We start from the raw sequence: 576,716 nt of genomic DNA on the forward strand, positions 1-576,716 counted from the left end.
CTGACATATTTGAAGAATGCCTTCCTGTTGTCTCTAACATTTGTTACCAGTTGCAACTCATTCTTTGCCTTGGCTTTCCTGATTTTGTCGGTACATGCTTGTGCTATTCCCATGTATACTTCCTTGGTGACATGCTCCTCCTTCCATTTCCTGTATATATCCCTTTTGGTTTTTAGATAGCTAAAAAGCTCCTTGTGCAGCCACATTGGCCTCCTGTAGCTTATTTTTCTTCTGCTACAGAAGAGCTTGATGTTGAGCCTCTAGTATTACATCTTTTAAGAACTGACAGTCCCCTTTGATTCCTTTTCTTCCTAATTGGTCTTTCCATGGGACATTGCCTACCATTTCTCTGAGTCGGTTGAAATCTGTCTTTCTGAAGTCCAATGTCCTTGTTTTGCTGTTCTTATGCCCTTCTTTCTATAGGATATTGAATTCTATCAGATCATGATCACTTCCTCCCATGTTCCCGACCAACTTCACATTTGCAACTAATTCATCCCTTTTGGTTAAAACCAGATCCAAAATGGATGACCTCCTACTTGTTTCCTCAACTTTCTGAATCAGAAAGCTGTCCCCTACACACGCTAAGAATTTGCAGGATGTATTATGTTTTGCTGCAATAGTATTTCAACAGATATCAGGGAAATATACTCCCAGGGGAATTCTGTGCCACTGTGCTTGTGCAGAATTCATGTCCCCCACAGATTTCTTTGTTTCCCTGAAGAAAAATGACTTTCTGATTGGAAAGCAAAAGGAAGCCAAAAGAGCAGTCAGACACCCCTCCCCATTAACAGCTGCCAGAGAAGTAAATCAGTGAGGGGAGGCAGGACTGGGATGCTCCGGCCAGTTGCTCCTACCCTTCATCAGACTCAGCTGCAGTCTTGACTGGACTGGGGGTGGGGAAGGACCAGGCTTCCTTTTTCCTTGCAAGGAGCAGCAGGAGCTGAGTCAGACCCACCCCAGAAACCTCCCCTGGCTGTAGGAAGCTCTGCACTCCCCCCCCACTTCCTGCCCTCATTGCTCCTCAGCTATGGAGGGGAGGGGTCGCTGTATGGAGAGCTGCTCCCCCATCTGCCCAAGCTCCGGGCATCTGGACACCTCAAACCCAGACTCCCCACACTGAGTCTCATCCCCTTGTATCCAGAAATCCCACACTGAGTCCCACACACCCAACCCCCCACTGTACCAAGCCCCACCCCCTGCACCCAGAACCCTCCTGCTGAGCCCCAATGCTCTACACCCAGACCACCTCCCGCTGAGTGCCCCTCACTCAAACTGCAACCCCAACAAGCCTCAACCAGCTGCACCAAGCCTGACTTCCCCAGCACCCTCCTGCTAAAACCCAAAGTGAGATCCCTCCTGGCAAGCCCCAACCACCTTCATCTGGCCACCCTGGCAGAATCCCATTGCCCCTGCACCTGGAACTCTGCAATGAGCCCCTGTGCATCCAGATCCCTCCCATACCCAAGCCCCCACATCAAGTTGCTCACAACCAGATTGCCCCACACTGAACCCTCTCACCTCCACTAAGCCCCTCCACTCTTGGATCCTACCAGGCTGAACTTGCCTACCTACACCTGGTGCACCTGTCACAGAGAGGCAGGGCCACAGGGTATTTCTGGGGCAGGCTTGGCCTTTGCACTGTGTCGGTGTCGGGTGCAGCCTCACCTCTGAGTCTGTGTCCTGGTGGGAGGGCTGCAGGGTGATTTCTCACCTTCGTGCAACCAGTGGCCTGTGCTCCCCACTGTCATGCTGGAGCCTCCACATTTATTTATTGACAAATAAAATGTGCAGAATTTTGCAGAATTTTTAAATATTGTGTGCAGAACTTTTATTTTTTTGCTGCAGAATTCCCTCAGGAATAATTCATGCTACTAGCTCATGTGTGTTAGCTAATCTTGTTACCTACTTGTAGAATGGCTATAACAGACCCCTCCACCATAACGTTGCTACTATTCCTTTCCCTTGTTATCCTCACCTAGAGACTATCAGTAGGTCTGTTGCACACTTCCCCTTGGACCGCAGAGCAAGTGTATACATTTTTGACGCCAGCACAACACCTCCTTCTTTTTTCCCACACCAGTCCTTTCGGAACAAGCTAGATCCCTCAGTGCTGATACTCTCATTATGGGAGTTGTGCCACCAAGTCTCTATGATGCCAATTAAGTCATAATTTTCTTCATATACCATGACTTTCAGTTCATCCTGCTTGTTCCCCATACTCCTTCCATTTGTGTACAGGCATCGAAGGTATTTTGCAGACTGCCCTGGAATATCTGTATTCTAGTCATGACTACTATTCCACCATATTTCCATTATCCCTATAATATCTGATTTCATTTCCTGCACTACAAGTTCTAGTTCCTCCATTTTGTGGCCCAGGCTCCTTGTAGTGGTATACAAACATCTTTCTTGGTTCCGCTTGGCCTCACCCTGATTCCTGGCTAGATTAGGACAGTTATTTTACTGCCAGTATTGCCTACCTGATTGTTTCTGTCATTGGTACTGTCTTTCCTTCTATAGTCTTCTGCTACCTTCTGTAGTTCCTTTCTCCACTTCTGTATACTCTGACTTGCTTTTCCTTCTGCTCAATATTAGAGCCAGGCATGGAGATTACAAGAGCATCTCCCAGTCATCCCCCAACCCAGCCACCTAGTTCAAAGCTCTTGTAATCATTATGCCAACCAGCATCCCAGACTCTATTTTCCTTCCTACTCAATTCAGGTAGAGTCAATCCCATAAGAACAGTTCTCTATTATGAATGCCTCCCTGTGATCGAACATCCCAAAGCTCTCCTTGTAGCACTATTGTCTGAGCCATCTGTTGATCATTATAATCTTGTCTTGCCTTTGCTCTCCTTCTCTAGTGACAGGTAGAATCCCACTGATGTTCACCTGGGCCTCTGATTTTTTAATTTTGAAATAGACCAGACATTGGGCTTTTTATTGGGACACTCCAGTGTGAGATGGAAGGACAGTCCTGACATAGGAGGAAGAGGGCTTATGAATAAGGCTACGACTTAGTCAGGTATTTTTAGTAAAAGCCATGGACAAGTCATGGGCAATAAACAAAAATTCATGGCCTGTGACCTGTCCATGACTTATATTAAAAATACCCATGATTAAATCTGCAGAGGAGGGGGGGCCACTGGGTCCACTGCTGGGGGATGTCTGTGAGGGGAGCTGCTGGGAGGGGGGCAGCTGGGGCCCATGGCACCAGCTGCCCGGGCCAGTAGACCGTGGTTACTCCAGTCAGCGGGCCAGCTGGCTGGGGACCGCTGCCCAGGCCAGCGGACAGCAGCTGCTCTGGCTGGCTGGGGACCACTGTTTGGGCCAGCGGATTGCAGCTGCTCTGGCTGGCCAGCAAGAAACCACTGAGGGGGGCTGCCAGAGCAGCAGTTGGTGTGGCTGTCCACTGGGCCACTTCAGCAGTGGCTGGTGTGACTGTGCCAGGGGCCACCTGAGCAGCTGGCCCCAGAGTCAGCCAGACTGGCCCTGCAGAAGTCACGGAGGTCGTGGAAGTGACGGATTCCGTGATTTCCACGACCTCCATGACAGACACACAGGGGCAGCTCCAGGCACCAGTGCAGCAAGTGCGTGCCTTGGGTGGCAAGCCGCGGGGGGCGGGCTGCCAGTTGCTGTGAGGGTGGCAGTCAGGCAGCCTTCAGCAGTGTTTCTGCCGGAGGTCCGCTGGTCCTGCGGTTTCAGCAGCAATTCAGCGATGGGTACAATGAAGGCACGGGATCGGCAGATCACCCACAGAACTGCCACCGAATCCGTGTGACTGGAGGACCTCTCGCAGAAATGCTGCCAAAGGCCGCCTGACTGCCGTGCTTGGGGGGGCCCAAAAAACACAGAGCCGCCCCTGCAGACACAGAGCCCTACTTGTGAGGAACACTCTGACGTTGAACATAAGAACGGCAATACGGGTCAGACCAATGGTCTAGCTAGCTCAGGATTCTGCCTTCCAGCAGTGGCTGGTGCTAGATGCTTCAGAGGGAATGAACAGAACAGGGAAATTTATTGAGTGATCCAATCCCTACGGTCCTGCCCCAGCTGCTGGCAGTCCAAGATTTAGGGACACCCAGAGCATGGGGCACTAGCTGTGTGATGGAGGAGTACTGCCATTGGGGGGAAGAGGGGTATGATGGGTCAGAGCCCTGCCACTGGGGACATGAGTCCTATTGCTGATGGTGTAGTGATCTATAAGATAGGACAGACCTGATGCTCTATGTGTGTGCATGTGTTGGAGGAGAAAGCCCAGATGTGTTCTGTGTATAAGTGTGTGTGTGAGAAGAGAGTTCTCATACTGGTGTGTGTGTGTGTGTGTGTGTGTGTGTGTCTGATGGAAGAGAGCGCTCTCACTGTGTGTGTGTGTATGTGAAAGAGAGATGGAGGAGAGAGCTTTGACACTGGATATGGGGGCGGGGGTGACATGGAGGAGAGCCGTGAAATAGGGGTGTGTGATGGTGGAGAGCTCTGCCATTATTTGCGTGTGGTTGTGAGGTGTGTGATGGAGGTGAGAGCCCTGACACTGTGTGTGTGCATGTGAGAGAGAGAGAGAGAGAGGTGGTGGTGGGAGGAGGAAAGAGCCCTGACATTTTTCTTGGGGGCGGGAGTGAGATCTTAGACAATATGTGGGGGGAAGGAGGATGGGACCGAAGGAGGAAAGAGCCCCGACACGGGGTGTGCGTGTGTGTGAATGTGAGATGGCGGAGAGAGCTCTGACACTGGGGTGGTGAGGGAGAAGAGCCCAGACACAGGTGTGTGTGGGTGTGCGATAGAGGAGAGCCCCGTCATCGGGTGTGGGTGGCATGGAGGCGAGCCCTGACACCGGGCTGGGGGTGGGTGAGTGTGAGAGAGCCGAGCGCTCTGCCATCGGGGGTGAGGAGAGCCGTGACACGGGGCTGTGTGAGACAAGCGTGAGCCCCGCTCCCGGCCGGCGGGAGTCGCCTGGCTCCTAGAGATCGAGCCCTCGCATTCCGGGGTGACCTGCGGCGGGGGAGTGGCGCCGGCGCCCCTCACCGTATCCCCCAGCGCGTTCGGATATTGCCGTGCTCGGGCAACTCTTTTGCCCCGCGAAGGCTGCTGTAGCGGCGCGTTGCCCCGGCGACCAGCTCCGCGGTGCTGGAGGCGGCTCCTGCCCTGCTCTCGGTCGTTGAGCTGCGGCTCTGCGCTTCGCGGAGGCCTCGCCGGAGAAGGGCGCGCAGCCCGGCGCTTGGAAAGCCACTGTCCTGCCCGAGGGCCGTCCCGGGGCGATGGCGCCGCATCCCCCTCACTGGTGACCTACCCTGGCGGATACGACCCGGGGATGCGCAAGGGGAGCGGGGCCTAACCGCGCCCGCCAACACCTCCTCTTGCAGGAACTGCTCCCCAGCCACCGCTCTTGGGGGGCCTGCGGCAGAAGGGCCAACTGCCCCCAACCTCCCCTTTTAGGGGACTTGCCCCCATCTGCCCCCTTTACACAAAAGCTCCACAAACAACTGCGCCCTTCAACCCGATCCCTTGAGGGGGCGACACCCAGGGGCTGCTGCCTACCAGAGGAGAGGGGCCGCCGCCCCCGACACAGCTTGCCTCCTGCACCGCCCCCCCGCCTAAAGAGAAGAGCATCGCTTCTGCGTGGAGGAGAAAGTCGAAGCAACCGCCCCCCTTCCACCTACAGCAGGGCACGCGGAGCGAAGGGTGGGAATGCTGGTGCCTGCCGCTGCCTGCAGACGCTGGAGGGACTAAGGGAAGTCAAACAGCTGGAGAAAGTTTCCTTCCAGGAGGTTGTGTTCAGAGTCGAGTAATGCTCACAGAGAAGGAGCAGTAGGTTGTGCTGGTGCCGCATTGTGTTTGCTGAGGCCCCTCCTGAGTGGTGTGGGCTCAACAGCTTTCTATGTGGAAGAGGCAGTCACTGCTCGACACTCAAGTCCATCGGTGGAAAGGGGTGTTGCGTGGACTCTCTCCTCTCCTACTGAATGCAATGTGAGGCTTGGATGGATCATGGTTTGCCAAGGGCTGTAGTTTATTACGTGCATCCTTTAATCATCTCCTCCAAAATGGATTTTAGTCAGAACAGTTTATTTGGGTACATAGAAGACCTGCAGGAACTTACTATTATCGAAAGGCCGGTGCGCAGGAGTTTAAAGGTATAGACTTTAAAACCAGAATGATGCTTTAAAATCCAGTTAGAATTATTTCAGGCTTGTATTTGTGCATAGCTGGCTGCTCTGGGAGCACCTTATTTTAAAAATTGTTTTCAGTTGTGGTGAAATTAACATTCTTGAATTCTGTTTAGTTAATGTTTCTAGATATAAACAAAAACAAGTAAGAAAAAATAGAGAAAAGGTAGTTGATGTTTACAGTAACTTTCATATGTCTATGTTAATTTAAATATGGATGAAATATATAGGATAAGAATTAATGTTAGAACAGACTCTTATTAGAGTCACTAACATATTTCTGGCTAAAGATTTATCTGACTGAATTTGAAGCCTTATTTGAAATTTTAATGGTGAAATTCCTGTTAACCATGTAATTATCTCAGGAGGTTGGGGAAAAAGGGTTGTTATAAGACAACTAAAACAGGGAAACAGTAATGTATTTTAAAATCATATTTTGTATTTCACACTTGATAGACACCAGAAGAAATAGAGAGATTGACAGTTGATGAAGAACTCAATGATATTGAAAGAGCTGTGTATCTACTCAGGTATCATCTAAAATATTGTTGTGAGATGTTGCTGTCCATATTGACAATGTCCAGTTTTTATTTTAGTCCCCTATTTCTGTTACCTTGTGTTTTCTGTCTCTAACATTTCTTGGTTTTATTCTTCTTACTGTTTGGATGATTACAAATAGAAGCAAGATGAAATAGGTGTGTTACCCTATCATTTTGTTAAACTTACACAAACTGGCATTGGACAGTATACCGCTATAGACCTACAAGTGTTTGTTTGCTGAGTACGTTCCTGAGATGGCCCGCTACGTTAATGAGTTGTACTTCATTTTTTTTTTTTGCCTTGTAATTGGTTTTGCAAGGTTCACTGAGCTGAGTGTTGGTATTAAAGAGAGCCATCTGTGACTAACTTCATATTTGCTCTATAGCAAGAGCAATGATTATGCAGACATGGAACAGAGCAGTTTGAGTTTATTGCATGCTTCTCTGCAGTATAAAGAGGGGGACTGTTTGAGAGATCAATCTCACAGTCCTAAGAAAATAGTATGTAACAAATTATTTTAATATTTAACTATGCTCTTGTTTCTCATTTTACCCTCTTTCAGTTTCCGAAAGTATCTAGTTACTGTTGCTTAATTGTTTTAAATTATAATTGTTTCAAACCCAGATCTCTTTTGACTCTATTACAGATGTCAGCTTTGAGGGGATAAGTTTTCTGAAGGATTTTGATTTAAATATATACTTTTATACAATACTCAGTAATTGGAGAGCCAGCTGCTAGCTTCCTCACAATTTATCTGTCAGCTATCTTTAGTGCTCTCTGAGTCCATGCTTGTTTTCAAAATTTTCAGTATGTTTTTTAGTTCCCTATTTTTTTTTGGGGGGGGGGGTCTGGTCTGCTTGGCAGTATTTGTAGGCCTGCATTTTAGGCCATCTGCTGTACTTTTGGTAATAAATTTTAGCTGTGGCTTATTTTTATTATTTTGAATGTTCTAATTATTAAAGGTCTGATCTTGCAGTGTTTACTAATGCAATTATATGAGTAGTCCTATTGATTCCAATGGAAGTACAGGAGACTAGGGATCAGAGCTCTACTTTGTAGTTATAAGTGTTTTAGGTCATTATAACATAACAATCACTAGTTTCTTTTCTGTGTGATGGCAATTTTTTTTCTTCCTTTCCTGATTAAAGATCATGTTTCCAACAATATGTCATTATTGGAACACTGTCTGGCTACAGGGTAAGAAAGAGCCTCATTGTCATATCTTTCATTTTGCTAGTTGCTTTTCAACCTGCCCTTGGACTCTTCTTGACTTTCTTTTCTCTTTTCTCTGTGACCTGCCCAGCTGTTCCAAGGGACATACTTTTTTGCCTTGCAAAGATGTTTGTATGTCTATCTAATTGTAGTCCTTGTATTGTTTAAGTAGCTTTCATCTATACTTGATAAGCTTTTTTATGAAATGGTTTCTCAGGCCACGTCCACACTACAGAGTAAAATCGAAATTAATAAAATCAATTTTATAAAACAGGTTTTATAAAATCGATTTTACGTGTCCACACTAGGCCACATTACTTTGGTGGTGTGCGTCCATGGTCCCAGGCTACCATCGATTTCCGGAGTGGTGCACTCTGGGTAGCTCAGTAAAAGAATGGGACCAATAACTTCGATTTCCGTCCACACTAACCCTAAATCGATATAGTAATATCGATTTTAGGGTTACTCCTCTCGTTGAGCAGGAGTACAGAAATCGATTTTAAGACCCCTTAAAATCGATTTTAAGTGCCTTGTAGTGTGGACGGGTACAGCGTTAAATTGATTTAACGCTGTTTAAATCGATTTAAAGCTGTAGTGTGGACCAGGCCTCATTGTAATAAAACTGTCTAGGGTATATATGTTTATCTAGTGGAAGCTTTTGTCATTTGATCCCATGGAAGAAATTTCCCCTCTTATGCTGGGTGGGCTAAAGTGGGGAAAAAAGGAGCTGGAATGGCACCCAGCCTGTAGCAGAAGTGGTATCCTATCTGTATCTCACAATGATGTATTTTTGTCTCCAATATTCTTATCTATTATATCATATTGTCTCCCCTCCCATCCCCACCTATTCCTCTTTGCCAGTGATGTCAGCTTTTCACTCCGAGGTCTATGTACCTTCTTCCATGCTGGTCCTTGTGCATAGGCACTGATATCTATGAAAAATTAATCAATTTAGTGAGGACTGGGTTGAGTTCCAGATGGAGAAAGTTGATGCTTTGTCTGTTCATAATAATTTAAGAAATTCCATTTTAATGTGTATATATATGTAAAAGTATATTTTATATTATGATTGTATCCCACTTACTCTATCTTTCCTATTGTCAACTTATCATCTTAGGGCCCAGCAAACACATATATGGATGCTTAACTTTATTGTGAGTAGTTCTTGGTCCTTTAAATAGTAATGTGTTTGTACAACACCTAGCACAATAGGGCTCCAATCCTGCCTGAGGCATTTAGATGCTGCAATAATATAAATATTTGATAATAATAAAAAGCACCTGAAAGCGAGAGTATTGTCTGAATCCTCACATTACAACATACTTTAGTCTCTTAAAACAAAACAAACAATATTTTAATATTATTTCCTACATGGTAATGTAATTTTTGTTGTGCTCAGAGTTATTTTTCTCAAGTCCTTTGCTACTGGATCGCTAGTCTGCAGTTAGATGTTGTCACCTTTCTTGTGGAGAACAGTAGTAACATTTTAGTTGTCTGAGATTTTTGATGCTTGAATTACTGTGTTTTCTTCTACTGAATTTCCCCGCATACTCTATGATGATGTCTTAATTCCTCAGCTTTCTTATCTGTCTCATCAATCAGTGCCTGTTTTTCAGGTCTAGTTGTACTTGCTCTCTTCATATTTTAGGCAGAACTGATAGGGGTAACATTAATATGGGTTTCAAGTGCAGAACTGATGGTGGACTGTAAAGGGCAGGATTGATTTTTGGGGCGCAATTAATTGCTAGGCAGGGAGCATGCGTAGATATGTGGGTAATGAGACACTCCACACACTTTGTTTCAGGCCCCTTTAAGCGCTGATTGTGTGTATATAGTGCATAATATACTGGAGCCCCAATCCTTGATTGGAGCCTCTAGGTGCTACTGCAATTCAAATAACACTGATCTGCTTTTGGTGATGTATTACTTTCATGAGGATCTTGTTTTATTTTAATTCTAGTTTGATCACTGCCTGTGAACAGATTTTTGTTTTGTTGACTCAACAGTACTGTTTTTTTTTGTAACTTTGATTGTCTTGTCTACATTGTTTCTACAAAGGGAAAACTGGTGCTCTAAATTTATATATATATATATTTTTGCAGGTAAATCCTCCCTTACCCAGGTGACTTTTGAGAACAGTCAAATTTTGAAAAATGAAATTCTGGTGTTAAGCAGATGTTTTATAATTTCAGATAATCAGTGTTTTGGAGAACTGGGTTTAAATAACTGGTGCAATAATTGAAAGGCAGCATGGTCTAGTGCAGATATGGGCAGACTATGGCCCGCTGGCCACATCCGGCCCATGGGACCATCTTGCCCGGCTCTTGAGCTGTCAGCTGGGGAGGCTAGCCCCCGGCTCCTTCCCTGCAGCCTCAGCTCTCTGTTTCTCCGGTGCTCTGGGCGGCGGGGCTGGAAGTTTCTGCTGGGCAATGTGGCTGTGAGAACCGCCATATGTAGTGTATTAAATTGCTCCCCATAGGAATGTGCTACTTACAGTGTACTACTTACAACTGCCAGTCCTGGTGCTCTGTAAGTAGCACATTCCTATGGGGAGCAATTTAATACACTACACCCTGAGCAAGGAAGGCTGAGCCTCCCCAAACAGCCAGGCCTCCACCCCTATCCACCCGCTCCCACTTCCTGCCCCCTACTGCCCCCCTCAGAACCCTGACCCGTCCACCCCACCTGCTCATTGTTCCCTGACCGCCCCCTCCCGGGACACCCCACCCTCATCCAACCCCCCACGTCCTCCGACTGCCCCAACCCCTATCAACCCCCCCAACCCCTGACAATACGGTTTCGGAACCCGATGTGGCCCTCAGGCAAAAAAGTTTGCCCACTCCTGGTCTAGTGGAATGATCATGTGGCTCCTTCAAATCAGGAAGTCATTAAATGCAATAACATCTGACACTGATTCCCTTTGGGCAAGTCATTTAACTCCCCAGTTTAAGTTTGCACACCTGTAAAATGGGGGAAATAAAACTTGTCTGTCTCACAGAGGTATTGGCAGCTAAGTAACATCCTTAATTACTTTGGGGCATAATGTCAATAGCAAAATGATGATAATTATTATTTATTATTTGTATTATTGTAGCAGTTAGAAGCCCTAAATATGGACCAAGACCCCCTTGTGCTAGGTGCTGTACAAACACAGAACAAAAAGACTGTCCCTATCTTAAGGAGCTTACAATCTAAGTTTGATACAGGAGACAACAGATGGATATAGACAGACAAGAGAGCCCAGCTAAACAATGAGACAGTATTGGTCAGCATGATATGCAGTGATGGATTATGACTGTTAAAAGGTGCATATTATTTGTTGCAAAGATATTTGATTTGGTATTGGGATAGTATCTATCACTGGCATGCATGCTAGTCTGTGATTATTTTCTGAAGCCTTCTGTGATAAATTTCCCTAGTGGTCTTACTTTACTGCATGTATAGCAGGGATAGGCAACCTATGGCACGCGTGCCGAAGGCGGCACATGAGCTGATTTTCAGTGGCACTCACACTGCCCATGTCCTGGCCACCAGTCGGGGGGACACTGCATTTTAAATTAATTTTAAATGAAACTTCTTAAATATTTTGAAACCTTATTTACTTTACATACAACAATAGTTTAGTTATATATTATGGACTTATAGAAAGAGGCCTTCTCAAAAGGTTAAAATGTATTACTGGCACGCGAAACCTTAAATTAGAGTGAATAAATGAAGACTCGACACACGATTTCTGAAAGATTGCCAACCCCTGATGTAGAGTATTGTATTCCGCTATTCTGCTTTGTTTCTTTATGCTTGCTTATTTTTTAAAGCTTCTGGGACTTGCCATTTCTGTTGTATTGAAAATGACAGAGGAATAATATGTTATCAAGTTAGAAGGTTCAATTATTCACCCTTTTGGGAACATGCTTTGTAGTAGGAAGCATCTTGTCTCACAGTTTTAAAAAAATCACTATATTTTAGCAAAGCATTTAACGCCGAAGATTATTGTAGACTACGGAAAACCTGTTATAGATATGCATTAATGCAACTCTTAGAACCTTAGCATGTTTATATAAGCACAATAACTGCAGAAACACTACCTTATCACAGACATCTTAGATCAACTGGTGTATTTGCAAATTTTAGTGAACTTTTATAAATTTACATTGTTGCTAACATCAAGCAATTCAAAAATCATGAGATTTTACTAATAATAAATCTTGTTTTTTTTGTTTGCCTTCTTTTTGTTGTAGGTAAGAGCTGAGATTTTCATTTAAGTGTACAACTCCAGGAGCTGAAGTTTTTAAGATAATTTCATTGCAAGTCTTGCAGTATTTAAGGTTATGAGAACTGGTAAAACTGCTTCAAAACATAGGACTTCACATTTTCTGGCCATGGTGCCTACGCAGGATTTTGAAATATCCAATTGTTGTATTCAGCAATGTGGCAAAATATTCTTTTATCTGCATCATTAAGTTGCAAATATTAACATAACAAACAAGACTTTCTTTCTCTTCACTTTTCTTTTATGTTCTTAGGCATGCTTGTGATTATAGCCTAACAACTTTTTGTTCTTATTTTGTAAGCTGCAATACTGAAGTTGCATTACTGATCTATTTATTTGCATAAATTAGTTGTCTGACATTGTTTCTGTTATGCAAATAAATTCACTGATAAGAAGTTAGTGAAGCAAAAAATCCAAAGAGAACTTTTCCTTGAGTGAGTGCTAAATAGCTTTTTATTAAATTCAGTTCTGTGAAAATATTACCTTTGTTTATATTGATGACTTTAAAATATTTTAAATGCAACAGACGAGTCTGTAAAAAGTCAAAGGTAATTAAATATTTGTCATAGCTGAACTTTGAAAGGTAGTTGAGAGTGACTCAGCTATACAGAGTGGAGGGTAGCACCATGCTCCTGAGAAGCCTCTTAACCCTGAAGACAGGGAAGAGGTAAAACTGTTGCAGATTCCCCCTGTTCTCACAGACATTGGATGGCCTTCTGTACAATCAGGAACTGGTGAGATGGAGTGGGGAACATGGGGCAGCAGCTGCTCTGTACGCCACTATCCCCCTTGAGAGAGAGACGCTTTCCAGGCTTGAGAGATAAATGAACTTCTAATAAAAAAACTTAATGCTGCAGTGACATCTTTAGCCAAAGATATGGTTATTCCCTCTGAGGAAGACTTGTACAAATACCATATTGAATGGAAGGTAGAAAAAGAACTTGGCATCTAGATACCACTGTGATGGGAGCACTAGAAATGTGTAAAACTCTGCAGTGTTATTTCCCAGAGTTAAAATTTTAGTGGATTCTAAATTTAGATTTCAGAGCTCTTTCAAAACATACTCATTTTTCCATATCAGTCTTTGGATAGAACTTGCCTGTCTGAGACTTAGCCTATGTTCTTCAGTATTTAGCCTTGCCAGTCTTTGGAAATATGGGACTCCTGAGTCAAATGTCTCAATTAATTAAAACTTGCTTTCTTATAACTGTCATGTGCAACAGAGTTTATAAAATCACTGCTCTCCCTATAACTAACTGTGCTGTATCTTCCATAAGAAGATCATTTTAAGAACACACCTTTGCCATTTATTTACCATTGAATGCTAGCTGTGGGGATACAAAGAGTAATTTAAATTGTGTTGAATGTCAAGTAATTCCCCCCCCCTCAAAAAAATGCTCAAAATATTTAGTCTAGAGAAACAATAGACTGAAATAGACTCTTAACATCTGGTTAAGTTACTGAAGTCCTCAAAATAGAGACTTCAAGTTGCAGAGAATTCACCATTTACGCTAGTTTAAACCTTCAAGTAACCTGTGTCCCATGCTGCAAAGGAAGGCGAAACCCCCCTAGGGTCTCTGCCAATCTGATGGGGGGAAATTCCTTCCCAACCCCAAATATGGGAATCAGTTAGACCCTGAGCATGTGGGCATGACCCACCAGGCAGATACCACAGAAAATTCTTTCCCAGTTAACTCAGAGCCTCCCCATCTAGTATCCCGTCTCCAGCCACTGGGGATTTTTGCTACTGGCAGATGCCGATGGGCCACATGCCATCTTAGGCAGTCCCTTCATACCATTCCCTCCATAAACTAATCAAGTTCAGTCTTGAAGCTAGTTAGGTTTTTTGCCCCACTGCTTCCCTTGGAAGGCTGTTCGAGAATTTCACTCCTCTGATAGTTAGAAACTTTCCCTTAATTTCAAGCCTGAAGTTGTTGATGGCCAGTTTATAGCCATTTGTTCTTATTTATACATTAGTGCTTAACTTAAATAACTCCTCTCTGTGATGGGTTTCTCCCCCACTCCTCCCCAGGGTGCCACTTGGAACTGAGGTACCACTGAGCCCGCCTGACCCACCAGCCTGGGTTCCCTTTACACTGCACTGCTATGCAGCTTGTCAAGGCCTTTCCCAGGCTTCAGATTGCACTTTACCAGCACACATACAGGTAGGGACACATTCAGGTGCAGCTATACACACAGATGCTGAGATCAGCTCTGTATGGGACAACTCAGCTAAGGAATTGCCCAGTACTCAAGTGCACACACCCTTCTAGAGGATAAACCCAAAATTGTACTGTCTTGCGTTACACAGAGAACTGTACAGCATAAACTCATGAAATTCACCCCCCTTCCCTCAATGTAGAGAGGGATATACAAAGCATTCTGCCCCAGTGTATGATTTCCACACACATTGGTTTTAGAAAAAACAAAACAAGTTTATTAACTACAGGAGATAGGTTTTTAAGTGATTGTAAGGAATAGCAAACAGATCAAAGCAGATTACCTAGAAAATAAAACAAATATGCAATTTAAGCTTAGTATACTAAAGAAACAAGTTATAAGTAGCAAATTCTTACCCTAAATGTTGTTTTAGGTAGATTGCAGAGATTCTTGAAGCCAAGCTGCACTGGCTTGCAGCTTAAAACTCCAGATATTCCTTTAACAGTCGAGACAATCCTCTTGCCTGGGCTCAGTCCTTCTCCTCTAGTCCAGACTTTTTCTTCTCAGGTGTTTCCCACAAGTGTTTCTTGGGCAGTGAGTCAATGAAGAATGAACCACGATGATGTCAATCCCCTGCCTTAAATAGTTTTTACATATGGCGGGAATCCTTTGTTTCCCAGTGTGATTTCCACCCCCAGTCAGTGGAAAAATACTAATATTATCATGGAGTCCAGTACCAGGTTACTTGGTCACATGTCCCTGCAGCCATAATAGAGGCTGTTTGTAGCGTCCCCAGGAAGACTTCTTGGTGGGAAATTAGCATCTTCAATGACCTATTGTTTTCCCTAATGGCCCTTCCCAACCGGCTATCCAGACTGATTTCATTCTGTCTAGTGGGTGTTCCCCAGGGATAAACACATTTGTAATAGATGCATAGACAATATTCCTAACTTGAGATGCAAAAATGATCCATGCATACAAATAGGTTAATCATATTCAGTAAATCATATCCTTTCCAATGATACCTCATATGACCCACCTTGCATAAAATACATTTTAGTTATGCCATAATCATATCATATCCATATCTCTATGAAGAATATGGAGTGTAGTGTCACACTCTCCTTCCCTGGTATTTATCCCTCTTATGTATTTATAGAGAGGAATCATATTTTACCTCGTCCTTCTTTTGGTTAGGCTAAACAAGCCATGTTCTTTGAGTCTCCTCTCATAAGTTAGTTTTTCCATTCCTAGTAGCCCTTCTCCGCTTTGAATTAATCTTTCTTAGACATGGGAGACCAGAACTGTACACAGTATTCCAGATGAGATCTCACCAGTGCCTGTATAAGGTTACTAGCACTTCCCCATCTCTATTGAAATACCTTGCCTGATGCATCCTAGGACAGCATTAGGCTTTTTCCCGAATCACATTGACAGACCATAGTCATCCTGTGATCAACCAATACACCCAGGTCTCCCTCCTCTCCTGTTGCTTCCAACTGATAAGTTCCTAGTTTATAGACAAAAATCTTGTTGTTCGTCCCTAAGTGCATGACCTTGCACTTTGTACTATTAAATTTCATCCCATTTCTATTACTCCTGTCATGGTATCTTTCCCCAATCTGAACCTTAGAGTCCAAAAGTTGGGGTACCAGCAAGAATTCCTCTAAGCTTAATTACCTGCTTAGATCTGATACACTGCCACCAACCAGGAATTCCAGTGCCTGGTACACTCAGGTCCCCCCAAAACCTTGCCCGGGGACCCCCAAGACCCAGACCCCCTGGATCTTAACACAAGGAAAGTAAACTCTTTCCCTCACCAGTGCCTCTCCTAGGCTTTCCCTCCCTGGGTTACCCTGGAAGATCGCTGTGATTCAAACTCCTTGAATCACAAGAACTCCAGTTTGCAAGATCATCCAGTTCTTGTATGATATTCTGGTTCTCCTCCTTATTGGCTATACCTCTAAACTTTGTGTCATCCGCAGATTTTATTAGCACACTCACACTTTTTGTGCCAAGGTTATTAATGACAGTGTTAAATAAGATTGGCCCCAAGACTGGTTCTTGAGGAATTCCACTAGGAACCTCTCTCCAGCCTGACAATTCACCTTTCAGTATGACCCATTGTAGTCTCCCCTTTAATTAATTCCTTATCTACCTTTCAATTCTTATATTAATCCTCATCTTTTCCAATTTAACTAATAATTTCGCGTGTGAAACTGTATCAGATATGTTACTGAAATCCAGGTAGATGAGGTCTACTGCATTTCCTTTGTCTAAAAAATCAGTTATCTTCTCAAAGAAGGAAATCAGGTGGTCTGGCGTGATCCTACTTTTTGTAAAACCATGTTGTATTTATTTCGATTACTGTTCACTACTTTCTCTTTCAAACTTTGTTCCAAGATCTTTCATACAACTGAGGTCAGACTAACAGGCCTGTAGTTTCCTGGATCACTTTTTTCCCCTTTCTAGGCATAGGAACTATATTGGCAATTCTTCAGTCATAGGGTACAACCCCTGAGTTTATAGATTCCTTAAAAATCCTTGCTATTAGGCTTCCAATTTCATGTGCCAGTTCCTTTAATATTCTTGGATGGAGATTATCCAGGCTCCCTGATTTAGTCCCATTAAATGGTTTGAGTTTGACTTTCATCTCGGATGTGGTAATTTTTATTTCCATATCCTTGTTACCATTAGCCACCCTGCCACTACCCCACGCTCTTCATTAGCCTCATTAAAAACAGAGGGAAAGTATTTGCTTAGGTGTTGGGCCATGCCTAGATAATATTTAATCTCCACCCCATCCTTAGTGTTTAGGGGATACTGTGATTGAAAGCAAATAAAATAATCACCATTTTGACTATTTTATTAATATTATATTAAAGAAAGAAAAATAAACATTAAACAACATAAATAACAGAACACAAATGACTAGTTTCTTCGGTTACAATCTCTTTTCTGTGCTTCTCTGCGGAGAGCTTTTCACGTGGATTACACCTCTGAGAGTGGGCCTGCTTTTGGTGGGGCACTTCTTTCTTGGGAAATCCAAACCAAGGTCTTATTTCCCAAAATTATTGAGAATCCAGTCTTAGTATTTCATAGATAATAAGGCTATTTATGGGTAAACAAAAAAATTGTTTAAAACATGTGGATCATGTTGGTTAATTATTAATAACCAGAGAGTTCATAGATGGACAAGGTAAGCAATCTTAACTAAATTGTATGAAATTGAAAAAATATTTCAATCATTTACTTTAGAAGAAGCAATTTAAAGAGCTGTCTTAAGAAAGGCCAATTAATAAAGGAATCATAAATCAAAATAAATCTCACTATTCTCTGTTTACTAAAGTTTAGTCCTTGTCTCCTTTCATGTTTAGCTCCTCTGTGCTGTCCTCGCATACAGGTCTAAATATTTGGTGATTAACAACAGTTAATATTGTTACACTGACTGGAGTGGCTCACAGCTGTGAGTTCCTACCTCAGGGCAGATTTTCAGAAACAGAGCACATACCCCAAACTGGTGATGTGTTCTATAATTAGATTTCACCAAGCCAGTACCAAATGTGAACTCTTGGATCACTATACCATTCTTACCATTGAGCCACAGACAGTCCCCTTAGACTGTCCATCCTATCTTGCCATTCAGAGAAACTGGACTTTGTGACAAAAAAAACTTAAGCCAAAAATTACACCACATCATGTTTCTCCCAGTCTCAAGAGACCAGTCACTTACCCAAATCAATTGGTACTCCAGATCTTACACCAGATAATACTAGTAAACTAACTAAAGATTTATTAGCTAAGGCCTGGTCTACATTACACGTTTATACCGATTTTAGCAGCATTAAACCGATTTAACGCTGCACCCGTCCACACAACGAGGCTCTTTATATCGATATAAAGGGCTCTTTAAACCAGTTTCTGTACTCCTCCCCGACGAGAGGAGTGGCGCTGAAACCGGTATTACCATATCAGATTAGGGTAAGTGTGGCCGCAAATCGATGGTATTGGCCTCCGGGCGGTATCCCACGGTGCACCACTGTGACCGCTCTGGAAAGCAATCTGAACTCGGATGCACTGGCCAGGTAGACAGGAAAAGCCTTGCAAACTTTTGAATTGCATTTCCTGTTTGCCCAGCGTGGAGCTCTGATCAGCACGGGTGGCGATGCAGTCCCAAATGCAAAAAGAGCTCCAGCATGGATCATACGGGAGATACTGGATCTGATCGCTGTATGGGGAGACAAATCTGTTCTATCAGAGCTCTGTTACAGAAGACGAAATGCCAAAGCATTTGAAAAAAATCTCCAGGCTATGATACAGAGTCCACAGCACAGTGCTGTGCGACAAGCGTAGCGGAAAGCCAAAGAATCAAATGGACTCTCATGGAGGAAGGGAGGGGATACTGAGGACTCCAGCTATCCCACAGTCCCCGCAGTCTCCGAAAAGCATTTGCATTCTTGGCTGAGCTCCCAATGCTTGTAGGGTCAAACACATTGTCTGGGGTGGTTCAGAGTATATCTCGTCAATTTACTCCCCCTCCTCCCCTCGTGAAAGAAAAGGGAAAAAAAATCATTTCTTGACTTTTTTCAGTGTCACCATATGTCTACTGCATGCTGTTGGTAGACACGGTGCTGGGGCAGTGAACAGCAGCATCCTCTCCCCTCCCTTCCCCGGTGGCAGAGGGTACAGTGCAGTAGGACTGGTAGCTGTCCTCGTCATCAGCCCGTGAGTGGTCCTGGCTGGCCTCAGGTGAAGTCGGCCGGGGGCTCCTGGGTAAAAATAGGAATGACTGCCGGTTATTCCCGGCAGATGGTACAGAACGGCTGGTAACTGTCCTCATCATAGCAACTGGGGGCTGAACTCTTTCAGCCCCCACCCTTTCATGTCTAAAGAAAAGATTCTTTACTGCATGGACTATCATAGCAGCGGGATGCTGTGCTCCTCTGCCCTCCACCGTTTAATGTTGTGCCTGGACTATCATAGCAGCTGGAGGCTGGCCCCCCCCATTTTATCTCACTAAAAAGTCAGTGTTTCATATTCCTGCATTCTTTATTACTTCATCACACAAATGAGGGGACCCTGCAATGGTAGCCCAGAAGGATTGGGGGAGGAGGGAAGCAATGAGTGCGGTTGTTGCAGGGAAACCCCCTAGAATGGCATGCAGGTCATCATTTCTGTGGGTTCTGACATGGAGCGGCTGTGCTCTCTGGTTCTCTGATACACTCGTTCTCTAGTACACTTGCCCCATATTCTAGGCAGGACTGACTCTATTTTTAGATGCAACATAGAGGAGGGAATGACCTGGGGGGTCATTCCCATTTTTGTCTTTGCGCTCCCGGCCGACCTCAGCGAAGGTCAGCCAGGAGCACCCATGACAGCAGCAGACGGTACAGAACGACTGATAACCGTCATCTCGTCGCCAATTTACAATGGCACAGCAGACGGTACAGAACGACTGGTAACCGTCTCTGCTACCTTGCAAAGGCAAATGAATGCTGCTGTGTAGCGCTGCAGTACCGCCTCTGTCAGCGGCATCCAGTACACACACGGTGACAGTGACAAAAGGCAAAACGGGCTCCATGGTCGCCATGCTATGGCGTCTGCCAGTGCAATCCAGGGAAAAAGGGCGCGAAATGATTGTCTGCCGTTGCTTTCACGGAGGAAGGAATGAGTGACAACATTTACCCAGTATCACCCGTGACACTGTTTTTGCACCATCATGCATTGGGATCTCAACCCAGAATTCCAATGGGTGGGGGCGACTGCGGGAACTATGGGATAGCTACGGGATAGCTACCCACAGTGCAACACTCCAGAAATCGACGCTAGCCTCGGTACATGGACGCACACCACCGAATTATTGTGCTTTGTGTGGCCATGTGCACTTGACTTTATACAATCTGTTTTACAAAACCGGTTTATGTAAAATCGGAATAATCCTGTAGTGTAGACATACCCTAAGAGAAAAAAAATGAGAGTGATTGAGAGGTTAAAGCAGGTAAAATATATGTACAGGTGAATCACAGTTTGTAATTCCAAATGATGGCAGAGATGTAATAAACTAATTTGGGCTTGGGAGTGGCTGGCTCACTACAAAAGCAATTTTCCCTCTCTTGGTATTGACACTTCCTCATCAGTTATTGGGAGTGGACCACATCCACTCTGATTGAATTGGTCTTGTCATCACTGGTTCTCCACTTGTAAGGTAACTCTCTTCTCTTCATGCGCCAGTATATTTATGCTTGTATCTGTAATTTTCATTCCATGCATCTGAAGAAGTGGTTTTTTACCCCAAAACTTACACCCAAATAAATCTGTTAGTCTTTAAGGTACCACCAGACTCCTGGTTGTTTTTGTGGATACAGGCTATCACGGCTACTCCTCTGATACTTGACAATGAATACTGTTTCTTAGTCATTGCATCACTGCAAAAGGATTGGAAAACATGCCTTATGGTGATAGACTCAAGGAGCTCAATTTGTTTATCTTAACAAAGACAAGATTAAGGGGTAACTTGATCACAATCTATAAGTACCTATGTGAGGAATATATATTTGATAGTGAGCTCTTCAGTCTAGCAGATAGAGGTATAACAATGCAATGGCTGGAAGTTGTAGCTGGATAAATTCAGACTGGAAATAAGGTGTATGTTTTTAACAGTGAGAGTAATCAACCATTGGAACAATTTAACACAGATCATGGTGGATTCTCCATTATTGACAATTTTTCAATCAAGATGGGACGTTTTTCTAAAAGATATACTCTAGGAATTATTTTTGGGAAGTTATATGATCTGTCTTCTACAGGAGGTTGGACTAGATGATCATAGTGGTCCCTTCTCACCTTAGAATCTGTGAAAGCCACACTGTGAATGTTCATAGGAACATGGTACAGTGTGGATTTAATAGTAAAATTTAAAAGTAATATTGTATAATGTTCTTTGTTCATCTCTAACCTTTACTCTTCTTTCTAGCTAGAAGGCATGGAACATCAGATTCAAGCCTGATGCAAACATGAATAGAGTTGTACCTACTTAGAGGAGGTCTGGGTCCAGAGTATAAAGACTGTTACTAGATATCTTGTAACTAAATGTCCAGTTTTGTTCTTAGTTTAGCTAGGAAAGTGTTTGCACTTGTGCTGACCTTTTCTTTCACTTTCTTTTATTTGAGTTATGTATTCTTAGGTGCCCATCAGTATGGAATCTAAATAACTTGCAAAAACTAGGGAGCATTTACTGCACCCTCAGAGGGCTGTATTCTCATTCTCTCTTTTCCCATCTGATTATTTTTTGGGAGGGATGTGGATGGGAAAGGAGAAGAGTTATTTATCCATCCTTTTGTTTTCTTCTCCGCCCCACTCTCATGGATCTGCTAGTCCAGGTAGACCATTTGTTCTCATTTTGCAAATTGGTCTCTGTAGCCAGTTTTCTTTCAGTGAAGCCTGTTTCTCATTGACTTTTGGAGGCAAACCACCCATCTCGGAATGGATATGCTTCTCAGACTATTTCCCAGTTCCTCTTTACTCAGAAGCATGTCATAAAGGTTTTTGGGTATTTTTGTTGTCTTTTTGACTAGAGATGCACTAAAAAATTTTTTTTTGGGGGGAAACTATAGCAGCTGCAAATGTAGTGAGTACTCACTTCTAGTGCAAGTTCAAATTACTGTTTTGTTCCTTTCATGTTGGAAAAAGAGACAGTAGTGTTAGTTGACTACAGTTGTTTGGCCTGGGTGTGCTTGGACCAATGGTAATACAATACTTGTTGTGTCTTCTTGGAACACTGTAGGACAAGTTCAGAAAACAGGTGACTTATAACCACTCTGGCTAGTGGTTTTAGATCTAAACATTCTATACATCGCCTGAATATTTACTAAGAAACAGCCATGTTTTTCTTCCAAAGGAGAATCTTCAAGTAAGCATAGATGATACACCTTTACCAAAAATAGCTCTGGGATATTGGAAAGTTTTCTTTTGTGGATTTAACTTGGTGAGAAATAACTCCAGCTCAGATTCTTTTTCAGGGAAAAAAAAAGAGAACTCTGTGGGTGCATCTTGAAAACCCACCTTGTTAATACAGTAAAAAAATATTAAAAATACTTCAAATATTTAAATCTTGAGGATTTACATAGAAAGAGTTCTAGAAATCTGGTTTATGAAAAAAGAACATATCTCCTGGTGTGTCTTCAGCTAACTTAAGCAAACATCCCTCCAAGAGAGGCAGAAATGCCATGATATGGGAAATATGTGAATGTTTCTATTAATAATCATAAACAGTAATACCCTTTCTGTAACTTTATTAAATAGCTCATTTTGGATTAGGGAACACAGCTCCCTACCATATCAGGAGTTGGAAGTGTTATTTAGATTATAAAATCTGCAAGGCAGGGATGTCTGGGTTTTTTTTGTGGTTTTGGTTGGGATTTTTTTTTTTTGTGTGGACTAGATCAAGCACAGTCTGATCTAGTCACAGGGAAAAGGAAGATGACAATTTAAATAGGGGTTTTAATCTATTCTGTGTCTTTAGTATGCATTTTAATGAATAACTATATGGTATGCATCTCATATTATCTTTATCTCCAGATTAAAAACCTAACTGTAACTGCTTTTCAAAGGTGCACTGCAAGTTTTTAGACCTCACATGTTTATAGTATTCTACAAGAAAACAGCACTTATAACATGAGTTCATAATAGATTATCCGGTGAATTTAAGCATGGGCCACTTTGCTATGGGCAGACATAATATGGTCCTTGCACTTTTATCTCTTAATATTTCAGCCATTTGAAATGAAGTTTTCCAAGAGTAGTTAGTTGTTAGGGCAAGAGAGTGATAATTAGGATTCCTGGATTTTATTCCTTGCTTTTTCACTGTATCTCTTTGATCTTGTGTAAATTACAAAAGTTCTCTTTGCCTTGATTTACCTGTCTGTAAAATGGGGATGATGATCTTCCTTATAATGGTATTGGGAGGTTTTCTTCATATTCTTAAAAATTCTTTCAGATCTTTGATGAATGATGTTTTCTAAGTGTAAAGAATCCACTGTTATCCTATTACTCACGCTCTACAGAGAATATTAATGTTCTTTTCCTGAACTCTGTTCCTTCATTGACTACTGCTTAATTGTTGTTTTTCCTTTCTCTCTGTCACCTGAGCACTTCCCTCTGCTAGTGAGTTTGGTTACGCTGATGCTGTTCAAAGCAGTACCTACAAAATGCTAGTTATAGGACAGTGTGGGGAACCCTTTCTGTCAAGTCTCATGGCTATAACAGCACAAATAAATATTCTATAAATAAATGAAGGTCTCTTCAGTGCACACATGGAACTCTGGAGCTCTCTATGCATTGAAGTAAGACTAGACCACTAAGTACAGTATGTCACTTCTGAGTTAAATCCTGCCTCAGAAAGTCCAACGGCAAGCATGCCAAGTCAGATCCCAAATACAAGTATTCTGCATTACAGCATTTCTCATTCCTGAATATGTATCATTGTGCTGTCTCAGTGGCTGTTTTACTGGATTCTTTCTTTTTTTCAGTGCTGTTTTTCCTCCTATAGACAGATGTTGATATTAGCACACTGAATATGTGGGACAGATCTTCAGGTAGTTTAAACTGGCATAACTCCATTGAAATCAATGGAGTTGCACCCAGCAGAGGATTTGGTCCACTGAACTTAATCATGATGCATCCAAAGGAAAGATGCAATCCTTTTAAATGAGATGTCCATCTAATTTTAGTATATGTGGGTGAGATTATGGTCTATGCTTTATTTATTCTTTCCACTGTAAAATGTCACGCTCCTTTTAGGATAATTATACTATTAGGAATAATTTAAAATAATGGTAGGTGAAAGGAAAATAGTTTCACAAAAGACCATTTAAGATCAGTGTAGTTGACTTGTGGATCACACTCAAGACGAGGGCCTGAGATCAGGACTGTTTAAACTTGGTTGGTGCTAGACAGATTCTGGCATTGTGTTCATCACCATTGTGGATGGGCTTAATGGCAGAAAAGTTATATACATTTCTATTTCATATTCTTTTAGGTGAAGCTCCTCAAGGGAGAGATGGGAAGTTAAAGTATATTTGCTTGTTCCACTGAATTTCTGTCTGTTCATTATGTTACCTGCTTTGCGGGCTGATCCCAAGTCCAGTGAAGTCAATGGGAAGACTCTTGTTAACTTCAATGGGCTTTGGGTCAGGCTGTTGCACCATCTGACTTCCAGAGTGAATATGTATCAGGCACCCTAGTCTTTCTTTTTGAGCTGACATGAATCAGCTGCAGCAGGAAATGGAAGTAATTGTTAATAATCCACACTTTTCTGTGGAAAAGCTGTCCTTGACCTATGTGCTTCTGACAGATGATGGAACATAATTGCAATCAGCTGTTTGATACAGTGTATCTTCTGTTTCTCACTGCTTCAACCTGACCTGGGTAGCTAAGACTATTGAAATGATTTGAATAACAATTAGAGGATGAGAAAATATTATTACTTACATTCTGCTTAGCAGGTAGTTTATGCAAGGTCCAAGTTCACAATTTTTCAAAACTCCGAGCCCCTTTTTCGTTTTGGGATCACTATAAAGACAACACATTGCACCTGTAATCCTCAGGAGCTGTTTCTGGGTTCAAAACCCTTGGAAGTCCTATCCAGTTCTCTGAATAAAGGTTTTTTCACTCCACCATCTCTAGGGCCAGAGTTTCAAAAACAGACTTTAAAGTGACAAGGCTCTGTTTTCAATATCCAAGTTTTTGCACCCACAAATTTGGAATTTAGATTGAGATCAGTGTTCCCTCTAATACTTATTTTCTCCTGTGTGGAGTGGGAAAATGGCTGTCTGAGCTCAAGTTTTTAAACTTCTGAGTGCAGTTTCTACCTCTTCATTCTCTTTCCCTCCTTACTTTAGCACCCCCTTCATTTAATCTACTTCTTCATTCACTCATTGACCTGCTGTCTCTCTTCAGTCATTCCATACACAATAACCATTATTGCTGCCTCTTTACCATTCACTCTCACTTTTTCTTCCCCTTTCTCCCTCTCTTCTGTAGCAGTGAAAACAGGATGTTCAAGTGTGTGCAGGCGACATTTGGATACAATACTCATGTTGTTGTGCACTGTGTCAGTCACCACAACCTATTCTGGATTTTAAAAATATGTTCTCTATCTTAAACTGTAAATTTTCAAAGCATCTTTCAAAACTCATTCATACTTTTTAAGTCCCAAAAAATAGTGTCAGTATCAAACTCTGGTTGTTGCCCTTGAGGTTACTGTCATATGTTTTGGAGATATCTTCTATATGCACTGGGTTGTTCATAAGGCCAGTGAAATCTTTGGAAAGACAAGTAACAGTGAAAGCCAGTTGGTCCAGTATGTATAATGGCTCACATTTGTGCAGTGCCTTGAATTGAAAAGGACCATAAAATGTATTTAGTGAGCTATAGTGATTTTGTTTCATTCATGACCGAAATGGAGCCACCTCTGTGGATAAACTTATTGGTATAACCATTTGGACAACAAGTGAAAACAGATGCTTTATGTAACTCATTCTGCAAAATGAAATGTATGTGCAGAACATATTCACTGCTGCTAGAATTTGTGTACGAGCAGGGATGCAACCAGAATTTTCCTAAGGAGCGGTCCCAGAGCTCTTCCTCTCTGGGCCTGAACCAAGCCTCAAGCTCTGTCCCCCGGGTCCCAGGCCTGCATTCCCTCCATTGTTGCCTCTGTGCCCAACCCTACACTCTCCCCTCTGCACCCAGCTCTACACGTGTTCCTTTTCTGGTGCCCCACACCCAGCTTCACAGTCTTCTTCCCCCCCCCACATAGTCTTGCACCCAGTTCTGAGCTCTCTTCCCCCTGCAACCAGCTCCATGGTCTCCCTGCCCCACACCCAACCCCAAGCTCTTACCCAGAGAGGTGTTCAGTCTGAAGGGCACTATCCTCAACAAGGGACAGATGGCTATTGGAGTCCCAGACCTCATCCTCTGGCATCTCCTCTTCCCCAGGAAGCACCCAAAGCCCAGATCCAATCCTCTCACCGTCCTAGGGACTGAGGTTCCTGGTGCCCCCACTCTGCTTCTCTCCAGTGGCTGGGGGTGCTTGGTTCCCAGGGGTGCTGGAAGGACTGTACAGGTGGGGGGAGCAAGCAGGCTCACAGAGTTGCAGAGCCAATCAGATTTGCTGACAGAGGGTCAGCCAGGCTAAATTTGAGTGAGTGGCATTGCGACTTGTCATGTGTGTCCTTTCAAACACATTCACATTTATGATCCTGAAGGTTTTTCTAAAATACAAGTTTTTGAAATGTTATCCCATAGTAATTAATGTTTAAAGTTAGTTAAAGAAACTGATGACTCTTAGAAGAATGAGGTTACGGTAGTACCTTTTCTTTGGCAGGGTCACAAAATGGTCACTTGTCTGCATTATAATTCCTTTTGGCAATTCTTCAATAAGAAAACAAAATAAGAACGTTCAATTGAGCAAAACTGATCTTGGTAAACATGGTTACTATGAATACATAGCTACAATATTATCCAGTTAAGTATTGTTTTCTAATCATATTTAAACGCCATTGGATTGTTCATATTTAGTAACACAGGTTAAATTAACCAAGGCACTGAAAGTTAGTTAACTCATTTATTTTTTCATAGTTTAAAGTCTATGTAGATTTTATCAAGATTCACTGTAAAACAACCCAGAGGCACATTCAGTGGAAGAAGTAGAAGAACAGGAAGGGAAAGTGTTTTTGAAAAAACAGATATTTTATGGAAAAAGGATTGCAAATTCAAATGTAAAAAGGCAAACATGGCTATCATAATTGGGACATCTGTCCCATGCATCCGACGAAGTGAGTATTCACCCACGAAAGCTCATGCTCCAAAACGTCTGTTAGTCTATAAGGTGCCACAGGACTCTTTGCTGCTTCTACAGATCCAGACTTTTATAGTTTCAGATTTTTTGTTGTTTCTTATTTACACCACCATTTTAGAAGCTTAAAAATACAAGTCCAGATTCTTTTGTCCAGTTGAGCTTGTCGTGGGAGGACAAGGTGGCTTTACACTATTTTAGTAACATAACAGTCCTAGGGCTAGCTGGAGACATGTTTGGGCCTCAACCCTGGAAATACTTGTGTGTTCTTAACATTGTGCATTTGGGTAGTTCCAAGTTAATGGGACTACTTGCATACATAAAGATAAGTGTGTGTAAGTATATGCAGAAATGGGCCCTTGGCTCCTGGAGTAATTTAAAGCGGCTTTAAGGGTGCTTTAAATTATATTTGGTTGTTTATGGCCCCAAAGGACTGTTCTGGAAGCTAGGAATCGCTGCAGTGCGAAGGTGATCTGACTCTGCCCTCTGTCTTATGAGCACACTCCTAATGCCAGGGAAGTTGGATCTCAGGGGCCCATATATATAATACAGAAGTATATCTCTTAAATTTGATACCAATTTTATATGAAGACAGAGTGTTTTCTATTTCTTTACTATCATTTACCATCAGAAAATTCTGCAATTTGATAGATGTATTGACATCTGTCTTTTTAATAATTTGCTCCCAAATCTCATGTATAGCCTCAGTTTCAAAAATCTATCAAAAAATTTTTAGTCAATTCCCTTTGTGTTGGTTTTTTTTTCTTCTATCCCCAGTTGTCTATTTAGTGTCAGGGTACAGGTTGTGATGTGGTAGGGCATAACCCACTTACTAGTTTCCTTCAAGAGCTGTATTGTCTGTAGAGTCTCCCTGGTAATGAGTGTGTTTAATTTAGCAACTCAATTTATAGTTCTGCTTCTTCTCATTCTTTGCCCAACTTGTGGTCTTAAGGTGAAGTGATTGTATCAGAATGAAGTTCCTTGTATGAGGTTGGTTCCAGTTTTCATGTAGTTATTAAAATGTCAGCTAAGTAAATTATTAGATACTTTTATTACTGTTGTTTCATAATAACTTCTATTTATAGCACTATAATTAAAATGTGAGCATAGTTAATGTTTCCTGACATGAAAGCAAGAACTACTGCATATCAGATATGCATTGCGGTGGTGGAAGGAACAGATGTCTCTTCTACAGAAAAGATCATTTTCTTATGTTAAAGGAACACTAGAAATGTAGTCTTTTGTTAAAAATAGTCTAAAGCACCACATCTGTCAATAACTGCAGGCTGATGACAAGCATATTTTCCTACTTTTTAAAAAGATTTTCTTCTATTAAAAATAAACAATGTCAAAAAAACCCCTTCTACTAGTTAAGTAATGTTAGATGTTACTTGTAATAATAGTAGGTTTAAAAATTAGAAGTGCAATGATTTTTAAATAATTGTAAATGTTCTATCAAAATCTTAAAATGAAAAGTAAATGAAAACTACATAGTAACTAATCCTTGTACTGCATGAGGAAGCTGCTTTGACCATGCGGTTGCTATTATTGACAGTGATATTTATCTGCTTTTGTTGTTTGCCTTGGCAACCAGCGTTCTTTACAGGAGGAGAATTGAAAACTTGGAAAGGGAGTTGATGTTCAGTAATCTCTATGAGGGCTGAATCCTGCAAGGTACTGAGCCCTCTCAGTTTCCCATTTCATATAAAAACAGAAGTCAAAGTGGTTCAGCACCTTACAGGGTTAGGCTCTTAAATACTAACACCTTGAACAAAGTAGAAATTATGTTGAAAGGATCATGTAGCAGGATACACAGTCATAACGAAAGCTGTACATACAGCACCTCTTGAATGCATTGAGGCACTAACCCTGGGGCACACTAGCTTTCAGTATCCAACAAGATATAAATTTCATAAAGAGAGGGATTTTCAGCAGCACACCATGTTGGCCTAATTTTGTTCCCATGGAAGTCAATGGTGTTTTATCACTGATTTCCATGGGAGCAGATTTAGGCCAACATGAAGCACTTTGGAAAATCTCATTCTACCATTTTAGTGTTATTTGTTACTCTTACAATTCTTTAAAATAATTTTACATGTAAATGTTAGTGCTTGAATGGTGACAGATCAACAGCTGTGGAGACTTAATGTCCTACACCTATACTCAAAACCGACACAGTGTTCCACCCATTTCCTCACCCTTGAACTGTGTTGGCCACCTTACTATTTCAGTGTACAAGAATAGCTGAAGTTCATTCTTCATGCCCATTCTGTTAAGGATTGCCAGTTGTGATGGTGTATGGGTTTTTTTTTTTTTTTTTTGGTTTACTTTCTCTTCTTTGTCTACCAGCAATTTGACTGAGACCACTAAACTCCGTTTCCCATATGCCACTGAGCAGCCATCAGAAAAAAATACAACTTTTGGTTACTACGTGCCGCTTAGCAAAGTCTTCCTTTACAGGCGAGGAGTCAAAGCGGAGCTCGTGCCCTCCTTATGTTGAGAACTATAGTCTTGGGCCCTAAACAAGGTCTCTGGATCTTGCCCCATACTCTTTCTACCACCTTCCTCAAGCCTACTTCTGTCATCTTTCTTTCCCGTATAGCCAACCCTGTCCCTAAATTTCTTCAGCACAGGAGTAAAGACACAGTTCCTTAGGGTTTCTTCCCTCTTGGTACAGTGTAAATAAAATACACAATAAAGCTCCCTTTCCTCAAAGTTCAGAGCTAGGCCAGGTCATAGTCATTCCAAAAGACATCCCTCCAAGGATGGCTTTCCTCCCTCCTCGTACTGGTCTGGCTGTCTAGCCACATCTATATCCAGGATCTTCCAAGTCTCTGGGCTTGATTTACACAAATAGCCCCCAGCTGTCTTTCTATTTCTCTTTTAATATTGTCCAGGCTTGTTCCCTGGAGAGCTCATGAGCTGTAGGCGTGTCTGATCTTTACATCGTCACCCCCTTCTTTCCACAAAAAGACTGGACAAGGATCTCTGGTCTCCCTGCAGGCTCTAGGTGACACTGTGTACCCCTGCTTGGATTTGAATTGGTGTTTTTGAGACAAAAGGTGTGTGTGTTTACAGTTTGACACAGTTTTCACAAATTGAGTAGAACTGTCAGTCAGTAGGCATGCTTGCAAATTGCACTATGATGTCATAATTGGTTGATTTGCCAATATCAGATTTCTTCACATTCAATGCTTCTTTTGCAGACGTGCAAATTAAATAACCAGGACACAAAATACACAACACGTGGCTTCAGAGTCTTCCAAACATGATATTCTCTCATCCAAGGCACTGAATCACTATTACAGGCTTCACGTGCATTCATTAAAGCCTGTGGATTTATAAGGGTTACTAAATTTAAGAAATAACAATAGACGTACAGCACAAAGTAATTCATCCATAACCAGCTGACGAATCTTTTGAGCTAGGTTGCAGCTTTTAGCAACAGTTCTAAGTAAGGGGCAGTATGTGGTTGCACTGGCTAAGTATGAGCTTGGAGACATTGTGCTTCATCATTCTCTGGTATGCAGCATAAAGCAGAATGCCCCACACTCTTCAGGCCAGTGCAGAGGGAGGTAGGGTCTTGGACCTGCCCTCACTTTATCTATCTTTCTGCTTTAGGGTAATATGCATCTCTTGGGGAGCATATGAGGAGCAGTTCTTGCCCAAGAGAGAGAAAATTTTGCATCCTCTCCTCCTTCCAGAGGCACATGTACCTGAATGAGAGCTAGAGACTATCAGACTATTCATTTATTTTTTTAAATTTCTGAATGCACTTTAAGAATATTTTAAAAGATTAACAATACAGTTAATATAGAACTGATTGCTGCAAACCTTCTCTCATGGGAGAGAGGACTACTCCTCATTGGAAAGATTTGTTGGATCTGGCCCAAATTTCCAAAGATTAATACAATATGCACACTAAATGTCTACAGGGGTTGATATTTAGTAGTACTATATTAGTAGATACAAATATTTAATAGTTCTGATGTTCATTTTCTAGATAACAGCTGTGTTTAGTTTCTCTAAAGACTTTATTTCCTTTAAGTTACGCCCAGGTTTGCTATTCATTTTTGGTTAAACACCAACAGTGTATTCAACACTATTCAAGACACCGAAGAAAACATGTTTTGTGCCCTGAGGAGCTTCCATAGTAAAGGTCCAAACCTGGAAACACTTAGTATAAGTGTAGATTATGATTTCAATGGGACTACTCAGGTTAAAAGCGGTTATTTTTTATGTCCAGTAGAAAGTGTTTGTAGCATCTGGCCTCAAACAGATAACACAGAAGATACATGGAGACCCAGCAGAGATTGTTTTACTTTTTAAAAATTAATGTATTTGGTGATGAGTGATTACCCTTTTTTATTATTATTAACATTCACATTTGGGGGAATCACAGGAGAAGTGTGAGTTAAATCTTGATTTTGTTTTGATTTTTGTGAACTATAAATATATGAACATATTAGATATTCTGGATTCAATTTCTTAGCATTTAGTACAGGACATGTGAAGGATGCAGCGGTCATCTGCGGTATACAGTGGTAATCCACAATTATTAATGAGCTTCCTATGTAATTTTGCTTTTCTTATTTTCTTTCTTATTTAGGGCCAGATTCTGAAACCCTTACTCACATCAGTAGGATTTTCTTGTGTGGTTAAATACTGTTCAGCATTAGTAAGGGTTTTAGATCTGGCCTTCGATAATGTGACTCTTCTAGATGTTTATTTTCCTTAAGCTGCTTCTTTAAAAATTTCATATCACTTGCTGTCACGTCAGGAACTTTCTCAACCTTTTCAGTAAAAAAGATCCCTATCGCTTAACTTCTCCCTGTTGACTTCAACGGGAGTTCCATGTGAAGTGGGCTTGCAGGATTGGATTCAAAGTTCTTCTGCACGTGTCCCAAGTAGTAACAATACAATAGTTTCACATTCTAAACATTTTCTATAATTTTGTTTCTCTAAAATACATAGTGAAACAAAACAGATGATGTGATATAAAGACTTTTATCAGTACTTGTGATGTCATTCCAAACTCAGACTAATAATAGTAATAATATTCACAGTCACATTGTTATAGACACATAAGGCTGTACAGTTGTGCCAACTTTAAATTTGGCCATATTTTCTGTCTGCGCAATCTGCGTGCAGGATTTTTTTTAATTAATGTTCCCACCGTTATATTTTGAAGTGCAAATTTAGAGAGTTTTATTTTGAAAATTTGACATGTTGTGAATATGTCCATGGTTACAAACTGAAGAAAGATGGGAAAAATACCCAAAGATTTAGTTCTGAATTTTTGTACATAAATGATATTGTCTGCATGAAATTTGCTCACAAAAAAGGGTGATCTAAATTGCCTTAAAGTATAGGGCTCTGGCAGAGCTTTTCTGAAGTTAGTGCTATTAATAAAGGAACAGTTTCTCTATAACATTGCATTTACTGTGACCTCTGAAGGAAATAACTATGTAGCATTTATTTTGGTCCATCATACAGTGTTAAAACTGTCTTAATCTGAACGTTTAGAGATAATTCACTTTAATTCTGGAGACCTGAGTAGCTAAAGAAAACCATCCACAATGCTACTGCTTCAGTAGTAATATAAGAAAAATCTTCCACAGTTGGAAAATTACAGGCTGTGTGGAGGTGGTGTAATGCCTCCAGCTCCAAATTCTGAATTGGCAGTGAGCCAGTCACCAGGAGTAGTTCTCATTTAAAGGGGAAGGCACTCCTTTTCTTTAAATTTCTTTTTCACAAAGATTGTATTTTGTCATAGTATCTGTTGTTTAAGATGTACTGTTAAATTCCATTTTGCTGAATTTCAGAAAGCAAATCACTGTCCTTCAGCCAGGTAATGCTTTTGTTTCTCTAAGATTTTGTTGGAATTGTGCAAGTAATGTGATTAGCATGTGAGCCTTCGAAGAAGTATTAAACAAATCACTAACATGCACATAATGAATGTTAGATGCATTAGTGTTGTTGTTTGAAGTAAAATAATGAGATACTGATGTTTGATTTTAAAAAACCCCAAAGCAACAAACTACATCCATCACAAAATAACTAATCATTTAATGTAAACTCATTCATGGTAACTGAGTTAGTAACATCCTTTCATTCAGTTTTAAATATAAGTTTAAAAACATGTTCTGGAAACTTTGTAAAATTGTACTTAAATTTTCTGTTCTCTAATCTAGTTCACCCTCATTTTGAATGGTTTTTAAAAAAAAGATTTGGATATAGCTGTGAGCTGTTGAAACTGGCTAACATAACTGTGTTTGTGGACAACGTTTTTAAACCAGGGAACACTAGTGCAGATGAGACACTTAATGAGACCTCCTGCTTTCTACTGGAGCATTATGTATTTAAAAGTGATATGATAATTAGACATACAAGTGGGTTGTAATATTTTAAAGAATGTCATCCTAATTTCAGTTAGGGAAGTAGCCTAGTTATCTTAATAGATGTATTTTTTAAAAAAGCCCAAAATGTTGATGCACTTCTCAAGTTGGATGTTATTGTAAACTATAGTTGCATTCTTGGTAAAATTACAGTCTATATTCTTGAGATAAGGTAGAAAGAAAGAGAGAATGAGAGAGGAAGAGAAAAGGAGAAGAGTTGGATAGCCAACATGCAAAATCTTTATCATGTATGTTATTTTTCTGTATCTTATTTCTTAAATTATTTCTATTAGCGTTTAGACTAATTTAGCTCCAAAACAGTTTGCAGATGTCGCTAAAACTGTCTGTTATTCTGAAGACTGTCAACCTTTAATTTGATAATATTTTAGTTAATATTCTTGCCTATACTCATGTTGTGGAATTTCAGTGTCCTTTGTATGTATTTCAATGTGGTATTCTGAAAGATCAGAAGATGAACAAAAATATACAACTGAATATTGTAAAATAAAATTTTAAATTACAATCAACATTCTTAAACCTGCTGCTATGAGAGGAAAGTGACATGATGGACTCATAGAATATCAGGGCTGGAAGGGACCTCAGGAGGTCATCTAGTCCAAACCTCTGCTCAAAGCAGGACCAATCCCCATCTAAATCATCCCAGCCAGGGCTTTGTCAAGCCTGACCTTAAAAACCTCTAAAGAGGAGGTTCCACCACCTCCTTAGGTAAGCCATTGCAGTGCTTCACCACCCTCCTAGTGAAAAAGTTTTTCCTAATATCAACTTAAATCTCCCCCACTGCAACTTGAGACCATTACTCCTTGTTCTGTCATCTGCTCCCACTATGAACAGTCTAGATCCATCCTCTTTGAAACCCCTTTTCAGGTAGTTGAAAGCAGCCATCAAATCCCCCCTCATTCTTCTCTTCTGCAGATTAAACAATCCCAGTTCCCTCAGCCTCTCCTCATAAGTCATGTGCTACAGCCCCCTAATCATTTTTGTTGCCCTCCGCTGGACTCTTTCCAATTTTTCCACATCCTTCTTGTAGTGTGGGGCCCAGAACTGGACACAGTACTCCAGATGAGGCCTCGCCAATGTCAAATAGAGGGGAATGATCACATCCCTCAATCTGCTGACAATGCCCCTACTTATACAGCCCAAAATGCCGTTAGCCTTCTTGGCAACAAGGGCACACTGTCGATTCATATCCAGATTCTCGTCCACGGTAACCCCTAGTCCTTTTCTGCAGAACTGCTGCCTAGCCATTCGGTCCCTAGTCTGTAGCAGTGCATGGGATTCTTCTGTCCTAAGTTCAGGACTCTGCACTTGTCCTTGTTGAACCTCATCAGGTTTCTTTTGGCCCAATCCTCTAATTTGTCTAGGTCCCTCTGTATTCTATCCCTACCCTCCAGCACATCTACCAGTCCTCCCAGTTTAGTGTCATCTGCAGACTTGCTGAGGGTGCAGTCCACACCATCCTCCAGATCATTAATGAAGATATTGAAGAAAACTGGCTCCAGGACTGACCCTTGGGGCACTCTGCTTGATACTGGCTGCCAGCTAGACATTGAGCCATTCATCACTACCCGTTGAGCCTGAAGATCTAACCAGCTTTCTATCTACCTTATAGTCCATTCATCCAGGTCATACTTCTTTAACTTGCCAGCAAGAATACTGTGGGAGACCATATCAAAAGCTTTGATAATGTCAAGGAATAACACATCCACTGCTTTCCCCTCATCCACAGAGCCAGTTATCGCCTTATAGAAGGCAGTTAGGTTAGTCAGGCATGATTTGACCTTGGTGAATCCATGCTGACTGTTCCTGATCACCTTCCTCTCCTCTAAGTGCTTCAGAATTGATTCCTTGAGGACCTGTTCCATGATTTTTCCAAGGACTGAGGTGAGGCTGACTGGCCTGTAGTTCCCCAGATCCTCCTCCTTCCCTTTTTTTAAAGATGGGCACTATATTAGCCTTTTTCCAGTAATCCAGGACCTCCCCTAGTCGCCATGAATTTTCAGAGATAATAATCAATGGCTCTCTAATCACATCCAGCAACTCCTTTAGCACCCTCCGATGCATCACATATGGCCCCTTGGACTTGTGCTCGTCCAGCTTTTCTAAATAGTCCCGAACCACTTCTTTCTCCAAAGAGGGCTGGTCACCTCCTCCTCATGCTGTGCTGCCCAGTGCAGTAGTCTGGGAGCTGACTTTGTGTCGAGAGAGGCAAAAAAAAGCATTGAATACATTAGCTTTTTCCATATCCTCTGTCACTAGCTTGCTTCCCTCATTCAGTAAGGGGCTCACACTTTCCTTGATCTCCTTCTTGTTGCTAACATACCTGAAGAAACCCTTCTTGTTACTCTTAACATCCCTTGCTAGCTGCAACTCCAAGAGTGATTTGGCCTTCCTGATTTCACTCCTGCATGCCTGAGCAATATTTTTATACTTCTCCCTGGTCATTTGTCCAGTCTTCCACTTCTTGTAAGCTTCTTTTTTGTGTTTAAGAGCAGCAAAGTTTTCACTGTTAAGCCAAGCTGGGTGCCTGCCATATTTACTATTCTTTCTACACATTGGGATGGTTTGTTCCTGCAACCTCAATAAGGACTCTTTAAAACACAGCCAGCTCTCCTGAACTCCTTTCCCCATCATGTTATTCTCCTAGAGGATCCTGCCCGTCAGTTCCATGAGGGAGTCAAAGTCATAGACTTGAAGGTCAGAAGTGGCCATTATGATCTTCTAGTCTGACCTCCTGCACAATGCAGGCCATAGAATCTCACCCACCCACTCCTGTAACAAACCCCTGACCTGTGTCTGAGCTATTGAAGTCGTCAACTTGTGATTTAAAGACTTCAGGGTGCAGAGAATCCTCCAGCAAGTGACCTGTGCCTCATGCTACAGAGAAAGGCGAAAACCCCCCAGGGCCTCTGCCAATCTGTTTATAAGCATTGAAGACCTTCCAGGTTCCTATCCACTTTTGCTTCCCCTACTAATTCTTCCCTGTTTGTGAGCGGCAGGTCAAGAAGAGCTCTGCCCCTAGTTGGTTCCTCCAGCTCTTGCACCACGAAATTGTCCCCTACATTTTCCAAAAATGTCCTGGATTGTCTGTGCACCGCTGTATTGCTCTCCCAGCAGATTTTAGGGTGATTTTAGGGTGATTCTCCCATGAGAACCAGGGTCTGTGAGCTAGTAACTTCTGTTAGTTACCAGAAGAAAGCCTCGCCCACCTCATCCCCCTGGTCTGGTGGTCTATAGCAGACTCCCACTGCGACATCACCCTTATTGCTCACACTTCTAAACTTAATCCAGAAACTCTCAGGTTTTTCTGCAGTCAAGTGAAGCTGTATGCTGCTCTGCAATAATAAAAGCAATTGTATAATGTTTTACATATTCAAAGTGCAGTACATATTAGTTCACGCCACAGTTTTGTGAGGTAAATAGATAAGTATTATTGTTCTCATTTTACTGATGGGGAAAGTGAAATGGAGAGGTTAAAGCAATGACCGTTCAGTTTATTGATGTGGATTTAAGACCATACAGCAAGTATTTGTTAGGGATGGGACTAGAACTCAGGATTTGCTGGACCTCAATCCTGTGATCATTGCTTCAGGTCTTGCTGTCTCTGCCAATCAGAAGAAGAAATTTAAGCTATTTGTTAAAGTATGAAATAATCATCTTTAACAGAAAAGGTCACCTATAGATTGTTACTATTGCAGCCATAACTCAACTTTATTTAATAATTTTGGATCTAAATGTATCTCCATCCCCAACAAATCATAAAATCATAGAAAATGCAGGGCTGTAACCTACCATTGACTTTTTTGTTTCCTTAGTATTACCCTCCCAAAAGTCACAGATCAAATCTAAGAGTCTCATGACCTGTCTTCCATACAAGAGATCAAAGGGAGCAAACCCTGTGAATTCTTGGGGTACACTATATGTGAACAGTAAATATGGGAGTAATACATCCCAGTCGCCCTCATGCTTGGAAACATACATTCCAAACAAGGCTTTTAGAATTCCATTGAACCTTTCTACAAGTCCACTAGTTTCAGGGTGGTATAGTGCAGCTTTCAAATGCTTTACCCCCACAACTCCCATAACGTCTCAAAAACTACAGATATAAAATTAGTACCATAGCCTGTTAAAATTCCGTTGAGAAAACCTACTTTGCTAAAGATAGTGAACAAAGCTGTGGCCATGGTCTCAGCTTCAAAATTGGACAATGCTATGCCTTAGGGTACCTAGTAGCAAAATCTACTATCACAAGAATATATTCTTTGCATTCCTGGAAGGTTTAGTGAGAGGTCTAACAATATCTGCAGACACTCTAGCAAATGCCTCCCCTTTAATGGGTAAAAGCTGCGAGGATACTTTTCTAGGTCCCTTAAATCCTTTGCGCTTCTGACACAAGTCACAGCTCCTACAGTAGGCCCTCACTGAGTCATACATAAGTGGCCAATAGTTTTGCTTCAACCTGTCACATGTTCTTTGTGTTCCCAAATGACCTCCAAAATGGCCTGTCATGAGCTAACTGGAGCAGATCTCTCCTATATCCTTAGGGTATAACTATTTGCTGACACACTACATTAGGAAGCCTCTTTTTCCTTGAATAATAGGGCTGTTGATTCATCGCAGTTAACTCATGCGATTAACCCCAAAAAATTAATTGCGAATAAAAAAAGTTAATCGTGATTAATCACAGTTTTAATTGCACTGTTAAATGTAATATCAACTGAAATGAATTCAATATTTTGACTGTTTTTCTACATTTTCATATATATTGTATTCTGTGTTGTAATTGAAATAAAAATATATATTTTTGATTATAAATATTTGCACTGTAAAAATGATAAAAGAAATAGTATTTTTCAGTTCACCTCAGACAAGTTCTTTGGTGCATTGTCTTTGTCATGAAAGTGCAACTTAAAAATGTAGATTTTTTTTTGTTACATAACTGCACTCAAAAACAAAACAGTCTAAAGTGTACAAGTCCACTCAGTCCTACTTTTTGTTCAGCCAACCACTAAGACTGTTTACATTTACAGGAGTTAATGCTGCCCTCTTCTTATTTACAATGTTACCAGAAAGTGAGAACAGGCATTTGCATGGCACATCTGTAGCCAGCACTGCAAGGTATTTATATGCGAGATATGCTAAACATTTGTGTGCCCCTTCATGCTGCGGCCACCATTCCAGAAGACATGCTTCTATGCTGATGATGCTCGTTTTAAAAAAAATAATGCATTAATTAAATTTGTGACTGGACAACTTGAGGGAGAATTGTATGTTCTCTGTTCTGTTTTACCATTATTCTTCCAGGTATTTCATATTATAACAGTTTTGGATGGTGACCCAGCACATGCTGTTCATTTTAAGAACACTTTCACTACAATTTGACAAAACGCAAAGAAGGTACCAGTGTGAGATTTCTAAAGATAGCAACAGCACTTGACCCAAGGTTTAAGAATCTGAAGTGCCTTCCAAAAATCTGAGAGGGACGAGGTGTGAAGCATGCTTTCAGAAGTCTTAAAAGAGTGACATTCTGATCTGGAAACTCAACTCAAACCACCAAAAAAGAAAAACAACCTTCTGCTGGTGGCATCTGACTCAGATAATGTAAATGAACATGCATCAATCTGCACTGCTTTGGAATGTTATTGAGCAGAACCCATCATCAGCATGGACACGTCCTCTGGAATGGTTGTTAAAGCATGAAGGGACATATGCATTTTTAGCGCATCTGGCCTATAAATATCTTGGGAAGCCAGCTACAACAGTGTCATGAGAACACCTGTTCTCACTTTCAGCTGACATTGTAAGCAAGAAGCAGGCAGCATTATCTCCTGCAAATGTAAACAAACTTGTTTGTCTGAGCAATTGGCTGAACAAGAAGTAGGACTGAGTGGACTTGTAGGCTCTAAAATTTTACATTGTTTTATTTTTGAAAGCAGTTATTTTTGTACATAATTCTACATTTGTACATTCAACTTTCATGATAAGGGAATGCACTACAGTACTTATTTTAGGTGAATTGAAAAATACTATTTCTTTTTATCATTTTTACAGTGCAAATATTTAATCAAAAATACAGACATTCCCCGACATACGCAAGGCGTTCTGTTCCAGAACGCCTTGTGTAACTCGAATTTTGCGTAAGTCAGAAACATATAACCGACCGTTACGCAAAAAAAAAACCCCTCCTATTACTAGATTACGGAACTTTTTCTGTAAATGCAGATTTGTGTAAGTCAGGTTTGCATAACCCAGGGGGCATCTGTAAGAATATAAAGTGAGCACTGTACACTTTGTATTCTGTGTTGTAATAGAAATCAATATATTTGAAAATGTAGAAAACATCAAAAATATTTAAATCACACTATTGTTTAACAGTGTGATTAATTGCATGATTAATCACAATTAATTTTTTTTATTGCTTGACAGCCCTACTAAATAATAATCCTTCTTTCACAAAAGATCTTCCCCGTCCTTCCCCAGTTGGGGACATTATTCTGCACATTAACCCTGGCTGGCTTTAATGAAATATCACTCTGTTGAGTGACAATAAATTTCTTCTGTTTTACTTGAATCCAGAATTACCTCTGGTGCATCCATTTGCCTGCAGTGAGCCTTTTCCTCAGCAATGCATCCCGCTGTTACGTGCATCTCCTATGCTCCTCCTTTTCCATCTCAGCAATCTTCTGCTTCTCCCTTAATTGAAGTTCTATCATTTCTTTTTCATGCTCAAGATGCTGCTTGTCTTTCACTGTTTGCATTCTGACTGCTTCTGCTGTAGCTGCATCTGGGGCAGGTGAAGATGGAGGCCCTGCTTTCTGGTCACTGTCCCTGAGCAAATTTTTCATTTCTTGATCTGGGGCTTTCTTCTTAAAGGATAACTCCCTTTGTGAGCACAAATCTTCAAGGGCTTTTGTTTCAAGATCCTCATATGTTCATGTATCAAAGGAGTAGCCATGTTAGTCTGGATCTGTAAAAGCAGCGAAGAGTCCTGCGGCACCTTATAGACTAACAGACGTATTGAAGCCTGAGCTTTCGTGGGTGAATACCCACTTTGTCGGATGCATGTAGTGGCAATTTCCATGGGCAAGTTGTCATAAACAGATAGCTAAGGGTTAATGTCTCTTACACCTGGAAAGAGGTAACCTGAAGCACCTGACCAGAGGACCAATCAGGAAACCAGACTTTTTCAGGTCTGGGTGGAGGGAAGTTTGTGTCTGAGTTCTTTGTCTTCTGCCTGTACTCCCTCTCGGCTATGGGAAGGATTTTTCTATCTCCTGCCTTTCTAATCTTCTGTTTCCCAGTTGTAAGTACAAAAGATCAGATAGTAATTTATATGTTTTTTTGTATTTTACATGTGTGTAGTTGCTGAAGTGCTTTGAATTGTATTCTTTTTGAATAAGGCTGTTTATTCATATTTCTTTTAAGCAATTGACCCTATATTTGTCACCTTAATACAGAGAGACCATTTTTATGTATTTTTCTTTCTTTTTATATAAAGCTTTCTTTTTAAGACCTGTTGGAGTTTTTCTTTAGTGGGGAACTCCAGGGAATTGAGTCTGTGCTCACCAGGGAATTGGTGGGAGGAAGAAGTCAGGGGGAAATCTGTGTGTGTTAGATTTACTAGCCTGACTTTGCATTCCCTCTGGGTGAGGGAGGAAGAGACATTAGCTCTTAGTACTTCTGTTTTCCAAGGCTGGAAACAGGGAGGGTGGAATCCCTCTGTTTAGATTCACGGAGCTTGCTTCTGTGTGTCTCTCCAGGAACACCTGGAGGGGGGAAGGGAAAAGGTTTATTTCCCTTTGTTGTGAGACTCAAGGGATTTGGGTCTTGGGGTCCCCAGGGAAGGTTTGGGGGGACCAGAGTGCCCCAAAACACTCTAATTTTTTGGGTGGTAGCAGCTTTACCAGGTCCAAGCTGGTAACTAAGCTTGGAGGTTTTCATGCTAACCCCCATATTTTTGGATGCTAAGGTCCAAATCTGGGACTAGGTTATGACACAAGTGTATGTATATATGCAAGCAAGAAGCAAGCTAGAGATAACGAGGTTAGTTCAATCAGGGAGGATGAGGCCCTCTTCTAGCAGTTGAGGTGTGAAAACCAAGGGAGGAGAAACTGCTTTTGTAGTTGGCTAGCCATTCACAGTCTTTGTTTAATCCTGAGCTGATGATGTCAAATTTGCAGATGAATTGGAGCTCAGCAGTTTCTCTTTGAAGTCTGGTCCTGAAGTTTTTTTGCTGCAGGATGGCTACCTTTAAATCTGCTATTGTGTATCCAGGGAGATTGAAGTGTTCTCCTACAGGTTTTTGTATATTGCCGTTCCTAATATCTGATTTGTGTCCATTTATCCTTTTCCATAGGGACTGTGATATGTTCATAGCTCACTCATTGTAACTAATCTTTAACCCTTAAAACTCTCAATATCAAAATTAAATGCTGATTAGTATGAGGGTTCTGATCCAAACCCAATTAATCCGTGGTAATATGTGTCCTAACCAGACTACACCAAATGTGTCTGGGTGACTGCACGAGCCACACTGAGAATGCCACACTCAGGGAAGACTACAAGGAATCGGGCAGTCAATCCCCCAAACTGGTTGTTTATTCTATAATTAAATACACCAAGCCAATAACAAATCTGTAATACCATACTGGTTAACAAGAAGCCAAACACAGCCCCCTTCAGGCATTCCAGCCCTTGTCTCCCATCTAGACAACCAAGTCTAACATAGTGAGGGGTTTCTGAAAACTCTGTTCATCATACTTAAATTTATACCTATCCCAAAGTATTGGACACTTACCCTCAGATCAGTCTGAATTTCAGATCTTACCCAAATATCACACTGTCAGCCAATCCTTAATAAAATAGCTAAAATTATGAATAAAGGAAAAGAAGAGAGTTATTAATGTCTAAGAAATCATATACATACAAGTGATTTTCAGTGTTCATGTATCAGTGATGTTATATGCTGGCTTGCAAAAGTTTCTTTGAAATTATTCCAACAGGTCAAAATCCAAAAGCAGCTATATGTAAAGTGTATTAAAGTCTTTCCATACTATTTTCCAGGGTTTTCAAAATAAATATTTGGAAGATCTCAGACCAAAGCTTGAACTTTCCTTGTTCAAAGTTCAGCAGCCTAGAGATGCAGGATGAGGCCCGAGGTTCCTTTTTTTTTATAGCTGAAGCTGAAGCATGCTGGCAAGCTGACAGGCAACTTCACCATGTGGACTGGGAAGAAAAGCGTGTGCTGATAATCTGTGATCTTTATTCAATGGCCATTCAAAGATAATGCCCTTTGCAAGAGCCATTTAAACTACTAAAATAGTTTACAGATGTTTCACAATCATAAGTTTCAAAGAGACATGAGGACAATAACAGTATTACTTCCAAAGCTTCACTTAAATGTTAATATCCCTCTTGATCTAGAGACACTTGAGTATAGTAATAATAGTATTACAAAACATGAAAAAGAATTAGCATCTGCACGCTAATTTGGTTTCTTCTAGCAGGACATAGGTAAACCACAGACAAATACACTTAGCAAGTACTTTTTTATCCTTATCAATACAAAGTGAACAAGTTGGGGATTGCTAGCCTAATTAAGATTTCTTTCATAATGATACATAAGTGGATTGTCTTGATTACAATTGCAATGCCTCCTGTTAAGCTGTTATAGATCAGACACTGGTTGATTAGTCTGCCAGTATCACAAATATATTTGAGTGCTGGGCACTAACAAATTAATTCTGATGATCAACTAATACCTTCTTGAATGTTTCTACTGATGCACCATACCGTTTTCTATGCACAGAAAAAAGAAAATGTTTCCTGTAACATGTTCCAGTGTTTCAATGTAGACATTCTAGACTCCATTGAATGTAACCACAATAATTACATTTGTTTCCAGCTTATTGTAAAAACTTTTGTCAGGTAGATATTTGTTTTTAAAGGCATTGTGGTATTCATTTAACAGAATAGAGTTAAATTGGATTAGTTGTCTGTAGCTGAATATAGCAACTAATTTATGTTTATTCCCCAGAAAGGTTAAATGTTGATAGGTGAAATTAGAAGTTACAGTGGAACTCTTGAAGATCTTTTCAAACTCTAACTGCTGCAGTAATAGTTTGACTCTTAACTTCAGTACTCTATGGAACTTTTGGAACCACTTAGAAACAAAACTGTAAATTCAAGCCAGAACAAAAAGTTTGTTGAGATCATTATATTTGCTAAATGGTTTCTTATTTAATCCAGCTCATGTTTTTAAATAAAGAAACTTTTACCCTTACCATAATGATCATCTGGACCGGGTAAGGTATACAGAAGTATTTTAGGTAATTAAGACTTTGCATGAATTACTTTTTAAAAATATTTATTCATATTATGAATTAAATGATAATGCATTGCAAATGAATTGTTGTAGTGCCCCAAGGAAGCTGCTTGTGTGCTTTGTGTGCCTATGTACGATGGGCTTTTTAGCCATTTAAAACAAGTTTTGATTTGTTCATCATAATAGGTTATAAAACTTTGAAGTGGCAATGGTTAGTTTGAGTTACAGCTTTTAATTTGGTGGTTGTCATTAGATGCCCAGGTGTCCCTTGTTCTTTCTCATATGGGGATTCCAGCATTTTAGAAGTCTCTTTCAACAACTCATGCTCCTGCTGGATAGTTCTTGTATTTCCATCCCATGCCCTTCCTTCACTGTTTCTTTATCCCAATCTCCACTCTTGGATCTTCTGTAATTTCTTTTTCTCCTTTCCTACCCGTGTGTGTCTCATAAGGGTAACTTTTCCAACTGCAGAAGATACAAGTATACTCTAACCTAGTTTTCCCTGTGGTGGTGACATCTGTTTAATCCTGGCTGGTAGTATGAAATGAATCTGATATTTTTAAACACAAAATGATAAGTTTATGTCAGAATATAAAGATTTTAATTTAGTTTCCATACCTAATATTTTTCACCATCCTAACTTTCCCCTCCTCCCAATCTCTGCTGCTGTCTTTCCTGCTTATCTATGACATCTTAAGAAAGGAACGTGTTATTTTAGCTGTTTTGCTAAGGTGCTTTGTCTTCCTTTTTATGAAAGCTGTGAGCTTGAGGTCAGCTCATGTTACACAATTTCAAATGTATGTATTTTTTGTAAGGTCTTATCAAGATATCAAAGGAAAAAGTGTGACTGTGCAGACAGTGGTCAAATGTATTGACTGTCTTGCTAGTGTACTGATGGTGTGTAATGGTGAAAAGAGAAAGCAGCAGTTTGATTAAGAGAGAGATCTTAATATCTAGTATTTATAATGATACTGCATTATATCTAGAGTAAAGTTATCATCTGTCTGCTTTATCATCTGCGTTCTGTTATGCTAACAAGCCACTTAAAGAAATCTCCATTAGGGTGGCTCCTTGACTTTCCAGAGTGAAATAATTTTTCTTTTAAATGATTGATATTTTTTCTAGATATATATGCTTAGAACATTTCACTTTAGAAACAGCATATTTGTGATTTTATGTTTATCATGAAAGTTATTCTTTACATTATTTTAATGTAGTTTTTTTGTGTGTGTCTTATCTTCAACCATCTTCTTAAAACTAAAAACAACCTTCTTCAGGATATATATATATATATATATATAGTTGTTATATGAGTAGTCATTGTCCTCACTATGAAATCTGTGACCTGAGGACAGCTTGTAGTATAATACTTAAAATGTGTGTGTGTTTTTTGTAAGTTCTGGTCAAGACATCCAAGGAACAAGTGTGGTTGCAAATCTTCCAGTCCTGATGCAACAGAATCCTGCAGAGACACTTCGGAGAGTTTTGCCAAAAATCAGAGTAAGTTACTAAATGTGAAGTTATGAATATACTCTTTTTCCTAATAAAATATTGCAATAAAGTCAACAAGAGAAACAACTGCTTTTGTAAGTATGATTTAAAGATCATATTGTATCAATATTAATTTGAAGAGGATGTTCCTTATTGATCTTCCACACCAATTCATTGTGTACATGGAACATGTATTTTAATCGTTAATTATCACTATATAGTTTACCATTCTCTGCCAACCTATGGAGAAATCTTTAGCCAGTCTGTCTTAATGGTACAAATTGGCAGGCATCATTTCCTCAGCCTCATTCCATCTTCTGTGAGACAAACATTGAGGTTTTTATGCTACCATCCAGAATTATATATTTTGTGTTTAGTTTTCCATGGTGTATGTGATGTCCACAAAAGTTTAATCAGCTATTACTAGTTGTTTGGTGAATTCCCTGCGTGCATGGTAGTCAACCAATATGGGTATATCTTAATGGGCAAAAAAGATGTTTATTAGTTCAACTGAGTTAGCTTAACATGATTGAGACACCCCATTAAGATGTGGGTTAACACATTTGTAGCCATGTACGGCTACAACACAGCCAGATTCCATAGCTTCAAATGCTTTAGCCTGCATTTTGCTGCTCTTTTCAGTTGAATTAAACTAACTCAGTTGAACTAAGACTATTAAACAACACATCATTTTTGCCCATCAAGAGAAGGCCTAAGAATTTATTTTGAATGATGGGATGTTTCTGGTGTTTCATTGGTTCAGTGTATGGTCGTTCAGTTGAAGTTGTAGAGTAAGCCAGAACTTTAATTCAATTTCACAAAAAGCAAAGAACAAATCTGTTTTAATAGTCAGAACTTTCAGATTAGCCTCTGATCTTTTAAATGTTCCTTCAAACATATTTCCATCTGTTTTGTTGCTGCATTTTTCTGCATTGTTTTATTTATTTATTTATTTTTAAAGTCCAACAATAACTAATGGCTGCTCATTGCTATTTAGACCTTGTGATAAGTAATACTTAAATTGGATTACTGCTGCCTCAGACTCAAAGGAAATACTCAGATCAAAGGCAACTGACTGCTAGCAATAAAGAAGTTCTTGCAACAACCTAAGACCAGCAGTGCTGATAGTTTGTTAGTCCTGTAAAGAATGCAATAGATAACAATATTACTAACTCAGCTATTTCAAAGATCTCAGGCTCTATCAAGCTCTTGCTGATGTAACCCTTCTGCCCATCTGAGTTGGCAGCAGCAAGGGCCAGGTTCAGTATCTAGGAGTTCTGTTTCAATAACACAATGCAAAACCAGCTCGAGCTCCCACCCAGTGACCTGAGACAATTACATACCACCCCCCCAGACACCTCTAAGAGGCAATACTTCCCTTCTCGCAAGCATGGAGTCTGAGTGTAGCAAAATCCTTTTAATAAAGGAGGGAAACAATGTGGCATGTTGGGGAAACAACGCAAACAGGATTCATAACACAAACCATGGGTAAAAGACGCACCCCCAAGTAAATTTGGCAGTGTTCTTTTCCCCTCAGGGTCTTAAGTCCAGCAACACAAAAAATCACCCAAAGTCCCAAAAGTCCAAGACCCCAAAAGTCTCTTGAGTCCAGCAACCCCAAAATCACCCAGAAGTCCAACAGCCCAAAAGCCTCTCTCCCTGGTCAGGGCAGCCCCAGTGTTCAAAAGTTTATCTGCAGAGTTTTACCTCCCAGCCTGGGGGAGCATGAGGGTGCTAAGGGGCACCTCACGTGGTCCGAAGCCAACTGCCCTGCCTCTCTGTGGGGTTCTGCTGCAGTCTTCACCGCAAGCCACTCTGCCAGCCACTCCGCTCCACCAGCTGTCCTGTGAGCCACTCCAGCCGTTCCGTGAACTGCTCTACTCTGCCAGCTGTTCCACTCCACCAGCCGCCCCATGAGCCGCTCTAGCCATCCTGCAAACTGCTCCGCTCTGCCAGCCGCTCAGCAGCATATCTTCAGCCCCGTCTCCCCAGCACTCAGTGATTTCAGCTTGTAGTAAGGGAACCTCAGTGCTAGTGCACCATTGGCCCAAAGTGAATTCAGCTCAGCAGCCTGTAACTAGACTCCTAATGGAATCAAAATTAGCTCTGATATTCCACAGTGGAGAGAGAAGGAGGAGGTGGTGCAGTTAGTGTTTCAGGCCCTCAAAAGGAGTCCATGCCATCAGATATAAATGCCTGTCCCCAGCCTTTCTCAATTCACTGGGTTTTGGAACCCATGTCCCTTGTCTAGTGGGTGCTACTTAGTTAATGGTGAGTCCCTCTGTCATGAAACAGTTCCACTGTCCTTGATTCACATAATCAGGACAACAACACTTTATTCTTCCTTCCCCAATAACGGGGAAACTGGGGATCCCACAGCAGCCCAAGTGACCATTTGGGATGCTGTAGACTCATGCTGGGCTGGGTGAGTGTGCCTATGCAAACAAGATCAGCCCCTGAAGTTTGTTTCCACAGCTCACCACAGTTCACCACCAGATATCAGGATAGAGCTCATCCTGACTCTACTTACATTGAAATAAAGGTAGGAGGAGTGTCAACTTGCTCAGTCTAAAACATGTTTTGAACCTGTTTTAACATGGCCTAAACAGTCTCTCCTCAGGTAGATTTTTTTTAACTTAAATAAATTGTTAGTATGCACAGTATTTAGTATCTGTTCTTTAACAGGAGGATTTCAGAGCTCCTTCTAAGAGTCTGTTATAATTAAATCCAAGTATAGGTTGTACTCCTATGTCTGTTAAGATAAGGATCCCACTCTACGAAAAGTGAATGTATCAGAAGAGAAAAAGCTGATGATTCACCCAGAATTTTCACATCACAAAATGTGTTGTTTCAGTTCATGATGGTTTGAAAATGTTTAAGATCAGTTACGAACCTAGAGGTTGATCTATCCTTCACTTACCTGTTTCCGGTGTTTACCTGATGGTTAAGACAATGAAGAACATTGACAGAATGTGAGAGAAATTAGACCACAGGTCACCTTTGTCTAGGTTCATTGTACAGCCTCTCACTGAAAAGCAATCTGAATTGATCTATAATTAGTAGAGTGAGTATGTCTGTACTGGACATAAAGAAATGCGACGCTAACTTAAAGACTGCTGCTGGAAAATTTAGTTCTGAAGAGCTGATTTGTGGCATATCTAGTGATTTTGAGGACAGCTTCATTTTCATCATCATTGCAACAACTCTTTTTCAGTGTGTATAATTTAATGCTTGAGTAAGGTGCCAGACTGAAAGTCGTGGAGACTGAAGTGCTATATCCATGGAGTGCCTTAGTGCCTGGGGATTAGAAATTAAGTTTCTGCCAGTTTCTTTGACAATATGACTTATCCATCCGTGGTTTGAAGGGGACCATGCGTCAAGTTTCTTCATATCCTTGAAATCTTTGTTTTTAGCCGAATCTGCCAACATATACATTTTGATGGTGATCTTCATGATATGGACAACTGTCTTCTAAGGAATGGATTGATATTGCTTATTTCAGACTGTTGGAAACAAATTTGGCTCGTTACTGACCTGAGCTGTATTTGAATCACTGATCTCCAGTAGATATGAAAAGTTTCATGTTCCATTAAGAACATTCTGAGCAATCCAATCCCAGAAACCTTTAGAAAGGAGGTGAAAAAAATGATTGTAACAGTTGCAAACTATTTTCTTTCTTGAATTTTTCCTTATATTCTCAGTGACAGGAGTAAGGTAGTGACTAATATAGAAAAATTGGCATGCCTGAGGCTCACAGGTTTTCTTATGTTTTCATGATAGTTTTTTCTGTACAACAAAGATGTATTAAAAAGGGTTGATGTCACAAGTTGACACTGACCCTTTAAGAGGGACCAGGGGCAGTGCACCTGTGCTTCAACAGCTCACTCCAACTGTGTTTAAAGAGGGCACCTGGACCCAGTAGGGGGAGACCCAGTGAACGAGAGACTTGGTGAGTCAGGACTGCCTGAGAGCAGAAACTGGAGAAGCTAGGAAAGGGGTAAGTGAGATCTTCTTGGGAAAGTATGTAGAGAGAGGAAATCTCTGTAGGCCTTTCTTGGAAAGATGGAGGAATTGGCTAGAGTGAGAGCAGGGAGGATAGTTTGGTGACTGTTCTGGGCTAGAAGGGCTAATGCTAGGAGGCTGAGAGCTAGGAGCCACCAAAAGGGGCTAGCCTGCTGACCTTCCTTAGTCAGAGAGACAGTGGTGGGAGGCTGAAAAGAGCTGAGGGCTAGTAGACCAGCAGAGGGGCTAGTTTTAGTACCTTCCTAAGCTGAATAGTCAGTACAGGGAGGTGGAACTGACTTGATAGACTGTGATTTAGACAGAAGAATCATGGAGTTGGTCACTCTCAGGATGATGGCCTGGAGGTGTGGGACACTGGAACAAGGGCAGAAGGAAACTGGAAACAGTACTGTGAACTCACTAACAAGGAGCTTGGAAAATCACTGTACATTTCTATGTTTTATTATGGGAATTGGGAGAATGGTTTTTACTGTGAGGGTTCTATGTATTATTGTATGTGTATCTGAGTAAATGATGCCAAAGATGGGATTTTGAGTGGAGACTGGGAAAGACTGTTCTTTTTATGTCTGGACCTAGGAGAAGCTGAGGCATGTGCATGTGTCATGCCATGGGCTACTATAGAGGGGTGCTCCAAACAGGGCTGCCTTCTTATAATTGGTTTCTATTCTAGAACATCTGACCAGTTCAAAATAGGATATTTTCCCTCTAGAGATGACTGGATATTAGCAAAATGGTCCTTCATTTCTTTTTTTCAACTATATATATATATATGTATATATATATATTTTGTATTTCACTCCTCTCATTATTTTATATTTGCAGAGACTAGCTATTTATACTAACATACTATGTTTATAGCCTTCCCTTCAGCTTTATCTGGTTTTCAGTCCACCTATTTTATACTTAGGCCTGGTCTACATTGAGGGGGGCGGGGAACTCGATCTAAGATAAGCAACTTCAGCTGTGAGAATAGCATAGCTGAAGTCGACATATCTTAGATCGACTTAGATTGTCTTACTTCGTGTCCTCACAGCACGGGATTGATGGCCGCTGCTCCCCCATTGACTCCGCTTCCGCCTCTTGCCCTAGTGGAGTTCCGGAGTCAATGGGGAGTGCGTTCGGGGATCGATGTATTGCATCTAGACCAGACGTGATACATTGATCCCCGATAGATCAATCACTATGCGCTGATCCAGTGGGTAGTGTAGACATACCCTTACTGTGTTAACAAAAGTGTTCCAGGAAAACATAGACCAGGGAGCAAGACAGTACTCTTAAGAAATTACTTCTCTCATATTCTATCAAATTGCTCTAGGAAATAGTCTCATAGTATGTCCTCTTTTTTTCCAGTCTACTAAAATAAGAGGCTGTTTGAGAGACAATACAATATTTGTTAGAAATTAAAGCAATTTAATTTTGAATCTGTGACGCACCTATTCCATCTAGTTCATTACGAGCTGTTAGAATAAAAGTGCAAGAACAAATATATCAGCAAGCCTCCTGCTCTGTAGTATATGCAATCCAGCAGCGTGATTACTTGGAAGGTATTGTGCTCTAGGATACTTAAATGCATGCTCCAGTACACCCTTGTCATCAGAAGTGCCTTTGGTTCCATATTGCAGAGATGCATTTATTATATTGAGCATCATGGGTCAACTTGGTCTTGTCTTTGTGGGCTTTTATAAAAGAACTGTTTTTCTCTTCTTTGATCTGAACAAATGGCCACATAACAAGAGGTGTTCAGAACTGAGAAATAAAATGAACTGGCACATTGTTTAAAAAACAGCTGAGTCAATTCCATTATCAGATTCGGTGATGTTAAGGCCAGTTCAATAGACCTTTTTTATAAAAATATGCAAATAGCTTTGGGAAAACACAAAGTGGCTTGAGGATGCAAAATTATTAAAAATTCATTAACTTTAACTCTAGTTTTTCCACTTAACTGCCACATAAACTTCCAGTCTCTCCTTCCAGGCCCCTTTCAAAACTAACTTGCTGACTGGAAGAATTTCTGGAATTTGCTGTTTAAAATACTGAATCCAATTACATCTGAGATGTTCTTGATGCTATGATATGCTTTGGTAGAGAGACTTCTTGAAATGAAGGTGCACTAAAAATCAGCAACTTAGATTTATTTTTTTTCTTAAATTGTGTGACACTTGAAAGTTGAGATTCTCACTTCCATAAAGGCCATTTTCTACCAAAGTTCATTAAATGTTGCTGGCCTGTTGGTTGCTGGTACTTCTTCTATTGCTTTTATATACTTACCTTCTGGCAATATATAGCAAAAAGGAGATTTTGTTCTTATAAATGTAGGGGTCATAGTGGATAAACAATTATTGTGAGCTCCCAATGCGGTGCTGTGGCGAAAATGGCTAATGTGATCTTTGGATGTATAAAGGGGAGTAGTGATTGTACCTCTGTATGTGGCATTTGGTAAGATTGATAACAGAACACTGCATACAGTTCTGGTGTCTGCATTTTTAAGAGTATGTTTAAAAATTTGGACAGGGTTCAGAGAAGAGCCACAAAAATGATTCAAGGGCTGGAGAAAATGCCTTTACAGTGAGAGACTTAAAGCACTCAGTCTGTTCAATTTATCAAAAAGAGGTTTGAGAAGTGACTTGGTGACAGTGTATAAATACCTTCACAGGGAGAAAATACTGGGCTCTAGCAGAGAAAGGCATAACAAGAACCAATGGCTGGAGCCAAAACCAGACATATTCAAATTTGAAATTAGGCTCAGATTATTAATAGTGAGGGTGATTAACCATTAGAACAAACTATTAAAGAAAGTGGTGAATCCCTTGGCATCTTCAGATCAAGACTGGATGCCCTTCTGTATGATATGCTTTAGTCAAACACAAGTTATTGGGCTCAATGCAGAGGTAACTGGGTGAAATGTTATGGCCTTTGGTATACAGAAGGTAACACTAGATGATCTCGTGGTCCCTTCTGGCCTTAAACCCTATTAAACTCTGTGAAATGCATGTGAGTTTTGTTAATGTCTATAGACATTAGTATAACCCGTTCCTCCAACAGTTGCTTTACTATCTGTTTACTTTCATTAAGAGCTTGTCTATTGGAGAAAAAACAACGAGGCGTCCTTGTGGCACCTTAGAGACTAACAAATTTATTTGGGCATAAGCTTTCATGGGCTAGAACCCTCTTCATCAGATGCATGGAGTGGAAAATACAGTAGCAGGTATAAATACACATTACTTGAAAAGATGCGAGTAGCCTTACCAAGTGGGAGGTCAGAGTTGGTGCATGGCAAGCTGGGGTGTAAATCTACAGTGTATTAGCATGTCACACATTAAGTGGCTGTGTGGACCATGGACTGCATGCTTGAAGTTCCCTAGTGCGCTTTGACCTACTGCTGTTTAAAACGAGATAGTCAAAGCACACTAGGAAATTTTTATCGCACAGTAGCAAGGTCCACACAGTCAGTTAGTGGGCCGCACACTATTGCTCTGTAGATTTACACTCCAGCTTGCTATGCACTAACTCTCCCTCTAGACAAGCCCTAACCGAGGAATAGTTGTATTTTCCTATTTTTGCTGGATGGGTTGATAAATGCTCTTATTGGTTTTGATTGCAAATATTTTTTAGCATTGACAGGCTTTTGTTATGTTTGATGTTTGTTTATGTCTGTTGAAGAAATTTTACTGCTGATGAACTGACCAGTAACTGGAAATTTTGTATAGCTGTCACTTGATCTAATTCCCATTGAAAATAGTGGGAGTTGTCTCACTTCAAAGAGAATTGAACTGTCTGTTAATCTCTCTGCACCTCTGTTTCCCATGTGTGAGATGGAATAATGATGTTCACCCACTTTTGTAAATTTGTATCTACAACTGTAAAGTGAAAGACATAGTAATTGCTATGTGTTTCTGCAGCTTTTTATCACCATGAGCTAATTGGGTAGTAAACTTATCTTCCTCATTTGGTGTTTGAATGTATTCGCAGAACTCACAGGTAAGAACAAATGCTCCTTTTGTCAATACTGTGCATAAAATAGACTGAGGAAAAGGTAATTGAAAGACATTATGACTGTCTGGATTAAGAATATTGTCTCTACTTGTTGGCAGAAATTGGTAAATGAAACCTGGTAATCTTGCCTGTGCAATTGCAGAAATTACACAGGAAGGAAAAATTTTCCATTGAAATTTTATATTTGTCATTTTAAATATTCAGAACAAAACAACAACTAAATAAACCATCAAACAAAAAGCTTTCACCTTTTACCATACAGATTTTAAGACTGGGATAAACAAGATTAAATTTCAGACCCTTTTAATGTAACTCAGAGAAAGTACGGTCAGGTTTGAGTATCAATACTGTGTTATATTGATTAAATCAGCTATGATATACATAGTTCAGAAATTAAAATAAAATCATGTATATAAAATTTTTGTACATTCTCTACAGTTGAAAAACACTGATGTCTTGTAATGGGTTATCCTATGTAGATCCCCTACCATCTGGATATCTGCATGCACCTCCTCATGAACCTTGGTAATCACTGAAATGCAGATTCATAGGCAGCTTAGATATATTCCTCAGTGTTTGTTCTGTGCACCTAATGACTCCTTTGTATTTGGCATTGACAGCTCCTTTCCTTTTTGATCTCCATGGTTTGGTGGATCTCAGTGCCACCCGAATGAGGTTTTTTGAAGGCCTTTATTTAGCTGAATTTTCTTTATTAAGAGCTATTTTTCCAAATATTGTGGCATCAGAATAAAATTCAATTAATTTTGATCTTGAGCTGCAGTGTCACCTAACGTAAGTGTCTACATCCTTCTAAGGAAAGGGAGCCCACAATCTTACAATACTCTGGCTTCTCAAAATTGTGAATGTCTTTGTTTCTTACTTCAGTTATATATTATTTGGCTCCTACACATCAGGCCCTTTCCCTGTGCTATCCGATCCATTCTAAAGCCATTTTCAAAACAAATTATTTTGTAATCTATGAAACTATTTTTTAAATTTGCTATCCACCAACTTGTCAACTTTGTAAGTTGCAGTTGCTATTGACAAATTCTCTTACTGTTTCCATAAGGTTAGGAAGTGATAGTGATGGTGCTCTTAACCCTTGCTCACACTCTAAAGTGACTTTGGGTTGAAATCTAATCAGTTTTCTTTCTTTCTTTCTTTCTTTCTTTCTTTCTTTCTTTCTTTCTTTCTTTCTTTCTTTCTTTCTTTCTTTCTTTCTTTCTTTCTTTCTTTCTTTTTCTTTTCCTCATCAAAAGGTTATGCCATATTAACACAAATACAGAGTTGATAAACTGCAGCATTCTTTCAAGGAAAATCTATTCCAAAGGGACATAATTCACATTTCACTAGAGATGAAATTTCATCTGTTCCAATTGAAGAAATCTGCAGTGCTTTCTACATTTTGGAGCTGTAGCTGCCTGAACTTAACTGCTAGACCTTAGCCTTTTTTAATAGGGCAGTTCACCAAAACCAGCTAGTTTTTTTGACATCACACTGAATCCCTCTGAGTTTGCTGGTTAGTGCTTTTTTGCCACTGGAGAGTGGGAATTTGTGAAGGAGATCCCATGACTAGAAAAGAAGTTACTTACCCATAATCATAATTCTCCAAATGGGTATCCTCCTCGACAGATCTGCACTCACAAACCTGATGTCTTTTGTCATACATTTTTATGTCCAACTTAAGGTCTATGGAACTGAAGTGGGGATGGGAGCCAGACACATTTTAATAGGTGGAACTCTGCAGTTCTCAGTGCAGACATCAATGCAGGCACATGTTTAAGCAATCTAGAAATTTACATTTCAATGTCTCCCGAGGTCCATGAGGAGGCACATCCAAAGAATGTGGCTCTCACACATGATTATCCAGAGAGTGTGGATCTCTGGAGGAGCTACCCATTTGGAATCTTGAGTTGTTGGTAAGTAACCCTATTTATGTTGTGTACCCAGTGAACATATTTAAAATTGAAATCAGATGCTTTCTATTCCTACAAAATCTATGTTGATTTTTTTAACTTCAGCTTAACCTTGCAGAAATGTACATCTCCAAAGTGCCAATTCAACCCACAATTTAAAAACCTATTAAGTTTGGAAAGTGGGTCAGATAGATAAAATCAACAATACCACGTTCTGTATTGCACTGTTTGCAGTTAACCCTTTTGTAGTTAGAATGTACTAACAATCTTGTCTTTCACATAAATCTTAACACAAGGGGCAGGAGGTGAGATGGGAGCTTCTTCATAAATAACTCTAAAAAGGGGCCAGAATTATCTGTGCTGTCTTTAGAGCCTGTCTGTATCCTGGAACTCATGTTTTGATTCATGCTCTTTAGGTCTAGTTTCTTCTGCCCTCTTTCTTAATTGTTTGGTAAAGTCCTCCTTTTTTTTTTTTTTTTTTTTTGAATGACTGTAAAAGGTGTAGTTCGAGAACCAGATGTTTATGTGCTTTCTTATTCTGATCCCCAGTACCATTCTGTTATAAGACCATACGCTGACCTTATTCCTTGGCAATACTCCCAATAGTGGTGATGGAAGTTGTACAAGGGCAGTATATAACCCTAATGACAAAAAAAATGCAACCTATCCTTATTAAGGAATATGAACATTTTATTATACTGGTAGTTGGTAAGCTGCCCAGCACAGCTTAATTTTACTTGGATAATGGGCATCCTGGTAGAAACATCCACAGCTATAAACGCCCACAACCAGCTCTTGAGATGAATAACAGTTTTCCTTTAGCTCAGCTACTTTGAAAAAGGGTACTTGAACATACAATCTGACTGGTTGACATTTCTGTACTGAGACTTCTTTATTGTTCACCTCTTATTACGTAAATGATAAATGCACTAATCATTGCATGACAGTTGTAAGCAAGTCATAAGCCTGGATCATCTTTTATCTGTCACATTTATACCTATAATTTGTGTTTTTGTTTTTTTTGTTAAGAAAGTCTGTTGGAGGCTTGTTTTTGGTTTTTACTAAAGAGTTAGATAATATTCTTTGCTCTTTCATTAAATATAATTTGTCTCCCAATATGTATGCTAAAAGAGACCCAAATAAGCATCTGTGAAAAATATCAACTGACAGGTTGAGCTTGATCAGTCTAGAGAGAAAGCTAAGTGTTACCAAGGTTGAATTCATAAGTAAAATATGCATCGTATTTTAATAGCGAATTAGGCAGTAAAACCACTTAAAAATGTCATTCTAGTAATAGCCAGCAAAATGTACATATTGCTAGTGAGTAGTGTGACTCATACAGTCACATATAGCAGATGTTAGGATATGTCTAAATGACTTTGAAAGATCTAGTTAGATATGGCCTTTAATTTTCATTCTGACAACGGGAGTTGGACTAGATGATCTCCTGAGGTCCCTTCCAAACCGAATAATCTATGAACTGTCTACAAATGAACACCTGTTGACATTTTCGCTACCATATCATCATCATTAGGGCCCCACCAAATTCACGGCCATGAAAAACACATCATGGACTGTGAAATCTGGTCTTTTGTGTGCTTTTACCCTCTACTATATAGATTTCACAGGGGAGACCAGCGTTTCTCAAATTGGGGGTCCTGACCCAAAAGGGAGTTGCAGGGGGGATCACAATGTTATTTTAGGGGGTGTAATGGTATTGCCACCCTCACTTCTGCCTTCAGAGCTGGGCAGCCGGAGACTGGTGGCAGTTGGCGGGGCACCCAGCTCTGAAAGCAGCGCCCCTTCTCCTCCTCCCCCCCCAGCAGTAGCGCAGAAGTAAAAATGGCAATACCATACCCTGCCATTCTTACTTCTGCACTGCTGCTGGCGGTGGCACTGCCTTCAGAGCTGGCCTCACAGTCAGCAGCCGCTGCTCTCCAGCTGCCCAGCTCTGAAGGTAGTGTCGCCTCCAGTAGCAGTGCAGAAGTAGGGGTAGCAGTACTGCAACCCCCCTTACAATAACCTTGCAACTCCCCCCACAATTCCTTTTTGAGTCAGGACTCCTACAATTACAACAGCATGAAATTTTAGATTTAAATAGCTGAAATCATGAAATGTGTGATTTAAAAAATCTGTATTATTGACCAAAATGGACCGTGAATTTGGTAGGGCCCTAATCATCCAATATTTGACTTTGGAATAGGCACGCTGAATGAGTTTCTAATAAATGAGGTTGGTTCATGATAAAGTTGAGTATCTATAAATAGAGAAGTGTTTAAATAAATAACATAATGTATCTTTGGCCGTTTTTATTAAGAGGCTGTACTATAAAATTTTATTTATGTTCGATATCAATTGGTGATGGAAATTTAAATAACTTTGTGCAATTTGGTATCCCTTCCCAGGTGTACAAAATATTTATCTCTCTAAGCCATGAATAACTGAAATGAATGCTGGTTGGTTTGTTCTGACATTTTCTTACTATACATAAAGAAAGCATCTACCCCAAACACAGAAATAATTGAACAAGACCCACAACTAAAAAGCTTAGTAAAATTGTAATGTGTGCTACATTTTTTCCTTGCTAATCAACGTCAAACATTATGGTTCACTTTAATTTATTTGTCTTGAAAGCTTCATATTATTATGATTTGTAAGACACCTGAATTTGTGAAGATTAGAGTATCTCTAAATGATTGCTGTTGAGAGGAAGTTGTTGTTTAAGGATAGTTTTGTATCTAACTTCTTATATACTGGTTCCTAGGATCTGAATAAACATGGGAATTTTCTTTTAATGTATATCTGGCTCATCCTTTTAAATAAATACCCTTTTTGATTATACAGGAGGTCCTGCATGTTGCAGGGGTGGAAATGCAGTTAACAGCTGCTGTTGCATTTTTGACTATTCAACAAGAGGAGTCAGTGTCCATTCATACTTATTCCCACTCCTTCCTACACATCATTCTACAGAATCTGGAACATAGGGATGCAGGTCAGGATCATGATGCTATGCTGATAACTGATTGGTTCTTTGTGATTTATGTTTCCTTAGTGGTTGTACAGTACTATTTAAAACAATACGTGCAATCTATACCAATTTGTGAGTTTATTAATTGATGATTTTTTTTGGACTGGCTTGCTGTATGTAAGGTTTTCTATATATTGACCTTCCTGCAGACTGTTATTTAGCTGAAAGTTTCCTTCAATTTGAATAAAACAAATACATACATTTCTGTTTGGTGCATGAAATTCTGCGGTCCTTAGTCCAAACTTCCAGTGGATTAATTGGAATCTGTGCCTAAGCAAGCACAAGTAAGGACTACAGTATATTCTTCATAATGTTGAGATGTTCTTTTAACTTCTTGAAAATTGCTTTCTTAATACAGGAAAAATAAAAAATGACTTGCAGCAAAAATAGAAAGTTTTTTACATAAGTAAATTAAAGAAAATAGCATGTTATTTCTAAGTGGAGGAAACTGTCATCTTCAAACAGTTGTCCAAAAACAAGTAATAGAATAATTCTCCCCTCCACAAAATGCAGGCAAAACCTGCTTTTCTCATGAAATATATTCAAACAGATAGAAGTATGTAACTATTTTTGAATGTAACTGTATGTCATTTAGAAATATAGTTCATTGAAGAGCTGACTGCACCAAATCAGAAGTTGTTTCATATAACTGACCTATAATACATATAGTCTGTTTGTGTCTAACAGGTGTCAGTAATGCGTGGCTAGAAACTCTTCTTGCTGTAATAGAAGTCTTGCCAAAAGAAACTATCAGACATGAGGTAATGTTACTTTTTCCTGGAAACATTAAGGGAGAATAGATTAAAGATTTTTATGAATAATGATCTGATTTTCAAAAGCTTGGAGTACCTGCAATTCCTATTTGCTTCAACAGGAGTAACGAGCGGTCAACAACTGTGAAAATCAGACTACTGTGTAGAACATAGTGTAGTAAAGGAATGTGTTGTGGGTAGATGGGAAGTCATCTTAAAAGGCTTTTGTATACATCAACAAACAATGACTACAGTATTTTTAAATAACATATCAATAAAGTGCTTTCGAGGGTCTATGTTTTCAATTTTGAAGATGATAGTAAAAGTGGAAGAATGTTCTAACAAAAGAGTTTTTGTTTTAGTAATTTAAACTTCTATATTGGCACTGAACTTAATTTTATGCTATAGGTGTAGTGGACTTAAACCCTCAAGTTCCTCTCATTGGGTCAAAGCCTGAGGTCTTTATTTGGAGGTCAGCCTGCAAACACTGTGTATTTTGTGTCTACATTATGGCTCTGGGGGTAGGGAAGAATTCTATCACCTGCCCCTTAATGATCATTTGTGCTTTATAAAAATATTTATAAATGAAATCCATTGTTGCTTTTAAAATAGCTTTTAAAGGGTAAAAGGCTAACAATAACAAAATAAATTTATTTTGCTAGAACCAATGTGTTTCTGTAATGTAATTTAAATAATGATCATTTAGGGAAAATGTCAACTTGCTTTCTACTTTTTCCTTAAGACACAATAAAATAATAGGATGGCCTCATAACAATGTACCTTGTTTATAATACAATTGCCGAGGCACTTTTAGGACAGCAGTTGGATAAGACCACATGATATGAGGCTTTTCTTAATTATTTCATTTTTGTATTGTGACACTTAGATTCTTCTCATTTTATTTATTGTAATGGAAATTAGAGGGCTGTCTTAAATTCAGAGCACTTTAGGGAAAAGACTGTGTCTTGCTAAATATTTGGAAAGTTTCTGACATGTTCAATGCTTCCATTGTTCAAATATTAAATAATAATAATATATGGTACCTACAAAACTCATATGACTTATTTCCTCACTAAGTGTTATGATGGGTAACACATTCTTTGTGCTAATTCTAGCTTGTTCATTTGTTCACATTTTCACAGTAAGATGGTGGGAAGGGCTGCATCTGCAGCACTGCTACTCTTTCTGGCCTGTGTTCAATTCTGCTGGGATTGTGCATGAAAGGTTGGATGAAGAGCTGAGGCAGAGCAGGGGAGGTACTCTTCTTTGCAGCACCCTGCCCTACTCTGCACATGAGTTTCCTTGGCAATTTCTCGTCAGAAGATAATACAACTAGGCATATTATCTTCCTCTGGCTCCCTTTGACAGCTGATCCTCTGGGATCGTGGAGGAGATCCAGTAAACAGTTGCACAGCTCCAGCAGAAGCAGCAGTGGGTCATGGCTGCACATGGAAATGGAATCCCTTCCCTATGGATCCCAGAGATATTCAGGGTTGGAAGGGTATACGTCCACCAGAGTTCACATCAAAGGGGGTGTCCCTGGAGAAAAATTGGCAAGAAGAGATTCATACTATTTCTTTTCCCTCCTCCTCCTCTGGGTTTTTCCAAGCAAAGGACCCTTTGTGTGAAAATTCCTCAAATAATATCTATAAATATACTTATAGAATTTATTCTCTAAATAAAAACACAAGAAGATAGATGTAATGTTGCAAAGGTGTAGTGGCTATAACTGTGATGTGAATCATAAACTAGAATTTCGGCCGAGATACATTTGGTAAATACTATAGTTGGCACTGAATATTAAAATGCAAGGTTCTTAGTAGTCTTAATGTGTGCATTATTATGATCACAACCTAATTTTGTAGAAAAAGTAATTGACATTTGTATTATGTACTTCTAGACTTTTTAACAACAGGAATACGTTTTTTACTGTTAAATATTTCCTCCCATTTTTTCCATATAGATCCTGAATCCACTTGTTTCCAAGGCACAGCTTTCCCAAACACTTCAGTCTCGCTTAGTTAGCTGTAAAATATTGGGAAAATTAGCTAACAAGTTTGAAACTCATATGTGAGTAGTTTGTGTGTACGTGTTTCAGATTTAATGTTTATCACAATGTCTTTGCCAGTGGATAATATTACAAGAAGTAGATTTACATAATTGTCTCTATTGTACAAAAATTGAATGCTTTTGTTCTTACAGATCCATCCATCATAATACTAATTAACTATAAGTGATGTTCATTAGATAGGTCACAGTACTCAGCGTGTTCAAACATTGCTGTTGTCATCAGATTTCAACTTCCCTGTGTACATTCTTTGACCAGTCAAGAGGTTACCTTGGGAGCACCATTTTTCATGTCATTTCTCCAGATTATCGTTCTGTGTAGGAAGGTCCACAGATCTAAACAATGGTTTTTAAGCCTGCTTGCAGCTTTTGGAGGCATAACCATGCCTGCCTATCAAAAATAACAGGAGAGGATCCCCATTCCTGATGAGCCTGACAGTTTAATTCTGTCTCCTCACGTGCAATCAGACTCTTCCAAGCCTTCCTGATGTATTTTATTAAAATCTATTTTGAAATCTCCAGTAAAGGAATTAGTAAACTTAAAACTCTCTTGTCTTAAAGGCAAAATCTTGTTTCTAAATTTTGAGTTGTGTGGCTAGATTTCAGAATTCTTTGCTTGGGATTTTCTTCTTGTCATAACTGCATGGGGGACACAGCAGTAGCCAACTGCTGTTGACCTAATCTCCTCCACTTCCAAGACTGAAAGTCAGTGCAGAACCTAGAAATACCTAAAAGGAGTAGAAGCCCTAGAAGCTATCTGCACCACAACACCCATACTACCTTATTTACCTTCTACCATCAGTTTAATCAGCCCTGTATTAAATAGGCCCTTTTCGGCTAGCTGTTCCTGTGTAGACAACATTAATAACCATGCCTCAGGATTGTGTAGATGATACGTTAGTGTCCTCAGAGCCTTCTCAGGGTCTTATCAGACTCCCAGAGTCTCAAGGTTCAAGAAAAGCGTTCCCTTGAGATTACCTTTCTGGGCCAAGTTTCAGACCCCAGGTCCCTCTACAGCAGGGGTCTCAAACTCAGATCACCACGAGGGCCACATGAGGACTAGTACATTGGCCCGAGGGCTGCACTGACACTGACACCTTTTCATATACAGGTACAAAAGCCCACCCCCGCTGCCCCAGGCCCCGCCCGCACTCTACCCCTTTCATGAGGCCCCGTCCCTTCTCCACCTCTTCCCACATAAAACTTGCTTAAGTGGGCAGCTGAGTGTTCCCTGTTGTAGGGAAATCTTTAGATGGCATAAGATTGGTATAGCTGACTCTATGCGACCCCTCATTGCTGTACCTGTCATTGGGATGTGGGTGGAATCTTTTCTTGGGGATAAGTATCAGAGGGTAGCCGTGTTAGTCTGGATCTGTAAAAGCAGCAAAGAATCCTGTGGCACCTTATAGACTAACAGAGGTTTTGGAGCATGAGCTTTCGTGGGTGAATACCCACTTCCTCAGATGCATGTAATGGAAATATCCAGGGGCAGGTATATATATGTGTGCTAGCAAGCAAGCTAGAGATAACGAGGTCAGTTCAATCAGGGAGGATGAGGCCCTGTTCTAGCAGTTGAGGTGTGAAAACCAAGAGAGGAGAAACTGGTTCTGTAATTGGCAAGCCATTCACAGTCTTTGTTCAATTCTGAGCTGATGGTGTCAAATTTGCAGATGAACTGAAGCTCAGCAGTTTCTCTTTGAAGTCTGGTCCTGAAGTTTTTTTGCTGCAGGATGGCCACCTTAAGGTCTGCTATAGTGTGGCCAGGGAGGTTGAAGTGCTCTCCTACAGGTTTTTGTATATTGCCATTCCTAATGTCTGATTTGTGTCCATTTATCCTTTTCCGTAGAGACTGTCCAGTTTGGACGATGTACATAGCAGAGGGGCATTGCTGGCATATGATGGCGTATATTACATTGGTGGATGTGCAGGTGAATGAACCAGTGATTCATTCACCTGCACATCCACCAATGTAATATACGCCATCATATGCCAGCAATGCCCCTCTGCTATGTACATCGTCCAAACTGGACAGTCTCTACGGAAAAGGATAAATGGACACAAATCAGACATTAGGAATGGCAATATACAAAAACCTGTAGGAGAGCACTTCAACCTCCCTGGCCACACTATAGCAGACCTTAAGGTGGCCATCCTGCAGCAAAAAAACTTCAGGACCAGACTTCAAAGAGAAACTGCTGAGCTTCAGTTCATCTGCAAATTTGACACCATCAGCTCAGGATTGAACAAAGACTGTGAATGGCTTGCCAATTACAGAACCAGTTTCTCCTCTCTTGGTTTTCACACCTCAACTGCTAGAACAGGGCCTCATCCTCCCTGATTGAACTGACCTCGTTATCTCTAGCTTGCTTGCTAGCACACATATATATACCTGCCCCTGGATATTTCCATTACATGCATCTGAGGAAGTGGGTATTCACCCACGAAAGCTCATGCTCCAAAACCTCTGTTAGTCTATAAGGTGCCACAGGATTCTTTGCTGCTTCTTGGGGATAGTTGCAGAGCATAGCAGTTGCACTTCCTCCAAGAGTGGAGTGTGTAAAGGTGGCCTTTGACCCCTGCTTAGGTTCTACACTAAGTATAGTTTGTGATGACCTGATAATTGTGCAGTTGGGAGGGCTACTTATACTTTGATAATTGGCTGATATCTGCTCAAAACTTTATTTTACCAGAGCCAGTTAGGATTGGGTAAAAGAAATGGGAGTGATTACCTTTACCAAGCTGTTGTTTCCATGAAAAAGAAAGTCTAAATAGTGTGTGGATTGGCCTTGGCCTTTTTTTGTGAGGCTGCTTTTAATCTAGCCAAGATGTTGCAACTTAGCATACCATGAAAGGTAAACAAGTGGGCCATGTGGCGGTGTACTTGAAGTGAACTGCTGTACATTATGCCTAATTTCGTTCTGTTAAATGAAGTTATTTGGAAGACTAGATGCAACCATAGAGAAAATTTCCAACCTGTCGTACTGTAAGCATGCACAGACCGTGGCTTACAGAGGATCTAAATCTGATTCCTGGAAATCTGAAATCTTAGAAAGACCAAGTAAAGCAGCTCATAACTCCAGCTGCAAGTAAAGAATTGGACATCAGAATCCTTACGTGAAGGGGAGGGAAGCTCCTATGGTTCCAGAATGACCAAAATTTTTTATTACCATTAATAACAGTTTACTTGATATGAATGCTGGGTCAATCTGCAAATAATCAATTTGCAAGATTGAAGCCTTTGTAATGTGTGTTTTGTATAGTGCTATGAATATGTATGTTGCTGTTTTAAATAATAATTACAATATTCATGAATAGAGTCTATCTAGAGTTAGACTTCTTATAGTTTCCTGAAATCTGACTTTGATTGTAACTTTTCTGAAGACTAAACGGAATTGTTCTATTTCAACTTATTCCATTTCAAACATCCCTTCTTGGAAATACTTTCTTGGCTAGAAGAGCTTGGATACTAGAAACCCTTGAGCAGGTCTCCTTTTTTCATTTTATTTTATTGTCTGTATTGTGATAGTGTCCAAGGTCCCACTCAGGATTGATGCCCTGTTAGTGTTAGATGCTGTGCAACCACAGGATGACTTGGACCTCACCTTGCATAAAGACAAGTTAATCTTCAAGATTTTCTTCCCAAAGTGGGCACAAGGTTTCCATATCAGCCTGGAGATTTCCTTTCCTTCTGTATTCTAAGAAGTTTTTAAAGATTCCTTAAATTCTATCTGGACTGAAATAAGGATTTTTTAAATTATAAATTCTGTTGTTTGAAACCTCCTCCAAAGAAGAGCCAAAGAGCTCCAGGACTATGTAAGTCAGGTCTTGCAACAGAGGTCCAGTGTGCATTTATTCCTACTTCATTGGGGCCTCTTCCACCGTAAAGAGTGAAAGAGGTGGAAGACATAGCTGCACAAACCAGTTGTTCTGATGTTTTGGAAATCCATTCCTTTGACTCTGCACTTAGTAGAGTCTTAGAATATCTTAAAGGCCATGTTTATTATGGACAAGTGGTTGGCAAATGGTTTCCCACTCTGCAGTGGGGTGAACTGCTCAATAGTCCCTTCAGATTAGATTGATGGATCTGCAAAAACACATTAAAAAACCTGTTTATTTTACAAACTAAGCTTCTGTGTTTCGCGCCCACAGTTGGGATAATGCTATCCTGTTGAGTCCATTCACAGGACTGTATTTTTTTAGGACAGAACTGTCTGTATGCTGTAGCAGAATCTGTTAGAATATAATAGGGGACTGGTCAACAACAAAATGTATAAATGGTGATTTAGAGGGTCTTGTTTGATTTACTGGATGCTGGAACAGATCAGTCTAATGTCTGCATTAGTAGACTTAAGTTATTGCACCCTAGTTTTTAATTTTATAAAACAGCCATTTACATTAAAATTCCTATTTAGTTATGTTTGAAAGCAGCTGATTATGACAAACATAACTAGGACTTTCATTTCAATTTATACAATGTTTATGTATTCATACAGCAGCTGTCCAAATATTGTACTGAAGTTGGTTATTAAGTATCTTTATTAAAAGTAACACTATACTTAAACAATGTTTTCAAAGGTTTGCAAATCCTTCAAATGAAATATTAACAAACTGCTGTGAATGTGGATAATACTCTTCTGTGAAAATTCCATTTTGTATTTTAGTTTAGTTATAAAAATATGCTGTAAAGTTCTCTACTATTTATAATTATAAGCTTCAGAATTGTCAGTTGTACTTTATCACCCTGCCCTACAACACCTGCTCATAAAGGTTATAAATATTAAATGTTGCTGTATGAAGGGTCAAGTTAAGATTACTGTGAACCATTTAGAATCAGATGTGTTCATTAAATAGAGTTTACACATACTTAGTTCTTCATATTAATTTAAAATGTTCAATTTTTTAGCATTAAAAGGGAAATTCTTCCACTGGTAAAATCGCTCTGCCAAGATGTAGAATATGAAGTTCGATCCTGCATGTGTCGGCAGCTGGAACATATAGCTCAAGGAATAGGGTGAGTATAACTTGAAAAATGTACTACAAAATGTAAAATGTAGCTCTGAAGTATTTAGTAGTAATCTAAAAACTCTTTAAAATTTAAAACGTGTATCCCTGCATGTTAAATTATTTGATATTCAAGGCGTATTGCAGTCTCTCAATTAATTGTCCACAGCTTTCACCCACTTATGCTTTATGTAATTCAGGAATATATTTTTGTAACTGCGATGTGAACAAAAAACATTTTTCTGAAAAGGATCTGATTCAAAGCCCCTTGAAAACAATGGGAAGATTCAGCTGATATCAGTTGTTTAATGTGTAGGTACACAAAGATGGAAGACTATCTGGAAGGAGTCCATAGTTCTTAAAACTTACTGCCACTCTTTGCAAAAGGACGATAAACATGTTTTGATTACTTATAGTAAATGTAAATTCTGTGGCAGCTGTTTATATAAGCTTGAAAGCTGGTTCATTTTTTTTAAAGTTATAAATATAGCACTAGAGAAGGCTCTGTTGAACTTATAGACAAGTTAAAACTTATAGTGTCTTGTCTTGATCATACAACATATAAGGTACCACAGAATCAGGGCCACAAAGATTAATTTTTTTACCCTCTGAAATTCCTATCATAAACACAGATGTAGCTGTCTACCTCTCTGTTCTTGTCTAGGAGTTATGAACAGTACATAACATTATGGGCTTGATGCACAAGTTACTGGATGAGTTTCACTGGCTTCTGTTATGCAGAGAGGGGTCATATGAGATCGGGGGAGGGCAAACTACAGCCCACAGGCTGGATCTGGCCCATCAGTGCTTTCAATCTGGCCCACAGGATTGCCAGCCCCAAAGTGCAGCAGGGCTAAGGCAGGCCCCCTGCCTGTCCTGGCCCTGTGCTGCTCCTAGCTGCAGCCGGCACCAAATCCTTGTGGCCCCTGGGCGAGGGCAGAGGGCTTTGTGCACTGCCCTTGCCTGCAGGCACTGTCCCCTGCAGCTCCCATTGACCAGGAAAGGAGAACCGTGGCCAGTGGGAGCTGCGGGGATGGTACCCACAGGCCAGGGGTGGCTCCAGGCCCCAGCACGCCAAGCTCGTGCTTGAGGCAGCATGCCGCGGGGAGCACTCTGCCGGTCGCTGGGAGGGAGCCGGGGAGGGAGCTTCAGTGGAGCCGGGGGACCAGCGGACCCTCCACAGGCACGCCTGTGGGAGAGTCACTGGAGTCGCGGGACCGGCGACTGGCAGAGCGCCCCCCACGGCATGTCACCATGCTTGGGGCGGCGAAATGTCTAGAGCCGCCCCTTCCACAGGCAAGGGCAGTGTGCGGTGGAGTTGTCTGCCCCCCCTCCCACCGCCCAGGAGCCACTGCTGGACATGCTGGCCACTTCCAGAAGTGATGCGGGGCCAGGGTAGGTAGAGAGTCTGCCTTAGCCCCGCTGTGCGCTGCTGCCACCTCGGAGCTGCTTGAGGTAAGTGGTGCCGGGCTGGAGCCCACACCCTGAACCCTTCCTGCACCCTGAACCCCAACTCCCTGCCCTGAGCCCCCTATCCTCCTGCCTTGAGCCCCCTCCTGCACTCTGCATCCCCTTCTGCACCCCAGCCCCTTGCCCTGAGCCCCTTCCAGCACACTGCACCCCCTCCCACACTTCTAACTTTCTCCCACACCATAACCCCTTGTCCCAGCAATATATTGATGGACCTGCATGCAATTTCCCCACCCAGGTGTGGCCCTTGAACCAAAAAGTTTGCTCACCCCAGGACTAGATGATCATAAATGGTCCCTTTTGGTATTAAAATATATGAACAGCACTAAGGGAGGAGATGAAATTAAAGCCTATCTTTGAAAGGTACTGTACAAATGCAGTTTGTTTTTTGGCTTTTTTGGTTTTGTTTTTTTGTTTTTTGGAGTACCAACGTGTGTGGGAATGATTCTTCTTTGTGTCTTTAACCCTTTTGAAGTTGGGTGTGATGAACTGGGCTGTGTAACTACTAAGCGGTTAAAGTAAAAGATAAGTATTAGTAGCATGGTTAAATTAACACTATTTCAGTAAAACCATGCAGTGAAGGGACTGCCAGATTGATTTGCCAGTTACCTTTTATTTGAGATAGGAAATAAAATTAACTAGAAGTGCTTTGAATAGTTGCTGTGTAAGGGCTTTGTCCTGTAAACATTTAAGCACATGAATAACTTTAGAAGACATTGGGCTTATTCAAATTACTCACTTGCTTAAGTGATCAGGTCCTGTATTATCCCCTTACCTCCCTCCACTCTAAAAGACAGTTTAGCATAAGTAAGTAGTTACAATGTTTTATATTAAAATAAATTTTGTTTTAATATATTTTATTGGACCAGCTTCTGCTGATGGAAAAGATAAGCTTTCAAGCATTAATTGGTCACTTAATTTTTAAGTGGTTTCTTGCAACAAGCATTAATGGTTTATGCTTAACAATCTATCCCAACTTGTATTTTGCTATGACACTGTACTTATCTTTTCCAGACCAGAAGAAGAGCTCTATGAAGCTTGAACTTTGTCTCTTCTGCCAATAGAAGTTGGTCCAGTAAAAAATATTACCTTCCCCACTTTGTCTAGCTCAATACAGAATGTAAATTTTAAGATCATTTTATTATTGTCCACTCTGATTATGTTATATATCAATAGATGTATATCTATTAAGAGTAAAAATTGCATGGGAAAATGTACGGATTGGTACAACACATTGGTAGCTGCATCATCTTTTGGAAATGACATGGTTTTATCACAAATTTATAAACAATTGATTATTTTTTCTAGTTGTTATATTTATTTTAAATCTTTGTCGAAAATTAAATATATCTTTAATGATTCCAAAATGGAAATCCACAGAAACACATTTTAGAAATGTCTGTTTCAGCTTTCTTCCTGTTCCCAATCAGCTTGTGATTTCATTTTCTCTCTTCCTCCCTGCCTTCCTGGGTCTCATCTGGAATGCTTTTTTACCCCCCACTCCTGACCATATGTTCACTTATTTCCTTCTTAATGCACCCTTCCATCTGTTTGTTGATAGTTCTTTCCTTTGGGATTCAATCTATTGTTTCCAGTAATTTTCTCATTGAATTTCTTTGGCTCCATAAGCAGGTAGGATGCCATTATGATGTATTTGATGTTGACAATAATGTAAAAGTAACACACACTATTGTAAAATATTATTTCCTTTGTGGGAGGGTGGATTATAAAATCATCTAGTCTAACATGAGTAAAACGAATTCTGATTTATGATATGTGTGGAAAGGAGGTTACATGGCAACATGTAATAAAGTCCATCAAATAATCTGTTTTATTTATTAAAATGTATGACACTACAGTGGCTATATCACACTCTCAGAATCTCTCACTTGCTGTGACAACCTGTAGAGAGGAGGCAAAAAATAAAGTTGCCTTTTTTGTGGAAGCTAAAAGTGGCTCATATAAAGTGGCATAAAAGATATAGGAGGATATATGGAAGAGTGTAGAAGATTTATTTCCATCCATTTTTTTAAAATCCAAGTTAGCTATAATAGGTCCTGATGGAAAGGAGAGAAGGAAAATATGGACTTTTACCTTCTCTTCCCTCACAAAAAGAGTTCAAGGCCAGTACAAAGCTGAAGAAGGAAAAATACTGTTCTCTTTTGTATAAAAAATGGCTTGCTCTTGTATTACAAAATCATACTGTGAGAAAGGAAATGAAGAAAAGTTCATCATCTTGTGGTCTCATTTTTAGCCCAAGCAGGAAAAAATACACTATAAATGGAAAAACTGAAGTTTGCATAAAGTGATAGATTCTACACCAAAGCCAATTGGTAAGAGATAACAGCGTCACTAGTGGCTAATAATCTGCACAAAGGCAGTTTAATAAAGAGGGAAAAACATTTCATAAATAATTATCAGCTGTTGAACAGCTGTTTCTTTCTCTCTTCCCCCACCTCCTTTGTTGCTTGTGTGTCTGTATCCGTAAGCTGTGCTCTATATTTGAGAATATCTCTGCCTGGTCCCCTCTCCTGCTTTCTCCGTGACTTAGGCCAGGTCCAGACTAGAGCTTTAAATCGATTTTAAGAGCTCTAAATCGATTTAAAGCTGTAACCGTCCACACTACAGAGTGCATAAAATCGATTTTAAGGGTCCCTAAAATCGATTTTGGAACTCCATCAAAACGAGAGGAGTAACCCCAAAATCGATTTTTTAAAATCGATTTTATGATAGTGTGGACGGCCATCGAAGTTAATGGCCTCCGGGACGTATCCCACAGTGCTCTAGTGGCCGCTCTACACAGGTAAAGGTACTCTTCTGCTGGCCAGGTAAACAGGAAAAGCCCCGGGAAGTTTGAAATTCCATTTCCTGCTTGCACAGCGTGGAGCTCTCAGCAGCAGAGAGAAGAATGCAGTCTCCTGAAAATAGGAAAAGAGCTCCAGCATGGAGCACACAGGAGTTACTCGATCTGATAGCTGTATGGGGAGAAGAGTCAGTGCTTTCAGAACTGCGCTCGAGCAGACGAAATGAGAAAACCTTTGAAAAAATTTCTAATGCCATGCGGGAGAGAGGACATACCAGGGACTCCTTACAGTGCCGAGTGAAAGTGAAAGAGCTCAGACAGGCGTATCAGAAGACCAAAGCAGCAAAGGGCAGGTCAGGCTCTGCCCCCAAAACATGCCGGTTCTACGACGAGCTTAACGCAATATTGGGGAACAGCGCAACGACGAACCCCCCCTTGTCTGTTGATTCAGAGGTGGGCGTTGTGATTCCTGCAACTACGGAAGATTTATGTGATGGCGATGATCAGTATGATGAGGACCAAGAGGAGGAGGCTCCAGCAGAGAGCACAGAGCATTTTATCCCCCCAAACAGCCAGGATCTTTTCCTCACCCTTACTGAGGTTCCCTGCCAGCCATCTCAAGGCAGTACTCCAGAAAATGAAGCTGAGGGACCATCCTCTGGTGAGTGTAATTTTTTTTACTAAAAGCTTCAGTTTAATGTAAGCCTTTTTTACTGGGTGCTTCAAATCACTACCTGTACTTAGAGTCACTGACCAAGTAGATTAAAAACCTTTCCTAAAACAGTGACCCATGAGGTGGTTTTTAGAAAAGTCTCCATTGTTACAGGGCGGATTCATCCTGCTTGTTCGGGGACCGTGAGAGCAAACCGCGGGAAGCTACTCTTCTTCCCTGCTTTGCTCTCGCGTTCCCCGAACAAGCAGGGCTCCTTGCCTGCGGTTTGCTGGGTGGTTCGGGGAACGCGAGAGCAAACCGCGGGAAGCTACTCTTCTTCCCTGCTTTGCTCTCGCGTTCCCCGAACAAGCAGGGCTCCTTGCCTGCGGTTTGCTGGGTGGTTTGGGGAACGCGAGAGCAAACCGCGGGAAGCTACTCTTCTTCCCTGCTTTGCTCTCGCGTTCCCCGAACAAGCAGGGCTCCTTGCCTGCGGTTTGCTGGGTGGTTCGGGGAACGCGAGAGCAAACCGCGGGAAGCTACTCTTCTTCCCTGCTTTGCTCTCGCGTTCCCCGAACAAGCAGGGCTCCTTGCCTGCGGTTTGCTGGGTGGTTCGGGGAACGCGAGAGCAAACCGCGGGAAGCTACTCTTCTTCCCTGCTTTGCTCTCGCGTTCCCCGAACAAGCAGGGCTCCTTGCCTGCGGTTTGCTGGGTGGTTCGGGGAACGCGAGAGCAAACCGCGGGAAGCTACTCTTCTTCCCTGCTTTGCTCTCGCGTTCCCCGAACAAGCAGGGCTCCTTGCCTGCGGTTTGCTGGGTGGTTTGGGGAACGCGAGAGCAAACCAGGGAAGGAGAGTAGCTTGATTACCAGTACAATCTACTACAGGGATTACTAGCCATTATTAACTTACCATTTTCTCCGGACATGGTCTGTGTGCTCCCCTGACCTGCGTCTGAGCAGAACTCTCTGTCCTCAGCCACAAGCAATAAGTATTAAAGGAATCATAAGGTGACCTTTTGGTAAAGTAAAATGTTCAAGGTTCGGTAACAGGCACAGGTCAGTGAGGGGAGAGACTGTATGCATGGTTGTGTGAAATGTGTCTCTTATGATTCTTTTATCACTCTTTCCAAACCCCACCCCCCCACACACAGCTGCACATTTCTCCAGCCTCCCTCTCGCTTCTCATCTACGTGGGGGGGGTATCATAAGAAGACTGAGGAAAAGGAGGACGCGTGAGGACATGTTCACCGAAATTATGGCAGTAACCCGTACAGAGAGAGCTCAGCAGGGAGAATGGAAGCAATTTGTCGCAAAGTACAGGGAGGCTGCCAGTGAACGCGAAGACAGGAGGGACCAACGCGAAGACAGGAGGGACCAACGCGAAGACAGGAGGGACGCCAAAAATGATGTCAGGTGGCAGGAAGATCAGCGCTGGCGAGCAGCAACTCTGGATCTTCTTCGTGATCAGACTGACATCCTCCGCGATATGCTGCAAGAGCTCCGTGGTTTCAGAATGCCCCTACAGCCCGTGTATAACCTCCCTCAGTACTCACCCTGTCCCACACCTTCCAGAACCAGGCGTGTAAGAACGCGTGGGGGAAGGCTCTCTGCACCAGCCCCCTCCACTGCTGCGGACACTCCAACCAGAAGGCTTTCATTAGATTGAAAAGCCCTTTGTGTCCTGTTTTTTCCCTCCTCTAATGATCCAAACTTCTCCCATGGCACCTTTGCCTATTCTTACTCTCAGGTCATGCTATTAAGGCAGTGTGACTGTAGTTTGGTAATGAACTAAAGCAAGCAGCTTTGGAAAGCTGCACGGAAGCTAGTTATCAGCATCAGGATTTGACAATTGGGGATATGGGTAATAAAGGGAAAACAAAGAAAGCAGCCATACCGTAACCTGGTCCATGAGAATTCTTTTTCTGTCTTCTCTGATGCACTTTCTTCTTTCAAACCTCCCTCCCCCTTCCTCCAAACCTCCCTCGCTCCGTCCCCCATAGAACGCTGAGTTATGAAATTTCATGCACAGTATTGTAACAACAAGCATGATGCTTGATTGATGAAAGGGTCTGATTTTAAATAAAGAACACAATTCTTGTAACAAATAGTAGTAACTTTATTTTCAATAAAAAAGCAGTTAAGGAAGGTTGCAGGTACTGTGCCTAGCAGCAGACGGAAGCAGCTAATGGTGGAGGTAGGTAATAATTGGGAAATACAGAATTATATGTTTTCCAATGGACAGCTCTCGCAAGTAACCTAAGCAAGCAATTGAGGAATGCTGCAGGCAAAGTATCTTGCAGCAGCAACACTGCATAGACGGGGAGGGCAGCAATCAATTGAAAGGAAAATCAGCATTCAAACTGTACCCTGGCCCATGAGGAAGCTACTTTTCAGTGCTTCTCTGATGCGCACAGCATCCTGGTGAGATCTTCTAATTGCCCTGGTGTCCGGCTGCGCATAATCAGCGGCCAGGTGGTTTACCTCAGTCTCCCACCCCGCTATAAAGGCCTCCCCCTTACTCTCACAGAGATTGTGGAGCACACAGCAAGCAGCAATGACAAAGGGGATATTGGTTTGGCTAAGATCTGAGCGAGTAAGAAGCGTTCGCCATCTCGCCTTAAGCCTGCCAAATGCACATTCTACCACCATTCTGCACTTGCTCAGCCTGTAATTAAACAACTCCTGAGCACTGTCAAGGCTGCCTGTGTATGGCTTCATTAGCCAGGGCATCAAGGGGTAGGCTGGGTCCCCAAGGATAACTATAGGCATTTGGACATCTCCAACTGTTATTCTCTGATCAGGGAAGTAGGTCCCTTGCTGCAGCCGTTTAAACAGTGTAGTGCTCCTGAAGACACGTGCGTCGTGAACCCTTCCTGGCCATCCCACGTGGATGTTGGTGAAACGTCCCTTGTGATCCACCAGGGCTTGCAGAACCATCGAAAAGTACCCCTTGCGGTTAATGTACTGGGCACCCTGGTGTTCCGGTGCCAAAATAGGGATGTGGGTTCCATCTATGGCCCCCCCACAGTTAGGGAATCCCATTGCAGCAAAGCCATCCACAATGGCCTGCACGTTTCCCAGAGTCACAACCTTTCGAAGCAGCAGCTTAATGATTGCTTTGGATACTTCCAGCACAGCAGCCCCCACAGTAGATTTGCCCACTCCAAATTGATTCCCGACTGACCGGTAGCTGTCTGGCGTTGCAAGCTTCCATATGGCTATTGCCACTCGCTTTTCCACTGTGAGGGCTGGTCTCATCCTGGTATTATGCCGCTTCAGGACAGGAGAAAGCGAGTCACAAAGTTCAAAGAAAGTGCTCTTACGCATGCGAAAGTTCCGCAGCCACTGCGAATCGTCCCACACCTGCAGGACTATGCGGTCCCACCAGTCAGTGCTTGTTTCCCGTGCCCAAAAGCGGCGCGGAACGGGTAGAACCTCACCCATAACCGTCAGGAGCTCCAACGTGCAGGGGCCCGGGGAGTCAGAAAACTCGTTCTCCAGTTCGTCATCGCTGTCGTCCCCACATTCAAGCATTCTCTCTTGCATTTCTGCATCATGGGTCAGCAGTGATAGAACGAGAATGCGTGAATTATTTACAGCATTCGCGATCAAGGACAAGAGCAGACCTGGATCCATGCTTGCTGCAAAATGGCGTTTCCCTCACTGCAGCCAGTAAAAACAGCGCGAACTGACTGTGTGCCGTTTACAGGAAGGGGGGGGGGGCTGTACCCAGAACCACCCAGGACGGGGACTTTGATCCCATCATGCACTGGGCTAGTAACCCATAATTCCAAAGGGCAGGGACCCGTGCAGGAACTGTGGGATAGGTACCCAGAGTGCAACGCTCAGGGAAAAGATGGACGCCAGGGAACATGGACGCTCAACATCGATGTAAGTAGCCCTAGTGTGGACGCGCAAAATCGATTTTATAAAGCCTGCTTTATAAAATCGATTTTAATAAAATCGATTTTACCCTGTAGTGTGGACGTGGGCTTAGACTACACTGTAAGCTCTCTGATGTAGCGCCTGTAAGCTGATGGGAGAGAGCTCTCTTGTTCACTTAATTGCTCCAGCCCCTGTGAATGAGGATAGCACAGTTGCCAACTTTCACACAGTAAATAAGCACCCCAACTTTCACAATAAACCAGAAATCAAGCTAATCTCATTTCAAAACAAGGCCAAACCAAGCCAATCCCTAAGAATCCCAACACTTTATGTGACAAGATCCCCCCGGCTTGCAGTCTGGGACTGTGGTGAGCCCACTGTGCACCTCGACACGCTTTCCCTTTCTTGCCACTGCTTGCTTACCCTTGCCCCTGCTTGCCAGGAGCTGATCAAAAAAAAGAAGCAACAAGCTACTAGCCAACAAGCAACTCTCAAGCCAATTAAGCCAAAAAGAAGCCCAATTTCTGTTTTTTCTTTTTGCAGGTTTGGCATGTCTGGAGGATAGCTGTGTTGGCAGGAGAAGCTCTTCCACTGACACAGTGCTGACCACACTGATTATGTCAATGTAACTTATGTCGCTCTGGGTGGTTGTTTATTCACACCTCTGAGCAACGTAAATGATGCTGACATAAGATGTAGTGTAGACCTGACTTCAGTTGTCGTCATCTTTAATCTCACAGGATCTAGTTAAGAATGTGTGTATTTACGGAGAGTAAACTGTAGCAGTGATCTGTGTTTATGGCTTAAGAAGTAGTGGAATCAAGGCACTGCTGACAAGATATATCATTGCATTTATGTAAATATTGCAGCCATGCATGACATCATTCTTTTTCTTTACTATTTACTGATGCTCACTATTTCATAATCATAAACAATTTCCCAGGCATACCAAACGATGTTGACTACCCCCACTTTAGTGTAATTGCACAAGGAAATGGATCTCTCCCATTTTGCTCACACCACCTCATCTTTCTGTACAGATGATCTCATTCCATGAAATTCCATGCCATGAAAATGTCTCTACCCCTTCAGTGTTCAAATTGATGAGAGATCGAAATCTCATTCCAGCCCTTCACATACCAGTTAGTAGCAGATGTTGAGACTACCTTCAACAGATATTGTTAACAACTGGGAAAGAAGGATCCCCTTCCCTCACTTCCCTGGAACTGGCTTTGAAGAACCCAATACTGATGTTGGGTCAGCCAGTCAGGCAGCCTCACAACTTCTCCAGATAATGGCAGCAGACCTTCCATGTAGAAGGGCTTACCTTTGGCCCGTGCCATCTTGTGTAGTGAGGACAAGTTATTCCCATGCATCTTCAGTAGTCATGGCTCATGTTTTGTCATTTACATTTAAGACCTTGCTCTTTTGTAGCAGTGAGAGCTTCTGAATACTCTTGCAGAGAACTCTTCTGTGTGACCCATATTAAATCATCATAACTCTTTGCTGTTTGTACATACAGTGCAATCTGGAAAAATCTGTTATTTGAGATGAGCTATGTAATTTTCTTTAATCATGAGAGGGTATGATTTCTATTTTAAATTATTTATTTTAAATAGTTTTTAACTGGCTACAAAATCTCTGGAGGTTGTTTTTGTTTTGTTTTTTTTACTTCAATTTTTGTTTTCCTGCAGCTTTTTTTTTTCAGTTTTTCCTAATTAGGAAATTGAAGAGTAACTATACAGCCTTCAGGACAATGTTATGTTGGGTGAGATTGGGTTTGATGCTATGTAAACATTGTTTTATTATTTGTCTTCCCTAACAATTTTGCTTGCTTTGCAGGACAGAACTAACAAAAAATGTAGTGCTTCCTGAATTAGTAGAACTAGCGAGAGATGAAGGCAGCAGTGTGCGTCTTGCAGCATTTGAGACTTTAGTTAATCTGCTTGAAATGTTTGATGCAGGTAAGGTCAGTTTAGAACTACTGAGCCCAATTCTGCAGCAGTTTTTCTGGATTATAGAATCTCTCTGATTGTATTTCATTGTTTTCATTGTGTAGATCAGGGGTAGGCAACCTATGGCACGGGTGCCGAAGGCGGCACTCAAGCTGATTTTCAGTGGCACTCACACTGCCCGGGTCCTGGCCGCCAGTTCAGGGGCTCTGCATTTAATTTAATTTTAAATGAAGCTTCTTAAACATTTTAAAAGCCTTGTTTACTTTACATATAACAATAGTTTAGTTATGTATTATAGACATAGAAAGAGATCTTCTAAAAATGTTAAAATATATTACTGGCACTTGAAACCTTAAATTAGAGTGAATAAATGAAGACTCGGCATACCACTGCTAAAAGGTTGCCGACCCCTGGTGTAGATGATGATAAAATTATGCTTAAATTTCCATGTTCTGTCCATGTCATTAGGATTTAGTCTCTGACTTTATTTTATTTAAAACTTTGTTCCTTTCTTTTTGCATGGTCCTTGCCCTGGTTGATTTTGGGCACCTTAACTTTTAAGTAGGAGTGAGCCTGCTGTTGCACCTTATTATCTAATGCTGTGTTGCGGCGGGGGGGAGGGGGAGAAGAGAGAAATAAAATGGCTCAATAAAATCTTCAGAGCATCTGATAAGAATGTTAGATAATTATCATTATTAATTTAATTCCATAAATGCGCTCAACACTGTGCAAAACCTGGAGAAATATATAGTCCTTGCCCCAGGAGCTTACGTTGTCACGGTCAGATTCTGATATCCTTACTCATGTTGGCTAATGCCTTACTTTTGAGTGCTCCCACTAATTCCATTGGAAGCATTTGAGGAGTGAGATACTACTCGCCATGAGTATCTGGCCCTAAATTAGATAATACAGGTTGGGTATGTAATACAGATAATGGGTTCAAAGTTGTGTAGGCATTTTATTTATTTTTTTCCTTAAACTCACTTCTGTTGTTGATGACCTCTCATTCACCAGAAATAGTATGTTTTAGGCGGAACTTCAATGAGGTTGAGGAAGTCATTTGGTACACAATGTCAAGGAGTGAATTCAAGGAATAAAGGCTAGTAAGGAAAGGCAAAAGATGAAAATAGGGAGATTTAAAACGGATATTAACTAGAGAGAAGATCAGGTAGAGGAGTAAAAAAGGGAGGAGCTGAGATATGTAGACAGTGGCAAAGTTGTGCAGAACTGGAATGTAAAGACAAGACATTTGATTTTGCTGCATGGGGAAAGTAGCACATCAAATGTTGATACAGATGGATTTTTGTACCAAATCACAGTCAAGTGTTCCTCTTCAAATGTGTGTCAGTGTGGATCTTATTGTAGATGTGAACGCACTTCATGTGCAGTGCAATCAGTCTTTTGACTAGCAGTGTCTGTTGGGGCTGTGCCTGTGCCATCTTGTGCTACTGTAGGAGGGCATAAAGAATGGAGCAGGTGCAGCCTTTCCTTAGTTCCCTTTCATTCCCTGTGGCAGTGAGATGGAACCCAACAGTGACAATCTGCTACTCTTTTAGTGTTTGCTAACCTTTGTCTTGAAAAGAAGACAGCTGATTGAAGAATTCATTTTTCTGTCTTCAAAAATATTATAATCAAATTATACTTTTCAAAAGAAAAAGAAAGGTTCAAGAACTATATGACTGGAGAATTGCCTAACATAGTTCCTATTTTTAAGAAAGGAAAAAAAAGTGATCTGGGTAACTGCAGGTATGTTAGTTTGACATCTGTAGTATGCAAGGTCTTAGAAAAAATGTTGAAGGAGAAAGTAGTTAAGGACATTGAGGTCAGTGGTAATTGGGACAAAATACAACATGGTTTTACAAAAGGTAGATCATGCCAAACCAGCCTGATTTCCTTCTTTGAGAAGGTAACAGATTTCTTAGGCAAAGGAAATTAAGTGGATCTAATTACCTCGATTTCAGTAAGGCATTTGATACGGTTCCACATGGGGAATTATTATCTAAATTGGAAAAGATGGGAATCAATATGAAAATTGAAAAATGGATAAGGAACTGGTTGTAGGGGAGACTACAACGGGTCATACTGAAAGGTGAACTGTCAGGTTGGAGGGAGGTTACTAGAGGAATCCCTAAGGGATCAGTTTTGGGACCAATCTTATTTAATCATTTTATTACTGACCTTGCCAGAAAAAATGGGAATGTACTAATAAAGTTTGTGGATGACAGAAAGGTGAGAGGTATTGCCAATACAGAGAAGGACCAGGATATCATACAGGAAGATCTGGATGACCTTGTAAACTGGAATAATAGTAGGAGGATGAAATTTAATAGTGAAAAGTGCAAGGTCATGCATTTAGGGATTAATAACAAGCATTTTTGTTACAAGCTGGGGACTCATCAGTTGGAAGTAACAGAAGAGGAGAAGGACCTCAGAGTATTGATTGATCACAGGACTATGAGCCGCCAATGTGATATGGCTGTGAAAAAAGCTAATGCGGTCTTGGGATGCATCAGGCGAGGTATTTCCAGTAGAGATAAGGAGGTGTTAGTACCATTATACAAGGCACTGGTGAGAGACCTCATCTGGAATACTGTGTGCAGTTCTGGTCTCCTATGTTTAAGAAGGATGAATTCAAACTGAAACAGGTACAGAGAAGGGCTACTAGGATCATCTGAAGAATGGAAAACCTGTCTTATGAGAGGAGACTTGTTTAGCCTAGCCAAAAGAAGGCTGAGGGGAGATATGACTGCTCTCTGTAAATGTATCAGAGGGATAAATACCAGGGAGAAAGAGGAATTATTTAAGCTCAGAACCAATGTGGGCACAAGAACAAGTGGATATAAACTGGCCATCAGGAAGTTTAGATTTGAAATTAGATGAAGGTTTCTAACAATCAGAGGAGTGAAGTTCTGAAACAGCCTTCCAAGGGGAGCAGTGGGGGCAAAAGACATATCTGGCTTCAAGACTATGCTTGATAAGTTTATGGAGGGGATGGTATAATGGGATATCCTAATTTTGGCAATTAATTGATCTTTGACTGTTAGTGGTAAATATGCCCAGTGACCTGTGATGGGATGTTAGATGGGGTGGGATCAGAGTTACTACAGTGAATTCTTTCCTGGGTGTCTGCCTGGTGAGGCTTGCCTACATGCTCAGGGTTTAGCTGATCGCCATATTTGGGGTCCTCCAGGGCAGATTGCCAGAGATCGTGTGGAATTTTCACCTTCCTCTGCAGTGTGGGACATGGGTCACTTGTTGGAGGATTCACTGCACCTTGAAGTCTTTAAACCACGATTTGAGGACTTCAATAGCTCATGCATAGGTTAGGGCCTCTCACACACAAACCCACAACTTTTATTATGCCAAACCACAGATCCTAGTCTCTATTTGGAAACAACATGAACTATTGCACTCTCTAACATAAAATGTAAGGAACAATAATGCCCACTGAGTTACAGTAATTAAAGCAGCTAGACGAATAATACTTATGGGAACTTACTTTCTAGGATGCTTCTTATTTAATTAAAAATACTGCTATGCTGACTAAGTGGCTTTGCTGGCTCTCCCCCACCCTGGCTCTATTCTGGCATTGACCAGGGTCCTTTCCAGATCTTACAAATTTCAGCCAAAGGCTAACTGGAGGTATAACATTTAAGATTATCAAGCCCAATTTGTGCAAGATGATTCATGGCCAGGCCCAGATAAACCAATGTGCACCCTCCATTTGAGGAGGGACCCCGACAAACAGAGCAAAAAAAATTAACAGTGCTGTAGTGCAATGCCACTCACTTAAATATGGCATAGGTGCCCCTCTGTCCTGACAGAGGAGTAGCCAGCCAAATTTGAGCAGCTCTGTGACCCTTTCCAGTCCGTGTCACAATGCCCTTCACTGAAGTTTGGCCCAGCTGCACCAAACCTGAGCAGCATGTGTGGGTTACATGTGGCTGTGTGAGTGTGGAGCAAGTGGAGCTGAGCAGTCAGGATCAGGAGGAGCCAGCCTAGTTCAGGACAGGAATGGAGTGCTGGGATGGTGGGGTGTCAGTGAGTGGCCAAAAAGGTCTCTGGGGTGGTGGGTGAAGGATTGGGGATGAGAATTGGTGGGCTATGGGATGAGAGTTTGGGAGAAAGTTAGAAATGTTGAGGAATGGTGGGGTAAGAGTTGGGATGAGTGAGAGATGTTGGGGAACTGATGGAGTTGGGGGTGAGTGGGAATGTTGGGGACTGTGGCCGATAAGGATGAGGTATTTGGGGCTGGAGTGATGTATGTCAAGTCTGATGGGATGTGTGTGTGTGCTGTCAGGATAAGTGGGGGCCAGTGGAGAGTTATTACATTTGGGAGCCTGTGTGTGAGTGGGGTAGAATGGAGGACTGAATGAGGTGAGGTATGTGTTGGGGAGAGAGGGGCAGTAGGAATATCTTGCCTTTCATCTCCCTCAGGAGTACCAGACACTTTTTTCAAATACTTACAGCCTGTACTTACCTGTAGAAAAGTGATTCCCATAAACTAAAACCACAATGATAATTAACTACCACACTTCCATTGCAATAAGAGGATCAAAGTCTCTATTTTGTTTCTAGAATTTTATTTTGTTCTCTCTCCTCTGTTTCCTCTCCATTACTCAAAGTACATTCTAAAGCTTGCACTGATGTAACAGTGAGAAAAAATGAGACCATTGACTAGGTTCAGTCCAGGGTCTGTGCTGACAGAAAGTCTGATTAAGACTGGGGGAATTGCAGTGGCACAAATACTTACAATCTTCTGTCTGTCAGGGGACCATGCAACAAATCAGTACACTCTAAAAGTAGGTGGTGCTTGCCTGGCAGGCAGGATGTGTCCAGAATGGCTGATGGACATACTGAATCAGCACCATTGTCTCGGCAGCCTCTGCTGATGGCACTCCTACAGAGTGTCTGATGAAAATGAAATCTGACCTTGACTGGTGGACAGAGATGCTGGAACAATTTGTATAGTGGGAGTCCTGAGAGCCATTGAATCAAACTGTAAACCCTGTATTTAATGAAAATCATTTCAAGCCAGGGGGTGCTGCAGCACCCCCCGCACCGTTAGTTCCTGCACCTATGTTGGTGGAATTCTCTCTGGGATGAAGGAGCCAGGTTGGTCCAGGGATGCACCATTTATAGCTGTAAATGAGCATAACAATTTTTGACATATGATCTTATTCTCATATATGGCAGATATACTAGGTAAATTATTGAAGCAATACCCAGTTTTGTTCTGTGCTTTATAAAGCACAATATAGATACACAACACTGTATACATTGGCATTGATTTTAAGTGTTGAGGATAAGCAGTGCCTGTTGACATCACTTAGATCTGTAGATGCTTGGCACCGTGAAAATCTTTTTCTTCTGGTTACAGAATTAATGCAAGTGTTTTGTATGGCTCTTTAGCATGTGTTTGTGATGGGTTTCCCCCTGTGGAACAACCTGGAACTGGAGTACTGAGCCGTCTGTCTCACCAACCTGGCTTCCTCTTACTCCCTGATGCTGTGGCAAGCTACATTCCCCTCCAGGACTTTTACTCACACAGACACTCATACAGGCAGGGAAACACCCAGCTGCAGTTACATGAAGTTTTTGGCCATTGACTGCATGAATCAACAATAGAGAGGCTGCAGCCAATTCCTCACAGCTCCCCAGCCTAGGACCCCAGAGCTGTACTGTCTTGCCCTAGTCAAAAGCCTGACCAGTATAAGTTTATTACCCAGTCCGTCCCTTCCTTGATGTGAAGAGGACAATGCCCCAGCCCGTGTTTCTGAGTAGATTCCCCAAGCACTTCAAGCAAACCACACTGTTTTAGGTAAAATAGAAAATAGATTTATTAACTACAGAAAGATAGATTTTAAGTGATTTATTAGTAATAGCAAACAGATCAAAGTAGATTACCACAAGTAAATCAAAAACACAATCTGAGTTCTTTAAACTGGACAGGATTTGAATCAAGCAGTGTCTTACCCTGTTAGTACAAACAGTCCACCAAGCTTCCATACACAGGCAGGCTTCCTTCTTTCCTGCCTGGAACCCTGCTCCCCCAGTTCAGTCTCTGTTCCTTGATGTTTCCAGGTGTTGTGTTGTATGGGCAGTGATGCCCAGTGGTCATGTCAATTCCCCTTTTTATAGATTCTTCCATCTTGCTGGAAAGATCTTTTGCAGTGATCTGAGTCAAACAGTTCCCATTGTGTAGTGCTGTCTCTGAGAGATTTCCATTGTTCACAGTTCCTGGGGTAATCCTTCTGAGTGTTTGTATTCTTCTCTATGGGCCATCAATGTTGTTTGACTTTTTATGGTTGTACCTGAAAGGCTTCTTGTGGGCATTCCCAAACTCACATGTCTCAGTGGCACTACATAGTGAAACTTCATAAACAATGATAGCACATACAACTTAACAGGATATTAATGTTCAACAAATTAAGACTTTTAAAATGATACCTCACAAGGCATACTTTGTACAGAACATATGATTATATTGGGGGGAGATAGCTCAGTGGTTTGAGCATTGGCCTGCTAAACTCAGGGTTGTGAGCTCAATCCTTGAGGGGGCCATTTAAGGATCTGGGGCAAAAATCTGTCTGGGGATTGGTCCTGCTTTGAGCAGGGGGTTGTACTAGATGGTCTCCTGAGGTCCCTTCCAACCCATACATTCTACAATTCTATCACCAATGGTGAATATGAGGTGCAGAGTGTCTCTTTGGGGCACATAGTGTCAGTGTTCATATTTCAGCTTTTCAGGAAAGACGTTGTTGAAAAGAATATGGAAATGATATTTTAAATGCAGTATTCTTTCCAAGCTGTAACACGCTTTTGTTTAGTCAGCACTGCAAAACTTCAGGCTTCTCACAATGTATGGGGGTGTGATCCTGTATCTTTAGGAAAGTTGAGCCAGATTCTCTGTTAAGTTCATTTGGCTCAATGTGGGGGCCCAGTTATGCTTCCATGATTCTCTTCCCAGCTTTGCCTCAGCAGAAGCTGGTGAGGCTTGAATTGGACGTATTCTAGCCAGCAACAATTGGCGTTGTCTCCCTGGGAGCATCCTGGATAAGTGCACTGTTTTCAGCCATGTTCCCTATACTGAAGATTTCTGGGGTTAAGGAAAGCAATAAGAGCCAGCTACACTGGCTCTACAGTTGCAGATAATCTCCACTGCTTTTTCACCATCAGAGAGGTACAAAAGATCAAGGGGGCCAGAAACCTGGCCCATAGAGAGTATGCAAAAGTATCCTAACATGTCTGTGTGATGCAGCAGTTGTTATAGTTACTAGTTCATTATTTACCAGTTAGTACTGTATATAGTAGTAATCTTTTTTTTCTTCAGAGCCGTTCAATTGTTTATCTTCATCAGCAGCCCTGTATTTTGCACAACAGCTCCCACTCCCACTTCTGTTTTTCTGACTTTACTGCACCTTCCTGGTACATAAGAGAGAAGCAAATATTTACTTAACAAGGAATTGATGATGAATTACCAAAATAATCAACATGTAAACCATATGGAAAGCTGCATAATGAAAAGCAGATAGTTTGGGGGAGAATACCAATGAATGCAATTGGATTCTTTAACAGACGGCATTTGTTGAAATGGGTTACCTCGGGGTGGAGGGGTGGAATCTCCATCCTTAGAGGTTTTCAAGGCCCAGCTTGACAAAACCCTGGCTGTGATGATTTGGTTGGCGTTGGTCCTGCTTTGAGCAGGGGATTGGACCAGATGACCTCCTGAGGTCTCTTGCAACCCTAATCTTCTATGATTCTATGATTCGTACCATTGGATACAGTAGTAGATTTATTTTCAAACTGTTGAGACTATCAATTTCTCCCTTCTGTTTGAAGTTTTTTACTTACTATTGCTGCAACAGCTGTTTTGGCTGTTGGAAAGAGTTAAAGAGTGGTCAGAGATTATGCACAGCCCTGCAGATAAATAGGAGGAAGTTCAGTAGGTTGAAAAGCTTCATTTCTAGCTGACCTTGAGATCCAAGGTAGCAGAACTCACCCTGTCCCACCTTGACAAGCTCTCCCTTTATCCTCTTGCTCACCATATATCTTCTTCCTCTTATCTCTTGGCTACTAGGTGTGTTGGTGGAGAAGATGGGTGTGCTTCTTCACTTACCCACACACTGCAGGTCAGAGCCTGTGCACGGAGAGCTTTTGTTGTCCCATCCTGTACAGATGAGGGGTCTTCCCTAGAAAAGGGGAGTGACCCATAGAGGCCTCAAAAGCTTGTACATTAAAATAAATAGATTTCACTCATACTCTTACTTAATTAAAATATGGGTGTCAGCTAAACAAGAATCCCAGCTGCACTTTAAAGGACCTTGACATTTTTATCATGAAAGGAACATACGCTCCTCTTCAAGTGAATGAACACGAACATCTAACTTTACACAATTGTTTTGTTTTTCAGATGACAGAAGTCAAACTGTTCTCCCTCTAGTGAAATCATTCTGTGAAAAATCCTTCAAAGTGGATGAATCGATTCTTGTTTCTTTGTCTTTCCATTTAGGGAAACTATGTAATGGACTATATGGTATGATTTAATGATTATTATAAATTCAGAGTGACTCAATGTATTGTGAAGTATACAGATTAGAAAATGTCCAGATAGCCAAAATTTATCAAGTGGAATGATACTTAGGAGTACAAAAACCCTCTGAAACCATCTGTAACACAAAGTTTAGATTGTTTTTTCTTTTTCATATTTTCTCTACTTTCATTGTTTTGTTTCGATGCCTGGTTTTGTTGCAAGTTTCATCTTGAAGTGAGTGTGTTAGTCGTGGTTAAACTATAAACCTTTGAAAATAGGGCATGATATTATCAATAAGGTGCTAGATGCTGTGCTCTGTCTCCTCAAATACAGTACAAAGTGTTAGCCCAGGAAGAAATGGGAGCAAAGGAGGCTTTATGCCACCTTTGCACCACTTGGATTCCTGGCTGCTCTCGCATCTGAATATGCAGCTCAGAATCCTCAAAGCAGTGAGCTGTACAAACACTCCCTTTGCACCACTAGCATGTGTCCTGCACTGAGGCCTATGAGGCTAGGGCAGTGTAGGGCCACTTAGGTTAGCTCTAAACTGCTCCCATATCATGGGATTTTTTATGGTCCCTATACACCTATAAACTGGGTAGGGGCTGGATAGAGATCAAAATCCAGCCCACTGATTCTTTAAATGTAAGGTGAAATTCACTGTACTATAGGTGGCCCAGATAAACTCTTCCATGCTACTTAAACCCTTAAGGTCCCAAAGGCTTAATTTGTGCCAAGGGCTTTGCCTGAGCTCAGTGAGAATGGTGGTGGTGTTCAAGGATTTGGAGGCAAGAAGGGGAATAAATGTGACTGTACCACTTTTAAAATATATTCACAATCCTCCCAAATGAACCCTTAATATTCTAAAAATTATATATTTCTAAAATACAAATGTGAAGATTTCTTCTTCTGTGGGTAGGTTTAATTTTTCTGTAATCACTATTTCACCCTACCACTTGCAATAAGGAAATGATTCCTATTGGAGTCATTATATGAGAATGAATTGGGGAAATGGTTTATTTGATTGCTCTGGAAATAAACTCAAGTTTTTGGATATTGTTAGCTTTTTCCCTGATATTCTGTAACAAGAAACTTAAGCATTAGTGTTGTATTTTTAAAGGAATTTTTACTCCGGAGCAACACTTGAGATTTTTGGAATTTTACAAGAAACTTTGCACACTGGGTTTACAGCAGGAAAATGGACACAATGATAATCAGATACAACTTCAAACCCTAGAGCAAGAAAAGAAGTATATATCAGTAAGGAAGAACTGTGCTTACAACTTTCCAGTAAGTTAACTGCTATTTTATAAAACTTACATTATATGCATTAGCCACAAAACAGGAATAGATGTAAGATGTAAAATCTGTTACCATATAGTATATTGTGAGCCAAATCCAAACTCCTGTGCAAAACAAAAGTAAATTGACTTAGTGCAGGGATTCTCCAAGAAGGCTTTGAGTAAAGCTAAGTTCTTATCACAGATATTTTAATAGAAGTCATGGACAGGTCATGGGCAATAAACAAAAATTCATGGAAGCCCATGACCTGTGCCAGACTAAAAAATTTTCACTAAAAATATCCCTGACAAAAGAGAGAGAAAGAGTTCAGTACCCATCTCTTCTAGGCATTGGGGTGCCCTGCCACTTCAGCGAATGGGAGCTCTGGGGTCCCCCTGCATGGCAGCTGAGCAGCTTTGGGGGCACCCTGCTGCCTGCAGTGGCAGGAAGCTCTGGGGGGATCCTTGCCACCTGCGGTGAGTGGGAGCTCTGGGGTCCCCCATCACCCATGGGAGCTGAGCTCTATGGGGTCTCCTCACCCCCTGCTGTGACTGGGAGTTCCGAGGGGTCCCCACTGCCCACTGTGGGTAGGAGCTGCAGGGTCCACCCATTGCAGCCAGGAGCTGCAGGGTCCTGTCACCGGTGGGGGGGACTGGGAGCTGCAGGGAGAGCGGGAAGCAGGAGGCTGGCTGGGAGCCCCAGCCCTGGGACTGAAAATATCACGGGGGGCAATGGAAGTCACAGATTCTGTGACTTCTCTTCATCCACAAATCACAGAAAACCAGTGGTGAGTTTTGACCAAGATGTTCCTATCATCAAAGATATCTCACATACACTGTTCCCTCAAAGCCTCTTGCACAATGGCATTGAAAGAACAACTGTTTGTAAGCTCTCCATAGCTGGAACCTCCCCACCCATTCTGCACAACTGGCTTTCCAAGTGGCACAGGATTTAGCTCTGAATGAGCTAGATATGTGTCTAACTTATGTACTTGCTAAATAAAAGATCCTTTCACATATATAGAAATGAGGCTTTTATGCCTAAAACTATTGTTTCTATTAATCTGCCTTCCGTTTTGAATGTTTACAGGTATCCTTTATATTTAAAGGAACATTTCTTTGTAGTCAACCTTATCAGCCATGTTCTTTAAGTTGGCTTAAAATCTACACAAAGTACATAATTAGATATCTACTGATTTACTTGAGCTATTACATGTTTTGTGCATACATAACGTTAGCCAAATTTCAAAGATTGGCTTTGTTGCTGTCTAAACATGTATTTTATGTATTTGTTTTTAAAAGCTCCAATTGAATGTTTTAGTTGTTTAGAGAATAAGTTAAAATATGTAAAACTAAAGGATCCATATCCACAATACCAAGACTTTTTCCTGTCCTCCTGGATCGGACCCAATCGCTCAGAATATAGATTGCCCGTTAGTTAACTCATCATGAAATAATAGGTTCCTCTGCAAACTACCCTGTATTTCTCAATCTATCTCTTCAGAAAAAGCCTTGCAGCATGTCAAAAAGTTAGCTGATCCAAATTTTATCAGACCATGGGTTAGAAGAGAGTTCCAGAGTTAAGGACCAGTCACAGAAAATGTCCTATCAGCAGCTCCCCCGTTTTTAAATCAGTATGTATTAGCTCAAGTGTTCTGCTGATTACAGCAGCAGTGGTTTCACACAGGGGCAGAGGTGGTCCATCCAGTAGCTGGAATCGCAAACATTTTGGCCCTCTATGTGTGCATTTGGATTAAAGACTCCATCTTATTTGCCCACAGGCCATGATTGTATTTGTGGATCCGAAAAACTTCCATTTGGAACTATACTCTACATTTTTCTGTCTTTGTCATGACCCTGAAGTGCCAGTCAGATACACTATGGCTATTGGCTTGTATGAAGTAAGTCCAGAAAGTTTCTTTGTTAGTACTTCAGATTTTTTTTTTGGCTTTTTAATATTTTATGTGGTTTTTATACTTGTCTGCTTAAATTGACATTTGTTATATTTTAACTATGGAGTGCCTCAGTGAGAAAGCTTTGGAAAATTTGCTAAAATTCTTCAGTTTATTGAAAGTCTTCTGGTTTATAATTATAATCCACTGCACACCTTTTAAATATGTTTTAAGGGACTGGAAATTTAACTAGAAGGAGATTGTCATTGATTTTGGTGAAGAAAGTTTTGGTATGGTGGATTAGGAGAACAGCAGATAGGAAAGACTCCAGAACAGGAAATTTAAGTAGTGTAAATAAACAGTATGGTCCAAGATTTTGGAGCCAAAGAGCCTGAGGACAGGAATTGGGAGAAATAACTGGGACTAAAGGAAATAATTCTTCTCCTCCTCCACCACCCCCCCACCCCATCCCAAACCAGTGGGGAGAGAGTAGATTCAAAAAAAGTGAGAAGGATGGTATGTGAGGGAGACATGAGTGAGAGAAAGCGAGAAAGGAATATGCTGCATTTGATCTGATTCTGCAGTCCTTCTCTAGAACTGTAGGATTTGGGGCTTAGTTGACAGTGTGTGGAAGCAAAACACTGATTGAATTTTAATATTAACAGAGTTAGAAAGTTACAGAAATGTAACAAGTATGTATATTATAATTAATTGCTTCGTTTTGTATAAGCTGCACTGTACTGTTTTATTAAATATATTAAATGAAGTGGTTTTATAGGTATTAATGATTTTTAAATGGAACTTATTGCACAAATGAATGTAAAATCGCCTTCCTCAATTTAATAATAATCCATACTCTTCAGATGGTCACTTTCATCCAAGGATTGCAGAGCTTTACTGTAAGCCTCAGAACAACTCAGGGCTCACTCTTATTATCCCTAGTTTATTAACGGGGGAGAATGAGGCGGAGAGGTTAAACAGTTTGTTGAAGGTGTTATGGTGAATTTCTAGTATAGTTAGAAATAAAACCAATGTGTCTTGACTCCCTGCTTTAACCTCTACACAACATTGCTGTAGAAGGAGATAATTGAAGCTAGTAGTGGGTATTGTATAACTAGCATATAATTCTGCAAAATCCTGTACTTCATGTCTCTACCCCTAGACACCTTTAAAATGATATTTGAATAAATAAAAGAAAATTATTTTAGCCCTGTAAAAAGGACTTGTGAGATTACACTTGAAATGTGTGCACAGTAGGGTATGTTAATGTGTTATTATCATGTCATCAGTGTAATTAGTCAGCCAAATGTCACACAGATATCAGTAATTTATGATGCTCACCTCTAGTTGGATATATTTTTGATTTAATATGTTCTGTAGCCATTTCCTAAAAGAAATTATATCCTTCCTCTTAGCTGGAGGTAAACAGATTATTAGCATGAGCTAAGAGAAACAAAGAAAATGATTAAAGAGTATCCAGTATTACCAGATTTATCCCACATGGCTGAGAAGTCAGATTTCTTGGCACTTTGCTCTTATTTGCTGCCATATGTTGTTATTGATTGTTTTAACATTGACATCAGGCTTACTGCAGAACTTTAAATGTGACTTGTGAATTCTAATCAAATGTGCCAGCAGCCTTGGAGTTTATGGAGTGAGAACCTCAAACAGCAAAGGTTAGAGAGGCTTAAGGCCCATAGCTGATGCCAAAACAATCTTTATTTCTTCAATTCAGCTCTCTGACCCAGTTACCTCTGTTACTGGAGCATGCAGCAGACTGTTATAAAAGCCCTGAATGTTTCTCTAAGTATTTGCAGGTCACCTTAAAAAACAACAACCCACCTTTGGAATATAAACATTAGAAAAGGAAGCGCTTGTTAGCCCAGTCTCAATGGCATGTTTAATAGTTATACAACAGCCCAGGTGTTCATTTTGCATGCTGTTATAAAAGCAATGTTATATGCTAATGGCAGGAAAATACATAACCTCAACAATTTTAAAGTGCATTTTGTGGATGTCAAAGATGTGTTCGGCATCCCTACGTCCATATTTCTAGTCAAACCGTACTGAAAAGTAAATGCAGCTATTTTAACTGGGGTATTTCCATGAAACTAAAGTGTGTTATAGTTTGTTTGTCTTACTGTCATTTTTTAGGTTGCTAAGCTTTTAGATTCGGGTGTGTATGTAATACATAAAGAACTGGTAACACTACTACAGGATGATTCATTGGAGGTAATATATTATTTGCTCTTTTTTATAGTTGGTTACATTAATAATGCTTACCAACAATAAAATAAACCAGTATAATGAATGATTGAAGTGAAAAGCTTTACTTTTGGTTCACATATTCTATAAAGATTCAAGGAGTCATCTTGGTGCCTTTGAAGGTGATGACTGTTGGAAAATAAAAGGGGAAAAAATAAGGGGGTATTTCAAGTCAATAACCCTCCCATTTTCATCATATTCAAAATTTGGTTGAACATGGTATAATTTATCAGAGGTGGCAGAAGCTCTCTTTGAGTGGATACATACATACAGGTCATACAGCAATCTAAGCATACTAAGCATGGAGAATGGGGAGAATCAAGGAGCAGGAGGAAGTCGGAGTGTCAGAGGAAGTCCAGGTAGGTACTCTGTATGGGGGGGAGGCGAAGTGGAGGTATCAGGATGGATGCTGTGCATGGAGAGTGGGGGATAGTTAGAGTGTCAAAGATAGGAGTGGGAGTAGGGTGAGGGCGCTCCTGGGGAATGAGAAGAGCTATAGGGATTTCGCTGGCATGGAGCAGCTGGCTCCGGGCTGGGAAGAGGGGGCCCAGTGGTTTGCACCAGAGGTGGCTGATCCCAGCCTAATCACCTGGTTTTCTACCTGCGCCCCAGACCAGTCCTTGGCCCTGCAGCAGCCACTTGAGCCCCTCCAGGTCTCACTCTTGCCTCTGCAGCCCTGGAGCCCTGCCTGGCTTGAGCTCACAAAACAACTTGCTTAAGGATATGCAGAGTCAGAAACATAGATCACAATAATATTTCCATTGCAGGGGACTAGCCCTCCCAACCCAGATTCCACTGCCCCTTAAACTTATCTAGATTGGTTAATTTATAAAATTGCATGTAAATCCATTCATTTTCAGGATACATAGATTATGGAGAGATTTCAAGTTTTTGGGTTATTTTTTCTTTCTCTGTCTGAACAGGATAGTGTTGTGATTAAGGGACAGGACTTGTAGAAAGGAGACCTAGATTTTTGTCCATGGTCTGGCACAGACTTTCTGCATGACTTTGGGCTACTTACGTAAATTTCATGTGCCTCAATTTCACCATGTGTAAAATACTTAACCATCTTGCAAAGATGTTGCGAGATTTTTGGTTCTCCATTGAAATGGCCAAATGATTAAATAAGAAAAAAGCAATTCAGTCCCAATGCAGTAAAATACTGAAGGAATTTCAACTCTCATCTTTAGCATGTGATTACTCCTTTTGACTTCAGTGGAATTATTTCAATATCTGGACCACTTTGTTTTGTATAGGGTCATTGGCCAAGATATTGAAAAATGAATATGGATTTTGGGTGCCGAGCTTGAGACACTTTAAAAGAGCCTGATTTTCATAGAGCAGGTTCTCAGCACTTCTGAAAATTAGGCCCCTTTAAGATGTCTTAAGTTGAGCACTCAAAAATTGAAGATCTAAAATCATCAGTCATCAATATAGGATTTGTCTCTACAGTATGTTTAATAGTGTTATTTCTAATCTAGTTTTAAATACCCCAAGCTTTCAATGATATGTTGTTCTGCATTTCCAGTGTATTATATTTTACTCTATCAAGCGCAGTTTGGCTAAAGCTGGATTAAAAAAGAGTTTTAAGTTTTGTCTGGCAAAAATTGTCCAAAATACATTTATTTGCTTTTATATCTGATAAAGTTCTTACTAAACTGTCTTGCGAAACTACAGAGGAACATGGAAAGATATTTACATTTTAATATTTTATATTGTGAATACTTTGGTTTAAAAGATCTGACTGTATTATGGGTATGATCTTAGTAACTTTATCAGAACAAATAATGGGACCTGATTCTCCTTTCATTTATGTTGGTGTAAAAGAGTAGTAACACCACTGAAATCAGTAGGGACTTACCAGTGTCACACTTGTGCAAGAGAAGAATCAGGCCAAGTCAGTTTACAAACATGATTAATCCAACATTTCTTTAAATAGGTATTAGATGCACTGATAAGTCACCTTCCTGAAATTCTTGAACTTATGACTACTGGAGGAGAAAACAGTGGATCAGAAAGCAAGGTAAGCAACCTGTGTTTTGTAGTTTAGTTCTAAACATGAAGGAGGTTAGTACTAAAGTTGTTTCACATATGTAACGCTCATTGAAATCACTGAGCCCTGGTCTACACTACGAGTTTAGGTCGAATTTAGCAGTGTTAGATTTAACCCTGCACCCATCCACATGACAAAGCCATTTTTGTCGATTTAAAGGGCTCTTAAAATGGATTTCTGTACTCCTCCCTTATGAGGGGATAGCGCTTAAATCGACCCTACTGGGTCGAATTTGGGGTAGTGTGGACGCAATTCAACGGTATTGGCCTCCAGGAGCTATCCCTGAGTGCTCCATTGTGACCACTCTGGACAGCACTCTCAACTAAGATGCACTGGCCAGGTAGACAGGAAAAGCCCCGCGAACTTTTGAATTTCATTTCCTGTTTGGCCAGCGTGGTGAGCTGATCAGCACAGGTGACCATGCAGAGCTCATCAGCACACGTGACCATGGAGTCCCAGAATCGCAAAAGAGCTCCATCATGGACCGAACGGGAGGTATAGGATCTGATCGCTGTATGAGGAGATGAATCCATGCTATCTGAACTCCGTTCCAAAAGATGAAATGCCGGAATATTTGAAAAAATCTCCAAGGGCATGAAGGACAGAGGTTATAACAGGGACCCACAGCAGTGTCGCATGAAACTTAAGGAGCTCAGGCAAGCCTACCAGAGAAGCAAACAGCCGCTCCCGGTCACAGCCCCAGACATGCCGCTTCTATGATGACCTGCATGCTGTTCTAGGGGGTTCCCCTACAACTACCCCACCCCTGTGCTTCCCTCCTCCCCCACCCCTCCTGGGCTACCTTGGCAGTTATCCTCCCATTTGTGTGATGAATTAATAAAGAATGCATGAATTTGAAACAACAATGACTTTATTACCTCTGCAAGTGGAGATCAAAGTGGGGAGGGGAGGGCGGTTGATTTACAGGGAAGTAGAGTGAACCAGGGGGGCAGGATTCCATCAAGGAGAAATAAACAGAACTTTCACACCATAACCTGGGCAGTCATGAAACTGGTTTTCAAAGCTTCTCTGATGCACAGAACGCCCTGCTGTGCTCTTCTAACTGCCCTGGTGTGTGGCTGCATGTAATCAGTAGCCTGGTGATTTGCCTCAACCTCCCGCCTCGCCATAAACATCTCCCCCTTACTCTCACAGATATTGTGGAGCACACAGCAAGCAGTAATAACGATGGGAATATTGGTTTCTAACCGAGTCAGTAAACTATGCCAGCGAGCTTTTAAATGTCCAAATGCACATTCTACCACCATTATGCACTTGCTCAGTCTATAGTTGAACTGCTCCTTACTACTGTCCAGGCTTCATGAGCCACAGGAGCAAGAGGATAGACTGGGGTACGTGCGACTGCACGGTGCTGCCGACTAGGAGAGCAGCCTGAGGCAGAAGCCTCCAGCTGGCATGATATTCCAGGCAGGATTGAATCTCCGTTAGACGAATCTTAAAGAAGAGATTGACCTGGAGTCATTCCCATTTTTGTCCGAGGCCGGCCAGGAGCACCCGTGTCTGCCCAGGTGCCCCCGACCAACCTAACCGATGTCGGCCAGAAGCACTCACGGGACAACGATGGTTAGCAGTCCTATTGCACGGTCTGCCATCTGCAAGGCAAGGCAAGGGGATGCTGCTGTGTAGCACTGCAGTGTTGCGTCTGCCAGCAGAACCCAGGGGACATATGGTGACAGTGAGCTGAGCAGGCTCCATGCTTGCCGTGGTATGTCGTCTGCACGGGTAACCCAGAAAAAAAAGGCGAGAAACGATTTTTTGCTGTTGCTTTCACAGGGGGGTGGAGGGGGTGCTGAAGACATGTACCCAGAACCACCCGCAGCAATGTTTGTGCCTCATCAAGCATTGGGAGCTCAACCCAGAATTCCAATGGGCAGCGGAGACTACAGGAACTGTGGGATAGCTACCACAGTGCAACGCTCCGAAAGTCGACGCTAGCCTCAGTACTGTGGACGCACACTGCTGACTTAATGCGCTTAGTGGGGACACACACAGTCGACTGTATCAAATCGATTTCTAAAAAATTGACTTCTATTAAATCGACCTAATTTCGTAGTGTAGACATACCCTGAGAGTCTGTTTTCAGAAGGACTATGGGACCAGATCCTGACTCTGATAAAACTGCAAACAGACATTTGTATTTGTTTGTTTGTTTATATACATATCAAGAGAGAGAGATAATTATATAGATATGTAACATCTATACAATGCAAACATTTTCAGTTTACATATGCCTTCTGTCTGAATAAATAACCACAAAGTTTCCAAAAGGGATCAGATTTTCAAACATAGTTGCTAAGTTGCATCTAAGTTGTGCAATTGCATCTTTATGGTTTCATAGTCAAAGTAGTTGCATATGTCTAATAGTGATTTGTATGCACATCTGGGTAACTTCGTGTAGAACTGCCCTTTCAGACAGTTAATCCTTTTAGGAGGAATGATGGCCTTGTGATTAGGGTACTGAACAAGTACGTGGGAAACCCGGGTTCTACTCCCAGCTCTGCCATGTACTCCCTCTGTGATCATGGGCAAATGCCTCCATTTTCCCATCTGTAAAATGGGGATGATACTACCCTACCTCATGGGCATGCTGTGAGTACAAATTTATTAATGTAGGGAGGTGATCAGCTTGTCCATTGCTGTGGGGCTATACAACAACATGATTGGATGAATGGGTTTTGCATGTGCAAAAACACAGGCTATCATCTTAAAATAGAAACAAATCAGTCTTGCAGATTTCTAAATTAACATAATTTTAGGCTTCAATTAATACTTTGTCATAACGACTTGAGCTGTTAAATTTTTAATGTTTTTATTTTATATTTTTAGTTATTGACTGTCCCTGACTTGATTCCGGCACTAACGACTGCGGAACAGAGAGCAGCAACTTCTTTAAAATGGAGAACTCATGAGAAGTTACTACAAAAATATGCGTGCCTGCCCCATATCATATCAAGTGATCAGATTTATTATCGTTTTTTGCACAGAATGTTGACAATCATTATGACAAATGTGAGCCCCAAGCTCTCTCTATCTCTCTTCTATTGTTTTCGTATTTGTTTCTGATGCTTTAGAATGACTAATGCAATATAAATAATACTTTTATGTACTATTTATCTTATTTAAAATTAGTATTTATTATATTATCTTCTATAGAACAAAGTTAGGTTATTCACCAGTTTTATCACATAAGACTAAGAAAATGCTCAAAGAATCTCCCCTCCCCCCAACACACCTTTCATAGGAAAAGTTGGATTTAATTAACATTTCATGAAATTGTCATGCATTCTTTTCTGGATTTCCCTTCCAATGCCATTGCTGATTCTCAATGTTTTTTTGTGAATCAAAATTTTCTCCTCTGAAAAATGACTCTTTTGCTTGATCCTTTAGCTTCCTTTCTATTACACTCTTTCTTATGTGACATTTAATTCCATGGAGGAAGAGTACTGTAAAAGAGCAGCAGTTGTTGTTGTTTATTTTTGGTAGCACCACTAGTGTGCTAAGTGATTTCCCAAAACAGTAGAAAGTTCAGTTCCTATACTTAGGAGCTTAAACACAAAAAAAGGGATGAAGAGAGAGAGAAAGTGGGTAAACTATATAAATAAAAGGTCAAAATTGATGAGCCCAATTCACCATTGCGTTACTCCAGTTTTACACCAGTGATATGCTAGTGATTTCTGTGGAGTAATGCAATGGTAAATCAGGCCTCATATTGCTTACTAGCAATAATAGGAGACAAAATGTGCATGACAGTTAAATTATTTTAGTTAAAACTAATATATTTTTAAAATAAAAGGATGTGGGAGATCTTTATTATTTTCACACACTGGGACATATGAATAAAATATGAATGGTAAACTTTTTGCAGTGGCATGACCTACTTCAATGTGAATATTTGGTAACTGTATAAAAAACTGACCCGTAAACATTGGTTGTCGGAAAATGGAAAATGAATGCAAGAAAAGCAAAATATTTTTAGTTTTCACCCAATAACCAAAATATTTCAGTTTGGTATGCTACTGTGCTGCTTCATGAGAGCTGTAGTTCAGTTGCTTCATGCTCCCAGTCTCCTCTCCTGTCCAGGCTCCTTGGTCGGACTACATATCTTATTATGCACCATTGTCTTCCGTCTTGGTGAGAGAAGGCAGTACATTATGGGAATACCACAGCCATGATGTATCATGGATTATGAAGTCCAGCTGGGGAGCTCAGCCACAAGAGGAGAATGAGGACGTGAGGCAACTGAACTACAGCTCCCATGAGGTATTGCAGTATCATATCCGAATCCAGATATTTTGGATTTGGGCTGAAAATGTTTTGGTTTTAAGAATTTTTTTTTAACAAAAAAAAATCATTTTTTTTCTGCAGAAAGCTATCACTTTTCATGATTCTTTTTTGTGCATCTTAAAGTTAAGCATGTGCCTGAGTGCTTTACTTGAATAAGGATAGAATTAAACATGCTTAAGTGCTTTTTTGGATCATGGATAAGACTACATTTATGTCACAGAGGTCATGGAAGTCACGAAATCCCTGACTTCCAGAGATCTCCATGACATTCTCTGCTTCAGCCTCAGGGGCTGTGGCACTCTGGAGCTGGCAACCAGTGGGTTCTTGACAGGGTTCCAGTGACAGGCCGACAGCGGCAACAGGTAACTGGGCGGGAGGGGCGCTGCAAGGTTCCAGCACAGGTGACAGACTCCTGAGGGGGCCCTCATCAGAGTTCCAGCAACAGGAGACAGCCTCGTGTGGGGAGTGGGGGATGCCTCAGGTGAGTGGCTGAAGGTGTCCCATTTTTTCTTTGGGAAATATGGTCATCCTGCAGCTCCTAGCTGCCCTGGGCAGATGGCCCCCCATCCTGAAACTTCCATCTGCCACAAGTGGAGGGGATCCCCACAGCTCCCAGCTACCACAGTGGCAGGGGAAACCATGGAGCTGCAGCAGCAAAAGTCATAGACAGGTCACGGCTTCTATGAATTTTTGTTTATTGCCTGTGACCTGTCCATGACTTTTACTAAAAATAACCATGACAAAATCTTTGCCTTAATCATGGGCCAAAATTGTAGGTCTGTAAATACTACACACATCAGGAGCCATGCAGACCCACAAAAACTGAAATCAAAATGCAATATACAGTAAGTTATTGTCTACATGCACCTAGAGCACAATACAGGTTCAGTGTTAAACATTCAGACTTTTTTAACCATCTGAGTTTGTTCCTAAATTTTATAGAGCCAAATTTTTTCAACCAGCTATGCCTATAAGTTATTGTTTGGCTGTTATCAGTCTGAAAAGTGACAATTATTTGAATTAAAGAAGAGGTTTAATTAAATATTAATGGAGTCTATTTGTAAAAATACTTGATCTGAGTAGATATTAAAAAGCATTTCAACTTGAAATGTAATATCTGGTAACTTTAATGTAGAATATATTGCAAGGGGAAAAAAGGAAAATAAAACCACATTCCAAAATATCACACTTTCAGAAGGAACCTGATGAAGAGTTGTCCTTTTTTCTGTTGTGGTTGATAGTGTGTCCAGAAGTACCTATACATGCCTTTAGATGTTTAACTCTATTTCCTGTTTCTTTTAAGAATGTTCTCCCTGTCCAAAAAGCAGCTGCTCGAACTCTCTGTGTTTATTTACGCTATAATCGCAAACAAGAACAGAGGCATGAAGTCATTCAGAAATTGATTGAACGTAAGCAGTAATTTTTTCTTAATTACTTTATGAGAAGCAAATTAATTCTGGTAAATGAAAAGGAGATGGTGTTTAGGGTTGTACTCTGTAACCATATTCAGAAGACATATGAGACTACCAGTTTGGCCCACAGTGTCATCAGATAACACGTGTGAATATGTACCACAGCTATGCAAAGTACTCAGCAGGAAGAGTCTATGCAGGAAATTTACGATATGCTGAAAAATCCAGTAAAGCACACTGCTGGAATTCAATATTTTTAGTTAAAGGTGCTGTGTTATACAAAGCACAGTTTTTCTAGAGGCTGCATTTTAAAAAGTGCTGAATGATACGTTTTCTGAAAAATGAATAATTTATAGAGGATTTAAATAATTTAAAAGCAGCTGACAAGTTTGACCTACTGATATGTACCATAGTTCCTCAAAAATTGCATAGAAGGATGAAAAACCCTCATTAATGATCCTTAGTATTTACACAACTCTAGCTTCATGCTCCTGATATGTAGCGTGAAATGCATGAGTTTCTGTTCCATGTACCAGCTGTGTCACTTGGTAGTTCTTACGTTTCAGTGGACTAATCAAACACAGAGGATGAAATCCTGGCCCCTGTTGAAATCAGTGGCAAAACTGCACTGTCTTCAGTGGGGTCAGGATTTCAACCAGAGAGTGAGTGCTGGGGTTTGTGAGTTTATTGACCCCAACACAGCCCTTAAAATCACTTTCTATCTCAGGCTAATCTTTGAGACTTGATCTGTTTCAATCTGAAAACTTTACAGATAACCTTTTTGGGGTTTATTTTCCAGAGCTGGGCCAAGGAAAAAGTTACTGGAACAGACTTCGTTTTTTAGACACCTGTGAATTCATTATGGAACTGTTTTCCAAATCATTCTTCTGTAAATATTTCTTTCTACCTGTGCTTGAGCTTACCCACGATCCAGTAGCAAATGTGAGGTATTGTACCAATTGTATGAAATCTTATATGAAAAAAAACAACCCTATTCATTTCATGGTGTATATTAATATAATATTAAATGGCTTCTTTAAATAAGTTGAGTAACAGGGCTAAGATTTTCTATGATCGTTTAAAAGAAAAAGAGGATTATAAAACATCCAGAAGAACATGGTATGATAGGACGCAAAAGCATGGTTTTTATAAAGTTAAATTTTGCCTATTAATCTACTACAGCATGTTAACATAATAGTGGTTAGAGGAGGACCATATGATATCATTTATTTGTACTTTTACAAAGAACTTTATAGGTCTATTAAAGAAATTAGATGCCTGATTCAAGACCCATTAAAATGAATGGGAGTCTCTCCCATTGAATTAATTGAACTTCGGATCAGACCTCAGTTGTCATAATATGAAGGCTAAAGTACTGATTCAAATTAGAAAATATCTAGGACAGAAAAAAATAGGAATAAATTATCAATTTTCAACATAAAAGATTCACTGTGGGGTGGCTGCAGGTTCTGTGGATGGATCTTTATTGTTTAATACTTTTGTTAATGATCTGAAAGAGAACTGAACAGTGCAGTAGTGAAATTTGTGTCAATCACAAAGTTATTTAAGTTAATCAAGACGAGAAGACTGTGAGGAACCTCAGAAGGAGTTAACAAAGTTAAGTGTCAGCAGAACGGCAGATAAAATTTATTGATGACAAATACAGCTTTTGTTTTAAAAAAGACACATTCTATAATCCATTGGAATATAAAAATAAAACCTAAATATTAAACGTGAAATAATTTCTCTTTGAATGTTGGGCATATTATTTTTTTACATTATGTATAAAGTTTTACACGTGTACCTAGGGTTGTGTAAAAATTATATTATTCTGATATATTGTATATTTGAGAAACAGTGATCATATAAAAACACTCTCATTTGAAAAAATACTAACTCCGAATGTATGTGCAAAAGAGGGCACAGTTAAGGTTGCACAAACAGTCTTATCTTTGTCATGTCCAAACTTTAGAGTATTTCACTTTGCAACCTTAATATTCTTTTAATATAGTTTTTGTATGAGAATGGTGTAGTGAAGATAGTGGAACTTCTGGTTACTCTTACCACTAATACAGGAACAAATGGATATTCAGTGGAATTAAAATGCAACAGATTTACCACTGATAAAAAGGAAATACATTTTACAGAATGCATCAGTAGCCATTGTCACAAGTTATCAGCATGGCCAAAAGCTTAACAGGATTCACAGAAATGAATATGGATATTGAGAGCATCAACAGTTGTATCAGTATGCTAAAAATAAATAGTGATTTAAAACCTCATATATCCTGGCATAAATCAGCTACTAGTGGGATTAAGTAAAAACTTCCTCTGTGGACATCTTAATCCATAATTTTCTTCTTGGGGTTTATTTTAACTTTCTCTCAAACATCTGGCACTGGCCATTCCCAGAGCCAGAATACTAGACTAGATTGCCCATTGACCAGATGTGATACGGCATTTTTTATATTTCTACTCTCATATTTCAGTACATACACAGTGTTTCAGATTCCACATTTTTGTACTGATGGCATTATAGAAAATGTTTTGAGGGTTGTAAATATGTTAGTTTTCTATATCTGAAGAGCTGTTTGAACATAAGGACATTTTGCTTCCTGTATTTATATTTATTTCTTTAATCAAACTGAATTTATATTATGAAATCAGAGAATCATTGAAGAAAACTGAAAAATATTAAATTTGCTGTTTTGAGAAAATGGCCTTGAAAATTTAGTTTCATAGCTGACAAGGTACAGCTTTGTGTATATGGTTCCATTACAATAAAACTCTTTCTTTAAAGAGTCTCTGCAGGCATTTTCTACTGTGTAAAATTGAGCTTAATTATTTTAGAAATATATTAACAGTTTCATGCAGCATAGTAAGCCATTATGGAGAACAGTACTGGAAAGCCTATTAAATACTTTATAGAATTTTGAATGTTCAGTGATATTGTATCAGACAGTCACAACTTTACCATTTCTGTGTGAGCACCTGCAAAACTGCTAGGAGTCAGAAGTGCAGCCACATTTCATTTTCCCATCCAGAATTACCCTGAACTCTTTAGAGGTTCTCCTCCCCCTTAGCCTTACCTCCACTCTGTAGGCCCTTTCATGTGATCATCAATCTTCAAGTTAGGGAGAGTTTGTTCAGACTAAATCATCTAGCAGTGTCACAATACAGAGCACTTCCTCTCCTGCAGTAGCCTGGAAGACCAGAGACCAAGAGTAACCTTTCGAAAAGTGTCTAAAGTCCCATTTTCAAAAGGGACTTAGGCACTTAGAAGCCTAAATCTCATGGACTTTCAATGAGACTCAGGCTTCTACATGCCAAAGAACCAGACACTTAAGGGAGTTCAGCGCCTGCATGCTTTTGAGAATCCCACCAGGCACCTATCTAGACCTTTAAGTGCCTAAATACTTTTTAAAATCTGTCCCTAAGTCACTTTTTTTAAAATAGGGCTCCGGCTCTGAAGTCACTTAGGACTGGGACTGGAAATAACTTACATTTTAAGTGTTGCTTTTCACATTCTTTAGCTTTTCTTTTCATTCTTACCTAGTCAAAGGACTTCATAAAAATCAAGTTTAGAGTTAGGCTGGAAAATAAAAGCAGATATGAAGTGGAGTCAAATTGGCTACTGCTTTTATTAAACAATGGAACCAAGTATTTGCTCACTATCTGCATTAGAAGTTAAATATGAATTCCTTTTCTTACAGAATGAAGCTTTGCTATTTGTTGCCAAAAGTGAAATCTACCCTGAAGGTCCCCGCGGACAAACATTTACTTCAGCAGTTAGAGTTGTGTATAAGAAAACTTCTGTGTCAAGAAAAAGATAAAGATGTCTTGACTATTGTAAAACGAGTAAGTATTTTTCTAATCAAGGAACATTTTATGTTGCAGCTGTCACTGCAAATTAAGACAATTGTTTTCCTGGCTTCAGTCTTTGCTCTTGAGGTTGGGATAGGAGGTCAAGGACTCTGTTATCCTTTTTGTCAGTTTGAACAATTGGAATCAAAGAAAATGTCAGATTGAAAGATATATTCTGCTGAATTTAAGACAAAGAGATATTTTCTTGGTTTCTTAAAATACAGTTAACTGCTTGACACTGTGAGTCAGGCTTTCTTGTTTAGTGATTGTCTCAGCCTGCTCCAAGGGTAGCAGTATGAATACAGGTATGGGAAGAAACGTTCACATGGGTAAAAATGAGCAAGAATCCTTAAGGTATAAATGTTTTGCTATTGTTTCTATTCTTTAGTGACAAGATGCATTTTCTTAGTGCTAGATTGTACTTATTCCCAACACAGCCACTCAGGAAAGAGGTAGGAAGTAAAAATGCCCTCTTCTCCCAGTGCAGCCAGTTTAGGACTATCTGGATTGCAGTCATTATGGGTGCGTGCTGGCTGTTTCCCTCTAAGAGTGTGTGAGTGGGGTATAGATAAATATAGCTTTGCTTCCTCATATAGGTCATCCAGCAGAATGAGTATGCTACATCCCATAAAAAGCTGGGGTCATCACAAATTACTTTACCTCTCCCCCACTCCTAGTTTAACAGGGAAGCCCCAAGAGGTATTGACAGTGTCTGCATTACTCTTGTGCTCTTTAGCACAGTGCAGCTAACTTTAGATCATACGTAAATGGCACAATTTAGCCCTTCCTTTGTGAATCAGAGTGGGATTTGGTGAAAAAACAGACCTCTATGAGTATTTTCTGATTGCAACATTAACTTCTCAGCATATGGGTTGTTATATAAACTCATGGAGGATGAGTACATCAACTATGGGTCCATCAACTTGGCTATTAGCCAAGATGGTTAGGCACACAAATCCATGTTCTGGGTTTCCCTAAACATGTATCTTCCAGAAGCTGAGACTGAACAACATGGATCACTCAATAGTTACCTCATTCTGTTTATTCCCTCTGAAGTGTCTGGCACTGGCCGCTGTCAGAAAACATGATACAGGATATAGACCATTGTTCTGACCCAGTATGGTCATTATTATGTTCTCAACAATACAATAATGTTTCTTCAGTTTTAAAAAAATTCTTACCCCTATTAAGGTATGTTAGCAACAAGAAGAAGGTCAGGAAAATGTGGGACCCTTACTGAATGGGAGAGGCAACCTAGTGACAGATGATGTGGAAAAAGCTAAAGTACTCAATGCTTTTTTGGCCTTGGTCTTCACAGACAAGGTCAGCTCCCAGACTGCTGCACTGGGCAGCTCAGTATGAGGAGGAGGTGAGCAGCCCTCAGTGGTGAAAGAACAGGTTAAGGACTATTTGAAAAAGCTGGACATGCACAAGTCCGTGAGTCTGGATCTAATGCATCTGAGGGTGCTGAGGGAGTTGGCTGATGTGATTGCAGAGCCATTGGCAATTATCCTTGAAAACTCATGACAATTGGGGGAGGTCCTGGATGTTTGGAAAAAGGAAAATATAGTGCCCATCTTTAAAAAAGGGAAAAAGGAGAATCCAGGGAACTACAGTCTCACCTCAGTCCCTGGAAAAATCATGGAGCAGGTTCTCAAGGAATCCATTTTGAAGCACTTGGAGTAGAGGATGGTGATCAGGAACAGTCAGCATGGATTCGCCAAGGGCAAGTCATGCCTGACCAACCTGATTGCCTTCTCTGATGAGATAACTGGCTCTGTGAATATGGGGAAAGCAGTGGACTTGATATACTTTGACTTTAGCAAAGCATTTATTACGGTCTCCCATAGTATTCTTGCCAGCAAGTTAAAAAAGTATTTATTGGATGAATTGACTTTAAGGTGGATAGACAGCTGGCTAAATCATTGGGTGGTGATCAACAGCTCAGTATCTAGCTGGCAACAAGTTTCAAGTGGAGTGCCCCAGGGGTCAGTCCTGGGGCTGGTTTTCAACATCTTTATTAATGATCTGGATGATGGGATGGATTGCACCCTCAGCAAGTTTGCAGATGACACTAAACTGTGGGTAGATATGCTGGACAGTAGGGATAGGTCCAGAGTGACCTAGACCAATTGGAGGATTGGGCCAAAAGAAATCTGATGAGGTTCAACAAGGACAAGTGCAGGGTCCTGCACTTAGGATGGAAGAATCTCATGCACTGCCACAGGCTGTGGACCAACTGGCTAAATGGCAGTTCTGCAGAAAAGGACCTGGGGATTACAGTGGACAAGAAACAGGATATGAGTCAATAGTGTGCCCTTGTTGCCAAGAAGGCCAACGACATACTGGGCTGCATTAGTAGGAGCATTGCCAGCAGATCAAGGGAAGTGATTATTCCCCTCTGTTCGGCACTGGTGAGGCCACATCTGGAGTATTGCATTCAGTTTTGCTCCCCCACTACACAAAGGAGTTTACCAATTGGAGAGAGTCTGGCAGAGGGCAATGAAAATGATTAGGGGGCTGGGGCACATGACTTGTGAGGAGAGACTGTGGGAAGTGGACTTATTTAATCTGCAGAAGAGAAGAGTGAGGGGGGATTTGATAGCAGCCTTCAACTACCTGAAGGGGAGTTCCAGAGAGGATGGAACTAGGCTGTTCTCAGTGGTGCAGATGACAGAACAAAGAGTAATGGTTTCAAGTTGCAATGGTGGAGGTCTAGGTTGGATATTAGGAAAAATTATTTCACTAGGAGGGTAGTGAAGCACTGGAATGGATTACCTAGGGAGGTGGTGGAATATCCATCCTTAGAGGTTTTTAAGGCCAGGCATGACAAAGCCCTGGCTGGGATGATTGAGTTGGGGTTGGTCCTGCTTTGATCAGGGGGTTGGACTAGATGACTTCCTGAGGTCTCTTCCAACCCTAATCTTCTATGATTCTATGAAGGTATTGAATGTCAGTATTTTAAGCTTTCCTACCATGACGCATTTCCTTTTTAGCTAAAACTTAGCATGTTCTTGGAGTTATTGGACAGCGTAGGGTAAAAATATTATTTTAACTTCTTTTTTTTATAGACGGTGTTAGAATTGGACAGAATGGAAATCTCTATGGATGCTGTAAGTTCCTTCCAACTTTTACACTTGCGAGTGAGAGTTAAAAATGTATGGCATGATATATGATTATTTCTATGACTGTTTTGTTTTTTTTAAACTTTAATCAGTTTCAGAAAAGGTTTTATGAAAATGATTTGTTGGATCAAGAGAAAGAAAGAGAAGAACAGCTCCTGTTGGAAATGGTATGTTTTTTAATATAATATGCCAGCCATAGTTTCATAACTTAAAGCTAAATATTAATGTATGCTGTTGGGAAGGTGATTCCAGGGTATGGGTGTGGTGAAGTGTGTATTATGGAGGTAATCTGGGGTCTACGTAATTTCCTTTTCCATTGTAAAGTAGGGTTAAATCCCTAAAAACAACATAAACCTCCCTCTAATTATTACCTATATTACACAATGTCAGTTAGGACACTGAATTTTTGAGAAATTCCACACTTGCATGCCCTGTAGATTAAAAAATTTTAAGCGCTTTAACAACACTTCTTGATGAAAGTTTTCAAGAGATCCTCGTGTTTTGGCAGACTTTTGTAATGTAATGATCTAAATACTTCAAAATTCGCACTCAGCTTCAGTATGCAAAAAAGCTAATGTCATAACTTTTCTTGTGTGCCAAGAAAGCCAAAGGAGGCTGTGTATCTGCTGTAGGCTGTCTTAATAAGAAAGAAGGGGTTGGAGCCAGTGACAGCTGCAGCCTAGCAAGGGGAGGCTCAGTGTGGGTTGCATGGAGCACAAGGGGCTGGTAGGCACTCAGGAGTCGCTCAGTGTTGAAAAAGAAGGCAGATAAATGCTATTGCTTCCCTGCCGCTCTGGTTTCTGAATCTACTGTGGTTCACTGGAGCTGTAAGCCTGGCAGAACTCTGCAGCTGGCACTCCCCGGGTAGTCTACCATATCCCTAGATGCTCACACTCCAGCCAGTGAGCTCTCTGTATGCCTATACTGCAATGAGGGTATGTCTATACAGCAAATAAAAACCCACAGCTGGCCCGTGGGGCTCAGGCTGCAGGGCTGTGTCACTTCAGTGTAGATGTTTGGACTCAAGCTGCAGCCCAGGCTCTTGGATCCTCCCACCTCACCGAGTCGTAGTCCCCTGGCTCCAGCCCAAGCACGGAAGCCTACACTGCAATTTCAACAGCCCTTTAACCTGAGCCTCGCAAGCCTGAGTTAGCTGGCTTGGGTAAGCTGTGGGTTTTTAATTGCAATGTAGGCAGGTGCCAGTTGCTTCCTGACCTGTCTGGTGTGTGAGAGCTGAGGGCCTGATAGGTTTTGGAGGAGGATTGCGTGCTTTAGCACACCACCTCTTGTTCACAGTGGCAGGACTCCTCTCAAACGAGCCATCACAGGTTCAACACTGACCTGGAAATACTACCTTGTCCTTCCAACACTGCTGCAGAGCCCTCATACCTGACTCTCTTTGTTCTCTGCAGACACCACTGAGCCTCTTGTGCTGGGCACTGGCATCCCCAGCTCAAGCTCCACTCACCAACACCTTAGGCCGCCTCTCTGGCTTGCTCAACTTCCTCTGCTGATCTCAAGCTCCAGCCAGATCTAGGTAGCAAGGCTATCTTGTGAGCTCAGTCAAGGGGTGAGATTGGATCAGTACGTGGGCAGGAATGTCTAAGGGGCTTATCCAACTAATTTCTGAGCTGCTTTCCCACCCCTGCTTTGCAGTTCTATACTCAGTTCAGTCCTGCTGCCCACCTCTACCCAGATTTCTCACATTTGTAACAGGGAAGTAGGAGCTGGCTTGGGCTTGGGTGCTTGTGGACTGGGATTAATTCAGACTCCCCGAGCTCCCCTGTCATGTTTCCCCTTTATATCATGCTCATGTTAGCTTGGCCTTGGCCTGGTGGGGCTATGCTGCATGCTCCTGACTGCATCTACCTCTGTCAGAGCCCCAGACTCTCAACTGCCAAAACTCCACACTTGTATGTCCTCACCCTGATGCACCTCTCCCCACTGAGACTCCCACGCCTCCTGGTTGTCCCCTGCCAGAGTCCAGCAGTGTCTTACCTGAAACATACCTTGGCAGTCCCATATTACTACCCCAGGCATATCCTGGCACTTCCAACTGGCCCCAAGCCAGAGCCTCACACTCCCCTCAAAGGTATCCAATTGCTGAAGCTTAACTCCAGCCTCAGAACACTTTAGTTAGAAGTAACACATTCTACAATAGTATAGTAAAAATATGAGATGGTGGTGAAATGTCTCAGTCTCACTGAGGCTGGAGTTAAGTTGTGTGTTTGAGCATGGTTTTGAGGAACTTGATGTGTTCGATGTGTGGTTGCATGCAGAGTCTGAGTACATCTGATCAGTATGAATTAATCTGGTTGTTAATGGTGCATAAATTGGTGAGTTCCTTGATTTCAATTATTTAGTTAATTGGAACTACATTTGAACAATCTTGACCATGATTTAATGAAGTTTTTTTGTGTGAATAGTAACTAGAACTCTAAATCAAAGAAAAAACAGACCTTTCTAGGTTCAGTTGATGTGTGTATTATGAGATGTAGTGCAGGAAAGCAAAGCTAATGTTACATAGCTTGGAGGGGGAAGGATCATGCTTACTCTGTTTGGAAAGCACCAGGCACGCTGAAGAAGTTAATAGAAATAATTTGACTGAAATGATATTTCATGCATATATCTATAATTTTGTGTACTATCTGTTATAAAACTAGCTAATAGTACAGACATGAAAATGAGTTTACTAAAATATGAGAAATTATTATATTTGGTTCAAATACCTTGCTTTCAATAGAGGTTTATTAACTCCAGTTATATCAGTTTGGATTTAAATATTGTCCATCTATGTTGATATTGAATCTTCATGCTGTTCATTAGCCAGACCTTTTAAAATTCCGTATGTAGTCTAGAATCATAATAGCCACATTGCACAATAGATATAGCATTTCCATTTTAAACGCCCAATTTCTGTGTTACAGCTTCTCCTCTTTCTGGCTAACATTTCTCTTGTTTGATCTCAGCCTATAAGCATCTTTTTGAAATAGTTTAATAAAAATCAAGATGCTTTTGAGTTGTAAGAATCTGAATAAATAGTAATTTTCATCTGTTAAGAAATTTTTCAGAGCCCTTCCTCCTTGGTTAATTCAAAAGCAGGTATGCTTTAAAGCTTCGCACTTAGCTTGTGCAAAGTCATGTATGGGGAATTATTTTGTTTTGTTTGGTTTGGTTTCAAGAAATGTGTTTTTAAAAGAAAACAATACCTTGTAAAAAACAACATAATAAGCATCAATTAACTACCATTTTTCATGGAGGGGAACATTAAGATCAAATTTCCTGAGTCAACTTTACATTGTGTTACCCTACTCTTTTGTTATGATCTCTACTACAGTAAAAGCACAATAGATCATTCAGAGTTTTTGCTGGGTTCCAGCCAATATTCATTAGTGAACACACAACAGTGTTATTGATAGAGGGGGACTATGTTCAAATAATCGAGAGAAGAAATTAATTTGTAGGTTAGTGGGTTGGGAGCATGCTCATTTACAGGAGGCCTTCAACCTGTGTCGAGTGTGAATTCTCATTCTTATGAAATTGTTTCCATAATAGGAACAATTAGAAAAAGAGAAGCAGCAGAATGAGGGAAGGTCTACCAGTATCAGTGATAAAATATTTGAAAAGAAGCGTAAGTTTTTTGTTTTTGTGGGTTCTTGTTTTTATTTTAGGGGGATGATTCTTGGTAAATGAAGTTAATATAGTATTGTTCTAGGAAACATGATGGTGGGTGTTTAACTTAGTAAAGAACTCTTGTTGTTCTGTGATTTTTTTTTTCTTTAAAAAGGGTAATTTATAAAAAATGGTTTTGGTGTGTTACATAGCATAGTATTGCTTTCATTAATAAAATACATGTCCAATACAATGTTTTCTGCTAAGAAGGTAGTAGTATAATTGTCTGTCTGTCTCTAATTTCTAGGGTACCACTATCATACTATTATAGTATTATTACTGTTTTCCCCAGTATCATACCAGAGATGTATATAATATTTTATATCTTTATGTAAAGTAAGGCTGTTTATCAGAGTGCAGTATTTACAATAAACTTTGTTTTAGGTAGAGACAGTAAAACATCATCAACTTTGTCAAAAAGTATATCTCTTTCTGTTTCTGGAAGCTCTTCAAGTGCATCAACAAGTAAGAAACAACTCTTTAAACATTTTATAGGATACTTGTATCTCTGCTGTGTAAGTTTGAAAACAGACAAAGATACCATTGACTCCCCTGGGGGCCAGGCTTTCGCCTGTTGTGCACATAAGAAAGCATTGCAGTTAGAGAACACGTGGTCTTTTTACACTTAAATATTTTCTTGGTTGTTGTTTGGTAGTTTATGAGTTGTGATGTAAATGAGATTTATTGCTGTATTATCTTCCAGCTCCTTTAATTAGCTTAGACTAAGAAAAAGTAATGTAAATAGACATTCTTACTACTGATAAAAGACAAACTGCAATAATTTCTGCACTTTAAATGTATTTGCTGCTTATTTGTTTCAGGCAAAGAAGGGAAGAAATCTAAGTTGGTTCGAAGCCATTCTTTCAGTACGCAAGCACTGCATCCAAAATATGGCAACATAGACAAGTGTTCTAAGTATGTTTTCTTCGAATAGATTCCACTCCTAAGGTCAAATTCTGGCTACCCCTTATAGAAATATATAGGTATTCTCCAAAACATGGAGAATATACACCCCAAAATGTACTCCTGAATTCTACGATGTAACACCCCAAGCCATCTTATAGTTGTGCAAAGCAGGACATAACTTGTCCCATCTCAGAACTCTGAATAACCTATGGGGTATATTATCCATTATCACCTAATACTGGTTTGTACCTATTGCATATCTGCTTTTGGCCAAATCACACCACTTTTCCTATGTTGTGCTCTCATTTGCAAAACACTTCAGGATATATTTTCCATCTGGCTATTTCCATCCAGGACAATGGCTCAATGAATATCTTTTTGCAGCAATTGCTATCCACTTTATGCAGACACCCTCACTCCTTTTATTGTGCCATGGCCCTGCATGGATAACATGCCAGACTTCTGTGCAGGTGTAGTAAATGCTTAAGGCATTAGGTCAGCAGTATTCTTTAGTGCATGCCTAACTTTAAGCACGAGTCAGTAGGGCTGCTCATGTGCTTAATGTTAGGTGCATGCCTAACAGTGGTACAAGTACAGTAGTACAGTCCAGTACACCGTACCAGTAAGATATTTATAGCTGGTGTGGCATACTGGAAACACACAGGAGTAGCCCGCCTCAGCCCTTCTATGTAGCTGCGTCTCCTGAGTCTTCCTGCCTGGGATCTGTATAGCAGCCCCACCGGAGGACTGGGCTAGCCATGCCAGAGAAGCTGGTGGTGTGGAGTCGCTGTTGCGGTTCCCGGGAGAGCACTGAACTGCAGGGCTATCCCGGGAACTGCAGCGGTGAAAGGAGTAGAACATGGGGCCACTGCATGGCCCCACACTGGCAGCTCCTCTGGCACATCTGTACCATCCCCAGCCCCACCCGTGCCCCCCAGCCCTGTCCTCTGGCAGGGCTGCTGCACAGACCCCAGGCAGGAGGACTCCTGAGATGTAGCTGCGTAGAAGGGCTGGTGGCAGGGTCCGGGATGGTACAGCAGCCTCGCTGGAGGAGCTGTCAGCATGGGGCCACCATGTTCTTCTGCTTCTTTCACCGCTGCAGTTCCGGAGAGCCCTGATCTCCTGGGAACCACAACAGTGAAAGGAACAGAATGTGGGGCTGCTGAGCAGCCCCATGCTGGCAGCTCCTTCAGCGCAGCTGTACCACCCCCAGCCTGGCCCCCAGCCCTTTCATGCAGCTGCATCTCCTGAGTCCTCCTGCCTGGGATCTGTACAGAAGAAGTATCCAGTGCAGCGACAGGAGCACAGAGCCCCCACCCCCAGGTAACGTGGGATGAATGTGGGTCATGGGAAGGGGACTGGGAGAGCACAGGGGCTCTGGGCTGGGGGTGGGGAGGAATTATGTAGGGGGGCACGTGAGGAGGTCACCTTTGTGCCCTCCCAAAAGTGCAGCATACTGGCAAGAAATGATTTCTACTTGCACCACTTGTTAAATAATGGTCTAAATTAGTTGGGAAGGGTGTGAACTTTTTGTATTTGGGTGAAAAAATATAATTTTAATAGAAATCTGGTTTTATACATGGCAAACATTTAAAGACCCAGAAACACTGCTTGTGACTTACTTAGTTTAATGTGCAATAGGTAATTTATCACCTAATTATTTTTCTAGTAAAAGTTCTGCAACAGGATATACTTCTTCTATACCAGGAGTGGGAAAAGGTTCTATGCTACCATTTAGTGGTAAGTGTTGTTGTTGTTGTTATATGTATCAAAGTAGCTCCTAGAGGCCCTGGAGAAGATCAGGGCTCCATTGTACTAGATATTGTATCAACATTTACTAAAAGACAGACTCTCTGCTTTAAAACAATAGGATTATAACTGACAAAAGGAAGAGAGCAGGAGAGGAACACTAATAGCAACACCTGGCTACGTAAACTAGCCATCTGATAACTATCAGGTTGCAAATAAAAAAAAAAAAATTCGATAATCTCTACTGTCCACTATCATCAGTTTGGTGTTCTGTTGTAGTCCCAAATGAAACTTGGGAAGAATTTGAAGTAATATCGCATAGGGTCTTTACAAATTAATTCTGGAAGGGTGTTCCAGGCATAAAGGGCAGCACAAGATAAAGCGCAAAGTGACTGGTTAGAAAAGTAGACAAGCCAGTGATGGAGAGCTGCATAGTTGGGAGACTAGGGAAAGCAAGAAATGATGGTTAACAAGGTTAATCCCAGGAAAGATTAGTTTTCTGTTATTTGAAATCTCTCTCTTTTATTTTAGATTGCGTAGTTTAATTTGGTTAGTTTCCAGATATGGAATGCTCTTTAAAGATCATTACTACATTAAGCCTAAATTTCTCTCTGGCTATGGACAAATGGACAAGCGTTAATTTGAGTCATATTGTGATCAAAACAAAGATCTTTTAAAATAGTAGCTACAGATATTTCCAATGGCAAATGTTTATACAGTACAAACTCTATGCAAATAAAAAATGGTTCACCTAAACATAGTTAACATTAGACTGTTTAAAAATGTCGATGGCACATAACATTTGAGACATCTATATACTAAACCTGCTTCATTTTACTCTCTGAATATAGATTTGCAGAACTCTTGTAGAAGGAATTCCAGAATTGCCAACCCTAAGCATTCAAAAATCATGAGTCAGGCCATTTAAAAAAAATGTAGAGTTCTTTTTATTTGTCTTCTGGTGTTGGAAACTTTAGGTTAATGTTGTCAAACTTTTCTCTGCAGCCACACTGGCTCTAAACTTCATTTTTTTAATTCAAATATGAGATTCTCAAGTAATGACACGATTCCAGCTGTTGGGTGCTTTTTAAAAAATCCAAATGATGACACTTGAGATAAAATCCTCAGAGTTAGCAGCACTGGAATTCTGTCTAGGTAGAATTGCCTGTTGCAAATGTTATGTCAGATATAGCTAGGTCTGCTCTAATACCCCTTCCTAGTCAAACAGGCAGAAAGCTGACTGATTTCCCTTTGATAGTCATTTTTATTGGACAATTTAAAAATACCAAATAAAGCTAGTTCCTATTGACCCACCTGCTCTTCCTTTATTTGATCACCTTGTTCCTCAGAAGGCACCTGTGTTGCCCAGGTTTCAGAGTAGCAGTTGCCCATTTTCACTGAGGACCTTTGAAATTTAATTAGAAGTAATAAGTTCTGACTTTTCCTCCATGCCTCTAGAGTTGCTTGACTCCATCCTGTCCAAAATGCTAATAAAATCATTTTAAAATAAAATAAATTCATTTATTAACCATTTTCAAATATGCTTTCTGCGGTGTTCCCAGGTTCTGATTCCACTTGAGGATTTTTTGCATGCAAAGGGAATGAGAGAATGTGTTGCTTTTTCGAGGTTGGACTAAACAAAGACAGTGATCTTGCACTGCTACTCTATATCCTGAACATGGTCTAAACGAGGATTTCATTCTCCAAAACCATTAATGCTGTACTTCTTGAATTTTTAATTTTTTTATATGTTTGTTGATTAGCAATTTGCAAGCATTTAGAGGTGGAATCCTATGGATTAACCAGCAGAAAAGACAGCCTAGCACTCAGTAGATAGAGAAATATGTTCATATTTATGCACTGACCAATTCTTAATATACTTTTTTTTTTCATTTTTAGTTGCTTTTCTGTGTTACACATTTTTCCAAAAAAAATTTTTTTTCAAGTAGTAGACACTTAGACATGAATTTGGACATCCCTGACTGGGTGTTTTTAAAAGTAGAAATTAGACCTCTAGATGGCATAAATTGTGCTTGCAATTACTTGCATTCACAAATTTTGTATGTAGAAAGGGAGATCCAGTTTTAAAAAGCTGCCTATAAGACGTATATAATATCTGAGACATTTCATATATTAAAATTGATTCATTTTCTGTAGACCTTCTCAAGAAGTCTATAAATTATCAGCTATTTTTCAGTACTTCACCATACAATTATTTTTTTAGTAAAAATCTTTAAATTAGCCAAGTTTTTTTGTAGACAGGACAATTTTATGTTGCTCACCTGTTCAACCTACTGACAGATGTGTTGTCACTGTGCTTCATTCAGATTTAATTCCCTGTATAATTGTCTACTGCTTTCTTTCAGATGATTCATTCCGGACTCGTTCCACCAATATTAGTGGGAATGCTGTCTTTTCTTCCACTGCCTCCGTAGCAACTTCCTCCCGTAATACAGCTAACTCAATTGACCAAAAGAACAATGGGACTAAAGAGAGTCATTCACGAAAGATGAGCTTGTAAGTGATTGATTATAGTTATAAGCACCTTAAGGGAGCTATTTACAAATGGAACTCAGAACAGCCTGTAAAATTGCAGGGTTTATTTTTGTGTGTGTCCATATCTGTTCCATGCAATTTTCCATTCCCAGATTTTGGGTTCTCAAAAACATTTTTAGGACTATATTTTTCCTGTTTGAACAGGTCTTTTCATACTGTTCCTTAAATGTGTCTTTCCAATGTGTCTATCTGTTTTTGGGAGTAATGTGTTGATCAGTATTCCCTTGCATATGATTGGTTTTCAACCAACCACATACTCTGATACTTCGGCTATGTGTAAATATGTGTTGCTAGTTCAGAGGTCTTCATTCTAGTTTACAAATACAAAATTACTTACAGTCATTTTGTTACCTGAAATTATAATGATCTTCTTAATTGGAAGTGATATTACATGATTCATACCTTTTGTGTGTGCATACAAAAAAACCCCTTCATTGTGAAGCAGTTTTTGAATACCTATATTTGACATATTTCTACAAATCCACAGAAATGAAAGAAAATAAAGGCCAGTTAATAGTATATACCCTCTATTCTTCCATCCACAAGAACACACACTATCATTACCACAATTAGCATGCACCAAAAACTGTCATTTATTCTGCCTTCTCTTCCAGTACAACCAACTGCTACACCAAACGTCTACAATTACTAGCTGTTAAGTTAAGCTCCTTAAATATGCTCTGTGTGTGTAGCAACCCACCCTATCAGCTTCACAGTGAAATGTTTTGTTTATTATAGGTCGAGCTAGCAGAAACACCTATTATTAAGGTTTTCTGACACTTTGCATTATAAAACTCTGATTTCAGTTTCTTACAACTTTGCTAGACTAACTCTTTGGCTTGAAATTTTCCATGCTAGCTGTGTGCCTCAGGCTGATTTTAATTTCAGTCAAAATAGTTCAGATGTTTCAGAGAAAGAGATTAGAGGAAGATATATTGTTTTGTCCATGTTAAAAAATTCTGGCCACCTTTTACTTTGACACTCTAATGCTCCTATGCATTGGAGCAGGGGCTTGACGTTGGACAAGGGGCATGGTCTTTGTGTCAGAGATTTGCCTTTTTCCTTGCCTGTGAAAATCTGCTCAAATTTGGCCAAGTTACAAGTCTTTCAAAAATTAGAGTTTGCACAAGCAACTACATGTCCCAGTCATTCCATCCACATTTGGCATTCTCTAGCCCAAGACTGAGCAGAAGTTTTCCTTGCAGTTTCAGTTCTGGGGTGCTATAGGCCATGATAGGTCTGGGTATGGTCACCTGAACTAAGAGCAAGTCTGCTGATGGGTATCAGCATGATGCCACATGATGAAATTTCTGTTTTTTCAGGGTTTTTTTTTAAACCTAGAAAATTACAGAAACAAAACTATGTTCAAAACATTATTCAGGTTGCAGGTGAAGGACTGAAACGATTAGGAAGTGACAGAATCACTGTTGCCTGTCCCTGGGAGTAAATCAGATTTGTGCAGTGAAGGAGGCTGTTTATAGGACCCTAATCTGATTTGTTGTACAAGCTGGAAGGTTTTATAAATAAGGCAGGGGACTGCAGGAAGAGAAGGGAGTGGGTCTCACAGTTAAGGCAGTTGAATGCTGCCCTGGAAAACTGTATTCTGTCCCTGCCTCTGCCACAGAGTTCCTGTGTGATGCTAGGCATGTCTCTTCAACCACACTTTTCACAGATAGACACTGATTACGTGTTCCTCATTTTCTGGGTGCCTGACTTGAGACTATTGGTATGTCTACACTGTAATTAATAACCCATGGCTTGCCTGTGCCAGCTGACTTAGGCTCGCAGGGTTCTAGCTGCAGGGCTGTTTAATTGCAATATAGACATCTGGGCTCAGGCTGATGCCTCGGCTCTAGGTCCTGCAAGATGGGAAGGTCCTAGAGCTCAGGCCTGAGCTATAATGTTTGTGCTGGAATTAAACAGCCCCTCCCACAAGCCCGAGTCAGCTAGCACAGGCTAGCTGTGGGTGTCTTATTGCAGTGTAGACATATCCTTTTGGGTCTGATTTGAAGAAGTGCTGTGTGCTCACTGCTGCAACTGAAATCAATGCTTTGAACATAGAAAATGCTATGTAATGGTAAGTGCTCTGAAAAAATCAGGTCCTAGATGTCTCAACTTGGGCATCCAAAATTAGTGGATACTTTTTACCTTAATCTCTCTGCGCCCCGTCTGTAAAATGAGGAAAACAATGCTCTCTCCTCTCAAAGAGGGGTTGTGAAGATAAATTAATGTTTGAGAAACATTCAGATATTATAATAAAGAGTGCCATAGAAAATCTAATGAGGAAATTAATAGTTCAATCTTCAGAGCAGGGTTTGAATAGTGTGCAGTAATGAAGGCATGAGGTCACACATTGAACAAGTATAAAATAAACTATTGAATAGCTTCTCCTTAAGTGAGCACCATCCATCCTGTGCACTGAATGAGGCAGGGGAACTATGGAAATAATAGTATGTGATCAAGTAATCAGACTTTCTCTCAATACATATACACAAGGGTGTCCAACTTTTGAGGCAACTCTTTGAGGCAGATGAATAGAAGTTTACTGGTAGCATGACCAAAAATGTGAGTGAATCATTTTTATGATTTGTAAATGGAGCCACAATTGTCAAGGGGCTTTCTAATATCCACATGAGGTACTTGGGTGCAGAAATTTGCATTGGTATTTTTACATTAGCAAATGTATGTTTACAAACTTATGTTGGAGCTCAGATCCCTCTTGGGCCCACATCAGAAATGAACGTAGAGAAAAATGATCCATCTCATTCTTGGAATAATTTACACATCTTAAATTAATCTAATTTAAATCCTTATCCAGTTCTCACAGTAGTTAGTAGAAAGACACTCATTAACTTTAGCATGATTTGATTGGGCCCTTAGGTAGTTTTCAGGCAGTAGAAATTACATGAGTTGATTATTGTGCTGAAGATGCCTCCTCTTGTATCTATGATGTCTTAATCACAGAAGTTATGAGGCTCTGAATTTAAGTATCTTTTGGAGTGTGGAAGAATCCCAAAGAACATCAATTAAATGCTTCAGCCCACAAGAGACCTCTCTTAAGTCAATTTTCAGAGAAAAGCATGTGTAGATCTGATTGTTACTAGCGAATAGACAATATTAGATTATGAGTCATCCTAGAATAGATATTGACATGAATCATAAATGTTAGGAATGGTATAAGAATCCAATCGTATACTATTATGATTAGTTTTATTGTTTTCATATGTGTATTCTCTCATTTTTGATGATTTTATAAATTTTCTTTTAGCATAAGCATTTTCCTTACTTTAATATAACATGGTAATGGCTTCAAATACAGGAAAGAAAGTAAATATCTGTCTGTGCTCTATAGATGATTCAATAAAAATGTTGGCCTGACAGAAAGACAATTTAAGAAATCTGTTTTACTGTAGTACATGTGCATACAGATAATGAGAATTTTGCACTCACTTCAGTGGTTTAGAATCAGGCTCCTAAAGAGCAGGGGTGAAATCCTTGCCCATTGAAGTCAATAACAAAGCTCTTATTAATGTCAAAGGGGCCTAGACTTCACCAAAATCTCAGTAACCAGTTTTCAGGCCATAGGTATTGGTGTATGAACCCATAATAATATTGGTTTGCATACATAACTTGATATAGTATCTACCATCCTTTCAGAGGAATAACACTGTTTAATGGGTTGAGCACAAGGCTGGGAGTCAGGAGCTCCTGACTTCTGCCCCCTTTCTGCCACTGACTTAACTTCTTCGAGTGCTTGCTCATATCAATTCCAATTAGGTGTGCGCGTGCCGCGTGCACGTTCGTTGGAAGATTTTTACCCTGGCAACACTCAGTGGGTCGGCTGGGTCGCCCCCTAGAGTGGCGCCGCCATGGCGCCGGATATATATCCCTGCCGACCCAACGACCCTTCAGTTCCTTCTTACCTACCGTGTCAGTCGTTGGAACAGTGGAGCGCGGCTTAACTGATCTCCACTTCCCTAGCTACTCGTAGTTCTCTCGTTATTCTTGTGTATATAGTTGAAATTTCTATAGTTGCAGTTAATTCTTACTCGTTTTTATAACGTCGTTAGTGTATATAGTTAAGAGGGGTTCAGGGATTAGCCCCTTCCCCACACCCAGTGCCGGGGCCCATGGCCTTCAAGCCGAGGATGAAAAAGGAGCGGGACTTTCATCTCAAACAGCTCCTGATGGAGGCAGCTCTTACTCCTCCGCCCTCGGCACCGAGCACTGGTCAATCCACGGGCAGAAGCACTTCTTCAGCACCGGTACTGCTAAGGCCTCTCGGCACCAACCATCGCTGGCACCGACGTCGGCTCGGCACCGTTCTCTCTCCCCGTAGGTGAAGAGACATAAGACTCACGTTGCTTCCGTGCCACCTACACTGCAGCCAGAGCACCCGGCTAGATCGGACCGCACGGCACCTACACCTGCCGCGGCACTGACAACGTTGGCACTGTCAATTCCAGTCCCGCAAGGGCCGTCGAGTCTGGTACCTGAAAGCTCCCTGGTGAGAGCCGTGGTCGAGCTCACTGTTCCCTCCATGCCGGAGACATTTTCCACGGTGAGGGAGCTGATCGCGATGACAGAGTCTGCCCTGCCTCAACCCCCGGCACCACCGGTGCGGGTCATACAATCGGTAGGCAAGCCGGCCTTGATGAGATCACCCTCTGTTGGCACCGCAGAGCGGCACCACTCACGATCACGATCCCACCGGCATTCTCGGTCCCATCATCGATCCCGGTCCCGACGCCTATTGCAGTCCCAGCACCGATCCTCGTCTCGGCACCGATCGCACTCACGGCACCAATCAGCGTCCTGTTCGCCGGCCCGGTACTTTTGGCACTGCTCCAGATCCTGGCACCGCTCCAGGCACTGTGACTCTCGTAGCCACTCCAGACGCCAAGCTTCGAGATCCCGGTCGACCTCCCGGCACTGCTCCGGTCATAGGTTCTGATCTCGTTCCCGGTACCGGTATGGCTCCCGGTACCGATCCCCCAGTGCCGCACAGAGCGAGATCAATCATAGAGGGAGACTCTTCCCAGGGGTTTTCAGCCCCTCCTTGGCCATCCTGACATGCATCGGTGTCCTCTCATGCGGACAGTTCCTATGCACAGGACCGTGACTCCAATGTGGTCAAAGAAAACTGCTTCCGGCCATCGGGTAGCAAAGTCCACGAAAGTCAGTATGTACTGCTTTCCTCTGGGCGTCTTTTTTGGGAAAGGACCCAGAATATCCACAGCTACTTGCTGAAATGGGACCTCAATTATGGGGAGTGGCTGGAGAGGGGCCTTGACCTGGTCTTGGGGCTTTCCCACTCTTTGGCATACCTCACAAGACCGGACATACTTGGCAACGTCCTTGCCCATCCCCTCCCAGTGGAAGGACTTCCCCAATCTGTCTTTGGTTCTGTTCACCCCAGCATGGCCACTGGGATGATCATGGGCCAAGCTTAAGAGCTTCCCCCGGTACTTAGTTGGAACCACCAACGGTTTTTGCGGCTGCCATTCTTCCCGGTGTCCACCAGAACGAATCTCCTTGTATAAAAGTCCTTGGTCTATAACAAACCGGGATCGGTGAGAAGAGCTGAGAGGCTGTCGGGTGCTCCGTGCCGCCGCCCAAGCTTTCTGAAGGCTGTCATCCGCTTCCTGCTCAGTCTGGAACTGTTCCCTTGAGGCTGGAGACACCAGTTTTTCCTCAGACTGGGGACTTGGACTTGGTCCCTCTGGAAGCGATGTAGGTGATGGGGTTGTTTCCGTTGCTGGTGAACCGCTCTCCGCTGGTGCACCTGAGGGTATTTCAGGCTCTGGCTGAGCCTTTTGGGTATGGCTGTCTGTTGCTTCTGCCAGTTCTGGCTCGCTGGCGCCCTCTGGCGTTGAGTTTGAAGCTGTGGTTGCAACTGCTGGTGCTGGTTGCTGTTCCAGTTCCGGGCCTGGGACTGGAGGTGCTGTGGCTGTTTCAGTGGTTCGCATGGAATCCGGGTCCACTATCTCTGTCTGGGTCTCTGGTAACACAGACGGGGCGTCTGTGGACGGCTCAGGAACAGGAATGGGTCTGGAAGCTTGCCTGGTTTGGCTATGTGTAACCATTCCCACTCGCTTGGCCCGCTTCACCTGGTTGGCCAAGTCTTCCCCCAGTAGCATGGGGATGGAATAATTGTCATATACTGCAAAAGTCCACATTCCTGACCAGCCTTTGTACTGGACAGGCAGTTGAGCTGTAGGCAAGTCTACAGCTTGTGACATGAAGGGGTAAATTGTGACTTGGGCCTTTGGGTTGATGAATTTGGGGTTGACGAAGGATTGGTGGATAGCAGACACTTGTGCCCCCGTGTCTCTCCACGCAGTAATCTCCTTTCCGCCCACTCTCAAAATTTCCCTTCGCTCTAAGGGTATTTGAGAGGCATCTGGGCCTGGGGATCTTTGGTGTGATGGTGGTGTAATGAACTGCACTTGGTTGGCGTTCTTTGGGCAGTTGGCCTTGGTATGTCCCAGTTCATTACACTTAAAGCATCTTCCAGCTGTACTGCTTCTGGTTTTCGTGACATTCTGGTTCCTGTTTTCTTGTGTTGGGGTGCCCTCCTGTGTTTATTGTCTGAACTGCAGGTTCTCTGTTACCTCCTGGGGTCTGCCTAGCAACAGTGCCTTTTTCCCTTTCTTCCTCTAGCTAATCTTTTAAATGTAAAGTAAACCAGAAAAACCACTTTATTTGCATGTGTATTGTGCTGGGTACTTGACTCTCAATCGGAGTGCTATTGTCTGACAAAAGACCCTTAATAGTTCCTTAATGGTTCCTTGCTTAATATGCAAGCTACTGCCAGGAGAGAACAGAAAAAAAAATTTCTCTCTGGTTCCTTTTAAAACCAAACCCTCTCTGCTTAAAAGCCCCTAGCAGAGAAGAGGAAAATATAATATTCCTACTGGCTTCTGGATTCGATCTTATCCCACGGCTGCCACCACGTCATAACATTTTTTCCCAGATCTGGACCTTAGCGTCCAAAATATGAGTGTTAGCATGAAAACCTCCAAGCTTAGTTACCAGCTTGGACCTGGTACTGCTGCCACCAGCTAGGAATTATACAGTGCCTAGCTCACTGTGGTCTCCCCAAAACCTTTCCTGGGGGACCCCCAGACTCAGATACCTTGAGTCTTACAACAAAGGGAAATAACCCCCTCCCCTTGTTTCCTTGTTACTTCCTCCCAGGCTCCCCTCCCTGGACGACCCTAGGAGATTCCCTGCTTCCAGTCCTGGAAACACAAGTACCGAGAGATCTAATCTCTCCCCCTCACCCAGAGGGTATGCAAAGTCAGGCTTAGTAAATCTAACACAAAGAGATTTTCCCCCTGACTTCTTCCTCCCACCAAGTCCCTGGTGAGCTGCAGACTCAATTCCCTGGAGTCCCCACTAAAGAAAACTCCAACAGGTCTTAAAAAGAAAGCTTTATATAAAAAGAATGAAAAAGACATTAAAAATAGGCTCTGTATAACGGTGACAATATACAGGGTCAATTGCTTAAGAAAAAAAAATGAATAAACACTCTTATCCAAAAAGAATGCAGTTCAAAACACTCCAGCAACTACACACATGTAAATACAAAAGAAAACAATATAAACCTATTGTCTTACTATCCTTGTACTTACAACTTGGAAACAGAAGATTAGAAAGCCAGGAGATAGAAAAATCACTCTCAGAGCCGAGAGAGTCAGACCCAAGACAAAGAACAAAGAACTCACACCCAAAACTTCCCTCCACCCAGATTTGAATAAGTCTTGTTTCCTGATTGGTCCTCTGGTCAGGTGTTTGGTTTCCTTTGTTACCCCTTTACAGGTAAAAGAACATTAACCCTTAGCTGTCTGTTTATGACAGATGTGCCCACCAGAATCTTCCAGGAGACCCAGGCCCAAGATCAAGGCCTCCATCAGTGGTCATTTTGGACACCTTGGGCGTACCACCAGGCCCAAGGTGTACCTCCAGTCCCATCTTGCTCTGCTCCATCGGACCACCGGGTGCTGGAGGTGACTGCCAACCGCCCCCCTCCTACCAGTACGGAGGAAGCGCCTGTTCAGCCACCAGACTCCCAGATTCCACAGGAACCGGAGGTCATCCAAGAGCAAGAATCCACACAGGACCCGCTTGTCGCTGGCCTCTCCTCTTCCTCCTCTCCTGATGAGGCGGTGACGGGGACATCCTCCATGGGCCCTCCTCCAATTGACCTGAGACATCAGGACCTCCTAAGACGAGTGGCACTCAATATGAATCTCCAGGTAGAGGAGGTGCCGTAGATAGAGGACCCGGTGGTGGATATTCTGTCGGCTGATACCCCCACAAGAGTGGCCTTACCATTCATCCGGACGATCCAGGCCAATGCTGATACCATCTGGCTGTCTCCAGTCTCTATTCCACCCGCTGCCAGGGGAGTTGAGGGCAAGTACATGGTGCCCTCTAAGGGGTACGAGTACCTGTACATCTATCCTCCTCCCTGCTCCCTTGTTGTAGTCTGTCAATGAGAGGGAACGCCATGGCCAGCAAGCTCCGGCTCCAAAATCGAAGGAGGCTAGGTGCATGGACTTACTGAGCCATAAGGTATACTCTGCAGGGGCCCTCCAACTCCGGGTGGCAAACCAGCAAGCCCTACTTAGCTGCTACAACTGCAACACCTGAGTGGCGGTGGGCAAGTTCATGGAGTTAGTTCCTCAAGACTCCCGTCAAGAGTTTTCTGCCCTCTTGGAGGAGGGAAAGAAAGTGGCGAGGATTTCCCTCCAGGCCTCGCTGGATGCAGCAGTCTCTTCAGCCAGGACTCTGGCTTTGGGAGTTGCCATGAGACGCATTTCATGGCTTCAAGTGTCAGGCCTCCCGCCGGAACTACAGCATACCATACAGGACTTGCCCTTTGACGGTCGAGGCCTCTTTTCTGAAAAGACTGACCCTAGGCTGCAAAGCCTGAAGGACAACAGGGTTATTATGTGCTCTCTCGGCATGCACACGCTGGTGACTCAATGCCGGCCTTTCCGCCCCCAGCCTCACCGCCCTTAACCTCCGCCTCGACAGAGGCAGGACTTTGGCAGAAGGCGTGGTCGAGCCGGTCGTAGACAGCAGTCAGGACCCCAAGGGGGCCAAAATCAGGGCACCTCCAAGCCATCTACGGGGCCAAAGCCAAACTTTTGAAGGTGCGCCCGAGGGCAGCGTACCAGTGACTTTCCAGGATCCTTTCCCTCCCTTTTACAACTGCCTCTACTTTTTCCTCCCTGCGTGATCCCAGCTAACTTCAGATCGTTGGGTCCTACGCACAGTGGAACTTGAGTGCCACCTCCAGTTTATTTCACTCCCCCCCTTCCACCCCCCATTCTTGTCCCTCTTCAGGGACCCCTCTCACGAGCAGCCTCTCTTACAAGAGGTGCAGACGCTCCTTGCCATGGGAGCCATAGAGGAGGTACCAAAGGACGAAAGGGGCAAGGGGTTCTGCTCCTACTATTTCCTAATCCCCAAGGCGAAGGGAGGTCTCAGACCTATCCTAGACCTGCGAGAACTCAACAAGTTCATGATAAAGTTGAAGTTCCGCATGGTATCCCTGGGAAGCATCATCCCATCCTTGGATCCCGGAGACTGGTATGCTGCCCTTGATATGAAGGATGCTTATTTTCACATCGCCATCTATCCTCCACACAGACGATACCTCCGGTTTGTAGCCAACCGTCAACATTTCCAGTTTACAGTCCTTCTGTTCAGCCTCTCTGCAGCCCCAAGAGTATTCACAAAGTGCATGGCTGAGGTCGCCGCCTCCCTTCACCGCCGTCAGATACACGTTTTTCCGTATCTTGACGGTTGGCTCATTCGAGGGACCTCCGAGGCACAAGTCACTCATTATATGGACATCGTCAAGGACCTATTCATGAATCTAGGCCTGATGATTAGTACAAAGAAATCCACTCTGGTTCCCACATGGAGAATAGACTTCATTGGGGCCATCCTGGACTCCAATCTCGCCAGAGCCTGCTTACCATAGCCTAGGTTTCAGGCGATGGTAACAATTATCCGAGGCCTATAGAACTTCCCGACAACTTCGGCTCGCAGTTGTCTCGGTCTCCTGGGTCACATGGCTGCCTGCATGTTCATGACCAAACACGCCAGGCTACGCCTCCATCCCCTCCAATCTTGGCTCACCTCGGTATACCACCCGGGCAGAGACACAATAGACATGATAGTCACGATTCCCCCGAGCAGCCTAGGCTCCCTCGACTGGTGGTTGACGCCCTCCCTGGTGTGTGCAGGGATGCCTTTCCATCCACCTCAGCCTTCTATGTCCCTGATGACGGATGCGTCATCTCTCGGTTGGGGTGCTCCCCTCGGCCATCTTCGCACTCAAGGCCTTTGGTCATCTCAGGAGCTGGCCTTGCACATCAGTGTCCGAGAGCTGAGAGCTGTCCGCCTTGCGTGCCAGGTGTTTCAACAGCATTTGCAAGGCCGTTGTGTCTCAGTGTTCACAGACAACACAACGGCCTTGTATTACATAAACAAGCAGGGAGGGACACGGTCCTTCCCCCTTTGTCAGGAAGCCATCCAGCTTTGGGACTTCTGTATAGCCCACTCGATAGACCTGGTAGCGTCTTTTCTCCCAGGAGCTCGGAGCACTCTGGCGGATCAACTCAGCAGATCCTTCCTATCTCACGAGTGGTCTATTCATATGGACATTATTCATTCTGTTTTCCAGAAGTGGGGCTTTCCCCGTATAGACCTCTTCGCTTCCCGCGAGAACAGGAAATGCCAGATGTTCTGCTCCTTCCAAGGCCTCTCCCCGGGCTCGATCTCGGATGCTTTCCTGATGCCGTGGACAAGCCAACTGCTTTACGCCTTTCCACTGTTCCCGCTGGTTCACAGGATCCTGATAAAGCTCCGCAGGACAGAGCTCGCTTGATCATGATCGCTCCAGCATGGCCCAGGCAGCACTGGTACACCATGCTGCTCGACCTGTCGATAGCCAACCCAATTACCCTACCTCTTCGCCCAGACCTCATAACTCAGGACCACGGCAGACTTCACCACCCAGATCGGCAATCCCTTCACCTCACAGCATGGCTGCTGCGTGGTTAAGCCAGTCCGAGTTACGTTGCTCTGCCTCAGTACAACAAATACTCCTGGGTAGCAGGAAACCTTCCACTTGGTCAATGTATCTGGCCAAGTGGAAGCGTTTCTCCTGCTGGTGCGAAACGCATAATGTTACTTCCACCGAGGTCTCGATCCCCACCATCTTGGACTATCTCTGGTCTCTCAAACAACAGGGCCTAGCGGTATCATCATTGAGGGTGCACTTGGCGGCCATCTCTACCTTCCACCCAAGGGAAAGTGGCCGCTCCGTGTTCTCACATCCTATAATATCTAGGTTCCTCAGGGGCTTGGATCGCCTATACCCCCAAGTACGCTATCCCGCCCCAACCTGGGACCTCAACCTGGTTCTAACCAGACTTACGTCTGCCCCTTTGGAGCCGTTAGCAACCTGCTCACTACTATACCTGTCCTGGATGACAGCTTTCCTCATAGCCATTACATCGGCCAGATGAGTCTCTGAGCTTAGGACTCTCGCGGTGGACCCACCATATACTGTGTTTCACAGGGACAAGGTGCAGTTGCGACCACACCCAGCTTTTCTCCCTAAAGTGGTATTGGGCCTCTCCTATCAACCAGGATATCTTCCTTCCAGTCTTCTTCCCGAAGCCACACTCGTCATAACGGGAACAACAGTTGTACTCCCTAGACATCTGTAGAGCACTCACATTTTATATCGAATGGACAAAACCCTTTCGTAAAACACCCCAACTCTTCATCGCGGTGGCAGACAGAATGAAGGGCCTACCTGTCTCCTCCCAGAGGATCTCATCTTGGGTGATGGCGTGCATCTGTACTTGTTATGACTTGGCTCATGTCCCCTTGAGCCACCTCACCGCACATTCTACCAGGGCTCAGGCTTCATCTGCTGCCTTCGTGGCTCATGTGCCCATCCAGGAGATATGTCGCGCAGCTACCTGGTCCTCCGTCCACACCTTTGCCTCACATTACGCTCTAGTTCAACAATCCAGAGATGATGCAGCCTTTGGCTCAGCAGTTCTGCATTCTGCAACATCTCACTCCAACTCCACCGCCTAGGTAAGGCTTGGGAATCACCTAATTGGAATTGGTATGAGCAAACACTTGAAGAAGAAAAGATGGTTACTCACCTTTGTAACTGTTGTTCTTTGAGATGTGTTGCTCATATCCATTCCAAACCCACCCTCCTTCCCCTCTGTCGGAATAGCCGGCAAGAAGGAACTGAAAGGCCGTTGGGTCGGCAGGGGTATATATCCTGCGCCATGGCGGCGCCACTCTAGGGGGCGACCCAGCCGACCCACCGAGTGTTGCTAGGGTAAAAATCTTCCAACGAACGTGCACGCAGCGCGCGCACACCTAATTGGAATGGATATGAGCAACACATCTCGAAGAACAACAGTTACAAAGGTGAGTAACTGTCTTTTTCTAATTAATGTTATCCTACTCCCATTTATAGTTAATGGCAGTATTAAAATCAATGGCAATCAGAGTTGGTTTGGGTCCTGTTTCCAGTCTAATAAAATGGGGTAAGTGAATATGTTAGTGTCTATATATTAGAAAGTCCTAAATATATCTTTGATAGAGAGAAATGCATTTTGATATGATGGGGTACAAGAATCAGTGTTTGCACAGAGCTCTGAAATTAAGTGTTGCTCTTCCAAAGATCTCTGTGCTTTATATGTATTGATGAATTGAGCCTCACAACACTTTTATGAAATTGGCAAGTAGTATTTTACAGATGAGTAAACAAAGGAACTAAGTTGTGACTTGCCCGATTCACATGTTGAAATCAGTGGCAGAACCAGAAATAAAACCCAGGAGATCTTTAACCACTAGCTATATCATTCCCTAGGTGTGTTACAAATTTTACTAACCTAACTTAAGCCTTCTGGAGCAGACTTACTTAAAAAGTACTCCCTCACTATGAAATATATCCTAAATTATGAGTAAATTGACTTTTTTTTGTAAGGTGTGTTTCCAAGTAGCTCCTGCTTATCAGATATGCTTCATATAATGGCACTTTAGTATGAAGATGTTACCGAATGCTTGAATGTATCAACAATAATTTTTACATATGTTTCTTCTTTTGTATAAAGAAAAAACAGAAAATCAAACTCTTAGATCATCTGACAGAAAAGGAAGCACACCAAAGACTGCTGGAGGCAAAGTGATTTTGTGATAACAAAGTTGGAGCTACAGCTGGGGAATCTGATGACTGGACAGGAGAGACTTAGTGCATCTTGCAGTGTTAAAACCTATCTTTTAAGCAAATTCCTAAGTTGTAAAATAACTCCATATAAATAATGTAATGGTTGCAGAATTCCAATGTTGTAGTGAAGTGTTAATGAAATGTAACTTTAGCTATGTGCTTTAACTGCTGCAGCTAAAGAGATAGGGTTTTTGTTCTTCAATTATGCCTTTGTAGTTCAGATTCTTGGATTTAGGATGCAAGTGTCCTACTTAAATGTACTTATTTAGGATTTTAGCCGTTCCTGACATCCATTTGTTATGGAAGAAAAAAATAGCTGAAATTGTTCTGTATATAGGATTAACCAAGAAATTAATTTCACCTTTTAAGGACTCTTCAAACTCATTTTAAACTAAAATCCAGAAGTACCACTAAGAAGCTGTCTTGAAGCATAAACTGAAATAAGATTGTGCTATGAATTGGGATGTGGTATCACTACAAGCACTAACTCAAGTTTATACAAATCCTTTACAAGTTTTCCAAAAATGTTAAGAGCAAATACCTCCAAACAATATCAGAATTATTTCTTTTGTTTCATAGGACAATTTTGTTGTATAAATACATTGTTTCATTTTTAGTATTTCAGATTGTATTTTCTCTTTACCTAATAATTTTAAAATGATGAATCTAGTTTTTAATTAACTGTTATTCCAAGCTATCATGCTTTAGCTTTGTCAACATTTGTTTGTATTAATGTTTCTATCAAAATTTGCCTGTGAAAAACATGCAGTTCTATTTAAAAAGTTCTATTTATGCCAATACTTGAGAGATATTGTATGAAGCTATTGTCAGCTTCTCTATTTCAAAATGCAATCAGCATAACTATATTGATATCAGAAAATATCTGTTTTTTAAATCTATTGGTGTATGATAAAGATGATCTAATTTGTGAATGCATGTGTGTGTGGTTAGTTTTTACCATGTGAAATAATGAATGATTAATTTACTCAAAATAAAACTTAGGATAATGCAGTACTTGCATGTTTCTGGAAAAAAGAGTTATTTTTTGCAATGTTTATTTTATAATTGAAGAGAAATAAAAGCATTTAACGATAGAAGTTATTTATTTTAAATGACACTGAAGTCAGTTTTATTGCTCTACAGTGAAGATGTGCATTAGGAGCTTGCAATATGTTGTCATGTAATGTCTAGATTCATTAGCTCCTCGTAGTATATTTGAATTTTGGTGAGCCTAGTCACTTTTTTTTTTTAAATTAACTGGCATTGTTTGGACTCTGTGGACATAAAGTATGGTGGGGCGTCAGCTGGAGTCCTGTGTCCAGTTGTGGGCACCAAACCTTAGGAAAGATGTGGACAAACGAGAGAGAATCCAGAGGAGAGCAACAAAAACAATAAAAGGTTTAGAAAACCTGACCTGTGAGGAAAGGTTAAAAAAAGTGGACATATTTAGTCTTGAGAAAAGAAGACTGAGGGGGCACTGGATGTGAACTTAAATATATTAAGGGCTGTTATAAAGAGGACTGTGATAATTGTTCTCCATGTCCATTGAAGTAGGACAGGAAGTAATGGCTTTAATCTGCAGCAAAGGGACATTTGGTTAGAGATTAGGAAAACTTTCTAACTATAAGGATAGTTAGGCACCGGAATCAGTTTCCAAGTGAGGTTGTGGAATCCCCATCACTGGAGGTTTTAAGAACATGTTGGACAAACACACATTAGGGATGGTCCAGTTTTACTTGATTCTGCCCCAGTGCAGAGGGCTGGACTTGATGACTTGTCGAGGTCCGATCCAGCCCTACATTTCTTTGCTCTATGATTGGTTCAAGTCTGCAGTATTTGTTCTGATGTCTGAATTAGGCTCTTGTAAATTACATATCCTTTTTGAAAAGTCTGTTCTGAGTTTTCCACTCTGATCAACATTGTAGTAGTGGTAACAACAACACAAACATCACGAAGCGATATCAGAAGATGGTTGACCATGATTATTATGTGGCTTTCCCTGACTGGTGGCTATGTTCTTCCGTCTCTCCTTTCATCGACATTGCTGCTCTTTGGCAGGAAGATAGTGTTTTCCCACTATGTCTCTCCCCTTCACCATCCCCTCTTCCTGGCCTTGTGTATCCACCTGTCTGTGTCTGCCTGCCTGTCTGTGGATGAATCTGTCTGTTTACATCTGTGTAGGTACTTTTATGGCTCCCTTCATCATAGTAGCTGAGTAATCTTGGAAATGCCTCAGTTGTACTTCGGGCAGCTTTCCGGAAGACCACGTGAAGAAAAAGAGTTCCACTTGGATCTGTTAACTTCATGAGAGCTCTATGAAGCAATCCTAAGAGCCATATGTAGCTCTACACACACACAGGTAGGGTGTAATTATATAACTAAAATGTACTAGTTGAAGGTGAGATACTGCTGTCCTTTCTTCCTTGACTAATCCCATTGAAATCACTGGGCTTCTTGTTTTGCATTGAGCCCTCAGAAATACACATTTTAAAATGTCTTTTCCTTTCACTATTTCAGTGTCTCTAGTCTGTGAATGGAGTTATTGTCCCTTACTGAAGCTTGCTGTCTCTTACTACAGGCAGCAATCTAACTTGTTTACTAGTTTTGTAGAAGACTTTTAGATTAATCAATTTATAATGTGCACATTACCGTAGTATCTAGGTGATACAATATGGCAATGTACTTCAGCAGGGACTCAGTTTTAGTGGTGCAGCATAGAGCTGAAAGAGTCAGCTTTCCCAGCTGTTGTTGAACTTATCTTTTGGAAATATTTTATTGCTTGTAAAAAGGCCAGTTTAATGTGCTTTTATTAGACTACGTATGTGTGCCCTGAGAAGCTAAGATGCATTTGATAAAACTGAATAAGCTCACTGAACTGAAAACCCTGATGTAACCTTAATTATAGGCCTGCTATTTCTCCACCGTAAGAAGTAAATACAGTTCTCAAGAACAGTGCCTATAGAGCCAATGCTTAAAATTTGACCCTGCTCCCAGTGAAGTAAATGGCAAAATTTCCACTGATGACAGTGGGATCAGGCCCTTAATTCTTCTCATTGCAGTAGAGAATATTGTTAGAAAGTAGGCCAAACTGCAGTGTTTGGATGTGAACTTTCTAAATGTTTTGGGATGTTTGGATCCAAGGTTTCCGTTCAGGTTTATCTCTAAATAAAATATATCTGAATTCTGTCATGAAAATGTTGAATTTGGGACTTTCAAGTTCATGCTTTTGCGACTTTTAATGATGGTAGCTCTAGAAGATGTTATTTTGGAGGTGATAGTATAGCCTATTGGAGCATAAGTAAATATTGTCCGCATTTTTAAAATACACTTTAAATTTTTTGTTTACATTTTGATGATTTTTCTGTAAAAACTATTTTTTCTGTGAATATGAAATGTGCAAAATGGTGGCTCTGTTGTACAATGGGGAATTAAACACAAAATTAAACAGAAATTAGCATCTTTTAACTCAAACATTTTATTGAATTTGCACATATACAGAAATATCTAGTTTAACTCGAGTAAAATATTTGAACTGATTCTTATAGTATATAATAGGTAATCTTAAGCCTGCCGTTAGATGGCTGTCAGAAAGTGTAGTTTAGGAAATATATAAAATAACATGCAGCTTTTGAACAAATCTCTATTTTGTCACAATTATTGCCTCAACTAGATAATCTTGCCACTTGGGCATTAACAAAAATAATTTAGTAGGACATGCTGATGATTTGAGATATGAAATGAATCTGTTTTCATATCTAGCAAGTTTTCAGTTCTAACTAATGCAGTGTAATAGTTTCAAGAAAATAAAAAAAAACTTAGACTAGAAACTATGGTCTTCCTTTACAGTTCTGTAGGATTAACCACTCTTCCCATGAACAGCAATGCTTTGAAAGTTTCTTCATAAATCATAAAGAGGAATGGCCGGTTCACTTTAATGGTAGGAGGCATTGAGTATGCAGTAATTTCTGACCCACTAACAGCTGCTGCTTCAGTTCCTTTCTCATCCACTTCAATTACTGCTCTTTGGATAATCTAATAACACAAAGAGAACAATAGTATAAACACCAAAAATGAGACTTCTTATGTGGAGAACAGTGGTCAAAGTTCCAAACACCTAATGTGTGGCAGGCCTCTGTCATACAGGCCTAGGGATTGAGGGTCATAGTGAGGTTCTGATCTTACAGTTGATGGCTGCACTCACGCAGAGCCTCATTGGCTCCAGTGTGAGTGCACAGCTGCCGTAGTCCATCTGAACACTATCAGTTGCAGGATCAGAGCCTAAGAAGCTTCCTCGATACATTTCTAGAAACAGTTATACAATTTCTGTATGCATAATTTGGCAGGGTAACTTTCTTATAAAAAAAAAGAAGGTTGAACATTTGATCTTCAAGCTTCTTTTCCTAGCCACTCTTTTCCATAACCCAAATCCATGCATAGCCCAGGTTGGCCAGACCACAAAATCTGTTTTACAGTCTTCAGATTTAGCTAACAATGTATAGAATGAGCCTTCAGTTCCTATTTCTGCTGACCCTACATTCTACGTTTCATGATTAAATACACAGGCAAATGTCTATTAGTGGTTCTGGGTGTTTGTTTCTTTAATTAGCTTGTTTCTGATTAAGTTTAGTCAGTCACAAACATTAAAAGGCTTTACTTACTTAAATATTGTGCATTCTGAAAGTGTTTATAAAATCATAGAAACATAGGACCCGAAGGGAGGTCAAAAGTCACCAAGAAGTCATTTAGTGCATTCCTCCATGCTGAAGTACAGTTAAGTATACCTAGACCATCCCTGACAGGTATTTGTCTAACCTGTTCTCAAAAACCGCCAATGACAGATATTCCACAACTTCCCTTTTTAACCTGTTTCAGTCCTTAACTGTCCTTATAGTTAACAAGTTTTTCCTCAACTCCCACCAAAATCACTGGGAATTAAGGACACTCAATACGCTGCAGGGTCTGATCCTTTCCCCTTTATTTCTGTAGTGTATGCATCTAGCTATGTCCTCAGTTCTTAAGCCCGTGTCTGCACGCTTCATGGTTAGTTTACAGTCTAGGACATAAAGACAATTGAAGGTGTTAACGTCACCAATATCAAACTCTGATGACTGTGTTCAAGTCCTAAATCTGTTTCTGAACTAATGTAACTCGCATAGTAACATTTAGTAATACTGCAATGGCCCTATGCCAGCTGGCACATTAATTGCTTTTAAAATCAGTTAACAGATGCTATTAAAATTAGATTGTTTTATAATAAAATTATTAGCCAACTAATTCTGGATTATACAATTTTTCCTGGTATCTGCACAATGGGAAGAGTATGCTGCAGATTCTCAACTTGATTTACACACATTAAATGGTGTAATAGCCCATAAACTAAATATCTGATATTTTATCTTCTGTATTTTTATCTTCTGTATTATATGAAATAACCTTTCTGATTAAGGCCAGTATACAAAGCTATCATAGTTTAAATACTTTTACATTTATATATTTGACAAGGCAACTACTATGCTGTTTAAAAGGGTGCAACATATGAGAACCACAGTGGTTCATTTGGTATGGAATGGGGTAGGGCCAGGGCTGGCTCTAGCCATTTCACCGCCCCAAGCATGGCGGCACGCTCCAGGGGGCACTCTGCCGCTCACCGGTCCCGCAGCTCTGGTGAACCTCCCGCAGGCGTCCCTGCAGAGGGTCCGTGGGTCCCACGGCTCTGGTGGAGCATCCGCAGGCACGCCTGCGGGAGGTCCACGGGAGCTGCGGGACCAGCGGACCCTCCGCAGGGACACCTGCGGGAGGTCCACCGGACCCGCCTGCCGCCCTCTCGGCAATCGGCAGAGCGCCCCCTGCAGCATGCCGCCCCAAGCACGCGGCTTGGCACGCTGTGGCCTGGAGCCGACCCTGGGTAGGGCTATGTTCATGTTTTGTCCTCTTTGGCATGTCTCTTACAGCTGGATGGTGCTGGATTGTGGTGGTTCTCTGCACAGGTGTACAGAAGAAGGGGGGAAGTCTCAACCAGAGCTGGGCAAATAATGGACTTGTCAGTTTGCTAGCAATTCCAAAAAATAAAAAGGAAAAAAACCTGTTTTGGATCAACTTGAGAATGAAAATTTGGTGAGGCACAAAGCCAAAAAAAAATTTTGTTTTGGGTCTAAACAACCCTTTTTTCAATTTTTACCATTTTTAAAAGCTTCTGATTCTTTAGTACCATTACAGGAAATTTTGAAACTAAAAATTGTTTTGAACTGAAAAACATAAACGCTTTCTTTTGAAAATGATGAAGCAAACTGTTTTGATATTTTTCTGATTATTTTTAACTAGAACAATTTGGTGGAGTTGACACAAATTTGTGAAAGTTTTAGTGTCACCAAATCTGTACATTTTGCTGAAAAAATGTTTCATGTAAAAGATGATGCCCAGCTGTACTCCAAACTTCCATTTCCCACTGCTTTCCCCTGCAGATTTGTGCAAGAGAAGTCAAAATGTGGCTCTTAATCAGGGCCAGTTCCAGAGTTTTTCCCGCCCCAAGCAGCAAAAAGTAAAAAAAGAAAAAAATCCGCAATTGCAATCTGCGGCACTACCGCTGCCACTTCAGTCTTCGGCAGCTGGTCCTTCGCTCCGAGAGGGAGTGAGGGACCCACCGCTGAATTGTCGCCGAAGAGCCGGCCATGCTGCCCCTCTCCGTTGGCCGCCCCAAGCACCTGCTTGCTGTGCTGGTGCCTGGAGCCAGCCCTGCTCTTAATGGAGTGAGAGTAAGGCATCCTGGGTTCTATTCCTGGCTCTGCTCTGAGACCTTCAGCAAGTCACCTGATCTTTTCTAAGCACTTTGAAGCAGGAACTGTTTCTCACAATGTATTTGTACAATATGTAGCACAACCAGGTCCTGATTTTGGCTAGGCCCTCTAGGCACTAATACAAAAAATAAATAACAAGGAGCAGCTTGTAGGTCTTACCTTTGATACTTTTACAAATCTTTGATCTGTAAGTTGACTCAGGTCTGCCTTCCTTGTGAACAGGTTTTGAATTCTCAGAGCATGAAGCAGTTCATGCATCTGGTATTTCTGGTCTAATTTGAACTTTGGGAAGAAAATGTCCATTTTTCTGTAACAAACATAAATACTGGTAATATAGTGAAAAAACTGACAAAGTCCTAATTTTGGAACAAGAAAAATGTCCTTATCACAGGCTTGATTTTTCTCCATGAATTTTGCTTGTCTCATTATCCTAGAATATACTTAGTAATTATTATAGAAGGGTCATTCAGTAATATTTTGCACTTCATTAACCTTTCATCAGAGGATCTAAAAATCTCCTATAAAAAGTAGTGCAACTTCCTCACTTGTGTGATGCAGAGCTGGGGTAGCCATATTGCTCCCAGGATAGGAGAGACACAGGGTGGTTAAGGTAATATCTTATTGGGCCGACTTCTGTTGGTGGGAGAGACAAGCTTTTGAGATACATGGAGCTCTTCTTTCGGTCTCAAGCACTTGGAGGTAAACATGGGACTCAAACTGACCTTTTCAGGGGGAGGGAAGTTCTGTTTGAGTCCCATGTTTGCCTCCAAGTGCTTGATACCTGAAGAAGAGCTCTGTGAAGCTCTTAAAAGCTTGTCTCTCTCACCAACAGGACTTGGTCCAGTAAAAGATATTACCTCACCCACCTTGTCTCTCACTTGTATGAGGCAGACAAGAGATATATAATGGTCACTTCAACTAATATTGAAATGCAACCAGCTCTGGGATCGAATTCAGCAGTGCACAACATGCTACACAACAGTTTAGGGCAGGAAGTGAAGAATAGTTGAAATATAGGGGAATCTAGCTAGGCAGAATGTAAATCCCTGCATAACAACTTGGGAAAGACAGCAGGGCTAATTCTTTTTCTCTTATGAAAAATGTCAGGGCCACAAGGGGTCAGAACCTCTAGTTTCCTGCAGCACAGTATCCCCACTTCTATAATGAGACATTGATTAATTCAATCTTGAACCAGGAGAAAGTGTGTCACCTACTGAATCACATTTCATATGAAGAGATTAATTTATTTTTACATTTTTATAGCTCAACCTATTTAATATATTTGTATTTATGCATCATTGCCCAAGTAGGAAATCCCCTCATGAGTAAGCTGCACACACTGGTTATCCAGGCTATTTTGGCTGGAAGTGACAAACTGAAGACCACAGTTAGGGCCTAGTGTTTGGGCTTGGAAAGGCTGGACTGTGCTTTGTGAGACGTACATTTCTTAGTGGGATAGAGGAGATGAGTTAGTTTTAAATGAAGGCTTCAGGTGAGAGCCCTACAACACTCTTATGCACAAAGGTTCTGTTTTGGGGGATGTGGAAAGACCTCGCCTCTGTGAGGATGCCACTCCACAGAGAAACCAGCACATAAGTGGGTTTCTTTTACCTCAGTAAATACGAAATATGTTAGTATCATCAGGATGTCAGTGTGAAGCTATACCTGGTCTTCATGTTTCTAAGCCACGATTCCACAAGCTCTGCTGTTATGTGGTCTTCAAGTGAAGCGTAATCTCCCTCCTTTTCCGGCATGGCAATAAGCATATGTGCACTCCCTCTGTAGGGAAGTTTTAGCACAATGCATCCTAAGTTCTTATCTGAAGTTGAGGCAACCTTGTCTGATTTAAACATCATGGGAACCTGTATGTTCCTGTACTTGTCTATATGGAAAGTATCCAGTTCTGTGAACCTTGTATTAAATGGGTGCAGCCATTTGCCTTAGAAAAGAAAGAAAGAAAATAATTATTCACACTCACACTTTCTCATGGTAACAGTTCTGATGTTCTTAAAAATATTGTCCAGTTGTATCCATTGCTATACAGTCATGTAGGATTTGGGGCCCTTTGTGCATAGGATGGCTAGATGACATCTATGATATCTTTAGCCTACATACTTCAAAACTTTTTACAGCAAAGGAGGACAAAACCACACAAAATAGACCTAGGTTCAGGAGGTATTTTCCTCATTGTCCCTTTGTCCAGGTGGTCAATTACCCCCAGGCTCCAAACTACTAAATAGTCCTTTATTTTATTGAGTACCATATAATCATCCATTTTTTGCAGAAATGCTACTTGACTCTGCCACCTCCACTAGAAGTCTGTTCCACCTATTCAGTACTCTCTTTTAAAAGTGATTCCTCCATACATGGAGTATCAGCAGTAGGCTGCCTCCCTTGTGAGTGCTATGACCGGACACCATATATGTTGATGATACTAAGGCTTGCATTTCCTTTCTACCATTTCCTTTCCATTTCTTTCCTATCTCAATTTCTGGTAGAGAAAGGGATCTGGATGAAATCCAGCTGGGATGGGTTCAGTCAAAATAAGACACAAGTGATGCCTGTTGATAAAAGATGGCTGATTATTGATGGGGAATTGGAAGAAGTCATGAAGGCATCTGCAGGCTTATATTTTAGAGGTTGTCAATCTGAGTCTTATTTGGAGTCATCTCTACTCACACGTTCTTTCACCTTTATACTTGACAAAATATTTTCTTTTCAAAAGGCAGAGCTTGTCATGATTATGGGCGACAGGGGATGGATCACTTGATGATTACCTGTTCTGTTCATTCCTTCTGGGGCACCTGGCATTGGCTACTTTGGAAGACAGGATACTGGGCTACTTGGACCTTTAGTCTGACCCAGTATGGCCGTTCTTTTATTCTTATGTTCATGATTTTGTTACCTCAAGGCTAGACTACTACACGATTCTCTACCTGGGATTAGCTTTGTTGTCCATGTGGAAGCGTTGGCTGCCGTAAACAGTACTTGTCTCATAGATATATTATACCTATGTGCCATGCTCTGCACTGGTTAATTCACTTAAATTTAATTCATGGTGCTGAATTTGCTACTGCTAGAAAGCAATCAAAGCCTGACCTTGCTGTTTTTGGAGTCTGGTGTAAATCATAGCACTTTTTCAGGCTTTCTCGCCACTGCATTTCTTTTAGTAACAGGTTGCTTCTAACCGTCTTTTCCCAAAACTCAATGTCCCAGTGTTGTTACTCTGTCTAGGTTTTTTAACATCTCACTCATTAGTAAATTATCAGGGTATCTCTACTCACATGTAGGTCTAGCCAATCCACTTATTATCTCTGTGTCTTGGGTGGGCTTCATTACATCTTAACTAGCATTCTTCTTCAAATAAAGGAAACAGAATTACACACCAGACTCAGACTACGTCCCAATGAGTGCTACTAAGCTGTCAGTACAATAACATTGAACTCTTGGGAAATCTCCTTTTACCCTATTTTACTGCTGCTGCTCAGCTGTTCCCTCATCTCAAGGAAAATATGCCTTGCTCTGAGCTATTGGAAGATGAGCTCCCATACCAGGCAGCAGAAATCTCTGAACTTCCACCATGGAACATTCTGCTTGGTCTTCTTTGTTTTGTTTTACTTTTAAGTTTGCATCTGTTTTCTTTCTTCAGAAGGAGAGAACTCCCTGTATGCTGCTGTCCTAGAGAGAGAATGTACACTGAGCCAGAGGCTTTTCATTCACTCTCATGATCCTGGGACCACTAAGTACAGCACTTGTCCCCCGGCACAAGTGAGAGTTAAATAGTTTCTCATGACCCAAAGTGGCTGAAACTACTCCTGCGGATTGGGACAGCATAGAGACCTTATACTGGCCACACCTCCTTTTCTCTGTCCATGTCACTGAAAACAGCACCAGATCCAAGGCCCAACTAAATCTAGAAACCTCCCTTTGGCATTGTCCCAACTGGCTATTTATATGTCAAGGAGGAAAGAAACCACACTGTGGGGCGGTTTTCCTTCCCTCACTTGAGCATGCACCTAGGTAGTGTTTCCCTTCATCTCTTCTTGGAGCAGTGGGCATGGGCTGAGATTCTCTGGTCCCCCTTTGCCCTACTCCTATCCCTACACTCTTGTCTTTTGTCCTGATCAATTGACCCAACTTTTTGTGTGATTGAGGGGAGTGGACTATCACTATTTTTGTTGTGTGGGATGTCCTGTGAAAAGTCTGGTCCTTCTCAACTAGAATTCAGAGACTACTGACTGCAGGGGAAGGGACACAAGAGCTTCTACAGCAGCTGTCCATCAGCAGAGAATTCCCCTGTGTGTTGGAGATGCATTAGATAATTGCTGTGTTCTCCTTGACCTAGCCAAGGATCTAACCTCTTGTTTCTTCTAGTTCTGCTGTTTAACTGGAAACTCATCCTTCCTCTTCTCTCATGCATATTCTGGGCACCATGGACAATCCTGAATTATTTTAGTTTTTGCTAGCAGTACAATGTCTTGATTGGAAACTTTTAATGTATACGCTGCCCTTCTCTGCTCATTCAAAGGACCTAGGGGAGCATTACTGGGGAAAACATCACAATAAAATGCATCCTTGTAAATGGGATTACTGGGCCGCGTTGCAGCATTTTAATGTGAGAGGTGATATATCAGTGTGCCTTGGAATTCTGGAAAGCTTGAGGTTACTGCTCTAGATCTGACCTAGGTTTACAGTGACCAAAGTTTATCATGTGATAGCTCTGCATACCCATGACCTGCAGAGTCCTCACTATCATAATGCTTCCCACAGGAGTTTCGTCCCTAAGAGGACTGGATGGCTTCAGAGACCTGAAGGTGGACTGAAAAATCAATGGTTTCTCCAGGGGAAACTCCAGCCAGGGCCTCTGGGCCCAGGCTGGCCTCCTTTGGCTAAGTGAAACTGAAAGAAGAGAGATGAACTCCTGTCCTGGGACAGCTAATTTGCTGTGTAATTAGGGAGCCTTGTTGTGTGACAGGCAGTTTGCTCCCTTCTCATTAGGGGGGTAGGAAGTCTCTGCAGAGTCTGCTTCTCTGCAGCCTAGTTGGGTCTGCTTATTTTTCCCAGTTTGATTGCACCTCTCCTGCCAAGCTAAGGGTCTTCCAGATTCTAATAGCTTCTTTCTGTTGCACCAGATCAACATGTGGAAGGTCCTCTCGTGGGTTAGGTGTGGTTCTTTTCCCTGATTGAAGATATTCTTGTATGAAATGGGGAAACTCTGTGTTGCTGTGACCAATGCATTCTATGAGAAATGAATTGGTGCCCTCAGCCCAGTGTCTAGAGTACATATGCCCATATTACAATGGGCACCACAATGCTGGTTTTCTGATTGGCAGGGAACCCAGGGATTAAAACGAGGTTGAACAACCTTCTTGGCCCTCAAGATGGACCCTTCAGAGAAGGGTTATGACAAGTTAACGTGGTACTGAGAGGAAGTTTTCGCTGCTTCTGTCTGTGTTCTAGCTGTTCTGAGAATGGAGCTCTGCAGCATTCAAGGCCCTTCTCAGTACCATTCAAATCATTTACAGTTTAAAAAAATTAATTAAAAAATGAAATCTAATGGGAGACAATGGGGAAATACTGTATCTTTGAAAATGCTTTCCCCCAAAGGAGAAGCCCCCAGCCACAATCACTGTATCTGAATTACTAAATCAAGTATAATGGGTATATAACATATGTACAGATCCAGTTTGTAGTGAACTCAGTAGCATCGACAGGTTTACCTGACTTGCCTGATGCACAAATGTTCTGCATCATATCTTGAGCTCAGTTGCAAATCTAGAGTAGCAACATTTATCCTAACCAAGTTTTTCTGGAGCTTCACTAAAGTAATTGAGAACAGAGTCTTGCCTGTTGTCTTTTTATAAATGATGGTCTTACAGTATAAAATCAATAGTTACCTTTAAAGAGAACGTAATCCACGAAAACCAGTTTAGCATGCTGGTCAAGTTCTTCAAAAAGCTTTGGGATTTTTCCTTTGGTCTTCTTGTTAATATTCTGATTTATGACATTTTTTGCGTGGGTGGAATTGTGAAAATCCACACTTAAGAATTCCATATCAAAGTACTGCTTGGATAGATTAAGGAAAGGCTCCTTGAGTCTGAAATTTTTTTGAATAAAAGAAAAACTACCTCTCTGCAGAACAAGCTCTTCATTCGCTGTGATGTTCTCATTCAATTGTTTAAACAAAGCTGGCAATGGATGAAAATTCTCTTTGTCCTGAAAAAGATGGAGGTTTGTACCACGAGCGATTTGCTTGTAGGTTTCCCCTTCAGCCGCGAGCATGAAGACAGCCATCACAAATGACACAGAGAGCGGGGAGAAGAACACGTTATTGTCATGCTTTAGTGATATTTTCCTGTAGAGATTGAATCCAAAATCCATGTTCTTTTCAGTGAGGTTGTAAAGAGTGAACTCTAGAGGGACTTGCTTGGCAAATGACTCTGCCGTGCTTCTATGCAGAAGTTGATCTGTAGTGCTATATGCAATCTCCTGATTAGGCAAGCAACTCTTCTCTTCATCTTTCTTTCGATTTCCAGGCTTGCCAAGAGATGTGCTTAATTCAATGCACACTTCACATAAGAGAAGAAGGCAAATCCCTGCTTTCATTTTGGAGTCCAGTAGTGAGCTTCTTTCTAGTCAAGAAAGTGAAAAGAAACAATAAAGTCAATGACAATTTTTCTTTTTTTAATTGAAAATACTTTGCTTCTGGGTTCCAGATAAAGAGGTCATGGATATAGCCAAATGGTTTCAAGTTTCTTCCACCATGTAATTCTCACCAATCCCTCCTACCCCCAAGTTACACACCAACAATGTAAAGTTTGAATGGCCAATGACCAAATTAAAAGTCAAAGTGAAAGTAATGGAAAGAAAAGTCTCCATTCTTTCAAAATGGGTGCAAAAGAGATGTCATGACCTTTAGCAAGGGGCTCACTTCATATGCTAAACAGTTCATGAAAGTCCTTCACTAATCTTCCTATGTTAAATTGAAGCCTGTCTTAAAAGAGTAGGTCCAAATTTTCAGATGAGGCACATTCATCTCCACCTGAAGTCAATGAGAGCTACCTATTTTTAATCTGATGAATACAAATGTAGAGAGAGAAATACCTTGTTGACAATGAAAAGGCCAGTATGTGTAATATGCAGTGTGTATAAAAATACCAGCGTTGAATTTCTGCACAATGTATACTAAAAAAGTCAAACTGTAACTAGTTCTGAGTCCCATACGTGAGAAACTCTGAGAGTTGACCATACTTTAAAAAAATGTGATTGGGAGAATTCAAAAGTTCTATATTTCAAATTGCTTTAGAATCCTTTGAAAAATTACTAGAGGTTTTGCTGAATAACTTGGACCTTCTTTTCTAGGGAAAATTAGCCTGAATGACATGTCAGTGTTTTTTCCGATTACATAGAAACTTTCAGTTAGGAGAAAAGCAAAACATGAATAATAAATTTTGAAAGGACCAGTGGTCCTGGGCCTGATTTTCCTCTGATTGTTTAAACCCATGTAAACCAGGAGTAACTCTACTGAAGCCAAAGGAATGATGATTTTGCAAGACTGGTATAAGGCAGAGGAGGATCACACCCCATGCCTCTTTTACTTTTTAATTCAGCCTTGCAAGCTTGCAAAAATAAATGTTTTTGTTTTAGAGACAGGATGGCAATAGCAGAAGAAGGAATTAAATATTAATGACCCTTACAGACTCACATCCCTACATCCATCTGGAAGATAACAGATGACTTATTGTTACCATGGAACCAGCGCCTGCTATTTTGTTCAGTAAGGGTACTCTTTCCAGCTGTGAGTACTGACGGTGTTGTGGAACGGCTCTGTCCTAAGAAAACCCCACAGTGAGGACGGGAAATGACAGGTACTCCAGATTTTCATGTTCTCTGTAATAATGCCCCCTCCCTCGTTGAATAGTCACTCTGAATATTGAGCACCTGGCTGGTGGACGGCAGGGATTCAAATGCTTTCTTGGCAAGAGCGAGGTAGCTTGATGTCTTTGTTTTCTAATATTTGAATAGGCTGCTTGTGAACTTCAGATGTGGTTCACCTTTAACAGCAGCTCCCTCATTGCAGAATGAGATTGCTCTTATGTTCATGGATTTGTGTGGAAGCAATAAATGAACTAGTCCTACAAACATAAAGGAGTGTGCAGTTATGAACCGTGGAGTAACAGGACTGCTTGGAAGAATGACTTAGTCATAGTAACTTTTGCTGAAGGTCCTATTGAATAGGGAACTGGGGACATAGTACTTCCTTCTAGCCTTGTAAACAAGACTGCACCCTCTTAACTTCCATGTTACTGTTTGTGTCTGCTGAGCCATGATGAGGTTGTGAGGCCCTGGACTGATAATCCAATACCACTGCAAACAGGTAAGGAAATTCATCATTCCCTTTCACTTTTCATTCATCTGATATGGATTATTTATTCTTGCGAACAGAGTGGTGCCCAGGCGGTGTATATTTTTACCTCTGATTCTTTTACACTTCAGCATTCACCAGATCTTACAAAACAATATTTGATAAGTGAAGCGGGCTTGTGAATGGACTAGGGGGGAGACACTTACTCTATGGTTGGAATATTATTATTCTCTGTCACAAGCAGTGATTTCTAAGCAACATTCATGCAGAGGCATGTTCTGTAAAACCTTGCAATAAGAAAGTTAAATTTTCAAAAAGGTCCCAATTTAACATCCAGATTTGCTCATGCAAAATCCAAAATTTGCATGTGAAAATGGAGGTTGCATTTATAAATCACATAGATGCATAACTTTTCCATCTACATGTGTAATTGCCATTTGTGTATTGAAATCAAAGACACTGAACATACAAAATAACCAGAGCAAATTTAAAAGCAAAGTGTGAATTGTTTCCCATACAGTATAGGATAGAATATCACTTTTATACAATATTTTGAATCTGCTTATTTTCAGACAGAAAATCCCGCCCCCTCCCACCCAAATTAGAAGGGTGTTCCAAACTCTGTTAGGGTGGCTAGAAAGAAAAATGATCTGGTGCCATTTGAAATTTCATTCTGCACCAGTTCCGTTTGTATGAGAGCGATCATAAGAATGAAGAAGAGGTATGAAAAGATTGATTCTGTTAAATGGGCCATCATTAAAATAGTAGGCTTTTAGTTAACTAGATGGAAAGAACAGCCTCAATAGATATTTTGTGGTTAAGGGATATCTGATCTCTAACACCAGAGTATGGTAATTGTATAGCTTGATATTTGTCATATGACCAGAGAAATATGTGATAGACTAGGTGACCTCTTGAGGTTCCTTCTAGCTCTACATTTTTATGATTTTATATAAAAATCTGGCATTATCTGAATGCCATAAATTCAGAGTTCAGCAAACCCTCATGATTGCCTACATCAAGATGTGTAATTGTCTGTGGCCGTAAGCCCTGAAAAGGCACTTTCATGTGAGCAGTAAGATATCTGGGCACAAAGTAACAGCACACATTTGGCAGTCAGGCAGTCAATTCTCTATTGAAATAGTGAGTTACATTCTATACAAGATGGCAGCCCAGATGGGCTATAATGAATGAATGAGGAGACCATTGGAGGTTAGATTGGACTGTCTTGGAGACTGCTTCTTTCCCTCTGCACCATCCCAAGAGTTGAGATCAGCTCTTGCTAATAGTCCTAAAACTGAACTCTGTGAAAGTGGAACAGGGAGGGGTATGACTCCTCCCTTTCTACTCACACAGGCACTGCACTGCACCATCTTCCTTATTCCCCAGGGAGAGCTCACTATGGGGCCCTCACAAACCCACCAATGCAATTCCTGGATTTCCCAACAGGGGGCTGCATTGTCACTCTCACATCCCATCTGGGTTGAATATGCTACCTCCACAGCACTTACCCTCCCTACTCATCCACGGAGCAGTGTCATAACCTTAGTCCCAGATTTGGACCTTAGCGTCCAAAATATGGGGGTTAGCATGAAATCCTCCAAGCTTAGTTACCTGCTTGGACCTGGTACCTGCTGCCACCACCCAAAAAATTAGAGTGTTTTGGGGCACTCTGGTCCCCCTGAAAAACCTTTCCTGGGGACCCCAAGACCCAAATCCCTTGAGTCTCACAACAAAGGGAAATAATCCTTTTTCCCTTCCCCCCTCCAGGTGCTCCTGGAGAGATACACAGACACAAGCTCTGTGAATCCAAACAGAGTGAATCTCCCTCTCTGTTCCCAATCCTGGAAACAAAAAGTACTTTCCTATTCCCCCAGAGGGAATGCAAAATTAGGCTAGCAATCCAACACACAGATCTCCCCGATTCCTTCCTCCCACCAATTCCCTGGTGAGTACAGACTCAATTTCCCTGAAGTAAAGAAAAACTCCAACAGGTCTTAAAAGAAAGCTTTATATAAAAAGAAAGAAAAATACATACAAATGTTCTCTCTGTATTAGATGATACAACACAGGGTCAATTGCTTAAAAGAATATTGAATAAACAGCCTTATTCAAAAAGAATACAAATCAAAGCACTCCAGCACTTATATTCATGCAAATACCAAAGAAAAGAAACCATATAACTTACTATCTGATCTCTTTGTCCTTACACTTAGAAACAGAAGATTAGAAAGTAGAACTACTTCTCCAAAGCTCAGAGAAAGCAGGCAGCCAGAAAAACAAAGACTCAGACACACAATTCCCTCCACCCAAAGTTGAAAAAATCCGGTTTCCTGATTGGTCCTCTGGTCAGGTGCTTCAGGTGAAAGAGACATTAACCCTTAGCTATCTGTTTATGACACGCCCCCCAAATTGCAGACAGTGGGGAAGCTCACTGGCGGCGATTTCCTTCTAGAACTTTAAAATAAACAGATTACTACAACACATGCACCTTTACATATACTACTAAGTATATAACTAACAGACTTCTACATTTTAAGAACACTTTTTAACTACTGAAGTCTGGGAAACTCTCACGGGAGAGTGCATCAGCTACTTTGTTAGAAGCTCCTGTGATGTGTTGAATTTCAAAATCAAAATCTTGGAGAGCTAAACTCCAACGAAGAAGTTTCTTGTTGTTCCCCTTGGCAGTATGAAGCCACTTTAGTGCAGCATGGTCAGTTTGTAGTTGGAACCGCCGTCCCCAAACATATGGGCGTAGCTTTTCCAGGGCGTACACAATGGCATAGCATTCCTTTTCACTGACTGACCAGTGACTTTCCCTCTCAGACAGTTTCTTGCTGAGAAACACGACAGGATGGAAGTTGTGATCTGTTGCTTCCTGCATGAGCACTGCTCCTATACCACGCTCAGATGCATCTGTGGTTACTAGGAATGGTCACTCTCACATCCCATCTGGGTTGAATATGCTACCTCCACAGCACTTACCCTCCCTACTCATCCATGGAGCAGGAACCCTACTCCTAAAATAGAGTCTATTTCCATAAAGGGCTGTGCACAGTGCTATCACTGGACCAGGCTATAGAGCACACCTTTTAACTTCACCTTTAAACTAAACATTTATTATGTCTGTGACCCATACATAGTACTTGGGCTCAGATTTTGCTTTTCATGTGTTATCTGGAGCTCTAATGTACCTTAATTGTTCTCAGATTGTCATTTATGGTTAATATAATTAGCTGATGTGATCACATTGCTTCTATCATTTGAGTTAAGTGGTTAGAGTGAAATTCACTCTGGTCTAACAAGTGTTCTCAAGACCCTCTGCACAATTTAAATCTCATGTAATCCTAGTGCAGGCCATCTGCACTGGGGAAAATTTCATGAGGAGGTTAAATGCATTATCCAGACAGGATGAATGTGTTCTGATCAGTCATCTTCAGACCAAAAGTAAGTCTCCATCTAGGGTACAAATAGTTGGGTGGAAGTTTAAAGTTGAAACTGAAAATTGGGCAAAACTTGGTTTTGAAACAAGCCTAAAACTGAGCTAAATTTCCTGAGTCTCCAGCTCTGTGGTGGGATTTGTAGTTTGGAGACTATGAAGCCCAAGGTCAAGTAAAAAGTGTGGGGGGGGGGAGCGGGGAGAGGGAATCCATCAGACTAAAAGGTTACTTGAATTCCTGGTAAACCAAACCTCCTGAGTATGGCATGACCTTAGTTTCTCTTGAAAAACTTTCTCATCACTCTCCCTGCAGTTGTTCGATCCTACTTTATTCTTTACATTAGCAAGGGGCAAACCATGCATCCATGCAAAGCCCAAGAAGCCAAAATGTGCACTGACAAATTTTGTAAGGCTTGGGGAAAGCAATTCTCTTCCAGCTCCCTGTACAGCACTGGTGCTCCTTGACCATTACTATATTACAGGGCTGCCGCAGCCTCTGCCCCTGCAATGCACCCCTTACATGGGAAGGAACAGAGTGACTGATCTTCCTAAACTCCTCCCACCTCTGCCCCGTCCTTGGCAACAAAGATAGGGGCCCCTATGGAATTAGACTTTATGTTAGGTTTGCGGTATGCTCTCCCTCTATCCACTCCTAGTATCCTGTTCCTCCTATACCAGATGAATCCTGGCATCTTACATAATTTTTATGGTAGGCAGAGCCCTCTGCCACTGAGGGGTTGGCAAGATCTGCCTTTCATAAAATATGCAATTAGAAGGACTGATCCTGTTTTCACACAAGTCAATGGCAACAATCCCACTGATGTCAATAGCAACAGGATCAGGCCCAAATGTTTAATAAGCATAGTGGAGAACCAGCTTCTCCTTTGCTGCTGAGGCTAGTGTCTAGACTTTTTAATTGCCCTGAGATAAAGTAGCTGATAACAATGCTCTCTGCATTATTCGAAGAGTCTGTAATGTTATTCCAGATTCAGCGCTTGGCAGGGAACTGAAGAGTGAAGTTTTTGCTTAGGGCCTGATCCAAAACCTGCTGAAATGAAGGGAAAGACTCTCTAGCCCTCAAAAAAGCAAAACTCCCGCTGACTTGGGAACACTGTTGAAGAGCACACAGTTGGACAATAGTCTATTGCTACTTTGGGATTTTAGACATATCATTACAAAAGTTTTGCTGTTCAACATCAATAACCGTCTGATAAATAAAGCTTTTGAATGGCATAGAAAATATATGAAAGTAGCGGAAGAAGCTTTGGAAACAATCATGTGTTTGTTGTCTACATTGTAAAAGCAAAAGCTTGCATTTGTACAGAATGTGAAGTTCAAACATTGTTTTGGATTCCCAAAGATCTCAGTTTTTAACACTGCAGAACGGAAGACACACTTCATTAAAATTATTAACCGAGAAAGCAGGAAAAAGTTGGTATAAACTTTGAATTAGGATGATTTGTAGTAGCAACAGCAGGAGGTTTCTTGCTTCTTGCTCATACTAAAAGGTTTCCCCTTGAAAATATTATAGCATTTTAAATTAAAATAAAATTTCAATATACAGATAAAATCTACTCCTGCTTGAAACACTGCATAATGTAAAGAACATGCACATATAATTGCCCTCCTCTCTCCCCCCACCATAGGTATTTAAAATTCTCAGTTTAAACAGTTCCATCTTACCAACAAGGCAGCTCGTCTGTTACTTTTCTCAAAAAACAATACTTAAAAAAACCAAAACAAAGTTAAATGATGACTGTCCAGTGATGAAGGTCATCAGCAAATATTTGGTATTCCAAAGTGTAATGCTCTGATTTTGTAGGTTATATATTAACTGCTGGTACACAGTGAAAGATAAGTGTCCTATAAGTGGAGGGCCATGTTCCAGTAAATGTCTTATTGATAGATAAAATAATGACAATACTATTGCACTCTCAAATTAACAGATTTGATTGTCTGTCCTGGGATCTGATCTTTGTCCTATTCAGGCAATGGGAGTTTGGCCTGATTTAAGATGAGAGTGCTGTAGATGTGCTGTAGTGCAGTTAAGTACCCAGCTCCCAGTGGGAGTCAATAGATGCTGGGAGCTTTACTCCTATCTGTGCCTTTAGGAAATCTGCCCCTAAAGAAGCAGGCCTCAGATACAGACAGTAGATTTGGAATTCCAGTTCCCTGGCACTGCATGGAAGAAATCTTCCTCCAGTATAGGAGAGATGGAGGGAGAGGAAAGCAAAGTCACTGTGATATCCTTTTGTACACGTGTGTGTGTGCGTAATGATGGATGGTGGTGGAGGAGATGGGATGATGAGAGAGTTGGGTGTGTACGATAGCATGCCAGCTTTCATGCAGCACTCTTTCCCCCAACAAAGCTAACACTGGTTTTAGTATTAGGCCAGATCCTGCCGTCTGTTCTCCAGGATTCCTACTTCCACTGAAGCCCGTGGGACTTTCGCTTAAGTAAGGGCTGTAGGGCTCAGATTGAGAACAGTTCCTTGCAGGAATTTAATACTCTAAATCTAATCTGTGGGGTATGATGTGGTTGAAAGAAAAGCTTGAAGAGTCCACAGAGCTTTGGCTCTATCAGGGAAAGGGAAAGCAGGATTAAGTAACTTTTTAATCATTTAAAATCTTTCTTTTCCTTTCTGGGCCACATGTAACTTGCCAAAGACCATTTTCTTAGAAAAACTGACTGCTGTAAAATGTATTGGCTGTGTGCTGAGTTCAGCTGGATTTGTCTTTCTCCATATTCACACGCAAAACCCCTCCTTAGACTGAGTAGTCTCTGATACCTCCAACAGCCCCATTGATTTTGTAGATTTCGGCGAAGCTACTTAAGGAATACAATACCACTCGGCACATGAGCAAGGCCTATCACAGACTAGCCCGGATGACTGAGTTAGTGCATGGTCCTAGTTGCAAAGGGTGAGGTCAAATCCTTGTGGCTCATTGAATTGCCTCTGTGGCAGGGCCCTGGTGAAAAGTTTTGAGATCCCTGGCCCTTGGCGGGTCAAGCAGTGTCCCAGCCCATACAGAATCAACTAACTGCATTTCACTCACAGGCTCATGATTTTCTGTCACACGACCATCATTTCATGTGTTATCTAACCAGGACCTTTTCCTAGTGTGGAGGCAAATTCAATCTTTTACCTTGACATAGCTGCTCAAGGCAAACCATAAGCTCCCCTGCTCCCCCAGGATGGTCCTTGACCAACTAAACTGAAGTAAAGATGTTAATTAAAGGGAAAGGTGTAGGTTAGGTAATGTGTGAGCTAATCCCAGTCCAACAGCCATATTTGCTGATGAAACAAACTGTTTGAGTAGGAGGCAGTTATACAACAGATATCCAGGATGATTGTAAAGAGCTAAGCTTTTCTCCTTGAAATGTTAATATGAAAAGTATCTGTAAAATAGACCCATGGCATATAAACCAAAACACACAAACATCCATAAAACTGTTTCTAATACAATCTCTTGAATGTATCCAACCAGTTAATCAGCTGTAAGGGGGATGCTGTTTCTTCCACTCAAAAGGTATTCTTAGTCTTTTCAACAGCTGGATACAGACTTCTTAGTGGCTCTGTTGGTCTCTTGCTTATAGACCCCTTCAGGTTTTCAGAGAACTTGAGGTATACAATTGTCCAAATTGCCTTAAAACCAATCAGATCCTTTTGGCTCTTTTTGAAAGGTGTGTATTCACATACACAATCCAGGGCTTACTATAAGCTGCAAGTTTTAGGCCATGGAGTTTTGCCCATGTAGCAGAAGTTAGCTCTTTGAGCAACATTAAACTATAAGATTTTAAGATTACAGAATAGAGGGGAGAAATATCTCATGCACTGTTGTAACCCGATAGTTTAATGTAGTATAATTGGCCTTATACACATCAATAACATTGTAATTTTATGCTGGCAACTGATAGAAGTGTCTCATTAAAATCTGACAGTGCTTTTCCTGGGAGTAGAAAGCCCCAGGAAAATAAATAATAAATAAATACTTTATTCATAGTAATTTATTTGATTAAGCTACGTACAATTCCATACAAAATTCAGGTGTTGGAGCCGAAGGCTTCTTCCTATTCTTAAGACCATATGGAGCTGGCAGTTGTCATTGGAATCCTTATTTCCTAGCTGGGAAGCCCATACAGTTTGGTGTTCTTTGGACTTTTGCCTTTCTCTGCTGTCTTACACAGTATATATTATGAGGCAGAGCTCACACAGGCAGCTCTCTACATGCAGATCTCTCACTAAAGTCAGAGAGTTCCACTCATACAGTAGCTGCCAATTCAGGCCCCTGGTTTCAAAGACAGATCTTGGTCAAGATTATTATTATTATTAATTATCTGTAGCTCAAAGAGAAGTTATGACCTTGATGCAGGAATCACTTGATGAAATTCTCTGGCCAAAATTATGTGAGAGGTCAGACTACATGATCATATGGGTCCCTTCTGGCCTTTAAATCTATTAAGCATGACCCTCCTGGCTTTTCCTGTTCCATGGATAACTGGAGCAATTTGGCTTCCAAGGCTATTAATCTGGTAATTTTTTTGCACATTAAACAGTAGTTATAGTTAATAGGCTTGATTCATCCTGGCTTGAAGCCAACTTCTGCAAGCTTAGCTCAGAATGGAAGGTGGGTGGTAGTAGAAAGTCTAACCAGAAGGGCCAGGATGGTGCAAGGCAGTCACAATCACTGCTCCACCAGTGCTTTGCAGGTAGCCAATGAAAACCAAAACGTGGGTGAGGGGACAGCCTGAAAGTGTCCCCTGGGAACATGGGGATTATGCCCTAATTTAGCACATTGCCTGAGCAGCCTCAACCAGCAAGGCTCCTATGAAGACCCAGCTCTAAATTAAACCTGCCTTCCCATGGTGGAACCCACCAAGAGAGGGCAGTGTTGAATACTGCCTGCCCTTCTTTGGGGGAAGCTATGTGCTGTAATAGCCCCAGCCGGTGTGAAACTTCTGCTTCCTCCTGCAGCTAGGTGGGTGAATCAGGTCTGTTATGCCAATGGAAGCAGAAGCTTTAAAAGTACCTGAGTTTACTGGGTTTCACTAAAACAGAGAGTATGGAACTAATCTTACCTTAGACCCCTGCAGTTTGGCTGATCCCAGGCAGATCAGCATCACCACTAAATATCCATTCCCAGCAGCATCTCTTAATTTCAAGAAGGATATGGAGATTTTGGGGAGATACACATCGAAATGGCTGTGAGAAATGGAAAGCACAAATCTCTTTTCAATGCATCTGTCATAGTATAATTCCCAAATCTGAACCTTAGCGTCCAAAATATGGGTACCAGCATGAATTTTCCTAAGCTTAATTACCAGCTTAGATCTGATAGGCTGCCACCAATCAGGACTTAGGTAGAGCGCCTGATAGACTCTGGTCTCCCCAAACCCTTCCCTGGGGACCCCCAAGACCCAGATTCCCTGAGTCTCACAACAAAGGGGAATAAACCATTTCCCTCTCCCCCTCCTTTCTTCCTCCCAGCTCTTTCCGGCCCTGGGTACACTAGGAGACCACCGTGATTCAACTCCTTGAATCACCCCTTCCCCCTCCCTTCTTCCCTGGAGAGAGGTACAGAGATAAATGCAGAGACCAGGTTTTTCTTCCCTCCTCCCTTTCCTTTCTCCCACCAATTCCCTGGTGAGTGCAGACTCCCTTCCCTGGAGTTTTACAAAAGATAACCAAAAAATCAATTAGATTCTAAAAAAGAGGAAAACTTTAATAAAAGAAGAAAAAACATAAAACTTGTCTCTGTAATCAAGATGGTAAATATACAGGGTTTTTTAGCTTATAGACAATAGAAAGAAGCTTTCTCCAGCGGAAACACAATTTAAGCTACTTCCAGCAAGTACACATCTGCAAATAAGAAAAACAAATTAAAAGACTATAACTGCCTTTTTTTCTTACTCACTATTCTGAATAGATAAGAGACTGTAGCAGGGAGATTGGCAGAAACCTGGTTGTACCTCTAGTCCCGTCCAGGACCCAGAGAGAACAACGCACAAACCCAAAACCCACAAACAAAGGCTTCCCTCCACCTAGATTTGAAAGTATCTTGTTTCCTGATTGGTTCTCTGGTCAGGTGTTTGGGTCCCTGTTTGTTAACCCTTTACAAGTAAAAGAGACATTAACCCTTAACTATCTGTTTATGACAGCATCTGACTCACTATCTGACCTGGAAGTTACCCAACCAGTACTGAAAATACATGCATTTAATGAATGCTACAGAACAACAGCCCCATTTCTTGTAGAAAACCTATTTACCAAGCTTTACAGACCTATTCCCTTCCCACAATCCTATTTTTGGGCAAATCATGGACTCGGCAACACACGTGCATTTCCCATTGACTCTGCAGTTATTGTTACTGAGAGTTTTGCCCATGTACCAAAAGTTGGCCCTTTGAGCAACATTTATACTGAGTATCATACAAAAACAAGATTAACTTCTGTTTGAACTGCTGTTTTTACAGCATTTCTAATCCTATAAGAGATAAAACAACCTTAGGATTTATTAGGTTAAGTGAAGCAGTGCACGCACAAGACACTAGCTTGCAAGGAATCGAGTTCCTTCTATCGTCTATTCAGCAAGGAACTGCAATGTCTTTTGGGTATGGTGTACTTTTTAAATTTCTAAAATCTTGATCTCTCAGCAGAGCAGCTGTTTTGTTCTCAGAGATGAACATAAGAACGGCCATACTGGATCAGACCAAAGGTTGATCTTCTGACAGCGGCCAATGCCAGGTGTTCCAGAGGGAATGAACAGAACGGTTAATCATCAAGTGATTCATCCTGTTATCCATTCTCAGCTTCTGGCAAACAGAGGCTAGGGACACCGTCCCGGCTAATAGCCATTGATGGGCCTATCCTCCATGAATTTATCTAGTTCTTTTTTGAACTCTGTTTTAGTCTTGGCCCTCACAACATCCCTCTGGCAAAGAGTTCCACAGGGACGCATCCACCTCTTCTCTCTCTCATATGTGTGTGGCATCTGCAGTGCAACATTCTACAGACACAGTTGTGTTCCATAATTCAGTTCAAGGCTGCCTTTGTGACACTGTGAATATCATCCAATTCACCTTGGAATCCATATTTGGGGCACTGAATTATGATGTGTTCGATGCTTTGGATGTTCTCACTGCAGTTGCGGGAAGGGGAGTCTTTGATTTTCCACTTGTGCATCAAGTAGCTGCATTTTTCATGGTTTGTTTGGATGCAGTTCAATGTGCTCTGAACACTCAAGGAGCTGAGTGAGGAGATATCTGAGCCATTAGCAATTATCTTTGAAAAGTCATGGAAGACAGAAGAGATTCCAGGAGACTGGAAAAGGGCAAATATAGTGCCAATCTATAAAAAGGGAAATAAGGACAACCTGGGGAATTACAGACCAGTCAGCTTAACTTCTGTACCCAGAAAGATAGTGGAGCAAATAATTAAGCAATCAATTTGGAAACATCTAGAAGATAATAAAGTGATAAGTAACAGTGAGTATGGATTTGTCAAGAAGAAATCGTGTCAAACCAACCTGGTAGCTTTCTTTGACAGGGTAACAAGCCTTTTGTATGGGGGGGGAAACAGTAGACATAGTATATCTTGACTTTAAAGCTTTTGGTACTCTCCCGTATGATCTTCTTGCAAACTAAGTAGGGAAATGCAACCTAGATGGAGCTACTATAAGGTGAGTGCATAACTGTTTGGAAAACCATTCCCAGAGAGTAGTTATCAGAGATTCACAGTCATGCTGGAAGGACATAGAGAGTGGGGTCCCAGAGGTATCAGTTCTGGGACCAGTTCTGTTCAATATCTTCATCAATGATTTAGATAATGGCATAGAGAGTACACTTATAAAGTTTGTGGATGTTACGAAGCTGGGAGGCATTGCAAGTGCTTTGGAGGATAGGATTAAATTCCAAATGATCTGGACAAACTGGAGAAATTCTCTGAAGTAAACAGGATGAGATTCAATAAGAACAAATGGAAAGTACTCCATTTAGGAAGGAACAATCAATTGCATGCATACAAAATGGGAAATGACTGCCTAGGAAGGAGTACCGAGGAAAGGGATCTGGGGCTCATAGTGGACCACAAGCTAAATATGAGTCAACAATGTAATGCTGTGGCAAAAAAAGCAAACATCATTCTGGGATGTATTAGCAAGAGCGTTGTAAGCAAGATACAAGAAGTAATTCTGTCACTCTACTCTGCGCTGATTAGGCCTCAACTGGAGTATTGTGTCCAGGTCTGGGCACTACATTTCAAGAAGGATGTGGACAAATTGGAGAGAGTCCAGAGAAGAGCAACAAAAATGATTAAAGGTCTAGAAAACATGACCTATGAGGGATGACTGAAAAAACTGGGTTTGTTTCATCTGGAGAAGAGAAGACTGAGAGGGGACATGATAACAAGGAGGGGGGAGAAAAATTGTTTTTCTTAACCTCTGAGGATAGGGCAAGAAGCAATGGGCTTAAGTTGCAGCAAGGGAGGTTTAGGTTGGACATTAGGAAAAACTTCCTAACTGTCAGGGTGGTTAAGCACTGGAATAAGTTGCCTAGGGAGGTTGTGGAATCTCCATCATTGGAGATTTTTAAGAACAGGTTAGACAAACACCTTTCAGGGATGGTAAAGATCATATTTAGTCCTGCCATGAGTGCAGGGGACTGGACTAGATGGCCTCACAGCAGGGCCAGCTCTAGACACCAGCATCCCAAGTATATGCTTGGGGCAGCAGTTTTCAAGGAGCAGCATTCCGGCCCTTCGGGGAGGCACTTTTCACCTTTTTTTTCACCTTTTTTTTTGCTTCAGTAGTGGTAGTTGGTTTTTGTTGTTGTTGTTGTTTTTGTTTTGCTTGGGGCAGCAAAAAACTTGGAGCTGGCCCTGCTTCTCAGGGTCCCTTCCAGGCCTACGATTCTAAGTCTGCATGGCGGGTTGAAACCAGGAGGGCAGCTTGTTTGATCAGTAATAATGTGCTTGTTTAGAATGGTAGATCAGGTCCAGATGATTTGCCATTCCCTGGTTTTCCAGGCTTTAAGATTGCAGTGACCTTGACTTCTCTCCACATGCAGGGGTGGAAGATGATGACCTTCATGTGGTCAACCCTGTTAAGTGGGAAACCATGACTAACCTAATCAAACTGGTGACAAAATGTCTACTGCTGACCTTCCAATCAGAAGAGCAACAAAATCAGCCTGCTATAAAGGAGTTACACACTGTGCTGTCACTGAAAGAATTTATTTTTGTTCTCTGTCATTTTTGAATAATAATTCATGATTTCCTCTTTGTTTAAAAATACAATGCCTTTCCTGTTTCTTGCAGGATCAGTTTGATAGTAAGTAGCTAAATGATTACTGATGGAAGATGGAATTTCTGTATCTCATTATTCTTTCTTGGGTTAAAGCATCTTCCACTTCCTTCATTTTAACTAGTTCTGGCATAATAAGGCCCATGGAAGCATTTTCCCTTACATGAGACTTGTATCACGATGCACCATAACTCCCAGTCAAACAACGTATGGTATCTTCCAACTCAAAACATCATAGGAACTTTTACAATAGTCTTTCACTTCACAAATAAGTAATACTCTTTGGTCTGACCTTTAGCAAAGTAATTTTCCCATTCTCCTAAAGACAGGGGGAGGGTTAAGTTGTATGTCATATGACAACAGCTAACTCTTATTGCCTAAAGCATGGTGGTTGTATTTTATAAGACCTTGCTCTCACATTAGATGAACTTAAAGCACTAAACCAGGGGTTGGCAACCTTTCAGACGTGCTGTGCTGAATTGTCATTTATTCACTCTAAGTTAAGGTTTCACATGCCAGTAATACATTTTAACGTTTTTAGAAGGTTTCTTTCTTTAAGCCTTTAATATATAACTAATCTATTGTTGTATGTAAAGTAAATAAAGTTTTTAAAATGTTTAAGAAGCTTCATTTAAAATAAAATTAAAATGCAGAGCCCCCCAGGCTGGTGGCCAGGACCCGGGCAGTGTGAGTGCCACTGAAAATCAACTCACATGCCGCCTTTGGCACACGTGTCATAGGTTGCCTACCCCTGCACTAAACAATTAATCAATCCTCCCAAGATATATCAAGAAAGTCTCTGTTAGGCCTATCTCAGCAGTTTTGCTCTTCTGTACAATTCTATCTCCAGACAAATTAAACAAAAACACAGGCTAGAGTTGCAACGTTATCTCCTCTTTTACTGGTTCACATTCTTTTACTCAGTAGGAAAACAACTGCTCGTGTGGATTCCAGGTTAGTCCCCATGCATAAAGTTCAGATCTCACTAACCTTTTAGTTGCTTACTCACATTATTCTATCCTGCAAAGCATACATCTAATGTGGTAGTATGGGAAAATAGAGGGTCTTCTTCTAGGGTAATGGTTCTCAACCAGGGGTCCCGGGCCCACCAAGGGGCTGTGAGCAGGTTTCAGGAGGTCCTCTAAGCATGATCAGCATAGACTTGCCGGGGTCCAGGGTAGAAAGCTGAAGCCCCACCCCATGGGGCTGAAACCCAGGGCCCTAAGTCCCCTCACCGGAGGCTGAAGGTGAAGCCTAAGCAATGTAGCTTCACAGGGGCCTCTGTGGCATGGGGCCCCAGGCAATTGCCCTGCTTGCTACCTCTAATGCTGGCCCTGACTTTTAAATGCAGAAAACCAGTTGTTGTGGCACAGGTGGGCCAGGACGTTTTTATAGCATATTGGGGGAGGCCTCAGAAAGAAAAAGGTTGAGAACCCCTGTTCTTGGGTATGCACCAGATGGACTAATAAAAAACAGATAAAATAGAGAGCCAAATTTTCCTCTGGAGAAAGAAACCTATAAAATACAGACCATTACAATTAAAATGGGTTAAAAATAAGAAAGCCAGTTAAGGACTTGTCTACATGTGAAAGTTTCCCCAGTTATTCCAGTATAATTACACCAGTATAATTATATAACATCCCAAGTTGTAGCACCAGTAAAACTCTCAGTGTAAACACCCTTAAATATAATTATACTGTTGTAGTTATGTCAGTAAGTTTTCCTCAGGTAGACAAGCCATAATTACACTAGTACACTTTTATTCTGGAATGAGTGGGGTTTTTTTCAGGTTAGATTGAACTATACCCAAATTATACCTGTCCAACTATATCAATTAAAATTCACACTTTAGCTTACACTTGTACAATTTCCTCATATAGCAAAGCCCCTGCTGTGGATGTGGCTTCATTGCTTTGGCAAAAATAGCATTTTCTGTAAGTTAGCATTCACGATTGTGCATTTTTGGCCAAATGGTCACATGCTGGTGCAGCAGATGAGACCTGCAAAATACACATGCTGCACTGCATAAACTGCATTGCACAGTGCAGCTGTATGGACAGTTACCTGATTTACAGAATCAGCTGTTGGGTTTTACTGGTGCAGATGCATTTTACACAGCACCCCGTTTGCTCACCACAGCTGTTGCATGACCCTTTGCTAATGTAGCTCATAGGATTGTAAAGCATTTGTGACAATACAACTGATCCAAACTGAGGGAAAAGAGCAAGAGCTGAAAATTAAGGGGCTCCAAGTTAGGGGTGATATTCACCCTATGCAAAAGGTTAGGCGTATGCGCTGTTTGAAGCACACATCTATCTAGGATTCAAGATTTCTACACACCCTTTTTACAGGAGTTTAAATCTGGATTAGGGCTTGGACTACAATTAAGTTTGTTTTTTTTACCAGCATAGCTATATTGATTATGGGCTTGATTTAATAATTTATTTTTTACTGGCATAGCTATACTAGTAAAACCATTAGTGTACACATGGTTGGGGAAACCAGCATAAACTATACCAGTATAAGCACCTTTATACTGATCTAATTGCATCCATAAGAGCGTTTTTTGCTGGTTAGGCTATAGCAGGGGTTGTCAACCTTTCAGAAGTGGTGTACCAAGTCTTCATTTATTCACTCTAGTTTAAGGTTTCGCATGCCGGTCATATATTTTAACGTTTTTAGAAGGTCCCTTTCTGTAAGTCTATAATATATAACTAAACTATTGTTGTATATAAAGTAAATAAGGTTTTTAAAATGTTTAAGAAGCTTCATGTAAAATTAAATTAAAGTGCAGAGCCCCCTGGACAGGTGGCCAGGACCTGGGCAGTATGAGCGCCACTGGAAATCAGCTCACCTGCTGCCTTTGGCACGCGTGCCATAGGTTGCCTACCTCTGGGCTATAGCTACACCAATATAACTGCACTGGCAACCCCCCCAAGTAGAGACAATGTCTGAGTCAGAAATTGGAAATTTAATAATGTATTTCCTTAAGGTTTTGTCTTCATTGGGATGCTTAATAAATTTTGGAAGTGGATTAAAGCTGAAAAGCACAAATACACTCTTAGTGCAGAATAAGAATGTCCACACAGGGTCCTAATGCAGAAAAGCTATTGCACAACAGCTGTATTGGGGTATTTCCCCATTTAAGAATGAAGAATATTTTTCATCCAGTCTCTATTAAATGGCCGCACTAACAGCGGCTTGCATTTGCAACATTATGCAGGTAAATGCTGGTTTGCATTGTGATGCTGATTTGCTCGGGCAACCTTATGAGCTTGCAATATGTTGGGGGCTGGCTGAAAATTTGGCCCTACATGCACATTGAGGAGCAGATTGCTCTTCTTAAATTCAACAGCTCTGTTGAAATGAAAAACAATCTGTACTGTGGAGTCTTTGCTCAGAGAAGTTTTATCTCCTGGATTCACATCAAACAAATGGAAAAAAAGAGGAAAGCAAGGTCAATGTGAGGACTGCAAATTAAACAACAAAGTTATCTTAAACTCACTCCGAGAGAATGGAAAACAAAGATACTCGCAAGTGAAGCATTTTCTTATACAGCTAATATCTGAAGAGGGTATCATGGGGCCAATTATTAATAGACTTGTTTTCTATTCTGTGTATTTATTTACAATAATATTATTTAATATTTTTTCATCCTAAACCATGCAACAAAAGGCTGATTTTTTGTGTGGGCAGGGAAAAGTGCTGCAGAACTGAAAGTAAATGCAGTGGGTAGGCCCGCTTTGAACTCAGCATTCATAAGAGAGATTAGAATCTGATCCAGGAAGCAAGAGGATTTTTATGAAAGAGGAAAAAGGTCCCAGAAATTATTGACCTAATTAGTATGAAAAGGAATTTTGGCAAAAAGGAAAAAAGGAGGAGTGACCTTGGGTCTAGAGCAGAAGACTGGGAGTTAAGTGATCTGGGTTATATTCCCATCTGTGCCTCAGCTTTTACAGCTGTAAAATGGGGATAATGGTGTTTATCTGCCGTTTGAGGCTATGAATAAACCAATATGAGTTAAAAATATTAGCAATATCATTGACCCTGATCTAAATGATGTTCCTCTTCTATAAACAGAGATTGCCAAAGCAGATCCTTCCTGGCCTACATGGTGCATAAGGGTAAGAAGATTCCCCTCTCTCCCTCCTCCACAATATAGCCTCTCCAAGCCTTGGCCAGGCCACAAATTCCTTTCCCTGAGCAAACAAAGGAGGATGTAGGGGTGTGTGTGGAGGACAGCAGAGCCATGGGTCTGTCCGCAGATGTGTCCTCTAGTGCTGGGCAGGACCAGCAGCAAATTGCAGCCACCTGGGAACAAGGGTGGGAAGTAGCTAAGGGAAGGAATCATGCCTCAGTGAGGAATGATTGAATTCAATGAAACATTATTGGCATAAGTTACACAAGCATTGCCAAAGCATAAGAAAAAGGCAGACTACTGCAAACCCCTCCACAGGAGCGAGTCTCAGACCTGAGTCAAATGACTTGGGCTCTGGGGGGCCTGACACCTGGCAAGTGGGATGGATCTTAGAGTCTGGGCTCCAGCCCAAGCATAGGATGACCGTACATCCCTTTTGGCTGGGACAGTCCCTTTTTTAAGCCCTGTCCTGACTGTCCCAAATTTTTCCAAAAGGAGGCATTTTTCCCGTTTGCTCTTGCTGACTTGATCAGCTGGCAAGAGCAAACAGGACAAATGCCCACTTTTGTCAAATAGTCCAGTGCAGTGTGGGCGGTGGAAATGCCAGCCCCAGGATTGCCAACTTTCTAATTGCACAAAACCAAACAGCTTTGCCCTGCCCCTACCCTGAAGCTTCACCCTGCCCCACTCTTGTCCAAGGGCTCCTCTCCCACTCACCATCCCCTCTCCCTCCTTCACTCACTCTTCCCCATTCACACTCACTTTCACTGGGTTGGGGCAGGAGGTTGGGGTGCTGGAGGGAGTGAGGGCTCCAGCTGGGGAGGCAGGATCTGGAGCAAGGCTGGGGATGAGGGGGTTGGGGTGCAGGAGTGGGCAACAACCTCACGCAGGAGTGAGAGAGGGTACCAGCGACCGACAACAGCACTAGGGGGCGACGGTACCGAGGGTGAGTGGCTGAGGGTGTCCCATTTTCTCTTTGGGAAATATGGTCACCCTACCCACCCAAGAACATCTGTGCTGCTATTTTTAGCCCTATAGTATGAGCCTTGCAAGCCTGAGTCAGTTGACCCAAGCTCTGAGGCTTGCTGTTACCGGTTGGGGTGGTTTTTTTTTTTCAGTGTAGACGTACTCTTAGGCATCAAGGATTCCTTCAATGCAGCCTGTTATATAGGTACAGTTTAACTGGTAGTACTTTGATGCTGAGGATAAATGTCCATTAGAAACTACTATTAGAATGTGATCACCAAACTCCTTCCTACTGGTGACTTTAGTAAGATTTCAGCCCTGGACCCAATCAGTTAAAAATCCATTCACAATCCCTGGTGCCACCTAGCTTCCTGATCTTATTGTTCACTAAGGCCCAACCACCATTAGGAAGTTTTTCTTTTTGACCAGAGAGGATTATATTTAATGGAAAAAAATATGTACATGTTATGCACAATGGATCTGGAGACACTTCTGAGTCAGCCAGGTTTTTCTGGATGTGGCCCCTATGAAGATAACATGTACTAGGGTCACATTTGCTGTTTACTATAATTCTGGCTGAGTTGGTTTCCAATGTAAACATATTCTTCTAGAGGGATATTATTTTCCCAGTACTATTTTATGACCACTACATTTTTTGACCAAGAAAATACAAAAAATAATCCTACCATTTCTATGGGCACTTCTATTTGCCTAGCTTTGGGAAGCGCTTTGAGAACTAACTATTTAAATTATGAGTGATAAGTATTCTTAGTCTTTTATTTGTGACAGTGCAATTATCAAGCATGGCACTTTAATTCAGTGGGCACCTGTCAAGGTTCCTTCCCCACTCTGAACTTTAGGGTACAGATGTGGGGACCTGCATGGACACTTCTAAGCTTAATTACTAGCTTAGATTTGGTACCACAGCCACCATCCAGAATTTCAGTGTCTGGATCACTCCCTGTCCCACCAAAACCTTCCCCTCTCTGGGTAGCCTTGAGAGACTCCTTCACCAATTCCCTGGTGAGTCCAGATCCAATCCCTTGGATCTTAAAACAAGGAGAAATTAACGCCCCCTCCTTTCTCCCACCAATCTCTGGTGAGTCCAGATCCAATCCCTTGAATCTTAAAACAAGGAGAAATTAACCATCCCCCCTCCTTTCTCCCACCAATCTCTGGTAAATCCAGATCCAATCCCCTTGGATCTGAAAACAAGGAAAAATCAATCAGGTATTAAGAAAAAAGGCTTTTAATTAAAGAAAAGAAAGGTAAAAGAAAACCCTCTGGGAGAGATTAGCATGCCAACTACTCTCACAGACAACAGATTTAAAACACAGAGGATGGTCCCCTGAGCACAAATTTAGTTACACACACAAAAAAAATACCCAAATACCTAATTTTGATAATTCCCTAATTGCATAAGACAGGCTACAAAGAAAAAAACATAAACCTATTTATTCCTTTCTAAAACTTACTACTCTGATAAGAGGCTGGTTCCTTGATCTTTTTCGCTCCGGCTGAAACTGAAACTCTAAAACAAAGGGAAAACTTCCCTCCTTCCCTTTTGAAACATCTTGTTCCCCCATTGGTTCCTCTGGTCAGGTGTTAGCTAGGCTAGGTGAACTTTTTAACCCTTTACAGGTAAAAGAGGCATTAACCCTTAACTATCTGTTTATGACAGCACCTCACTCATGTTGAAAGCTCAGTGCTTCAATCCTTTTTCCAACTATTTGAATACTCTGGCACTCTGATTACACTGATCTACAATTTTTGAGAAGTTGTCTGCTTCAGAGATAAAATGTGATATTTATTATGTATTTTGATGTGCTGAATTCAAATATGACAACTAAAACAACTGATTGGCTACTGTTTCTAAGATATTTAAGTTTTTACATTTTACGTCTTTGTATATTGTGTAGATAGTAGAGTTTTAATCATAAATTGTAAACCTAGGTCTTTTCATGTGTTTATGGTTGCTTTACATGATAATATTTCACCTGTCCTGTTTATGTAACACTTTAAAAATCAGCAAAAGGGTTATATAAATAAAATTTATTATGAAACAAAAGGCAAAAAATTATTATGTACATAGTTTAGTCCTATTCAGTGTCTACTCGGCACTTCTTGGCTTGTCTCTTGTATTTATTAAATGGAGCATCTCTTGTCACTGTCCAGCAATAGTCTGCAAGCATTGATGAGCTCCATTTGCCCTGATAGCCTGCCAGGAGATTCCACTGCTGTAGTCTGGAGCCCAACAGCTCTGCCTTAGTCTTGGGTAGTTCCAAATCCCTGACAAGGTCACTCAGTTCACCTTGTGTTATGAGGTGTGGTTCAGAGGAGGAGGATGGGAGAAAATGTGGGTCCTGTGACATTGATGGTTCAGGACCAGAAGTTTCATCCTCTTCCTCTTCCTCATCTGACTCAGGTGAGAATGATTCTGGTGCATCAGGAACCGGCAGTCCTTCTCTGTGGGGTACTGGGCGTATAGCTGATGGAATGTTTGGATAATGCACAGTCCACGTTTTTGTCTTTGACACACCTTTCCCAACTGGAGGCACCATGCAGAAATAACAATTGCTGGTATGATCTGTTGGCTCTCTCCAAATCATTGGCACTGCAAAAGGCATAGATTTTCTTTTCCTGTTCAACCACTGGCCAAGATTTGTTGCACAAGTGTTGCAGCATATGTGTGGGGCCCACCTCTTGTCCTGATCTCCAATTTTACAGCCAAAAGAAAGGTGATAGTCTTTCTTAACCATAGTGGTTATACTGCGCTTTTGTGATGCAAAAGTCACTTCACCACAAACATAGCAGAAGTTATCTGCACTGTTCACACAAGTACGAGGCATCTCTGCTCACTTTGGCTAAACAGAAATGTGTCCCTTTCCAAAATCAAACACTGACAAATAAGAGAGCACGACACTGTATGATTTCTAGAGCTGATATAGGGCAATTTGTTCAGCAGAGTGATGTAAGCTTTGTTATGATTGCATCATCCATGACTTCTAGGAATAACATGATGCAATTCATATCATACATGACACAATACCAGCTTCAGATTGCATCATTCATTGTTTTGCCTAAAAAGCAAGTACTGTCCAATCCCAGTCATAGATTTATTCATAGATCCAGTCAAAGATGTATTTTAGTCATTTCTGGTTTAAATTGAGATCCCTTCCCTTTATAACTCACTTATCCTCCGCCATTCCCAAGTCAAGGGTCGTATATACTGACCCAATAGCATATCTTGAAAACTAGATCCAATCAACAATTTTAAGCATCATTTTCGTTCTCAGTGACCCAGAATTAGTAAAGTTGGACTACATTTATTTCAGAAGCATTTTGGCTGTAGAGCAGTGAATTATCTCACAGTTTCGTCATGTAACAGATGATGGCTTCTTTATTCATAGCCTGCTTAGAAGAATAAATAGCCAAATGAGTAAGGGACCATCAAATATAAAATAATGACTAGAACTAGATCAGAGTCCAGGTATTATGTAAAAATAGCTTTTGGGTTGCTTCATTAACAGCCTTCACCCACAACCTTGCTGACACGGTATTACCAGTAACGCACACTTACTTGTTTACGGTCCAGCAAAAAGCATTTTGAAAAATATGACCTATTTTCAGTACTTGAGAAGGACGCAATTAAATTCAAAATGTTGGGGAGATTGTATTTCTAGACTGACAAAAAAATTTAACAATTCTAGATTTTAACAAAAGTTATCATGGACAAATCTGAAGAAGCAAAGCTATAAATGACCAGAAAAAAGGGTTTTGTCTGATCTGATTCCAAGTAGTTACAGTAATTTAAGCTTTTTAAAAGTTTTTTTTAAAATATACTTTAAATAGTCATTGCACACTGTGAAGAGGACAATCTACTTGACGTATTAGTTTTTTCTTAATATATTCTCAGTGAAATATTCCCATGTCATATTATATAATGGTATGCTGAGATCTGCTGAGTTCAAGCAAAGGGCTCATTTACCAAAGATAAAGCAGAATAAATAATGATGAAATCCTGTTTCTAATGGATGTGGGGTTTTTTAATGTTCTTTTTGGTCAAGTTGCAAAACATCTAGTGACTGAGTTTGAGAGTATTGGCATGTCAGAGGTGACCTGACAAGGTAAAGACACAACTCCCTGTCACTTCATAGTTCTGTATGTTCTGAAATCTCCCAGAAGCCCCACTCAGCAGAAATGGAGGCCTCGTTTAGGCAAATTACTAGCAAATGGTAGAGTGCAGAAAGCAATCCTGTACTGGACTCCAGGAGACTAAGTAATTATTCAGTCCCTCTTATACCTCCAATTCTAGGAGAACACTCCTTCCCAGACTGTGCAGAGGAGGTGAGAGGTGCTACAAAGCCACATGTCTCCAAGAAGGCCTCTACTGTAAATGCATAATACCCACTTAGAAGGAACTCTATTGTCACTAAGGCCAGAAAGATTTGTTTTTGGAGGCCTTGTCTGGATCTTGTGTTCAGCACATTGTCACCTTAATAGTTGCTTTCTGTCCACCTCAACAAGATGGAGAGAGAACCCTCAGAATTCTCACGCAGAAGGTTCTCTGCTTTTCCCCCTGCTTTCCTCTTCTCCCTTAGTCCCAGCAGGAACTTTACCTCTAATCTTGGTTCTGCTTTCTTGTGCTTTGCTATTGCTCTTAATTTTTTGTATTACCGTAGTGCCTAGGAGCTCCAGTCATGGACCAGGACTGCATTGTGCTAGGTGCTGTACAAACACGGAACAGCAAGGCCTGACCCAGACAGCTTACAGCCTAAGCATAGGACAACAGACAGACACATGGGGGAGTATAAGGAAGCAATGAGACAATATCAGCAGTGGTCTCAGTGCACCTGCAGCCCAATCATTGTTAAGTATTTCTGTAGCTGTCATAAACAGATGGTTAAGGGTTAATATCTCTTTTACCGGTAAAGGGTTAAGAAGCTCAGTGAACCTGGCTGACACCTGACCAGAGGACCAATGGGGGGACAAGATACTTTCAAATCTTGGTGGAGGGAAGTCTTTGTGTTGTTTGTTTTGTTCGTTGTTCGCTCTTGGGGCTAAGAGGGACCAGACTTACACCCAAGTGTTCTCCAATCTTTCTAAATCAGTCTCTCATGTTTCAGAATAGTAAGTAATAGCCAGGAAAGGAGGATTAGTCTTATGTTTGTTTTCTTAACTTGTAAATGTGTCTTTTTTTGCTGGAAGGATTTTTACCTCTGTTTTCTGTAACTTTGAAACTCAGGCTAAGGGGAGGGGAGGTCCCTCTAGGCTATATGAATCTGAATACCCTGTAAAACATTTTCCATCCTTATTTTGCAGAGATAATTTTTACTTTTTCTTTCTTTAATTAAAAGCTTTCCTTTTTTAAGAACCTGATTGATTTTTTCCCTTGTTTTAAGACCCGAGGGGATTGGGTCTGAACTCACCAGGGATTGGTGGGGGGAAAGAAGGGTGGGGGAGATTAATTCCTCTTTGTTTTAAGATCCAAGGAGTTTGGATCAGTGTAGCTTCTCAGGGTAACCCAGGGAGGGAAAGTCTGGGGGGGAAAAAGAGGGGGAGGCTAATTTCTCCTTGTGTTCAGATCCAAGGGGTTTGGGTCTTGGATTCCCCAGGGAAGGTTTTGGGGGAACAGGAACCGTGCCAAACACTATATTTTGGCTGGTGGCAGCGTACCAAATTTAAGCTAGTAATTAAGCTTAAAAGTGATCATGCAGGTCCCCACTTTTTGGACACTAAAGTTCAAAGTGGAGAAAAAACCTTGACAGTAGCTATCATGGTAAAGGAGAATTTTGAGGAGAGATTTGATGTTGGACAATGAGGCAGCTTTGTGGATGTTTACAGGGAGCTCCTTTCAAGCATGTGAGGCAGCATAGAAAGAGCAAAATGGTATTTGATTGAAAATTTAACCAATAGGCAGTTCAGGTTGCCACATCTGAGGTCCAAAAAACCAGGACATCTGAGATGATCTTAAACTCATAAAATTGAACAGGTGGCAGTGTGTCCTGAGCTCCCTTGCAGATTTTCCAGGGCAGCCACTTCAAAAAGGGGTGATCCCAGGTAAAGCAGAACAGGTGGCCACCCCATGCGTAGTGGAGGCTAGCACCATTTCCTGATTGGAGGCAAGTGTTGGTAGCTTGCTAGCGAATGAGGGAGAATAGCTAGGATGGGGATTGACTGTGAAGTCCGGGGTGGCTCTAGCTTTTTTGCCGCCCCAAGCATGGCAATCAGGCAGCCTTCGGCAGAGCGTCTGTGGGAGATCCCTGGTCCCGTGGATTCGGTGGCTTGCTTGCGGGAGGTCTGTCGGTCCCGTGGCTTCAGCACACCTGCCAGCGGACCTCCAGCAGGAAAGCCACCGAAGGCTACCTGACTGCCGCCCTCGCAGAGACCAGCAGGCCACCCACCATGGCTTGTCGCCCCAGGCATGTGCTTGGAGCGCTGGTGCCTGGAGCCACTGCTGTGTGAAGGGCCTTGAAAATGAATGCCAGCAACCCTTCTGTCGAGTGAAATCTCTCTAAATTCCCCATCCTTCTGCCACATAGAGAGACTCATGTTTGCCAGCCACCTTCTCTCCTGCTGCTGGATCTGCTGGGCCAGGTCTCTCTACTCTATGAACTAGTGCTGGTTCCTTCCTGCCCCCAGTCTCTGAGGCCTCTCCTGTCCTGACTCCTGGCTGGAAGGACAAGCTGGGATTCAGCAGCAGGCAGCAAGGAAAGGGGGCTCATCAAGAGGGCAAGCTTGGGAAGGGTTCTGAATGTGGGAAGAGGAGCTTGTCAGGACCCTCACTCCACCAGTATCAGCCTAGTTCTGCCTTCCCCGAGCTTCCCTACATCAGCCTGAAACCTTCTTGCCTTGCAGTGTCCTGCACTCTGCCCCTTCACCGTTAAGGGAATGACCAGTTCCCAAGGCTCTAAACACCCAGGGATCAGCCACTGTCTTACAGGTCAACAAAAGTGACACATGGGGAATTTGGGGGGGGGAATGGAGGGATGCAATGAACCATGTGACCCCTTAGCTCTAAAAGGGGGGTATATATTCTCTGTGAAAAGCTGCCCAGAATACCAGCACAACCTTTATTTTTCCCTCTGCAATTCATGGCAGAGGCTCTGTATACCTCCCATTCTCCCCTCATCCACAGGCCAGGATCTTTGTGTGTCCTCAGTGTCCTCCTTCCCCATACCCCATTGTCCCCTATGCGCACTTGCTTAGCAGGAGGTCTGTGTACCTCTCATTCCCCATGTTCCTCCCATACCAGGGTCCCGCATTTCCCCCTGCTAGGCGATCTGTGTGTCCCTATTCTCTGCACTTTTCCTCCATGCCAGGATCTCTGCGTGTTCCCTATGCCCTGTCCCCCATGTCAAGTTCTTCCATTCTCCTCCCCACATGACAGGGGCTCTGTGTGCACCCCTATACCCTCTTTCCCCTGCACCATTCGTATGTCATTTCTTTTTGTCTGACAGATAAATCATACGGCATGCGGATGTTGTGACACTGGCAGTCCAGGTGCCTGCTCTTGCCAAGTCTATAGCCATCAGCTGAGCAATGACAAATTCATAGCTGGAAACTAGATCAGCTCACTTGTTCAAGATAGGTGTTAGATTTGTAAGAATGTGTTTAGATGCTATGAAATGCTTGTAAGTCGAGGCATGCATTAATCTCACTTGTCATGTCTGTATCCCATGCTAGAATGTGACGTGCATTTTGCTTTAGGCTATTTCTACACTGCACTTTCGTCAGTAAAACTTTTGTTGGCTGGGATGTGAAAAAAAACAAGAAGAACCCAGCCCAACAAAAGTTTTACCAGCCAATAATGCTGGCGTAGTGAGTGATTTGCCAGTGAGAGACACTCTTCCGCAGACAAAGTTGCCGCCCCTCATTTGGGGTGGTTTTATTTTGTCGGCAGGTGAGCTCGCTCCTACCAACAAAGAGCACCTGCTCTGCTTACCTCACAACAGCGCGGATATAGCAGCAGAGCTGTGCCACTGTAAGGTGCACAGTGTAGACATAGCCTCATAACTGTAAAATTGCCTGCTCTGAACCTGCGAACCCAGGCAGGAGGAGCGGTGTCCTTTCCCATCAAGGACTGTCAAAACTAAATGGGCCATTGTGGACGATCTTGATAGAAAGACTTGGTTAATGGCCCTCTCACACCCATGAATGTTCTGTGTGCAAGAAAGCTCATCTCATCATCTTGCTTTCTGGAAAGAGGAAATAAAAATAGCTGACATGACAATTTTTCTCTCTCTTTGCTGTTTGGATGCTCACAGGGCTGGAGCTCAGAAACAGAAGAAGAGATGTCCCAGGGTCAACCTATCTTAGCCCTAAAAGCCATTCAAAGCAGACAGATTGCTACAACTCTGTCACCTTTTGGAACCACAAACTGTAACTCATTTGTATATATATATGTGTGTGTGTGTATATATATGTATATGTATGTGTGTGGGTGTATGCGTATATATGTATGTGTGTGTGTATATATAGATAGATAGGTATAGTGCTTGTTTTAACTTGTAAATAACTCTCTAATTTCTTTTTCCTAGTTAAGAAATCCTTGGTTAGTTTACCATACGATTGGCTACAAGCATTGTCAGTGGTGTGAGATCCGAGCTACAAACTGATCTAAGGTAAGTGATTGGTCTCTTGGGGCTGTCAGTAACCTGAATCTTTTGTGATCTTTAGTGTATGGCCACCAACTAGCACTAAGACCAGCTTGCCTGGGTAGCAGGATATGGTGGAGTGCCCCAGGGGACTGTTTGTGACTCCAGGGTAAGACTGTTTCAGTGCTTCAGGAGTTCACATTTGTTACTAGGTGGAAGAAATCTAATCATAGAACATTCACCAGTTTGGGGTCTTCCCTACTTTTTGACAATCTGGCCTGAGGTTGACACTCACTGTCAGGAACAACACCAGACAGCTTGACAGACATTTTAAACTACATTGGGACCATGGGCAGAGATGAGGGATGTTGTTATAATGGAAGGCATTAATAGCTGCCATCCACTGATTCTTTGATCTATGGACTATTAGATAGATGGTTGATAGACAAACAGAGAAATGTCCTGAAGTTGAATGTGGAACCTCAATTCACTCAGGCTAATCTACACTAAAAAGTTAGGTTGACCCAGCTATGAAAAATCCACCCCCCGGAGCAACATAGCCAACGCAACCCTGGTGTAGACAATGCTAGTTAATGGAAGATTTCTTCTGCTGACCCAGCTACTGCCTCTTAGAGAGGTGGACTGCCAGCCCTGGCAGGAGAACCACTCCCATCAGCATAAATAGTGTCTACACTGACACACTACAGCAGTGTAGCTGCAGCGCTGCTGCCATAGCATTTCAAGCGTAGACAAGCCCTCAGGCTATGTCTACAGTGTAGCTGCCGCTGTGCCGCTGTAGTGTACAGTTGCTACAACAACAGAAGCAGTTTTTCATCACTGTGGTTCATCCATTCTCTTGAGAAGCAGCAGGTTGGTCAACAGAGGAATTCTTCTGTCCACCTAGCAGTGTCTATACTGGGGATTAGGTTGGCTTAATCATTACTACTACTTTGGTCTCTCAGGGGTATGGATTTTTACACTCCTGAGCAACGTAGTTAGATCAACCTAAGTTTTATATGTAGAGCAGGCCTCAGTCAGTTGATGGATCCAATGCAGCCTTCTTAATACTCTCCCTCTAGAGAATCAAGCCAATAAAGAGTTTGTTGCTTACTTGCTGCTTAACGTCTCTCTCGTTGCTATGCTGCTTATTTGGCATTGCAGCACTTCTGCTGTTGGCTGCAGCCAGGAACAGCAGAGAGACAAGGAACTGAAAGTTGAAAGCATTAACTAAATTGTCTTGAACCTCATAAACAATTCACTTTGGGCTCTGCTGAGGTTTGAGATGAAAGATCCGGGTAGGTTTTTAATTTCTCCAAACCGGCTCGCATAAGGAACCCAGGTTAAACATCCCTGAACATTTATGGCTGCGACAATGATTGGAGACATTTGACAGCAAGAAAGAGTGTTCCTAACCGTATCTGTGCATCAGTTAAATAGTACCAGGCACCGCCTTTAATCACCATAAGGGGCACATTCTGTTTGCTGTAACAATAATAAACAGCTCATCTCAAAGAGCTTTACAAAGCAGATCAGTATCATCCCTATTTTACATTAAACTGAGGCACAGAGAGGGGCTGTTACTTGCACAAGGTAACCTAGTCCCACATTTGGACCTTAGCGTCCAAAATAGGGGGGTTAGCATGAAAACCTCCAAGCTTAGTTACCAGCTTGGACCTGGTAAAGCTGCCACCACCCAAAAAATTAGAGTGTTTTGGGGCACTCTGGTCCCCACAAAAACCTTCCCTGGGGACCCCAAGACCCAAATCCTTTGAGTCTCACAACAAAGGGAAATAAACCTTTTCCCTTCCCCCCTCCAGGTGTTCCTGGAGAGATACACAGAAGCAACTCCGTGAATCTAAGCAGAGGGATTCCACCCTCCCCCGTTTCCAGCCGGCAAACACAAGCACTTCCCTCTTCACCCAGAGGGAATGCAAAGTCAGGCTAGTAAATCTAACACACACAGATTTCCCCCTGACTTCTTCCTCCCACCAATTCCCTGGTGAGCTGCAGACTCAATTCCCTAGAGTTCCCCACTAAAGAAAAACTCCAACAGGTCTTAAAAGAAAGCTTTATATAAAAAGAAAGAAAAATACATAAAAATGGTCTCTCTGTATTAAGGTGACAAATACAGGGTCAATTGCTTAAAAGAATATTGAATAAACAGCCTTATTCAAAAAGAATACAATTCAAAGCACTCCAGCAACTATAGACATGTAAATACAAAAAAAACCATATAAATCACTAGCTGATCCTTTGTACTTACAACTGGGAAACAGAAGATTAGAAAGCAAGAAATAGAAATCCCCTCATAGCTGAGAGAGCATACAGGCAGAAGACCCAAGAACAAAGGACTCACACACAAACTTCCCTCCACCCAGAGTTGAAAAAATCCTGTTTCCTGATTGGTCCTCTGGTCAGGTGCTTCAGGTTACTTTTTTTTTTCAGGTGAAAGAGACATTAACCCTTAGCTATCTGTTTATGACACCATAAGGGGCACATTCTGTTTGCTGTAACGATAATAAATAGCTCATCTCAAAGAGCTTTACAAAGCAGATCAGTATCATCCCTATTTTACATTAAACTGAGGCACAGAGAGGGGCTGTTACTTGCACAAGGTTACCCAGCAAGCCAGTGGCAGAACCAGGAACAGAACTCATATCTCCTGAGTCCCAGTCCGGTGCTCTAGCCACAAGGCCTCACTGCTATGGGGAAACTGCCCTCCTTCCCACTACAAACACATTATCATTGTAGAACACCAACTAGTGTAATGTGCAAAAAGTTTTGACCTCATAAATGCAGAGCAGGAAAGCACAAAATCCCTGGGTCTTCCCTGGACATGGAGGAAAGTAAGTTGCTGCCAGTCCCCAGCTCCCTACTGGGCTGAGCAAGTGCTTCTCAGATTGTGTCTGGCTCTGGAGGTGAGAGCTGGGATTGGTCACTTGAAACTCTTCCCTTTAAATAATGGGGAGTGGAAGGAGGCGTGCTCTGCCCCAACTCACTGCCTAGCTTAGCTGGCTGGGTTCCTGTGAAGACTAAACTGCACCTCAGAAAGCAGCAAGTAACGTACTCCTGTCCCTGAAACAAAGGATGAGCAGGACAGGAATTGTGCTTGTCTGAGACAAAATTCCACCCTGGATCCACTCCTTGGCTGGCGCAGCTATTCACTGACCCCTTCTCTCAGCTACCCCTATAATACTACAGGTGTAGGACATGTGCCTTGTGTTGTTGCAAATCAGTTGACCATTGCTACTGAATTGAAACAATTAGAAGGAGATGCAGAACTTCAGGTCTAGATGGCATTTCCATTTCCCAGCTGTGGGTAATCATGCTGTGATTTAAAGGAAGGCAGGGAAGAAAAGAACGTGTGTCTGATTCCTTGTAGCCTGAGACCAACAACATTCTCTGTGTGTGTGTACGTGTATGAATACAAGTGTGATGACTAATGTAGGCTGTGTGGCAGCACAGGCGAGAGCGTCTACCTTCTGAACAAATGGCTTCTTCTGGGTGGGAGGAAAGAAGTGTTATAATGCGGGAGTGAGAGTGGGAGGCTGTGAAAAGAACTGGTGCAGAGAGGAAATGCAAAGAACAGATGTAATGAAGAAGTCTGATCTGTGATGTCACAGAGAGAGATTATGGGAGAGAAGGAGTAAAGGGTGGGGAACAAAGAAAAGAGAGAGATTGTACAGCTCAGTATGGACATAGGCAGCGAGAGAGAGATCTGTTGCTCTTTTCTGCTAAGCGTGGTGCCTGTGTGCACTTCAAGCCCGGCTCTCATGAAGAATGCAGTGGAAAATAACGGTGAGCTGTCAATAAAGAAGGAGCTGTAGTTGCCAACTCTGTGGCTTCTCTAGGGCTGGAGCACCCACAGAAAAATATAGTGGGTCCTCAGTACTCACCTGCCGCCCTGTAGATCAACTCCTGCCCCGCAGCCCTCCCATCTGCCAGCAGGCCCTGCCAATCAGCTCCTCTCCCCACCTCCCAGTGCCTTCCCCCCAGCTGCGATCAGCTGTTCAGCTGCATTCAGGAAGCACTGGGGGTAAGGTGAAGGAATGGGGGCAGGAAGAGGTGGGGGAGGGGGAAGAACAGGGTGGAAAAGATGCGGCGGGGATGGAGCAAGGGTGGGAAGAGGCAGGACAGGGTTGGAATTTGGGGGAAAGGATGGACTGGGGGCAGGCCCTGGGGCAGAGCAGGGGTCGAACAAGTCTGGCAAGCTCATTCTCAGGACTCCACAATCTCGCCATTGGCAGGAAATTGGCTGATGTGGTGGCATTCCCCCTTTATCATTTTGTTCTCTGGTGTCACAGTTTGGAAGCTACAAATCAGCCTCTCCTTCCAATGCCTCTGAAAACTTTGTCAGGCACAAAGGGGTTAATTTAGAAAGAGGCCCAAGTGAAGGTCTTCTGAGCAGATCAGGGCATCATGTCTCTTGGATCCCAACAACATGGTCCAGGCCTGGTTGAGGTCGGACAAGCTTTACCCTAGGTCAGTTTGGAAAGTCCTCCTTGAACTGAAGGTTTTTACGATAGCCATCACTGCAAGCGATGTGTGCTCCAAAAATATAAAAAGAGTGGGATAAACAGGAGATAACCCCATGGATGTGGTCTCAGCCCTTTCTCTGAAATAACAGTTGGAAGGTGCAGATAGCACCAAGTCTGTTAGGCATTGACACATTCCTGACTATACTTAATAGCCCAACGAACGGTCATTATCCCTCATCCACACCTGCACATCTCTCACATTTCCATTCCCATACATCCTCTCAGCATTTCTAAAATAAGAAATCACATCTTCCCTGCAACCATCACTTCATCCCTCTCCCGACCAGGAGCTGGGAACTGACTCCTTATGGTTTAACAAGGTGAAGGGTACCATTTTACATGAAGTAGCTTTTAACCTAGAGGCAGAAAGCTGCTTTGGGCCTTGTTCATGGAAATCCCATATAAGATTAAGAAAATTGAAAGTTTATACATCCCAAACCCTACTCACAAGCGCCTATTCCCTTCACGGACTGTTCCTCACACACCTCAGCCCCCTGCCCCCACTTACATGCATACAGATAGGTTTTGCTAGGATGTTTATATATATATTTTCCTTGCTGTATTTTTTACAACAAGCATCTGTTCCCATCCATATAGAAATCTAGATTCAGTCTCATGGAGTATGCAAGAAAGCCCGTTAAATGCTCCAGAAGTTCTGGATCCCACCCTTGAATTGAGCTTAAAATTATTAGAGAGCTGGGATATTGTGGATGAAAGAGAAAAGGCTACCCCAAAACATATGGATTAAAAAATTCTGCAGCAAGTAATATGTAAAGTCAAGATCCTCTCATTCTTCAAAGCCCTCCTGGAAATTGTGTGGGGAAATCCTTTCTCCTATTATATTTTACTATATACATTGCTTCCTCTGTTCCAGCAAAATGGCTTACAAGGGAGATAACAGTACATAGTTTTATGCACAGCCACAAGTGGCTGGAATTTTGGGGCCTGATTTTCTTCTCACATGCCCTGGAGTAAACAAAAAGTCGCTCCACTGAAATCCACTGAACTAGATTCTCAGCTGGTGCAAATTGCTGTAGCTCCATTGAAGGCAATGGGACTCTGCTGAACTACCTGGCTGAAGATCTGGCCCAACTGAGGTGCACCTGTGTAAGTGAACAAATAAGTCCTGTGTCTCTGTTGTCTTTTCTGGTGGCCAGGTTTTTAGCAATGAAATGTCAATAGGTGTGATGAAACAGGAAGAGACTTGTGATGTCAGTGCTACACAGTAGAGGTTTCTTTCAAAAAGATCCAGTGCTTGCAGCATCGTGTGGGCTGCTTTACAAATGGTTGCTACGTATGCCCTAATGCAAATGATCCTAGCCGGGGTGCCATTCAAACAGATGGGCGTGAGTGAGAAAAGGAACCAGCAAGACTGCATAGCATATGTGCATTCATTGTAGGTGTTGCTGGCAGGAATCCTAGTTAGGGATGTTCATATTTTTTGTCTTTTTGTAGGTTACACACCTATAGTTAGAGAAACTGTGTCAACCTGGAAAAATGATATTTAACAGCTGTTTCTCAGTTAGCTTTCCTGTTGGGAACTTAAAGCTGAAATGTTTCTTGAAGTTCAATTTGCCTAGGTTTACAAACATATTTTCCTGTTCCTTGGAACTGGGAAAGTGGAGGCAGTGCTTTTACTCTCTATTTCACGTCCATAAACAGAGGCATCCCAGCTAGGAGTAGAAAGGTTAGTTTACCTCTAAATTTGGCACTGGTTCAACTGCTGCTGGAATACTGTGTTTGGATCTGGTGCCCACAATTCAAGAAGGATGTTGATAAATTGGAGAGGGTTCAGAGAAGAGCCACGAGAATGTTTAGAAGATTAGAAAACAGGCCTCATACTGATAGATTCAATGTGCTCAATTTATTTAGCTTAATAAAGAGAACTTAGGCAGTGAGTCGATTACATTCTGTAAGTATCTACATGGGGAACACTCTTTGGTTTAGCAGAGAAAGATATAACATGATCTAATAGCTTGAAAAGTTGATACTAGACAAATTCAGACTGGAAATAAGTCAAATTTTTAACAATGAGATTAATTAACCATCAGAAAAATTTACCAAGGGTGGTGGTGGATTCTCCGTCACTGGCTATATTTAAATCAAGTTTGGATGTTTTTCTAAAAGATGTGCTCTAGGAATCATTCTGGGGAAGTTCTGTGGCCTGAGTTATACAGGAGGTCAGACTAGATGATCAAAATGGTTCCTTCTGGCTTTGGAATCTATGCTCCAGACTGTTGTCATCTTCATGTTTTCCTCCTCTAAATACTCGTCCTCTATATCCTTGCCCTTATTGAGACTGCCTTGCCTCCAGTGTGGGGTGATCCCTCCGGGTGTGTGGAGTTGCCAGCATGCTTCCTACTCTGCACTCTCGGAGACAACCCTGTTGTCGGGGTTATGGTGGGAGAAAGGGAGTGCGTGTGTGGCTGCTACACCTGTCTGATACTTTGTTGCCAGAGCAGCCCTTTGGAGGTTATTACCAGCAACTACAACTTAGAACAGCCCTAAATCTGCATTAAGTTGTGCCTTGGAACTAGGGTGGAATCCAGCAGTGCATATCTGGTTATGAGGATCTAGCCTATTGTGTATATTCATTCCTCAACTCCTTTAAAAGGAGTGATTGAAACAGCTGAACTGTGCTGTATCTCCAGATATATCCTTTCTCCAGGTCCACCAGTGGAAGATGAGGACTCCCCACTGCCTGCATAATTACCAGTCAAAACACAGCCCATGCTCAACTAGCTATAACCCTGCACTGACTCATGAGATGGGTGCACCCTTAACAGAGTTGAAGTTCAAATACACACCCAAACTATCCAGGCTTGCAGAATTTACATCATCTTGTGGGAACAACCTTTTAATGGTTTATTATTAGCACTTCCAGTTTCATGTGGAGCTGCATGCTCATTTCAGACCCTAAAGGAAGATTTGGTACCCACTCAATTCTGGTAATGGGAAAAGGCTTGCGGTAAGAGGGAAAAGTTTCCTATGTACTTTTAAAATAGGTTTGCCCATCCCCAATGGTGACCCTAGTAAAAGGCTAGCCTCTTATCTTCTCTCCTTCCTTTCCCAACCTCCGGCTCCCTTTACTTCCCAGAACAGTGCTATGTCTCCAGCTATGACAGAATGACACCACTTCTGCTCTATTAGCAAAATTGTTCATCATTTCATCCAAAGCACATTAGCTGACAGCCAAAAATTAAATAAGAAGCTTCTATTGTGATGCAAATCACCATGGCTGTGTGCTGGAGAATCTGGGAAATCTTACTTAAGTCTCTTAATTCTCAGCTGTCAGAAATGGTTCTTGTTTGCTGTCCTAATTAAAAAATACTTTTTTCTGCCCACATCAGATAACTATGCTGCATAAGCCCAATTTATTGTTTTCAGTACCAGTTGTTATTGGTTCTGATGCTGAGCGAATGTATTCACTAAGAAAGCAAGGAATACTTATAACCAGTCAATTCAGGTGGCAAAGCTTCTTTATTTAGTAAGAGCCATCTGAATTGATAGCACTTAAGGTTCAGCAGGGTTATTTATCTTTCCAATGAAGAGTGCGCTGTTGGTAGTTCTATCAAAAATAATCATCAGGAAGGGAGAGTTGAATTCAATGTTTAGAGGAAGCGACATCGGCATTATTTCAATGGCAGTGGCTGCTGATGCCTCTGTGCCTCTCTCATCAATGTTCAGCACGGCCTTATGGACAACCTGTGGGAGATAAAGCACACATTGCAGTTCTGGGCAGAGAACAGTAGCTTGTAATTAAAGATGACTCTGATGGCTTCTAGAGGTGTTTAGAAAGTCTCCTGGGGAAGAGTGGGCAAATGGACAGAATTGAACAGACACTGCAGAAAGAGAGGACATTTTCTTATTCTAGCCATTGCCACATCTCTGAGAAACAAGATAATCGAATCATAGAAATTCAGGGCTGGAAGAGACCCAAAGAGGTCATCTAGTCCACCCTCCTGCGCTGAGGCAGGATTAAGTATATCTAGACCATGTCTGACATATTGAAAGGTTAAAATCCATGTGCATTTTATACAACAATTTGGCATATGGATTGTGCCAGCCCTTTTCCAGACCCAAAGTCCAGAGTTTGGTCAGGAGACCAAAGACCTAGCAAATAGTGATCAGCTAAGAGAAAGCTGGGGTAAACAAGGTTACATTGCCTTTGCTAAGATATGCTTGGTCAGTAGAAATGCCAGATGTTGAAGCAATAACTGAATAATTATGTTTCAAATTGAACAAAAGATCCCTGTTCCAATTGTGTCAGTCTCTTAGTCTCTTCTGTAGGGAATGTTCTTCCCACAGATCCAACCTTGAGTTTATGAAAATTGGCACATCAGTATAAAATATGGCTTCCTCCCACCTCCCTTCCAAGGGACCAATGCCTGCCTTAAGACATAAAGGAAACAATCGGTATTGTCATATACTTTCACTGTCTCTGTGCTTTAACCCCTAGGAATGTACCTGTTGAACAGGAGTTGCTCCATTCCTATGGACCCCAAATCAGAATTCAATATACATATATTTTATACTAATAGCATTTTATCAAAGTATTAATTAAATGTTAAATTGCTAATTTGAGACCATGGGCAGAGACATTATGTAACCTTTTAACCATTGGCTAATGTGCTATCTTGTCTTGCTGCAAAACCCATCCTGGGCTGTGGAACTGCCTACCTCATCATTTTCCCCCACCCATGGAAAATCTATATATTCTATTATAATCAATTAATTGGCAGTGTCTCTGAACCTAATAAGCAAGGTGACACTCTGCCAGTGCTGTGTGTAATAAACTCCTATGCTTGACCTCTAAACAGTGTGGATTTATGTCCTTCACATATGTTCATCAACCTCTTCTTAAAAGCTGCCAATGATGGGTATTCCTCCACCTTCTTAGGTAACTTGTTCCAGTGCTTAATTGTCTTTATAGTTAGAAAGTTTTTCCTACTATCTAACCTAAATCTCTCTTGCTGCAAACTATGCTGATTACTTCTTGGTCTACCCTTGGCAGACATGAAAAACAATTGATCAATGAAAAATTTTAGTTATAGGTCTATACCTCCTTTTAGTTATAACACGTTTTTACATATTTGAAGACTATCATTATGTCCCCACTCTGTCTTCTCTAGACTAAATATGTCCAATATTTTCAACCTTTCCTCATAGGTCAGGTTTTCTATACTTCTTTTCATTGTCTTTGCTCTCCTCTGGACTCCAGTTTGTCCACGTTGCTTAGAGTGTGGTGCCCAACACTGGACATGATGGATCTGTTTGATCCTCCCCTCTATGAAGGAGATTTTTGTTTCCATATTCAAAGGACAGTCTCAATCGCAGATCTCCAAGATCTCTGGAAGGGATGGAGAACTGGTTTCTGAGGGATTATGGCTGAAATTCAACTGTGTGCAGAGGACCAGCACAAGGCGTAAGTACCTCTTGTGCCCTCTAAGACCAATAAATATGAGAGAAGCATCTAAATTGCTTTTATTAGTCTCTTTACACGTGGGGGAAAGGAAACAACTGAAGGTATTTGGGCAAACGCATCTAAACAGCTACTATAAATGACATCCAGTTAAATTCCAGAAATTAGTCCAAAAACATAGATGCTTATCTGAAGTGTATCCCTTAACCCTGAGATCTTCTTTTCCTTCTCTATGAGCCACCCCTTCATGATATCCCAACCTTGAGTTGCCATCTTGTGGGGAATGAGATGCCATTTAGTTTCCTACCCCCTGCCTGCACCTCCTCCAGACTTATTGGAGTGGCCAGCCTGCACTCCAATCTTGCTTTCCTGGGGCAGGAGGCTGGGCAGCATCTTCCAGGTACCTTTGGCAGCTTCTGTTGAGAATTCATCCCTGCTGTAAAACCCTCTGATCTGAGCAGAGTTAAGCCAGGGGTGGATCCATCCCATTATGGCTGACAATCAGACATGGTGATGCTCTGCTTAGCAAGGTACATTTTAACATGGCATTTTGAAAAGGAAAAGAGAATCCCCGCATTTGCAAACTTACTCTTGAAACCTGCAGCTCAGGGTCCCCAGTGATTCCAGACAGATCAGCTTGTTTGGTGAACACATCAGTAATGCCCATTTTGGTGAGATGGTGCTTTAAATCATAGGTAGCAGAGATCGAAAATTTTGGAATGTACAGGTTTGCTGAGCTGTTAGAAGAAACATAAGATGCTAAAATATTTCACTTAGGTCAGAATACAGTGTACAAGCTATTTAGCTTCTGTGACTGTTACAGGAAAACCCCAGGGAGTAGGCATGCTCCTTTGTATACAGTACTAACTGTCCCTCTGATTTCCAGTGTTTTCAAATGGTGATGCAGCTAATGGGTCAAACTCATCTCTGATGTCACACCTTACATCAGGTCTAAAATTGGCCATTTAGTTCATGTGGTCTCTCTTATTTTTTGTTGCTCTTCAGTGGACTTACACCAATGATGAATTTTGCCCAAGATGGTCCAGAGTATGCAGCTGAGAATTGCAGTAACTTTTTTTTGTCAGTATCACATTACCAGCTGCTATCCAATTTACTGCCCAATATCTCTAACTCCTCTGTGAAGCTTTATATTTCAGTATCCTGAGTAACTTCTGCAACACCTTTCCCTTTAGTATCATCTAGCTAATTAGCACCACCAAACCAAATTAGTGTGTTTCTTCCACCTTCTTCCAGATTGTTAACCTACTTGTTAAATATGACCAGAACTAACACTGATCTCTGCCTCAATGGACTCCCGGCACAGCTTGACTTTGGACCTGATCCAAAGCCCACTGACATATATTGAGAGATTCCAATTAACTTCAGTAGGCTTTGGATCAGGCCCATATTGCTCTTTATCAGCACATTTTGATTACACTCCTTCAACCCATGTCCATATTCAAACCAATGTGAACTAATTTATCTAGTACGATTTTATTAGATGCCGCACCAAATGCTTTACAAAACTGCAGCTAAAATAGCTGACTTTATTAAAACACAAGACTTTATTAAAAGAGTTCAGTCAGATGCAGTGAGAGCCATGGATGCAAATAGACTTATCTTGATTATTAATAGTAAATCAACTGGGAACTCAGAAAGTGGGCTAACTTGACCGAGGCAACTTCTCTAAGGGTTCTAGCATCTCTTCTCTCACCAGCAAGTTGCAGCAGTGGAAAGTTGTAGCCGGCGTTGATTCCAGGAGTGGGACTAGGAGAACTTCATCACAACATTATAGCTTGAAAAATAAAAGCCTAGAAAATCAGGAAATCCAGAGATAACTATAACTCTTGTTGATCATGGAATTCACTGATCCTTGTAACGTATTGTGACAAAGTTCCTCCTCTACCTTGGTGGGTCCTACGCCTATTGGCGGATTTGCTTGCCTCAGAGATCTTCCCCTCTGGTGGAACCCACAGTCTGGGTCAACTCCTCCTGTGTCTGATCAGGAGTTGGGAGGTTTGGGGGGAACCCGGGCCCGCCCTCTACTCTGGGTTCCAGCCCAGGGCCCTGTGGATTGCAGCAGTCTATACTGCCTCCTGTGACAGCTGCATGACAGCTACAACTCCCTGGACTACTTTCGCATGGCCTCCTCCAAACACCTTCTTTATCGTCACGACAGAACCTTCCACCTGGGGTCTGGTAATGCTTGTACTCCTCAGTCCTCCAGCAGCACACCCTCTCACTCTCAGTTCTTTGTGCTTCTTGCTCCCAGCTCCTCACACGTGCACCACAGACTGAAGTGAGCTCCTTTTTAAACCCAGGTGCCCAGATTAGCCTGCCTTAATTGATTCTAGCAGCTTCTTGATTGGCTGCAGGTGTTCTAATCAGCCTATCTGCCTTAATTGTTTCCAGAAAGCTCCTGATTGTTCTGGAACATTCCCTGTTACCTTACCCTGGGAAAGGGGACCTACTTAACCTTTATTCTGCCTAATAAAGGCAGAATAAAGGTTAAGAATATCTGCCTTCTATCACTCTTCTGTAGCCATCAGGCCTGATCCTGTCACAGTATATACAAGTCTATAACAAGTATTTCTAGTATTTCTAAATCTTCAGATTTAGAAAATGAATCAGTAATACATTTTGTGCCTGTCATTGCCCCTTTGTCTTCTAGGTGAAAGAGTTTGTCATAATTTTCTTAACTTGTTTCAAAGAATGAGATTCTTATGGTCTACACAACCGTGTGATTGAATTCTCTGTTAGTTGTGATTCTGGTTTATGTATGGTGTTAATACCACTGGCAATTTGTCAAGATACTTCAAAATGCAATTCTATCCTGAAAAGTCACTGTGGAAATTGCATCTTCTTGATCAACCAAACTGATTACATTAGTGACTCAAACACACGTTTACTACTTTATATTCCTGACAGCCCTGCAGAGCCGATGTAGCTCTGGGAGAGAAAGTTGGATTCTATTCCAGCCCATGCACCGCTGGAAGAATGATTAAATATATTTCAATTGCAGGATCTTTATTGATGGGAATGCCTGAGCAAAAAAAGAATCCAGTTTGACTCTGAAAGCTCAGGGTGAGTTTACAGGGTTGGCAATTAGGAGAAAAAATTGTTAAACTGAGCAGGTCTGATTTGGAGTCACTGAGCAATAAAAACATGGAACCCCACAGTGTCATTTTCACAGTTTTACTTTTCAAAGTACATCAGCACTTCAGATGTGCCATGCCTCCATACTTGAATTGGCAACTCCATAATACTTTGAAAAGGTACCTGATTGCCAAAAGATTACCTTAGATGGAGTGCATTTGACCATCTGGACACAGTTTCTTTCCACAGAGCATCTTCTACCTGCTTCATTTTTCCTTTATTAGGCAGAATAAAAAATGCTGTTGCACTTCCATTGTAATACAGTCGGACCACTGTGCAAGACAGCTCCGTATCGAAATGGAGGTCAAACCTGCCCATTCTGTGCATCATAGGAACTTTAACGATTGTTTCCTCATCCACAAAGAAGTCTCTTTCTTTAGTGTCCTCTGGCAAAAAAGGTTTTTCCCACTTGCCTAACAGAAAGAAAGAGAATGCAGTTGAATATTCTGGAAAAGAGGAATTAGACATACAGTCCTGGTGAACCATATAAGGTTATGTGTATATGTAATTTAAAAGCTAATTTTTATTTATAATGGATTATTTGTTTTGCAACATGTATTTATTTGTAGGCTGTAGAAATGCCTAATCATAGTGGAACACCCCAGAAACATCAAGGAATTACAATAAGCCTTACAATGCCTAGGTCCCTGCCAAATTCACAGTCTATTTTGGTCAATTTCACAGTCACACGATTTTTAAAATAGTAAATTTCACAATTTCAGCTATTTAAATCTGAAATTTCACGGTGTTGTAATTGTAGGAGTCCCAACTCAAAAAGAAGCTGGGGAGCGTGGTTGCAGGGTTATTGTAGGGAGGGTTGCGGCACTGCTACCTTTGCTTCTGCACTGCTGCTGGTGGTGCTCCAGCTGAACAGCTCTGAAGGCAGAGCCACCGCCAGCAGCCGCACAGGAGTCAGGATGGCCTGGTATGGTATTGCCACCCTTACTTCTGTGCTGCTGCCTGCAGAGCTGAGCCCTCAGTCAGCAGCCGCCACTCTCCAGCCACCCAGCTCAGAAGGCAGCAGTGCAGAAGTGAGGGTGGCAATACCATGACCCCACTAAAATAACCTAACGACCCCCCTGCAACTCCCTTTTGGGTCAGGACCCCCAATTTGAGACATGCTGGTCTCCCCCATGAAATCTCTATAGTAGAGGGTAAAAACACACAAAAGACCAGATTTCACAGTGAGAGACCAGATTCAATGGTCCGTGACGCATTTTCCATAGTTGTGAATTTGGTAGGGCCCTAGCAATACCCCACTCAGATAGGGAAGTATTATTATCCCTATTTCATAGTCAGGGAGGCACAGAGAGGTTAAAACACATGGGAACTGGACCAGACTCCTAATCCTGTGCTCTAATCACGAGACTATTTTTATTCCTTTATTAGAATAATATAGGGGCATCTCTGTATTGCCCCGACATATAACTTTGAATGAATGGTTAAATGTTTTTAAAACTGTAGTTTTGAGGAAAGACAAATTACTCTATTTGTGTGGGTTTATGATTAATTGAGGCCAAATTATGTGCTGTTGGGAAGATCAATTGTGATTTTTTCCCTAGACTTGGGACCTGGTTTACTTTCTTTCGAACCCACTTGAATAATATGGATTTCAATTCAGATGTCACAGGCTCACATTCTCTTGTGGAGACATCCGTAGTTTCACTGTACGGTAAGTGCAACATTTTATATATGAAGCTCACTTTAGCTGTGTTGTGGTCAAAGGGCCTGATCCAAAACTCATTGACTTCAGTGGGAAGACTCCTATTGACTTCAGTGGGCTTTGGATCAGGCCTATAATGGGCATTAAAACTCACTTTACTTTGCTTACACTGACTAGTTTCATTGTACAATGCCATATTGTAGCAGCAGCAATGGTAGTTCTAACAAGGCACAAAACATGTCTGAAAAATATTTGTCTGCAGTAAATTGGCCACCCTTCAATCATGTAACCTTTGAAAGAGACAGATAAGAAGGATCAGGTAGTTCATTCATCCCTTAATGCTCACAAGCAAAAATGGGGGAGAAGTGAGGGGTGCAACATTGTACTTATTACTAACTCTCTCTAAAGCAAACTCTATTTCCAGATGAATTCTTTACCTGTGGAGGAATGATATGGGCCTCCCTTTGCCTCAAAATTCAGTGATGATGTAAGTTTGCTGTGTGCCTTGTGCTACAGGGAGCAGTTCATGTTTCCTCTCATAGCAGAGTGAGCCTGCAGCTGCTTCTCACAGCTCGGTGAACAGGGATGTAGGCATTTGGTTTTCCACCCATTTCTTTCTACGTTAACACACTTATTTGAAATCATAATTGAATGACTTGATAGCTGTCAAGATAGGTCAGTTTACAAGAATAACAATCTGTACAGATCCCTATAGATTATAAAAAAGAACTGTAGTTTTCTTGTCTTAGATTCTAAGACCGTTCATACTCAGCCATCTAAAACGTATTAAACAGACATCTGTCTGTATATGTCTACTTACCTTTAAAGAAGATATAGCTAACCAAAATCATTGCAGTCTCTGGATCAAGATCCTTGACTAATTCAACAATTTTCCCATGTGTTTTCTTCTCTACATAATCATTGATATGTTTCTGAGCTTCTGCAGTATTCTTGAAGTTGATACTAAAAGCTTCTCCTTCATACAGGTTTTTGGTGTCAGCTAAAAACTTCTCTAGTGTTTTTAGTTTTTCTTTTAGAAACAAGGCGTTTCCCATATCGAGTTGGAGCTCACTGTCAGGATGGTTTAGAATGTGGATGAGATTATGGAAACAATCATGAATCTCCTTCTCCTGAAGTTCTGTCAGATTAAAGGCAAGTCCTTCCAGAATCTGAGTCAGAGTGTCTGATTTAGCACCAAGGGCCAGCATTGCAAAGGCAGTAGAGATGCTAATAGGAGAGAAGAAAATATTCTTCTTAGGGGCTTCTGAGGTAATCTGCTTGTAGAGTCTAAATGCAAAATCAGCATTGCTAGGAGCTAGTTTGAGGCAGTCACCTACATGATGGTGTTCCTCATGAACTGTACCTTCATGATGGTCATGTCCATTGTGGTCAGGCAGGTGATCGCAATGGGCAACAGCGTGAAGCCCAGCAAGTAACAAACACAGGTAGAGGGCGGGCTTCATCTTCCAGTGGAATTACTGTGTGTGGCAAAAACAAATTGGTTAGTAAGTGTAAAATAAATAAATAAACCTAGTACAAAATTACTCTCTCATCCCCATATAATAGGTGATCTTGTGATTATCTCTTCAATGATTAAATTTTTGTGTGGCCCAACTCTGTTCTTACTGGTTCGCTTAGCCTCCCTGCAATTCTCCTACATGATCCTCCTCTGCTCCACCTCTCTCATCCCCATGACCATCCAGTGTTATTGCCAAAAAAGCAAGGGTAGGTCATTGAAGATGCTGTGTATTTAATTTAGGCCAAAGGACGTAGAGGGGAGACTATGCAGTGGATGCTACTTTACTCGTATGGACACATGCCTGTCTAAAGTATGGCACCTCTAGTGATCCAAAATACTACAGTGCTGGAGATTGCTTTTGACACTAAGGCTCTAAGATTGTTCACAACAGGAGGGCCACTGGGTTAAGAGATCCAGAAATCTTGTGAGTCAAGAAAAGGGGAAGAGTTAGGCAGGCAGGAATCACTGTCGAAAGCTGAATATAAGTTGAGAGGACATGTCTGGACTGGTTCTTATTGCCTCTGAACTGGTTCCTCCATCACTGCTTTTAAATACCCTAATTATTGTCAGGTTTACAAGATGCTGCATTTCAACAAAGGATGCCTGGCTTTTTATAGCAAACCCCAAAACTCTTACACTCTGTGTAACAGTGAGATACCTCAGTGAAAAACCCCATCTAGAAAGAAAGTGAAATAATGTTCTTCCCTTCAGAAACCAGTAAACCCACTGGAATGGGTTCATTTTTTCAACATTGCAAAAAAAATATTTTCTTTTCACACTCAGGGACATTTTAGAAGTTAATTTCCTTTTACAGGCCTCTTTAACTTCTTGGTCAAGAATAATATTCCAGTTTCCAACATACCATAGGCCTGATAACTAGGGTTGCCAACTCTCCTGGTTTTCCTGGGGTCATCCCTTTTTTTTAGGTAGCTGTCCCAGGAAATCCAGAAGTCTTCTCAGGACATTAAAAATCCCATTGCTGTCAGTCACACTCCTGCAGGCTCCCTAAAGCCCTAGGGAATGTGGTGGGGGAGCCATGGGGCAGCAGTGCCTGCACAGTTCTGTCTCCAGAGTGTCTGGGAGCTGCAGGGATGGGTTGGCTTGGGAGCTGCAAGCAGGATAGGAAAAGCTTGGGTCTGGGAGTGGCCAGTTACCACCATACAGGTACTGTCTGTGGGATTGACCGCAAGGTGGCAGCAGGGTGGATTCAGCAAATGCTGTTCCCCGCTTGATGAGGTCAGTAGCTATGGCAACCCCAGGAGCAGAAGTTTGTGTGGATTGTGCCATCTCCTATGAGTGGGATGGTCAGGTAGTACCCAGGGTGTATGTGGTAGGAAGGGCAGGAAGATGCCCTAGTATTTTGTACCTCAGAGGGCAGATGTCCCAGAATAACACGGGTGAACATAATCAAAAACTCACTGAAGACAATGACATTATTTTCTGTTGACTTCAATGGGTTTAAGATCAGACCCATAGAAGTCAACCCATTTCTGTTTGCCTTCTTTCCTTCTGGTTGCAGGAAGTACATTATTTTGTCTGCTAACAACTGTATAAACCCATCATCAAGTGAGTTTGGAATCTTAATCTGGATGTGAGTATCAGAGCTGAACTCCTTTCTAAACATGAATTTACCTGCAGCTGGGCCAAACAAATGGCAGAAGGGTTGTGAATTGGTTTGAGAAATACAGGGCCACATTCACTAAATTTCACTCAGGAAGGTGTAAATTGAAGGTCTCTGCACCAACAGTGGCCTTGCATCCCAGCAGGGACTCAACTCCAAAGAATATTATCAAAGGTATTTGCTCACTGCTGTCTCTTGGCTCTCTCTCTGGAGGGAGCAGATTTATTTTATCCCGTTAATATCCACTTGCCATGATGTTACATTGCACAAATAGAAAAATATTGCAATTAGGACTGGGCAAGTATTACAAAATATTTTCAGTGAATAATCACACATTTTTAAAGGAATATGCTTCACTTTGTGTCTGTATCTTTTTATTGTCTTACTGCAAATATTTGATCCCTTGGGTTTTAGAAGCATGAATATTTGTAAAAAGCAGACTTCTGTTTGCAAATATTGCAGAAAATCAGAACATCTGCAAGTGTTCATAGCAATCAAGTTTAACATTCACATACATATTATTTAAAATGGCTATTCTTGTGTTCTCATCCAGTCAGGACACAGAAACAATACCTCATGACTTATCTGACTAGTTTTACAAAGCTCCTAATTTGAACATTTGACACTAATACTTTCCAGACAATATGAATAAAATCATTTGAAAAGAAATCAACTCTCATAACACATGAACCAGAGCTAAGCCTAATCTGTTCACAGATTCTCTTCAAGCCTATGCTTTGGGCACATTTGGATAAATTATTCTTTGTGAACTATTTACTCAGCTCTAGTCACAATTTATCTAGTTATCATTGATATCAATGAATATTTTATTTCACATCAAAGCCACCACTATTCTTCACTCTCATCTCTTTTAGTGCCTAACACTAAACATACAATCGGAATTTTATATGGACAGATTTATTAGCCAATTCATATTTACTTGGAATGTGAAATACATATTGAGTTTGAATGTCCCTGTTCAAGAAGTCATTTTAGTGGCTCAGACAAGATGTTTCAATTACAGCTGTATGTCCATATGAATTCCAATTTTCTGTATTGTTTTAAATTTTTGATTAGTTTATGTTGCGCTACCTAACTATAATAGGTTTTTTTTTCTCCCCTGGCTTGGTTGTTTTTGTGGCTGACTGATTAACTTTCATAGAGTTAATCACATTGCATTTCAATTTTCAATTCATAGTCAGAATCTAATATAATATGGGCCTGATTCTGGGTAGAGATTTACTTTTTTTTTTAATTGAAATCTGAGATTCTCACATTCATAGAAACGTAGGGCCAGAGAGGACCTTGAGAGGTCATCAAGTCCAACCCTTTGCACTGAGGAAGGACCAAGTAAACCTAGACCATCCCTGACAGGTGTTTGTCCAACCTGTTCTTAAAAACCTGCAATAATGGGGATTCTACCACCTTCTTTAGAAGCCTGTTCCAGAGGTTAACTATCCTTATAGTTAAAAAATGTTTCCTAATATCTAACCTAACCTCCCATGCACAGATTAATCTCATACTTTCACCTGACTCCAGGAGCTTGGACTTTAAGAAACATACCAAATATTGCAAGACTCACAATAAAATCATGAGAGATGCCAACACTGGTTACTCTAGCTTCAGGCTAGTGTGGCTCCATTCTAGTCAGTGAAATTATACCTGAATGAAACTGGTGTAACACAGTAGACACCCAGGCAGTCTGTATCAGAATTGTAGAGGACAAGGCAAGTGGGGGCCTGACCTCTGCAATGAATTCTCTTGAGGCGTGAGCCCTGTGTCTGAATGGAGTGCCTGACAAAACTGAGGCCCAAAGAATTACAAATTAGGGCATTTTTCAAGCATTCATAATATATTTTAAGGACCTGATGGTGCAAAGTGCTCAATTCCATTAATTTCAGTGGATGAAATGGGGCATTTAGTACCTTGCAGGATCAGGGTCTTGTGCTAAAATATTGGTTTTCTTAACTATGCTAGAAATACCCTTGGGCATTTAAACAGAAGACCCAGGTCAGCCTGCCATTTCTGTTTTAGGGCTGGTCAAAAATGTTTATGCTCATTTAATATTACAATTATTTTCAAATGTAGGGTTTGACATGCCTTCCAAAGTCCTGCAGTTTGGAAACTGGACTGATCTTTAGGAGTAGAAAGAGAAATTCAAATATAATTCAGTTTTTGGGTGATAATTCAGTTTTTCAATATTATGGGCCTAATTCTGCACTAAGATACACTATCTCTGATTCTCTATTAGTCTGTCATTGAGCTGAGCCAAGAACAGAGGTGGGGGCAAAGTTGGCTATTGACTTCAATTTTTAAAAAAATCATTTAAAATCTGAGAGACATAAGGTGTGCGAGGTAATATCTTTTACTGGCCCAACTTCTGTTGACAAAATAGACAAGCTTTTGGGCTACATAGAACTTGTCTTCAGGTTTGCAAAAGGTAATCAGAGTGTCACAACTAAATCCAAGGTGGAACAGATTATTAAGCATAAAGAGTTAACACATGTTGCAAGAGATCATTCAAGATAAAGTGGGCAATTAACACCTCTGCAGTAATTTAAAATCTGACTTTTTGTCCCATAAAAGAAGGATAGTTCCAAGGATATATACTGATTGAAAAGGGATTTTATTTAAGGCATATACAATATGAGAAGCAAGCCACTTAATGCATTCAGGAATATGATTTTAAAGCTTCATGGATTAAGGGACTATCTAATGAAACAGTCTTTTAAAAAGAATCTTTGCCCTGCAAGCTTTCAGAGTATTTTACCCGTTAGTAAGACTGGGAGCCTTTGCTCTGGACTTCATATTTGCTGTGGTTGCTGTATTTGCCTTTCACAGTTTGCCAGATCAGATAATTATAGTTAGCAAGAGACGCTATTTAAATCAGAATGTGTTATAAAGCACAAGCTATAATATCCTACACATACCTTATGATTCAGGGTTTCTGTTACCAAAGACAATTGCTTACAATTTCTTAAAATGCAAATACAATGCAACTTGCACAAAATTAGAATAATATTTCACTATTTTATAGTGCTTTTCATCAGTAGATCTCAGTCTAGTCTAGACTGGATATAAACACAGGATTCAAAGTGAAGTGTGCCTGAGTTCAAGTCCGGGTCTGCACTGGCTTCCTGTGTAGCCTTAGAGAAATCATTTCAGCCCCCTGCCTCAGTTTCCCTCTTGTTCTGTGTTAAGCATTGGCAAGTGCTGAGGGTTGTAGGAGGTGTGGTTCCTGCCATGCAGAACTTTCTGTTGAAACAGACAAATGACACAAAAACATGCTGAGACTCAGAGGATGGCAGTGCTTAGGGCAGTTTGCTTTAATGGACTTGGTAATCATGTTTGACTGATATAAGTCAGCATTTGTCCTGTGGCGCTGATTTTACAGCTGAGAATGGCAGCTCTTGCTTCCCCAGTGGCGTGATGGAGATAACTCTGTGACTAGCTGGAGCCACCTTATTAAAATCCCACCAGCAAACTGAGAAGAGGGCTAGGGTAAATACCCTGCCTCTGGTGGAACTTGTTCCCTGTCTGGATACCACTAACTTACCTGTGCTAGAGGCACTGTCTCTGTGATTCAGAAAAAGACATCCCTGAATACAGTCTTCTGTAGGATAGTTGAAATACTGGCTACTTTAAAAGTCCTACATTGTAGAGGACATGTCCTACCTCCTTTACAAGCTCTCCAGAACTCCTAGCTCAAACTACACAAGGTGAAAACTGCTATATTAGTAATAAGCTAAGGCACAAAGGAGAAACACCTCCATCAAATACATAATCTTATTCACCAGACGGTGCTGCTTCCCATCTTTCATTCTGGTTATAAGATAGCAATTTCTAAGCAGGGGAAAAATAAAATAAGCAGATTCCCTAGTTCCTGAATGCTCCATTCTTTGAGCACTCCCCTTCTCCAAGGCCACGAGATTAATTTCTGCCTTCATAAAAATCAATAGCAGCTTTTCCCTGACTTCAGTGTGATCAGGATTTCACTCATAGAGATCAGCACTGCCTATAAGGGACATTTTTATGATAAATCCTTGTTAAATTACTGTCACCATAAAACTGCTTACTCGCCTGCTGTGAAGATTAGTTGATTAGTGTTTATACAGTGCTCTGATCAGGTAACATGCTATGTGCATTTTAAATATCATCATGGCTATTGCATCCTGGAATGGTTGCTTAAGACAGATTTCCTTGTACCAAACAGAACAAAAGGCGCCACCATGTGAATCAAATGGCATAACATAAATTACATGCAACGCTGGTAATACACATTTGAAGTCCCCATGGTAAAATGATTACTTACCTCAGGTTTCAAGAATCCTGTGGTGTTCAGCAGGCTGTGCTGCACTTTGCTTTGCTATTTATGCTGCTGAAAAGCATTATGAAAGCAAAGTGTCCTCTAGCAAAGATTAACCAGGTCTGGTAAGGGTTAGTACTTTACTGATTGCACAGAGCAAACAGTGATGATGTTAGTTTTATGGCGCACCTAGTTTTGCTGTGTGTGCATGCCCTGAATGTGGGTTTGTGTACATTGGACATTGTCTTCCACCTTACTTCTGTTTATGCTACAGTGAGGAACACTAAAGCCCCAGTCTTGCAACTACTTACATGCATGAGTATCTTTACTCATTTTGATAATCCCATTGGTTTCAAGTGAGTGCTCAAGTGAGTAAAATTACATGTGTATAGTACTGGCTTGGGGCCTAATGGCAAACCTCAGGTAACTAAGTAGTGCCAACAGATCTCTTCTTAATAGTTCAGATTCCTTGTTTCCATCCCTGAAAACTTGGAGTAGCTCTTACACTGTGTATGAAATGCATATAAAACTAACCACCTATTACTTATCTACATTCCCATTGACAAAGCAAGTAACTGGGACCCCCCAAAAAAAATTTAAATAAAAAGGCATCATTTATGTTTGTAGTGACTATAGGTTGCTGTAGTGACTGGCAAATTCCACTGTGTTTGCTATGTTGAATAAAAATGATTAGAACACAGGCTGGTAAATGCAATGCTAAAGTATGTTCTAGTTCTTTTATAATCTCATGTAGGAATCAAGGACAGAATCAGGCCAGACAGTGCAAAACCCAGGATACCAGCAGACTGTTTAACTTATAAAATGATAATTTAAATAAAACAATAGGTTTGCCAGTGTATTTTTGTGATCTCCTTTTTAATGCAAATACTGTGATTTTCATTCAGAACTGGCCGAGCACTGTCTGCTAATGATGGTTTCCAGCTCTCAAGTTATTTACAGGCTGGTTTCTGATGAGGATGGGAAAACCAAGTTAATCACAGATGTTGTGTGGTGTTTGCCATTCTATAGTCAGTGTTTACCTGTCATTACTGCACAATGGACCTGATTTACCCCTCCCTGGCACTCAGTGTAGTCACTGGCATCTAGGCACAGTGCTACCATTCTGAGCTGATAGTGTCTGACACTCACCTTATAGAGATGTCAGTGGCTGCACAAGGTGCAAATGGGAGAATCAGGCCCAGTTTAGCTCATGTCCTCAAATTCACACCTGAAGGTGGACCCAAGGCGTGTAGATCTCCTCTCTCCAACATGAGGCAGGCGGTTGTCTCTTTAGACTTGTTCCTTCTTTGCCCTCTCCCCCTTACTCTGGATTCCACGTTGTGTCTCTTTCGGTGTGGGGAGCTACCTGTGGGGAAAGTAGCAGAGGCTAGATGGGCTGAGGAATGGAGTAAATGGGCTTGGTGGCCCTCTCTGGCCCAAATGGGCTAACCTAGCAAAGATAGTGCAGCTTGGAGGAGCCTGGTATCACAGCGAACATTGATGGTTGAAGTGAGGCTCTGGGCCAACTGGGTGACTGAGAGCCACTAGGAGAGTGGATGATGGGAAAGGCAGGAGTCACCAGCTGGTCCCTTGTGCTGTTGTGGGAAGAGAGGGCTTTAGGTTTAAGGCTTCAGTCCAACAAAGCACTTAAGAAGCATGTGTCTAGGTTTAAGGACAGGTACTGTCCCATTGGAGCCCAGTGGGGACAATGAGCTCAAGTGCTCAAGTGCTTTGCTGGAGCAGGGACTTAAGAAGCAATGTCAGAGTCTGGGGAGGACTAAGAAGACTAGGAATAAAGGGATAGCTCTATAGTAGGATTGCAGTTTCTGTGGAGAAAAGTGCATCCTAAATTAAACAGTAATAAGTCACCAGGACCGGATGGCGTTCGCACAAGAGTTCTGAATGAACTCAAATATGAAATTGCCAAACAAACAAACAAACAAACAACTAACTGTGGTATGTAAACTACCACTTACACCAGCTTCTCTTCCAGATGAATGGAGGATAGCTAATGTAATGCCATTATTATTTTGAAAAAGGCTCCAGAGCCAGTCCTGGCAAGTACAGGCTGATGAGCCTAACTTCAGTACCAGGCAAATTGTTTGAAACTAAAGTAAAGAACAGAATTATCAGACATACAGATGAACATAATTTGTTGGGGAAGAGTCAGCACTTTTGAAAGGGGTATCTTGTCTCACCAATCACTTAGAATTCTTTGAGGGGGTCAACAAACATGTAAACAAGGGTGATCCAGTGGGTATAGTGTACTTGGACTTTCAGAACCCATTTGACAAGGTCCCTCACCAAAGACTCTTAAGCAACGTAAACAATCATGTGATAAGAGAGAAGGTCCTCACATGGATCAGTAACTGGTTAAAAGGCAGGTAATAAAGGATAGGACTAAACTGACCATTTTCGGAACAGTGAGAGGTAAATAGCAGGGTTCCCCAAGGATCTGTACTGGGACCTGTACTGTTCAACATAATCATGCATGATCTAGACAAAGGGGTAAAATAGTGAGGTGGAAAAGTTTGCAGATGATAAAAAATTACTGAAGATAGTTAAGTTCAAAGCAGACTGAGAAGAGTTACAAAGGGATCTCATAATAATTGGGTGACTGGGCAACAAAAAGGCAGATGAAATTCAGTGTTGATAAGTAATGCACATTGGAAAACATATTGCCAAAATGATGGGATCTAAATTAGCTGTTACTACTCAAGAAAGAGATCTTGGAATCATTGTGGCTAGTTTGCTGCAAATAACTGCTCAATGTGCTGTGGCAGTCAAAAAAGCTAATAGAATGTTAGGAACCACTAGGAAAAGGCTATATAATAAGGCAGTAAATATCATAATGCCATGATATAAATCGATGGTACACCCCCCTCCTTCAGTACTATGTGGAGTTCTGGTAGCCTCATCTCAAAAAAGATATATTAGAATTGGAAAAGCTGCAGAGAAGGGCAACATAAAAGATTAGTGGAATGGATCCCTGTTTCTGTGCCCCACCCCTGTCTATTGATTCTGGTTCTGACCCTTGGCTTGATTCCTGACTCTGATTCTGGCAATGCCAATGATTCAGAGGGAATTAACAGAACAGGTCAATTATCGAGTGATCCATCCCCTGTCATCCAGTCCTACAATCTGGCAGTTAGAGGCTTAGAGACACTCAAAGCAAGGGGTTGCAACCCTAAAGATTTTGGCTGATAGCCATTGAAAGACCCATCCTCCATGAACTTATCTAATTCTTTTTTGAACCCAGTTATACTTTTGACATTTACAACATCCCTTGGCAACAAGTTCCACAGGTTGACTTGCATGTTTTAAGAAGTACTTCTTTATGTTTTTTTTAAACCTGATGCCTATTAATTTCATCAAGTGACCCTGGGCTCTTGAAGGGGTAAATAATACTTCCTTATTTACTTTCTCCACACTATTCATGGCTTTATAGACTTTTATCATATCTCCCCTTAGTCGTCTCTTTTCCAAACTGAACAGTCTGTCTTTTTTTCATCTCTCCTCATATGAAAGTTGTTCCATACCCTGAATCTTTTATGTTGCCCTTCTCTGTACCTTTCCCAATTTTAATATATCTTTTTTGAGATGGGCTCCCAAAATGGTACACAGTATTGAAGATGTGTGCATACCATGGATTTATATAGTGATATTATGATACTTATTGTCTTATTATCCGTTCCTTTCCTAATGGTTTCTAACATTCTGTTAGCTTTAACTGCCACTTCACACTGACCAGATGTTTTTGGAGAACTGATATCTGCTGGGAGAGCAATACTGCGGTGCACAGACAATCCAGGAAGATTTTGGAGAGTGTTGGGGACAACTTCCTTGTGCAAGTGCTGGAGGAACCAACTATGGGCCATGTTTCTCTTGACCTGCTGCTCATAAATAGGGAAGAATTGGAAGAAGAAGTAGGAGTGGGTGGCAACCTGGGCAGCAGTGATCATGATGAGATGGTCGAGTTTAGGATCCTGACAAAGGGAAGAAAGGAGAGCAACAGACTGTGGTCCTTGGACTTCAGAAAAACAGACTTTGACTCCTTCAGGGAACTGATGGGCAGGATCCCCTGGGAGCCTAATATGAGGGAGAAATAGTCCAAGAAAGCTGGCTGTATTTTAAAGAAGCCTTATTGAGAGTTCAAGAACAAACCATCCCGATGTGCAGAAGAATAGCAAATATGGCAGGCAACCAGGTTGGCTTAACAGAGAAATCTTCAGTGAACTTAAATACAAAAAGGAAGTTACAAGATGTGGAAACTTGGACAGATGACTAGGGAGGATTATAAAAATATTGCTTGAGCATGCAGGGGTGCAAGCACAAGTGGAGTTGCAGCTAGCAAGGAATGTGAAGGGTAACAAGAAAGGTTTCTACAGGTATCTTAGCAACAAGAAGAAGGTCAGGAAAAGTGTGGGACCCTTGCTGATGGGGGAGGCAACTTAGTGACAAATGATATGGAAAAAGCTGAAGTATTCAATGCTTTTTTTGCCTTGGTCTTCACAGACAAGGTCAGCTCCCAGACTGCTGTACTGGGCAACACAGTATGGAGAGGAGGTGAGCAGCCCTCAGTGGTGAAAGAACAGGTTAAGGACTATTTAGAAAAGCTGGACATGCACAAGTCCAGAAAGCTGGATGTGCTGCATTCAAGGTACTGAGGGAGTTGGTGGATGTGATTGCAGAGTCATTGGCCATTATCTTTGAAAACTCATGGCAATTGGGGGTGGGTCCTGGATGACTGGAAAAAGGCAAATATAGTGTCCATCTTTAGAAAAGAGAAGAAGGAGAATCCAGGGAACCACAGACCAGTCACCTCAATCCCTGGAAAAATCATGGAGCAGGTCCTCAAGGAATCCATTCTGAAGCACTTGAAGGAGAGGAAGGTGATCAGGAATAGTTAGCATGGATTCTCCAAGGGCAAGTCATGCCTGATCAATCTGACTGCCTTCTGTGATGAGATAACTGACTCTGTGGATATGGGGAAAGCAGTGCACATGATATACTTTGACTTTAGCAAAGCTTTTGATACAGTCTTCCACAGTATTCTTACCAGCAAGTTAAAAAAGTATGGATTGGATGAATGTACTATAAGCTGAACAGAAAGGTGTCTAGATCATCAGGCTCAATGAGTAGTGATCCACGGCTTGATGTCTAGTTGGCAGTGGATGTCAAGTGGAATACCCCAGAGGTCAGTCCTGGGGCTGGTTTTGTTTAACACCTTCATTAGTGATCTGGATGATGGGATGGATTGCACTCTCAGCAAGTTCGCGGATGACACTAAGCTGGGGGGAGAAGTAGACATGTTGGAGGATAGCATAGGGCCTAGAGTGACCTAGACAAATTAGAGGACTGGCCAAAAAGAAATCTGATGAGGTTTAACAAGGACAAGTGCAGTATCCTGCACTTAGGACGGAAGAATTCCATGCACTGCTACACGCTGGGGACCGACAGACAAAGTGGCAGTTCTCCAGAAAAAGATCTGGGGATTACAGCGGATGAGAAGCAGGATATGAATCAACCATGTGCCCTTGTTGCCAAGAAGGCTAACAGCATATTGGGCTGCACTAGTAGGAGCATTGCCAGCAGATCGAGGGAAGGGAAGTGATAATTTCCCTCTAGTCCGCACTGGTGAGGCCGCATCCATAGTATTGCGACCAGTTTTTGGCCCCCACACTACAGAAAGGATGTTGACAAATTGAAGAGAGTCCAGCAGAGGGCAATGAAAATGATTAAGGGGCTAGGGCACATGAGGAGAGGCTGAGGGAACTGCTCTTATTTAGTCTGCAGAAAAGAAGAATGAGTGGGGATTTGAAGGAAGACTTCAACTACCTGAAGGGGTTTCCAAAGAGGATGGAACTAGGCTGTTTTCAGTGGTGGCAGGTGACAGAACAAGGAGCAATGGTCTCAAGTTGTAGTGTGCGAAGTCTAGGTTGGATATTAGGAAAAACTATTTCACTAAGAGGGTGGTTTAGCACTGGAATGGGTTACCTAGGGAGGTGGTGGAACCTCCATCCTTAGAGGTTTTTAAGGCCCAACTTGACAAAGCCCTGGCTAGGATGATTTAGTTAGGTCTGTGATGGGATGTTAGATGGGGTGGGATCTGAGTTACTACAGAATATTCTTTCCTGGCTGCTGGCTGGTGAGTCTTGCCCACATGCTCAGAGTTTAACTGATCGCCATATTTGGGGTCGGGAAGGAATTTTCCTCCAGGGCAGATTGGCAGAGACCCTGGAGGTTTTTTGCCTTCCTCTGCAGCATGGGGCATGGGTCACTTGCTGGGGGATTCTCTGCAGCTTGAGGTCTTCAAACCGCAATTTGAGGACTTCAGTGACTTGGACATGGGTTGGGGGTTTGTTGCAGGAGTGGGCGGGTGAGATTCTGTGGCCTGCATTGTGCAGGAGGTCGGACTAGATGATCATGGTGGTCCCTTCTGACCTAAAAGTCTATGAGTCTATGAGTTGGGGGTGGTCCTGCTTTGAGCAGGAGATTGGATTAGATGACCTCCTGAGGTCCCTTCCAACTCTAATATTCTATGATTCTATGAAATGTCCACAATGACTCCAAAATTTCCTTCTTGAGTGGTGTGATGGGTTGCTGTACTCACTGCTGGATGGTGCCACCTTCTGGTGGTTCTGGGGATTAGTTTGGTCAAGCTGACACCCCTTCCAGCGGGTACACCCCATCAGTTTCTCCTCTGCAGCCCCACTTTTACTCCAGAAACTGCTGCATTCTTTTCATAATTCAGCCAGGTTTCATCTGTGGTTTCCAATTCTGGTAGAAATATGTTTCAGTGATCCTACTCTCCCACAGTCTCAGGCCATCTTCTGCTTCACTACCTCACAGTCCCACTCCCACAGTGGCTGACAAGGGTACTTGGGCCCACCCTCTACTCCAGGTTCTGGCTCAGGGATCCTCTACACAGTAGTCACGGTCCATTCCCTATACCTTGCTGTCTTTCTCTGAGCTGCTTCCATATCTCCTGAACCTGCTCCACTCTTCTGGGTTTGCCGATCTCTTCACTTCCTCCTCCTAGGGAGTAACTTTAGGCAACTCATCTCTGTGGCTCCTCAAACACCTCTCCCGTCTCCCAGGTTGTGACTGCAGCCTTTCTTCCCTGTAGTCCCCTCTGCTTTCAATTTCCTGTCTTTCATAGACCCCATCCAGTCCCTCACAAGTGGTGATCCCTTGATTCGCTGCCTGCGGCCTAAAGCTGCCCCGTTTTCAGTCTAATTAACTGATTGAGCCCACCTGGCTCATTTCAGCTCTTGCAGGGCCAGTGTGGCACGTACACTCCATCAGAAGTGGTAACAGCTAATTTAGATCCCATCATTTTGTAAGTATAATTGGGATTATATTTTCTAATGTGCATTAGTTTGCACTTATCAATGCTGAACTTCATCTGCTGTTTTGTTGCCCAGTCATCCAATTTTGTGAGATCCTTTTGTAACTCTTCGCAGTCTGCTTTGGACTTACACTACCTTGAGTAATTTTGTATCATCTGTAAACTTTGCCATCTCACTGTTTACCCCTTTGTCTAGTTAATTTATGATTATGTTGAAGAGCACAGGTCCCGGTACAGACCTTTTGGGGGACCCTGCTATTTACCTGACACTATTCTGAAAACTGACCATTTATTCCTACCCTTTGTTTCCTGCCTTTTAACCAGTTACCAATCCATGAGAGGATCTCCCTGCTTATTCCATGATTGCTTACTTCGCTTAGAGCCTTTGGTGTGGGACCTTGTCAGAGGCTTTCTGAAAGTTCAAGTACACTATATCCACGGGATCACCCTTGTCCACATGTTTGTTGACCCCCCCCCCAAAGAATTCTGGTGAGGCACGAGTTCCCTTTAGAAAAGCTGTGTTGACTCTTCCCCAGCAAATTGTGTTTATCTATGTCCATACTGATCTGTTCAAAGTTTAAAGAAAATTATCAGTGAGGATGTTTTATCCTTGTTTGCTGTACAAAATTTCTGGATTCACCTTATCAGCAGACTCTACAGTTCATTAATAGCAGTATTAATTTATTGCTTTAGAATAATGAGAACCTCAAAGAAGCTGTGACACTGAAAATTTTAATGTTGCTAATATCTTAAAATGGCAGTGGTTGATTGAAAGTTACTGAAAAACAGTACCACACAAAAGCAAAAAAATTAGACTCAGGCAAGTTCCAGACTCAAAATTTCAGGTCCCAATGTTTCTTTATTCAGTAACAGTAACAATAATGCTACATACTGCAGTTAATAGTGCTAAAATTTCATATTTGAGTGTCTTCAGAACTCTTGTGTGAGCACCATCTGGTCCTGGTGACTTACTAGTTGTATGTCTTTTCCATCTGAGAAGTAATACATCGTTATGTCTGTGAAGTTCTGAAGGATGGCTGGCTACCTATGGTATTCATGGGGATATTTTCATTGACGTCTGTGGGCTTTGGATCAAGCCCATAACATCAAAGACTGTGCATCTATCACTCATTGCTGGAACCCCCTGAGTTTTTATTGCAAAATCATAATACATGATTATCTCACCTTTAGGAAATCAACAATGCGAGCAAAGACATTTCCTTTGAATTTGTGCATGAATTTCCTGTAAAACTGTGTGGCTGGAGGCCAATTTTTTTTTTTAAATCAAGGGATAATTCTAAATTAGAGAACTTGAAGGCTTGATTCTCTAGGAGAGCACTGAGAAACTGACAGCCATCCTTCCCTACTCCCCCCTTCACATTTCATTATCCTTTTCAATATTTAACTAATTACTCCCAAGGCCGTTTAACAATAATCTAGGACATTATTGTTCTGACAATGTCCTATGGAATGCAAGAAGTACCTCCTACAATATGTCTGAGATGAAATGTCAAACAGGTGTTGGGGAGGGCTTTGTTGTTCTCTCTGATGTTGGGCTTTGTCTAATCTGCAGAGACCTCTATCTAGCCTTGTGTCTCAAGGAGAAATATATTCACGGTTGCATAAGTGGTTTGGAAATTACCCAGTGAAGCAAGTTATCATTATAGCCAATATATCAAATGTCTATTATAACTGGTTTGTATACTTTATACAAACCTAAAGTATCAAACATTTTTCTGGGCTTCACTCTCTCCCTTTGGGTATAGTTGCCCTGGTGGACCTGGTAAGTCACAGCTGTGAGGCTGATGCTGCCTCTCGCTTAGTCAGCAAGGTTGCAACTACAATTGACTCTGCCAAAAGTTTTTCCCGTTGTGCTGCACCTTGAGCTTTGCCAGGCACAGGAATGGAACATTTAGTTCAGTTCAAATGAGAGGAAAAATTTTAATGGGAGCTCTGCAACTGACCTCAGTGGACATAGGATCTGACCCCATCTGAATTTCTATCCCCTGCTATGTTAATTTGTGACTGGAATGTTTTAGTTAATTTTCTGTGTTTAAAATATGTGAAAAATGGACAAAAATAGAAGAAAATGTATCTTCAATCCTGGCTGCTGAGAGTTCTGCTGTCTTTCAAGTTTTCTTTCCCACTAATTTGTTAAAATGGCATCAGACTGATGGAAAGTAATTGAGAAACAAGGAGGTTTTGCTCACTTTACTCTAGCCCCAGTGACTTTAATGAGAATAGCTGTGCCGGATGGTGTGCAAGGTGAGGACTCAAAGGGGTGAGATTTTCCAAAATAATCAGAGTCGGCCAAACTCTGCTCTCAGTGGAGTCAACAACAAAACCCTGATTGTACAACCAGGGCTGGCTTTAGGCCAATTTCACCAATTCCCCCGAATCGGGCCCTGCGCCTAAGAGGGCTCCTCGCCCAGTGAGAATCCCTTCCCTGGCTAGAGGTGCCTTTTTAATTTTTACTCACCTGGTGGCACTCTGGGTCTTTGGCAGCACTTCGGTGGTGGGTCCTTCGCTTGCTCTGGGTCTTCGGCGGTAGATCCTTTGCTTGCTCTGGGTCTTCGGTGGTGGGTCCTTCAGTGCCACTGAAGACCTGGAGTGAATGAAGGACCCGCCGCTGAAGTGCCGCCAAAGACTCGGAGCACCGCCTGGTGAGTACAAGCCCCGTGTGTTTTTTTAAATGTGTTTTGTGATTTTTTTTGTCATCCCTTCCGGGGCCCCGTTGAAACTGTTTGAATTGAGCCTTGCACTTCCTTAAGCCGGCCCTGTGTACAACACGAGTCTCTGTCTGCTGACCCCTCAGCAGCTGCCTCTCTGTTCCCAGAGCGATGAGTGGCTTACTTCCTGCTGTGGCTGTTAGGCCCTCCTCCCCCAGTGGTATGGCTTGAGCTTGCCCTCTCCCAGGCCAAGTGCTTTTTAGCCCCTGCTGTACCATAATTTAGAGGGGACAGAGGAAAACTGATACCTCTGATGTGTCTTTTTGGATAAGCTGTCTCTGCCTTTTGTTTGCTCCAGGCTGCACTTTCAGGGTTTACAGCCAACACCTGCTCAGCCTTATTTAATCTTTCATGGAGTTGTAGCTGGAATAGGCCTGACCCTCAGGTTGGGTGAATCAGAACAGCCCAACCCTGACTCCTATAGTGGGACAACAGATTTATGCCAACCGAGAACCTGTCCCCACGTTTTTTGAATGCCTAGGCGTAATTTAAAAAAAACAAAACAAAACCAACCCCCTCCACCTTGTCCATTCACGGAATCTCCTCTACTAAACAAACAGTAATGGAAATACCTGTCATCTCTAAGCAGTTGTTAGATAAAAACCCCAATCTTTTGTTCAATTCATTTTGAAAATGTTTCTTTAGATTCACTTTGAAAACCTTATTACAGATGGCTCCGCGGTTGGATTTGATTCACTCCCCTGTATCTGGCTTAGGGACAAAAAGCTCTTCAAAGGATTACTTTGTGCTATTACTGGAAGAGAGTGAAACAGCAGGTAAATTCACCTCCCTCTCCAAATTCAAATAGCCTCTTTGATTCTTGACAATACTCCTTTGCACAGAAGAAGAGAAGGCTTGGAAAATATCCAAAATATATGCTAATTTATGCTTGGTACATTTCCCTTTTTTTCTTATCTGGATAGGTTAATAAGTCTTCCTGTGTCACAAAGGTGTACATTGTCTTATTTGTTCCTGTGTGTGATTGGTCTCAGTTATTCTCTTCTGTGAACTGTAAGATGGCAGGGAGTGTTCAGTGATTCTGTTGCTGCTTCAGTCTTGAATGAGGTGCTTTAAACATATTCCTGGGGTAATATTTTTATTTTGATCTCCATTGGTTCTTTCACTAGTCTGGTTGAAGGAAAGCCATGTTGTTCTGGGGGTTTTAAATTTCTCTGTTCTCCCTTTGCTTCCCCTCTCCAAACAAAGGAGCTGTATTATCAACAAGAGACATGCCAGCGGAGTGCAAGCTCTGACACCCTTACCATTCCCAAATAAAACATTGTCCTCTTTCAAATTCCTCCCACAAGCTCACCTCTGCCATGATGCCTACAAATCTCTGCCCAGTGGCTCAGCAGTTTGCACTAGCACCCTTCCACCTAGTGGAATTCGCAACCCTGAATTAGGCACCCAGGCTCCCTCTGCAATGCCTGGGGAGAGTTAGGTACCTCAAAGAAATCGGTCACAAAAATCAGCAAGCCAAGGTGGCCTATGACTCCCCTCAAGGGGAGTTAGGAGCCTAAATCCAAGCTGGAGGGAGGCACCTGTCTCCATTTTGGATTCTCAGCCGTGACTCTCTCCTGGAGTTCAGCACCCACGCTGGTTTTTACCAGAAGTGCCAGAGAAGGAGGTGCTGTTTCCTTCCTTATAGTCTCTATCCCAGGGGCTCGGGCACTTGCCAGGGTTTGGGGAGACCTGGGTTCATTCCCCACACTGTCTGATGGGGCTATAGAATTGAAACTTGGGTTTCCTATCTCCTAGGTAAATGCCCTAGCTCCTAGGCTACGTGGTATACTGGTATGAAGCTTTCTCAGTCTCTCTTGTTGAAGCTGTGCCACTGTGTATTAATAGTCATTAAAGCAGGAAGAGAGAGCACGAGAGAACGACTCTGTGGGTCAGTGACTAGGATACTCTCTTGTGATGGGAGAAATTTAGCTTCCACACTCTGTGTTAATGGCAGTTTAATTTCTTTGCTGCCTTTTTGGGGGTGGGGTGGTAAGGTGGTGTGGCCTTTCAAGGGAGCAAACTTGTGTTCTGGGGGCCTTACCTGAGCTTCAGTGTTCCTTACTTTCCTGTCCTCACTCCTTGTTGCAGCCTGGACTCACCGTAGCAGTTCTCTGTTGCCCTTCTGTGGTTTTAGGTCTCTTCTCTGCTTATTTTGCTGCTAGCTCTGTGCAGCCTTTGTGCTGTTCTGGCTAGGCCAAAGAGTTTGTGTTTTTCTGGCTGGCCTTTTCAAAGGGGTGCTTTGTGACCTGCTGAATCTTTAGTCGATCCTGTTTCTGACACCATGTGGAGAATACAGAGACCCAGGACACAATATTCAAGGTGAAAGCAAGAATCTCTTCATTTCCTGTTTATATAAGGATTATGTGATAAAGTGCCCATCACAATTATCGCCTGAGTTCTCTGTTATGTAACAAATACTGAGTGGGTTCTCTATTGTGTGATACACTGCCTGTCACATTTATTGACTGAGTTCTCTATTACATGATAAGGTGCTTATCACAAATATTGACTGGGCCCTTTTATTATTTATACAGTGCTTGCCACAGGTGTCTAGTGGGTCAGTTATTATTTAACAGTGCCTGTTTTACAGTGCCTATACACAGATACTGACTGGCCCTCTAGTCCCGGGGTTCCTAAATGTTTTTCCCTCAGGCCCATCTGTGCAACTGCAATTAACACTATTGGCACTTAATGAGGAAAATTATTCATTTTAATTATTACATACGTATAAACTATATGTACCAGCAGAGGGCCAGTACTCACTCTGTGTGTGTGTGTGTGTGTATGCGCGCGCGTGCGCACAAACATTGTTCCACTCTCCCGACCCTGGCCCTTCAGTGGCCTGAGGGCAGGTACCACCCGTCCTCCCCAAATGCAGTGCACCCCCATTGATGCCCAGCACCCCTTCCCTTGAAGAGCCAGGGGCAAAAGCCTTGACCTCACCCTCCAAATCATGCAAAAGCTCCATGTCTCCCCACTTACTATAAGCAAGTCTCCCTGGTTTCTGAGCCCCCCATAGGAGCTGGTAGGCAGAGATCCCTCAGGTTGCCTGTCACCAGTGGCAGGCATGGTACAAAAAAGGGAAGAAGGAGGATCCGAGGAACTACAGGCCAGTCAGCCTAACCTCAGTCCCTGGAAAAATCATGGAGCAGGTCCTCAAGGAATCAATTCTGAAGCACTTAGAGGTGAGGAAAGTGATCAGGAACAGTCAGCATGGATTCACCAAGGGCAAGTCATGAGTGACTAACCTAATTGCCTTCTATGATGAGATAACTGGCTCTGTGGATGAGGGGAAAGCAGGGGATGTGTTATTCCTTGACTTTAGCAAAGCATTTAATGCGGTCTCCCGCAGTATTCTTGCAGACAAGTTAAAGAAGTATGGCCTGGATGAATGGACTATAAGGTGGATAGAAAGCTGGCTAAATCATTGGGCTTAACGGGTAGTGATCAGTGGCTCCATGTCTAGTTGGCAGCCAGTTTCAAGTGGAGTGCCCTAAGGGTTGGTCCTGGGGCCACTTCTGTTCAATATCTTCATTAATGATCTGGAGGATAGTGTGGACTGCACCCTCAGCAAATTCGCTGATGACTCTAAACTGGGAAGAGTGGTAGATACGCTGGAGGGTAGGGATAGGATATAGAGGGACCTAGAAGATTTGACCAAAAGAAATCTGATGAGGTTCAACAAGAACAAGTGCAGAGTCCTGCACTTAGGACAGAAGAATCCCCTGCACTGCTACAGACTAGGGACAGAGTGGCTAGGCAGCAGTTCTGCAGAAAAGGACAAGGAGATTATAGTGGATGATACGCTGGATATGAATCAACAGTGTGCCCTAGTTGCCAAGAAGGCTAATGGCATTTTGGGCTGTATAGTAGGGGCATTGCCAGCAGATTGAGGGATGTGATCATTCCTCTCTATTCGGCATTCGTGAGGCCTCATCTGGAGTACTGTGTCCAGTTTTGGGCCCCACACTACAAGAAGGATGTGGAAAAATTGGAAAGAGTCCAGCGGAGGGCAACAAAAATGATTAGGGAGCTGGAGCACATGACTTATGAGAGGCTGAGGGAACTGGGATTCTTTAGTCTGCAGAAGAGATGAATGAGGGAGGATTTGATACCTGCTTTCAACTACCTGAAAGAGGGTTCCAAAGAGGATGGAGCTTGGCTGTTCTCAGTGGTGGCAGATGACAGAACAAGGAGTAATGGTCTCAAGTTGCAGTGGGAGAGGTTTAGGTTGGATATTAGGAAAAACATTTTTACTAGGAGGGTGGTGAAGCACTAGAATGAGTTACCCAGGAAGGTGGTGGAATGTCCTTCCTTAGAGATTTTTAAGGTCATGCTTGACGAAGCCCTGGCTGGGATGATTTAGTTGGGGATTGGTCCTGCTTTGAGAAGGGGGTTGGACTAGATGACTTCCTGAGGTCCCTTCCAACCCTGATATTCTATGATTCCACCCAGGCTTGGGACTGCCATAGTGCCAGCTCAGCCTGCAAGGCCCAGTTCTCCAGCAGGTGGGTGAATGCCCCCTTAAGCTGGGAAGAAGTGGTGGGGGGAAGAGAAAGGAGACAGAATCTGTTACCCTAGTCATAGTAGGGGTTCAATCCCAGAGAACCGCAGCCTGGCCCTGGGGCAGAGGGGTGATGGGGGCGACACTGAAACCAGTTTGGTCCAAGATGGAGGACACTGATGGCAGATGGTTCATGGGGATGTGGAGGGGGTGGGGTGAGCTGTGACATATGAGGAGTTAAGGGTGTTTTGGAAGGGGTGGGGCAGCCATGTTGTGGGTGGCTTGGGATGTGGGAACCCCAAGTTTGGAGGGAATGGGACAGGGGAACCCTGGGTTAGGCAGGAGAGTCCCCAGTCAGCAAAATGGCTGAGCAAGCTCAGCTGTTGGGGACAGACTGAGGATACTCGCGCTGGCAGCTTCATGCTCCACTCTAGTGAAGGATGGCTGGCTGGGGAGGGCACAGTGCGCAGCCTGCAATGGGGGATGTATGTATGGCTCCTAGAATGGACAGAGGAGATGAGAGGGGGAAAGGGACAGGTCAGTGCCATGGGGAGAGGGGTCCCCCAGCCTTCCACTGCAAAACAGCACACCCAAACCCCACTGCCAGCAACCAAGATGGAGGGGACAGCACAGTGCATGCGGGGGGTCCCTGATACTTCCCACTGCAAAATAGCAGCCCTCTCCCACCTGCAAGCCAGACGCTGAGGAAAGGAGGAGGAAACCTTCCAGCTGCCCCTCTGCTACATCCCAACCCCAGCTTCCCCCTCCCCAAAAGCCCTCTGTCTCCAGACCCTCCCCCTAAACTACCCCTTACACACATGCTCTTCATGCAGGGTCTGTAAGGCAGGGCAAGTGGATAGGGCTACGTGCCTTGGAGCTGCACTGAAGGGCAAGGGTCAAGATGGGAGTGGAAAGATGCAGTTTGGGGGGAAAATGCCCCTACATACACCCCCATCTTCACCCTTGCCAGTGGACCACCTGGGACTGTGTTGCAGCCTGCCTATGGACCACAGCCCACAGTTTGGGAACCCCTGCTCTAGTTATTACCATAATTGAAATACTTAAGAGTACTTGATGGTAGCCATCCTTTCAATGCTTTATGAAGCAGCTAAGAGTCCCGTGGCACCTTATAGACTAACAGATATATTGGAGCATGAGCTTTCGTGGGTGAATACCCACTTCCTCAGATGCATGTCAGTATTCACCCTCATGCTCCCATATGTCTGTTAGTCTATAAGGTGCCACAGGACTTTTTGCTGCTTTTACAGATCCAGAGTAACATGGCTACCCCTCTGGTACTTGAGTGCTTTATGAAGTATCGAACACTGTGTAAAGACTCTTCCTCAGAGTCATCACTCTTCATGGAAGTGCAGGAGGACCTTGGTGCTGAAACTCCTTTTTCTTTTTCTTAAACTCCTTTTCTGTGTATAATGTCTGTGTATGTGTACCCCAGACAAATAATTACAAATTGATATGTGCATGGGTTCATATAATACCCTACTGAGAATTAAACACACACAAATATGTCTCAGGCTTAGTGGACTTCACTTACCAATATGATGCTGTGTTTCGAATTCAGATATCACTGAGGATAGTGAGATAAATGTCATTTCCTCTCCCTCCTTATCATTATTTTCCAGGCTATATTTGTCCCTGCGCTTGCAGGCATTTGTTTAAATTAATAAAATAAAACAAAGAACCCTAATGAGAAGAGTATATGGAAACTCTCTAAAAAGCCAACCACTGACTAAATTTCAGAGATCAATATTTATTTTTTTTCCAGTGAACATTATAACAGGGCAGTTTTCCAATTGGTGTGCAAGTCCCTGGGGGAATCTCACGACAGTCTCTGTGCTGGGGGAAGAGCAATTCTAAATGTTTAGGAACTGTAGTTAATTGCCTTCTTTCCTCTGTTTTATGGGACAGCCCCATAGCTGAGTTGGGTCATTTGAGAAACAGTGGACTGTTGATTGGAAAAACATCTGCTCTGTCAGAGAGAACTGCATGGGAAGAGAAGACCATGAAAGAACTGGCTTGGTGTTGCCGAATTTCCAGTTCTATGCCAGAAGCAGAAGAAAGGGAAAAGCCTAGTAATTTGTGGAGAATCAAGAGGAACAATGGCAGTTCCAAGGTGGGATAATCAACATTGTTATTTGGATTCTAAGCTGATAAAACAGGCAAGGAACAACTCAAAATGTAAGGGCTGAAATCCTGGCCTCACTGAAGTTAATAGCAAAACTCTATAATGGGACCAGGTTTTCTCCCAAGCATAGACAAACTCCTAAGGAGTCCAGACTTTGCATCTCATGCAAGGACACTGCTGAAGCCTTTTAAAGGGTTGTTGCCAAGGGACTCTAGGTTACCTACTATTTATTTGTGAATTACAAAACTGGGAGAAGGTGGGGCTGTGTCTGTGTGCTTCGGATTTGTTATAGTTCTTCTTCTTCAACTGATTGCACAAGTGCATTCCACTCTAGGTATGTGCGCGCGCTGAGTACAGTGTCTGGAAATTTTCCCCTCAGTGGTACCCATCAGGGCTGCTCAAGTGCCCTCTGCTGCTGTGCACTGATAGTGCTAGTAAAAAGCACCCAGCCAACCTCACACCCCCTCAGTTCCTTCTGACTGTCTATGATGGTCTCTGAACCTACTATCCTTGCTTTTGCAAGCACTCTCAATGGTCTTCCTCGTTCTGTCCATAGTTAGTTGTAGTTAACTGTAATCAGTTTTACTCAGCTTTAGCTAATTTTAGTGAAGTTCTACAACTTCATGTTTTAGCGGAGCCTAGTAAGACTTTGTGGCAGACTCTGCATCTCTTCTTCCTATGTCAAAAAGGGCGCAATGAAAATACTTTGTTTCTGCCCAGAGTTGTGAGTTCCTGTACTCATCACCCTTTTCCCCTTCGGATCCCTGATGGTATCCACTGCCAATGAGAGAGAAAGGCAGAGTCATTAGGGTGCAACCTCAAAATCAAAAATCACAGTGCCGGAGGTGAAAAATGGGCCACAGACTCTACAAAGAGAGACTCTTTATGTCTGACTGGAGATCCATGTGGCAGAGGGTAGAATTCAGGCTTTGATTTTGTGGTTTCTGTTCATGTTAGACACAAGAGTCAATCTTTTGTTAGTATGATTGGAAGGTGAATTACCGGTTTCCTTTACACTCAACCCCGAACACTGGACCTCTTGATTTTATATCAAAACAACCACATGCTGCCCAATTATCAAAGTCTCTATACTGTTCAGACAGGATAAATCACATGGCACTAATAGGAATATAAGCTAAATAAATAAATTAAAAGGCTGATTCCCACCCTCCCCACTCCCTTTAAGTAACAATTTGCAGGCTTTGAAATCAGGACTATAGACTAAGAGGCAACTGCCTTGGAAATAGTCTGACGGCATCTCATCACCTACCTGTGATACTGGGATTACTTGGCTTTTGCATTACCAGATAAGAGGTTGTCCTGTTAGATGGCATCTTCACTGTGTGTCGGACTTGGTCCACTTGATTGTGGAGACCCAGTAGGTGGAGGATGAGTAGCTGGCCCACTACCAGGAGGAGTGGTCTGAGACAGTGAGTGCGTATGGCTGGCTGGAACATCAGATCCAGAAGATACAATATATATGCCTCCCTCCCTCCCCTCTCATCACAGCCTAACCTCATTGGCCATATACCAATGTAAAGAGGCTACTCCAGAACAACGCAAGGGAGACACTTTGCATCTTAAGCAAAGATCTTACAGAAGCCTTTTGGAATCCTCTGTTGCAGGGGAGTTTGGGTGACTTATGAGTTGCCTGAATTACAACACAGAGAAAAAGTGAAAGTGACTCTGTCTGCCAGGGGTGGCTGGACATGAATGGCTAAAGGAGCTAAACTCAACCAATAATGCCAGAGCTGTGAGTTATGTTGTGCCTTATGGCTGAAGTACTGCAGGAAGCAGAGGTGTAGCGAGTGCCCTCCGTACCCTCCGACCGGAGGGGGTCCTGCAAGGAAGGGGGCCCCTAAAAGTGGCAAAAAAAATGTAAAGTATAACTAGGTAAGTGACATTTATTGATGCTATTGCACAATCTATGTCGGTTTTACTGACAAAACCGTGAAGTCATTATGATACATCATAATGCTATTGGCTACATCAGTTGTCTGTCGGTCAGTTTTGAATTTTAGTTGGACCCATTCAAAGAATGTGTATTTGGGTTCATAATGGCAGTTGTCGGATAAATGTTATTAATTTAGTTGTTTAGTTTTTTATCGTTTCCAACGCAGAAGCGTGCTTTGTGATGTCTAAGAGAATGTATAAGAGCGGAGCTAGTAAACGAAAGGCAGCCGAGAAGGAACTTGAGAAAATTCCAAAGTTGTCAACATATTTTGCCCTGCAATCTAACGTACAGGTACAGGCACATGAAACGGACAACGCTAGCAGCTATGAATTGTATCCAGACGTATCCAGAAGTGCTTCAAGTGAGGTCGAAGGTGAAGCCAGTTGTTCTACCAAACAAACTGTAACAGATATTCCAGCTGCTGCCGAGAAAGAAGTATCTGAATCTGAACCACTGACTGATGATCCAGGAAATTGGCCGTCTATAATATCGGACAGGCAAGTGTGTGACATTGTTGCACGTGGCCCACTGAAGCAGAATGTAAGTTACGAATTTCCATTTAACGAGGAAAGGTGGAGGTTCACAAGTACTCATTTCTATCGAACCATGGCAAATGGCGAGAAAATAAGACGTTCATGGTTAATGTACTCAGTTCAGAAAGATGCCATTTTTTGTTTTTGTTGTAAATTATTTGGCAATGGCGACATACCGCTATGTCGTGGAACATCTGCTTGGAAAGCACTGTCAAAAAGACTTCAGCAACATGAAACAGGCAAAGGTCATCAAGACTGTATGGTGAAATGGTTTGACCTTCGGTCAGGCATAGTAAACTGTACATCTGTTGACCAACTCGAATTGCAGGCTTTTCTGAAAGAAAGAGATTTCTGGAGAAATGTTGTCAAACGCATGGTTGATGTCATTATTTTCTTGTCCGAAAGAAACTTGGCATTTCGAGGAAGTAATGAAAAGCTCGGCGATCCTTCAAATGGCAACTTTTGGGGACTGTTTGAATTGCTTGCAAAGTATGATACTGTCTTCAGCGAACTTTTACAGAGGATTAAGAAGGCAGAGACACATGTTCAGTACCTCAGTCCACAGATCCAAAATGAGCTGATTCAACTTGTTGCCAGTAACATTCAAGAGGCCAACATAGCGCAGCTTAAAAAAGCAAAATATTATTCAGTTATTTTGGACTGTACTCCCGACGTGTCACATGAAGAACAGATGTCTGTGGTGTTACGCTTTGTTGAATGCAACGGTGAAGATGGTGTCAATATTCATGAAGCATTTGTTGGTTTTCTTAATGTTCATGATACAACTGGCGAGGGCTTGTTGGAAGTGTTTCTTGAAAAGGCAAACAACTTAGGAATAGACATTGCTGACATGAGAGGCCAAGCTTATGATAATGGCGCAAACATGAGAGGAAAGAATAAAGGAGTTCAAGCCCGCATGCTAGAAATAAATGACCGTGCCTTGTATGTACCATGTGGAGCTCACACTTGGAATCTTGTGATCTCAGACGCAGCAAAGTCATCAAAATATGCCCTTGACTTTTTCGGTCTGATTAACAGAATATACGTTATCTTTTCTTCTTCACCTTCACGTTGAGATATACTTCAAGAACATATGCCAATATCTGTTAAAGGGTTATCGGACAGTCGTTGGGAGTCGAGAATTGATGCTGTGAAGCCATTGCATTATCACCTTGAAGAATTGTGCAATGCTTTGTCATCTTTGCGAGAATATGCGCTCGAAAAGAAAGATGGCGATACAGCAATAGAAGTCGGTGCGCTTTTAGACCATGTTACTACATGGTCTTTTGTTCTAACTGTGTACACGTGGTACGATATAGTATTTCACGTCAATAAAACCAGCAAATTAATTCAGTCACCAGATGTGTCAATTGACATACTGCAGGCAGAAGTCGGTGCTACAATGAAGTTTTTGGAAGACTATCGAAATACAGGATATAACTCTGTGGTCACAAATGCACGTGAAATAGCAGAGCATACGGGTATTGAGCAGGTGTTTCCAGAAACCAGGGTGCGACGTAAGAGGAGAATGTTTGATTATGAATGTGCTGATGATTCGAGCCGTCTTTCTGCTGAAGAAAAATTCAAATCGCAGTTCTTTCTTGTTCTCACTGATCAGGCCATATCTTCTGTTTCGTCGTGATTTGACCAACTCGTGGAGTGGTATAAGTTGTTTGGATTTCTGTACAACGCTAACAGCCTGAAGCAGTGTCACAGAGAAAATGAACTGAAGAATCACAGCAAAAATTTTGAAAGAAAAATGGGAGACATTGATGCCAACGAACTCATAATGGAATTGAATCGTTTTATTTATGTCATCGAGAAAGAGAGAGGACTTGTCACGGCAAACAATTTTTTAATGTACATATACAAGAACAGCCTTCAGGAGATATATCCGAATCTTTGCATTTGCATCAGAATTCTTCTGACCACACCAGTTATGTCGCTGGTGCTGAAAGGAGCTTCTGCAGAATGAAACTGATCAAGAATATCCTGTGCTCAACCATGACAGATGACAGGCTTTCTGCGCTTGCAGTTATCTCAATCGAAAACAAGATTGCCAGATCTCTGGACTATGATGCATTGATTAACCAATTTGCGGAGAACAAGGCTCGAAAGAAGCGCTTTGCGTAAATACGGAATACGTGTAGACTGTAGGCCTATGTATACATAATATGAACCCTGTATATTGTATAAAATAAATACCACATTCCAGTTTCTGCATTGTAAGGGGCCCCGGACATATGTTCAGAGGGGGCCACGTTCTTTGTTGCTACTGCTCTGGCAGGAAGCAGTATCACTTGTCACAGGGATTTCTGCGAGGCTGGATTTCACCCAGCAGCCTTAGGATCTAGGCTTCAGTTCATCTAGCTGCTTTCTGTAATGCTTCTTGCAGTTTCCAGCTCCTAGAGATCCTGCTTGCAGCACCTGGGCTACAAGCAATAGAGGGAGGAGGACAGAAGAGGATTTCCAAGCTCCTGTGAAGTTTATTCAGAGTAAAGGGCTCTCTACAGCCACAGTCCCTCCCTGATGACTCTGCTCCTGTTTTTCTGTATCCAGCAACAACTGTGAGTTGAGGGTGGAGGTTCTGGGCATAGGGGTGAGAGTTGGAGTTCTGGAGAAAAGGGGATTGGGAACCTGGTGGTGGCTGTCAGGTTGGAGGAAGGACTCTGACCTCTGGGAAAGGTCTCCATGGGTTTTGTATATTTTTGTTCTGACCCAGGTGGTGTTAGTTGGGAGAGGGTTTCAGAGCAGAAAGGGGTTGCTGTGAGCTTGGGAGGGTTTGGTAGGAAGAAGAGGTGTTCTTGGTCTGAAAGGCATGGGTGGGAACGGTGGGATATCCTGAGCTGGGGCTGGTTAGAGGGAGCTGAGCAGATCCCAGGCGTGGGATGGCCCAGGCTGGCAAGGCTGAGTGTAAGGGTGTCATAAACAGATAAGTAAGAGTTAATAGAACAGAAGTACTTCATATCTCTTTTGCCTGGAAAGGGTTAACAAGATCAGTGAGCCTGGCTGTCACCTGACCAGAGGACCAATCAGGGGACAGGATACTTTCAAATATTGAGGGAGGGAAGTTTTTGTGTGTGCTGTTAGATTTTGGTGGTTGTTCTCTCTGGGTTCTGAGAGTGACCAGATGTGCAACCAGGTTTCTTTCCAATCTCCCTGATACAGGTTCTTATAGATTCAAAATACTAAGTACTAGGTGATAAGGTGAGCTAGGCTTATGTTTGTTTTCTTCATTTGCAAATGTGTATTTGGCTGGGAGGAGTTCAAATGTGTATTTGGCTGGAAGGAGTTCAAATTTGTATTTTGCTGGAAGGATTTTAATTTGTACTTGTATATTTAGGCTGGGAGGGTATTCCCAGTGTCTATAGCTGAAAGACCCTGTACCTATTCCATTTTAAATTTACAAAGATAATTTTTTCTGTTTTTTCTTTCTGTTATTAAAAGCTTTTTCTTGTTTAAGAACCTGATTGTTTTTTTATTCTGGTGAGACCCCAGGGGACTGGGTCTGGAGCCACCTGGGAATTGGTGGGGAGAAAGGAGGGAAGGGAGAGAGAAAGGTTAATTTTCTCTCTGTGTTAGGATTACTTTCTCTCTCAGGGAGAGTCTGGGAGGGGGAGAGAGAAGGAGAGGGGAGGTGAATTTTCCTCTCTGTTTTAAGATTTAAGGAGTTTGAATCACAGTAATCTTCCAGGGTAACCCAGGGAGGGGAAGCCTGGGAGAGGCAATGGTGAGGGAAAGGGTTTACTTTCCTTGTGTTAAGATCCAGAGGGACTGGGTCTTGGGGGTCCCCAGGCAAGGTTCTGGGGGGACCAGAGTGTACCAGGCACTGGAATTCCTGGTTGATGGCAGCGCTACAAGTACTAAGCTGGTAATTGAGCTTAGAGGCATTCATGCTGGTACCCCATCTTTTGGACGCTAAGGTTCAGAGTGGGGGTTTATACCATGACAAAGGGGCAATGGAATCAGTTGGTGAATCGGTGGGGGAGGTGGGCACGAGGTAGTGGGGGAAGACTGAATTGGAGGTAGTGGGTTTGGAACTAGGAGAGAACCATGACAGGATCAAAGAGAGAAATTCAGTCTTCTTCCATCCCACCGTTTAGCTGTGAAATGCCCCAGCTTTTCACTCTGAAGAGGGTACAGGGTGGGACAGCAGAGAGGATCAAGCAGCTTGTTTTACTTCTGACATCTCCACCAACCTCTCTTATGCTTCCAAACCAGCTCCCTGTGACCTCCCCCATCCCCACCTGAGTGTCTCTTTTGTCAGTTAGAAAATATGATTAACATACAGAGAGGGATGCAATGTAGGAGGCCGGGGGGAGGGTATCTTGTACTCTGCAGCCCCCACTAATTATTATCAGTATCATCTATATGTAGGGTGACCAGATGTTCTGATTTTATAGGGACCCTCCCAATTTTGGGGGCTTTTTCTTATATAGGCACCTATTACCAGCACCCCTCCCATTCTGATTTTTACACTTGCTGTCTGGTCACCTAGTTACAAGGACTTTCTTTCACATTTACCTGAGACGTTTACTAATACATACTCAATTCACAGAAAAACCAGGCTGTTTGTTTGTTTGTAGGCAAAGAGTTGCCATACTCATGTTTTATTTGTTTAGAATTTATGTCAATTGCAATTTAGTTACAGTCACTGGCATCAAGTGGTCTGTGGTATGTGCACATACTCCTGGGCATTTAAAAACAACTCCTTTGAAGCACTGGGACATGTACAGTGACCGTACAATTATTTTTCTATAGGATTTACTATTTTCCCCATGAAGAGGATGCTGTTGATATTTCTATCAATAATCAGCGTCAGGAAAGGTCGGTTAAACTTAATGGTAGGAGGAGGAGGGATGGGAAGAGATGTAAATGTAATTTCCACAATAGTGACTGCCGCAGCCTCGGTACCATTCTCATTAACATCCACCACGGCCTTGTGAACAGCCTATGAGGAAATGAAGTAGAGATCACAGTGTGAGCATAAAACAGGGAGCAACATCTGCAGATGAACTTGCTCATATTTAAACCACAGCTATTAAGAAAGAACAGAATGAGTACAGGATTGCCAACACAAAACATAACCCATCCCTACATTCCCAACCCAGGCAAAACTATCTTTGATTTCAGTAGGCGTTTTGCCTATAAATCTTTGGAAGAGTCAGGCACAACAATATGAATAGATTAAATTGCATGTATCAAATCCCTTGTTCGCTCATCCACAAAGAGGGGGACTTTCTTAATAAATTGTTTAACATTATAGAAGAATTGTTTCATCATCACAAACAACTCTACTACCTTTATGCATCAGAGAGTTACTTTGCAGCAGAAAACAGAAGATAATTCAAGATAAATGGTAACAAACAACATAAGAGGGAAAGAAGCTAGATAAGTGACCTCCCTTGTGTACCTTCGCCTAATATATTTCTCTCTTGGGTACAGTGAAATGGTATTTCACAGTGCAAATGTGAACCAATTTCTTTTACTCTTTGGAGCTACACTAAGAACTAACACTCACTTTGTTCTCCTTAATGCAACTCAAATTAGTTTTTCCTTTTGTTGTTTGCAGTTTGTATTTGTAGCTTTGCTCATCTCAGGATATGAGAGAGACAAGGCAGGTGAGAGGTTTCAGAGTGGTAGCCGTGTTAGTCTATATCATCAAAACAATGAGAAGTCCTTGTGGCACCTTAGAGACTAACACATTTATTTGGGCATAAGCTTTCATGGGCTAAAACCCACTTCATCAGATGCATGGAGTGAAAAATACAATAAACAGTATAAATATTACAGCACAAGAAAAGATGGGAGTCTTTACAGACAGTCTCTATGCAAAAGAATAAATGGACATAAATCAGACATCAAGTATTGTAACATTCAAAAACCAGTAGGAGAGCACTTCCGTCTCTCTGGACACTCAATAATAGACTTAAAAGTGGCAATTCTTCAACAAAAATCATCAAAACTAGACTTCAACGAGAAACTGCAGAGCTGGAATTAATTTGCAAACTGGACACCATCAAATTAGGCCTGAATAAAGACTGGGAGTGGCTGGGTCACTACAAAAAGTAATTTTCCTTCTGTTGATATTCATCCCTTCTTGTCAGCTGTTGAGAATAGACCACTTCCACCTTGATTGAACTGACCTCGTTAGCACTGAGTCCCCACTTAATAAGGCAACTCCCATCTTTTCATGTGCTATAATATATATACTGCTTATTGTATTTTTCACTCCATGCATCTGATGAAGTGGGTTTTAGCCCACAAAAGCTTATGCCCAAATACATTTGTTAGTCTCTAAGGTGCCACTAGGACTCCTCGTTGTTAAGGCAGGTGAGGTAAATAGCATTTATTGAACCAACTTCTGCTGGTAGAAGGGACAAGCTTTTGTACTCCACCAAACTCTTTGTCAGGTCTGGAGAAGATAACCAGAGTGTCACAGCTAAATACAAGGTGGAAGAGATTGTTAAGCATAAATACATACATATGCTATAGCAGACCACTTAAAATGAAGTGGGCAACTAAGGAGAAGCAAGCAGCAGGGCGTGTTCAAAGTGTTACATTGATTTTATTGCTCAATTCATCTGTAAGTCCATAGTCCTTAGTATCCAGCAAACTTATGAATTTAATTTCCCAGGCTTGTCTTTTGAAGGTGCTGGGCAGGTTTCCTTTGAGCATGAGGGCTGAGAGGTCAGATATGGAGTGATCCCTTTGTGTTTGCCCATGTGGAAAAAGGTGTTCTTGTCTTTTTTTATAATTTTAAGATCCATGGGTCCTAAGCATGTCTATCACAATATATACTTTACCTGCCTCATTACAACAGTGTCTATCACACCTTGCTGCTTGCTAGCCCTTAATTACTCACTTCATTTTAAGTGGTCTCCTACAGCATACGTGTACCCTTATGCTTAATTTGTCCCACCTTGAATTTGTCCAACCTTGTCTGGACCTTATCCAGACTTTATTCAGACCTGAGGCAGAGCTGCATCAAACTTGAAAACTTTCCTCCTCCACCAGCAGAAGTTGGTTCAATGAAAGATATTACCTCATCAACCTTGTTTCTCTTATTTCCTTCTACTGTTTCATGATGAAATTCTGATACTTACTCTGTGACACCATAGTCAATCTGCCGACTCATTTTATAAGGCACTACTCAGTAAGTGTAAGCGTATTGGGAAGTATGTTGCCACAGACCTCCTGTGTGCTCTGGAGCAAGTCACTCAGCCTCTCTGTGCTTCACTTCTCATCTGTGAAATAGGTGTAAATCCCTACTTCACAGGGGTATTGTGGAGATAAATACATTAAAATTATGAGACACTTAGCTACTAAGCAACAAGTGGTCATATAAATACCTATTGTAGAATAAGGCTCCCTATTTGCAAACTCTTGCCATACCATTTTACATATTAATTATTTTATGGTAACAATAGTTGCAATTGCATTTTCCCTGTTCTTTTGTCCTTTTCCCTATCTGATGGTACTGACTTCTAAAGGACATTCCAGAAGGTCAAGTAAGCTTGGAGAGCCTCTGTATTAAGTATAGTAAGCAAATTAATGCTTAATTTGAGGAAAGACTATGCACTAATCTGTGGGTCTGTCCTCCTTATGCTGCAACTCTGCCTCACCTGTCCATGCCGGCTGAGCATCTTACCAGTCACCTGAACAGAAGCTGGAATGGGTCATTTCAAAAGAAAATAACAGACAAATCCATTTAGCAACATCTGTGTTCTACAAACTTACTTTTGACACCTTCAGGTTAGGGTGCCCAGTGATTCCAGAGAGATCAGCTTTGTTAGTGAACACATCAACCACACCCATTTTCTCAAACAGCTGTTTGACATCATAGGTACCAGATACAGAGAATACAGGAAGGTACAGGTAGATTTTTCTGTTAAAAAAGAAACACAAAACTCTGGTAAACTATTGCCAAGTGGGTGGATACTTAAATATTTGCAGCTGGATAATGTATACCACTCAAGGATCTCAGCTACCAATGAATTTGCCTCACAATGCCCCAGTCTGGGAAGTAAATATTATTGTCCCATTTTACAGGTGGGGGATGAAATGGGCAATCCTCTGAGTTTTATTTTTGTTTAGCTACGTGTGGTCACTGAGCTACTTCCACCTTTTCATGTTCTCTGTATGTATAAATATCTCCTGTCTGTGTGTTTCATTCTGTGCATCCGAAGAAGTGAGCTGTAGCTCATGAAAGCTCATGCTGAAATAAATTTGTTAGTCTCTAAGGTGACACAAGTACTCCTGTTCTTTTCTCTACATGGATTTACCCAAAGAATTCAGTTTGAATGCAACACTGCGTTAGTTTTGATTAAAGAATGAAACCACTTTATTTAACTACAAAGAGAGATTTGAAGTGAGTACAAGAATAAGGCATTAAAGTCAGAAATGGTTAAAAGTAAAATAAAGAGAAAATACTTTCTAGTAAATAAACTTAACAAACTAGACTTGATTCAAGGTAAAATTCTTGCCACATTTTCCCAGCAACATCGCTGACCAAACACTTAAGTCAGAATTTGTCCCCAAAATTCAAAGTCCTGGTTTCTTTTGTCTTCTTAGGTTAAAGAGTGAGAGATGAAAAGGGAGAGAGAAAGAATCCCTGGTTTTCGCCCCTCACTTCTATAGTGCAGTCTATCTTTGAAGTGGATTCTTTTGAGGCTTACTCCTCACTGCAAAGTTTATTTAAGCAGTAAAGAAAGCCATGAGAGTCTGGAGGGCCATGAGAGTCTGCCCCATGCTCTTCCTTCTCCCATGTGCATGCTGAAATGCAGGTTTGCCTTGTCTCTCTCTTGCTGTCTCAAGGATCTTACATACTAGTTATATGTAAATTGAGGTAAACCCACATTCCTTTATTCAAGATAGACCTGCTTAACCACTCCCACCTAATAGGGGTTATATGGGTTTGAACATGTCCTACCAACATTTTTCATAGACATGCATTTACATAGACTCTTGCTACCTAGATTTAACGGTGATATAACTTACAGAAAGTCATTAGTTTTCAAATGATACTTCAAGGCATGTTTTGTACAAAGATTATTACAATAGTGTATAGGATGTGAATGGGTGCATTCATCACAGAGGGGTTCTGAAAGGGCAGAGGAATGGCTTTGCACCTCTATGTTCCAGCCAAATCTCTAGCCAAAAGAGCTGAAGCACGATGGGCATTCTGGGAGGCATTATGTTTGAGAGGTGTGTGTCCGAGGCACTAATTCTTCCAGTGCTTTCCCTTAGAGCAACATGCAATGTTCTGCCCAGGGCTGTATCTACAGGCACTGCCTAGCCCTGAAAGTAAACATACATAGGCATAATAGCAGTAAAATGGTTACCTTTGTTGAAGTGATTTTGTCCATTTACACATAGTTTCCTTCAACAGAGCATCCTCCACCTGCTCCATTTTCCCTTCATCAGGCAGAATAAATAACGCAGCAGCATTTCCTTTGTATGGGATTTCAACCACCCAGCAAGACAGCTCCTCGTCATGGTATGTGTTATACGTTTTGTCACTGTTCATCATATTAACTTTGACAGATGTTTTTGCATCCACAAAAAAGTCGTCTTCCTTGGTCAACAAACTACTGAAAGGATTTTCCCAATGAGCTGATGACAAAAAGAAAGAATGCCATTGAACATACTGGGAAAGAGACATTTCTAACATAGATCAGACTAATTTAAATGTAACAAGTTTATATTTGAAGTTTAAGTCAACTGCAAGCTCATTTGAAAAATAGGACATTTGCCTTGAGGCTGGTTAGCCAGTCAATTTCAATAGCATACAGCATCTCTGTTGGATGAGATATTAAACTGATTTACTGTAGTCCTGATGAAAGCCAGACAAGTGAAATGAACTGATACTGTGGTTTTCTTTAAATCTGTAGCTTTGAGAAAAGAATAGTGACCAAGTATTACAACTTTCTGTGCTGTTAAATTGAGGCCCCTCAATCTGATAGAGCTCCAGATTAATTAATAAATCCAACTTCTTTTTCATGTTACCTAAATTTCTTCTACTCATTCCTTGCAGTCTAAGTCTCGAGACATGGGATTGTCAGAGGGAGTGGAATTGAAAGTTTGTTTGTTTAATTTCCTTTCCTTCTCTGTTGCTTGTAAAATGTTAGCACAGGTGATGCAGCTCACTAGCAACGAATGCACGGATGGGAAAGCACGTGCTTTCCAAGCTTCTGTAAAGGATCTGTTTTTATCAAAAGTTGGCTGAAATTAACCAAAGTTCAAAATGTTATGGTAGGACCTACCCCACAACTCTGCTAGTTCCAGCCTTCTCTTAGGCATTATCAGTTCGATCCTGCATTGCTCTAGTCAGTGGTATGGCACCCTTTGATTTCTATGGCACAGGATCCGTGCCTATTGCCTTTCTTAGATGCTGCCTCACCAGAGTGCCACATGACCACTTTCTCTTCAGTTAAATAGCTGTCTGTTTTGGCAAGAAATTTTCCAGGTCTGAAAGACAGCCTTTTGTGGCTCCTGGATACCACTGGTAGAATATATTGCCTTCAGTTATAATACTTCAAGAGTATCAGGGAAATAAATGGGCAGAGATCAACCATTTTCCATTCTGGGAACATCCCAGGGACAGCAAAACATCAAAGAAAAAGATGTTTCTACTCCTAATGTAATCTGTAGAATTCTGGATTTTTTTCCCCTTTTTTATCTCCATGTTTAGGAAGTACGATTAAACTGACCTGCATTGCAGGGGTGGTGAGCACCTATAACTCCTGTTCACTTCCAAGCAATAGGTGCTTGGCATGCCTAATAACATAATTATTATCTTGTTCTGGTGACTAAATATGGATTTAGGTCACCAGAACTGGGGAGAGCAGGGAGCCTGGCCACCCCACTTTTGAAAGTGGGAGAGCCCTGCCCCCCACTTTTTAACATGGGCATAGTTTGTGGGGAAGCAGCACTGGTAGGGGTTGCGTTTTGCAGCAGGGGAGCTGATCACGGTGCTATAGGTGCCGGACAGCAGCTGGTGGGAAGGGTAGAAGGAGGATGGGCTATGCGACTTGTTCCCATTGACCCACATGCAGCCACTGGAGGTAGGAGACCGGCAGCACCAAGTGCTGTAGGCCTGGGGGCTCTTATGTGATGAGGGGACTAGGGCCAGGAGGGAGTGTGGGATTAGGGGAGAAGGGCTACAGGAATCCACTTTGGCTTTTCCCCCCATCCCTTCTACAAGTTTCCAGTGCCCTTGATTTAGGTGCTTTATTATAACCAAAATTTCCTATTAGGATGACTATAAGTTTCATGGAAATGCCTAAAAAAGTTAATAAGGCATCAGTCTGAAGTTGGGTAATCTCATAGACCTGACAATCCGTTGACAAAAAAACAGTTTATTTGTCTTAGACCACTATCAGAATTCCATAGCTTGTATGTGCTACATGTACCTGTCTGTAGAGCATCTTACCTTTAAAGAAAATATAGTTGACAAGAACCATTACAGTGAGTGGATCAAGGTCCTTGACCAAGTTGGAAATTTTCCCATGGGTTTTATTCTCTATGTAATCATTGATCTGTTTCTCAGCCACTGTAGAATTCTGAAAGTTGCTTAGAAGAGCTTCAGATTCATACAGAGTTTTGACATCTTCCAAAAACTTATCTAGTACTTTCAGTTGATGATGTATAAAAAGAGCATTTCCCATATTCAACTGGATCTCACTATCGGGACGGTTTAACATGTGGATGAGATGATGAAAATCTTCATGTATCTCCCTCTCCTCAATCTCCGTCAGGTTAAAGGAGAGTCCTTTGTGAATTTGACTCAGCGTGGTTGACTTGGCACCTAACGACAGCATTGCAAAGGCAGTGGAGATGCTCAGAGGAGAGAAGAAAATGTTCTTGTCAGCTGCTTGTGATTTAATCTGCTTGTAGAATCTAAATGCAAAGTCAGCATTGCTAGGAGCTAGTTTGAGAAAGGTCGTGTTTTCAGTTACGACATTGCCTCCAACTGAGGTAAGCTGCTGTGGGGGATTAATATCGGTCTGACCATCCTGGTCACTGTGGTAGTCAGGTACGTTATGAGATAAGACAACAGCATGAAGCCCAGCAAGTAACACACACAGACAGAGAATAGACTTCATTCTCCTTTGGAACTATTCCTTTAAAAAAAAAGAGAATGGAATAGTCATTACTCATGGAAATGTTTCCACCTTCCCTGTGCTATTTGTGATCCAATTGTTATTTTTCTCTCTCCCCTCATGGCAAGTCCTCCTTCCTCTAGGCGACTGGGGGATTATGGAGGGAAAGAGAGTGGGGTTAATGGTAGAGTCTCTGAGGTTGGGAGTGCAGGCCATGTTGGGAATCAGAGGAAGGAAAAAGGAAGAGATGGTAGGAGGAGACTCTGGGCTGGATTCTTCAGTTAGCACCATCCACTTTGTGCCACTCAGCCATCCTAGAGTAGTGGTGTTTTGTAGAATGAGAGTGTATGAAAGGGAGTCAGGTGAGAGTAGGCTGGGAGAGATTTTAGCAGAATGGAGCTCTGCTGTGATGATCGTCCACTGCGTCCCTAGGGTAAATTAGGGACTTTATGCCAGTGGCACAAATTGGAGCTGCACTTTTGCAGCTCTAACTTCTGCTAAGGCTTGACAGCATGAAATCAGGGAACTGCAATTGGCTCCTTGATGCTCCATTCCCCCTCCCCTCCTGCCTTGTGCTCACATTTCTCTGTGTTGCAGTGGAATCTGGATTCAAATGAGAATCGGGTCCACTGTTTAAAGCTGAACAAACATTATAGGCCTGTCTGGAACATCGTAACTAAGTCACCCTTCCCTGATTTTCAATACTGTAATTATGATGAGCTTTAGCAGAAGGGAATAACAAATGGTGTTGAGCTTCCTGTGGCATCATCAGGAATAAATTCAGTGAAGGAATCGAAAGGTTCTTTTCATGTCAGTAATTTATAAATTTGCCCTTTTTGCTTTTTATGCTTATCTGTCTCTCTCTGTCTATTAGGCTACAGCTCTACAAGCTAAAGAATTACCTGTTTTGTTTATGCTAGAGTTTTAAAACATGTTAGAATGTGTTTGCTAAAGTTGGTCGAAAATTTTGGGATGGATCATTTTTCTGCCGCAGAATGCAGATTCAGCAGAATAGAAAGATTCCAAGGGATTATGTCAACTCTGATGAAGTTTCATTTAGAAAATAAATCAAGTGATTTTATATTTCTTTTCTCTTATGCTCTTAAAGTTTTTTTGTATTATTATATGTTCATGTTATAAAATAAAATAATGTAATATGAAAACAATATAAACGAAACTAATACCAAAAAGGCAAAACTGAAATATGTTATCAATATTTAACATTTCAGTTTACTGAAAAGAATTTTTGGGAGAGGAGGAAAATTTTGTTTCAAAGGAAAATTCAAACAATTTCTTGTTCTGATTCAGAATGATTGATTTTTTTTTGAATGTCAGAATATTCTCCAGAATGGAAAGTCCTTCTTTCAACCAGATCCAACTTTAGCTAGCACTTTCTAGAAAATCTCACACATTTTGTTGTATCCAGGCCATTTCTTAAAGCACTAGATTACTCTAGCCCCTAGGTTTCCCAATAATTTTTGTAAAAAATGCCTTCATTCAAAGAACATGTTCACTAGAGTGTCAATGTCTGCTGGATCATTGGGGTCTTCAGAAAGGCTCCACTGACAGAATAAATTGTAACAGATATCGTGAACACAACCACCCATACTCGATTGAAATCCCATAAAAGAAATTGCGTATCAGATGGCTAATGTGACTTCAAAGCCTCTTTGGATAAAATATGGCAGTACTTACAGTACAATCACCAGGATCCTGCTGGAAGCATCTAATCTACAGAGCTCCTCACCTCTTATTTATATTGCATTAACATTGTTAAGCAGAGTTTCCACTATTAAACATTAAACAGATCAAACAGAAGTTATTTGCTAGGATGCAGAGCAAACAGTGATGAAACTGCTTTTCTGGACGTGTAAGGTCAAATGCCCACTGTCCACCCACAAGGTGAAGAATAGAACCAAAACCTATGGAAGAAGATAGCAGGGGGCCATATGGAGGGTTCTGGTAGCTGTGCTGTTTGCTTGCCCCTCCCATCTCCAAACTTGTGGAAACCTCTGTATGGAAAGACTTCATGATTAGTGCACCAATAGAAAAGAAGGACATCTGTGCCAAGGGAGAGCTGCTCTACACAATAATCTAGCATTTCATTATATTTAAAAAGAACAGGAGTACTGGGTATTCACCCATGAAAGTTCATGCTCCAAAACGTCTGTTAGTCTATAAGGTGCCACAGGACTCTTTGCTGCTTTTCCAGATCCAGACGAACACGGCTACACCTCTGATACAGGAGTACTTGTGGCACCTTCGAGACTAACAAATTTATTTGAGCATAAGCTTTCGTGGGCCACTTCATCAGATGCATAGAATGGAACATATAGTAAGAAGAGAGAGAGAGAGAGAGAGAATATATTTAAAGAGAATTTAGAGATGTTGTATTACGCCACCATGTGTTTGGCTTTGGTTGCTACAGTTTCAAGCTCAACAGAGTGAAATTGCCTCTGGTGCTCCCCTCTGATATAGAGACTCTCGGACAGTGGTTCTCAAACTTTTCTACTGGTGATCCCTTTCACATAGCAAGACATCCCCCATAGAAATTAAAAACACTATTTTATACATTTAACACTATTATAAATGTTGGAAGCAAAGCAGGATTCGGGATGGAGGCTGACAGCTCTCGACTCCATATAATAACCTCATGACCACCGGTGGGGTCCCACTCCCCAGTTAGAGAACCCCTGTTCTAGGAATGCACAAAGGTCAAGGATAATGACAACAGACACAATCACCAGTACAAAGTCTTATCTGTACAACAAATTTTATTAATGCAATAAGTAAAGTTACAATTATCTATGATATGTAAATCCTACAAAATCTATGTAAAGATTATAACTGTAGTCAGACTCACATCCTGAAAGATCTTGTAGGGTCCAATGGACCTCTCACCAAGTGATCATCAGTAGAGGGATAGTTCCTGCTAGGCTTTTTTCCGAGATTATTCCCACCTTTACCCAAGCAGGAAACCTTCTATATATTGTAGTTCTAACTACCTCTAACACATTATGTATATGCATAAAGTCAACCCACTTTCCCTTATCTGTATTTCTACCTCTGTGACTGTTAGGGTGCCCCATTTTTCATAGGTTGTTCATAGTTCCTCTTAATCTTATTAGCATTTATGCACAACATGTACCCTGTGGTCAGGAGAGTTATTTAAAGATGTTACAATAAAATATCTCATGATCTCAGACAATACATTGCAGTCTATTGCAATCACCTATTGGCACATCTTCACAGTAATCTTGTGAGCTTTGGGACATAGGATTATTCTTAGGTCACCCACTTATGTCAAGCATTCTTAAGTCTATGGCCTAGTCTGGCTAAGCTATAGTCTTACAGGTCTCAGCCTGTAGGCCTTGCATTTCTGCTAGGCTTTATTTATATACCTAACACACACTCATCACTCCTAAATACTTATCGGTCCTATACTTCTATAATCCTACAATTTACATCTGTTTAGCACACATTGATTGTATATGAAATAGCATATAAATTGACCATATCATCACATAGCACAATGGATGAACTAATTGGCTATAATTCATCCCTTGGAGTGAGACTGACACACAGTAAGAAACCCCCACAATTTATTGCTAGATGGTCCAGCATTAACGCCCAATAGAGGGGATCAGAATGTATAGTCATCGTGGAGCACCAATGGCAGCACAGCATTGGAGATGTCTATGATTATGGAGGGAAAAAATGGGCCATGGAATCCAGAGAAAGAGATGCCTTTATGGCTGGTGGGCGCCAGATTTCTGTCTGTGATTTTGTGGTTTGTGCATGTCCTGCATGTGCCCTTGTTCATGTTAGACACAGGAGTCAATGTTTTGTTGGTGTGCTTAAAACATTATTTATTATTTTCCACTACTCTCAACCTATAACACTGGACCTCTGAAACTTGTATCAAAACAATTACGTGGTGCCCATTTACCAAAATCTTCTATAATATTAACAAAGGAACTACCATGTGGGAACCAACAGGAATATAAACTAACTAAATAAATGTAAAGCCTTTTTTTGTTATTAATATGAATTTGCAGGGTTGGAAATGTTGACTGTGATTGTTAAGGTGACTGTGTCTTCCAACTTTCCCTCGAGGAGAGAACTGGACATGAAGGCACAAAGCCTGGGACACCAGGTTTATGTTTACAATTTGAAATATAATGAAGATTTACATTAAATCTTGTTGAGATTTTTGAGTTCATGTGGCTTCTTTTTTAATGAAACTTTTGATTCCCATATTCTGTGGCAGGAGTTGGCAACTTTCGGCACGCAGCCTATCAGGGTAATCTGCTGGTGGGCCACAAGACATTTTGTTTACATTGACCATCCACAAGCACAGCCCCCACCCTCTGCCCGCAGCTCCCAATGCCTACAGTTCGCCCTTTCTGGCCAATGGGAGCTGCAGGGGGATGTGTCTGTGGACTATCAATGTAAATAAAATATCTCTCAGCCTGCCAGTAGATTACCTTGATGGACTGCGTGCCAAAGGTTGCAGACCCCTGTTCTGTAGTCTGGTTTCTGATGAAGGAAGGGAAAACAAATTAACCATGGATAAGGGGAAGCTGATAATAATGAATGTAAATCAGAACCTAAGAATGGTAAAAAATCTATAAGAGAAGCATAAGTTCAGAAGGAGAAGTGTTTGGCCAGCAGAGTTAAAGACAATCAGAAAGCGTTTATTAAGTATATTAGGAACAAAAAGAAATTGGTCCATTTGTAGATGAAAACTGTAGAATTTATCAATCGTAATGCAGAAAAGGCAGCAGTGCTGAATAAATATTTCTGTTCTATTATTTTGGGGGAAAGCAGATAATGTAGTCACACCAAATTATGATGATAACACTCTGTCCACTTCACTAGTATTTTAGGAGGATGTTAAACAGCAACTAAAATTAGAAAATTTTTAATCAGTAGGTCCAATACCTGGCATCCAAGAATTTTAAAAGGGCTGGCTGAGGAGATTACTGGACCATAAATGCTGATTTTCAATAAGTCCTGGAACACTGAGGAAGCTCCAGAAGACTAGTACAAAACTAATGTTGTGCCAATATTTAAAAAGCTCAAATGGGATGACGTGGTTATTAATAGGCCTTTCAATTTGACATAATTCCCAGGCAAGACAATGGAAAGTCTGATACAAGGCTTGATTAATAAAGAATTAAAGGAAGGTAATATAATTAATGCCAATTAACATAGATCCTGTTAAACTAATTTAACTTTTTTTGGATGAGATTACAAGTTTGGTTGATAAAGGTAATAGTGTAGATGTAATATATTTAGACTCCTATAAGGAGTTTCACTTAGTACTACACGACATTTTGATTAAAAAGCTAGAACAATTTAAAATTAACATGGTGCACATTATGTGAATTATAAACTGGCTAACTGATAGGTCTCAAAATGTAATGGGGATTCATCATTGAGCAGGTGTGTTCCAAGTAGGGTGCCGCAGCAATAGGTTCTTGTCCCTATGCTATTTAAAATTTTTATTTAAGAAAACATAAAATCATCACTGATAAAGTTTGCAGATGATGCAAAATTAGGGGAATGGTGAATATTGAAAAGATAAAGAGTAATCTTGACCATTAGGTAAGATGGTTGCAAGCAAACAATATGCATTTTAGTTCTGCTAAATGTAAATATATACATATAGGAACAAAAGGTGTAGGCCATACTTAGAGGATAGAGGACTCATTCCTGGGAAGCAGTGACTCTGAAAAAGATCTGGGGGTCCAGGTGGATAAACAGCTGAACATGAGCTCCCAGCATGACACTGTGACCGAAGGGGTTAATATCATCCTGGGATACATAAAAAAGGGAATCTCAAGTAGGATTAGAGAGGTAATTTTATCTTTGTATTTGGCACTGATGTGAGCGCTGCTGGAATTCTTTATCCAACTGTGGTGTCCATAATTCAAGAAGGATATTGAATTAGAGGATTAGAAAGGATTAGAAAACATACTTTATAGTGATAGACACAAAAACCTCAATGTATTTAGCTTAACAAAGAGAAGGTTAAGGAGTGATTTGATCATAATTTATAAGTACCAACAAGGGGAACAAATATTTGATAATGGGCTCTTTAGTCTAGCAAAGAAAAGTATGACAGAATACAATGGCTGGAACTTGAATCTAGATAAATTCAGACTGGAAATAAGGCATACATTATTAACAATGAGAGTAATTAACCATTGGAACAGTTTACCAAGAAGTTGTAGTGGATTCTCCATCATTGGCAATTTTACAATCAAGACTGGATGCTTTTCTGAAAGATCTGCTCTAGGAATCATTTTGGGAGAGGTCTCTGGCCTATTTTATAAAGTGAAGCATTATTAGTATGTAGTGGACTTGCAAATCTTCAATTATTTGTGTTTCTACTGCAAGGGGAGAGTTTCTGAATTTGCAGGCACGGCTTAGGACAGTAGTTCTCAACCTTTCCAGACTAAGGTACTACCTTCAGGAGTTTAATTTGTCTTGAGTACCCCAACTTTCACCTCACTTAAAAACTACTTGCTTACAAAATCAGACGTAAAAAATATAAAAATGTCACAGCTCACCGTTACTGAAAAACTGCTTACTGTCTTATTTTTACCATATAACTATAAATCGATTGTCATATAAATATTGTACTTGCATTTCAGTGTAGAGCATATAGAGCAGTATAAACAAGTCATTGTATGAAGTTTTAGTTTGTACTGACTTTGCTAGTGCTTTTTATGTAGCCTTTTGTAAAACTAGGCAAATATCTAGATGAGTTGATGTACTCCCTAGTTGAGAACCACTGGGTTAGGAGATGAGTTTGGGCGGTAAAATGAGTGAGATGGCCCAGGCTAGCAAGGTTGAGTGTAAGGGGAAATGGAATCAGTTGGTGAATTGCTGGGGGAGGTGGGCACGATGTAGTAGGAGGTGATGGAGGGAAGGCTGGATTGGAGGTAGAGAGAGAACCATGAAGGGTGTGACATTATTAACATGAACTGTGACCATATAGATCATTGTTGCAACCAAGGTCCTATAGGTGCACCAAATCTTGTACAAAGGAAGTCAAGTAAGGTGTCTATAGAAAGGTTGTAAGTTGCTGGTTATGATTATGCTGTCTGTATGTGTGTATCATTTTTGTATTTGAAGTTATGAATATTGGCTATTTACTAAAAGCAGCAAAGAGTCTTGTGGCACCTTATAGACTAACAGAGGTTTTGGAGCATGAGCTTTCATGGGTGAATACCATATCTCAATGTGTTTGATTCTAAGTAGCCTTGGTGAAGCATTTGGTCAGCTTCTTGAAAAAGGATTATTTTCATTAAGTGTCTAATCAAGAAACACTTAACAGACAATGGACTTTAGGAGACACCCGTCCCCATCTGAGCTTTCCTGGGAACATTCTAACTAACCTGTAAACAATGGCATCGGCCTGCAAAAAGCTGAATCATTCCTGGACACATGACCTGCCCGGGTGGCTACAAACTCCTTCTTGTTGCTGTGACTTTGCACAGGATAACAAAGGGGTTTCTGCCCACAGGAGAGAAAGTATAAAAGGCCCTGGAAGCCTCTCTATTTTGTCTTCAACTGGCTCAAGAGATGGCCTCTCCACTCCAAAGAGATGGCTGAAAGAAACTAGAACAAAGGACTGTAACTACGGGGGTGCGAGTGATTGCTGGACCCAGGCCATAAACCACAACATTGGTCTGAAGAGGATTGGGCCCAGACTAGGAAGGAGTCTAGTCTGTGAAAGAAGCTTATTGGGACATTTCTGAGGGTGAGATTTACTGTATTCAGTTTCTTGCTGTATTAGGCTTAGACTTGTGTGTTTTGTTTTATTTTGTTTGGTAATTTACTTTGTTCTGTCTGTTATTACTTAAAACCACTTAAATCCTAATTTTTATACTTAAAATCACTTTTTTTATTAATTAACCAAGAGAAAGTAAAATTAATACCTGGGGACGCAAACGGCTATGCATATCTCTCTATCAGTGTTATAGAGGGCAGACAATTTGTAAGTTTACCCTGTATAAGCTTTATACAGAGTAAAACAGATTTATTTGGGGGTGTGGATCTCATTGGGAGCTGGGTGTCTGGGTGCTAGAGACAGGAGCACTTGCTAAGCCGTTTTCAGTTAAGTCTGCAGCTTTGGGGATATGGTTCAGATGCTGGGTCTGTGTTGGAGCAGACTGGCAAGTCTGACTTGTCAAGGCAGGGTTCCGAAGACCCTAACTGCCAGAGAAAATGGGCTCAGAGGTAGTCTCAGCACATTGAGTGACAGTCCCAAGGGGGTGTCTGTGACCGAACCCATCACAAAGGGATCATACACAGAGAAATTCAGTCTTTTTCCATCCCACCCTTTAGCTGTGAAATGCCTCAGTTTTTCATTCTGAAAGGGAGAGGAGGACAGCAAAGGTGATCAAGAGCTTGTTTTACTTCTGACATCTCCACCAACCTCTCTTATGCTTCCAAACCAGCTCCCTGTGACCTCCCCTGTACCCACCTCAGTATCCCTTTTGTCAGTTAGAAAATATGATTAATGCACAGAGAGAGATGGAATGTAGGAGGCTGGGGGGAGGCTACCCTGTGCTCTGAAGCCCCCATTAATTATTATCAGCATCATCTACAAGTAGGGTGACCAGATGTTTGATTTTATAGGGACCTTCCCAATTTTGGGGGCTTTTTCTTATATAGGAACCTATTACCAGCATCCCCATTCCAATTTTCCATACTTGCTATCTGGTCACCTAGTTACAAGAACTTTCTTTCACATTTACCTGAGATGTTTACTAATGCATGCCCAATTCACAGAAATACCAGGCTGTTTGTTTGTAGGCAAGGAGTTACCACACTCATGGTTTATTTGTTTAGAATTTATGTCAATTGCAATTTAGTTACAGTCACTGGCACCAAGTGGTCTGTGGTACATGCACATACTCCTGGGCATTTAAAAACAACTCCTTTGAAGCACTGGGACATGTACAGTAACCATACACTTATTTTTCTATAGGATTTATGATTTTCCCCATGAAGAGGATACTGTGGGTGTTTTTATCAATAATCAGCATCAGGAAAGGCCAGTTAAACTTAATGGTAGGAGGATCAGGGAAGGGAGCAGACATGAATTTGATTTCCATGATAGTGACTGCTGCAGCCTCAATACCATTCTCATGAACATCCACCACGGCCTTGTGAAGAGCCTACAATGAAACAAAGTAAAGATCACAATGTGAGCATAAAACAGGGAGCAAGCACTGGAGATGAACTTGCTCATATTTAACCACAGCTATTAAGAAAATAAACTTTCAAAAAAAGAACAGAATAAATACAGGATGGACAAGACAAAACATAACCCAGCCCTACATTCCCAACCCAGGCAAAGCTATCTCTGATTTTGATAGGAGTTTTGCCTATGAATATCTGGAAGCTTCAGGTACAACTATATTCAGGACCGGTGCAAGGAAGTTTCGTGCCCTAGGCGAAACTTCCACCTTGCAGCCCCCACCCAGCTAACCCCGCCCCCCCACGGCAGCTAACTCAGCCCCCAACCCGGGGACCCCCCCCCTGCAGCAGCTACCCCCTCCCACCACGACAGCTAACCCCTCTCCCCTCCGTCCCCCCATAGCAACTAACCCCGCCCAGGGAGACTTCCCCCCGTCCGCCATGGCAGCTAACCCTGCCTGGGAAGACTTCCCCCCTCCCCCCGACCACGGCAGTTAACCTTGCCTGAGGAGACTTCCCCCCCTTTTTCCACCCTGCTACGGCAGCTAACCCTGCCTGGGTAGCCCGCCCCAGCTCACCACGGTCCGCCTCCTCCACTGAGCACGCCGGCGCTGCTCTAATTCTCCTCCTCGCCCAGGCTTGCGGCGCTGATTGGAGGAGATTTAGAGCTGGGCTGTGTGCTCAGCAGAGGAGGCAGAGTGGAGGTAAGCTGGGGCGAGGAGCTGTTCCCCTGTGAGCCCCCCCCCCCCCCCCCGTTACTACGGGCAGCCCTCCCCGCACGGCCCCCCACCCAGCTCACCTCCACTCCACCTCCTCGCCTGAGGGGACTTTTAGGCTCCCCCAACCGCTAGGCGCCCTAGGCGGCCGCCTAGTTTGCCTAAATGGTTGCATCGGCCCTGACTATACTAATAGATTAAATTGTATGTATCAAATCCCTTGTTCACCACAAAGAGGAGGACTCCCTTAATTCATTATTTAACAATACAGAAGAATTGTCTCGTCATCACAAATAAAAAATCTCCACCATATTTATGCATCAGAGTTAGTTTGCTGCAGAAATAGAAGACAATTCAAGATGAATGGTGACAAGCAACATAAGAGGGAAAGAAACTAAATAGCTGACCCCTCTGGAGTGCCTTTGGCTAATAAATTTCTATCTTGGGTACAGCGAATTGGTATTTCATAGTGCAAATGCGAACCTATTTCTTTTATTCCTTGGTGCTACGGTAAGGACTAACTCTTACTTTGTTGTCCTTAATGCAACTCAAATGACAATTTCCTTACATTGCTGTTTTGTTGTAACTGCGTTCGTCCCAGGATACGAGAAAGATCAGGCAAGTGAGGCAATAGCATTTATTGAACCAACTTCTGCTCATGGAAGGGGCCAGCTGTAAAGCTTCACACAGCTCATTGTCAGGTCTGGAGAAGGTAACCAGAGTGTCACAGCTAAATACAAGGTGGGACAGTTATGGAGAGATCACTTTGTGAAAAGTGTTTGCACACCGGTGATAAGTTGTTTTGGTCTTTTATTATTTCAAGGTCCATGGGTCCTACACATGTCTATCACAACATGTGGTATACCTGGCTCATTACAACAAATTCTAACACACCCAGTTGAGGAACAGGGGTTAAAAGTAGCCCTGGGGAGGGCTGTGGCTAGGAGAAACCAGCTACTAGGCTGGTTGGGGAAGCAGCCTCAGCTGGGCCATGCTCCAATCAGGGCACTGCTGGCCCTATAAAAGGTCATTGAGCCAGGAGCTGGAAGAGACTCTCTAGCTTTGAGAACGAGGGACCTGGCTGCAGGGAGTTGAGAGAAGGTACCTGGAGTCAGGGGCGGCTCTAGGCATTTTGCCGCCCCAAGCACGGCAGGCAGGCTGCCTTTGGTGGCATGCCTGCGGAGGGTACGCCGAAGCCACGGGGCCAGCGGATCCTCCACAGGCATGCCGCCGAAGGCAGCCTGCCTGCTGCCCTCGCGGCGACCGACAGAGTGCCCCCAGTGGCTTGTCGCCCCAAGCACGCACTTGGCATGCTGGTGCCTGGAGCCGCCCCTGCCTGGAGTGGAGCAGGGCTGAGGGAAGGCCAAGGGAGCTGGAGAGCTCCGGCCTGAAAACACCCTCCCCGCCCCAGCTGCGGCCTACTGGAAGGCCAATTAGGTACTGAGGTTGCAGGGAGCAGCCCATGGGTAGGCAGAGGCAGCAGGTCCAACCTCCCCTGCCTATGATGAGTGGCTTTTACAAACACTCCAGACTGCCCCAGTGAGCGGGAGCTAGACGGTGACTAGCAGTAGCCCGTAACTGAGTCAAGGTGGGGAAAGAGGATTGGGCAAAATTACAATCCCCTTAGTTTTATTTTTGTTTACCTACATGTGGCCACTGTGCTGGTTTTAGAAAACTATTGTTTGGATTATTTGATCCAATATAGAGACTAATAAAGTGCATTATCTTATTTAGGGCTGGATTGTCCCTTCCTCTAACATGGGTGAATGCAGGAGAAGTAGGGATATCCCCACCTTGTGTGGCATAGCAGGGGTGCTCCCATCAGAGTTCCCAGGGGATTGCATGGGCTACGTTGGAGATTCTTCCCCCTGGCACCCTGAAGCAATTGGACTAGGAGAGCAGCACATTCTGGGGTGCAAGTCAGACCAGTGAGGGGTTCTGTTAGCCCTGCCCTGCCACCTTGGGAGATTCACAATGGTTTGCTTTTGTAGCTTCCAACTGGGGTCTCTCACAGTCATTCTACCAGTGTGTAGGTCAAACTCGGAGTGTCTGTGTAGAGCCACAGCCCTGGTCCAGTAGCTTTGACTCTGGCAGCCTGTCAGCAGCACACCAGAGATGCTCTGGCTTCCATCAGCCTAGGTTACTACTTGCAGAGTGACACACGCTCGTAGTCCTACATTTTCCACCAAAGATGTGTGTTCTGCACTGTGCACCCCCCCCCCGGACAGTTCAGATGTATTAGGTCTGTTGCTGCTATAAGGGAACAATCTCCAACAGTTTGCTCTCTAAATGGAGTTACCCAAAGAATTCAGTTTGAATGCAACACTGGGTTAGTTTTGATTAAAGAATGAAACCACTTTATTTTTAACTACAAAGGGAGATTTGAAGTGAGTACACGAATAAGGCATTAAAGTCAGAAATGGTTACAAGAGAAATAAAGAGAAAACACTTAATTAATTCGCCTCTTACAGTTGGTATGGCCACTCCCACCTTTTCATGTTCTCTGTGTGTATAAATATCTTCTTACTATATGTTCCATTCTATGCATCTGATGAAGTGGGCTGTAGCCCATGGAAGCTTATGTTCAAATAAATTTGTTAGTCTCTAAGGTGCCACAAGTACTCCTGTTCTTTTTGCTTTCTAGTAACTAAACTTAACAAACTAGACTTGGTTCAAGGTAAAATTCTTGCCACATTTTCCCAGCAACATCGCTAACTAAACACTTAAGTCAGGATCTGCCTCCAAAGTCCAAAGGGCTGGTTTCTTTTGTCTCCTTATGTGAAAGAGTGACAGGTGAAAAGGGAAAGAGAAAGAATCCCTGATTTTTGCCCCTCACTTTTATAGTGCAGTCTGTCTTTGAAGTGGATTCTTCTGAGGCTTACCGCTCACGGCAAAGTTTATTTAAGCAGTAAAGAAAGCCATGGGAGTCTGGGGGGCTGAAGGTGGCCCCATGCTCTTCCTTCTCCCATGTGTATGCTGGAATGCAGGTTTGCCTTGTCTCTCTCTTGCTGTCTTAAGGATCTTATGTACTAGTTATATGTAAATTGAGATAAACCCACATTCCTTTATTCAAGATAGACCTGCTTAACCACTCCCACCTGATAGGGGCTATGTGGGTTTCAAAATGTGCTACCAATGTCATTTGGGGGAATTAATAATTTTACATAGAATCTTGCTACCTAGATTTAACAGTGATATAACTTACAGAAAGCCATTAGTTTTCAAATGATATTTCAAGGCATGTTTTGTACAAAGATTATTACAATAGTGTATGGGATGTGAATGGGTGCATTCATCACAGAGGGGTGCTGAAAGGGCAGAGGAATGGCTTTGCACCCCTATGTTCCAGCCAAATCTCTAGCCAAAAGAGCTGAAGCACGATGGGCATTCTGGGAGGCATTATGTTTGAGAGGTGTGTGTCTGAGGCACTAATTGTCCCAGTGCTCCCCCTTAGAGCAGCATGCAATGCACTTCCCAGTACTCAAGGCTGTACTTACAGGCACAGCCTAGCCCTGAATGTAAACTTACATAGGCATAGCAGCAGTAAAATGGTTACCTTTGTTAAAGTGATTTTGTCCATTTACACATAGTTTCCTTCAACAGAGCATTCTCCACCTGCTCCATTTTCCCTTCATCAGGCAGAATAAATAGCGCAGCAGCATTTCCTTTGTATGGGATTTCAACCACCCAGCAAGACAGCTCCTCGTCATGGTATGTGTTATACATTTTGTCATTGTTCATCATATTAACTTTGACAGATGTTTTTGCATCCACAAAAAAGTCGTCTTCCTTGGTCAACAAACTACTGAAAGGATTTTCCCAATGAGCTGATGACAAAAAGAAAGAATGTCATTGAATATACTGGGAAAGAGACATTTCTAACATAGATCAGACTAATTTATATGTAACAAGTTTATATTTGAAATTTAAGTCACCTGCAAGCTCGTTTGAAAAATAGGACATTTGCCTTGAGGCTGGTTAGCCAGTCAATTTCAACTTCTATCAGTTGAGGTGTGAACACCAAAGAAGGAGAAACTGCTTTTGTAGTTGGCTAGCCATTCACAGTCTTGTTTAATCCTGAGCTGATGGTGTCAAATTTGCAAATGAACTGAAGTGCAGCAGTTTCTCTTTGAAGTCTGGTCCTGAAGATACAGTTGTGCGGTGATCTGAAAATCTACTTTTGCCTTCTCCGATTCAAAGAATACTTTCAAGATAACACTGAACAGTGCACTGATACACAGATACCCTCCCATCAACAACACAAGAAGAAGAACTCCACATGGACTCCTCCTGAGGGTCGAAATGACAGTCTGGACCTATACATAGAATGCTTCTGCCGACATGCACAGGCAGAAATTGTGGAAAAACAACATCGCTTGCCACAAAACCTAAGTCGTGCAGAATGCAATGCCATCCAGAGCCTCAGAAACAACCCTAACATTATAATCAAAGAGGCTGATAAAGGAGGTGCTGTTGTCATCATGAACAGGTGCGACTACCAAAAGGAGACTGTCAGACAACTCTCCAATACCAAATTCTACAGACCACTTTCCTCAGATCCCACTGAGGAATATATTAAGAAACTTCACCATCTACTCAGGACACTCCCTACACTAGCACAGGAACAAATCAACATACCCTTGAAGCCCCGACCAGGGTTATTCTATCTACTACCCAAGATCCACAAACCTGGAAATCCTGGATGCCCCATCATCTCTGGAATGGGCACTCTCCCTGAAGGACTATCTGGATATGTGGACTCCCCACTCAGATCCTACGCCACCAGCACTCCCAGCTATCTCTATAACACCACTTTTATCAATTCGAATATAAATATTCTACTTGCATTTCACTGTAGAGTATATAGAGCAGTATAAACAAGTCATTGTATGCAATTTTAGTTTGCACTGACTTTGCTAGTGCTTTTTATGAAGCCTTTTGTAAAACTAGACAAATATCTAGATGAGTTGTACTCCCTGGAAGACCTTTGTTGACTGTACCCCAGATTAAAACCACTGGCTTAGGAGACCTGTTTGGGCAGTAAAATGAGATATTCCATTAGCCAGTATTGGAGGAAGAGATCTGTTACCTTCCCCATCAATCAGAGATGTAAGTGGAGTGGAGAATTGTAAGCCCAATGGTCAGTCCTCATTTGGAGGTAGGTAATTTGGAGATCCAGGAAGACAATTATCTCCATAGTATGGTTGCTGGCAGAGAGATTATCTCAATAAACTAAACCTATGTTTGTGAAGCCTTTGAGGGATCTGAAGACAGTGGCTTTGGATAGGAGCAAGCAAGAAAATTCTCAGGAAAGGCAGACAATGAAGGAGAATCAAGAAGAAACCACAGCTGGCCAGTGAGAAAGCTGGGTCTGAAAAGGGAAACTGCAGGAGTGCACTAAGACAATGAGTTTGTGTGTCTGCCTGGAACATAAGCTCCAGGAGATATACCACCTATGCCTCCCTCCCTGCCCCCTAGTCACAACCTATGTAAAGAGTCTAGGTCAGAACAACTCCAATGAGACACTTTGCATCTTAAGCAAAGATCTCATAGAAGCCTTTTGGAATGTTCTGTTCCAGGGGAGTTTGGGTGCTTTATGAGTTGACTGAATTACAACATTGAGAAAAAAATGAAAGTGGACATGAGCGGCTGAAGGATCCAGACTCCACCAGTAATGGCACAGCTATGAGCTACATTGTGTTGTGTGGCTGATGCACTGCAGGAAGCAGTATCACTTGCAGTCACAGGGATTCCTGGTGCAGCTGAAACTGCTCAAAATCTGTGAGGCTGGACTCAAATAGCTGCCACTAGTGTCTAGGCTGCCATTTATCTAAGTGGTCTCTGCAATGCTTTTAGCAGTCTCCAGCTCCTAGCGTTCCTGCAGCACCTGGACTGCAAGCAATAAAGGGAGGAAAACAGAGGAGGATTTCCAGCTTCTCTGATGTTTTACGGGTGTACAGGGCTCCCTACAGCCACAGTCCCTCCCTGCTGCCTCTGCTCCTGCTTTTCTGTATCCAGCAACAAGTGTAAGTTGACTGTGGAGGTTCTGGGAATGGGGATAGGAGTTAGAGTTGTGGAGAAAAGGGGATTGTGAGCCTGCTGATCAGGGCTGGATTAATGCAGAGGCTTTAGGGGCTGGATTATAAACTGGCTAACTAACAGGTCTCAAAATGTAATTTGGAAATGGGGAATCATCACAGAGCAAGTGTGTTCCTAGGGGAATTGGTTCTTGGCCCTAAGATAGATAACATTTTTATCAATGACCTGGAAGAAAACATAAAATCATCACTAATAAAGTTTGGAGATGACACAAAAATTGGGGGAATGGTGAATAATAAAGAGGAGAGTTCAGAAATAGAGAGTAATCTTGATCACTAGGTAAACTGGGCTGAAGCCAACAATATTCATTTTAATACAGATAAATGTAAATGTAAATATATGTAGGAACAAGGAGTGTAGGCCATACCGAGAGGATGGAGGACTCTGTCCTGGGAGACAATGACTCTGAAAAAGATCTGGGGGTCATGGTGGACAATCAGCTGAACCTGAGCTCCCATTGGGATGCTGTGAACAAAAGGGCTACATATATATGTAAAAAGATGAATTCATATAAAGAATCTCAAGTAGAACTAGAGCAGTCAATTAATTTTTGTATTAGGTACTGGTGCGACTGCAACTGGAATGCTGTATCCGGTTCTGGTGTCCATAATTCAAGAAGGATATTGAATTAGAGGATTAGACAAAATTAGAACACATGCCTTATAGTGATGGACTCAAAGAGCGCAATCTATTTTGCTTAACAAAGAGAAGGATAAGGAGTGATTTGATCGCAATTTATAAATAGCCACAAGGGGAACAATATTTGACAATGGTCTAGTAAGAAAAGTATGACACAGTCCAATGGTTGGAAGTTGAAGCTAGGCAGGTTCAGACTGGAACATAATTTTGTAATGATGAGAGTAGTAATTATCTGTTGAAACAATTTACCAAGGAAGACAGTTTCCAGGAAAGCAGACAATAAAGAAGTATCAAGAAGATGCCAACGCTGGGTTTCAAAAGAGAAGCTGCAGTGCAAATAATACACAGCATTCAAATGTCTACTTTGAGTTAATTATCATGTTTTCATAACTGACAAGACACAATATCCTGTTTAAACCATTCCAGCTGTTTTCATTACAGACTAAGGGGGAACTGCACTGGAAATAGTCTGACTGCATCTCATCACCTGCCTGTGACACTGGGATCACTTGGCTTTTGTATTACTAGGTAAAAGGTTACCTCATTAGATGGTGTCTTCACAGGCTTCTTCAGAGTATAGGACACCTTGAGGTCTCTGGTCCTGCTTCCCTAAGTCCACCAAAAAGGGGAAGTTGATGTGGGGATATCTGAGCTTTGAGAGAAAGGAGATTTTAAGCCTGGTGGTGGCTGTCAGGTTGGAAGGGGAAGAGTTATAACCCCCAGGAAAAGTTATTCTGGGGCTTGCGTATATTTGTGTTCTCAGCCCTGGAGCTTGTGGTGGGAGAGGGTTTCAGAGCTGAGAGGCATTGCTGTGATCATGGGAGGGGTTTAACAGGGAGAAGAGGTGTTCTCAGCCTGAAAATGGGTGTTCCTAAGCCGGAGGCTGAGCTAGAGGGAGTTGCAGAGAGCCCAGGAGTGGGATGGCCTAGGCTGGCAAGGTTGAGTCTAAGGGAGAATGGAATGAATTCTTTTGGGGGGAGGATGGCATGATGTAGTGGGAGATGATGGGAGGAAATCTGGATTGTAGGTGGAGAGTTTGGGACTAGGAGAGAACCATGTAGGGGCCACGGAAGGATAAATTAAATCTTCTCCCATCCTGCGAAGTGCCCCAGTTCTTTATTCTGTAAAGGGGGATGGGGTGGAAGAGGGGACCAAGCAGCACTTTTTCCTCTGATGTCTCCACCAACCTTTCTTACCACTTTCAAACAACTTTCCTGTGATCTCTACCTCACTATCCCATTTCCCCCAACTTATAATACATGTCCACTACACAGTACTGGGCTGTCTGTAGACATCAAGACACCACAGTCGTGTTTTGTTTGTATGGAATTTATATCAATTACAATTCAGTTACGGTCACTAGCACCAATTTGTCTGTTGTACATGCACATGCTCATAAGAATTTGCACACTACTCATTCAAATCACTGGGGCATGTAGAGTGGCTGGACAGTTATTTTTCAGTAGGGTTTATGATTCTCCCCATAAAGAGGATGCGTTGGGTGGGTTTTTCAAGAATCATCATCAGGAAGGGCCTGTTGAATTTAATGGGAGGAGGAGGAGGAAATGTATCAGACAGCTGTATAATCTCCATCACAGTGATTGCTGCAGCCTCAGTACCATTCTCATGAACATCCATCAGGGTCTTGTGAACAACCTACAAGAAAATGAAGCAAAGATCACAATGTGAGTATAGAACATGGAGCAACATATGAGGATGAACTTTTAAACCAAATCTCAAGAAAATAAACTATTAAAACAAAACCAGAATAACTACAAGACTGAGTTCAATGGGTGTTTTTTCTATGTATATTTGGAAGGGTTAGGTCCAACTAATTTTTACAGATGGAACTGAACGAATCTCACCTCTTGTTCTCTGACCTCTTGAAGGGGGCTCCCTTAGAACACAACAGAAGAGTTTTCTCATCATCACAAACAGAGCTGGGTGAAGAATAGACAAGTTCATGGAGGATAGGTTCATCAGTGACTGCTAGACAAAATGGTCAGTGATGCAATCCTATGCTCTGGGCATCCCTAGCCTCTGACTGCCAGAAGCTGGGAGTGGATGACAGGGGATAGATAACTTGATGATTGCCTTTCTGTTCTTTCCTTCTAAAATACCTGGCACTGACCACTGTTGGAAGACCATTGGTCTGATCTAGTATGGCTGTGATTATGTTCTTATGTTTTGTTTTTTTGGCAAATTCAAAATGTTGAAAGTGTTTAATTTTGGACTGGACTAAAAAGAAATATTCAATTTTTTTGGCAAAATCAAAATGTTGAAAATAATTATTTTATGTTGAACAAAACATTTTGTTTAGGAAAATCAAATTTTCTTTTCTGATTTTGACCATTTTAAAAAATTATTCTGAATATTTTGTAAGCTAAAAGTAAAGGAAATTTTTAAACAAAAACTTGTTACAAACAAACAAAAACCCAAACCAAAGGGTTTGGTTTAGAAAAAAAGTTAACAAAATGTTTTGATTTTTATAAGAATTCCCTCCCCCAAAATGAATAGTTTGGCAAAATTAACACAATTTTGCAAAATGTTTCAGAGTTTCCAAATCTATATTTTTGCCAAAAGTTTCTGTTGAAAATGTTTATATAGCCCTGCTCACAAATAATCAATAGTATTATGCAGCAAAAAATTAGTTTTCAGAAGAAACCTGAAGACAGTTCAAGATGACTGGTGACAAATGATATAGGAGAGAAAGGAGCCAGGTAATTGAACCTCTTGTGTGGTTTTGCCTAATATATTTTTTATGTTGGGTAGTATGAATGGGTATTTCATAGTCCAAATGTTAATTTGTTCCTTTCACTTGAGACTTTTGACATACACTAAGAACTCTTTCTTCCTTGTCCCTAGTGAAACACAAAGGATTTTTTCCTTTTACTATCTCAGCGTGAGATTTTGCTACTCTTACTTTGAGTGGCACCACAATCCAGGGTCCCTGTGGCTACTCATGGAATAAAGTATTACTTAATGGGAGGAAAAGAATCAGGAACGGTGTTGAGGAAGGATAGTGCCACAAATCTTGTCTGTGACCTTGGGCGACTCACTTGGGGCTTCTCTATACTGTCTCGCAGGTCAAACTACTGTGGTGTGAATAGAGTGTGCACCAAAGTGCTGTGGTGTAACTCCCCCATGTGGAGGCTACAGACAGCAGCTAAAAGGTTCCCAGTTCACCTTAATGCAGTCCTATTTGTGGTCCCTGTTTGCAAACTACCATCATATGTCTTTACTCATGAATTATTTTATGTTAGCAATAGTTGACATTTCACTTGTGTGTGTGGCAGGCTGACAAAGGAAGTGCTGTCATCATCATGAATAAGTTGGAATATGAACAAGAGGCTGCTAGGCAGCTCTCTAACACCACATTCTACAGGCCATTATCCTCTGATCCCACTGAGGATTACCAAGAGAAACTACACCATCTGCTCAAAAAACTCCCTGAAAAAGCACAGGAACAGATCTGTACAGACACATGCCTAGAACCCTGACCAGGGGTATTTGCTAACCAAGATCCATAAACATGGAAATCCTGTATGCTCCATCATCTCAGGCATTGGCACCCTAACAGCAGGATTGTCTGGCTATGTGGATTCTCTCCTTAGGCCCTACGCTGCCAGCACTCCCAGCTATCTTCGAGACACCACTGACTTCCTGAGGAAGCTACAATCCAATGGTGATCTTCCAGAAAACACCATCCTGGCCACTACAGATGTAGAAGCCCTCTATACCAACATAGGGCCTGCGCTACCATTTAGGCAACCTAGGCAATGGCCTAGGGCACCAGAATTTTAGGGGGGTGCTATTTTGCTGGGGGGGGTGGCACGCGGGTCCGGTGGACCTACTGCAGTCATGCCGGCGGCAGGTCCACTGGAGCCTTTAGACCAGCGGACCACCCACCGGCATCACTGCAGCAGCTCCACTGGAGCCTTTCCAGCAGCGAACTGTCCACCAGCATGACTGCGGTAGGTCCATCGGGACTGCGGTGGGTGGTGAAATGGCCGTCTGCCTAAGGCGTCAGAGACCCTGGCGCCGCTCCTGCCAACATCCCACACCAGGATGGACTACAAGCCATCAGAAACAGTATGCCCGATAATGTTACAGCTAACCTGGTGGCTGAACTTTGTGACTTTGTCCTCACCCATAACTATTCCACATTTGAGGACAATATATACCTTCAAGTCAGCGGGACTGCTATGGGTACCTGCCTGGCCCCTCAGTATGCCAACATTTTTAAGGCCAACTTAGAACAACACTTTCTTAGCTTTCGATCCCTAATGCTTTTACTCTACTTGTGCTACCTTGATGACATCTTCATCATCTGGACCCATGGAGAGGAAGCCGTTGAGGAATTCCACCATAATTTCAACAATTTCCATCCCACCATAAACCTCAGCCTAGACCAATCCACGCAAGCAGTCCATTTCCTGGACACCACTGTGTTAATAAGTGATGGTCACATAAACATCACCCTATACCAGAAACCTACTGACTGCTTTACTGACCTACATGCCTCCAGCTTCTATCCAGGATACACCACATGATCCATTGTCTACAGCCAAGCTCAAAGATACAACCGCATTTGCTCCAATCCCTCAGACAGAGACAAGCACCTACAGGATCTCTATCAAGCATTCTTAAAACTACAATACCCACTTTCTGAAATGAAAAAACAGATTGACAGAGCCAGAAGAGTACCCAGAAGTCACCTACTACAGGACAGGCCCAACAAAGAAAATAATAGAACACCACTAACCTTCACCTTCAGCTCCTAACTAAAACTTCTCCAGTGCATCATGAAAGTTCTACAACCTATCCTGAAAGATGATCCCTCACTCTCACAGATCTTGGGAGACAGACCTGTCCTCGCTTACAGACAGCCCCCCAACCTGAAGCAAATACTCACCAGCAACCACAGACCACAGAACAAAAACACTAACCCAGGAACCTATCCTTGCAACAAAGCCCGATGCCAACTCTGTCCACATATCTATTCAAGTGACATCCTCATAGGACCTAATCACATCAGCCATGCCATCAGGGGATCGTTCACCTGCACATCTGCCAATGTGATATATGCCATCATGTGCCAGCAGTCCCCCTCTGCCATGTACATTGGCCAAACTGGACAGTCTCTACACAAAAAAATAAATGGACACAAATCTGACATCAGGAATCATAACATTCAAAAAACAGTAGAACACTTCAACCTCTCTAACCACTCAGGAACAGACTTAAAGGTGGCAATTTTGCAACAGAAAAACTTCAAAAACAGACTCCAATGCGAAACTGCTGAACCTGAATTAATATGCAAATTAGACACCATCAACTTAGGCTTGAATAGAGACTGGGAATGGCTGAGCCATTACACACACTGAATCTATTTCCCCATGTTAAGTATTCTCACACCTCTTGTCAAACTGTCTGTAATGGGCTATCTTGATTATCACTACAAAAGTTTTTTCTCTTAATTAGCCTCTTAGAGTTGGGAGAACAACTCTCACCTTTTTATGTTCTCTGTATGTGTATATATATATCTCCTTACTACATGTTCCATTCTATGCATCCGATGAAGTGGGCTGTAGCCCACGAAAGCGTATGCTCAAATAAATGTGTTAGTTTCTAAGGTGCCACAAGAACTCCTATGCTTTTCTCTGTACACCTCCTGGATGGTATTTACTTCTACATCAATGTCCTAGAAGATGAAGTGGGCTCAGAGTACCGCTCTATTAACTGTAATAGGCAAATTAATGCTTAATTCTAGAATATACACTAATTCGTGGCTTGTCCTCTCTATGTTGCTGGCAGTGAGTCTCTTTGCAATTACATCTTTGGAAGCAAGACTGGGTCATTTACAAATATTAAAATATAAGTCATAAGAGTAGACAAACTAGTTTAGCACCATCTCTATTTTACAAACTTACTTTCGACACCTTCAGTTTAGCTTTCTCTGTGATTCCAGACAAATCAGCTTCATCAGTGAATACATCGATCACACTCATTTTCTCAAACAGATCTTTCACATCAGAGGTACCAGATACAGAGAATGCTGGAAAGTACAGGTTGATTTCTCTGCTCAAAAAGAAACACAAAACTCTGTTAAAATGCTGTCAAATTTCTGGACACTTAAAGATTTGCAGTTTTATAACATATTATATTTGAGCATCTCAAATATCAGTGAATTTGCTTCACAATGCCACCGTCTGCTAGGTAAATATTATTGACCCATTTTACAGGTGGAATATCAGAGGCACCAAGAATTTACAATTCCAGAGTTTTATTTTTGTTTAGCTACATATGGACTCTCTGCGAGTTTTAGAAAACAATAGGATGGATTATTTACTCTAGTATAGAGAAAAGTAAACCATGTTATTTTATTTAGGTTGGATTGTCCCTACCTCTAACATGGCTGCTCGGGGGAATCCAGGAAAAGCAAGCGTTTGCGTACCTTGTGCGGACCATTAGGAGTACTCTAAAGTGACAAGACATCCTGTTTTTAAAGGGACAGTTCTGTATTTAAGCTCTCCTGCAGGTGTCTCAACTTTTTCTTAAAAACTGTTGTATCTGTTAAAGTTCCAGAGCAGATTGTTGCTTCTTAGAATCATAGAATATCATAGAATATCAAGGTTGGAAGGGACCTCAGGAGATCATCTAGTCCAACCCCCTGCTCAAAGCAGGATCAATCCCCAACTAAATCATCCCAGCCAGGGCTTTGTCAAGCCTGACTTTAAAAACCTCTAAAGAAGGAGATTCCTCCACCTCCCTAGGTAACCCATTCCAGTGCTATAGCATCCTCCTAGTGAAAAAGTTTTTCCTAATATCCAACCTAAACCTCCCCCACTGCAACTTGAGACCATTACTCCTTGTTCTGTCATCTGGTACCACTGAGAACAGTCTAGATCCATCCTCTTTGGAACCCCCTTTCAGGTAGTTGAAAGCAGCTATCAAATCCCTCCTCACTCCTTCTTCTCTTCCGGTGACTAAATAATCCCAATTCCCTCAGCCTCTCCTCATAAATCATGTACTCCAGCCCCTTAATCATTTTTGTAGCCCTCCACTGGACTCTTTCCAAGTTTTCCACATCTTTCTTATAGCGTGAGGCCCAAAATTGGACACAGTACTCACCAATGCTGAATAGAGGGGAATGATCACGTTCCTTGATCTGCTGGCAATGCTCCTACCTATACAGCCTGAAATGCCATTACCCTTCTTCGCAACAAGGGCACACTGTTGACTCATGTCCAGCTTCTCATTCACTGTAACCACTGGGTCCTTTTCTGCAGAATTGCTGCCTAGCTGCTCGGTCCCTCATCTGTAGCAGTGCATGGGATTCTTCTGTTGTAAGTGCAGGACTCTGCACTTGTCCTTGTTGAACCTCATCAGATTTCTTTTGGCCCAGTCCTCCAATTTGTCTAGGTCCCTCTGTATCCTATCCCTACCCTCCAGCCTATCTACCACTCCTTGACAATTTATGCTTAATTAATAAATCCAGAATTTTCCTCACACAACTTAAGTTTCTCCTGCTCAATATCTGCAGTGTAAGGCTCACCATATTTGTTCATCAGCCTCTGCATTATAGGCTTGATCCAGTTCCCATTGAAGGAAATTCTAAATCTTCCGTTAACTTCTCTGGTGCTGGAATAAGGCCTATTTCCTTTTGTGTAAGCTACCTCATTAGTGTCCCACATGACAACTTCCTGCTCAGTTCATCAACTTTCCATTCATCAAGATAATTTCCAGGTCTGAAACAGACCCTTTCAGAGTTCCCAGATATCATTTATAGAGCATTCAACTGGAAGACTTGAATGAGTATCAGGCAACTAAATATGTAAAGCAGATCAGCAGTTATCCATTAACTGAGTGTCTCGGGTACTGTAAAATGTCAAAGAAAAAAATTTTGTACTCCTAAGACCATGCACAGAATTGTGCAATATGCTGTCCTTCTTTAACTCCTTATTTAGATGGTAAAATTAAAGTGACCTGTGTTAGAGAGGTGGTGAACACTTATATCTCCTATTGACTATGTAGAAATAAGCAAGTGCTCAGAAAATGGCCTGCTAATGAGGCCACTTTTATTCAAGTGACTAAATATGGTGCCCAACTTTAACTACACAAATTGGACATTTTGGCTATAACTTTCATGGAAAGTTTTATCATCGTTAACAAGGGACTAGTATCAACCTGGGTGATCTCATAGACCTAACCACCTTGACAGTGTCCTTTAATTTAAAAAAAGCAGAGTTTTTTGTCTTAGATCCCAATCAGCATTTCATAGCCTGTATGTGTGTCATGTACCTATTTGTAGAACATCTTACCTTTAAAGAAAATATAGTTGACAAGAACCATTACAGTGGGCGAATCAAGATACTTGACCAAGTTGGCAATTTTCCCATGAGTTTTCTTCTGTATGTAATCATTGATCTGTTTCTCAGCTACTGCAAAATTCTGGAAGTTACTAGGAAAAGTTTCAGACTCATACAGACTTTTGACTTCAGCCAAAAACTTCTCTAGTAGTGTCAGTTGATCATCTACAAAAAGGGCATTTCCAATATTCAGCTGGATCTCACTGTCAGGACGGTTTAACATGTGGATGAGATGATGAAAACCTTCATGTATCTCCCTCTCCTCAATCTCTGTCGGGTTAAAGCAGAGTCCTTTGTGAATTTGACTTAGAGTGGTTGACTTGGCACCTAATGTCAGCATTGCAAAGGCAGTGGAGATGCTTAGAGGAGAGAAGAAAATATTCTTGTCAGCTGCTTCTGATTTAATCTGCTTGTAGAATCTAAATGCAAAGTCAGCATTGCTAGGAGCTAGTTTGAGAAAGGTCATAATTTCAGTTACAACATTGCCTCCAACTGAGGTAAGCTGCTGTGGGGGATTAATATCTGTCTGACCATCCTGATCATTGTGATGGTCAGGTACGTGATGAGGCTGGACAACAGCATGAAGCCCAACAAGTAACACACACAGACAGAGGATGGACTCCATTTTCCTTTGGAACTTTTCCCTTGAAAAAACAAAAGAATGGAATAGTCATTAGTCATGGAAATGTTCCCACCTTCCCTGTGCTATTTGTGATCCAATGGTTATTTTTCTCTCTCTCCTCAAGGCAAGTCCACCTCCCTCCAGCCAACTGGGACATTATGGGGGGAAAGGGAGTGGGGCTGACCAGATAGTCACAGGGGTTGGGAGACCAGGCCATGTTGGGAATCAGAGGAAGGAAAAAGGAAGATCTGGTAGAAGAAGACTCTGGGCTGGATTCTTCAGTTAGCACCATCCTCTTTATGCTGCTCAGAGATCCCCCACCTTAGAGTAGAAGTGTTTTGTTGAGGGAGGAAGTTATAAAAGATGGTGGGATGAGAGCAGGCTGGGAGAGATTTTAGCAGAATCAAGATCCACTATGATGTTCCTCTGCTGCTGTAAGATGAATTAGGGAGCTTATGTCCATGGCACAAATTGGAGCTGCACTTTTTGCAGGTATAACTTCTGCTGGGGCTTGACAGCAACAATCAGGAACTGGAACCAGTTCCTTGATAGTCCCCTCGACTCCACGACACATGCACACACTTCAACGTGTTGCAGTAGAATCTGGATCCAAATGGCAATATGGCCTGCTATCTAAAGCTGGAAAAAGTTTATAGGGAAGGGCCCTGTCTGACACATCAAAACTAAGTTACCCATCCCTGACTTTCAGTACTGTAATTTGGTGACCTTTAGCAAAAGAGGATATCAAATGGTCCTGAGCTTTCTGTAGTGTCATAATAACAGGCATAAATCAGCTCTAAAGTTTCTTCACGTGTCGGAAACTTAGGGATTTGCCCTTTTTTGTTTTTTATGTTGTCCCTTCTTTTTTCTGTTTCTAACTGTCCCTAGGTAACAGGTTTCCTGTTAGGCTTCAACTCAACCAGCTAGCATATGCTAAAGACCAACTTGCTTCGCTAATGCTAGAGTTTTAAACCATGTTAAAATGTGTTTGCTAGAGCTGGTTGAAAGTTTTCGGGTGGAACATTTTTCCACTAGAAAATGCTGATTCATCAAAATAGAAATGTTCCAAAGGATTATATTTCATTTAGAAAAGAAGTTTCACTGAGAAAACAAATAAAAAGTGTTTTTAAAATTTCTATTCTATATTTATATTTTGCATTGTTTTCATTTCTTTTATGCTTGTAAGATTGTTTTGTATTTTATTTTATGTTCATATTATTTTATAAAACAATATAAGTTAAAATAAAAACAATGTAAAAGAAACTAATTCCAAAAAGTCAAAATGGAAACAAAATCTTTTAATTTTATCAAAATGAAACATTTCAGATGACCAAAAATAATTTTTTTGTGGGGAGCAAAACTTTGTTTCATTGGAAAATTTAAACTTTTGATTTTTTGTTCCGATTCAGAACCATTTTTTTTTGAATGTCAGAATTTTCTGCAGAAGGGAAAATCCTAGTTTCCACAACTCTAGTGTCGGCTAATGCATTCTAGGAAATCCCACACATTTTTGGTGTACTCAGGCCATATCTTAACACACTAGATTAATCTAGTCCCAAATGTTCCCAACAATTTTTTTTTAAATGCCTTCATTCAAAGACTGTTTCCACTAGCACACCAATTTCTGCTGGCTCACTGGGGTCTTAAGAAAGGCTCCACTCACAGGATAAATGTAATAGGTATAGTGAACAAAGTCACTCATACTTAAATGAAATTCTATACAATCAACTGCATTTCACACAGTGAATATGAGTTCAAAGCCTCTTTTGAAAAATTATGGCAGTACTTAGAGTACAATCAGAAGGATCCTGCTGGATGCATCTAATCTGCACAGCTCCTTGCCTTTTGTTTATATTGACTTAACATTATTAGGCTGAGTGTCCACTATTAAACATTAAACAGAGCAAACAGAATTTATTAGCAAGGATGCAGAGCAAACAGTGATTAAACTGCTTTTCTGGCATGGAGGGTCAAATGCCCACTGTCCACCCACATGGTGGAGAATAGAGCCAAAACCTATGGCAGGAGGTAGCAGGGGGCCACATGGAGGGTACTGGTTACTGTGCTGTTTGCTTGCCTCACCCCTCCAAACCTGTGGAAACCTCTATATAGAAAGACTACATGATTAGAGCACAATAGAAAGAGGACATGTGTGCCTAGGAAGAGCTGATGTACACAATGTGTCTCTTGGAGAGAGACTAACGCTAGCAAAACCCCACAGTTACACTGCTGTTTGGATCAGCATTAACTCCCAGCAGAGAGGATCAGAAAGTACAGTCATGGTGGGAAGCCAATGACAGTGCAGCATTGGAAATGTCTATGATTCTAGAGGCAAAAAATGGGCCATGGAATGAAGGAAGGAAAATCAAATCAACCATGGACCAGGGGAAATTAATAGTAATGAATACAAATCAGAGGCTTGGAATTGTAAAAAATAAGTTTAGAAAGGAAGCCAAAGGACACAAGGAGAAATCTGTGGCCAGCATAGTTAAGGAGGATCAGAAAGAATTTAAATATATTTGGAATAGAAAGAAACCTGAGAATGGTATTTGTCCATTTGTAGATGGAAACGGTAGAATTTACCAATAAAATGCAGAAAAGGCAGATGTCTTCAATAAATACTTCTGTTCTGTATTGTGGGTCATGGGGAAGCAGATGATGTAGTTATGTCATATGATGATGATAACACTCTTACCACTCCATTAGTTTTTCAGGAGGATATTAGACAGCAGCTACTAAAATTATAAAATTTTAAATCAGTAGGTCCAGTACCGTGTATCTAAGAATTTTAAAAGAGCTATCTGAGGAGCTTCCTGGACCATTAATGTTGAATATCAATGAGTCTTAAACCAGTGGGGAAGTTCCAGAAGACCAGTAGAAAGCTAATGTGCCAGTATTTAAAAGTCATAAATGGGATGACCTGGTTAATAATAGCCTTTCAATCTGACATTAATCCCAGGCATGATAACGGACAGGCTAATACATGGCTTGACTAATAAAGATTAAAGGAAGGTAATACAATTAATGCTAATTAGCATGGCTCTATGGACAATAGATCATGTCAAACTAACTTGATATCTTTTGTTGATGAGATTACAAGTTTGGTTGATAAAGGTAATAGTGTTAATGCATCTGACGAAGTGGGTATTCACCCATGAAAGCTCATGCTCCAATACCTCTGTTAGTCTATAAAGTGCCACAGGACTCTCTGCTGCTTTTACAGATCCAGACTAACACGGCTACCCCTCTGATATTTATCAATAATTGTGGTTGTGAAACCCTCATCAATTTATTGTTTTGTCATTATGGCCCCTAATTCCCTATTGTTTGCCTGTATAATCTCTGTCTGGTTCTTTAATTGTTTCTGTCTGCTGTATAATTAATGTTGCTAGGTGTAAGTTAATTAGGGTAGTGGGATATAATTGGTTAAAGATTTTTGTTACACTATGTTAGGATTGGTTAGTAAAATTTTAGTACGATAATTGGTTAAAGTATAGCTAAACAAGACTCAAATTTCACTATATAAACTGGGGTCCAAAAGGAAGTTATTTGGGAACCAACTCCAGGACACAGCGCCAAAGTCAGAACTGCCAGACCTCAACACTCTGCCAATGACACCGGGCAGAAACTGGAGTCCCCCTGTAGGGGACCCCGGAAGACATTGTTACGGTTTAAGCTAGGGCCTACGCTTTCTCAAGGAGAGGTTATTAGCTGGCAGAAGTTGCTAGCAGCTGCTGCTTCTAACCAGTTAAAACTGCCCTGTGTGGGAAGCCTCGGTGTTTTGGGGAACTGCAGAAAGTCTGCAGAAAGTCCCTGGCCTGAGGCCAAGGGAGGCGGCCATTGCTGATGGAAAGTCCCTTATTGCATATGTAAAGGCTAGTTTGCATGCTATTAGCATGATGCTATAATTGCTAAGGGCTAGAGCTTGCGCATCGAACTTCGCACCTGACTGAGCTGTTCTGATGTTGGACTCCCCAAGCCAGTGGCAGCAACGCGTGGAGTTCCCGTTGCGGGTGTGTCACTTAACCTTCATTAAAGCCAATTAATTCACCTGTGTGTGTGGGCCTCATCCTTGCAGAGCATCCAGGCACGCAACACCTCCTAATGGACCTGATCCTGAGTGGCCATCAAGAAAAGTTCATCTGTTTTATTGGGAGTGGTGAGCACTGTATGTGTAGCAGGTGCTCTCAGTTTTTGGTAATTGTTAGTAAACAAAGGTTATGTAGTATATTACTGTGTAAGGCTCTTTCACTGGTAAAAGACCCCATAGACCCGCAAAAGATTAATCCCTGAGTCCACAGGGAAAGGGTGTTTGCTGGAGCCTACGGGGGCTGGTAAAGTTAGGTGCTTTTCACCCTAGGAACTGGGAAAGGGTGGGTGCCCTTGAGTGTCAGTAATAAAGAATTTGTGCAGGTAACAGACCCTGACAGCAAATAAATAAATGGATATTGAGGTTTTCTTTAAATCTGTAGCTTTAAAGAAAGTAACGTTACCAAGCTCTTCAAGTTGTCTGTGCTGTTTAACTAAAACCCATGTATCTGTTAAAGTTCCAGAGCAGATGGTTGTTTCTTGACAATTTACACTTAATTAATAAATCCAGTATTTTCGTTGCACAACTTAAGTGTCCCCATGGTGGCTGCAGTGTAGGGAGGTTGCCGTTGCTGTTGCTGGGGAAAACTGCAGGGAGAAAGGCTGCGGTCAGTCTCTGAGTGGAAAGACTTGAAGTAGAACCCAGAGAGGGAGGAAGCCATATATCTAAGAAGAAACCCAGGGAAACAGCAGCAGAGAGGTAGGACTGTACAAGGACTGTGACTACTTATTACAGGGTCTCTGGGCTGGAACTGGGTGTAAAGGGCAGGCCGGGATTCCCTGCAGAGTGGCACCGAGCATTGGAGAGGTCAGCCAGACAGCTGCTCTGGAAAGACTGTGAATTCCCTGGAAGGGGAGGACTTCAGTGATGTGGCCAGAGGGCCAAGCCATGAAGAGGACACTGCAGATCCTGGAGAGAGCAGGGCTTCAGAGCAAGACGAGGCAGGAGAAGACACTGCTGAAGGGGGATTACAAGATGGCTGATTTAATCCAGGATGGCCAGCAGGAGACGCCACCAGTGGTGAGTGAACCCTATGACAGATCTTAATATATTTTCTCTCAGAATACATTATGATACAATTATTACTACAGTTATGTTTATTCAGATTCTGAAATAACATGACTTTTTCATGCAGGCAGTGCAGATGGGGATGTACATTCCACTTTTGGTGACTTCTGAATGCTTAACTACCTGTATATCTCTCAGTCATATCATTGTTAGATATGGGAGCTTAATCATTGCCTTAATTTTGTTTTTGGCATTTAAAACAAGCTTCCAAAATCAGTATACAGAAAAGGCTGTCACCTGTAGTGCTAAAAGGTAACTTTGACATGACTGAAATAATCCCATACAATAAAGTGAGCATAACATAGATAATATGAGTTCAAAGTCTCCTACGACAAGTTACTATAGCACTTACTATACATTCATGTGAGTCCCGCTATGTCCATCTCATCAGCGCTGCTGCTTGCCCTTAATGCTGAACAGTATCAAGTTCAATGTCCACTATTAAACATTAAACAAATCAAATAAGAATCACTTGCGAGACTGCAATGCAAACACTGAGGAAGCTATTTGTTGTGAACATCTAAGGACACAACATCTGTACCTGCTGCCCATCCGGGCAGTGGCCACTGGAGCCAAGGTAGGGAAATAGTCCTGGGGTGGTCCACATGCAGGGTTGTTTGCTGTTCCTGTGTCCACAGAATTCTGGCAAAGCAAGAGTTTTGTCTTTTCCCCAGTATGGAAGCATGGCAAATTGGTTAAAACGATAACTAAAAATAGCATAATAAACTTTCTGGAAGATCAAGATATGATAAGATATAAGTGGCTTCGTTTCTGCAAAGGAAATCTTGTCTCGTCTCTTAAAACTTCTTTGAACATGTCAATAAAATAGTGGAATAAAAGAGGCTGACAAAATGTGTTTAGATTCCCAAAGGCCTTCAACAAGGCTTTCAACTTTTCTTTTGAAAGAAGCTAAGTAATTCTGGGGTGAGAGGCAAAACATTGTCATTGATCAAAAACTGCCTAGGTGACAAAAATCAAAGAGTGGGATGAAATGGTCAACTTCAATCACTGCTAAAGATTAATGGTGGGTGCCTCAAAGTTCTGCACTAGATCCCAGAACCCCGGGGCCACAGTGCTGATAAGGCCCTACTGGGTCCCAGCCGCCAAAAGGGAGGAAATCAAAGCCAAAGTGAAGAGACTGTTAGAATTAGGGGTCATTGAGGGATCACAGAGTCAGTAGTTCAGCCCGATCATGCTGGTGCCCAAACCCGATGGTAACACAACGTTCTCCAATGACTTTCACTGACTGAACAAGGTATCCCACTGTGATGCATACCCTATACTCGGCATAGATGAGTTAGTTGACCTACTGGGCAGTGCCTGATTCCTGACCACTCTGGATTTGACAAAGGGGTATTGGCAGATCCCTCTAGCCAAAGAATCAAAATAAAAGATTGCTTTCTCCACACCAGAAGGTCCATTTCTGTACACTGTTCTCCCCTTTGGGCTGCATGGGTCCCCAGCCACCTTCCAGGGCCTCACGGACAAGCTGTTGTGCCCCCATGCCAGTTACGCCACCACATACCTGGACAATGTGATCATCTATACCCCAGACTGGGAGACTCACCTGGGAAAGGTGGGCGCGGTGCTTAACACCCTAGGGCAGGCCAGCCTCACAGCCAATCTGGCCAAGTGTGGCATAGGGCTAGCGGAAGCCAACTACCTTGGATACATCACAGGAAGAGGCGTAGTAAAGCCCCAACTAAATAAGCTGGAGGCTATCCAAAATTGGCCTTGGCCAAACTGGAAAAAACAAGTCTGAGTGTTCCTAGGTGTAGCAGGGTACTACTGGTGATTTATCCCCCACTTTGCCACCAGGGCAAGTCCTCTGAAAGACCTGGTAAAGGCCTGGGGCCCTGCCACGGTGAGATGGACCAATGCAGTGGAGGGGGCGTTCACAGACCTGCGGACAGCCCTCTGCAGTAACCCTGTGCTCATAGCCCCAGACTTTAATAAAGAATTCATTTTACAGATCGATGCATCCAAAGTGGTGTTGGGGGCTGTCCTGTCACAGCTGGTCAGAGAGGACAAACATCCAATCCTTTATCTTAGCAGAAAACTCCTTCCGAGAGAACAAAAATATGCAGTAGTAGAGAAGGAGTGCTTCGCCATCAAGTGGGCCGTGGAAACTCTATAATATTACCTGCTAGGCTGGTGATTTGTCCTCGTGACCAACCATGCCCCCCTCCAATGGATGCAATGGAACAAAGAAAAGAATGCAATGGTCACCAGGTGGTTCTTGTCTCTCCAACTGTTCCACTTCAGCATTCCACACAGGGCTGGAAGCCTCCACAGCAATTCAAATGGCTTGTCATGGGTACATTGTCTGATGACCCAAGTTGCCCAACCTCATAGTGTTGAGTGAGGGGAGGGATGTGTGATGGGGTCAGGCCAGACAGCTACAGGAAAGTACTGAAGGCAGATATATTAGCCCCAGGATAAGCAGGTCCCTTTTCCCTTGGTAGCTGAACAGGGGTTACTCTAGGTTAATTAGGACACCTGGGGCCAATCAATGGTCTTCCAGATCCTGTTAAAAGCCTCCCCTCCAGCCAGAGAAGCCTCAGAAATAGGAGCTTAGGGAGGAAGATGAGCTACTGGAGATCTGGGCAGTGCAGATACTGACAAGCATTTGGAGAGAAGCTACACAGATACAGAGGCAAAGGGTGGGAGAATCCCTGTCCAAAAGTACGTACGGCCCTTCCAGGCCCCGGAGGTGTGAGGGAAGAGACCGTGCCAGAGGGGAGAGACTGAATTGGGTGTCTGGTCTGTTGCCACCAGGTCCAGAGGGGCTACCAGAGACTGAGAGGCTTCCCTGCCCCTCCCTCTTCCACCCAGAGGTGTGGGGAAAATCCTAAATGAAAAGAGAAGTAGCCCAGTCCGCCTCTAAAGGGAAGCGTGGGACCCACCGAGGCGGAGAGGAAGCTCTGTCACACTTAGTTTTAGTCTGAAGTTGCCTAGCTTCAGTTTCAAGTCATTAGAACTAATTATACCTTGTGCACTAGATTAAATAGCCCGCTACTATCAGAAATCATCTTTCCATGTAAGTACTTATGATCAAGTCATCACATAACTGTCTCTTTGCTCAGCTAAAAAGATTGTGCTTCTTTAGTCTCTCGCGGTAAGGCGAGCTTTCCAGCCCTCAACTTCTTATTGTTTGAAGAGCTAAACTTTTCTATTTTGTTTTCAGTATTTTACTTCTTTCTTTTCCCACAATAAGCTATTGACCCCTTCTATAGGAGTGAGCTCTGTGTATATTTTCATAGAGATTTCAAAAGTGTGCTTATTAGGACACACCAAATGTACAGCCTAAGGGTAAGCTCCTAGTGTCTGCTCTGTAAGTGTGTGCATGTCTGCACTAGTCAAGTATGGCTGGGAAGATAGGTGGGATAATTTGCACTGCACACCAGTTTGGAAGTTACTATTATTTTTAAACTGCAAAATCTTGCAATCAAGAGGATGGGATATAGTCACTGTATTCCAACTGCCGCTGCAACAAAATATGCAAGAGTCTGTCTGGGACATGCAGTAAAGTACTTATGCTTTTTTTTTTAACTTATGGTTAAACTTGGGTTTATGTTACTTTACATAAAGTACCTAATGGACTACAGAAATCTTACCAGCATGTTTTAGCAATGCAAGAAAAAGTCTTTATTCTGGTGCCAGAGTTCTGATATGCTAAAACTGTGTGATCCATATATCACAGGGGTTCTCAAACTGGGGGTCAGGACCCCTCAGTGGGTCATGAGGTTATTACCTGGGAGGGTTGTGAGCTGTCAGCCTCCACCCCCAACTCCACTTTCCTCGAGCATTTATAATAGTGTTAAATGTATAAACAAGCGTTTTTAATTTATAAGGGGGGGTTGCATTCAGAAGCTTGCTATGTGAAAGGGATCACCAATACAAAGGTTTGAGAACCACTGATATATCACATATAGTCACAGATCTATGTTGAGCTGCATATGAACACGTATAATGATTAGCTGTGTCTTTGTCAAGCATTTGTGATCTCCATAGACATATTGTAACTGATAATTAAGTGCAACTGAGTCTGAACAACAGTTTATTTTTCAGGAATGGAAAGTCAGTGGAAATATAATTTACTGAGGCTACTTCCATCCTCCGGAGCTATACACTATTTCACTATGTCAGCACAGAGCTGTCAAAGCCAGGGAGCTGTACTGACTAACAGAGAAGGTGTAGGGAACCAGTGAGAGAGGTGGAGTTGGGCTGCAGAGAAGTGGGTGTGTGGATGGAATAGAGGGTAGCCAGTTTGGGGCTCCTGTCTCAGCTCAGAGCAGGTGATAGTATTGTGGCACGCTAAATATGAGTGTCTCGATGGGGCACTTCTAAGAAGGGAAGGAAGAAGTCACTGAGAGTAAGAAAGCCAGAGGGGAGGATATCTGGGGGATGAACACCTATGTGAGGAGCAAGTGCCATGGCCATCTCTGTCCCAAACATTCATAGCCCTGTTATTGCTATTCCCCAGAAATGTACCTCCAGCTTCTCGTAACCCTACTAGCTCCAGCTCATATGCTGAGCTGCTGGCCATCAGCCTGCAAGTCGCAGTCTGAAGAACAAGCTATGATTCATCAGCCTCAAAAGATTTAAAAGTTGAGGCAGCTGCTAGAGGAGCTGAGTTAGTGGCTGGACTTCTGCCCCTGCTTCAAGCTATCAGTCTCCCCCTTCTTTTGACCTCTCCAAATATAACAGGGATCGTGGATGGACATTGGAGGCTGAAGTTTCATATCATAAAACATGTTTTCCAGACCTCAAATCATTCTTGAATCTCTTTTTCTGAGCCCTCTCCAGTTTTCAGTATCTTTTCTAAAGTGTGGACACAGTTCCAGAAGTGGTCTCATCAATGACATATTCAGAGATCATATTACCTCCCTGCTCCTGCTCCCCTCCTAACACACCCAGAGATCACATTAGCCATTTTAGTCACAATGGGAGCTCATATTCACTTGGTCATCCATGACCCCCAACGTCCTTTTTGGAGTCATTGCTTGCCAGAGTACACCTGGTCAAAATGAATTACGTTCTTAGCTCTCCTGCTTAGAGTCAAACCACAGGTGGTCTATGGAATTAATTTGTGTAAAGTATTAAAATATGGTTCCCTCAATTGGATGTTTACCTTGTTTTTCCAGGATGCGGGTGGGCTTAGCAGTTTAAAAAAAGACTTAATTCTAAACCAATGAAGACTTTGGGGTTGGCAACAGTGTAACTTTTTGCACAGATCACTTCCTAGTGGATGACGATATAGCAGACTTTTTTGTAGGCAAGGAGTTATCGCACTCCTGCTTTATTTGTTTGGGAATATATGTTAATCACAATTTTTATAAAGTTATGAGTACCAGGTGGTGTACATGAGCACATCAGAATTTACCAGCACTAAGTACAAGGGGTATGACATGTACAGCAGTGACGAATTATTTTTCAGTAGGGTTTACAATTTTCCCTAGGAAGAGCAAGCTGTCAGTGCTTCGATCAAAAATCATTATCAGAAAGGGCTTGTTGATTGCAATGACTGGAGGAAGAGATGTAAGAACCATTTCCACGACAGTGACTGCTGCTGCTTCAGTGCCGTTCTCATGAACTTTCAGCAGAGCCTTGTGAACAGCCTGCAAGGAAATGAAGTAAACGTTACAGTCTAAATACAGAATGGTGGGCAGTGGCTGAAAGTGAACATGCTCACTTTGAAACCAGAGTTCTTTGAAAAATCAGCTGGTAAGACATGGGCCCAATAAGAACAGGATTGAAGGAGCATAATGGAAGAGAGGGATAACTCAGTGGTTTGAGCATTGGCCTGCTAAACATCAGGTTGTGAGTTCAGTCCTTGAGGGGGCCTGCTTAGGAATCTGGGGCAAAATCAGTACTTGGTCCTGCTGGTGATGGCAGGAGGCTGGATTCAATAACTTTTCAAGGCCCCTTCCAGTTCTAGGAGATAGGATATCTCCATTAATTAAAAATACAGACAGCATTCCCAATGAGTTTATTAGGAGCTTTGTCTGTGTAAGTAAGTATTGCTGGGTTAGGCACATTAATATTAAAAGACTGAGCTGGAAGAATCAAATCACCACAAAAGGACTCTCCTATTCACTACTCCTCACCACAGAAGAATAGTCTCAGAATCTGAAATAAATGTCTAGTGAAGAATTAGTTTACAACAGAAAACTGGACCAGATTCAAGAGGAATGATGACATCAGAGGGAAAGGAACCAGCTAGCTAAGCTCCAGGTATCAATTCACATTTCTAAGTCCAAATATTGACTGATTTCTTTGTAAAAAGTTCTGTATTTGGAACTCTCTGTATTGTGTCTAATGTGACCTAAAGTATATTCTTTGCCAATGTTAGTTTAAATTGAAGATTATTATGGGTTATGCAATGGTTAAACTCTTTTTCTGTGTGAACTCACGTGTCTTTGTAGTGTCTGGAAATATAAAAATTTACCACGGTGTTAGATGTAACGAGCGAACATTATCTGTGATGAGCAAGTTATTGCTTCTTTCTAGGAAAGACAGCTTTTCTCCAGTTCACTCCTGCCTACATTGATGGCACTGGGGGTCTTGCCAGTGACCTCTATGGGAGCAAGATCAGGTCATTTATAGTTATAAACTATACACATTTTAAAACAATGAGCCAAATCCTATGCAACTCTGGTGGTGCGAAACAGTCATAACCAGATGATGGATGATTCCACTTGCACAGAGGAATCTCAGGATGGTCTTCCCAGCCTGTGTTATAAGGTGCAAGTCTGGGGAATAGGAGGCATGGCTAAGGTTCCTCTATGCCCAGTGATCATTGACATTGGAAGGGCCCTTGAGGGCCTCTCAATAGACAGCCTTAATTTAAACAACTATCAGGCTGCTCTAGTTTATGACTAAGGACGTGATTATGTCACCACTGTCAAGGAACCTCTGAGTTCTGCCATTTATTTCAACTTTTCCAGGACAGTGATCACCTTTCATGGTCCCTTGAATATTAACATTTATATGGACCCTGCTGCCAAGCAGTACAGTTTATTAGTTCAGTTTGATCTAGTCAGGAGCGGCGCCAGGGTTTTTGGCGCCCTAGGCGGGGGTCCTTCCACACTCCCGGTCGTTGGCGGCAATTCTGCAGCGGGGGGTCCTTCCGCGCTCTAGGTCTTCGGGGCACTTCAGCAGTGGGTCCCAGAGTGAGTGAAGGACCAGCAGCAGAATTGCCGCCGAAGACCTGGAGCGCAGAAGGACCCCCCCCCCGCCTCTGGATTTCCGCTAAGGGTGGCAAAATGCCGCCCTCCCCCCAAATCCTGGTGCCCTAGGCGACTGTCTAGGTCACCTAAATGGAAGCGCCAGCCCTGGATCTAGTCCTCTTTGAAATAGGGATAGATAAATGTGACCTAATGAACTGTTGATGTTACAGTTGCTGATCAAAATAAATTTAGCCAATTGTCAATGTCCAGTAGCAAGATCCACACAAACAGTTGGTTAATTCACTTTGATCAACTGCTTTGGGTTAAGGATTTGTTAGTTTGCTTTGACCTAGTCCCATTTCAAAGCGGATTAGATCAAAATGAACTAACAAACTATTATTGTGCATCAGCAGGGTCCACTCTGTTGCTGTGACCATAGGGCAAAATTATCTTTTTTTTTATTATTATGATTGTGCTGTGAATTATGCATAATTTTACTGTGACAAAATTGTATCCATATTTATGACCTATCTACCAACCCCATAGTTATGCGTGTTTAAAGATAGCATGATGATGACCGTATGCCAAGCTGTACTGAACATAGCTTAGACGCTGCCCAGGGTGAGGGTGATTAGTTACAGACAAATCCATTTAGTACTACCTCTGTTTTCAAACTTACTTTTGAAACCTTCAGCTTGGAATTCTCAGTGATTCCAGATAGATCGGCATGGTTCTCGAATACATCGATCACACCCAATCTCTTGAATATCTCTTTGACATCATAGGAGCCCGAAATAGAAAATTTTGGAATGTACAGTTCTATTCTTCTGTTGAAGGCAATACAAGATGATGATAAAATATTGCATTCAGATAACACTGTGGAGTACCTGATAGATAGTGATGCCTGAAATAGTTCTTGGGAATACCAAGAAGTCCACTTGGATTTTTTGCATTCTTTTGGGAGCAAATCCAGTCCCTAGCTCTCTGGCTGTAGAGAAACCCTTGTCAACACAACTGGCACCGTTTTTCTGTGACATGTGAGGCTGAATTGGGAGGGCCATGTAGGGATGTGATGCCTCTATATAGTAAGTAACCCTGTTCAGTGCAAATTCCATTTACAGCAGTACACAGAGGATTGTGTTCCTCCTGAGGTGCAGCGTCTGGGATGGAGGGATTTGCCACAGCATAGATTCTCCTATTTCTTACCCTTGGGGGGAGGGGCACCCAAGAGCTTACTAAGCTTGCATCTGAAAGATGTTTTTATGGAGCAGCTCTGCAGCTATTCTACAACCCAATGCGGGAAAGGAGGAATGTTCTAACCACCTGTCCCCTTCCTATCTGCTCAGCCTCTAGACATGTTACACAGACTGATACTAGTCTCTGGTTTTCTGTCTTTGGAATAGTACATGAGGATCGTGTATCTCTTGAAAAGATAAGCCTTCTCATAATCCCTCTGTTCATTCTTCTGGACAGTGAGGAACACATGAGAAACTTCTCCATACTTTCCAAAACATCCTTTTGGTTCCATAAGGCTGTGTCAATATCTTTATTCAACAGACTATTACCATTCATGGCAATGAATCAAAGAAGTTGGAGATGAAAAACACCCATTTTGGCCATCTTGTCTATTCCCCCTGCCCTGCTTCCTGACAATGCAGGTTTCTGCCTAACAATATGCATTTGAGTTCTTTTCCCGTCCAGTTCTTTTTTTTTTTTAATTCTGTCATGTCCTTAGGGAGACCCGTCCACATTAAGTTATGTTTTATGATATTTGGATTATATTTTCCTTTTGCTTGATTTCACTCCTAACTATTTTCCTTTGCTTACCACTCCTAATTATGGCCTACTTGCTGCTCCAGGTACTGAATCAATGGCAGGAATCCAATTGATTTTAATAATGCAGGACCAGATCCTGTATCACTAAGCAATTCCTGTCTCTGCTTGATGTTTACACTCTCCAAATAATTGCATGCCAGGTTTACAAAATGCTATTTCTCTGCTTGCCTAGAGCAATGAAATTTGGGGTGTGCAAGTAAAATGTCACCATCAGCATCATGATAAATGGTGAACAAGTAGAATTTGTATCTGGTCCAATAAATTCACAAGTTCTATCAGCCTTAGTCATCAGTTGGCTACATTGTGCACATTTATACATTTCCTCTTAAAATTCATCTGTCCAATCCCTGTTTATTTTTTCTGACTTCTCTGATTTCCCAAGACTCATTGACATATTTCTGGTATTAAGGTGCTGAGGACTGAATTATGTTTCGCCGTACGTGCAATCTCAGCAGTACTCTGTAGCACCTGGAATCTCTGCGTATGCATCCCAATATTACATCGATTTACTTTTGCTGTCACTTCACATTGCAAATTCATTTCTCATTTCTTTCTGCTCTCACCTACATTGTTTTCAGCAATACTGATTTCCAGCTACCTCCCTCCCTTGAACATCTGTATCTTGGATTATTTTTTCCTGCTGCATTAGCTTACATTTTTCCAGATCAAGTTTTTGTGTGGAATAGTCTGCTGAACTCTAGGCAGATAGTATATTAACATTCCCTGGGCCTGATTCTGCTCTCACTTACATCAGTGAGAATCAGGAATAACTCACTGAAGTCAGTGGAGTGACACCAGTGTAAAATTGGTGTGAGATCAGAATTAGGCCTACCCTGGTTTTTATCTTGTCATTTGATACAAAAGCTTGAGTCCCATCCAAGGTGTCAAAGTGTTTTACAAACATCAGTGAATTAAGTCTTACAATGGCAGGTAAATGTCATCATTCACCTTTTTAAGGATGGCGTAATTGTGGCAGTGTAAAGATAAGGGCTCAAGAATAAGTAGAAAATCTCTGGCAGAAATGGGAATAGCTCCTAGATCTCTTGACTCTCAGTCCTGTCCCTTAACCACAAAACCCTCCTGATTCCTACTGCAGTTCCTACTTGTTGAAAGTTAAAAGCATCACAGCTTTATTTTGGTTTAGTTCTTTATGGCCATTGCATCACTGAAACTTCCAATGAGTCAATATAGTGGTACCCAAGGAACTATGGCACCTAGTTTAATTTTGTCTACAATTTGGATTCTATTCTATATTTACAGTAAAACACCAAAGCAGAAAATAAGCGTTACCTTTGTTTAAGTGATTTTACCCATTTAGACACAGTTTCTTTCAATAGAGCATCCTCCACTTGCTTCATTTTTCCTTCATCGGGCAGGATAAATAACGCTGTAGCATTTCCATTGTAAGGTATTTCCACCAGCTGACAAGACAACTCCTTATCATAGTGAGTGTTATAAAATCCATCTCGGGTCATCACATCGGGGGGAGGGATAGCTCAGGGGTTTGAGCATTGGCCTACTAAACCCAGGGTTGTGAGTTCAATCCTTGAGGGGGCCATTAAGGGAACTGGGGTAAAAATCTGGGGATTGGTCCTGCTTGGAGCAGGGGGTTGGACTAGATGACCTCCTGAGGTCCCTTCCAACCCTAATAGTCTATGATTCTATATTTACTTTAACTGATGTTTTCCCATCCACAAAAAAGTCTGCTTCATGGGTGAGCAAATCACTGAAAGGATTTTCCCAGTAGGCTGTGAAAGAATGCAATTGACTATAGTGTGAAAGAGGATTTATTAGTATAAACCACACTAAATCAAGTATAATAAACCTATATTTATAGATTCAAGGGAACTCAAAGCCAATTTTCCTAAGGGGATTTTTTGTTTCCCAACATGTTAGTAAAACTCTTGTGACAATTAGCAGTGACCCCCTAACAGTTAGTAGCCTTATAATAGCTGGCAACCATTAGGAGAAATTGAATATCTCACGGACACAGTAGCCTGAACTTTTGAACTGTCTTTCCTTATCAGTCTTGAGGCACTTGGAGCTGGTCTTAAGCTGGTTTTTGCTGAGCAGATTGCAGAAATGCAGGGTTTGCTAACCACCAATCAAATGCTAACATGACCGAAGCCTGTGTGTGAGTGTGTATAAAAGATTCTTGGTTTTTGTATGGAGTAGAGTTTTTTGTACTAAGGTGCAGAACTCTCCTTTCTTCTGCAGAATAAAGCAATCTTTCCTTATCCCTGTCTGGCTGTCATTGGCTCTCAGCTAGGTGGACCTGACATTTCGGTAACACTCTTTCAATAGTATAATGGGCATCTCCAAGGCTGCCGAGAGTGGGTTTGGGCCCTGGTGAAAAAAAAAATGTTGGGCCCCCCAGCAAGGGTGGACTGGCTAAATAGGGCCGACAAAGCTGGGGAAGCTGGACCCTGGGCCCTCTTCCGGACCGTCAGGCCCCGGTAATTTGTACCGGCTTCCCAGTCCCCCTTCCCCCGTTCGGCCCTGGGAATCTCTAATGTGTTGAGACTTTGTATGAGCTGTTAAAAGTCCTGATGAAAACCATGAACTGAAATTAAGTAATCCCATTTTTTTTTCTTTTAAGATGTATTTTTGAGGCAGTTCCACATGAGGCTGCTTTCTGACAATTTACAGGGAATTAATGAATTAAGTTTTTTTCCATGAGTTTTAAACTTTTAGAGCTAGATTCACAAGGGGAATTTAGGTGCTGCAGTGCATTATTATTTATGTTCTGGAAGAGAAAAAGGGAAAATATTTTTCCTTTGGTCGCACAAGTGTCTCCATAAATAGAGCTGCTGTTAACACGATTTCTCTCTAGTGATTTCTAGAACAAGTAGTTTTGCACTAAATCTCACAAATTAAATAGACAATTTTTTGCATTTCTATAGCTCAAAGGCTCTGAAAGAGCTATAAAAAGATTAAGGAGCTAAGCTTCAGAATACCCCTGTGAAGGAGGCATTACTATCGCCACAGTACAGATGGAGAAACCAAGGTACAGTGAGCTTATGTGACATGCCCAAGGTTGCACAGCGAGTCTGTGACAGAGGTGGAATCAGAATGCATGTTTTAGCCATAGCACCATTCTTTCCCTCCGCTATACATTATTGCGGGAGGGATAGCTCAATGGTTTGTGCATTGGCCTGCTAAACCCAGAGTTGTGAATTCACTTCCTAGGGGGCCATTTAGGGATCTGGGGCAAAAATCTGTCTGGGGATTAGTCCTGGTTTGAGCAGGGGGTTGGATTAGATGACCTGCTGAAGTCCCTTCTAACATTAATATTCTATGGTCAGGGCAGTGCAGACATCTAGTGAAGTCTGGTCTTGCATAAATGATAATGGTTACACTGTTTTCTAATTTCCTTTTAAATCATTATCATGACTCAATCATTGCTACACTAAGGCTACGTCTAGACTACCCGCCGTATCGGACGGGTTAAAATCGATTGCTCGGGGATCGATATATCGCGTCTCTTCTAGACGCGATATATTGATCCCCGAGCGCGCTTATATCAATTCCGGAACTCCACCAACCCCAACGGAGTTGCAGAATCGACAGGGGGAGTCGCGGACATCGATCCCGCACGGTGAGGATGGGTGAGTAATCCGATCTTAGATATTCGACTTCAGCTACGTTATTCACGTAGCTGAAGTTGCGTATCTAAGATCGATTTCCCCCCGTAGTGTAGACCAGCCCTCAGAACAGAATCACCCCACCTTTGATAGGATTAACTAACATACCAGTTTTTTTACACAACTTTAACAAGGTTTAGGAGGTAGTTACTGTTCAGCTGAATACCATTCCATTTCAACAGGTTGGTTTCCAGGCCTTAAAAATCACCTTTTCATGTTCTCTGTATACCATTTGCTCAACATATCTGACAAATCACTGTGTAAAGTTGTTTATCAAATACAAAATCAATTTGGATTCCAGATACTGCACAATTTTAAAGAAAATGTCCCTACTCTTTGCAAAGAACGGACAGGTGCTGTTTTCTCTCCTTATATAACAGCACAAGAAGTCATCGTAATCCAATAGATGTACAGCCACCATCTCCTACCAGAATGAGACTATGTGCATGTGATAATTCACGGAGACTTAGCCATTAATTTTGCTGCATATTTCATATTGTATCATGAAATGAAGGGAAGAACACATTTTTCAAACATGAATACATAAAGCCAGTCACAACTGACCTGGTCTTCGATATCCTGAGCACTGTAGCCCCCACTGACTTCAAAGAGATTCTGGTAGGTCTAATAATGTCACCACTTACATTTAGGTGCCTAATTATGATGTAAGGGGCCTAATTTCAGACACCAAATCTTGACATTTTTTTCATATAATCTTCCTGGAAAAGTTTTCCAGACATAATTATTTTCAATGTAGTTGATCTCATAGGCCTAACTACCTGTTAAATAAATTTAAAAATGATTGGGGATTTTTGTGTTTTGTTTTAGATTACAAATCAGATACTGCAAGTTTATATTGGCAATAAGTAGCCATTGGTATAACATGTCTCACCTTTAAAGTAAACATAGTTGACAAGAACCATTAGAGCGAATGGATCAAGACCCTGGACCAAGTTGGCAATTTTCCCATGGGTTTTCTTCTCTATATAATCATTGATCTGTTTCTCAGTCTCTGGAGAATTCTGGAAATTACTATGAAAAGCTTCTGCTTCATACAAGCTTTTGATGTCTTCTGAAAACTTCTGCAGCAATATCAGCTTCTCATCAACAAAAAGGGCATTTCCCAGATTCAGCTGGACCTCACTCTCAGGATTGTTTAGCCAGTGAATGAGATCACGAAAACCTTCATGTATCTCCTTCTCCTCAATCTCTGTCAGGTTAAAGGCGAGTCCTTCCAGAATCTGAGTCAGAGTGGTTGATTTAGCACCTAGAGCCACCATGGATAAAGCTGTGGAGATGCTCAAAGGAGAGAAGAAAATATTCTTCTCAACTGCATCTGATGTAACCTGCTTGTAGAATGCAAATGCAAAGTCAGCATTGCTGGGAGCTATTTTGGAACAAGCCGGTGTTCTGCTTTTAGGATTTCCTTTAACACTGGGATAATGTTCCTGGGGCTTTGTATCATCATGGTCATCGTAGTGGTCAGGGTCAGGATGACAATGGACAACAGCAAGAAGTCCAACAAGTAACAAACACAGATAGAGGGTTGGCTTCATTTTCCTTTGGAAAAACTCTATGAAGAAAGAATGAAAGTCATTATATCTATGGAACAGTGTAATGAAAATTGTTCTTCTTTTTCCATGTGAAACTAGACCTAGTGATTATTTTCCAGATATTAGAGTTTCCTGTTGTCCCACTCTGCTATCACTGATGCATTTGGAGATACTCCTTCACCTTGGTTTCCTTGCAATTCTCAGATATTTCTCCCCATCTCCTTTCCAGACAGTAAGCCTTCGAGATACTGAAGACTTATGGAAAGGAAAGGGGATTGGACTTATTAGACAATCAGATGTGAGTCAGCTACGTCCATCTTCGGAGTCAGAGAAAGGGAACAAGTGCGGGGTAGACAGGATATTTTATCTGAATCTGAATAGAGTGGACAGAGAGGGACCATGTTTGGAACAGTTTATTTCCTCTGAAACAGTTCACCCACCCCTGTCTTTAAGAACCATCATGTTTATTAGTATTAATAGGTTTGTAAAAAGGTGCATATCAAATGATGCTTGCCTTTCTATAATAGCACAGCTATATTAAAACCTTTTCAAATGATTCTGTAACAATCAAAAACATACTGGGCTCAATTCTCCCCTACTCCTGAGCCCCACTTGTGACATATGAAGCAAACGGTTACAGCTCCTTGGCCCAGATATGGGTTAGAGTAGCCCAGCTGCTACTCTATCTCATACCAGTGTCACATTGGAATAGTGGAGATCCATGATCCCCACAACTGCATCTGCATAAACAGATTTTTTTTTTTGCTTCACTGGTAATTCAAACCCAAAATATATATTTTTTTAATTTTCAGCAAGTGAAAATTGTAAAAAATGGCTCCTGGTCAAGATGTTCTGGTTTGATTTTGAGCATTTTAAATATTTGAATAATAAAATTAAAATAAATTTTGAAATAAAACTGTTATAAACTGAAAAATCTAAATGTTTTGCTTAGAAAACATTGAAATAAAATGTTTTGATTTTTTTTCTCATTCTCTGTTTTTTCCTGATGGAAACAGAGAGGCTAAACTAATATGAATGCTCAATGTTTTTCTCAAGCACCTGATCTGCAAACCAAAGCACAGTAACTGTGAGCATACGTAGCAGTCTCTCACAGATTCTGTGAAATGTTTTTGAAAACAGGCCCATAACTTCCTAGGTTTCTTTCAAGGGGGAAAAAAGGCCCCAGTTCTAAAATTCACAGGCAGTAGTTGCAAAGCCCTCTCCACCTGACTTAGTCTATAGGGCCACATCTACCATGCAAGCACACAAACTGGTAACTAGTACTGGGGAGCTCTGTGGAAATAATGGTGGAGGAATCCTCCCCACAGGGGGCAAAGTCACTCCCTGGCCACTCTCACAGCTCAGAGGTTGAAGCAGTTACCCCGTCCCACCCCTGAACCTCAGTACCCTGATCAGTTATCCAAGATGAACTCCAAGATGTACATGGAGAGTAACTCACAGCTGTGCCCCTTCTTGGGGTTCAGAACGTGCTTTATCTGTGCAGCAAGATCCTTCCCAAACCTCCCTCCCCAGTCTGGGGTGGCTTGCATGACAGAGAGCCCTAGCAGGGACCAGTTTCAGCCTGGCTCTCCAGCCTGTATGATTTTACAGGGCTAGCAGTTTACAAGGAAAAAAACATTCCTTGTAAACTGAGCACATTTGATCTGGAGCTAGTGCCTGGCTAAACGTGCAGCCCTATAATGTCTTTTTACAGTTACTATTCAGAGTACAGCCACACTTTTGAGACTGCATTGAACTATTCTTCAACATTTGCCATTAAATAGTGTTTGACTTTAAGTCAAAGCACAACTTCACAAGGGTAACAATTTCTATTGTTCCTCTGAGAGACTGCATAAGACAGGCCAAGCTACAGAGCAGATTGTTCTCTATGGCCATTATGGAATCACCCACAGGAGAATGAAATGATCCTATAAACTAAACTCCTTATAACATGAACTCATTGTCTTTAAGGAAAAATGAACACAGTACTCACAGTATATTCAGAAGGCCCCAGCTGTGTCTATCTGATCTGCACTGCTCCTTGCTCCATTATTTATACCGCTGAACAGCATTAAGCACCTTGCCCTCTTGTTAAATATTACATAGATCAAAGTAAAATTATCAATGAGGTCAGACAAAATGCTGATGAAGCTAGTTTCTCTGGACATCTAGGTTCATGGACCCACCACCTATGCACGTAGAACAGACTAAAGCCAAGGGTCATGCAGTCCAGCTAGAGGGTAGTTGTAGTTATGCTGTTTCTACGTGCCTGTAAGCCTCCCTGTGCAAACACACGTTGGAGGCAAGTACCCCAGGATGTACTTCCAAAGCACAAAAGCCATAAAGCTCATTACTGTATTTAAACCAGCAGGGGTCAGAGTGTACAACTGTGTTGGGGAAGCCAATGACAGCACAGTCGTCAGCCAGTTTTTCAGGGATTCTGGAATCTGGACCAAGGGACTTTTCTGTATGGCTGATTGGAGACCTACATGGCTGAAGCCAGACTTTCCTGTGAATCCCCAGTCTTACACTGGGACCACATACCATTCCCTGCACTTCTCTCCACCTAAGTCTGCAACTGAAAGGAGGATGCAGAGAAGAAACACCACCCTCAACCTAGTGAGGTTTCACATGGACTGATTTCTTTGCATGTGCTTCTCAGATGTGTTAGTTAAATATCCTCACAGCTTACCTTATGGACAATACAAAACTTGCAAGAGTGTTTTAGCTATACAAGAATGCATAAGAAAATGTACCCTGAGTAGGGCTGGCTAGAAAACAATATTCTGTGTTGTAAAAAAAAAAAAGAGAGAGAGATTTTTACATTTGGTTTTGTTCATGCAGAACAAAAATTAGATATTTTAAAAAAAATTCACAAAAAGCAAACACCCTATAATAGCCACCAGCCCAGGGTAGTTACCACAAATGGATTGGAACAGGAATTTAAACTTGGCTCTCCATATTCCAGGCAAGTACCCTAATCACTGGTCTAGGTTGGGGTGTGCTGCTGTCATCATACTGTGACTAGAAATTCATCCTGAAACTGAGACATCTTGAAGGAAAAGCCTAACTCCATATATTTTTGCAAACCATTTTGGCTTTTAAGGAAATGGCATTTTTAACCAGCTCTAACTTTGAGTATGATAAAGCGTATGAGCGAGATGCTGCCCTGTATACTGAATACACAAGATTATTTGCTGAATGCTTGCCAAAAAAGTACATAAACCTAATAACCCCACCTCCTTAATGCTAACTCCACCCTTTCTTCATTTACATAGATGATAAAAATACCCCTTGTGGAAAAACAATATTGTTAATAATCACATGGTAAAGCTGCCTCCCATGTTCCCCATGCCCCCCAAGTTCCAGGGCTGGGAGCCAGGGGAGTAGATCAGAGCAGGCTGGGTTTGGGTCACTCCACTTTCCACAGCCTCATGATTGCGGGGTCGGGCCTGCCCAGGACTCACCACGCATCAGGAAATGGAGCGACCCAGCCCCAACCCACTCCTCTCCGCTGGTGAGTGCTGGAGAGCAGTTCCCCCTGCCCCTCCAACCCTGCTCCTGCCCCCCTGGCAGAGGCCTGAGGCTGCCCCTCTGGCAAGGGGGCTGCGTAGGGTACCAAAATGGCAAGCGACGGCCCTGCCTCGGGGGCACCACTATTTACCTCTCTCCAGTGTGAAAACTATCCATTTATTCCAACCCTTTGTTTCCTGTCTTTTAACCAGTTATTGATCCATCAGAGGGCCTTCCCTCTTCTTCCATGACCACTTACTTTGCTTAAGAGCCTTTGGAGAGGGGCCTTGTCAAAAGCTTTCTGAAAGTCCAAGTACACCATACCTACTGGATCACCCATGTCCACATGTTTGTTGATCCCCTCAAAGAATTTTAATAGATTAGTAAGACATGGATTCCCTTTACAAAAGCCATGCTGACTCTTCCTCAACAAATTGTGTTCATCTATGTCCATATTGATTCTGTTCAAAGTTTAAAGAAAATTATCACTGAGGATGTTTAGTCCTTGTTTGCTGTACAAAATTTCTGGACTCACCTTATCAGCAGACTCTATAGTTCATTAATAGCAGTATTAATTTATTGCTTTAGAATAATGAGAACCTCAAAGAGGTTTTGACACTGAAAATTTTAATGTTGCTAATTTCTTAAAATGGCATTAATTGGTTGAAAGTTACTGAAAAACAATACAACAGAAAAGAAAAAAATATTAGACTCAGGCAGGTTCCAGACTCAAAATTTCAGGTCCCAATGTTCCTTTATTCAGTAACAGTAACAATAATGCAGTTAATATTTGGAAAGGCAGTTCCTCAGACAGTATCTGCATTTTGTATGTGTGTCTGTGTTAATTCTGTGAGTTTAAAAGTAGTTTAGAAGTCCCTAAGAAAGTTCCATGGCCCCAGTGTGCTGCACAAGAACAGGTGTTGTGGAGTTATAATTTGTCTCCACCCTCCTCTGTTTTAGAGGAAATCAGGGGTGAATGTGAGCCAGTACAGGCTGGTACTGCTTACCAGTAAGAACCCACACTGGCCCATACCCAGCCCACAGCAGCAGAGCTCCAGGCCCTTTAAATCAACACGGGAGCCCTGGGTGGAGTGGGCCAGGCAGCCTGGAAGGGGGATGTTTACCCCCCCAGCCCTGTCCCTTCCACCCAAGGTCCTGCCCCTTCCCACCCCCACCCCCTGTACCGGTAAGTGTCCTCAGTTACTTTCACCCCTGGAGGAAAGAGCTAGAATATGTGACAACAGAGGTGAACTGTTGGTAGGCAAAACAAGAATTGTTGGAGAGAATAAGGCAGGTCAACAGTAGAAATTTTTGGCGGTATAATATCCTTTAAAGGTGTGAATTTTTATAAGATTTTATAACATACCAGCAAAAAGCCCTCGTGTGGACACAGCTTATTTCATTTGGGGAACGAGCATAAGCTATTCTGGCAAAAAAAACCCAACAACCTCTTTTGTCTGTATACTCTGTCTCCAGTGAGGGTGAAGGTTTGCATATGTGGAAATGCCAGTAATAGCTACTATACCGACAAACCCTTTCTTGTGCAGGTCTACACTTAAAATGCTGCATGGACGCAGCTGTACTGCTGTAGTGCTTAAGGGAAAAAGCTCCTGCACTGACAGGACAGAGCTCTCCTGTTGGTGTAGCTAATCCACATCCCTGAGAGGTGGTTGCTGTGTCTACAGGAGAAGCTGTTTCATCAACATAGTGCCATCTACATAGGGAGTTAGGTCAGTATAACTATGTCGCTCAGGGGCATGGATTTTTCATATCCCTGGGCCACGTAGTTACAAATGACATAAGTCTGTAGTGTAGACCTGATCTTGGTCCACAAGAAGAGTCTATACACGGGGAATTAGTGCAGCGTGCATTACCTTGTGTACGTCAGCGACTGTGGACTTTTTCCCTGTGTAGACAAGCCCCAAAAGAAAATTAACCCAGTATCTGCAATTTCAGATCAGCACCTGGACCCAGAGTAAAAGAGAAGAGACCAGACCAGGAATTCCTTGCAAAGAACAGGAGGCTGGGAACAATCATCACCAGTCAGTTAATCACATTGATAAAATGTACCAGTCCCCACAAAAATTAAGGAGTACAGGAAAGATCAACTCATTTGAGAGACTTTACTCTTGTCTACACAAACAATTAGCCCATGGCAAAGTAGGGTGCTAATCTATCCTGCCCTACCTTGCTGTGGTCTAACTGTCCATGTACACCCTGCACACGTGTCAACACTGCATTAGAGCATTCTGATCTAGCTCCCTTTGGAAAAAGCTCAAAGCACATTAACCAACTGTTAATGCATGGCAGCAGGCGGCACACTGACAGTAAGTCCACAGCAGGCTAGTGCAGGGTAGATTCACGCCCCAGCTTGCCATGGCCTAATTATTTATGCAGTCAAGCTTTTTGTATCTTAAACAAAGCCCCCACAGGAGCCTTTCAGTAAGGACTACTTACAAAACAGGGGAAAGGTGAAATCAGACATATTTAGATTATTGGCGATTTGTTATGATGTAAGCTGTACACAGCAAGGAAGAAATACCAGCTGTTTATAGGCAAGGAAATGTTACATTAATGTTTTATGAGTTTAGGAATGTACGTTAATGGTCTAAATATAGTCCCTAGCACTGTGCACGTCCTTTGCTGAATCACCTGCATTTTGCCAGGACTACGTGGAAGCATTACAAACATGTCCAGCAGCTGAGCAATTATTTTCTGCTAGGATTTATGATTTTCCCCAGGAAGAGGATGCTGCGGGTATGCCTATCAAAAATCATAACCAAGAAGGGCCTGTTGAATTTAATTCGAGGAGGAGCAAAAATTTGACCAGACCTCCATGTAATCTCCACGACAGAGACTCCTGCAGCCTCAGTGCCATTCTCATGAATGTTCAATACAGCCTTGTGAATAACCTGCAAGGAAATCAAGCAAAGCATTACATTGACTATTGAGCCCTGAACAATAGCAAGAGCTAAACTTGTTTATTTTTAAAACACCATTTTTTAGAAAATCAGCTTCTCATGGTATAATTCCCCACTCTGAATCTTAGCATCCAAAAGATGGGGTACCAGCATGAATTCCTCTAAGCTCAATTACCAGCTTAGTACTTGTACCACTGCCACCAACCTGGAATTCCAGTGCCTGGTACACTCTGGTCCCCCCAAAACCTTGCCCGGGGACCCCCGAGACCCAGACCCTCTGGATCTTAACACAAGGAAAGTAAACCCTTTCCCCTCGTTGCCTCTCCCAGACTTCCCCTCCCTGGATTACCCTGGAAGATTACTGTGATTCAAACTCCTTAAATCTTAAAACAGAGAGGAAAATTCACCTTCCCCCCTCCTTCTTTCTCCCCCTCCCAGACTCTCCCTGAGAGAGAAAGTAATCCTAACACAGAGAGAAAATTAACCTCTCTCTCCCCCCTTCCCAACTTTCTCCCCACCACTTCCCTGGTGGCTCCAGACCCAGTCCCCTGGGGTCTCACCAGAATAAAAAAACAATCATGTTCTTAAACAAGAAAAGCTTTTAATTAAGGAAAGAAAAAACAGTAAAAATTATCTTTGTAAATTTAAGATGGAATATGTTACAGGGTCTTTCAGCTATAGACACTGGGAATACCCTAAGTTTACAAGTACAAAGTAAAATCCTTTCAGCAAAATACAAATTTGAACTTCTTCCAGCCAACTACACATTTGCAAATAAAGAATATAAACATAAGTCTAACTCGCTTTATCTACCTAGTACTTACAATTCTGAGCACATAAGAGCCTGCATCAGAGAGATTGGAGAGAAACCTGGTTGCATGTCTGGCCCCTCTGAGAACCCAGAGAGAACAACCACCAAATTCTAACAGCACACACAAAAACTTCCCTCCCTCAATATTTGAAAGTATCCTGTCCCCTGATTGGTCCTCTGGTCAAGTGACAGCCAGGCTCACTGATCTTGTTAACCCTTTCCAGGCAAAAGAGATATGAAGTACTTCTGTTCTATTAACTCTTACTTATCTATTTATGACACAGCTATTAAGAAGCAAGTAGGGTATGGCCAAGTCTACACTGCAAAGTGTTGTCAGAATAGCTAGGTTGGCCGCACATGTGAAAAACTCACACCTCCTAGCCGATATAGCAATGCCAGCAAAACCCCCCAGTGTAGAGGTAGCTAAGCTGATAAAAAAAGTGCTTCTGTTGGCTTAGCTAACATTGAGGCAGTGTTAGTGTGCTGGCAGAAAAACTCCTTCTGTTTACCCCTTTTTCCAGATCATTTATGACTATATTGAACAGCATTGATTCCAGTGCAGATTCTTGGGACCGCTCTCCATTCTGAAAACTGATGATTTAGTCCTACTCTTCTTTTCCTTTTAACCAGTTACTGAGCCATGAGAGGATCTTCCCTTTTATCCCATTGTTAAAGAGCCTTTTGTGATGGCCCTTGTCAAAGGCTTTCTGAAAGTCAAAGTACACTATACCCACTGGATGACCTTTGTGTACGTGTGTGTTGAGCCCCCCACCAAAGAAGTCTCATAGGTTGATGAGGCACTATGTTGATAGTTGGCAGAATTCGAGATTTAAAAAAAAATAATTTTGCTGGATAATATTGTTTAAGCATTTGTCTATATTTCTTTATTGAAATGTTCATAGTTGTGCATAATTACTGGTTTCTACGGTTTTTTCTTTTTATTGATTTACATTTTCACAGTTGCAGGAAATTATGGGACAGGGGCCGATAATAATTATTTAGTGACAGTAGATGTTGAGACTCAAAAAGTTATCCCTTTATAACCATTGAAACACAAATTGTCAACATCACATGTCCAAACATACAAAGTAAATATCCTTAAAGCATCCTCTAATACATTCTCAAGGAACATTTTTTTCACTTTGCCTCTCCATAAATTTAGATTACCATTGATGGAAATATTTTTTTCATTGGTTTGTGTGGCTATGGTTAAATCAACATTTATCGATAAAAATGTAGTCCTTCCAAGTAGAGCTATGCACAGATACAAATTTATATCCATGAATGTGCATATCCACAGCTATAAATTGGTATCCGCAGAACTGCAGGGCTCTCCCAGGAACTGCAGCGGTGAAAGGAGCAGAACATGGGGCTGCCGCTCCCAAGAGCCAGTACTTGACCGACAGCTCCTCCGGTGTGGCCGTACTATCCCCAGTCCCGCTCACTGGGGTGGGCACCAGACTGACCGGCAGCTGTCCCTGGTCATGCTCTTGTATTCAAGTGACACGCATGCCCCCAGACAGGATATGCAGACAGCTGTGTGGAAGAGATGGGAGCGGGGCTGCAGGCTGTACAACCGTGCCGGAGGAACTGCTGATGCGGGGCGCTGGCTCCTGGAAACAGCGTCCCCACATTCTGCTCCTTTTCGCTGCTGCAGTTCCCAGGAGAGCCCTGTGGTTCCACGGATAGGGCTTTCTGTCCGTGGATATCTGCATCCACAGATATAAATTTGTATCCGTGCAGGACTCTACTTCCAAGCCTAACTATCTCTAAAGAGATTTAGAGACTATTTTGCCAAGTCCAATTTGTTCTTTTAATAATTACATATAATGGCCAAAATATTACTTTATTTTATACTTGTGTCTTTTCCCAATGTCCTCCAGCCTCTGTACATATAATGCGTAATCACTTCTAAGCATGTTAATTCTCAATTTTAGCAAAGACAGACTCTCTTTGCCTCCTTTTCTTTGTACCCAAACTGTATCTACTCGTCTCAGAGGGAGTTTTGCCAATGAGTTCGATGAGAGCAGGATCAAACCCTTCAATGTTATAAAATATAAATGTAACATTTGTAGGAACAGACAAATCTATTTGTTACCATCTTTGTTTACAAACTTACTTTTGAAACCTTTAGTTGAGACTTTTCAGTGATTCCAGATAGATCAGCTTGGTCAGTGAACACATCAGTCACACCCATTTTCTGGAATACTTCTTTTATGTCACAGGTATCAGAAACAGAAAATTTTGGAATGTGCAGATATATTGTTCTGTTAAAAAAGAGATACAGAAAATTTCTGGCAAATCATCTAATTCAGAGCCCACTGCAGAATAGGGTCAAGTTGGTGACACTTTTATTTACCTCTCGAACTGTTAAAGAGTCTGTGCGCTGTATTTGACCGGCAGGTTTGAACAGTGTGTTTGAGTAAGGACTGAGTATCTATGGAAGACAGTTCCTTATCAAAAGCCTATATTCTCAACTATAACCCTTTATGCAAGAGTCCGTTGTAGTTCACTGATTCTGTGGCTATTTTATGATGCCCCTGGGCCTAGTGTAGATAAGAGCAGCTTTGGTAGTATTCTAATTTAGTACTGTAGGCTAAGGTGCTCTAATAGGCCATCTGCCACCCACAGCTGCCCAGAGGATTGAGGGGGCCTGGGGTCTTCAGCGGCTGGGACCCCCGCTTTGGCGGTAATTCGGTGGTGGTGGGTCCTTCCGCTCTGGGACCCACGGCTGAAGTGCCCCAAAGACCCGTGGCAGGCCCCCCTGCCCCTGCTGCTGAATTACCGCCGAAGACCCGGAGTGGAAGAAGCTCCGGGGGCCCTAGCCCCACAAGAGTTTTCCGGGGCCCCCAGAGCGAGTGAAGAACCCCGCTCCAGGGGCACTGAAAAACTCATGGGGGCCCCTGTGGAGCCCAGGGCCTGGGGCAAATTGCCCCACTTGCCCTCCCCTCTGGGCGGCCCTGCTGCCACCTGGCGATTGCCAGAGTGGAGTAGAGTTCGGGTCATGTCAGATACCAGTCTCAACATATCCCTTGTGCCAGGGGCATAAGGAAATATGTGGCAAGGTGTGGTGGCAAAGGTGCCAGTGCCAGATGGCTACTCCCCACTACCAGGGAATTCATTGGTAAGTCTCTCAGTAGCAGTAGCATTAGCCCCATTTTACAGATGGAGAAACTGAGGCCATGTCTACACTATGGGTGCTACAACAGAGTAGCTATGGCACTATATCGATGGCTCTATAACCCAGTAGTTAGACTACAGAGCCAGAAGGACTTTGTAAAGCACTGTAGGAACTCCACCACACAAAGTGATGGTAGCTAGGTTGATGGAGGATTTTTCCCTTGACCTAGCTGTGTCTACATAGAGGGTTAGGTTGGCATAGCTACAGCACCTTGTGGAATTTTCATACCAGTCAGCACCATAGCTATGGAGACCTACAGTAAGTTTTAAGTGTAGACCTAGCCTGAGGCACAGAGAGATGGTCACACAGCAGATGCATAGCAAAGCAAAGAAAAGAACCCTGGTCACCTGACTCCCCACTCAGTGCCTTTCCACTGGACCACACTGCCTCTGCAGTCAGTACACAGAATGGCAACTTGGTGTGTGTAACTTAGACCTGGGTTACCTTTCCCCCCAGTAAAACACATGGGAGTAACCTAAGAGTATGTCTACACTGCAATAAAAGACCCACAGTATGGCTGCAGCTGGCCCAAGTAAACACTCAGGCAGGTATATTAGCTCTGAGACTCTGCAAGGTGTTGGGTCTCAGAATCTGGACTCCAGCCACAGTCCACACTCCAGCTCTGCCTAAGCCCCACGAGCCTAAGTCACTGACATGGGCTCTGATACTCCATGCCATGGGTTTTTACTGCACTGTAGACATATCCCTAGAGGGTAAGTATGGACTTGGGTTCCATACCCTGCCCATCACAGAATGCCCATGTTCTAGTTCATTTGCTATATAATCCTCACAGGATCATTGGGAGAGCATTGTATTCTGCTTCTCACCTGGTGAGAACTCACCTAGTCCCTATGCAGACCCTAATTCTGCCACAGAAGCAACAGACTATGCATGGCCTTCATCACTATGCTAAGTGAGTGCCTCACAATTAATGAATAAATGTTATTTTCACCGTTCCCCTGTGAGGTAAGGAAGTATTATCTTCATGTTACAGATGAGGAACCTGGGCAAACATCAGACAAAGTGACTTGCCCAAGGAAATCTGTGGCTGAGCCAGGAACTGAATGCAGGTCTCCTGAGTCCTAGTTCAAGGTCCTGTTCACTAAATCACCCTTCCCATCTGCCCCTTCTCGTGAAAGGAAAGGGAGGCCTGTTCTTTAAGGGGCCCTCTGTGTGCAGATTTCAGTTGAACTATCAGTCCCTAATAGTTTGTTTTCATGTGATATTCTGTCCTAATTTGAGGTAAAACATTTCTCAATGCAGCTGTAGCTAAAAGATTACCTTTCTTTGAAGGCCTTTTTCCATTTAGACAAAGTTTTTTTCAAGAGAGCTTTTTCCACTTCCTTCATTTTTTCTTCATCAGGCAGAATAAACAATGCTACAGCATTTCCACTGTAAGGTATTTGCACCAGCCAGCAAGACAGTTCCTTATCATAGTGATGTTTGTAACTGCCTTTGCGGTACATCATATTAACTTTAACAGAGGTTTTCCCATCCACAAAAAAATCCTCTTCTTTTGTGTAAAAAGAATTAAAGGGGTTTTCCCAATGGGCTTATGACAAAAAAGAAAGAGAATGCAATTGAATATACTTCAAAGAGGAAATATTAGTATGAATAAAACTAATTCAAGTGCACCAAGCCCACAGGATCTGATCCTGCAACTTCATTTATAGCAAATGTGTTTTATAAGTTTTCAATTTTATGAAGCTTGGCTTTAGTGCTATTCTCTTAGATATTTAAAGGCCACTATTAACTGATAGAGTTGTGAACATCATATCTAAACTGAGCCTGTATATATCCATCAGATTAATACATATTGCATAGAAAGTTTGGTATTTGCTTCAAAATCAGTTCCTTCCACTCTTAAGTGGGGAAAAAACACATTTGCAGTCTTACAGAATGACTTTCCAGATTGGAGTATTTCCCAGACAGAGCATCTCACAGGCCCAGCAGTGATGACAGGGTCCCTTCATTTAAAATATAAATTTAAGTTTCATTGTCCTAGATTTTAGTCAACCTTCAAAAGCTCATGCTTGCAATAAAAGCCCACATTATAACAATTCTTACCTTTAAAGAAAACATAGTTAATAAGAATCATTACAGTGAGTGGATCAAGATCCTGGACTAAATCAACAATTTCCCCATGGGTTTTCTTCTCAATGTAATTGTTGATCTGTTTCACAGCATTGGTAGAATTGTTAAAGTCACTAGAAAAAACTTCTGATTTATAAAAGTTTTTAACATCTTCTAAAAACTTTTTCTGTGGTTTCAGTGTCTCTTCTAGGAAAAGGGCATTGCCCATATTCAGCTGGATCTTCCTGTCTGGACGGTTTAGCGCACAGATGAGATGGCAAAAGCCTTCATGTATTTCCTTTTCCTGAGTCTTGTTCAGGTCAAAGGTGAGTCCTTTGTGAATCTGATTCAGAGTAGCTGATTTAGCCCCAAGTGCCAGCATTGAAAAGGCAGTAGAGATGCTTATGGGAGAGAAGAAAATATTTTTGTCAGCTGCCTCTGATATTACTTGCTTGTAAAATCTAAATGCGAAGTCAATATTGCTGGGCACCAGTTTGAAGTAGACCTTGCTTTCACATGGATAAACTCCTTCAATGGGGCAATTTTGTTCCCTGGTGGATGCATTTTTATGACCACCCCAGTCATTGCGATGATCAGGCTGACGATGACAATGACTGATTGCTTGAAGTCCAGTCAGTAACAAACACACAGAGAGGGTGGGCTTCATTTTCCTTTGGCTTTATTCTGCAGAATATTTAGATTTACAGAAGTTAGTTAAGAAAATTATTCCTTTTTTCCTGTGTACTATGAGAGCTGTTGCTTACTGTTCAGCGATTAACACCTGTTGTGGAATCCATTGGAGCTACACTATGGATGAATTTGTCCCATTGATATCACATTCCAGGCTAATGTTATAGAACTCACCTTTCCAAGACACAAAAGTTTGCATGTGGCCTTTTTAATCAGTCACAACGAGCCAGAACAAATGACAGCATGGCATGGAGCTTGAAACAAAGTGAAATTCCTTCCTCAAAAATGTAAAAAGCTCACTTTCAAGATTTCACATTTCAGATGCCAATAACTCTCAGATAAGGACGGCTCTAGGGATTTTGCCGCCCCAAGCACGGCAGGCAGGCTGCCTTTGGCGGCTTGCCTGCGGAGGGTCCGCTGGTCCCACGGCTTTGGCGGACCTCCCTCAGGCAAGCCGTCGAAGGCAGCATGCCTGCCCCCTCGCGGCAACTGGCAGAGCGCCCCCCGTGGCTTGCCACCCCAAGCACGCGTTTGGCGTGCTGGGGCCCGGAGCTGCTCCTGCTCTCAGAAGAAATATATGCCTCCTGATAAACTCTTTGTTGTGATCACATACTCTCTCAAATGAGATAGTGTAGATCTTATTAAGGTTCATATAAACTTGCAAAAGACTGAAAACTTTCAGAACACCTTTTCCCAGTAAAAATTGGATTGCAAACATTTACTTTTATAATCTACACTTTGGGATTGCTGTTTCTGCTATATTTACCTTCCACAGTTTACCAGGTCATTAAAATCTGCTAATTAAATAAAAATGTTCTATAAAACACAAAGTACAGTGTTCCGCACAGAATTCATTCTTTGGGTTTCTACTACCAATTATTATTTTTGGTACAAGTTTCCTAAAAGGCAAATAAAATGGAAGGGTCATTAATGGATCTCTGGTAATAATCTCTCTGCAAAGTCACATGAAAAAGATCTATATGGCTTCCTAGCATGTTTTTCTGCCATTTTAGTCAAAATGTTGACAGTATCCCATCATTTAAAATATCAGTTGCAGTTACTTTGTCCTAGCTCCCTCCTTCACCAGAACGCTAGTTTATAATGGCCCCTTGAGTGTTTTATGCATTTTTGTTTTTTTAAATCAGAATAGGGTGTTCTCTCTACCTGTTACAAAGTCACCCACATGTAAACTAAATAATTCCATAAAGTACATATAATACAGCTAATTAGAAATCAAAGAATCCATGGAAAAATTAAGACAGTACTCACAGTACATTACAAAGGATCCACTATGTTCATCTGATCTGGACTGCTCCTTGCTCTATTAATTACTGCTGAACAGCAGTGTCCTCCATTAATCATTAATCAGATCAAATAAAAATTACGAGAGAGGATGCATAGCAAACAATGATGAAGCTTGTTTTTCTGGGACATTTTGCCCACCTTTTGCCCATGCAGTACAGATTTGAGCTACCAGTCAGAGATGGCGGAGCGCAGAAGAGGCAGTGTTTCTTGCTGCCCCCCGCTTGCCTGCAGAAGCCTCCTTATGCAAGCAGTATGTGATTGGATCTCCACTGGAACTGAAGTGTTTTTGCCCAGGAGTGGCCACTCTTCACAATATGCTGAGGAATTTAGTGACAGCAGGTCATGGGAGCCACTTAGGGATTGGGGACAAATTTCCCAGTGGCACCACAAGCTGCATCCTTCACCTCTTTTAATGTATCCCCCATTCTCACACAGTAGAGGAGACAATAAATGTAAGATAGGTCATTTGGCGAAGATCCTCAAAGATATTTAGGTGCCTAACTCCCAGTCTGGGCCTTTTTTACTCCTTTTCACAAGTGATTTCTTTTCTCCCCTCCACAGATTTTGCTGTTCATGCATTTCCTGCATGGAACCCTGTTCACATTAGACATGAGCACAAAGCTATGGCCAGTGTGATTAGAACTAGGATTACTGGTGGCCTTTACACCCGTGTCAGAATTTTCCAATGGTTTTCTATGGCCAGTTTGGGAGTTTGCATTGCCCACATATTTATTTTAAAATAACTCTCTGGATACTCATTTTCTAAGAGGATTGTGTGCTAGTGGGCAAGCATGTGCCAGGTCCTAACTGCTCACCAGGGTGAGATTATCAGAAGTGCTCAGTGGCACCTCACACAGCCAAATTGCTGCAGGGGGATAACAATGTTCCCTTCCTCAAATGGAGGCTAGGGGCAACAAAAGAAGTGGAAGACAGCAAGCAAAGGTGGAAGGCTGGAGAGTTGGGCTAAATGTATAATGAAAGAGTGCCTATATGAAACACCAACCAGAGAACTGCAGACAATGTCCATTGCTCTATGAAGGAGTTAAGGAGTCAGAAAATGCCTGTGAATGAAACTCTGCCCAGATGTGTGGACAAATGAGGATAAAGAATAGAAAGTTTTATCTGGCTCGGCAGTTCTCAAACTGTAGGTTGGGCCCCCAAAGTGGGTCACGACTCTCTTTTAATGGGGGTGTCAGGGCTGGCGTTGGACTTCCTGGGACCCGGGGTCAAAGCTTCAGCCCAAGCCCCACTGCCCAGGACCAAAGCTGAAGCCTGAGGGCTTTAGCTCTGGGTAGCAGGGCTCAGGTTACAGGCCCCTGCCTGGGGCTGAAGCCCTTGGGCCCTGTCCTAGGAAGCAGGGTTTCAGTCCCACCTACAGGGGTTTTGTTGTAAAGGAGGTTGCAGTACAATGAAGTTTGAGAAGGCTCATTAAATGTAGGAAAGACAAGGAGCCTGGAACTAATATATGGAGAGATACTGATCTCATAGAACTGGAAGGGGACCCCAAAAGGTCCTTGTGTCCAGCCCCCTGCTTTCACTAGCAGGACCAAGTACTGATTTTGCCCCACATCCCTAAGCAGGACCAAGTACTGATTTTGCCCCACATCCCTAAGCAGCCCCCTTAGGGATTGAACTCACAACCCTGGGTTTAGCAGGCTAGTGCTCAAACCACTGGGCTATCCCTCCCCCTATATCAAGATTAGGAATCAGTGAGGAAAATGAGAGGACTGGAAGCCAGTTGGCTAGGAGAGGGGCAATGAGATTTGATGAGGACCTGGTGGGGAGGAGGAGATTGGGGCTAAGAACCACTGGCAGTGGGAAGAGGAGACCAGGATCTGGGGTTGGGGAGAACTTGGACTGGCTGGACAAGAAGACTAGAGCAAGGGACCAGAGAAGGGACAATAACTGAGACTGAATGAGGATGAGAAATGAGTGTAGAAACAGTTAACAATCACATAATTAAAATCTGTGACATAATGCATACTCACAGTGGGGCTGAATTAAGGTTACATGGGCAACCTTAGTTCTGGCATTGTGTGTGTGTGTATGTGTCCCAATTCCAGGGGATTCTGCTTGTGTAAAGCAGTGGCAATTCAGTGGTTACTAAGAACATGGTGTGGGATCCAGATCAAAACACAGAGCAGAAGGTCAATGACTTATAAAGTAATTGATCCCTCTTCTTATCTTAGCCCAGGCTTCAGGTGACAGATAAATACATTTATGATATATCGAAGCTTTGATAACATTTTCAGGATTTCAGGTAGGGCCAGCTATTCTCTGACTGCTGCTATATATATTCCATACTTATATTCTTTGGCACCATGTATTTAAAATGGGAACAGAACATATTAGCTGGTGAATGGTTGCAATGTTTCTTTATTCAATAACAGTAGCTGTCACTCACAGCTAACATCCTGATGAAGCAATTCCCAGTAGGTACATTTTAGAAGTTTGTGACCTCAGCTGTTGTTTACCATTCCCCCAGTCCACTTGTGCTGGGGGAGAGCTTTTCTGGAACTTCCTTTGTGTTTTTTTGAAACTTCTTTTGTTTTATGGGAGGGACCAGCAGAAAGCTGGAGCATGCAGAAAATGGGGGCGAACTATTAGTACAAAAAAATAGCAAATGTTTGAAAGAACCTGCTGGAGAGATAGAACTTGAAAGAAACTAGCTTGATAGCCTAGCTCAGTCTGCAGTGCCAGACCAGCAGCAGGTGCCTAGCCAGAAGTATGGGAAGTGGACAGTACTTGGGAATATCAAGAGACAGATTGGCAGGACCTGCCTGGGAACAGTCATTGGTATGTTGAACGAGCTGATAAAGTAAATACAAAATAACCCCAAATTTATTGGTTGAGGACAGCACAAGTAAACGGAGAAACTTTGCAATTTAAACCACTATCCTCCAGAAACCTTATCAGGAATCAGTTTCCGGTGAAGTTTGGGTAACATATTTGTTGACTCCAAAATTTTCCAAATTATAAAACTGAGGAGAAATTAAGCCTCCCCTTTCAAAGCACCATTTCTAACAGCCATTGCTTGCTGTACTGATCTGCTCCGGGACACAAAGCAAACCATTAATGCGGAATGCTCATGCTATTAAACACAGAGGCAGAGGGTGTGTGTGTGCCTATGTGAGAGAGAGAGAGAGAGAGAGAGAGATTGCTGTGTAGAGAGCCCAGGAAGGGAGGCAGGGTTGATGTCAGGGTTTCCCCCTCCCTCTGCCTCAGGACTGGTTGCTTCCTGCCGCTGTCTGAACTTAAAAGAGAGCATGCTGACACACTCTCTGTCCCCCAAAACAGTCTCTTTCCCCCACTCCATACATACACACACACTCTACACCAGGACTGCAGAATCAGGCATGACAATGTCAGTTACTTTTACAATTGCAATTGCACTTAGGAAAAAGATACCATACTCATACTACAGGGAACAGCGCAGGATAAGAAACATAGCAGACAAATATAACGTGTCCTGAGTAGGGCGTGGTGTGAATTTGTACAACTCCAAAAGACCTGCTAGGAGGCATTGTACCTATATATGGAGGCACAATGTCTCTTGGAGCTCCTTGAAATGCAGAAGGAGCAATTCCAACATTTGCAATGGCAGTAGGAGCAGACCCTTTCATATGACAAAATATAATCACAGCTACAGAAAAATCCACTTCTTTCAAACAGAAATTACCAACTTACTTTTGAAACCTTCAGCTGTCTGGCTCTGGAATGATTCCGGACAGACCAATGTGGTCAATGAACCTCTGTCACGCCCATTTTCTCAGATCTCTCTTTTTTATCATAGGTACCAGAAATAGAACATTTTGTCCTATACTGATTATTTTGCTGTTCAAAAAAAAAAAAAAAAAGGTTGTGCAGCCATGAGAATTTAGAGTAGCCCTGACTGTTTTCTCTGTTTGCTACAAATTCACCCATAAACTAAACTGCATATAACATGAATTCAAAATGTCAGGAAAAATTAATGCAGTACTTACAGTAATTCAAAAGGATCCTGCCATGCCCAGCCGATCTGCACTTCTCTTTGCTGTATTATTTACTACTAAACAGTATTAAACATAGTGTCTTATAGTGAATACGATTCTGATCAAGTAAAAAATATCAGAAAGAATATAGAGTAAACAATAAGGCAGTTCATTTTTCTGAACACCTAAAACAAGATGCCCACTGTCCAGTACAGAATGGAGCCAATGCTAAGGGAGGGAAGGGATCTGGCCATCACATAGACAGAAGCAGTGACTAAGCTGCTTGCTGTTCCCCAGCTTTTCGGTTTGTATATGAGTAATTAGAGCTTCACTGAAATGAGGAACCCATGCCCACAAGCAGCTCCCCGAACACTATGGTTCCCTGGGACAGGCACTAAACTTCATTTCCAAAAAGCCAGACAGGTTACTATTGCTCAGATGACCGTTATCTTCCAGAAGATAGGATTGGTATGTTCTGCGTTGGGAGAGAGGGAGCCAATAGCATGAGAGTGTGCTATGCTGATGAGAGGAAACTGTTCCCTGGAATCGATAAAGACATCTGATTGTAGAGCCACATTACTGGGGCTTGGCGGCCATCTGGCACTGCAATCCTCACCCCCATTGTCTCATCTCTAGATATCAATATCCACCCAATGAGGAGTCGATGGAGATGCACCACACTGAACCCTGTTCCACAAGAGCTACTTGCCCCTTCCACATGTTTTTACATAGGAAAGTGTGATCAAGACCCTAAATTCCTGTTTATGCATAACCTGCATCTTGTCCATTTTAGACATGACAGTCAGCCTCTTAACGTGATTTGAACTGGGATTTTAACACTTCCCTTTACACCAAAACTCTAACACTGGGCCTTCTGATTATATAAAATACTACAGCCTGCAGCACCACTCCAAGTAGTCAGGAACCACCACAGATAAAAATGTAAGCTCCAGTCCTGCAAGGAGTTACACATCTACTGAATTTTAAGCATGTGAGTGATACTGAGTATTTATGTGCTTAAAGATAAACCTGTTTTTCAGTCTTTGCTAGATCAGGCCATAAGCCAATAAGTAATAAAAATAAAAATATTCAAAAGAACGACACTTCAAAGAAATGGAAATGTTTCATGGAGACATGTCAGTTTGGTAGAAGTTGTATATGTTTCAACTAAAAGTTTTGAATTTTTTCCAATATTTTTTTTACTAGCATTTCATTTTTTTTTGTAAACTTTTTGCCAACGTTTTTTTCCTGTGTGTGAGGGGTGAGGGGAGCAGAAAAGTGAGAGAAAGTGAGATTTTTCTCCATAAAATTGAAATTAAGTTTTGTGTACTCTTCTGAAAAAATTATTTTAGAAAATTATCAGCCCATCCCCAATTCATAAAAAAGTGAATGAAACAAGAAAAGTATTAGAGTATAATTAACTCCTATAGCTAGTTCATTATAGTCTACGTATGCAGGCTGACAGGCACCAATCCTGCCAGGAAGAGCAATCATTTCAGCAATAAGAACAGAATAAATACAGGTCAAGGAAGATGCAGTTAGCTTTAGGGTTCATATGCATAGGGCTCCCCATCCTAAGGTTGGGGAGTCCTATGAGTCCTTGGAGCAAGGGTTAGGGTTCCTATGGGCAGGGATCTTTATGCTAAGGTTAGGGTTCCTATCATTAGGGTACTTGGAGTTAGGGTTCCTCTGGATAGGCCTCCCCATCCTGGCGTAAGAGTTCCTATAGTTAGGGTATTTGGAGCTATAGTTAGGGAGTGTAGGGTTAGGATGCTTGTAGCTAGGCTTAGGTTCTTATAGGTTGGCCTCCCAGCAATAGGATTATGATTCCTGTGGGTACAAATCTCTGCACCAGGGCTAGGACTCCTATGGTTAGGGTATTGGAGCCAGAGTTAGGGTTCTTAGGGGTAGGGGACTTGGAGGGTTAGGGTTCCTATGGATACAGCTCTCTGCCCTAGGGTTAGTATGCACACAGAGCAGTTACCTTTTTCCATAACGGATGTTCTGCGAGATGTGTTGCTCACGTCCATGCAACTTATGTGTGTGTGCTTGCCACATGCACCAGTGCCGGAAGTTTTTTCCCTCTGCAGTAGCTGTAGGGGACTGGCTCTGGCACCCCCTAGAGTGGTGTGCATATGGTGCAGTATATAGGGCGCTGCCAGCTCCCCCCACCCTCTGTTCCTTCTTGCTGGAAACTTCGACCATGGGGAAGGAAGGTGGGTTGTGGAATGGACATGCACAACACATCTCGAAGGACACCAGTTATGGAAAAAGGTAACAGTCTTGTATGTATCTCTACCCATAGGAACCCTAACCCTAGCTCCAAGCACTCTACTCAGAACAACATTAACTTCACTAAGAAGCAGTTCAACTCTCGCAGGTCCAGGACTAGTTGCAGACTGCCCTTGGCTTTTGGGACTAAAAAGTAATGGGAATAGAAGCCCTTGTCCCTGTACTCTGAAGGAACACCCCCCAGTGCACTTAGCTACAGTAACCCCTCTACTTCCTGTTCAAGGAGACTCTTGTTAGAAGGGTCCCTGAAGAGGGGGGTGGGAAGGAGGGGGTGGAAAGCAACTGAAGGGCGTAACCCCACACCACCGTACTGAGGACCCATCAGTCCGATGTTATAGATGCCCATGCAGGGAGGAAAGGAGAATGGTGGTTGGCAAAAATAGGAGAGGAAGGATCAGGGAACAGTCTGGTAGGTTGCCCTCAGGCATATTGTCAAAATGAGTGCTTGCCCGCCTGCTTATTGCAGGCTGTGCTTGGCTGAGAAGCCTGCTGGCTAGGATGCTGCTTGTAGCCTCTGGATTTCTTATGGGGAGGCTCCTGGCGAGGGTGGCTCCCCTGGCCCTGAGGCTGCTGTGGTTTGAACCGCTTGCAGGCAGGGCTGGGAACATACAGGCCCAATGTTTTAAGGGTCGGGCACGAGTTCTTTAGGCCATGGAACTTATTGTCCATCTGTTCTGCAAATAGGGCTTGCCCATCGAAGGGAAGGTCTTGCGTCAACTGCTGAGCCTCCATGGACAAGCCAGAGAGAAGCAGCCAGGATGTCCGGCACATAGCGTTGCCCTCCTCCATGATTGCCCGGAACGCCTTCCTAGAAGCCTCAGGAAGGGAGTCCTCAAGCTTGGCCATGGCTTTCCACGTATTAAAGTCATAGCATCCCAGGAGGGCCTGACGGTTGGTCACCCTCAACTGGAGACTAGAGAAGGGATAAGCCTTATGCTCAAACAAGTCTAGTCTCTTGGAATCTTTATTCTTAGGGGTAGCCCCAAGCTGACCCGGTCACTCCCTTTGATTAATTGTCTCTACCTAGGGAGTTGGGAGCAGGATGGGTCTACAGGTACTCGTGGCCTTTGGATGGCACGAAGTACTTGCGCTCAGCCCTCTTGGAGATGGGGTGCAAGGAGGACGGAGTTTGCCACAAGGCATTAGTACCTTTTAGACTCCCTTCATGAAGAGGAAAAGTCACCCTGGCTGGTGCTGTGGAGCAGAGTACATCAAAGAGAGAGTTCAAGGGCCCCTCTAACTCCTCTGCCTGAAGACCCAAGTTGACAGTGAACCTCTTCAGTAGTTCCTGGTGCACTTTAGCCTCATCTGGAGGAACCAGGGGAAGGTGCCCAGTTACAGCCTCATCTGGTGACGACGAGGAGGATGCCTGTGCTGTAGCATCCTCCACAACCGTTGGTGGCCCAGTGGCTTGCTCTCCTACTCCCTCTTGGACCTGTGGGGTCCTTGTGCCCAAGGCTTTATGCATCAGAAGAGGGTGGGAGAGAGAGGCAGCTGGTCTCTCTGTGGCTCTTGACATTGAGTGGGTGGGTGGGCCTTGGAGGGCTGGGTGAACCCCCATGGGTTCCATGGGTACCATGGCCCTGGCCACTGTGCCTGAGGCCCCGGGGCTGGTTTTGGTGCTGACAATGTAGCTGGTATTGCTGGTACTGGAGCTTGTCTCACTGTCAGGGAACCTGGCTCTGAACCAGGGCTGGATTCCAAGTGGTCACTCCCAGTCAACCAGGCCAGAGTGAAACGGTGGCTCTTCCCCGCCCATTGCCAATCACTGCACCTGGAATCTGATCTGGAATGGGGTCTTGGGCGCTGGTGGAGCTCGATGGATCCATGACAACCTGGAGCCAGTGAACTACGTCTCACTCTTGACAAACAGTACCGGGATGAGGAGTGGGACTGGGAGTCAGAACGGGCCTGGAGCTGGGAAGCGCCCACATGCGGTGATGTCCTCCTAGAGGATCAGTGATGGTCCAAGGAATGATAGCATTGATCCCTTGAGTGGTACCGTGGCCTTGGAGATACCGAGTGCCGGAACAGATACTCCTGCCAGGGGGCGCGTGCCTCCAGTCATCTGCACCCGGTTGCCAGCAAGGTGCACCTCAAGCCTCTCTTCGCAGACCCAAGGTCCAGGGACCGAATGGGTCTGTGCTGCATCTGCCTTTCACTGTCAGAGGCATGGCAGCTATGGGAGGGTGAGCGCTGACGGCACATCCCCCGTGATAGGGCATAGTGCCTCTGAGGTGGGGACCATGGCGGTCAGAACGTGGGTTTACCCCATGACCGGGGAACCACAGGAGCCAGTGTGGGCAGCACGGTAGGGACATGAGCTCCTGTGTCACCTGCAGGGCCTCCGAGGTGGACAGTCTTAACCTTTCCCTTGCGGAAGGATGTAGACCGACCTCGCACCGTCTTCTTGGGCTTCTTGGTCAGAGCCAGATGGGGACCAGTACCAGCCAGTGAATTGTATCAGTAGGGCATTGCAAACCGAAGTCATGGTACTCAGTGCTGGGGTGAGGACTGACTGCATAAGGAGCGCTCTTAAACGAATATCGCGCTCCTTCTTAGTCCTTGGCTTGAAGGACTTGCAAATTTTGCACTTTTCACTAATGTGCTTTTTGTGCAAGCAAAGCAGACAGCTGCTGTGTGGATCACTAATGGGAATATGCTTCTTGCAGCGATCACAAGGCTTAAAGCCTGGGGACCAGGGTGTGCCCCGTTCCAAGGTAAAGTCCTGTTTGGGCCCTACAAAGTCACTAACTATAACTAAGGGATTTACTAACACTAACAGAAAACTATGAATGAGAAAGCAACAGTGCTAATTGAAGCAGCAACAGTTCCAGCACCATCACTGGGAGCAAGAAGAAACCGGGGGGGGTGGGGGGTGGCTGTCGGCACCCTGTATACCACGGCATCTGCATGCCAGTCCAGGGGGCACCGGAGCCAGTCTCCTATGGATACTGTTGAGGGAAAAAAACTTCTGGCACCAGTGCACGTGGGAGCACACAAACCTGAGCTGAATGGACATGAGCAAGCACTCGAAGAAGACCCTAGGATTAGGGTTCCTGTGGCTAAGGTAGTTGGTGCAGGGGCTAGGGTTCCTGTGATAAGAGTATTTGGAGCTTTAGTTAGAGTTAAGACTCCCCACCCTAGGATCAGGATTACTGTGGAGATGGTTCCCCATCCAGTGGGTAGGTTCCTATGTGTGAGGCTCCCTGCCCTAGGGTTAGGGTACTTGGAGCTAGACTGCGGGTTCCTATGGTAAGATTAGTTGGAGGTTTTGTTAGAGTTTGTAAAGGAAGGGCTCCCCACCCTAGGGTCAGCCATCCTAGGCATAGGGTTACTGTGGTTAGAGTACTGGGAATTACAGTTAGGATTCCTATGGCTGCGGCTCCCTGCCCTAGGGTTAGGATTTCTACGCCTGCCATAGTTGGAGTTAGAGTTAGGGTCCCTATAGTTCGGATATTTGAAGCCTTTGTTAGGGTTCCTATGGGTAGGGCTTCCCACCCTAGGGTTAGGGTTCCTGTTGGTACAGCTCCCTGCCTTAGGGCTCCTATGGGCAGGATACTTGGAGCTCTGGCTGGAGCCGGTGGGGGGGGGAGGTTTCCTGTATTTAGGGCTCCAGACCCTAGGATTAGGGTTCCTGTGGGCCAGGTACTTGGAGCTCAGGTAGGGCTCATATGGGTCATGCACCTCTCACTAGGAATAGTTTCCTGTGGATAGGGCTCCCCACCCTAAGATTAGTGTTAGATGATTAGGGTACTTGGTGCTATAGTTAGGGATCCTGGGGTAGGATCCTTGGAGCTAGGGTTAAGCATCCCCACACTGGGGTTTAGGATTCCTATGGGTATGAATCACCACACTAGGATTAGTGTTCCCATGGTTAGGATAGTGGCTCGTGAGTTAGGGTACTTGGATTCTTGCCCTAGGGTTAGGGTTCCTATGGGTAAGGTGCCTAGTGTTAGGGCTCCCATGTGTAGGGTTCCCTGAATAGAGTAAGGTAGGGTAGTTGGAACTAGGGTTAGCATGCCTCTGGTTAGAGTATTTGAAGCCTTTGTAAGGGTTCACATGGGTAGGACTCTCCACCCCAGAGTCAGGGTTCCTATAGAGCGAGTTCCCTGCACTTGGGTTAGGGCTCCTGTGGTTAGAGTACTTGAAATTAGGGCTAGGATGGCTACAAGCAGGGCTCTCCGCCTTAGAGTTCCTATGGGTAGGGCTTCCTGCCCTAAGGTTAGCGCTCCTATAATTAGGGTACTTGGTGCCATAGTTAGGGATGCTAGGGGCACGATACTTGGGGCTATGGTTAGGGTTCCCATGGGTAGTGCTCTGCACAGTAGGTTTGTGATGCCTATGGGCACAAATCTCCATACTAGGGTCAAGGTTTCTATGGTGAGAGTGTTGGAGCTAGGGTTAAGGTTTCTCCAGGGAGGATTGTTTGCCATAGGGTTCCTATGGTTAAGTTAGGTGGATTTAACTTTAGGGTTCATATGGGTAAGGCACCATGCTGCAAGGTTAGGGTTCCTATGGATAGGTCTCCCTGTCTTTGGGTTAGGGCTCTATTGTTTGGGTACTTGGACCCAAGGTTAATGTTGCTATGGCTAGCATAGTAGGAGCTAGGGTTAGGTAGCCTGTGGTAAGGGTATTTGCAGCTTTTGTTAGGGCTCCCCAATCTAGGATTAGGGTTCCTATGGGTCTGGCTCTCTACCCTAGGGTTAGGAGTCTTATACCTACTGCAGTTGACACTAGGGTTAGCGTTCCTATAGTTAGGATATTTGGAGCATTTATAAGGTTAGGGCTCCCCGCCTTAGGTTCGAGGTTCCTATGGATATGGTGACCCACCCTAGGATTAAAGTTCCTGTGATTAGGGCCCGTGGTATTAGGATTAGCATTCTTATGGCTAGAGCTCCCTACTCTAGTGTTAGGGTTCTTGGAGCAAGTGTTAGGGAGCCAAGGAGAAGAGTACTTGAAGCTAGTGTTAGGATTCCTATGATTAGGATTCCTGTGTTTAGGTAATTAGAACTAGAGTTAGGGTTCCTATGAGTATGGCTTCCCACCTTAGGGTTATGGTTCTTATGCGTAATTTTAATTAAGGCTAGGGTTCCTATGAATTGGGGTCACCTCTCTAGATTAGGGATCATATGTGTTGGGCGCCCCAGCCTAGGGTTAGGGGTCCTATGTATACAGCTCTCGGACCTAGGGCTAGGGTTCCTATGGGAAGAGTACTCAGAGCTCAGGCTAGTGTTCATATAGGTAATGCTCCCCGCTCTAAGGTTAGGGTTCCTATGGGTAGGATACTTTGAGCTATAGTTAAGGATCCTAGGGGTAGGATACTTGGTGCTAGGGTTAGGGTTCCCATGGGTAGGCCTCCCTGCACTAGGTTTAGGATTCCTATCGCTATGACTCTCCACACTAGAGTTAGGGTTCCTGGGGTAGTGTACTTGGTGCTAGGGTTAGGGGGCCAAGGGATAGGGATTCCAGCCCTAGGGTTAGGGTTGTTATGGGAAGGGGGATCCCATGGGTAGATTTTTTCGAGCTAGGGCAATGGTGCCTATTGTTTGGGCTCCCTGCCCTAGCATTAGGGTGCCTATGGGTAGGGCTCCCCAGCCAATAGTTGGGGTAGAGGACTTGGAGCGAGGGTTAGGGTTCATATGGGTAGACTTACAGTGCTTTTTAGTGAACTAGCTGAAAGAGTGCTTGTGTGGGTAGCTCCATGTGAGTTAGGAATCACACTCCCATGTAGATGTATCCTTAATGTTACTAAATAGTATCAAGTGTAATAGTCTCTATTAAACAGAACAATTAGAAATCATCCAAGAGAATGCAGAGCACAAAACAGAAGTATGGATTGGATGAATGGACTATAAGGTGGATAGAAATCTGGCTAGATTGTCAGACTCAATGGGTAGTGCTTAACGGCTCGATGTTTAGTTGGCAGCCGGTATCAAGCGGAGTGCCCCAGGGGTCGGTCCTGGGGCTGGTTTTGTTCAACATCTTTATTAATTATCTGGATGATGGGATTAATTTCACCCTCAGCAAGTTTGCAGATGACACTAAACTAGGGGGAGAGGTAGATATGCTGGAGGGTAGGGATAGGGTCCAGAGTGACCTAGACCAACTGGAGGACTGTGCCAAAAGAAATCTGATGAGGTTCAACAAGGACAAGTGCAGAGTCCTGCACTTAGAATGAAAGAGTCTCATGCACCATTACAGGCTGGGGACCAATTGTCTAAGCAGCAGTTCTGCAGAAAAGGACCTGGGGATTACAGTGGATGATACGCTGGATATGAGTCAGCAGTGTGCCCTTGTTGCCAAGAAGGCCAATGGCATATTGGGCTGTATTAGTAGGACCATTGCCAGCAGATCAAGGGAAGCAATTATTCCCCTTTATTTGGCACTGGTTAGGCCACACCTGGACTATTGTGTCCAGTTTTGGTCCCCCCCACTACAGAAGGGATGCGGACAAATTGGAGAGAGTCCAGTGAAGGGCAGCGAAGATGATCAGGGGGCTCAGGCACATGACTTACAAGGAGAGGCTGAGGGAACTGGGGTTATTTAGTCTGCAGAAGAGAAGAGTGAGGGGGGATTTGAGATCAGCTGTCAGCTACCTGAAAGGGGGTTCCAAAAAGGATGGAGCTCAGCTGTTCTCAGTGGTGGCAGATGACAGAACAAGAAGCAATGGTCTCAAGTTGCAGTGGCGGAGGTCTAAGTTAGATATTAGGAAACACTATTTAACTAGGAAGGTGGTGAAGCACTGGAATGGGTTGCCTAGGGAGGTGGTGGAATCTCCATCCTTAGAGGTTTTTAAGGCCCAACTTGACAAAGCCCTGGCTGGGATGATTTAGTCTGTTCTGGCCCTGCTTTGAGCAGGGGGTTGGACTAGATGGCCTCCTGAGGTCTCTTCCAACCCTAATAGTCTATGATTCTATGATTCCATGAAATGCAGCGGTGGTGAGAGCAGTAAGCTTCTCCCCACAACCCAGTGACATCACTAAGAGCTGGGCTATGAAGACAGACGGAGTGGTGAGAGATGATGTCACAGCCCTCAGCCCAACAATCCCAGAGCTGTAATCACTAAGAGCTCCTAGGTAGTCATGGCACCATGTGATCAGACCAGACACGACAGATAGAGCAGCAACATGGTTCAAAGGCAGCATTGCAGCTACAGGCAGAGACAGGGCAAAGGGTGGCACCCCTGAATTCTGGAATGTCACCAACCCACAACAACAAACTGGGAGTAGAGTGTAGTGGCAGGCCAGGGAATGTGGTGTGTTGAATTCAATCACTAGACATTCCCACTCGCAAGTGGGGAGACTAAGGCAAAGTAATCATGGGAGTGGGCGTTTAACTTATTATTCACATACTGTAGCTTCCTTGTTGCTGTGTTTTCCCAAACTAACGCTGGTCCCTCTCTCCTCACTAGACGTTGTCTTCGTTTGAGACATGGACTCAGTGCTGTGAGTGGTGTTGCCATGAAGGGTGCTCAGGGGATATATTCAGCGAGCCCAATTGCTGGATGGAGGCTCAAGTTGGTTGTGTTTTGTAATGTCGAAATAGATATTGAACCCTCCCTTGTTGTTGCCAACAGTGCCTGGCAGTAAGGTTACACTGGATAGATAGTGTTAGAGTCCCACACTACGCTGCCTTATTGCAAAATGGAGCCTCTGCCCAGGCAAGCAGAGGGCTGTGTAGGTGGCAAAGGTGGCTTGCTTGTTTGTTGACCTGAGGCCTGCATTACCCTCTCTATGCAAACAGCATGTTATAAGTGACCCAGTGGAACAAGGAGCATACCGTCAGGAGCAGCAGCATCCCTGAAACCGGGACTAAAATCCAGTGGTAAAAATGTCCATCCAGCATTAATTCCCAGTGGAGTGAACCAGGGCATGCAGCTATGGTGGGAGAGGAACTGCTACCATGGTATGGGACCCACCCTGCTCCAGGGGGAGAGAGGGCCTTGGAAAAAAGATGTGCTGGAGCTAATCACTGCTGTGTGTGGATGTCCTGCATGTGCCTTTCTTCATATTAAATGAGACTCATTGTCTTTCTAGGGCCAGATCAAGTATTTTGCCACATGGTAGGGTGTGTTGGACAAGGAGGGACTGACATGGCCATGGGAGCATGTGGTGGAATTCCCTCTGGGACTCTGCAGCATTCATACCTGAGCAGTAGCTCTGCTCCTGTTTGGAAGAGTGCAGCATGCATTCCCCATGCAGTAGGAGAAACAGTGCGGCTAGAGAAAAGTCTTAGCTAAACAAATAGACTGAAATTCTCTACCTGCTGGACACTAGATGACTGGAGGAAGATTTGCAGCTGGGGACTGTCTTGATGTGTTCCCCCGCTGTGAACGACAGGGCTAAAGGGAATGGGTAGACATCATAATAAAGGAGGAATGTCTGTAGCAAGCCAGAATGAGAACAGGTGTTCCATGATGGGACTGAACTATTAGAGGAGGAAAGTGTCTTCTGTTCATCCCATTCTGTCACTCATACAGCTCTTTGAGGCAACTGGCCAGTTTAAGCTGTATTGCTAACTAATCTCCTGCTAAAATATTCACCAGCGTGTCAGTACATTTCATAGTCCAGGGGTCGGCAACCTTTCAGAAGTTGTGTGCCAAGTGTTCATTTATTCACTCTAATTTAAGGTTTTGCGTGCCAGTAATACATTTTAATGTTTTTAGAAGGTCTCTCTTTGTAAGTCTATAATATATAACTAAACTATTGTTGTATGTAAAGTAAACAAGGTTTTTAAAATGTTTAAGAAGCTTCATTTAAAATTAAATTAAAATGCAGAGCCTTCCCCCCATCCCCCCGGACCAGTGGCCAGGACCCGGGCAGTGTACGTGACATAGAAAATCAGCTCGCGTGCCGCCTTCGGCACTGGTGCCATAGGTTGCCTACCCCTGTCATAGTCAATTGCTTGACCACACTTCGGTTAGTAATGAAATATACTCAAGCACGAAATAACCAGTATCAGTCAGGTTTATTGCTAAAAGTCAATGATGTATATAGTACAGGAAGGAAAGGTTCAGTATGATACCAATTTCTGAGAAGTCATCTTGTGCTGTGCTGTTAAAGGCACTTTACCCAGAAGCTGTGCTCCCCAAGTCACACCTCCAAAACTATCCTTTTTATACCCAACTTGTTTACAAGTCAAAAGGTACTGTATGCATCATCTGAGGCTAGGCAAGGACTCTTTATCTTGTTTTCTGGTACCAATGGTGAACCCCGTAGATCTTTGTTCTGAACACATGTATTCCAGGTACCAAGGGCGCAAAGGCACCTCCTAGGCAGGTAGCAGGGCAGAACACTTGTATCTTGTGCCTGACAGTTTTCCTGTCTGCTTAAGCCAAAATTTACTTCAGCTAATGCAAGGGATTATGGGTAAGGCAGCATATCTGTCACAGATGTCACGGAATCCATGACTTTCTGTGACCTCCATGACTTCTGCAACGGCTGGTGCGGCTGGCTCTTGGGCTGCCTGAGCACTCAGGTAGCCCCTGAGCCAGCAGCAATTTGGTTGTGGATGAGGGCTCAAGGCTGGGGAAGGGGGTTGAGGTGTGGGGCAGTGCTTACCTCGGGGGGGACTCACTGGAAGCATCCGGCATGTCCTTGACGCTCCTAGGCAGAGGGGCAAGGAGGCGCTTTGTGCTGCCCTTGCCTGCAGGCACTGCCCCCACAGCTCCCATTGGCTGTGGTTCCCAGCCAATGGGAGCTGTGGTGCCGGTGCTCATGGCAGGGGCAGTGGATGGAGCCCCTCTTGCCTTCCCTCTCCCTAGGAGCTGCAGGGACATACTGGCCTTTTCTGGGGAGCTGCGCAGAGCTGGGTAGGGAGCCTGCCAACCTCGCCAATCTTCCCCTCCTCCCAAGCACCAATGGGGGTCCCAGGCCATGCTCCATACTTCCACACCCCATGGGAGTGCCCCATTTTTTATAGGTTGGTCATAGTTCCTCTTATTCTTATTACCATTTAGGCACATGTACCCTGTGGTCAGACAGACATTTAAAGATGTTACAATCAGGTGTCTTGCAGTTTTGGACAATACATTGCAGTCTATTGCAATCCATTTTTCCGTAACATCACCTAGTGGCACATCTTATGCAATAACCTTGTGACTTTACAGGCAGAGGGTTATTCCTAAGTCACTCACTCATGTTAAGCATTCTTAAGCCTATGGCCTAGTTTGGCTAAGCTAAAAAACCTTACAGGTCTCATCCTGTAGGCCTTGTGTTTCAGCCATGCTTTATCTAACACACACTCATCACTCCTAAATGCTTGTCAATCCTATACTTTTCTAATCCTACAATTTAAATCTATTTAGCATACAGTGATTATATATGAAATAGCATAAGAGTAGCCCCTAGCATCATGTAATAGAATGATAAATGGATGATAAAATGAAATAATTGGCTACAATGATTTTAGATTTCCTAATAGGAAAACTCAACAAACATGAAAACAGACCTGAATGCTCATTAACTTTGTCTAAGTTATCACACCATGAGTAATCATACCAGATTCTGACCCTGGTGTGAAAAAATAAAAAAAAAAATGTATATTTATGTTGTCTCCATAAGATACCAAGCGCACAATACAAAATTTGCAAGGGCATTTTATTAATGCAAAAATTGCTGAATAACTTTATCATGGGCCTTAAGGTTCTTTTACAGTAAAAGTTTATGATCTGCAAACACAATATTTTGGATGCTTTCTAAATATTTGTTGAAAACATTTGTAAACTTAATAAATACCAGTTCATGGGGGGACTGGGTGGAGGGGAAATGAGAGAAAGAAAAGAATTCAGCAAGTAAAAACTTGTTCTTCCTTCTCCATCTGAGAAAAGTTCTGCTCGCTCACTATTTCTTTTTTAAAAACCCAGACCCTTTCCAGAGATGCTGCTATGTTAATGTGGTGTCACCATCATTGAAAGGCTTAACTGGCTTTAAAAGATGTATAAAACATAACGGCAAGAGAGTGAAGAGTCTCTAAAAGTCAGCACGAGTGAAAATTTTAGGTATCAACATTAATTTTTGCCATTAACTGCAAACATTTGTAATTGACAATGTAAATTTCTGTGCCTGTTTCATTATTGTGCCTTTAAAAGTTGTTTGCCAGTCACTGTGGAAGTAACATGGCACCTAGTGTGTGCTACAGAAGAGCAATTCTAAATGTTTTGGAGCAGCCTCTGGCTTTTTGGGACATCCCAGATAAAAGCTGGAACATGTGGTGAAGGCAAGATGACTGAAGGAGAAATAACTGAGAGAACCTATTGGAGAGAGAGAGCTGTGACGAGACTGGCTTGGCAGCATGTTGACTAACAGCCAGGCCGTGGGAAGCAATAAGGGAAGGGATTGCTAATTTCTTGGACCCCAAGGCCATGGCTATCCAGAGACAGACTGGCAGAGCAGTGATCATTACCAGGATCCCAGGATGATAAAGCTGCCAGTGAATAACCTAGAACTGAAGGCATTCAGGACATCCTTGCTCAGCTGGAAAACTTTACATCTTACACGAGGATCTAGAAGAAGCCTTTTATAAAGACAGCTTTCCTAGGGACTCAGATAATGTATTAGTATGATCTGAATTACCAAACTGGGGCAAAGAGATGATAGGCCTTCTTATGCAGACATCATTAGCTATTTTGTTTGAGAAGAAATCTCAATTGCTTATAGGCTAAAACTTCCCATATATATTTGATTTGCTTGTGAATGTAGGTCAATTAAAGTTTAGGGATAGTCACTGACACCTGGGGGTCTGTAGGAGAGCCTGCGGTGGCCCACCGTAAGCACAGATGTCTCCAGCGACACCTTAGTTATTTTATAGTAGGGTTGACAATTTTCCCCATGAACATTGTGCTGAGGGTGGCTTTATCAACAATCATCACCACGAAGGGCCTGTTGAATTTAATGGTAGTTGAAGGACGAAGAAGTTTGGTAACTACTATTGCGGTGGCCCCTGCTGCCTCGGTGCCATTCTCATGAACATTCAACACGGCCTTGTGAATAGCCTGCAAGGAAATGAGGCAAATGTTACAGCATGAGTACAGGACCGTGAATGGCAGCTGAAATTGAACTTGCTGTGTTAGGGAATAGGAAGAATACAAACAGGACTGGTACAGCCCAATGAACCCAACTCCGCTGAGTGGCAAATCTCCCCTGGACTTCAAGAGGAGTTTTCCCTATGTCCAGACTAGGGTGACCAGAGAGCAAATGTGAAAAACTGGGACAGGGGTGAAGGGTAATAGGAGCCTATATAAGAAAAAGACCCAAAATCAGGACTGTCCCTATAAAATCGGGACATCTGGTCACCCTAGTCCGGACTCCAGGATCAGACCCAACAATATTAAGATGCTGTTGCAGTTATTTCTCAATTGCAGTTCCACTGAGAAGAAAGATAGGCCTGCATGGATCAAGTCAGCTCTCCTTCTCTGCAAAAGAGATGTGTTTTTTTTCTATCAATGATTACTACCATCAATTCCTCCTTAGCATCACAAACAGTCAGTACATTTAGATAGTATAAAACCATGTTCCAGCAGAAATCTCAAGGTGAATAATGACAAGAATCCATGTCCCCAAGTCCCAGAATTCTTTTTTTCAGTGAAGCTGTTGTATCATACTGTGCATTGATACTGCAGAACCTTAGTTACTCCAAACCCTAACTAGGTTCTTTACAGAGGTGGTGCGGAACCCCACTCAGAACGTCCTTATTGTCCCTAATGTGACTTAGTTAATATTATCTCAATGCTAAGCTAGGGTCAGATTCTGATGACCTTACTTCTTTTGAGTTGTAGCCTATTACCCACAATTAAATCCTGGCTCCACTGAAGTCAAGAGCATCACTCTCACTGACTTTAGTGGGGCCAGGATTTCACCCATCTTCTCATTGGAATCTGAGGCAATGCTTGAGGAAAAGGGGTGAATAAGGATATCACAACCTAGCCCTGGATTTGGAAGTGATTGTCCCTGCTGCTATTGAGCCATTCTAGGCCAGGGGCAAGGAATAGTTAAAGCCATTTTTTTGTACTTGAGCCCATTCTTAATGTACTTGCTGCTCCCTAGGACCATCTCCTTTTATAACAACCTTCAGAAACTACAGGGGAAGCCTTGAGCTCTCTGTAATGAGCCTGTTTGTGCCCTAGTCTAGAGAAAACTGATTGAGTGCCAGCAGCCACTGAGGTCAGTGGGAGTTGTGCCAGTGGCTTCAGTGGGAACAGAAACGAGCCCGTAAATAATCTCGGATGTAAACTTTATAATCACAGGTACAGACAAATCCTGTTAACAAAACCATTTGTTCACTAACTTACCTGTGAAACATGCAGGTCGGATGTCCCAGCGATTCCAGACAGATCAGCGTGACTAGAGAACACATCAGTAATACCCATTTTCTCAAACAGGAGTTTCACATCATAGGACCCCGAAATAGAAAACTTTGGAATGTACAGATTAATAGTCCTGTCAACAAAGAACACAACATGATGGTGAAACATTGCGCTCAGCTAACACTACGGAGTACCCGCAATTTAGTGACACTGCACGGGGCTTTTTTGATTCCTGAGGTATCTGCTGGTGGCGTTTGCATTCTCTGTGTGATTTGTGTGTCTGAGTGAGGAATGAGCACCTAGGAAGGTCTAGGTGAGCCTTTTGTACGTGCCTGGATGCTCCTGAACAGATGTGGTTGGACCATTGAACAAATGAATTTCTCCTGAGTCCATAACTTCATTTCAGAGCCCTGTACCTTCCAACAGACTTCTGTGGGAACAGAAGTGGTTGGAGGGACAAGGAGATGGTGGAGTGGAATAGAGGTTAGGGTAAAGAGGTTGGAGTCGGTGGCACCAGGCAGTTAATAAATCTCATTAGCGACATGAAAGAAGTAGGGACTTTCAAACATTCAACTGGCAACAAGATCAGTTCCTGTTGTAGTCCTAGGACCTGCCAGATGTGTTCAGATCAGTGGCCTGGCCAGAGTCCTAAGGGACCAGCAGTTGGGATGCTGCAGCTTGTGCTGTCAGAAGAGCTGGAGCTGTACATTCTGTGAAGCTCTCCTCTAAGGTAGCTGGGGGATCATTTGAGAACTCTACTTACTGAACATAGAGAATACTGAACTGTGATACCAGTGTTAATATTTTGCCTTGCTCTGGAATTCTCTCCTAAATTACCATCAACCATCTATCCGCACAATAGTGGGCAAAGGGTACCTTTTTTGAAGTAATTTCTCCCATTTACACACAGTTTCTTTCAAGAGAGCAGCCTCCAACTGCTTCATCTTCCCTTCGTCAGGCAGAATAAATAGCGCTTTGGCATTTCCATTGTATGGTATCTGCACCAGCCAGCACGACAGCTGGTCATCATAGTGGCTTTCATAGTCGGTATCCCGGCGCATCATACTGACTTTAACAGAGTTTTTCTCATCCACCAAAAAATCCTCCTCGAGGGTGTGGAAGGGATCGAAAGGATTTTCCCAGGAGGCTTATCATGAAAAGCAAAGAGAATACAATTTAATAGTGGAGGGAGAGAGGAATTTGTTGGCAGAAATTGGACTAATTCAAAGAGAAGAAGCTCATAGGTGGGGGTAACTCCAAGTTTATTATTAAGAAGCTATGTCTGTTTTGCAGGCAAGCGGCAGCAGCATCACTGAGTGCTGGAGTTTGGGGTAAATGGGTTATTAGTCAAGATGAAGACCACTAAGTGAAGTGAACAAATGTTGTTGGTTTTCTTTAAAGCATTACTGTGGAGAGAAGAATAGGTCCCTTAAATATTTATTCTGATGTAATGCTGGGCCCCCCCCAGACTATACCAAATCAAACTGTTGCTACCTAGAGATGTCAAACCAAATATTGTCTTTATGCTTCTTACCCCTAGGAGCCAACAGGCACAGAACCACACTGGGCGAAGGCACAATCCCACTTGCAGCTCCACGGACCAAAAGCAAGAGTGTATTCGGCATCATTCCTGAGAATGGAAAATGGGCTCCCCTCTCCACAACCAGCAATGCCCCTCCCATAGCTGACTGGTGAGGAGCAGAGAAAAGCTATAGCCTGCTCCACTCAGCTGGCTTGTGTTCCACTAGTGATGCAAAGAGGCAGCAGCCCTTGGGCTTCCCATATTGCTAGGAGTGAGGGAAATGCACATATTGCTTCATACATGCAGTAGAAACTGACCTGAGAATAACAAATAAAATAATGACTGTAAATATTCCAACCCCTTGCAGAACAACGTTTACATCAAGGTTTAGCAGTGGACTGGAAATCAGAATCAAGTCACTTCTTGTTTTAATTCTTTATAAGGAAGAATTTACCTAGCACGTGCCTCAAATAAACCAGCTATTAAAATGATTTCTTGTACGTGTTTTATACTCAGTAGGTACCAAAAACACAATAAATGAACATGACTGCTCGGACAGAGTTGAAGGCCAGAAGGGACCATTTGATCATCTAGTCTGACCTCCTGTACAACTTTGGAATATCATCTGGTTACCCCTGTATTGCATCCGTTCTTGATTAGAAGATGTAAGAGATTGAGAATCCACCATTTCCCTTGGTAGTTTGTGATACTGGTTAATCACCCTCATTGTTAAAAATTATTTCTAATTTGAATATGTCTTGCTTTGATTTCTGCCCATTGGTTTTTGTTATTTCTTTTCTACCCTTCCAGAGTCCCTCCCAATTAAGAATCTTAAAGGAATTTTAAACTATTGGATCCCTCTTTTACGGTATATCAAATAAATGTTTTTTGTCCTTATCTTCAGGGCCCTGCACAATTTAGTCCAGGTCTAGAGCTGTGCTCTGTTGTATTATGACAGTTTCTCTTAATTTATAGAAAAAGCAGCAAAAACATTTTCTTTGCTTTAGATCAAAATCAGCCATTTAAAGATTATAATTTAAATAAATACCCATCTGGGCTCCATGCCTTACCTTTGAAATAAATGTAGTTAACAAGAACCATTACAGTGTTTGGATCAAGATAGCTGACTAGTTCTGGAATTTTCCCATGGGTTTTCTTCTTTACATAACCGTTGATCTTTTTCTCAGCCTCTTTTGAATTATGGAAATCGGTAGGAAAATATTCTGTTTCATAAAAGGTTTTGACGTCTTGTAAAAACTTCTCTAGTGCTTTAAACTTGGTTGCTATGAAAAGGGCATTTCCCATACTTGTCTGGATCTTATTGTTAGGACAATTCATCATGTGGATGTGATGATGGAAACTTTCATGTATGTCCTCCTCCTGAACCTCTGTCAGGCTAAAGCCCATTCCTTCAAAAATCTGAGTCCGAGTGGCTGATTTAGCGCCCATTGCCAGCATGGCAAAGGCAGTGGCAATGCTTATGGGAGAGAAGAACACATTCTTGTCTGCTTCTGCTAATACAGCCTGCTTATAGAATCTAAATGTAAAGTCCGCATAGCTGGTACCTTGTTTGACACAGGCCTGGTTCAGCAGCGCATACTCTTCCATGTGATTTGGATCTTTATGGTCGTCCTCGCAGGTGGGGTGATGAGGAAAGTGATGGCAATGGGCAAGAGCACAAAGAGCAGCAAGTAACAAACACACAGAAAGGGTGGAATTCATTTTCCTTTCAAATTATTCTGTCACAAAATAGAATCAAACCATTAGAGGGGCAAAATTAATAGTGACTTTGGTAGCAATTAATGGCTAGTCGTTTGCATTGGTTGTCATAACAATTATTAATAAAATGTATATAAAATAATGCAAAAAACAAAGGAACATGGCATATCTAACGTGACTATACATGATTATAAATCCCACTAAGGGATAATTTGGTTTAGTTTACTAATATATCAGTTATAATAAAGATTGCAACATGCCTCGGCTGTTTAGCATATGTGATGTGTTCTTCTCCAGCAAAATTCTGGAGCTAGTGTGTGTAGTTGTCAGGAGCAACAGTGATGTCATTTTTTCCCCCAAAACTATGTCTCACTATTCACTGTACACAATTAGAAAGTTTGAGGCCTAGGAGGAGTTGGAGCAGCAGCTCTTTAGCTCCGTCTAGTGGTGAAGTGGGAGAATTGAGGGATTCTGCTGCCTGACTAATTTGCATATACCACTCTGACTCCCTCTATAGCAGTGGTTCTCAAACTTATGTACTGGTGACACCTTTCACACAGCAAGCCTCTGAGTGCGACCCCCCCACACCTTATAAATTAAAAACACTTTAACAATATTTAACACTATTATAATTACTGGAGGTGAAGCAGGGTTTGGGGTGGAGGCAGACATCTTCCGACCTCCTAAGTAATAACCTCATGACATCCTGAGGGGTCACAACCCTATAGGAAAACTGAGAAGGCTCCCTACCTGTTAGCAGGTATAATTTGCATCATGTCAGGTGTTCCATGAAGTGCCAAAAGCTGCACAACCTGGGGTTTCCCTGGTGCCACATATATAGTCTGTGATAAATGTGCTGGGTAATTGCAGGTACACCTCTACCTCGATATAACGCTGTCCTTGGAGCCAAAAAAATCTTACCACATTATAGGTTAAATTGCATTATATCGAACTTGCTTTGATCTGCCGGAGTGCACAGACCCACCCCTCCAGAGCGCCGCTTTACTGCGTTATATCCAAATTCGTGTTATATTGGGTCGTGGTATATCGAGATAGAGGTGTACATGAAAAAGGAGGTAAGTGTGAAAACATGGGGAAGTGGAGATATCCTCTAGGCCACTCTTAGCTGGGCAATGGGTCCAGATTGGGTAACCATGCCCAGATGGGCAAGAGGAACACAGAGTCTTACCTTAGAGAAAGGGGGTTTCTTTTGAGTCCACTGGGGATTTAATAGGACCTAGGAGTGAGGACTGAGCTGAGCAGTGCAATGACACCAGCAGCAACAACTGGTGGGAAACTTGGAGCCTAGAGCAAGTCCCCAGCTGAGAGGAGCCCCTGCACCCCCTTTGACTGAGGTGGGGGATGGCCTGGATTTGCAAGGGAAGCCCAGGTGGAGTTTCTGCTGGGAGCCACAGTTCTAAGGGTCTTGACCACCAACCCAATTCCCTATTACTTTAATACCTTGTTGGTCTTGTCATTTGGTTATTTGTGTACCCTACATAAAATTTGGTTGTGTTCCTAAGTTTACCAGACTGCGAGCTGCTTGCCGGAAGGGAAGGTAACTGCCATTAAAGGTGACCAAGGGTTAAATTGTAAATGTTCTAAAGCCAAAAGTCAGAGCACGGCCTTGAGTGGTGATTTACCCCAACCTTGTTTATTTATTTTAAATGGAACCCCATTTTCAGCCCAGCAGAAAGTCAGATTACCTATGTAATCACACCCCTGTGTGTTTGGGGATACACCAAATAACTTCCAAGTATAAAGGGAGGTTGATCTCAGTTTTTTAAAATATTTGTTGTTTCATATTCCCTTCCATCACCCAATGCATAATCTTTAATCAACTCAATCAGTGATGCAGTTACATACTCTAATAACTACAACCCCGGCAGCATAGAAGAACAGCTCTCACTTATTGTATTTAACTTGGAGGGGACAGGTCATGGCCAGCATTTTAACCTGCATTTTTCTAATTACACTTCAACCTTGATATAACACTGTCCTCGGGAGCCAAAAAATCTTACTGTGTTATAGGTGAAACTGCGTATATCGAACTTGCTTTGATCCACTGGAGTGTGCAGCCCTGTCTCCCCAGAGCACTGCTTTACCACATTATATCCAAATTCATGTTATATCAGCTAGTGTTATATCGGGGTAGAGGTGTATCTGAGAGATAGCACACTGGCTCCAGTAGTTCCAGAAGCATTTTTTCTTTTGTCTGCCTGAGTCAACAACCTCCCCGTCTACTTCCTATATCTGAGCAAAGTTTAATCCAGTGTTTTAGAAAGCTTGTTAACTACAGAATATATGATGCCGATAGCAAATTTATACCAGGCAGGGCTGAAGACCCCGTTTTCTATTTCTGTTGTACTGCAAAGATGTCATCAATTTCCATTTACTTTTCTCATAGAAATTTTTAATTTGTATTTTTGTCAAAATTTTGACATTAGAAACATTTTGGCCAGCACCTTTTTTATTAGGCTTATTTCTTTTTTCTTTTTTTTTTTAACAGGATGGGAGAAATGTCTCAACTGAAGAGATCAAAAAGGTGTGTTATACTACCTAGCAACATTTATACAATAGCCACAGCAATGACCTTTTCCCTTGGAAAAGCTGGGATGGCATCTTTAAGCCCAAGATCTGACTCCAGAAATTAAACTGGTGCTAGACTTTGTTTCCTGAGATTGGGTTGTCTATGGGAGTAAAAAGAGAAACTAAATTCAGAAACAATGGCATTTTTCTTCCCTCCTCTCTACTCCCAAATTCTAATAGTAGGGTCTGCAACTAGACATTAAGTTATCTGTTCTAGGTCATTTTGAGTTTAGTCACCAGGAAAACATAGTAATGTACTGCATTTTAAATGTTTTCTCCCATTTCCCAACATGCATTCATCTCCCTCCAATGAATGTGTCTTGGTAGACTATGCCATTGTGAAAGACACAGAAAGGATGACCTAGCACAAAGGGGCACCTCAACAGCTTCCTAGTTGATTGGGCACTTTAAAGGCTCCTCATGGCTTCAAAGGACATGGGGAGGAGGGATCGATTTAGTCGGTCTAGTGAAGACTTGCTGAAGTGTCTCACATGGACTCAGCGCTGTGAAGACACTGGAGTAAGTTGATCTAAGCTACATCGACTGCAGCTATGTTATTCATGTAGCTGGAGTAGTGTAACTTAGGACGACTTACGCCTATAGTGAAGACAGGCCCTAATTTTAGTCTGAGTACACTTCCACTACAACAGCAGGGTTTGCTGTTACCTTGGATGTTTGTTTCAGTCCCATTTCAGAGTAATGACTCAGTTGTAATGGCTACAGGGAACAAAGTCACAAATATGTGAATGATATAATCCTAGCACCAAAATGGCAAAAAACATAAATAACATCAATTCAAAGTCTCTAAGGAAAAATGAATACAGAACTGTACTTACATAGTGAAAGGGCTCCTGCTGTGTTCATCTGAGCTGGATTGCTCCTTGCATCACTATTTATATTGCTAAGCAGTACTCAGATGTATTTCCACTATTACGCATTAAACAAGTTAAATAAAAATGATCAATGAGGGCACAGAGTAAATACTGATGGCCTGGAAGGGGACTGAACCTGGGTGAGTGCCCGAATCACTGGGGTAAAAGTTATAAGGGGAAGGACTATTTCTCTTCTGGCTGCTTTGTGAAACATGAATGACACCAAATGTAAAGCACTAGAACCTGGATCTTAAGAGCCTGGGGACAGTTGTTCCCACACCACTAGGAGGCCATGCAAAGCAACATCCATGGAGCAATGTGGAGATTAGGTGCCATAGGAAGTACCACCCAAAGGGTCCAGAGATACAGCACCCTGTGACCCTCTGATTGGCCCATGTGCACTATTTAACCCTGAAGGGTGCCCAAGAAAGCTGCCTGGGCAGCCATATGCACTTTTGACTTGCTGTGACTTCAGACTGCACCTTGCTTTCCGATCTCTGTCTTCTGACCCCAGCCTGACTTTGGCCCCTGATTCCAGTCTGATTGTGGCTCTAATCTCCAGTCTCCGACCCTGGCCTTATGTGCTGACCCTGACACATGCTTATCAATCCTGGTGATTATGCCAATCCTTGCTCACTGACTATTGCCTCATGGCTGTCCTTGACTTGTGGACACCAGCTCAGCAGTGATAATTAGGCAAGACTACCTATATCCCACTCCCTTACACCAAAGTCCCTTTGTGAATCCAGCCTGGAAAAAAAATCCTCAAACCTATTAGGTGAAGGTGTGTAAAATTCATAAATAGTTTTGGGTAGGCTGCAACTGCATTTTTCAGCAAATAAACTATTCATCCAAAAAAATTTATCCATCTTTATTAATATCTTTCTGGTGTTAGGGTGGCCAGACAAAGTACAATGTTCTGATATAAGTGTGGGCTCAACATATCATCTCCTTCATTAAAGATGTGATGCATGCATGTTACACTTCCATTCTTCTCAATGTACGCAGGAGGAAGGAAGCAAAGGTTTGGGAGGGTTGGGGGTTATAGTCATGAGAAAGCCTTTTGTAGATTTTCTGTGTTTCAACCAGTGGGATAAGCACCCAGGATGATGTATGTGGACAATATGTTATAAATTGGAATAACATATTTTAATGTTTGTCTTGATCGAGCATTCTCCCTCAATCTACAGACATACATCTATCAACTTCAGACAAAAGATTCCTCCTTCTGAGTGACTTCTCCCATTTGAGCAGTTTCCTTCAACAGGGCACCCTCCACTGACTTCCTTCTTCCTTCTTCAAGCAGAGGGAATAATGCAGCAGCATTTCCCTTTAAATGTATTTGTATCCACCAGCAAGGCAATTTCTCATCATAGTGATCTTCATACCACCCTATTTCACTTTAACAGATGTATTCCCATTAACCAACCAAACAACAACCACAAACCCTCTTCTTTGGTCAAATTTGTATGAAATGATTTTTCCCAGTGGGTTTCTGATAAAAAGGAAGAAAAGGCTATCGAATGCTTATGGGAAAGGGAGTTATTAGTATAAATTGAACTAAGCCCATTGCTGGAGGTTTAAATGAACTCAAAGCTAATTTTCATAAGGGGATTTTTTATCTGCAACATAGTAGCCAGCCTATTGGCAGCAGCATCTCTGATGCACTGGGATTCTGTATAAATCTTTCTGAGTTACAATGAAACGTCAAATGAACAAATATCATCTGCTTTCTCTAAAACTATTATTTTGAGTGAAACAAATGACCTTTATTAAATATTATACTGCTATTAAATTGGAGATGCCAAATCTGCTACGAATCTCATGATGGTAACTACAAACGTACAGTCATTAATAAAGCAAACATTTTCTTCCTGCTTCCCATCATGAGGAGCTAATAGGCACGGACCTATGGTGGGGTAGTATCGAACTGCACTGGTGTAGAGGAAGTCTTGGAGAGACATTGTGCATCTCTGAGGCAGAAATGGTCCCTGATCTCCAGGGGCCATGGGAGTAGCAGGCACGCTGCAGAATCCTTTGCAATGCTGCAATGTCTGTTCAGCAAGGTCCACTAGTCAGGACCTCACCTATCTGCCCTTGATCAGTCAGTCTCGCTTCTTCGGTATTTCAGATCTCATAAAATTAGTGGTTCTTCAGTTGTCCGTAGCCTTGCATAACAGGAAAAGCCTGAATTTGTAATGTAAAAGGCATACTAGAAAAAGAACTTTAAAAGGCAAATTGTTAAACAAAAAAAACCTTCATGCCTTCATTATACTTACTAAGGAAGGAAAACGGAGCCCATTTTAAAAAATCCTTTGCACAGCCCCTCTGTGCTTTACCTTGTTTCAATGAAAAAGGTAAATATTGTTATCTCCATTTTACAGATAAGAATACAGAAGCACAGGACAAACTTTGGGGACATTCCCAAGGTCACAATGGAGCTCTGTGATACAACTGGACCACCCCATGCTTCAAGTCACAAGACCATATTTCCCATCCCAAGTTGGTTGCAACATGGAACACTAGCAGAGCAATGTGACAGTCTGGCCATGAAGTTTAGTGTTGGTGAAATAGATACACATTTGGTTATTTGATCTTTCATCTCTTTTTTGCTGTATAGAGGAAGAGTCAAAATAAACATGTGCTATCCTTACGGAAAGACTTGCCAGATGGGATCAGTCTCAAATTAGATGATCTCACAGGCCAAACCTCTTATTGTTTGTATTATGCTAGCACTAACACAGCAACTAGACATCTGTGGCTAGCCCATGCCAGCCGAGTGGGGCTCCGGGGCTTGGAGTGGGGCTGTTTCATTGCGGTGTAGACTTCTGGGCTTGGGCTCCAGCCCAAGCTCTGGGACCCTCCTACTTCCAGAGTCCTAAAGCCAGGACTCCAGCCTGCGCCTGAAAGCCTAAACAGCAATGAAATAGCCCTGCAGCCTGAGCCCCATGAGCCTATGTTGGCTGCCCTGGGCCAGCCCTGTGTGTCTAGTTGCTGTGCAGATATACCCTTAGAGGTCTCAGGCAAGACTGGGACGCCATTATGCAAGATGCTATCCATACAAATCATAAAAGAAAGTTCCTATGCTGAGAAATGTAAAGCCTAAATAGGCACAACAGATAAAGGAAGGATTATTATCCTCATTGCACAGCTATGGATCCGAGACACACAGAGAGATTAAGTGACTTGCCTAACTTATACAGAGAGACTGGCACAGCTAGGAACCAAACCCAGGTCTCCTGTATCCCAATGCGGTGCCTTAATTATAGGACCATCCTGCTCTCTAATTATGCTCTTTTATTAAGAGACAAATGACAGCGTCCTTCCCCCTAGGTCTCAGTCAGGAATCCAAAACTTGTAATTGCTATAAAATGTGTGCCTGGATAACATGCATGCATAGTTAACAAGCACCATGACAGTGAGTGGCTCAATATCCTCGATTAACTCACTATTTTTCCATGGTTTTTTTTCTCTGGGTGATTACTGATCTATTGCTCAGCTTGTGGGGATTCTTGATGTCATTAGAATAAAGGAGACATGGGTTCTATTCTTGGCCAGAAATCTGCAGAGAGACCTTGAGCAAGTCACTTCACCTTTCCATGGCTTGGTTTCTCCATCGGTAAAATGGGGGAAATGATACTGAATTTGTCAAGTGCTTTGAGAGCTATTGATGAAAAGTGCTATATGAGAGCTAGATATTATCATCATTATTATTCCTAAAAGCTTTTGTCATCATCTAATAAACTCCTTAGTGGCTGCAGTTGCTGCACTACAAAAAGGGCATTTCCCATCATCAGCTGGAGCTCGCTGTCGGGATCTTTTAGCATATGTAAGAGAAGAAAACCTTCAGCATCTCCTTCTTTGAATATCTGTCAGCTCAGAGGTGAGTCCTTCCAGAATCTGCTTTGGGGCTTGTCTTCACTACCATGCTATATCAGCACAGCTGCAACAGCTGCAGCTGCGCCGATGTAGTGCGTCTGGTGAAGACGCGCTATGTCAACAGGAGAGTGTCTCCAACTGACATAGTGCGGTGTAGACACCACTTCAACTTGATGTAACTCATGTCACTCGGGGATGGCCTTTTCACACCCCTCAGTGATGTAAATTATGTCAACTTAAGCGGTAGTGTACACAAGAATGGCAGATTTATCATCAGCATTGCAAAGGCAGCAGAGATGATTACAAGAAAGAAGAAAATATTTTTGTCTGATGCATTTGCAGAAACCTGTTTGTAGAATCTAAATGCAAAGTTAGCATTATCAGTAGCTATTTTGAGAAGACCATGTCACCATGCACTTTATCTCTTTCAATCTGGGCATCACCTTCAGTGTGACTGGCATCTTCACGATCTTCATGGCCTTTGAGGGGACCAGGCTGGGGATAACGATGACCAACCACATGTAGCCCAGCAAGTAACAAACATAGACAAATGTAAGGGGGCTAGTAGGCAGCAAATTATTCATGGATATGCAATGGCTGGTGGAATTTTTGGCTTCATATTTGCAGGTATTATCACATCATGAAATAGGAAGGTAATGAACCTGGTCTGCATGCCTTTGATATTACTGTATCTGGAATGCTGCATACAGTTTGCTACTAGAAATATATTTATAAATTGGAGAAAGTTCAGATAAGAAAATTAAGTAGGGTTTGGAGGGACTTACAAAGAAAGATTACAATTGTTAAATACATATTTGTTGGCTAACTGACTAATAAGTAAGGCTAAGATTTTGTCACGGCTATTATTAGCAAAAGTCACGGGCAGGTCATGGGCAATAATGAAAAATTCACGGTAACCTGTGACCTGTCACTGAGCTTTACTAAAAATATCCATGACAAAATAGGGAGCCTGGGCAGCTGTGGGGGGACTGGGAGCTCCAGAGCCCCCATCGCCCCAGGGGCTCAGAGCTCCAGGGTCCTCTTCTGCTGGTGTCTCAGGGCTCTGGGAATTCCCCCTGCTGCCCATGGTGGCCAGGAGTGGCAGGGGTCCCCCCTGCCACCTGGGGTGGCCTGGAGTGGCAGGGGTCTCCCCTGATGCCCACAGTGGCCAGGATCTCCAGGGATCCTCTCTGATGCCTGTGGTGGCTAGGAGCTGCGGAGGGTCCACCTGCCACCCGTGGCACTTGGGGACCCTGCAGCTCCCAGCTGGTGCTGGCTTCCTCCTCAGAAAAGCTGATCAAATTTTCCAGTGGAGCAATTTTCTGTTGGAAAAGGTTGATTTGACAATATCTAAATGTTAAAATTTTCAAGAGAAAATTTTCAAAATATTCCATTTCAACTTTATTGTTTAGATTTTTGTATAATATATGTCAAAACAATATATTTCAATGTTTTGCATAAACATTTAGATAGGGATAAAACAAAATGAAAAATTTTGAGATTTTGACTTTTCATCCTGATTTGGAATTAAATGAAATGTCAAATCTCAGATTTTGTCTGGGGACAGAATTTCCATTATTTTGGCCACTATAATCCTCATAGGATATAATTCTGCTTAATATTGTTAATTTTGGTTGGCCACATTCCTGGAGATTTCATCATACCACAGAGTCTTTAATTACACATTAATCATTAATTTCTGGAGACTCCAGGACAATCCGAGGGTTGAAAACCCTGCTACAGCTGTCAAGTAGGGGGCTTTGGGCCCAATCCAAAGCCTATTGAAGCCAATGAAAAGACACATTAACAAAGGTGTAATGTTCATGGGAGACTACGGGCCTACCCAGGGTGCTTTGCAAGAACGAGGCCCACACACACTGTGAGTTATTGGCTTTAATGAAGGCAAAGTGACACACCCGCAACGGGGACTTTGGGCGTTGCTGTCACGGAGGCAGGGAACCCAGCACACCGAAGCTTAGCTCGGCCTGGGTCAGAGTCTAAGAGCGGGACTGGGAGCATATAGCTATATATACACAATACAAAAGCAACTTATACATATGCAAAAAGGGACTTTTTATAGGCTATGTTTGCCCCTTGGCCAAAGGCCAGGGACTTTTTATGGACGGTGTACGCCCTTTGGCCTAAGGCCATGCAAACTGGTTTCAACCAGTTGAAAGCAAGTTATAACTGGCATGCCGTGTTTTACAATGATTGGCCGCTTAGCAAGCAGGGGCTTTCCACAAGGCCGCCGAGAAAGCGGAAATACCCTAGCTAGGCCGTGACACAGTTTTTCACAGTCCCCTACAAAAGGGCTTTGGATCAGGCACTAAATTTTATTAGTTCGAGATTTATGCTTCACGTGGAGGTCCTGAATGATAAGCAAGATGGCAGTTGTTACATGTACCCATTACATGCACTGTTCAGGTTGCTTGGGATTCTTTTTTAAATACAGGGAGAAGACATACATTTCATAAATATTTGAGAGATGAAACCAAAGAAGGAGAAGAATTATTTAGGATTGCTACAATGGGTTTTAATGATGAGTAATAACATGAAATTAAAAATAGGAAAAATTTGGGATGAATATCAGGGAAAACTTCCTGGCAGTGAGCTCCATTGGAATAACTTTCCATAGGAAAAAACAAAAAATATTATTGAAAAATAGATTGGTTTACATTTGCTATATGCTATTCTATTGGATAATAGTCTGATATTACAAAAATTATACTATCTGTACTTACAACAAATATGGAACAAATATTTCTATAACCTAATAATTATCATCTCCAATCACATAAGTAATAAAAACAATGAGACCTCCAAAAATTATAAAAAAACATATGTTACTCCTCACTATAAAAAATGCCTCTAATTGGAAGAGCAGTTAACCAAGTGTTCCCTTTTAATTACTTCCATTCAAGTCACTGAGTTGTGATTCAGAGAATTATCTTTGTCAAGGTATGTAGATTTAATGGACCAAATTGTGCTCTCATTTACACCTGAACTGCACCAATGAATTTGGTCCTATTCACTGCAGGAATGGCTTCCGGTGGCCCTCTGAGTTACTGTTAATTCATGTCTGAATTGAGTTGAGTCTGGAATTATTTATCAAAAATAAGTTATCTCATGTTAATTCATGTGTTTGCATTTTTAAAGCATATTTGCACTAATCCCCTAGGGATGATTGGCTGACTCCAAACAGGGATGTATGTGAATTTCACTCTATTGCTCCAAAACAATACTTGGAATGTAATTTCATATAAAATTAGGCCTAAGGGGACCAGACGTCCTGTTTTTAAAGGGACAGTCCCATTTGTTGGGACTTTTTCTTATATAGATACCTACTACCCTCCAACCCCAGTCTTATTTTTTCACAGTTGCTGTCTGGCAACCCTAATTAGGCCTAGTCCTGCACATCCAAACTCCCCATGAGGTCAGTGGTGCACCCTCTGGTGCCTGAACACAGGGTTAGAGGAACCTCATTGAGGTCATTAGGAGTTTAGGGTGCACAAGAAATACAGGACTGGACCTTATGTAGCATTAAAATACGATCTTCTCATTGCCATACACAGAGGCTTTTTCTCAATGCTCACACTACTTGACCTTTCAACAGCCTTTGGCACAGCTGTCCATTGTTTGTTACAGATGGCCCATTTACAGGAGTAGCTAGAGTAGTCAGCCCCGCAGTGGAGTGACTCCAATTATTCCTCTCCAGCAGGACCTAGAGACTGATGATGGACAACCGTCTTCTTCTCCAAAGATGCTCATGTGTAGAGACCCATGGGGACCTATCCTATCCCTTCTCCTTCTCTTCAATAACTACATGGGATCCCTGAGAGGGGATAGACCCATGAGAGTCATATTATTATCATAGGATCCTTAATTCCATAGGACAATAAGATGATGTTGTATATGTCAATTTCCATCCACTCAGCTTATATCACTCCACAGATGTCAAATCTCAAGGAGATCAGTATCCGGATGAAGAACAATTGGTCTAAACACTGGTCTGGCAAGACTAGAGAGATAATGGTGAGAGGGGGAAACACTCAGACAGCAAGCTGGGACATTTCCTTCCCTTACTTTGAACGTTTCTGCTCCATGTTCATCAAATTTTGTGTGAAGAAGTCTCTGGTTCTCTTTTTATCCTCACTAAGCCTAGATGATTAGGGTAGCATCAGTGATGAAAAACATCTTCCACCTCTATTTTGCTAGAAACCTTTTCTGCTTTCTCTCAGATGAGGACCTGGTCACAATGATTCAGTATCAGCACCAGACTGGTTTACTGTAACTCATTGTATCTGGTACTGCTGATGGCAACACTAAAGGCTCCAGTTTGGAAGAAAGCAACAGCTCATCACCTTAATGGAAGAGGTCACTGTGAGCATATCCCCCCTGGGTGCTAATCCCCTGGAAGTCTGCTTCCAGGATACAGCAACATCAGCAACTCCATCCAGGACTGCGGCAATCTCTATGGTACAACACAGTTTTACAGAACCCAGGAAGAAGAATGCAAGAGGAGCATTCTCAGTCCAGGGTGTTGTATCTAGCTAGGTGCAGATAGCAACAACAGATTGCAAAAATTTGTACGTTTGCTCTTAGGTGGTTCCTGTAACTACAATTCATAGAATATTAGACTTAGAAGGGACCTCAGGAGGTCATCTAATCCAGCCCCCTGCTCAAAGCAGGACCCATCCCCAAACAGATTTTTGCTCCAGATGGTTCCCTCAAGGATTGAGCTCACAACCCTGGGCTTAGCAGGACAATGCTCAAACCACTGAGCTATCCCCCACAGGATGCACCATAGAAAGTGAGGGTGGAGGAAGGAAAGAGGAGGGAAAGAGGAGGCGAACTAAGAATGTCAGCTCTGTGAAGGAGCAAGGGAATAAAACTTATCTTTGCTCTCACCTAGTTTCCCAAGAATTCTTCAGAGGGTTCAGCCACAAAAAAGGAAGTTCAGCTGTGGAACAGCTTCCAAAGGAGATCAGACAGACTCAGAATCTGACCACCTTTAGGGCACTCTGCCAGCTTTCCCATCATAACCAAACTAGGGACTAATTGCAAATGCAGGGGCAGTATCTGTCTCTGTGTGGTGTGAAAGAAGTAGAAAGCTGACAGATAAGGTAGCAGGAAAAACAATGAGACAGCAAGAACAGCATTGGTAACATGGTCCTGAGAGAAAGCCAGGAGAGAACTTTTTGGGCAGAGTGCTAGCTGAACAGAGGCTTAGAATTGTGAGCAAAGAAACTGCCTCCTGTTGTTTGCTTCCTGCTATGTTTGGAGAAACAGGAGTTTATGTACATTCTTTATAAATAACAGGATTGCATCAAAGAAATATCTATTATCAGTAACTTCTCCTAATGAAAGCAATCTGCAAGACCCTAAATATTGGCTAACCACTCGGGCCAAAAAGGGTACCAATATGTACATACATGGGAAAGATCAGAGGCCTCTATAAAGTCCACTACAGACCTCCCTATGGAGATCTTAATTAGCACATAGATATAACGCTGGTTGATGCTGGGATTAGCTAGACTGCTTGCATCATATGTCCTAATTGCTTAATTCTTGTTCTGTAGAAATCACAGAGTACAATTAAAAACTTTTAAATTTCATGTTTATTAATTTTCATTTCTCTAACATAATAACTTGTCTGTATATTTCAAGGTCAAATATAAAGACTGGAAATCATAACATAGAATACCCATTAACAGAATCACTCCGTAATTTACCTCTTCTGCCACTAAAGGTCAGAAAATATACCATCATTATGAATATAGGAGAAAAAATACTGATAGATCTTCTGAAAAAAAAGTAAAATAGTATGAAGGTAAAATTTAGGTAAGAAAAATATATAAATAAGCATCTGTAGTATAAATGATCTTGGAACCCTTTGCATCCTAACACTAAAGAGAAATCCTATACAACTGTGACTATATTAAAATATAAAGCAGGTTTTGAGCTGAGTGCAGATATTCTGTGAAGGTACAATCTGGGAACAGGCAGGGCCCACTTCAAGATACCACAGCCAAAACATGTAGTTATGTAAAACTTGGTGTAAGTTACAGATAGGCTGTAAGTGATGGATCCTGCAAACATTTACTACTGGAGTGATGTTTACTGCCATGAGTGGTTCCACTGGATTAGATTCATCCTATACTGTCAAAAATAGTGACTCGGGGATATTGGGGAAACACAAGCCATTTTCCCTATTTGGAAGCTTCCAAAACTCGACTTGGGCCCCGGCACAGGGCTGACCTAAACTGAACTTTGATTCAGTGCCACACAGAGGCCACTTCAAGGATGCAGAATTGCTGGGGCACAGTTCTACTCTGGTCACACCTCCTCCCCTTCCTGATCTGCCACTTCCTTCCTCTGGCCCAATCCTGCCATGTCTCTGTCCTGCCCTAAATGGTCAATACAGAGGTGTAAGTGTTCTTCAGCAGGGATACCTTACACCTTCTCTATGACCCCTTTTCATCCGCCTGGGTGGCACAAAGGGGCCACAGGGCAACAATTTATTAGACTCATTGACAGCAATGGGGCTACTCAGGGTAGTAAGCACTACATTTATTAATAGGTGTCGGCTAGACTGAGCCCTCAGGTTGGTAAGAAAATGGATGTAAATGGTAAAGAAGTGTAACGGACTAATTTGGCAGTCAGTGAGCATGCAAAACAAATGTAATGTACACGGTGAGGAGGTGGACAGGAGGAGTCTCGACATCTTTTCTGATCCTCACTTTCCAGAAAATGTTTTGCTGCTTTCAGCATTACAAAGGATTTTCTCTTTTCACCTCTGCTGACAGTTCTGCCTGAACTTGAATGTCTTTTCTTTTCTTTGTTTTTAAATGCAGACTCAAACCAATCTGTAGTGATGGTGATTTAAAATCTATTAAAGGTCTCAGCTGTGAAGCAAAATATACAACACTACAAGGGAAAAGGTGGCCTCTAAAGCCATCTCTACACTGATTAGATCAAAATGTTTCTTTATTTAACAGTGGTGATAAATTACTCGTAACTAATGCATACAGAACTTTAGTAACTATTGTTCCACAGGGTTCAGGATTTTGCCCATAAAGAGTATGGCACCATCCTTAACTACTACCAGCATGAAGGGTCTGTTGACTATAACAGTAACAGGCATAGACATTGGCACTATTTCCACAGTAGAGGCTGCTGAAGCTTCAGTGCCATTCTCATCCACATTCATCATGGCCTGATGGATAGCCTACAAGGAAATCAACAAACATTACTGTTCTGGGTGTGGACTGCAAGCAGGTTTCTGAATATGAGCTTGATTGTTTTTAAAGCAAAAGTGTTGAGAGAAATAACTGCTAAAGAATGAGCAACAGGTGTGAGTGAACCCCACAAACCGAAAGGGCTACTGCAAATCCAGCAAGAAAAATTGGTGATCTGCATAAATCAAAATCACCTCATCCTTAAAAGAAGCCGATCTCATAGTCACTATTTCATACTACTATCGCAAGCACTGGCCCTGATTCTCCTCCCGCTTACCCCAATGTAAATCAGGAACAGCTTCACTGAAGTCAGTGGGGTTACACTAGTGTAAAACCAATGCGAAAGCAGAATTACACCCAGTTGTTTGGCAAATTTATATAATGGAGTAAAAGTTCACAAGTGAGATAAATCAAGAGTGGAAATAAAATAGATTTGAGGGGTACAGATTGTTTTCCTTGCATATGTCTTGTATGTTAACAGCATCAGAAGTTGCATAGATAAAATGGCTTTGGGGCAGAAAAGGACACAAGCTGGTCCTTACCACACTGAGAGACATTTCTAGACCTGGATTCATTAGATTACATCTGTTCATTTGTGGGTGGTTCAGGTTTTCTGTATTGTTTTTTAACAGGAGTTCAGTGTTAACTAATCGAATGTACCTTGCATGTAAGGTATAATTGTAAGGCTGTCAAACTGACAATCCGAATGGACTGAACTTGGATTGAACTATAATGGTCTGCAAGGGGCTGGTACTGAAGCTAACAGGAGCTAAGGGTGCTTCTGTAACTGGGAGAAATTTTTGGACGAAAACTTTTTTCAGTGAAAAACGCAGATTTGGTGACACTGAAATAGTTTGAAAATGCATGCCAAGTTTGACAAATTGTGTGTGTTTAAAAAGATTTTCTAAAAAAAATCAAAAATCAAAACATTTTGATTTTTTCAATTCAAAATGGCTTTTTTGTTTCAAAATCCCCTTCATATTTTTTAATTAAAATGCTGTAAAGAGAAACCAAAGGTTTCATATCTGGTTGAGCGAAATGTTTCAGTCAAACCAGAACAATTATTTCTCACTTCTTGCTTTCTCAAAAATGTTGTTGTGAGTTTGACCTGAAATGATGTTTTCCCCTTGATTTTACTGGCAAACTTCAGAATTGCCAGTATACCAAAGAACCTGTTTTTTGCCCAGCTGTTCGTAGCACCTTATAGAATAGAACCCAGTGTTTTTAACAATGGGAGGGGCAAAGGCAGCTGTGCAGAAGCAGCAGAAACAATGGAAGCTCTGAAAAACAGTACTTTGTACCCCTTTCATATCAAGGGGAAGATGGCCGTGGGGTCTTCTCTGGGAAGTGGGTGAAGGGAGAAAGAGATTTGCTCAAGTGTTCAGTAAGTAAAGTGGCTCCATGCACTGTAAAACTCTGCTGGGCCAAAAATATTGTGTTACAGCATATACAACTGCACAAGCAACCTAGCTAGTTTGGGCTGAATATTCCATCCCTCAGTTCCTGCTTTTCATACAGAGCAAAGCCTTTTTATGTGGGTTTCCCCTAGGAAACATTTGTAAAGATATCAGTTACCATGGATCCATTAAACAGAAAGAAACCTAACTTACCTCTGAAATCTCGTGCCCGTGCTGCCCAGTAATTCCAGACAGGTCAGCTTCATTAGTGAATACTTTTCTGATGCCCAGTCTATAAAGAATTTGTTTTAAGTCAAATCTTCCATGAACAGAGAATCTTGGCAGATATAAATTGGTTGAACTGTCCAAAGAGAAATGCAAGAAAATGGTAAAACATTTCAATCAGATGTCATAGTGCAGGGCAGACTCATTCCTGACAACATAACATGCTGTGGTGATTACTGAGAAATTTGTTTGCATTGTTTCCACTAGTCCATAGAGAAGATTTGACTGAAGACCCATGACAGATTTCCTCAGGTGGGGAACAGGTGGTTTCTGATAAGTAGTATTGGACTTGGAGGAAGGATGGCTTATAGCTAAGGTGCTACCCTGGAATGTGGTAGACCTGGGTTCCATTCCTTGTCACTTAGAATCTCTATGCCTTAGCTTCCTATCTGTTAATTAGGTATAATAGCACTGCTCTGCCTCCCATGGGTGTGGTAAGGATAAATACACTGAGGTCTGAGAGGTGCTCAGAGACTATGGTAATAGGACCTATAAGGATCTAATACAGACAGTTTCAGGACAGCTCTAAGTAATATTGCTAAGTACAATGAGGCTGTGCTCCTGAATTTGACAAGCGCAGAGCATCTGGATTATACCTTCACGCAGCTTTTTTTTCCTCCCCATCCTCCAGGAGATTCCCCATCAAGAACCAGCCACTGAAGTCAATGGGAAGATTCTCATTGACTTCAAAGGACTATAGATCAACCCTCAGGACAGGTCATCTCAATGTCCATAATCAGGAGAACTGTCCAGCAGGCTTTAAAAACAGAATCAAACTTCAGAGCCTGCTGGACCATCTTCCAACCTTCTATTACTGGTACATTGCCAGTGTCCCTTAAGATATCTAAGGTTGTACTGTGTTCCCATTTTTAGGGAAATTTTCCTCCTTAAGGCTCTTAAGCCAAGATTTTCAAAAGCAACTAGTGATTTTGTGCTTGATTTTCAGAAAGTGCTGGGCATTCATCCTCTGAAAATCAATCCCTTGTAAGGTGTCTCTAGCTGGACACCTAAAAAAGCAAGGCACCCAAATTCATGAGTTCCTTTTGAAAATGCTGGTCTTAGCTTAACAATTAAATTAAACCTGTGGGAGGAAAATGAACAAAACAAATTCCAAAGAGAGCAGAAGAATGTGTGGCACCTAATTTATTTAGGAAAAAGCTAACAACAAAGCATATCTGTCTAGTTCATGAATCATATTGTTGGCTCTATGTAAGATTTAGTGGATTTAATGGAAAATGAATACTTCAGTGCTTTCTGTAAAACTAGCCAATGCTCAGTATTTCTGCATTTTTTTCTCACTGTCCCACTGTCTCTAGTTTTTCCGGAGTTAGTTCTAGCATCTACAGTGGGAAGCACTAGCCATTTGATAGCACGTGAGAACATGTCTTAAGTTAGATGCTAGGATTGTTATTAGCTAATAGTGCTAGTGGAGGTGCAATAGACTCTTTCCTGATTGCTGATCTCTTCCCTTTTCCTGGTTTTTTTTCGGCAGAAGGTGCTGACTGCTTCCCTATTAATGATGCAACTGTCGTGGGCCATTTTTATCCTGCCATTATATAGAATAACCCATTCCACCTGTCCCCATCTACTGCTAATGTGAGAGGAAAGAAGAATATAGCACACACACAGCCTTAGGAAGAGAGGAGTAGACACTGGGGCACATAACAAATTGCTCACATGTTAAGCAGGGACCTTGCTATACATAAGGGTAATACTCTGTGCTTCTATACCTTCCGTCCCACAATCTCAAAGGGGTGACCAGATAGCAAGTGTTAAAAATCGGGATGGGGGCAGGGAGATAATAGTTGCCAGTAACAAAGCCTCTAATATCAGGATGTCTGGTCACTCTAATCTCAACAATAATGAACATTTCTCACAATACTCCTGTGAGTGGCATCAACCCATTCTGCAGGTGGGAAACTGAGGCACATAGAGGTCAAGTGACTGACCAAGATCACACAGAAACTTGGTGTCTGATCTAGGAATAGAATCCCGAGCTCCTGAATCTCTAGTCCTGAGATTTAACCATAGGGCAACCCCTTCTTCCCTGAATGTAACCTACTGAAATGGCCTGAAGTACACTGCTCCCAGCTGCATGCAATTCTACGTTATCTCCATATATTTATTCAGACCAGAAACACCTCTACCCTGATATAACGCTGCCCTTGGGAGCCAAAAAATCTTACCGCATTATAGGTGAAATCGCGTTATATTGAACTTGCTTTGATCCGCCAGAGTGCGCAGCCTCCTCACGCCCCCCCCCCCCAGAGCACTGCTTTACTGCGTTATATCTGAATTTGTGTTATATCGAGTCACATTATATCAGGGCAGAGGTGTTCATTGAACTGGACTGTGCAAAAGTTCTTCACTGAAACCAGGCATAACTCAGCTGGGTTTATGAAAGTCAAATGACCTCCCCTTGGAAGCTCTCTTCACTACCACAGTAGAACAGGACCCAAGGAGTTCCAACTGTATTACTGCTAAACAGAAAAACAGGTAGGTAGCCTACTCCCCTGGAGGCCCTTAAGTGGGTTTGATTTAGGGAGTGAACGAATTTATTACACCTTGCCAAAGATGCAAAATGGACCAAACCAACTGCTCTGAAGACTCTGTGGAGAGAAAGAAGAGGTTTACTGGTCCTCGGTTTGCATGAGTGCCAAACTCCAGTGAATTTCAGTGAGTGAACATGTCCACACAAAGCCAGCTCGTTGGGTCTCTAATAATGAGGTCTTTCTATACTACAAACCATAGAACTCCACTGCTGCTTTATAAGTAGATTATTCCAGTTTTGGAAAAGGTAAGAACATTTTGCTTAGTTCTTTGTCTGCCAATACTAAGGCAGCTCCTCTTTGCACAATTCATGTTTATTTGACAGGGATAACACCACTGACATTTTGGTTAAGTTGTTTCATTACCCGGTACTGATTTTAGGAACAATCATGAGCATTGGGGCTGAAACTAGTAGTGTGGGGGGTGTTGCTGCACCTCCTGGCTTGAAGTAGTAAACTAACAACCCAAACACATGGTTTCTGCACCCCCACTATAAAAATTGTACCAGCACCACTTTTCATGAGGATCCTCCTGTTGGTAGAGCTAGATTAAATTTTTACATTTTTGAAGTTTCAATGAAAAATAGTTCACTTTTCAGTGAAAGTTTTTGTGAAAAAGTGTTGCCATGTTTCAAAAAGCTCCTCCAGCTAGTCAACATAAAGAACTGTAAACTGTGTATTTAATTTAATTCATTTCCTTGTCTTAAAGCTGGAGTTTGGTAATCTAAGGCAGTGTTGTTCAGCATTCAGCCTGCTTGGTGCATTTATGTGGACATTCTTACTCTCCAAAATGAAAGGCCCTGGGTCCGCCAACAGGCACATGCTTAATTTCATGCACATTAGCAGTCCCATTGTAAACAGGCAAGAAGCCAAGCACATTTTCAGCACTGGAACCTAAATTTGCCCTTTTCAAAGTGAGTTAAAATTCTAGCTCTCATGGTTGCAAAGATCATATAACGTGAATATAATAAATGAAATGCCATCTTCTTGGATCTGCCAGTAGCCTGAAACAAAAGCTGCCACAGGGAGGGAAATGCAAAAGGGGAAAAAATGAGATAAAGGGAGAACAACAGACTACAGAGAAAGGCACATAGGAAAGCAAAAGAAACAAAATGCAGAAATGGCAGTGGTCCTAAAGGGAAGCAGATTTTCACATTGAGTGATACAGAATGTGACAATAGGATATTGAACAGATAACATGTCCTAGGCTTGGTCTACACTACAGACTTATGTCAGTGTAACTATATCACTCAGGGGTGCTATGTCGACAGGAGGGCTTCTCCCATCAATATAGCTACCACCTCTTGGGGAGGTCGAGTATCTACACTGACAGGAAAAGCTCTCCCTTTGGCATAGATAGCGTCTTCACTACACTACAGTGGTGCAGCTGTATCAATGCAGTGCTATACGTGTAGACAAGCCCTGGAAAATAACTAAACAAGTTAACTACATAAAGGCCATATACTAGTCTTGATCTTTATGCATTAACCTCACTGAGGGTAGCACATTAATTCTAATGCTGTACCACAGCCAGGGGATCATAGTTAAAAATACAATCATCCTTCCCCACGAATTTGTCTGACACTCTTGATCTAAAGGGACTGCCTGCCACCAGAATTGAGAGCTGAAAGATTTTACCTTTCTGAAAGTAATTTTCTCCATTTAGTCAGACTTTCACATGACAAGCCATTCTCCAACTTCCTCATTTGTCCTTCATCAGGCAGAATAAAATATGCTTTAATGCTTTCTTCCTTATAATCCATTTGCACCACGGTGCTAGACAGCTGGGCATCATAGGCACGTTTGCACATGCCCATCCGGAACATCATAGGGACTTTAACAACTGTGTTTCCATCCACAAAGAAGTCATCCTCTTTAGTGTACTTTGGATTGAAAGTTTTATTCCAGGTGGCTTATGATTCAAAGAAAGAGAGAGTTAGTGGATGTTCTGGGAACAAGCAACCATCCTTAGTTGGCATTAACTGCAGTAGCTGTATTTGCCTTCAGAGCTACACCAATTCACACTAACTGAGGATCTGTCCCTAAACGTATAAATTAGAATAACTCAACTGTAATATGCTCATGGGAGGGTTGGGTTGGGAGTGGTTTAAACTTACCCAGAAGCTGTTCTGTAGTAAAAGGATGGTGCTTTCATATACCCCAATGCCTGTCCTCATGCCAGAAGGAATTGCCAGACTATTCGCAGGGAGGAGGCTTAATACATTCCCCAGTGTCCTAGCACAGGATATGAGTTGATCCTGCACGTCTGACAGCAATTTTCAACTGACACCAAGCAGCATGAAAGCTGGAGTAAACATCTCTTGCCACCACATTGGCTGGGTAGCACACCAACATTTTAAACACCCTCCAAAACCTAATTTGGATGGGAAAAGCCATAAGTAGACTGTGCCCTGCTCTCATCTCTAAGAAACACCCTCACAACCTCCCCTCATCTCAGTCAGGTTTAGGTGCGGGACAAGGTAGAGGAGTTTTCAGCCCAACTGATCCCTTTCTTTCACTTGGATGAAGTCCATAAAAGATCCTTTGTTCAAGGGAATGGACTTCAGCCAAGTGGAAGAAAGGGATCGTTTGGGCTGAAGACTCCTCTACCTAGTCCCACACCTAAACCAGATTGAGGTGAGGGTGTTTCTTAGAGATGGGAGCAAGGCCCAATCTACTGATGGCTTTTCCCATCCAAATTAGGTTTTGGGGGATGTTTTAAATGTTGGTCTGCTACCCAGCCAATGTGGTGGCAGATGTTTACTCCAGCTTTCATGCTGCTCAGTGAAAACCCTCTTGCAAAATGTACTGGGCAAGCAGAAAACGTGGGATTTTCAAACGCTAATAGCTTGGTCAAAACAAAACCAATCTTTTCTGAAGCGCTCAAAGTGTTTTCAGAGAAGTGTCTTCTTCTTGGTGAGAAGAAATTCCAAGCCAAAATCCAACTATTCACCCTCATTCACTGCATCCATAGAGCTGTTAACAAACAACTAGAAAAATAACAAAACATTGCAATGATGTTTCTTGTAATACAGAAGTAAATTGTTCCCTGTCCTGCCAACCCTATGTACTAAAAAACAGTTGATCTATTAATCAGTCTTGCTTAGACTTTCCCAACTGATGTATTTTTCAGAAAGTACTGAATAACTGAAAACAGAGCATTAGAATGCATTCACATGCTTCCACTGTAACGCTGTATGTTCCCACCAGATAATGTTTAATATCTATAACTTCCTTTTCTTTGTATAATGCATATATATATATATACATGCCAAAAATGCACCCCTTTCTTGTAATTATAAGCGAGATACCTTGAGTTCTAGTCCCACCTCAGACATTGCCCTTAATGATACTAAAATAGTGTGTGTTAATGCCTAGATATATGGTGATGGGAGCCTTAAAAATACCTCAGTGACATTAGCTCGTAATAAATCTTGTTTAACTGAATTATTGAAGCGACTAATCTCATCAAACTAAAGATGGTCCCAAGTGAAGCAGGTTAAAAACTGGCATTTCTGTCCTGCAGGAAAATTCTGATATTTTCTTGCCAAATCAAGACAATGCCAAAATATCAAAAACAGTGGAATGCAAAGTTCTGAAACATTTAGATTCAGAATTGTTGAAATGTCTCATTTTCATATTTCTGATCAAAATTAAATGTTTCAGTATTCCTGAATCAAAATGTTTCATTTTGGTATGTTGAACCTCAAAATATTTCTTTTTATGATGGTTCTACAATTAATCTGTGTCCTTTGAGCTGCTGCAATGTCTCATGGGAGCTGTAATTCATGTGCCCTGTGCCCCTATTCTCCTCTATGGGCTAGGCTCCCTAGCTGGACTACAACTCCCACAGGCACTGTGGCAGCTCAGGCAAACAGAGATTAATGTGCAATTGATCTGAAATGAAATGTTTTGATTTAGTTTCACAAACCAAAATGTTTTGATTCAGGTTAACCTAACACAAAATGAAATATTTAATTTAGATTTTCCAGATGAAAAATCAAAAAATTTAGGCAACAATCAAAAATTTTCACAGAAATTTTTGATTTTGTAGCAAACTGCATTTTCCATTTAAAATAAAACAGATGGAAAATTCCTGACCAACTCTAATCCTAAACCCCAAAATTCAGATCTGGATCTGGACTGCAAATTCCTCAGAGTTCATCCAGAAATGCCTCCTTTATGACTACTAGCCTTAGCAGCTCTTCCTAATTCAGAACAATGAATCTGCATTTATGAGCTGTTGGATGCAGTCTGCCATCATACAAAATGTCACGAAGAACAGAGGATACTGTAAGTAAGAGTTGACAATTTTCCATCTAACTGTTTTTCATGGAAAATCAAGGTTTTGACTAGAACCTTTTTTATAAAAAATCGTTGCTTTCTGGGGAAAGTTTTGTGGAACAACTGAATCCCTGAACACCAAAATATTTTGGTATTTGATATTTCACTGAAAAGTTATTACAATTTTCTTCATAAACCAATCCCTATTTTCTGATCAGCTCTAAGTCTAAATTACACTTTGCTTCTCAATTAAAGTACATGGGCAGCACAATTATCCTGCTGGGTAAAATTGGTCTGGTTGACTAAACCCTGGACTGAGAACAAAGTCCTCTGGAATTCTAATCCCTCCTCCAACCCTGAGTCACTCTGAGGCCTTGTGCAAATAATTTCATCTCTACCTTTTGTTTCCTCAGCTATAAAACTGGCATAGTACGAGTTACATAGTACTTAAGGGTGTCATTATTATTAATTAATGCTTGTATGGGGCTTTCAAGATATAAAGTGCAAAGCATTATTCTTTTAAAGAGGAGAAAATTGCTACATTGTGACTGTAAGCTTCTCCATAAACGGTGTAGCCACAAACATGATGTATGTAATTTTAGAGTAAGTCTGTCTGTTAAAAGAAGGCTCCAATTTTTGTACTGTCAGGTCAGAGCCCCTGGACTCTTCTTTAACACGGCAGAAGTATTACCTTGTCATGTTTTAGGGAAATTCCATAGTGAATCACAACATTTTTTGATAAGTCACAGGCCCAAATCCTGATATGCTCAGGCAGCTATTACTTGCTGCTTACTTGGACAAAATTCCTACTGGTTTCATACACAGCTTTGGTTAAAAACTGAATAACGATGTCAGAATTTGGCAGACAGATTGCATATTGGGGACATTCATTAATCCTTCCCTTCTCCTCCATCCAAACCCAGATATGCCTGTGCTGCCCCTCCTCTTAGCAGGGCACTTTTCAAGGAGGTCTTGCCTCTGCAATTCTTCACAATGCTCCAGGGACAAAAGGAAACCCAGAGCTTGCCCTTTCCAGTGGGTTGGACAATAATTCCTTGCTGGACTATGAGGGCAAGTAAAATGAGATAATTTTTTGGGGGGGAGTGGGGAGAACATGCTCACTATCTAAGCCCCCAGGCAAAGAAGAGGAGTAGCAAATCATCTGGTGAAACCCTCAGTGCAGTGCAAGTTAGCATGCCGCCAAGCCTCCATCCTCAGACAACAACTCAATGTAAGCTACAATGTACTGTGGAAAAGGGAGAAGAGACATCAGGACTGCGGGGGGAATAATCACATGGTACAGAGGATGGAACAGCCATTAAATGTTATGTCAGACTTTATAAAAGCTTCTAAAATTTCAGATTCTTCTCCAAACCAAACCTAGCCTCTGATCCATTCAATGTTTTAGCCCATTGTTATTTTCCATGTGGAAGCAATGGCAGCAATAGTTTGGATTTTAAGAGTAATTCTTCACAATTTCTTTAAAATCAAAAAGAAATGGAGTTTGTCTCAGGGCATAATCGTCAATTCATAGCAAACATTTTACAGAGAGAGGCATTTAAAGTGGAAGACAGGATCTACACATACAAAATATTGGGGGTGCTGGGTATTCATTTCAGAAATGGAATTGAACATAGTGGCTAGGGGCATCTCTACTTTTAAATAAATATGCAGTTTAGAACATATGTGACAGCTGTACCTTCATACGTGCAATGGAGAAGAGTTTAGTTCCTATATTATTTTCAGTGAATATTTTTTTCTTATTATTATAATGTATGATATTGTACTAAACTTATGGCTAAACCCTTCAAATCTATGTAACTTCTACTTCCATAGCTGTTTGATTTTCAGAGTGGGCAGAACCCACACTTTTGTTATTGTTGTCCACTGTTAAGATTGGAAGGAAAGCCTGATACCTGCTAACTAAAAGCCTGTCTTGAAAATGCTATTTGGGAGATGAGTAAAGATCTTGAAACTAGAGAGGACAGATAAAAACTGGCCTTCCTTAAAGTGGGGAAGAGGGATATGGATATGGAAGGACAAAGAAACATAGAATCATAGAGTTAGAAGAGCCCATAAGGGTCATCTAAGCTGACCCCCTGCCAAGATGCAGGATTTGGATGGTTTTTTTAAACACAAAACAAATGGCTATCCAGCCTCCTTTTGAAAATCTCCAGTGAAGAAGCTTCCACACCCTCCTGAGGCAGTCTGTTCCATTGTCCTGCTGTTCTACAGTTAGGAATTTTTTCCTGAGATTTAATCTAAATCTGCTAAATGGTACTTTGAACCGATTGCCTCTTGTCCTGCCCTCTGTGGCAAGACAGAACAACTTTATTTCATCTTTTTTATGGCAGCCTTTCAAGTGAATCAATTGAACTAGATTCAAACTAGTTTTACCGCTCTACAGCTAATCCTTCAAAGATTTACACAAATGCATTGATGTAATTGAAAAACAAAGGGAAAATGTCTTTTCTGAGAAGGAGTGGGTCAACATTTGAAAAACTTTGACCAGCTCAATAGCTGGTTACAAACCAAGGGGTAACATTTCCAAAAACTTCACTGACATTGTTCATATTTTTTAAATTAATTTCAAAATTTAGAAGTCAAGACAACTGGTATGAATAAAGAGACTCACATGTGCAAACACTGGCACAACTGGGGGCCCTAGTCAGGTTTCAGAATGTGATAAAAGGTATAATCAGTTACTTTAGTTTCAAAGAGGTGGGCTTTGAGGAGAAGCAGGAGTTCTGTTATATACCTGCCTCTGTGTGTTTGCTGCTGCTGGGACAGAATAAAGAATTTTCCACTCAGCAAGATGTCTGGGTATCTTACAGCATTTTGCAAACTGCACTGTAAATCCACTTATCAGAAATTTTCATAGCATTTGTCAAGGGTGCCAATTCAGGAAAGCACTTAAGCAATGAGTCCTACTGACTTCATTGGGGTCTATGTATATGATTAAGTGTTTTGTTGAACAGGGATGCTCTCCTGAATTTGGTACCTGTGTGAATGTATAGTTTACGTACCCTTTCATCAGAAAAAAAGATTAATTTTTTACTAATTTTTTTTATCAGCTCTGGCTTTGATCAGAAAATAGGGAAAAAATCACCAAAATTTTGTCAAAAAAACCAGTCAACACTTTCAATCAGAAAATTATTTTCAATGAAAATGTGTTGACCAGCTCTATTCATAATTAACACTGTGAATAAAAGGTCTATTGTGAAGCAGGTAGTGATTCCCCCTCCAAAAATAGTACTCAAAAGGGAATGGTGAAGCCTAGAGTTGGCACAAGGATAGCCAAATGACCTGAGGCAAGATGTCCTATGATTTTGTCTTACCCTTAAGGTAAACATAACTAAGAAGAAGAATTTCAGTAGTTGGATCTAGATTATTGAGTAGGTTGATAATTTTCCCGTGTGTTTTTTTCTCTATGTAATTATTGATCTTCTGCTGAGCTGGTCTGACGTTCTTGAAGTTTTCTGGGAAAGCTTCTCCACTGTAAAAGTTTTTTATATCATTTAAAAATTGTTGTTGCAGTTTCAGCTGGTCTTTCACAAACAGCACATTCCCCATATCCAGCTCGAAGTTAGCATTCTGGCGATTTAGTGACTGCATGAGCTGATGGAAACCTTCATGTATCTCTCCTTGCTGGATCTCATTTGGTTTAAAGTGGAGCACTCTAAAAATCTCTTGCAGTGTCTCTGATTTAGCAGCCAGGGACAGCATTGCAAAGGCAGTGGATACGCTTATGGGAGAAAAGATCACATTCTTGTTGTTTCTCTGAGAAGAAGCCTCCTTATAAAAATTAAATGCAAACTGACAAATGCTTCTCTCTACTTTATGACCCAGCATATTTTCGTTTGCTGGACCTATTTGGTTTCTGTTTCCACCCTGGTAATTTTCAGTGCTGTTGTTGTAGTTAGAATTCTGTTGGCAAGGTCTTTCACCATGAATCCCAGCAATCAAAAAACACAGGTAAAAGATTGACTTCATTTTTCTAAGATTCTGTAAGAAAAAAACATATTTGGTGTACAAATCTTAATAATTTTCAACATATGCTCACCAACAGAAAGGAATTGTTTAAGAATCTGAACATACTATGAAGGAGGCATGGAAGCAGTGACCACTCATAGACTCATAGACTCTAGGACTGGAAGGGACCTCAAGAGGTCATCGAGTCCAGTCCCCTGCCCTCATGGCAGGACCAAATACTGTCTAGACCATCCCTAACAGACATTTATCTAACCTACTCTTAAATATCTCCAGAGATGGAGATTCCACAACTTCCCTAGGCAATCTATTCCAGTGTTTAACTACCCTGACAATTAGGAACTTTTTCCTAATGTCCAACCTAAATCTCCCTTGCTGTAGTTTAAGCCGATTGCTTCTTGTTCTATCATTAGAGGCTAAGGTGAACAAGTTTTCTCCCTCCTCCTGATGACACTCTTTTAGATACCTGAAAACTGCTATCATGTCCCACAGGCTATTTGAATTCAATACAATGACAAAAGGGTTCCTAGTATTAGCAAGATTATATTTCAAGGAAACCAATTTTGGGATATTACTGAATTGTGAAAGAAGAAATGTTAAAATCCATGAATGTGGAAGAAGACTGAAATATCGTAAAAGATGCCATAATTAAGGTGCAGTAGACTAGAATTAATTTGAAATCAGTCATTCTCCATTGTTTGCATATTTCAATGAGAGACTGAGGGTTAAAAGAAGTTTGGTGTGAAACAGAAAGGGGGAAGGAGTCAAAGAATATTCAGTTAAGTTTTGCAGGCAAAGATAAGGCAGAAAGAAAGCAGGATAAATGTTAGCAAAAGGGAAACAAAGAACAAATTTGTTCAATCTCAAGTGTGTTGAGGGGAAATACATACACCAGAGAGAAAATAAATCCATTAATGTATGAGGAATGGGTGAAAAATTATTATGGTTCCATAATGGGCGAACAAGATTTTTTTAAAAATTGTAATTAACAACAGAGAAAAATTGCTCTATGCAGTTAATACTTATTAAAACCATTGTGAATATACTGTAGCAATTGGTAAAACACAAATAGGTAAGGGAATACAGAGAAAATGTATATATATACATATCAACAAGTCCAGGTGATGTGCATACCAAAGTGTTAGGGGAATTTTTAATGAATGTACCAAACCAATGACAATTATTTCTGAAAATTCATGGATGTCATAAACAGATGGTTAAGGGTTAATGTCTCTTTTACCTGTAAAGGGTTAAGAAGCTCAGTAAACCTGGCTGACACCTGACCAGAGGACCATTAGAGGGACAAGATACTTTCAAATCTTGGTGGAGGGAAGTCTTTGTGCTTTTTGTTTTGTTGTTTGTTCACTCTCGGGACTGAGAGGGACGGGCTATCCTTCCAGGCTTTCCCAATCTTCCTGAATCAGTCTTTCATGTTTCAAAATTGTAAGTAATAGCCAGGCAAGGTGGATTAGTCTTATGGTTGTTTTCTCAACTTGTAAAGGTTTCTTTTGCTGGAAGGATTTTTACCTCTGTTTGCTGTAACTTTGAATCTAAGGCTGCAGGGGGGGTGGTCCCTCTGGTCTATATGAATCTAAGTACCCTGTAAAGCATTTTCCACCCTGATTTTACAGAGATAATTTTTACCTTTTCTTTCTTTAATTAAAAGCTTTCTTTTTAAGAACCTGATTGATTTTTCCTTGTTTTAAGATCCAAGGGATGGGGTCTAAACTCACCAGGGATTGGTGGGGGGAAAGGAGGGGGATGGTTAATTCCTCTTTGTTTTACGATCCAAGGAGTTTGGATCTGTGTGAAGCCTCTCAAGGCAACTCAGGGAGGGAAAAGTCTGGGGGGAAAAGGAGGGGGAAGGTTAATTTCTCCTTGTTTTAAGACACAAGGGATTTGGGTCTGGGTTCCCCAGGGAAGGTTTTGGGGAAACAGAAAGTGTGCCAGACACTAAGTTCTGGCTGGTGGCAGTGTACCAGACCTAAGCTAGTAATTAAGCATAGAAGTGTTCATGCAGGTCCCCACTTCTTGTACTCTGAAGTTCAAAGTGGGGAAAAAACCTTGACAATGGAGAACTGAGGAGATCCTAGAGATCATAAAAAAGGGAGGAAAGTGTGATGCTGATAGTGAGAGTGATGAGACTGAACTGGAAAAATCTTGAGAAATTACAAATAGTGGAACTCCGAATAAACAGAACCAATGGAAAAGGACAGTAGCAACCAAAACGACTGGAGAGGGTTTTCCAGAGTGGTGTGGGAATTGTCAGTGTCAATGTACTTGTGGTAACAGCATCTTTAAATACTGAAATGACATCAATGGGCACAAACTGTGCTAGTACAGTATTTAGTGTCTGGGTTTTGATCAACAGACCAAATAAAAAGTAAATAACAGTCTTCGGTATATGTAAACCCAATATGCCCAGTAGCCTCTCCATCCAGGGGATATGTTTTTAAAATAAAATACCCTGAATGAACAAACATAGTGTCTGGGATTTTCGAAGGGAGTTAGTTATATGTCCAATGTTGATGTTCAGTGGGAACTGGGCACCTCTCTTTGACCTAATTTGATTACCTCCATCAATTCTCACCTTACCCATGGCATTTTCTTCCACCATATTCCATCAAAGCCCCAGTTCTCCAAAATCTAGTCAGCTCTGAATGCTAGGAGGGACACCTATAGCAAACCCACCATGACTCCCCTGTCGTGTCAGCAACACATTTAAGTTTGTCGTAATTGATCTTACAGCATTTCAGGCTTACTCTAGCTTCTCTCTCTCGGTCTGCTTTTCCAGACTCTGCCTCCAGGCACTTCCTCTAATGCTGGCGCAAGAACCTTCTCTGCCCAGCTCTGCAATCTTCAAAAGCCTTTGAGTAATCCTCTGCCTCGTCAGCTCTTTCTCTCTCTCTCAAAGTCTCATGTTAAATCACATCTTTTCCTGCTTACATCAGCCTCCCTTTTCTCTCTCCCTGTGCCTTGGACTTGCGGCATAACCCTTTAATGTATTCATTATACAATCTCTTTATGCCACACATGACATTTGGTACCACGACTTTCTTATATTATTTAACTACTTAAAACATTTGGAGATACAGTTTATCTGAAAGGAGCTATTCCATACAAAGAGGTTCTGTAGCGCAGATTTTTTTTTAAAAAGGTTGAAATTGAACAAAAGCAACCTGCGTGTGGCTGGAATAATTCCACAACTGATTATCTATGAGCCAATCTGCATGTAGCACAGGGAACATGGATTATAATTCTCCAAGGGAAAAAACATTACTTACAGTGCAATCAACAGAGTCTTCTTGTGTTCTTCAAGTCCGCACTGCTCCTTGCTCTGTTGTTTATGCTGCTGAACATACAGCAAGGCACCTGCTAGTAAATGCTAATGACATCAGCTAAGGGCCGTGACTCAGAACTCAGTTTCAGAGAGGAGGCAGAGCAAGCAGTGGTGAAACTAGTTTTACTGGACACCTAATTTTGCTGAATATGCTTGTCCCACATGTGACTGTTTATATTACTCAAGATTGTCTAACTCTCCTTGATGTTTTGAACTGGTTTCCCTCAAACCGGTTGAATATTTACATCAACTACCCATCCTAACCTCACTTGTTGAAATCTCCCATCTCTCTTTAAACAAAAGGAGCCACCAAAAATAACAAGTTACATCCAATACCTTGAATGAGGTTTGTAACAACTCTTTAAGTGCTTCAACCAATATGCCATAAAGACAATGTTTGCTATATTTAATCTACAGGGACAATTTGAAGTTGTGTGGGTTCACTGTACATTGCACATGATCTTGCTCCAGTTGACGTCAATGGCAAAACTCTGATTTGGTTCTAGTGGGAGCAGGGCTTTAACCATTTAGCAAGATCCTCGACCCTGCCAAGGCATTTGTACAAAACAGCCATAAACCCAGCATAAAGAGCCACTTGAGGATCTCTCCTCTCCCCTCGGTATGGAGAAATCCTCTGATAGTATTGAGCTGGTATTGGGGTTCCATACCACGTAGGGGGCAGGTAGCCAGATGAAAGGGGACATGGCTGGGATGAAACTGCATTCAGCTGGTTCCCAGTTATAAGTATGGTCCTCAGGGACCATGGGAATCTGGGTGCCAAACAGAGCAGCCTTTAAAAAAGGTTCAGAATTTGAAAAGGTTGAGAAAAGGGCAACAAAAATTATTAGGGATATGGAACGGCTGCCATATGAGGAGAGATTAATAAGATTGGGACTTTTCAGGTTGGAAAAAAGATGACTGAGGGGGTGGGATATGATAGAGGTCTATAAAATCATGACGGTGTGGAGAAAATAAAGAAGAAAGTGTTATTTACTCCTCCTCATAACACAAGAACTAGGGTTCACCAAATGAAATTAATAGGCAGCAGGTTTAAAACAAATAAATGGAAGTATTTTTTCACACAACGCACAGTCAACCTGTGGAACTCTTTGCCAGAGGATGTTGTGAAGGCCAAGACTATAACCAGGGTTCAAAAAAGAACTAAATAAATTCATGGAGGATAGGTTCATCAATGGCTATTAGCCAGGATGGGCAGGGATGGTGTCCCTAGCCTCTGTTTGCCAGAACCTGGGAATGGGTGACAAGCAGGGGTGAAAGTAACTTAAGGGACCTACCAGTACACAGAGCAGCCGGAGTCCTAACTAAGGTGTGTGTGGGGTAGCTCTGGGCTCCTGGAAGGGGCGGGGCCTTGGGCAGAAGGGGCAGGGCTGGGCCAGACTCCCCCAATCAGCCCTTCAGCACTGCCTGGCCCGCTCTGCCCTGGCCTTTGGCAGCAATTTAAAGGGCCTAGGGCTCCTGGCCACCACCACTGCTAGCACTACCCTGGGGGTCCAGCTGTGTTTTAGAGGGCTGGGGATTAGCAGCAGCAGCAGCTGGGAGCCCTGCACCCTTTAAATCATTGCTGGAGCCCCGAGGCTCCCGGCTGCCACTACGGCGGCAGCAACCTGGGCCCTTTAAATCATTGTTGGAGTCCTATTGTAGCAGTACCAGCACTGGCAGCCAGGAGCTCTGGGGCTCTGGCAGCAATTTAAAGGGTCAGGGACTCCGGCTGTTGGTGGGAGCCCCGGGCACTTTTAAATTGCCAGGCCCCAGGGAAGCTACCCCTTTTGCCCCCATCCCCTCCACCGCCCATCAGCTGCCCTGCTTGTACTGTCAGCTGTGTACCAGCTTTTACCAGTATGCCAGACCGGACCAGCTTACTTTCACCTCTGGTGACAAGGGATGGATCACTTGATAATTACCTGCTCTGTTCATTCCCTCTGGGGCACCTGGCATTGGCCACTGTCAGAAAACAGTATGGCTATTCTTATGTTTATGCTGAGGACTAGGCTGTCATCTGGCAGCCTGGTACTGGGGGAGCAGACACTTCTGATTCTGCGCAAGTGTAGCTGAGTTGGCTCAGAGAATCTATCTTATTATGCTTAATCATGTGCCTGTCTCTTCTTATGCTTTCCCGCAGAAACTAAATCAAAACCACACATAAGAGTATGAAAACAGATACCTCCTCTGCGTGTTTATATACAAAAATGATATTGGTTTACATAATCTGTTACAGGGACTCTACATAACTTGCTGTTTTTTACAATTTATAACTAATGTGCAATTAAAGAGAAAGGATGAACATATGGTTAAGGCACTGGACTAGCACTCAGGAGACAGGCTTCAACCTTGGGCAAGTCACTTAACCTCTCTGTGCTTCAGGTCTCCATCTGCAAAACTGGAATAATAATACATCCTTACTCATAGAATCATAGAATATCAGGGTTGGAAGGGACCTCAGGAGGTCATTCAGTCCAACCCCTGCTCAAAGCAGGACCAGTTCCCAACTAAATCATCCCAGCCAGGCCTTTGTCAGGCCTGACCTTAAAAACCTCTAAGGAAGGAGATTCCACCACCTCCCGAGATAACCCATTCCAGTGCTTCACCACCCTCCTACTGAAAAAGTTTTTTCCTAATATCCAACCTAAACCTCCCCCACTGCAACTTGAGACTATTATTCCTTGTTCTGTCATCAGGCACCACTGAGAACAGTCTAGATCCCTCCTCTTTGGAACCTCTTTTCAGGTAGTTGAAAGCAGCTATCAAATCCCCCCTCATCCTTCTCTTCTGCAGACTAAATAATCCCAGTTCCCTCAGCCTCTCCTCATAGGTCATGTGCTCCAGCCCCCTAATCATTTTTGTTGCCCTCCACTGGCCTCTTTCCAATTTTTCCACATCTTTGTTGTGGTGTGGGGCCCAAAACTGGACACAGCACTCCAGATGAGGCCTCACCAATGTCAAATAGATGGTAATGATCACGTTCCTCCGTCTGCTGGCAGTGCCCCTACTTATACAGCCCAAAATGCCATTAGCCTTCTTGGCAACAAGGGCACACTGTTGACTCTCATCCAGCTTCTCGTCCACTGTAAGTTTTTCCTAATCTCTAACCTAAACCTCCCCCACTGCAACTTTAGACCATTGCTTCTTGTTCTGTCATCTGCCACCACTGAGAATAGCTGAGCTCCATCCTCTTTGGAACCCCCTTTAAGGTAGTTGAAGGCTGCTCTCAAATCCCCTCTCACTCTTCTCTTCTGCAGACTAAATAACCACAGTTCCCTCAGCCTCTCCTTGTAAGTCATGTGCCCCAGCCCCCTAATCATCTTAGTTGCCCTTCACTGGACTCTCTCCAATTTTTCCACATCCCTTCTGTAGTGGGGGGACCAAAACTGGAGGCAATATTCCAGGTGTGGCCTCACCAGTGCCGAAGAGAGGTGAATAATCACTTCCTTTGAACTGCTGGCAATGCTCCTACTAATACAGCCCAATATGCCATTGACCTTCTTGGCAACAAGGGCACACTGCTGACTGATATCCAGTGTATCATCCACTGTAATCCCCAGGTCTTTTTCTGCAGAACTGCTTCCTAGCCATTCAGTCCCTAGTCTGTAACTCTGCATGGGATTCTTCTGTCCTAAGTGCAGGACTCTGCACTTGTCCTTGCTGAACCTCATCAGGTTTCTTTTGGCCCAATCCTCTAATTTGTCTAGGTCCCTCTGTATCCTATCCCTACCCTCCAGCGTATCTACTCCTCCTCCCAGTTTAGTGTCAGCATGTGTCAGTTTTATCTATTTAGATTGTAATCTCTTCAGGGCAGGGACCATTTCTGACTATGCATATGCACAAAGCATAGTACAATGGGGCTCTGATCCCAGCTGGGGCCACTAGGTACATCTGTGGTACAAATGATTAATAATAATAATCAGATAACATTTTCTAAGGACTATATAAACATTAGGTTGAGGCCTCACCTGTGAAATGCCAGGCATCTTCAACACCCACTGAATTCGAGGTGACTGAATCAATGAGAATTGAGGGTGATTAGCTCCTCACAGCAGGTATTCAGTGTCTTGCAGAATTAACCCCTTAAAGGGAAATATAAATGGCTTTTTGAACCAAGGACTGAGAAATAGATGGCCTTCTTGGATACAAAGCTGATTCAAATGTGATTAACCTAAGTCCCACAAGGACACGGTATGTTCACCTGGAACAGAATTTATGATTTTATTTTCAGTGCTTCTTATTTTGTGTAAATGTCACCAATATCACTCAGAACTGGCTTTTAAAATTGGGCTGTAGTGTTCATTGGGCCGAGATGGATTTCTGATGAAGGAATGTAAACCAAATTAAATATAGACACCATGAATGACAATGGGATGGCAGTGAGTAAACTATATTTAGATCCACTTTGACCACACCTCCACGTGTGTGCAGGAGGAAAGCTGCTACATTCAGCACATTGTGTACACTCACGCACACAGAGAAGAAAAGAAAATCAATGCTATTTATACAGATATGCTGGGAATGAGAATTTCCTGACACTGACATACCAGCTCTAGAAGTCTGTATCTGAGTTTCAGACGGGATAATCCCCAGAATCCAACTACCAGGGACAGGGGATAAGGAAATAAGAAACACACTCATTTTACCATCACGATACTAAAATCTAGAGAGATGATAGCTAGGAACACTGAATCACAGGGAATCTGACCATTTTATTCAATTTTTGAGACCTGATATTCCAAGACTATGCTGGTATGTGCCAGAGATGTGCTGCTAATAGCATAACAAGGTGCTCTCACTGAGCCCTTGTCTACACTTGGGAAATTTCTGAAAGTTCCCACTGTAGCTAACATAGGTTCAACCCCACTAATGCTAGCAGCAATAGTAGCTCTAGTGTAGATGGACCACCAGCTGCCACCAGTGTTGTGTCAATTATATTTGCTTTGAGAAGGGTTCCAAGAGAACTTTCTACACTAGGGGTGACTCCCCACTCTGATATACTCAGTGGCACTGAACAAGTGTTAGCAATAGTGCGGAATTTTGACAACATTTCCTGTATAGATGGCACCAAAAAGGTTCCACCTTAGCCTGTGCTAAACCCAATACTTTAGATATGTTTGTGATTTCAGAGGAGTCTCTTAATCTGGAGACTGAGGAGTCTCTTAATTTGTTGTCCCATTGAAACTAAAGCTCTTCCTCACAACCATAATTAAAGAGGGAGGCAACAAGATTTGACAAGCAAACTTATACCAAACTGCATGTGGCCGGAGCAGTGTATACTTTCTCTTGGAAAAATATACTGTCTCTCGATAGTAAAGTAGAGCATTCGGCTTCTGTAATTTGCAAGGTGTGTGCACATGCTAGTTGATGCACTCTGATGCATTATAATGCAACATTTTGTTCTTCAGAAGTAACTCCATGACCCTAGGTTAAGGGCGAGCTGAATCAGAGGCAGAAAATGGCTCCTGTCTTCCCTCCAGTTTGGTTGTGGAATTTTAACAGCAGCCTCCACCAGCAAATCACTGGCAACTCTATGGCACAACATGAATCTCTACAATGGGGGATTTAATACTAAATACCCTGATATGCCAGACCACCATTGACGCTTTCCTTTGTTTCTTTCTTATCTATTTCCTCCCTTAGCACTCACCCTCTTTTCCTATAGGAACCCCATTTCCAAAATATACATATTTAAAATACTTCTTGTTGTGTGCAACTTACCAGGATAGCTTCCACTCTCAAATTACATATTCTTATATTGCAAGAAACTATAGAGAGTTACTGAAAGCGTTGTTATCCCCATATTACAGACGGGAAAACTGATGCACGGGGAGGTTAAATGGATCCTGGCTTTCAATCCTGTACTCGTTGCACAAGACCACATTCTCTGCCCCAAATGATTCAGATCAATTTGTTTCACAAAAGGCTTTTGGCAGCAACTTTCCAAAGTACTTCAGACATAGCACAGTGTGCACTTACTCCAACACAGAGACAGAAGGAGGAATGGCATTAACCATGAGAAGGCTGCTCAGCTTAGAGCATTCCACAGAGGCAAGACTGCACACCACTGGCATGCAGAAGTACTGATTCCTCAAGAAAATGACCTCTGTACTCCTCATTTCAGAGTCATTGCTCTGGACACACCTAGTCTCGATCCACAGCATGTCCACATTTAGTCCCTGCAGGTACCAGTTCATGATTTCTCTGTTGGCCATTTATTTGCTGAGCATGTGCATGAGCAGCTCACTGGGTGAGCACATTCCCCTCTCTGGCATTTATGAGGTTTCAGACTGAGATAAAATCTGGTGCAAATTTTGCTTTCAGTTACACCTCCCCATACACACCCACCTTCCACACCATTGATTCCAATCCATGGGGTGGCTCAGACCTGAATTTGGCACCAAATATTTCCAAGTGCCATAATGAGAGAAGCATGAGTCTCAGAGAAAGAAAACAGAAACATCCAACAGCTTTGTTTCTCTAGGGCTTAAGAAGACTGAAACCCGCCCCATGCACCTATCTCTTCTATCTCTTCCTCCATTGCACCAGCCAGCCATTAGACATATTTTTTTAAAAGTTTCCTAACAGAGGGCTTTGGCATGAAAGAGAATAAAAATGCAATAGTTGCTCAACAGCTGTAAGATGAAAGGATCCTTTGCAGCAGCAATTGCTAAAACAGGTGGAGTTTTTTTGGTGTTTTTTTTTGGCAGGGGAGTGGCGGAATACAAATCATCCACATTCTTGAGGGTTTTGCTGGTGGTTGCTGTTCTGGATCCCATCTTAAGGTCTCATCTAAAGTCCACTGAAGCCAATGGGAACCTCTCTTGTTGACTTCAAAGGGTTTTCTTCAAATCATACCCCTATTGGGGTATGCACAGCTTTCTGTCAGTCCAAATAGCAAACTATAAATTCACCAACAGCTCATGCAAGCGCAAAGCCCCGTGATCACATTCATGTGAATTCGGTCTCATATGTCCGTGGCTATTGTTTGTTGCAAACTTGGTAGGCGCTGCCTGCAAATTTCTATGAGATTGCAGTATCCTATTCTGGTTATTGTGGAGTGGGGACCTGATCCAAAGCCCTTTGAAGTCAATAGAGAAACTTCCATTTTTAGTTACTTAGTCTTGAATTTTCAGTGGGAGTTAGGTGCCAAACTCTTTTCAAAATCTACAGTTTTGCCCACTGGGTTGATTACCTTGACTTACACATTTCTACTTTATGTGGATTCCAGGGAGACAGCAGTCAGACTGCCATACACCAATGCAAACAATATGAAGCATACAAGCAGCAGACAGTATCTCGCTTTTGTTTTGAGATCAGTTCAGCGTTTGTTGGCTCCTCCTTCACACATAATAGGATAGTGTGGTTCCATCTTCCACTTGAAATCATGATTATGCACATTTCTAAATTCATTAAGGGGGTAAAATTCCATATTCCACTCCTGTCTCCTGCCCATTTTAAAGTGTCTAGACTCAGGATTTGGAAGCCTAAGTGAGGTTTCCTTTATAGGTCTTCTAAATATACCATTCCAGTTTTTGCACTTTCCTAAAAGAAGAACGGTGGCTACCAAAACACCCATTTTGGGGACAGAAGCAGCATTGTCAGCAGTCCCTTAAACTTAACTTTCCCATGCCTCAGCTCAAGGGAGCAAACTTTGAGAAGATGACTTGGGGTAACATTTTCAAAAGTGTCTAAGACCAAGTCTACACTATAGGGACTACAGCATGATACCTATGGCTCTGGAGCTATGCCAGCATACCCCACAGTGCAAATGCAGTCTACTGCAATGAAAGGGGCTTTTCCATCACAGTAGGAACTCCACCTCCCTGAGTGATGGTAGGTAGGTTCATGGAAGCATCGTTCCATCAACCGAGCTCCATTTATATTGGGGGTTGCACTGGCATAGCCAAAGTTCTCAGGGTTGTGGATTTTTCACACCCCTCAACACCATAGCTAGGTTTTAAATGTGGATCAGGCCTAAGTGACTTAGAAGTCTAAGTTCCAAAAGAGAATTCATTTTTGAAAGTGAGGTAGACACTCAGGGGGGGCATGTTTTTAAAGGTATCTAGATGCAGATAGGTGCCTAGTGAGATTTTCAGAAGTGCATAAGCAGGTTAGGCGTCTAATCTGCTTAGGCACTTTTGAAGATCCCACTAGCACCTAGATTCACAAGCATGACTTAGACATTACAACAATGAATATTGCAGCACCTAACTTTTTGGGCATGCTGGCACCTACTAGAATTCACAGCCCCAAGTTAGGTGCCCAAGAATGGCATTCACAGAAGCCAGCATGCTGTGTGGGAAGTTGCCCAAGCTAGCCAATAGGAAATGCTGAGGAAAGAGTGTGATTTAGGCCTTGTCCCTCAAAGTGAGAGAGGCACCTAACTCGGGGTCACATGGAAATGTCATCTCCACTCACAGCAATGAATCCTCTTTTGGAGTTAGGCACCTATGCCAGGTCAGACGTTGCTTGAGAAAAAGCAAGGAAGAGATGGTGCCAATATAGGGTTGCCAACCCTCCACGATTGTCCTGGAATCTCCAGGAATTAAATATTATGTCATATGATGAAACCTCCAGGAATACCTCCACCCAAAATTGGCAATGCTATGCCAGCAGCACTGGTAGTGGTGTTCCCCTCACCTCATAACAAGTGCTGAGAGCCCTAATTCCACATGTGAGAGACCAAGCTTCACACTATAGCAGACCTTAAGGTGGCCACCCTGCAGCAAAAAAACTTCAGGACCAGACTTCAAAGAGAAACTGCTGAGCTTCAGTTCATCTGCAAATTTGACACCATCAGCTCAGGATTGAACAAAGACTGTGAATGGCTTGCCAATTACAGAACCAGTTTCTCCTCTCTTGGTTTTCACACCTCAACTGCTAGAACAGGGCCTCATCCTCTCTGATTGAACTGATCTCGTTATCTCTAGCTTGCTTGCTAGCATATATATACCTGCCCCTGGAAATTTCCATTACATGCATCTGAGGAAGTGGGTATTCACCCACGAAAGCTCATGCTCCAAAACATCTGTTAGTCTATAAGGTGCCACAGGACTCTTTGCTGCTTTTACAGATCCAGACTAACACGGCTACCCCTCTGATACTAGCTTCAAATGTCCACTCTACCTGACACCTTGACAGTATTAAACTGTTTTGTTAGAATACAAACAGGACACACTGTGATGTAGACAAGATGTCTCAATCAGTACTAAGTAACAAATGCTTAATTATTTTAAAAATAAGATGTCAATGATTATGTCATATTGTGACATGTTAAATAGTGCATATTAAAGTACAGAGTACTATGCACTACTAGCCATGTCATGAAATAAAACAAAAAGAATAAAAATATCATAAAAATAAAAACCCATAAAATAAAATTTGAAACAGAATTTTGAAATTCCAATATAAAATTCCAAAATACCAAAACAAACGTTTTCTGAAACTGCAATTTTTCAGGAATTTTTTGTTGTGGGAAATTTTGAAAATATTTGCATTCACTATGAATTAGAACAAAAAAAGTGAAAAATTCTCATAATTTGGAAATTCTGAGTTTTGACCAGCTCTGTTCTTAAGTGCCAATGGCACTATTTTTTTCATTTGTATTTTATTGTTTTTTTTTTCCTTTTTCTAATAGTAAAGAGAGAACAGAAAAGGGAAAGGGGGAAGGGATAGCTCAGTGGTTTGAGCATTGGCCTGCTAAACCCAGGACTGTGAGTTCAACCCTTAAGGGGGCCATTTAGGGATCTAGGGCAAAAATCTGTCTGAGGATTGATCCTGCTTTGAGCAGGGGGCTGGACTAGATGAGGGATCCCCAACACAGTGCCCACAGGCACCATGACACCTACCAGGGCATCTAAGTGCACGCATGTACTGGCCAGCAGACAAGCTGCTGCCACAACCAGAGGCACCACCAATTTTCAGCAGTATTTCAGCAGCAACACCTCTGAATGACACTACTTGGCAGCAGCAACACCTATTGACATTGCCACTTTTCAGCAGATGGTCATCCATGCCTCATCATCTCACACCCACCAGACAAAAAAGGTTGGGGACCACTGGATTAGATGACCTCCTGAGGTCCCTTCCAAACCTAATATTCTATGAAAATATAAAGGAGGAAAATATAGTTATAATAATTAGATCACCAAAATACATTGTCCAATAATCAAGAATTTGCATTATAAATATAACATACACAGTATATTTCAGCAATGCAATCTATATCACCCTTTTTATATTTACTCAATGAAACTGTATTATTCTTTCAGAATACTGTTAACCCATACCAAAAGAAAGAGCTAATGAAATAAATATTAAAGGTTAAAGAAAAAGTGCTGGGGAATGACAGGAAGCAAAATGAGAACAGAAAAAAAGGAACAGAAGAGGAGGGAGGAAGTGAAAAGGGGCAGAGAGGAGGAAAAGGTTGCTTCTGAAAATGGGACTTAGCCACCAAGTCACATAGGTGCTCTTTAAAAATTTAACCTTGATACATAAAGTTACCTTTCGAATAATACATAATCACCTCAGACTAAGAATTCATAGTAATTCTACCATCACTCCACTCATTTCTTCTTGTTTAAAAAAATCATCTAATATAATATATTGTTTGTAAAGACAGGAAAAACATCTCAATTGTCATACTATGTTTTAGAGGTACAACTCCCTTTAAATATTTTAATGATTTAAGTATAGCCTCATATACCTGGTCTTTTTTTCTTTCTTACATGCACACGGCATAAATCTGTCTGTGATTTGTTAGTAGATAGCTATTTACATCTTAATGAAAAATCAACTCACAATATCTTACTAAAACAAAACTTTCCCCAAAATAATTCTGGCAGCTATTTTGTCCCATGCTTGAGTTTCACAACAAATATTTTTAGCTCTAGACAGAATATTGGGTAATAATAATAAGTAAGCAAGCACTTCCTAAGCCTCCTGTTTATATGCAGGAATTTGTTATTGCATGTTGCTTAGAAACCTGTAATGAATCAACTAGTTTTAAAGAGCATGGGGAAATTGTAAACCCAGATACTTGATTTAGACACACAAACAGGGCACTTATGGACACAATCTATGTTCATCTCTCCAGACACCACTATATTTGAAGAATATGAAGTCGTTTGAAGAAGTTGCCCTTAAACTACTTGTTAATCTTCAGTATCACCCAAGGAGGCATGAACAATGACAATCATCAAAATATGCTATGGATCAAAATATATCACAAATCAACCATTAACCAACAAACATCACATTCAGTTACAAGGCTATAAAAATAATTATATCTGTACATTATCATGTCACAGAGATGTGAAGCAAAACAGTCATATGCTAGATCACTGTAAACAACACACTAGCAAGCATTATGTGGCCAGTGATCACAGTGGTTAACAGGTTAAGGTAGGTGATCACAGATCCCTGTGCACACAGCTGGCACAGATACCACAAAGCAGTTGGCAAGTGTGGTATAAGGAGTGTGTTTATGCCACAGAATTAGTAGGTTTGCACAGATCCTCTTTATGAAGGAAATCATAGCCAAGGAAGATTGACAAGAGATCAAAACACAGGATATAGCCTGCAAGTGGGAAATGTGTGCAAGAGAAGTATATATCTACCTCAAAGTGGAAGCTTTCTATGAAAATAAAACAACATGGGAAGCAACATTTGTAACAGATACCACCTGACATAAATCCCTACATGCAGCATGTTGACATTATTATGTGGTAACACAGAAGCACAGAACTCTGCCTCTGCAGTCACAGAGTAGGTGTACATTGCAAAAAAAGGTGTATTCTTAACTTGGGTTAGCTACCTGGGGTCAAAATAGCAATCAAGATGAGGCAACTCAGCTTTTAACTGGGGTTAGCAGCAAGAGTTGAAGACTATGGGACAGCCTGAGGTTGAACTTGAACTGCTGCTAACTCCAGTTAAAAGCTGAGTTGCTGTGTCTTCAATGCTATTTTAACCCGAGTTAAAAATGTGCCTTTTTTGTAGTGTAGATATACCTTAAGAGAGTGCAGACGTACCTAAAGAAATCTCTGGTCTTATAAGCATGTATTCATTGCTTTCTGTTATTTGGTGGTCTGCCCACACTATCCACAGCCTCAGCCTTCTCCTCACAGACCTGAAAATCCATGCAGCCACATGGGAACATGGGAACCTGCTGCATTATTATGCAGTACCCTTACACACGACACATGGCATACCCTTTGGCGCTCCACTCCTGTGGTAGATACTGAACCCTGTTTTCAGCATGCCAAAATCCTTCACACTTCTCAGACATTTTATAAACCTCACTTATGAAGTTTAAGCTGAAGAAGCTGTGGAACCTTATGCAATCTGAAGAGGTATGTTAGCAATGGGTGTTATTGCCTAGGATAAAAGATGCATAGCATTAGGAGCAACAGATGCATGCAGATATGCTAAACACGTATGGTAAAGAACCAAATCAAACCCGTATAAAGACATAAAGGGAAATTGCTGATGCCACTATTGTTAGATGGCATACTTGAGCACTTGAAAGCAGCAACTATTTCCAGATGCACGAACATAATTTTGAGACAGGCACACCCGTCCTAATTGTATGAAACAGAGCTGCTAGCAAAGATGATCATTGTGGTTCCCTACAATAAGCATACATGATTGTCAGTCAAACATAGGTCTGAATGCAGGTAGAAGACGTGGGCATAAGTTCATGAGACATGACACAGGTCCATATCATAGACTTTGTTTCCTTCTGTCTGCGCCTTTCTCCATCCTATCATTTTGCAAATGACCCTGTTGATTCCCATTTCCACATTATTCTCCATGCTGCCTGTATATATGGCATACCAAGTCAACATCATCTCCTCAGTTATATACTTTCTAAGGACTTATTTTTTCCACACTGCTACAAGAAATGAGCTAATTTACAAATATGGAGAAAGAGGAGCCACCAAGAAATGCACATGTCGAAACTTGCTTCATGTGTGTTCTTATTACGGTTTTATTTATTTGTGTTACTATAGTGCCTTGGTAGGAACCCTAGTCATAGACCAGGACCCCATTGTGATAGGCACTGTACTGACACAGAACTCTCACGTGGAGTCTTTCCATTCCTTCTGGTCTTTGTTACTCTGACTCACTGTGGCATGTCTAAAATTAGCTTGCAAGAACATTGGGGCAGGGACTACCTCTTTACATTTGTTTTGTAAACTGCTTCACATGCCTTGGGGCACTACATAGATAATAAAAAGAAATCATCATTATAATAATTAATAATAAACAAACATCAAAAGGTGGTCCAGGCACAATTTGAGCAGGATAATGCTACTAAGCATTTATGTAGTACTTTACATCTTCAATCCACTGTGCAGATGTTAGCTAATTAATTAAAGGTGAATGACAGCGCCATGTGGAGGCATAATTGGCTGAGCACAGAGTGCGCCTGACCACAATGGATTCCCTAACTTATTCAATGCGCTCAAACAATTCTATGAAGATAACAATTGTACCATTAGAGTGCTAATGTTAACTGGTGCATAATGCTTAGATCCTCCTGACCACAAGTATGTAAATAAGAAATGCAGCAGTTGCACAGAAGGAACTTGTAGCTTCACTCAAAAAAGAAAATTCAGCATCTTAATACTGCACACAGAAACAGTGTTAGTGTCATAAGCAGTGGAGACATAGCTAATTGGATCAGCATCTCACAAACCTAAGAGGGACATACAGAAGGATTTAGAACAGCTACCACACATTATGCAAGTAGAATGGCTTTGCACTCATTAGGGAATGATTCCTCATTCCAGACACTCACTGATTATGTCCCTCACATAATAATTTACAGAAAATAGATGCATGGTGCATTGTTTACACTACATTAGATATAACCCTGTGACTGCCACATACACCGTGGAAATGCTGTCCTTTCCTATATCTTCTCTCTAGAGCAGCTAAGGGCTGAGTAACCACTTGTGTTCAGCTGATTGGTCCAGTCACATGTGGGAAATCAGCTACTGTATGTCCACAAATGATTGCTTCAGTGCATTTGGTTAGGTTAACTCTGTGAGGAAAGCAATTAAATCATCCCTTTGGAGCACCATGCTTTCAGAAGCTCTAGACACATGACACAAATGAGGGGATTGTCAACTGCCAGAAGCTGCCTGCTATCTATGCCATCAGCTGGAATGATTCAAGCATTCCAAACATGCATAGGGAGCCCAACATCTCCTACAAACAAGGAACGTTGCAAGGGTGATAAGAAACAGAAGAATGTTGATGGGACAGAGGTTACATAAATAAATGATTTCCCATTGACCCAAATGAAACAGTGATATTCTATACATTCTGAATCAGACATGCCTTATTCACAGAGCCCTGGCAAATATTCGCTCAACCATTCACCCATTCATGTGTGCACACGCACACACACACGCACGCACCCTAGTCCTCAGTAAGGGACCAAATGACAGAATGGAGTCTACACCCCGTAACTTTTTCTGAGTTGAACAAAACTGAGACCTTTCAAAAATGTTCATGCAAAAAGCATGAATGTAAGGCCCTGGAATAGCCAGGACATTCACCTAGCATGTAGGAGACCCAGTTGAAGTCCCTGCTCTGAATTAGGCAGAGCAAGGGCTTGGACTAAGGTGTCCCCCCAGGCTCTAGAGTCTAGAGCACTGTTTCTCAAATGTGGCCACACAGCTTCCTGGGTGGGTGATGGTGGCGGGGGGCAGGAAAGCCCCACTCCCTCCCTGTTGCTCCTGGATGCACCACTCTGCATGTCTCTGGAGACAGGTGGGGCACAACACTGAAGGGGCAAGGTGAGTTCTCTAATGGGAGAGGGGAGGAACGGGAGGCTTAGTGGGGTTCATAAGAATGGCCATACCAGGTCAGACCAAAGGTCCATCTAGCCCAGTATCTGTCTACCGACAGTGCCAATGCCAGGTGCCCCAGAGGGAGTGAACCTAACAGGCAATGATCAAGTAAACTCTCTCCTGCCATCCATCTCCATCCTCTGACAAACAGAGGCTAGGGACACCATTCCTTACCCATCCTGGCTTATAGCCAATGATGGACTTAACCACCATGAATTTATCCAGTTCTCTTTTAAATGCTGTTATAGTCCTAGCCTTCACAACCTTCTCAGGTAAGGAGGTCCACAAGTTGACTGTGCTCTGCGTGAAGAAGAACTTCCTTTTTTGTTTTAAACCTGCTACCTATTAATTTCATTTGGTGACCCTTAGTTCTTGTATTGTGGGAATAAGTAAATAACTTTTCCTTATCCACTTTCTCCACATCACTCATGATTTTATATACCTTTATCATATCCCCCCTTAGTCTCCTCTTTTCCAATCTGAAGAGTCCTTGCCTCTTTAATCTTTCCTCATATGGGACCCTCTCCAAACCCCTAATGATTTTAGTTGCCCTTTTCTGAACCTTTTCTAGTGCCAGTATATCTTTTTTGAGGTGAGAAGACCACATTGGTACACAGTATTCGAGATGTGGGCGTACCATGGATTTATATAAGGGCAATAATATATTCTCAGTCTTATTCTCTATCCCCTTTTTAATGATTCCTAACATCCTGTTTGCTTTTTTGACTGCTTCTGCACACTGCGTGGACATCTTCAGAAAACTGTCCATGATGACTCCAAGACCTTTTTCCTGACTCGTTGTAGCTAAATTAGCCCCCATCATATTGTATGTATAGTTGAGGTTATTTTTTCCAATGTGCATTACTTTAGATTTATCCACATTAAATTTCATTTGCCATTTTGTTGCCCAATCACTTAGTTTTGTGAGATCTTTTTGAAGTTCTTCACAGTCTGCTTTGGTCTTAACTACCTTGAGCAGTTTAGTATCATCTGCAAACTTTGCCACCTCACTGTTTACCCCTTTCTCCAGATCATTTATGAATAAATTAAATAGGATTGGTCCTAGGACTGACCCTTGGGAAACACCACTAGTTACCCCCCTCCATTCTGAGAATTTGCCATTAATTCCTACCCTTTGTTCCCTGTCTTTTAACCAGTTCTCAATTCACAAAAGGACCTTCCCTTTTATCCCATGACAGCTTAATTTACGTAATAGCCTTTGGTGAGGGACCAGGCTTTCTGGAAATCTAAGTACACTATGTCCACTGGATCCTCCTTGTCCACATGTTTAAGACACGATTTCCCTTTACAGAAACCATGTTGACTATTGCTCAACAGTTTATGTTTTTCTGTGTGTCTGACAATTTTATTCTTAACTATTGTTTTGACTAATTTGCCCGCTACTGACGTTAGACTTACTGGTCTGTAATTGCCGGGATCACCTCTAGAGCCCTTTTAAAATACTGGCATTACATTAGCTAACTTCCAGTCACTGGGTACCAAAGTCGATTTAAAGGACAGGTTACAAATCTTAGTTAATAGTTCCGCAACTTCACATTTGAGTTGTTTCAGAACTCTTGGGTGAATGCCATCTGGTCCCGGTGACTTGTTAATGTTGAGTTTATCAATTAATTCCAAAACCTCCTCTAGTGAAACTTTAATCTGTGACAGTTCCTCAGATTTGTCACCTACAAAAGCCAGCTCAGGTTTGGGAATCTCCCTAATATCCTCAGCCGTGAAGACTGAAGCAAAGAATCCATTTAGTTTCTCTGCAATGACTTTATCATCTTTAAGTGCTCCTTTTGTATCTTGATCATCAAGGGGCCCCACTGGTTGTTTAGCAGGCTTCCTGCTTCTGATGTACTTAACATTTTGTTATTACCTTTGGAGTTTTTGGCTAGCTGTTCTTCAAACTCCTCTTTGGCTTTTCTTATTATAGTCTTGCACTTAAGCTGGCAATGTTTGTGCTCCTTTCTATTTGCCTCACTAGGATTTGACTTCCACTTTTCAAAGGAAGTCTTTTTATCTCTCACTGCTTCTTTTACATGGTTGTTAAGCCACAGTGGCTCTTTTTTAGTTCTTTTACTGTGTTTCTTAATTTGGGGTATACATTGAAGTTGGGTGTCTATTATGGTGTCTTTAAAAAGCACCCATGCAGCTTGCAGGGATTTCACTTTAGTCACTGTACCTTTTAACTTCTATTTAACTAACCCCCTTATTTTTGCATAGTTCCCCCTTATCTTTGCATAGTTCCCCCTTAGGCTCAGACTTGGTTGGGTAGCAGGGACTTAGGGAGCCTGGCTGCAGACTTGGGCTCCAGCCATGGGGCTTCAGACTCCAACCCCGGCCATGAGGCGGCAGGCTCCAATCCCTGGCTCTGGCCATGTGGTGCCAACCCTCAGTCCCACTGGTGGCTGCTGGCCAGAGCCAGGAACCGGATCCCACTGCCACATGGCCAGGGGTTGGAGTGTGCGCTGACTCCCAGCCCCTGTCATTGACCCCGGGTGCCGGCCCCAGGCACCAACCCTGAGATCCAGCACCTGCAGATCTGCGGCAATGGCCTTGGGCTCTGGCGGGTGCTGGCTCTGGATGCTGACTCCTAGCGCTGGCTGTGCAGCAGCAGGCACAGACCGCAAGTGCCAGCCCCAAACCCCCAGCGGCAGCCAAACCCTGGTGGTGCGCTCTGACCCCCAGCCCTGGCCATTGACCTTGGGCACTGCTCCTGGATATTGACCCTGGGTTCTGGCAGGTGCTGGTCATGGGCGCCGATCCCCAGCCCTGGTCACGCAGCAGTGGGCACCAACCCAGGCTCCGCAGGTACTGGTCCTGGACACTAACCTCCAGTCTCAGTTGTGCAGCAGTTGGCTCCAGTGGGTGCTGGTCCAGGACACTGACTCCCAACCCCGGCTGTGCAGCAGCGGGCATGGACCCCCAGTGTTAACCCTGGGTTGCGACCCCTGGGCCCAGTCGCACAGTAGCAGGTGCCGTGGGTGCCATGGGTGCCGATCCCTAGCCCTGGCCACGCAACTGCAGGCACCAACCCTGGGCTCCAGTGGGTGCTGGCCCAGGACACCAACTCCCATCCCCAGGCACTGACCCACACCTCCGACCACACGATGGCGGGGCCCTCCATCCACCGCCTCGGGCCTCTGCTGCCTCACCTCCCATCCCTCCATCCAGGTCTGAACCTGCCAGGACATGCTGTGAAAAGTGATAGTAATAAACATACAAATATCACTTTTCACAGCATTATTTTTATTGAGTCTGCAAAAAACCTTACTTAAATAAATGACAATGATCTGGATGTGTATACATGCATATTTATTTGGTTTTCCTAAAGTTAATTAAGGATTTTAGGAAAAATTGTCAGTGTGGCCACCAGCAAGAATTGGTGGCTGCACTCTAAGGCCACCAACAAAATGTTATGAGAACCCCTCTCAGTCTCAAACTCTCTTATTGGAGCATTTACATTTTTTATAAATGATTAAATATTCAGTGGGCCAGCGAGAGAGAGAGAGACTGACTCATCCGATAGCCCAGTGGTTAGAGTACTCACCAGGGACTCAAACCTGTGTCTTCCATATCCCCATTAGGCACTCTAGCCACCAGCCTATTGGCTAGTCTCAGACACATGTCTCTCTTTCTCTATCATTTTGACCAGAAATTCCATCCTGGACCTGAGAAACATTTGATGAATCAACATTTTCTGACAAAAAAAATCCTGCTGAAAAATTCTCTTCCTGACCAGCTCTGCTTTCAACCTGCTCCATCCTGCCATAACAATCATAGGTGTGTTATTCACAGGCAAATGTAATGAGCCACAGCAGTTGTGATGAAATGCCTATAAACCAGTGGTAGGCAACAGGGCCGGATTAAGGCCTATTCCACCAATTCCCCCGAATTGGGCCCCGTGCCTAAGAGGGCCCCACACCCAGTGAGAATCCCTTCCCTGGCTAGAGAGGCCTTTTTAATTTTTACTCACCTGGCGGTGCTTTGGGTCTTCAGTGGCACTTCAGCAGTGGGTCCTTCAGTGCCGCTGAAGACCTGGAGTGAGTGAAGGACCGGCCGCCGAAGTGCCACCTAAGACTCAGAGCACTGCCCAGTGAGTACAAGCCCCACGTGTTTTTTTATGTGTTTTTTTTTTAAAGTCATCCCTGCTGGGGCCCCGTCAAAACTGTTCGAATTGGGCCCCGCACTTCCTAAAGCCAACCCTGGTGGGCAACCTGCGGCACATGGCCTGTTAGGGTAATCTGCTGGCGGGCTGCAAGACAGTTTGTTTACATTAACTGTCCACAGGCAAAGCTGCCTGCAACTCCCAGTGGCCTGGTTTCCTCATTCCCAGCCAATGGGAGCCACAAAGGCACTGGGACCACACCCATTCTTTTGCACTCTGAGTGCAAACTGAGAGTGATGTTTTGCAGGCACAAAATGCCCGTACAAAAGAGAAGCCAAGCCTCTCTTTTGAACATATGGCCTTAATTTTCTGACCTGTACCAACACCCAGAATTGCCTCTACAGAAGCAAACATGGGGTATCATGGTAATAGGAATGAACAGACAAACCTCGCCTATAGACTGGTATATGCTATTAGTCATGCAGCATCTGAAACACTGTGCTGTGCAGTTTTTTACTGACAAGCTTCACAATATGCTTCAACAGACAATCAGTATGACCTGACAGTGCTTGCAACTCCCAGCCTCCCTGGTGCGGATATTGTCATCACAAGTCATGAAGCAAGCCTGGTATCATGATGAGACATATTCCTGTCATAAATGAGGCATCCTACAGCTATTAGCACAAGCAATAGCTGGCTCACCAGCTGACAGTCACTTTTAGCACACACTTAGCTAGCACACAACCACCTACCAGTGCCAACTGTCAGTTCAGTACTATAACCATGTCTCGTAGCTAGAGCAGTGAGTCCTACAGAAAAATGAGGTGACCAGCCACCAACAATGTCATAGATTGGCTAGATGGGGCTTAGACCCTCAATTCCAGCTCTGGCAGTGCCAGGGCCAGGAAAGAGGTGGAGCGATGCAGTGAGAGGATCCCATTCCCACCTGCACCATAAATTCCCTGCAGGTGGAGCTAAATTCCTCAGACCCAGCAGGGGGAACTGACTCCTGAGCTGTGCTTCCCAGGAACAGAAAGGGGGGAGGATCCTGAAGTGATTGGGAGAGAAGGGGAGTCCCGGAGGTGTGGAATCCTGAGGTGACTGGAGGGGGAGCCCTGGAGTGATTGGAGGAAGGAGAGTCCCAGGGAAGTGGGGGAACAATGAGGTGACTGGGGAGGAGGGGGATTGCTGAGGGGATTGGGAGGGAAGGAGATTCCTGGGGGAATGGGGGAATTCTGGTGACTGTAAGGGGAAGGATAGTCCCAGGGGAAGTGGGAACCAAAGCACCAGCAGAGTTGCTAGGCCATGGAGTTACTCTTGGGCTTGTAAAATGTGTGCCCATCATAAGGACGCAGTTCAGAAGTGGATGCCATGCTGGTACACTGAGGTGTTCTTTACTGTTTAGCACAGTGCCATCAGCACAGCAAAATCTGCAGCAGCAGCAGGATGTTGCTAATGATGTCGACCTCATAGACTGGGTTGAGGCCAAAGTTACCATGAGATGAGACCCTGATAACCACCTGCGGCGTAGGCACTCACATATCAAAGGCATGTGTGGAACATAGATTAGATAGTCTTGAGTGGTGGTAAGGAGGCTTCCTCTAATCATTTGACATCATACAAACGGAAGTTATCAACTAGGGCAGCCTAATGAATTGACTCGTCAAAGACTGTGCATGCCCTCAACAAGAGCATACTGTTAAGAAAACTGTGCACCGAAATGCATGGAGCAGTCTGTGTGTGTGATCACTGTGAAGCTCAGACCATAACATGACTGTACAGACATTGCAGAGCTTGGTCACAGACATAGTGGGTACATCTACACAGCATTTTGGAGCCCAAGGGAGCAAGCGTCCCAGTCTGGGTTGATAGACTTGAACCAGTGGAGCTCAGGCTAGTGGTCTAAAAATAGCTGCGTAGAGAGTGCTTTGAAGTCTTGGGCTGGAGCTCGGACTCTGAAGCCTAGGAAGAGGGGCTTGCTCCCATGGGCTACAAACTGCCATGTAGACATACACAGTAAGGCCACCACTAAAAGCAACAGTGGGGTATTAACTATATGATGTGAATGGGCCAATGAGCTACACCATACCTGAGGATCCCTTGCTTACTACCCAGCACTTGCTAAGCCCATGTATAAGTGCCTGATGGGTGATGCAGTGTTGTGGGTTTTGACGCCTTCTCTTTTCACCCCTCCTTTAGGTGTGGTCTCACCTGGGGATAGGTATGGGGGGCAGTGCAATGCTCCTCCATACCTGTGTCTTTGACCTACTACCTGGCTGCTTCCCTTGCAGAAATAAGACCACACATCTGATTCATGTGGGAACTTACCCATACCATGATCTCCTTCCACGCCTTCTTGCCACCACTGACATTCAGCTGAGTGACAAACGAAGTAGCCTGGATGAGTTAGACATCAGTCAACTCCAGAGTCATTTCCAGAAGCCAGAGAAGTAGGAATGAATCTGTGTTAGATCTACTTGGAAAAAAAATGGAAGGACTGAAGCTGACATGCTATTTCACAACATTGATGTCTGAGCCCCTTTGGACAGACTGAAAACAGAACTTCATGGACTGAAGGGGTGTACTCTTAAGTGACTTACTCTCCAGGGCAGAAGGATATAAAATGTTACATTTGGCCATAGTCCAGGTAAACTGTAACAACCTATTCAGCATCTCCATCATGATGACAGAGTGTTATTGAGAATCACTTTCACAATTGCAGATGTAGATGAGAATGTTTGATGGAGATCCCACAAAGCACTGGGACCAAATGGATTCCTTACAGATTTCTTCAAGTCATTCGCTCCCATTCTTTTCTCTTTGCGCTGTCTTCTTTAATTGGTTTTACCACACAAATACGTATATAGTTTTTAGATCTCATCATCAGTGTTATGAACAAGTATTGCTGAAATTTAGCATCCTTCTCCTAAAGATATTGATTACAGAATGAGAACAGCAGGTGCCCTTATCAGTGTTCGCTGCAGAATTCAAAGACACAGTACATTTAAAAATTCCACCCCCACAAATGATAACTAGACTTGGTAGCAGCTGATTGTTCACAAATGAATTTTGATGGATAATATTTGATGGATAATATTGACATTTCTTTCCAAGTACATTTTATATTTGTCATTATTATTTATTAGCACTGCAGCAACTCCTAGAAGGATTGGGGTCCCCCCGTGTGCTAAGCAAAGGACAAGCATGAAATAAAGAGACAGTCCTCTGCTCCAAAGGGCCTACAATCTAAGCATCTGATGAGATAACAGTTGGAGAAGACAAACAAACAGAAGGGAGAACAGGGTCTCAGTGGCATAAGTTTGGCATAAAAAATACCAGGCAGAGTACACCAACTGGCTAATCTTAATATATTTTTTCAATAGTAGGAAATTTTTAAAAGCATCAGACACCAATTGTTATGTATACATAATGTAATGATTGTAGAAGATTCATAACAGACTCAGAAATTAAAGGATAATATTCAACAGTGTCAATTTCTTAATATTCCACTTTTAAGAATCACTATGTATTGTTCCTTGCTATAGACATTAATAGGTACTTGGCTAGGTTCTACTCTGTGGTCACAGTGATGAATGAATTATAAAAACAAAGATTAAAAAAATAGAATAAAATAAATACGATTAAAGTTTGACTATAATTAGACAAACAAAATAGATTAGAGAGATTACACAAAAATAGACTAGATACATTAGAGAGATCAGATACGTAACTGACAGTAGGGGTCTGGACTTATGTACACAGAATTGTAATGCAACACAAAGGTTCAGAAGACTCTGGCACAGCGGGAGGAGGACAGGGCCCCCTCCCACCCCAGGTAACATGGGATGGATGTGGATCATGGGGAGGGGTTGGGGAGAACGCGGGGGCCACAGGCTGGTGGCGGGGTGGGGAGGAGTCACATGGGGGGGTCACATGCCCCCGCCCTTTAGCAGATGCCCCCCCTTTGTGTCCCTCCCATGAGTGCAGTGTACCATTAAGAAATGAATTCTACTTGCACCACTGGTTACTATAGGTGCTCAGCACCGGTGACATGGGAAACATCCAGTGTGTTCGATTCAGCGAGTTCACTCTCAATTCAGTTTACACCAGTGTGAGTCAGAGGAAGACTATACAGGTGATTTCAGACACAGCCTGGGAGGAATGAGGTTCGTGCTCCACACTCAGGAGTCTGCGTTTGTATGGGAAATGTAGCAAAGGGGAGGGGAAATTCTACCAGCCCTGAACAAGTTTGCCCTGCCTGCACGTCCACTCCCACTACCTCCTACCACTTTTTTTCACTCCCTTCACTCTCCCAGTGCCTCGATCTTTTTCATTCAAACCCCTCCCTTAAAACACACTGCCTTCCACCAAGCCTGCCAGTGCAGTCATTAATGCAGTTACACAACCGACAATAATAATAATAATAATTACAATGCTTTAATGAGCACCCAGGACAAATGTTATCTGTCCAGGGTGTGTTTAACATCCTAAGCCTTGTGGGACATGAACTGTGCTTTTCTTTATATAAGGCCAGTATTGAACAAATCAATAGCGTAAAAGTTATAATATCCAGATTCTGACCACAGAAGGACTGACCCCATAGTTAAATCTCCATTTCACCAATGTAGGATTCTATATACACCTCTACCCAGATATAACGTGACCCGATATAACATGAATTTGGATATAACATGGTAAAGCAGCACTCCGGGGGGCGGGGGGGCTGCGCACTCTGGTGGTTCAAAGCAAGTTTGATATAAATGCACATGGTATATAATACTATACTAGTAATTTAGACTTTCACATCACCTTTCATTCCCAGAAGATCACAAACTGATTCAAGGATGTAAGGTACAAGGTATAATTTGTATATAGAAGAGGGCTTTTTTCTCACCCCTGAAATCTAGTCACTGCACTACTATTCAGGACCACGTCTATTAAAGTGTTTATATAATCACTGTTGAGCTGCAATCTCAAACAAGATCCCAGAGGAAATTTGTCAGTACATGCTTACGTTAATACAGCAACACACAGGTTTGTTCCAGTGTAATCTAGATACACCACTACCCCACTATAACACGACCCGATATAACACGGGTTCGCATATAGCGCGGTGGCAGCAGGGCTGCAGTGGTGCTTTAAAGGGTCTGGGGCTCCAGCTGCTGCCGGGAATCCCAGACTCTTTAAATCACTGCCACAACCCTGCCACCGCAAACCTAGAGCTGCAGTAACAGGGCTTCACCAGCGATTTAAAGGGCCCAGGCTCCCCACAGTGGCCGGAGCCTGGAGCTCTTTAAATCAGTGGTCTCCAAACTTTTTTGATCGCGCACCCCATCAGTAAAAATTTTCTGAGCACGCACCTCCTGCTTCCGGCTGAACTGTCAAAGCAAAAAAAGAAAGTGGGGAGGGGAGGGGAGGGGAAAAAAAAAACGTTCGGACTCCTGGCCGAACTGCCAAGGGAGGGAGGGAAAAAAAAAGGCACTTGGACTCCCAGCCAAACAGCTGAAGGGGGAAAAAAAGTGTCACTGCTCCAGCGGTGCTCCTCCTGCCGTGCACTCCAAAGGATCCTCTTGCGCACCCCACTTTGGAGACCACTGCTTTAAATCATCGCCGAAACCCTGCCGTTGCTACCTTGGGGCTGCGGCAGTGGGGCTCACCAGCGATTTAAAGGGCCCGGGGCTACGGCTGCTGCGGGGAGCCCCGGTCCATTTAGATCACCGCCGGAGTCCTGCCGTTGCTACCCCGGGGCTGCGGCAGCAGGGCTCCGCTGGCAATTTAAAGGGCCTGGGGCTCCCCGTGGCCGGAGCCCTAGGCTTTTTAAATCACCGCTGCAGCCCTGTCACCACTACCCCATATACCAGTGTTTCACCTATAACATGGTAGGGATTTTTGGCTCCCCATGACCGCGTTACATCAGGATAGAGGTGTACCTCCCAAGGTACTCACATCGCAGAGCCTTTTAGCTCAGCAACTTTGTTATCCCCCAAAATTGGAGTTTTCCCTGTTTCATCATTTTTAAAAAGTTCATTTTTTAATGTCAAATCCTCAAAATTGGAGCAAACCTCCCAAAGCCACAGAGCACCAACAAAACAGCTCTGACTGCTGTAAGCATTACTGATCCCTGTGCTCTTTGCAGGAAACCTGGGTAATGGACAGACATAGCAATGGATTCACCGAGCAGCCCCTCGTTTTGCCTACACATTCCACTACTGTATTGCTCCAAATAGAACAGCTAGAGCACTGCAAGGTGGCATGCAGAGTGTACAGAGGACCACCCGCACACCTCTATTTCCACTACTTGATTGAAGACTAAAAGAAAAGCTCTCTCACAGGAGACTCTTAACTCTTCTCTTCAGACATTATGGATCAGATACTGCTTTGCATTCTCCCTTGACTTCAACTGAGTTCCTTGGGGTGTAACACAGAGCAAACCTTGCCCTTAGATGTACAAATATTTCCATTAGACACAGACTTACAGAAGTTAATAGGAAGTGGAGGTTCTTTAGGCTTTCCTTTATCATACAATAACATGCCATTTGGAAATTTATAACTGGGCAAATGTCGGTCTGAGTTACATAAACTCTTTACCTCATTTAACCTCATAAACCTCATAAACCTTATTTATGGGGCGGGGGGGGGGAATCTTTTCTTTTCTCCAATGGATAATTAGCCACTGCTCTGCCTTTCAATTAATAGAATAGCATTGTTTCAAAGTAGTGTGAATCCAGTCCTCCTAGCAACTGTCATCCAATTATGTCTGATCTTTTAAAAGACAGCTGGGTTGATTTTGAATCTCTTCGCTGAGTAACAGAATCAAATTAAACCTTCATCAGGCTGACACAATGAACTTTAAAGCAGGTCCAATTAGCACATCTGACTATCTTTATTTCTTTTCTTCCCTTCATCTCTCTCTGTGTACAATTGTCTCCATTTGTGACAAATGTACATAGACCATGTTCTTTTAGGGGCAAAGCGTGTCCTTGCAAAGGCCCCAAAAGCCTGTCATGCAATGGAATCATTACGGTGTTGCTCTGCAGCTAATAGGTAGTGGAAAAGCGATGCAGAGAGCATGGAGGAGAGACAAAAACCAATCCAAGTGATAGCTGTAATATAAAGAACAAAATGACAATGACAGACAGACAGTGTTGCATTGCTCTGCAGCAGGGGGGAGTGACAAGTCCCAAGAAAGGGAAGGGATGGGGCTGGTAGGTCTATAAAACTATATGGGTCTTCTGGTCAAAAGCCCCAGATGAAGGGACCATAGCTGGCTGCAGCTGCTGCTACTGTACAGCCCAGGAGTTGCAATAACAGCCACACAGGGACTGCCCAGCAGCTCTGCATTGTGGCTGTGGTCTGGGGGATAAGGATTGCATTGCCCAACCACCTGGTTAAACTTTCCCTACAAAACAGATCTATTTAGTTTTTTGGGGGGTGGGGGTTGAAGGGGAGAGATAAGAGTTAGGCGGGAGTTTTGTCTCAATTACTCTTCTTTGGTTTCTTCAGTTTGTGATAAGAATTTTGAGATTGATCTTGCAAGGTGCAGTGCACTTCGGGGAAGTGTTGAGTGCCCTCAGCTGACATCAGGGGGATTTGAAGACACTAGTACTGGATCAAGCTTTTAATCAATTGGTGTTTTAATCAACCAGCATGTAAGATTTCCGCATCTGCTTTTCCTGTGTAGAAAATGAACCCCTATACCAACAAATAAAACACAACAGGCTCAGTCCCACAGTCTTTGCCCAGGCAAGTCAATAAGGTCTGAAACCATGTAACTGAGGGCAGAAGTGGACCCTTTGATTGTGCTGAGACTTCTATCTGTGTAAGGACTGTGTGAGACCAGGCCAAGTACTAAAGAACCAGGGCTTAACACATTGATGGAGAAAATATTCTGATTCTCTGACAAATAACAATACAAAATATAATTTGAATATCAGCATTCAGTTAATGAATTCAGTAGCTATAAATAAGCAAACTTTAATGCAAGATCAAACTATTATTTACTCAATATATTCCTTACACAACACAATGAAGCCAAATCAAGAGATCTGCACCATCTACTGGTGAATCTGTTTTCCAGATTCAAAGTACATGAAACCTATAATTATTATGGAGCTTGAGTTTAAAACCATTTAAACCTCCATTATTCCTGCAGACCTATTTACTAGTCTCTGCCTAAAATATTGTGTTACTTGGTCTGTGAGTTATTAATATCAACATACAGAGCAAACTCATCCCTGAAAGTGACTGATTTTAATATCACTCCCATGTAATTCATCTTGGGTAAATTTGTTACACCAAAGCTTTCATCAAGGAAGCACTGAGAAGTTGATACAATTTCAGTCTCTGAAAGTTTGCCTAGCTCAATCCTCATGCTTATGTATTTGAATCCATTACAAAGTTAACAGCATGACAAATGCTTTGTTTTCTTTTACGTTTATGTTACAGGCTAAATACAGAATAGTAATTCTGGACCAAGTTAATTGCTACTCAAGACTTCAATGGAACTGCGCCCGTTTGTGACAGCAGTGAATGTGGCCTGCTCTGTATAGGTTCCAAATTACCCAACGTTACTGTTGATCCTAAACCCTCTCGTTAGCTGGAATATGATCCCTTTATGGGGCACTCAGTTGCCTATGTCTCTTGATGTCTTACATTGTATTTGACAGATAAAAGTCTTTTAGAGCTTGTAAAGATATTCTGCATCCTTTTCATTGCCCAATGCTTAGGGTGCTGGCAACAGTGAATTACAAGTGGATTAAGTAAAAGCAATAACTTTTCATTACAATAACTGAGAAATAGGATAAAATGTTTGTTCAGCAGATTTAACAGGAATTGCTATAATATTAAAAAAGGGAATCATAATTTTCATTTGACAGTGATGTATTGATAACAGGCAACTTGGGTCCAAATTTTCAAAAGTGACCTCTAATTTTGGGAGTCTTATAATAAAGATGCAACACACAAGAGTGATGGGCAAGAGACTTGTCTTTATGTCCCAGACTCTATCACATAACACTGACACAAGTGGCGATCTATGTCCTCAACGCCAGCTGAAGACCATTGGAACTATGGGGACTCAGAATCTCTGAAAAATCAGGCCCTCGGTGTATTAAAGTGTGCATCAAAAAATTAAAGTACTCGCAATTAAAAGTCACTTTTGAAAATTCAGTCCTGTGGTGGATATGTAAATAATGCCATCTACTGGCACAGTTTGGAGCATAGGCTAAGGAATGGGCTCTGCGGCTCTGTCTGGTTGTCATTTCACCTCCCTCAGCTGTGACAATTTGGATATTATAGAGTAGTAGTGTAGTGCTCAGGAAGTAATATGAAAGCGTGTGCCTGTGAGTCACTCTATAAAGGGCAGGGAAAACACGACATATGTGTTACTCCCCAGGCACCATGCTGGAATTCTATACTCGTTCTGCTATGAGTAAATGCACTGATTTTTTTTTTTTAAATAAAGGTCCTTTGAGAACCATTTTATTTTGTTTCCTGAAAAGGGAAAAATGTCAGATCTTGGACTAATTCATTCAGGTCTCTAAGTGAATAAGCTTTCATTTGGACTATATGTAGAAATGCAAAGAGTCAAGATCTAGCAAATTTTTAAATTATATTTAGCCAATCATCCCCTTTTTTAGAGGGATTTGCAGTTAAGAAACATTTTGCCTGACCAGCATGTATTCCATGGCCAGAATCTATTTAAAAATTTGTCAAACATCTCACAAAAATACTCACTGATGCAGCTAGCTTCATTTTCCTTAAGGGATGGGAATTATTTGAGAATGAGAGAGACCATATAAATTGGCTCAAGAGAAAGTGCTTTGCTTGCTACTATTCACTATATGGGTGTGCATACAGTGCAAAACCTTCTCACCTTGCTCAGACAGGCAATCCCATTGATGTCAAAGGGAAAACAAATTGAGCAGAAATTGACACATAATTTTCTTTGTTCCTTCCCCCAATTCTGAGCTCCATCCAGTTCCAGGGCCATGTAGGGAAGGGCGGTGGTGCAAGGACAGTGGTACAGTCTGGTACGCCAATTGGCACCAGTAAGACGACTTATAGCTGGTACGGCTTATCAGAAAGACAGAGGAGGAACCTGCCCAACCCTTCCATGAAGCCATCTCCTCCATCTGTACAGTAAACCGGCCGGAGAGCAGGGCTGCCGGGGGTACAGCCACTGGAGGAGCTGCCTGTGTTCTGCTCCTTTCCCCGCTGGGAACCACCTCTGGCGGGCCTGCTGTACAGATGGAGGAGATGCAGCTCTGTGGAAGGGCAGGGGCTGGAGGCGGTAAAGCAGCAACGCCAGAGGAGCTGCTGGCGTTCTGATCCTTTCCCAACTGTGGTTCCCTGGAGAGCCCAGAGCTCTCTCAGGAACCGCAACAGGGAAAGGAGCAGAAAATGGGGCCACCGGGCAACCTCATGCTGGCAGCTCCTCCAGCACGGCTGCTGTACTGCCCCCAACTCCACCCCTAGTCCTACCACGCAGCGGCGTCTCCTGAGTCCTTCTGCCTGGGATCTGTACAGCAGAAGTGTCCAGCACAGAGCCCCTCTTCTTCCCTGGTAATGTGAGATGGATGTGGATCATGGGGAGGGGACAGAGAGAGCGCGGTGGCCCCAGGCTGGGTGGGCGGGAGGAGTCATGTAGGGAGGTCACGTGCTCCCCCCCCATGTCTCTCCCATGAGTGCAGTGTACCGGCAAGAAATGATTTCTACTTGTACCACTGGGGAAGGGCCACATTAATCCCAACCTGCTCTAGTTTTGGGGGCAGATCTTGAAAAACAATTTAAATGTTTCTCTTCCGTTCTGTGCAGTTATTTTCTTGGCTGCGTGAGCTGCTGAGAGTTACAAAATATCAACATTCTTTCCTGCTGCGTTCCCATTTACAGCCACGCAGACTCAACAAATGTGATGCCTTTGGGAAATATAATTTTAGGCAACAACCAGGTTGTAATAGTAATCCCAAATGGGTTTTCAAAGAGGTTCTGTTTTCTGCTTGTTTCCCCTCCATTAATGCAGAGGTACGTTATACCATACCATATAGTCTTTAGTTATAAGTGGTGTGTTCTGACGTAAGCGCTCCAACTTTTCATACTGGTGATATAGTATTCTTTAAATGTGGGGCAAACTTTGCTACAGCATTGTTTCTTCAGATGGTGCCTAGAAAATCATGCTTTACTATTAACCATCTGGATTGCTCGTTGGTCACTGACAGTATGCCTTATCACACTTTTTTTCAAGGATTTCCGAACACTTTACCACCATTAATTAAACCTAAAAAATCCCTTGTGAGGAATATACTTGTAATTAAAAAAAAAAGAAAAACACAATTGGAAAAAAGTGAGCCACATGTCAGTTAGGTGATTTCCTCAAGATTAAGTGTAGGCATGCACACACACACACACACACATACATGCACACACTTGAGAAACTGTTGGCAGGACTGGACCTAGCAAGTTAATACAGAGGGGAAAACAGGGCTGGTGCAAGGATATTTTGCACCCTAGATGAAACTTCCACCTTCCGCCTCCCACCTCCAGCCCTCCCCCCGGGAGCATTGCTTATTATAAACTTTCAAAAATGAATACTGCATAATATGGCATTGTTCATTATAATTAATAAATTTTCAAGCCGAATGTGTATTAATTGCATTATTTAGACTACATATTTAATAAAAATAAATTAATAACCTGACAGTGTTGACATTGTTATTGTTTTCACTTTGCACAACATAGCATGGATCACTGTCACTTCCTTCCTTCATATCAAAATCTACATTTTATTCTACCTTTATTATATCCAATTATTGTTATTAATAAAATTTATAAAATTAGAGCCTAGCATGGTGTCAAGTATCAGGGGGTAGCTGTGTTAGTCTGTATCCACAAAAACAACAAGGAGTCTGCCAGCAACTACACACCACACCACAGAAACACTAACCCAGGAACCAATCCCTTTTGCAAACCTCGTTGCCTATTCTGTCCCCAGATCTACTCTAGCGACACCAGCAGAGGACCCAACCACAGCAGCCACACCATCAAGGGCTCATTCACCTGCACGTCTACTAATGTTATATATGCCATCATGTGCCAGCAATGCCTCTCTGCCAAGTACATTTGCCAAACCGGACGGTCCCTACATAAAAGAATAAATGGACACAAATCGGACATCAGGAATGGTAACATACAAAAGCCAGCAGGTGAACACTTCAATCTCCCTGGTCATTCTATAACAGATTTAAAAGTCACTATTCTTTGAACAAAAAAACTTTAGAAACAGACTTCAAAGAGAAACATCAGAACAAAAATTCATTTGCAAATTTAACACCATTAACTTGAATAGGGACTGGGAGTCGCTGGCTCATTACAGAAGCAGCTTTGCCTCTCCTGGAATTGACACCTCCTCCTCAAATTATTGGGAGTGGACTACATCCACCCTGATTGAATTGGCCCTGTCAACACTGGCTCTTCACCTGTGAGGTACTCCTTTCTTTTCGTATGTCCTTATATAATACCTGCATCTGTAACTTTCATTCCATGCATCTGAAGAAGTGGGTTTTTTACCCAGGAAAGCTTATGCCTAAATAAACCTGTTAGTCTTTAAGGTGCCACCGGACTCCTTGTCATTTTTATAAAATTAGAATGGCAGATACTCCTTTGGGATTGGGTTTGGCTGGGAAGGGGAAGGGGACCAGACCGGAGTCTGTCACTGGGAGGATCGGGTTTGGCTGGGGCGGGAAAGGGGAGCAGACTGGGTTTGGTCAGTGACAATGACGGTTCGAGTTTGGCCGGGAATTGGGTTTGATAGGGAAGGGAAGCAGACTGGGTTCGGTCAGTGGGGGATTGGGTTTGACTGGGAAGTGGAAGAGAAGCAGACTGGGTTGAGTCACTGGGGTGTCAGATTAGGTGGGGAAGGGGAGCAGACTGGGTTTGGTCAGTGAGGGTTCGGGTTTGGCTGGGGAGTGGAAGGGAAGCAGAATGGGTTCAGTCACTGGGAGGATCGGGTTTGGCTGGGGAGAGGAAGAGAAGCAGACTGGATTCGGTCAGCAATGGTTCGAGTTTGGCTGGGAGGAGAAGGAAGCAGACTGGGTTCGGGTCAGTGGGGGATTGGGTTTGGCTGGGGAGCAGAAGGGAAGCAGACTGGGTTAAGTCAGTGGGATATCAGGTTAGGTGGGGAAGTGGAGTAGACTGGGTTCAGTCAGAGAGGGAATCAGGTTTGATAGGGAAGGGGAGCAGACTGGGTTTGGTCAGTCGGGGTTCGGATTTGGCTGGGGAGTGCAAGGGGAGCAGACCAGTTCAGTAACTGGGAGGATTGGGTTTGGCTGGGGAATGCAAGGGGAGCAGACCAGTTCAGTAACTGGGAGGATTGGGTTTGGCTGGGGAATGCAAGGGGAGCAGACCGGTTCAGTAACGGGAGGATTGGGTTTGGCTGGGGAGGGGAAAGGGAGCACTGGGTTTTGGTGTGGAGGGGGGAGAGGGCGCAATCTGGATTTGGCCGGGGGGCAGCGTAGGATTCAAAGAGCCGCAAGGTGAAATGGGCGCTCTCCTCTCCTGTCCCTGGCATGCAGCAGCGGGCCAAGTGCAATTGCAACTGGGCAATGGGAGCATGTCGCTTGCTTTGCCTTCACGAGTCCATCCTGCACCCGGGCTGGGGAGTTGAATGCTGGGCTCTTGCTCTGGCAGGTGGGCGTGGGGCAGCCAGGACTGTCAGGCAGAGAGTGCGCTGCCCTCATGCCAAAGCAGGGTCGGGAGGACAGAAAGCTGGGGCGCAGGGAGGTGGGTTAAAGCAGAGCTGCCAGCCGCGGCGTCCCTCCCTTCTCTCCCCAGGGAGAAACAGAGCCTCTTCCTGCAAATCCTGCAGCCTGCTCTCTGAGCATGCCATGCAAGCTGGCCCCAGCTGCACCGCATTGACAGCACAGCTCAGTCCCAGCAGGGGTCTTACACAGAGGTGAAAGTAAGCCGGTTCGGTCCGGTCCGGCGTACTGGCAAGAGCCAGTACACCATGCTGGACCGCACCGGCTTCCACGGTGGGGATTGAAAGGGCTCTGGGCTGCCCGCAGCTGTGGGGAGCTCTGAGCCCTTTATATCCCGGCTCCAGCCCAGAGCCCTTTGAATCCCAGCTGCAGCTCCGGTGGCCAGGCTGGGGCCAGGATTTAAAGGACTCAGAGCTCCCCGCCGCTGCGGGCAGCCCAGAGCCCTTTGAATCCTGACCACGGCTCTGGCAGCCGGGCTGGGGCCAGGATTTAAAGGGCTCGGGGCTCCCCTCAGCGGCAGGAGCTCTGGGCCCTTTAAATCCCTGCCCCAGCCCCACAAAGCTCGGGGTTCTCCCCCGGCAGCCAGAGCCCAGGGGCCTTTAATTTGCCCTGAGCCCTGGGGGGACTCCCAGCCACCTCTTCAGCTGGGAGCCCCTGGTTGATTTAAAGGCCCTGGGTCTCCCAGCCACACCTCTTCCGGATGAGGCCATGCCCCCCATAAGTCCTGTAAGTTACTTTCACCCCTGGTCTTACACTTCCTGCGGCAAGCTGCTCCACTCTCCTTCTGGCTGCTGTGCAATCTACAAGACAAAGGAGCTAGTACTGTGTAAATGTACTATCAACACAGCAATCAAATCAAAGGACTTTGCTGACTTTCTAAAGGCAGGAGAGCAATTCATTAGGAGTGTGGTTCTTACCATATACATCTTCCCTCCCTACAGTCTGCGATCTGCAGCCAGCATCTTGTTTGGCAGCAGCGCCCCCAAAACTTGGTGCCCTAGGCGGCTGCCTAGTCTGCCCAGTGGTTGCACTGGCCTTGGGGGGAAAGAACCCTAGGGTGAAATCCTGGCCCTATTGATGTCAATAGGAGTTTTGCCACTGCCTTTAACGGGGCTAGGATTTCACCACAAGATTCCTGACCTCCAGTCTTGTGCTACAACTGTTAACACATCCTACTTCTTTCCACGCTTGTCATTGATCACCTTTCTTTCCACTCTCCAGGTATTGTTTATTTTCCTCTACTAAGCATTCTTCTTCTCTGCCACGTTAAGGGAAGATATGTGTAAGATCTTAGTAGTTCTAGGTGTTGAGACCCTGGAAAATAATTCTGAACCCACTTTAATGCGCTTTTAAGACTAGTCTTAGGACATCTGGTGATGTTTACATGCAATATCTTAATGCTGTTACTCTAGGCCCTTGTTCAATTTCTCTTACCTGTCTTTGATTGTTGCCTATCTTGTGAGGTTTCCTTCATCCTTAATATTGTAATGATTTAGCAAACTGATTATTGGTAAAATAGGTTGTGTCTTGGGTGTTTTTATGTGTGCATTTGTGTATTATCAAAATCAATGAAAGGAACATACAGCTGTGACCTCACTATATTTGAGGGCAGTAATTTTACTTGATTACTAGTTAATACATATTTAAACCATTATTCTTCAACTCCACACTGTTATCACTGTAGCAGCAGCTTCACACTTTATTGCTTGCTTACTTTTTTAATCCCCATGCCATTGCAAAAACATTTTTTCCAATATTTTTTCTCCTGCTGGTTGCCATAGTAACCACAGTAGTTGCCTCTTACAGATGGTTTTCTGTTGTCTCATATCACCTTAAAACTTTCAATGTCTTGATTTCAGTGTTTGCCACTGATCTTGTAACATTGTTTAAGTCTGTGATATATAGACCCCATACTGTTGTCTGTCAAAATACATCACTGCATGAAACGTAGTATACGAAGGATGTGCCCATGCTAAGGGCCTGATTCCAAAAGATTTTGAGCACTTCTGGTAGGTGCTGAGTGCTCTCAGGGTGGTGCTCAGCACCTTTCAGGACTGAACTCCAAGAGAGAAGACCTGCAGGGACACTTTTGCATGAAGTGGTTTTCTGCATAGCTTGTCTTTGCAATAGTTTAGTGCAATCACGCAGCAACACTCTTCCAGACAGAACCCATTTTGGTACCTCAACACACTGAGTACACCCTACAACAGCATTTGTACCAGTGCATCTTGGGACTACTGAAATACATACCACAGAGTACCCAGCATCGTTGACAGGAGCAGAGGCTTGTAATTTCTGAATATGAGCCATAGAACTGAGAACAAGAACAAGCTGAACTTGGTGCAGCTCCAATACTTGTATCTTTCTGCTCACATTGCAGAGAAATCATTGTAGGTAACACTAGTGCCACTGGACAGGAGCTAAAGGTCTCCTCCTGCATGTTGCAGCTGACTGCTACAGTCAATCAATACAGCTGACACAGCTGTTGTGTGTGGACACAATGCAACAGGCTCCAGGCATTCCAACCAATGAGGGGTCTGTTTGATAGCAACGTATTTACCTACTGCAGTCTGGGCCTGGAAGTTATGAAATCTCATAGCCTTGGATTTTCTGATGTCAGGAATTGAGTAGGCAAAAGTCCAGCTGGAGAATGGAGCACAAGGTTCTTCACCGAGGGGAACAGCAAGGTTAGACTATGACCCTCTGATTTTTACACTGTAAAGGGCCAACCCTGGAAACCTGTACTGACTCAGACAATCCCATTGACTTCAGTGGGACTACTGGTGTGAGGAAAGCTTTCAGGATTGGGCTCTACATAATTAAGTGCAGTAATTTGGCTTTGCACACACTTCTGGTCTCCAGGCTGACCTGTGAACAGCAGCAATTAGATGGAAAAATAACACTGAAAGATTCCAAGTTACCCAGAAAAAGTGCTATTATGCAGGGACTGCAAATTTACATAATGCTCCATTGGTTCCAAACTATAGAAAACTTGTACTGTAGTGTACTGTGCTGAGTTGTGGTCACCTCACTCTGCAGCTATAGTATCTGCATAACATTTGCAATCACCGATTCAAAGCAGATAAGGGGGCACAGTACTCTTGTCTAGACAGGCTGCTGGAAGAAAAATTCAGACCTAAAGACACAACTGGCAGCTTGATGACCAAGTTCCCTTCATGTTATTTTGCCACAAGAGAAATCTTAACAATCTACACTGTCTACTGCACCCTGAGAGATTAATCTTAGCACTTCAGAGAGATACTGCACCTACTTAATTTTAAAGACAAGGCTCTGCTGTTGGCATCGATATCTTGACACAGGGCAGCAAAAAACTGGTTAGGAAGATATACTGAGAATCCTAAGAAACAGAACCAGGAGACCAGCAACTCTAAGAACAACATTTCTAAAGGCAATCACCCAGCCATATTTTGAAAGTCCTTTCTACAGCAGGCTATTGATAAGAACTCCCATATCTTGGGATGGAAGACACAACAAGTTTGCTCTTTGGTGCCTACGTGTCAAACTCATAGAAGCTGCCAAAAAACAAACAAACAAAAACAAAACATAAACCTCCAGATATTTTCATCATGTTAACATAGAAAGCCTGCCCCAGGAATATGTGAATAGCAATAATTCCTGGATGGAATTAGGCAGCTTTACTCAGACCTTGACAATGCATTTGTCTCAGAGGTACAGCAATTTCTGACATGGTGCCAGTATTTTAAAGAAACCCTATTTTTCCTTAGTACTTTGAGAATGAGCTACGTACTTTGGATGACAAGACCTATGCTGTACTTTTCCATACAGTGACAAAGGAGTGAGGTGGTAGAAAACCCTACTCACCCCCTTTGCACTTGGTAAGTATAAAATTTCAAATCAAACAACAAAGTGTTTGGGATCAAATTCTGCTCTCAGTTACAATCCTGCATCCATTTTGATTTCAAAGGGGCTGCACGAATGTAACTCAGTGCAAAACGTAGGCCAAGGTGTCTATCAAAGGTCATTGTTGAGACCATGTCTGGCGAGTTCGTATCTTGATGATGATTTTAAGCACTTTTAGGAGCTCTTATTGTCCACAGAGGAACCATTGAACGTCATTGAATCAAAACTATACAAATAGCACAGAATATGCCAGTTTGTAAACAGAGGAAGTCACAGTGAGGCTGTGTGCTGATGGCAGTAAGTTTGTCCACAATGCTATGGTCAATAAACACAATATGAAGTCTACCACTAGGCATTCCAGTGCACCCATTCTAAAATGGAGAGTGACAGCAAGTTGCAGGGATAGGTATGCGTACAATGCAACATACAGTGAGATGTTTATTCTCAAAGTGTCAGATTCTGTTACTGGTTCCATATGGACTTCTTGCCTTCACAGCCTCTCAGATTCCTCATATGGAAAACTGGGATAATACCCTAAATCACAAAGATTTTTTGAGGTTTAACTCACTTGTGTTTCTAAAGCACTTTGAGATCTTTGGACAGAATTTCTCATTTCAGTGTAAATACAGGGACTGTGTGTAAAGCATCTGGTTGCCAAGAGGAAATAGGAGATATACTTACATACTTACTTCATTGGCAGCAGCCCTTCAAAGAAGTGGATGTGCTTGGACAGTAAGGGTCAGAGGTGTCCTGCACTGTGAAGAAGGCAGAGAGAAACAGGACACCTCCAGGGTGCTGGAGGAAGTGTACTCAAATGCAATCACTAGTACAACTTTTAAAAGGTGCAGTGTCATCATGGGTGTTCAGCTCAGCCCTGGCAGGGATTGAGAAGAGCCATGGTCATTCCCTCAACTTGTTTGGTTGCCCCTCATTTCTGGTTCCTTCCCACATGGTCTCAGTGGATGGGAAAGGGGCATTCTTCAGCCTTAATCTGGTGCACGGGGCATCCAGAATCTAACCCATAATTAGATTACGTTGTGCATGATTTATTCCAGTAGGAAACTACTTTCTGATTCTCAGAGAAAAGATGATGTACACGTAGGACTGGCGCTAGTGTTTTTAGCTAGGTGCACGGCCATTTCGCCGCCCCGCGTGCTGGTCCTGTGGTTCCGGTGGACCTGCCGCAGGCGTGCCTGCGGGAGGTCCACCGGAGTCGCGGGAGCAGCGGACCGTCCGCAGGCACGACTGCGGCAGCTCCACCAGAGCCACAGACCAGCGGACCCTCCGCAGGAATGCCTGCTGCAGCTCCAACGGAGCCATCTGCAGCCCCCCCCCCGGCAAAATGCCACCCCCCAATAATCCTGGCGCCCTAGGCGATTGCCTAGGCCGCCTAAATGGAAGCGCCGGCCCTGTGTACGCGTGAGAAATGTACTGGGTGGGGCAAAGAAATAGCAGCATGGAATTCTAGTCCATAAAATTGCCCTTTCAGCTATAAAAGGATCTGTATGCAGTCACAGACTTATGTGGGGTTTGGAACCAAACGGATAAATACAGAACAAATGAACATTTGCTGAATCAAAAGGTAGCTCACTAAAATTGTTTCCAGAGAAATATGTAGAGCAGAAGCCCCTCAGTAGTCTTCCCACATAACAGATCCAGAGGCTGCTTAGCAGCTGCCAGCAAAATGGTTGGGAGGAGTCTGCCAAGAGAGCCACAGGCTGCTGCTGGAAAAAATCTTCCACAACTAAGCTTGGCATTCATATCTCTGACTGCCATCCAGTGAACGAGAGGAACTAACTAAATTGAACTAACTAAATTGCACTGTCTACACTGATCACAATTATTTAAGACCATATTTGAAATTAGGAAAGTGAGAACACAAAAAACACCAGTAGCTCTGCAGTTCATCTATATTCACCTTTGCCTGCCACTTAAGTATTGTTAGGGTAACACCCTACTAAGTGAGCGGTGAGACATACAGTAAACTAAAAACTGAGGCCAACAGGCTAGATGACATGATACTGCCAAATTCTCATCATCCTTCTATTCAGAAATATATTGTATGAACTTAAGGTGGGAAACTAAGCAAATAATTAAAAGGACAGATGATTATTCAGTTGCAGGAATAGTTCATTCTTTCTCAGGATGTTTAAAGTGGATACCGACTGATTAAAATCTGCAGCACAAAGTTTGAAATTAACTGCACAGTTCCCATCCGCTGAAGTCCTCGGTCATTAGAATGTATTTTCACAGCCACAGATTTACTTTTATATGTGAGTGCATAATCATCATTACCAAGAGATTCAAAAATTGCTGTCACTGCAGGGTTTGCCAGAATGCAAAATTTACGGTGGATTTCGGCCCCAGACAGAGAAATACTTTGTTTTTATTATAAAAGATTGAGTTGCCAAGTTAATTCGAGGCAGTTAAAAGTTTGCTTCTTATTCATTGATGTATAAATAACCTCCTGAACTGTACGATGGTTAGTTAGGGACTGGAGGCAGGGGAGGCTTTTGGATGAGATTTTCAAGAAATGTCCCCATCTTTTTTCCAACCAGCTCTAACAATGTTTTTACAAAGCAGGGTCCGTATGAAAGGCAGTTTACAGGGAAGTGTGCATTTTTACCTTAGCATTCTCCATTCCTCACACCGTAAAGAAAATAAAGGGATAATGATATGGCAAAAGCACAGAACCTGGAGTTAGAAGACATTGATTTTATTCTTGGCTCTGCCACTGAATTCTTCCACAACCGGGGGTAAAACACCATATTGCTTTGTGCTTCAGTTTCCTCATCTGTAAAATGAGGATAATAAAGACTTACCCCCATCTTATCAGCTCCCTTGGTTTTGTTCCTTTGCTGGTCTTGAAAGTGTTATCCCACAAACTGATGTTGCTGATACTCCTATTTGTGATGCCGTTTCCACTGCTCCAGAAAGGGCTCTGGCCACATTCTCTAATATGAGTGTAACTATGTGTAAATGTAACCTTCTGCCCCTCTGAGTTGGCAGCAATAAGGGCCGGGTTCAGTATCCAGGGGTTACATTTCAATAACACAATGCAAAACCGGCTCGAGCCCCCACCCAGTGACTTCAGACAATTACATACCACCCCCCCAGGCGCCTCTAGGAGGCAATACTTCCCCACTCGCAAGCACGGAGTCTGAGTGTAGCAAAATCCTTTTAATAAAGGAGGGAAACAATGCGGCATCACGTTGGAGAAACACCACAAACTGGATTATAACACAAAGCATAAGCAAAAAACCCACCTCCAGGTACGTTTGGCAATGTCCTTTCCCCCTTAGGGTCTTAAGTCCAATCACGCCAAAGTCCAACAATCCGAAAGTCTCTGGTCAGTACCACTCCAGAGTTCAAAAGTTTACCTGCAGAGTTTTGCGCCCCCACCCCCAGCCTGAGTGGAAATGGGGGAGGGGCACACACAGGGTGTTAAGAGGCACCTTACGTGGGCCAGGGCCAACTGCTCCACCTCTCCGTGGAGCTCTGCTGTAGCCTTCACCACGACCAGCTCCACTCCACCAGCTGTGCCACTCCTCCAGCCGACTCGTTAGCCGCTCCAGCCAGCCTCGCAATCCGCTCTGCTCACTGTTCCGTGGGCTGCTCCAACATGCTGCAAACTGCTCCGCTCTGCCAGCCGCTTAGCGATAGATCTTCAGGCTCCCCTACTAGTTTACACAGCACTCAGTGATTTCAGCTCAGTAAGCTTAGCTCTTTTAGTGATTTCAGCTCTTAGTGATTTCAGCTTGTAGTAGGGGAGCCCCGGTGCTGGTGCACCATTGGCCCAACATGAATTCAGCTCAGCAGCCTCTAGATGGACTCTTAATAGAATAAAAATTAGCTCTGCTCTTCAACAGTGGAGAGAGGAGGATGTGCAATTGGTGTTCCAGGCCCCCAAAGGGGGCCCATACCATCAGGTACACACACCAGTCCCCAACCTCTCTCCTTTCACTGGGTTTTGGCACCCATGTCCCTTTGTCTAGCAAGTGCTACTTAATTGATGTTGAGACATCTCTGTCATAAAGCAGTCTCATAGTTCCTCATTCACATAATCAGGGTGACAACACTTTATTCCTCCTTCCCCAATAACAAAGAAATTGGGGATCCCAGAGCTGTCAAAATAACCATCCCAGGCTGCCGAGGGCTATGCAATGTGGGGTGGGTGTGCCAATGCAAATACCTGAAATTCCTTTCCACACTCCCCATAATTCACCACCAGATGTCAGGGTAGAGCTCATCCTGACTCTGCTTACATAAACAAACAATAAATCAAAGCACTCTCTCAAGACCCAACACGTTAAGCAGAGAAATCCCATATTCAGTGCAAAATGAAATAGCTAGTGAAGACCACTAGTAACCTATTCTGTAGCAATGAAGTCTTGAAAGGAATTATGTGGTTAAGGTATTGTCTTGGATTTTTAAATTTCCTGGGATACAATAAGTGGGATGCAGATAATGCAAACACAAATATAGGAATCTCAGCAGAATAGGCAGTGAAAAATAAATAGAACAGAGACCACCAATATGATGTGGATATATTTTCCAAATGAACTTAATGGGAAAAATCTTTTTGGCAATGGTGCTCTCTCACATACCAAGCAAACTGAAAATCTTGCAAGATATTCCATTTCTTGCACTTGTCATGATCCTTTCCACAATGTAAAACTAGAATACCAGAAATTCCTCTGCCTAGACAGAACAACTTCCACTATTACTCAGAGGAAACAGTCATTTCAGGTTCATATCTCAAAAACATCAATCTCAAAAGCCTTTCTCCAAAACAAATTACTCATTTAAGACACACAGTTACCAGTGTCTATTTTTCTTGCAGAATGTTCCAGACATGGCTTCCAGATCTCTGCTACCTTCTTCCTGTTGAAATAACTTGAAATCTCTTTTACCTTTTGGAAAGAAATTGCTTCAGAACAGATTAGTAAATTCTGGAAACAATCTCGATAGCTCTTTTGGCTTTAGTCATAAAGAATGCCAGGCTGCCATAAAGGAATTGCTAAACAAACAAAAAAAAAATTCTTAAAGAAAACCAGAGGCAAACCTTCCAAAAATTAAACAGGGACTCATCCAAATACTTTATAACCCCTCCAAAAAAGAAAATTCTAGCCATTGCTCTATATTAGAGTACTGGAAAAGTTCAGTGACCAACCACAGATCTTGAATCTTGTCCCTAAATCTATAGGTGGTAAGATTTAATCTTAATGCTACTGCCAACCATTTTAATTGATCATCAGGGAACTAATTGTTGGCTGAATATCAGAAGATCCAGCAGTTCAGTTAAATGTCTAAAAGTCTGTGGGCCTTATTAAGCCACACAAGGGGGAAGAACTTGTATGGAAACATCACAGATAACACAATCTTTTCTGTCACAACATTTCTAATCCTTCCTGCTTATAGCTGAGCCAATAGAATAGGCTCTCTAATAATACATGGGGTAGAGAAGGAAATTATGTAATAATCAAGAACAAATGCAAACCCGTTCAGTTGTTATAACATTCTGAAGAACATTCCTAGGAAATAACAGATGTAGTGCAATGGGCCATCACCTTCTAGTCACAGTCTTGTTAGGGGTAGGACTTCACTCCAAATTAAAATGGCACTGGCCCATGTTATAAAACTCATTTAGTGTGCTGTTAGCAACTGACTGTCAATGGGATTGTGGCTCTTGACTGCCAAAATTCCTTTTGAAATTCAGATTTGGGCTCCTAAATAAACTAGATATTTCAACACTGAGCGCAGCAGTGTCCAAATACCTTTAAAAATCTGAACCTAACTGCTAGTTCTAGAGAACATAAGAAAATAAGACTACACCAAGAATAGCCTAAGTAACATGCAGGAGTGAATTCAAGAAGATTTCCATAAAATAAGGATAGAAAAACCACAAAGTAAATAAAATTCTTATGGGTGGCTTGAATGTAACACTGGGTGAAAAATTGATTTTTGGTTCACTGGCAGTTCTGAAATATAGAAAGAAAATCAGTGTGGGTCAAATGGAAACTAAAAATGTTGACATATCAAAAACATTGAAAAAAAAACATTTTGTTCAATCCACAACAAAACCTTTTAAGTATATGTCATGGTATAATTCCCCAATCTAAACCTTAGAGTCCAAAAGATGGGGTACTAGCATGAATTCCTCTAAGCTTAATTACCAGCTTAGATCTGATAAGCTGCCACCACCCAAAAATACAGTGTTTTGGGGCACTCTGGTCCCCTCAAAAACCTTCCCTGGGGACCCCCAAGAGCCTAATTCCTTGAGTCTCACAACAAAGGGGAATAAACCATTTCCCCTCCCCCTCCTCTCTTCCTCCCAGATCTTCCCCGCCCTGGGTACACTAGGAGATCACTGTGATTCAAACTCCTTGAATCACAACACAGAGAAATAAGGTTTTTTCTCCCCCTTCTCTCCCCCTCCCAGGCTTTCCCTCCCTGGGCTATCCTGGAGAGATAGACAGATTCAAGCTCTGTGAATCTAAAACAAAGAGATTCCACCTTTCCCCTCTCCCTTCTCTCTCCCTGTCTCCCACCAATTCCCTGGTAACTACAGACTCAATTCTCTTGAGCCTCAACAAGGGGAAAAAATCAAACAGGTCTTAAAAAGCAAAACTTTTAATAACAAGGAAGAAAAAAAGTAAAAGTTGTCTCTGTAATTTAGATGGTAAAAGTTACAGGGTTTTTCAGCTTATAGACACTAGAGAGAAGCCTCCCCCCAGCAAAAATACAATTTAAAATACTTCCAGCAAAATACACATTTGCAAATACAGAAAACAATCAAAAGACTAAACTTGCCTTTTCTTCTTAATACTCACTATTCTGAATATATAAGAGACTGTAGCAGAAAGATTGGCAAGAAACCTGGTTGCACGTCTAGTCCCTTTCAGGACCCAGAGAGAACAAAGCAAAACCCAAAAAACACAAACAAAGGCTTCCCTCCACTGAGATTTGAAAGTATCTTGTCTCCTGATTGGTCCTCTGGTCAGGTGTTGCAGGTTCCCTGTTTGTTAACCCTTTACAGGCAAAAGAGACATTAACCCTAAACTATCTGTTTATGACAGTATATTTTAAATATAAAAGCCAAGGAAATGAAGGGCTAGGGTTCACAAAATGTGGGAGGGAAGAGAAGTTGGGCATGGTTCCTTTATAGCTGTTAACCACTGAGCTAAAACACTCATTTGTGAGACCTAGGGTCAATTCCATCCTCTCACTGATGTGGAGAAAGAATTTTAACTTGGGTCTCTCACACTGCAGAAGATCGCCCTGACCACTGGCTCTCAGATTCTCCTGCTAAAGCTGTTCCTTTGTATCAATAATTAAACAGTCACTGCACATAGACATGAACTTGAGTCTCCCCTTTCCCAGGTAAGGGCCCTAACCACTAGGCTAGAGAGTCTTATGCTCTCTGGTTCAATGACTACTCAAGTATTTTATACAAAGTGGAACAGGAGCGCTTGAGAGACCCACCCCAGAACAGCCCAGTGGTCCGGCCACTTACCTAATCACTCGCATCTCAAAAAGGACATTGCAAACTACAGGGGTTCAAAGAAGGGTGATAAGAAAGATTAAGGACATAGGAAGATAAATTGAGCAGATTGGGATTATTTTAGAAAGGAGATGAATAAGAAGGGACATGATAAAAGTATATAAAATAATGAATGGTATAGATAAGATAGATAGGGAGCTTCTGTCTCATAACACAAGAACAAGTTGACTTTCAATGAAAATTGAAAAGTATACAATCCAAAACTGATTCAAGGAAATACTTTTTCATACAATGTGCAATTAGACTGGAACTCATTGCCAAGACCTAAGCAGAATTTTAAAAAGGGATTGGACATTTATATGGCTATCAAGAATATCCAATTATAATTAATGCCAGCAAAAATGTTTGGAATGGATATTAAGCCTCATGTTTCAGGGCTTAGGCCAATCTATTACCAGAAGTCAGGATAAGACCCAATGATGGGGAGTTGGGGCTTACTCAGTATCTGCCTACTATGGAGTTCTTACATCTTTCTCTGAACCATCTGTAGCTGAGCCCTCTCAGGATACCTGACTAGATGGACCTCAGGTCTGATCCATTATGGCAATTCCTATGTTCCTAAACAGCCAGATCCACAAAACTATAGCTTTCTATTGACAAATGCATTTGATGTGAGACTGCAGAAAAGAGTGCCCTAAGGAAACACAACTCATGAAGCAAAGCTGCAACCATTGTGCTTCCTCGTCTGTATGCTCACCATCACTGTTTCAGGCACTGCTTTCCACACCTAGCTGTTCTGGGGGTGTTCAAATAGGGAAGAAAGGGTCAGATTTTTAAAGACATTTAGTCAGTTAACTCCCATTGGTTTCAGTGGGAGTTAGGCACCTAAATACCTTTAAAAACCTGGGGCCAAAGTTAAAGAGATTCACCAAGCCAGGATCCTCCTTTCACTTATTTCCCTCAAATACCTCCGCTTTTGAAAGATACTTTTCCTACCTCCTTAAGGGGTGTCCTAGCCCATGATGACCATTGTCACTGTAGGTGGGCCATCTAAACAGTATAGTTATTTGCACTGCAGTAGTACCCAGCAGCCCCAATCAGGGACCATGCACCAAAGTGTTAGCTCCTGTATGCACACATACTGAAAAGACAATCCCTGTCCCCAAAGAGCTTAAAAACTTGACTCTTGATGCACTCAGATGGAGAAATCTGTATATGAGAAGATATTGGAGAGGGGGGAGTGAACTGTTATTAAAGAACTCTTCTCCAATTTAGTAAACCATAATTAGGGGTTATTGTTTTAAAGAAATACACAATATAAGATAGAGTACATATTACATTTTACAACTCATTCTCATCCATATGAAGTTCATTTCCAAATTCACATGGATACTATTTTTGAACTAGAGAGAGCAGAGGTTAAGTAGGAATGAAACAGGAAATGGAACAACAAATAAAAGCTATGAAACAAAACCCTGTGTTTTCTGTAATTTGGACTGTAATGGCTTTATCCAGCAGGAACATTAGGCATGCAGGAGTCCATGGAAGGCAGCAGACAGCTGCGTAACCTGTCCCAGTACCCTGCCAACCTACTCTGCAGAAAGCTGGCTGGGGTCCAGGTGTCTCAGTAGGAAATGCAAAAGGGGATGGCCGTTCTAATAGAACACCTTTTCCAAGCCTCCTGCGCCACATTGCTATGTCTTTCTCTTGAGCACAATAAATAAATAAATAACGTAACATAACCACCCTAAAACCAAAGACAAAATCCCTTCTCAAAGAGTTGCAGATACATTTTTTAAAAAAACAATTTGGAAGATAATTTTTCCAAAGTTGAATTTGAAAGGACATATCTGCTAGTCATAGATCAGAAGGCTCAGGGCAGAGTTCATTTAGACATTTCTGGCTAGGACTCATGCCCCCAACAAACAAGTGATGGTTATACATGGTCTCTTGCCTGTCTTTGCATATGGCCATCTGTTAGGCAGAATTGTCCATTCCCAAATAGTTCCAGACTGTTTCATGATAGCTTAGGTGCAAAGAAACACATGCATAGGTAGGAGATTGTGCTGTCACCTTTTGCAAAAGATAGAAGGTATCTTCTTCCTGACAGTAATCCTTGCCACATTGCCGTCACATATATTTGTAGATTTGATCACAGCTACTGAAACTTATGTGCCATAAAGAACAAATAATGACTAACAGAAGGAGTGGTTTGTAGGCACTTTTGGCTGAGAGAATGGTTTGTAGCACAGCAGATGTCTAGAAATCTAGATGGAGGCACTATAACTAGAGACCCCTGGGAGTAAAATCAAATAAAAAAGAATCAAGGCAGCAGTGTCCCAGTTTATATTTTTCAAACCACAAGGGACATCTGAAAATAATTGTGTTATTTCTTTGATGGTCCAAGGGAGGACATTCCAGATGTGACAATGATGCTCACAGGTCTCTCAGTTTAATCTGCATCCCTGCTGAAGTCTTTCCTCATAGTGGTTTCTCTGCTAAGAGAGGAGATATGCCTGACTGGGGGAGACAAAATGTTTGTCTCTATGGGCTAAGAGCTGGAAGAATTTTATCTTTCTTTCTGAAACAGATCACCCCTAGGTATCTTTGTCTCCCTTCTCCATCTTGAAGATTGTGTGCCAACATCCACATATAGGATGTATGACTTTGAATGATAACTTATTTCCTGCAGTGTTTTCAAATCTTATAGTCCACATTTTACAGAAAAGCCTGTGCTCTGGGGGCTTAACTTTGCAAGGGGCTGAGTGAGCAACCTGGCCCTTAGTTAGAAATGCATTTAAGCACATGCTTAACTTTCAACATGCAAATAGTGCTTTTGAAGTCAGACTACTCATATGCTTAAAGTTAAGCGGCTGCTTAAGACCTTTGCTAGACTGGGGTCAGAGTTGTCACTTCCGTACCTTGCAGGATTGAAGCCGTGACTCAAACACAGGGCATGATTCTGATCTCAGGCACCAAGCTGCCAGCATGTCTTGAAAATTGTGCTATTTTACAGGATATTTGGCGCTACAGAAAAGAACAACTTTATTAGAAGTCAGATGATACTGTCACATCAAATGTCAGAATCAAGCACTCATAAGTCATAACAGTTAAACAACAGAAGGCCACAAAGGTTTGTCTGCCAAAACTCTGAATCTGTACTAAACACAGCTCTACAGTTTTACCCAACTGTATCTCCTCCAATTCATTAGAAAAGTTTAGTATTCTTAACTGTACACATCAAGCTGACAATTTTTATTGAAGTCTTTCCCCCATTGACAATATAGTCAGACTATTCATCTGAGGAATGAACAGCACATTTCAAGGTTTGTCATCTGACTTCTTATAAACTTGTCATTTGGCGTTAAACACCATAACCATGTTGATTAGAGCAACAGTATGACATAGGGATGGAAAATGCTGTCAACTCACTACACAAATATATAAGGCCTCACTTTTAATTACTCAGTTAGTAACAGATTAGTTCTTATTGCCTGCCAACAGCATGACCTCTCTCTCTCTCAAGGTCAGCATAAATCAAAAGAAATCAGATGAGCCTGAACTTGTCGTTTATTCACTTCTAACCCTTTCATAAGAAAATCTGTTTAACAAAAAAGCAAGTCTCTGTTCAATAAGGAGACCATTATTAGGTCTAAAGAGCCAAATTTCCTGTTGTATTTTTTTTTTCTGAATAGCCTCAAGTAATATTCCAGGGAAAAGGGCCTTGATACTGTTTTCTTTGTGAAATAAGAAGAAAATCAGCATTAGAAACACGATATTGCTTACAGGTTTCAAATACCACTACGAATAAGCGTTTCCTGGTTCCATGCTTTAAGGATTAACGGTATTAAGAACTACAAAATTACATTTGTCATGTTTACTTTAGCTGTCTTGATCTGACAAACTTCTGCAAAACTTATAAATATGGGGTGAATGTGGCTGTTTTCTGAGCTTTTTGGCTAATAATTATAGATAATCCCATAAAATGCAGTATTTCACTTGAATAAAAAAGATTAAAAAGTTAGTAAAACCATGAATATGGTGCTGGTCTAAAAGTTAACTATTTCTTTTGGGCAAGACAGTTGCTTGGTAACACGCGGCTGTTGTAGTGATAATCATAAAATATTTTTAATGTTGAATGGATGCTCCAGAACCTAAGTTTTCATTTAAACCCCAAATTATGTTTCTGGCTCTTATGGCCAGGGAGAAAGTGTTTTATTTGCCAGATACCAGTGACTTCTTTGTCAAAGATTGGGATTTTGGGGAAAGTGCCCAGGCAGTTCAGATGGAGAGCAACTTCCCAAAGGCCTGACACACACGCACACACAATTTTTGTATGCCTATAAATAGTTTTGTCAGAGGTATAATTTTTTTAAAAAACTTGAAATAGTTATACCAGTACAACCACTAGCATGGGCACAGTTACATTGGTAAAATGCTGCCTTGTACACGTATATCTTATTTCCAATCCCGTATGGGAACAGGCTATACCCATATAAGCCCATTCATACCAGTGTAATTGCATCCGCACTCATGAGGGTGTATTGCATTAACTATATGAGTGTAGTTAGAGCAGTACAACTTTCTAGTGTAGATAAGATACTGTAGCTCATAAAAGGAGGAACCACTGCTGTGTTATTGTTTATTTAGTATTTGTATTATCACAGGGTTTAGGAGCACTAGTCTTGGACCAGGATACTATTGTGATAGACGCCGTACAAAAGAGATTTTTTCTGGAACTAAAACTCAGTGTGAAACTCACATACAAAATCTTTACGGTGGCTCGATTTAGGTTGCTGTACATGTAACATACATGACACAAAGCTTCAAAAGCAAAAAGACAGATAGAACATGAAGCCATCTAATCTCTACTCCTTCCAGAGAGACATGTCACTACTAACACAATTACCATGTTCCTCAGACAACCACCACAACCTCTACTACACTTGAAATACCAGCCTTTCATCACTCCCTGGCTCAAACCTGAGTAAGTGGTTTCCAAGATCTTTACAAAGGGGTAGAGTCTAGTCTACTTGTTGTGGGGCAGGGGTCGGGGCAGGGCTGGCTCTAGCCATTTTGCCGCCCCAAGCACAGCGGCACGCCGTGGGGGGCGCTCTGCCGCTTGCTGGTCCCGCGGCTCCGGTGGATCTCCCGCAGGCGTCCCTGTGGAGGGTCCGCTGGTCCCGCGGCTCCGGTGGACCTCCCGCAGGTGTGCCTGTGGATGCTCCACTGGAGCCGCAGGACCAGCAGACCCTCCGCAGGCACGCCTACGGGAGGTCCACCAGAGCAGCCGGCTGCCCTCCCAAATCCTGGCGCTGTAGGCGATTGCCTAGGTCACCTAAATGGAAGCGCCGACCCTGGGTCGGGGAAAGAATTTAGCTGTTCCTTTGTCCAATAGTATTACTTATAAAGGGGCTGGATCTTGCTTTCCTTGTGCACTCCAAGGAAAGAAGCACATATGCCTAAAGCAATCACAATCTCATCCTATATGCACAGGTATCATTACAGAATGTAGGGCCAAAAAGACACAGAGGGCTAATTCTGCCTTCATTTACACCCATAAAGCCCCTTAAAGTCAGTGGGATTGCACACATATAATAATAGTACTACCAAGCTCTTCATAGAGCTTTTCATCAGTTGATCTCAAAATGTTTTTCAATGGAGGTCAGTATCACAATCCCCATTTTACAGATAGGGAAACTGAGGCATAGAGCAGGGATGTGACTCTCCCAGGGTCAGCCAGCAGACCAGGGGTAAAATCAGGAAAAGAACCTAGGTCTCTCGACTCCCAATTCAGTGCTTTATCTATTAGGCCACACTGAGGGAAAAAGCTGGCCCTTCTAGAGAGAGAATGCTGCTCAAAAAAATTATAACAAATGCAGTAGATATCATGTTAATTGAGATGTAACAGTGATAAAATTCCCATATAAGGACTACAGAATATATGCACACACCAAAATTAGGGATGCATCCATATTTGTCTTGCTAGGTACACATTCAGTAACTTAGCTACCAAACTTCCTACACACAAGCCATCTTCAACTATGGTATTCAAATGTCAACCTGTTAGTGGGGAACCCCAACTAATTCAGTCATCCATATATGTCTGCAGCATGATTTGTGGATTAGTTACAGCAGAAAAAATTATAATGACAAATCTATATACAAAGCAATATACATTATTCATATCTGCAATAAAAACATCAAATGTATTGTCATGACTTATTGCAGTGTGATACGTATGGGCTATTTGGCCAGATGATGCACCAGATGTTTCCTTTTCTTTAGATTTGAAAATTTCACATGCAGCTAAAGTCAGGGGCTGTGGGTAGGGATGGAATTTAATTGTTTAAAGTTTAATGTGCAAATGATGGCATTTATTAAACTGTTAAATTCATATTATTCATTCTCTGCTTAAGTCTCCTTTTTCTTGTCCCTCCTCTCAGCTGACTGCACAAACCGATGTGGGGCTGAGGAGATGGACTTGATTATGATTCCTTACTTTATTTCTTTTCCCTCCTCCCCCCGGTACCTAAAAACAGTTTTATTTATTTACTTGTTAGAGCACAATAGGATTTTAGAGTAACTACTGAATGGGTTTACAGAAGTGATTGAATTTGACCTAGCACTGCTTCTATATAGCCACCCTTTGAACTAAACATGAAAACCTGGAGAAATAAAAATTAATATTTTAAGTCATGTAAAAATCATATTTTCTGTGAATTAATTTTTACTGGGAGCAAAGAGGTTTACATGATTATTGCACAGCGACTGAGCCAATCTTATAGTCAGTGTCTGAGAGAGACCAGTGTAGAATGGCCAACAGCCCAGTGGTTAGAGTACTAACCTGCGTTCAAGTCCCTGCCCTAGATCAGACAGAGCAAGGATTCCCTGACCACCAGGCTATGGACTATGCTGGGTTCACACTGCTCTCTTTTTGTAAAAAAATGTCCAAAGTTCTCAAATTCATCCCAATACAGTACAGGAATTTTTTTTTTTGAAATCTCAAAAATATTAATGGGACAGGAAAACCATTTGCCATCTAGCTCTAATTAGGTATAACACAAACACTCAAGTAGTTATGTGGGTATATTATATGTGCGTGTTTTATTATATTATATATATATATAGGAGGAGTAGATAGAGGACAAAAGCAGCATGTAACCAATACTGCAGGCAATAGATTCAGGTCAGCTTGGGTGTCATTGGTGCACCGCAGCAGGTAGATAAGGCAAGAGCATCCATTTGTAGTAAAATGTTTCCTTCCCCTTCTCCACAACCTCTGAGCAAAAGTCCTTTCTAGAAGGGGGCCGGGCAATCTGTTCCCTTCGTGTGGGAAGGCAGCATCTGCATGGTGACTCCCCATTCCGACAAAGCAGGCAGAAGCCTACAGGAGCCAGCACTCCTTCTACTGGCGCCACCACCACTGAACTGTCTGAAAATTTAGCATTACTCTCGGGCATCCCCAAAACTGAGCCAGCCCCAGACTACACTGTGGGACCATAAAACCCTGCAGCATGTGAGGATCCTGCTCTCTTTTCCTGCTGGAGCTGCGGACCTCTCAGGAAGCAGACAGGGAGAATCTTGCACACACTGAGATTTTACAGTTCTAAAGGGGATCCTGGGGTGAAAATTGCAGCTAAACCCCAACAGTATCTTTAAATTTAAAGATACAGTTCCGCAGGGTTTGCTAGGTCCCATGTGCCCCGACTGGGGTTAGGGCTAATTCAAGGTATAAGGAATTGATCCAGATGGTTTTTACTTTCTCTGAACCTATTCGCCCATCACTACTCTTGTCAAATATTAGCTCTTGAGAAGAAGTCAGAATCAAACAATAACTGTATTAACAGTGCACTCTGCTGTACATTATATGCTACATGCCACTTCCAGGCACCTTCTTCATTATCACTCTCATCCTCCTGCTATTATTTTCTCTCTATTACTGTTCAGTGTTCAACCTTGTAAAGCACTTGGAGATACAGTGTGTACGAAAGATGCTATACAAAATAAAGTTGTAAGGCATGTTTGATCCTTTTGGGGGTCTGGACTGTTTCTACATCCACCAAGAGAGTGAGTTGAAGATTAACCAATCACTTGTACAAAAAGAAAAAGGGAGTTACTGAAAGCTTATGCCTTGAAAGAATCGCCCTGCTTAAGGAGGCAGAGAGGCTGTGCTGCACAGGACTCCATGTTGCAGCAGCAAGACTATCACCCTCGAAAGGGCAGACAGTGAACTCCTTTCTTTATCAAGACCATTTCTACTGGGGGATCCCCAGCCTTACTGTGGCTTGACTTGATCGGGGGGAAGGCTCTTTGTGCCTTCTACCCCCTTGACATAACTAAGCCAGGCCCACTCTGGACTACAGCGTACACAGCTTGAGCAGGCTGAGGAATACAAATCTCCTTAACAACAGCTTAGAAGGTTGGCCTATGCCTTGCAGCATAAGGGTTTATAGTCCTCAGTTTTAAAATCCTATCTAATGTAACTGTGGCCCTGGGATACATGTGGCCCAGAGACCCTCTGACCATACTTTTTTGGGAGGTGACAAATTTACTCCCTCATCCCTCTTCATACCTGGTCTGACTGAGGAACTCGCTGGACCGCTCAAGTTGATTTTCAATAAGTCTTAGAACACTGGGAAAGATCCAGAAAATGGGAAAAAAGCTCATGTTGTACCAGTTTTTAAAAACGGTAAATGGGATGACAGTCTGACATTGATCTCGGGCAAGACAATGTAGCAGCTGATATGGGACTTGATTAGGGTGACCAGACAGCAAATGTGAAAAATCAGGACAGGGGGTTGGGGTAATAGGAGCCTATGTAAGAAAAAGATCCCAAAATCGGGACTGTCCCTATAAAATCGGGACATCTGGTCACCTAGACTTGATTAATAATGAACTACAGGAGGCTAATGTGATTAATGCAAATCAAGACGGGTTTACAGAAAATAGATCCTGTCACACTGATATTTTTTTCTGATGAGATTACAAGTTCAGTTGATAAAGGTACTAGTGTGGACATAAGATCCTGGGACTTGGTGGCAATGCTATTTTGGTTAAAAAACTAGAGGTATATAAAATTAACATGGCACACGTTAAACAGACTATAAACTAGCTAAGTGATAGATCTCAAAATGTAACTGTAAATGGGGAATCATCCCTAATCAGATCTATTTCCAGTGGTGTCCTGCAGATATGGGTTCTTAGCCCTACACTATTTAACATCCTTATCAATAACCTGGAATCAAAAATAAAATCATCACTGATGAAGTTTGCAGATGACACAAAAATTAGAAGAGTGGCAAATAATGAAGAGGACAGGTCCCTGATTCAGAACTATCTAGATCACTTGGTAAATGTAGCGTAAGCAAACAATGTGTGTTTTAATATGGCTAAATGTAAATTCAGACATCTGGGAAAAAAGGATGTAGGCCATTTTTACAGGATGGGGGAATCTCTCCTGGGAAGCAGTGATTGAAAAAGATTTGTGGGTCATGGTGGATAATCAGCATAAGATAAGTTCATTACACAAAAAAAGTAATGCTGTGGCCAAAAGAGCTCATGCCATCCTGGGATGTATAAACAGAGGAATATTGGATAGGATTAGGGAGGTTATATTTCCTCTGTATTTGGTCCTGGAGTGACCGCTAGTGGAATTGTGTGTCCAGTTCTGCTAGTCACAGTTCAGAAAAGTTGTTGATAAATTAGAGAGGGTTCAGAGAAGCACCATGAGAATGATTAAAGGATGAGAAAACCTGTCATATAGCTCCTGTCAACTCCAGGAGCTCAATCTATTTAGCTTAACAAAGAAAAGGTTAAGGGGTGATTTGACCACTGTCTGTAAGTACCTGCATGGGAAACAAATATTTAATAATGAGCTCTTCAATCTACCAGAGAGGTATCACATGATCCAATTGTTGGAATTTGAAGCTAGACAAATTCAGACTGGAAATAAGATGTAAATTTTTAATGAAGAAAGTAATTAATCTTAGGTACTATTTACCAAGAGTCCTGGTAGATTCTCCTTCACTGACCATTTTTAAATCAAGATGGGAATTTTTTTTCTTAAAAGCAGGGCCAGTGCATCCATTTAGGCAACCTAGGCGGTCGCCCAGGGCGATGGCATTTAGAGGGCATCATTTTCTTCGGCAGCAACCGCAGTGGCCGGATCTTTGGCCACCCCGGTCGTCGCCGGCATTTAGGCGGAGGGAGCTGGGCAGGGGGGTGCAGGGAGGGCCACCTGCAGCAAGTAAGGAGGGAACTCTCCTCCCCAGCTCACACCTGCCCTGCCTCCTCCCCGAGCACGCCGTGGCAGCTTCACTTCTCCTGCCTCCCAGGCTTGTGGTGCCTAAGCTGATTGGCGCCACAAGCCTGGGAGGCGGGAGAAGTGAAGCAGCCACGGTGTGCTCGGGGAGGAGGCAAGGCAGGGGTGCTCATGCTCGTGCGCGGAGCAGGGGTGAGCTGGGGCAGGGGGGGTGCCTCAGGGTGGAGGGTGGGGGGTGGGGAGCTGTCGCGCGGGGGAAGCCTCAGGATGGAGTGGGGGAACGCCTCAGGGCGGGGGTGCAGGGGGGGGAGGGCGCAAGGTGGAAGTTTTGCCTAGGGCACGAAACATCCTTGCACCGGCCCTGCCTAAAAGATATGTTCTAGGAATTAGTCTGGGGAAGTTCTATGGCTTGTGCTATATAGAAGGTCAAACTAGATAATCACAATGGTTCCTTTTAGCCTTAGAATCTATGAATCTGCTACAGACATCAACCACAGATGCCCATCTCCAGTGTGCAGTGGTGGTGGCAATAGCACATGGATTCTCTGTTGCTTTGTCTCTGTACATTCAGCAAAAATGCATCAGTTCCACTGTGCTATCCGCCCTTGTGTAAGTATAAACAGCTTAAAGGTTTCACCCAATAAAGAATTTACAACAGGAACACTGAAGGGAAAATGAATATTAATACATCCATTGCAAGTGGCTTGGGAGAAAGCTCCAGTGATTTTATTGTGCTTTATCTTGTGAAACAGACCTGGTAAGAAGTCTGAGATTCTTTCATGAGAAAGGTATTGCAAAAAGGGAAGGATTGGAAAGGATTCAGAATTGAGGAAGCACATTTACACTAGGTGGCACCAAAGCAAATATTATTTCCTCACTGCACCAGTGCAAGTGGCTGAAAACCGCAGATGAGATATTTTAAAAGATGAATATTTATAGACTACATAATAAATGTTTGGAAACAGATAGCTGTAATGGTTCAAGGGACACAAAAACATTAGTTCAATAGGCTTTCCACTCCTAAGAACAGTATTTTACAGCACGTCCCATGACCCAGCAGCACTTTGTTCTAATGCAGGCCACTAAAGTTCTGGGAGCTAAGCCATGAACTCTATTCTCTCCATAGAGTGCGAACATCTCCTAGCAATAACTTTCGCTCACAGGCAGCAAGATGGCTGCTTTCAGAGGTCATGGAGGTCTAGACTTTATCAGCTCTGCCTTCTCTGAAACGAAATTGTTCAATACACTGGAGGTATGATGCTTGTCTGGAACCCATGTCTGAGATATTACACAATGGTTGCTGCAGCTCATCCATACCTCTGACCAACACCCCATGCTGCTCATTCACATGGACACTAATGATACTACCAGGTCTGACCCTAAGCAGATCAGAAACGACTACAGAGCTCTGGGAGCTGGGTGAAGAGGTCAGGGGTGCATGTTGTGTTCTCGTCCATCCTCCCTATTGAAGGTCAGGACCCAGGCAGGGACACCTACCTCTTGGAGATGAATACATGGTTGTGCACTTGGTGTTGATGGAAGTGCTTTGGCTTTCTTCATCATGGGATGCTGTTCCAGGAAGAAGTTCCACCAAACAGGAAGAGGATCTGCTGGAAAGAGATGGGGTCCACCTGACCAGGAAGAAGAAGAGCATTTTCATGCACTAACTTCAAACTAGGTTCAAAGGGGACAGCTGGGCAGGTGACAAAAGCCCAAAGGTAAGTATTAAACAAAAAAAGATGACCTTAACAGAGGGTTACATGTTGGGGAGACATGGAAAATTACAATAGGATCATAGAAGCAACAATCAGTTGTGGAATGTGCTCAACATTTTAGCTATCTATACACAAATGCAAGGGGATTATGGGGATTGACCAGAGAAACTGAAAGTACTAGTACATAAACTAAATTATGACTTAATTGTCATCACAGAGACTTGGTGGGATAAGTCTTATGACTGGAAAATTGGCATAGAGAGACATAGCTTGTTCAGGAAGAACAGGTAGGGTAAAAAGAGAAGTTGTTGCATTATACATCAAGCATATACAAACTTGTTCTGAGATGCACGAGGAGGAGGGGGCAGACCAGTTGAAAGTCTCTGCATAAAGCAAGAAGGGGTAAAATTAAAAATATGGGTGGCATCATGGTAGGGTCTACTTTAGACCACCAAAAGAGGAAGAAGCATTTCTAGAACAAATAATAGAAATACCCAAAATACAAGATCTATTAGTAATCAGGGACTTTTCCAACAGATATCTGGGTAGTTAAAGTAATATAGCAGAACACAATTTCCATTCAGGTCTTGGAATGTACTGAGGACAACTTTTTCTTCCAGAAAGTGGAGGAAGAAACCATAAGTGTGGCCATTTTATACTTGATTATGACCAACAGGGAGGAGTTGGTAACAAATCTGAAAGTGGAAGGCAATTTGAGAGAAAGTGATCATGAAGTGACAGATTTCACTATGCTAAGGCAGGGGTTCCCAAACTTGGTTCATGGCTTGTTCAGGGTAAGCCCCTGGCAGGCCGCGAGATGCTTTATTTATCTTAGCATGTGCAGGTACGGCCACTCGCAGCTCCCATGGCTATGGTTCGCCGTTGCTGGCCAATGGGAGCTGCAGTAAGCTGTGGCTTCTTCTTTGACGGGGTTATGGGTCTATTGGCTACAGAGGAAGCAGTAGATATGATATATCTTGATTGTGGTTAGGCTTTTGACACAGTCCCACAGGACATTCTCATGGGCAAACTAGGGAAATGAGCTCTAGATAAAATTACTATAAGGTGGGCATACAGCTGGTTGAAAGACCATAGTAGTTAGGAATGGTTCTCAGTCACATTGGGAGGGCTTATCTAGTAGGGCCTTGTGGGTACTGTCCTAGGTCTGGTACTATTCAATATTTTCATTAATGACTTGGATAATGAAGTGGAGACAATGCTTATAAAATGTACAGATGACACCAAGATGGGAGGGTTTGCAAGCACTGGAAGACAGGACTACAATTCAAAACAACCTTGACAAATTAGAGAATTGGTGTGAATTCAACAAGATGAAATTCAATAAAGGCAAGTGCAAAGTGTTTCACTTACAGAGGACAAAAATATCAAAATTCACAAATCTACCACAATCCTTGGTAAATTGTTCCAATGACTAGTTACCTTCCCTGTTAATAATTTGTACCTTATTTCAAGTCTGAATTTGTCTACTTTAAACTTCTACCCGTTGGATCTTGTTATATCTTTGTTTGCTAGACTGAGGAGCCTTCTTATTAAAATTCTGTTCCTCACAAAGGTATTTATAAACTGATGAAGTCTATCACTGATAACTTAACCTTCCGTTGGAAAATTAAGACAGCCTGAGCTCCTTAAATCGATTACTATAAAACATGCTTTACAATAATGTAATCACTCATGGCTGTTCTCTGAACCTTCTCCAATTTTTGGACATCATAACTACACAAAGTATCCCAGTGTAAGTGGGGAAGCTCACTGGCGGCGATTTCCTTCTAGAACTTGAAAATAAACAGATTAATACAACACATACACCTTTACATATACTCCTAAGTATATAACTAACAGACTTCTACATTTTAAGAACACTTTTTAACTACTGAATTCTGGGAAACTCTCACGGGAGAGTGCATCAGCAACTTTATTAGAAGCTCCTGTGATGTGTTGAATTTCAAAATCAAAATCTTGGAGAGCTAAACTCCAACGAAGAAGTTTCTTGTTGTTCCCCTTGGCAGTATGAAGCCACTTTAGTGCAGCATGGTCAGTTTGTAGTTGGAACCGCCGTCCCCAAACATATGGGCGTAGCTTTTCCAGGGCGTACACAATGGCATAGCATTCCTTTTCACTGACTGACCAGTGACTTTCCCTCTCAGACAGTTTCTTGCTGAGAAACACGACAGGATGGAAGTTGTGATCTGTTGCTTCCTGCATGAGCACTGCTCCTATACCACGCTCAGATGCATCTGTGGTTACTAGGAATGGCTTGTCAAAATCCGGGGCCCTGAGCACAGGGTCAGACATGAGCGTTGCCTTAAGTTGGGTAAAGGCCTTTTGACACTCATCAGTCCACTTAACTGCATTTGGCTGGGTCTTTTTGGTCAGGTCGGTCAGTGGGGCAGCGATTTGGCTGTAGTGTGGTACAAATCGCCTGTAGTATCCGGCCAAGCCTAAGAAGGATTGGACCTGTTTCTTTGACCTTGGGACAGGCCACTTTTGGATAGCATCTACCTTGGCCTGTAGGGGGTTTATGGTTCCTCGACCCACCTGGTGCCCCAGGTAAGTCACTCTGTTTTGGCCTATTTGACACTTTTTGGCCTTAACAGTTAGTCCTGCCTGCCTGATGCGCTCAAAGACCTTTTCCAGGTGTAGTAGGTGTTCGGGCCAGGAGTCTGAAAAAATGGCCACATCATCGAGGTAGGCAACTGCAAATTCTCCCAGTCCAGCTAGTAGACCATCTACCAGCCTCTGGAAGGTGGCGGGTGCATTTCGAAGGCCGAAAGGAAGGACATTGAATTCATACACCCCCGCATGGGTGACGAATGCTGACCTCTCCTTGGCAGGTTCATCTAGCGGTACTTGCCAGTACCCCTTGGTTAAGTCTATTGTAGAGATGAACTGGGCACGTCCCAACTTTTCCAATAGCTCATCGGTACGTGGCATTGGATAGTTGTCCGGACGAGTTACAGCATTTAGCTTACGGTAGTCCACGCAAAAGCGTATTTCCCCATCTGGTTTGGGTACCAGAACCACTGGAGATGCCCATGCACTAGTAGATGAGCGGATTATACCCATCTGTAGCATGTTCTGGATCTCCCGTTCTATAGCAGCTTGGGCATGAGGAGACACTCGGTAGGGTGGGGTTCTGATTGGGTGAGCATTACCTGTATCAATGGAGTGGTATGCCCGTTCAGTCCGTCCTGGGGTGGCTGAGAACAATGGGGTGAAGCTAGTGCACAGCTCCTTGATTTGTTGCCGCTGCAGACGTTCCAGGGTGGTTGAGAGGTTCACCTCTTCCACGCCACCGTCTTTTTTCCCGTCGTAGTAGACACCGTCAGGCCACTCAGCATCATCTCCTTGGACTGTAAACTGACAAACCTGTAAGTCTCTGGAATAGAAAGGCTTGAGAGAATTAACATGGTACACTTTAGGCTTTAGTGAGGAATTGGGAAATGCTATGAGGTAGTTTACAGCTCCCAGGCGCTCTTGGACCGTGAAGGGCCCTTCCCATGATGCTTCCATCTTATGGGCCTGTTGCGCCTTCAAGACCATAACCTGGTCTCCTACCTTGAAGGACCGATCTCTGGCATGTCTGTCATACCAGGCCTTTTGCTCTTCTTGAGCATCCTTTAGGTTCTCTCTAGCAAGGGCTAAAGAGTGTCGGAGGGTGCTTTGTAGGTTGCTTACAAAGTCCAGAATGTTAGTTCCTGGAGAAGGCGTAAACCCCTCCCATTGCTGCTTCACCAACTGTAATGGCCCCTTAACCTCGTGACCATACACAAGTTCAAATGGTGAAAACCCTAAACTGGGATGTGGTACAGCCCTGTAGGCAAACAGCAACTGCTGCAACACTAGGTCCCAATTATTGGAGAATTCGTTGATGAATTTTCGTATCATGGCCCCCAAAGTTCCATTGAACCTTTCAACCAGGCCATTGGTTTGATGGTGGTACGGGGTGGCAACCAAGTGATTCACCCCATGAGTTTCCCACAGTTTTTCCATGGTCCCTGCCAGGAAATTAGACCCTGAATCTGTAAGGATGTCAGAGGGCCAACCTACCCTGGCAAAGATGTCTGTTAGGGCCAGGCACACAGTGTTAGCCCTGGTGTTGCCTAGAGCTACTGCTTCCGGCCATCGGGTAGCAAAGTCCACTAAAGTCAGTACGTACTGCTTTCCTCTGGGCGTCTTTTTTGGGAAAGGGCCCAGAATATCCACAGCTACTCGCTGAAATGGGACCTCAATTATGGGGAGTGGCTGGAGAGGGGCCTTGACCTGGTCTTGAGGCTTTCCCACTCTTTGGCATACCTCACAAGACCGGACATACTTGGCAACATCCTTGCCCATCCCCTCCCAGTGGAAGGACTTCCCCAACCGGTCCTTGGTTCTGTTCACCCCAGCATGGCCACTGGGATGATCATGGGCTAAGCTTAAGAGCTTCCCCCGGTACTTAGTTGGAACCACCAACTGTTTTTGCGGCTGCCATTCTTCCCGGTGTCCACCAGAAAGAATTTCCTTGTATAAAAGTCCTTGGTCTATAACAAACCGGGATCGATTAGAAGAGCTGAGAGGCGGTGGGGTGCTCCGGGCCACCGCCCAAGCTTTCTGAAGGCTGTCATCTGCTTCCTGCTCAGTCTGGAACTGTTCCCTTGAGGCTGGGGTCACCAGTTCTTCCTCAGACTGTGGACTTGGGCTTGGTCCCTCTGGAAGCGATGTAGGTGATGGGGTTGTTTCCGTTGCTGGTGAACCGCTCTCCGCTGGTGCACCTGAGGGTATTTCAGGCTCTGGCTGAGCCTTTTGGGTATGGCTGTCTGTTGCTTCTGCCAGTTTTGGCTCGCTGGCGCCCTCTGGCGTTGAGTTTGAAGATGTAGTTGCACTTGCTGGTGCTGGTTGCTGTTCCAGTTCCGGGCCTGGGACTGGAGGTGCTGTGGCTGTTTCAGTGGTTGGCATGGAATCCGGGTCCACTACCTCTGTCTGGGTCTCTGGTAACACAGACGGGGCCTCTGTGGACGGCTCAGGAACAGGAATGGGTCTGGAAGCTTGCCTGGTTTGGCTACGTGTAACCATTCCCACTCTCTTGGCCCGCCTCACCTGGTTGGCCAAGTCTTCCCCCAGTAGCATGGGGATAGGATAATTGTCATAGACTGCAAAAGTCCACATTCCTGACCAGCCTTTGTACTGGACAGGCAGTTGAGCTGTAGGCAAGTCTACAGCTTGTGACATGAAGGGGTAAATTGTAACTTTGGCCTTTGGGTTGATGAATTTGGGGTCAACGAAGGATTGGTGGATAGCTGACACTTGTGCCCCCGTGTCTCTCCACGCAGTAACCTTCTTTCCGCCCACTCTCAAATTTTCCCTTCGCTCCAAGGGTATTTGAGAGGCATCCGGGCCTGGGGATCTTTGGTGTGATGGTGGTGTAATGAATTGCACTCGCATGGTGTTCTTGGGACACTTGGCCTTGATATGTCCCAGTTCATTACACTTAAAGCATCTTCCATCTGATGGGTCACTGGGCCGAGGTGAGTTACTGGAGACTGGTGAGGTTGAAGGGTAGGGTATCTGTGGCTTTACTTGGGTGGTATGTGGGGTCTTTGGCTGTCCTCGGTTGTAGGGTTTATGGTCTGTGTGCCCCCTGGGGTAATCGTTCCCCTTGACAGTAGCTTTCTTGCTTTCTGCCAGTTCCATCCATTTGGCTCCAATCTCCCCCGCCTCAGCGATATTCTTGGGGTTTCCATCTTGTATGTACCGTGTGATGTCTTCAGGAACACCATCCAAGAACTGCTCCATTTGTATGAGGAGGTTCAGTTCTTCCAAGGTTTGAATGTTGTTTCCTGTTAGCCAGGCCTCATAGTTTTTTGCAATGTAGTAGGCGTGTTTGGGAAATGACACCTCTGGTTTCCACTTTTGGGTTCTGAAGCGCCGACGGGCATGATCTGGGGTTATCCCCATCCTGTATCTGGCCTTGGTTAGGAAAAGTTTATAGTCATTCATTTGGTGCTTAGGCATTTCAGCTGCCACCTCTGCTAAAGGTCCACTGAGCTGTGACCTCAATTCTACCATGTACTGGTCTTCGGGAATGCTGTACCCAAGACAGGCTCTTTCAAAATTTTCCAAGAAGGCCTCGGTGTCATCACCTGCCTTGTAGGTGGGAAATTTTCTGTGCTGTGGAGCAATATTTGGTGCCGGGTTGTTAGGGTTGGCTGGCACAGGCAGCCCAGCTTTTGCCAACTCCAGTTCATGTTTTCTCTGTTTTTCCTTCTCTTCATTCTCTTTTTGTTGTTTTTCCATTTCTCGGTGGTGGGCCGCCTCCTCTTCTTCTTGCTTCCTTCTGTGGGCCAACTCATCTTCTGCTTGTTTCCTTCGGTAGGCCATCTCTTCTTCTTCTAGTTTTCTTTTGTGTGCTGCCTCTTTGATCTGTTCTTCTCTTTCTTTCATCTCCATCTCTTTTTGTTTTATTTCCAGTTGTCGCCTGTGTTCAGCTTCTTTGATTTGTTCTTCGGCGTCAATTTTTGCCTTAGAAGTCATGGTTCCTGTTTTCTTGTGTTGGGGTGCCCTCCGGTGTTTATCTTCTGAACTGCAGGTTCTCTGTTGCCTCCTGAAGTCTGCCTAGCAACAGTGCCTTTAGTTAATTTTCCTTTTCTCTCTCTAGCTAATGTTCAATGAAGGGAAACCAGAAAAACCACTTTATTTGCATGCATATAAGTGCCGGTACTTGCCTCCTAATGGGAGGGCTATTGCATGACAAAAGACCCTTAACATGCAAGCCACAAACTGCGAGAGAGAGCAGAAAAAAAAATTCTCTCTGGTTCCCTTTTAAAACCAACTGCTTCTCTCTGCTAAAAAGCCCTTAGCAGAGAAAAGAAAAATATAATATTCCTACTGGCTTCTGGATTCTGTCTATCTCCCACCCACTGCCACCATGTAATAACCTTAGTCCCAGATTTGGACCTTAGCGTCCAAGATATGGGGGTTAGCATGAAAACCTCCAAGCTTAGTTACCAGCTTGGACCTGGTACTTGCTGCCACCACCCAAAAAATTAGAGTGTTTTGGGGCACTCTGGTCCCCCTGAAAAACCTTCCCTGGGGACCCCAAGACCCAAATCCCTTGAGTCTCACAACAAAGGGAAATAATCCTTTTTCCCTTCCCCCCTCCAGGTGCTCCTGGAGAGATACACAGACACAAGCTCTGTGAACCCAAACAGAGTGAATCTCCCTCTCTGTTCCCAATCCTGGAAACAAAAAGTACTTTCCTATTCCCCCAGAGGGAATGCAAAATCAGGCTAGCGATCCAACACACAAATCTCCCCTTGATTTCTTCCTCCCACCAATTCCCTGGTGAGTACAGACTCAATTTCCCTGAAGTAAAGAAAAACTCCAACAGGTCTTAAAAGAAAGCTTTATATAAAAAGAAAGAAAAATAAGTACAAATGTTCTCTCTGTATTAAGATGACACAACACAGGGTCAATTGCTTAAAAGAATATTGAATAAACAGCCTTATTCCAAAAGAATACAAATCAAAGCACTCCAGCACTTATATTCATGCAAATACCAAAGAAAAGAAACCATATAACTTACTATCTGATCTCTTTGTCCTTACACTTGGAAACAGAAGACTAGAAAGTAGAACTACTTCTCCAAAGCTCAGAGAAAGCAGGCAGGCAGAAAACAAAAGACCTTTAACACTCAATTCCCTCCACCCAAAGTTGAAAAAATCCGGTTTCCTGATTGGTCCTCTGGTCAGGTGCTTCAGGTGAAAGAGACATTAACCCTTAGCTATCTGTTTATGACACCCAGTAGTGTTCAACCAGTGCCAAATATAGAGGTAATATGTCATCCACAGATTTTATGTTTTCTTCTTGGTCATTGATAAAAATATTAAATAGCATCCTGGCATAGAGTGGTTGGCCCCTGTAAAGGAAGCAGGTCCAGTGCCCTTGTGTCAGCACAGGTGTTCGCAGTTTGGCTAGTTAAAAGGATGAGGCAGCACCTGGAGGCTACAAGAGATCAGGGAGCAACCCAGTGAGACAGAGTCCTGGTGAGAGTCAGGAGACTGGTTGAGGTCTCTGCAGGTCCTCCCTGGCAAGAGGGAGGAATTATCAAGGAGTCAGTGGAGGGAGGAGCTAGCTGGTGGACCTTCCTGAGTCAGAGAGTGCCAAGGGCAGAGAAAGCTGGGGAGAGGGCTGAAGGATGACAGCAAGAGGAGGAGATACCTGCTGGCTCTCAGAGCCAGAGGGCTAGGGCACAGTGAGGGATGCTGGGGCTACATTTGTTAATTGCCTGAATCGTGCTGGGACTTGTGTGCATGGGGCTTTCTTCTGCATTAAATTAATCCTACAAGGATCATTTGAACTAAGAACAACTGTTCTGACTATTTCAGAGGACTCAGGAGGAGGGACACTGAGGCAGGCACACCTGTCATGCCATAGCCTGCCGGTGCATGGCACTCCCGGGTGGGGCCACTTTCTTACACATTCTTAATAAATAAAAAATGGTGCCCTTGCAAGACCTGAGGTGATGCATGACTAAGTTGTAAGGATGAGTTTTCGTGTGTGAATACCCACTTTGTCAGATGCATGTAGTGGAAATTTCCAGGGGCAGGTATATATATATGCAAGCAAGCTAGAGATAATGAGGTTAGTTCAATCAGGGAGGATGAGGCCCTATTCTAGCAGTTGAGGTGTGAAAACCAAGGGAGGAGAAACTGGTTTTGTAGTTGGAAAGCCATTCACAGTCTTTGTTTAATCCTGAGCTGATGGTGTCAAATTTCAGATGAACTGAAGCTCAGCAGTTTCTCTTTGAAGTCTGGTCCTGAAGTTTTTTTGCTGCAGGATGTCCACCTTAAGGTCTGCTATAGTGTGGCCAGGGAGGTTGAAGTGCTCTCCTACAGGTTTTTGTATATTGCCATTCCTAATATCTGATTTGAGTCCATTTATCCTTTTCCGTAGAGACTGTCCAGTTTGGCCGATGTACATAGCAGAGGGGCATTGCTGGCATATGATGGCGTATATTACATTGGTGGACGAGCAGGTGAATGAACCGGTGATGGTGTGGCTGATCTGGTTAGGTCCTGTGATGGTGTCTCTGTTGTAGATATGTGGGCAGAGCTGGCATCGAGGTTTGTGCATGGATTGGTTCCTGAGCTAGAGTTACTATGGTGCGGTGTGCAGTTACTGGTGAGAATATGTTTCACATTGGCAGGTTGTCTGTGGGCGAGGACTAGCCTGCCACCCAAGGCCTGTGAAAGTTTGGGATCATTGTCCAGGAAAGACTGTGAATGGCTTGCCAACTACAAAACCAGTTTCTCCTCCCTTGGTTTTCACACCTCAACTGCAAGAACAGGGCCTCATCCTCCCTGATTGAACTAACCTCATTATCTCTAGCTTGCTTACATATATATACCTGCCCCTGGAAATTTCCACTACATGCATCTGACGAAGTGGGTATTCACCCACGAAAGCTCATGCTCCAAAACGTCTGTTAGTCTATAAGGTGCCACAGGATTCTTTGCTGCTTTTACAAATCCAGACTAACACGGCTACCCCTCTGGTACTTAAGTTGTAAGGGAAGTTTAACTAGAGTTTGCCCAGTTTGAAGTAGTGCAACAAAGCAATCAGCAGCAGCTGAAATGCACTAAAGAGTTATTCCAATGACAAAGAGACTACGATAAGTAGGAAAATACTCGCTCTGCTACCAGCTAACCCAAAATACACACATAACAAGAGATCCTGGTTTCATTTATGGAGGACCTATTCCTCCCTGCATGAGTGCTGCTAATGATTCAGTGAATCTGAACCAGAACCAAAACAGGAGTAAGTTCTGATCCAGTGATTTGAATCTATCACCACCCTGCCCACAAGATTCAAAGAGGTTTGGATTAAAGGTTCCAGTTTTGGCCTATCTCTGACTTGAAATGTCACCAGTCTAATTCACCTCATGTGATTCAAGGCAATCACGTTCCTCCAGGTTTCACCCAGCAGTTATTGGAAAACTAGTTTTTCAAGCTCCAAAATCCACTCCACAGTTAGGTCTTAACACCATGGCAGTGTCTTTGAATGACAAATGCAGGCCTCCTCAGCAAGACATTTTAGCTGTGACACCCTGATTTCAGTTAAAATTCATAGACTGTTAATTAGCATATGGAACAGGAAGTTTCTAAATAGCTCACCAGGTATGCATTTGGCAGGCTGTGCACCAAGTCGAGTGTGTGGTTAAAAAATACCCCAAAACTCTCATATCATTGAAACTTTAATAAACATTTATTTCTTCTGGGACCTCCTATGTTAATGAAACCTGTCTGCTGGTTTGAATCTTTAAAACTCAGGTGTTAAATAGTAACATAGAGGTAGAATTTTGGAAAGTTATAGCACTAGCAGTGCAGCAAAACATGGAGAGTATGCATTTTGGGGCGTCTATTTGACACTTTTTATACTTTCATTAAATGTTCATTTTCTGTTGGGTTAGTTATTCCAACTCCCATAATCATTAGACCAAAGAGGAAATTGCAGCCGCAAGGGCTGCTGTTTCACTGATTCTCCAGAGTTAAAAGGAAAAAGCAGGATTAGATGGTTTTCCCAAATGTTTTTTCTTGTACTAATCATGCCGAGCTCACATTTCTGTGCACATTAAATAGTCAGATAGCTCCATCAAAACATTGCATGATTTGTTTAATACCAGGAAGCAATGTGGTTTACTGTACTTAATGTTAAGGGTGCATGAGCTATTACTTTATCAATGCCAGGGCTTTCCAAGATGCACTGAAGCTGTGCCTACTCTAGAAGACTGAACTACTGGTAAGAGAACAAGTGAGACAGCATGGCTGTGAGAGCCAGCGATGCAATGTGTCCATGGGCTGAGTCACTCTACGTTTTGCTCCAAATCTGCACTTGCACTGTCGCAGTTGCACTGCTGTGCTCCCAGAAAGGTTCTATGAAGCAGTCACTTCTGGGAGATTTCAACAGTCAGCCTTCAGGGAGACCAGGGGAACGATGGGAGAAGAGGTTAATGCCTAGAGTTTACCAGTGGGAACTCCTTGTAAATCCTTGGGCTGCAGCATTATTTGCTAGACCTTTTCTCAAAATGGAGGCTGGGATGAATCCTCCACAAGAATGATACCTGCTGGAGTTTATGAAAGCAGTTGTGAGGCATCTCAGGTGGTTGCAGTAAGGCAGTGGTGGGTGTTCCAGCTATGCCTATAGGGAGTCAGAGCCTGAAAATAGCAACTGATGGAGAAATGGCCAGGCATCTGTGATTCCCAGCTAAGCTAGCTCCATGTAGCTCTCTGGGTGGAATACTGCATTTGAGCCTGGACAAATGGATGAGCTCATGGGAAGTTTACAATCTTCCTATACTGCTGTCTGAAGGCAGCAAAAAAAAAAAATCTGTCATAATTGCAAGCTATAGCTCGTCAAAGCTCTTTTGTCCATTGCCTGCTAGGTTTCAGCTCCATGTCCTAAATGTGGAAGTACATCTGTTCAACATTTGGCACGTGAAATCCTAGGAAGTATGCAATGACAAAATAGCCAGAATGAGTTATCAGCCAAGATACAAAGCAATTAAATTGGAACTGAACAGCTATCGTCACCTTGCCAACCTGTAGGACATCTCCTTAGTGCTATTCTGTTCTCCTCATCTGAATGGCACTCCTACAATGCCAGGGCAAGGAAAGGATCACAAATATAGAGCCTCACAACCTCTCTGAATATTATTTCATTTTACAGTTGGGGAAACTGAAGCACAGAGATGTTAAGTGACTTTGCCAAGGTTACAGAATGAGTGACTGGCAGGGCAGAAAACAGAACTGAGGACTCTTGACTCAAAGCCCCATGGACTAACCCCTAGATTAGCCTGCATTTTATATCTTTGTAATCCTTTCAACAATGGGCAAATTTATGTGATTACAACAGCTTCAAATGAGCATCAGTCACTTTGTGCAACTGCATATTTTCAAATGCAGCATTTCACACTTGCAGTTAATTATAATTTAAATAAGACCTTTGTATTGCATGAAAGGTTAGAAGCTGTAATGTATTCATGTAATATCAAAAAACCATACAGATATACCAACGTAATTTTGATGTGATAGCTGTAGAGTCTTGGATCTGGTACAAAGAACCTTTAAAAAAAAACTGTGTTTTGAATGTGCAGCTATTTTGGTGGATTGGAGCTGGGCTGACATAGTCAGAATGTATGTTTATATTACACGTGGAATCTTTTTAATGATGTCTGCTTATAATAAAATGATAAAGCAAAACTCATTCCAGATAGCTTTGCATGTGAGTTACTGAGGTTTGCAAAGATTTTGATTGCTTGCCCAAACTGTGGATTCTGAGCCTAAGGATTTTATTTACTACCTTACATCAAGTATTACTGTGGGTTCAGTACACTGAGAATGTTTCCTTGATCTTTCAGGAGTAAGAATATTTTCTTTCTACTCTCTGGTTGTTGGGCTTACGGAAACAAGATTTTTTTGGACTGAATTCGTGACACTATGTGAAAGCTGGTAATCTGAACTCCTTGCCTATTACATTGTTTGCAAACTAATATTGCTACTGTGGAAATTAATATTAGCTGCAGCTTCCTAGGGTCCCAGATGATTGGTTTGTGGATTGTGCTGCACTTTCCGGCCTAGGAAACAGTTAAGGCCCTTTGTTATTGGTATTTACCTATTTTCTTCCCTGACAAATTGCTAGGTTTTTGAAAAGCCAGTATTTGAGTTTTACTGATTTCACTCAAAATTTGGGGGAGGGTTGGAGACCTGAGAATTTTTCTCAGGGGAAGCAGGTAAGACCACGCTGAAGAGCAGGTGTGATTGGCAGGGGGGCCAGTACTCACAGGGTGCAGCCTACTTCCAGTCCCCTCCTGGCCCTGGGACCTTCAGCATAGCCCCTTTGCTTCCTCTGTGTAGGCAGGGGAGTGTGACCAGCAGGGAGACAGATACCAGCAGTTGAGATCACCCGTTGGCTGCAGGGAGTGGATAGTTCTTTCAGCTGCCACATGAGCACCCCCTCGCACTCCTGACTATTGGGCATCCTTGGCAGCAGCTTGTCATTGTTGGGTTTTACTACTTCTCTTGCTTTTAAAAACGTTTGTATAAAATGCAATAAATTCCTGGGAAATTAAAAAAATAAAAACCCAAAATGTCTCACAGATAGTACACTGGACTGGAACTCAGGAGATCTGGATTCTAGTCCTGGCTCTGTAACTTGTCTGCTGAATGATCTTGGGCAAGTCACTTCTCTGCTCTGTGCTACAGTTTCCCTATCTATAAAATGGGGATTATAGTCACCTCCTTTGTAAAGCACTTTGAAATCCACTCATGAAAAGCAAAAGGCTCTATTGCTAGATTACATTTTTAATCCGTGAAGGGGCCAAAGTAAAACTCTTCAGTCTGAAACTTTTTGAACTTCTGGGAGATGAGCTGGGATTCGAGTTTCTGGATCTGACTCTGCCTTTATGCTTTTAGTTTTGGGTCAAATCCCAAACCAGAAGGGGCCTATTTTTTTACTCCCTTTGGGTGGAGTCCAAGTTCTCATGAGAGTAGCTGAACTGATAAAATTTCATAATTCAATATGCTAGAAAACCTGGTGAAAACTTGCAAGATTTCAGTGCCATCAAACCTGAACTTTAACTTGATTCTGAACACCACCTTCAAAAGCCACCTCCAGTTTTTGTATGTGATCATGGTGCTTTATGTACTAAAATCCTAATATTTTCATTAGTGTTATTAGTGCCTTAAGGCTAGATTGTATGTAGTGTAGTTGGAGCCATGCTAGTCCCAGGATATTAGAGAGACACAGTAAGGCAACACTGTGGTTTTGGTTACTTGGCTGCATAGAGGAGTTAAAGGGGAGCAAGCCCTTCTTTTTGATTTCCCTGTATGGCCACATTAGTTGTGCCCACATCACAGCTGCTGACAAGTGGGAAGAGCAGGGGGTGGGTGCCTGATGTTCCCTGCTGCGGACAAATGGATGGAAGGTGGCAGAAAGAGATGAGGAGCTGGCAAAGCAATGGCTGCACTTCCCTCTATGCAGAAGAGCTAGCTGTGTGCAAGCGAAGGAGTCAGTTGCACTCTGAAAGAGAGGTGCAGTTTAATCCTCGCTGCAAGACCAAGAGGCACATTAGCTGGAAGTTTCTGCTGAAATGTTCAGCAGTTACATAATGAGTGATGCTGATATTTTAACAGTAGGTTTCAGAGTTAACAATCTAGTGAGATGAATGGGCCAGTTCAAATCTCTCCAAGCTGTTGTCTGCAGGTTCAAGATTGCACCACTTCCTCAGTTGGTACCTGGATTATGTTTAAATCTATCTTCATACCCTAGCAGGGTATCACTTTTTTCCTTAGAATGAAAGCTTAGGTTCTGAACACAATTCAGTGGGAAGGGGTGGAATGTGCAGCACGTTGCAGAGCCGCAGAATTCATGCGGCCTAGCACTGAATGTCAAATCCAGCAGCACACACAGATGCCATAGCATTAGATTAAAAAGCAGTTCAAAACACTGAGATCCTTTACAAATAAATTAATAGGTTCAGCTACAGCAGACTGATGGGCTCGCTGCAAACAGGAGCATATCATCCCCATGCAAAATATAACCTCCCACCCTGTGTTTGTTATCATCATACCAGGCAATACAGACCAAGAGGTGCAAGCTGGCAAGAAGTCCAACGCCAAGACAAAAAGAAGAGGCAAAACTGGACACCGCTACGTAGGCCTCCCTGTTATCAACAAACATGGAATGATATTAAATTGCATTAGAGTAGTAAACAGAAGCTCATGTCAGGATGCAGCCCTGCTGTGCTAGGTACTGTACAAATGCAAAGACCAACACTGCCCTTGTTCTGAATAGTTTATAGTTTAAGGCCTGCAACAATCTCTGTAGATAGACCCCTTGTGCCTGCATGGAGCCCCAATGATTTCAGTGGAGCTTTGCAGAGGATCACATGGAGATCATTGCAGGAAGGGGTCCTAAAATAGAAAAGACAAAAGGAGAGTAATATAGAAATGGAAGGAACTGGGGAGGGAAGGTGAGGGTAACAATGAAAGGAACAGGTAGTTACGCCAAGTGGCTATGAACACATCTGGCTTTTGAATTATTTAAAGCATCTTTTGTCTGTAGTTTTAAGTTTTAGGATAAGGAAAGCATTCCCGAGGTCGGTGATCTCTACTGGTCACCTGCTTAGCCATAATATTAAACTACTGCTTAGGCCTTGTCTACACTACAGACTGCTGCTGGCATAGCTTTGTTGGACAGGGTTGTGAAGTGGTGTGACTCCTGACTGGCATAGCTGTGCTGGCAAAAGCCCTGAGTGTGGATGCAGTTTTAGTAGCAAAACTGTGCTTCTGCTGGTATAGCTTGTGCTGGAAGTAAGAGGGCGGGGGAGAAATCAACTGTACCAGTAAAAACTTGGAGTGCTTTACCTGTTTATTAGTTACTAGTGTAGACATGACCTTACTCTAGGAAGAGTGAGAACACTTCCCTCAAAGCTAATGCCCTTTAATGCTGATAGAAAAATAATGACACTCAATCCTGAAAATCTCAGCATTAAATGAAAAAATAAAGCAGAGTAACAGGAAGATGAAGATGGAGAGAGAGAGTGTGCTATGTAACACACTGGTAGCAGCCAGCCTGTATTTCCCTCAGTGGCTCATATCATGCCATCAGCTCATCAGAACTCCTCATGATGGCACCGTTTGGCTCAGAGGTCTGCAACTGATCAGACTTCATCTGCATGTATTATCTGGGGAAGCATTTGGCTACCAGACATGGCACGTGGCTAATAGGCAGCACTTCAGTCAAACTAGAGAAATATGGCTATCGAACACACACAACCCTTGGCTCCTTCCTTTTCTTAGGAAGAAATACATGTAATATTCTGGGGACCTAATCCCACCCTGAGTCATACCTGAGGGGGGAGGGATAGCTCAGTGGTTTGAGCATTGGCCTGCTAAACCCAGGGTTGTGAATTTAATCCTTGAGGGAGCCATTTAGGGACCTGGGGCAAAAATCTGTCTGGGGATTGGTCCTGCTTTGAGCAAGAGGTTGGACTAGATGATCTCCTGAGGTCCCTCCCAACCCTGATATTCTATAATTACAGTGATTTTAATAGCACAGTCCAGGTGTATCTGAAAGAATCCATTGGCTCAGAGACAGCAGCAGGCATCCTGGTTGATAGGAGAGGGAGTTAGTTTACACATGCACACAGCAGTATGTTTGGGAATACATTGGAGCAGTCTATATAGAGGCCCTGTGGCTCTTTGGGAACAGTAGCTGTTCTCTCGCTCTCTACCTCCATCCCAGTCCCCTCAGCTCCCTGCCAATGCATTTTCATTGGTGCCACCCTGCCAGGAACACCTCTGTCCACTGCTGTACCTAGCCCCTCCACTGAAGGAGTGTTCCACAGTACGCAGAGGGATATGCAAAATTAATACAGTCTAAGGCATGTCCCTCCCCATGTGTGGATCCACAGCTTCAAACTGCACTCTGTTAGCATAGGCCTGGCTTGACACAAGTAATTAGATGTGCGTGAGGCCTCATTTTTGGAAGACAGGATTAGGAAGTAAATGGATCAGTAAACTGGAAATAGAATGTCTGTAGTAGCTAAGATACAGGGGAACATCCAGGAAACCATTTACAATGGACGAGATAACAATGGATAAGAATAGCCTGGAGGTAAAGAGTAAGCCGTGCACAGACTGTCAATGCCCAGATGGTCTGTAGAGGGATTGGTTCCTGCAAAGTAACCACACCAGTCCCAAAATGTGTGATGCAATGTGTAAATGTACATAAAGGAAAAGATTGGCCATGGAACTTTGGATGTGTGGCATGTTCTGCCCTCCTCCCCATGCTTGAGCCTGATCAGCTCAAGTGTAGTTTGACTGTAAGCCAATTGAAGACACCTCAGTGATGAGTTCGGAGTCCAGCTGAGTTCTTGGGAATTCAGTGAATAAGATATCAGAGCTACACCAACACCTGGAGTCTACAGACAGGGGAGAGGATGTTTCAGAATTGGCTGATCCTCACTCCCACAGAGGAAAATCTGTGCATGGCGAGTCTGTTCCTTGTTACAATCAGAGGCACCATGTGGATCTTGTTTTTAATTAATCTCTTCCTACCCTCAATGGCAAGGTTGATCCAAGCCCCATGGGGTGAGTCAGGTTAGGGAGCTTTATGGCCTTCTAGAAAGACATTCTTAGCCTAGAAAAAGAACTGCTTGAGTCCTCCAGGCAGAACATGGCTTGGCGCTGACTGGCTTCTGCTGGTTCTAGCTGCAAGAAACATTAGATGACACCTTCACCTCCAGCATATCTGTCTGGTGCCCAACTTGTCTATTTCATTATGCCCCTCATCCTGGGCACATGCTAGGATCACTCACCTTAGCATTGCCTGGGTGCTATGTCAGCTAAGCCTTATAGAGAAGATGCTAGCAGCCTCAAAGGGATGAAATTGCTCATTAAACTGAACATGAAACACAACAGCGGTGCCCACATGCGTGAGAAGCTACCCCACTGCCCACTCAGGTTAGACCCTACTGGACCTCCATCACGCAGGAGGGGGAATGCGGGGCCAAACCTGAGCAATGGTGATACCCCCATGTACCATGTTGTAACAACACCACTCACTCAAGGCCCCACTGGCCCCTCCCCCCCACCACAACAAAAGGGCTACAGCGCCAAACCTGAGTAGGCACATGCAATGAGGCACACAGCACTGCCTCTCTGCTGCAAAGGAGCTGGCTCCTGCAAAAGGGCTTCCCCACCTAGGGGTCTGCCTAGCCTTGCCCCACTTCCAGCTGCCTGTGTCCCCTCTCAGGGATGGGGAGTGACACTGCACCTGGATGGGTGGGCTGGAAGGGAAGGGCTGAGCACAGTGCAGATGCTGGGGCCATAGGCTGCAGCGGGGACAGCTCCCCAGGGATTGATGGTGCGTACCATGGATAAAATTTCTGGAGGGTGCCCCTGAAGCAGAGGATCACAAAACAGCAGCCTCTTCTAAAAGTAACCTATGAGGATACCTTCAACAGTAAAAGCAACACATGGTCAGAGATCAGCAATTACTGAACTGATATGTCCACCATAAAATCCAAGAGCTGGATGCACATGGAAGAAAACAATCATCTTTTCGGGGCCTGAGAAAGAAAGAAGTAAAATCCATCCCTCAGTTGTCCAGGGGGCAGATCAGGCTCCAACAACAGCAGTGAAGCGCAGTGCAGTTTCTGCCAGCAGCCAAAGGGAGCAGCATCTCAGATGTGACAGGGTAGACACAGCTAGACAAGGGGAACTCTCCCAAGCCCAATTTACCTGGCTCTACACATCTGGCACTGACAGTGCCCACTGGAATGTCAAAGTTTCTAGAAATGTCAGCAGAGATGTTTAAGAATTACAGGGCCAAATTCAGCCCTGACTGGATACACTGCTGGAATTAGTAAAGTGGCACAGGTCTGTAAGCCAGGACAGAATTCAGCCTATTCCCTTTACGTTTAAATTATAAAAGATAGGGGCCTGATCCTGAAAATCCTTATTGCTGATGTGAGCAATTCTGCTTCTCATGAATAACACACTGAAATCAATAGGAGTCACATTGATTACCTTTGGAAATCAAGCCTCTGATTTAGGCACTTATGGTTAAGCACTCAAACTTGAAAGGCTTGTCCTAAATGACTTGCCTAAAGATCACATAGCAAGTCAGGACCTGAGTCAGGAACTGAACAGCAGGCTCCTCTTTTCCTCTAGATGTACCTATCTGCAGCGTCCTCTGTATGGTTAGACCTCTCAGCCTGCACAATGATTAGGTAGAAAACAAAGTACACAACATTCAGCAATGCTTCACCTCAGCACAGGCAGAATCATATGTATTTTTGTATCGCATTCTTATTTTAATTAACAATTACACAAGAAGAAGCCAGGCAGCTATTTAGAATACAGGGCCAGATTCTCAGTTAATATTAATCACCAGAGCTCCATTCACTGTGTGGTTTAATACAAATGTTTGATTAACTTTTGAAAACTCTTTTTTATGAGGCCACACATAGGCCCGATTCAGAAAAACAAAAGCACGTGCTTAAATCCATCCCTAATTAAAGAAAGTACTTAAGTAGGTGATTAAATCCTAATGTTTAAGTGCTTTCCTGAATCACAACCATAGTTTGTTATAGAAATATGTGACAGCTTTATAGAAGTCAATGGTGCACTGTTACAGCTGACGCTTCTAGTAGCTATGTGAAGTTTTACTACCCTAGTTTCAATAATCTGGTGACTCCCTGTTGTTTTGATCATGTCATGAGTTTCTTACTGAATGATGGCCATGTCAATTCTCCATAGTCATCTTTAGATAATCTTAACTGCAAGATTTCAGATTGGAAAAATGTCTACTTTTTTACACCAAGTTTCTGGGAAACAAGACAATTGAATATAGCTGCATCAGTTGTTCATTTTAAATTAACATAAAAACATACTTTCCAGCTATATTACTTTTTCAGAACCAAAGTTGCAACTTTTTTAACAGAAGTTTATATGGTTCCAGGTTGCAGTTTCAGGTCTTGGAAGCCATTTTTTTTTAAGTTACAGTTCAAAATTTCTGCATTAACAACATAGTTTCTGTTCAAAGATCTAATTTCCATTAGTGTCTTGGTTTACCGCTCTATATATCCTCAATGTGCCTTTCATTTAATTTTTCCACACTTTAAATACATCTGCTCAACATTCGCTTCATAAAATATTCAGAAATATGTGCTGAAGAAATATTCACTTTACTTGTCATCTTACAAGGTAAAAGTAAATCTGTACTCAAGTTTTTTCACTTTGGTAGCTCACACTTAAACTGATTCCCATGCTTAATACTATATGCATACTTTTTCTAAGGTGTTATTTGTGGACAGAGCTATTCCTAAAAATACATTAAAAAAACCCCTAGATATAGATAATAGCCTTTTCATCTATCATAGGCATTTTCATGTATCTTCATTTTATGTTTTTTTACACCATGGATGGAAATAAGAAATGTTATATCTAATCTTCCTTACATGCATTTCAAGTATCTCAACTTAGTTTGAAGGAAACAATGGGGCTATATTTAGACCTGTTGAATGTAAATGATGCGACATCTCCTCTATTTTGGACACATATATTGGGAGACATGCTAGCTGTGCAGAGAAGGGTACATGAATGTCTAGAAAGCGGATGGAGACAGTCTGCCTTAAAAAAAAAAAAGCAATTCACATGTTAACCCTACTTTTCAAAAAGTAATGGAAAAGTGAAGGAATAAGCTAACCCTACTGTGAACATCTTCAATTGGTGAAAAGAAAGTACTCTTTTCACAAGGATGAATGAGAATGCACAGAAATGGTGATGATTACATTATATAACATTATCAGGCCAGATCCCCAATGGAGCTATCTCAATTTATACTGGTTCTGCTGCATACATATTGAGCAGGGATGGGTGCCAGGATATGCCCTGGATAAATGTTACTTGATCTGGCCTGTGGATCATTAAGGGTTGTTTTCTCACAGTACAATTTGTCAAGCTGTGATTATTTCCTGTAGAAAACCAGAAACTGATCTCTTGTATACATGGGCAAATTCAGTGGAGCTGCTTCTCCAGTTTTATACCAGTGTAACAAAGATCAGAACCTGGCCCACTGCATTTGCTACAGGCTGATGCAAGATATGGCTTGCAATTTTGCACCTCATACCATGCTGATTGGCATTGTAACATCTGTCATGTAGGAAGGGACAGAATGGATTTTCTCTAACAATAGGTGTATCCTGGTACACCTGTCTTTTCTCCACACAGTCTATTTATATGATAATCATTGCCAAGAACATTCCACCCTTCATTAATGCTAAAATGTTTCGTCCTTGCCTCTGAAATTATAGGGCCCTCTTTAGGTTAAAATGATCTGCTAGGCTCAACAGGCACAGAGGCTATTCTATATTTCCACACAGGAGACAATTGCGTAAAACCAGTTATATGGATGCCTCAGTCAACCCCTTCCTGCCCTGAGGCGGAGGCTGTACTCTATTCAGAGAGATTGCTACACACAATAATGTCCTTATGAACCTATGGATCTTGGAAAAAATAGGGTAGGAGGGGCTGGAATCCAGTGCACCTCCAGCATCCTCACATGGAGGGGGAAGATCTTCCCTGCTGGTTGGTGTCATTTACCAAAGAAGGGTTTTGAAAGGGCTGCAAGACTAGACCCTATGTCGCCTGGCTGACAGTACATGGAGATTGCAGCTAAAGACAATGGGCCCATCAAACTGTAGGTTCTCTCTCACACAGTGATAGGGACGTGTGATGTGGAACGTAGGCTAGGGAATGGAGGAGAAGGAATTCCCCCATAATGGCAGAGGTGCTGCATGCCCACAGGACAGGAAACTGTGATCTGAAGTGGCCCCCAGTTGGTGCCTTGCAGGACTGGAGTGAAAGAGCATCTAGCCAATAATGGTCATTTTTCTCCCACTTGCCCCCTCTGTGCCTCACCTGTAATAACTTCTGCAGTTGCCTGGCTCTGACTGAGTGGAAAGTAGGGAAATGAAAGATCAGGAACAATGGGAGAAGCCTTTTCTCCCTGCTGTGAAGAAGCTGGATTTTTTTCCCCCCTTAGTTCTCCTTGCATTCCAGTGGCTGGTTTCTCTCCTGAACAGATTTCGGGGCTTGCCTCTTGCAGAAGGCTGTGTACAGTTTAGGCTAGTTAGTGCCCTTAGATAGTGATGGAGTATAGGATCTCGTCCTGCTGGCATGTCTTTCTTTCTTTGGGTAGATGATTTTTTAGACTCCACTGAGAAACCAGTAGCATTCAAGCTCTTTTCTCACTGAAAGTCTTATTTTTGGGGTGAGCTGAGATGAATGACTATGCTTATACAATCTCTTCACAGTGTAGGCAGTACAGAGGCCAAATTCCTCACTCCTTACTCATTCAATACTCAGGTTAAATACAATCAGACTACACAGTCCTATTACCAAGGATTTAGATATATTCTCTGGTTACCCCATTTACTGGTAGACACAGCCTCTTCTTACTGCAAAAAATGTACTTCACAAAAAGGCTCGTGCTGTTGCATGAGCACGAAGGGAAACCCCAATCTCAGATTTAACAGTCACATATGTGCTTTAAAAAATAACATTTCCTTTCAATTATGCCATTTTTATCATCTGAAGAAAATATTTTCGTTTTTCACTCTGGACGTTAAGCTGTGGTAACAGATATTTTTCTCTGTTTTGATGTGTGTGTCTTATAGCTCAGTATGGTTACAGTGCATGTTTAAAGCCTGTTATTTAAAACCGTCTGCTCCCAATATGTATCAAAAGCTGAAAGCACCAAATTGAATTTGAGAAAAATCCTGCCTAGGGATTACTGAGGGTTTCATTTGATTGTGACTGCTTGTCCAAAAGGTGGGTTCTGGGCATCAACGTTTATTTTCTTCATTGGATTCAGGAACATTATGTATTAAAACTGATAATGTTCCCTAATCTGCCTTTCCAGTTTTTTGGCTTCTCCTGGTCCCTTATTATAAGTATGGTAGTCCTTTTTATTGACTCATAAAAACCAAGCTTGCTTTCAGATTGAACTGGTAAAAAAGTACTGGAAAGTTGGTAATCTGAACTCCACATGAAACAGCTTGCAGACAGATACTGCTGCTGTGGGAGACAAGGAGTGTGTTTCAAATATGAGTTACTTCATTTTTCATATTATACCACAGGCTGCTGTGTGCTTGCAGCATGCTTGATTGTGTTATTGAATTCCCTCTTTAAGGATTCAGAAGGTCCATTGTGAGTGAGTGCCAAAGGTTCAGATTTCTCTTTTATCTGAAAAGCTTAAATTGTTTCCCTATTTACACCCCCAAAAGCAACACTCTTGGGCCAGGTCCCACAGCCTGCCTATTCACTCAGATGCCTGTGAGCATAGTGAACCCTAAGTACATTGATGCCATAGAGGAAGAGATTTTCCCCACTTCCCCTTTTGCTCCCTCCCCCAACAGTCCCTGTAGTATTCCTCTAGCCAAACTCAGCACCACCCAGCCCCCCATTAGCATCATTTCTTCCTACAAAAGAGTTTCAACAGTAGGTGTCTTTAGTTCCTTCATGAATCACCTGTACTGGCTGAAGTGCCCCACCACAGAAAGCTGGTGACAGAGATATTAGAATGCATCTCAGACCTGGAGCTGCCTGCTGCACATGACCCAGCAGAAACATGGACATGCTCTGGAAGAAAGGGACCACTCTGGAATCAAGAAAAGCAATTTAGGATTGGCCAGTTGTCCTAATGCTACTCTGGCAAGGCTCCTTTAAGATACAATGCCTTGAGTGCCTCCTCCCTGCCTATGAACCCTTCCCTATTCCCCAGTGAAGTCATCTATAGGAATGGGAAGATGATCTAGGTTGGAGGTGTGAAGCCCATTTAATTTCTTGTTCAAACGTATGGAGTGAAGTTACAGGTTCTGTTTAGGCACTGGAGAACCAACGTTGCTGCCAGCTCACTGCATGCGTGAATATTTTAATATTCAATATTTTGCCTTACAAAATGAAATGCTGGCCCAGCTTGTCAGTTTCCCTTATTGTGTGTGGATTGTCTTTTTTCCCCCATTTTAACCTCAAATACCAAAAGCTTTTTGTATTACAAATTACATGGAAACCACAAAAACTTAATGGCATTAGGTTTAACTTACTGTTGTGTTTTCTCTGCAAAGCTAAACATACTATGAATTCTTTAAAAAAAAATGTTATTGCACATTTTATGCTTCAAACAACACTGAAAGTACATGGTTTCCCCCAAAACACACGTGAGTCAGAGAAATAAAAACTGCTGTTAGACTTGTAAAAAGCATATTTTTAAAGCTCTAACCCAGTGTAGCGGAAAAGTCTTGTGTGTCTTTCCTCCTTTTATATGAGAATATTAAGTGCAACCCCAACCCTTTAATACAATGTATCATCTGTTTCAAATTGGAAAGAAGTCAACTCTCTAATACAGTAAAAAAAACCCATACAAGTTAGTTTTCTAATTGAACTTTCTGGTCTTGGACTGCACACATTAAACCCTGACAATCTGAGACTCAAGGTGGGTGAGGTAATCTTTTATTGGACCAACTTCTGTTGATGAAAAAGTAAAGCTATCAAGTTACACACAGTCTTCCTCAGGTGCATTGTATAGCTGAAAAGTTTGTCTCTTCCACCAACAGAAGTTGGTCCAATGAAAGAGATTACCTCACCCATCTTTCTCACTGATATCCTGGGACCAACATGGCTACAACACTGCGAACAATCTGGCAAGCTCTGGCATTTTGGGGAGCGGGTTAAATGTTTGTAATTACAGATAGCTGACTATTGCCATCAGTACAGAGGAAGATCAGTCACCTGCATGCTCTATATTCACACACATTAGTGCCATATTATGGCTGAGAATTGAAACCCATAACAATTAGGAAATTCTAAACTTGTTCTCATAGCAACTGCATCTCAGCAGCACCCAAAAACCGACTCAAAAACTCACCATCAATGCATGCGCAGGATGCGATTTCTCAAACATTTGTAGTTGTGTGGATGGATGACCACAATGGAGTTTGAGGGATGGCAAGCCAGTAGGAGGTTGAACTATATTTTGGATAGGAAAAAATCAAAGCTAATTTAACTCAGTCAGATACATCAACTACAGTGTAGGTCTATTCAAAGCCCTATCTCCTGTGCAACAGGGATATCTTAGTCAGCTGCCTCCACATTTGCAATCACTTTATTAAGGATTGCTATGATGTGCATTTGTTAGGATTGTGTGTTAGAAGCTGCCAGAAGCTGGGAGTGGATGACAGGGGATGGATCACTCAATGATTCTCTGGTCTGTTCATTCCCTCTGGGGCACCTGGGATTGGCCACCGTCGGAAGACAGGACACTGGGCTAGATGAATCATTAGTCTGACCCAGTACGGTCGTTCTTATGTTCTAGAAGGCCCTGAAGACTTTACAGATGTTTTAATTGCACAAGACCTGATTTTCAAAGACCCCGAGCAGCTGTGACACCATCTGAATCTCAGATGCTCAGCACCTCTGAAAATTACATCCATGAGAGCATGGAGAGAATGAACAAAAAAATACATTCAATATGGTGGGATCATTCCCTCCCTCTGTGTGTCACTCGGCCCAGCACTCAAGAGGCTAATACAGTTCCAGACTGCATGATATTTTCTGTGGCTCCCGTCTCTGTAGTTGGAACCCTGTCAGCAGAAGCAGCACCCTGCCCTCCACCCCCAAACATGCAGTGAAAGCATTAATGGCATTAATCCTGTGGCCCTGTTTGGCTGTCCAACACATATGAACACGAGACTCAGCCTAGGGTCATTTTCAGTTGGCTTCTCACAAAGGGAGAGAGAAAGGGGTGCATGTCAGTTGCATTATCTGATGTGCAGCTGAAGTAGTAAGAAAATTTCTTTTCCCTCAAAGCCACTGTGTCTAAATCTGGCAGATAGTGACCAAGTATATTGTGTCCTTTTGTGTTTCCCCCAGCTAGCAGGAAGTCTCATTATTGTTACATATTTTGGCTCACTCCAATCCAAATTTAGAAGGGAAACCAACTTCCAGGGTTCTTTGGTTACATCAGGGCTCAGGCCTATTCCCAGTTCCAACCCCAGCATCAACCCACCAGACAAACTTCACGGGTGGATTTGCAACAGGATTCACCCATAAGAAGAATGGTTTTATTCAAATGGGAACTATGCATATCAGTTTTCACACACACACAAAAAAGGCAGGGAGCCCCTATCAAGCCAAACTTGGAAGGGATTATAGTGGTCATATATTGCCAGCTCCCCTCTCTGGATTCTCCCACCCTGGTACAATATACTATGTCTGAGTTTCCAAAGCTGTAGAGAAATATTTTATTTCCACCCAAATATGCAAACAAACCCTTTCACTGTCAGCTAAAGTGTTCCTGATACGTTCTCTCTTCATATAAGGTTCTCTAAAGCCATTTTCATTTAATTTTCTTATAAAACCAAAATTCTGAGCTCCAACTGCTTCCCAGGCTTCTTTTCTAAAAATTATTTTAGTTGACAAGTGAGGGGAAATGTTCTTAAAGAGTGAACTGTAGATTCTTACCCCCTTCTCCCTCAAGCATAGCTAACTTAGAAATGATCAAAAGTTTCTATTCCAGACTGCACTCACAGGGAGAAAAGCTGTAGTCATGATGGTCCAGACTGAGGCTTGGAATGCAAGGAAGAGAACAAATCCAAGCCACTGTATATTTTTCCAGTCCAGGAAATAGGGTTTATGGGAGAAAGTGGCCTTCCTCAGACATAAGTGATCAGTTTCTGTGGGCTCAGACTGCCCTGTATTATATGCCTCATTATTACCCAGTTCAGAAAGTTGGATCTTTAAATCAGCAGAGTAATTAATAAATCAATTTATCAGGCCATATCTCATTTGCTTTTCCTCTCAGTCCCACTGCCTCTGGGATTTAATGGCATTAAGAGCCAAACCTGGCCTTCAGACATGCATATAAACAAGTGACATAATGCTTTCGGCAATTCAACAGTCTGGTTGCAAAGAAGATCCACAGAAAAAGGCAGGTAAGAGTGCATATACATATGTAAGAGTGCAAATCCCTTAAATCCCTTTCTTTATTACAGACAGCGACTTTTAATATCTAATACCTTTACGAGAATTAACTTCATTAAGCCCTCTCCAGACTAGCTCACCACTATTTATGAAAGTATAGACTGGATATCAGGCCTTTAAGAGTCCCGATATCTCCTAAAACAACTTTAGACTGGAAGGGGAGAACTAAAGAGGAAGCACTGAGGGCAGGCAGTTGGACTTTGAGCAAAGCAGAGTGGATAGACAGGGTATAGGAGAAGGGACTGAAGTGGCTGAACCTTGGCCAAGAGGCCTCTCACGTCAAATTTAGACAGTGTGTTCTAGTTCCTAGGCTTCTCCTAGTTGTGTCTATCACATGTATATGCAGAGAACAAATAAACCATTCAGATGCAGTGATAGTGTTTGTCCTGGGGGAGTGCCCTTTAAGGCTCAATTCTGAGGCCCCTACCAGGGACCTCGCATGCACGGTCCATAAATGGCATCCTCCATGCAGCATGACCTTGCACATTCAGTGTGTTCAAGGTCACGTTGTGGGAAGGACACCATTCTGAGCCCCAAGTGGCACTGAGTAGGACAGAGCAGCTGATGCTAATGGGCCAGATCTAGCTTTCAGAGGGCCGCTCACTGCCTCTGGGGGCCCTACGACTGAATGGGTTGCAGGTGCCTACTGCCACCACTGTTCAGAAGTAATCCTGCTCCAAACAATGGGCCCTTGTTTAAGCTGAGTATACAAGAGGTACAGAACTTAGAGGGAAATCCCAGTTCCGGAAACAAAGCCCAGTGGAAAGAGATAAGAGTCCACTGGAATTATGTAAGGGTTGAAGGAGAGTTGACAGAAAGCCTGTTGGGAAGGACTCTGCATCACTCCATGAACTGTGGCAGTTCGGCACCACTCACAACAATGTAAGCAGGCCAGAGGCACAGAAGGCATGTGACTGAGGGGGAGTGTCTATGCACAATCTGGACCTAGTAGCTCAAAACTGGAGTTGAGGGGGAAATTTCCATCAAAACACTTTCACAAAAACAGGCTTTGCCCAAAATTAATTGTCACAATTGTTTTGGTTTTTTTGGTTCATGTTTCCTGTTTGGGTTTTTCCCCTCTTCCCATTTCTCTCACTTTTTCCCTAGGGGGCTGGTGCCACAGCACACAGTGTGGTGGAGATTCTGGGCAGAGATGCTGTCCATAGGCAGCCACAAACAGACTGCCATAATTTAGACAGAATGTGGACAGTCCTGAGAGCCTATTGGGGGCTGTTCCAAATTCTGGAGCACCTCAGAGCCAAGAAGGCTCTCAAAGCCACCTTAACCCCTCTCTCCTCAGCAGCAAGTGCTGTGCTGTACTCGTAGCTCCCAAAGGAGTCCATGCTGCCCAGGGTCTAACCAGATTACTGTTGTGCCACTCAACTTAACTTCCTTGTCTGTCCATTCTCATTTGGCCAGAGCCAGAATATCTGCCTCTCATGCCACAGCACTGCTTTCCAAAGGCTATAGAATCATAGAAATGTAGGACTACAAGGGAACTCATCTAGAGTAGATCATTCCCTTGTGCTGAGGCAGGACCAAGTATACCTAGACCATCCCTGACAGGTGTTTGTCTAACCTGTTCTTAAAAACCTCCAATGACAGGATTCCACCACCTCCCTTGGAAGCCTCTTCCAGTACTTATATCTATTCTTATAGTTAGAAAGTTTTTCCTGATATCTAACTTAACTCTCCTTTTCTGCAGATTGAGCCCATTACTCTTCCTGTCCTACTTTCAGTGAATGTGGAGAACAACTGATCACCGTCCTCTTTATGACAGTCCTCAACATATTTGTAGACTTATCAGATCCCCCTCTCACTCTTTTTTTCCTCATACTCTTTGTTAACCTTTCCTCCAGTTTTCTAAAGCTTTTCTCATTTTTGTTGCTCTCCTCTGGACTCTCTCCAATTTGTCCACATCTTTCTTAAAGTGTGGCGCCCAGATCTGGACTCAGTACTCCAGCTGAGGCCACACCAGTGCCGAGTGGGATAATTACCTTCCGAGCCTTACATACAACATTCCTTTTAATACACCCCAGAGTGATATTAGCTTTTTTGCAGCTGCATCACACTGTTGACTCACTCAATACGTGATCCACATAGCCCTGACATCCTTTTCCGCAGTACTACTGCCTAGCCAGTTATTCCTCATTTTGCATTTGTGCATTTGACTTTTCCTGGCTAAGTGCAGTACTTTGCATTATGGCTTCTCTCATAGCCAAGAATCACATCATGGGTTGAAGGAAGAACATTTAAAGACCTGAGACAACATTCTGTCCTGTGTTGTACCTGTGCAGCCACATGGAAATCAGAGATTGCACAGGTGTAAGGAAGGGCAGAATTTTGCTCCTAAAGTCCAATGCAGAACTTTCAAAGGAGTGGAGAGATGTTCTGAGTTCTTTCTCCTGTTTTCTGTTAGGCACTAGGTATTAAGAGACACTGCTTTCAATCTGAAATCAAACAAACAGGGACATCAAGTCCAGGTTAGGTGGAATTTTGTTTTTGCCTGTGTGTCTGCTTCTTGCTGCAGATCATCCATATAACCAGTCTGTTGAATTGTCTAAGCGGTAATTAGCACTATTCATGAATGATAACTGCTGTGTGCATGGGGATTTGGCAAATGCACACGAGCAAGTCAGTTTCAAAATAAGAAGACTGGGAAACACCCTCTTTCTGCTCTATATACTTAGAGGGGGGATCCACAGTGAAATCCATTCAACACTTTCCCCCTCACTGCAACTCTTCAAATCACAAAAACCAGCAGGTGGTTTTTGAAGTGGTTCTGCTAGCTCAGGTTTGAGGCACACTGGCAGGGGACCATAGGAGACTCTAGCATTGTCACTGGCAGGGGGTGTGGGCTCTGGGGGGGCAGGGATGAGGGGTTTGGGGTGCAGGAGGGGGTTCAGGGCTGGGGCAGGGGATTGGGGTGCAGAGTCCCAGTGGTGTTTTCCACAGCTCCCAGGAAGTGGCCGTGAGGGCCCTGTTGCCCCTAGGAGCATGGGCAGCCAGGGTGGCTCTACATGCTGTCCTTGCACCCACAGATGCCACAGCTCCCATTGGTCACAGTTCCCGGACAATGGGAGCTGCGAGCCAGCACTAGGTGTAGGGGCAGTGTACGCAGCCTTCTTGGCTGCCCCGCTGCTTAGGAGCTGCAAGGACCTAGCAGCTGCTTCCAGGAGCTGCTGCCTTAACTCCAGCGCTCCTGCTGCACCGCTAACTGGACTTTTAATGGTCCGACTGGCGGTGCCAACTGGAGTCACCAGGGTTCTTTTTTGACCAGGCGTTCCACTTGAAAACTAGACACCTGGCAACCCTACTCTGGTCCCTGCCAAGAACTGAGCTGGTAAGGCCTGGCAGCTCCTTTTATTTGAGCCTACTTGGCTCTGATTGGCTGCTTCCATGAGGCCTCTCTAGGCAGCCTGGAGGAACCACTTTGCTGTTCCTTGCCTGTCATTTTGCTGCTTTCCAGCACAGGGCATAGTAGGACCTCAGGGCCCCCTGTAGGGAGCCACAAAGGCCAAGTATGTCCAGTCACATACTTTCTATGCTTATGAATTAATAGATGATTACAGATTGAAGCTGATCCACAATCTTTAGCAACCACTTTATGTAACACACCACTCTGAAAGACAACCAACAATACTGCTTCCACCAAAATAAACCTACTTATAGAAATTGTGGAGCTAAAATATTAGTGTTGTCTACCACTAAAGAACACAAACCCCATTTACATGAAAACTAGTCATCATGCTCAACAGAAAGGCAGCTCTCACTCTCTCTCAGACACACACACAATGTTTGGATGTGCTTGATTCAGGGTACAGCTAGTTAGTCATGTTAAAGAACAATGAAATCACAGTAATACCCATTATATGGCCCATTGTCAAGGTGAAGGAGAATAATCCATAGCTGTTTCATTATAAAGTGAACTTTGTTTCCAGCGTCAGACTCCGAACATCATGGAAGCTGTTAGTGCTGCTTTCTGTAATAGCAGCATTAACTTTTCCTGCTGCTGGGATTCACTCCTATTGCCTTCTTATTTAACTTATAAGAGGTTTTAATATGAGAGCTGTGGTTGCTTTAGGCTTGGTAATAGTCAGTAGTAAAATAAATGTTCTATTATATTTTTAAAGGGGCTTCCTACGGTAGCAATGTTACTTCATTTGAATAACTCAAATGACTCAATAGTGCTTCTGCCTGAATACAACAGACTTATGCCACCTAGGCAACTACAGAATGTGCCATACTTAGTCTGCCAGCCAGAGTGTCACCCTAGTCCCTCATCCGTAGGCCTGCGTGATTCTGGTGCCAGTGGTTTGTGGCAGAAGCTGAATTCCCTAATGGCTCTCTCCTGCTCCATGTTTGAAAAATTGCATGTCAGCTCCTCTTGACTTCTCAGTCCATGCAGGACACTCATCAGAACCCAAAGAACCACTCAAACGAGCAGGGGAGGCAGACGGGTTGGGAAGGTCATCGGTAACTCAGAGGTGTGGAGGCCCTAAGTATAGGTTGTAAGAGAGCAGGCAAGAACCTACATCTGTTACTTCATACAGGAACCTGCTAAATCTCGGACCGGACTTCCACCTTGGACCCTGGCCTGGGTCTCTTCTCAGAAATGATCTCAATGCAAGCCTTTGTGCCATGCTCAGACAAGGACAGTATGTCTACACTGCAGCAGAGAGTGAGCCTTCCAGCCCAGGTAGACAGACTTGTACTAGGTAGCGTGCTGAAAAGAGCACTCTGAATGTGGCAGGTCAGGCAGAGACTGTGGATAGCTGCTGCTCAAGCCACAACGTCCACACTCCTATTTTTAACATGTTAGTTCAATCCAAACAAGCCCAAGTCTATCTACCTAGACTAGGAGGCTCGCTCCTGTGTTGTCTTGTGAATTCATGTCTAATGTGCTCTGCTTTTAAAGGAACTCTCAGCTGCAGTGTAGACATACTTAAGAGGTGGTACAGATATTGACTATCTGGATGCAGTATTGCCGTATAGCCTTAGGGATGTTCCTACCACTTGTGTGACAATGCTTTTAGGTTAATCTCCCTAGCTTTTCCTGCTGCCTGTTTTAGAGAGGAAATTTGGGGAGCTTGGTTGGATGAAGCGAATTTTGCGCTGTTCTTCAGACTGGAACTTCTCCTGTATTTTGTTCAAACCAAAGCAAGCCCCCAGGATTTGAACACCTAAAATGCTTGAGGGTGTATGGAAGTGGAGTCATGCTTGGAAGTGGAGTCTTTGTCTATTCTTATTCCAACAATGGGCTATACCAAAATCCTAGAGCCAAACATCTTAAAATAACGTCCAGATTTGAATTTGCAGTTTGGGCCCAACCTACATTTTACTATTATTTTCACTTGGATATTTATCTCCTTCTTTCAGATAACTCCCTCTACCTTCCCCAATCTTGTATCACAAGACCCCAAGTGATATCACAATTGTGCTCTAATAGACACTCTCTAAAGACACAGCTAGAGACAGTTCCTGCTCCAGAGATATTACATTCTAAGTAGATAAGACAGACAAAGGGTGGGAGAAATGCAGTATTATCACCCCCATTTTACAGATGAGAACTGAGGTACAAAGTGATGTGCCCAGGGTCACACAGGGAGTCTGGCAGAGTCAGGAAATGAACCCTCATCTCTTGAACCCCAGTCCAGTGCCTTCAACACAAGACATTTTATTATTGTTAAAAATATCACATTTAATTGGGATCACTTTACACAGACACACATTCTTTGCATGACTGTATGCTTACCACACCCTCCAGCTCCTCTGGCTGAAGAGCGAGAAGGAAAACAAGCCAAATTCAATGAAGTTACACCAAGGATTAATTTGGGTTTATGTGTTTATTCTGCTAATACTTTAGGATAGCTCAATGAGTGAGGGCTATGGGATAAACTAAAGAAACCAATTCCTAAAACAATAAAAAAAAAAAGTGGGGACAGAAGGTTTAAAAAAAAAACAACAACTAAACTCTGAGGTCCGTTTGGTTTGGCTTTAATCTTGTGTGCCGTGGGGATTTTTTTTCAGTTGAGTGTGAGTGCAGTTGTGGTTGAATGCTGGTTTATTTATGTATGCATGTGTTCAGGAAGTGCCAAGGGTAACTGCTCAGTGTTTAACCAAAGCACTGTAATTCCTTCAGTGCTCTCTGGTCACATGATGGGTTTGATCTCTTCAGGCCACTAGATGTTCCATACATACATCTGCCTGTTGTAGTAGTTCTAGGGAACCAGTCACCACAGTACGTAATTCTTTTACTTGTGATTTGGTGTTTTCCCTGATTGACTAAGGGGCATCTAACTCTGTTAGTGTCTCTGGCCTCTTGGGAAATCACCTAACTCTGTGCCGGACTGTCTCCCATTCTGGGAAGAAAAAGCTTTTGATTGATACCAATTTTGCATTATTTTGTTTTATGACTCTGTACTTGTACCTATATAGTGTTCACACAGGTAAGTGCACAACCCCTTATCATCCCACCACTTTCCTGCATGGAGGAGAGTACCCTACTGGTAAGCATGATGAAAGAGGAACAGCAGGACTTGAGGGTAATTCCTCAGCTCCTGCAGTTCTACCTATCACATAGAAGCCCTTCATAGATACTGCATGCTGTGCAGATCGGGAGAGGGCAAAGCCACCCTCTGCAGTATCACTGTCCCCATTCTGCACGTCCCAGGGAGTGTTACTTTATGTAATGAACGTCTTTGCAGACTGAATGCCCCATGAGAGGGCAGGGTTTGGATGTAACTGTGAGGGCACAGAATGGCTCCTACTGAGAGAGCCATGAATCAGAGATTGTCTGCTTCAGAGATCTATAGGATTTCCCTGAAGACCATGTGACATCTATGGGTTCAGAGGCCCAAACCTCCTGTGAATGCCAGAGGGTTAGCTCTGCCCTCTGACCCTTGGGACAGGACAATTCGGAGGACAGTCCAGGATGTTAACCTCTGAGTAAAGGTTTTTAAAGTGTCCAGATCCCATAATCTCCAATTGAATTTGTTATTGTCCTCCAGGATTCTTTCTGGGAGGGAACCTACATTAAGGTAGTTGGTACAGTTGTGCAATCAGCTACTCAGGACTGCTGATCAGCTGGGTCTCAATGTGCAGTCCTTGTTGCATGCAACACACTGACTATGGGCCTGTGAAAACTGCACAATCAAGCTCACTCTGATACAACCTGCAGACAAAATAACCAGGCAAAGCAGGGGGATTCTGCTGCAGCTGAATAGTTTAACAGAAACAACATGGGCTGGGGATTAACCACTTGAACAGTTTGAAGGGAAAACATTTTTAGTTAGAATTCTTAACCTCATGGCTCCTCACAGAGATTTTCTTTTCCTAATGGAAAAATGAATGTTGATCTTACAATACTTGTAGCTACAAATGAAAATAAAGTTCAGTCATGCCAGGTTGGACGGACACTCTGGTCAAGGTACAGAGCCAACTGTAATGCACACCAGCCACAACCTCAGTGGAGAAACGCTGCATTTCAGAGGATTAACCTGAGTTTGAAGTTTTTATTTGACAAGATTTTATTTAAAGACTTTTTTTGAGTTCATGGTTTGTTTGTTTTTGTTTTTTTAATTTGGAGTTACAGGCTTAATATCTAAAATAAATCTGGCATAGCAATAATCACATGCAGATTAAGTGAATTTTTAATATGTTTTCAGTGCAAAATAATTGACAAGGTGTCTTGGGCTGAATCTTTCATGATTTATGGGAGAGAGTTAGCCACCTGACTTGCAGTAGCATCAAGGGGAAACTTCACTGTTCACAGATGGGTTATAATCTGAATGTGCAACACAAATTGGGCAAGTAGGGTAAGAACCCATTTGGCTCTTTAAATAATGGTTCACGCTGTGTGCACGGTGCTAAAGATGCAGCTGCTTATATTGAATCAGTGCAGTTTAAATGTGGCTTCATAGGGGTGGGGGGAAACAGTGTTACTAGAAATGTGAAATGTGCTATAACTGCAGATGATCTGAACTGATAGTATAAGATGTGTTGTGGAACCAGAGGTGTGTTTAGATTTGATGAGTGATAGTGGCACATGCCCAAAAGTCTGTCAGCATTACCCATTACTGATTACATGTTCTATGTTAAAGTTCAGATGAATGGTTAAGGCACCAAAGTAGACCCCCAGCCCAGGTTGAAAATGCCCTGGGTTGTTACAGCTGATATTCTGCAGCAACACCTCATTTATACTGAACCTATTCTAGGTGATTATGACTGCACTTTTTATGCACCAAAAATAGATTCAAACTGTAGAGCCAGGGCATTCTCTTTATCATTGCGCCTTGTGATTGCGATTTTTGCAAGCTACCTTCACTTCATAATAAATGAAGCTAAAAAAGGTAGGTTTCATAAGGATGGATTTTTTAAAATTTGCATATTTTAATGAAGAAGCCTTTGTAGTCATTAAGATTTAAAAGCAGCCGTGTAAAATTCCTGTCCAAGTAGTGAGGGTTGCTACATTTTGAGAAAGCTGACTGAATTTCTATAGATATAGAAAATGGACAGCTACATAGGTTACAGCACAATTATTTATGTCGTGTCCATTTTCTATGGGTTAAATATTCTGAGGGGAGAAAGCATGGTCAAGTGGATAGGGCACTGGGGAGGAGTCAACAGAGTTGGGTCAGCCACCAGTCTGTTGCCCTCACCTCAGTTTCCCCAATTAAAAAATGGAGATAATGATACTTACCCCTCCTTTGTGCAGCACCTTGATCTACAGAAGAGAGTTAATTAATTATTATTAAGAAGCTGGGTTTGACCTGTAAGACCCTAAATAGCCTGGCACTTTCCTGCTTGAGAAATGGCCTCTTTTCCAGGTGCTGTACTCTCACCATTGTGATCAGCAGAGGTGCCTGAGCTGGAGTACATAAAGCAGCACTGTCAGCACGGCGCTCTCCATGAGAGATCCTGACTTTGGAAGCTGCTCCAGGCCTCATTCCAAAAGAGCCCAAACCTCTACATTTCAGACTGCTGTGAGATCTATCTATTGACCTAGGCCTTGCGGGGAGGGACAGGCACAATAGGGGCTGTCATTTATGGAGGAGGAAGTTACTGTTTGGGTTGGATTTTATTGTGGTTTCTTTTTTTTTTTTTATTTGGGGTTTGATCTGCTTGTGTTTATCATTTTGGCAAAGGTGACTAGAGCCCAGACTTGGTGCTTGTGTATACATATGCAGAGTTATACATCAAAACAAACAAAAAATATTCATCTCACCCATATCCACACTGTTATATAAGAAGCCAAATGGGTTCTTAGATCATAGAATGTCAGGGTTGGAAGGGACCTCAGGAGATCATCTAGTCCAACCCCCTGCTCAAAGCAGGATGATCAACCCCCAAATGGCCCCCTCAAGGATTGAACTCACAACCCTGGGTTTAGCAGGCCCATGCTCAAACCACTGAGCTATCCCTCCCCCATCAGACTTCTGTAAAGCATTTGACTTAGTATTGCACAACATTTTGACTAAAAAACTACAATATAAAATTAATGTGGCACTCATTAAATGCATTAAAATCTGCCTAACTGATAGATCTCAAAATGTAACTGTAAACAGGGAATCAAGTAAGTGTGTTTCCAGAGGGGAGCCGCAGGAATCTGTTCTTGACCCTATACTAGTCAACATTTTGAAAATAAAATTCATTACTGATAAAGTTTGCAGATGACACAAAAATTAGGGAAGTGGTAAATAAATAGAGGACATGTCACTCATTGAGAGCAATCTGAATTACTTGGTAAACTGGATGCAAGCAAACAACATGTGTTTTAATAAGCCTAAATGTACACATCTAAGAACAAAAGAATGCAGGTCATATTTATAGAATGGGGGACTCTATCCTCAGAAGCAGTGGTTCTGAAAAAGATTTAGGGGTCGTGGCGGATAATCAGTGGACCATGAGCTCCCAATATGACACTGTGGCCAGAAGAGCTAATGCAATCCTGGCATGCATAACCAGGGGAATTTTGAGTAAAAGTAGAGAAGTTATTTTACCTCTATATTTGGCACTGGTACAAATTTGTTCATTTCTAAGGTGCCACAAGTACTCCTGTTCTGTTTGGTGGAATACTATGTCTTGTTCTGGTGCCCACAATTCAAGGATTGTTGATAAATTGGAGAGAGTTTAGAGAAGAGCCATGAGAATGATTAAAGGATTAGAAAAAGTGCCTTGCAGACAGGGGCGACTCCCAGCACCAGCGCTCCAAGCGCGTGCCTGGGGCGGCAAGCCACGGGGGGTGCTCTGCTGGTCCCCGAGGGCAGCAGGCAGGCTCCCTTCGGTGGCTTGCCTGCGGAGGGTCCGCTGATCCCGCGGCTTCGGTGGACCTCCTGCAGGCACGCCTCCAGCGGACCCTCCATGCTTGGGGCGGCAAAATGTCTAGAGCCGCCTCTGCTTACAGAAAGAGATTCAAGCAGCTCAATCTACTTTGTTTAACATAGAGAAGGTTATGCGGTGACTTGATTCCAGTCTATAATTATCTACATGGGAAAAAAATATTTAACAGTGATCTCTGTAGAGAAAGGTATAAAATTATCCAAAGCCTGGAAGTTGAAGTTAGACAAATTCAGACTGGAAATAAGGGAAAACATTTTTTTGACAGTGATGGTAATTAACCAATAAAATAATTTTCCAAAGGTCATAGTTGATACTTCATCACTGACATTTTCTAAATCAAGACTGAACTTTTTTTCTAAAAGATACGCTCTAGGAATTATTTTGAGGAAGTTCAATGATCTGTGTTATTACAGGAGGTCAGACTGTTGGATCAGAATGGTCCTTTCTGATCTTGGAATCCACGAAGCACGAGAGCCCACTTAACATAACATCTGATGGTTACAGTACCTTCTCACTGGTGAAGACTTCCAAATGTGATATCAGCTCTTCTATTGTTCTCTCCTTTTCTGCCAGCTGAACTTCTTGTGTTGCACATTCAGATTATAACAAATCTGTGGACACCTCTCTGATTCTCTTCTGCACACTATGCCATGGAGAAAACAAGATTAGAACCCACATCTCCCTGTTCAACAAGCACAGTCCCTACCACTTGAACTAAAAGAGCGTCTTTGTTGGCTGTTAGCAGTATAATGCATATGGGTCACAGTTGAGTAGCACTGACTCTAACCAGTAGAGACGAGTGGTCCATAAAATACAATAGCCAGTTTGTTACCCTATGCCTATCTGCAGAGCCGGCTCCAGGCACCAGATGACCAAGCACTTGGGTTTTGGGCTTTTTGGGGGGTGAGGGAGCTTTGGTTCAGCAGGGCGCTGCTGGAGGATTTTGTTTGTTTGTTTGTTTTTGTTTCAGCGCGGCAGCGCTCAGGGGGTGTGTGTTTCAGCAGCGCAGGGCAGCGCTCGGAGGGGGAGGGGGCAAGAGCTTGGGTGGCGCGGCGCTCAGGGGGGTGGGGGCTCGGGCGGCGCAGCACTCAGGGGGGCTTGGGTGGTGCAGTGCTTGAAGGGGGAGGGGGCGGGGGCTTGGGCAGCACTGCGCGGCACTCGGGGCGGCGGGGGCTTGGGCGGTGCAGCGCTCAGGGGGCCAGAGGCTTGAGTGGCACAGCGCTTGAGGGGGGCGGGTGGCTTGGGCAGCGTGGAGCGGTGCTCAGGGGGTGGGGGCTTGGGCGGCGTGGCACTCAAAGGGGGAAGGGGCTTGAGTGGCGTGCAGGCTCCCAAAGGAAACAAGACAGGAGCAGTTGATTCTTGCCTAAAGCTGCAGGAATTTCATGGCTACAGCATGTATATTAAGAGGCTGTCTTGAGGTTAACACATAGGACCAGCAAACAGGAGATACATGTTCTATTCCTAGCTCAGTCCCAGACTTTTTTTGCATATTCTGGCCAACTTCTTTGTGCCTCCATTTCCCCCTTTCTAAAATGGGACAATGACATTTACCTAGCATAAAAGAGGGTGTGAGGCTTAATCCACTAATGTTTATGAAGTGCTTTGTGATTCTTGGAATAAAAGCGCTACAGAAGTTGTGAGCATTATAATTAGGGCCCTACCCAATTCATGGCCATGAAAAACGCATCACAGACCGTGAAATCTGATCTCCCCCTGTGATATCTGGTCTTTTCTGTGCTTTTACCCTATATTATACAGATTTCACCAGGGAGATGAGTGTTTCTCAAATTGGGGGGCCTGATGCAAAAGGGAATTGCAAGGGGTTCACAAGGTTATTTTAGGGGGGTCGCGGTATTGCCACCTTTACTTCTATGCTTCCTTCAGAGCTGGGCAGCCGGAGAGTGGCGGTTGCTGACTGAGGGCCTAGCTCTGCAGGCAGCAGTGCAGAAGTAAAGGCGGTGATACCATACCAGGCTATCCTTACTTCTGTGCTGCTGGCGGCGGCTCTGCCTTCAGAGCTCGGCTCCTGGCCAGCAGCTACCATTTTCCAGCTGCCCAACTCTCAAGGCAGTGCGGCCATCAGCAGCAGCACAGAAGTAAGGGTAGCAGTACCACAACTCCCTCTACAATAATCTTGTGACCCCTCCCCAAAGTTCTTTTTGCGTCAGGACCCCTACCATTACAAGACTGTGAAATTTCAGATTTAAATAGCTAAAATCATGACATTTACAATTTTTTAAATCCTATGACCGTGAAATTGACCAAAATGGACAGTGACTGTGGTAGGGCCCTAATTATAATCTCTACATTGACTCTAATACATCCCCTTTTCATGTCAAATACATCACTTTTTAAACTGGTTCATAGGCATGGACTCACAACAGATGTATTGTGAAGGGATGCATGCTGGCATCTTGCAATGGCGCATGGAGAATAACCACCACTGCCATGCCAGACAGCCTGCTTGCATACTGGAAGTGGCATTCAATCCAGGTAACACAGACATCGGTTAAAAGGGGGAAATCACCTACCATACTGGCCTGGGAGTCAAGCTATGTGGGTTAAAGTCCCAGCTCAACCACAGACTACCGGGATCTTGCTGAATCTCTCTATGCCTCAGGTAGTCCCCCAGTCTGTGAAATGATGATGATAATAATAATAATGCCTTTGTTGCATCAATTGAGACTGTAAACTCCTTGGGGGCAGAAATTGTCTCTTATGCTTGTTCAGTGCCTCATACAATGGGGCCCCAATTTTGGTTGGGGTCTCTAGGCACTACTTTAATAATATTTTATTAATCCACATGGTTTAACGGAAGAGTGACTACAAGCTGTCTTTTTTCACACAGGTTTGAATTGTATTTGACAGCAGGGATTTTCTTGCTTGTTTGTTCCTAGCAGAGGTATTTATCGATGCTATGAGGCAATCCTGCTTGACAATCTCAGCTTAAATGAATAATGTTGACAATTTCAAATTAAGGACCTGAGAGCTCTGCCTGAGCAAGGATTGTGGGGATCAAGCACTTGATTTTTTAAAAGCAAGTGTGTGTGAGAAATCTGGGCTCTAACTTTAATATTAATTTTTGTGACCCTGCCTGACACCACCTTCTGCAGCCTCATCAAATAAGCTCTTTTTGTTAATCTTTATGTGCCCCTCTTTTGCCTCTGCCTAGCAATGCACAGTACCTCTACTGTTACAGCTCCTGGCCTTTCACACAGGCCTCAGGGCCTTGAAGTGTTGTCAGCCTGTAGCAAAGGGCATGTATTTTATAGAACCTTCACAGAGCAGAAACATTTTCAATAATGAATACTTCACAGCGCTACAGTAGAAAACCTTGGATATACAAACAGTTTTAGCAATACATTATAATAAGTTTCCAGTTATAAATACTTTACTTTTGTTATTTATTATCTGGCATTTTAAAACGTTTTACAGCTATTTAAAATCATGATATTGCGAGCCAAAGCCTGCAAACCTTATTTAAGGCCAAGTCTTGCTTGCCTTTCTCATGTGAATACTCTCATTGAAGTCAATAGAAGTTTTGTGTAAAGGTTGTAGGCCCAGCCCTACTCACGTGAGTAGACCTACTGAAGTCAGTGGTGCTATTGTATGGGTAAGAATTACTCACATCATATAAGCAAAGGCTGCAGAACTGAGCCCCAATGTGCTTCGTAGAAACTGGTTATATGTACTGTCTGTTAAAAAAAATAAACAATGTATTTTATAACATAAAAGGTATTATAAAATGCCTTGGTGATTAATTAAAAATATAGTAGCATATAACAATGATTTCATAAAAATAATATATAAGGACAAATTCTGTTGTCATTTACTCTGGTGTTAATCTACATTAACTCCACTGAAATCAACGGTGTAGCCAAAAGCCAAATTTGGCCCATCATTCCTAAATAGAACCTTAATATTAAATTTTACTTGGGATTTCCTTTTTTGTCACAGTATGTAAAAAAAAAAGCGCTTTCTTTGTGTTCTTTTTAAATTAAAGGAATCATGCTGTTTTACTGAGACTAAAAAAATTGCAAAGTTATATGAAAACTAAATGTATTTTCTGATAAAATTGTCTATGGGATACAAAGCAAGCTGCCATCTGAAATCTTTTGAAACACTGACACAAATTTTACTCTCGGTCACACCAATTCTAATCCAGGTTAACGCCACTGTGTAAATGATATTAGATTCTGGGCTTTATATGAAAATCATAGAGCTACAGTATACTAAAAACAGTGGGGTCAAAGTGATAATCCTCTGTAGAAAAGGAGAATGCTAACAAATATCTACCAATCAGGCAACACATGCCATTTTTCAAAATGTTAATAAGAAGATTAATAGCACTGCTTTGACATCCTAAAGCCTTTTGGAAACTCTTCCTATTAAAAACACATTATAAATCATTTTTAGAGAGAAAGCAAGTCCTATTTAATCAAATAAATTACAGTAGAATCTTGATAACATGTAATGAAACTTAATGTATTTAGAATAATTGTAACTGTTGCTAAATTAGTCAGTTCTGTATGCCTCTTTACAAGCATTACTTTGGAAGCTTTACAGAGGACTGGAATTAGCAAATGAAGACTATTCTTTCACCTCATTTCTGCTCATCTTGGATCCAGTCCTACTCCCAGTGAAGACAATGGCAAAACTCCCAGAAACCGCAAGAAGATTAGGAGCAGACACTTTGTATGATAGGAACACATAACAGAAGGCCTGATTCAAACCCCATGGAAGTCAATGGGGAACTCTCATCAACATCAATGGGTTTTGGATCCAGCCCATATTGAGTAAAAGTCCACAAAAGAAGAGTCACGAAACAATGGAGGGAGCTGAGCCTGCACTGGTTCCATGATGTGCAAAGAGGCACAGAATGGAGTTTTTCCTTGCCTAACCTACGGTGCATAAACAGATCTTGCAGACGGCCATGGAGAATCCTGCACATGTTTTGATCCACATCCCATACCCGCTACAAATACCAGACAAGCATAGAGGATATTGGGCATGACTGGGGGCAGAGGATGGATGTGTCTGGACAGAACCAAGCATATATTTTTCATCTGAAATTAAATGCACTAAAAGCAACCAAAAAACAACAGTGGAAAACTCTCTGTCTGTAACAAGATGCAGAGAAACTACAGCCCAATGGAAAGAAGTCCTGGGTTCTAATCCCAGCTCTGCCACTGCTTTGGTTGCTTTGTGGCCTTGAGCAAGTCACTTAATTACTCTGTGCCTCCATTTTTCCATCTGTAAAGCAGGCATAACAGCAGTGAGCCATCTCACTGGGGCATTGTGAGGATTGTTAAAACATTACTTTGAACACACAAAGTTCTATACAAATGCCAAGGCTTGTTATTTGGATCTAGACCAGAATTGGAATGTTTCTGAAGTTTGGGGATACGTTCATATACAGAGTTTTACTTTCACTTACCTAAAAGGTACTGGGCCAGCACCAAAGATCTGGAGAGAATTAAAGTTCTGGCTTGGTAGGATCCTTGGGGTTGTGTGGAAAAGTCCCACTGGAAATCAAGAAGCGGGAAAGGTGACAACAATATTTTACCCTTCCAGGAATTCCCACAACTGACATTAAAAAATGCAGCGATACATTCTTTGCCATTATGCACATAATCATTTTGGGGTCTGATGTTCCTCCCACTGAAGTACAAGGGAGAAATTATACATCATATACAGTGAAAATTTTGGCATCCATTCCTCTCACATATTTCATTGGGAGGAAGGAATTAAATGCCAAAACCCAAAATGAGCATACTGGACATATCCCTCAAAACCATAACTCATTCCATGGCAGGGCATTCATTGTACACTCACACTGACCTCCATCCCACACGACACAAACCCAGCAGTCGCCCTCCAATTACCAAGATAAATTATTGCTATTTAAAATTCTGACTATGAAATTGACATTATGGAAGAGTTTATGTAGGTAGAAAAAGTGTAATCCATTATTTAAGTTTCCTCCTACTTTATTTATTTGTGAAGTCCTCTTTACTAGAGTTTTGTCTCAGAGAAGCTGGCATCACTCACACACTGGACATCAGTAGGTTGAGAACACTGAGTAACATAGGGTAGATATTTGTGGGGGCCTTTATCTGATCTTCATGTTTCTGTGCACAGAACTGTGCATGTTTGCGCCCTCCTATCACCTGCCCTTTAAATCATGCACTCCTGGGTGTTAAAATTTGCACTCACAAAGCTCATCAGGACAAGTGCAGATGCGAATTTTAATGCTAGCATGTACAGATGTTAGATATTGGTTGCACCTATTAAGTAAGGCTGATCTTTGAAAATGTAGGCCCATACAGCTTTGATTAGAAGCTGCACCAATAAGTTTTAATAAAAGCTTTTATTGTTAAAGCGGGGGGGGGGGGGAGAGGAGAAGCATAGCATGTGTAAGCCCCAGAATGTACAACTGAAACCTTATCCTTAACTCAATACCACTTTGGCTTATATTTGCCTCATGGTACTTCAGTGTTGCAGTAGTCTATTATTTATTATTAATAATTATTTGTACTGCAGTAGCACCTTGGAGCACCAGTAATGGACCAAAACCCCGCCGTGTTTCTCAACCTGTTCCAGGTGGCAGCCCCTTATTCAAAGTCAAAAATTTTCACAATCCCCTTACACTTGCTATAAAATAAGAGTAAAAATGTATCAATGATAACAATGATCAGTCTAAAGAATTTGTGTGTTTGTGTTTTGGGATGTTGACAGAGAATACTTCAAAAGTACCAGTGTGTGGAGAGCCAGGAATAAGATTTTCTTTGCTTTAGATTGTCATACAATTGTCAACACCTTGTGACCCCCAATTACCTTTTTGTGATGCCCCCCAGAGGGTCACAACTCTCTAGGTTTAGAAACACTGTGCTAGACACTGTAGTATGCATTTCCCTTAGCCATGCTACTTTATGCTGTGATCAAATCAGATTTCACAAGGTAAGGTCAGGTCAGAATCTGGATGAGAGACCTCCAGATGCAGGAGGAACTGGTGATGATGGTTCAGTAGATGATGCTTTTCTCTCTGACTTTGCATTTAACCAATGGCAGCTACAATACTGCTGCAAGTACCATTTTTCAGGTGAGATTTAAGCCCCCTTCTTTCCAAATAAGAAATTTTAATCGCTACCTGCACATAGAAGGTGTTCATCGAATCCCATCATTCATCCCACCATTGCAACTTCTCATTATACAAATAATCCTCTCACATAAGTGATTCCCACTAGCTTTAATGGTATTGCCTACATGACTGACGATTTCTCATGAGATTAAGGATTTTAGGATGAGGATCGTAGTTCCTGCTTTTTCTCCCATTGAAGTCAAAGAGAACTTTGCCATTGATTTCAGTGGGAGCAGGATCTGGCCCACAGAGCTGTTGATAAAAAGAAATATAGTAATCCTCTAATCTAAGGTAACATCTACAAAGGTGCTGAGCATCTGTCACTACCACTGACATCAATGGGACTTTCAGGTGCTCAGCACTTCTGAAAACAAGGTCACCCTCATTTAGGTGCCTAAATACAACATAAAATGCCCAAGTTTAAGCACTCAGGGTTTAAAATAAAAAATCTCAGCATATGATCCACAAATGAAAGTGTAGCTCAAATAAAGTGTATGTTGCTATTTTATTTTTATTTTTTAACTATTTGGTTTATTTTTGGGATTACAAATTCTTGAATTTCCTGTGTCTCGTTTATTTCAGTGTTGGTCTGAGGCAGATGGTGTAATTTTCCTTTAAACAGCATGGAACATCTGGAAGCTGGGCTATATGTGCCACAGGTTTGTGTTTTCTTATTTTTACAGGATCAAAATCCTTGAGGGATCACCCAAAATCCACATCAGGTTCTTGGATACAGATGTTTACCAAGGGATCATTACCCTAGCAAATATAAACACATGTTGGCAGTTGGCTTCCTATCAGCTCCACATCAGAGGAGGATGAATTTCTCCACCACAGGGATAGAATAATGTATATGGGTAAAATGAACCTCACTGAAGTGGTTTTGGGACAGAAGGAATTAAATGTGCTAGGCACTGCACAAAACATAGTCTTCTTGGCCAAATCAAACCCCTTTCTACAGCTCTACTATCTGAGATGAGAAAGATGTGGATTTGAGTTTAAGCACACTTTGGAGTTTGGAGGAATCCATGAGTTAAATGCTGCAGCCCACAACCAACTTCTTTAAAGTTTCTTTTCAGAGATAGCACATAGAGATGTGACAAAGATTTCCCATTAAGCACACATCTAGAGTAATCTTTAACACTAGATTTAAAACACACACATATATGTAACAATTATAACTGGAGCCAAATAAAGGAAAAATACATTAAATGATCATTCTGAATTCATTCCAAACTGTCTGATTCAATCAGACCTGATTAACCCCGTGTTTGGATTTTCTGAGTGTCTGGAGATAAGAATAACTGAAGTGGTAGCTAAATCTATTGTATGCATGCATACTGCATATTACTGTATCACTAGTTATTGTTTATCTCAAGTTCTCTCCCCTCACACACACACACACCACAAGTTTACAAACTGATTTAGAATAATTGGGTGTGACTGCAAAATAAACAGAAATCTAGTCACTGGAGAAGTCTCCAGGCAGAAAAGAACAGGGTCACTTCTGTAAATTTGTGGCGTCACTGAAAATACACAGATATATAGGATGGAAACCAGAAATGAAGTGAAATGCACTACTGTTATAATATATCTGTGCATATATTGTACCGATACCACATAGAAACAGTAGCTTCATATTTCTCTCTTTTCTCTTACCTCTCTGAGTTCAAGGTGCCACTGAACGTTGTTCTTTCACCGTGAAATTCCATTTGTCCTTCAGGGAGATTCTTCTCCTGCATATGCCAAGATTCTATTCAGCTAAGAGCCAGTTTCTCAGGCTTGTTAGTGTTTCTGAGGATGGCAGTAAAGGAATAATAACAAATACACCTCTACTTCGATATAATGTTACCCGCTATAACACAAATTCAGATATAACGCGGTAAAGCAGTGCTCTGTGGGGGCAGGGCTGTGCATTCCGGTGGATCAAAGAAAGTTCAATATAAGGCAGTTTCACCTGTAACGCGGTAAGATTTTTTGGCTCCCGAGGACAGTGTTATATCGAGGTAGAGGTGAAACTGGAAACAAAAATATGGACCAAATTCTGCCATAAAAACCTGCCACAAATGGACACATGCATGTACTGCCACAGCGCACCCATCTTCTAACCATCAGCTGACACCCACATTCTGCTTAGATCAGATTGCTCCTTCTAGAAGTATTAGAGGCTGTGAATAGCAACAAGGTCGGGAGGTGTCTTCACAATGGTACAGCCCTCAATGGGGTTTAGGGTGACCAGATATCCTGATTTTATAGGGACAGTCATGATACTTGGGGCTTTGTCTTATATAGGCACCTATCACCCCCAACCACTGTCCTGATTTTTCACATGTGCTGTCTGTTCACCCTAATAGGGCTGCTCACAATGCAGAATGCTGAGCAGGTGTGCAAGGCTTCATAGGATCAAAACTTTGGGCAATAAGCTCTTCGAAGCAGGGGCCTCCTTTTTGTGTGTGTTCTGCAAAGGACTTAACTGTACAGACATGCTTTTGGGCACTTCATAAATGTAAATAATTTATAATAATACATCAAAGTTTCAACACTGGTACTTACTTAATATTTACTTGTTTGTCACCTTCTTCCACTTAGGAACACAAATAGCTCATTAATCCTCACAATACGTTTATGGAGCAAGTAACTATTATCCTACCTATTTTTCAGTCTTGTGTTCTGACTACTAGACCATGGACCAGCTTCTGGCCTCTGCTAAGGTTGTTCTGTGTTAACCACTTTCTTGGGGATTTCTCTGATGTGGGAGAATCCCCAATAGATGTATGGCTCCCACATCCTGCTGCCCCTGGTGGAGAGGATGTGTTGGGGGCATGGGCAAGAAAGAAGGATAAACTTTGTGAACTGCAACCTCTGGCTTGTTCCCAGATACTCTGTCCTGTGCACCTGGGACCAACTTTGTCCCTGCTCGCTCCAGGACAGGCTTAACAAAAAGCTGGTTCACAGCAACCTTTATAACATCCCCATTCCAAGTGCAGCATGCCTAGTCCACAGGATTTTGCTCTTTTATGTCTCGTTCATTATTAGCAATTATTTTGCTCAACGATAGAGCAGCCCTATAGCTAATGAGCCTCATTTTTACACAGATAAAATACCCTGTTGATTTTTGGGCAAAGTGTACATGCCTCTTCATGAGATTATAAACCAATGTTCTAAATGATTGCTCTGAGGTTGCAGTTCAGCTCAGCATGTGCCATGGAGTGGTTATCTGCCCTACCACAGTGGAACATTATATCTTGTAATTTTTTATATGGAGCAGTTGACAAGTCAGCAAAAATGGCATCACATTAATGAAATTTACAACAGTCGAATGACCATATTTAACTTGACATCAATGATTATAAAAGAGCATGATGACCGTTCACCAGGGGTGGCTCCAGGTCCCAGCACGCCAAGCGTGTGCTTGGAGCGGCAAGCCACAGGGGGCGCTCTACTAGCGCTGCAAGGGTGGCTGGCAGGCTGCCTCCAGCGGCTTGCCTGCGGAGGGTCTGCTTGTCCCACAGCCTGTGCTTGGGGTGACAAAATTCCTAGAGCCACCCCTGCCGTTCACTGGATCAGTCAATGGATGGTAACAACACTGAGGGAATGCTGTGTTTTGGTTGCAAATACTAATATGCAAGAAAGAAAAAATTATATTGGATTGGGGGAACCTAATATACAGGGTCTGGGGTTTGCAAAACTCATTAACCAATTTTTATTTTCACAGCCTGTGATAAGCCAACCGAAGAAGTGCCTGCCTCATGTCTCTCCCTCATTCTAAATAATTAACCCTTTAATCCCAACACATCGCCTTAGCAGCATGTCATGAACATGTCAGAGATCAAAGACTTGCAGGCTCTCATTGTGATGTAGCTTTTTGATTCGTAGGTGTGAGGATACGAGAGTTCTGAACCCTGGGCCTGTGGGCTGCTGCCATGGCCACAGAACCACCCAACAGCTCTTCTAGTGACTGGAGAATTGGAACCCTAAGGCCTTATGCTCCACTACCGGTACCGCCCTCAGACACTCGATTAGAGGAGCTCCAGAGCCCCTGACTATGCCAGGTACACAATTTAACCAGAAGGAGACACAGGAAGTTGTCTGTGCAACAAGGTAGTTCCTGGCTTGCTGCTGCTACAGTACCTGACTCTTGCCTCATCTGTGGTTCCTGCTTTGCTCTTGATTCCTGCCCCTGTTCTCTGGCTCTGACCCTTAGCTTGACTCCTGATTCTGATTCCAGCTCTGACTCTTGGTTTGGGTTAATGACTCCTGAGCCCGACTCCTGCTCCAACCACTAGGTTTGACTGCCCAAGTCCCGACTGTAACAATAGGCCCCCACCCCTCTCCTCAGCTGGGCCTCTTGCTCTTCAACTGGCCCTGCAACTCCTTCCAAATGTTTCTTCAGGCTAACGCAGGGATTGGCAACCTTTGGAATGTGGCCCATCAGGGAAATCCACTGACTGGCCAGGACAGTTTGTTTACCTGCAGCCTCCGCAGGTTCAGCTGATCGCAGCTCCCACTGGCCACGGTTCATCGTCCCCGGCCAATGAGGGCTGTGGGAAATGGCACGGGCCGAGAGATGTGCTGGCTGCTGCTTCCCGCAACCCCCATTGGCCTGGAACGGCGAACCACCAGCGGATTTTCCTGACAGGCCACATGCCAAAGGTTGCCAATCCCTGGGCTAAAGGACGGTCTTTGCTATGTATTAATGATAGAGGAAACCACCCCTTCAGAAGCTATGCTGACACAATAGTAATAATTAGCACTTAATATCTTTAGATCTCAAAGCAAAGGTGAACAAGCAGAATGGTTTCCATTTTACAGATGGAGAAACTGAGGCACAGAGAACTGAAGTTAATTGCCTAATTCACACAGAAAGTCAGTGACAAAGCCAGAAATAAAACAAATGTCTTCTCTTATTCCCCTATGATTTTCATGTGCTACCTCCCTCTAGTCCACACCTGTATAAGGAAGCCCTCAGGCTAGCAGATGTCTGCTTCATTTTCAAGCCCTGAATCTACAATATTTCAGCAGTGCGTAAACTGGAACATTGCCCACTTTTGTTCCTCGTGAGTTTTCTAATCAATTATTTTTTATTAAATATAAAATTTATATTTACCATATATAAAATCATATTGTCAGAGACGAAAAAGCCTCATTGGGTGTTTGATCTTGTCCGCAGCAAGCACAGTTCTCCAATAGTCATGCATCATTAACATTAAAGTGATCCTACACTGATTCTTATCTAAATCACTCTTCAGCATCACAGGCAGCATTCTGAATATTTCTTCTGAGAAAAGAGCATCCTCCTGTGTCTGTGGGTCTTCGATGCAGCATGACAAGAGCATGCTTGGCATGGAATCTTGCCGTTTGGATGTCAGACATGTATCCAGGACCTGTCAAAAAGAGCAGGAATTTCTAATCTGGTCACAGGGATTTAGTTATTTATGAGTGTAAAGTTCTAGCTAGGGAATCTATGCTACAGTTTATTCAGCTGCAGTGTGGGGGCTTTCCCTGAAGTAAAACAGAAAAACAAAACATGACAACACACAAATAAAATCTTATTCACTTTTAAACCATGACTTTTACTTTTGGAAGGAAAAGCACAATATTTAAAGGGATCCAGAAATATTAACAAGTAAAGATCTTGAAATTGAATTGCATAAATATACTTTGAGCCAAACCCTGCATGCCTCACTCACTCAGGACCCCCCTTAACTATATTGTTAGTTCATGTCGCCTACTTTTGTGGGCCAAATCCTGAGGACCTTACTCAGGGCCAGATTCTCAGCTGCACTGAGTTTACACTCAGCACAGATGAGGCTAGTAGGCTACTGGGGAGAAGGAAAGATGGCTCTAAACCACTCATTTGTTCCTTTGATCCTGGGCTAGCTGTGACTACTTTAAATTATACCAGGTGTGGCCATCAGGAAGAGAACCATGAGCTTTGTCTGACTCAACAGCACCTCCCTCACCCTCTAGACAGATGACACAGAGCTGGCTACTCTACCCAATGATTCCCCTCGGCTGGAGGTATTCTTGGCCCCACCTTTAGGACAGCAATAGGTCAGCTTTGTGCAGATTCAGCAGTGCTGAAACTAGTACAAAACAGGTGGAGTTGGGGCCAAGCACCTGGCCCTGAGTTTTTACTTTGAATTAGCTTAAAGCAAAGCTCTGGTCAACTTTGATGGGCGTTTTACCAGAATAGAAAGTGATAAAATAGTCACCAAGGCCCTCAGGATTTGACCCTATGTAAGTGAACAGCTTTAGAAACTACTGTAATTTTCATATGGGTTTTATTTTTATTTATTTTTGTTATTTTGCAGTTGTCTGGCTTTCATCTAGTCAGGGACAGTAATTTACTTTGGTTAGTAGAGCAGATGTATGAAACTGCAAAGTAATATAAGGCTATTCTTAGGACAGCCACTGTAAATTGATGGGAAATAAGAAATAATCATTCTAGGGAGCCTCACATCGTACTTCTTGGCACTTGATGTAAATCCCACCTACACTCTTAGTGCAATGTGCTAGGTGACACAGCTCTGTCCCCAGTGATCAGCAGCTCACATTATTAAAATAACACAAGCAACGTGACCATAATCAGTCTCTGTTTCAATGTTTTTTCTGGTGTCAGAATAATTCAGATGCCCGGATGGCTGAAGCAGCTGTGCCAATAGATACGTGAGCACAGAAAAACACAGCCGTCTTCCAATTTCTGAAGGCCATTATATATGCCCTTGAGCAACTGATTTACCCATTTTTTTAAATGCAAAAGTGGTGACTAGTAATATTTACCTTCATAGAAGTTACTTTTGTAGAGATCGGCGTCACATGAGCCCTCAGGACCAAACATCGAGTCTAGTCACCCCCAACTCATGGAAAAACCCTATTTCACATCAAGGATCTCATTTGCAAACAGTATAGACTCTGAAAACCTGGTAGAATTTACTGGTTCACATGTGGATTTTGCACCAGTATGACTATTTTGGTTAGGAGTGTGATTTTTTTCTACTGAAATTGTTATACCAGTAAAACTTTTAGTGTGGATGCAGCCATACCAGTGTAAAAGTGCTGCATACCAGTTATAGCAGTATTAACACATTTATACTGATATAACTACATCCACACTAGGAGGCTTGTACCATTTTAACTACAACTGTACCTTAAAGGGGTAAAACATCTGTGTGTAAACAAGGCCTCGGGTATGCAGTAATCAAATGAATATTAAGAAAGGATGTGAGACTCTGTCCCTTCTCAGTTTCCCTGGCCCAAATTTGTTACTCCCCTCTACCAAGGATAATACTCTATTTCCCCATATTTTCTTTCAAGATAACCCTTAATATAAACGAGGGATGTTCCAGCCTGATCTAAAGCCTTTGAAATCTATAGAAAGACTCATTGACTTCAAGACTCTGGCACTAGGTCTTATCCTTTTGGCCTGGCTCAAGAAAACAAAAGTGAATAAGCATCATTGTGAAGGCCCGTCCCTGTGACAGAAGAGCCAATCAGAAGAAAAAGGCGATTGTGATTCACATTTTTAGAACCTAACAGAATACAAAAACCTATAAGAAAGTAACACCAAACAATTAAGACCTAATTAGCAATGTAAACTTGGCCTGGGACTTCCTATATAATGACAGGAATCTCCAAATAAAAGGTACTGTGTTCAATGCCCTTCTAAATCATTACAGTTTCCACAGAAACTATCAGTCACCTAAAAGCTCTTAGGCCATGTCTACAATACAAAGTTGTATAATGTATATGTCACTGTATAGCTGCTGACTCTAGCATGTCACTCATACACATGCACTCTTGGGTGCTTGCATCAGCACTGTGTCTCCTCACGATGTATGGTTGCATCAGCATCAAATGCAGTGCACCACAGGTAGGTATCTCAGTGTGTCCTGTGCTGCCTTATGCAACATTATTGCAGAGCTTTGTGGGATGCCAATGGTTTGCCCAAGGTTTTCTGTGAGCTAGGGGGAAAAGTCCCCCCCATGCTGATTTCTCCAGCCCATCATACCGATCCCAGCCCATAATTTTGGCATTGTTTTTGTAAACTCGCATAGTCCTGTGTGCCTCTTCTCAATCTCTGCCTCTCTCTGGCAGAAGCACACGCTCTACCATCAGTGTTTCTCAACCTTTTTGATACCAGGGACTGGCTTGCTGCCTTCCTAAACTGCATCAGGGAGATCTCAGGGTCTGGAACCAGTTCACGGACCGGTCATTGAAAAACGCTATCCCACATAACACAGGGCAATTCTCGGGAGCATTGCTAGTACAGGACGCACAGTTCTCACGTATGCGTAGAACTTGAATAAGGAGAAAAAATATCATGGAAATCTAGGACTGGAAAGAACCTTGATCGGTCACCTAGTCCACTACCCTTCACTGAGATAGGACTCAGTATATAAGGATTAACTCCTGTACAAACTTACCTGAGCTTCCTTCCCCTTCAACTGTGGGGTCGTGTTCACCTGGCTTGACTCTGGAGGATTTTATACAATCCCCCACTGTATCACCCACACACATACACTTGCTTCCTCCTCCTCCTGGATGTTCACAACAGGGGTCTTCTTAATGGAAAGTTACTCACTTGGGGCTTATTTACTCACTTGAGGACACTGCATTCTTTTGCACACTCTGCACTCTCACTGAGGTTTTGGGTGTGCAAGCAATGCAGGTTTGGGCCCTCATTTTATGATTTTAGTAATGTATTCCTCAAATACAAAATAACATTGTCTGTATCGCATCACTGATCTTTCAATAATCCAGCCTTCAACCTGGGCTCACTCTCAGATGGCAAAACGTGTGTGATCACAGCATGAAACGAGTAATTTTCTGTCACCCGGGATAATCCTGCAGCCTTTATACAGGTAAAATTTCCAGACTGAGTTTATGGGAAAACAGTCTCGGGACTAAAATTCAGCACTGACTATCATTTCCAGTTCTGTTCCCCCCTCTGCAACAGACTTCCGAGGTGGCCTTTAGGAAGTTACAGCTTTTCTGTACTTGCACTTCCCTGTCTGTAAAATGGAATAGATTATAGTTCTCTACCTCAACAGGAGCATTATGAAGCTTCACTGCACCATTTATCGTGGCTTTGTCATAAGCTCTGTGTCCTTGGGTGCCTGCCCTGTAACTGCCCCAGCTAAACTGCTGTGATGTTGCATCATTTCCGTTCTCTCTGACCCTCTGAAGAACTTTGAGCTGTCCAAAAGAATGTAAGACAAAATTCCCTTGCTGAGGTCCTACTTTATTAAACAGAAATAATCTTGAACAGCCCTTCTCCTTGGCATCCATAGTCTCAGGAAGCATCTTTGCCTTAGAAGAGCTTCTCTTTCTATGAGCACCTCCCTGTAACTGAGCCCTGATTGCCTTTTATCAGGCCTGGGCACTCAATATTCAATAAACTGCTTAGCTGGACTCCTTAAATTAGCTGATAACTTAAGATAGTCTGGGCCCACACACCCCTTAAAGGGACCAGCAATCCTGTGACACTCTGAGTAAGGGTTAATACATAGGCACACCACCCCAGGAGTAGCCTGAGAACCAGACTGGGACTCTAATAGTATGTCTACCCAGCAATGTAAGCCCCAGATTTCGATATCAGGCTCCAGTCTACCCCCCACTCTGCTTCCATCTACACACAAATCGTGATAACCCAGGGCCTGGACCCAGGATCCCAGGACCCCACAAGGGGGAGAGGGTCCAAGCCTGAGTCAAGCCGGGACACAGAGTTCAAGCCCTATTGCTTTGCAGTGCAGACGCAGCCCCACTGAACTCATGCTCTGGGAGTCCACCAAAACATATCCTGCAATCCCATGATCTGACCTTCTTTGTCCTCCTTTGTCAAGTTTGGTGGATAGTCAAGTTTTCTCACATTGCAGCACAAACAAAGGGCTAGGCAGCCACATTTTGGGAGGGCACTAAGGAGTCTGGGTGGCTGGACTTGGGCCCGCTTCATATGGTATAGATCACGGGTCTCAAACACACAGCTCGCGGGGCTATTTCCTGCGGCCTGCCAAGCGACCCTCGCTCGTCCCCCCAGCCTACCTCCAGGCAAGGGGTGGGCAAACTACACCCACAGGATTGCCCCCCTCAAGCCTCGCACTGCTCCCTGAAGCGGCTGGCGAGGTTGTGGGGGGAAGCAGAGGGTTCCATCCATATGCTGCCCTGGCTTCTAGGCACAGACACACACACACACCCGCAGCTCTCATTGGCAGGGAACGGGGAATCGTGGCCAATGGGAGCTTCAGGGGAGGTACCTGGAGAAGTGGCAATCAGCGTGCGGAGCCCTGCGTCTCCCTCCTCCAGGGGCCGCAGTGACATGGTTCCAGTTACTTCCCGGAGTGGAGCAAGGCTGGGGCTGGGAGCCTGCCCTGGCCCTGTGTGCGCCGCTGCCACCCCAGAGCCCAAAGTCCTCCTGCACCCCAACCCCCAACTCCCTGCTCTGAGCCCCCTGACTTCACCTCAACCCTCTGCTGCACCCCACACCCCAACCCCACGCCCTGAGCCCCCTGCTGCATCCCACACCTTCTGCACCCCAATCCCCTGCCCTGAGCCCTCTGCCTGCATCCCAACCCCCTCCTGCACCCCAACTCCTTGCACCGAGTCCCCTGCCTGCACCTCAACCCAGTGCCCTGAGCCCCCTGCCTGCACCCCACACCCCTTCTGCACCCTGAGCCCCCTGCCTGCACACCAACCCCCTGCTGCTCAACTCCCTGCCCTGAGCTCCCCCCACACCCCTCATGCACCATCTAAGGGCAGGGCGGGGGCAGAGTTGGGGTGAGGACTTCAGCAAAGGGGTTGGAATGGGGGCAGGGAAGGGGTGGGAAGAGGCGGGCCCTCATGGAAGGGGTGGAGTGGGGGCAGGGAAGACCAAGAGTTCAACAATTCCTAACCTGAAGTTACAAATGAGTGTAGAAGCTCAAGCTCTAGTTTAATAAACCCAGGGTCTGCTAATTTGAGTTCTACTAACCCTGGGCTTACATTGCAGTGTAGACATATCTGGAGTCACCATCGGGCTCCTGGTTCCCCATTTCTTCTGGGGGAGAAGGCATCTGCACCAACCCTAAACGTGACACAGATTACTTCCCTGGTGTGCCAGCTCGGCTATGCTAGCAAACATATAGGTAAGGTAGAGCCAAGGCTCTACCCACATGCACAGAAAAGGGAAGAGCAGTCCTTTGGAGGCTCCTGTACCTGCCTGCATTGCTTCATGCAAGGAGCCTAGCTCATGTAGAGGAGTAAGGGGGTTCCTTACGCTTCCTTCTTCCCCTGTACAGGACTCCTGTACAGGGGAAGAAGGTAGCAGGAGGGTAGTCAGGGTCACAATCTGGACCTAAATATTAGCAAAGCACTTTGAGATTACTATAGGACAGGCGCTAGAAAAATCTCTAAAGACAGAGAGCAGTCAAGAGAATTATTCTAATCATTATTAGTATTATAAATAAACACACAGTTTTCTGGATATTCAAAGTCTGAATTTTGTGCCTTGGGCCCATTTCTAGTAAACATGGTTTAAAATAAAGTGATGGGGCAATTTTCCATGACAGTCTCTAATGTTGCATGTATAGGCAACAGATTTTTGTGGTGCACTGATTAGCTAATGATCCAAATACTCAGAGCACATATATGCAACTGTAGCACAAAAATATCTGCACATGCAAGCACTCAGACACAAATTTTAGAGATCATAAGAATGAATATACTGGCTCAGATCAATGTTTCATCTAGCCCAGTATCCTATCTACCTTAAAATGCTGCAATTTTTCTATAACTTCCACTTCTTCAAATGTGTCTTTCTTTCATACGTTACTTGTAAAACAAAGCTGATACAGTTTATGTTCCTGTATCCAGTTACGAGGATGCTTTGAACTCAAATACTAGTGAAAATATAAAGTAGAGTTAAGATTCTCAGATGGTGTCATTTGCTTTGCACCAGCTGAGAATCTAGCTTGTACTTTCTAACACTGATTATCACAATGATGAAAAAACATTCCTTCACTTAAAACTCAGATAATGAATATGCTAACAGAGCATGGATTAGATTATATATATCAGAGAGATATATCAGAGGAGTCAGAGTTGGAAAAGACCTATTAGATGACCCAAAGTTTCCTAAACCATCTCCATTCAGCATAATGCTTCCATATTGTAACTTTACTAGAGTTTGCTCCATTCTAGTCTTAAATGTCCCCTGCAAGAATATTCCACTCCTGAACACATCTCACCATCAAGAAGTTTGTCTTGATATTTGGTCTACATTTTCCTTTTCTTAATGTTATCTGATTATTTCTATCCATGCTTAGTACTGTCTGAAATAATTTTCTGCCCTCCACAGTGTTGCCAAGCTTGAAAAATAGCAACCTGTCTATATCATTATTCAAAAAAGGGTGCAAGGGGAAATAGGGGAAGCAGCAACACATCACTGATCCCTTTATATGCCATCCTCCCTTAATAACAAATTATTAATTTCGATTCATAGACTCTAGGACTGGAAGGAACCTCGAGAGGTCATCGAGTCCAGTCCCCTGCCCTCATGGCAGAACCAAATACTGTCTAGACCATCCCTGATAGACATTTATCTAACCTACTCTTAAATATCTCCAGAGATGGAGATTCCACAACCTCCCTAAGCAATTTATTCCATTGTTTACTACCCTGACAGTTTTTTGATTATTTTTATTGTATAATGAAAATTCTTTAGAAATTATTTTAATTTAATAGGTCAGGGAGAAAGGATAGTGTTGTAACAAAAACATGAGATGTGGGCACTGACTGTGAACTAACCTACACTGGTGTAAATCATGAGTGACTTCATTAAAGTCAAAGCAGTCCACCAGCGTAAGCATCTCTATCTTGGCTACACTACGACTTTGCCCACATCTTAACAAATGTTAACAGGACTTTTCAGTCATGTCAGACTAATTTCATTGAGCCAACATAGTGTATGTCTACACGACAGTGGCACAGCTACTGCGCTCCAGATGTGCCACTGTAGCGCTGTAGTGTAAACGCTTCCTGCAGTGACAGGAGTTTTTCCTATGCTGTAGTAAATCCACCTCTCCAAGGGACAGTAGCTAGGTCAATGGAAGAATTATTCCGTTGATCTAGCTGCATCGACAGTGGCGGTTAGGTCGATATAACCACGTTGCAAAGGGTGCAAAATTGTTCACAGCCCTGAGGATGTAACTAGGATGATGTAATTTTTAGGTGTAGATCAGGCTAAAACTGAAAGCAGTCTTTTTGCTCATCAAGGTAAGACTTAAGTGAGATCAGGCTCTATTTTTAGGTCTGCCACAGACTTCCTGTGATATTCTGAGCAAGTCACTTAACCACTGTGGGTGGGATTCACAAAGATATTGAGGCCCCTAACTCCAGGGAGTTATATCCTGCCTCATTTCCCTCACTCTTCCCCACCCTGATCATGCAAGCCTTGCCTAATTGATGTTTGTAAAGCAATTTGAGATCCTTGGGTTTAGTCACACTCTCAGATACGTGAGCAACATTTCCATTAACTTTGATAGGATTATGCCCATATATATCAGGGAACAGAGGGAGAAGTGCAAAGTACTAATTAGTATATTTGTACGAATATAGGACCTAATTATCTGTCTCCCTTATGTACTATCCTATCATTTGTTAGTGCTCCACAGAGCTAAATTATATTTGTGGTTATACCAGTATGACTCTGGAGTAACTCCTTCAAAGTCAATGTAACTGAAAATAGAATGTGCATTTCTGTGCAGGTATTTAGAGCTTCTATGGTACTCACTTGTATCCTGCAGCAGAAGATTCAGATCCCTCATGTTTTAGCTACTACATCAATAGAAATTGCAGGTTCTCTGAACTGGTGCAAAATTGTCTTGTTAATTTGTGGAGTTTCCACTATAATATACAGGAAAGAGTGAGATTAAAACATTTAGGGTCAAATCTTGACTACTCTAATTAGAATTTAAAGGGGACCTACAGATAATTTTTTTAAATTGATCTTTTTCTAAACGCCTTTATGATTAGGCTTAGCAAAATTCAATTTTTTAATATAATTTTGATGGATAATATCTGTTATAAACATTTTTCAGTTTTTACCTATTCAAATTTTCATGGTCACACAAAACCAATCTAAATTTTTACAGTTGTAGGAAATTCGGGGGACAGTCAGACAATAATTTAACGACAGTAGATGCTGAGATTGAAAAAGTTAAAGCTTTATAACTGCTACAATACAAACTGTCAACATCACATTAAAATATACAAAGTAGATATCTCAAATCAAACTCTAATAAGTTCACAAGCAGTATTTTTCTTACTTTGCCTATCTTTTCCATTTCAATTATTATCAATGGGACTATTTTTATCAGTTTGTGTACATATGGTAAAGTCAAGATTTACTGTAAAAACGCTACAATCTAATCCTTCCAAGCCTATTTGCAATGCATAAAGAGGCTCTGAAAGGAGTTTTGTTCTCAAGATTACACAGACACTTGTTTTTTCCTTACAAATAGCAGGAATATCGATTTTGATCGCTCCTAGTTTTGCTGGAGGCCATGCTGGATGTCTCAGAGGAGAAATATCATTTGCGCTTATCCCTGAAAGCTGTTAAAACATAAAGGGCCAGATTCTGCCACTCCTACTTAGATGGCACAACGCTTGGTGAAAGATGTGAGTCAATGCAGCTATTCCTGGAGTAAGATACTATTCAACATGAGTAAGAATTTGAACCAAGGAGTGTTAAGGAGTTTGACTAAAGAAGTTTCCATCCCTCTTAACTGCTCAGCCATTCACTCTCCTGACTCTTGTGATGCTCTCATTTCACTACTTCTCGAGCAGTCAGTCTTGCAGGCTAAACAAGATTTTCTGCTGTAAAAACATGGCTATAAAATAAACTTGCCAGGCTTTCTTTACACATAATGAAGAACAATTCCTCCTTCTCCCTTCTGAGAAGTCACCTTTAAGAATTTAACCCACATGGTTTAGTTCAGGAGTTAAACTGACTTTCAGTTAGATTTTTGAATAATATTTATGCTATTGACTTTAACAAAAGTATTCACATGTATGAAGTTAAACATGCATATTGGTGTTTGAAGGATCAAGCCTACAGTAACTACATTTTAGAATCCTCTCTTGTCAAGAGGTAGCAAGACATTTTAATAAAATACATGTTTTTAAAAAGGCATACTTTACCCATTCAAATCATTTTTACTCCCAAACTTACACCAATAACAAGTTGTCAGTGGGACTGGTTACATGCATAAAGTTAAGACAGTGCATAAACGTTTGCAAAATCAAGGCTATACTACCGTTTCCTCTATATCTCACTATTACATGCAGTATGAACATGCCCACTAAAACATAATACTGGCTAAATATAGGCGGGGGGGAATTAAACATCCATCCAATGAGGCTTCCTGCGTATACCTTACCAAAACACACCTCCCCACTCATAAACCATCACTTCCCACATTTTGCAACCTAGTTTCAGTGATGCTGAGCTGTACATTCAATCCAGTTTTACATAGGTAATGTACATGTCTGGTGTGTTATTGCTGTGCTTTTAGAAGCATAACATTAGCTCTGTAGACACATAATAGTGTCTGCATTGATGGGGAAGCATCAGTTGGGAAATGATACCCCCTTTGCTTCTTCTCTTCAGTGGAAAGGCAGGATCAGCTTCTCCTCTTCTATAGGGGTGGTTAGATAGTAATCAACCCACTGAGGATTGGGTCATGTGAGGCCACTCCTATTTCTTTTCTTCACTGTGGGATGGGGGGCTACTCCAGCATCTCACCAGAGGTGAAAGAGACGTTGGGTTCATCAAAGGGGGTGTGCAATAGCACCAGGAATCTTGTCTTTACTGGCAAATTTTGGGGGAAATTGCCAACTGTTGCACTAACACCAGTAGAGCTGCACCATGCTACTTCTACAGTGGGAGATTTAAATAAACTCTGATATAGAGGAAGCCATGAAGGAACACACATAGGAAAACCGGGTATACCATGAATGGAGGGAAATGTTTGAACACAGGTGTTAGAGTGTCTATACTACCCTTTCCCACCCCCATCCCCTGCTAAAATTACCCACTGTTGCCATCACCTGGACAGCTGCACCAGTGGGAGCAATGGTGGGACTACCAGCTCACACCAGTGCCTTGTCTACACTAGCGGGTCTACCACTGATATCACCAGTGGAGCTGAACTGGTGGTAACAATGCTTGGAACTTTAGAGGGAAAAGAGCTTTTCTAAACAAGGCTACAGCAGGGAAGCATGTATGGGTGGGAGATGACTGTGTGACTCAACAGGGATGAGGACAGTGGTGTTGGGTGTCTCAGGTAGCAGGCATGGGGGAAATGAACACAAATGGACGTGATCTTAAGGGGCGGAGTGGAAGTCTCCACTATGAGGCATGCACAAACTGAGCAACGAAAGGAGATTAGGGAGCCACTGTAGACCAGTTATGATTCTGTTGTCTCAGTGGGGTAAAGAGCAACTAGCACCTTCCTACCAAATATCCCCTAGTTCAGTTCATAACTCCTCCTGTTTGCGACTTATCTGAGTTGTATCAATAGCAATATTGGTGTAGTGAGATAACTCTCATAAATGGGGATCATCAAAGACAAACTGGTTGGAAACTCAAAGGAGCATCTCTCTCCAGAAAGCAAGAGAGAGGGGAGCTGGTGAAACAAACAAACAGGGGAGGCTACATTTGCTTTACCTGAAAATATTTCCTAGTGCCATGGCTTCTAGCTCCACTGTGGTTTGTGACAGTGCAGAGGAGCTGAGTGAATTGATTTACAAATATTGCATTACAAAACATGAGCCACTGGCAGAAGAAAGGATCAAATCACTATTCTATGCAGTGTAGTTGTAGCCCTGTGGCTCCTAGGATAAGTAGTTGGTCCAATAAGAGACATGACCTCACCCACCCAGTCTCTCTGATCGCTCTTAGTCAGTCAGCTCTGGTGAAGCCATGAGGAGTAACCCAGCCTGAGCTGAAGTTTTCTCCTAGTTGTTCTGCAGTCCTGAGCCAGCCCTCCAGGTGCTCGTCTCCCCCGCTTCCCCCAGGCTCGCAGGACACGTTACTCAATGAACCAAGGGCCCTCCTCACCCACAGGCGCTGGAAATGGGGCGCTTCGGAGCGGGGCCAGGACACCAGCCCTAACACCAGGCGTGCCCCGAGCTCCTCGCACCTGCGAAGGGTGCTGGCGGAGGCTAACAGCTGGGGGGCGGGGGCCCGGCCAGCACATGGCGCACACGAAACAGCCCCTGCAGGGAGCGGCGCCTCCCGGGGAATGGTTTAGAGCTGCCAGCACGTGGGGCGCCCTGCGGCCGGCGCAGCTCACTGCGGGGAAGCCACGCTCTACCCCCGTGTCCCTGCTCTCATCGCTGCCCCCACCCCGGCGGGGCAGAGGTCGGCGCGGGGCCCGTTGAGCCACAGGGTGGGGTGCTGGGCTACTGCCCGCTCTGCTCACAGCCCGCAGCTGCCGCGGCCTGCGTGGCAAGCGGCGCAGAGCGCCAGGTTCGCCTGGCCAGGGGCTGGAGTGCAGGGCTGGCTGCAGGCTGCTAAGCCGCTGCGCCCCGGCTCAGTCAGGCCCGCGGGCCTGTCCGGCCTAACCAAGGCCGCCAGCTGAGCCGAATCCACAAAGCCGCACCCTCCAACCAGCGAGGGGAGTGCCCCCGCCAAGCCCCTCATCTGCCCAGCTCCAGGGGCGGGGGCCGTGCCCTATTTACATACACTGTATTAGCCAGGGGTCCCGCCCTGGGCTCTGGCAGCGGACAGCTCCTTCTCCTGCCAGCTTGAGGCCAAGCTTCAGCGAGCTGCTCTGAAAATGGCCGTGCGCTCTTCTGGGGGCTGGCGGGCTGGCTTGCCCTCCTTTGACTTCCAGAGCAGCCCCAGCTAGACGCTGCAGGCGGGCATTTAACCTAGTACCCATTTAAAAACTGATACCAGCGCTTCAGGCTGACGTTAAGCATTAATCACACTAGCTGATACATGAGGGCGTGGGGAGCTTTGCAGACAAGCTTAATAACCACTTGATTGCTGGGTGCTCCTTGTAAAGAACCATCAGCTTCGGCAATGAATGGTGCCGCTATGGGACGATAGTAACCATTGCTGAAGGAAACCCACCAAACCTCTACAGTGCATTTACACAGTTGCAAGTGTTCACAATTGGATTCTTCCGTTGCCCGTATTTAAAAAATAAAAAAAAGAAGTTTTGATTTCTTTTTTAATCGTGTCTCGCGCTTGCTGATAAATTTAAACATCACTTCACACGCTGAAATTAGGGATTAATCGGTTACAAATTAGCACCATTTACAACACTGTATCTTCCACTCTTTCCAAACTAGTCAAACCCTAGTAAATAAATAACTGCAAACGCCCCTTTTTCTAGATCAAGGAAAAATATGTCGCCACCATCGGATTAAAGTATCTGTAAATAGCACAAAGATAAATAAAGGGGCCGGGGTATACCTGTGCAACACCTCAGCAACTTATTTTATTTACAAGCAATCACCTCGGGGTAATGTACACTATATACAGATCTCTTTTCCCTCCAACAAGGCAGAGTGTGTGCAAGTAGCATCCTTTTGTGCAAGTCCCACAGTCCACGACAAGGGTCCATTTGCAAGGTATCAACTATCGGAGTCCAAATCACTTTTCCCTTCTTCTTGCCTCTTTTCTGGGGACGTTTTGGAAGCTTTATTCCATTTCTGTGCGTTTTCTGACTCCTCGGAAGAGGATCGCTTTTGCCTTCTCCATTTTGCCCGGCGGTTCTTGAACCAAACCTGTCATTGCAATAAATCAAATCATTATAGTAGTAACAAACAACATTTTGTTCAGACAGGCACCCTTTTCAGCCCGAACGCGTGACACCAGTTCTGCGTGGCATGCACATCTTTGACTCGATTTGCTTTGGTTCGGTTTAAATGGAAAAGCAAAGTAATTACAATCAGTCAGGGATATTTCAAGTCTAAGGTTTGCCGCGTTTAAAGAGGAGTGATCGTTTATCAAAATTTGCTAATTATCTGAGTGATCGGTTTATTTATCCGAGTGCAGACGGGTACGTTTAAGAGCTAAACTTTTTGCCCCTCTAGTAAACCTGTTGCATGCTATTCCATCAGCTTGCCTTGGACAACTCGCGGCGATGGTTGCAGCTAGACTAGGAACTGAGACTCAGTTAACTTTTAAATATAAAGGAGAAAATACCTCCACTTTTTCCTCTCTTAAATGCACCCTCCTGGCCAGCTGTTCCCGGGTGCCCACATCTGGGTATTTAGTTTCCTGGAAGAGGTTTTCCAAAGCTTCCAGCTGCTCGTCAGTGAAAATAGTTCGGTGTCGTCTTTTTCTCCTGCAGTGCAGCTGGTTCAGTAACTGCAGCTCAGTCCGGGACAAGGTGCCCACGTTCATATACGGCAACATCTGGTGGGGCACAGGCGACATCAGGACTGACCCAGTACCCTCGTAGCCTAGAGAGAAGACGACCACACTATTTGCATTGGACGGAGAGTTCAAGAGCAGATCACTCCGTTAAAAACTTGTGCCCCCTTCCCTCTCACACCGACACAACCCGAGATTCCCCTCTGAGCCCGAAACAAAGAACCCCGGTGCCAAACGATCCGAAATTAGAATGGGGCTGAGTGAGACGCGTCCTATAGACATAATATAGGGCAGGGAATTGCCAGGGTGACAGTACTTCGCTGGGATTCCTAGTCATTTCGGAGGGGCAGAGACCCAAACGCTGTTTACAGCTGGCTCATCAGGCACACAAATAGCCAGGCACCCGCCTAGCGAACAATCTCAACCCTCCCCCAGGTAAAGCGCCCAGGGCTCTCCCAGCTGGGTGAGCACGAACGGGCACCTGGGCTCGCTTACCTGTTGCAGGGACGCACGAACACTGCTGCGCGCCCAGAGGCTGCATGGCCCCACAGCACGAAGGACCCACGGGGGACGCCTGCACATGCAGCTGCCCGTAGTAGTAGTTGTTGTAGGCAATCCTAGATCCACTGACCGCGGGCAGATTGGAAGCGGGGGCCACTGCTCGGGAGTAAAATCCGCTGTAATCGGTGGCGTAGAGGGAGTCCCCATGCAGGTTGGAGAACACCACAGGCGCGGCGCCCTGGTGCAGCAGGACCGACTCCTTGCAGCGGGGTCTGGCGGCCAGGATGTTGTCGATGGTGAACATACCCGCAGGCATTACCCGAACTCTGCAGGGACGGGCAGGGAGGGACGAAACCGAAACTTTTCCGAGACTTTCAAGGGGATCAGAGCGAAAGAAATTGATCTTTTCCCGAAGGCAGCGCGTGTGTGTGTGAGCGCGCTCGCTCGCAGGAGACTGCTCTGTAACTTTCCCCCCTCTACTCTCGCCTGTTTACTGATCTCAACCCAGAGGGCTGCATGGAGTATAATCCATCTGAACTTCTTCCCTTTTTTATACCCAGGCGACGTCATCCTGGATTTAGTGCCTGGTAATAGGCAGATGACAAACAAAACCAGATTTGACTTTATTTTGGGGATGGGGGAGGGAAGAGGTGGAGCTGGGAGAGGGGTACACAAAGGAGTGAAAGGAGCCTGAGCTGTGTATTGAGAATTAATGAAATTAACTTAATCCTTTCCATTAGTGGGACTTTTTTTTTCCTTTTTCTTTTTTTGTGAAAAGGCCCCACATTTAGGCTTGATCTCTCCGCTGCACCGGCTAATTGCCCAGGTTAATCTGATTAATGCCATTGTGGAGAAGTGGTTAGCAGCTCCTAGCCCTGTCTATTATGCACCTATTCTCCTCTTGTTGGTTCACATTATTTGGTGTGATTTCCTCTGTCTGCGGCTCAGAGTCATTATTTATGCTTGGATTTGGTTAGGAAACACTTACACAAAATCTTTAAAAAGAATTAAACTGCGACAGAGTAGCGCCATAATTTGTGCATGTGTGTTTCTGGGATAGGGTTTGGGTCTTGGCTCCTTTGACTCAGAGTAAAAGGGATGCGTAGTGTGCCTTGTTTTCTAAAAGCACAACGCCTCACACAGAATAAATTAACTTTTAAAAAATTTACTACGATTATTTCTTTGGACAATTGTTCTTAACATTTTTTTTAAAAAAATCAAGCAAGACAGCTATTACTGGCTTTAACAGTGCAGAAACGGAACATTTTAGTAATAATAATCTGTCATCTAAAAACACATTGAGTGGTAGGGATTCAGAGTTGCTTTTCATCCATTAATATGCGCCTTTCCTTTTCAAGAAAGAATCATTTATTTTCTATCCTAGAAAACACAGTCTATGGAGCAGCGATTGTACAGTACTGAATTCTTCATGCCCATTACATGTAAACGGCGCGATTTAATTCCCTTAAACTGTTTATTAAAGACGTTTGTCTCTCCTGGTAGCTGGCTCTTGTGATTTGCAGAATAGTTGGTCTGTCACGACTGTCACTAGTAATCCACAGGAGGTAAACTGAATAAGATTAGACTATTTGCCCCATCAACCCTCTACCAAAGAAGGTAGGAAATTGTAAGCATGAAATGAAAACAAGCCATTAGGATCTGTTTACGAGGAACAAATTATTTTTACTCAACAAAGAGTGTACTCATTAATGTTAGGTGAAGCCTACTTGTATCCCTTCCCTTCAGTATGCAACCATTTCAAATTGGATATGAAAGTGATCTAGACCAGGAGGCTATTAATATCAGCAAAGGGCTTGCATGGTTAGGTTGTTTTGTTTGGTTTTTTGGGGGGAGGGGAAGATCTAGTATTCACTTTTTATTAATAAATCACAATATTAGTTAGAATGTTTCTTTCATTCAGACTTTGCTTACTTTGCAGATCACTAATTTTTTTCTGGTGTTTAAAAGACAAACACAAGCACAATTGCAACCAAAATATTTAACCGGAGTCCTGGCTATGAATTCTTACACACGGCGTTTAGATGTGACGTTCATGCAGATTTCCAAATGTAATGTAAAGTGAAACTATTGCACAGAGGTAAAACCCGTAATTCCCTCGGACTGCATTGGCCTTTCCAGTCATGTTGCAAATAGAACAGATGCTGCAGAATTTCGCTATCTCAATGCTTGTTCACGTATTCGTCCTTGGTGCTTCTACTGAACTGCTTAATACTCCTTTAATCGCAATCTGAAACTCTAGTTTACATGCAGTGCGCTCTGCTGAAATGCAGAGTATCAATCCGTCTCATTCATAGATATTCTGTCGAAGGACAGAAAAACGGAGCAATAGTAGGATTGCTATGAAACTGACAAACAGAAGACTGAGCCGTCCAGTCTCGAATACAACGAGAGAGAGCGACCTCCCTATCCATTCGTTTACATTAACAAAATACCACATTGCAGTGTCCAGTATCTTGGGTTGTCTTAAATAGGAGAGTCCTGCTTGTTTTTATGACCTCTCGGCTGGTGTTTTGTGTAATAAAGGGGGTTACGACTTGGTCCCAGCTGGTGTTTATACCAGAACCAGTGACTGAGGCTGATGAACTTCACCTTGGTGTTGTGCGTAGTCTAAAGGCAATATTTGCACATTAGAAGGGCTGGGGTACATTCCTAAGGCAGAATCAGAAGAGTTGTGCTAGCCTTTTCCTGATCTGGCCAGTCAAACTGTAAGCAGAGCCACAGAATTAACTAGCCTTAGCCGCTGTCGATTTAATTAAAATAATTAGCTATAAAATATTAATATTTTCCGCAGTTTAAAGGATTTCCTGCCCACCGTTATGTTAGTATGAAAAAGCCTGTAGTCGTTCATTTTAAGGGCAGAATTAAGTTATGATGGATACATTTTGATCTGCTTCAATAATTATTTCAACTATTCATAGGTTTATTTCCTCAAGGTAAGATTTTGCGTCATAGGACAAGTGTGTTACGTTAATTCTCAAAGTAGCCGTAATAAGATTGTACAACCATATTTTTCTCGTTGTGATCTCCCTGCTTTTAAAGTATGGGTAAGACTTATAATACTCTGCTGAATCACAATCTAACAGCACTCATTCTGTTCCTTTCTACAGACACAGTACAACATTTTAACAGAGAGCTTCCTTACAGTTTCCAGTGATCTGTGGTTTTTGTTTTTTTTTTAATTTCTGGTTAATTTTTTCCAAATAACCAGAAAGCTTTGTACTGAAGTTGTAGATGCATTTTAGTGAACTTTAAGCAGAATCTTATTTACGTCGCGCGCGCGCGCGCACACACACACACACACACACACACTTCCTAAAACCTGATTTAAAAGAGTTTCTCGTTTCGCATCCACTTTGTACTAACTTACAAATGTAATAATGCATTAAACAAACAATCTGCTGTCCCATATTGTCAGGGTGAATTGGAATAACAAATAAAACGCAAGCAAATTGTGTTGCATAGTGTTGCTAAGCGATTGTTTGTTACTATAGCACAGTCACAGCGTGGGTTGAAAGATACATCTAAAGAGGAGTACCGTATCGGGCAGACCAAGCTGTTAGATATGAAATAATGTAAACACTACATTGATTTTCAATATTATTACCCAAACACGATTTCATACAAAGCAATCACCATGCATAAGTCTATGAAAATATGCTTGTTGAGAAGTCAGTCATTTTTATAATAGTCCTCACTGTAAAGATATTAAATAACAGATCAGTGGATTCAAAATACATAGATTTTTGTGAGTTTAGTACATCAGCTCGCTTTTTTGATTACACCAATAAGAGCAATTTATTAGAAGCTCTGTCGCTAATAAATTGCTTCTGTGATTTAAATAGAAATGACAAAAAGTTTTTCTGCCATGAAATTTCTCTCAGGAGTGGTAAATAGAGATTCACAACAACCATCTACACGCACCCCTTCTCTCCCCATTGAATGAATTCAAAATGGTCTCCGAAACTTTTCTCATTTACACTTCATAAGGATGCCAAACCCTGTGCACTATAGGATTATTTCTTAATCGTAAACATGTAATTTTGGACCAGAGGAGGATTTTATATGTGTATTTGATGTATTCTTTTAGAAATAGGCTCATTCTTAAATTCTAGGATTGTAAGGGCCGCACGAGGGGCACCTGTCACTCTCTTTTTAACAACCAACCCATTTTACTGTATTTCAGCGTTAGTAGCATACAATAGGCATTTTATTCTCCAGGCTACTTCAAACGCATTCCAGAATTATACGGTGCTAGGACTTTGTTGTGAAGAGCAATACATCTTCTCTCCAACTTTTGGCGAACAGGTCTTAGGAGTGTTAGGAAGAGGGAAGACCCTAATAAGGATCACGGGACAAGTTGTGGTCGCAGACACACTGGTGTAAATCCGGAGTGACTTCATTGATTTCAATATTCACTCCGGATGGATAGTGGTCTAGCTGAGCAGAGGTTTGACCCAGGAGATGTGTATCAGAGAGACTGGAATACACAACCTCCTGAGGATGCAGTGTAAAATGATGCCAGCTCAATTAGAGAGAAAAAAAATATCCCTCTGAGTTGATTTTATTCTAGGCTGACCAGACAGCGAGTGTGAAAAATCGGGACAGAGGGTAAGGGGTAATAGGAGCCTATTTAAGAAAAAGTCCCAAATATCAGGATTGCCCCTATAAAATTGGGACATCTGGTCACTCTATTTTATTCATTCAGCCTGATTTGTTTTAAACTCTGAACACAGTAAAAGGACACCACCACCAGAGTTCCAAACATTTAATAAAATGTAAAACTTTGTAGCTAACATTGGTGTGATGACATACACACGCAAATATATACCATTATTGCAATGGTTTGAACTAGCTGACGGGGTAGGGGGCTGGATGGATCTCCTGCAGGGTGGAGAGGTAGAGGAGCGGATGGGAGAGAAAACAAACACATGATTTATAATGCGCTAAAACTTTTAAAATAAAATAAAGCACCTTGTAGTTCAGTTTAAAAAATAAGTTTGCAAATGTTACCATTACCCTTAGTCAAACATCAGCTTTCCCAAAGTTTGTTTCAAAATGATTGCATCATTACTTAAAAAAAACCCCACATAATGCACAATTATGATAATTTGTTCCCAGAATAAACTTATTTTGGACTGATTAGGAAAGTCAGTCATTTGAAAACTAGGCAAAACTGCTAAGGCTGTTCCTAAAACTTCCCTCTAACAATATCAGCTTCTAAAGTTTTCATTCATATAAACCTTATTAATGAAGATCTTTTACTTAAATGTCAAGGGGATTTGAAATTTAGAGTAAATTATGAACTTACATGTCTTGCCAAGTCATGGGTCAAATGCGTTTGTGAAAAACTGCTAAAAGAGCATATGGTTTTGAATTTTTCTACAATGACTAGTGTTTAAATAAATTGCTTGTACTGCTTAACTTCATGTATAATTTTGACAGAAATTGGCCTATAGCCTTTTGATATGTAAACATTTCAGGCTTTTATGCAGTATAAAAAGACACTTGCTTTTTGGGATCAGCTAAAGCAGTCACCCTGTAATTCTGAAAACTGGCACCTAACATTACATTCTTGCTACATTTCAACTTTCAAGTGGCAGCATAAAGAAAAAAAGAGAGGACGTTTCAAAAGCAATGTCCATTTGAAATTAAAAACTGTAAATGAGGTGAGAATGTGCCACTCACTATCTGATTGAAATGGATAAACCATAGCATTAAAGTCCATTCCCTGTCTTCTTTTTAAAAAAAAAAACCAGACAAATCAGTGAAGGGACACTTAAGTATAGCACAGGACTGACTTGCATGTCAAATTTCTGTCTTACAACAAAAAATCAATCAGTGTAAAGCACAAAATACGTGTTGAAAAATCTCAGTATTACTTCAGAATATATTTCCATAACATGTTTCAATGATACAGGCCATCCTGACGCAAACTAAAATGGGCTTTTGTGTGTGGAATGTTACATACAACTCCTCATATAAATGCCATACGAAGGCCTTTAAATTATTTTTATTACAAACACAACTTACCTGAAATTGCACTAGGCTGCAATTTCACTGTGCGCTAGGCCATACCCTAAGCTGCTTCTGCAGTTCTTACTGAGCAAATCTCCCATTGAGTTCAGCAAGAGTTTTTAAAAACCTGAGTAAATGCTTCAGGATCTGGTGAATAGAAAATAGTGGGTGACTCAGTTCTAAGTCTCCTTAAACTAAAATGATTTTGTGTGTGTCTAAATCCACCAAGCTACTGAATAAATCCATTTATTACTAATATATCTGTCTCACATAAATAAACCTCCTAATGTTGATTGGATGGATAAGTCTAACCCAGTGCTAGACAGAACAGGACCTGGATAGTTGCCTGGTGCCAGACAGCTCAATATGTTTATTTCCTGTGTGCTTTAGCTGGGGCTAAGCTGAAGTTGGAAAAGGGTTTAAATGAACTATGTAATTTCAATCTGTTACTGTAGTAAAATTCATATTTATTGTATATGTCAGGTTGTCATATACAGACTTCTCAAGATACACTGCCCCTTTTGTTAGCTTGTGGAGGTCATTTTTTTCAGAATTACAAGTAGTCAACGTAGACATATACCTTGTATACAATTCAGATGCTATAGCAATTTAGAAGCCCTTAATATGGATACAGTCTATGTGATGAAATCTAATTAGGGAAATAGAATCCCTCAAAAGGTGTCTATAAATGGGAACAGAGGCAAGAGAAGGTGTTTTATGTAGGATTCATATGCATGTTAACACACTTCATTGTAGTTAGTAAATGAAGAAGAATAACTTTTATATTTTGTATATTAAGAAAACATTTTTTCTCCCAGTTTCATATTACATGTAAACCCTGCAGATAATTTTAAATGGGAATCTTTTCTAATTATATATCTATTTCAAGGAGACTGGTGGGAAGACAGTTAGAGTACAATCCTGTACTCAAGAAGTCAATGGGAGCAGGCCCTTAATTTGTAATTTCTCTTTTCACCAAATATTAATATTGTCGTTTGAGAGAACACTTTTTACAGGCCTAAAGAGCTGTGTTTATTAAGAGAGATTATGCACAAATGGTTTAAGAACAGTCAGAGTATGTCTACACTGAACACTAAGCCCAGGCTCCGAATCAGGTTTGAGCCCAAGCCTCCTGTCTGTACACATACAAATCAGTCTGACTTAAGTGAACAAGGTCTCAAGACACCAGTCCTATGACCCTGCTGTGGGGTGAGTCAGAGCCTGAGTCCCACTGCGACTTGGGTCCAAGTCCTGTCATTATGCAGGGGGATGCAGGTTCAGCAGCAGACATGAATTAGAAGGTCTGCACAGTGCACTATGGACATGGTAGCATGGCTGAGACGTCCGGGTCAAGCAGTTGTAAACGCAGGTTTACAGTGCAGTGTGGATATTCAAACATGGGATTGGAAACACCAAATCCACAAGCCCACATTCAATAGACCCGAGCTTAGTGTGCACAGTGCAGTGTAGACATACTCTCAGAAGTATAGTGAGATGATCTGGATTCTGTTGCCTCTTCTACCATGGATTCTGTGTGACGTTGGGCAGGTCATTTGGCACATGTCTACTCTGCAATTAAACTCCCGCAGTTAGCCTGCATCAGTTAAGTCAGGCTCGTGGGGCTTAGATTGCAGGACTGTAAAATTGCAGTGTAAACAGTCAGGTGTAGGATGGATCCCAAGTCCAAATGTCTACCTCACAATTTTATAGGCATGCAGTTTGAGTCCTGCAAGCCCAGGTCAGCTGACACAGACCAGCTGTGTGTATTTAATTGCAGCGGGGACATACCCTAAGCCTCCCAACTACATTATGAAAATCTACCATGCTAAGGGAATTGGTTATAACACAGTAGTGCCTGGTAAGACTAAAACATAAGTCTGTCTTTTAGCCAGGCCTGACCCATGCTTTAAGAATGTTCCCAGATTGCTCTACAGCCCAAGACCATTTGCAAACTGAACCGCATTATAACCGGATCCCACAACATAGTCGATTGTCATAGTGTTGATAAAGCTTTAATCCTCCCTGTACGTTGGTTTTACCCTCTGTAAAAGGCGGTAATACTAATTCCTTATGCCAGGCATGTGTTCTGAGTCTGAGGCCTGGTCTACACTACGCGTTTAAACTGATTTTAGCAGCATTAAACCAATTTAACGTTGCACCCGTCCACACAACGAAGCCCTTTATATCTATATAAAGGGCTCTTTAAAACTGATTTCTGTACTCCTCCCTGACGAAAGGAGTAGCGCTGAAATCAGTATTACCATATCGGAATAGGGTTAGTGTGGCCGCAAATTGACGGTATTGGCCTCCGGGTGGTATCCCACAGTGCACCACTGTGACCGCTCTGGACAGCAATCTGAACTCAGATGCACTGGCCAGGTTGACAGGAAAAGCCCCGCGAACTTTTGAATTGCATTTCCTGTTTGCCTAGCGTGGAGCTCTGATCAGCATGGGTGGCGATGCAGTCCCAAATCCAAAAAGAGCTCCAGCATGGACTGTACAGGAGATACTGGATCTGATCGCTGTAGGGGAGACAAATCTGTTCTATCAGAGCTCCGTTACAGAAGACGAAATGCCAAAGCATTTGAAAAAAATCTCCAGACTATGATACAGAGTCCACAGCCCAGTGCTGTGTGACAAGCATAAAGGAAAGCCAAAGAATCAAATGGACGCTCATGGAGGAAGGGAGGGGGGACAGAGGACTCCGGCTATCCCACAGTCCCGCTGTCTCCAAAAAGTATTTGCATTTTTGGCTGAGCTCCCAATGCCTGTAGGGTCAAACACATTGTCTGGGGTGGTTCAGGGTATATCTCGTCAATTTACTCCCCTTCCCCCCTCTGTGAAAGAAAAGGGAAAAAAATCATTTCTTGACTTTTTTCAATGTCACAGTATGTCTACTGCATGCTGCTGGTAGACACGGGTGCTGGGGCAATGAACAGCAGCATCCTCTCCCTTCCCCTCCCCTCCGGCAGATGGTACGACATGACTGCTATCCATCATCATCAGCAGCCCGTGAGTGCTCCTAGCTGGCCTCAGGTGAGGTCGGCCGGGGGCGTCTGGGTAAAAATAGGAGTGACTCTCGATTATTCCTGGCAGATGGTACAGAACGGCTGGTAACCGTCCTCATCATAGCAACTGGGGGCTGAACTCCATCAGCCCCCTCCATTTCCTGTGTAAAGAAAAGATTCTGTACTGCCTGGTCTATCATAGCAGCTGGAGGCTGCCTCCCTCTCATTTTATCTCACTAAAAAGTCAGTGTTTCTTATTCCTGCATTCTTTATTACTTCATCACACAAATGGGGGGAGACCCTGCAATGGTAGCCCAGAAGGGTTGGGGGAAGAGGGAAGCAATGGGTGAGGTTGTTGCAGGGACACCCCCTAGAATGGCATGCAGCTCATCATTTCTGCGGGATCTGACACGGAGCGGCTGTGCTCTCTGGTTCTCTGATACACTGGTTCTCTAGTACACTTGCCCCACATTCTAGGCAGGACTGACTCTATTTTTAGATACAACATAAAGGACGGAATGACCCGGGGGGGGTCATTCCCATTTTTGTCTTTGCGCCCCCGGCCGACCTCAGTGAAGGTCAGCCAGGAGCACCCATGACAGCAGCAGACGGTACAGAATGACTGATAACCATCATCTCATCGCCAATTTACAATGGCACAGCAGACGGTACAGAACGACTAGTAACTATCTGTGCTATCTTGCAAAGGCAAACGAATGCTGCTGTGTAGCGCTGCAGTACCACCTTTGTCAGCGGCATCCAGTACACATACGGTGACAGTGACAAAAGGCAAAACGGGCTCCATGGTTGCCATGCTATGGCGTCTGCCAGGGCAATCCAGGGAAAAAGGACGCGAAATGATTGTCTGCCGTTCCTTTCCCGGAGGAAGGAATGAGTGACGACATTTACCCAGAATCACCCGCGACACTGTTTTTGCACCATCATGCATTGGGATCTCAACCCAGAATTCCAGTGGGCGGGGGCGACTGCGGGAACTATGAGATAGCTACGGGATAGCTACCCACAGTGCAACGCTCCAGAAATCGACGCTAGCCTCGGTACATGGACGCACACCACCGAATTATTGTGCTTTGTGTGGCCGCGTGCACTCGACTTTATACAATCTGTTTTACAAAACCAGTTTATGTAAAATCGGAATAATCCTGTAGTGTAGACATAAGCATAGACAAGGTCTCAGGGTAAAAGGATTTGCCAGAAGAGCTCCACTGGCAAAGACCTGTAGTGAAGATGCAGCTTATATTGGCAAGAGAGTTCTTTTGCTGGTACAGCTTATACTAGCTTCCACCAATAGAACAAACTATACCAGCAAAAGGACTTTTTGTCAAAATAATTATATATGCACTACAGCTTTTGTTGGCATAGCTATGTTGATTGGAGAGTGTGTTTTAACATGGATATGCTGGTAAAACTTTCTAGTGTAGACCAGCCCTACACTATACCAGTATAAGGCACATTTATACTAGTACAGGGGTGGCCTAACTTACTGACCCTCCAAGCTGCATATGATAACCTTCAGAAGTTCAAGAGCTGTAAGACATGCACAACATGCCCCACGGGGTGGTGCCTGCCGGGGCGCAGGGATTCTGCCTGAGGTCCCCCTCCTCACAGGGCAGATGCTCCTAGCCCCAGCACTCCACCGCAGGACAGAAGCCCTGAGCTCCCCCTCCCCCCCGAGTCTGATAAGTGGAGAAAGGGGGAGCCAAGTGGGGCTCTGAAAGCCGCACTTCAACTGTAAAACAGCCACAAGCAGCTTACAAGCTAAAGTTTGGCCACACCTGTACTAGTATAACTGCCTCAACGCTACATTGGTTAAAATAAAAAATCACACCCCTAACTGACATAGTTATACCAGCATAACTTTTTTAGAGTGTAGACCAACCCTAACTTCATTAATACCGGTAATGTGCTTTGAGATTCTCAGACAATACGCTCTTGCAAAGGACTTAATCATCAGAGGTGCTGAGCACTCAGAACAGCTAGTCAGCTTTGTGAGTGCTCAGCAACTATCAAGATCATCCCGGAAAGGATTTATCTCTTATATAAACTATCAGCACTTTTACTGCTTGGTTCCCCGCTGTAGCCATTTACTTGTGATGCAGACAGTCTTAAGAAATCATTCGTAGTTATTTACTAGAGCAAACATTTTACTATTTTAAAAACTTTTGTAAAGGTGAAGCATAACAGAAGATACACTTTATAATAATTGCTTTAATGTACACATTTTAAAATATCAAAACTCGTATGCATAAAACTTAAATTTTCAGTCATTTTAGGGTCTGATCCTGCCATCCTTACTCAAGTCAAAATTCACATTGAAGTCAATAAGGGCTTGATTCAAAACCAGTGGAAGCCTGTCCATGACTTCCTACGAGCTTTGAATCAGAACTCAACTGCAAAACTGGGTCTTTTACCTAAAAAATTCGTTTACCTTTGCAAAACACCATAATACTGAAACCCAGTAGGTTACTGCAGGGGTAGTCAATAGGTGGGTCACAGCCAAATCTGGACTGCCAGCTGCTTTTAAATGGACCCCAAAGTCTTTGAATTTACTCATTATAATTCTTTTGTATTACTATTTTCTCTGGACTCTTGACCAAGAAATTTGGACCTTGACAAAAAATAAAAAAAAATAAAAAATGGACTACCCTGGGTTACTGTGTCTGTTTTTTCTTTGAATAAACTAAGTTAAGTGTGACCAGTTCATACCATGAAATAATAATTTTCATATTTAAATATATGGAAAATTATTGTGTTGAAGTATATATGTTTGCAAAGGTCAAAAGTAAAAACTCAGTGAATATGATTATAAATAGAGAAGTACATAATAAGGAATAGTGGATTTAACAAAGGCAGGATGCATCTGCAAAAGGGAATTACAAAGTAACTAGTTTGGATAGATGACATTTTGGATCAATAAAAGAAATAACATCACCATAATCAATTTCAGTGTCTGAAGATTGAGTTGGATGTATAAAACAGAAACATTGAGTGAAATAACTGAGGTAGTAGAGTTGTTTCACTTACCCAGTAAAGCTTTTGTCTTTAATCCAGGTCTCCAGTTTAAATCACAGCACTGTGTCTGTCACCTTTATCCTTGTTTTAGTTCCAATTTATGTATTATGGGAAAAAGTAGTCTGTTCATAGTAATGTTAGTTTGGGGAATTGAATGCAAGATCTTAACACTGGACAGCTGAGCTTTAAAAAAATCCCAAAAAACTAGGTCTACATGATATTATAAGGGTATTTTTAATTTTACTATCCAAAGATTTTTTTCTTCAGTAATGCTTACAAGCTTAATAGTTTTGATTACTTTCATAAAAGATAACACAAAACTTGCACATTAAATTGTGATAGCTTTAATCTAATGCAATTAATCTCCAACTATTTACCATCCAGTCCCCTCCTCAACACACACACACACACACACACACACACACACACACATACACACACACACTCCTTTATAATTATGCAATCCAGGACTTCCAGGATAAAAAAAACAAACAAACAAACCAAAAAACCCCCAGAAACCCTCCAGGATTCTGGAATTATTTGAATCCTACAATATTTCAAATATTTGCGCTATTTAACGGTTAAAATATTTTAAGGTAATGCTAAAAGAGGGCTTTTTATAATTTGGACCACCTCTTAATAGAAAGATGGTCCTGTGGACACATCTCCTTTCCCACTTCACAATCATTATAATTTGTGATTATGCAATCTTCCTGTGGCAACTATGGCAACTGCTCACATGGACCAGTAATATTAGGAGAATATTTACGTTTGTATAGCTGTCTTCCATATAAGTGTTCTGTCTTCTTGATTCTCTAGGTTCACGGAGTTACTCCAGACCTACACCAGTATAAAGAAAAACAGTTTGGTCTGATATTTGCTCCAGCGGGTCAGTGGGGCAGTCTGAATGTGATCCCAGGCCAGGGGCTGAATTGAGATCATATATCAGCCATGGTCAAAGCTAATTTCTGTTTCAGAGATGTTACCAAATTACATCTCTTTTGTTTACACACTGACCTGGCACAAGTCATGGTTTTAACAATGAGGATAGTTTACTGCAGTTTTTCTGCCCTGGGTTTTAAAGAGTGACCCTGGCACTTAGAATTGCAATTGGAATGTTATTTGCATAGTTTTACTGTAAGGCAATAAAGAAATTATGAGGGTTGTGGTATAAAATAATTTTCATCATCTCCTTATGATATACATTACATTTGAACTGAACACAAGTAGTTTGCAGAAACTGTTACAATACTCAGAATCTTAAATATATTCCTCTACATGTATGGATCAGTTTGTCCAGGGCAGGAACAAGGTTTAAACAGTGTCCTATTGTGGCTTCCTTTGTGAAACCCTTTTCTTTCTATTGAAGATTCTGTAGGACACCAATCACCAGAGGATGTTCGCTAAAGCTTTACTCTTCAAAAGTGATTAGAGTTTAAACCCACGAATTTTAGGATTTCCTAGCCTCAGCCTACCCTAATTCAGCAAAAGAAGCCCTGCGTGGAAGCAGCATCAGGATTCAGAGTGTGTAAAGGGGAACTTTCACCACTTAAAGAAAGTTAACTAAAAATGGACAGCATTAAAACAAGTCTGAAATGTTTGTGTATACTGAAGCCTGTCTTCCAAGTTTGTCGATAATGGTGTTAGCGTAGAAACTTTAGGCTACTGTGTTGTTTGCTGAAGGAGAACAGCTCTACTGCCATAAGTGAGAGTTACATGCATACAAGGTCCCAGTGGTTAATTTGTGCCATCTAGGCTTGGCAGTTCACAGCCTCAGCACGTCTGGATTTGCTGAATGAGTTGTAAATGTAAAAAAATTGCTTGAGTCCTGGCACCTCTTTCATTATAAATTAAACACTGCTAGATCTGCACACCTGTGTCTTTAAAGATCCTAGAATAGAAAGCACAATAGGTTATCTTGTAAGTAGTAAAGATAAGTCCCAGGAAGAGAATGCTCTAAGAAGAAAATGGGAGGGTTCTTTGGTAATGAATCTAAGGGCTAGTCTACACACAGCATTGGCACCAATTTAAATAAATCACTTTAGAAAACAATTTAGCTGAATTGGTCCCATTGCTGTGTGTAGACCAGGCCTAAAAAACACAGCCACTGTAGATTTAACAATGTTAATTTTGAAGATGCAGAGGGGTTTTCTGCTAATTAATTGAACCTGAAGCATTTTAAGACCTAGTAGTTTGTGAAATGATGGCTAACAGGCGGCTTCTTGAATGTCTGAGGTATCAGCAATGTAAGGAATCAGTCTGAGAGCGACTACAGTATTAAAGATGCTATTTGGAGAGAGAGACTGGAAAGAAAAATAGTCTGAGTTCTACAGCTTGCGTTTCTTTACTCTAACAGCCTCTGTTGCTGCTACAACAGCAGCAACCACTTAGCTATACCTCTCTGTGCTTCAAACTCCACATTGTCTATCTTTCACTGTAAATCAAGAGCTAAGAGCATGACCACAGAGATTCCAGGATTCTTCCAACTTAAAACAGTATTTACAATTGTTCCCATAGCAGGATTTTTTTAGGAGCCTAGTTTTTAATAGTATGAAGGAAAATAAGCCATTATATCTAAAGTAGAGCTTTGTGAAGCTCAAAAACGTGTCTCTTCCACCAACAGAAGTTGGTCCAATGAAAGATATTACATATCCCATCTTGTCTTTCTCATTATATCTAAGAGCATAAGAATGGCCCTACTGGGTCAAACCAAAGGTCCATCTAGACCCATATCCTGTCTTCCGACAGTGGCCAATGCCAGGTGCCCCAGAGGGAAGGGACAGAACAGGTAATCCTCCAAGTAATCCATTCCCTGTCGCTCATTCTCAGCCTCTGGCAAACAGAGGTTAGGGATACCATTCCTGCCCATCCTGGCTAATAGCCACTGAAAGACCTATCCTCCATGAATTTATCTAGTTCTTTTTTGAACCCTGTTATTGTCTTGGCCTTCACAACATCCTCTGGCAAGGAGTTCCACAGGCTGACTGTGCATTGTATGAAGAAATACTTCCTTTTATTCATTTTAAACCTGCTGCCTATTAATTTCATTTGATGACCCCTAGTTCTTGTGTTATGAGAAGGTGTAAACATCACTTCCTTAACTACTTTCTCTACACCAGTCACGATTTTATAGATCTCAATCATATCTCCCCTTAGCCGTCTCTTTTTCAAGCTGAAAAGTCCCAGTCCTATTAATCTCTCCTTTTACGGAAGCCATTCCATACCCCTAATCATTTTTGTTGCCCTTTTCTGAATTTTTTCCAAATTCCAATATATCTTTTTTGAGATGGGGCGATCACATTTGCACACAGTATTCAAGATGTGGGTGTACCATGGATTTATACAAAGGCAATACGATATTTTCTGTCTTATTATCTATCCATTTCTTAATTATTCCCAACATTCTATTCGCTTTTTTGACTGCTGCTTGCACATTGAGTGGATGTTTTCAGAGAATTATCTAAAATGACTCCAAGATCTCTTTCTCAAGTGGTAACAGCTAATTTAGACCCCATCATTTTATATGTATAGTTGAGATTATGTTTTCCAATGTTCATTACTTTGCATTTACCAACATTCAATTTCATCTGTCATTTTGTTGCCCAGTGACCCAGTTTTGAGAGATCCTTTTGTATCTCTTCACAGTCTGCCTGGGACTTAACTATCTTGAGTAGTTTTGTATCATCTGCAAATTTTGCCAACTCACTCTTTACCCCCTTTTCCAGATCTTTTATGAATATGTTGAATAGGACTGGTCCCAGTATAGACCTAGGGAGGACACCGCTATTTACCTCTCTCCATTCTGAAAACTCTCCATTTATTCCTATCCTTCGCTTCCTATCTTTGAGCCAGTTACCAATCCATGAGAGGACCTTCCCTCTTATCCCATGACAGCTTACTTTGCTTAAGAGCCTTTGGTGAGGGACTTTGATCTAAAGGTAGATTTGGTTGTTTTGTCACTCCATTAGGTGACTCATACTTCAGTTCCAGCTAACATAAAAAAGTTTGTGCGCTACAAGAAACAAGTATGGACAAAATACTGATTTTATTTATTTATTTTGTTTCCAAACCTTGTATATAGCATGATGGAGCAGAGGCAGCAAGAGCTTGTTCAGATGAAGAAAACATACATTAACAAATACACCTGCCATGGAACACTGGACTATTATATATGCATAAACACACATATGTATGCACGTGTCCGAAATTCCTTTATCTCTTCTGTGTGCAAGAGCAATAAAAATGCTATAGCATTCAACCTCACAGCAACAACAATAAACTCAAGAGAGGGCAGTCACAAATTTGTATACCCTTACTGGCTAGTGTTTACTTTGCCATATTTTTGCACCTAAAATTTACTTTATGTATTAAATGCAACCCCAGACTGGCACATTTAAAAAAAAAAGTGCTTTGTAGTGCTCAAGAACTGTAGCTAACCACTCAATTTCAGTTTTCCTTCATCTAAAGTAATAAATATATCATCTCCCACCTACATACTATGCACTGTTTGCAATACTAGGATTATTATCTAGGATCCTCAGATATAAATGGAACCCCTCCACACACACTATTGTTCTAGCAATGGTAGGAGTACCAGTGTAGGCAGGGTCTGAGAATTTTTAACATCTTGTCATCTAACCCCGCTCTGAGCAGGTCTAGACAACATGGTAGAATGACAGGTGGGCTGCACTGACTCCTCAGTGCTCCCACCATGGTACTGGAGAAGCTGCACCAGCACTAAACCAATGGTAGGAGAAAATCTCTGTAGACTCAGCTCCATTGGTTTCAATGGGAATTGGATCAGGTTTAACTTCAGACCATGTTGCAAATACCTTGATATAAATCCTTCGGGTTAAGTTGCTAATTGCAGGGGCAGGTGGAAACCACAGGACCTCTTGGGGAATTAAAACTCTCAATGAGGCCCTGTTTACTCTAGGATAATTACCTTGTTGTTGACACTGAGTTAAACCACAGACCCTCCTAATTCCTCCTCCACTGGAGTTGTAAATAGCTTTGCAGCTGTAGAAAGAGCCAAATGCTTTCACAGCCATTACAGAAATCCTGCTAGACACCATTAGTCTGGATCCTTGGTGTCCTTTTTGCTGAGCTCTTATTCTCTTTCACCCCATATTCACTAGAATAAAACCTGTGTTGGCCATTCCCATTTTAATAACTGGTTCAACCTAACATATTTGGGGCTTGTCAATGCACTAAGTCACATCAAAATCACTAGTTAAGTTAAACCAAAGAGGTTTAGCTAAACTGGGGGAAAGGGCTGTCTGAATACTTATTTCTGTTTAAATTATGTTTGTTTATTTTGGTTTAGTTTAGATCAATTAGGAAGAGATTTAAGCTAAACTGAAATAAGCAGTTTAAACCAAAGTAAGAGGGATTTGCCCTAGTTTAATTAAGCCAGTGCAAGTTTGCATGTAGACAATGACTAAGATATTTTGTCCGGTCACGGAAGTCCAGGGAAAAGTGTATTAAACTCATTTTAGAGAACTGTATGTAGATACTGTTTTCTGATAAATTATCACAGCATGTTTCTAATTGCTCAAGTTTGATTGAGAGGGTGTGACTGGGCTACCGGCAGCTACAGATGGGCCAAAATGGAAATCTCATATTTGAACTCCTTTGAATTTGCAGGTCAGATTTGAATCCTCAGATTTATTTGTCTATCTACCCTTTTATATTGCACTCATCAACACTGTACTCAAATGCCAGAGCTGAGGCTGGCCTTATGATTTTGACTCCAGTTCAGGTGCAAAATTGGAATAGGCTTATTTTATGCTTCAGGACTGCGTACAGACAGAATTGTGCAGAGACAGCTGTTCCATCCAAGACAACAGCAAATCTCACCAGATTAACTAGTCCCGTGAGAGATCTGCCAGTTGGGACTGAAATCTCTTGAGAACAGCTCATAAATTACACTGCTCTACAGCCAAAATGCTTCTGAAATAAATGTAGTCCAACTTTACTAATTCTGGGTCACTGAGAACGAAAATGATGCTTAAAATTGTTGATTGGCTCTAGTTTTCAAGATATGCTATTGGGTCAGTATATACGACCCTTGACTTGGGAATGGCGGAGGATAAGTGAGTTATAAAGGGAAGGGATCTCAATTTAAACCAGAAATGACTAAAATACATCTTTGACTGGATCTATGAATAAATCTACGACTGGGTTTGAATAGTACTTGCTTTTTAGGCAAAACAATGAATGATGCAATCTGAAGCTGGTATTGCATCATACATGATATGAATTGCATCATGTTATTCCTGGAAGTCATGGATGATGCAATCATAACGAAGCTTACGTCACTCAGCTGAACACATTGCCCTATATCAGCTCTAGAAATCATACAGTGTCATGCTCTCTTATTTGTCAGTGTTTGATTTTGCAAAGGGACACATTTCTGTTTAGCCAAAGTGAGCAGAGATGCCTCGTACTTGTGTGAACAGTGCAGATAACTTCTGCTATGTTTGTGGTGAAGTGACTTTTGCATCACAAAAGCGCAGTCTAACCACTATGGTTAAGAAAGCCTATCACCTTTCTTTTGGCTGCAAAATTGGAGATCAGGACAAGAGGTGGGCCCCACACATATGCTGCAACACTTGTGCAGGAAATCTTCGCCAGTAGTTGAACAGGAAAAGGAAATCTATGCCTTTTGCAGTGCCAATGATTTGGAGAGAGCCAACAGATCATACCAGCAATTGTTACTTCTGCATGGTGCCTCCAGTTGGGAAAGGAGTGTCAAAGAAGAAAAAGTGGACTGTGCATTATCCAAACATTCCCATCAGCTATACGCCCAGTACCCCACGGAGAAGGGCTGCCGGTTCCTGATGCACCAGAATCATTCTCACTTGAGTCAGAGGAGGAAGAGGAAGAGGATGAAACTTCTGGTCCTGAACCATCAATGTCACAGGACCCACATTTTCTCCCATCCTCCTCCTCTGAACCACACCTCATAACACAAGGTGAACTGAATGACCTTGTCAGGGATTTGGAACTACCCAAGACTAAGGCAGAGCTGTTGGGCTCCAGACTACAGCAGTGGAATCTCCTGGCAGGCTATCAGGGCAAATGGAGCCCATCAATGCTTGCAGACTATTGCTGGACTGTGACAAGAGATGCTCCATTTAATGAATACAAGAGACAAGCCAAGAAGCGCCGAGTAGACACTGAATAGGACTAAACTATGTACATAATAGTTTTTTGCCTTTTGTTTCATAATAAATTTTATTTATATAACCCTTTTGCTGATTTTTAAAGTGTTACATAAACAGGACAGGTGAAATATTATAATGTAAAGCAACCATAAACACATGAAAAGACCTAGGTTTACAATTTATGATTAAAACTCTACTATCTACACAATATACATAGACATAAAATGTAAAAACTTAAATATCTCAGAAATAGTAGCCAATCAGTTGTTTTAATTGTCACATTTGAATTCAGCACATCAAAATATATAATAAATATCACATTTTATCTCTGAAGCAAACGACTTCTCCAAAATTGTAGACGAGTGTTATTTGTGTAATGGAACCTGAACCTGAGCCTAAATCTAATCCACATCCAAACACCAGCTCCTTAGCCCATCTCTACATATTTCTTCTAGTAAGTGCACCCAGTCTTGAAAACAGTTTTAACATAATTTTGCCTGATCCACACTGACCAGACAGACACCTTAAACCTGTGTCAGCTGGTCCCACTTTTTGAAACTGGTTCACAGTCTAAACCATTTTTTGTTTGCAGGCTAGAGGGAGTGTATTGGTTCCACAAGCAGCCCAGGTTCAACTCTGCATCCCTCAGTTAAGCTTTTCCAACTATTTACCATCCAGTCCCCTCCCCAACACACACACACACGCAAAAGCAATCCTTGTAATTTCTTAACACATTATAATTATCGAATCCAGGACTTCCAGGATATTTGGGACAAAAGGTCCAGGCTGTTTTGGAACACGTTTAGAGAAACAGAATATATATTTTACAGACAATTATTAACCACTACAGATAACTGCTATCTAATTTCTTCGTTTTGTTTCAATATCATCAGTATAGCATACTGAGTGCTTTTGTCTCCCATTATATAGCTCTGCTTTGCTGACAAAAGCTGTTGCAATGAAATCAACTGTCCACAACAATTCCAGTTCATTGTATGATTAATACCAATAATGTACTCAAAACGGATGTTTAACAGAGTTAACTGATTTGCTGGAGTGTTAACAGCCACAGACTTTAACTAATAAACAGATCATTAACTGCTGGTAATAAACAACTTGCCAGGAATCATTTATTATTTAAAAACATAGTTTGTCTTTAAAAAGATGGTCCGCACTGAGGACAGTGTATGACACCTTTCCTGTTGTCACTCAGACTGTGAGGCACTGCAATACCAAAGAGAAACCATTCCCTGCTCTCTAAATCAGACTCTGTTAAAAAGTTATTCTATTTTTCCATCAGAAAATAATTATGAGTAAAACGTTATTTATTGACCACTGCCACTGTTTCATAGTATGACCAGCATTGTTACAAAGCTCTAGCTTTTAATATTGCCTCCTGTTTAAGGCATGAACTCTAATTCCTGTTTCTGATTGCACAGTATAACTGCCTCATCCTTCTCACAGGATATCACATCTGTGGCACTGCCACAAACTCATTTCCTGCTGAAAACCACCATGTGTGGTATATAATATTTACATGCAGAGAACTTCAATAATGGAAACAAAAGGAAGACAGAAAGAAAAGAAAGAGAGAGATGTTATTCTATAGGGAGTGGACAAAGATACTCTAATAGGAACTGTTTCAAGCTAAGGTTGGAATAGAGAATTCTCAAGCAATATACATTGAATTTTCTTTTATAAGAAATGTACATTCTGACAAGGAAAAGCTTGTCAGAGAATTATTGTAGGTGAAGAATTCTTCTCATAGATGTCTAAATCATTTAGTCTGTAATAAGATTAAACTAAATTCAAATGCTTCCCATAATGAGAGAGACACAATAGCATTCAGTGCTATTTTGAGCTTGTCAATGTTCTATAGTTCAACAAGACAGTCCTGTTTTATTTTCTTCTTTTTACATTCTTCATGAGAGGAGCTGAAGAGGTGGAACAGCTAGCTGACCAAAAGGGAAAATGTTTATTAATATTAATTACTAATACTACAATTAAGTTACCAAAGCTATGAGACAGAGAAAGTATTAACACAGTATTATTTTGTGAGATTTATTATTTGAGGTAACAATTAAGATACAATGAATCCTAATACAAATAACAATTAAATATCACTCAAGGTCTTGATTTTGCTGTTGTTTGACATCCAAACCTTCAGCTGGACACATGTATATGAGAATGTTCTGTGTTTTTAAATAGTTATATTTATTTATTTATTTGTATTCTATTAGCTCCTAGAGGTGCCAGCCAAGATTGGAGTCTTATTGTGCTAGGCATTGAATTCATGAATTAAGAGACAGTTCCTGCCCCCAAAGACTTTGCAGACTAAATAGGGACTAGATGGCAGTTAGATTTGCCAGTATAATTTATGAATTGAAAGAGTGATGCATTTAAAATCTAAATGAAATGTCAGCAATCAAACACAACTTAGGGATGCCTTCTTTATACCAACCCCTTTTTAACAGAGGTTGCTATATCCTTTAAACACAAAGCTTTTTTCACCATTATTTAATTCCCATATAAAACTCAGAGCCCAAAAGAGAGCAATATTTATATAGTTATTAAAAACGAACAAACAAAAAACAAAAATAAAATCCTAAAATCCTGACCTTAAACTAACATCACAGATATACTATTACTTGCAGTGAGAAGCAAAAACTGCATTTGCATGCTGGTTGGAGAAATGCTTCCATTTAATTGCTTGTGGAAGCAGCATTTTATTTATAGACACACTGTGCAGAAGGAAATTTGGCTTGCCATGTGTATAATAATATGCATGGAACTTTGCCAGGAAGCTGGCTATACCAGGATGTTTGGTGTTCCATACACCAGGAACTTGGAACAACTCTGCATGTAAACACACAGAGAAGGTTACTTCCCTCCCTCCCCACAAGGGAACTTTAAGGCAGGCCTTCACTTGGATGCAAATGTATAAAATTAGTAACTACCAACGTTATGTAATTGAAACATGAATAATTCACTTTAAAATAACTTGGAATAAGTGTATCAATTAGCTATAAAGAGATGAGATTATTTGCTACTCCTACATTTGCCATTTACAGAAACATAGCACTAAAACAGATTCTATGGGGTTTTAAGTTAATCCTTAAAAATCAGATATGAAGAAATCTATAACTGTGTCAAAATGGAGGTCTGAAGTCTGAAATTCTGATGAGTAATCCCATTAACTGAATTAATTATGACACCACACATGAGTAAGGGTTGCAGGATCAGGCCATGCTGATTTGCGAGAAAAAGCAGGTTTAAGCAATTAGTTGATTAGAACCCCTTTTTATTTTAGTGTTCCTCCCTTTATTACCCATAGTATGACTGCAGGGACAGACAGGATTTTTGAAGAGGAGCCAAAATTAGCTCAATTGCTGGACTTGAATCAGGAATTTTGTTTCTGCTAAGTATCTCTTTAAGTGAAACCTTTATAAACTAAAGGGAAAGCTATATAAAAAACAAATACTGAACTTAAATTTAAAAACACGAGGATACTACCACAGTATGATGAGATAATGGCAGGGAATGTAGAAATAAGATGAGGCTTCCTTGTAATACTAACTCACCCACATTGCACCGAGGGTCTAGTCCTTCACTCAGTACCCAGCCTGACTAGATGTCTGGTCATTGTGATCATCTGGAAGAGCATATTCTTGACTCCCCTGGCCTAAAGAGTTTCCACAGTCCCCTAAAATGGGAAGGGCTGGTGGGTCCACCTAGCGGTTGATGCTCTACCCCTTCTTCTATCCTTTCCCTTCAGCCCTGCACACAGCATCCAACCCTCACCTCTCTTCCAGCTCAGTGGAACCACCCTGCTTCCACTGCCACAGAGTTCTCTCTATCCAAATGGAAACAGAATGAATATGGCCCACAGTGGGCCTGACCATGCTTTCCTTGTGCATCCAAGGCCACTATTCAAGTCAGTTGCAGTGCTGGGCCCAGTCTATCTATTTAGGCATACACTGAATAGCCTCCCTCATAATAAAAATGTAGTCTGCATATGCAGCCTGCGCCATCGTGCATCAGCGGGCATGGATCCAGCTTGATTTAGCCACAGTAGGTTTTATTTCTTATCGCCTAAGCTACCAAGCTCAATCATGCTCCCTTTGGAGTTCGTTTTCCATTAACTTGGATGGAAACAAGATCAGGCCCACAATTACCTTTCAGTTAGACAAAAATCACTGGATAGAAGTGCATAGAACTTGTGCTGGCCCTCTGCCCAGGGGTGAATTTAATCCCCACAGAGTAAAGTACCTGGGGAGAACATCCATTTTTTAACATTTTAAAATTCAGATAAATGGGTCACAGTTATCCAAAATTTAAAACAGTTACCCAGAAAAATGTTGCTTGTATTATATCATCTTAGGAAACTTGCTAAATGACCTTCCTGGGCTATATGAGCTTTTATTCCAAAAAAACATTATAAACAGTCTACTGAATACAAGGAGGAAAAAAAAATAATCTATTTTTCAGATCAAGCTCTCAAGCCTTGCAGTGGTGGAAAATAAATCTTACAAATTCTTTCAATTTCCATTTAACATTTCCTGTTCCAATTGCAGAGACAGTTGTCTCTTAAAGTGGTTGTAGTGCATTCATAAGTTGCAACAGTATGGTTTCCCTGACAAATCCATTTCAAATCCAATAAAAAAAATATAATGGAATTAACTGCTTGGAGATTTTGTTGAATAGCTCAGCTCTTAATAGGCCAATAGCCCAGTATGTTAATATATTAAGAGGCTAGACAAAGTTATAATATGAGAAATGGAAAGCAGACAAACAGGGAAGCAACAGGACTTTCTTGCACCAGGAAATGAGTTGCTATTTAAGAATCTGATCCTACAGTTTGGCACATGGTTAAGGTGTTGGAGAGCAACAATTCCTAACCACATGCAGCATCCTGGATGTAACAAACACCTAGATATTTGTCTGTCTCGGACAGTGGGAGGAATAAGCTTGTAAAGGGAGACATACTCCCTCCTTCCCGGCACATGAAGTTCATAGTCTTCCCTACAGTCATCCTAGGGCCCATTTAATGCATGCCAACAAGTCTCAGACTTTTTGGGATATCCACAGCTGGAAGGGCAGTGCCATCCATCCTACCGCTGAGGTTGCTATGGCTACTTACATTTCATTCAAGAATTTTTGTTTAATTTATTTATTGTTGCATCTAGCAGAGACTGTTCCACTTCTGAGACACAAGGAAGTGGCAGTCAGAAACACATGGCAATGTGGCTTAATGATTAGGGCTGGATTTACACCTTTTGCACTCCTAAGCACCGCATCTTCAGCCTTCCTACTTGCTGCCTACAACTGACCTTTGTGTTTTCCATAAAAATGAAACTTTTAACTTTTAGGGACCCCTAGAACGCCGGTGCCCCTAGGCATGTGCCTAAATGGAAATCTGTAAGCCCAGGCCTGAGAGCATAGGTCTGGATCTTAATTTAGTTCATACCTTTTCACAACTTTAACTGTACCTTAACATCTTCTTTTCCTCTAGCAGCAGTACTGCCAGTCCTAGCCATTCACGTATCAGCAGTTAGGCCACAAAAACAACAAAACTAACTTAAAAATTCAGTGTTTTTTTAAAAATAATATTTTGTGTTCTTTTTCTTTGCCTCCTGGTTTTTGAAACTTTGGAGTTCATGTTTTCAAGCTTTTCTCTGCAACCATGAAAGCTTTAAGTTTCCTTAAGTAAATAACAGTAACACTAGATTCACAGGTAATAATAGGTCTCCAGGAGCTGAGATTTTACGTGTTCTTTTGTATTGTTTGTTTTTTCATTTTGGGTGGTCGGCAGCCTTTTTACTATGTATCTTCTTGCCACCCCAAACTAAATCCACAAAAGCATCAGAATGAGACAATCTTTGATCATAACACAGAAGAAAATGAAACACAGTACTTTTTTGGGAGGAAACTTTTAATGGACACTTATGTGTTTTTAGGCTCCAAGATAAAGGTACCTGTGACAACTTTTCAGCAGTGGGATAGTCAGCAATATTGTGCAGCCTCCTGTTCTAATATTCATTTGTTTTAAAATGAAGAATAGGTTTGGGGGTGAAGCACAGGACAGGGTTGGGTGATCCGGTTCTTGGTTCTGTTAGATTTCCTTTGTGACTTTGCGGAAGTCACTTAGCATCTCAGTCCCAGTGTTCACTACTGCAAAATAGAGATACTAATAGTTCCCTGTAGGTAAGAGGCATTATATCCCATCCAGTGGTTTATGAAACTTAACACATTATGTGTGCAAAGCCTTTTGAGATCCTGAAATGGAAAGTATTATGAAAGAGGAAAAAAGGGACATACAATTTGCACTATCAAGACATACTTAATAGACCTCTTCATATGCAAAACAGCTTTTGAATGGTAGCTCTGAAATATAAAAAAAAAGTCTCCTCCCCATACAAATTAAGGAAGTGCTTTTTTATTTCTAGCCCCAAGTCCTGTCTGACTTTCCTGGTTCTCCTTTGGAAGCATTACAATGATACTTGCAAACATTAGTAATAAACTTAGTGTGCTTCAGTCACTTAATCTGCACAACATAGAATACTTTTAGGCGAGATCCTTGAGCAGGTGTAAAGCAGCCTCACTCTAGTAATCTTGAGTCAATTCAACAAATCTGTACATGCAAATGTTTGTACACAACAAATAATGAGTAAAACCAGACAGACAATCTGAACAGTGATGCAGAATTCCTAGGTTTACAAACATTTCTGTGATCTTCAGCCAGCTCTAGTTATGGTCTAATAATATAAATATTTAATGTTGAATTAAAATAATATTGTTTTAAATTATACATTATGGGAAAACAAACAAAAATATCCCAGAACAGGAGATGTTTTGGGGGATACCTATAATTTTAAAGTGACCATCTGAATTTTCCTTCATTTCAGAAATTTTATTTTAGAGTGAAATGGTAGCAATTTCTAAATTACGGAGGATGTTGTTAGACAAACAAGGTGGGTGAGGTAATATCTTTTACTGGACCAATTTCTGCTGGTGAGAGAGACAAGCTTTTGAGCTACACAGAGCTCTCCTTCAGATCAGAGGGTGGTGGTATTACAGAGGTGTGCATGGCAATACATAGTGTGCTGCTGGGACATGATCAAGCTCCTGAATGTGTCAGATATCACTGTGGTATTTGAACAACTAGAATTCCCAAAATGGCACAGAACCCATATGCCTATCCTGTACCTATAAGTGGCTTTCAGAAATCCTGACCCTTTGCACAGTGGAGCTCAGAAGGTAGACCAGATAGACCATATAAATAGCAATTGGTGCTCTGGGGGACATTTGCTATTTACATTAGCAATCCCCATCCAGACGGAGGCTGAACCCTGAAGAGTGGCAGAGTGGAGGCCAACATGACGGCCAGCCTTGCTCACAATACATGTAAGCCAAACAGAAGGCTGGGGGGCAGGGGACAGCAGATATGTAAAAAGGTTGTTATAAAGAGAACAGTGATGAATTGTTCTCCATGTCCATTGAGGGTAGGACAAGCAGTAATTAGCTTAATTTGCAGCAAGAGAGATCCAGGATACATATAAGAATACCTTTCTAACTCTAAGGAGAGAGAAGCCCTTGAACAGGTTATCTAGGGAGATCACAGGAATCCCTGTCCTTGGCGGTTTTTATATATGAATGAGACAAACACATGTTAAGAATATACAGTTTTGGTCTGGGAGTTTGCTTTGTTTTTTGGCAATGTAGACAAATCCCAAGTTTCTCCAAGTTGTAGACAAGGCCTAAGATACTCCTGATCAGACCGGATTGTGTCTGTTTTTTCTGACTAGCTGTCCAGACTTTCCTGAGTGAATGAATAGCCAACCATTTTCTCAAGTGAATAAGTCACAGCAAATTCTAAGATGCTCCACTTCAGAAATTACTATGATCACTGGATATTATATATATATATATATATATATATATATATATATATAAATGCTTTCCTTGGTAAATAGTGGCTTTTGTTAAAGGCATAATTCTGAGTATCATTTCATTCTTGGTGATGATTAAACTAAGATTTCGACACCTCAGCAGTTGACCTTGATCAACGTTTTGAATTGTCCATCATATAAAAAAGAGCTTTAGACACCAAGCAATTATTTAGTGATGGCCATCAGGATAAATATTCACTGAAGAGAAAAATAGAATGAGTGCACTCAGATAGTAAATGTAAAAAATTAATCATAAAGTCAAAATGTAATTTGCATTTGTCCACAACTCTGCACTATAACTTTTCCCTCTGCAATTTTCATATATTGGAATATACCAAAGGTAAAATTTAAGACTTCAAAAGAAAATGACATCTTTGCAATGGCTATTATGCAGAGATGAGAAGCTGGAAATTGACATCAAATCAAATTAAAGCATACTTTGTTGCATTTGGGGCAATATTTGCATTTTGCACATTTTAATACTATGCCTATTAGCTAGCTAAGGATCCCACACTTCTCACTGGCACTGAGACTTTTTAAGGGTATTCTAAATGTAAGGCAAAGAAGCATTGAACTGCATCCTTTCACAAACGGCTACTGCTCATTAATTTACAATACTAAGAAAACAAGGACACTGGTTACATTTACCCAGTTAAATTTGTGTTGATGAGAATGTGATTCCTTACCACTTTAAAGTAACCTTTATAATTCAAGTAGGGAGCTGGTCAGGTCAGTGCAAACACACTGCACTAGCTTTGAAGAAATCTTGTACAAAATCTCGTCCTTGTTGCCTGGATCGGCTAGTGAGGAAAGAGGATTTTCCTTCTATTATTCAAGCAGCTGCAGAACAAATAAGGTAGCTATCGCTTTGCTAGGTGCCTTGCAAAACTAAAAATAACCTGTTTCTTTAACATAGCTGATGATGTTCCACTCCGTTACCCCATGAATAGGAGTGTGTGAATTTACTTGCTCTTTTTATTTTGTGTGGTGTTACTTATAGCAGAGAGAAGGCTTTCCTGGAAACATTGTCTTACACTTGGACCTAAACACAGTCAAGGCTGGGATTCAGTCAGATTTCTTCTGGCAATGAGTTCCACAGATGTGGTCCCACCACTGAGAATGTTTTACCCCCCACAGCGGATATAATCTAAGCCTTGGCCTCTCCAGCTATACTGTCCCTGTGGAGGATGAACCAGTCTTTGCGGCAGCTAGCTCTTGATCCATTACCAGCACTTTAGATATGAAGTCTAAGACTCTGAACTCTGTTCTGAAATGAATAGAGAGCCTCTAGAGCGCATGAAGCACAGGGTTAATTGTGTTCATACTGGCACTTGCCTTCCTCTCTATTAAGAAGATTAATCAAGACTGGATTAAGGCACCAGAACAATAGGTCCATCATGCCTACTGCGCCAGGTCCTGGAATCGTGCAGTGATGTCAGATTCTCAGTCTTTTTTTTTTTTTTTTTTTTTTTTTTTTTTTAAAGGGCTCTCATGCTCATGGTTGTGGAAAAAAGCTCAAACACACAGCCCATGTGTAATATGCAGTGGTGACATTTCCAGCTGTCTGCAGAGAGCTGGAAAGAATAGCTCTGAGAGTGGTGAACTTCTTCATTCATTTTAATGGGCTGACTCAAATGTACTGCTTTGGAAGGACCACCACACCAACACCACCCAAGAGAATGCTGCTTGGAGGGGTTTGCTTTTAAACATTCCATCATGGCTTTCTTACAGTGTGATGTCACTACAGAGCCCACCACACCCAGAGTCCCCAGCATGGGTGGTGGAGGTTGAATCCTCTTCTCTGGGATAGTTCACAATCTACCTAAAGACAGCAATGGTCCCTGTGGAGGTGGTAGTTTCTGTCTTCACAAAAAGCAGGGGTGACAGCCCCCTCCCCTCCCTAAAACCAGACCAGCATGATGCTTGTGTGCAGCCTCTGCTTCTACCAAGCAGGGGTGGGGCCTAGAGAGGGTCAAAAAAGCAACAAAATGTTGGCAATATTTTCACAAAAGTTTTCTCCATTTTATGTAAATTTGAAATGTTGATGAAAAATTTGTTAAAACAGTTTGTTGACAATTTTTGACCAGCCCTTTGAGACTGTGCCATGGGGTGGGGCCAGAGTAGGCCATTATGTATGGGTGCACCTAGGGCCCCAAAATTGTCTGAATCCAGTCTTGTCTGCAATGTACCAGATATACTCCACCAGAAGAACTGCAACTATTTGGCTCTCTTTTCCTTAGTGTCATCTTAACATAGTGTGAGGTAGGTGGCCTCCCTCAGGGGTCTACCTCATAAATCTGTAGGGTAAAGTATTGTGCAAAACATGCACCTCTGGGCCCATACCACACATACCTAAAAACTCCAGAAGGTTAGAGTAGTGTTCTTAGCTCATAGCTAATTTGGAGATCCTGTGTTCAGAATTAACTTCTTTTATTCAGCACCCATCTTCTTAGATATTACTATACTGTACATCATCATCCACAGAACCAGAAGCAGTCTATCATTTTGGGTCCCATTTCTTTCAGGAGCTCTTTAGATGTCTGTGACAATAACATGTAATGCTCACAGATCCTTGTCTTCATTTCAAGTCATTTAGACATTTTGCCTTAAATCCACTGTCTCTGTCAGCAGTCTGGGAATCAGTCCAGCTGTTCCCAGGCATTATCACGATGAAGTTCTTAACCATTTTATATTTCCAGAATCCACAAAGATGTCTTTTTCAGATCCTCTTATTATTATCTCACTTAGTGCAAAGGTCAGACCAGAATGCCCACATCCTCTTGTGAAACCACAATGCTTTTGTCTTCCATCCCAGCATTGTCGTCTCTCAGACCTGAGCACTCTAGCAAATATATTTTCTAGGCATGCTGTACAGGCTACTGCTTTGATGAGTTATTCTTCCTTCTCCTAGTGCAGAGGGATTACTACTGTCAGTTTCTAATCCTGACACACACACTAAGTATTCCAGAATGCTTTGGTAGAAATTCTTTCCAGCAATTCAGTGGCAATTTCTCCAATGCCCAATGTCACCTATGTAACCTTAACCTTCCGCAGAGGAACTTCTCCTCCATTTCTCCAGCTAGATAAAATAAATCCTATTGAGCTCTGACTTTCTGGCTGTGATACAAATGGAGTTTAAAAAAAGAGCATCAAGTTGCCTCTCCCATATTAACAATCCCTGAAACCACTCTTAGGGCAGAACTACACTACTGCCAGGCTCGACGCTCTGAGATCGATCCACCAGCAGTTGATTTAGCAGGTCTAGTGAAGACCCACCAAAATCAACAGCAGATCACTCACCAGTTGACCCCTGTACTCTACCCCCAACAAGAAGAGTAAAGTAAGTTGATGGGAGAGTTTCTCTCATCAACCCCCTGCAGTAACTCAACCTAAGGTACATTAACTCCAGCTACATTAGTCACATAGCTGGAGTTGCATAGCATAGATTGACTTACCGTAGTAGCGTAGACATATCCTTATATATGAAAACAGGAACATAGGAATTGCCATACTAAGGGCAGGTCTATACTGCCAGGTTAAGTTGACCTAAGTTATGCAACTCCAGCTACGTGAATAATGTATCTGGAATCAACATACCTTAGGTCTACTTATTGCAGTTTCTACACCATGCTTGGTCAACAGGAGAAACTGTCCCGTCAACTTACCTTATGCATCTTGTTCCAGTGGAGTACTGGAGTCGATGGGAGAACAATCCGTGGTCGATTTATAGGGTCTTCAGTAGACCCTGCTAAATCGACCCCTAGTGGATTGATTGCCGCAGCATCGATCTATGGTAAGTGTAATCATGCCCTAAGCCCTGGTCTACACTATGAGTTTAGGTCAAATTTAGCAGCATTAGATCAATTTTACCCTGTGCCTGTCCACATGATGAAGCCTTTTTTATTGACTTAAAGAGCTCTTACAACAGATTTCTGTACTCCTCCTCAACAAGGAGATTAGCACTGAAATCCACCTTGCTGGGTCGAATTTGGGGTAGTGTGGAAGCAATTCGACGGTACTGGCCTGCGGAAGCTGTCCCAGAGTGCTCCATTGTGACTGCTCTGGACAGCACTCTCAACTCAGATGCACTGGTCAGGTAGACAGCAAAAACTCCACGAACTTTTGAATTTCATTTCTTGTTTGGCCAGCATGGCGAGCTGATTGGCACAGGTGACCATGCAGTCCCAGAATCGCAAAAGAGCTCCAGCATGGACCGAATGGGAGGTACTGGATCTGATTGCTGTGGGGGGAGAGGAATCCGTGCTATCAGAACTCTGTTCCAAAAGACAAAATACCCAAATATTTGAAAAAAATCTCCAAGGGCATGAAAGACAGAGGCTATAACAGAGATCCGCAGTAGTGCCGCGTGAAACTTAAGGAGCTCAGGCAAGCCTGCCTCTCTGGTTCTTTGGTAAACAGCCGCTCCAGGTCAGAGCCCCAGACATGCTGCTTCTATGATGAGCTGCATGCCATTCTAGAGGGTGCCCCTACAACTACCCACCCCGGTGCGTGGACTCCATCAATAGATTCTCATGCAACAGGGATATGGATGAGGAAGATGCTGATGAGGAGGAGGTTGAAGATGGTTTCTCCACTTGCTTGCTGTGCACTATTTTCCCCGACAGCCAGGAACTGTTTATCACCCTGGAGCTAGTACCCTCCCAACCCACCCGAGGTGGGCTCCCGGACCTTGAAGGCGGAGAAGGGACCTCTGGTGAGTGTAACCTTGTAAATATAATACATGGTTTAAAAGCAAGCATGTTTAATAATCAATTTGCCCTGAAGACTTGGGATGCATTCATGGCCAGTACAGCTACTGGAAAAGTCTGTTAACATGTATGGGGATAGAGTGGAAATCTTGTTTATCTCTCTGTTGTTATCCTCAGGAGAGTGATATCATTCATGGTCACCTGGTTGAAAAAGGGGAATTTTATTAAGGGGACATTCAGAGGTGGCAGTTCCTGCTGGGCTATTTGCCTGTGGCTGAACAGAAATCATCCCTCCTGTTAGCCACATGGTGGGGGAAGGGGTAAAGTGATCATCCCAGAGAATTGCGTGTGTGTGGTGTGTGTGTGTGTGTGTTCAGTTCAGTGATGAAAGGAGGCAGGAGGCAATGCTGAGGCTACTGGAGGATCAAACTGATATGCTCCAGCTTATGGTTGAGGTGCAGGAAATGGAGCAGGAGCACAGACCACTGCTGCAGTCCCTGTGTAATCAACCACCCTTCTCCCCAAGTTCCATAGCCTCCTCACCCAGATGCCCGAGAACGTGGTTGGGGGGCCTCCAGGCACCCAACCACTCCACCCCAGAGGACTGCTGAAGCAACAGAAAGCTGGCATTCAATAAGTTATGAAGTTCAATGTGGCATTGTCCTTCCCTCCTCCACCACCCCTCCCGGGCTACCTTGGTAGTTATCCCCCCCATTTGTGTGATGAATTAATAAAGAATGCATGAATTTGAAACAACAATGATTTTTTTTGCCTCTGAAAGCAGTGATCAAGGGCGGGGAATGGAGGGAGGTTGGCTTACAGGGAAGTAGAGTGAACCAAGGGGGGCCAGGTTTTCATCAAGGATACACAAACAGAACTTTCACACCATAGCCTGGCCAGTCATGAAACTGATTTTCAAAGCTTCTCTGATGCACAGTGCACCCTGCTGTGCTCTTCTAAACGCCTTGGTGTCTGACTGCACGTAATCAGTAGCCAGGCAATTTGCCTCAATCTCCCACCCTGCCATAAACATCTCGTCTTTACTCTCACAAACATTGTGAAGCACACAGCAAGCAGTAATAGCGATGGAAATATTCATGGAATCATAGAATATCAGGGTTGGAAGAGACCTCAGGGGGTCATCTAGTCCAACCCCCTGCTCAAAGCAGGACCAATTCCTAACTAAATCATCCCAGCCAAGGCTTTGTCAAGCCTGACCTTAAAAATCTCTAACGAAGGAAATTCCACCACCTCCCTAGGTAACCCATTCCAGTGCTTCACCACCCTCCTAGTGAAAAAAGTTTTCCTAATATCTATCCTAAACCTCCCCCACTGCAACTTGAGACCATTACTCCTTGTTCTGTCATCTGGTACCACTGAGATGAGTCTAGATTCATCCTCTTTGGAACCCCCTTTCAGATAGTTGAAAGCAACTATCAAATCCCTCCTCATCCTTCTCTTCTGCAGACTAAACAATCCCAGTTCCCTCAGCCTCTCCTCATAAATCATGTGATCCAGCAGCCCAATCATTTTTGTTGCCCTCCGCTGGACTCCTTCCAATTTTTCCACATCCTTCTTGTAGCATGGGGCCCAAAACTGGACACAGTACTCCAGATGAGGCCTCACCAATGTCGAATAGAGGGGAATGATCACATCCCTCAATCTGCTGGCAACGCCCCTACTTATGTAGCCCAAAATGCCGTTAGCCTTCTTGGCAACAAGGGAACACTGTCGACTCATATCCAGCTTCTCGTCCATTGTTACCCCTAGGTCCTTTTCTGCAGAATTGCTGCCTAGCCATTCGGTTCCTAGTTTGTAGCCGTGCACGAGATTCTTCCACCCTAAATGCAGGACTCTACACTTATTCTTGTGGAACCTTATCAGGTTTCTTTTGGCTCAATCCTATATTGGTTTTGCTGAGGTCTAACCAAGTCAGATAACTGTGCCAATGTGCTTTTAAATGCCCAAACGCACATTCTACCACCATTCTGCACTTGCTCAGCCTATAGATGAACAGCTCCCGACTGTCCAGGGTGCCTATGTATGGCTTCATAAGCCATAGTATTAAGGGGTAGGCTGGGTCCCCAAGGATAACTATAGGCATTTCAACATCCCCAATGGCCAACGTGCTCTTAAACATCCAAAGGCACATTCTACTACCATTCTGCACTTGCTCAACCTATAGTTGAACTGCTCCTTACTACTGTCCAGGCTTCATGAGCCATGGGAGCAAGGGGTAGACTGGGGTAGGTGCGACTGCATGGTGCTGCCGGCTGTGAGAGGAGCCCAAGGCAGAAGCTTCCAGCTAACATGATATTCCAGGCAGGACTGAATCTCCATGAGATGAAACTTAAAGAAGAGAATGACCTGGAGTCACTCCCGTTAATGTCCAGGCACCCCTGACTGACCTCACCGAGGTCAGCCAGGGGCACCCATGTCTTCCCAGGTGCTCCGACCAACCTTACCAAGCTCAGCCAGGAGCACCCATGTCTGCCCAGGTGCCCCTGACCGACCCCACCACGGTCGGCCAGGAGCACTCAGGAGACATATGGTGACGGTGAGCTGAGTGGGCTCCATGCTTGCCGTGGTATGTCATCTGCACGGGTAACCCAGGAAAAAAGGCGAGAAACAATTTTTTGCTATTGCTTTCACGGGAGGGAAGGGGGCCTGACGACATGTACCCAGAACCACCTGCAACAATGTTTTTGCCCCATCAGGCATTGGGAGCTCATCCCAGAATTCCAATGGGCAGTGGAGACTGCAGGAACTGTGGGATAGCACCCACGGTGCAATGCTCTGAAAGTCGACGCTAACCTCTGTACTATGGACGCACTCCGTCGACTTAATGCACTTAGTGGGGGGACAATCAACTGTATAAAATCGCTTTCTAAAAAAATCAACTTCTATAAAATCGACCTAATTTCATAGTGTAGACATACCCTAAGACGTAACAATGATCCACTTATTCCGATACCTTGTCTCAAAGTGGCCAAAGCTGGATGCTGCAGAGGAAGATGTAATAGCATCATACTATTCCTACTGTAAGGGCGAGCCTATTAAGGGAAATTTCTTCTTGACCATAGCTATTGATCATCTTGTGTCTTGAAGCATGAGGACTGATAACCCTTATTTTTATTTCATTTATCCCAGCCAGTGTAACATCAGATATCACTTAGTTTTATGTATGTTTAATATCTTTGTGACTCTTACTGGGAAATATTTCTCAATCCTGTAGCAATGAATTTCCACAAATTAATGACACTGGGTTAAATCCTGCCCCTCTCCTGCAGTTATGGAGGAACCAAACTTGTGCATATCTATGGGATGGGGACAGAAAAATGGAATTCCTGAACAGGAGTGCACCCCCGTGCACACTAGATACCCTAGCACACCAGGGGCATATTAGGCCCTATTTTGCATACTCAGGGTATCAGACAGTTTTGATAAGCATGTATCTGAACTGAACCCAAGCTCTGAACCATGTATGGTTGACCATAATTATAAAAACCTAGAGGGGGCCATGTTCTGTCCCATGCTGTAGTTAGTATGCTGGTGCAAGCCAGTCACACATAGCTGTTGAGTCAACTAAATGAGGCTTCTCTTAGCATAGGGGAATTGATGGATGGAGTAGGACTAATGTAACTGGCTCTGCACTCTCTCTTCCTGGCTCAGGAAGTAGGAAGCTCCCTTTTGTCAGGGAGTGGACATGGGCAAGATGTAGCCCTAGGGCTGCGCTAACTTGTGCCAAGGGGTTGAACAGACCTTATGCAGACCTTGTTTCCTCTCCTTTGGAGTTCTGTGTCAAATACAGCCCAACAGAACCTGAGTTCTATGGCTACACTACAGCATACGTTGACATAAGTTACATCATGAATTAGCCACCTCCCTGAGTGACATAATTTATGCCGATTTAAGCACTAGTGTGAACAGCTTCTCCTGCCAACACAGCTACCACCACTCGTGGGGGCTGGAGTAATTAAGGGGACAGGAGAGTTCTCTCGTCACCTTAAAGAGGCTCCATTAGAGAGCTCTCTAGTACAGTTATAGCCTAAATATCTGACCCAAACACTTCTATATTGAGAGAGGTGAAGGGCTAAGAATTAAACCACAATTCTATAGTTCCTATAAAATAGCTCTAATACAGATTTAATCTATTTCATTGCAAGTGTTCTTTAACAATGTTTTGTCTGTTGTCACTGAAAGGTCTTTTGCAGCAGACCATCTCATTTACAGGGCCAGATAATCAGTAAGGATTTAGTGCACATACTCTGTAGGAAAGTATACAGTAATGTACTAACCAGATTTATATTTTATGCAATGTTCAGACTGCATTATAGATCTAGGCTCTAGTCTCATTTTTTGCCATTGCTTTGCCGTGTGACATTAGGCTTATGACACTTAATCCCTGTGCCTCATTTTACCCATTTGTGCAGTGGGGAAACAACACTTATCTGTCTCAAGGCTGGTCAGATCTCAACATCTGTGGACATTTTACCACAGTAAAGATTGCAGGATTTGATTATGACTTTTAAGTTGGCCATTTACACTATTGGTAATGCACTTTGATATTCTCAGGTAGAGTGGCTTATAGGTATATTGTTATGTAAAGCATTGCACTTCAAATTTATCCCATCATCTGGAATTGCGTTGTTAGAGGTTGTTTTTGTTTATTCTAACCTTAGTCACAAACTTTTTAAAAAAAATATATTATCCAACTTTTAATTTAAAACACTCCTGAAGAAAATTGCAACAGGAAAACAGCTGTTACACACACAATAGTGACACAGTGACTTACTATAGCTAATTAATCAGAACACCTGGAGTATCTTTCAGAGTTAAACTGGAAACAAAATACCAGAGATTAGGTTTTCAAAGCTACTGGTGGTTCCCACTAATCTTTTTCAGGTGTAAACTACAGCGCACGTGGAAAACAAAATCTGACTCATTTCTGTGTGACAGGAGATCCTTAGGCTAATAATTGCAGCATGTAGTTTCCATAAAATTTACAAGGTTGGCTTTTCATTTTAGTATTGGCAGGGTTGCAATAAATGCCAGTGAGATCCATCAAAATGAGCATTTTTGTGTGTCCTTGTAAAAATAGATCAATCTTTTTAACAGACTCCATGCAGAGGAACTTGAATAATTACAACACATAGCCACAGCTTAAGAGTCCTTTTCCACACCAAAACCAACATGCTAAGTCATAAATGAAGAGGAAAAATAAACACAGGAACATAATAAACTAGACTGGGTTTGGTTAAGCAGTTCTGCCTTTCAGCTGCCGTGCTGTAGCTAACCAAGTTTCCACTAGGAGTGTGCAGAAAAGTTATTCTCCCTGTTTTACAGTTTTCCTTTCCCCTTTGCCTGTTGCATTCTCTAGGTTTGAGAGCATGACGGCTCCAACAGAGGAAAAGAAAGAGAACCAACAGTCACGGCACACACGCATTCATTCCTGGACCTCACTTTAACTCATACATTGACCGTCTTGTGGGAATATTAACAATCAATTGAGGAGAATGAAGATAGCTCAAAATACAGGGCAACTGCACCTTTAAATCTTCTGTACTTCACTTATAAGTTGTCCTATTCTGTAGTCATTGATGCATTGTCAACTAAAAGTAATCAGATATAGCCAATGGGACAGATTCTTTGTTGTGACAAGTTTCCATCCAGCACAGCAAAGGTAGAGGGCTTGTTATACCTGATTCTTTGCCCAGCTCTGTCTTGGCATCACCATTTGCAGGCCTTACTCCCTACTGTTTCCCAACATGGCACTTCTGGCAAGGGCTGGAGGCATGGAGGTTAAGAGCCAGGTCTAAGCCTGGCAGGAAGCTCTATGGTGAAGGAAATTGAAACATGGGGAGCTGCTGGCAATTTTACTTTCTGTTCTGTTAGGGCTGAGATGGAAGAGCCCCCTCACCAAAGCAATAGTGATGTATAGATAATGGCAAATCATGAGAGTAATGTTGATCATTAAGAAGGACAGAGTGGGGGTAAAAAGGGACAGAGGGACGAAGGTGCTTAGGCGAGTCATTTCATCACAATATAACCCATCTACAATACATAATAGCACCTAGAGAAACGTGTTTCTGCTGGGAGAACTTAAGCATTGCTAATGGAAGATGGGCCATATTGACAAAGGGTCTTCTGTCCAGCCTTGAGTCTTGAACATAGATGTTGTCACAAACATACAGCTAAGGGTAGCATAAAATCCCTCCTTTACCTGTAAGGGTTAAGAAGCTCAAATAACCTGGTTGGCACCTGATCAAAAGGACCAATAAGGGAAGAAGATCCTTTCAAATCTGTGGGGGGAGGTTTTGTTTGTGCTCTCTTTGTTATTGTCTTCTCTGAGACAGAGAGAGACCAGGGCAGGAAAAACACATCTCCTAAAACCCTACTTGAAATAAGCATCTAAGATTACAATTTGTAAGTAATAGCAAGGAAATGCATTAGAATGCGGGAGGTGAGGGAGAAGGCGGCGGCTCTGGGCACCCACCCACTCCACTGCAGAGGATGGCCAAAGCAGCAGAAGGTTGTCATTCAAACAATTTGATTTTTAATGTGGCCATGTCCTTCCCTCCTATCCCACTGCATCTGGGCTACCTTGTCCATTATCTCATTTTTTGTAATTAATAAAGAAAGAATGCATGGTTTCAAAATAATAGTTACTTTATTTCGAATTGGGGAGGGTGGTTGGCTTACAGGGAATTAAAAATCAACAAAGGGGGTAGGTTTGCATCAAGGAGAAACACACATAATTGTCACACTGAAGCCTGGCCAGTCATGAAACTGGTTTTCAAAGCCTCTCTGATGCGCAGCATGCCTTGCTGTGCTCTAATTGCCCGGGTGTCTGGCGCAAAACAATTGTCTGCCATTGCTTTCATGGAGGGAGAGGCAACTGATGAAATGTATCCCAAACCACCTGTGACAATGTTTTTTGTCCTATCAGGTTGGGAGCTTAACCCAAAATTCCAATGGGCGGCGGAGACTGCGGGAACTGTGGGATAGCTACCCACAGTGCACCGCTCCATAAGTCGATGCTAGGTATAGTAGTGAAGATGCACTCCACCGACTTAATGCTCTTAGTGTGGACATATGCAATCGACTGTATAAAATCAATTTCTAAAAATTGACTTCTATAAAATCAACCTAATTTCATAGTGTAGACATACCCTAATAAGTGACTTAACCAAGGTGATATAAGTCAGGGACAGAGTCATGAACTGAACTCAGATCTCTTGAGTCTCCGTTCAGCACTTTAACTACAAGATCATCCTTCCTCTATCATATATTATTTTAATCCAAGAGAGTCCTAATTATTCGGTTTTGTGGGTTGATTCCTCACATATTGCATTCTCTCCTCTCTGTCCCGCTCATTTCATTATTCACTAACTCTGGAAGCAAAGGGATATTCTTCAGTGGTGTAACAAATGCCATTATTTTTAATGGATTTATACTAGGAATGATGGCTTAATTTAATCACTATATTATAACTTTCACTCATCCACATCAGTCCCTCCATTTGCAAGCTACAGTAATTGCTCAGGATCCATTAGTACACATGAAACTATCCAACTTTAATATTGTTGAATCAGTGATGTAAATGTGATTTGCTTCCCTGACATTTGTTTTCAAGGTTATTGACAGAGTCACAGAACTGGTACAACCCAGGCAGTGATGGTGTGAGCTTCCCACAACTGCCTCTGCCTTGAGCTACAGGGACCACAGTAGACAAAGGGTGCAGTTCAGCCACCAGGCCCAAACAACATTTGGTTTCTCTGCTGAGAAAGCTCACAGAAGTCCCATTTGTGTGTGCGTGGGGGGCGTGTTTTGTGACATGGATGCCTGCCCACTGGGAACTGGACTCAGAGCCACCAGGCTCATCGCAAAGAAGTCATACACATATTAGATGGCAATGACTTTTGGTCACTCACAATCTGGGCTGCATTTTAACTAGTGTCCTAAAGACAAAAGGCTCTATATCCCATCGCCAACCCTCTGAGCCATCCATTCACCCTAATATCATATGTTCACTATGAGACACTTCTCTTCAAAGCTAAACAAAACTACTGTACTGCATAGAACTGGCAAACAAAATCATTTGCAGCATATTTCCTCTGTCATAAATATGCCCCAAACCCATTTATTTTCTTGATTTCACTATTTGCCTCAAATAAAGAACAGTTATATTATTGTTTCCTCTAGAGCCCAACTCTTTCTTTACATTTTTACCATTAAATTGAATCTACTAGCAGTAATCTAACTGATGTTTAAAATGCACAGTATGTCAGCATGACCAGATTGCAACACAAATTTCTCCTAAAACTCATAGATGCCTTGATTCTGGTGTCTATAGAAATTTTAAAACTGTTCTTTCTCAAAGTTTTGTTGCTAGTACCCTGAACTCACTGTCATATGAATCATAGAACTGGAAGGGACCTCGAGAGGTTATCTAGTCCAATCCCCTGTACATGTTGCAGGGCTAAGTATCTACATCATTCCTGACAGGTATTTGTCTAACCTGTTTTTAAAAGTCTCCAGTGATGGAGATTCCACAAACTCTGTAGGCAATTTATTCAAGTGCTTAACCACCCTGACAGTTAGGAAGTTTTTCCTAATTCCAACCTAAACCTCCTTTGCTGCAATTTGAGCCCATTTTTTCTTAAGCTCTGACGATAGGACAAGAAGCACAACCTTTTACAAACTTGAAAACTGTTATGTCCCCTCTCAGTCTTCTCTTTTCCAGACTAAACAAACTCAATTTTTTCCATCTTCCCTCAGAGGTCATGTTTTCTAGATCTGTAATCATTTTTGTTGCTCTTCTCTTGACTCTCTCCAATTTTTCTACATCCTTCCTGAAATGTGTCACCCAGAAATGGACACAATACTCCAGTTGAGGCCTAATCAGAGTGGAGTAGAGCAGAAGAATTACTTCTCGTGTCTTGCTTTCAACACTCCTGCTAATACATCCCAGAAGGATATTCACTTCTTTTGCAGCAGCATTACACTGTTGACTCATTTTTAGCTTGTGGGCCACTGTGACCCCCAGATCCTTATCTGCAATACTCCTTCCTAAGCAGTCATTTCCCATTTTGTGCACGTGCAACTGCTTGTTCCTTCCTAAATGGAGTACTTTGCATTTGTCATTATTGAAATAGGAAACAGTCTTAGAGTCATCCTATGTCAGAAAATACAATCTATTGTCACTTGCCTTCACTTGCAAAACCAAAGATTTGTCAACTCCTAACAAACAAGATGGAAAAAGCCTCCAATGTGAGGTGTCTGCCATTACCAATAATTGCTGGCATTTTATCCTGATATACTGCAGTGTATTGTAAACTGTGCTAAAATTACAAGCTATCACTTTAAATGTAAGGGGTTTCCTCGTCTTGCTTGCAGGCTAAGTGGCTTTGTAGGGAAGCATGCAATCAGTCGGCAGAAAGCCAACCTGCAGCAAGGTGGGGTGAGTTGTACCTCTCTGTTTTAGGAAAAAGCCAGCTTTGTCTCTCTCTGTTTCGAGGTTCTTGTGCGAGGGATCTGAATTCTAAGAAATAAAGTAGTGTTACACTGCAATTTTCAAGCAAGAGTATTTTATGTTTTTATCTAACTTCTCCGCATGTATGCTGTGAGCATAACATGTACCAAGCTGAAAACGTTCCTGTCAAACTTTGTTTATTTTACATCCATTCTTAGCCATAATTTCACTTGGGTTTCTTGAAATGTTGCACCGTTCTTTTCCTGACCAAGAGCGCCCTTTCTCACCTTGCCAGGATTTACCCTGGATCCCCATTTCTATATAGCTACATGGGACTGGGAGGATGGTAGTTACACCTCAACACCTGCTTGCAACCTCCCAGGATGAGAACCACGATGTTAGAAAAAGCATTCCACGTATGCGTTTGCTTTCACAGAATGACTCCTAAAACTATTACATCCAACTAGACATGTCACTGCTCCTTTGTTTAACATAGTAAGATTTTAGGAGAGAGCAGAGCAAGTGTGCATGCATGTGTATGTACAGTCAAAACGTGCACCAAATGAAGACATAGCCAAATCAACAGCAACTGTCTCAGCACAATCCTAGTACAGTATTAAATATCAACAATATTTTATTCCACAGAGTGGATATTCTTTTGATACACTGATCACAAGAACTAGACAAACAAAATTCTTGCTAATCCAAGGTTATTAATCTGTTCAAGATTGCCGACACAACAATACTGTAGCAATCAATGTTAAATCAGTGGGGTCAGATTGCTGAGTCCTCCCTACTCAAGATGGACGAAATTCACCGAAATACTTAGAAACAGCACAATGGCCTCTGCCTTGCTTCAACATAATTAAACCGTCACACTTTGTGTTGGCCCTCTGCACAAGAACAACAACATAGGGTTTCAGTTACTCCTGTGAACTAAGACCCAACACCCTCTTTCTGTTTAAACACAATGTTTATATGTGCCTTAGAAATACCAGAGCTCGAAGGCAGGACTCGCATTGATGTCAAAGGGAGCCATATTAGTCCCTTAATGACTTGGATGCTACTTCTACTCCTGCTCCTAGCAGTGATTTCTTCCAAAGTTGAGTCAGACATCCGTATATACACCTGTTATCTGGTCTCTAAATGGAGGTAAGCAGTTTCTAGAAGGCCTAAAAATACATTATATTGGTTTGGAATATCTTCTCTGTAATTATGAATGTGATTTGCCATATTGGAGCCAGGGACAAATTCTAAGGACTAAATTCTGCCCTCGGGTGCATACGTTTGTGGGAAGTTTGTCACTGAGAAAGGAAAAATGTAGGACGATCTGGTTTTAGTATAAAACAGAGTGCACTGATCCAAACTAGTAAAATTCTTCCCTCAGGGAATTTAATTTTATTTTGTGTACAGTAAGATTGTTTACACCAGGGTGTAACTGTCTATGTGACTATAATCATGCTATTTATGTAGGAAATTGAAAGTTTTACAATAAGAATCAAGAATAATTTCATTCTGAAGGATTAAGCATTTAATTGAGAATGTTAAGGTTAAGTTAAGGTTTGATGTTTCCTTTTTCTTTTTTTTTCTTTTTCCAAGTGTTTTTTACTAGCATTCTTATTCCACTCAGAGTAACATAAAATAAATACCCATCCAAGCCAAGCCAAAAACTGCAATGCCAAGACAAACCAAGACTTGCTGAAAAAATCTCTCTTCTCAGTGACTGACTTTTGTGAAAGCCCTAGTTTGGATTTAGAAGTCCTCTGTCATCTAGCTGGATCAGCAAAGCATAGAGTCATTTTGAAACAGAGAATCATAAGCAGCACTGGGCAAGTGAGAGCAGCCTCTCAAAATTATGTATGTTTAATGCTATGTCCTGGGTAGGTCTAAAAAAAATGTTGCAATCAATTCCATTCTATGTCTTTATTTATTCATCCACCTAGCATATGTAACAGTATGTATATTAGCTTGTAGGCAGTGATGCTCATAAACCTTACATGGTCCAACCTCTAGAGAGGGACAGAGATCACCTCAGGTGAACTTGGGTTTCTCTTCTTGGGCAGAGATCCACAATAATTCAAATCACCATAAGGATCCTCACGTGTAACAAAGTCTCTTGTCAGCTCATCAGCAGAGATTGGAGCTGGGACCTCTGGATCTAAATCATGATTCCTCTTCTGCTTGAACTCAAGAATAACGTTAGTACATTTGGAGGCAGTAGCAGAATCATAAAAAACTCTTTACTAATCCAGCCACTAGAGGGGCAATGAAGATTCACGCTGGGTTAGTGTGGTTAAGAATTGAATTGTTTCTCCTGTAGGATCTTGACTCCCAGGTGAGCTAGAGCTTCATGAAACCACAACTCATAGCAGCCACGGGTTTGCCTGCATCCCCAATAAACTTGGTGAGTTGATTGCAGGACCATGCTGTCCATAAATATAAAATGAACTTGGAACTAAGCTTACATTTTAAACAGACAACACAAAAAATCAGATAGAAAATGCCCTGAAAGAGCCCCATAGGGTGATTATAAACCAGAGTGCAGCATTCAAATATAAAATACAATAATGGCTGGGTTGCCAGTGGAAGTGTGGGGGTTCATGGAAGGAGTGATGCGAGAGAAGAAAGGATAGGTGCCTGATTTTATTGTGTCAGCTGCTTCCATGGTGGAAAATTTGTTTTACTTTAGGAAAGTTTTATTTTTAGGAGTATAGTTTCTTTTGGGTCAGGTTATGAAATAACGTTAGGGATCTTTTTCTCCATATCTTCAGTCTCCCAAACACACTTCTATGGACAGTGACAGGGATCATGTATATTTTTATTTTCCTGGTTTTGCAGAATCATTGGAAAGTTACACATGTAAAGTGACAGACTGTCTGGGATTGGAGGGACCAAACATTGAGGATGCGGAGTCTGATGACAGCCTGACTTAAGTACCAATACAAACATTTCAAAATGTCTTAATCATCCTCCCTTTGACATTCTTGTGTGTGTTTGTGGGGAGAAGGGGAATTTTATTTACAGCTTTAAGTATCTGCCATATAGAAGGGTCAACCTAAATTAAATTAGTGCTCTGAATAAAAGCATTTGCTGGATGTGTATTGAACGGAGAGTTCAAGACAGATTCCAAATTAACACTTTTTTCCTGTTGGAAGTATAGAGCAATTGGGATCATTTGGTAAGCTGAACACAAGCAAACAATGTGTGTTTCAATACATTTAAACAGGGGGTCACTCTATCCTGGGAAGCAATGACTCTGAAAAGCATTTGGGGTCATGGTGGATAATCAGCTGAACATGATCCTCCAGTGTGACGCTGTGGTTAACAGAACTAACGTGTTCCTTGGACATAGAAACAAGAGACTATCGCAGAGGAGTAGGGAGGTTATATTACCTATATATTTGGCACTGGTGCAACTGCTACTGGAATCCTGTTTCCAGTTCTCGTGTCTACGTTTAAGGAGGATGTTGATAAATTGGGGAGGGTTCAGAGAAGAACCATGAATATGATTAAAGGATTGGAAAGCCTGCCTTATAGTGAGAGACTGAAACAGCTCAATCCATTTAGCTTCACAAAAGGAAGATTAAGTGGTGACTTGATCACACTCTACAAGTACCTATACACAGGGAACAAATCTTTGATAATAGAGGGCTCTTTATCTACAAGACAAAACTAATCAAATCTGATGGCTGGAAGTTAAAGCTAGACAAACTCCGAGTGGAAATAATGTGCAAGTGAGAGTAATTAATCATTGGAATGATTTACTAAGGGTCGTGATGGATTCTTCATCAATGCACATTTTAAAATCCAGGCTGGATGTTTTTCTCAAAAGATATGCTCTAATTCAACCACAGCTATTGGACTTGAAGCAGGAATGAATAGAAAAACATCCAGTCTTCCCTATAAAATATGTGCTCTAGGAATTATTTTGGGGAAGTCCTATGGCCTGTGTTATGCAAGACGTCAGACTAGATTATCATAACAGTCCTCTCTGCAGTGTTGTATCCACAGCTGGGCCGCAGCCCACCCACTTAGCATCCAGACACACTCAAATCTGAGCAGGGATGTAGAGCTGCCACAGCGGCCCAGAGCGTCACTCGCCCTATAGCGCCCAGTGGGATTTAGCCACCTGCAGCTGCCCAGCGCCCACCAGCCAGAGCCAGGGAAGAGCCAGTGGTCCCCGGCACTCGGCTCCCCCAGTGTCTCGGAAGCCAGCTGGGCTCCTGCGTGGAGCCTGAATGGCTCCGGCTCCCCATACCTGTACAAGAACAGCCCTGTGTCCCAGCCGCCCCAGGCCCTCTTGCAGTGCACCTCAAAATGTGCCCACAGCTGCAACTACAGCATGCTGTCCTGGCTGAGGGGCCACAAGTGCTACTGCTTCTTCAAGGATGGTGAGAAGTGCTTCCTGATCATCGAGCGCCAGTGGGTTATGGCCGCACAGGTGACGCTGCACTGGCAGCAAACCAATGAGAGCCTGGACAGCCTCCTCCTAGACTCCCTATGTGCCCTGCCCGGGCCCCCACCACCTCCAATGGGGATGGTGCCCCGCAGAGACCCCCTGCCGAGCTGGTCACCACCACCCTGCGCTGGGCGGGTGCAGCACCCCAAAGCAGGTAAGTGGCAGGGGATGGGGCAGCACCACAACCTGGGGGCCCAGGGCTCCTCAGAACCTGCAGGCATGTGCGTGAGGCAATCTGGATCCAATAGGAGATGGGCTTTGGAGTCTAAGTACCTGGACATGGGACAAGCCCTGCAATCCCAGGGGTCTCTGCAAAGCAGGGGAGGACCCTGAGAAGGGAATGGGTCAGGATCACTGAAAGGCAGCGGGCAGGGAGCACTCCCCAGAGCAGGTAGGTATGGGTTTCCAAGGGGCAGGCAGGCTGCAGGTTCCCCAGGTATGAGCACCGTGCCTCACTCCTCATGCCGGGCAGGAGGTTGCATATGGGCCACATGCAGAGAGCCCGCAGCTGTAGTTATTTGCAGATAGGTGAGGAGGAGGAGAGGACAATGATTATCATTGCTCGCATGCACCAGGAGTTCTGGCTGCTGCCCTGATTGAACAGGCTGTTTGTACATTGCTGTGAGTCCCTTCGGACCAGGTCTAGGAAGAGGGTGTTGCATCAGGGGAGAAGCTGAGCTAGCACTGTCTGTCATTGCTGATCCACCCAGAAGCCAGGGCCGACCCACGTTTCCATCCTAGCTATGCCACTGCCTCTCTGGCCTTAGAATCTACGAAAACAACAATAAAAATTACTTACAAAGCTAAAGGCTAGTGTTACTTTATTAAAAATGTTCAATTTCTTTAAAAATAATCCTTAGAACCAATAAGATATAGGTCAAACAATTCAATTTCTTGGCTATTACACCTCTTTCCTCTTTGGCTGCTATTAACATAATGTGGGCCCCAGTAATGCAAACTGATCCACATGGCTGGACCCTTACCCCTGGACAGAGCCAAAAGGGCTCTGTGCAGATCAGTTTGCAGGACAGACTGGAAGTTCTTTGGGGCATGGCTTTTACATCCTAGGTACCTATCAAGTGCCTACCACACTGTGGGTGCTTTGCTAGTTAATATTAACGTAACAAACTCATGGCCATCTACATACCACCGACACTCAAAACTGCATGGCCAGAAAGATCGAACAAGTAGAGAACGCAGATTCTTTTACTCCAAAAGCACAAATTCCTATCACTTGAGCTAAAAGAGAATCTCTGCTAGTTGTTAGCATTATAGGGTCTGTGACACACAGTGTTAAGCAGTTCTGGCACTATCCCGGGGAGAGCATTGCTACAAATACTTGCCAGTTTATCACTAATGATAAATAATAACTAAATAGGGCCATTGGTTACCTCCTGATGAAATGTAATCTCAAACTGTAGGTGTGACCAAGTTACTTATTGATACATATTGACAAAGCTAAAAAATATCCATGTGTTTCTAAAAGAATAGGCCTTTTTAATCTATGGAGATGTTTTCTCTGAAGTTGTCGGGCACTTGCTATAACTTCAAATCACTGCAAGCGACAAACAATCACAGCAGATGATACCAAATCTGTGCTGAGTTTTACCTGCCTCTGTAAAATTAAATAAAAATTTAACAGTACCACTATTGTGATTCACGCATAATTGAGTGTGCCAGCTAATAATCTTTAATATCCACTGCTGACAGGATGGAATTAACTGCATTTTTTCCTGTCCGACTTTCATTTTTTCCGTGTGGTGTAAGCCAGTATCTAATCCCATCCTTATATCATTTTTGCTGTATTAACTCGATTGAGGGGAAAGTTCTTAGCCTGAAAGCAGGTTAGGGTGAGACCTTGAACTATCAATGTTTACACAATTTAAAGATGCCTTTTGTTGAGGTATTCCACTGATGCTTGCCAACAAAAGCTTTTCATGCGCAAAAGAATCAATACAGAATTATAGTTAAGCCATGTAATAATTATCCTCATTAGACGTAACCAGAGCATGGTAGGGATGAATTCAGTTATAAACTCTAGTAATGCTCAGGAAGTATATTATATATGTAATTTAATAATCCTGGAAATAAATACACAATTCTTTTTGTCTTTAGCCCAAAGTCTATTAAAGGAGAGAGGTAATTCACTCTAGAGTGAGAAGACTGATTCTTTTACTTAATTTGGCAGTAGCCTTTGAATATAAACCTCAGGAATGTCTAACGGGGCATTCTGAGACTAACACAGATGGGGTACCTGTTTGCAACACTTTCTCATGTGAAAGCAGCAAAGAGTCCTGTGGCACCTTATAGACTAACGGACGTATCGGAGCAGGAGCTTTCATGATTGAATACCCACTTCGTCAGCTGCACGACTAACACGGCTACCCCTCTGACACTCTCTCATTTGAGTCACCCTTACTCACATGAGTCATCCCAATGGGAATAGTTGTCTGAGTAAGAACTGGTTGTGAAAGTGCAAAATTAAGTTCTCTCTCACTCAGTATAGAAAAGAGTTTTCACTGCTAAAGAGGCCCACGAGTCTCACCTAGGATTTCTAGGCACCTATTCACAGATACATAAATTTTTCAGATTCCACTTCTTGCATCCTTGCAAATTTTTAGAGATTCATGGGATGCTAATAAGGTCATGAATGTTTTTAAAGTATAGATCTAAAGTTCATGTCTTGACTAGAGAGATTGGCAAATCAATCCAGATAAACATTGTGAACAATCTATGCCCAATACTTCATGGTTATTATACTGCTGCTGTAATCCACTGGAAAACTTCATGACAATTCTGGGAACAAAACTCAATGCCTTTTGCTCCAAGAGCACTTCCCTAACACTTGAGCTAAAGAAGAATGTTCTTTAGCTGTTGGCAATGTTGGGCGTATAGCACACAACCAAGCACGTCTAAGTCTAGTCAGTAGATGCCTGTGGTACTTCTGCACACTAGCCAAATCATTGTAATATGAACCAGTCCAAATTTCCCCAAGAAATCCAGTTAAACTAAATCCAAACTTTTGAGATGGGGGGTGGAGGGAAGGAGAGGAAGAGAGAGAGAGACTCAATAACCTGTGACTTGTGTTCAGTTTTCATATGCCTCTGCATTGATTAGCTTTGAGCCACAACAGGAAGCTTAAATTCTAAGATAGAGGGGGTCTTCCTGCAACATTTCTGACTTTAAAACCAGTAAGTAGAAAGTCTCTCAAAATTCCTGTACCTGGGGATTTACATCCTGCAGAGAAATCACATCCAAACTTTTAGATACTTATCTGATCAGATTCTCTGAACCTTTAAAGGCACATCTACCACTTTAAAGTCCACTGCTTTCTTCTTGCCAGGAGAGGCAGCCTGTTCTAACAGTTTGAGCACTCAACTCTACTCCTAGCTCTGACATTTTCTTGTTAAGTGACATACTCATAGCCACAGAACCTCTCTGTGACTCAGTTTCCACTTCTGTAAGAAGTTTATCCTATCCTATCCCAGGACTAATTTGCAACAGCAAAGCATTTTGCCATTAGAAAGGGTAAGTTTTACTGTTTTCCTTTGTTATCCATTTAAAACTAACAGTTTATGAATAAAAATTGGGTGAAATTAACTTTTGAAGGATTAGATTTTGCAAGGAAAGCGACAGCACTGTTACCATGGTGATAGGCTTGTAAAAGATTCTGAAAGACAGACAGATATAACTGTAAGCAAAGCATAACGTATTCATTATGCAGTCAGTGGGCCAAATTCTGCTGTCCTGCTACGATCCAATCCGAGTCAGTGGCAAAACTCACATAATAGTAATAGAATTCAGCTCTTACACTGGTGAAATCTGGAGTAACTCTGTTATAGTCAGTGGTGTTAGGTTGGATTTACACTAGCATAAATGAGAGTATAATATGGTCTAATAAGACAACTCGTATGGGTAAGAAATGCAGGATTTGGAGATGATTGTTTAAAATAATTTGGATTTATTTTTCAAGAGGCTATTTAATTACTGTTAGCCAGCTATAATGTTACATGCAATAGTTTAAAAATAGTTTTAAAATAAATTGTATGCATTGGGAAGATTAAGTGATCCATTTTAAGAGCATAATTTCTCAGAATATTGAAACAATTGTTGAAAGAAAGAAAAAAAGAGAAAGAAAATGGTGCTCCATGGAAAAGTTATTTTCAAACCCAGTTGTAGAAGAATGTGTGTGTGTAGCCTGAACATTTTTTAGCAATAAAGCCATGGTACTAAAATATTAGATGTTTAATTTATGTTTTCCTTGCAAAGATATATTGTAACTACATTCAAAGTAATCAACAATAGAGGAATGGTATAAACAAGATCTAACGCACATCTAACGCTATTAAATTAGTCGGCTTCTAGCATTATCATAATTGGCAGTAAAATTGCTTTGATTGCTATCAGTTATAATCAAATATAGGAAAAGGCTGGAATGCTAGTACCTTCCACAGTAGTATGTTCTTTAGCAGTCAAACAAAGCTGTGACATATCAATTTAAAATTATCCTCTGCAGTAGCAGATTAACAACATAATGAATGCTAGATTTGTTTCAATGTACAAGTTCAATTGATTATTTTATTTTCATCTGTCCACTTCAATAGGTGATTTGTCCATTTCAATAGATTAGCTCTGTAAATAAGCCAATTCAGTATACTGAACTGTTTGTAACTCTGAGGCTACCGGTCCTACAGAGCTCTCTCCTAGGAAATGACAGCTGAAGTACCCCAACCTATCTTCACTATCACGATGGGACACACTGAGATGGGGAAAGAGTGTTTCTCATGGGACTGGGTCTCAGGCCATTCAGAGCTTTGAGAATCATAACCAGAAATGGGTTCATTTCCCTTCTCAAAACCAATGGCTGGTTCTTCTACCTATCTCACCACAAGCAAGCATCAAAATGCAAAAGCTGTTTCAGAGCTGGCTAAGTCATTGCACCTTAAAGCATAGCTTGAGGGTAGATGGTATCAGAGTAGTTATTTGTCTCTAAGGTAGGGGTTTGATACCCACGCCTCATTCAGTCAATGCTTGTGGGAGTTCAGGGCACATGGATAGAGGTTGTAAAAACACATCTGTGAAGTCAGTGAATTTCCCTCTCCAGAGAGAACGCCACAGAGATAACTGCTCTTTATCCCACAGCAACCCATTTCCTCTCCCCAAACCAGTCCCAAGTCCCCCCAGAAGACATTAAAGGAAAGTCAGCAGGGGGGCATGAGCACATTGAAGCAAGAGAAGCAAACGCTGTAGATGTAAAGTGGGTCCATTCAAGGGTCCCTTTGGAGATTCAAGTTCATCCAGCTCTAACTTCCCAGGGAAACTGAAAGGATTGGTTGACTTCCAAATCCTACAGAACCACATGGTGGCATTCAGATTTAAAAAGTCTTCATAAAATGCACTCTCCAGGATTTGCACAGCCCTAATAATAATGCTGTGCAACATATCTGTATTGTCATCTGCCATTACTAGGAGGTGACACCTCTCCTAACCATGGTTGTTCAGAACCTTTGAAAGGACAAATGGATCCAACACCAGTGGGGAATGCTAACTGGTAGAATTCCTAAGGTCCTCTCCTTCTGAGAGGTTCAGAGATTCAGAACTCTTCTTGGAACTCTAGAGCTGTGTCCACAAATACAGTCTCAGAACAGAAATGGAATTGGATTCTAGTGTTCCCCCAAGGTTTATAGTTTATGATTGAACTCCAGAAAGGACTAGAATTACTGTGTACTCTTTGCTTTTGGGTCACATCACAGACAAAGGACTTATGCCTAAATACAGTGGAGCCCTCATTGTGAAGTTATTAAACGTAAAGGCTAGGCTGTTAAAAGGGGCCTGCATGAATTAGGTGTCCATTTCCCTTTGGCTTCTTTGAAAATCTTAGACAAAATACAAAACTGAAATAGATCATGACTACTCTGGCTGATTTGATGCTTTGACTCTGCCTACGACCTGTATTGGATATGTAAAGGTCAGAGAGGAATGAAGACCTGCTCTTCAAAATAAACTTGAGTCAACTATGCCCATACACCATATGGTATACATATGCAGAGGGAAAATACTTCCCTATCACATCTGATGGGTCATCTTATGCCACGAAAATTACATCAGATACTGGAAATCTAGTTTACTTTCAGGGTCTGTCTACACAGTGAAAAAGGTGAGTTCTTAACTCTGGTTAGCTAACTCTTCAAACAGCAGTTCAGACATGGCTACTCAGCTTTGAACTTGGGTTAGGACCTTGAGTTCAACCCCAGACTATCCTACAGACTTTAACTCCAGCTACTAACCTGAGTTCAAAGCCAAGTTACTGTGACTTCACTACTATTTTAACCCACATTAGCTAACCCATGTTAAGAACACTTTTTTTCCCCCTAGTGTAGACATACCTGTAGAGGGCAATGTATAAGTCTAGTATCAAAATTCAGCACTGGAAATCCAGAGTGAGCTTTGGCTAGGTTGGGCCAAATTCACCCATGGTGTAACTATAGTGAAATCACTAGAATAAAGCCAGGACTAAAACCAAGCAAGTATTTTTATAGTTAATTATTTTTTTATTAGGTATACTCAGAACTGCTGAAAGAACCCATGCTTTTCTACATAAGCTGTAGAAAAAAGGGTGCCAGATATGGTGTTTCTTACAAGTTATTTTTATCAATAGAAGTTTGAAAACGTGAACTAAAGATGCATACATAAAGAAGGCCAGACTCTCAAACTCATGACACAAATGAAGTAGAAAGCATCGGGATCTCCTCTGTTGTGGATTGCCCCAGCGGCTGTAGAGTGGGCAAGCCAGCTTCCACACCACCCCCATTGCAGCCCTGAACATAGGGCACATATCAACAGCAGAAAGGGGGCACAGGCAGAGCATGCTCAGCTGCAGGATGGCCTCTTAGAGGTGTTGCAGGGAGCTGCAACCAGCCACAATCTTTTGTGCCCCTAATCCCCATCCACCTAGCCCAGATGTACCCAGCTGATAATCCAGCCCGGTATATAAAAACCTATAGCCAATTATTTGTTTTGGTTTTTTAAAGATGGTTGAAATGATACAAGATCAATTATTGTCTATCTTTGCACCAATCTTAGTTTTGAAGTTTTCATTATGTTAAAACAACAATTGGCGTCTGTGACATCCCTGTATGCAAATTCCAATACATTGCTTTGCCTTATGTCACTGCATGTTATGTAGGAAAGCATGGACATTAACAGAGAGCCACAGCAAAGCATCTAGTGCATCTGAATCTTTTGTTTGCAGCTCAGTCTTTTCCTGCCTAGCAGTGACAGGATCAGGGAAGAATTTTCTGTGACTAATTAGGTTTTAACTTGCCAGAGAGAAAATGGACATTGGCAGTCTATCGTAGAATAGTGAAACATAGTTTGAACTAGACTGAACTTAATTTCCTTTTCACTGAAAGGAAAGAAAGATTAATGAAATATCCCCAAATCCATCCTGTTAGTTTTTATTAAATCAGCAAATGAAATTTAACCTCCAATTCTGTTATAAAATCTTTTTCCTGTAGATTAAGTTTCAACAAACATAAATGAAATAGACATACTCCCCTCTACAACATTGTAGATATGAAAATTACATTATTTCAAATCAACATTAAAGTTACTTTAGGCAAATGCCCCATTAAGAAACACTTATTTCTGTAAAAAGAAACATAAATGTTACCAATAAACGATGTCACTTTGCTAATTATTTCTGAAAACCACTTACTGACATCCCAACATTTACTTGCTGTTTTTGTCAGTAATACTAGATCAGTCCTAAAGGAACATGGATTTCTCTTTTATTAATTTTATACTTTCCATGGGATGCCATCTAGGTAATACTCCTATTTCACCTACTCTATGGATTTTTAATTATTTGTATTCTATTACTACATGAATCTCCTGAGTCATTCCTCTTCCACGCCCTAGTATAAATCAAGAGCAATTCCACTGGAGTCAGTAGATTTACACCAGTGTAAAACCAAAGTAAGTGAGAAGAGAATCAGGCCTTGTGTGCTTTCAGAATATATCAGTTTAGATATATGTATGTACATGCAATACAATTCAGGCAACTATTCCCAGCTGAGGAGTCCCCTTTCTAGTTGAGATTTAAAGGACAAGTCAGTCAACTAGGACCCTGATCCAGTCATTGGATACATGAAGCCAGATGTTTGTTCCTCCACCCATGGAGCCAAACACTTGCTGTGACATGTAGCCCCACTGAAATCAGTGGGGTGCAAATCTGACTGAAGGTCTGAGCCATCTGTACTGCAGCTGGGAGGAGGGAATCTGTGCCTGAAACATTTTAGTTGCCATTAATCATAATGTTTTTTCTGATTACTACTCACCTGCTCAGCAGCACAAGGATGTGAATGTGAGTGTGCTGAATATATATCACTGGGAGACCACCACCCGCCCTCTAATATCTGACAATACAAGGTCTCATCCTGGGAGGAGCAGAGTACTCTTTATTCCCAAAGAAGGCAGTGAGGTTGAGTGTTTCCACACCAACATGAGGGGCTGGATGTCTTGTTGGGTTAGGTCCCAAGAGGTTTGATCCTGCAGCCCTTTCTCCAGTGAGCATTCCCTCTGAGTTGAGTTGCTCCACCCTGTCATGTAACTCAGAGCACAATAAAGAAGCAATTGCTGCCGTAGAAATTAAAATGTTAACCCTGTTTACGTCAAACTTGCCAGTGCTCAGTACTACGCCAGATGATATAAAACTGTATAAAATATTCAGAATGATTGCCAAGAAAGTAGATGTGCTGCCAATGCTCCTGAGCACATCCTCTGGAACTGATTACTCCTAATCCTTTAGAAAAATGTATAAATAAAATGATGCCAAGACTGATGGACAAGCTGGGGCACCTACTCATGTTTCTAATATATTGCTTTCCTCTTCCCCCATATGAAATGCTCTCGTCTTTTAGTAACTGAAGTTGACAATCTTCAAAAGAAATCAAACTGCATATAAATGAACATTCTGAAGCATGTCACAGCAAGTCAGAAACTATTGAAATCTACTAGAACTCCCCTAAACAAGAATTTAAATCTTTTAGTAAGGCTTTAGTAGAGTAATTAGTTAACTTATTGGTAGGAATGTGCTTAACAGGAACACCAGAGATGTTTACACTTAGTATTAGCTTCTCAAGCATGTATTCTAATCCCAAAGCCCCAATCTATGTGTTACTGGGAATGTAGCAATTACTTATGTTCTCTACAAGTTAGAGGAGGGATGAAGAAATCCTCAATAGGTGGATAATTAGTTTTACACACTACCATTCTCTGCATGGGGCCAGATTCTGTGGTCCTGATTTATTCAGGCCATGCTGCCACTAAAGTCAAAGGGAGTTTTGACCCAATACAGTCCAGAGCACCAGCTGTGATCATCAGGGTTGCTTGGCGGTATGTCAGGAGACACAGTGACTTGTTCTCCTTCCTCAAATACGTTGTAATAGTCTTTCTTTATCAAAAAGTGTCTAGTAAGCTAGAGTAAGTGGGTTTCAGCAGCCTATCTGCTCATTAATAACTGCAGCTGGTGCAAGCTTTGGTGTTTTATTTTGTGCTTAGCACAATCCATCTTTAGAACAGATGCATTTAGCAAGTCCCATCAAGATACTAAATAGGAATGAGGTGCATTTAAAACAGCTGGCCGCAAACTGGTTTTTACTTATAATAGAAGAGTGGTATTCATAGTCTGCACCTCCTAACACACTATGGTTTATCATACGTCTGGAGAGTTGATATTCCTCTGAAGCAGAAAGGTAGTTTTACTCCAAAATAGGGGTTGTTTATGTCTAAACACAGATATGGGGAGGAAAACAGACTAATATGATAGCATTGGTTTTGCTAACTCATTATAATTACAGATGGCCCAAGCCAGAAAATTCAGACACAGATTTCAGATCTAAAATAACCTCCTAGAACTTGAAGTTCATTATAGAGATAGATCCAGGGTCATTAATAGGTACTTGGGTGCATGGACCATCTCCAGATGGAATATAACTTATTTATATGCTTGCAAAGATATACAGTGGTAGGTGATCAATGAATCATTGCTAAGCTAGTAATGAAGGCACACAGTAGGAACTCAGTTACATGAACTTCCCTTTTTGACCCATCCTGGATTCCATTGACTGATTATCTCAACGCATTTGGCATTGACCAAGCAGTTCAGCTAATCATGAATTTATTACATATCCATCCACAAATACTTAAACCTGAGCTTGGAATTCTTTACTCACCAATAGTCTATATGCAGATCTCTCCCATTTTTGCTATTTAGCACCCTGAAACGGGTGAAAATATTTAATGCTGGTTATCATGAATAGTCTGTGAGATGCTTCCAATTTTCATGGGTTGCCCACAGAATTAAGTCTTCATAAGAATTCAGATCCTAAGTAAAAGGCAGTAGAAGGCTGTGAATTCACCTTGACCACTGCAATTCTGCTGCACAAGAGTGGGTGTAGGATGTAGAGGGTCCACCATACTTGGAGTCCTCACTCTCTATGCAGTGAGTGACTGGACTCTGCAAGATCTCCACCCTGTGTGGCGCTAAGAAGAGATCCAGGGATTGGAGTAGGTTAAGGGAGGTAAAAGGCCATGGCCACTGGATGACCCACCAGTCAAATCCTTCCCACTTGTTCAGGAAAGACACAGAAGCTGAGAAGGCCGCAGTGCTGTGGCTGCAGTAGTGGTCTGCGAGCAGTTCTTTAGCCACTCGGAGGCTTTGAGGAAGGGAGGATTCCATTCTTTCACTTTACCCGCAAACCAGCCTCCGACCGCTGCAAAGGATCTGCCATAGGTGAGAATAAAAGAAAAGAAAGCAAACCCAAGACCAGTAATATACTTGCCATGTCCTATGCATGATTTTAAGAAGCATTGCCCTAGGGATGCACACACATACTTTCCATGTTGCTAAGAATGGACAATGATGACAGGGGGCCAGATGACGTACTACGGTTAATGGGAAATGTGTGCATGTATCTGGGGAGAGAATTTGACCCCAAGTGATTTTCAGTAGATTATATTTTGTTACCTAATTTGATATGCACCAAAATGAAAACTGCTGTAGATACTCATTTGCAATCAAACAAACAAAATGCTGTGCAATAAATGCATCTATCTAAGGTTTCATGGTTTTGAAGAGCTTACTGTGCATATAATTCTGATGCCTTAACAGGCTTTCAAAAAGCACATGGGGGATTCCAAATTTTTTGATTCTTGGTCCCAGCATGTGCAAAATAAGTTTTTTTTTGTTAAACCTGTCACTATCATATGCCCTATGGCAAACAATTAGACTGCCTACTTCCTTTCAGAAGCATTTGATTAAAGTCATTCTTAACGACATGCTAAATGGAGCAAGGAGGGAAGGGGAGAGAGAACCCAGAAAGAATTCAAGAACCAATTTTTGTTCTTTTGGATTTTTACCCCATTGTATGGGGAACAGGTCTCCTATCTTTGGCACATCATAAAAGGGTTTCTCTCTTCTGCTGAATATTGTATCCCTCTAGCATCCAAAATGTGTTGCTGAACAATGGCTGATGAGAGGGTGTCGGTTCTGGTGCAATTTTAACATCCCTTCATCTGTCATCACTGGGGAAAGAGTCACACAGTCAAATACTTGTAACCATGCACAAGAATATTTGTTATTTGACATTCTCGTGTTTAACCTGTTTGCCACCCAACTGGGGAGAAATAATATCATGTGACCTAGGATCGCCATTTACATGTCACGAACAACACACAGAAGTGACCAGTTTGTGAACAGCCTAGAGGCTAAATTAGTTTGCATGAACTAGACATTTATGAATAGAGAATAACTTTGCAATATTAAATTGGCCAGAACATTAGGGTCATTTCAAATTATGTCCAATGCCAGTAGCCCTAAGGGATCATTAATGGAGCTGGGGATCCTCAGGGTGCAAGAACTCCCTGGCCACACCCCCTCCGACAGCGGCAGAAAAAGTTTGTGACATAGGAACCACAAAGGCGGTTCTATGCTATCCAAGCAGTCCCTTGTACTTGAATGATCCTTGAATGGTTGGCTTGAAATCCACTTTGTGGTGACAGTGAGGTGCAAAGCTGGTACAGCACAGCCCATGATCTGGGCCAGAATCTCTCTGTCAAAGATTTTCAATAAGACATAAAGGATGTTCATCACATCATGTATTTGCAATGAATAATTAAACCAGATCCTTCACTTGGTATCACTTTAGGAAATGCTTTCTTCCAGAAAGCAAGAGGACACAATCCAAGATATATATCTACATTGTGCATCCTGTACATAGGTACTAGCTGTGAGGCAGCAAATGCAACCCAAGGTTGCTGCCCTGAAAGAAAATAAAAGAGCGCTCTCATAGACTGTCTCCAAAACTCATGCTGTTGCTGCCCTACTTTCTGGGTGGCGGTGCTGCTGCTGCTGCTTCTCATGTATCATCCTGTTTTCAGACACAAACTAATTATTATGTAAAATGCAAGATGCAAGCACAAAATCAAAACCCCTATAATCATAAAATCCAGCATATGGAAAACGTGATGGGCTGTGTTGAGTGAAAAATTGCTCTCGTCGACCTTTGCCAGTAGTTGATGCTTAGGATGCACCCAAAAGCCTACTCATTTATACACCACTCCATACCAAAAAGAGATCCAAAGTGCCATCACTTGTCAAAAATTAACTGCAAAGAGACTTGCGGTAACCCAAGTAAAGACAGCAAAACAAGGTTATTGAATGTTTTTATTAGGAAATCAAAGATCTGCTTGGCCATATGCGAAGTTCTGAATTGAAAGAAAACGTCACAGATATTTTCAGTTTTATTAAGGACATGAAAACAAAGAATATAGTTGCTCCATTTATTGCTGCTTCGGTATAATTAGTGATGAGTGACCTTGGACATGCTGGAGGTTGCAGGGCTTGCCCCTGTGCACGGGACAGTGGGGGAAGAGGACATGAAAAACACATTCCCTAGAGCAGGCACCTGCACGGGGTGTGGAGTGCACACGACCTTCGGCAGTGAAGCCTGGACTGCATGGTGATGAGGAGAGAACAAGCCGCATCTTTACATGGAAAGTCAAAGCACTGCTCCTCAGTGCATCCTCCCGCAGGGCTCCCAAAGGCCTTCTGCCTACTGTACTCCTTATCTGCAGGCAGAATGCCTTTGGCCAATACCATTGGTGTACCATAGGACATTGGAAGGGGAGCAGAGAATGTGGGAAGAGATTTTGCAAGGAGAGTTGGGGGACCTCAGAGAGGAGGACAAGAAAGTGACTTTGAGGTGAACCTTAGAGACTGGGATATAGTCAATAATCATAATTAAACCATGCTCCTTTATGTGAATCTTCAAGCTCAGGCTCATAGACATGCCTTTTGCAGGACAGCAATATCCTGGGTTAGTTACTGTGCCTAGAGGCTGACATCATGCCTTAAAATGTAACTGTTGTTTAGAATTTTTCTCCTAGGCACATGGTGGTGGTGGGGAGGGTGGGGTGGCTGTGATCAGAATCCAGTGGTAAATGCATAGAGAAGCATACTCTGTAAAATACATGTTGACCAGCTACCTGCACTCAAGAGTTGTAAAACCATCTTTATAACAAGAAATAATATCCTCTCTTTGCAAAACAACATCATCAGCAACACTTCCTGAGACGATTGCATAAGCCTGCAGAACTGTTCTGTTATGGATGCTCATGCACAGTGTTAAAGGGCATGGCTCAAGATTACAAACAACATTGTTACATAAAGTGCATTTGATAATTAATCTCATTCAATGTTTAAAAATCTCTCGTAGGTTTTTAATTAAAGTTAAGAGGATCCAAGTGGTGGTTGTGATTTTACAGTATATGTTTACCATTAGATTAGTTCTGGCTGATTGATGTGCATGCACTAGACCTACTTCCAGAATGTTCTGCTTGAAAAGCATGCTGAATCCCCTTTTACTGTAGTATACCCAAGACACAATTAGCTGCCCTTGCTGCCTCAGAATCATTGTTCATTACATGGTCAAAAACTGGAATAACTATATTGCAATTATTTTCCTGGAAGGATTATTTATTTCAACTCTTTACCTTAACAATGGTCAAACTGGTAAGCCTGGATAACTTTTTTGTTTCCTAGCCAACACAATTACAGACCATGTTGCTACCACATTTTCTGAAACCATAGTAGATGGGTAGTCTATAGCAGAGTTTCTGTTTGCATGATAGCCACACCGCCCCTAGGTCTAAGACATCACAGCACTGTTCACATGGGATACTGAAACCATGTAGTAAGCTTACTAGCAGGGGGAGGGATAGCTCAGTGGTTTGAGCATTAGCCTGCTAAACCCAGGGTTGTGAGTTCAATCCTTGAGGGGACCACTTAAGGATCTGGGGCAAAAGCAGTACTTGGGCCTGCTAGTGAAGGCAGGGAGCTGGACTCCATGACCTTTCAGGGTCCCTTCTGGTTCTATAAGATATGGAGGTATACCTATATTATAGCTTCAACCATATTTGAAAAGCTGTAAAGCACAATCAAGAACAGCACCTATTATTGGTTTTCAAATGCAGTATTAGCTCTCCTAACTCTGATCTTAGTGTAGTCAGAGCTACACAAAACTGGTATTTATTTTAATCAAAGCACATTTTAAATACAGCCCTAAGGCAAAATCTTGCACCTGGTGCTGTTCTTACAGAGGATGAAGGAGTGACACTAGCCACTAGCAAGTTGCCAGTGCTGTTTTGCTAGCACTCTGCAGGATAACCTAAGGACATCAGGACACATGTTGAGATTTCTTTGAAAGAAATAGCTTGTCTCACCCATAACGCATGCTGTAGCATCCATGCGAGGTGGTCTGATTATGTCCCCAAGATCACATCATCTTGGGGACTTTGATACCCTTGCTGGTGCCCCACATAATAGTCTCTTGTATGCTAGGCAGAAATCTTGACTGATTTCTCAGTTGGTATGCCAGTGGATAAAGAAAGAAGTTCCCCTGGGCCATTTTCATAGCCCTCCCTTTCCCTGACTCAAGCACACCTGTGCTACACAGGACAGTATTAGATCCCTAGAGATTTTCTGCAGTTAATTTTATTGTCTGAATAAGAACACAGCAGTAAGAGCCTCAGAAACTACCCAGTTTCAAATGGAACCAGAAGCTCATCTTGCTCAGTGAGGCTATTTTTCACTCTATCAATGCTTTTCTTTAAATGTCTGTAGTAACGACTTGCTGAAAGCCTGGGCTATTTGACATTGTTTTGAAGTTGAGGCTGTCTTCAAGGCCCTAACCTTCAATTTCGCATGTTGTAAGCCTTTCGAATCTGGTATTAATAATAAATATTATTGCCGTGCATCCTTATTTTTTGCTTAATTGAATTACAGAAAATGTAATAGCCTTATGAAAACAATATATGAGTTTTCAAACCTAATTAACATGATACAAGTGCAAAGGTCACTAAAACAGTTGTTTTATCTGGAAACCTTCCATGCAAATAGATAAAAACTAAACTGCATTTAATTCAGCAACTTCAGTTAGAAGTCAAATCAAAGATGACTAGTTCTGGCCTGGGGGTGCAGCCTTCCTGGTAATAAATACTCTCCTTTTGTCATGATTTTAGAGAAAGAGAGATACAAACCCTGTCAAAGGTTTTTAGGTTTGTCCAAGTCAGCTATGACCAGGACTCAGCGAATAGGCCAACCCTGTATCACTAAGGAGAAAAATCAATCCAGATGTAATAGACTCTCATCAGCCTGCAGTAAGTTTTATTTTCAAATGAATGATTTTTTCTCTTCTTAATACACACAATCCTGGGGCCTGATTCTTCAGTCCTTCCATGCACAAATCTCCAATTTAAGTCAATAAGAGTTCTACAAACAGAGGGCCTTCAGGACTTAACCCCTTATATATTTCTCCTTTATATTTTCTTATATATTCCTCATATGGATTTCCCCTCTGCACTGACTGTGAGAAGGTCTTGGGGATGGCAGCACAGAGACCTGCATTCAGCAACTGACTTGTTGCTTTCATTCCCCCCATGCTGACGTATAGAAGTAATTCCTTCCTATCTCAGAAGAGAAAAGAACAACCATGGTATATTCACTATGCCTTTTGTCTGCCAATCCACAGACATCTTAACCACTGGCTGCTACCTTATCAGCCACACAAAACACTGCCCATTGACATAGTCAACTGCGTGTGAGCTTCTGTGACAGGCACTAAATGCCTACACTGATGCCATTGTATACCAAGGGCAGGCATCCTCATACCCGTGCCAACCTGAATAAGTGATGACATGTTTTATTTCATCATTACTGCCAAAACAGCTCCTAAAATTGTTCTTCCAAGGAGGACATAGAAGCATTTAAAATTAAAAAAGAGTTTGACATTGCAATAGCCTTCTTAATGGTAGAACACACTTGTTTTGGGTTCACCACCACCTCCTTTATGGAGTCATAGAATCTTCAGACCAGCCAAAAGCCACCTCTTCAAAAGAGCTACAAAAGCTGGCAAAAGTTAACAACAATGCTTTGCACTTCCAGGATGTCACTCCGAGGATCTCAAGGCGATTTACAAACAAAAAGAGGACTAAACCTCAAAATATCTTCTGTGCAACAGATAATACTATTGGCCTTTTACAGACGGGCCAACAGAGATATGAAAAAGTTAGTAACCCAGATCCCATGGCACTCTTTAAACTCAAGACCATCTTTTCTTCCCCTAATGAAGATTTAAAATTCAATGTATATTTTCCTGTTTAGTTCAATCATTTAAAGAGTTGAAAGATGTAAACCACTCACATTATAACCAGCACAACCCAGAAAAAGAGGAAAACATTTTTTACCATAGTTATTTTTAAAACTCTTTTGCAACATCTACGCTTCATTCATAACAAAAATATCATTTTTATATGAACACATAACAGCATGAGAGCAGGTTTTGGGTGAGTGCAGATTTACACAGTGAAACCAAAAAGGGTTTCCCCAAACAAAAACTGATCATATGGCCAACAGCTGTGACTGAGGAGTATCCTAAAAAGTAATCTGAAAAGTAGTAACAGTCACCTTTGCTGGTGTTCCCATTTCAGAAGCAACTAGCTGGTAGCATAGGAAACAAAGATGTGAGATAATTTTTCTTTAGGAATATAAAAGGATGAAGAATTAGGTAGAAAAATGCCAATAAATAAAAGAGAAAGAAAATCTAAAATAGAAAAAAGCTTTAAAAATAATTCACACAAAGGGGCATGAAGGTTGCTCTTTGTGTTTGTAAAAAGTGTAACTTTCAGTCTAAGATGACTTAAATATTATAATAAGGAGATGAGAACCAAAATATGGTTTATGTGAGAGCATAGCATCTCCCCTCAATAACAGACAGCACCTAAATACACCACAATATATATTTTCCTACACAAGTACTGTACACATTCTGAATCTGAGAAGCCAGTGTATGCTGCCTGCATCACCCTGCTAAACCTAATACTTGGTTTCTTTATTAATTCCCCTCAATCTTCCACCTATGACTCATGGATAAAACCAGCAACCAACTAAACTGATTCATTCACATGTGGGGAGAAGAACAGAATTTGTGAGAACAAAGCAAAGAAATTAGGAACATAAAGAGAGGGGGAGGACAATTGTGGGCATGTAAAATCTCCTTAGAAATAAGAGAGGGGAAAAACAAAGGAAAACATAACAAGAGTTATGACAGCACTTACCAGCTATGGAAGATACAGCAATAAGCCAGCTGCAAAATGGCTACCTTGGGGCTACAGCAGCTTATCTCTGCTAAATTTAAAGGGCTAGAAGAGCACGCTGGGAAAAAAGTTACTCTAAAGAAAAGTTAATAGGTACCAGGGAAGAACTACAGGAGGATATGCCTACAGAAAGGGCTGTTCCTGCACATTGCTGTTGTCTATTATCTTTTTCTATGGTGAAACGCACAGGAAAGCAAACTCTATTAGATTCATCTTGTGGCATTATCTTGAAAAAATAATGAGAGGACTGGGTGTTCCACCCATCACTAGGATTGCCAACTTTCTAATCACACAAAACCAAACACCCTTTCCCCCACCCCTGCCCTTCTCCTTCCCCTGGACCCCACCTCCACTCACTCCATCCCCCCTCCCTCTGTCACTCACTCTCTCCCACCCTCACTCACCCACTCTTTCATTTTCACTGGGTTGGGGCAGGGGGTGTGGGCTCTGGGGTGGGGCCATAAATGAGGGGTTCAGGGTACAGGAGGATAAGGGGTTTAGGTGTTAGAGGGGGCTTTGGGTTAGGGATGGAGCCAAGGGATTCAGAGTGTGGGAGGTGGCTCTGAGCTGAGGTAGGGGGCTGGGTATAAGAGGGGGTATGGCTCTAGGCTGGGAGTATGGGCACTGGTGTGGGGCCAGAAATGAGAGGTTTAGGTGTGGGCTCTGGGCTGGGGCAGGGAGTTGGGGTGTGAGAGGGGGTGCAGGCTCTGGGAGGGAGTTTAGGTGTGGGAAAGGGTGAGAGAAGGGGGTCTGGGTGGCACTTACCTCGGGAGGCTTCCAAGAAACAGTGACATGTCCTTCGCCTCCTAGGCAGAGGTGTGGCCAGGGACTCTGTGCAGTCTAGTGGTAGGGCTTCAAGCTCTAGCTCCCCACTGCCTCCTCTGACCCCCGATCCAGGGCTTAATTTGTCCCCAGACTTGCCAGGGCTGAATAAGTCTATGAAAAGTGAAACCTGTATGTTTGTTAATATCACTTTTCACAGCAGACTTACTAGATAGCAATAAATAAATTACAATGATTTGTATGTGTATATGTGCACATTTATTTGTTTTTCCTAAAGCTAATTAAATATTTTAGGAAGAAGTGTGAAATCAGCCACCAGCAAGAATTGGTAGCTGCGCTCTGAGACCACCAAAAAATTTGTCCTGAGAACCCCTAATCTAAAAGACTGTCAAACAAGGGGTTTTCCCTTCTGAAGACCATCCAGCTAAAGGGAACAAGGGGTGTTGTTACAATGAAAATCTAATACTTTCAGATGCTTCAACTGTTTCTCCTTCTTGTCTGTATCTCTAGTAAAAGGTAAAAAAGATTTTTGGTGGTGTGTTTGCCATGGTACTAAGCAGTCTCTATATTATCAACACCAGAACCTTGTTTAAAAGTGTTTAATGTTGAACAGTAAGTGGGTCTTGTTAATACTTCTGATTTTGGGGGCCCATTTATGGCATCTAATTTAATACAACAGGCCCCTCCACTTGCCCTAGTTGCACTTCTGCACCCTGTCCCAGCTAAAACCTGGAAGTGCAGAGCAGCACAAAGAATGAAAAGTGAGGTGGAAAGAATTGCAGAAAAGTTTTCAAACCTTGAAAAATCTCATTTTCAGGGGGAGGTCTGGAGTGGGATCTCTTTGACCCAAACTAGCTCACCCCAGCCCAGTGACAGGATGGGGGAAGAGGCCCCAATCAGATCCTGATTAGGTTTTGTCATTGGGGTTTCAGGCTGATGTAGTGCCAAGGGGTTGCTTTTAACAGCACTGAAATCTTATGAATTGCTTTCATGAGTTTCACTCAAGATGGCAGAAATCTTAAGATTTTGGCCCTGTTCTTAAATGGAACTAAATAAAAAAGCTGCTTTCCGTTTTGGACACAACTCTCAACTGAAACCACAGGTGCTTGACTCAAAACCTTCCGACCCAGACCTGGAATTAAAGGGGTTTCAGAAGAGAGATTCTGGTTTTCAAGTGACAACTAGAATTTGTCAAATGCAAACAAGCCTACCTGGCATACGTGCTGGAACTAGGGGTGCTTGGTGTGCAGCAGCACCCCCTGGTTTTTAAGTGGTTTCCATCATTTACAGGGTTTATAGATTTGTCTAATGGCTTTCAGCACCCCCACTATACAAATTATTCCAGCACTTCTGCTACCTGGTGAGCAAGCTCTGTGCTTTCTCTCTAAGGTGACCAGACAGCAAGTGTGAAAAATCGGAACAGGGGGTGGGGGGTAATAGGAGCCTATATAAGAAAAAGACCCAAAAATCAGGACTGTCCCTATAAAATCGAGACATCTGGTCACCCTACTTCCCTCTCTCACGCTTTTTAAAGGCTTCTCCCATGAGCCTCCTTATCCCAGTGCATGTTTGTGTGGAGATTGGACAGTGATGGGGAAGGAAAGAAGCACATGTGTGCGTCAGATTTACTTTCCTCCAGGAGTCAATAGTGAGAGGTATCCAAGACTTGTGGGAGCCTTGTTTCCCAGGCTTATTCAGGGTTAAAAGCTTGCTGCAGCTTTGTTAAAAATGTAGTTTGGAAGCAGTTTAGGAGAGGGCATGTGGCTGCCCTTACAGCTCTCTAGGGACACATGTTTGGGGGAGTGCTGCGGTGTTGGAAGGAGTGTGAATAACATTTTAAATCAGCTGCTTACATCCCACAGGCTCACAACTGTTAGGAGCAAAACAAGAACTGAAGTAGAAATTCTTCTTTATATTGGTGTAACAATGCATAGGGTTATATAAGGCGTTGGTGAGACCCCATCAGGAATACTGTGTGCAGTTCTGGTGTCCCACGTTCGGGAAGGATGAGTTCAGACTGGAACAGGTTCAGAGACGGGCTACAAGGATGATCCGAGGAATGGAAAACCTGCCTTATGAAAGGAGACTCAAAGAGCTTGGCTTGTTTAGCCTGGCCAAAAGAAGGCTGCGGGGGGATATTCTTGCTCTATATAAATATATCAAGGGGGTTAACGTTAGGGAGGGAAAGGAATTATTTAAGTTTAGTACTAATGTAGGCACGAGGACGAATGGGTATAAACTGGATATTAGGAAGTTTAGACTTGAAATTAGACGAAGATTTCTAACCATTAGGGGAGTGAAGTTCTGGAACAGCCTTCCGAGGGAAGTAGTAGGGGCAAAAGACTTTTCTGGCTTTAAGACAAAGCTTGATAAGTATATGGAGGGGATGTTATGATAGGATCGTTAATTTGGGCAATTGATCTTGGATTACCACCAGATAGGTCTGCTCAATGGTCTGCGGGGAGATGTTGTATGGGATGGGAACTGAGTTACTGCAGAGAATTCCTTCTTGGGTGCTGGCTGGTGAGTCTTGCCCACATGCTCAGGGTTTAGCTGATCGCCATTTTTGGGGTCGGGAAGGAATTTTCCTCCAGGGCGGATTGGCAGGGGCCCTGGAGGTTTTTCGCCTTCCCCTGCAGTGTGGGGCACGGGTCGCTTGCTGGTGGTTTCTCTGCAGCTTGAGGTCTTCAAACCAATTTTGAGGATTTCAATAACTCGGTCCTGGGATAGGGGTTGTTATAAAATTGGATGGGTGGGGTTCTGTGGCCTGCCTTGTGCAGGAGGTCAGACTAGATGATCATATTGGTCCCTTCTGACCTATGAGTCTATGAGTCTATGAGTCTTCTCCCTTTCAGTCCCAAACAGATAGCCTTGCCATCAAATGCATGGGCCCTTATGATGGACAGATGGCTGGATGTAATACAATGTATCGTTTAATTAAAGATGGGCCTGAACCAAAGCCTGCCATTTAGTTGGCTCCTACAAAGCTTATCCCCTAGCTTTAGAAAATAAGAGAATCACTTAATGAAACTGATCACTGTTAAGCTTAGACCAGATAGCGCAGTATGTAGAGCAGAGGTGGGCAAACTACGGCCCGTGGGACACATCTGGCCCATGAGATCGTCCTTCTTGGCCCTTGAGCTCCCGGCCCCTCCCTCGCTATGCCCTCTCCCCCATGGCCACGCCGCCGCGCAGGCAGCGTCTGGGCAGCGGGAATTGCACGCTTTTGCTAGGCTGCGTGGCAGTGTGTCTGGCTCTGGCTGGGAAGCACGACTGCCAGACATGCTACTCTGAGTCGCATGGTAAGGGGGCCGGGGTCAGGGGGTTGGATGGGGCAGAGGTTCTGGGGGGCTGTCAGGGGATGGGGAATATGGGGGGGGTGGATAAGTGCGGGAGTCTCAGGGGGCAGGGGTGCAGATAGGGGTTAGGGGAGGGGAACAGGGGGGTTGGATAGGCATGGGGTCCTGGGGGGCCTGTCAGCAGGTGGGGGTGTGGATAGGGATCAGGGAAGTCAGGGGACTGGGAGCAGGGGTTTGGATAGGCGGTAGGGTCTGGGGGACGGTTAGGGGCAGGGGGTCCTGGGAGGGAGTGGTTAGGGGCAGGGGCGGTCAGGGGACAAGGAGCGAGGGGGGTTGGATGGGTCAGGGTTCTGAGGGGGGCAGTCAGGGGTTGGGAAGTGGGAGGGGTAGGATAGAGGGTGGGGGCCAGGCTGTTTTGAAAGGCACAGCCTTCCCTATCTGGCCCTCCATACAGTTTTGCAACCCCAATGTGGCCCTCGGGCCAAAAGTTTGCCCACCCCGATGTAGAGTCTTGAATTAAATCCACACTAGAATGGGTCAGAATATTTTCAACTGAATTAGATTGATCAAAATATGCTGTTTTGTTGAAGCCAAGATGTCTCAGTTTTGACACAGACTTCACTGACGTGTTTTTGCAGAGAGCAAGACTGACTCTCACAGTCCACAGACTGGTGGTTAGGGTGCTAGTCAGGAAGACTCTGGTTTAAGTCTCTGCTCTTATAGATTCAGAATGATCTGGGATGAAGAACTCTGATCTGACTCAGGTAGAGCCAGGACTAAAACCTGCATCTTCCAGGCCAGTGCTCCACCCAGCAGGCTACAGACACTTTCAGAGCTTGCCATGAAACAGAACTGTTGTCCCCCCAGTCATACACAGGTATGGAGTTACGGCTCTGTTCTTAGCACAGCTCCACACTCAATTCCCCTCTTCTGGGGATTCGCAGGCCAGAAAATGTTATGACCAGTGTTGTGTACTGAACCCTCACAAAGCACATGTTTGGATGATGTACACAAAATGCTCCACTTTCACTGAATATAACTGAGAGCAGAGTAAGGAGCAATTTACCCAAGTTTCAGAGAATGCCCCATCTGCCCAAAATCAACCCTCACACTGGTATTCTTCCTAGCTATGTGTCTAGACTAAGGTTCCACCCTGTATTAGAATTTACTTGCAATAATGTACCATCTCAGACTGTTTCCAGGTTCTTCTAGCCAATAAGAACCCACAGCTCACATGGGCCTCAATTTATCTCATATGCATGCACTCCAGAGAATTCATTAAACTTTAAAGGTTATATGTGTACACACGCACAGACACACACATACACACACTGAGATTAGGTCAGAGTGTGTTAACTAACCTTGACCCAACCAAGAGCTTTTCCTACCCTAAGGAGAGCTTAACGTACACCTGGACCTGCTTAGTCAAGGTAACAGGCATTGCAATGTGTCCACACAAGGCAAGTGGTTGGATAACAGTATTGTGCAAGGACATATCTAACCACTAGAACTGGTTAAAATTTTACAAAACTAACCTTATAATTGGAAAATGGTCCTTTTTCAAAAATGTTCATTTGTTAAAAAATATCTTTTTTTTTAAACAAAAGGAAAACAATTATGCTGAGTTTTTGTTTTTTCCTTTCCTCCTCCCTTTCCCAATCCCCAGTGGCAAAATAGCAAAAAGAGAGTAAAGAGAAAAGATGAGGGAGGGGTAGAGAAAGGGTGAAAAACATAAAAAAAAAATTCAAAGACAAAAATGTCACTACAAATTTGCATGAAAAGTTACAGAACTATCACTTTCCTTTGTGAAACCTGCAGAAAATAACTTCATGAAAAGTTTTGAAATAAGTTGTTTTCCAACCAGCTCTGCTACAAAAAATATCATTTGTCTGTATGCAGGCTAAAATAAAGGCAATCAAATCTCAGGATACTGGGCATAAACAGTTTCACCAGTAGCATTAGGATTTCTTCCCTTCCCTGCTGCTTCTATGCAGCATTGCACCACTGGCTAATGAAACCCTCCTGTAATGCACCTGTATCTTTATTACCATAATGTACTGTTTAGCAGCACTGACAATGCTTTTGGTGCTGAACAGTAAACAAAAAATAATGTCCCAAAGCCACCCTATTAACTCGAAGAAGGCAGGGAACTTTGGGGAAACTAAAGGGGATTGTGGCTTTATAAAGTTCACTTCTTGTTGGCATCATGGAAGTAGTGGTGGTACCAGGGTGTTAGGCAGAACTTGGATGAGGAGGTGATTGTAGTTGATCAAGCTGGTTTGGGGAGGGCATTCTTTGTATCAAGGGTAGCTTGGAAAAATAGACGGAGATGCAGAGTTGAGAAGGAAACAAATGGTGACTGGCATGGCTAATGCAGCAACATGATAGGAGATCAGGTCTACAGGATAGGTAGGGACAGAGTTACAAAGGGCTTTCAAGGCAAAGATTGCTATTCAGAAGTTTAAATTTGATGCACTAATAAAGGGAAGACAGGTGAAGATGGTGTCGCCAGGAGGGCTTTGGCTTCCTCGACCACGGGATGCTAGTCGAGGAAGGACTGCTAGGCACAGATGGTGTTCACCTTTCGAGGAGGGGAAAGGCCTTATTTGAGCACAGACTGGCTAACCTAGTAAGGAGGTCTTTAAACTAGGTTTGACGGGGACAGGTGAGCAAAGCCCACAGGTAAGTGGGGAACAAGACCTGGAAGATGGGTTGGAAACAGGAGGGAGCATGGGCTATAATGGCAGAGAGAAAGGAGGGTCAGGGCAAAGCTGGGAGGCAAGATCAAACCAGTATCTTAGATGCCTATATACAAATGCAAGAAGTATGGGTAATAAGCAGGAAGAACTGGAAGTGCTAATAAATAAATACAACTATGACATTGTTGGCATTACTGAAACTTGGTGGGATAATACACACGACTGGAATGTTGGTGTGGGTGGGTATAGGTTGCTCAGGAAGGATAGACAGGGGAAAAAGGGAGGAGGTGTTGCCTTATATATTAAAAATGTACACACTTGGACTGAGGTAGAGATGGACATAGGAGATGGGAGTGTTGAGAGTCTCTGGGTTAGGCTAAAAGGGTTAAAAAACACGGGTGATGTTGTGCTGGGAGTCTACTACAGGCCACCTAATCAGGTGGAAGAGGTGGATGAGGCTTTTTTCAAACAACTAACAAACTCATCGAAAGCCCAAGATTTGGTGGTGATGGGGGACTTCAACCATCCAGATATATGTTGGGAAAATAACACCGCGAGGCACAGACTATCCAATAAGTTCCTGGACTGCACTGCAGACAACTTTTTATTTCAGAAAGTTGAAAAAGCTACAGGGGGGAAGCTGTTCTAGACTTGATTTTAACAAATAGGGAGGAACTTGTTGATAATTTGAAAGTAGAAGGAAGCTTGGGTGAAAGTGATCATGAAATCATAGAGTTTGCAATTCTAAGGAAGGGTAGAAGGGAGTACAGCAAAATAGAGACAATGGATTTCAGGAAGGCAGATTTTGGTAAGCTCAGAGAGCTGATAGGTAAGGTCCCATGGGAATCAAGACTGAGGGGAAAAACAACTGAGGAGAGTTGGCAGTTTTTCAAAGGGACGCTATTAAGGGCCCAAAAGCAAGCTATTCCGATGGTTAGGAAAGATAGAAAAGGTGGCAAAAGGCCACCTTGGCTCAACCACGAGATCTTGTGTGACCTACAAAATAAAAAGGCGTCATATAAAAAATGGAAACTAGGTCAGATTACAAAGGACGAATATAGGCAAATAACACAGGAATGCAGAGGCAAGATTAGAAAGGCAAAGGCACAAAATGAGCTCAAACTAGCTATGGGAATAAAGGGAAACAAGAAGACTTTTTATCAATACTTTAGAAGCAAGAGGAAGACCAAGGACAGGGTAAGCCCACTGCTCAATGAGGAGTGGGAAACAGTAACGGGAGACTTGGAAATGGCAGAGATGCTTAATGACTTCTTTGTTTCGGTCTTCACTGAGAAGTCTGAAGGAATGTCTAATATAGTGAATGCTTACGGAAAGAGGGTAGGTTTAGAAGATAAAATAAAAAAAGAGCAAGTAAAAAATCACTTAGAAAAGTTAGATGCCTGCAAGTCACCAGGGCCTGATGAAATGCATCCTAGAATACTCAAGGAGTTAATAGAGGAGGTATCTGAGCCTCTAGCTATTATCTTTGGGAAATCATGGGAGACGGGGGAGATTCCAGAAGACTGGAAGGGGGTAAATATAGTACCCATCTATAAAAAGGGAAATAAAAACAACCCAGGAAACTACAGACCAGTTAGTTTAACTTCTGTGCCAGGGAAGATAATGGAGCAGATAATTAAAGAAATCATCTGCAAACACTTGGATGGTGGTAAGGTGATAGGGAATAGCCAGCATGGATTTGTAAAGAACAAATCGTGTCAAACTAATCTGATAGCATTCTTTGATAGGATAATGAGCCTTGTGGATAAGGGAGAAGCGGTGGATGTGATATACCTAGACTTTAGTAAGGCATTTGATACGGTCTCGCATGATATTCATATAGATAAACTAGGAAAGTACAATTTAGATGGGGCTACTATAAGGTGGGTGCATAACTGGCTGGATAACCGTACTCAGAGAGTAGTTATTAATGGCTCCCAATCCTGCTGGAAAGGTATAACAAGTGGGGTTCCGCAGGGGTCTGTTTTGGGACCGGCTCTGTCCAATATCTTCATCAACGATTTAGATGTTGGCATAGAAAGTACGCTTATTAAGTTTGCGGACGATACCAAACTGGGAGGGATTGCAACTGCTTTGGAGGACAGGGTCAAAATTCAAAACGATCTGGACAAATTGGAGAAATGGTCTGAGGTAAACAGGATGAAGTTCAATAAAGATAAATGCAAAGTGCTCCACTTAGGAAGGAACAATCAGTTTCACACATGCAGAATGGGAGGAGACCGTCTAGGAAGGAGTATGGCAGAAAGAGATCTAGGGGTCATAGTGGACCACAAGCTTAATATGAGTCAACAGTGTGATACTGTTGCAAAAAAAGCAAATGTGATTCTGGGATGCATTAACAGGTGTGTTGTAAACAAGACACGAGAAGTCATTCTTCCGCTTTACTCTGCGCTGGTTAGGCCTCAACTGGAGTATTGTGTCCAGTTCTGGGCACCGCATTTCAAGAAAGATGTGGAGAAACTGGAGAGGGTCCAGAGAAGAGCAACAAGAATGATTAAAGGTCTTGAGAACATGACCTATGAAGGAAGGCTGAAGGAATTGGGTTTGTTTAGTTTGGAAAAGAGAAGACTGAGAGGGGACATGATAGCAGTTTTCAGGTATCTAAAAGGGTGTCATCAGGAGGAAGGAGAAAACTTGTTCACCTTAGCCTCCAATGATAGAACAAGAAGCTATGGGCTTAAACTGCAGCAAGGGAGATTTAGGTTGGACATTAGGAAAAAGTTCCTAACTGTCAGGGTAGTTAAACACTGGAATGGATTGCCTAGGGAAGTTGTGGAATCTCCATCTTTGGAGATATTTAAGAGTAGGTTAGATAAATGTCTATTAGGGATGGTCTAGACAGTATTTGGTCCTGCCATGAGGGCACGGGACTGGACTCGATGACCTCTCGAGGTCCCTTCCAGTCCTAGAGTCTATGAGTCTATGAGACAGTGAAGGGATTTATAGAGGATTGTGGCATAGTCAGATCAAAGGACCAGGAAGGAAACTTTTAGCAGCCACATTTTGGAATATCTTGCTCTGAAGCACAAGATGTTGAGCAATTTCATGTCTGCCAGGTGAGTTTTCTATCTCCCGGCCACTTGGGAGCATAACTTAGCTGAGCTGAGACACAGGCCAGAGCTGAGGCCTATATCTTTTTCTAAGTGTCATTATGTGTATTGATGGTACTGTATAAACAAGACATGGGCCAGAAACCTTAGATGAAAAACCCATCAGGAACTACATTCTGGCCCATCAGCACTTTGAGGATGTTTGGATTCACTTTCAAAGCCAGAACCACTCTCATCATAGGTTAGACTCATCTCTAACACAGATGCATATTGATAAATGACAAACGTTAGTGTTGTAAGAATTTCAGGAGTAGGGACCATCTTTTCATCATACGTGTCTACAGTGCCCAACACAGTGTAGCTCCAATCCCTGATCAAGGCCTCTAGGTGCTACTGCAATACAAATTGTTAATATTAATATAATGGCAAAATCATTCAGAATTGTATATTCAACAAGAAGAAAATAAAGCTTCAGAGGAGGACTTCCCATCTACTAAAAAGAATTATTGCATGGTATTCCCTTTGTTCACCTCTGGAATATCTGATTATATGTAAATGGGAGTTTCCAAATGATTCCAGGAGGTTATAGACATTCAAAAGTGTTTATATAGTGCAGAAAAGAAATGAGCTTGGTTGTAGCAGTTTTATCTCAGGACAAAGATAAGATGATTCTTTCTGAAAGGGAATTCCTTCTTAAAGAATCTAGGACAAAAGGATTACATCCTCCCTGAAAAGAAATTAGGAAGCTTCCATAGTAACTTTTACACCGTAAGATGCATCTTCATCTACTGCTATTTTGAAAGGAGTGGATGAGGTCAGAGACCAACTGAATATGAATTAAAATTAGCATTACAAGAGATTTCTTAAATGACTCTTTTGGACTAGTCTCTGATCTTGGCTACACTGGTGTAAATCTGGATTAGCTCCTCAGGTTACTCTGAAATCAATTAAGTTACTCTAGGATTTATACCAGTGTAACTGAGATCCAAATTGGCCCATTGGAATTACTCCAAATTTGCATTGGTGTAAATAAATAAGGAATCTGGCCTTTGAACCTACACATTTGTTTCTTACTTTATCATTTCTATTTTTCAGAATTATATTCATTAATCTGACTCTACTCAGCATTTTTCTCTGGGTTGAAAGTTAAAATAATATTCATAGCAGTTACGAAAATGATCCACATTTTCCCTTTTAAAGCCTGACTGTATTCTAATTTTTCTTAACCTTTTACTAGGGAAAATGGTTTGCTGTAATTTCCAGAACACTTAGATAGGGCCAGATTCTGACACCCTTGAATTGTTCCTTACTTCACGCTGAATAGTAACTGAAGCCAATGGGACTACTTATGGAGTAGGATGCTACTCAGCATCAGTGAGGGTGTCAAAATCTAGTCTAGAGTAAGCAAGTATTTTCACAGCTTTGGAAAAACTATTTTGGAAAGTTTTTGCAGCTGGTGTGATTTAAGTTCTGTTAATGGTGATTGGTGGTGGTGATGATTCTGCTTTCAAGTGACTAAGAGATGGAGAGCCTACCTTTGAGGATTGGTGGGAAAAATAAGGGAGAAGAAATTAGGAGGGAAAAAAAAATCCATCTTCAGATCTGAGAGAAAGTGCCAGCTATTGATCTGTGCATGGTTTCAATTGCTTTCTACAGACAATTGTGGATGAATTTGTACCTGTGAAGGTGAGGAATTAACAGTACTGGCTAGATCCAGACATCATGGAGTAAGACATCATGTGGCAGTTCCCCCTCAACAGAACCCTGTCAACAAACTTTCGTCAAGATCTGCTATTCCATTGTTGAGCATGTCTTGAGATGCAGGAATAATCATGCTGAATTATACCAAAATTATCCTCGGGCTCTCTAAAATGGATAAAATGGATGGAAATAGGCCCATCAGACACCACGTCATTTTTAACATAGGCCCTGATTCAGCAGAGAGCACAAGTATGTATTAAAGTGCTTTCCTGAACCAGGGCCTTTATTAGGTTTTGAACCAACAGGTGAATCCTGACTCCATCAAAGTCAATGGCAAAACTCCTGGCTACAGTATGGTATCTTTGCATTCCTGAAGCATATGCCACCCAGTGATCTCAAGTACATGCATAAATGAATTAATCCTCACAATATATTTCTGAAATAAGGATCTTCCCCATTTTCAGGAGGGAAAATTAGGCACAAAAAGGTTAAGACTTTTCCAGGTTATACCATGAATCACTGGCAGAGGTGGGAGCAGAACACAGATCTCCAAAACCACAGTCTTGTGCCCTAGTTCTTATAGCTATTCTGTCTTCTCACAATTTGTTATACTGGCAGAGTGATTTTGTAAAATATTAGACATACCCACCAGATCAGTTGTTTTCATTAAAGGATCATCGAATTTTGAAATATTTCACGCATCAGTCGATATTTTTAGTTCAAGCTTTTTGGTTTTAGCATTATTGTCACGGTTTTATTTTATTGCCCATTTCATGGGGTTTGAAAAAGCTTATTTACAAGGACTTACCTTGAATGTAATACCTTAATTCTTTATCTGGCTATAACCCCAATAGATAGTATTTTCCAATGCCTACCAAATCCAGAAGATGCCAAAACTACAATTAATTCACTAAACTCAGAAAAATACACACATTATACTGAAAAGCAAACACTTTTCCATTCTGAGTTTTTAATTTGCATTATATTCAATATTCATTTTTATTTTATATTTAAAAGTTATGGGTTGATCAAATTGTTGCATATTTCTTCCTGAGTAAGTGGTAGTGAGTAGAGATTTCTGACAGTTGTATATTAAATGCAGGTGGTTCTGTGAATGCTATTTCTGTCTGATACACTACATTAACCATAACCTGAAATTTCTTCCAAAAGAACTGGAATGAATTAAATTGTTTAATAAAACCTTACTTACCTGGATAAACTCATTTCTAGTTTGCATTTAGGTTCCCCTAATACATCTGTCCAGATTGTTATTTGTAGCATAAAAAGCTAGAAGTGTTTACTTAGAAAGCCAAACACAGAGCTGTAATTCTGGTAACTGTCCAAGATTTTTTTTAACATTTCCTTACCCTCGTATGAACTGTTACATATTTCATTGAGCATGAATTGATAACTTCATTTCCACTCCAAATCTAAATTAAAGACTCGTGCACTTAGCTTATTGCTCTACATTATTTACATTTCATTGCACCTCTTTTGAATTTGCATTAAAAATATTAAGTTTCAGGCACTAATGAACTTGAGGAAGTTTTTTGGTTATTGCTGTCATTCATTATATAGTAATACCATGGAACAGAACAAAACATTGTATTATGGAGCCATCCACTAGTAAGGTTATCTCCCACTGAAAAGAAAACTTATGGTTATTAATACAGAAACAACGTGTATAGTAAAGCAATTAAGTCTGATCATTTGGACAAAAAAAATCATCACTCGCAAATGGTAGATACATGGGCTTGAAAGCTTGTGTTAAAACCATCATGTTAAATGGCAGGGGAGAGCACATTAGGGATTGAAGATGACTATTATTTCATGTTTTTAAGGTTAAAACAAATCATTAAATTCTTTATGGGTTCAGAGGCAAAATGGAGCCTTGCAATTCCAAGTGCAGCATCATTTATATCCATAAACAGATTAAATTTTAAAAGATCTCTCAGTACCACTGACCAGAGGAACAATGTCATTGTTAGAAAACACACACACTGGTTACCTTATAATCAAATTTTCACTGCTCTTTCTGACAGGTTTTTAAGTTACTTAAGGGATCTATTTATATGTGGAAGCAACAACATCATGCAGTAAATCCAACCACAACTCAGTCACATATTTTATTAAGTTTAAGTTCAGTGAAAGTGCAGAGTAAACTAGGGCCCTATGTCTCTCAGTTACATCTGATTTGCGGTTGCTATAAAAAGGCCCACATGCCGCTCTTTCAGATGTGTTTTGGATTGAAAATAGGATTAATGTGCTAAAGTGTGATTAGAATGGTTAAACACGATTAATTGGAACAGACTTGTATTGCCAGGGGAGCGCCGCTGTTGCTGGCCAGCCTCCAGTTTACCAAGTGAACAAAGCAGGCCAACTGTCCAAGTTTTTCCATGTCTTTGCTTATGTGCCTTTTCCTTTGCATTTTCTCATAGCCAGCTTGTCTCAGAGCAGATTAAATACAGCTGAGAATGTTGGTCTAGGTCTGCAGCAAGGGATCCTGAGGGAATAAGCAGGAACCTCAGGCCCAGACTTGGCTTCTCCAGTGCTGGTTGAAAACTGCCATGCACCTAGGGCAAGGGTCCAGGTGGATCGACTAGGGAGTGAGAGTAATTTGGGGTTTTTAAAATGATCTATTAAACCCCTGAACTTTAATCAAGCTGCTACCATACTGACAGCCATGATTTACTTGCAAATAGCTGTAGTGAGTAAAGGGGCAAGGACTGAGGAGTATGAGCACTTGTTCAGAGTTTTATAGAGACTTAAGCGTACGCACACACATGCATATACCAATCACATGAACACACTGTTTTGTTTTTATTGCAAGCAAATTTGTGTGCATCTGTGACACAGAAAATCTATTGTTTTTGTTATTAAATATATGACCGGACATGGAGCAAAACCTGCCCTCTCTCCTCTAACTCTCTTCTTCCCCTCCCCCCACTTCCCCACCTTTTCACAAACACAGATTAAGGATTTAAAGCTTAGGTAATCAAAGTTTAAACTGATCCTGCCTGGAGAAGTCAGAATGGTTTAGTACATTGTTTTCAAAACAAGAAATATCTCCACACAACAAACCATCAAGGTATTAAAGTTTGCACAAATTAAACTCAGGAGTACAGACATTTAGGCACAGTTCAAATCACAATGGAATTGCATTTCCCTACAACTAAGACTATGTCTACACTGCACTTTCGTCGGTAAAACTTTTGTCTATCAGGGGTATGAAAAAAACCCACACCCCTGACCAACAAAAGTTTTACCGACAAAAAGCACTGGTGTGAACAGCACTTTGTCAGCAGGAGACACTCTCCTGCAGGGCCGCCCAGAGAGAGGGGCAAGTGGGGCAATTTGCCCCAGGCCCCGGGCCCCAGAAGGGCCCTGTGAGCCTTGGCCCGGCAGCAGTCCAGGTCTTCGACCGGCATTTCGGTGGCAGGGGGCCCTTCAGAGCCTCAGGCGGCCCTGCTCTCCCACTGACAAAGTTGCCGCTCCTTGTTGGGGGTGGTTTTATTTTGTAGGCAGGCGAGCTCGCTCCTGCCAACAAAGAGCACCTGCACTGCTTACCTCACAACGGCACAGCTATAGCAGCAGAGCTGTGCCACTGTAAGGTGCACAGTGTAGAGACAGCCTAAGGCACTTTAAGGGTTACTGAGTAAGAATGTTCTACCTGAGAGCAGTCCTGGAACCTCCCATATAGACACTGTTGTCCCTTTGGCCCGAGCAATGCCAACATTTGAGGTCTTGCAGAATTGTTTCCATTGGGAGAAGAAATTGATGATCGAGTCAGGTATATTCCTTGGTGGAGTCCTGATTATTTACAAAAAAAGTACACAAAGTCCTGTTTCCTTGATCACAGTAGAAACAAACAACAGCAGGCAGTTTCCTTGCTCACAGATCTGCCCCTCAAGTCAGTTCTGTGCCCCAAGAAACTCTGTTTCTCTGCTTCCTCTTAGGGCCATGCTCACAACTCCTTTTCTCACTGTTTGCTGGATTTATTCTTTCTGGCTTTCTGCCTTTCAGACACACTCACAGCTTGCCAGAACAATCCGCAGGCCCCTACATTTGTAATCAATGAACCCCTCCGCTCACATAGCTAAGCTTCTGATCTGTCCTTGCCCTATGGCCCAGTGTATTGTGGGGTAAGTTCCTATTACAGCTATCACTACGTAAAGAGGCATTTAATGCTCCTACCATTTAGCCCAAAAGAAGACTCCATAGCACAACCATTGGCTTTAACCAAGTCTGTGATTGTCTATAGATCAAAGACCTGCTCAATGACAGCCATTAACAACATGCAGCATAACTATAAGGTAACAACTGTGTGATCCTGTATTACTGGTTCCCTTCTCTCATTCATGAAGACATTGCTGATGTCTTCTTAGTGTTCATGAATGAGAAGCAGATGAATAAAACAGAAAGGGAGGTATAAAGGGACCTAACTTTGCTGGCTTGACCTTGTAGGCTATTTGCAGATAAAACTCCCACTGAACTCAGTTTTGCTGCATCAGGGCTGCAGAATCAAGCCATTAATGAATATCTGGGATTAGAAATATTATATAAACACAATTGCTGCTCTCTCCAGTCTAGTGAGATCCTGAGCCAAATTCTGCTATCTGTTAAACCTGTGTATTAACCTCATAAAGTGAGCAATGATTTAATAGAGTACAATTTGCTGCAACCCTTGTATTTTTGTATGGAATCCCTCACAAGTAAAAAAATAGAGAAGTAGAGATGCCTATAGTTAAGGTTGCCTAACATTTTCCACTATACTGTTTTGCTGAGAAAGTGTTAATGGCAACTATCAAGCAGGTCTTTGCTCTACAGACAATCACAGCCAATGGATGTGCTAAGCATCTTTCTTTCAGGCTAAACAGAAAGAACAATTAAATGCCCCTTTATGTTGTGATAGCTAGAAACAATAGAAAGCCCTTGTATCATGATCAATGGAACTACAGTCAGAAAGCCAATGTTTCCTGGGGATATAATTATTCATGGGACACCAGGGAAACAGGTTTAATAAAGTTCCACGACAAGCTCAACTTAGGCCTTGGCTACACTTGAGAGTTACAGTGCAATAAAGCCGCCCACAGCGCGGTAACTCACTCCCCGTCCACACTGGCAAGGCACATACAGCGCTGTATCTCCGTGGCTACAGAGCTGCTTGTACTCCACCTCCCCAAGAGGAATAAAGAGTATTGTGCTACTGCTGCTGTGCTGGGGCGCCAGTGCAAACGGGGAGTAACTTTAGTAGGCAGTGACTGACCTCTGGAAACTCCCCATAACCCTTTTAAATGAAGGTTCCACTCTTCGTTTTGTTGTGATGCCTGTCTTTGTTTTGTTGTGAACTCCGGGCTCCGGGAGCTGCTTATCAAAAAAACAAACACAGCTACTGTTTGCTGAGAATGAGCAGAGGCGGGGGGGGGGGGTTTCCCTTTGGAACGCCTACATTTAGTGTTTGCTTGAGGAGAGAAGCGGCGTGGGAGGGAGGGGGGGTCCATTTTGGTGATTGGCTGCTTATCTGGTCTGTGAGGAAAAAAACAAATAGCTGCTGTTTGCTTTCAGTGAGTGAGAGAGGGTTGAGGAGGGGGTCGGAACTTGCAAGGCAGGGTGCTGACGCAGTGTCAGCTCCAAAAATCCACTCTCTCTCTCCCAGTCATACTCCACCTCACCCCCTCTTTTGAAAAGCACATTGCAGCCACTTGAATGCTGGGATATAATGCACCGCTCCCAATGCCACTGCAAATGTGGCCACGACCGTGTGCTGTCAGCTGTCAGTGTGGACAGACTGCAGCGCTTTCCCTACTCAGCTGTACGAAGACAGGTTTAACCCAAAGCGCTGTACAGCTGCAAGTGTAGCCATGCCCTTAATCTACATTCAGCTACACTCTTTGTGAATGAAATATGGTAGCAGTGTCTGAGTGGTGAGTTCTCTGCAGTGCAGCAGCTGGCAGTGTGAGCCATAAAACTCAGTCTGAAGCCCCTCAGAGTCTGGCATTTCACAGACACAAACCTAGTCCAGCAATGGACCCCAGTGGATGAAGGAGTTCATCTTTACACAGACATGGCCACACAGAAAGACAATGACAGCAACAGGAAAATAAAATTACTTTTTTGCTGTATTGGGGAACAAGCCAGAGAGATCTGTACTGCAATCCAATCCAAAGGGGAGGAGATAGACCTACACTGGCTACTATATGCAATTTTGGGGACTTAACAGGCTCCCTGATTCGGACAGGTTAGTCTGTGGCTCCAGGGAGGCGATCTCACATTAGCCAGATGCTTAGACAAGAGAAAGGATGAAAGCCCTAGCAGGCACAATACCCCCAAAAGTACATGCTGTAAGATAACAGCAAAGGAGAGCAGGTGGCTTGGGTTCCACAACCATAATGAAATGCTTTTACTGTGGGAGACAGCATGAGCAGGTAAAGGAGAAGTGTCCCATATTAGGACAGCACTACAAAGAATGTTGCAAGTTGATCCTTGTTAGTGGTGTGTGCAAGAACTGAAAAAGGTCCCAGAAAGATTCGGTCAGACATGTACAAGAAGGTGATGGTACATCAGACAAAGATGATGCTGTCATGACTCCTTGAGTTTGAAAGCATATCAAGTTCAGGCTGTCAGGACAGGAAAGCAACAAAAGACGATACCAACCTAGGCACAATGGCAATAGGGAAACATCATATGCAATTTCAGCTTGATAGCAGAGCCAACTGCAATGTGATTCCTTGGGGTGAATTGGACTAAAAAGCACACCCATTACAAAAAGCAGGTGCAATCTAATAATGTACAATAAGAGCATAGTGCAGCCTGTAGGAAAATCTGATCTCATAGTAACTAACCTGAAAAATAACAGATGGTACCAACTGAAGTCAGTAGTGGTGGATGGAAAGCATCAGAGACACCTTTTGTGGAATACAGCCATACAAGCCATGGATATGACCAGGGTGCAGAGTCAGAGTTCTATAGCTGCAGTGCAAGAAGCAAAGTGTGGAGTCCCATGGATTATGGAGATTATTTTAGAAGCCTATGAGATGTTTTCAAAGGTGATGAGTGCCTCAGAGGAAAACAACAAGCTTTTCTACATCAATGCAGAAACCCCCCCCACAAAACTCAACCCAGAAAAAATGAAACTCAGACAGCATGAGGGGATATTCTTTGGACATCTGCTCACAGCAGAGGGTCTGAAAGAAGATCCTAGCAAGATCAAGGCAGTCAGAGACATAGCATCTACAGTGGATGTGAAAGAGGTACAGCACTTTACAGGAACGATACATTTTCTGTCCAAGATCTGTCCACACCTGGCTGCAGTAGCAGAACCCATACATCAGCTCACAAGGCAAAAATGTTGAGTGGGACTGGGCAGGTTCCCAACAGCAAGCATTTGACACATTGAAACATTATAACGGATTCCCCTTTCCTGACATACCACCCAGAAGAGCTACAGACACTCCAGTGTCATGCATCAGAGAGAGGATTGACTGCAGCTCTTTTGCAGGAGCAGCTGATCACTTATGTCAGTAGAGCTCTGAACAGGGGTATGCTCAAATAGAAAAAGAGCTTCTGGCTGTGGTATTTGGAGTAGAGTAATCATGCCATCTGTACACCTATGACCACTCTGTATTAGTGCCATCCAACCACATGCCCCTCGAGACAATCACGGCAAAGCCCCTTCGTAGTGCTCCAAAGAGATTGCAGCACATGTGATGTGCTTCCAGTGCTACCAGGTAGAGATCAAGATGATTACTGGTGTTAGCTGACACCCTAGGCAGGGCATGTGTACCCAGAATCAGGACATAATGCAACATGTTAATGGATTCAATCTCCTAGTTTCATCAGCAAAGCTGAATGAAATCAAAGAGGCTATGGAAAGGACACACGGCTACAGGCAGTCAAAAAGCGATAACAGCAGAGTGACCAGAAGACACAAGCCAAGTACCATATTTTCAAATTAAAGATGAGCTGAGTCTGCAGAACGGAATCATATTTTGAGAACAGAGAGCTGTTGTTCCTGCCTCATTACATAAGAATGTCATGCAAAAAATGTGTGTCTCGCACCTGGGCACTGACAGCTGTCTTAGACAGACTCGAGTGTGTTCACTGGCTGGGAATGAGTAGGCAATTTCACTTCTTGATAGAAGGATGTGACACCTGCTGGTCATGTGATCACCACCAGCAGAATGAGACTCTTACCACATGAGCTTCCCCCCGACCATAGGAAAAGGTGGGCGCTGACTGATTTACCTTCAGTGAAAAGCAGTACTTGATTACAGTGAACTACTGTTCACATTTTTGGGAAGTTGATACCTTGCCTGATACAAGAAGCAAGTCAGTGGCTGGCAAACTGAAGACCTACTTTGGAAGATACGACATTTATGATTACAGACACTGTATTCACTGACAATGGCCCACCATTTGCCTTGGACGAATGCAAGAAATTCCACACAAATGGGAGTTTGATCAGCACACCTCCTCTGCATATACCCACACAACAATGGTAAGGTGGAATCAGCTGTGAAACAACTCACAGCTGGTCTACACTTGAAACACAACAGTGGCACAGCTACAGCACTGTAGCTATGCTGCTGTAGCACTTCAGTGTAGTCACTCGCTACAGCAAAAGGAGGGGTTCTCTGGTCACCGTAGGTAATCCACCTCCCCAAGAGGCAGTATATAGTTTGACAGAAGAATTCACCTGGATACCTAGTTCTGACTACACTGAGAGCTAGACCAATTTAACTGCATCACTCAGGGGTGTGGATTTTTCACACAAGTGACTGATGTAGCTGGGTCAACTTAACTGTGGAGTGTAGACCTGTCCAAAGAGACTGTTACACAAGGGTTTAGACAGCTTGTTAGCATTTTTGGCATGCAGGAATACCACATAATAGAGGTGCCAAAGCAGTCCAGCACAGGCACTAATGGGGTAAAGGGCCAAAACCCTGCTACCAATGACGGGAGACTTTTTGAAGCTGGAAGAATGGGGACAACACCAAGAAGGGATGACGAGCAATCAGAGAAAGCAGGCACTAGAGTACAGCAGGTCAGCCAAGGATCTAGCAGCCCTGGAGACAGGCACTTCTGTGAGAATTGTAGGGTTGCCAACAGTACCGTATTAGAAGGGATGTCTCTTATTTAAATGAAAAATTGCCTGGCCCACACTAAATCAGTACAGGATGCCTTGTATCCCACGTGTAAACCATGAGTGTGTCTGGTCCCTGGTGGTGGAGGAGTGTTGGTGTCCGGTGGGAAGGAGGAGGTGTCATTGTCTTCAGAGGTGTCTTGCCTGGCAGCCAAGGAAGATGGGATTTTCGCTGGCTCCTGCTCTGTGCAACCTGGTGGGAGCAACTCTTCCCCCCTAGTCACTAACTGGCCACACTTTGCAGATGCTCCCTGTCATCCAGTTTCTGCACAACACTGCAGGCATCCCATCTACTTGGGAGCAGGAGCCACGGCCCTGGCTGTGGGAGCAGGAGAGACCGGGACCTGATGTGGAGAAACATGGACAGGAGAGTGAGCTCTGTCCCAGGGATCCTGCCTGGATTGGCCCCATTGAGAGACCTCTCCCCTCCAGGAAAGAATGATACACACACACACACCTGTGTGCTGTCCCCTACTTTGCCAGGAGACACTGACTCCTCAAGCACTGCACCTGCAACTTGCTGGAAGAGACCAATCTCTCACCTGGGCACAAATCCCTGCCTCTCACCAGGAAAGACAAGTCCTCTATCCCCAGGAACTGACCCCTGCCCCTTACCATGAGAAACTCCCTCCCCCACCCTGGTCCCATCACTGCCCCCTCTCCCCTCTAAGGACACCACACCACACCTGCCCCCTGCCCCTGCCAGGACAGACTGACACCCCTGGGACACCCGACATCTGTCTCTATTTTTGAAATATAGCATTGGCAACCCCAGGATCCAGCTGTTACCAGAGGAGTGAACTAAAGGAGTTGTGAGGGGATGCACTGGCACCAAGCCATATGAGATGACTAGGCAAACGGGACAAGTGATTAGAAGGCTCAGGAGACACCTCTAAGCCTGCTGACTCAACAGCCAGAGGACGCCTAGAGATCGTCACAAAATGGACAGAGAGGGAACCATCCGGAGGCCACCACCAAAGGGAGGGAGGAGACTCCACAGAGAGAGAGAGAGAGACTTTGCAACACATGGAGACAGGTGACAGAGATAGGTCACTCCCAGTCCAGTTGCTTGTTCAAGAGATCAGACTATCTCAAAGATTACATGACCAGCTGAGTCTATGGTTAAAAGTAGACTCCCACTCAGCTACGTGCTAGCAACCTCTGGCTGGAAGGACATGGGGAGGGGATCTGGGTATCAATTATTTATTTTTAACATTAATATTAAAATATTTGCAAAACTGAGAAGATGTTAAATGATCAGTGGAACTGGAGTCGGAGGGCCAATGTTCCCTGGCAGGTCTGTTATTAACAGGACACAAGGGGAACAGGGAACGTGGGAAGTTTAGGCTGGAAGCAACTCAGCCACATGGACAGAGCAGTCCACCAAGTTTAATAAAGTTCCACTTGTTCAACTTAACTTGCATTCAGCTTCATTTATTGGGAATGAAACTGTGCCACAGCCCAAATCACTGGGCAGCACAGCAAGGCATTCAGAAGCTAATCCACATGGGCTGAGGGGTTTCCCAGGGTTAGATTGCAAATGAAGGGGCTGGGGGATTGATGGGTTGCAGATGTGTGTGTGAGAGGGAGAAAGCAGCAGCAAGCCAGAAGACAGCGAGAGAAACAGTAGTGAGCATGGCCATGGGAGAAAGCCAAATCACAGAGGCCCAGATCCACAAAGGGATTTAGGCACCTAGATCCCAGATTTAGGCACTCCTGCAAACCACAAAACCCCCAGCTGGCTGCTACCTAACCCTGTAGACACCTAAACAGCACCTACATTTTCACTGTAAAAATTCTATATAAGCCCATAGGTGCTCATTCCATGGGTATTCCGGGGCTGGAGCACCCATGGGAAAAAAATAATGGGTGTTCAGCACTCACCAGCAGTGCCACAGATCAGCTCCTGGCCCCTGTCTCCTCAGCAAGAAACACCACAGCCCAACTCCAGGATTCATAGATTCCAAGGCCAGAAGGGACCATTGTGATCATCTAGTCTGGCCTTCTGTATAACACAGGTTATAGAACTTCCCCAAATTATTCCTAAAGCACATCTTTTAGAAATACATCCAAACTTGATTTAAAAATTGCCAGTGATGGAGAATCTATCATGACCCTTGGTAAGTTGTTCCAATGGTTAATTACTCTGACCATTAAAAATGCCTTATTTCCAGTCTGAATTCATCTAGCTTCAACTTCCAGGCATTGGGTGGTGTTATACCTTTCTCTGGTAGACTGAAGAGCTCATTATCAAATATTTGTTCCTCATGTAAATACTTATCAATTGTAATCAAATCATCCCTTAACCTGCCCTTTGTTAAACTACATAGATTGAGCTCCTTGAGTCTATCTGATCACTATAAAGCAAGTTTTCCAATTCTTTAATCAACCTCATAGCTTTTCTCTGAATCCTCTCCAATTTATAGCATCCTTCTTAAATTGTGGACACAGTATTCCAGCAGAAGTTGCATCAGTGCCAAATACAGAGGTAAAATAACCTTTCTACTTCTATTCAAGATTGCCATGCTTATGCATCCCAGTATCACATTAGGCCTTTTGGCCACAGCATCACACTGGGAGCTCACGTACAGTATTCATGAGTCATTATCCATGATTCATGATTATCCACCACCACCCACAAATCTTTTCCAGAATCACGGCTTCCCAGGAGAGAGTTCTTCATCAGCTAAGTATGGCCTACATTCTTTGTTTCTACATGTATACATTTACATTTAGCTATACTATACTAAAACGCATATTGTTTGTGCCCAGTTTACAGTGATCCAGATCACTCTGTATCAATAACCTGTCCTCTTCATTTTTAGCACTCCCCCAATTTTTGTGTAACCTGCAAATTTGAGCAGTGACCATTTTTATGTTTTTTTCCAGGGCATTGATAGAAATGCTAGAGAGCATAGGGCCAAGAATCAATCCTTGTGGGAACCCCCTGGAAACATCTGCTCTATGACAATTCTCCCTTTATAATTATATTTTGAGACATATCAGTTAGCCAATTTTTAATCCATTTAATATCTGCCATGTTAATTTTATATTGTTCTAGTTTTTTAATCAAAATGTGAGACGATGCCAAGTCAAAGACCTTATAAGTATATTAAATCAACGCTATTATGTATAGCAACCAAACTTGTAATCTCATCAAAACAAGGGGTTCCCAGCTGTGGATCGTAAACAGAGCTAAGCACCTCCCTCGAGCCCAGACTTAGGTGTCTAAGTCCCCTAGAGGGGCAGGGTTTAGGACACTCTTCTCTTACCAGCATGTCCCATATGCTAGATTAGGTGACTCCCTGCCTGGCTCCAGCCTCTCCATCCCTTATAATTTATAGATTTTAAAGTAGCAGAAGGAGGGCACTTTTGCTTCTGTTTTGAATTCTGGATTCTCTCTTTTCCATGGCAGCTGGAAGTGAGGTGTACCTCAGTATGGCTGAGCTCTAAATCTGTCATGATTAAGCAAACCCTCAGATGAGTAGAGGGAAGCGTCCACCCAATCCTCTCTACTGTGTATTCCCCAACTGCATATACATGGTAAATGTTGTCTTGCAGGGCTTCCTCTCTTCCCAGTTCAATGCTGCTTTGTTGGTTGGTCAGTCAGTAGGGCTGGGTTGGTGGGTGAAGCAGAAGGCTCTTATAGAGCATACAGAAGATTTGGGCCCAGGCCTCAGACCTAGGCATACACATCTCAAAAATATGTGGCTAATCCCAAGCAGCGTTTGAGGGAGGTGGGGGTGTGCAGAGAGATCTCAGTGGGCTTCTGGACCCTCACCAAAGCCTCTATTCTAAGAGATGGCATACAACACCTGACTGTGTTTCCAACTCTCCACAATGGAGAGCACTGTAGTGAATGATAGAAATCTGAGTATCTATCTAAGGAACTTTGCCATCTGTCTAACGATAAACTCTGGAAAAGTTTAAAAAAAAAACAAACCACACACACAAACCCTAATGTACTGTATTTTTTATTTAAAATTTGTAAACGTTTGTATTTTCTATACCTTGTGGTATTTGGTACTAGAGGGAAAACTTTGGACTGAGACCTAACAGTTTTTATAATTTTGCTATTCTTCTTGCCAGTTGGTCCAGATTGCATTACAGTTGTGTAAAGAAACTTTTGTACTGTACTTACATATAATCTTTTTTAACATTTGAAAAAAAAAAAGAGGATGGCTTTTATGGATCTCATTCTCACGCACATCTCTCTCCCCATTCATTTTATAGGGAGAGTAAGCACCTAACTCAGACTTTGTGGATTCGTGTGATTTCAATGTGCCTAAAAGTTAGACGTTACAATGGGGAGTGGGCTGTAAATCTCTTTGTGAATCTGTCCTGAGCTTCATACAGGCAAGAATTAAATTAAATAAATGGAGCGGTAACTAATCAGAAAAAACAATTGTGAGAGGTCATTACGTTTACATGGGCCTGACTCTATGCCCAATAAGGTTAGTGGCAAAAACTGCAGCTGACTTTCAGGGAACTAAGATCAAGCCCTAAATGTTTGAATGAACAGGCCTATTATGCTGATGTACGTGTGAGTTTATACATCTTTATTGAAAGGAATCACTTCCTGATCTTGTATTATTGGTCCCCTTCTCTCCTTCATTAACACTTAGAAGAAATCAATGTAACACCAAGTTTAATTTTCACTTTGCATTGGATTTTCCAGTACACTGAATTTTCTGTGGTGTCGCCCAGCTGAATATGGGAGCCTAGTTCTGTACATTTTGCCAAGGATGTTAGCATTGCTAATTCAGCATGTTGACATTTCACCCTGTGACTTAAGGGCCAGGTATACTGGAGAAAGCCATTAACACCATTGGTGGCTGTAATATTTAGGGCCCAAATTTTAGAAGTGCTGAGCAACCGCACTCCAGCTGAAGTCAACAGCAGCTACAGGTGCCCAGAGCTTTTAAAAAATAGGATTTAGGTGCCTAAGTGTAACTTTTGGGCGAGCTAGAGCTCCACTGCTTGTGCGGGAAAAGCCTCTGGTGGTCTGGGCTGGTTTGTTTACCTGCCACATCTGCGGGTTCGGACAATCACGGCTCCCACTGGCTGTGGTTTGCCGCTCCAGGCCAATGGGGACTGCGGGAAGGGCGCCCAGCACATCCCTCAGCCCACACTGCTTCCTGCAGCCCTCATTGGCCTGGAGCAGCGAACCACAGCCAGTGGGAGCTGGGATAGGCCGAACCTGCGGATGTGGCAGGTAAACAAACCAGCCCAGACCACCAGGGGCTTTTCCTGCACAAGTCGCGGACCGGCTTTGAGAAGCACTGAGCTAGAGTTCACTAAATTGTCCTTCTCCAATGCCTCCCCCAAAACCCAACCCTCATAGAAAAGCAACTAGAGACTGAATTCTGGGTTTCTAAGGATTTTTAGCAAGGATTGCACAGGGTCAACCTCCCCACATTCAAGTCCCAAAGGAATGAAAGAAATGAATTTTATTAAGTAACAACTTTATAAATTCTGAGGATAAAGAGACATAATGAAAAATTTAATTTTTACAACATAACATGGCTCTTTTATAATTCACACACATTATCTTCACAATTAATTTGTTTATTTATGTTTATATATAAATCTAAACAAGTCAGTCCGCACAGAAGCACAGTGAGAAGAAACTCAGGAGTTCCCAGAAGATTAGGCTGAGTTCATCTGAGTCTCAGTTAGAAACTTTGATCACCATATCTATACAGTCTGCTCAGTCAAAAACAACATCTTCCCTCCACTTGCTTGTAGAAATCTTCAGCTGGAATTCATGCAGACTCTTCTTCTACTGAAATCACCGTTAGCCAGCCAGCTAACTGATTAACCAACTACTCAGTTAAGTATATAGATTAAAAAAAAAAACTGTTAACAAGAAAATACAAGAACTGAGAACAGCAAAATATAAATGACTCTTTCCCCATGACTACATTTAAAGAAAAGTTGGTGAATCATACTGAGACAATTTAACTAATACGGTTTGGCTAAACTCAAACAACAGTCAAAGTATAGAAGAAATTATTTTTCCCCTCTCACAATTTCTCCTTTCTATAATTAACATTGCCCGTGCTTCCCTGTTAATATCACTAATCTGCTGCAAAATACTTCAGAGTTAGGGAAAACAGCCCGCTTTCTGCTCAGTTTGTCCCAACTCACCCAGGGCACTTGGCTTTTTTACTCCTGGGGGAATTATGCACCACTGTGCATGCACAGAATTTATGTCCCCTGCAGATTTCATTGCTTCCCCACAGGAAAATGACTTTCTGACGGGGAAGTAAAGGGAAGCCACAATAGTAGTCATGCAACCGTCCCCAGCAATATATTTCAGGTGCCTGGGGCAGCCGGCATAGAGGTAAATAACTGTGGGGCACTGGACAGGTCTGGGGAAGACCTGATTGATGGTTCCTACTGTGCCAGGGTCAGCTGGGCTGGGGAGGATGGGACTTCCTCTTCGCCTGCACGGCATCCTCCAGATTTCTTCCCTGGCTGCAGGAAGCTCTACAAACTCCCCCCTCCGCACATGCTTCCTGAACCCATCACTCCTCAGCTGCCGGGGGAGGGATCACTGTGTAGGGAGCTGCTCCCCCATCCGCCCAACCCTCGTGCATCCAGACCCCCTCATACCCAGACCTTGTCACTGAGCCTCACCCCCTTGCATCTATAACCCCCCCTGACAAGCCCCGCTCCCTCTGCACCTGGAACACCCCCAATGAACCACCCACAGCTGGATTCCCCACTCTGTTGAGCCCCATCCAGCTGCACCTGGATCCCCATCCCACTGAGCCCCACTCCCCCAGCATCTGGAACCCCCCCACTGATCCTCCCACACCAAGACCCCCTGCTGAGCTCTATCTCCCCCCAACACACACCCAGAACCCCCCCCAAGCCCCAACCACCTTCACCTGGACTCCCCTTGCAGAGTCCCATTACCATTGCACCGAGAACACCTCCCCAAGAAGACCCTGTGCATCCAGATCCCCCACTAAGCCACCCACACCCAGATTGCCCCCACACAGAACGCTCTCAACCTCACACAAAGCTCCTCCACACTTGGATCCTGCCTTGCTGAGCCTGCCTGCCCATACCTGGTGCACCTGGCACAGAGGGGCAGGGCCCTGGGGTGTTTCTGGGACAGGCCCTGTCCCTGCGCTGTGTCAGGCTTGGGTGCAGCCTCATTGCTGAGTTCGTGTCCCAGGTAAGGGGAAGCTGCACAGTGATCTCCACCCTCTATGCAGCCAGTGGCCTGAGCTCCCCAATACCATGCTGGAGTCTCAACATTTATATGACAAATAAAATTTGCAGAATTTTAAAATATTATGTGCAGAATTCTTAATTTTTTGGTGCAGAATGCCCTCAGGAATACCATTTGTAAAACAGCTGCCCTGCCTGCTTGTCTGACTCCAGCAACTGAGAACCTAGTGGAGCACACCCAAAATTATCACCCCCAAAATCAGGAAGCTTCTGGATGTGAAGAGCAACAATGACCCAGACACAACTCACCTCTAATCCCCTCTCCCTCCAAGTCTCAAAGAGATATCTCCCCGACAGGCACATGGGTTACATAAGCACTTATCAGAGGGGTAGCCCTGTTAGTCTGGATCTGTAAAAAGCGACAGAGTCCTATGGCACATATAGACTAACAGACATGTTGGAGCATAAGCTTTCGTGGGTGCGTCTGATGAAGTGGGTGTTCACCCATGAAAGCTTATGCTCCAACATGTCTGTTAGTCTATAAGGTGCCACAGGACTCTTTGTCACTATAAGCATTTAGGTGCTTTTGAAAATTTTATTCCATGTTCTTAGTGCATGCAATGAAAAACTTATGCATGCAAAATACTCTTAACTTTACACATGACTTCTTAGTATAATTAAGACGGTACCACTTTCTTGGCATGCCTAACTCTACAGCTGCTAGTTCACTACATACCATTGCAACACACAAAGGTCACAACCACACCACTGCAGCTCAGTCTGTTGCCCATATTTTAGCATGCATTCTGACAAGTTTTCTACCCACCAGGAGGAAGTTGCCATGAGTTCTCCAGAAAAGAAATGTCCAGAGGAGATGGAAAACTTATCCCATCTAAGTTACCCAATGGAAACAAGTTTCTGAAGTCCCAAGATTGCATGTTTCCTCTCATCTTTAGAAGACTGTGGTCCGCCACTATAAAGACTAAAGAATCTTACCAGAGGCTTTCAAAACCCGTAATCAGCAGTTTCTTTAGTCCAAAAAACACAGTTCCCGACATTGCTTTGATTCCATTCTGTGCTCTCTTTCAAGCATAACTTTACATTACATGTTTATAGGCTACAATACCTCCTTGCCACCTTTCACCTACTTTGGACATTCTAGGTTTTGTTTTCCTTTCAGTTACACCCATGTAGATGAGGAGTAACACCACTGAAGTCACTGCACTTACAACAGGGTAAAACTATGTAAGTGGAGTAAATCTTCAGTCATAGGGTATATCTACACTACGGGATTATTCCGATTCTACATAAACCGGTTTTGTAAAACAAATTGTATAAAGTCAGTGCACACGGCCACACTAAGCACATTAACTCGGTGGTGTGCGTCAATGTACCGAGGCTAGCGTCGATTTCCGGAGTGTTGCACTGTGGGTAGCTATCCCATAGCTATCCCATAGTTCCCACAGTCTCCCCCGCACATTAGAATTCTGGGTTGAGATCCCAATGCAAAAACAGTGTCGCGAGTGATTCTGGGTAAATGTTGTCACTCAATCCTTCCTCCATGAAAGAAATGGCAGACAATCATTTCGCGCCCTTTTTCCCTGGATTGCTCTGGCAGATGCCATAGCATGGCAACCATGGAGCTCGTTTTGCTTTTGACCCTTCAGGCATTGGGAGCTCAGCCAAGAATGCAAATACTTTTCAGAGACTGCAGGGACTGCGAGATAGCTGGAGTCCTCAGTACCCCCTCCCTCCCTCCATGAGCGTCCATTTGACTCTTTGGCTTTCCATTATGCTTGTCACACAGCACTGTGCTGTGGCCTCTGTCTATCATAGCCTGGAGATTTTTTCAAATGCTTTGTCATTCTGTCTTCTGTAACGGAGCTCTGATAGAACAGATTTGTCTCCCCTACAGTGATCAGATCCAGTATCTCCTGCACGGTCTATGCTGGAGCTCTTTTTGGATTTGGGACTGCATCACTACCCATGCTGATCAGAGCTCCACGCTGGGCAAACAGGAAATGAAATTCAAAAGTTCACTGGGCTTTTCCTGTCTATCTGGCCAGTGCATCCAAGTTCAGATTGCTTTCCAGAGCAGTCACAATGGTGCACTGTGGGATACCGCCTGGAGACCAATGCCGTTGATTTGCGGCCACACTAACCCTAATCTGACATGGCAATACCGATTTCAGTGCTACTCCTCTCGTCGGGGAGGAGTACAGAAATCAGTTTAAAGAGCCCTTTATATCGATATAAAGGGCCTTGTTGTGTGGACGGGTGCAAGGTTAAATCAGTTTAACACTGCTAAATTTGGTTTAAACGCATAGTGTAGACTAGCCCAAGGAGAGACTACAACACAGCACATCTCAACAAAAAGCACAGGGACTTCACCCAAAATTTAAAGAGATAAACGTGTGTGGATCCCCCTCGTTTACTGTAAATACACAGTTAAATAGCAATTTGCTGAGCTAGAATAAAGTGGATCTATCAGCAAGGCACAAAAGAAAAGACTAATGTTTACATATTTACTGAGTTCAAATAGGAAAGGTTTGCTAGTATTTAAACTACCAGCAAACCCTCCCAGGAGAAAAGCTATATAATCCATTCCAGCAGCGGCCGGTGTGGCTGTCCCCGGCACACTGGCCGCTGCTGGAATGACTCTGCAGCCAGCTCCCTGGGCAGTCCCACAGCCAGCCACACTGGGACCAGAGATCCCACACCAGAGGTCCTGGGGTGGCCGGAACAGCCCCTGCTGGCGGCCCCCAGCAGCTGGTGTCACTGTCCCCACCCAAGCAGCGATGGCCACTGTGTACAGTCCCTTCTTTAGCTAAGAATTTTCACCTCCAATGGTCATGGATTAATCCTGGACTGAATGTTCTTCCTGATGCCAAATGGATTATAGCTTTTCTCCTGGGAGGGTCTGCTGGTAGTTTAAATACTAGCAAACCGTTCCTGTTTGAAGCTTCGCGTCAGCAGCACTCCCCTTCTCTTCTCTCTCTCCTCCTCCTCCCCCCTGATTTAGTCAGGGGTATTTATACTATAAGTCATGGACAGGTCACAGGCCATGAATTTTTGTTTATTGTCCATGACTTATACTATAAATACCCATGACTAAATCATAGCCTTATTAATAAGTTGCCAGTTTTGCCTAGATAAATAGATACAGATACCTCTGAATGTTCAGAATGACCTAATCTCACATATATTTACTGTAGGAAATAACTAAATACCCTGAATATTGCAGAAAAGTTATCTAAGGGCTTATCTACAAGGTGGGGTAATGCACTCTTGAGGGGTGTGATTTCTTTAGCACACTAATATATGGCACTCTACTTGGCCCATGTAGACCTTTGCTGGTGCACACTAAAGGTTCCCTAGTGTGCTTTAACACAGTGTTGTTTGAAACAGTACTATGTTACATGCAGTTGGAAACCTTTAGTGTGCACCAGCAGGAGCTACATGGACCAATGAATGTGCAACATGTCAGTGCGCTTTAAAAGCCACACCTCTGCAGAGCGCATTATCCCACCGTGTACACAAGCCCTCAGGTAAAGTGCATGTTTTTAAGGAAACAGTGCATTACAGCAGACTCAGGCCCAGGCTGTATACTCTAGCAGTATAGTTTATTGTTACAGAGGAAGGTTGTCCAATGATTAGAGCACTAGCCTAGGAGTTGGGAGATGTGGGGTGAAGTCTCTGATCTGCCACAGACTTCCTGTGAGACCTTGGGTAAGCCACTTCATCTCCTGCAGCCTCAGTTCTCCATCTGTAAGAATGGGGATGGCAGCAGCACTCTACATCCCAGAGGTGCTGTGAGGATAAATACATTAAAAGATTGTGAGGTGTTGAGATAGTCTGGCAACTGGGGTCATATTAGGATCTTAGACAGACAAAATAATTTTTCCCATTAGCAATTTCTCATTACCATTGAAGTAGCACTCTTCTGCTTGAAAAAGTGTGGCACAAAGAACTCATTTATCCTCACAAATCTTTGCAAGGTGAGTATTATTATTTTGTTTTATAGAGGGAGAACTACAGCAGAGAGATCAAAGGCTGGATCCTGCAAGGAGCTGAGCTTTGTGGCCTCATCTGCCATAGCACTTAAGCATATACTTAACGTTAAGTACACGAGTAGTTCCTTTGATATCAAGCACATGCTCAAGTGCTGTGCTGGATTGGAGCCAGAGTGTTAATCACCTTGCAGGACTGAGTCCTGACTGACTGAACCAAAGCCATGTAGCAAGTCAAAAGCAGAGCATTATATTTTGGGAATATCTCCTCTGCTTTCTTGATCAGGATCCAAGAAGAGACTGATCCCTGGAGAAGCTATCTTGGGTCTTAAACAGAGCCCAATGCATGTTGGGACAGGAGTCTGGGGAGCTTAGCGACTGTTGTCCAAATACTTTTTCAGAGAGAAATTCTCTTCTACATGCACCTGGTTTTTGCCTTCATGCCACGCTTGTTGAGTGCGCAAGTTAGATGTGCACTATTGAAAATCTGAGCCATAGTAAAGGATACCCATAATTATATGTCACAGAAAGGAAAAACTGCGGATATGGAGGCATTTGCTTTGGTAACCGTTGATTGTTTTTTAAATCCAAAAACCTACAGGGAATGTTGCAAACCCATATAGTGTCCAGCTAACTCTCCAGTTTAGCTTAAAGATGGGTAAAAGGTTAGGTAAATACTTGGCTTGAAAACACTACTTATTCCATTAAGTGTTGCACAAGAAATTTACTCCATTTCAGACAGAAAAAACCCTGTAAGAACTTTGTTGTTCTGCTAAATCCTCCCACTTTTGGCCGAACCACACCCTTTGGGGGGATGGGGTGTGTGTGGGAGATTTGCCATTCCCATTACAAATGTGGAAAACATGCAGACTTGGGGAGCTGCGCTTTTGGGAGGGTAGCTGAATTGCGGCTGATTGAGTGGCGCACTGTGTTGGCTGCTGACATCCCTTCAGAAGCATCATTTCTTCCAAACTTTAGAGAGCCACAATGCAGACATGAGAGCAGAAACAGGTCCTTACACCGAGGACTGAATGGTACTTTCAGGCTCTCGGCAGCTTTTTCTACATCTTTATCTTTTCTGCTACACACTGCAAGATTGCATATAGATTTATGGGAATTCTTTCCATGTTTGCAACTTATAAGTATTAATAACCAGTCCAAGTTGGAAAATAATACATCATTCCTAACTCTATTAAGTACCAAAAATCTGGCTTTGGTTAAAATAAGATTCCCTCTAGCAATGCCCAACAGACAGTAAATATTATTTTATATATATATATATATATATATATATATATATATATATATATATATATATATATATATAAAAAAATAAAAATCTCATCTTATCTAAGGAACAGTAACATTAAGGTTTTTGCCTGAAGCTCAGCAAACTTCAAACTTAAGAAGAGTGAACGGGCACAGGCACCCAGTTTACAAGTAATTACTTTCCAATGAGTAGCCACTTTCAAGTAGTTTGTATCTAATAATGTCTATAAACAAAGTCAGTCTTATGTTGATATGTAGCATGTGCCCAAACACACAGTCGCACAGATCAAATGATGTCTGTTAATTTCTATATCGTTGCAATTGGTATTAATGGGAAAAAATAACACCTGTGTTTCCGATATCATTACCCAAAAGCTGTTCTGGACCTGTCACATGAGCTATCACACTGGTTGACGATGTGATTTTAAAACCACTTGCCCAGTTATTTAAAGTTGAACCTTGAATCCCCTACTCTGGCAAAATTCCCCTTGCAGCCAGTGGGAGTCTTCTGATTAAGTAAGCACTTCAGGATTTGGGCCCAGATCTACACAGATATTTAGGCTCCTGATTTCAATTGATTTCAATGGTTGTTGGCCTTGGTCACTATTAATTTAAAAATTGCTTCAGTGTGTTATGGCATTGCTATACTTTACAGTATAAAATAAACCAAGCATTTAAGTACAAAAGCTGTCCTCAGATCAGGATCTCCTCAACTCATTAGTAATAATATGCAGACCATCATGCCTTAATCTACCAAAATACCTCACCCGCCCACCCACCCACATTGTCTCAGCAACAGTCAATTGAAAGCTTGGTTAAAGGCTGCCAAACTTAGGCTGGGGCAGATAGCAGAGGAAACAAGTTCTTACAACTATTTACTAAGAACAGGTTAACTTGAAATGTAGTCAATTAAAAATTTTTTCCAAATCCCCCTATCAGTTTCTGTGGTTCTACAATCACATTTTCCTATTTTTTAAACATACTTCTCTCTTGTCATCTGAAAGACTTCCTCAAATGCACAGCATATGGTCTCTGGGGGACATTGAGAATCATAGAATATCAAGGTTGGAAAGGAACTCAGGAGGTCATTTAGTCCAACCCCCGGCTCAAAGCAAGACCAATCCCCTGACAGATTTTTGCCCCAGATGGCCCCCTCAAGGTTTGAACTCACAACCCTGGGTTTAGCAGGCCAATGCTCAAACCACTGAGCTCTCTCTCCTCCCCTGCATCAGACCTTAACATTGATGAATGCATTAATTATAAAGGCAGGTTTTCCTGTAATTGTGACACAATGGGGAAATTCACAGAATTCATCTGCTTGAATTCACACTCCTCGCGCCTCATTCAGTGACTAAGGGTTAGTATATAGGCCTGATATATTAAATTAAATATGGATGCAGTGAGTTCAGATCCAAAACTTCCCAAAGTTGTTAGGTATTCAGATCTGGGAGGTTAGTTTGACCCTGTTGAGATATTGAGAAAGTAGTCAGAAAGTTCAGATCTGGGTTTGAACTTTCCCAAACTTGGTGTGTTCAGATCTGGGGGTATTAGTTTGGCTGCATCTATCAGTACTGGAATTTTTTTGAAGTTGAGAGAGTTTAAAAAGAATCTCCTTGGCAAACAAACTGTTTTTTTAAACCTTGTCAAACTTACCAAACTTAGCCCAATCTTAAATTAAAGTCAATGGAGAAAATAAAAGGCGTCACACGCATACCAGAAAGAATGCTCATATTCTGAATGAGATTTGGATACAGTTATCTCATTCCGAACATTACCTCATGAATTTGACAGCTTTGTTGGCTTCTGCCCTTAGAGAAGTTTGTTGAGAGGATCGGTGGCTCAATTCCTAACTTGCTCTTTATTGCAATACTGAGGGGGAAACCTCAATATCTTTGCAAGAAAGTCTCAAGTTGCTTATTCATCAGATACTGTAAAAAGACTAAGGCTTTGCCTACACTAGCATTTTTGTCAGCAAAACTTTTGCCAGTCACAGATGTGGAAAAACAAACAAACATACCCCGAGTGACATAAGTTTCACCAGCATAAGTGGCAGTGTGCAAAGCACAATGTCAGCAGGAGAAGCTCTCCTGCCAGCATAGCTTCCACCGCTCAATGGGGTGATTTAATCACATCAATGGCATAGAACGGCTACATGAGAGATCTTACAGTGGCGCAGCTCCATTGGTACAGTATTTGTCTCTTTTTTCTTTCTGCTGCTTGAGGAGAAAGAATTTTGCTGAGCATTTCTATAGGTTCTATGACAATGGTACTTCTACAGATTTTTAGAGAGTTTAAACACACAGGGCCAGATTCTCTATTCAGTTACACCATTTTACACATGGGTAGCTTCATTGACTTCAGTGGAGTTACTCCTGATCTGCACGAATGAGAGTAAGTGTCAGCCCCATGCTATTATCACATACATTCTGATCTGCCAATAATGCCAGCCTCAACTACCCATTCAGAGCCTTCACAATTAAAATAAAGTGTTCTTGAGACATCACAGAATGATTTCAGGATTGTCTGTCTTTTCTGAAATTATATCTTGGGGGTTAGCTATTATTTTTTTCTAACAAATTAAGCTAAAATTCAGTCTCTAAGGATCAAATGTCTTGGAAAACTATTTGGCCTGATTTATTTTTTGTGTGTCTCTCTGTAAGACCCCATTTCTCTTGATGTTTATTCCTCTCTTTTTCTGCTGCCAGCTGCTGTCTTCCTCAGTCTGTTACCAGATTTCCACTGTTCTCAGTTCCACACTTCCCAATATACCTGCCAGTATTAATCTTTGTCTGTCTTCTTCCAGTACGAAACCTTGCTCCTCATTTTCTTGACATTCCATATTTCTCTACAGCTTGAGCTGGTTGGAATATAGGTATTTTTCCCAGTGGAAAATATTTCCCAGTGGAAAATTTCAACTTTTCAGTGACAAACTGAAAATTAAAAATGTCCAGCTGAAAAACAAAAATGTCAATTCAGAAATGCCACCAATGCCTCAAGGGAATTGTAGTTTATGCACCTCATCCCCCATTTCTCCTCTATAGGACACAATCCCTAGTCAGACTACATCTCCCATGATGCACTATGGTATCCTCATTTGCTGAACCACCACAGTGCATTATGGGAGACGCCGGCCAGCTGAGGAACTCAGCCCAGGAGAATAGGAGCATGAAGCACCCAAACTACAATTCCCACAGGACACCGTGGTAGCATTTCCTAATGGAAAATGTTCATTGTTTGACTGAAATGTTTTGGTTTTGGTGTATTTGCTTTTTCAATAAAGAGGAAATTTTCTACAGAAAGCAGGCACTTCTTGAGGAAAATTTAGCTTTGCTGAAAACCTAGTATCACATAAAAAATGCTGACATAAAGTTTCAGCTGGACCCACTCTGCTGCCAGACTTATGTTCTGTTTATTCCTTGTCTTCATCTCCCTCTACCAAATCTCCCTGTCTTCACAACCAGACCTTCTGACCTCCTACTAGACCCCTCTGTTCACCAAGAATCCTCTCTCAGTCAATGTTTGTGGATGTTGATGACTAAGTATCTCAAGATTTTTCATTCTGAAGACAGAAATGCCTGCCATTCACTTGCACACATCACTCAACAATTATGGCACTCCTTTTCTTTTTCCAGAATTCCATTCTATCTTTTCCCTTTTAGAGCTGAAATTAAAGGCAAGTGGCAGACCAGGCGGTAAACAGATAATGTGAAGCTAACTGTGAAGTATTCTAAACAGTAACATGTCAAGCAGAGATTTGCCATCAGGTGATGATTTTTAAATAAGTAACTGAGAAGTATGACAGAAAGTCACTACTCCCCTGAACTAAATGTTCAAAGTGTCTTAAAAATGTTGCTGATGACAAGCTACAGGCTTTGCTAGTGCAACTGGGCGACAAGTTTTTGTTTTCAAAATGCATACAAAAGGAAACAAAAAGTGCAAAAGAAAAAAAGGTTTTGGCCAAAATCATTGCTCACTGCACAGCAGCAGTTCCAGTTCAGTAGTGTGTATTCCAGAACTTACTGAAAACAAAAACAGAAGGGAAAAAAAAAAATCACAAAAATAAATGCTTTTGTAACAAAAATTAGACTGATGACTGGGATGCATGGACTTTCTAAAATGAAAAGCCCCACTAACTGAATTTCTCCTGTGATTTATAGCAGAGGAGGGACTTTGTTTTGTTCTGCTGTATGCAACAACAGAACCTTTAGAAATTTGGAGTTCTTTGTTATCTCAGAACTTCTGCAAATGGTTTCAGATATTTTATGAAACTCTAAAGAATCTTTTAAAAAGTAGGATTTATATTTGCAGTTACTCAGAATACAGGAAAAAATGTGTTTTTCCAACTAGATTAAAATCTGCAATATTTAAAAAACAAACAACAAAAGTTACAGAGCCCATAGCTGGACAGATCATTCTGGGTTAGTGGCCCAATTAACCTCCCATTAAAGTCACCAGAAAGATTCCCAGAGATTTCAAAGGGAGCTGGTTTGGGCATAGCAGGCCAGATTCTCCACCGCCTCATTCCTGGTGTAGCCATTTCCATTTGTGCAGAGCAGGGGTGAAAGTAACATAAAAGACTTACCAGTATGGGGGCCTGACTCTGGGCCCCCAGAAGGTGTGGGGCCTCGGGCAGAAGGGGTAGGGCTGGGGGGTCAGCCTCCCCCAGCCAGCCCATCCACGCTGCCTGGCCTGCGGTTTCTGGTGCTCCAGCAGTGATTTAAAGGGCTCAGGGCTCCGGCTGCTGCTGCAGTAGCAGCGGCAGCAGCTGGGAGCCACAGGGCCTTTTAAATTTCCAGGCCCTGGGACCGCTGTCCCTTTCCCCCCCCCCCCATCGCCAATGGGGGGACGGAAAAGGGGCAGCGATGATAAAGCGCTGCCGAGAGCTTTAACGTCAGCTGAATACGGGCCTGTACTGGCAGCCAGTTCTTACCAGTATGCCATACTGGCCCACTTTCACCTCTGGTGCAGAGTGAGTGCAGAATGGGAACACAGATGTAAGGGCACTTTGCACCCACTCTGCACGAGGGTATAGGACAACACGCGGCGCAAGGCACTGGAGAATCAGGCCTATCTGCATAAGCAATGCTGCTGGACATGATGTTTCTCCTCTGCTGGGAACTGCTGCACTGCCCTTCTTATCTCTTCTCCTTTTGTTCTGCCCCAAGTGATGTATAGTTAATTTGTTTCTAGTGAACGTCCCAAGTATTCAAGGATAATTGGCAGGACCATCCACTCTTTGTCGCTCTTACCCTCCTAGCCCCACTTCACAGTGCTTATAATAGAACCTGGAGATGGAAAAGATCATCCATTTGTAGTCCACAGAGCTATTCTAAAGGCATCTAATGTGGCAGAAATGGAAGAAACCTGCAGGCCCAGAAAAGATCTGCTACCAAGACAGCGAAAAAATATAGGCCAAATTCTTCTCTCATTCAGATGTTCACAAATCCACACACTAAATGGATATGCATCCACTGAAAATAATAGCTGAATTTGTCCGTAAGTGTAACATAGACCATTTTATACAACATTGTATCAGTGCCAGAACTACTAGTTGTTTTTTTGTTATGCATATTAGCACTTTGTTTTTATCACTATTTGCAAAACAGTAGCACCTCTGGGTATCTGATTCTTCACTGCCTCACAATGTCCATAGTCAATTACACCTGTGTAAGTGGGGGTAACATGCTACCAAATCAGTACAGTTCTGCTACATGGAGAATTTCAATCTCCAGGAAATTCAGTCTGGTACTTTTCAAATTCACTGGAAATATTTTGTAGGAAAGCAAGTAGAACCAAAACAAAACAACCACCCTCCCTCCAGATATTCCTATCCAAGCTAAGTATCTGCAAGGACGACCTTTTGTAAGTAGGAACTGGTATGTCCCATAAACCTTTGACATCTCAACTACACTGCACAGGTCCATAGAGCAAGGGTCATGACAACTCCCTAAGCCATATATGGCCTAGATTTCTTCCTTTTCAGGCCCATTCTACAAGACTTCTTTAGGCCTGGAAGAATTAGATTTTTATTGGTAAGTATCAGTGAACAAAGATTCCACCAAACACAGACAAACCGATGAAGGAAATATTGCCATTAATAATAATAGAAATTTACAGATAGGCAAAATAAGAAAAATGCTTATTAGTGTTTGATTTATGGATATTTATGTTGTATATTTGGACATGTGATCGTGATAATTTGTGCTTTAACTGTTATATTTTAATTTTGAATCTCAACATTGACTGTCATTAAATAGTTATTGGTGGTCCCCCACCCCATTTCCTGCAATTGCGAATATTTAAATTGATTTTAAAAATTGAAAAAAAATGCTTAAAATAAACATTGATGTTATCTGCCAAGATTATAAACAAATATATAAATTGAATTCTGCCAAGTCTATCTATACTTCAGCTAACGCCAGCATCTACCAGTGGTGACAGTAACTGGGTCACTTCTCTACAGGTTTCCACATAACATTGGGTCTCATCAGGGCCAGCTCTGGCTTTTTTGCCACCCCAAACGGCGAAGTGGGAAAAAGAAAAAAAAAAAGAAAAGATCAAGCCATGAGCAGTGGTGCTCCGGTGGCAGCTCTACCGTGCCGCTTAATTCTTCGATGGCGGGTCCTTTGCACTGAGGACCCGCCGCCGAATTGCCAATGAAGACCCGGACGTGCTGTCCCTTTCCATTGGCCTCCACAAGCACCTGCTTCCTTCACTGGTGCCTGGAGCCAGCCCTGGGTCTCATCTAGGCCCCTTCTGACTTTTCTCAGAGTTGAGGGTGCTCAGCACCTCACAGGAAGTATTGCAGAATCAGGCCATTAGCCCATATTTATACTGCCTGGTAATTCCATCAAATATTCTACTTTTAGTCAGTAATAATCCATTTGTCCTTATTTTTCCTCTCCCAAAGGAGGCAAATACTCTACAGAATGTGGCTCATGAATTTCTGTTTTTCCATTATCATTACAGTCTCCCCATTTTAATCTTGCTTTTTCATTAAATAGCATACCACAGATATATTTTCAATCCAAGCGACTGCTTGAAAGAAGCCAATGGAATAGGAATACATCTTTTTGTGTTCTTTTTAAAGAAATCAAATAACCTGATTTGTTGCTTCCTTCTTCACTTGCAGCATGTTTCACTTACATTAATAGAGCTTTATCTTTTGTTTACATCTTCAAGCAAAAAGCAATAGCAGCTCTCCAGATACTCAGACATATGCAATATTTAAACATTGCTGCTTTCAAAGGTCAGCTTTTCTTCTGCTCCTTAATTAGGATTCAAGGTCTCCAACAAGAAGTTGTTACAGCAGACGTATTAGTTCTTTCACCTTTACATAAATCACAGTCCTGGTTTTTCATTTTGCAAAAAGGAAAAAAAAGGAAATGGTTTTAAATGAAACACACATATATATTTTAATAAGAAAAGGAAGCTCCAAATATGGTGGAAATGGAAGTAATTGGGATCCCAAATCAGCAAACTCATTTAAGCATGTTCTTAACTCCCTCCCTATTCAGCAAAGCTCTTAAGCATTTGCATGAGTCCCACTGAAGTCAATGGGTATCAGAATCTAGCCCATAATGTGTATACTTGTGTGCACAGAAGGTGTGTGTGTACTCACACATACATGCAATCTCAACATAGAGTTCAGTGTAACGTAGTGGCAGCTACAAACAGGGGCTTCTCACACCTGAGATGGTGGTAATCTTCGACCACTAAGCCTCTTAGTGAATATGATTCTGCATCTGCGTGACCATATTGTTACAGACATAGCCACCATTTTGCCATTGGTGAAATCAAAGCGTGTGGTTTTATTGCAGGAACATTTGTATTGGAGCAGGGGTTTCCAAATTTTTGTCCCCGCGAACCACCTGTGCAACTGCAATAGACACTGTGGCCCACTGTTAACACGTATCTGTCAGGGAGAGAGGTCCCACAGGGCATGCGTGGCTCCTCACCTCAGCAGCAACTAGGGCCAGCAAGAGGAGGAAGGGAGTAGGTAGGTGCCACAGCCAGTCCCTGCCAACACCCTCTATTTCAGCAGCCCACTGAGTGTCTTAATTTTTTTTTTTTTTATAGAGTTAGAAGGGACCTCAGGAGGTTAACTAGTCCAACCCCCTGCTCAAAGCAGGACCTATCCCCAGATGGATTTTTAATCCCAGTTCCCTAAATGGCCCCTCAAGGACTGAATTCACAACCCTGAGCTGGTCACTTGGCAGCCCGCCCCAGTCACCCACCCAGCACCCTGGCATGCCTCACAGGAACCCCCTGTCTGGGAATGAGGGAAGGGCTCAGGGGCCACCGGTGCCAGGCAGAGGCTTGGGCTGGGCCTGGCCATTACCTTGATGGTCCCAATCACCCATCACCAATCCCCAATCTTGGGGTGGTGGGGGGCTACAGCGTAGCCAATATTCCGAGGGGTTCAACAGCCACAGATTGCAGTGGCTCAGAGTGGAAACAGCCACAAACCCTCTAACCTCCTCCAGCCACGCTAGAAGCCACTACCTCTCAAGGCCAGCCCCTTCTCCTTGCCCTCCAGCCACTACCTACTGGCTCCACTTTGCCCTCTGTCACCCACTGGAGGTGCTAGGCTCCTCTGGCCTTGGGCAGGGGCTATCACCGGCCACCATTCTGCCAACATATACAGTTTTGCGGGGGAGGCAATGTCCCCCATGTCCTCCTCCAAGTCCACCCATGATGGACCACCCAGGACTGTGCTGCAGCCTGCAGACCACAGTTTAGGAACCCCTGTATTAAAGGGTGATGATGTGGTACCATAATTCGAGTCTTTATATTTAACGAAGAGGAAGATGTTAGATCCTTTTGCTAGGGGACACTGCGTAAAAAGAGTTACAAAAAGAGCTGAGACAAACAGCAGGAGGAGGTCTCCCTTATTTGAGTTTAGCACATTCTAGAAGTAAGAGGTCAGCAAGCAATAAATTCTAGGTTCTGAGTTTTAGATGTTTGTGCTGAAAACTATCAGAACTCCTTAAACCAGGTGGTACTTGTTTGAGATGGAAACAACTCATTACCTCAACCAGTCCATCTCTACCAAATTAATAATAGTAGTAAAATAATAAAAAAGTAATCACCTAATAAACAGGGCTGTGCCTAACTGTACTTTTTCCTGTATTTTGCCCATTCTGGTTTTAAACATCTCAAGTGATGAGGACCACCTCCCTGGGGCTGGTACTCTTTAACTCCTTTTTTTTAAAGGTGTGTTGGGAGGTGGGACATTTTGTAAATTTATTTTTTTAGAAACACTTTGCATGTTTTAAAAATTTCAACATTTGAAAAATTTCAACTGTCCCAAGCTCTCTGGCAGGAAGTGTTTCTTGACATAAAGTCTACATTTTCCTTTTTTAAATGTCATGCCATTGCTTCTAGTCATACCACATTACAAGGGACAGGATTTTCTTGTGGTTAAAGTAGGATTCCCAGCTCCGCTACAGACTGCTTGTGCGACCTTTGGCAAGTTGCTTCACCTCTCTGCATCTCAATTAGCCTCCTGTAAAATAATACTCCGTTCCTCCTACCTTTTTCTGTCTTGCCTATTTAGACTGCAAGTTCTACAGGGCAATACTTTCTCTTGATGTGTCTATGTAAAGCTTCTAGCACAATGGTGCCCTGACCTCAACTGAGCCTTCTAATCACTACTATAATAGGAATAATTGACTTCGGGGCTCCTCAGTACCTCTGTAAAGCAGGCTACCTCTTGTTCAAGGTCTAAACATGGATTTATGAGCCTAACTTTGGGCACTCTGGTTTTGAAATTTTGGCCATTGTTTCTTAGCCATCTCAGTTCTTTGGTGTTTTAATCCTTCCTCGTAATTTAATTCCCCAGCTCCCTGGTCATGTTAATTTCTTTTCTTTGAAGTTCTTCCACTTATTTAGATTTTTCTGGTAATGTAGGGCCCCACACTGAATGCAATTTTGTATTCCTTATATATATTTTAAATCCTAGCTCTTAAAGCTTTATGTTTTTCTCTCTATATATAATTTTGACTTTGCTTTTATATGAGTTATCTTGATCTTTATTAGGGGAGAAATATTACCAGTATTTGATTCTGAATCACCAGCTATTATTTTTTAATAGGCATTTCTTTCCTATTGGTGTCATAGTGAACCTCTACAATGTAAACTAAGTTAGACTTAACAAAACACTGGGATGATTCATACGATCATAAAATTATATTGGTCTAAATTTTTCTGAAGTCTCTCCAGAATGGTTTGGATTTACTGGATGTGTTTCAAGCTGTTATCATAAGCACCCTAAACTGGACTAAACCAACTCAGTGCTATGATGTCAGCCATCCCAAAGTTGTTAGTACCCCTTACATCTATCAAAATACTCTTGCTGCTAAATTTGAGCAGATGCCAGACAACAATAGTGCTCACAGTATGGCCTAAATTTTCAAATTTTTGCAACTGCCTTACTCTGGGATTGATCTAGTGACCAATGAAGTTAATAGGAGACCTTCAAGTGACTTCAGAAAGCACTGACTCTCAGGATGGGTTTGAATTATGCTTGTGCACCATGTCCAATGTGTGCAGATGCAACAGGAATTTGTCCCCCTATGCTGGGGACACACAAGCCATGCGTGACCTAGATGAGAATCTTTTAAAATCATTGTTACAAAAATTACCTCCAATGAAATATTGCCTTGTGGTTAAGATATTAGATTGGGAGTCAAGATTCAATTCCCAAATCTGCCACAGCCTTCCTGTAGTACCTTGGACTAGTAGCTTAGTATCTCTGTATCTCAATTCACCATCTGTAAAAGGGAGATAATTATACTTCCTCTCTTAAATCCTGCATCTGTCTTGTCTATTTAGATTATAAGTTGTTCAGGGCCAGGACTTTCTCTTACCATATGTATGTACATTGCCTAGTCCTAGTCTTGGTTGGGCCTCTTGGTGGTATGGTAACACAAATAACTAAATATCAAAGTTGGTTCGACAGGACTGACTCTCTAATGAAAAGGAAGAATCCGACTCACTCAGCACTTAATCAGCCAGCTAGATCCACAACACAGAACTGCAGATCCAGCTCTGCAAGATGAGGATAAGTGCCTCCCATACCTGATTGTAACTAGAGTTGAGGGCACTTAGCACCTCGCTGCACCCAGGCCTTATAAATTGAAAATATCTTGGCTGCAAGAGGCATCTGCAGATCTCCAGAAAAAGGCAACATAATCAGATAATCACAAACTAGCAAGGAATAGCTACAGAGTGGAAAAATAAGGACACATTCCACTCAAAGCTTCAGGTGACTGAAAAGCATAGACAGGCCAGTGTAAAACTCCATCTCACTGGACAGAGCACTGTGCTAGTATTCCAAAGCTATCATCAATCACCTTGTAAAACTGAACCTGCAACTTATCCCAACCAACACAATTTGCACTCTAGCAGCTCCACCATCTAGAGTCATGTTTCTCTGTTGCCCTGTTGCTTATGCAGTCATTTACACCTGCACAACATGGACATGAAGTACTTCCAAATCAGAATGATAGCCGTTCACACTGATTCTGCGCTTGTGTAAGTCACTATAACAAGGAGCAGGGCAGCAGAGAATCGTTCCCTTTGTCAGGATGAAAAATTGAAACTCCACTTCTCTGTTAAACATGGCTTTTTTCTTCAGCAATCAAAATTAGCAGTGGTGCAAAGCTTTGGTTAGCATGCTCATGGAGTGTTCTAGCTAGTGCTTCTCTTATTGATGCCAAAAATCACTGCCTAAATGAGCACAGCAAGTGCCACTTATGGCTAGCTCAAAAAGACTTCTGTAAAATCATCTACTTACACGTAACAAACACTTCTGGCACTGAAATCTGGACTCTCAAGTGACATCAAACCTGAACAACCTATACTTTCCTTATGTATTGCTATGGAAAGATACACAGCATCAGCTAAGATCATGTCTACCTATAAAGGACAGTGCATGATCCATTGGACAGGCTACACAACAAATTCAGGAGACTTGGGGTTCTCTTCCCAACTCTGCTACAGATAATTTGTAGGGCCATGATCAAATCACAGCGTCTCTCCACCTCGGTTTCCCCATCTGTAAAAGGGATTAATGATGCTCACCTAGCTTTGCAAAGGGTTTTAAGAGCCTTGGCATAAAGAGTGTGATATATGCACTAGGCATTATTGCAAATACTGATGTTCTTCATCAGTCAAAGACAACAGATGCTGCCAATATCCTCCAGGAAATTAATCAGCACTGAGTTGGGCAAGTTGTTTGAATACCTACCCTCTAAAGGGCTTTTAGGTTATAATATTGAAAAACACTCCTTTGCTTGATATGTGACACAGGATGTATGTCACAGCTATGCAGTCCTGTAACCCAATGTGGAACCATTAGGCCAAAGGCGAGAAATAAAAAAAAAAAAAAAGTGAGGGCTTTTGAATATTGGGAATTTGCACAGGGGATCAGATGGGTTTCAAGTTCACTTAGCACAGATGTTTCTATAATTGAGACACACTGGGAAAATGCATTAACACACAGTTCTGTCTTTTCTACAGGTTATTTGAACCATTAAAAAAATTCAACAGCAAGAATATAATTCTTTATTAAATTCTATAGGCTAATAAAAAAACAAACCTGCACAAAGGTTATTTCTATAAAAGAATCCATAGGAAGCACAAGCAACATATCAAGCCAGTTGACCAATCCATTCTTATAAATCCCGTTATAAGTAGTATTCTACTGATTTAAAATAAGGGCCCATATTTTTTAAGGACCATATTTTTAAATAGACCAGCTCTGTAAGCAGCTGTAGATCAAATACCAGAGCTGGATCAAAACCCTTTTAAATCTGTAGAGCTTCATCTGGGGCTGGATTAGTTCCTCAGTTACTTCTACTACATTTGCATGTGCGAATGATCAGCTCAGCATCCAGTTAGCCTTATGTAAGTGCAAATCCCAGCCTGTACATGCAATCATGGTAACTGCATATGCAAAGAAGCTACAAACTCAAATGGCATGTACATTTTTTCAGTCTGGCCCTAGAATTTCTAACCATTGGAAAGTCTGACCCTTAAAGTATCATTAAAATGGATGGATAATATCAGAGAAAAAATGTAAAGAATAATTTGGGTCTGAGGCCTCTCAAATACTACACGATCCTCTGTTTTTCAGCCCAAGAGACATGATGAATTAGTTGAAAAGAACTGGGGAATCTTTGTCAATACTAACCTCCTCTTCCCCATCCGATGTCAGCAGTGACTGGGACCATATGCAATATCTTTCAAGAAAGATTCCTTTTCTGGAAGTCTAAATCTCTCATGAGTCACTTGCACTTGCATGTCTATTGGCTTTAGAAAGAAATCCTCAGGCACACAGCCTCCTGCTGTTATGCCTAACAAGGATCCCCTAACTCCAGATCCAGAGATTAATTAAGATTATCAGGTGCTGGGTCCCAAATGTATCTGTTTACCTTACATTATTCCTCTGAAAGGACAGCAAACATTACCTCCCTTTTTTTTGAGCTATCACCTGATTGTCTTGATGGGTCAGAATAATTATACAAACAAGAAGGAAATGGTGTCTTTTGGAACCTTTATCTCAGCCCAGTGGGAGGCAGATGGATAAACATGAATAACAAATTATCTTGTAGTGGATTCCACTAATCAGCCCCAGGGTTGAGGTGGTTTAGCATGAAGCAATTCTTAGCTTATTGCAAAGTTAGTTCAGTACTTCAGCAGAGGACTTTACCCCCTAATTAAGAACCTGAAACAAATTGAAAACAGCTGTGAATAATTAGACAATTTAAGTGCTGTTAAGGAGGAATAATTTCTGTAGCCATTGTAATAAATCTTATGCTGTCTGAACTCATACCTTCTACACCAACTTTTTTCTTTTGCTAGGTTAGCGCATTACTCATAAGAGAAACAGTATCCCTTTTGTTTTGATTGGGTCTGCTTAATAACTATCACTATAAGTGGAAGTGTGATGACAAAGAGAATAGCCTTTACTTGCCTTAATTTTCAAATGTCGTGGTTCAAATCCTATGTCAGATTCCTTGCATGTGTGTTTGGTGAGAAAAGGGGTCCTTGATTTGCACTGTAAATAATACTTGACTCTCATCTACATAGCATTTTTCAAATTTCTCTGGACAAAAATTTATGTTGGGAAATATTTAAAAGTTTAGCAACAGAACATTTGGCTTGGTACAGAAGTAAGTCCCTGCAGCATTAACTAATACTTTGAAAAAAAAACCAAACACACACAATTTTACCCCAAAGTTTTCATAATGTTTTTCTTCTTTCATTTGTTTGGAACTCAGAAAGTTCAGTAAAACTAATTTGCAAAATTGAATCTTTCATCGTGCATTCTAAAATTCCATAGGACCCGATTTGTAAGCTTTACGCAGTTTGACTATGATTTAGGCCCCAATTTGCAAATGCTTACACACATACTTCATTATGCACACAATGAGTAGTTCTATTGAGGACATTAAGGCTGTCCACATAGAAACATTAAAATTTAGGATTGGAAGAGACTTCAAGAGGTCATCAAGTTCAGCCCCCTACGCTGAGGCAGGCTCGGGTAAACCTAAACCAGGGGTCGCCAACCTTTTGGAAGTGGTGTGCCGAGTCTTCATTTATTCACTCTAAGTTAGGGGTTTGCGTGCCGGTAATACATTTTAATGTTTTTAAAATAGCTCTTTCTATAACTCTATAATATATAACTAAACTATTGTTGTATATAAAGTAAATAAGGTTTTTAAAATGTTTAAGCAGCTTCATATAAAATTAAATTAAAATGCAGAGCCCCCCAGACCGGTGGCCAGGACCTGCACAGTGTGAGTGCCGCTGAAAATCAGCTTGCATGCCGCCTTCGGCACACATGCCATAGGTTGCCTATCCCTGACCTAAGCCATCCTTGACAGGTGCTCATCCAACCTGTTCTGAAAAACCTCCAGTGATGGGAATTTCACAACCTCCCTTGGAAGCCTATTCCAGAGCTTAACTACCCTTATAGTTAGAAAATTTTTCCTACTATCTGACCTAAATCTCCCTTGCAGATTAAGTCCATTACTTCTTGCCCTACCTTCAGTGAATATGGAGAACAATTGATCACCGCTCTCTTTATAACAACCCTTAATGTATTTGAAAACTGTTATTAGGTTCCCCCTCAGTCTTCTTTTTTCATGACTTAACATGCTCAGTTTTTCAAACCTTTGCTCATAGGTCAGGTTTGATCATTTTTGTTGCTTTCCTCTGAATTCTCTCCAATTTGTCCGCATCTTTCCTAAAGTGTGGCACCAGGAACTGGCCATATTATAACACCTCACCAGTACAGAGTAGAGTAGGAGAATTACCTCCCACATCTTACATGTAATACTCTTGTTAATACACCCTGAATATTCACCTTTTTCACAACTGCATCACGTTGTTAAACCATATTCAATTTGTGATCCACTATAACCCCCAGATCCTTCCCCACATCCATTAGGCCAGGAACCCTGTCAAAGAAGGAAATTAGGTTTCTATGGCATGATTTGTTCTTGATGAATCCATCTTGGGTATTCCTTATATCCCTATTATCCTCTAGGTGCTTACAAACTGATGGTTTATTGATTTGTTCCAGTATCTTTCCAGGCATCAAAGTTAGGCTGACTGGTCTATAATTCCCTAGGTCCTCTTTGTTTCACTTTTTAAAAATAGGTTCTATGTTTACCCTTCTCCAGTTCTCTGGAATCTCAAGTCGCCTCCATGAGTTCTTGAAGATAATAGCTAATGGTTCTGAAATTGCTTCAGTTAGTTCTTTAAGTATCCTAGGATGAATTTCATCAGGCCCTCACAGCTTGAATACATCTAACTTATCTAAATATTCTTTAACTTGTTCTTTCCCTATTTTGGCTTGAGTTCCTTCCCCCTTGATGTTAGTATTAATTGCATTGAGTCTGTGGTCACTAATACTTTTAGTGAAGCTGAAGCTAAATTGGCATTAAACATCTCAGCCTTCTTGATGTAATCAGTTATTAGCTCTTCCCTGCTAAGTGGAAGACCTACATTTTCCTTCCTCTTTCTTTTGCTCCTAGTGTATTTAAAGAATCCTTTTCTTAGTCCCTTGCTAAGTAAGTCATTTTGTGCCTCAGCCTTTCTGATTTTGTTCCTGCATCCTTGTACTATTTATTTGTTTGTATGTATCCTTAGCAATGTGTCTGTTTCCACATTTTGTAGGATTCTTTTTTGATTTGCAGGTCATTAAAGAACTTCTGATGGAGTCACACAGGCATCTTACTAATTTTCCTATATTTCCTGCCTCTCATCTCCTTCTGGACTTCAGAACAAGTGTCTATATTCCTGATGTATAATGCAACATCTTCTCCCTTTTTATCATGCCTGTGCTTCCTGAACAAACTATCTCCCTCTATACCAGTATTTCAGTCATGAGATTTATCCCACCAAGTTTCTGTAATGCTAATTGTCAGAATTTAGCTTATGTACCAATACTTCTTCTTGTTTATTCCCCAAACTCCTGCATTTGTGTGTAGACATCTAAAATGCTCAGCAGACTCCCCCACTGATTTACCTCTTGTTGCTCCTATAACCCTTTCCTAATTTTCCATGTCCCCTTCAATATCTGGGCTGCTATGAAGGTTGCTTTTTTTATGCTTACCTGTGGGCTTTTGTCACCTGCCCCCTTTGAACCTAGTTTAAGCCCTCCTCACTGGGTTGGAGAGTCAGTGGACAATGATGCTCTTCCCAGCAGACCTTCTTCCTGGAGCAGCATCCCATGATCTAGGCAGCTGAAGCCCTCCCCTCAATACCACCTGCACAGCCATGCATTCATCTCCAGGATGCATGTGCGCCTGCCTGGGCCCTTTCCTCAACCTGGAGAATGGACAAGAACACCACCTGTACCCTGACTCCCTCACGCTCATTCCCAGAGCCCTCTCATAATTGCTAGCCTGCTCAGGGTGACACCTAGGAGTACCATTAGTAACCACACGGATGAGCAACATGGGGTGTTGGTCAGAGATGGATGAGCCTCAGCAACCTTTCTGTAATGTCTCAGGCACAGGCTCCAGGCAGGCAGCATGCCTCCTGGGACATCATGTCAGGTCAGTAGATGGGAGTCCCTGACCACCAGCACCCTACACCTCTTGGGCAGGGTGGCAGTGAACCTCCCAGCTTTGGGAGCAGATGGATCCTCCACCTCAGTCAGTGGGTTCTGCTCCTCCCCTCCTCTTCCCAGTACAGCATAACAATTCTTCAACTTGATGGATGGGAAATCTGTGAGAGGGTGGAGCACTGCCTACTGCCCAGGGTGGCCAGCAGCCACTGTCCTCCTCGGAGAGCAGCCAGTTCTCCTTCCTCCCTGATGTTCTGTGGTCATCCTCCATCCCAGAGGTTTCCATGTGCCTCCTGTCGAGGAAGTCCTCGCATGCCTGGATACTACACAGAAGAGCCACCTCCTCCTGCAGCTCTCTTACCTGCTTTAGGAGGGATTCCACTAACAGACACCTCTCACATCAGATGACTCCCAGCTGCCTGGCTTTCATTGGTGGCTGCCCACTCAGCATGTCATGACCAGGGCCTGGGAGAAAGCCTTCAGGGCCTTAAAGTTAAGCAGGTGCTTAAGTGTTTGCAAGATCAGGGTCTTACTTGAGTATCTACGCAACTCTGATAAGGGCTGTAGAATTGAGCCCATTGCTTGTAAGCATATATTGGCTTTACTACTATCCAAAAATAATCAGAGTCCCAGCAGAAGAGCTCTGGGTAAGCTCGAAAGCTTGTCTCTCTCACCAACACTAGTTTGGTCCAATAAAAGATATTACCTCCCCCACCTTGTCTCTCTAATACCCTGGGACCAACACGGCTACAACAACACTGCATAGAGAGTCCCTGCAGTCATTTTGATGGACTCATGCTGAAAAATTAAGATCAGGATGCAGATTTTGTTTGATTTGGACACATTTCTAAATACAACTAAAAATGACAATAGTTTGTCTGAGTATTTTCAACCCTGTCTTTAATATTGCAGTTGCAACGACAAATTCCTTTACATGAAGTCCCCGATTCCCCATTCTGCCACTTCAGCTGCCACTGGTGAAACTACAACAACCTAAAACTGGAACAACAGAATGGAGAATCAGACCCATAGACCTCTCTAAAGAAAGGACCCATGGCCCCACTGAACAAAGGCCCAGGAAGTGTGCCTTGCACAAGGGATCTTTGCAGGAGCTGAAAAGGTGGGATTTGCCTTTTTTCCGAGGCATGAAGCACCAGCGCAGCCACTACTCCAACCCATGGGCTGCAGTAGCTGCTGCTGTGCCTCACCCTTGGGGACTCTGACCAGCTCCTTGTAAGGCCTCTCTGTGGTCTGCCTCTCCCAGTATTACAAAGCTGTGGGAGTTTCCCCCATGCTCAGGGCCTTCACAGTATTCAGATTGGGCCCCAAACACGATTTCAAGCTGCGACTCCACTTCTGGACTCTGAATTACCCCTGTCTTTTCACCATCTTCCCACCAGTACCTTTTAAACTATACAGCCCTCTCCTTACCATCCCGATCCTGGTGTGTGGTGGCTCTTTGTCTCTGCCCACCTCCCACCAAGTTCCTGGTGGCTCTAACCCTGTTCCTCACCTTGGAGCCTGACTCTTCTTCCTGTGAAACAAGGAGTTGAGTTTTCCATCCCAGAACCCTTGGTACATAAGGATATGGGGATAGGATTTAGTATTTAGGGTCCGCCTCTGCCCTAAAATACACTCTAGAAACTCTTATTTAAATCAATGGTTATAATTACACATGCCTATCGGAGGGCAAAACTGAGCCTTTTGATGGTTTTAAGAGACACTGTCAGAGCAAACATTTCCCCTCACCTGTGTGATTAACAATACCTGAGTTTCTAAAAAATCCTTATATTTTACAACTATTAATATTTTCTTTTTTTAAAAAAAAGAAAGCACGATTACAGCACTGTTAAAAAATAAAAGATCAATTATAAACACACATTTTAGTTGAATGATTCCTGTTACATATTTTCATTTGAAGGAACTTTGACATATCCCAAATTTGCCCAGCCTTCATTTTTCATGCATCTAGTAGCAAGTATGCACTTGGAAAAAAAATGCAATGGAAAGAAATCCATATCTCAGGCCCAGCATTTTATGAGCAATCCTACGATAACAAATAAGTGGTCACATGATTGGGAAAGAAAAGATATTCAGCAGTGAAATAAATTTCAGTTTCAAGCTTTCAAGGGATTATTATATAAAAAAAGAACTTACTTTAAAAATGACAAAATTTACCTTTATAGTGTCCTTTTAAAGAAAGAAAATGATTAGTATTAAAGGTGATCTAAGCTGTATTGAGTCTCTTGTCAGAACAAGTAGCAGGGGGTAGCCGTGTTAGTCTGTATCCACAAAAACAACAAGGAGTCCGGTGGCACCTTAAAGACTAACAGATTTATTTGGGCATAAGCTTTCATGGGTAAAAAACCTCAGAACAATTCCACTAGTTTAGATAATGACTTAGTAGACAATTGTGAGCATTAGCCACTGCATTGGGGAATTGGGGCAATGTCAGCTGATAAGGACTATAATATATTATTCCATCACCATACAGAGACTCAAGGAAATGTCAGCACACACCTCTAGACATTCAGACATACTTATTTTTTTCTTCACTTTTGAGAGAAATACTCTGCAGCATGGAAAATAAAAGGAAAAAGAACTAATAATAACAATGTGGTTAAAAGATGCATCAAAACTTGAGCAAAGGAAAATACAGATTGTGTAGCAGGAAAAATGCTTCTGAGTGATTAGACAGTCTGCTAGACAGTGGAGTGGTCTCTCTAGGGGAATGCTGAAAGCCTAGTTATTTGAGTCATTTAAAACACACAGGGTTAAACACTAAAACTTACTGTAAGGAACAAACCTTCAAAAGCAGGGGAGTGGACAAGACAACTACCACAATAGACCTTTTCCATCCCTAAGTCTTATGATTCTACCATCTCAGCAGCTCCAGATACATGATCATCCTGACTGTGGGAGACCTGCAGACTCAAGACTCTTGTTGGAATTCCAGAAGGTTGGCATTTTTAAAAACAGCATTTTGGGTCCCTTGTTAACCATATCTCAGTGACGCTGCAAGGCTAACAATAGCAAAAGAGATGCTAGTTCAGTGGTTTTGAAACTCTGTAGGCTGCATATTCCTTTTCAAATAATGTAGTCTACTGGGTAGCGTCCCCCCCCCCCCCCGAGATAGAGGCATAATATAGCTATGATTAGATTGCCAAGTCTTACTAAATAAAATGTGTTGTCTGCCATTACAGGATTTTTCTCATATACCCCCTGACGAGAACTTGCATACCTCATACGGGTGCACATACCCCTGTTTGAAAACCACTACTCTAGTTCAAACAGGAATTAATTCAGGGAAGTCCTATGGCCTGTGCCATACAGGACCTTATAATCTATATATGAATAGGAAACATACCTGCTGAGTAAGATGGTACCATTTTTGCACAGTTTTTATTTAAAGAGAAGACCCGTACTTTAATTCTTTTATTTCAAGTTGTTTCCTTAATTCCTGTATCTCTCATTCCAGCCAAGAGCTATGAGGACCCCAGGCTGTGAACATGTGGATGTACGGTGGACACCTTTAAAAAGTTTGTTCTTGTTTTAGGAGGTAGTACCAATTCCATTCAAGTACGAGGGAAACCACAGGGATCTCTAATACCTCTGATATTGGAATGGATTTTTTAAGTGTGCCCGCTTTTAACAGGCTCTTACCTGCTTCCAGTCAAGTCAGTAGGATTTTGCCATTTACTTGAATGGGAATTGAATTAGACTCGTTGGCATAATTTCCCACCTCTAAGAATTCTGACAATTCCTCAACACACAGAGCAGTGTGTCTATGGTGGTGGGGGGTTTACAATCCATCAGACCAAATACCCCATTAGTTGTATGAGTGCAGTTTCCACTGAAGGACTCCAAAGCTTTTCTAATTTGGGGCTAGATCACAGAAACATAGAAGTGTAGCTGTAGGGCTGAAAGGAACCTCAAGAAATCATTTAGTCTAGTCCCCTGCTCTGAAGCAGGATCAAGTAAATCTAGATTACCACGATGGGCATTTGAACAACCTGTTCTTAAACACTGCCAATTATGGAAACACCACAACCTCCCTTGGAAGCCTATTTCAGAGCTTCACTACCCTTATAATTAGAAAAATTTTCCCTAATATCTAACCTAAAATCTCCCTTGCTGCAGATCAAACCCATTACTTCTTGTTTCACCCTCAGTGGACATGGAGAACAATTGATCAAAATCCTTGTTATAACAGCTCTTAACATATTTAAAGACTGTGATCAAGACCCCCCTCAGTCTTCTTTTCTTAAGACTAAACATGCCCAGATGTTTTAATCTTTCTTCACAGGTCAGGTTTGATCATTTATGCTGCTCTCCTCTGGATTCTCTCCAAGTTGTCATATATTTGCTGACTTGTTTTGCCCAGAATTGGTCACAGTACTCCAGTTGAGGCCTCACCAGTGTTGAGTAAATGGGACAATTATCTTGTATGTCATACATATAACACTCCTGTTAATACACCCCAGAATGATATTAGCCTTTTTTTTTTTTTTGCAACTGCATCACACTGTTGGATCATATTCAATTTGTGATCCACTACAGCTCTCAGATCCTTTCTAGTAGCATTACCACCTAGCCAGTTATTCCCCATTTTGTATTTATGCATTGGATTTTTTTCCCTCCCTAAGTGCAGTACTTTGCACTTGTCTATACTGAATTTCATCTTGTTTATTTCAGACCAATTCTCCAATGAGTCAAGGTTATTCTGAATTCATGACTAATCCTAAAGGCAGCTGCGCAGGGATGCTACCCTCCTGTGGAACCATGGTAGGGCTGCTCACACAGAGTTTTGGAATGTGTGGTTGGACTGTTATCCCAGCAATCTCCTACACAAGGAGTGGGTAGGGAGTGCATAGAGAAAGGGGGAACTAAAGCTCAAGAAAGCAAACAAACTCCATCCCAAAAAGGAATGATGTAATTTAATCTCTCACCCTCCTCAGAGCAAGACGGGAACATGGGAGAATGGTGACACTCTGACCTTGTCTCCCTTGTGACAGCGTGTAGGGTACATGTAGCTTAGGGTGACCAGATGGCTCGCTATTAGGGGCTTTGTCTTATATACCGAACTATTTCCCCCCCCCACCCCGGCCCGAAAAAAGTCCCAATTTTCCACACTTGCTATCTGATCACGCTAATGTAGTGGCACACTGCAATGAAAGGCGGGCTGCATCCACACTCACTATGGTGTGAAAGGCTCCAGCAGCACAGAGCCAACAGGACACTACACTGCAGCACAGACATGGAAGGCACTGCTTGGGTACATAGAGAGCTAGGTCGGGTCTATATCCTGGATTCTGGCATGCAGGGCACTCTACTCTACTCACCTAGGTCTTGCCTCACTCTCTAACAATGCTATTTATACTTCTGCAAAGGGGTGTGTGCAGTGTATGTGCTCTGCATGCCACTATAAGTGCAGACCTACCCAGGGCCGGCTCCAGCCTTTTTGCCGCCCCAAACGGCGAAGCGGAAGGGAAAACTAAAAAAAAAGATAAAGCCCTGATCGGCGGCAGCTCAGCCACGCCGCTTCATTCTTCAGCAGTGGGTCCAAGGGACCCGCTGCTGAATTACTGCCGAAGAACCGGACGTGTTGACCCTTTCCATTGGCCGCCCCAAGCCCCTGCTTCCTTTGCTGGTGCCTGGAGCCAGCCTTGGACCTACCCTCTGAGTCACTTTCATGCAAATGCAATGCCAACAGACCCCATTCAGTGGCAGCCGGGATCAAACCTGGGACCTCTTGAACTCAATGCACAAGCCTTTACTCCCTGAGCCAAAAGACATCCCTTTCTTAGCCAAGGCTGCAGCAGGCTCATCAATCGCTAGCTGGCCTAGCCACCACTAGAGCAGGACTAGGGTGACCAGATGTCCCAATTTTATATGGACAGTCTCGATTTTTGCTGTCTGGTCACCCTAAGGGGGACAGAGTGCCATTCCAAGCAGGCAGGGATTACATAGAGGTGGTACAGTTATATACCACTCAGTGCTCAGACTGAGTCTAATAGCTCTATCTAACCCTTTTAGTTACTGCTGCTGAAAATGCCTGGTTTGTTGCCACAGCTTGATCTGACAGCCAGCCCAGGTTCTATAGCAGGGGAGGCTTAGCGATTAGGAGTGGAAGTCAGGATCTCAGGGTTTTGCCACCCTCATTCAGAGTGAGTAGTCAAATAAGGTATTACGCACTAGGCGCAAGCACTAGTCGACATTAGAGAAATGTGCACTGATGTAGCCACACTCATGCAGTGACACTGGTTCAAACCCCACAATGTGCCTATGGAAAGTAGGGTTTACACCAGTCTGGTTTACTCCGGTAACTCATCAGATGAAGTCCATGTAGTGAAAGCCTCACTTTACAATAGTTGCAGCACATCTGTATTTGGGGTTTTGCAAAGGCCATAGGTATTTCACTGTCATCACACTCAGGCAAATGTTGAAAACGTAAATTTCCCGCTATAGACAGGCCCCAAGTTTAGTGCCCTCTGGCTCTCAGTTTCTCCTTCTGTAAAATAGGACAAATAGTACCTATCACTCTGAGTGACTGTGAGGCTTAATTAATTAAAGCATTAAGATCCTTGTCTGAAAGGTGCTGCAGATCTCCAAACTGCAAAATGAAAACACACACGTTTTATGAGATCAAAAGCAACCCCTGAAATTAACTTCCCTAGATTTCTCCTACACAAAACGTATCATGCTGCAGACAAGAAGTTTAACAAATAGACTTAACCGGTTGGCCAACTTTTTTTTTAAAAAAACTCTGGTGTTTATAATTCCAATTGGTGTAAAATTTCCTGATGGTTAACACATCATGTTAAAGACACTTTTGAATGAATGACTCATTTCCAAATAATTGACTACTTTTGTAATTTGGGAAGTAAAAATCACATTTATGAGTCCCTGGGGTAGAGGGTCTATATTGTTGTGTATAAAATGTAGATAAATCATAAAACCTGATTTTTTTTCCTTTTGTAAAAGCTTCCATTAACCTTTGTGTATACATTAAAGCAGTGCTCTCTAAATGTGTGCAGCTGCTTTAAATCACTGGTGCATTTTAAAATCAAGTCTTTTTATATCTTGA

At 42.4% G+C, this 576,716-nt stretch overlaps 10 protein-coding genes across 17 annotated transcripts; 1 reads left to right on the forward strand and 9 right to left on the reverse strand.

The window, feature by feature from the left end:
- Positions 1–5,530: 5,530 nt before the first annotated feature.
- Positions 5,531–128,938, forward strand: PPP4R4 (protein phosphatase 4 regulatory subunit 4). Of its 3 annotated transcripts, XM_050954463.1 has the most exons (25): positions 5,531–6,130; positions 6,620–6,693; positions 45,339–45,441; positions 58,209–58,356; positions 59,080–59,153; positions 61,108–61,214; positions 66,115–66,222; positions 76,862–76,983; positions 85,388–85,510; positions 86,628–86,797; positions 88,569–88,688; positions 90,834–90,911; positions 92,884–92,967; positions 95,845–96,027; positions 98,606–98,711; positions 99,514–99,661; positions 102,428–102,572; positions 105,650–105,691; positions 105,796–105,870; positions 109,259–109,334; positions 109,760–109,840; positions 110,197–110,290; positions 111,951–112,021; positions 114,397–114,547; positions 127,759–128,938. In XM_050954463.1, exons 1-25 carry the CDS (start codon positions 5,960–5,962, stop codon positions 127,781–127,783), a joined length of 2,679 nt encoding a protein of 892 aa, XP_050810420.1. In that variant the 5' UTR covers positions 5,531–5,959; the 3' UTR covers positions 127,784–128,938. The 3 variants fall into 3 exon arrangements, with proteins under 3 accessions (XP_050810420.1, XP_050810421.1, XP_050810423.1); XM_050954464.1 differs by lacking the exons at positions 5,531–6,130; positions 45,339–45,441; XM_050954466.1 differs by lacking the exons at positions 5,531–6,130; positions 6,620–6,693; positions 45,339–45,441 and adding an exon at positions 55,287–55,367.
- Positions 128,939–131,711: 2,773 nt separating this feature from the next.
- Positions 131,712–141,271, reverse strand: SERPINA10 (serpin family A member 10). Its single transcript, XM_050954476.1, has 4 exons — positions 140,563–141,271; positions 136,331–136,604; positions 134,825–134,972; positions 131,712–131,903 (listed from the first exon to the last, which is right to left on the reverse strand). The coding sequence occupies exons 1-4, from the start codon at positions 141,269–141,271 to the stop codon at positions 131,712–131,714; spliced, it is 1,323 nt and encodes a 440-aa protein (XP_050810433.1).
- A 34,613-nt stretch (positions 141,272–175,884) lies between these two features.
- On the reverse strand, positions 175,885–474,776 carry LOC127051761 (alpha-1-antiproteinase 2-like). 2 transcript variants are annotated; one of them, XM_050954486.1, is made up of 5 exons: positions 474,772–474,776; positions 185,073–185,421; positions 182,732–183,002; positions 180,023–180,170; positions 175,885–177,716 (listed from the first exon to the last, which is right to left on the reverse strand). In XM_050954486.1, exons 2-5 carry the CDS (start codon positions 185,305–185,307, stop codon positions 177,525–177,527), a joined length of 846 nt encoding a protein of 281 aa, XP_050810443.1. In that variant the 5' UTR covers positions 185,308–185,421; positions 474,772–474,776; the 3' UTR covers positions 175,885–177,524. The 2 variants fall into 2 exon arrangements, with proteins under 2 accessions (XP_050810443.1, XP_050810442.1); XM_050954485.1 differs by lacking the exon at positions 474,772–474,776 and adding an exon at positions 191,705–191,803 and having other exon boundaries at positions 185,073–185,730.
- Positions 215,572–236,586, reverse strand: LOC127051760 (alpha-1-antitrypsin-like). Its single transcript, XM_050954484.1, has 5 exons — positions 236,511–236,586; positions 222,350–223,040; positions 220,260–220,530; positions 218,656–218,803; positions 215,572–215,866 (listed from the first exon to the last, which is right to left on the reverse strand). Exons 2-5 carry the CDS (start codon positions 223,020–223,022, stop codon positions 215,663–215,665), a joined length of 1,296 nt encoding a protein of 431 aa, XP_050810441.1. The 5' UTR covers positions 223,023–223,040; positions 236,511–236,586; the 3' UTR covers positions 215,572–215,662.
- Positions 240,260–248,689, reverse strand: LOC127052411 (alpha-1-antitrypsin-like). Its single transcript, XM_050956008.1, has 3 exons — positions 248,070–248,689; positions 245,626–245,773; positions 240,260–241,348 (listed from the first exon to the last, which is right to left on the reverse strand). Exons 1-3 carry the CDS (start codon positions 248,687–248,689, stop codon positions 241,145–241,147), a joined length of 972 nt encoding a protein of 323 aa, XP_050811965.1. The 3' UTR covers positions 240,260–241,144.
- LOC127051767 (alpha-1-antitrypsin-like) lies at positions 259,274–268,062 on the reverse strand. Its single transcript, XM_050954495.1, has 5 exons — positions 267,389–268,062; positions 264,517–264,600; positions 264,143–264,329; positions 261,696–261,843; positions 259,274–259,465 (listed from the first exon to the last, which is right to left on the reverse strand). The coding sequence occupies exons 1-5, from the start codon at positions 268,050–268,052 to the stop codon at positions 259,274–259,276; spliced, it is 1,275 nt and encodes a 424-aa protein (XP_050810452.1). The 5' UTR covers positions 268,053–268,062.
- LOC127051759 (alpha-1-antitrypsin-like protein GS55-MS) lies at positions 273,971–282,768 on the reverse strand. Of its 3 annotated transcripts, none has more exons than XM_050954482.1 (5): positions 282,682–282,768; positions 280,543–281,232; positions 279,757–280,027; positions 277,414–277,561; positions 273,971–274,474 (listed from the first exon to the last, which is right to left on the reverse strand). In XM_050954482.1, exons 2-5 carry the CDS (start codon positions 281,213–281,215, stop codon positions 274,271–274,273), a joined length of 1,296 nt encoding a protein of 431 aa, XP_050810439.1. In that variant the 5' UTR covers positions 281,216–281,232; positions 282,682–282,768; the 3' UTR covers positions 273,971–274,270. The 3 variants fall into 3 exon arrangements, with proteins under 3 accessions (XP_050810439.1, XP_050810440.1, XP_050810438.1); XM_050954483.1 differs by having other exon boundaries at positions 280,543–280,949; positions 282,508–282,732; XM_050954481.1 differs by having other exon boundaries at positions 282,508–282,732.
- Positions 300,607–305,356, reverse strand: LOC127051763 (serpin A3-1-like). Its single transcript, XM_050954487.1, has 4 exons — positions 304,705–305,356; positions 302,989–303,259; positions 302,098–302,245; positions 300,607–300,801 (listed from the first exon to the last, which is right to left on the reverse strand). The coding sequence occupies exons 1-4, from the start codon at positions 305,354–305,356 to the stop codon at positions 300,607–300,609; spliced, it is 1,266 nt and encodes a 421-aa protein (XP_050810444.1).
- Positions 318,355–453,765, reverse strand: LOC127051758 (alpha-1-antitrypsin-like). Of its 3 annotated transcripts, XM_050954477.1 has the most exons (10): positions 453,687–453,765; positions 437,621–437,755; positions 434,258–434,345; positions 432,449–432,515; positions 429,328–429,463; positions 416,366–416,466; positions 331,785–332,451; positions 325,801–326,074; positions 321,542–321,689; positions 318,355–319,921 (listed from the first exon to the last, which is right to left on the reverse strand). In XM_050954477.1, exons 6-10 carry the CDS (start codon positions 416,399–416,401, stop codon positions 319,736–319,738), a joined length of 1,311 nt encoding a protein of 436 aa, XP_050810434.1. In that variant the 5' UTR covers positions 416,402–416,466; positions 429,328–429,463; positions 432,449–432,515; positions 434,258–434,345; positions 437,621–437,755; positions 453,687–453,765; the 3' UTR covers positions 318,355–319,735. The 3 variants fall into 3 exon arrangements, with proteins under 3 accessions (XP_050810434.1, XP_050810436.1, XP_050810437.1); XM_050954479.1 differs by lacking the exons at positions 437,621–437,755; positions 453,687–453,765 and adding an exon at positions 435,658–435,696; XM_050954480.1 differs by lacking the exons at positions 432,449–432,515; positions 434,258–434,345; positions 437,621–437,755; positions 453,687–453,765 and having other exon boundaries at positions 429,328–429,826.
- GSC (goosecoid homeobox) lies at positions 454,577–456,147 on the reverse strand. The gene is made up of 3 exons (XM_050954493.1): positions 455,826–456,147; positions 455,160–455,419; positions 454,577–454,738 (listed from the first exon to the last, which is right to left on the reverse strand). The coding sequence occupies exons 1-3, from the start codon at positions 456,145–456,147 to the stop codon at positions 454,586–454,588; spliced, it is 735 nt and encodes a 244-aa protein (XP_050810450.1). The 3' UTR covers positions 454,577–454,585.
- Positions 474,777–576,716: the final 101,940 nt, after the last annotated feature.

The sequence above is a fragment of the Gopherus flavomarginatus genome, chromosome 5, assembly GCF_025201925.1.
Source record: "Gopherus flavomarginatus isolate rGopFla2 chromosome 5, rGopFla2.mat.asm, whole genome shotgun sequence".
NCBI classification, from domain to species: Eukaryota; Metazoa; Chordata; order Testudines; family Testudinidae; genus Gopherus; species Gopherus flavomarginatus.

Bases quoted from the DNA above. Each gene is read 5' to 3' on its own strand.
- PPP4R4 (XM_050954463.1), top strand. From the start codon at position 5,960: ATGCAATGTGAGGCTTGGATGGATCATGGTTTGCCAAGGGCTGTAGTT. The intron at 6,694-45,338 runs GTATCATCTAAA...GTTTTTTGTAAG, and splicing joins AGAGCTGTGTATCTACTCAG to TTCTGGTCAAGACATCCAAG. The intron at 76,984-85,387 runs GTAAGGTCAGTT...TTTGTTTTTCAG, and splicing joins GCTTGAAATGTTTGATGCAG to ATGACAGAAGTCAAACTGTT.
- SERPINA10 (XM_050954476.1), bottom strand. From the start codon at position 141,271: ATGAAAGCAGGGATTTGCCTTCTTCTCTTATGTGAAGTGTGCATTGAA. The intron at 136,605-140,562 runs GTAACTATTGAT...TTCTTTTCTAAG, and splicing joins GGATTACGTTCTCTTTAAAG to GCAAATGGCTGCACCCATTT. The intron at 134,973-136,330 runs GTATAGCTTCAC...TGTTTGTTACAG, and splicing joins CTTAGAAACATGAAGACCAG to AAAAATGGACATTTTCTTCC.
- LOC127051761 (XM_050954485.1), bottom strand. From the start codon at position 185,715: ATGAAGCCCGCCCTCTACCTGTGTTTGTTACTTGCTGGGCTTCACGCT. The intron at 183,003-185,072 runs GTAAGTAGACAT...TCTTTCTGTTAG, and splicing joins TAGCTATATCTTCTTTAAAG to GCAAGTGGGAAAAACCTTTT. The intron at 180,171-182,731 runs GTAATCTTTTGG...TTCTTCTAACAG, and splicing joins TCAAATGCACTCCATCTAAG to CTCAGCAAACCTGTACATTC.
- LOC127051760 (XM_050954484.1), bottom strand. From the start codon at position 223,022: ATGAAGTCTATTCTCTGTCTGTGTGTGTTACTTGCTGGGCTTCATGCT. The intron at 220,531-222,349 runs GTAAGATGCTCT...TTTTGTCATCAG, and splicing joins CAACTATATTTTCTTTAAAG to CTCATTGGGAAAATCCTTTC. The intron at 215,867-218,655 runs GTAAGTTTGTAG...ATTTCCTCATAG, and splicing joins CTAACCTGAAGGTGTCAAAA to GCTGTTCACAAGGCCGTGGT.
- LOC127052411 (XM_050956008.1), bottom strand. From the start codon at position 248,689: ATGGAGTCCATCCTCTGTCTGTGTGTGTTACTTGTTGGGCTTCATGCT. The intron at 245,774-248,069 runs GTATCTTGATTC...CTTTTTGAGCAG, and splicing joins AAAATTGCCAACTTGGTCAA to AGAAATCAACCTGTACTTTC. The intron at 241,349-245,625 runs GTAAGTTTGTAA...ATTTTCTTGTAG, and splicing joins CTAAACTGAAGGTGTCGAAA to GTTGTTCACAAGACCCTGAT.
- LOC127051767 (XM_050954495.1), bottom strand. From the start codon at position 268,052: ATGAAGCCAACCCTCTATCTGTGTTTGTTACTTGTTGGACTTCTTGCT. The intron at 264,330-264,516 runs TAGAATCATAGA...CTCCCCCCGATG, and splicing joins AACATCAGTTAAAGTAAATA to TGATGACCCGAGATGGATTT. The intron at 259,466-261,695 runs GTAAGTTTGAAA...ATTTCCTTGCAG, and splicing joins CCAAGCTGAAGGTTTCAAAA to GCTGTTCACAAGGCTCTGCT.
- LOC127051759 (XM_050954482.1), bottom strand. From the start codon at position 281,215: ATGAAGCCCACCCTCTCTGTGTGTTTGTTACTGACTGGACTTCAAGCA. The intron at 277,562-279,756 runs GTAATCTTTTAG...CTTTTTTAACAG, and splicing joins AAAAAGGCCTTCAAAGAAAG to AACAATATATCTGCACATTC. The intron at 274,475-277,413 runs GTAAGTTTGTAA...ATTTCCTTGCAG, and splicing joins CTCAACTAAAGGTTTCAAAA to GTTATTCACAAGGCTGTATT.
- LOC127051763 (XM_050954487.1), bottom strand. From the start codon at position 305,356: ATGAATTCCACCCTTTCTGTGTGTTTGTTACTTGCTGCTCTTTGTGCT. The intron at 302,246-302,988 runs GTACCCTTTGCC...CTTTGTTGACAG, and splicing joins GAGAAATTACTTCAAAAAAG to GACTATTAATCTGTACATTC. The intron at 300,802-302,097 runs GTAAGTTAGTGA...ATTTCCTTGCAG, and splicing joins CCGACCTGCATGTTTCACAG to GCTATTCACAAGGCCGTGTT.
- LOC127051758 (XM_050954477.1), bottom strand. From the start codon at position 416,401: ATGTTTGAGAAATCGCATCCTGCGCATGCATTGATG. The intron at 332,452-416,365 runs GTGAGTTTTTGA...TTTTTCTTACAG, and splicing joins ATCCTGCGCATGCATTGATG to AATCTTAGAAAAATGAAGTC. The intron at 321,690-325,800 runs GTAAAATCTTTC...CTCTTTGGACAG, and splicing joins AGAAAATTACTTTCAGAAAG to TTCAACCAATTTATATCTGC.
- GSC (XM_050954493.1), bottom strand. From the start codon at position 456,147: ATGCCTGCGGGTATGTTCACCATCGACAACATCCTGGCCGCCAGACCC. The intron at 455,420-455,825 runs GTAAGCGAGCCC...TCTTCTCTCTAG, and splicing joins TTCGTGCGTCCCTGCAACAG to GCTACGAGGGTACTGGGTCA. The intron at 454,739-455,159 runs GTATTTTCTCCT...TTGCAATGACAG, and splicing joins TAAGAGAGGAAAAAGTGGAG to GTTTGGTTCAAGAACCGCCG.